The following is a 569,639-nucleotide window of genomic DNA, read 5'->3' on the forward strand; positions in this document are numbered from 1 at the left end:
CATCACCACCAACTGCCAACTCTTGGGCTACTCTTTTACCAATGAATAATGGGATTGACCGTAACATTATAACGCCCCCCACGGCTGGGAGGGCGAGCATGTTTGGCGTGACTCGGGCGCGAACCCGCGACCCTCAGATTACGAAGCGCACGCCTTAATGCGCTAGGCCATGCCAGGCCCTTAACTTCTGGACAAATGGCCATGCAACCCATATGAGGAGTTTTCAGCATAAGAAAACTATAATTTCCAATACAGTACTTTTTTTACAAGATTAGCTAGGATCTCACAATAATGAGACCAGTGTGATGGAACAGTAGAACCATCCTCAGAAGCATCTTGGAGATCAGAGGAGAGGAACTGCACTACATCTGAGCCACTGTGTGTAAAAATTCATAAAACACAAGGGCAGAAGTTATGAAATGTAAAGTGGCTAAGCCGCATCAAACCACACTTGGCAAGTCAACTACATCCAAAATCTCCACTACTGGGTACCAACATTCATGCAATGGTAGGATGAGAATCAAATCATCTTTACTTCCAACCCAAAAATGTGGGATTAAGATCCATGCCAATTCCTTGATACTACACAAGGATTAATGGTTAGTCCAGGACTAACCATTTGACATCAAGAGGGTGGATTCAACTTGTGCAAAAGCTTATGTGGATTCATTCACTCAAATACATTTGAATGGTAGGAACCAATTTCCATGTAAAAGTAGAATGAGGGCTCCCAATTAAAAGAGGTGAACTGCATATGCAAAGAATCAACACCAGCTGTTATGGAATGTGTAACAGGAGGCCTGGTCAATCTAAAGGTCTCAAAACAACTCAACTGTGTGTAAATTAATAGAAGGCAACCACAGCAACCAGTTTCATGACAGAACAACTTCTCAGTAGTGCATATAAGGAGGCCCTATCAGCTCTAGTAGTTGTTGATATTGTTAAATATATAAATGGTAAGAGGATGCCACATCATCCAGAAAGGTAACATGATAGTGTAAGCAGTACAAGAGGTCACCACTACCCTTCTGAATGGGTATAGCCAATTTCATATGAAAACCATTTATGAATAAGCTTCCATGTTCTACCACCACAGTGGCTTGGGACTGCAGAGTGGTAAGGACTTCCTTACTCCTCTCAAAGGGGTGAAAATGCACTAGAGAGTCTGGAGGACTGTCATCACTGGAGACAGTACAATGGGCAACCATGATACCCTAATTTGAAAAGAAGATCATACTGAGTTTTTCATTCAAGGTAAGGCAGAAATGGGCAGCTATTCCCTTCTGCTTTATCAATGCAGTCCATGGGTGATACAGACCTCAACAAACAAATTTATGAAGCAACCACTGCAAAATAGATAACATTCCAGCAATCCTGTAAAACACTTCATCTCTATGGTAACTGTGCTGAGCTATAGATAAGAACACACAAGTCAACATGGCATACAGTGCAGATTTTGATGTTAAAGAATACCTGGTGAGACACCACTCAGCACAGAGCTGTGGAAAAAAATATGGGGGGAATAATGAAAGGCCTCTAAAACAGAGAAAAAAGAACAAAACTTATTACTTAAAGATCTCTGGACCAGATTACTCCTTGGTGGTTGGTATGATACAGCACTGTAGAGTTCTTGAAATGGATCATCACCAGACGGCAACAGGTGAGAAAAAAAAGTGAGATAACACTTGATGAATCACCAGAAATTTGAGAACACTGATAAGCAAGACAAGTTTGTCAGCTTACCAATGACTTCATGAAAGGAAATATGCATGAATAAATGAATAGACAAGTGCAAGGGAGGCACTGACACACCCACCAACATAATGGGCTTTACCAAGCCACTACAACAGACCAACTTTCAGGTAAGGTGGAAGAAAGAAGATCCCATGCAAGACCTTATCATTCATGAAGTACTCATTGCAAGGATCTTGTGAAGTGAGGTGGATGAATACAGTCATGAAAAACCAAATCCCGAAAAGTGACAAAACCTCTTACGCAGTATATGACAAAGCTGAAAGGGTATGTTAAACTAGTAAAAGTTCCATAGAACTGAGGCATAAATGAAAAATTGGCTAATGTTTATGTTAAAGAAGACCCCTAAATGCATGAAATACTGGGTGGGTTGAAAGACTGACTGGTCCAATTTTACCAACTAGCCTACTCATGCTGTGTGATTGGTTTAATCCTATTCAGAATGAGCTAGAAGTAGCCAATTATCCATGCAATGGTGAAACCATAACCCCAGAGTATACATATAATGAGAAAAGGCTCAAGCTACATGACAAAACACTTATGGAGCTGAGGCAAATCCAAAGGGAAGAGCTTGAAATGGATAAACTAAAGATAAATTGGGAGGGAAGGGGAAGGATTGTGTAAATAGGTGTTGAAGACATCCATAATCTTGAGGAAACTGCTAGTCTTAGAGTGAGAATGGAATCCATAGTGAACTTTGAGAGCACAATGAAGTGGTTGAGGTGCAACAAATCAATGACTAGCCACCAATCTCCAGCTCTCTTGGGAACCACAAAAGGATGAGTAAAACTCTTCCGAGGGTTGGTGAACTTATTTGACAGCCTGCTGCAGACTGCAGAAGCAAATCCTGAACTACCTTTGAGACACACCAGTGAATCATGGGATCCAGAGGTGGAGGAAGGGAAACAGGGCGAGTAGAAATAGGAAGCAAGTAAAGAAAAGTGAGAATACGAGTTTTTCTGAAAGAACCTTGCAACCCACTTATTTTTGACAAATAGTTGTTGTTTTGAATTAAGCACAAAGCTACACAATGGGCTATCTGTGCTCTGTCCACCATGGGTATCGAAATCCAGTTTTTAGTGTTGTAAGTCTGCAGACATACCGCTGAGCCACTTGGGGGGGCTTGACAAATAGTAGCCAGTGAGGAAGAAAATCCAACAACTGAGCTTGGAATGGCTCCAAATGTACCAAGCAGTCACCAGTACTGGAGACAACTGACAATATGTTAAGGATGACCTCAATGAGAGGAAATACTTGGATTGGAAGGCATGAGTAAAGGACTGGAGACAGGAATAGGATACGTGAAAGGCTCAACATAAATGGACCACAAAATTTGAAAGGGTGGACTGTTGTCAGGCAGATACGACATGAGGCTCTATATTGTTAAAGGCTATGTCAAAGACATAATATCGAAGAATAAGAGCAAGATGCAAGTCCTTGAGATAAATGTAGGATAAATTAACTTGCACCAGAATAGAGTTACTACAAATACGTTCCCTACAACAAAGAAACCATGTACGAAATGACAGAGTTGAAGAAGAAATATGTGTCAAGATGGAAAAGAGATTGCAAAGGGTATTAGCAGAATCTTTGTGGAGGGCCTCCAAGAGGAGATTATAGAAGACAGATATTGGAGAAGGGCAGTAAGGGTAACACAAAGGCAAGAATATTAGGCATTTATGAGTTTAACATTAGATTCTTCTTTTTCTGTAGAACTGTCAATGGGTCCAAAAGATCCTTCAGATAATATCTTGGAAAAATGTTAGTATGATATATATTACAAGTTATTTTTGTTTACACAACAATAAATTTATTGTGCTAAGAAAGTAGCAAATAAACAATACTAGTGAATTTTGTGTGTATATTCCACATTATCTTCCTTTAATGGATAAAGCCAATGAACAATAATTCTGATAATACTACAGCAGCTATGGTACTAAATGAGATATCTGAAAAATCATTTTTCCAAGTATTTTATCAAATATCAAGTTTTATAATGGTTCTATTTTTCTAATTTTACTACATTTCTGATCTCAAGCTAGCAAGTTGTAGGCCTAATCTCTCTATGGCTCTTATGATTCTTGTTAAATCTTTCTTTATATCCAAACTCTTAAAGTAACTGGTATTTAACCTGATTTAATCACTCCTAAACAGATACTTGAATCTCTACAATACAAGCTCAAGTTCCAACTCTCAAAACCACGGCTAATTAAAAAGTTTCACATTTCAGTTTTTGCACATGAACACAAATTAATTGCAGTTAAAGCTGGGTATAAAGTATAAAAATAAATTCATAAAATGAGCAATACTTTATATTATAATGTAAGATACTACCTTGGATATGCTAGAATTAAAGGAAGTTCAAAAAATCATTTCCACTGTTCAAAATAAAAAATAACAAAGATTAACTTTTTGTGTACAAAACATTAAACCTGTATACTCTGACCTTCAAAACCATTTTTTTACTGAATAACTTCAAAAAACAAGCTTTTGACTACTTTTTATCAGTATTGTGGTATATATAAGACTGAAAAAAACAGGCTGACATAAGAGTTAACTATATTTATTCAAACACTTCTATTTATCTCGATGGATAAAGCATAAATTTTCTGATTATATGATCAGTAAAATTACCTGTGATGAAGAGATATTGACAATGTTTTCCATACATCTTCTGAAAAGACTTTGCAAGAAGTAACTATTGCTAACACATGTAACTATGAGTTCCAATGAAAAAATATACACTAGCTAGCATTTATTCTGTTCAACTGAAATAGTACACAAACAATAAGTCTCATTACTTAGTGCATATGAAAAGTGGAAACAGATTTTTGATTTCAATAAATACAGATTAAATGAAAACAATGGATATTATATATCACTGGATTTACACCTAAAGTCAATCTGCAGCTGACCATCCTTAAGAATGCAAAGAACTTATGAAATCAATACTTCCTGGATTATGCTACTTTGTGCACATATACCAGTACTCTCTTATTTACTGTCATCATCCTTTTTCTTCTTATGACCTTTCTCCAAATCTAAACGCTCCTGTGGGTTTAAGTCTGTCAGAACTTTTGTTACAACACCAGTCCCCAAAGTTACTTGACCATCTCGTAAGGTGAACCTTTGACCTTGTTCCATTACCATGGGCTTTAACAGCTTAAGTTCAAGCCTGACAAATACAAGCATAAAAAAATCATGTTTTATTCATTATCACACTTAAAAATAAAATAAAAACACAAAATAAGAATTTTGATTGATCAAGTTATTAAGTTGCATTGGGAACTGCTTAAAAATTGTAATATAATTTTAGTAAAAAAATACATTATATTCAAATAATTTAAATATGTTAATCAAAAGGTTACAGGACAGCCCCAGCCAATGTACAGTTGTGATGGAACAGAATATTTCAGAACTTCTTTTTTGATATTGTTCGGTGTTTTATAGGTGATGTCACTCAAAATCAAATGTTTTAGGGAAGGGTATGCAATGGCCCTTCCTATGCAAATATTACTACACACAGGTCATAAAGACATGTTCATATCATGGAGTTAGCATGTTCAAGAAGGGAAAACAAAATAATATTGTTCAAGTTGGGTAATCCACAAAGTAACCTGCTACAAATTGTACCTCAGCCATGATAAGCAAAATTAAATCACCTTGAAACAGGTAAAAACCCACGAACACAAAAAGATCTCTTCTGGAAAAGTGACACCAGTCACATGGAAACAAGTTACTTCCATGGCATACTTGTTCAACTACTACATACCTCAAGCAGCTGGTGAATGAAATGTGTATTCAAGTTCTTCAGTAAACAGGCATTCCAGTCAAATTACCAGAAACAGCATGTACAGACTCCTGTGTAATCACACTGTTGAAATGGGTGCTGAGAAACTGCCCTCTCTGTACCCCACATGGATTATGAAAAGCATGGAGAGAGGAGTACTTTGTACATAAAGCCTTATAACAAAGCCTTTTGTAAAGAAAATTGTGATGTAGTACTGCTAATAAAATGCACAGCAGTCAGACAGTATGGCTGCAAGTAGTACATAGACTGTAACATGTTGAGGCTCCAAATATTATATTGAAATATAATATACTTATCTTTTATAAGCTTCTTACTACAATTAACACTCTCAAAGTATTTTTATCCAACTCAACAATTTTTTATTTTTTATATATTTAACATTATCTTTTTTAGTTGAAGAACTGGATAGTTTATCTTATTAATACACAAGTGGGCATTCTTTTTTCTTACTGAAAATACACAATAATTATTACTCTCTTCTAACTACTTCAGCTGTAACAAAAATAGGCATAAAACTCACTTGGCATCCTCTCCAGGCATCACCATGTCTTTTCCTTTAATATATAATTGTGCAGCACAATCCCATGTTTTTGAGAACATCTGAGGTTGAAAATAGTTCATAAATGGTCTAGGTCGACCCCCTTCTTCTTTGCTTAGAACATAGACCTACAAAACAGATAAATGAAATTATTAAACTATGCCATCACAAAAGGTTTTAGGTCTATATCCTCCTTCCTTGCTTAAAATATAAACCTACAAAATGAAGACTCATGTAGCTTTGTGCAAAATTAAAAAAAAAAAACAAACAAAATGAAGTAATTAGTGAACACTGAAGGACAACTCATCAAATCAATAACATGTTTGAATATTAAGAGAAAATTCTTTAGTAACCAACCATAACAAAAAAAACAGCTTTTCTTCTTTAACTATTAACTTGATTTTACATAAATAAAGGACAACATATTTTAATGATTTTTTGTCAGTTTAAGTAAGGAATAAGCTGACCTGTGCTTCAATATGGTCATGTGCTTTCAAAGATCCTGGTTTGCACAGTACCATTCCTCGTCGAACTTCATCACGTTTGATCCCACGAATTAAAGCTCCTAACTGATCTCCAGCATGTGATTCTTCTAAGATTTGATGAAACATTTCAATTCCTGGGAAAGATATTTTTGTTAAATACTTGCTAGAAATTTACTATTTTAGTGATTTCACTAATGAAAGCAGGCCTACACCTACTATTCTTCCCAAGTAATGGGTATATTCAGAAGTACGTAAATATGTTAGTGAAGTTTAATCCTACCTCATAAATAAAGGCATTTTCTAGTTCTGTTCCTACAAGATGTGTGTTATCTTAGTGTAGTTCAACCAACTAATGTATGAAAACTTCCAATAGTTTTGCTTCTACTATATACTGTAGACAAGCCTTCCTTTAATCTTCAGTGAGGAACATTTATTTATATAAAAGGAACAAAACTAACAAATAGATATACATTCTTTGTCATACAACCAAAATAATTAAAACTAGTAACACTTTTTCTGTGACACAGAAATAAAAAAACTAAATGGGTAGCAAAACCCTTTAAATGTGTTACACAACCAAAAATAATTTAAACTGGTAACACACTTCCTGTGTCAGAAAAAAAAAGTGAAATTAAAAACAAGTAGTTTTTATTCATAAATCACTTAACTACAGGAAATGAAACCAATAACCAAAATTTTGGTCATAAGCTAAACAACTCCACTGTTTAGGAAACAGTGTAATGTTTATTTTTCAAGTTTTTTTTTTTTTTAACTTTCTTCAAACAACATGAACTTGAACTATGCAGTATTGATAAACAGAAAAATACCTTGAAGCCATCAGCTAAAACACACATACACAAAAAAACATGTTTGCATTAACAATTAAACTACATCAAACACAAAGATGTGGCAAAATTCATTCATGTATCCTAGACAACAGTAAACAAAAGTATCTCTTCTGAAAAAGTAACACCAGTCACGTGTACCAAAAGTTACTTCCATGGCATCTATTCAACCTTCATGTTTCAAACAGCTGGTGAATAAAATTGGTATTCAATTTATTCCAGAACTAGACATACCAGTTAAATTATCAGACACAGAGCTACCAGTACCTGTTATTGTTGATTTGAAGTAATTGTTGTACCCAATAATTTCACATTCCATTCCTTTTTTAATAGTTCCTCGTTCTAAACGGCCTGTCACAACTGTTCCACGACCTAGAAAAATCAATTTTCAATATTTTTGTACATAAACTGCTATTTGCTACACTACATAATTACTATGTCTCAATAGTAGAGGCCTTAAGTACAAGTTTTTAGCAACAGTATTGTATTTAAAATGTTACTAACTCTTCCTTGTACTCGAATCTTTCAACATGTGCTCAATCAATTTGACCAACCACAAGACCTGTTTGTATTCATTTGAAGTCATCATAGATTCAATACTTCTCATTTTTAACAGTGTATATCTTCATAAAATTTGGCAGTTTTTCAGTTAATATTACAAGTATTTTGTATGCAAAAAAATCATGTTTTAGTGAAGTATTTCTGCTACATTAAAATAACCATTTGTCCACTAACATATTGAGTATTTGTTTTGAATAATCTGTGTGTAAAATAATTTTCATGTTAAGAATAAAAATACCTTTTCTCACCTCAAAAATCTCAAAGCTCCTTCGAGTAATCTTCCCAAGTACATTTCAAACTTTTTTTCAGTATGACTTTACATTTTATTTGTTATTCAAATTGACCAACCTTGTAACCACCAAAAATAAAACTTAAATGAAATATAAATTATCCTTCAACTTGTAACATGAAACTAAATTTATGTTAAGTAGCTTTAAGCTTGTAACAATATACACCTATTTATAATTAAATTTTATTGTTATACTGCCCTCAAATTGTGTCTAACTACTAATCACACAACTACAAGTTGTAAATCACTCAGAGCACATAGAGTGCTACTGATCACGTTATTACAAGTTGTAAATCACTCACGGCATATACAGCTGACATGATGCTACCACAATACATTACACACATGCTGCATGTGTGCCTGCCTCATGAAACTTTATTATATTTTCATCATCAGTACCTAATATAATGATAATTAACCTAAAAAAACCTCTATTTCTTCATTTTAGTTCTTTTATAATAATAAATAAATAAAGATTAAATATGAAATACAAGAAATAAAGTACTTAATCCTTTTTTCCTTACTGTCAATTGTTGAGGACATTTATGCCTACTTTTTATACTAATTGTAGTAATGCACTAAATTTATTTAATTAAATAATGCACCAAAAAAAAAAAAAGACTAACAACATGCAAAAGTAGACAATTTACCCTACCTATCAAAATTTTCCTGGCTTTCTAACTATGTAAAAGAGCCATTTACAAATTTGTCCAAGCTAGTTGTTAAGTTTCTCATGGGAATGTGGCTTGAAAATTGACTATTATCTGTTCAGAACATATTGATAATATGTAAAATATAATTAAATATAAGAGAGAACTCTGAACATATCGTGAAAAAACAGACATGACAGGAAAGGTTTGATTTTCTATTGATGGCTCTGTAACCAAACAAAATTGAATACTATTAAAATTATGATTTGTCTGAGCAATGATGATTCAAAGTTAATAATTTATGTTTCATTTCTTACTATTTCAAAGGGTAGTGGAAAATATGGAGAAGATCCAAGAGAAAATGTGTGTGTCATACCAGGAGAAATTCAGGATTTTTAAAAAAATATTTCCTTGTAGAATTAGGAACTTAAACTTGTATGCTATTAAAATGTGGATTGTTAGCTAATATTTTATGCTATACTAATTGGTATAACATAAACAAAAAGTAGTTTCATAAAACTTTGAATGTAAGCCACTGAAACTGTCATGTGTAGTAAAGGATATCCAGATTGAAAGAGGTAGGTCATTAACTTTCTTGCTTCTGAAGTTGTATTTCAAGTCAAAATTTCTTATGCCCTTATAAAACATTTGATCTGCTAAGTTACTCATCAACAATTTTAGAGTTTAAATTTTTTAATATGCTCTAGTCATTATTTTATGAATATTTAACATAAGCTATGATGTTACTAAAGTTGAAACATTTGCTTCCTCCTAAAATGAAACAAAAGCTACACTATGGTAAAAGTGAAATTAAGCTAACTATACCATACAAGTTTACTCATTTTTCAGTGCAAATCCAAGCAATGGCTTTGGGGAGTTATACCCTAGATTTCAGTGATTTATGTCCATAAACTTACTGTTTATTCTTCTGGGTCAGAAGCAAAACAAAGCCTACTATATTGTAGAAGTAAAAGCAGGTAAAAAAAAAAGTGTAGTTTTTATTCACAGTAATTTCTTGAATATTATTTGTTTCTACTGATATATTCTATAATAAATATTCTGAAAACAAGGAATGACTTAGAGAGATTAGAAAACTCTACTTTTCATCCAACATGATGCAAAACCAAATCAACATCTAAGGCATATTTTTAATGCAACAAAATATAATTTTATTAACTTACTGAGTAAATAATTATTTTAATCACACCTGGAATAGAGTAGACATTTTCCACAGGCAGCATAAAAGGCTTATCCAAGTCTCGGACTGGGTTAGGGATGCATTCATCAATAATGTCCACAAGTTTTAAAACGGCATTTTGGCCAATATCTGGATTCTTATCCTATAAAAATCATAATTATACATCATAAAGACTACAGTTTTCCAGTAAGTAAAGTACTGGTTCATAGTATATTACAAGATGCGTTTCAAACAGAGGGCAATTACAGCATGGATTTCAACACAAGTTGATTGTATTATCTACAAAGTTGTAACTAAAGAATGTAATACAAGTCTTATTTATGCATGGTGATGGCAGCAGAGAAAAGTTGAATTGACTGAAAACACTAAGAAAAAAGATACAGAGGAGGCAAGTACTGCAGGCATTGTGGTCCAGGGACAACACTCCAGTTATTGTTTCAAGGGAGCAAGCTGAATAGATTTTACATACTGAAATGCAACCAAAACCATTATCTGGTGCCTAATGTTCAGAGGACTATAAGTGGCATTAAGACCTTGTAGGCTTACTATTCATGCAGTTGGGTAAGCCTTCTTACTATGCTTACAACTACAAAATTGTTAGTGTTAACTTTAAACAGTATAGTTTTATGAATTACAACAAAGTTACGTTGTTATATTCTAAGTCACTCACAAATTTAGGCCTACTGTCCACAAAATAAAGTGAATATATATCTAAATCTAACTTCATTACTTCTATGACTATGTAGGGGAATTACTTTGAATAGATCATCACTAAATTGCCATGCAAGTTGTGAATAGAACACTTACAAAAATCTCATATGTTCAAACAATAACGCATTTTCCATGATGTAATACATACTCCACATCAGAGAACAGTTGATCAACTATATTGTAATATGTACTTTCTGATCTACAATATTTCCAAGTTTAAGTTTTATATCAGTAAATGTTAATATGAATGTTCCAAAATAAGCATACATTGGTAGAAGTAATCCATCCATTTATTGGACTTTTATTTTACACATCTCATTTTTTTCAGTTGACAGAAATCCACACTCAAATGGAACTCTGTCTTACCTGGATTTTGCTGTGGTCTACAGCCTCTTTAGAATGGTGAGATACTGTGATAGATTACGAATAGTTAGCTAGAACTATAACAAGTATAGGTATATACAAACCCAAAAAAGAGAATAAAACTGAACAAAAAGGGATTTTTCTTTAAATTAACACTCCTACAAAAAGTGGGGCCTAATAGGCCCCAGAGCAACTTGAAAGGTTATTAATATTAGGCTAATAATTTTGTATTTAAATAAAATTGCCATTTAAATCCATTAATGAATGGATTAACGAGATTCCCACTGTCCCTATCTACTATCTAGCAAAACCACAGCCAGGGGAACAGGCTTGAAGAAATCAGGACTAGAAACGTCTTTTCGTAGGAGTGTTAATAACATTATAACTACAAATATATATTTTAATTAAAAAATAAACAAAAAAGCTGTTTTACTTATTCATTACTTATAAAATTTGTTTAGTGTACAAAACACTAATACAAAAGCTTAAGTTAATAAAACTGAAAGATCCCAATGGATATATAACCTGTGATATTATCTCAAAAACCATGCATAACAATGAAAAGCCAGAATCAGGCAGCAGAAAAGATAATCAGGATCTGAAATGTCATATAAATAAGAAATGGAGAGAAGACAAATAGGAGAGTAAGTCTTAATCTCCTTTCCTAGCTGATGCAATTTTAGGTAGAAAGTATCTACAATTTTAACAATATCCTGTTAAAATGGATCTCAGGAAACCAGGCATGAAGTCAAATAATTTTGTTTGTTGCATTAAAAATGTCCAACAAAAGCTGGCATAAGAGAGATGGCTAAGAAGAATGTGAAAGAGGTTGACACTGCTGAAGATACTGAAAGAATGGAAACCAGGGCTGACCTGACCACTAGAAGAATTTGACAGGACAAGGAGCAATTATTTTTAGAGCCTTGGAAATGAAACGAATCAGATGGAACAGATAAAGATAATGCCCATCCAATCCTGGGTGAAAGCCTCTACTCTCATAGCCAGAAAATATAATGGAAACCAGAAGGACAGGTGTTGAGCATTCCAATGTGTGTGTCCCAAGATAAGAGCATATTTAATGAACAACTTAAAAAAAACATTCATTCCATAGGAAGAGCTTTAATGGGATTAGATAACTGGTCAGCCATGAGATTCATTACTCCTGGAACATGACAAGCAAGGAGAAAAATCTGGTGTTTGTGTGCTCACAAGAGAAGATCCACTGTTTGAAAACAGAGATCTAGATTGAATGCCCTCTTGCTTCAAAAAATGATGAGACTACTGCAAAATTGTCCGATGAAGCATTACCACCTTCCCTTACAGAAATTCGAGACCCTGAGTCATAATGTATTGAACTGCTGAAAGTTCTAAGTTATTGAGAGAAACATCTGTGAACAGATATATCTCTTGCCATGGAGGTGGTAGAGGGACACCTATAATTGACTTGTCCCTGTTCAGTTGCCAGCTGAGATCCAGCACATCTGTTCCTCTGGTCCTATAATAACCAATGAAAAACCCTCACATGGGCTTGACCTGAAGGAAAGGTTGTTTCCAAAGATGTTAACATCACCGAAAAGATGCTGGTGGAGGAGATAACTGTATTTGAAGAACTGCCTCTTCTATGGTCTGAAAGAGTAGAGGAGAAAGTTGGCCCTGGCTGAGTCTGAAAATGAAAAACATCCCTAAATGTATGAGGTGCTGTACAGTGTGGGAGTAAAAAAATACTTCTTTCTGATTAGATATCCAGCTCTTGCAACTTCTTATACCATGTGACAGAAAGAGGTAAGAAAAATCCAGTTTTCCATGATGAGTGTGAACGTTGGTGTGAAGATGGTGAAAATGCTTTGACTATCTGCCAAACATATATATGAGACAGAGCAGATATAATGCCAAATGATAAAGCATGAAACTGAAGGACCTGGTTGTCATGCGTGAAATGGAGATAATGCCTTGAAGACAGAATCTGAGATACAAAGGTAGAAATCTGCAACAAGAAATTTTGTAAACCATAGTCCAGATGAAGAGCCACTGTAGGGAAAGAAATTACTCTATTGGAAACCAAGGAGGCTGGAAGAAACAACCAAGATGGCCAGTCATCAACTGCCCATCTTTTCTTGGTACTATCATATAAACAGCCAAAAGTAAATTTCCCTAAGAGATGAGGTGATGAGCTCTATGGCCTATCTGTGCAGGAAATCCTGAATGGCTTGTGCTTTACAGTTGGGTGTAAGAGGGTCTTTGGGAAGTGGAAAACCAACTGGTATAAGAAAGAGAGGACAAATGAATATGGGCTGAATGCTCAATCCCCTCTTGAGAAGATGAATTGGTGGTGAATGTCTTCCACACACACACAACCTCTCTGAGACAAGATCCCACAAGACCTATCCCCATAAGGTAGTCAGCAATGCCAAAATGTGTGTTCCACCTTGTTTCCAACAGATCATAGCACTGAAGCAGGAGGTCTGTAAATATGAATGGGAGATGCAGTAAACTGTCCCATAGAAGAACTTTGGAAACAGTCAAAAAGTCAGAATAAAAAATGAAGAATAGAGACAGGCTACACCTACTTGAGATTTTACAGATTCTGGAATTCCTACAAAAATATTTTCTGAGAAAAGGAGCTTCTCTTAGATTGCTATGGCCAACACATGAAGGTGAACTCTCTTCAATAAGACATCTCTTTCCAAAAGATTCTAGCAACAAACCACCATGATATCAGAAGCAGATAACTTGACCAATGTGAAAGTCAATAAATGATTAAGATTCTCCAAAAATTGAACAGGAGATCTATTATAGGCATCAGACAACAGTTGGAAAGATTATAAAAGTGGAAAACTGTTGTAAATAACATAAATTCTGGATAACAGAGATTGAACACTGGCATATTGTCTACATCCCCAAAGAAGAAGTAGATAATCTAACCTCTGAGAATTCAAATAAAGGTTCATTGGTAACAGAAAGCCAAGGCATACTGATCAATAAATGAGGAGAACAAATGATTTGCAATGTCTGGCAAAGGTGGAAGGACCAGACAATCACACAAATATAGAAGATGCATTGATGCAGGAGAAGAAAGTCAAATTTAAAATAATTTGGGGCAATATAATGGGGTATAAAGACTGGGGCAAGCAATGTAGAATTCATACCACTGCTTAGATTGGTAAAGAAGAGAACCTTTCATTGGGATAAAGTTAAAGTTTGAGAGGAGGTAAGTGTGTTTTAGAAGAACTATTACATTTAGAACATACATCACTAGTTGACTGTATTATCTACACAAGTCATAACTAATAAGTATAACAAAGATCCCACTCATTTAATCTGTATCAAATAAAGGACTGTTAAATCATGAATCTCACCACAGGTCAGCTGCATTACTTACAGAAATCATAACAAACATGACACAGATCTCAACATCAATGAATCAAATAAAAAAGTGTTACAATTAAAGCAAATGTCACAAACTTCACCTAATTCACCTGTCTTTTACAGATGTCACAACTGAATTACATAAGATTTCATCATATTCATTTGTTTCAACTAAAAGACAATTATGTCCACAGCAGATATCATAGATCACACCAATAAGTTAGCTGGCTATCTATGGAAGTCATAACTAATAAACATAAATTTTGCTATATTCATGTGTCAACAACAGCACAGTTACATCTAAAACAGATATAACAAATATCAACACAAGTCAACTACATTATCATTAAAAGTCATAACTAATGAACACAATACTGATCTCATGATAGAAGTATGAACCAGAAACATATCTACCTCTAAAGCACACAATGCTGATCCCACAACAACAGGAACTGTATCACCACTGAACCCAATCTCTGTCATCAATTCTCGAAGCTCCATCTCTACTAGATCAATTACTTCTTTGTCTGCTGCATCAGCCTTATTGATGAAAACTACAATATTTTCTACTCCAATCTGAAATAGAGAAAAAAATATACAGTTGTAGCTTTAATGCTTATTTTATATTATTTATAAATCAATGATAAACTAAATACTGAAAAGTAGAAAGACAGGAACCAAAAGCTTCAGAAACTGCAACTTTGGGAAAGTCAAAAGTGCTGTATGTGATCTTGAAAACTATATTAAATCCCCAATCCAAGGCAGAAGAAATGTTCATTATCAAATCAAGTGAATGAACTAAATGAAAATGATGGAGAATTTTACTTCCTAATCTCAAACTAATAAGTAATTTACAGGAATCATTCTTCACTTTCACTTCTTGATGGAACATGGTAGATTCTCATTACTCATAGCATAGCAGCTCATAGAGGGGCTCCTTTTTCTCTTTTTTTTTTTAAATCAAGTAGAGAGTTTCAGCTCATAAATCCACTATCTCTTGATTAATTTGAGATATAATTAGTTTTGGACTTATGAGGTCAAATCCTTTGACTGATTTATCTGACAATTTCCACAATCTCACAGATTAATTTAATCTTGTATAAAAGAAGTTCAAGTGCCATGGTTATTGAGAATTCCTCGTTAGATTTTATAGTTACAAAAGAGAGGAAATTCACAAATTTTTTAACATTCAGTCTGAGAACTGATGAAGCCGAATACAGGGAATGAAGTGCAGAGGATGTCAGTTTCAGGTATTCAAGTTAGAACCAAAAAATGTACTCCAATTAACCCTTTTGCTATGGGTCACAGATTAAAGGCCATGTGATCATGTTCGTTGACTTGCATTCAAAACTACTATTTTATGAATTAATGTCAATACATCTGGAATCAAATTGTAGATTATAAGTTAAATTTTGATATCATATACAAGTTAATTTCTTCACTTAAAAGCGAATATTAAAAGAACATGCCTAAATACAAATTTTAGTGAGTCACATGGTATGTTGAATGCAACAGTGTCTAATATTAGACATCTGATGTCAAATTACTAAGTCTATAGTTTCATACAAATTAGAAATCAAATGACTAATACTGATAAACTAGAATATAAAATAATAACATCACATCTTTTTATTTTGCTGAAACAGTCCCTTATACACTCTTACTAAAGTATATGACAGCCAAATAGCCAATCAACAGCTTAGAATGTTCCCTTTGTGGTTTTAATTTGTAAAAAGGCTACCATGTTTTTTCTAACCAAAATTTCATCAAAGTAGGTTGTGTTTTAAAATCTAAATACACTTTAATTACTAAGCTTAATAAATTATAGTGGAACTGTATGGTGTCAGTTTAGTTATGATATTTTTGGTTATTCAACTATATATAAAATATATATAAAACATAAAAACTTTTTGCTTGATATCCTCCATGTGCAAAATTTTAAAAGGCTTAGTAACCAATGTCCAGAAACAACCAAGTAAAAAGACTGTAGAGAGGAGATAAGTCTTTGCTTTACTTCTTTATTTATTGTTCGACATAGTAATAAAATACATTTAATAATTTATTTCCACATAGTAATAATATATATACATGTATAATGATTAAAATGTGATTGTATATTACAATATACTATTCTACTAAACACAGGGAAGACTAAAGGTCAGTTTTATGGTATTGGATACGTAACACGAGTGCATGTGCACCACATAAATGCAAATTACATAATGTTAGCTAGGTATCACTGTAAGGTAAATATAATAAAAAATAATGTGTGTATAAATATATAGCATTATAAGACTTAAGCTACTAACACCAAACGTTTGCATTTTCATAGTATAATATAGTCATTCTAGCATGATAAAAAACATGATTTACATTTATTTCCTAATTTTTCAATGATGGTTACAGGGTTGATTAGTAAACAGACCCCACATAGTAAGTGTAGAAAATAACATAAGATATAAAGTCTTACTCAAAACAAAAATTTGAAATGTATTTAGGAGGTTTTAGAGATTATGCAAATAATATCAATATTTTTAGGATGAAGAATAGTTTTCTTAATCATAACATGAAATTACTTTACACTCATACTAGTAATGAAACACTATTTTCACAAACAAATCTTTTGTAAAAATAGTTCATTAAAAATTTGATTTTTTGTGTACCATAATCTTGTAATATTTACTAAAAAATACCACATTTTGTGAAGATACACATAGTGTATCAAAAGTTATAGTGCAAATACTTAACTTGTGCAAATGTGTAGATGAACTCCTATATTATACCAAGCTTGTAGTGAAAGGGCTGAAGGGCTTATTCTATTAACCTCAAAAAAATGCATTATACAGCCAAAAGAACTCACTCTTACCTGTATAAGAAATATCAGATATTCTATGGTCTTTTATGTTACAGCTAGTAACATGTCAAAAGTGACAGGGCAAGTACTACCATCCCAACATGTAGTATACTCTAACTTTACATTTCATGGTTAACTAAGATAAAATAAATTTCCCAAAATCAAATTAGACAAACAAAAAAGTGGAAAAGTGCAGTCAAATATCAGTACTTTTTTGTTTTTCATGGGCTTGTCAAAGTTAAGATCATTTATGAAACAAATTCATGACATGTTCATAGAATTTTGGATAAAATCACTTAAGATTCACAACAAGCACTGATTTTTATGTCACGTTTCTTAGCAACAAAAGTATAACCTAATGTTGTTAGTCTATGTACTGAAAGTAGAAAATGAAAAATATAGATGACAAAAATGGAAAAATACTTGTTAATTTCTTAATTTAGAGTTTTACTTGATAAAAGAAGTTTGCTTTTTTTCTTTTTATTAAAAACATTGGAGATAAAACAGAAAACAGATGAAACAGCTCAAATAATTTCTGATTTAAGTTTAAAATAGAATCAATATTTTTGCTTTAATGATAAATGTTATGCACTTGGCTCTACACTATATGATCCTGCACTAAGTTTTTATTTTAGGTTTATAATACCAACACTCACTACATTTACAAGGTTTCCCAGCACCCTTTCATCACTAAAATCATAATGAGCAAAACAGTAATCAAAGTATTCTATCTGGATAAATGCATTTTGACTCTTCCCATTTCCAGAAATCAAGTGCAACATGACATGTACTTGTAGCAGCTAACATAAAGACAAGTTAACAATTACCTGTTTAGCAAGTATCAAATGTTCCTTGGTCTGTGGCATGGCACCATCTGTAGCAGCTACCACCAAGACTGCTCCATCCATCTGGGCTGTTCCTGTAATCATATTCTAAGTGAAAAAAAAAAGCATATTACTCTTCCTTAACATAAACATGATTTAAAAAACAAACACTCTCAAACAAATAACAGAACTGATTTCCAGTTAAGAAATCCTCAAACCTGAAAATGGTTTGAATCTTGAACTGACTAATCAGCAGTTCAACAGAGTAACTGTCCAGTCCCAAGTCTAATAAATTCTACAGTTACACATAGCTTTAAACACCTTTAACATGACATCATAACAGTCTTCTTTTATTTAAATCCTCATTCATACCTTGGGTAAGGCATCTTTTATTTTCTACTTATTAAGAGTATTTTTATGCAATGAGAAATATGCACAAAATATGCTTTTAAGAAGTGGTTAATTTCTTATCCAATTAACTGTGAAGTCTTCAACCAGAACAGAATTTGATCTGGTTGTTTTAAATCTTCTTAACCTTAATATAAGAGCCCAGAGTGTCCTGCACAAGAGAAAACACTTAACATTCAAAATTTAATTAAACAACTCTATTACCAACATTTGTCAGTAAAACTGTCATCAAAATGTAATTTATAATTTAAATTTTTGTTTTAATTTTATTTCAAAAGAAACTTCTTTCTTAAGTACTCAATCTTTATTTTTCTCTATTAAATTACTAATCTGTCCTATAAGGTCTCAACCCTTCAGATTTTATATCTTTAACAATACAGCCTATACATTGTTCAACCAATAAGAAACAAGATATATATACAATTACATGCAAGAATATAAAATAAAATCGTATAACTTTATTTTCTGAGATCGTAAAATTCCAAACTTAGCAGAGAAGCCCATTTTTATTATAATTATATAATCAGTACTTATTTATGAACAGTAAAAAGAACAGTTCCACCTCTATGTAAATCATTGTTTTCTAGTGGTACATTCATTGCTTATTAATATACCTAATTTAGTATTCCAAACATTTAAGAAAGTTTTTAACATTTTCAACTTACATAGAAAGCTCGAGATATTGTAGTAGTATGGGACCTTTTATTCTAGTGACTAATATTTCCTTATGTTCCAAGATGCATGTATGAAAATTATTATTTACACAGAAAAAAAAGCGAGACCTACAATAATCACATCCATGAGTGCAAGGATCACATAGATCATACACATTGCTTTTGATGTTTACAACACAAAACTAACAGGTTTTGGCTTTAACTCATTACTTTTAAAGGGATAAACTACTTCATCAGTATAATATGTGACAAAAAGACCATAAAAATAAATAGATGTGAAATGGACAACATGCGAAATTGTGAATAAGTAGTCTAAACTTTGCAAAAAAAGAGAAGATAATTATAAATTCAAAAAAGGAGGAAAAATATTTTACTTCATGTACTTCAAGTTATATAAAATATCATTTAACTGCACATTGATGATTTTACTGCAGTTAAGTGTTAAGGTGGAAGTTTTACAAAAAAAAATGAACACATTGATATCTGTTTAGGAAGTTCTGAGGATTATGGAAAAGAAGTATTATTGTAAGGTGACTGACTCCTGATGAGAAATTAGGTATGTGTGAAAGACTATGAAGAATGAAGCCAGAAGAAACCATATGCCCATATAAAAATGGAATTGAACCTACAAAAATAAAGGAATCAGGCAAATGACCAAACCACCTGACAGAAAGTGGAGGGTGCCAAAGCCAGTTCAAAAGTAAAAGCTCAGAATTTATAAACACAATCCTCATGGACAAAACATTGATAATAATGTAAAGTCTGAGCAATAAAAAAGTGAAGATAAGTTTCAGTCACATCACCTTCAAAAGCCCTGGAAGACCCAACCGAGAGACAGTTAGGATTCCATGGTGATCTAAAGCATGTTGATTAGTTACTTGGTTGATTTAGTGTTTCATGGCACAAAGCATCTGGTAAAAAGTTAAAATTAAATTTAGTAAAACTCATATAAGGAAATTAAGGTAAAACAAAACAAAGTTTAAAAAACAACAACAACATAAACAGCATAAAACCAATGTTTACATCTAGTCTACAGCCATAAGAGAAAAACTACAATAATACAAGTTGTAAATGACTTTCTGTAGCATAACTGTAATTATCATAACTTGCAGGAAGACTAACAGGTAAGTACAAAAACCACTGTCAGTCATATGAAGTTGGCCTTTTCAGCCCTGGTTCTGAGTTATTTGATGTTTTGGCCATTTTCAAAAAGTAATAAGTTTTAAAAGACTTGTAGCAAAATTTTAATAATAACTCACCAGGATGACTAAGGGATAGTTCAAACAGCAGCATTAGTCACTTGAAGTTGGCCTTTCCAGTCCTAGTTTTGAGTTATATAATGTTACAGCCATTTTCTAATTTCAAACAGAACTAGATGGATTTTGATTCTTAAAAGGGAATCACATGAGAAAAGGTCTAATGTATAAATTAAAAACTTAAATACCATTAAAAAGATTAAGAGCCTTTAAAAAATTAAAACACTGCCAAAGGTGGACAGTGTCACTGTCACCAATAACACTGTCTAACATCATGGACAAACCTTGGTGGAGAACATGTTTAAAATGGTGCCGTCGTTAAGAATCATAATGATGGTAAAAAAGTAAAATGTGGCTTATTATGACTGGAATGTTAAAAAGACTACACACTGATGCATCAGTTTCAGATAAAAGAAAACGATGAGTTAAAAAACTGTGACCAATGTGTAGTCTAATTAGAACAACTACCTCTTTACGATCCTTACAGAAGCAAGATGGCCAAAGTCCAATATAAGGTTTTACTTCGAAAAGGTTGTTTTCGTGCTGCTCACTTTAAGTCAATTGCCAGCTGGCATGGAGCTGAGCCTAGAATACAAGACCATAGTCCATGTATGGAACAGGCACAGCAGTGAGAGTACCAGAGCAGATAGATTTAGCTGCAGTGTCAGTGAGCTCTCTTCAAGAATACCAACGCAGCTTGGTATCCAGAAAAAACTGAACAGAAGTAGATGTTAAAGAGAAATGGGCCAGTCAGTTTTGATATTGGCAAGAACAGGGTGTGAACTAATGGGAAGTGATTCCAGGACCAGTAGAGAATTAAGTGAGTTTGAGTATTGTTTAGCTTCTATGTGATCCAGGGCAAGAGAATTTGCATACAGTTCAGCAGTGAACACAGAAGCTGTAAAGGGGATTCTGCATACCCACACAATCACTTGATATCGAATCATCTGTATAAATAGGAATGGAATGATGGTTCAAAAGATGTTCAGCAAATAGCAGAAAGTATTTCAAATCAAAGGTGTCTGCTTTTCTCAAATGACTTAAAGATAGGCCACATTTGGGGACTGTGAGAGGCCATGGTAGGATGGACTGACCAGTGGATACAGCAATGATATCCAAGGACAGACTCAATTCATCCAACTGTGCCTAGATATGAAGGCCAAAAGGAGCAATGGCAGATCATCTGTTCTGAAAAAGTATGGGCCTCCAAGAAAGGAAAACACAACCCAGGTGTAATGCTTTGGTAAGGAAAGAAGTTTCAAAGCATATAGAAAAGACAGCTGCAAATGGCAGAGGTGCAAAGAAGGTTCATGACACTCTGTATAAGCTCTGAACTGGGGAAGTGTGGAAAGCCCCAGTGCAGAGCCAAAGTCCTTGATAATAGGGTCCAGCATCTTTACATTGAAGTTGAGAAAAATTCTGGAGACTGACCTTTCATGGATATGTTCAAATATGTTGATCTAATGTGTTAACAAGTTCAACCAGTCAGCAGAAAATGGAATGGAGTACAGGAAGAAAAAAGTTTGCAGGGAATAAAAAGTCACAAATGTGAACTCCAAAAGAAGGCAGTACATGACACATAACATTGTAAGGGGTGGACCAGACAAAATAGCCAATTAGGACTGTAATGGAAGTATGGGTAGGAGATGGAAGGTTACAACATGAGGCAGGAAAGGTCATGTAGAGGATGGACCTGTCAAGATATAGGACAAACATAAGATGAATGGTAGATGATGCAGCTAACATTAATGGCATAAATAACTGATTGACAGTGGCTGCAAGCAAGAAGAAGGAAACAGACCTTGAAGGAGAGACGTTACGTGAAACACACAGACCACAATGAGATCCCAAAAAGGTTAATCGAAGGAATAGGGAGGATGCATGATTTGAGAAGAATGGAAAAGAAGAGAAATGACATACTAAGACAAAACCTTACAAATCTAGAAGAAACAGAAGTTGTTCAAAAATGAAAATGTCTAGTTATTGGGCATTCTAAACAAACAAGCCTTTGTCAACTACCAAGGTAATAAAGTGGGAAAGTTGAGAAATGGAAAGGCGGAAAGGACAGAAACTAAATCAAAATGACTGAAGGCAAAAAGTAGGCCATTACCTTTGCTAAACATACATTGATGAAGATCTGATGGAATGTGAAGAGATACAACACATGGAGTAACTCACTGGGCTAAAGCAATGGATCTAAAAAAGTCACAATTGACAACAGCATGTGGTGACATCTAGATGAACAATTTCCAATTGAGGTTGATGCAATAGACAGATATCAGAGTAGAAGTTGTACAAGTATAGAGCAGAGGGAAAGATGATTGCACTGGCAAAAACAAAGCCATCAGTAGGAATAGACTGGGAATGTTTTGGTTTAGGGATAGTACTATGTAAAGGAGTTGAATAGGCAGGTAAGAAAAGATGTTAAGACCCTCTCCAATCTTGACTGAACACACCCTACTTCACCATTAATGGTTGTAGAACAAAGAAGTTTGGTGTACCAGTGGGAAGCAAATGCATAAATAAGGTGTCCCTAACTGGGAACACACCTACCAAATGACCTGTGAGCTTTTGCATCCTAAAAAACAATTTAAAGAGCCAAGGATAGTCTACATGATAGGGCCCTGAACTGGAATACTCAACTTTGTGCAATAAGTAATTATTTATGATATGGTTACTGTGGGGACAAACCCCAAATTGTAGATTACAAGGAAAAAATTTGATTTCTAGTATCAAGAACATAGTAAAAAGAAAGAAATTAACATGTCAGTGAAGAAAAGAAAAAAAATTAAGTCTGACACTGATAAAAAGTAGGATTATAAGGCACATAGTTTACAATGACAAAAAAAATGTTTGCCCATATAGAACAATGAATTAAATGTTAGTGGTAGTAAAGATATGTAATATGAAAACTATCTAAACATAACTAGTTAAAGTACTTATAGAAATTCAAACTGGTTGGTTGGTTAGGAGTTTTATGGCACAAAGCAACTAAGCTATCTGCACCAAACATCTGGTAAAAAGTTAAAATTAAAGTAAAATTAGTAAAATCCATAAAAGAAAATTAAGGTAAAACGAGGTAAAATTTAAGTTCTGAATTAAAACAAAGAGCATTAAAACTGATTTTTACATCTAGTTTACAGCTGTAAGAGAAAAACTACAGTAATACAAGTTGTAAACAATTTACAACTGTAGCATAAATGTAATTATCATAATTTGCCAGGAAGACTAACAGGTAAGTTTAAAAACTACCATTAATCACCTGAAGTTGGCCTTTCCAGTCCTGGTTCCAAGTTATTTTATGTTATGGCCATTTTCAACAAGTAAAGAAATAAAAATTTTAAAAGACTTGTAACAAAATTTTAATTATAACTCACCAGGATGACTATCAGGTAGTTCAAATGGCAGTGTTAGTCACTCGAAGTTGGCCTTTCCCATCCTGGTTTCGAATTATTTGATGTTACGGCCATTTTCTAATTTCAAATCAAACTAGATGTACTTTGATACTTAAAAGGGAATCACATTAACAAAGGTCTAGTGTATAAATTTAAAAAAAACTTAAATAGCATTAAAAAGAATAATGCCCTTTAAAAAACTAAAACCATTTCCAAGGTGGACAATGTCACCATCCCTATAACACTAACATTACAGATAAACCTTGGAACAGAACACGTTTAAAATGGTGCTGTTGTTGAGAGTCATAACGACGGCAAGACAGTAAAATGTGACCTGAGTGTTACACAGACCACACATTGGTGTATCAGTCCCAGATAAACAAAAACAAGGAGTTAAAAAACTGTAACTAATGCGTAGTCTAGTTAGAACTTCCTTTTCGTCTTTATTCGAGGGAAGTCTGGAGACCTCACAGATCCTGCCCTGGGTCGATTGGGCAGAGGATGATACCAGTGACTGAGGATGTGAATGAATGATCGTTTTGAATCTTGGGGTGGGAGAAGATATACCCGAGTAAATGCCTGTACCTGGAACCAAAGGAAGAGGACCTTGGGATTTGCTGTAATGTATGCGAGGGACAGAGATGGATGTTGAAAATGACTGAGAGAGATCTGTCTGCACTCCCACTGTAATAGTGGGACAAAGTGCAGCAGCATACTCCGAGATGAAGTGGTGGACAGCAACTTTTGAACCTCAGGGTTTTGAATAGTTTTCATATCCTGCACCTCTCTTTCTTCCAATTATTTAGGGCAAGAATAAAAAAAGGACAGGTGAAAGCCATCGCAATTGACACAATGAGGGTCAGTTTCACACTCATAGTCATCGGGGTCCTTGCCACCAGCAATGCCAGGGTTTCGTGAGCACTATACCCAAACACCAGCATCAGATACAATGTCCACAACACCTGTTGAGAACTTCCAACACTGGTACTTGGTTGACCCTAGCCCAAGTGGACCAGCCAAGGGCCACCCAAAGACTGCCCATCTACAGGAATTCAAGGCCAAAGTGGTGTGTTAGGGTTGGACCCCTCAACCACCAGGATCCTCTCCTCCCCTTCACAGGTTGCCATGCACAGCAAACACGTGAGTAGATGTTTAGATCCCAGAGAAGATAAACTGAAAAAACAGAACCTTCCCTGGGAGGTCCCCTCACCATGTACAGGAATCCACACTGATAAACAATTTAAATTTCCTCGTCCACAAAGTAGATAATAATAATGAAGATGCAAACCAAGAAAACAAAGAAAATAAACAATACCTAACCTATAATTATTTCTCTAAATTAAGTTAGATGACAAAGGGCACATAAGGACAACATTGATGATAATTAGAATTATATGGGACCTATTTAACAATTATAAGAAAAAATTCTAATCAGATAGACCACTGAAATAGATGTGACAAGAAGTAACAATATGCAACATACAAACTATATAAACACACCTAGTTAATAAAGTAGTTATGAATATCAAACTGGCACATCATCAAAATTTACCTAGTCTACAAAACATGCAATAATGATAATAAACATGAAAACTGAGAAAGATTAGTGAGAAAACAAAGTAATAATCAATATCTAACTTACAACATCTCTAAGTTAACTTATGTGAAAAAGGACATAAATATCTAACTTACCAAAGCCTGAGTACTGATGATATGAAACACTTAAATTTCCCACAAGTAAAGAAGGGCAAAGCCACACAAAAGACATCTGAGCTGTGCCTATCACGTGTATATCCATCATGTGTGAAGTGTACAAGTCAAAATCCTAACACAGAACAACTGGAAACAATATGAAGAAAGGATAGCAACAAACCTCCAAAAGATAGTAACATGGAGCAGAAAAACGAAATTTATCAAAATCACCCATATCTCCAACATACACCAAAACCAGAATGTGTGCATACCAAAAGTCTAACTAATTGTAGAAAAAATGAAAGAACAAAACTCCTAGAGAGGTGTATTGTGTGCCAGACAAAAATAAGGTGCCAGAAAAAAAAAAGTCCAAATAGTCTTCTCATTGATTGTATTCTTCTTCAGAAATATTACTAAGTTGAAAAAAAAGTAGTAAACAAGTATTGTAAAAAAAACATTTATGCTAAATAAAAAAACTATGTAAGGCTGGCTACTGACTACTGACAAAGAAACAGAATCACAATTTCCAATAATAAAATTTCAGTCTATTGTAAAATGTTCACAAAAGTAGTATTCTAAAGTTAACTAAAGTAATACTTTGAATGATGAAAGCTGAGATTCTATTCAAATGCCAACCTTTTGATAGACAAAGTGAAACAGTCAATAAGATATGAATTTTAATCTTCATGTAGAGCTGAGATGGTTTAATCTGCTATGTGATCATTATCTGGATCAAGTGATCTGTCTACTTTCATTCCTATCTTATTTGATTCCTTTTTACAAGTTAGGTATCCAGCCCTACAGAGCTAAACAAATTTAGCTATACATTTTTTTAGTAAATATTATTATAATAGATGGATTTAGGTATTAATAATATTCAGTCATGAAATAATTTTAATACATGCAAACTCAAAGAATTGTTCCACCATACAGCTTCTGGCCAAGTTTAAAATGTTGAAATTTGAACCTGTTATCTAAATAAAGTAGAAAGTGTATCTCAGAACAGCTGTTCTGAAATACATTTTTATTTCAAGCGAGTTTCTCGTCATCAAGAACAAAAAGTAGAAAGTGGCTTACATGTTTATCAACACCTGTAAAATTACACTTTTTATATTCATTATTTTAAAGCAACAGCCATTATTATACAAAAGAACTAGTTATTTGTCTCAAAGTAAAAATGCAGAGCTAGGCCTATCTTTCAATTTCTTTGAATTTTTCTAAGTTCTTTGCATGTGGAGCATAGCTTAACAATAGGGAAAACAATTTTGATATGATTAAGAAAATCAGTTCTTTTTAAATGAATCATTATTTGTTTTTCATTACTTTTATGTAGTCAGCATGGCCTGGACAATCGGTGTGTCCGTAGTGTCTTTTATGTGTTGTATACTCTACATGGGCCACATTAATGGTGATTCCTCGAGCTTGTTCTTCAGGAGCATTATCAATTTCTTCATATTTCTTATGGTTGGCTAATTTTTTGTCTGCAAGAACTGAAAAAACACACACACATACAGAACTTATTATTTCCAACATTAAAACAAAATACTACACAGGAAAAATTTCTACTTTTATGCACTTTACATGGGCATTATAACAACTCAGAAAATTGGCTAAGGAAAAGCCTAGAAACTTTCCATGGAATTCTGTTTATACGTATATAGGCTAAATGGCAGCCAAATGTAAGTAGAAAATTATGTTAAGTAGATTTAACATGCCCACTTTCTAAGAGCACTAGAAAAATACTAATGAACAAAATAGTGATTTAGTCATCCTGTATATGGACTTTCTTCAGTTGGTGTTTAAAATGAACAAAATCAACAACCAGAATGATGAATTTTTAAATAGAAAATGAAATATACACTTTAAAACCTTACAAGACTAAGATTGTTACAAAATGTTTTGATAAATTTCATTACTGTCATGCCATAATAAATGTCATAATCTTGACTTTAACAAGAACCCAAAGTAAATCACAACTCACATTATTAGTTTAACTTTCTCATTTCATTAAAAGTCATACAAGTTACCCGTTTAAGCATTTAAATCTTTATGAAAGTCAAAAAGAAAAATAAACTGATTACAACAAAACTAGATGAATATCATAAAACAGTAGTTTTTAAATATATGTAACTACTTTACTAATATTAACAAATATGCAACTCAAAGAAATTTTGGGACAATTAGAATTTGTAATATTACAATTAATACAAAAAAATCCACTGTTATAAAATAATATCAATCTCTTAAATTACAGAGTTATGAAAAGTTAGTCATCTGATAATCAGTTATGTAATGCAGAGAAATCACTCAAACAACTTATGCTCACAATAAATACTTGCAAGATATTTTTTTTCTTTATGCCTCACTTCAACATAGTGTGATCATTAGGAACAGTTCACATTATTGTTGCATTTATAAATCAATGTGAGCAAGTTTTTGAAGCATACTTGAGCACATCTCAGAAAAGTAGTTACTTTCAAGTGAACATTATCACTATTCAGAAAATAGGATGATTCCAAAGCATCTTGACCATTTCTCAAAAAGAGCTATCTCCAGGACAACGTTGCAATCTGGACTCACTTTATGAAATGTCATGCATTTCCTAAAAGCATCCTATACATTTTCAAAAACATTAATGTCTCGTAAACGTAAAGGTCAGTTTCTCTTTCTCTAGTTTCTTCCAGTTTAGCACACTAAGGATGGATGTTTTTTTTGTTTGTTTTTTTACAGTGAAAACAAGTCTAATTACTCAAGTATACTTTAGAAAGTCATGGGATGTGGTTGCTAGAATACATAGCACTAATGGTACCATTTAATGTGATGTGTAGGTAGGTATATTCACCAATGCTAATTTCTACTCATAACACACCTCCACCAACATCATCTATGTGAAGTTTTGGAAGAAAATGGAGTTTATCTCTTCAAATGATTGTAAGTTTTCTGATTGGCAGATTGCCTTATTTAGGTATTTGAAAAAATGTTTTAAAATATGTTCCACACACTGCTAACAATGCTTGTAACCAATTAGCAAGAGCCTGATCTAGTTGATTGATACTATGTCTTGTGGTTTTTGCATATATGAAAACATCCAGATGTCTTTCCTGGCATATAGCCAGCATTCATGAATAATTTACCTCAACATTATGATAGAGAACACTGTGTGGTTCCATTTTAGATCATAAATATTCGGGAGGTGCATGATTTTGTTGTGCCATATCTATAATATAATTTCTAATTATAATTTGTTTTATATGCCAAAATAAAGATGATCTTACAAAAGAAATCAAGTTGTAAATGTAGCAGTTTGTCCTTGCATTATACAACCTGAATAATACATAACTTCTAAAAGACAATAACATACAATTTTAATACTTGTATTACTACAGTTTATCTTATTTTCTATAGACCATCAAGATATATTAGATATGACTTCATAATAAGATATTGTTTTCTTAATTTACTAAATATCCCTACCCACCAGGTGCTAGCAAAAGTGTGCCAAAGCATACTTTACAGTATTCAAATTTCAAAAGTGATTTTGAAATCAAAGAAAAAATTAATTAAGATATACATATAACTGAAGATTCAAAAAAACAACATGGTGATGATGACAGTAACTTTACCTTTTGTAATTGCAGCTGTAAGGGTAGTTTTGCCATGATCAACATGACCTATGGTACCTATGTTGCAGTGAGGCTTATCTCGCTGGAAAACTTTCTTACCACCAGGGCTAGAAGGGGTTTTTGCTAAAGCTCTTTGAAAATAGAACTGGCACCACCTCTGAGAAAGAATTCTGCTTTGTGCCTAAATATACATAAATAAAATGACCTGTAACAAAGTGCTTAATATAGTGTTTGAAACATGCTTTTGTAAAAATCAAAAATCTATTAACAAAATTCCATAGTGAAGTGTCAAAAATCTGACCTATAAAAAAGATAACTAAAATTACCCACACTTAAATATAGATGTCTCACTGATTTACATGATCAATGAGTAAGTAATGGTACATAAACCTTATTAATTTTAACAAGTACAAGATGTAGTCAGTTAGATTACACTATAAAAATATTTTTTTATAAAATTTTTATAAAAAAGAAAGTTTTGTTTCACTCAACACATAGTTAACATTCTGCTTGAGAATGAAGTACTTGTCCCAATTAGTAAGTCTATTGATTTGCCAAAGTATAGCAATAATAAAGAAATCAAATATAACTTTACAGCAGGTTATATATTTATACCCATAAAAAACATACAATCTTTTATTGGTAAGGAGTTTTAATTGAAGGGCTTGATTCAGAGGTTTTACCCCTATTTTGTAACAGACAGTGCATTACCATAAATAATATAAATTCTTCTTGTTTTTTTTAATCACAGATAAAATAATTAGTCATATTTCTTACCAAAAAGAATGTATTTAGTAAAATAGCCTCCCAAAAATTCCATATTTGATGAAACTCTAAACACATCTTTAAAAAAGATTGTGGTAAACAGCTTTTGTCATTTTACTTGTACTTAGATGCATTGCACTTTAATTGAACAGAATAATTAATGTAACATAATTGACAAAACAGTACTAGTAAATTTATAATTTTAATCATATGCTTTGAAGACAATTCTCCAAAACACACTCTTAATCATTAATTCTTTGCCAAAATGAATAGATTTAGTTTTGGCTATTTTGCCATAACAAATATATTTCTCACTATCATTTATTAATAGAAAGAAAAATATCTATTCCTGGTTTTCTTTTATCATGGATAACATATATGGCATTATCTTTTCTTACCATAAAGTTTGTACTTAGCCATGGCTTTTTCTTACCAGAAATAACAGTCCTCACCCATATTCTTAGTGATAACATACTACTCTTGGTGTTTTTCAACCACATAGAATACTTAGTCCTGACACTATGTAACACCAGAGATAACACACTTAGTCCTAGATTTGTTTGAAACCAGGAATAACAGACTTAATTCTCATTTGTTTACTAAAGACAACATATTTAATCATGGCATTTGGTAAAACCAGTAAAACATTCATAGTACTAACATTTTTACCAGAGAGAGCATTCTTATCATTAGCTTTTCCACTAGAAACCATTCTTATTCTTAGCTTTTCCACTAGAAACCATTCTTATTCTTAGCTTACTCATCAATGAGTGAGAACATTTAGTCCTGTATTTTTACCAGAGTAGTCTTTTGCTTTTTACCAGAGAAAGGCATACTTAGTTTTTTTTTGCTGTTTTTCACACAAGTGAGAGAATACTTTAGCCTATTTTTGTTTTACCAGATACCATACTTAGACCTAGCTTTCATACCAAAGATAATGTATTTAGTCCAACATTTGGTCATATAGATGTTTGTTTCTTTTACCAGAAGTAGTGTACTTAATACTTTTGTTTTTTATCACAGGAAACATAATTAGTCATATTTATTACCAAAAAGAATGTATTTAGTCCAACATTTTTCACCAATGATAACATATATAATACTTTGACAATGAATAGATATATAGCATTGTTACCATAGAGAACACACTTAGCCCTAGCAATTTCACAAATGGCAATACATTTAGTTATTGTTGTTTTTTTACCAGGGTAAATATACACGTAGTTCTAGCTTTTTGTAAAAGAAAATACAATTTTTTGTGTGGTTCTCATTATAGTACAAAAATTTATCCCATGATTTAAAGAGCTGTCAATACTTGCTTACCTTGGGGAAGAGATCTCCTGTATGTAAATATCTGACCAGAGTGTGTCGAATTCCTGTTAAAATAAAAAGTAGTAAATTATTCAAAGTATCAATCAGCTTTGGCTTTCACATAATGGAGTTTCCATTTTTAGGTATTGTGTTACATCATATACTTGTGGTTAAATTCACCTCTATCTTGCCTAAATTCTAAAGTGTTTGAAGCTTTGTGGTTTCGAAACAATTTGCAAGTTGTTAAATTTCATGCTTAGTTCTTTAAATTACTAAAATAAACTGGTACAGGTTTTCCTTTCAGTAAGAACTAACCTACTTCTCATGTAAGAAAAAAGTTTTAAAGGAATTTTCCAATCAGCTTCTCAGTACTTGACAGTTTGGGAAAAAATAACATGTATCTATAATAAAAGAATGACAAATGTATAAAATTAAAATTTTCATTGTAAAAAAATTTCAATAATTTCCTGAGATGACAAAATAATAGCATAGCTAGTTATTTCCTCATGTAATTCTCTCTATGATATTGTATTTGTATCTGTTTCATAAATATCAATGTAAAAATAAGTGAGACAGATGTTAATTTGATAGTTTTTGAGAATATTTAAATCCTGGCTAAGAAAAAAGTATTCACTGATTACAAAGTTGTGAACAAGAAGGCTGAAAGCTGTAATTTTGTTATATAATGTAGGTTCTTAACTCCTCTCACAATATTAGTTATTTCCATTCAGTGCTGCTCTCTATGTCTAAACTTTATCTTTACGTATGCCACAAGCCCTGCGCTACCGTCCTTTTTGAATTAGCTCATTCTGTCTTTCTCATGCAAATTATTAGGCATCATCTTTTAACCAACAGAAGCATAGTATATTCACATGATTCATGTGACTCCCTCTACACTTCTGTACTGAATCTTCATTTTGAAATTCAGCAGAACATGTGTGCACTAGAGAAGTGGGGAGAAAGGGTGGGAAGTGTAAGCAGAAGTAAATATCTATTGGAAATATATTTTCAGTATAGGAAAATTATAGTTTCCAAAATGGTACTTATTTCTATTCACAAGAATAGCTAAAATATCACACTGAGCAGAAGAAACTGGTGCAAGGAAATAAAGATATCCCCACCCAAAACCCTCTGGAGGATACCCCTGAACATGAGAAGATCCAGAGGGAACTGCACTACTTCTGAGCCACATATACTTTTCACCATTGTGTATTATTCATAAAACACAAGAGTAGAACTTACGAGGTGTAGAGTGCCTAGGGTGTGTAGGACCATACTCAGCAAGTCAACTAACCACATTCAAAACCTTCTCTATGAGGTTACCAACATCCACACAAGAATAAGATGAGAATCATATTGTCTTCACCTCCAAAACAAGAAATAGGGATTAAGGTCTGCTCAACACTGTACAATAATCTGCATCTGCCATCAATAGAACCGATTCAACTTGTGCAAGGATTACTGTTAATTGGTTCACATGAATCCAGCACTTCAATGCTGAGAACCAAAGTCCTTGTGAAGGTAGGATGAGGGTTCCAAATCAAAAGGGGTGAGGTGCATGTGCAATGGATCAAATCCAGGTGGTATGTAATATGTAATAACAGGTTACATCAACCATTAAGTTGATGGATTAACTCAACTGTATTTGTAAATCAATTTTAAAATTCCATGTCAACCAGGTCAGTGATGAACCAACTCCATGGTAGAGTAAATAGTATAAGGAGGCCATGTTAGGTTGTATGATGATGGTCCAACTCCAGTGGTTGCACATATTGAAGTACATGTAAATAGTAGAAAGAGGCCACATCATCCAGAAACGTCATGGGTCATCTCCTGTGATCATGTAAATAGTATCAAATAGGAGGTCATGCTGAATCTACACCAGCAGAATACCACATTCCAACTCTCAAATAAATGGCTATAGCCAACTTTTTGTGGAACCCATTCAGAAGTGTGCTTCCATGAACAACTACCCAACAATTTGGAACTGGAAAGTGGTAATGACTCCCATATTCCACCTGAAAAAGTGGGGGTAAGAATGTGTTGAAGAGTCCAGAGCAACATCAGCACTGGAGACAGTGCACAAATTCACCACAATACACTAATTTGAAAAGCAGATCATACCCAAGGCATCCTAGAGAAAGGCAGCTATCCCCTTCTGCTTTACTCACACAGTCCCAGGCTGATATGATCTGGAATGGTCATATGCATGAAGGAACTATCACAAGATAAATAACCTTGCAGCAACTCCATCTCTTCAGTGACTATGCAGAGCAATAAACAAGAGAACTCAAGTCAACATGTCTTACACTGCAGATTAAGTTAAAAAATAACTAAAGCATAAAGAAGTCACCCATATGCACCTAATATTGGATAAGTTGAAGGATTAACTTATCCAATTTTATCAACTAGTCCACTCAAGATGCCATAGAAAGGAGATGGTGAATCTGATTGGTCGACTCCTGCTTAAAACAAGCTAGAAATAGTCAGTTGTTAATGTCATAATGAAATCACAGCTCCAGAGTATGAATATGATAAGCAAAGAGCCAAACAACACAACAAAACATGTATGGAGACAAGGCAAGTCCAAAGGAGAGAGTCCAAAATTAGTAAACCACTCCAAGATGAACAAGCCAAAGTTAAATTCAGGATTGAAGAGATATAGAAATAGGCATTGGGGAAAAACCATTGTTGTCTTCCCCAATCATGGGGAAAACACTCATATCAGGGTGAAAGTGGACTCCACCATGAATGTGGAGAGTGTGATGAAGTGGTTAGGAAGAGACAAACCAATGATCAGCCACCAATCCCTGGTTTTATTGGAAACTACAAAAAGACAGGAGTAAAACCTCTCAAAAGGATGGTGAACCAGTTCAAGAGTCCATGGCAAAAGTAAATCCTGAACCACCTCTGACAGATGCTGGCAAAGGATTTTAAGGAGGATGAGGATAAATAGGAGGAAGAGAAAGAAACGTGAAAACAAATCCCTTTTAAATTACTTTTATCACCCAATGATACTCAACAATGTGGAATCAGAAATGAAGAAAATCCAACAACCAACTTTCCACCTGCTTCAAAGCCCACTGCGTAGTTACCAGTATCGACATGACACATCAGTGATGACTTAATGAAAGAAAATACCCAGATCTGAAAGAATGATTAAAGGACAGGAAACAGGAATAAGTGGCATGGAAGGCTGATGTCAAGACAAAAGTTGAGAGGATGGACTGTTGTCAGGCAGGTGTTACCTATGGCTCAATATCTTCAGGAAAAGTGTCAAAGACAATGTTGAAAGAAAAGAGCAAGACACAAGTCCCTGAGAGGAGTGAAGGGTAAATAAATATGAGCTAGAATGGAAACTCTACCAATAAGGTCCCAACAATAAAGAAACCATTTATGTAATAGCAGAGACGAGGATGAAATATGGGCCAAAGTGGAAGAATTTTCCTTAAAATTGTTATTTCTATGGACTATTTCCAATAGTAAACATATAGAAGACAAATACTGGAGAAGGGTAGTAAATGTAAGACAACACCAAAAATAGTGGGCATGTGCAAAACTAACATTAGGTTTGGAAGCAGCCTTTCAAAGAGGTAATACAGAACCAAACTAACTACTGACAAGCATAATTTATATAACATGTCAGGTGACCCAAAAACAGATATTTCACCACCCAACAATAAGCAAAAGATCACCTGCTCTTGGGGAGCATGACATACTGACCTCATTATCTAATTGGGAAAGAAAATGGACCCAAATATCATAGAGGGGAGGAAATAGCAAAAATAATTTAGAAGAATAATCGTGCAATAAAGGAGGATCAGGTGAATAAGAAATAAGAGAAAGAGATAAAAATTCACAAACCTGACATACAAAATCCATGAAATCCAAGGAAGGCCTAGTTGAATCTTCAGACTGGAACTGGGAAGAAACAGCAAATTCAGGAGAAGGAAAAAGATGATCAAAATTGCCATAATGTTGAATATTGTCAACTGAATCTAAAGGAGATCTGGAAACATCAGGGTAGAGAGTGTGATCCAAGTAATTTTCAATCTCCCAACAGACAAAATCAAAATGATCTACAGTTAGGTCACCAACACACAAGGCTTGAGAGAGCAGATTAGTTAGTGGTATGAACTCCAAAGTGGTAACATTGACTTTGGAATTCCTAACTCATAAAAACTGTACGAAACTGTCCAGTGCAGAAAAGCTACAATAATAAACTGAGATGAATGTGACAAATGAAAATCAAGAATGTGTCAGACAGTAAAAGTGAAGCACAAAAGAAAATGGCCATACCTGAAAGCTACCAAATGAGAAGGTTTGGTATAGGAGTGTATAGGGAGTCATATACATCAGGTGAATATCTTATGCTACTACTGATTAATATATGATGCATGATGATTTGCATGAGACACATGTTAGAATGTACTAATTCAAACAAGGGAAAGCACAAGGCTTGTGGCATGCATAAAGAAAGGTTTGCATATAGAGAGCAACACTGAATGACAATAATTTTGTGAGTGCAAGTAAGTACTGTATCATATCAAAATTAGAAAATTATGAAAATTCAGAACTTCCTCTCAGTTATTAAAAACTGTGTGTGTGTGTGCAGACCCTACTGAAAAGACAGGAATACCAGGGAAACATTCCATGGACCCAAAAGAGAGAGAAGATAAAATATAAAAAAAGTAACTGAATAAATAAGAGAGAGACAAAATGAGTAATAAATATTATAAAGATTATCATTCATTGCTAATGGTCAGAATATGCACTGCCACAACCAACATTAGTCAAAAGACAAAGGCAGAGTATTAGGAAATATTATGATTACTGCAGTACATTATTATACTGTTATGTATTTAATTAACCACATTTAACATCTTACCTAAGCTTCTAGAAACTTGTTGGTCACATGTGTACACATCAAAAGTTGAACATGAACAATTTCTATGTTGTATCCCTGAACTGAGATTTTTAACACTTTTTATTTGAATAACCCTGTAATTTAGTGGTTGCAGCTCTAAGTGTAGCAGACTAACTTGTCATCATACTTTCTTTGTTACACAAACTTGCTTTTGATCAATATTCACATAGAATATTAGGGTAGATCATTATACTATAAACTAAATGTGATAATTGTCTAATTTAATGTTTTATTTCATGAGAGAGGCAAAGGATTACATTTCCAAAGTTTCACGGGGCTTGAGATTCTCATAAAATGTTACCTTTACGAAATGACCAACCTTGTAATCAACATGAAAAACTTTAAATTATTCTCTTTTTTTTGATAGATTACTTAGGCAGAGTACTCATAATGAAACTTTGTAGAATGGACAGCAACTGCCTGTTGTGGAGATACAAGTGTAGAAGACGACATTTCAAAAGTCTTCCACCTGAAGTACTCAATTTTTCTTTCTAGAATGACTACAAATTCAAACTAAAAACTATATTTCCTACATAATTTACAGCTTGTAATAATTTATATCTTTTTTCTACTTAATTTTATTGCTTTCTTGCACTTTTAAACCAAATAATAGCAAACACTTGGAAAGTGCTTAATTCTAATTGATTTGTGTTTGGTCATGTTTGTGCAACCTGGAAGGGTCAGGTGCAATGAAGACCTCTTCTTCTTTGAAGGCATAACCCAATATACTGTATTTAATTACATAATTCACAGGTTTGCAAACATTCAGTATAAATCTTCAGTAAAATTTCTGCTTTAACCATAAAATTATGCTTCTGGTACACTAAATTTTTTATTTATTTATTTAAAAATACACCTAAGATCACAAAACAAAAACATGTAACAAGCTAACAATATCCTATAACTATTTTCAGAGTGAGCCTTTTTTCCATAGCCAAAAACATTAATTTATACACCATTCATAGCTTAACCCTTTTTGCGACAGGTCACGGGTTAAAGGCCATGTCATCACATTTGTTGACTTGCATTCAAAATTTTATTGAACTACTATTTTATGAATTTATGTCAAGAAGTTTAAAATCAAATTGTAGATTATAATTCAACTTTTAATATTATACAAGTTAATTTCTTACTTTAAAAGCAAATATCAGGAGAATGCACCTAAATATAGATTTTAATGAGTCATGTGATATCAAAATACCAAGTTTATAGTTTTTTAAAAACTAGGAACTTAAATGAATAATATTAACAAGCTAGAATATAAATAAGAAACTCATATTTTTTTTGTACTTTGCTAAGATATGGCTTATCTATTGAATTATACACCTCTTTCCACTTTTGGAAATGGTCCTTTATATACTTACTTTAATATATGACATGTGAATAATCAATTGACAGCTTAGAGTGTCCCCTAGTGGTTTTCTTGGCTATATTAAGCTGTGAAAAGGCTACCAGATTCTTTTGAACTAAGATTTCAAGGAAGTAGGTATGTCTTTAGTCTGCTCAAAGTTTCATACTTTTTTTTAATCTAAATAAATATATATACATATAACCTATTGGATATAAATTAAATTAGGTAAAACATCAAAATTATTTCTCAGTTAATTTTGAAATACAGTGTTGGAGATGGTCATGACAAATGCATCTCACTTTGTAATTGATAATTCCATAGACAAAATCCAAGTTTGGGAAAAATTATATTTTTTGAGGGAATATCTATGGTATAGTATTATGAATTTATGTTAATTTTTTACTTCAAAAACAACTGTTAGGTAAATTTTCAAAGACAAAAGGTTTAGAGAACTTGTGTTACAATTGTCATGTATATTGAGTTTAAGATTTTATTTAAATATTTTGTTAGCAAATTAAACATTAAGTATTATATAAAAAATTGATGTATCTACATTTTAATACTAACGTTCTCCATACAAGTCAATAATAATAAGGGTTATTTCACTCTTTAATACAAGTCTGTAATAAGTGATTACAGTAGAAATTGGTAGAGCTGCCTGCAAAATAGACTTCCTCTTCATTGCTAGGTTTTCATTATTCTTGTTAAAAAAACCACAAGTGTGGTATATTACATGTGAAAAAATATATGTAGTAAAATATATATATATATATATATATATATATATATATATACACACACACAACACAGATATACATATATTCAATTTCAGTGTATTGTTTTTCACCTAACAGTTTCATTTTTTTGCCACAAGAGTGGAAATGCATGAATATTTGTTATATGTATTATTAACATTCATTTATAATATTTTTATGAATAGTATTTCGAGTTATATAAATCTAGAATTCAGCTTGCCATTTAAATATATATCTATAACTTAAAGATTTCAAGGATTTTTTTTCTTGTTAGCTTAAAATCCCTTTCCAATCATGGAATGTCTCAACAGTATAAACCTGATACACAAAAGAGGAAATTCAAACAGCAGAAACGATGGTATGAAAGTAGGGGAAAGTCTGTTTTGTTGTTGGTTTTGAAAAAGAAAAGTGAAGATCAGCTCAATGCTTTCTATTCAGGTTCTACTGCCAGTAACTGCTATGAAGCAAATGCTGTTACTTTTGAATAAAGTGATTGAGTATGGTTAAATGTCAAATAATACTAATACAAATAACAATGGCAATCTCAAAACATATCCTGCTACAGTAAAGTAAAGTACCTATCTACAGTCAAACATGATCACAACTGGAGGAGCACTTTCAAAATATACTCCTGAAAAATCCAACAGTTCAGTGGTTTTGATGTTGGTATTCTAACCCAATCACTGTATCAACTACTAACTTTCTGCACACCCAATGCAAGTCTTGCTATATTTTGTTTCATTTTTTACATTATCATCTTTAACATCTTGGAAAATTGCAATAGGAAGAGTCATTTATGATACAACTATTGATATTTATTCCAAATTTCAATTTTTACTTATGTTTTAGTACATTATTTTAAAATCTCCAAAAACTTACCCATAAAATACAATTTTTTTTATTTTGAATTTTTTAGTAATTATATACTCCTTATGGTTTCAAGTAATATACAAAACCAAAAACAAACAATAAACAAGTACTTTTTACTTTTAAATAGGATTTAACATTTATATATGTATTTAGAAAACATTTTGTTTCATAAATATGTTTACCTCAAGTTTTTCTTGGCAGCTGTATTTTTGTTTATTGTATTGAAAAATATCTTACATTTACCATGCACTATGGTGGTTACTTTCATTTAGTCCAGTGCAGGTGCATTTGATCATTACTGTAGATGTGATAGTAAGAAAGATTTTTAGTACTTGAATATAATTTCTCTAAACTGTCACACAAGTCTGTTTCAACACATCCTTGTAATTTTTTTCATGATACATACAAACTTTTGACACTACTAGTATGTACTAGTTAAAGTACAGGTGGTTTGAATAACACTGCCTGATCCTAGTTACATGGTATATCCTATTACAAGATATTACCAAACAATACAGATACCATAAGTTAAAAAGGAAAATCACTTTACAGAACTTAAAAGGTTAGCCCTGGCAACATTTCTCTTATCACAGGCAAGATTTATACACCAACAATATTTCTGCCAGGTTTCTTCTTCAATAGACTATATACATTGTTTTTTCCCTTTCTCTTTAAACCTCAAACATTTGTATTGTAGTTGTCACACAATAAGCAACAAATTTTTTTGATAAATCATATTTTTAACACTCCTACGAAAAGTGGGGCCTAATAGGCCCCAGAGCAACTGGAAAGGTTATTAATATTAGGCTAATAATTTTGTATTTAAATGAAATTGCCATTTAAATCCATTAATGAATGGATTAACGAGATTCCCACTGTCCCTATCTACTATCTAGCGAAACCACAGCCAGGGGAATGGGCTTGGAGAAATCAGGACTAGAAACGTCTTTTCGTAGGAGTGTTAAAGTGTATACCAAGAAATTTGTCAAAATTTCTGATGTCACTCCAGGAATCGACTGAAAGTCTAAAAGTTTTACATTCATTCTCTCCTCTGGCAAAAAAATATCTCACCATGACAAGTATAATTTTGGCATCTTTTCGGTTTGAAGCATCTGCTGTAAGTGAAATGAACTGGACCTCTATTAAGTCTCTCTTCAATTCTTCTGCTGCTGAAAGATCAATTGCATTCAAAATAATAGCCTCACTCTTCATTCTGGCAGAACTGAACTTTGGTTCAAATAACTTTGCTATCAGATTGGAAGAGCAATCAGATGTTTTAAAGCTTATGTTATAAACAGCACTGTGATAAGCAAAGGTTGCTTCTTTGGCAGCTATTAACAAGTCACTCTCTTCAGACACTGTTTTTTTAAAGAATACATCAGCTCTTAAACTTTCAGCAGCTACTGATAGACGAGCTGCATGTTTAGCACTTTTAAATGGTCTTTTATGTCTGAGCGGCCACCATGTGAAATAGAGAACTCAGATAAACACTGCAAACATTTGACTCTGTCCTCCTTGCCACAAATGTTTTTCAAGAATGGATATTTTTTTTGCAATTCACTGTTGAATGTGCACTTCCTTTTACCAGCTTTCGACATAATGACTAGGATTAATTTCTAAAACAAAAGAACGAAAACAATTCAGCATGTACTGTATGATTAATATAATAAATGCTGTAATAAGTAAAGCAATCACAAAGCACAAACACTTGCTCAAAGAAAGCTTTGCATATGCTGCCACTCAGCACTTGTGCAACTGCCATTAGGTGCATATCCCCAATAGCAGCCTACTGATGAATCATTACACTTGTCTGATGCAATCGCTTTGAAAATTTGTATGCTACAGTACTATGGCTCCTCAACCCATCAATTAATAAAATGAAAACTTAATTATTTTTTGTCAACACTAAGTCAGGATTCTATCCAGATTTTCCATTTATCCTTTTTGGAGTTTATGCCTTTTCATCAAAAACCAGGACATTCTGAGAGAATTCAGTGTCAACCAGGCCAAATTAGGAAATCAAATGGGACACCCCGAGACAGACCCCTCAAACTGGGACGTATGGTAAGCCTACATAATGTACATATAATAAATTGGAGACACCTGAAGTAAACTGTAATATGTAACACTGCATACTTATAATCCAAGACTGAATAAATTACTCTATTAAGAAATCATAAACCTGAACCTGTTGACAGTCAGTTTATACATGCACATCTGCATTTGGGGAAGGGATCACGTAACAATCCTATTTTTGAGCAGCTCTTGTAATATACTTCAACCATGTGCAGTTTTGTAATAATATTTTATTCACTCAATTTCAAGCCAGCAACTGATAGTGGTGTTTAGAAACAAAATAAGAAGGATCCAGGCCTGTATTGATGCCAATGGGGATCACTTTCAACATTGTTTATAATTATCATTCATATTTACCTCCTGATTTCTATATTGAAACATGTCTGTATATATATAAAGACACATACACACACTTTTCTTCATATAATTTCACCTAATAAAACAAATCAGTTTATAAAATATGCCAATTCTGATAATAACTCGCACCTCATTCAAATGGTGATGGGTGGGAGTCTGAAGGTACCAAGTCATGAAGTTTTATTTTTCAAGACTAAAGACATTTTTAATCCTATGTACTAATACCTAGAAACTTGTGGTTCAAACTGGTTGTTAGTATCCCATTTTGCTACTAATTACACTAGAAAAACGTTATATATGTTCAAACTGATTGGTGATGGGTGGGAGTAGTATACCAAAGACATTTTGCTAATAAAACTTATAGAAACTGGCAGTATACTAATTTTGAAAAACTTAGAAGGCACGTTGTTAGTAATAGTGATTCCTGGAGAACTGATTCTTTGTTCATGGGAGTTGTCCAACTAAGAAGTTATTTGGAAAAACATAAATTTCCCATAATGAAACTACTAAATTACTATATAAAAACAACAAATAGAAAATGTCTACAGTATTATTTCATGCTGAGTTTGCACTGTTTATTTCAAAACAACCATACTGCCACCACTTATAAGTTAACTATAAATAAATAACACTGATTGTTACACATTTATGCACTATTTTGGCAATGATCAATGGATAATGTTAGCACCTAAAAATAGGGTAAGTCCATAGAAAGTAAGAATCAGTGACATATGACACATTAGCTCTCTTCATTGTTTTCAGTGTTTTCTACCCACCCAGAAACATTTGCTATTTGAAAACATGCACTCAAAACTTTGAAACCATTAATTAATACCTATTAGTCACTTAATTAAAAAAAAAGTCATATAATAAACTTTGTGGTCTTCTTTTGTTAATTTTTAAGCTTATGTAGGAACTAGATAATAAAGACAAAGGTAAAACAACAAAGTAAAAGACGACTAAGAAAATTACACAAACAGGTAAAAAAAAATGTAATAAGGAAAAACAATATCAATAACAGCTAAATTAAGCCAAAGCCAATTATTGAAACCATGTAAACTGAACAAACAATTATTGTTGTTAATACAACTTTATAATCAATTTTGTTACTTTTTTTTTACTTTACCTGTTTGTGTACTTTTCTTTGTCTCACAGGATTTACATATGTATGTGATGATTAAAAAGCAAAATACTTATTTTGGAATATATTTCATAACATTCCTGAAATATAGAACTTCTTACTATATGTTTGTGTATTTTTTATCTTTGTCTTTTCCTCTTGTTTTTATTATTGCCATTGGCTTATATATAATAAATGTGTGTGTATGCACAATTCCAACATACATGTCAAAAATAAAAGATATATTGTAGCTGTAAGCAGAGGATACATTGGATTGAAAACAGTTTGCTTTATATCACAGCATAGAACATGGTGAGATCTAAAGAACTTTAGCCCTTGACACATAGTAGACCTAAACAGCTATAACTTGAAGTTATAATGTAACAGTTGCTATGAGATATAACTGAGAAAGGTTGGAATTTACTACAAGTACACATCTGTCAATCATTATATACAAATTTTGAAACTAATGAAAACACAAAACTTTTCTTTAACTTCATAAATAAATACATAACTTAATTAACATTGGTTGTTCAGAGTTCTCAATTATCTATCATTATAATATAAATTCATGTTTTAAATTGAAGTACTTTGTTACAATTACATTTTATCTCACTTTATCATAGCATTCATGCAATTTTTCACACTACCAGGTAAAGTAATTTTATCTATAATGTTTCAATTAGATGTTCTCATGTTATGAAACATCAATGCACAAGTATAATTTTTAATTGGAAGTTGTTGATTATTAAATAAGTAATTCAAACTGCAGTGTAAATCTACTCATTTTATATTGTAGAATACAGTGGTAAGTAAGACTGTTATTTTTGCTACTTAAAAACAAATGAAACCCTCATACTAGTATACATTTCCATAACTCATACTGCAAAATTCTCAGCAAGAAGGTTACTAAAAATTATAACCACTGCAAAGTTGTGTCACTTATCAGTAGTCTTTCAAGTTCAGTATAGGTTGTTCATGGGAAACTTGACACATTGTCAAAAGACTAAACAGTTGTAAAAAGATTCCCGAGAACATCCCCTTTAACTAAGTCTTATGAAACTATTATGATTGACTAGGGATATTAGCAGTGCTCTAATTTTAAAAAAACATATGAGTATCAACTACGACTTGTAATCGTGCTAAATTCATAATCAAAGCTGAAACGAAAGTGTAAAACTACATCAATCAAATGATTGTTTACAAGTACAGGTTAATTAAACAATATTTTGTAGTTCTTATTACAGGATCTATAATAAGATGCTTGATTAACATAAAAATTAATATAATTCAATACAGTAACAAAAACTTTTAATTTATACAAAAATAGAGGATATCACTTCTTCCCATTCTGCTAAAAATTTACATAATACTCTTTTTCACTTGAACTTGAAACATTTCCAAGATTCACACGTGTAGAGATACTGTTATCTTATACTTATGTTTTTGCTGAGCTATTTTTCTTTGTATTTAAAACAAAGTAAATATTACTTTTTTTAACTTTCCTCACCACAAATTAAATAACCATTTCAAAACAACATTCGTACCTGGTCCCCCACATAATCTCGAGGTGATCATAGATGCAGCCATTTTCTAAGTAAGAATTTTTTTTTTCTAGAGGACGCTGAAGTTTAAAGCACATTCTTTTCAATACAGTTATAATAAACATTATAAAAGAATAGTTGTATACACCTATTTTTTTAATAATAAATATATAATAAGAACATTTTAATTTAAAATATTAGAAAAGGAAGAAAATGGATAATTATTGGTTTGTTTCATATTATCCATAGTTTATTGCGTAGTTTTGTGTTTTGAACAAAAATATAAAACATGATTTTATTGTGCTGATTTTTAAGTAATTTAAATTTTCAGGAGAAAAGCAATACATAGTCACATATTATTATGTTCAGTGTAAAGAGTTAAAGTTATTTAAAACGCTTAGCAAAAATATGATTGTTAAATGTGATTAATATTACTTTCGGTAATAATTATCACTGACAAAATGTTGACATTCTGAATTTTCATGCAGGTACATTTGAAATACAATAGATGTTCATTTCTTTCCTTTAAAAAAATGTAGTTCAATGGGAGTAACATTATGATTTTCCTATACTGAAAATATATTTCAGATAGGTACTTCCATTCTTCCACAAGATTAGTTTTTCCTGTTTTGTGTTCCCCTCGATAAGCGAACTTTTTTCTAACACGTGTCACTTTCCTTTCGCATCCCTCTATTTAAATTAAAAATTCCAACACGTCTCTCATGCTAATCATCAAGTGTCATCTCTCCAACAATAGGAGAATACTACTATCACATGACGCATATGACTCTCTCGATGCGCCACTACCGAATTATCACTTCAAAGTTCGGTAGAAAACGTAAGGCCGGGCATGGCCAAGCGCGTAAGGCGTGCGACACGTAATCCGAGGGTCGCGGGTTCGCGCCCGCTAAACATCTCGCCCTCTCAGCCGTGGGGGCGTATAATGTGACAGTCAATCCCACTATTCATTGGTAAAAGAGCAGCCCAAAAGTTGGTGGTGGGTGGTGATGACTAGCTGCCTTCCCTCTAGTCTTACACTGCTAAATTAGGGACGGCTAGCACAGATAGCCCTCGAGTAGCTTTGTGCGAAATTCCAAAACAACAAAAGAAAACGTAAGCACTAGAAGATTCTAGAGAGGATGGTGGGAAGTGTAAATGGATGGGAGTGCCATGCCGAAGGGTATGAGAGGTCAGGGAATCATTTGACCCCCACTTCGGAGAAAAGCATACGCTCTCGGAGAGAGATTGTTTGTTTGTTTTATTTTTTAATTTCGCACAAAGCTACACGAGGGCTATCTGCGCTAGCCGTCTCTAATTTAGCAGTGTAAAACTAGAGAGCAGGCAGCTAGTTATCACCATCCACCGCCAACTCTTGGGCTACTCTTTTACCAACGAATAGTGGGATTGACCGTCACATTATAACGGCCCTACAGCTGAAAGGGTGAGCATGTTTGGTGCGACGGGGAATCGAGCCCGCGACCCTCATATTACGAGTCGAATGCCTCAACCACTAGACCATGACGGGCCGAAAAGGATAAAAAAAACAGACGAAAAAGAAAAAAGGAAAGAAAATAGGGAAGAAATATGGATCGGATAGAGAGACAGAAAAATCACCGTAAGAATATGAATATTAATATTTGACTTTTATTTTTTCTTCTCTTATTTCCTTACTGTCAGAGAGCGAGCGCATCTATTTTAGAAAACAATTGAACAGTGGATGAAGCGAGATAATGTAATGACTACGTAATTCTGTACCAAATCTATCATTGTGCCCGCTTGTACAGAGGTAGGTCTTCGGATTTACAATCCTGAAATAAGGGTTTCGATTTCCCTTGGTGGACTCAACAGATAGCCTGATGTGGCTTTGCTGGAAGAAAAATACACACAAAGACTCTTAATTGTATTATTAAATGTTTATTTTGATCTAAGATGTATTTATATCTTGTGAATAATTTAATAAGATTTAAAACATTAATTTTTGGCGTATTTTTGGCATGAGAGGTCATGGGTATCATTTGAATAATGAGTATATAATATTTTTTAAGATTACACTCGTCATTTTCATTTCATTGGTTTTTTCCCCATTTTGGACTAATCAGTTTTACTTTTTCAATACTAGGTCGTTTTCGTAATAAACACAAAAATTCTGGAAAAAAACATGCAAGTGATCGTCGCAGAGTCAAATGCTTAGGTGTGTGAGAAATCGTAACACAATTGCAAAAGAAGATATCAAAGTTTTTTTGTTTCGTTACATGTACACCATCACTCGCGACGGAAATCAAAACTAATAATACTCAGTTGAAGTAAAGACTGATTGAAACTCTTAATAAATCAGTTTGACTGATCCAGTTTTGACAAAAGTCGAAAGCACTATTTCAAAAAAGGAACACGACTTTCAGAAAGAAACTCACTTGGAAGAGATGGAACCTCTTATAGTAAATTCTGATTCGCCCAGTAACGATTCAGAAGATGATAAAAATGAAACTATTCGGAAAGAACAGTCGGCAGAAAAAGTTAGTGGTTCTGAGTTTGCTGGTCTACAATAACCAAAACTTTCGAAATTTCCATCTCAAATTATATACGGGATTCGCCAATCATTTCAAACTAAGTGGTATAAAAATCTCCCAGGGTATCTTATCATCAAGATTTTGGTTCTGCCACTTATTACCTTTGTGAGAAATTTGTTCCAAAATCTTGTAAGATATTTACACTTCTTAAATGGTCAAAACCAGAAAAATTGCAAAAACACGCTCATAGTGTAAATAATCAAAACTCAATGATAGGATGGATCCATACAAAAAAACCAGAAATTCGTCAGAGCTCTGTACTGGTTTGAGCCAAAAAACAAAGGGAAAATGAAGTACAACTGAACAGACATTATCTTTCAAAAGAGATAGAAACACTCGTTTTTCTTGTTAAGCAAAGCATTGCCATTAGGGGTGACCATGCAGATCGTCTTAATGTATGTGATTCTTCTGATGTAAATCGATGGAATTTTCTTGAATTTTTGCACTGCGGAGTAAGGGTCTTCCATGGTTTAAGAAAAAGTTCACAGAGCTTGTTGGCCGACATAAACAATGATTGAGTTGGGATATACAAAATTTAATTTTGAATATGGTTGCGATGAGCATGAAAAATTAATAATCAATGAAGTAAAATCCAATGGTTTTTATTCTGCCATCGCAGATGAAACTACGAGCAACTTTCTCTCTGCTTTCACTACGTTTGAGAAGATGTCATTAACGTAAAGCTTTTAGACTTCTTCTTAGCGAAATCAATGAAAGCCGAAGCCCTTTTTGATTTTATTGCAAAAATTGTAGTGCAACAGGGTATGAACCTTTCTTCGATAGTTGGCCAAGGATACGACAGCACCAGTAACATGGTGGGTTGGCTTCAAAATCTAATCAAAATTGTGACCCCCCAATCAATTTATATCCATTGTTTTAGTCACTTGCTCAATCTTGCCGTCCGAAAAACCCTAAAGAAAAGCTCAGTCACTGAGAGACACTATAAGAACAATACAATCAATTCGTTCTTTTGCCAAGGTAAGTTCCAAGCATCACCAAATTTCTTAGGAAATTGAAAAACGTCCCAGAGAGAAAGTCATTGTACTTCAGCCTCAGAGTGAGACCCGCAGCGGCGGTTTTGAAGAAATACATTGAAAGTACAATTATCGCACTTCTCAAAGCTGTTTCAAATAATCACAGCACTTTGGCCATGTGTAAAAGCCTTTTACTTTCAATCTGTGACTCAGAATTCATCTTCCCACTCCTAGTATTGTAAAAACTTGATTAAAACTTCATTGTTGTCAGCTTACCTTCAATCAAAAAAATGATGTCTTTTTGGGGAAAAAATCTGCTGATGCGACAATTAACAACTTTAAGTCACTAGAAGCAGACGAAAAATTTTCGAAACTATGGGATGAAACCACAAATTCGACGAAAGAGAAAAAAGTTAAGGAAGAACAAGATATCAGTTTCAAAGAATTGACTATTCCTTGCCACCAAATACCAACAGACTATCCATTAGAAGTATGGCCCGGCATGGCCAAGCGTGTTAAAGCGTGTGACTCGTAATTTGAGCCCCGTCGCGCCAAACATGCTCGCCCTTTCAGCCGTGAGGACGTTATAATGTGACGATCAATCCCACTATTCGTTGGTTAAAGAGTAGCCCAAGAGTCGGCAGTGGGTGGTGATGACTAGTCTTACACTGCTAAATTAGGGACGGCTAGCACAGATAGCCCTCGAGTAGCTTTGTGCGAAATTCAAAAAATAAACAAACAAATCATTAGAAGCTGGATTTGCATCTACTACTGAAGATTTTGATAATCCAACCTCTGATGCAAGAGACGTCATTTTGTTTCCCGTATTTCAGGCTTGTAAAGAGCAAATTCAATCTCGTTTCGCTGAAAATGATCAAAGCATTCTTTGCTGTCTCTCTTCTGTCATAATGCAACCAGAAAAAGAAGATGATACAGATGATGTCTCATTACTTCGTGAATTTTATGGACTGAATGAGAATCAATAATCTTGAGAAAGAAAGATTTCGGTTGGTCTTCTCGATGGAAAACAAAAATCCCTATTTGTCTGCGGGATATAATTTGTTAAAATAAAGATATTATCAATGATTTTGCTTATCAGAAGAATCGTGAAAACTTATTGCTTATTTGAAATTTATTTGGTATTATGTCACATGCGTTAAGAAAGTAAAACCACTATCTGAAATGAATCATTTATGTTTAGTGTTTTTGATTCTTAAAAGTAAATATATATTGTTACTTTTTGGAGCAATCAGGGTACTGAAAATTTGTTTACATTTTTTTAAATTTTTAATAACAAATATATGATGTTACTTTTCGGAGAGATCAGGGTACTAACACCCCAGTTGAGAAATCTGATCTGTGAACCTGAGAGTACCTACAGAAAATACATTTTCAGTATAGGAAAATTATAACTTCCGATATGGCACTTCAGTGATGTCGAGAAATCCCACTTGTAGAGAAACATATATGTAAAATCGGCTTGTTTGGGTTGAGAAAATATTTTACGTAGAAGAGCGAACAACGTTTCGACCTTCTTCGGTCATCGTCAGGTTCGCAAAGAAAGAAAGAGGTAACTAACCGGAAGTTGACCACATGTTTGGAAGAGGTTGTGTAACTGAGTGTCGAAATGTAGAGGGCGGTGTTAGATGTTTGAATATATAATTTTATATTATTTATTTTATTATATTTAATATAGGTATAAAGGTGTTCCTTTGTATTGGTTTATTTTGGGTTTAAGATGTTGTATAAGTAAGGCTTCTTTAATTTTGCGTTTGTTAATGTTTGTTTCTTTATTTAGTATTTGAGTGTTTTCTGTCGTTATGTTGTGTATATTTGACTTGCAGTGTTCGAAAACGTGTGAAGGTAACTTTTTATGTTCTTTGAATCTGGTTTCCATTATAACACCGCCCTCTACATTCCGACACTCAGTTACACAACCCCTTCCAAACATGTGGTCAGCTTCCAGTCAGTTATCTCTTTCTTTATTTGCGAACCTGACGATGACCGAAGAAGGTCGAAACGTTGTTCGCTCTTCTACGTAAAATATTTTCTCAACCCAAACGAGCCGATTTTACATACATAGATATGGTACTTCTCTCCTCTCTCAAAATAAGTTAGAATCCTACATTGAAAATGAGGAGGGATGAACAACCATATCCACTGAACGAGTCTGATGGATACTTCTGTAAAGAAGAAAAACAGATCAGACGATCGAAGGAAGGACACAGCACCTCATATGAGCCAGATATCTTCTTGCCATGATAAACTTGGATAAAACATGGCAAAAAAGGAAGGGACCACATCCATGTGGGAGTGGATAAGCCATAGAAGTGATCACAGCCAGTTCAATATTAAACTCAATCCCACAGAAGTAAAGTGGGTAATGGCGAAAGTATCCCATGGTGAAGAATAGCTAGGGTGTGGCGGACCAACATCTACATGAGGGTATGATGAAGATTTACTGGCTTCACCTCAAGCCCTAAAATCATAGATGTAAAGAAAACACAAACTCCTTGGTAGATCACAGAATTAGAATATAACCAGATTTTCGAGAATGTGTCATCTGGTAGCTTATGAAACTCCATCGCATACAGTTAATTGCTGCGACTGTGATACTGGTCCAAAACGTTCAAAGATCAATGACATCCCCATTACAATAGAGAACGAAGGTGTGTCCAGGACAGAAATAAAAACACCCCCTGTATACCTCAGGACCCATTATACAGAAATAAGAATTGAAGGAGGAAGATGGTCAATCCCAAGTCTGTGTGAGAACTTAAGTTGGTTGGTTCATTCAATATTAAGATCCAGTCCAGTGGTACCAACATTCACGTGAGGGTATGATGATGACATCTCATTCAGTGGGTGAACTGCATTGAGATCTCTCACTTCGTGGTATGTGTTACTCATTCTAGAGGATGGCATACTTTATACATTGGCATAACACCACCACCTTATTCTGAATTGAATGGTTATAGCTATGTGAAACCCATTCAAACAAGAGATGAGCAGACATCCTCTTTAACTTACCCGTATCATCCATGGATGGTGTGGTGCGAAATGGGTCTATCTATAAAGCAAATATCACGAGTTTATTAGCCATCCAATCACCTTGTGAAACAATTCATCTCGAACATGAGTGGGTGGAACCATGGAAAGAGTATAGAAATCAACATGGGGTACGATGCAAATTGGTTTGTGTATGTAAAGAATGTCTGGTTAGGCATCATTCATCTCAGGACAGGATCCAAAGGACAAAATTCAATCAAATGTCTTCTGAAAGAAAATAAAACGTTAATAAAGACTTATATAGTGTTATAGGAGCTCCATGGTCATAAGAAATATCCCAAGGAAACAGAAAATACAATGTGATGTAAGTAATTGGAGATGAAAGTATGAGGGGTGGTTCGCATGCTCTACTACAGAATCTCCTCCAAAGACCAACAAAGAAGAGGAGCGAGGGAAAAGGTAAGTTACCAGATTTTACGGGAGGTAACATAGAACAAAGCACGTTTGTAAGGGGATAAAGAAGAACAAGCTAATTGGATTAAACGATAAACCTAATTAGTAAGGGTAAAGGGAGAAAGAACCCAAGAGGAAAAGGGTCGCCACTTGATAAAGAGACGGAAATGTGAAACCCTGCAAGAAGCCGTATGAAAAGTATAATAATGCATGTATAGAAGTCTATCCAGATCAGAACGATGGTAGAAATGAGAAACAGAAGGAAGGAAAGTGAGTGAAAAGGAAGAGTTACTCTAGCGAGCTGCCGAGGTTTGGGAAGAAAGGAACAATTCAAGTAAAGGAGAAGAGAGGTTTAGTGGTAAAGTGTGTGAGGGACATCAATAATGAACAGATCTATCTAACACTACCCACAAGCCAAGAGGAGAAGGGAATATGCCTTAAGGGATAGGTGGAACAAAGAAAACGAGGCAGTGAGCTCAAATAGAAGTAACGTAAGGGAATGGGGTGCCACATTAATGTTCCAATCCAATTCTGGACACCTAGGCAGTCAATGTATTCAAAAAGAATAGATCAAAAAGAATAGGACAGGGAAAGAGAGACCCAGTGGTAGCTAGAAAAATGGAAAGTATAAGATAGGCCTGCCTGATAATCAGAGATACCACAGGCCCCTTGACTAAAAGCCATGTAAGAAACTCAAAGATGTCTTACACCAAGGTCTACGCGCAAAAAACATTCCATTTCTGCTAATACACAGCCATATAAAGGCCAAACTGAATGAGCTAAACAAAATACCAGTCAATGTGAGACACCAGATCTTTTCTCCAGGGTCTGGTCAAAATTCGGGTGTAAAGAAATGCAGAATGTAGAACCAGCAACTAGGGTTGGTGAAAAAGATCAGAGAGCAAAAGAAGGGAACGATTGTAAACGAAGTAATTGAGTAAACCATGGATGAGTAGTCCAGTAACGAGCAATCAGTAGGAATTTGCATGGAGTGGTATGGGTGAGCGAACAACAAAGTGAAGTAATCAAATAGGAAGATAATCATAAAAAAAATTATTCAACCAATTTTGGCCGAAAGCATATATAGAGCCAAAGCCTGATAACGGGGAAATGGAGACAAAAACAAATGTAAATGCATCACCGTAAAGAATACCCACTGATCATAAAGCCATTGAAAAACAAGGAGATAAAGTGACCATCCCCTCTGGTAAACCTAGTCTTGTTGGGAAAGATTATCCACGAAAAGGTTGAAAACACTTGTTACATGGCACACTATCAAACAAATGCGATTATTCTGGGCCAAAAAGAGAAGATCTAATGCTAGATAACACGGGTATCTCAACTGCTATGATCTTGATGATTGCTATATGCCACCACTCTTGAATTGTCGAAATGGATCATGACCAGACGATCTCTTGAGGTTGGAAGAAAGGGATCCAAATTTCAGTGATCAACGAGGGGTTCAAAGACATTGATATGAAAAGAACGTTTCCCCACAGACCAACGACCCAAAGTCTCTTTGTGACTTACCCATGCATCATAACTCTGCAGGGATGCATTTGTCAACAGATGTAAATATGGCCATGGAAAAGAAAGCCAGAAACCTATTGATGTATGAGTCTTTCCAAACAACCATCAGAGTTCATCCACAAAGTATAAAGGAAGGATTACACGAGAATCAAGGTATACTGATCCAGATTCTGCTTGTCATGGAGGGCTCATTGAAGGGTTCACACATGAGCTCGGCTGAGGGATATGAGAGAAATAATAGAAAGCTACATCCCGAAAAATAATAGAATCTCACGAGCAGAGACTGAAGAAGCAGATAGGGTATTCCAAATGAACAATTCCATAAAACAGAGCTGGAAAAGAGAAGGTTGGGCGCAATTGAGATAGGTGTTGAAGAAAACACCTAGATGAATGAAGTACTGGGTAGGATGAATGAATGACATTTCCACTTTGCTCACTTGACCAGTTTCAATAAGGAGATAACAATCATGACTCTATATTTTCATACCCTGAGACCCAGCTTTCACTTTTACATTGACAACTGGCTTTTTCTCAGTCATTTCATTATGAGGCTGTATACAAATTTTGCACTCTACCCTTTGGGCTGGCTTTGGTACCGTTTGTTTTTCTCGGGTAGTATGAACGACAAATTAAAGATAAAGATGAGAATACTCTGATATGTGAACATGCAGAAAAGAATTGGAGACATCCATCTTGATGATCCAAAGACCTGGAAAAAAGTTCATAAGAGAAGATTTCATGATGAAACATGGGGTATAACTGATAGGTGAAAGATCGATGTCTGGTATCCATTCACCTTTCTTTTCAGGAACTACAAACATGAGGGAGTAAAACCCCTCCAAATCACATGGAGGAGATTTGGTGGCCTGTTTTATGAAAAGGCCTTGCACTACCCTGGATAGGCAATGGTGGAATAAAATATACTGAGAAAAAATTGAAAATAAAACATGCATGTGGAATAAAGGAGGTAGATAAGAAAAGGTAAGACAGATCTCTTTGACCAAACTCATTAGGTTGAAACGTTGGTGATGAAAAGGTTCGACCAATGAATGAAAGTTGTCTGATGAGCTCTCAGTGGACCCGATCCCACTGGGTAGTCAACAGAACCATTGTTGGTGTACCATACATTATCAGGAAGAAAAGGATGGAAAGTGGCACTACAGGAAGGAGGAATAGGCAAGGGTTAAAAAGGTGGGGGAGGGAGACGGGAATTAGTGCCACGCTCAGCTCTGACTGGGACAAATGAGTCATGTAACGGATTTACTATTATATACTATTTTAACATCATTGTTTGTTTCAGTTAAATATATTATTAGAAATGTATGTAACTTACACTATTAAATGTGTATTGCAAAATTCTCGTCTAATCTCTAAATTTATAGAAGATTCTCGATTATAAGAATCAAAAATATATGTTTTATGAATGTACTAGTATATCATTAGTATTATTGCCTTGAGAGAAATTTCTGGAAATTCTCCTCTCAATTTCATAAAAGGTTGCAAATGCAATTTGGACAGACAGGCTTTCATTGCTGGTTTGCTACAGTTAGTATACTATAAACCTCGGAAGCTATAACTGTAATTAACGCTTATTAATTGGGAAACTACAGATACTTGACCAGGAACATTTACAGATTTCAAACTTTACAAAGCATTTAATTTCTGAAAATTAACTTCGGACATTAATATTTCTACGAGAACATTAGATATTTTCGTTGTAAAATATCAGTTTGTAAATGTCGTGAGACCATCCAAGAATAGCGAGCTAGCTATTTACCTGTTAAGTTAACAGTACTGATATCAACTCAAAACTAATTCTGTCATTGTTAACATTCGATATAACATTCAATTTCAGACCAGATAAACAATATTGTTTGTAAAACTGTGATATATAAATCGTTATTTTTAATAACTCTTTACAATAACCGTTATTGCAAATTGTATTTCTGTGATGTGAAAGAAAATTTGTGTGTATCAATCCTGTTGGCATACATTATAAATTTGATACATCTCTACACTTAATTAACCTCTGAAACTAACTATAATTTAAATCAGTTTCAGACTGTTTGAAATCGTATGTTTTGTTATAGCAAAGCCACATCGGGCTATCTACTGAGCCTCCCGAGGGGAATCAAGTCCCTGATTTTAGCATTGTAAATCTGTAAACTTACCGCTGTACCAACGGGGGACGTTTGAAATTGTAATACATAACATAAGAAATCGGAGACTCATTCGAGATAAATTATAATACTTAACATAATAAATTGGAAAGTCATCTGGGATAAATTATAATATGGAACAACCATCAAATGAGAAATGGTAGATTCTTGTTTGACTGAGTCTACCCTCGAATCCAAAGACCCTGGGATCATGTTAAACATGAAATGTCTCAAAAACAGGGCCACTCAAATATCTCATAGATAAGGAATCGGGAGAATAGTCTGTGAAAATATAGCACCATGATCCAAAGATCCCAATAACAAATAAACCATGTTTGCAGGGCCAGAGCTGAAGACAACAGAAGACCAATGGGGAAGTGAGAAGAGAGAGAACGCCCCCAAGAAACTCCTCACGGTTTTTGTGAAGAGCCTCAGACAGGAGATGGATCAAGTAGAGGTAACACAAAAGAATAATTAGAATGGGTTATAAAGAAAATGGGAGCAATGGACAATACATCACATATCTGAGAAATAAAATCCGAGAAAATTGATGAGGACCTAATAGAATCCTCATTTGTGTTTTGGAAGGCACATTAGAAACTAAAAGGGAGGAAACAAATGATCAAAATCCTCGTCAGCCAGGCCAGGGTTGAAAGGCTGAGAAGAGAAAAAGAGGAAACAGTGGGTGACAAAGATTGTCCTGTATAACGCTCAGTCTCACTGAAAATAAATACCAGTAAATCCCCCCCTCAATGGGTCAGAACACATGTGGTCTGAAGTTTGGTATCAGAAAAATTATGTGTACCCAAAGTGGTAACGTTTATTTTGGAATTCATGCTTGATACCAAACAAACAAGCAAAATTTTTCGCGGTAAATCCCAGGTAAATCAAACACTTCCAAAATAAAGTGTAAAAGATTTTAAAAATTCATTTAATTAAACCTATTTGAGAAGCAAAACACAAAAGGAAAGACTTTTGAACTGAAACAATACCTAACGAGAAGTGATGGTTTGGCAGTGGTGCATAAATGGAGTCACATGCGTCAGTTGATAATAATGGTTGAGAGATAATGCATGAGAGACATGTTGGAATTTTGTATTCAAACTGGAAAAGTTAATCTTGTCATATGAAGATAGTATCATATCAGAAATAATGTAGTGCTGCCAATAAATTGACAAAACAGAGAGTATTAACAATTTCCGATAGATTCGTGATGACGAGAATCCCACTTGAAGTGAAAATGTATCTTAGGACGGCTGGTGGGACTATTAACACTTTTACCTGAGAATGTCAAAACGTTGTTCTCTGCTTTATTAATAAAAGTATTAATACCCATAGCAATTGTCCTGAGATATACTTTCCGATAGAGTTTGAGTCAGATCTTTTCAGTATACTGATTGGAATTTAAGATAACTTGCAAAATACCCCGGCAGTTAATCAAGTACCTTGAAATACGTACCGTAAAGATACATGTAGTCTATTCTTATCACATAAAAAAAGGTATAGAACGGGAAAAAATATTACTAATATAGACATATCAAATGCCTAAAAGTCAATTATATGAACAAGTGAAGGAAACTGAAAAACTCGTCGATAAATAAAGTTTCAAGTTAAACTTCAGAAATAAATTTGATTTTTCAGGAAAAGTAGCAGTAAAACCCTTACTGCACAGAGAAACTTTAAAAAGGTAATGGTTTGTGCGAAATGTCATATTTCCTAGTCTTTGATACAGTTACACGAGATGCTCTAAACATATTAGTCTAAACGTGAATTGTTTGTTTTCAGATGACGTGATTTGTTTTTCTGATGAGCTAATAAAGAATTTCAAAGCGAATATCTTATGTCAATAGTCATGCATGCAGTGGGATTATTGATGATATGGGGTGCAATTTCCACAAATTATATTGGCCACCTTAATAAAACTGACACAATTATGGATCAGCTTTTAATTCATCGTGTTATATTATCTGGAGAGAATGTATTAGCAGAATTTATATTTTAATAAAATTATGACCTAAAACATGCTTCCAAAAATATCGAACTTTTAACAAAGAAAGAAAGCTTAGTAGATCGTTAATGGAACAGCAGCCATAAAGTCTGCACATAAATTCCATAGAACAAATCTGGGATTTTTTTACTCTTTTATATTAAAAGCACCAAATACCTCTTTACATGGTTCGTTTCTTAGGATGCTCGACTCGGCAATTGACAACAGTCAATCCCTCTATATCAGGGATTCCCAACAAGCCTTGGCAGGGGAGTCGCGTAGTCTTGTTAGAAGTAGCTTGGGATAACATTAATTTTATTTCATCAATTACATTTTCATGTCGCGAGTGCTAAAAGGTTGGGAACCTCTGCTCTATATGTTTGTAAAAAGTAGCCTAACGCTGTTAAATAGGAACAACAAGGGCAGATAGTCCTCGAGCAACTTTATGCGAAATTACAAATGTATGTATAAAACAAACGTGAACATTTGGGCACAGTAAAAAGATACAGAAAATATAATTATAACAAAGGTTTTGAGAAAATACATAGACACAATGTAATAAAGATGTCAACATGTTACTGATGTCAAAGGTGGCCATATTAGATATTATTTGTAGCGCAGGCTATATTTTTGATTTTGTAATTTCTCAGAATATCGGTAGTAATAACCAGATAGGCCTAGAAAATTGTAGGGAAATGATGGTAGATTTTCTACAACTTTGATTATCAATACGAAGTAGTTATGTGAATTGAAGAATTGTTTCAAAATTAGATTCAAGAGTCAATTCCAATTGTTAGAACGAATTATTAATTTGTCCTTGTTATTCTATTTCAGTCGTGAAGTAGAACAAATGAAATTATTTTCATGTTAGTGTATGCAGTTAACATGATTTGTTCGTATGGCTTACAATTATCTAAAATGAAAATAGTTAGTATAAACATAAGAAGGAAATAAACTAATTTATTATCGTAATGTGTGCTTTCTTATAACAAAGCCACACCAGGCTATCTGCTCAAGGGAATGGAACCCCTCATTCTAACATGGTAAAACCGTAGATTTATCGCTGTATCACTCGTGAAAATCAGTAGGTAAACTGGAAGTTAAATTATTTTAATTATATAGTTTAAAAGAAACTGGTAACAAACAAAAAACGTCACCACAATAATGCCAGAAGTGAGATTATTTAAGTGGAAATAAAATTGAACTAAATACACTTGAAATAAACTTAAATTGTGAAGAAGACGATCACGAGGTAAAGGACCGAGAGCGCATGAATAGGTACTTGAGATGATGAAATTATCAAGACAAGATTTAGGGTTTGGTTTTTGAATTACAAAGCTATACTAACTGCACTAGCCGTCCCTAACTTAGCAGTGTAAGACTAGAGGGAAGGCAGCTAGTCATCACCACCCACCGCCAACTCTTGGGTATTCTTTTTACTAACGAATAGTGGGATTGACCATCACATTATAACCACCCCATGGCTGAAAAGGCGAGCATGTTTGGTGCGACAAGGATTCGAGCCCGCGATCCTCAGATCACGAGTCGAATGCCTTAACCATCTGGCCATGCCGGGCGACAAGATTTAGAAAGAAAGATATAAATATTAAAAAAAAAAAAAAACAGCCAGGAAAAACGAGACTGAAAATTAGAATATAAATACAGAAAACATTAAACAGATCAGAAGAATGGAACATAAAATTAGAAGAACGTGCCATGAATTTGAGAGAAAAGTTAAAAAAAAAAGCATACTATTTGATCAGGAAGTAAACTAAAAAAATAATTGAACAAATGTCGATAATGCTATAAGGACCTACAGCAGGATTACGACGAAGCTGAAGAAATGCAGAAGGACGCCAAAGAAGTAGAGAAAAATGGTAATAATAAGATTGAAAATGTGATCCACATTGTAAGACCGATGCTGTTTGCTTGTTTGTTTTTGAATTTTGCGCAAAGCTACTCGAGGGCTTATCTGTGCTAGCCGTCCCTAATTTATCAGTGTAAGACTAGAGAGAAGGCAGCTAGTCTTCAACATCCACTGCCAATCCTTGGGGTACTCTTTTACCAACGAATAGTGAGATTGACCGACACATTATAACGCCCCCACGGCTGAAAAAGCAAGCATGCTTGGTGCGACGGAGATGCAAACCCGTGACTTTCAGATTACGAGTCGCACGCCTTTCCATGCCGGGCCGGAGGTCCAAGTATTTGCATTTTATAATTTGTTACATTGTTTAGTCATATATGTAAAAAAGGCTTGTAAACTTTAATCACAATTGACAGTATAAGAGAATATAAAAAAAATCAAATAATAACTTCACAAATAATTTGAAAAGTATATAATTAATAAATGTTTCGATACCCGTGATGGACAGAGCAAAGATAGTTCATTGTGTAGCTTTGTGCTTATTTCTAAATAAATAAAATATAATATAATTAAATATTTTACCATGAAGCTTAAAGTCTATAAAGCGGCCCTATTTCATATAGATTAGTAATTATAAATTTTCGAATAGGATATAGGATAGTTCAAAGTAGCACACTTGCTCAGATGTTTGATGATAAGTTAGTTAATTTGGATTATTTTAATTTTCTTTGGTTGAACTTAGAAGATTCAGAAAACAAATGTAAGGTTTATGAGTTTAATAGTACTGACATGTTTGTTGTCTGTAACTACCTCGCAGGGTGTGGACGGATCTTTACCAAAATTGGTATGGAAGCTCATTAGGTCCACGCGGGGTATATATTATACACACACACACATATATATATACAGGTTTTCAGTTTTTGTAGATGTATTAATTTTTGTGTTTTTTATTACCTCTTCGCCTCTCTAGATGGACCTTCACCAAATTTAGTATGGAGGTTCATTGGGTCCATAGGAAGATATAAATTTTCATTTTTGCGTTCTACGTTTCTTACCACCACTAAATCTCTATTAAATGTATCTTCACCAAATTTGTGAAGAAGGTTTGTTAGGCTCATGGGAAGATATATGCAAACTTGCGATTTCAGATTTTGTGTTTTGCAATTTGTATGGACAATTTTCACAATTTCGTATAAAGGAAGCAACTCTTTATGTCCTGAGATAATGTTTCATTAATCATTAATTTATATAACTTTCGTTCAGGGAACGGGTAGTCTAGCTAGTAGGGAAGTAAAACTTAGCCTTTTATTATGATAAAAAATAAATAAAACTGAGTCTTTTTATTTCTACAACAAGTTTGAAAACGTATATTTTATCACTTGAAAAGGTTTAACGGTTTCTTTAAAAATATAGTAAGAAAACAAAAGTTAGCTATTTTACTATAATTTTCTGAACGTATATTTTCTTTACGCACGTAGAGTAAGAGCATTTGTTTGTTTTGGAATTTCTGTGCTAGCTGTCCCTAATTTAGCAGTGTAAGACTAGAGGGAAGGCAGCTAGTCATTACCACCCACCGCCAACTCTTGGGCTACCTTTCTACCAACGAATAGTGGGATTGATCGTAACATTATACACCCCCACGACTGGAAGGGGGAGCATGTTTAGCGCGACGCGGGCGCGAACTCGCGACGCTCAGATTACGAGTCGCACGCCTTACGCGTTTGGCCATGCCAGGCTAGAGTAAGAGCAACTATCTTGCACATATTATTGGTTTAGTTAGCTTGTGGTAGTACTAGTTTTAAATATGCAATTATGATGAAGTCTTTATAATTACGATTTTACGTCTGCTACGTTGTTCAGATGTTTTGGTTTTCCGAAAAGTATTAAAATAGAATGTGAATTATATTCATAATGGATAATTGTGTAATAACAAAAGTAAATATTAGTGAAAACTAATAACTTTTATAACTAGCACTAGTAATAAGTTGGGACTACGTATAGAATCGAACGTCGCTTCGCAGTTCTGTACTTTTAACTTGGCTGACATCGAGACCCAAAAAATAGGCTAAAGAAAATTGTATATTGTACAATATGTGGGAAGAATGCGATAAATTATTAGGATTCAGAAAGAAAGTATTGCATGCTGGTCGTGGAGAGGCTCCTGACTGGCAAGATGGTAGTAAGGTAAATTAATAAATTTAATAGTATTTATTATTGTTATTAATATTTGGTTTATACAGCTGAAATAAAGACCAATTAAACTTTGTTTTTATTTTTCTTTGGTTTATCTAAAAACATTGCTCTAATATTATTCAGTCTTTACATAGTTTGAGACTTTATCAATGAACATTTTTAATGTAGCGTTTTCCTATGGATAATCACAGATTTGTGTAGGTTCAATGGAATTAGTCTAGTAAATATGATATTACTTTGTTTTACTGGGGCTTTGGAAGCTGGCCTGTCCTTTCACATTATATTAGGTAAGTATGTATTACTTCTAACCAGAGAGACTTAAGAAGTAACAGTGTATTTGTTTTAACATAAACAGTGAAAATTTTTTAACTTCTCTCTTGTATTGGGAACACCAACAGAATAAAGCTTTTGGCTTGAAATAAGAAACAATACTGATATTAGTATTTTTTGTTTCTTTGTATACTTTCTAATGAAGGCGAGTGCTGATAAAGAGTAAACTAGGTCTGCACTGCAGTATAACTCATGGTCGTGACCTATAAATTATGTGCTTGCTACTTGTTAATTCAGTAATGTTAACCAGAGGTAGATAATATAATAATCCTAGGCCTTTGGTGGGTTTTTACATAAAATTTATTGAGCTGAATTATTGACATAGCCTATTATCCTTCATTTTCTGAACAATTGGTATATAATCTACATATTTGCTAATGAAAAAAATGTTCCAATTTCTAGCACTTCTCTGTCACAGAAAAAGTTTCACAGCATTCACTCACTTTCTTTTTTCAGGCATGTTTTAATGCAAGGAGTATTTGCAATCACGCATTTAAATCTGAACAGCATATGTATATGCTGACTTTGACCACTGTGTACTGCTGTCACTGTTAATCTTTGTGTGAACTCTGCAGGTTTGTTGTTTTAATGCTGATTTGAATGCTTACTAAGAACCTGCAGTATGGTATGACTCAACAAACTGTATGAATATTTTACTGCCATTTAAAGCAAAAACCTCACTCCTTTCACTAGATCTATTTTATGTGGTATGTTATTATTAACATTGTAGTTTCTGTAGGTTGCAAGTCCCCTGTTTGATTCCTAATGGTTTTCCCTTTACTAGGTATGCAATACATATTTAGATTATGTGGGCATGATTATGAGAGATACTGAAGAGTGATCATGGATTTTATTGATTTTCAGAGGGATCCTCAACCATTTTGAAAAAGTATTGTGGCATTTGCTGTTGCACAATTACAATGATATTTTATGCATGTATAATATTTAGAAATGTAGCTGTACAGGCTACATAAAATATTGAATTTTAAATATTTGATCATTAGCATTTTTTTCCTGAAATTTGTTGGAAGAAAATTATCCTGTTAAGATATATAAAATAATTTTTTTAGATCTGTAAGTTACAGTTTATATGTGGGTGAAATGTATACTCAGCTATACTTCTGCTTGTCATATTTTTCAAATAAATGATACTAGACAGCATCTCAAAGATAGTTCAGATTATTCAGACCAGTTATTTTGGATATATCAATTGCCTGAGAAATTATTTATAAAGTTTTTACCCAAAATGTATATTTTGAATTATTAGAAATTTTTATGGGTAGTCACAGAAGAGTATTTTTTGTTTATTTAGTACTCTTGTATGGATTTTGGTTAAAGTATAAAAATCTAACTTAAGATGTCACATTTTGCTTGCATCTTAATAATCCTGTACTTATAGTTCTTTCCACTGATGTTGAGAAATAGAATTGAAAAAATAGTAATGCATTATCCTTATTAACAACTGTATGGCTTAAACTAAGAAATGGTTCAGTACTTTTTGTGTGCTTCAGTGGATTTTTAGAACCAGAAACTTGCTTGTATCTTTTGTGAAATTACTTGAACTTTTCATTGTGACAGTAGTATTTACATAAATGATAACCTTAAAAAATGTTGAAAGAATTAACACCACAAGGTATGGTCTAGCAGTTTTAACAGTACTAAAATTTGAAAATAATGCTCTGTTAATAGATGAACCTTGGCTTGTTTATTATTGTTTTCTACTCTTTTAAGTGATTTTTGAATCTTGAACAAAGTATTGAGTTTCAAATATATCATTCATTTTATAATTTTTTCTTTCAAGGCCACATTTCATTTTAAAACCAGAAGACTTGATGTTGAAGATCAAGATAAAGGAATAATTGATGACAGCAAGAAGATAGGATGCCCCATGGTGTTGCTGTTTGGTAAAAAGTTTAAGATGCCAATTTGGGAGCAATGTTTGAAGACAATGAGAGTAGGGGAAGTTGCCCTCTTTAATGTTGATAAAAGTGTAGGTTGAAACCAATTTTGCTCTATTTTACATATCAAAATATATATTTTAGAAACTTGTAATGTATTTGGATACATATTTATAATTCTCAAATGTGCATTATGATAAATCTTCAATCATAAACTTTCTGGGACTGTCTTTAGGACGTTTTTTTTAACATTAACATATTATTTTCTGTTAACATGTTATCTTCATTCTTGAATGTATTATCAAGTTTTAATTTACAATCTTATCTTTTTAAAAATAAAACAGCAGTAAGGTGTTTTGCTTTAATTACCAAAATTTATCAGTTGGTATATTTCTTAATGAGTTGCATTGTTGAATAGCAAATGTCTGTAATAATACTTAAACATTATTGTAGTGAAATAAGTTGTGAATATATTTGTTTGTTTGCTACAGTAAACTAAATATTTAATGGCTTGAAGAAGTTATAAGTGAAGAATGTATAAAATGTATGGGTGATTTTCTTGTGATAAAGTGTACTGTAGCATATTCATAGAATGTTTTTAAAATCATGAGACTCCAGTAGTTTGAATATAGGAAGATCATTCATATTAACTGAAAGTTTGAAGTAAATAATATTTATAACCTTGAAAGTTCAGATTAATTTGTCTTAAATACTGTACAATATAAAACTATAAAGAGTAAGTATACTTGCCTTTAACTAATGTAATTGTTATACCTAACATAATAATCCTTTTAACACAACTTTCTTACTTCATAGTTGACTAGATAGGTTGGTTTTAAAGTTTCCTAGATTATTCAAGTTAGACAGATTGTAAAACTGAAGTTTTGAAGAGACAAACATTTTGTTCTCCATTTTTAGTTGGTAGATACATACCCCATAGTTTCAAAAGGGTATAGACAGTATGCTGGAGTGGCAAAACCTGATGATAGGCACTGTTCATCACACCGGTGTGGAATGATGGCAATGAAAGAAGGAACTGGTCACTCCGACTTAGACCAACTGATGCAAAAATCCACTGACCTAGAATTTGTGATTGGTAAAAGATGATAATTACTGATATCTTATTATTACAAAAGTGCATTTTTGTTATTTTATTTGTTTTTTGAGAGAGAGAATAACTTCCTAGAGAGAATAATAATAGTCAGAGTAATCTGTATTTTTTTTAAAGGAAAATGCATTTTATGAGCAAAGTGCTTGAATTAGTAAAACATAACTACTGTAAACTTAGAAAAAAAAAGTTTGAAAATGTAGAATGTCCTTTATGTAAGTGATCGCAAGTGTGATATGGTTTAGTCATTATTCCAAAATTTGCATACCTCCTCTCCTTACTGCTGTAACTCTACCCATTTGGAATTTTATTTAAAAAAGAAATTACAAATTGAGAACATACAAGAGCAAACAAAACAATATGAACAATGTAAACTTACATCGTGCTTGACAGAAAATAAATGAAAACTTTTATAAATAATCAATGAAAAAGAGAAATATAAAGAATATAAAATACAAATGAAACTGTTCAATACAAGATGTGGCAACATACATATATTGAACAGTTGTCATATTATTAAAACAACCCTCTTGTTACTGGTCATGTGTATTGGCAAGAAATTGGGATGCCATTGTTAGTAAAAGTCCCCAGGGCCCAGCAGCTGGTGGCCCACTTCAAGGTGGAGTATCTGTCACTTAACCTCTATGGTTTTTTTCTTTTACTTATCTAAGCAATGGTTTGATTTTTTTTCTCACTTGCCCCAATCTTTTATACCCCACTCAACTGCCTTTGGCAATATTTATCTTGTGATACTCTCCACCTATGTCAGTGAACTTTCAATCCTGTTACTCTATATAAGCACTTCATTAAGATAATGTTACCGCTTTCACTAGACAAAGTGTCACCAACAGGTCTTCCAGTATTATAATTATTCAGAGCCACTTTGAACATTATTGTGGTATTTAATTTATTTTCATTCTATTTATTATACTAATTTTAAAAAAGGTGTTTTTCCTTCCTATTGGTTAGCCAGTTATTATGGTATGAATTTCTGGACAATTGCTTCTGGCACATAGGCAAATTGGATCCCTTCCATCTCACTTTTGATATTCAGCATTGCAATAATGATCTTATTCATAGTGAGATGAGACATATAATCAAACTTGTGGTGGTCCTTTAAGGGACTTTGAAGCTGCAATCAAGTGTGATATATGACATTTTAGAGTGACTTATCTTTTTCTGTGCCTTTCTTTAGTCTGTTGGAATTTCAGTTCCCTTGTGTGTCAGAGGTATGTTTACAGACTTGTAATGCTAGGGTCCAGGGTTTGAGTCCCTAGGGTGGATGCAGCAGATGGTCCAAAGCTACTTTGCTCTAACAAAACAACTTTACCTTGCAAAACACTGTTCCAATTAAGTGTCTTGAGATGACCTGTGAAAGGATGATCAGTTTGGAATAAGCTGCCTTTGTATTCTTTTTCTTCTGTTGATTCTTAAACTGTGTGATGTTATAGGGCTTTTTTGTGGTTGCTTTTGAGCATTCACTTTATTTGATGGCTGTAAAATCTGGGAGTGAATTTTTAGTTGTTTTTTTTTCTCCCTATATGGATGATGTGGTTCCTGCTTGAAGGATTAGTTTTCAGTTATGTGAAGGGACAGTTAGGCCTTATCTGACATATTGTTGGAACTAACACTGCCAGGTGGAGGCATTTTTTGACTTTCAAATAAAGCATCTGCTTCTTAGTTTCAAGATTGTATCTCACTTAAATAGTTCAGTGCCCTATGATGAGACATAATAAGTATACAGACTTACAACTCTAAAATTCAGCATTTTGTTTCTTCTTACTTCACTTTGCTAGAAGACTCTCATGATCACCAGATCTACTGATGATGAGCTGTATCCATTGTTAGAATGCATGTTGATTCAAAGTTTGGCTTTTACATTCCTCCTTGTTGTTATTGGAATCTTGAATTGCATTGGCTCCAACAAGAGGTCATTGTACTGCCCCTATTTGTATGTCCTGACCCTGACATCATCCCCTTGGTACGTTGTTACCCAGAGTCAATTCTGTCTACATGTAATATATCTATTGTTTGGTTGGATTGCCAACAGCATCAATGATTATCGTATACCTTCAGTTTCAAGAATTTCCGGACATGTAGTAACCATGACTATGGGTCCAAGACCATTGCAGTTCTCTGAGTCACAATTAGTCATTCAGTTCGTATCTTAACAACTATTATCCACCCATCATTATGGTTTCCATCTCCAGCAGTTTCTTGGGATTTGGAATGTAGTTGTAGTTTTATCTATGTATGGGTGGTCTAGGGGTAGTGAGACAGTTGTACTAGTTCTTAGTTTTTATTGGTTGTTAGGCTTATGCAGACAGGAGAGTGCTGTCCAGTCATCGATCTTTCTCATCTGTATAATTGCCTAAATTCTTCAAGGTTCACAAGTTGCTCACTTCTCAATATGTGTTTTATTTATTTTTTACTGGGATTATAGATGCTAAAGTTGGTTGTAGTCGGCTTGTATGTGCACTTTGCTATAGTGGTGATATCCCAATACTGTTGATGTTTGTGGTGCACAAGAATCAGGTATTGCATTTCTGGGTTTTTTCTTTCAGACCCATTTGCTTCATACAGGCTCCATTATTTCCTATGTGTGTTTTTGTTTTTTTCTTCTCCTCTTTATTCTAGTGTACTGTATGCACACCATTTCATGGACAGTTGGTTACAGGTAGCACCATCTCGTCAATTGTAAAACCATCACACCCTGATTCTGCTTTTGGAAACACACTAGACAGGATTCCTTCTTAGGACTGAAACATTCTTCAAAATTCATTATCTCATTGGTCTAGATAATATATTTTTCATATCATCTCTAAGTTGGGCTTAGCTGACCCTCATATGGCTCATCTATATAGAATAGGATACCACATTCTTACTCACTGAAATCCATTGTGCCTTTGGAGCAAGAACACAAGTAATCCTTTTATTGGTCTTTATGTGACTAAGACCACAAACATCAATTTACTACTTCCCCAATTTCCTTAGTCAAGGTCATTCTTCAATCTTGAGGGGTTCAGTTGAGACATTACTATGATTTGGGCTGCTCTGTTATCACCTCATCCAAAGTTCCCTCTCTTCACAAAGGCTTTGCTTCAGGGGTAAGGTACATATACCAACAGTCAGGAATTTTAGTGTCTATGCACAGACAAAGAGGATTCTGTACAGTGTTTTCATCTTTCTTACTTTTCAACAGGCAATGTGTTATGATCTAGGTTTATTAAGGGGTAAATTGTCAGGGTCTTGCATTTCCATGGTGGTGTCTTGTGTTTCTCAAGAAGAATGCATGTGGTCAAGGCCTCCATGTTTTCAAACTCTGGACCTCCTTTCTCAGGACCAGTCCTATCTTATCACTCTTGTTCCAAGGGTGACACCTGTAGTAGCAGGTTGACTGTGTCCATTGAAACAGATTCTTCTTACGGAATAGAATTTGCATTGAATGGTTCTGTTGGATTACTTTTCATTTTGCAACTTTAATTGGTGGGTGATTCTATGGGCTGTCTTCTCATAGGATCACCCAACTTGTGGCAACTTGATCTTCAGTAACTAATCTTTGGGTTTTGGCAATAGATACATTCCATCAGGATATGATAGGATTACAACTCTAAATCTTCTATACACTTCATATGTTAACCAGGGTATAAAATATGATTTGTTCCAACCTATTGTCATATCCTGTTTATAGCACCAGATTGGGTGCTGCATTCAGGTTTATGCTTCTTCAGTCTTTTTCTATGTATCTAGCTATTCCACTTTTTTAGGCTTCCTGTATGGCAATCTAGAAGCTTAAGCTTCTGGCATAGAGGTTATGCCTTTTTTCATATGGCATAAGGGTTTAACTTCTATGGTTGCCATATATTTCAGTTTATGCATAGTTTGAAAGGCATTAAGATCAACAATAATGATATGCATATTAGCAATGGTGTATTGAGAGGAGGTTGAACCATATTCAGTTTGTGGTGTCAGTAATAACTCACTTTTAGACTTGACTATTTGGCAGAACTTTTTGCATCTTCCACAGTTGTCTTGTTTCAGGTGGCCTTATCAACTATCATTTGTTTATCTCTACTACATATCTCTTGACATTGCTTTGGGTACTTGGTGCCAAATAACCATTCTAGTTATCTTCCATGTTTGTTAAGCTCGCATGTTTTCTTTCTCAATACTATTTTACAAATGTATGTCAATAAACTTTATCAAGTTGTAAGTTCTAATTCAACTTTTAGTATTGTACAGTGGTTAATTTCTTAACTTGAAAGTAAATAAATATAAAAAAAACAACAACAACAAACTAAATATTGATTTGTGTGTGTGTGTGACATATGGGTTTGATCAGATTACTTTTTATTGTGCTCACAATACAATGTCTGTAATTCATGTGAATTATAAAGTCAGTTCTAATATTGGCAAGCTAGAATATAAAATAAGAAACTACTACCTTTTCTATTTGCTGCAATATCATAGTACTTATCAAATCCACCATATTGGTTCCACTCACCATATCATCATAATCATCATTTTGTAAGGCTTGTTTATCTATGCATGATTTTTTATATCTTAGATTTCCTTTTGTAATTATATTAGTTTTTCTGAGTTATTTATGAGAGAAAAGCTTTTATATTGCTAAATACTTTGAAGTATTATGATTAATACTGTTTTCCAAACCAAATTTAGATATTTTTAGATCTAAATACAGCATGGGCCTGGCATGGCCAAGCGTGTTAAGGCGAGCAACACGTAATCTGAGGGTCGCGTGTTCGCATCCCCGTCGCGCCAAACATGCTCGCCCTTTCAGCCGTGGGGGCATTATAATGTGATGGTCAATCCCACTATTCGTTGGTAAAAGAGTAGCCCAAGAGTTGGCAGTGGGTGGTGATGACTAGCTGTCTTCCCTCTAGTCTTACACTGCTAAATTAGGGATGGCTAGCACAGATAGCCCTCGAGGAGCTTTGTGCGAAATTCCAAATCAAACAAACAAACTAAATATAGCATAGTTAGGAAGCTTGGTAAATTGTCACTTTCAGTCAGGGCTGTGAGAGATAGAAATATCCATTAGGCTTGAGGTGTTTTCTCCTGAGACTTCTGAAGTTGCCTTTTTTTGTTTATCTTAGGGAGAATTAGGATTCTGTTTCCTGACACTTTTCTTTACTAAGTTGGATTTACCTTCTACTCCTTTTTTTCAATTAGTCATTTATATTTGGAATGTTTTTTGGTTTTTCTTTGTTCCCTTTGAGTCCACTACTCCCTTGTTGGTGGAAGGTGAGGGAACTATTTGTTTTCACCTTCCTGATTTGTTTGGTTCAGGCTTAGAGATGTACTGTTTATTTATTATGTAAGAGGATAGATGGATCTTGTCCCTTCCTTTGTCTGTTTGTTAGCCTTGGTTTTCCATCTCCTTGTGACAGAATATTTTTCTTGACTGCTGACATGTTGATGTCATAAGTTGAAGTTGTTTGTGTGTCTGTATTACTCTACATTTATGCTTTGCTACATCCTGATTAGTCCTTTCTTTCAGAGTCTCTAGCAACTAAAGAAGGGAATCTTTACATTTCTTTTGACATCTATTTTTCACTTCTGTAAGCAATTGTAATCTGATAATTTGGTTTGGCCTGGAAGTGTGCTATGTGACCAACTTTACCTCCTTTTGGACTGATTTGTCTTTATTCTATGTTCACTGGGATCTTTCAGTTTCTCTTAATTTTCCCATTTCCTTAGAGATGGATTCCCAAATATCCATTTTGTATATTTTGGTTTTTACTGGTGAGGTGTCTTCTGAGTTGCATCTCATCAGATTATGCACATTTGTCTTTTGTTGCTCATTTCATTTGTCTTGATTTCATTTTACAGACCAGTATTCAGACTTCTTCCTATGCTTTTCTCTTGCATTCTTACATACTTGGGCAGCTTTCCTCTGAGAGTTCCCCACCCCATGGCTATTTTTCACACCTGCTAGATTATGAGATGGATAGAATACTTTTGTCAAAGTTTTGTTTATTTTCCAGAATAGGATCTTTTATATTTTGCTTTAATTGGGTCCAATTTTGTGGCATTGCCCAGACAGATCTGCTTAACCCACCCCCATTCCAAACTATTAACCAATTTAATTATCTTTACTACTGGTTACAACAGGCTCTGTAGAAATGATATGTTCCATCAAACCATTTAGATGCTTACCAGATGATATACCATATTATCATGGACTGCCAATCATGAGGTATCATGAGTAAAGCTAAAGGTGATTCTGATTGTCCGTGCTGATCTTTGGCTCGAATAAACAGAGGTTGGTTTGCATTTAAAAATGTAGGAAATATAATTCATCTATTACACTGTTTTTCAAGGCTTCCAAATACTCATTACCTCTAGATTATACTTGTGGAGCTTAGGATATCTTTATCACACCTAGTTTCAAGCTAGTGTTATGGTGGACAAAGGCTTTTTCTCCAGTGTGTTTAAGTGTTCCTCCACTTTAGAAGAAGAGGGTGTAGTTGGGGGCTTTCCTATTTGGGTCCCTGAATTTTTTTTTTTTTTAGATATCTGTAGGACTGGTACCAGCCTTTATGGGAACCTACTTGTAATTTCACACCCCAACCAGACAGCATAATGTTAAATCTGAGTGGAATTGCAGAGTTCAGATTTATGAGAAGGCAGAGGACATCCTTCTATTAATAATATACAAGACCACCATTGATGAAAGATAAGGGGTTTCATCCTAGGCCCTTGATTGAGCAAAGGTTCCACTCTATTCCATAATTCCATTTGGTTCCATCTTGGCAGCTATTATTATCTCTCAGGTTGTACTTACATAAGGTACATACTCTCTATTTCTCCTTTACTCACTCTTGTAAGGACAACTCTATCAATTATGCATTTGGAGTTCTTGATATTTTATAATATCCAACTGTGATGTATCACCCTTAAACCCTACAACTGGTGGTGGACCTATAGTCTGATGGTTAAACAGTGGTTTCAAAAGTATCCTTAACTTGTGCTCAATGCGGTGCCCCAACCTTACTTGTACATATCGCATACAGTTGCATATCTGTTTTACCTGTCCTTGTGATATTTTTCAGGCTTTTTGCCAGTCCCTATCCTTTATTAGGGCAAAGAGTATACTCTCATTGAAATGAGATGCAATCTCTCATGAGTGTGTCCCTAGTGAGGAACAGCCATAGGGTGTTGCACCTCATGAGCTTCCTTTTAGCACTCTTGAAAGGAAGCTCACCTAGGTAATTTTAATACTGATCCCTTCAACAGCTCATTGTGAGATTCTAGCCACTTTGTGCTTGGAGTTAAGCCATTGTATTGGAAACTAACATCATCCTCACCAGATAATGTATTTCTGAAAGATACTTATCTCTGTGCACTTTCCTACCTTTCCTTCCTCCCTTCTTGGTGCATATTTGTTGATTGCTTCATGAAAGGAATGCATGTGAATGTAGAGAGAGTGTTTGTGTAGGGAGGTATGTCATATATTGTACAGTTAGTGTTTGTATAATCATTAAGATTAGGCCAGAAATTATATGACAAGTATGACTTTTTTCTGTGTATATTATCTGTGCAAATAACTACTAAATGTAATAAATGTCAGAAACAAATTGTTTTCCACTACCAAAATTAAATTGGTAAATTTTGAAACAGACTTTGTAGAAAAAACTTGCTAATATTTGAATAAAATTTTAAAATTAAATTTTCTAAACACATCTATTAGCATATGCATAGAGAAGTTTTGGATATGTGTGTGTGTGCTAAAATGTTGTATTTCGAAGAATATTGAAGTGTTATATTGCTTATTTTGCTTAAACGTTACTTACAGGCCATAATTATTTCTATATATACCTTTATTTTTGGGAACTTTTAATACATAGTATGTTTCCTATATTTGTTTCTTAAGCAAAGCTAATTTCTGCATCTCAGAGTTATTGCAGTTAGAAGCCCCAGGAGACTATGATAAAGAATCATGGGCAATGGAGCCAGAAGAAAAGCTTGCATCAGTCCCAAAGCTTCGAGAGGAAGGTAATGTTCTCTATAGAGCTAAAGAATACAAGAAAGCAGCTGAAAAGTATACTGAAGCTCTGAATCGTCTTGAGCAACTTCTGCTTAGGTAAAGTGTATTGTAGGACTTTGCTGCAAAATTAATTGTATCATTTATTTTAGTGTGCCATATTAGAAAGTTTATTCTTTTAGTGAATGGGAGTGGTAGTTTCTCTTGCTTGGAACTAGTAAAAAGGGTGATGGGCTACAAATTATTTTTTAACTACACTTATAAGAACAATGCCATAAGCTGTGATTTATTTTATTGGTACCTAATAGTGTGCTTTAGCCAAGGATCTTGTGTCCTGAGCTACTTTCCAAGTTACCCAGTGGTATTGGATATGAAGCTTTTGAGTCTGTAGAGACTATGTTAATATAATTTAACCATTTCCTGTTGTCACTTGGTTCGTGACTTGGAAAAAATGTCATATTTTGTATTACCATGATAATTAATGAAATATGCACATTTCAACTTATGGTATCAAATGTATTAATGCCTTTTCTTTTCTGAAAGTAAGTGGGAAGAATATATACTTCATGTGCATAACTAGAAGTCTGAAAATTTTTACATTTCAAGATTTGGGTTTTCCTTAGGTAATATTTGGCTTAAAACATTATTACTATCTTCATACATGGAGAAGTATGCAGGAACTTTCAACAAACTATTATTCAGGCAGAACATAATACATGTACAGGAAGTAAGTACTGCAATATAAATTAACTGATATTTTGAACCTGAATTGCAGTGCATCCAAAATGTGGACTAAAATGTTAAATAAGAGATCTGAAGCTCATGTGTAGTCATCCCTGTCTTTGAACTGCTGACTTGAAAGTGGGCAGACAATCAAACTATTGTATGGCTACTTTTAATCAAGTAGTGGGATTGACTGTCACAAGTATAATGCCTCAGTAAGAAATGTGTGTTTGTGTGTAGAATGTACAGGCTGGTACATTAATCACTAGCACATGCCTCATTCATAAATTGAATCTCAGAGCAGAAAAGAAAAGGGAAATCGGAGAGAAACAGCTAGATTTTTTTTTTTAGTGTAATAATGATTTGTGGATATATTATTAGTAATGAAACAGAGAGAAAAACTACAAATAGTGCAAGTATACTATAGATTATTAAAAACAAATTGTAAGGAAGACTAAGTTTTTATTAAAATCAAAGTAAAAAAAAAAGTGTTAGCAGGTTATACAGTCTGTTGTATAGAACTATATATAATATACTCTTCAAAAAAAGAAACATAAAAGGCAAAATTTGAGACATGTTGTTAACAAGTTTATTCCAGGTAGTTCTGTATGACGTGTGAAACTTTGCACATTCACTGCTGAACATCCAAAGTCTGCAAAGGCGAAGTCCACGCTCACTAGGTGAAGTTTAACGTCACTCAACGTCAATAACAGTATGCCCCGTGAGCATCAATAACTGCTTGGTATCTCCTGCCCATGGAAGCGATGAGATGATAAATCACATCCTGTGGAATGGCTGTCCACTCAGCCTGCAAAGCCGCTGCAAGCTGAGGTAGAGTCTGCGGTTGAGGTTGTCGCCATTGCAGATGTCAGGCCAACTCGTCCCAAAGATGTTTGATGGGGTTTAAATCTGGTGATCTGGAGGGCCAGGGAAGAACGTTGATGTTGTGGTGTTTCAAGAAGACAGTGGTGAGTCGGGCTGTGTGAGGACGGGCGTTGTCATGTTGAAAAACGTCGTTGACATTCACCATGATGGGATGCACATGGGGCCTAAGAATCTCGTCGACGGTTGCATACGGTCTGATTGGAAATCCTACGCAGCCCTGGTATGGTTGAGGCAGTAGATGTCGCAGTGGTGGTCCTATCCCGAAAGTGACGTAACTGGATGTAGCGATCTTGTGCGGGCATGGTCACACGAGGTCTGCCAGATCGTGGACGGTCACAAGTTGATCCATGTTGTTATATGGATCAGTCAGTCAGTCTTGGCGTAACTGTATTGCGTGTCGGTGGCTTAACACTGAGCTATGGAATCCAAGAACCCGTCACTTTTATAGGGATTTTGGACATGTTGCACTTGCAGAACATGCAGATCTCTCAAACAAAGTTATTGGACACGAATGCATTTTGGCGAAAAATCCGATGTTTTCCTCCATTTTTAAAGTGCACAACTTTTATTGTCATTTTGGTCTGACAATCAGTGCCTTAACACGTGTAACATCACATACTCTGAGCTTTTAACGTTATTACATATATTTCTCTTTAAAATAACAATAATATCCTTTTGCATTTCTTTTTTTGAAGAGTATATTATTTTTAATGTTGAAATAATACTCACTTTTTCTGATTATAAAATTTTACACTTAGTTTCTTATATAATATATTATTTGTGATTTATTAATTGCAAGTTAATACTAACTCAGCCACTCAAAATTTACTGTCATACCTTTTGCAACTAAGAGGACACTATTGAAAAAAAAGTAATCAAGTAACAAAACTTGCTCTTAATGTAAAATGTTACTGTAAGTTCAGCTTAAAGAATCTACTACAGTTAGACATGGTTTTAGGGAGAAGCCTGGGGATGAAGAGTGGAATCAGCTTGATAACATGAAAATTCCACTCCTGCTAAATTATTCTCAGTGTAAGCTTTTGGAAAAAGACTATTATGCTGTGATAGAACATACAACATCTGTGTTACAGAAGGAGCCAAGTAAGTATTATTAAAGTAAAAAGATATGGTGAAAATTAATGTAAATAATGTTTAAAATTTATTGCCTGTTTTTTAAGATTATTGTATAATTATCACATCTGTTAACATTGACTATTGTAATTTTTTTTGTTTCACCTTCAAACAAATTTAATCATTTCAGCACAAGAACATTCAAAGCTTAATTAGGTGATAAAAAAAAAGATTGAAAAAAATACAATGTTTGACTGCTTTTATTGATTCTTCGATGTCAATTCTAACATTATCTTTATAATGCTACATGTATTACAAACAGAAGTAATATTGTCTTTATAACCTGGAGGAGGCTAATGACAAAGATCAGTAATCAAATACAAATATGAATACTTCATATTTTTATGAAAGCAAAAACCAATATGTGAAATATATAAAGGTATCAAATACTAATACATAGGAATGTATTCTTGAATGCATTCATTAATACTTTATTAGATAATATGCAATAATTATAAAACAGTAGATGAAAATATTTCAATATTCTTATTTTATGAAACAAACTTTTTAAAACCTGAAACACAAAATTTGAATGGATAATATTTCAATACTTGTATTTTTCAGAATGTAAGAGCAAAGTTTTAGAGCAAAAAAAATGTTTTTTTAAAGCAAACTTGCAGATATTATGACTTTGTTGTTTATGAATATCAGTTTCTCATATGTCTTGTGACTGAGGTGGCAGCTATCAGGTCTAAAGATTTTGTCTCGTATTAAATGCTTAATGGGAGAAGAGGATGCTTGAACACTCTGGTAGTATTTGCATAGTTGAGATAGGGTAGTAAAATTTTATAACATGGATCATTTCTAGAGGGTTGGTTTTTTCGGAATGCCAGGACCATCAAGGTAGGTGTTCATCTTTGTATCTGAAGATAAGGTGACTACTTTTTTTGAGACAACAAAGAAACTGAAGAGCTTACTACTTTTGCAAAGAAGACAGTTTATAGTCATTTTGGTTTCATGGTTGAGAATTTCTTATTCTTACTGAAGGAGCACTTGATTGGATTTGTATCCCATAGGTGGGATCCAGTGCCACACCCAAGTAGAAAACACTTCATTCTCCATACTAAGCCAGCTGGGCATGAACAGATTTCTTCAGTGCAGTAACAAGATTGAAATTATGTCTGGACTACATGATGTCAAATGAAGTCATCACCTTGTAAACATATTGCACTACATAGCTGAAGGTTATAATATTCTGACCCTAGGTGAAATCTCTTGCCTCTTTAAAAGGTGTCAGTATTGCCACCAAATATGCAAGCAGAATACAGTCATGGAAAGTAATTCTTGCTATTTCAGTATTTAGATTATTAAACTTCTTCTGGGGAATCTTCAATAAAGACTTTAATCACCTTAATTTCTGAGTTCCATCATGTTGGCATTACCAACCGAACTCTGGCATCTCCCTCAAGTAGATCAGCTGCTTAAATTGATGTTGTAATGTAGGCCATGATGGCTAATGATGCTTTGGAAATTTCTTTTAAGCAGTGATCCAACTTTTTTTTGTTTTTCATTCTGTCCCTGACTACAAGCTGTAGCATGTGAGAAAAGTAAGGGTTGTGTTCAGGAAGAAATTTTAGTAAATTGTCTATTCATTTAGGTTAAGCCAAAAGCTCATTTTCAGAGTCACTATCTTTAGATGAACTATCACTATCTCTCATAGGTAGTGTTTGTGGTTCAAATCCAGGCAAGCAGAAAGCCTTGATTGTGTTGGATGTGTTATCAGGTGGGCATATGATACCTTATTGTTGATGTTGGAGATTTATTATTTCATCATATTGAGCTGGAATATTATCAAATGTGTGATGCCCCTTGAAATGGCATCTTGCCAACGTGACTGTTTGAATTTTCCAGTCAAGTATAAAATCATCAGTGGCTCAAAGAAAGTTGTGCATTTATTTGTTACTGCAGATATCCACAGTGATATTGGTGTTGTTTACAAGCTGCAATAGAGAGATGATGTCAATAACACTGTATATTTCAGAGTTATTTATGCTGATTAAATCATCAGTACATCTAAGTTAAAGTAAAACTGTCTGGATTTGCATACTTTTCAATAAATATACTTTAATAGTAATTTGCTACACAAGTTGAATATATAATGTTATTGACACCAGTTATCCAACAGAATTGAAAACTGAAATTTTTTGTTTCTAATACAGATGCACATTATTTAGATTTAGAAGTTAAAGTTATTGATAAAATTGATATTAATATAAATATTTTTGATTAAAAGAAAATATTTTGTTTTTTCAATTTATTGTTTCCTTCCTTACATGGTAATGTGCCATACCCATCTATTATAAACACTGACGTTGCAGTTATTCAGATATTGTGAAACTTGTAGTAATAAATTACAATATTTTATTAAATATGTTGATGTTCTGATATAAAAATTAAAAGTTAATGGATTTAATAAAGAAATTTTAGATAAAATTATTAAATTATTCTGTAATAAGTACAGAGAAAGTAAAATCAGAGAAATTATACTAAAAATTTATTTTCAGTTAAAAATAGGATCATCAAAGAACTTGGCACTACTTTATGCGGATGTACACCTTAAGCTGCATATAAAAGCATGACACTCAGAGTAAACTATCATTTTGCTGATGCCATGTTAATTAATGCCTTTATCATATTGGGGGCAGGAATGTTAACTTCAAGAGGCAAGTTTTATCTTGCTTACCTCCAAATGGTAGTACCTCATTTTCATTTTTTATTTATTTATTTTTTTATCTTTTTATGTTTATCTCTTTCTTGTTTTAATATTGGGAGAGCAGTCACCTTCCCACAACTGTCTGCAGGCAGTGAAAGGTAACACACATGTAGGACGTTGTGGGCTTGAGCACCCACATCTCACTCTCCTAATTTTCTTGTGTGAAACTAGCGAATTGGAGGTTAAGACTGATAGATAGTGTATCCTCACCTTAATGTGGGTCCAACTTCCGAGTCACCTCCAAAATCCAGGATACATTTTATAATCCCATGTTGTAGCTTGTACCCTAGGAACCTTTATTAAAAATATGCATGTATTTCATTTTATGTTAATGCATTTTTGTTTATGGCTTAAATTTTATGGTTGTAATTAATCAGAGATTGGGATTTGCTGTTTTTATTGCAATCTTTTCTCATGATTTTGCTTATTTAATTAGGTATAAATTTAGCTTCACTAATATATATATATATATAACAATAAATAAAAATGATGAATATAGTTCAAAACATGAAGTTTAGTTGAACTATAAAATATAGTTCATAATAATAATAATTTAAATAATTTCATAATAATATATCTATTATATAGAATATAGTTTATAATTTAAATAACAGAAACATATACAGTACTAAATAAATGAAAATAAAATATCATTTGATACTTTGAAAAATGAATGAGCAATTTAGTTTACCTATATTGTATAATTCATATATAGTTCATATTATGAAACGTAGTAAGTAGGTTTATCTTCATATGTTGTAACTGGTTGGAAATGATTTTTCTTAAAGTAGAAATAGCTTGCTCACAATATTTACTTTGATTTGATATAGCCAGATCTGTCATTAGTATGAAATGTTCATGTACCATGGAAGGTAGTTTATTAACCTTTTCAGTTTATAAGTGACATGACTGGAGTAATAACCATGTAATACAACAACTTTTAAGGTGGTTGCAGAGTATCAACCTAATTTAACCCTCTTACCATGAACATGCTTTACTGTGCAAATAACATTCAAAATGTACTTAAATAACTATGTTATACCAATTAATACAGAACAAAATTGTAGCTAATAATCCAAATTTTAATAGTATATAAGTTTTAAGTACTAAATTTTATAAGGCAATATTTTTAAAAATCCTGAATTTCTCCTAGTGTGAGAAATGTGATTTTTTTCCTCTTGGCATCCTTTCTTCTGATTTATTTGCCACCCTTCCAAGAAGTATGAAATTTAATGTAAATTGTTCCTCATAATGTTATTGCTCATGCAAAGTATAATTTTCATAGCCTTCAGTTTTGTTTAGTTACAGAGCAATCAAATAGCAAATTAATCTCTCTTGCCACACTTGCCTGTCACTTCCTCTTTTTCAGGATTTGTCAGTAGTTCTTGCTGATGTTCAATACTATATTATTTATAACCAACGAAAACCAACTGTCAAATGATTTATTATATTACATTGTTTTGTGTACTGAAAGAGAAATTAACATGCTGTAGGTGTAATGACAGTAGAAATTTGAGTACAAAAGTTTACATTCATTCTTACAATGTTAAGTATTTACTAAATCATTCAACAAATATGAATACTGTGCCATCGAATTCAAATATGAATACTTTAATTTTCCCTACCAGTGTATTAAAATGCAAGTATTAATACTCCCAAAGCTTTGTTTGAATGCATTTGAATATGAATACCCCTTGTCTGCTTTATAATGTTACATTTCTTACAACCAAAAGTAGCAATGTATTTAGATCAATGCATTTTTTAACAACAGAAGTGATTATTGTCTTTGTATCATGTATCTAGGAATTGGAAGTAACGCTGTTTATAAATTACTTAATTCTTATACACAATTTCTTAAACATGGAAGTAATATTATTTTCATATATTTCTCGTAACTTGCTATAACATTGACCTTACGTCACTATTTTTGCAATTCATTTTCTAAACTACAGAATTTGTTTAATTTTTATATTATCATTTTAAGTCTGTCATGACTACCATATCATTTTATTTTCTTATTTCTCAGTTTTATTCCTAACTCCTTTAAACCTAACTTTATACTCAGTCTTCTCAATATATTTAAAGTATTTTAACTATTTCTCTTCATACTAAACTCACCACCTTTTTATAGAACATTCTAATAAAAAAATTACTATCTCTAGAATCTTATTTAAGTCATAATATGCAAGTTCATTTTTCACAAAATGTAACCCCTAAGGAAACACTACACTCATCATTCCTTTTTAGGTAAGCAAAGTTTCATATTGAAGGTCAGAAATATTAAGAATAATTATTTTACATACACACATAAAAAAAACAACCACCCATTTTGGTTATGAATTTTGAAGTCATCTCATCTGGACCATCCAATATTAAACTTTCAAAGTTTGTCTATCACAAATGACCTTCCAACTTTAATAACACAGCTGTGGTACAAATTTAGTCTAATTTGAATAACTTTAACAATTGTAATAATATAGAATTATCCTAATTGTTTTTTATTGACTTCATCCTTTTGTTTTGTATTTTAGTTACTTTTATGAAATATTTAAACTTTATAAATTTTTGACAAGTAACATTGTTTTTACATCACCCCATTTTTCTCAATTACAAGTAGCATTGTCTTTAAATCATAAGTAACATGATGAGTTTACTGACCTCCTCATAAGTTATGAAGAATCTGAGTAAAGGTTAATATTTCCATGATGTCTTGGTTGTATGGTAGGTGTTTACTGCCCAGTGATAGTGTTTATAGCTATTTTATAACTAAAGAAGCTAAATAAAGTTTAATATATCTGTAATCAGTGTTATGTTGTTGTTGTTTTTTATGCATGTAATGATATTCTGATTTTGTGATGGTCTAGCTATTTTGTAAAATTTTATTTTGCTGAGTTTTTATAGAATAATATATTGTAAAGACATTTTAAGCTTGAAGATAAAATTGTTCATGTATAAAATGTTACCATATTGTTACAATTATGTAGACAATATCAAAGCACTTTTTCGTCGAGCTAAAGCCCATGTTGGAGCATGGAATCCTGTTGAAGCTCGTGAAGATTTTTGCAGAATAATGGAACTAGACCCTAGTCTGGAAAACATAGTACGACGTGAGCTTCAATTGTTAGGGAAGGAAAAGAAAAAAAAAAATCTTGAAGATAAAGAAATGTTAAAAGGAAAAATCTTTAACATGTAAATAAAGTTTTTATTCTGTATAGATATTTAAAAACTTATTAACCCTTTTTGGACTGAAAGAGTACCACTTTGTATACCCATTTCTTTCCTTCTCACAGTGGAAATAGTTAACTAAATTTTCTGAATCTTGGAGCAAATTTACTAAATTGTATCTTTATTTCACTTCAAAAATATCATTTAATTTGATATAGTTTTTTGTTATTAAGTTTTTACGTTGTGAAATTTCCAAAACCTGAGTGAAACACTCTTCAGAGGAAAAAAAACATAATGCATACTTTTTTTTTCTGTCTTAGAACTTTGGTTTGTTTATTGTTGATCAGAAGGTTCCAACCAGTTTCAATTTGATTTATTTTCATCAGTACATTAGTTTTGATATTTTATTTTACTTACTGTTTTAGTCATTGCTTCAAGCTACAAATCATGTCAGGTAAGCATGGAGTGCATTAACTAAAATCTTAATGGAAGTTATGAATCTTAATCATGTATTTTAAAACTTAAGTTGTACTAGAAAAAATTTTATCCGACTATTGGTTTTTCTCTAGAAGGTAATTGCTTGAGTTTTAATAGGATTTAGTGCTATTCCATGTAGTAGTTAAGTGTTATATTGACCTGATGATTGAAAGAAGCTTGAACTTTTGATGCAGCATCTAGAGGGTTATGCAATGAACTCTAAACATCTGTGTCATTGCCATACTGAGATGTGTCAGTGGACAAAAGAGCTGGGAAAGGTGTATCATTTACAAAGTTTATGCATAATAAAGGATTTAATAAGCTTTATGATGCATCTACTAGTAAAAAGAAAGAATTTGATAAAGCATTACTAATTTTATATTTAGCTGGATGGTTGGAGAGGAAGTTTGAAATTCACGATATTATGGTGTTCAGAATTTTTAGTGCTTAGTTTGAAATGGAAGAACTTATGCTTAGCTGAGTCAGTTATTATAGTTGTAAGTTTACAGTTGAATTATGGATTTGGTGAATTGGAGCAAGTGATTGACAGTTTGCCTTTTTTCTGAATATGTTTATATATGTTAGCAGGTTGTTTGTTTTGAAGTATCTTAGTAATGATGTGGATATAATTATTTTTGAAATTCCTACACTGCTTTAGAGACTTATTATACAGTACATATTTCAGGACTTGTTGGATTGAAGGTTTTGTCATTCATTGATGGTCAACAAGTTGGAGTGGTTAGGGTTTTGTGGTTGTTAGCTACTACTGCTGCCTGATTGGTCATTTGAGGTGTCAGTACTGCTAAAATTGGAGTCTTGAGTTAGAGTTTGGCAGCAGCATTGTTGTGTGCTAGTCCAAAACATATTTGGCACACCATGCATGCAGGGCTGTTTAGCTTAGTGAGGAACCTAATTAAGCTTACTTGATGTCTTATATATATATATAAAAAAACAAAAAAAACATAATTTTAAAATGGATATTATTTAACACAAAAACATTTTCAGGAACATAAACAATTTCAACAGAAAGTATAAATGTTTTTTTTCCAGATTTGTGATTTGTTCCTAACCTTCTAAGTTTTGCACTAGATTTCTTAATCCATCCCTAAATAAACTATGACTAACCAGTATTCTAAAAACCATAAACTGCTACTTAAACCACTTTGTTATATTTATATAACACTTCACTGTACCTACTTTTGAAGCTGAGTTTGATTAGTAATTGTTGAAACCATGCACTATATTGACTATAACATCATACTGGTGACAACAAATACTTTCATAAGACCTCTTGGAAAGAAGGAAAATTAAACAAGAACTAAGATGCAAATGATTATGTATTTAAGGAACGATAGTTTCTTCATAGATATAAACTTGTTCTTTGTAATGAACAGAAATTTAATAAAAAAAGTTTACAGGTAACTTCTTGGAACTATATAGATATAAAAGTTGAAAAATTTTTTTTTTTTTTTTGCAAATTACATTGAATAAATGACAAAAAAGAAACTAAAACATTTATTAGGTAGGAATTGTTGAAATAGTTAGAATTATTCTTTGATAGATTGTTTAGGCACAGTATTCGTGAAGACAAAATTCAGAAGACTTTCAAAATTTTGTCCTCTACACTTGTTTCTCCACAACAGACAGTTGCTGTCCATTCTACAAAGTTAGAATTACTATTTGTAATTAAAGTTTGAGATTTCATTTGCAAACATACAATTTATGCCTGAATCAGTCCAGATAGGGTTAAACTGATTATATAAAATGTTTTGAAAGAGTTTTAGTATTAAAGTAAACTGAGTTGTATGTCTCATGATGTCATCATTTCATTTCTTAAGTTTTTTTGTTTTGTTTTTTTCTATGCTGGTAGTATCTGTATTTTTTGTTTACTTTCAATGCTTGTTGTCAAAGCATCTTAATTTACTTTTATTGATAGGACAGATGAAAGAAAAAATTGAATTAGTGTATTGCTAACACCTGGCATAAGTAAGAATTAATATATGGTGGTTAATTGACAATACCAGAAGAAATGTACAGTTGAATTATGTGATAGATGTAAAAAGGTGAGTGTGTAGGTGCAGTCAAGTTATAGTATAGACATGAAAGAGTTAATGTCTAGGTACTGTCAGATTATGCATTTGTATGGAAGTGTTAATGTGGAAAATACACTCATTAATGTTTATAGAAGGGTTAATTTATACTGTTAATATTACTAGTATTAACAAATTGACAGTTCAGATGGGCATTTAATTCTAGTCAGGTGTATCTTTTGAGTTTTAAGCCCACTTCCATAGTAATATTTTCTGTAGTTTATCCTCAAGGAAATCTTGTGGAAAAAAGAAAGATTGCTGTTTATCATAATAAAGAAAACTTACCGAGTTTTATTTCCTTACAAAATTATATTATCAATGTTGCTTTCAATATGTTTAGCATAAAATTTAGAAGATTGTTCCTTTCCCCCTCAGATATTACACAGCTAGTCTAAAATGCTAATTTTTAATTTAATAAATAGTTTTATGAAATTATTTCATGGAAGAGGTGGTTTCAACTTCTGTTGTCTAACGTATATGTATATTTAGTTTAAAAAATGTTTCTGTTGAACTATGTAATAAAAGATTTTTCTAACGTCTATTGGTGGTTTTGTTCTAAATTTTCCATTATTAATGTAACAGGTATTATTAAAATGAGACATTGTAAAATTATTTCTCAACAGTGTAAATATAAATTTTATAATTTGGTTGTTTACAGTGCCAACCAGATCATCATGCTCTACATGCTAAAAATGACCATTATATAACATATCCAAAACAACAGTACATCATTAAATAAGGACACATCATTTTCAGAAAGGAGAGATTTCAGTTGTTACCTAGAACAGGAAATATATATTAAAAAATAAGACATGTAGAAAGGATATGTAAACATTACTTGTTCCATTGGATGAAAACAGAGACTTGGAACATTCCATATGTAAACAATAGTAAAGTAATACAGAAAATGAGTAAACAGTAATGCTGAACAATAGGAAATATACTATCACTTAAGGTGTAGAACATAAAAAAGGTGGATGATTTATATCCAGGTTTGCTACACTATTTCAACAAAGAGTCAGTCCATTATTAAGATCTATTTAAATAAATTCTAGTGTAGGCATAATAAAGATCTAATATTTTTAACCAACTACATCTGATTATAACTGATTTGCCTATACCACAAAGTTATGGTTTTATGGAATGTTTGTTGGACATTTTGAAGAATACAGTTCTTAAATTCATACTGAGATGTTTGAGAAAATTGCTCGTTGATATTTGCAGATGGAATTACATTATCCTCTTTGTGAAATTACTGTATAAATTTGTTTTTTTTTGTTGAATTAAAGTACTTTTAGGTGCTCAGTCAATGTTTCCTTTCATTAGAAATATTCTAACAACCACTATGCCTACGTTTTGTGAGACAGTCTGTGTATCTTTGAAAGGTTGGCCTGGCATGGGCAGATTGTTGAAGCACTTGACTTGTACTCTGAGGATCATGGGTTCAAATACCCATCACATCAAACATGCTCACTCTTTCAGCTGTGGGGGCATTATAATGTGACAGTCAATCCCATTATACATTGTTAAGAGTTGGTAGTGGGTTGTGATAACTAGCTGCCCTCCCTCTAGTCTTATGCTGCTAAATTAGGGAGATCTACCACAGATAACCCTTGTGTAGTTTTGTGCAAAATTTAAAACAATTTTTGAAAGGTTTGGACAAATAAAAAGATAAATGCATATCTAGAAATTCTAGCTGTAGGTGAGCAATAACTGGAATTTTCTAATTAATCATTAGGCTTATTCATTGATTACATGTAACTAATCGATCAGTAGATATGTATACAGGTTGCATATTACAAGATAGTAATAACTGGAAACAATTTTGAATTAATTAATTTATATGTGGCATGACAGTAATCAATTTAGGTGAACAACCTTGAATTAATTAATAATAATAACGAGTTATAATGTGAATACTTTGACCACTTATGTGGATGGAATAATTGAAAACTAATAATAGAAAATGCCAGTTTTGATTATGTGGTTATTTTTGTGATAATCAATTTAATCATAATTTGATTAATCTACGTTCATAAGTAATTGAGTATATTGATTAATCTAAATTTCTAATCAAGAAGGATAATGTTCCTTTCAACTTTTATAATCATTTACCTGTTTGGAGTAAACTCATTCCCTGATGAATGTTGGCTTAAAATCTGGTATTATTGATAAGAGAGAAAGAAACAAGGATTGTATTTTAATTGCTATGATCAATTCCATTGCAAGTCCAATAGATTTAATATGGGGGTTAAGAAACACATTTGTGAGTGTCAGAAAATTTTCTTTTTACATAAAATTACTATGGCCCAACCCTTAGCATTTCACAATATTTTTTTAAAACCATTTTTCATGTTATTATATGAAGAGGATACATGATATATTTTCCCAAAAAATAAATTTTTTAGGAAAATGTACAAGCTAAATACATTTGCTGTAATTGAATTTGTGCCTTACTTTGAGTTTAACTTACTTTTGGGAAGATATTAACTCTGTAATGGCTTTAGAAGTTTGAGAGCATTTATTCAAGTTTCCCAAATCCTGGAGTTCAATACTGTGTGTATTCAAATTTCCTTTACCTTTGAGTGTGCTTTTATAAAGGATGTGAGAAATCTGCTGGTTTAACTGGAGAATAGATACAATATTTTTTTCCAGAATTGTTTAAAGTATAAGCTTTACTCTTTCTGTAAGAGTTCTGTATTATTAGAGATTTCACATTTTGCTTTCCATGATAATATACACTTGTATGTGTAATACATTTATTAAATTATTGTAATTTCAGCATTGCTGTTGTGTAAAAGTAATATAAAGTTAGAAATTTCACTTTTTTTCATTTTATGAAAATACCTTTATTTAGGTACTTGGAAAAAAATATTTTTTCATGATATTTTAAAAACATTTTACATGAAAATGAAAACACATAAGTCACAACACTTTTAACCAAAAAATTACAATATGCAAGATATAATCCTTTAAAATACTTTTTAAGATATATTTTAGATAGAAGCAAAACAATAACACTGAATGAAGTATAATTACACATACATCTATACATATATTTAGAAAAGCTAAAAATTAAAGAAGATTTCATCGTAAAGAATAACCCAAATCTGATGCAGCATGTTCAATCCTTAGATAAAATATTATTAAATGTAGGTCCATGAAAGAGAGAGAGAAACCTCAGCCACAATACAAATGTCCAATAACAGGGCACAAATCATAAGGTGGGTCGTCATATAATTGTGCTTTTGTTTTAAAGGTACTGGTGAAAGTAATATCTAAATTGCATTAGGGTACACCATCTATCCAGTTTAACTTCAACTTCACTGGTCTTGTATGATTTAGGAAAAACAACAACACACACAGTTGAACAGTTGTGGGTGGTCTATCTCACAATGTCCCATTTTTCAGACCTAGCTGCAGACACGTCTGGGAATGGGGGTGCTTGAAAGAAAAAAGAAAGTAAAACTATTTTCAAAAATATTAAATAAAAAAGCAGCAGTAAATAATAGAATACATTACATCAATGGGGGAGACAGCATCTCTCCTTGAAGTTAGCATTCCATTCTACAATGTGATTTTTGGACATAAATACCAAAATGTTAATGTGTTGCTATACCAAACCCAATCAACATTATATGTATAGCTCCCATTCTCAACTGTTTTATGCTATTATCTAGATATTCAATGGTCTTGAAGAGATACATATAGTAGAAGGTCTTATGCAAGAAAGGTTGATATAACTACCACTACATTAATTTACCTATATAAGATATGAAATATAATTTCAATTACTGCACTTACAATAACTTTTAGAAATTATTTTTATTGTGCATTTTATAATACTGTTTACATCACTATTTTCAAACGTGTGTAAATAAGTTCTCCATTTGTTATAAAGTAACTTAAAATATTTAACTAAAATTCTTTTCTTGCACCCATTAAACATCAATTTATATTAAAAATGGTACATCACTACATATTCCACGATACCTAAGAAGCTGTGATTATGGTTTGTTTTGAAATTTGAGCAAAGTTACATGAGGGCTATCTGTGCTGACATCTCTAATTTAACAGTGTAAAACTAGAGGAGAGGCAGCTAGTCATCACCACCCACCACTTGGGTTACTCTTTTACCAATGAATAGTGGGATTGACCATCAAATTATAATGCCCCCACAGTTGAAATGGCAAGTATGTTTGGTGTGATGGGGATTCGAACCTGCAACCCTCAGACTAAGAGTCAAGTGCCTTAACTATCTGGCCATGCCGGACCACTGTGATTACATAAATACAGAGTGTACTCATTCTATACTCATATAAAAATACACATAACTATAGAAATAAAATGAATATCCTTAAAACTAACCATCTATGCACTCTACAATTTCATATAAAATCCTCAAGCATAAATTCTTCCCTAAAAACTTTAAATAATTATTTACATTATTTAAATGAAAACCTTAATCCTATACAATAACAACTAAAAAGTGCAACATTTAATAAACAAATACACATGAACACTGCACTTATACCTATAATTAAGGTGGAAATTTCAAGTTATCCACCAACAGGATCCCAATAGCAAATCCTTCAATACAGCTGAAGATTTACAATGTACCATGTTAACCTGGCTATTAATGTCTGTAGCTCTCATAAGAGCTTTCAAAATATGCACTAATTCCTCCTAAAATGACAAACTTTCTCTTCAAACTGTCTTAGTGGATATCTGTGTTTTGACAGACAGTTCTCTTCACAATTATAAAGTGTCGTGTCCTCTTCTCATCTTATTGGCAGATACTTACAGTGTTGTTTTAAACTCGCTATCTGCATTAGTATTAACTACTCTTTTACCTTGGTTGAAAGCTTTGTGGAGAATTTCAGCCTTCATTACCACTGGAACTATTACAAAAATTACAACTACAGGTGAAGCTGATACTCTGGTTATAGTGATGGTAATCTCAGTAGTAAAGATTATTACTACTGGAACTGGAACCAATGAAGTCAAAGAAGCAGCTGTTTCACAAATTATTGCCCTGGTATTGACATAGGTTCTGGAGACAGATCATCTGATTTATCTATTAACTGTTTTTTCCTGTACAAACACTGAATTCTTGTTTTGAATGTTTAAACCTATTTATAATTTGGTTAAAAAGCCATGTACATTATAGTAATTTTGGGGCATTGTACTCATTGTGTTCCAAGATGCATATTTAAAAACTACATTACTTCCTTTTGAACACAAATATATGTGAGTCTCCCCTGTGCTGATGGAAGAACGTTTTCTACTTTTGCTCCATGGCAAATGAGTTTGACTGCAAGTAACTACTAAAAACTATTTTTTTTAATATTTTATTTATTGTTATATAATATTTTATCTAAGTTAATTAGAACGTAAAAATAAAGAACTTGTTAGCTTATTCAAATAAACTTCAATAAAATGTTTAAAATTTTATGAATTCATGTATAGCATGATCCTGTTATTTACTTTTCATCTATTGAAAACAGTTATAAGTTCTCACCCTGAGTTATTGTTTTTGATTACTACATTACTGGTTCCTGATTACTTTCCCAATTCAAGCAACTTTAGTTACACTTAAGTAATATTTTAAGATTAAAAATGCATGATAAAAATGTTATTTGATCAATGGTTAAAATTAAAAGACTTTTCATGTTTTGGTGTTACTTCCAAAAGAAACTTTACCATCAGTAGGAGAACTGCAGCTACTCTGATAAAAGTAGCAGTTTTCAAAAGAGAAATAATCCTTCCTTGGTTTACGGTAGCTATTTATTTTGCATCCTCCTTAGCTCATGTTGTTTGCTGTCCATCACTCATGAAAACTTGCTTCTCTGTTTAGGTTCTAACGCTGGCTGCCTCCATGTCTGACAAAGCTCCTCACATCATTCTCAACTGTTCTACTTAATTACCTGGGGTCAATGTCCATATATCAGCTAAACTTTCAGAGAATTTCTCTGCCACTCAATTAATCATTTGTGGTGTTATCCACTGTTGTTTTATCATTAGCTGGAAAAATAATCAATGCTGGTGGAAATTGTCTACTAATGGTGCCCCATTCCTCATCCCTGTAGTTGGCCTTGACCAGAATTAGAGTTGTGCTTCTTTGTAGATACAATTTTATCCAGCCTTGTATACAATCAGTCTTAGCTTATCCTTGATCACTCAGGCTTACATGCTGTTTAGTTTTTTAGGGGAGATGTTCAAAAGGTTTCTTGATGCCCCAGACAGACCCCGCTTTACATTTCTAGTTCTTATTTGCATAGTAATGTTCACCATGATTCTTCTCATCATTGGCAAAAAAATCAAGATTCAGGAGAAATATTTCTCTAGATGTCAACATCCTTCCTAAAGACTTTGTCTCGGTGCAAAATTCACTTCACCCCATCCAGGTTGTATAACTTTTAATTCCTGATGCGCACTTTCTCTATTTAAGACAAGTAGAGTACTCCCTAGCGTGTTTAGTAAATCTTTCTTTTAAATCCTATGAAAGAGAACCAGTACTTTGCAATATTGATATCCTTAGTCGGGGCACCAAACTCTCTTCTATATAACTAATCTTTGTTTTACCTGAATATACAACAGTATTCATGAAGTACGTAGGTAGGTTGGTGTGTCTGGAGAAAATTCGATGTACGGCATGTAACTTGGCCTGGATTTAATATTATATGGCTTGTTTGATTGTTTTGTTTTGGAATTTCGCACAAAGCTACTCGAGGGCTATCTGTGCTAGCCGTCCCTAATTTAGCAGTGTAAGACTAGAGGGAAGGCAGCTAGTCATCACCACCCACCGCCAACTCTTGGGCTACTCTTTTAACAACGAATAGTGGGATTGACCGTCACATTATACACCCCCCACGGCTGGGAGGGCGAGCATGTTTAGCGCGAACCCGCGACCCTCAGATTACGAGTCGCACGCCTTACGCGCTTGGCCATGCCAGGCCCGGCTTGTTTGATTTCTTCTGGTTGGATGGTTGGGTCGACGTCCATGAGGAATACTGAGAAAGGCTGACAGGACTTTTAGTTGAGAAACAACTTACTTTAATTTCAGTGTTCCATGGTTGGCATAAATATACTTGATCAGTGGGTGTATAGGACTGGATCACAATTCCACCCCGGCGAAGGATTCAGGTCCTGGCGGGGTCGATTGTTACGTTTGGCTTGGCTTGGGCGATGAACGTGGCGACTTGTAGCAGCATAAGGTGTGACGGTAGACCGTCGGCGATTCCGGCGGTATAACTGACGTAGTTGATCCTTGTGTCTTGAACAGCGTATTGGCAGAGATATCAGCACGTCTTGCTTGCTCTGTGACAAGCGTCCACTGGACCGACCGTCAGTGTGTGAAACACAAACGAATTTGGCAGGGGTTTAGTTTATAGAAAGAGAAGTTTCAAGAATTCCCTCCCCAACTGAGGTGATCAGGAACATTGTGGTTCCCCTTCCTCCCCTCATGTGAGATGTTATTTAACTGTACTTGAAACTTTGCTTGTATTTAATTTTTAATTTTCTTATTTGAGGTATGAAGTGCGATGGGACATTATAAAATTGTTGGGTGAGAAAGAGCGAAACAAAGGTGGTACCGAAGAAGTGAGCCAGGCCAGAGCCAGACAAGCAGATGTTAATGTAAATATCAACACAAAACGATCCGATTCAGGGCTGGGCAGTAGTGTTGCCTTGGCTGGGATCTAAAGATCCAATGCCTGAGATTTGGATGTGGGGGGAAACGGGAGTGCCCCGAGAAAACCTACTTTCACAGGACAGGCGCCGAAAGTTTTACCTGTCCTGTGTCCGAACCTGAAAAAGAAATAAATATAAACATGAATCTACCTTATCTTTGATTATGTTTCTTGTTGAGTGATTTGTGATTGTTGAAATATGTTATATAGTGAAATGTATTTTGTAGGTGCACTGGCTAATTTACATAATGCAGTTTGTTGATTTCTATGTTCTTCTTTTAAATAATATTTGTATGATATTTCTGTGAGCTTGTTTCTAAGGGTTGGTAAGTTACTGATTTGGTGTATATAGTTTACGGGTGTGTATGATGGTAGTCTGTTTGCTGCTCTTAGTATTTTATTTTGTTGTACTTGGATTTTCTGTAGTGTGCTGTTAACATTATATGCGACTTGACATCAGTATTCTATTAACGGACGTGTAAGCCTTGTATATCTGGATGATATTCTAAGGTTAGCAGTTTGAATGTTTGCTAGATATGGCCATTAAATGTGAAATGCGTTTGTTTTATGGATGAGTGATGCCAAGGAATGTGATGTGCTTGCTCATGTTGATAGGCGTATTGCCAAGTGTGATGTTTACTTTTTCAGTTTTTCTGTGTCTTTTTAATTTCCTGTGTGTGCAAACGCAAACTAACGTGGCAGGGGTTTAGTTTATAGAGAGAGAAATCAGAATTCTCTCTCCAACTGGGGTGTTCAGGAACGCTGTAGTTCCTCTTCGTCCCCTCTCGTGATAAATTGTTAGAATATCCATAGGTTTTTTCGTTTACTTTTGTTCTAATATTTTTAAGGTGGAGTGGGGTATTTGTGAGTAAGAGACAAGACGGGAGAACTGGACGAGATCAGCATAAGTGAAGCGAAGCGGGCCAGACCTTGGCCCGAGTACGGAGTACACTGGCGGCTGGCGAATGGATTTAGAATTTACTATACTATGGCTGGTTGAACTATGACTAAGACTAAATAAACGGCCCTTTTCAGAATGTGGCTGGAACCTACAGATCCGATGCCAGAGATTTTTGCTGTAGGGGGAAACGGGAGTACCCCGAGAAAACCCACCTTCACGGCCTGGGCGCCGAAAAATCTACCCAGACCGTGCCCGGAAGTAGCTGGGAAGAGAAAAAAAAAAAAACAAAACTGATGAACTATGTTGGTGGTGTACGTGGAAACTGTTAGCTGCAGTCTTGTAGATCAGGTGGTAACTTCGTCATGAACTTGTTTTCACACTTGAAGCCCATTGGTGCAAGTGAAAAACGTGGTCTCGGTGGTGGAACTACTGGCTGTTCTTCGGTGAGTTGTTCTTCGCTGGTCTGTGATGCTTTGTTTCTTCTCGAGATTTTGGTTTGAGTTTTCTGCGTGGAGGTAGTTTGTTTTTCAGTTTGTACTGTCGCGTCGATGGTTATCTTGGTAATGGTTTGAGTCTGGCTGGTTGTTGAATTCTGTGGAACTGGAATTGAAGTCTGGCATGAACTGTCCTTTTTCTTTCTTGAACTACTGGAACTTGGCGAGTTGCTAACAGTGGGAGTTGTCTTCTGAGTCGAGTTGTCTGAATCTGTCCTCATGTTTCTTCTAATTAGATCTGGACTCGGCGGTATTTTGGTAGTTTCATGTTGGAAGATTTCCGTTGGTTGTTTGCGATATCTGGGTGCTTTGTTTGAACCAGTATTGAGTGGTCGTCGATGTGAGCATTTGGCTCTAAAATGAAATATATGATAATAACAGCCGTCACGTAAAATACAGTCAGCACTGTACTTCGACGTTGTCACTATCTTCATGAAGTGCATGGGATGGTTAGTGTTCTTAGAAAAAATTCGATGAACTGCATATACCTTGGCTTGTATTTGGGGTTCTATGGTTTGTCTGATTTCTTCTAGTTGAATTTATGGGTCGACGCCCCTGAGGAATACAGAATAATGATTGACTGGATTTTTAGTGGGGGAACAACTTACTTTAAATTCAGTGTTCCATGGCTGGCACAGATAAATTTGGTCTGCAGTAGTGGCTGGTTGGCTGAGGGTTCCGCCCCGGCGTAAAATTCGGGTCTTGGACGGTTCGATGGTTGCCCCAGGCTTGGCTCGGGCGATCAACGTGGCGACTTGGTACGGCGTGATGTTCGGCGGTAGGCCGTCGATGATTACTGGCGGCACTAACGGCCTGACTGGCGAGGATGAATGTTTCGTTCTAAATAGGATGTTGGCAGAGATATTGGCACGTCTGACTAGCTCTCTCGTCTTGCGGAATTAACCAGACAAATCGCTCCACCAACTAAGAACGGCCATGCACCACCACCCACTGAATCAAGAAAGAGCTCTTAATCTGTCAATCCTTCCAGTGTCCGGGCCGGGTGAGTTTCCCCGTGTTGCCTGGAAGTGTAGTTATTTGTTCGTGTAGGTGGGTGTTATTTATACAGTTGTGGTTATTTGTCTTGCTTGTTTGATGATGAGTATGTGAAGAAACGATAGACTGTTTCGTTCCTCTATTTCCAAAGTGAAGTGAATTCTTTTGTTTACAGAACTGAGATGTTCTAAGAAAGCTGATAAGTTTTCATAACCGTGGGGCCAAATAACGAAGGTGTCGACATAATGCCTGTAGCAACTTGGTTTTATCGGTGTGGATGAAAGAGCTCTTTCTTCAAAGTCTTCCATGAAAATGTCTGCTGGGATTGGAGAGAGTGGAGATCCCATGGCTAGCCTATCTGCTTGTTCATAGAATTCCTCATTGTATTAGAAATAGGTTGAATATAGGCAAATGGTTGTTAGTTCCATTATGGCGTCTATTTTCATATATGTTCTGTGTGGTAGAGAATTGTCATTCAGCAGTCATTGTTTGGTGATGTGAAGGGTTTCTGAGATTGGAACATTGTTAAATAGATCTGTGACATCAAAACTGACCATAATATTCTGGAGTTGATGTGTAGCTTTCTGAGTTGTCCTATGAAATTTGTGAGTTTTGGATGTGATGTTCAGGGTTTCCTTGTAGTGAAGATAAGATAGGTCCTAGGAAAGTAGCCAGTTGATGGCAAGATGAGTTTTTGGCACTGACAATAGGCCTTAGAGGTACATTAGGTTTGTGTACCTCAGGTAGCCCGTAGAACTGAGGAGGGAAATTTTCCTTGGATCTTAAGTCTTTGGTTAGTTTTTTGTTGATTAAGCCTTGTTTGTTTAATTTGTTTGGCGTCCTTTTGATGAGTCTTTTTGTCTTTTCTGTAGGGTCATTGGTGATCTTTTTATATTAGTGGTTGTCCAGTAACTGCTTGATCTTCGTGTAATAATTGTTGATCTCTGGGATAACTACACTGTCTGCTGGTAGAATCTTGTTGTCTCGTTTTAGACGGTTTCGTGAGCTACATTCGAGTTTAGTGATGTTCAGTTTTGGTTTTTTGGCCTTCCTGAGGATGGTGTAAGTGTGATGTTGGAATTGTTCAGCTATAGGGTTCGGGATGCTTTGTGCAGCAGATTCTAAGGTTGTAGCTATGTCAATAGTTGAAATTGTGCTAGGTTGGATGGCGAAGTTTAGACCTAGGTTAGGGATCTTATTTTCTGTAGCACTTAGTACTCTCGAACTGTAATTGTGAACTATGTTTATAGACATAGGATTATCCATCTTGATCGGTCTGTTGAATTTCTAACTTGTTTCTCCTTGTTGTTTTCTAGGTTGGCTGTATAGTAATTGATGAAGAAGTTTAGGATATCAAGTGCTCTAATGTTTGTGGAGAAAAGTTGTTGAAACGCAGTATATTGTATTTCAGTTTTGTTTGTTAGATGGTGCTTCTTCCGTCTCTGTTCTTTTATATGCAATTTTAGGAGGTGTCTGCTTGTTTTGTCGAGGACCTTTTTATATTAGTAGTTCTGATGAAAGTAGTTTCTTTGAGTCTCAGAAAGTTTGGGATGATGTTGGAAATCCTGCAGCGTAGTAGAAAGGTCATGTGATTAGAGCAGTGTGCGAGCTTTGTAAAGTTCTTATTGTAGTCGTTAATCTTCTGGATAGAGGTTGGTCCATAACAGCTCTTTTTGTATTCTTCTATAGATTGTCAAACACATAACCACAAAAAAAAAATCAACATAGAAGTCCCGTAGAAATTCTACAATATTTTAAGGTCCATTCTGGTAAAAAACACAAACAGCGAATTACCAAAGAGAATCTCAAAAACGTCATCTATGAAATTCCGTGTTCCTGCAACGACACATACAGTGGAGAAACGGGAAGAAAACTCGCGACAAGAAGAAAAGAACATAAAGATAGCACAAGACTCATGAAAACACATTACATTCAACCATTGCAGAGCACGCGACGTCAACTGGACAGAGAATAAACTGGGAGAAACTAAAATAATCGACACAGACAAATTCTGGAAGACAAGAAACAAAACGAATTTGGCAGGGGTTTAGTTTAGAGAGAGAGAGAAATCTGATGAATTCTCTCATGGAAGATTATATACTTTTACGTGGGTGTTTTCCTCTATTTTGATTTAACTTGTTTAAGGTAATGAAATGAGGTGGGGAAGTATGAAAATCACTTTGAGAAAGAAGAGTGAGACAAACGCGGCACAAGGGAAGTAGGCCAGGCCAGAACCCGTTATCCGAACAGCAGACAAGACGAAACGAAACATCAACTCAAACGGCAAGATCCAATGCCTGGAAGACAAGAAAATCAAAGAATAATTTTATATTAACACTTTTAAACCTTTACTAAACAGAGATTCTGGATTAGAGGTGAATAACCTGTGGTTGCCATTGGTTGAATCTTTAGGAAATCTCTCCTCCAATCAGAAATAGTGATAATCCAACCAATCATAACATGCTCTTCATAATCTACCAGGACACTCTAAAAGACTGACAACACCTACACACACACTGACATATCAGATGTAATGCAAGCCCGCCAGGACCCGAATCCTTCGCCGGGGCGGAATTATGATCCAGTCCTCTACACCTGCTGATCAAGTATATTTATGTCAACCATGGAACACTGAACTTAACGTTAGTTGTTCCTCCACTAAAAGTCCTGTCAGTCTTTTCTCTGTGTTCCTCAGGGGCGTCAACCCAATCATTCAACCAGAAGAAATTAAACAATCCATTGAATGTCAAATCCAGACCAAAGTATAAACCAGTGTGCCAACTTACTTCATGAAGATAGTGACAACCTCGAAGTATAGTACAGACTGTATTTTACGTAACGGGTGTTACTATTACATATTTCACTTCAGTGCAATAGGCCCGCATCGCCAGATGTTTTCAAGATACTAAAATTGATAAAACGTACAAAAACTGGACTGCGTATGATTGAAAAAGGATGGTATGAACGGATGAGTCCAAGTTTGAAATATTTGGTTCAAATGTATAGACTCTACGTCTGGCAAAAGAAAGGTGAAAGTTACTAATCTCAATGCAAATCATCTACCGTGAAGCATGAAGTAAGCAGTATGATGGTTTGGTGGTATTTATCTGCTGAGGCGACAGGAGATATTTGCATTACAGATGGAATAACTGACTAGCACAAATACCATCAGGTACTGATCTATCATGGTATACTCAGAGGTTTGTGTATTATAGGTAAAGGATTCTACTATCAAGAAGATAATGATTAAAATACTCATCCAACTTATATAGAAATTACTTAGCTTAGAGTCATTCAAATGATGCAATGTCCTCCACAAAGCCCTCATCTCAACCTAAGCAAACTGGTCTGGGATTTGATAGATCAAACTTTTGACAAAGAATCTTTATAGGAGTGTATTACAGACGTTTGGTATAAAATCCCCTGAAAGTCAGTCTACAGTTAATGAAGCAAAAGGGGCACACAAAATATTAACTATTTGCAGAACTTAAGCACTTCACTAAGTTTCTGTTGTACTAAATACGAAAATTAATTAAATTCTGATGTTTTTCCTATGATTTACTTTCCATCGTTCTTTGAAAGTAGCCTGAAAGCTATTTTTTTTAATTTGTCCTAACAATTGAAATACTCCCAAAACATTTTCAAGTACACCCTTGATCATGAGATCGAGGCAGGTGAATAGGAAAGGAACAGGCAGAACAACTAAGGTCAATGATATTGATATTAAGTAGATGTATATGAAAAATTCTATTAAGCTCGTGTGATTCTTTTGTTTTCAACATACATTTGTTTCCTTCTTTTTTATTGTGGGAAGGGGATCAGTTGTTGATTCTCGGACAGATTTACCTAGTGGCACCTATTTCTTCTCCAGATAGCTGGTCCTAAGTTTAACAGCCAGCTCAGCTGAAACAATCCACCGATAATTCTTGGGCCACTTTTTTTTTCTTTTTTCTTTTACCGGCCCAGCATGGCCGGCTGGTTAAGGCACTCGACTCATAACCTTACAGCCGTGGGGGCGTTATAATGTGATGGTCAATCCCACTATTCGTTGGCAAAAGAGTAGCCCAAGAGTTGGCGTTGGGTGGTAGTGATTAGCTGCCTTCCCTCTAATCTTACACTGCTAAATTAGAGACGGCTAACGCAGATAGCCCTTGTGTAGCTTTGTGTGAAATTCAAAACAAACTAAACTAAACCTTTTTTACCAATAAATATTTGGAATAATAGTTACACTATAACGACCTTAGTGCTGAAAAGGCGAGCATGTTTGGCAACGGGTTTCTAACCCGCGACCCACAGATTGCTAGTCAAGCCCAACGTTTAAAGCTTATAAATCATTAAAACCAACAAATAACTTGTGCACCTGAAATTTAAATGCATCTTCAAAATAAACGAATGAAAATAAACAAATTCTTTCTCTGGAAAAGTTTTAAAAAGAGAAAGAGTATACTTAAAAAGTGATGTTAACGGACTGTATGTGTCTTGGAAGTTTTTGGATTGTGGTTCAAGCAACTAGAAAGGTCATCCGAAAACTTTCAATACAGATGCATTCTATTAACAACTTTTAAAATCAATTTTTTAAAGGTAAATATTAAATAACGTACGATCTTCTCAACTTGATAAAAATGTACTTTTAAGACGAAAATAAAAAATACTTTTGATAGCTCTTTGTTTTTAGCGATTATGAGTATCCAGAAAATATTTACGTTTTATATTTCTTATTTCAATGACACGATTCTTACATGTTAAGAAAACAATGAACCTAACAAGTTATTTATTTATATTATTGTTTAGACATGCAGAAAGACTGATGTCACGTGTGTCGAAGGATATGATAATACGAAGAAGGTCGAAACGTTGTTCGCTCTTCTATGTAAAGTGTTTTCTCAGCGCAAACGAGCCGTTTTTGCATATAGATAATATTGATCGTTAATATATGCTTAGGTTTTCATGTCGTAACAGTTGATAATTTTTGTAGAGAACTTGATGATACTGCTTTGTTTAAATCTCGTAAAATTGTACGGATTAATATTAAACTTCTCAAACCTCCTAAAACATGATAAAAGCTATTCTTGTTTTCAATAATCACGGTAAACCTAGACTTACAAAGTTTTACTATCATTATGTGAGTAGCTGATTCTTACTTTTACTAGATTAATTTTCAGAAGTTATTGGCTGAAGTGTAACGCTGAAAGATGGGAAAGCATTGGGAAAAATACAGGCCTAGAATTTGTGATAAAATATCGCGAACTAGAGATGCTTATTTTCCTATATTACTTTTAATTTGTTCTGTTTAGTGATTTTTTTATTATACGTTTTAGGCTTAACATCTTTACGTTGGAACGGCTTAAGTTAAAAAAAATAGAAATTGTAATGATTGCCCAAGCATATGAATTGTAAGTTATATTACAAATAGTAAAAAAATAACATTTTAGCCAAAATTTTAGCTAGTAATATAAAGTTTTATAAGGTGGTCCAAAAGTACCATATTTTCACTCAAACTAAATTGTTAGGAAATTAAAATATTTTATTACTAGAAAACATTTCAAGCTCAGTTTGTAAAATGTTGAATCACTAATAGTAATACTACAAGTTGTACTATAAAATAATAACACCTACTTGTACTATACAAATAACAAGGGAACATTTGATCTTTCAAAGTTTCATCTTGGAATAAATCATAGAATACTTTTCTCTTGCACTTACCTACACTATATACCTGTATACAGCTATGCCCCAGATTTTAGAAGGTGTGCGTACGACAATATACATTGATACACCTTCTATGCTTCAGAAGGTGATGCTACAGCATTCTTTATGGTAATACATTCCAGGTCAAATTGATGAAGATTTTTTCTAGTGACTTGAAACGTCATCTAAAAGTTTCCCAGGTGTATGCAGTTTATTAATGCTACAGACCCAGCATGGCCAGGTGGTTAAGGCACTCAACTTGTAATCTGAGGGTCAAGGGTTCGAATCTCTGTCTCACCAAACATGGTCACCCTTTCAGCCATGGGGGTGTTATAATGTGATGGTCAATCCCACTATTCATTGGTAAAAGAGTAGCCCAAGAGTTGGCAGTGGATGGTGATTATTGGCTGCCTTCCTTCTAGGCTTACACTGCTAAATTAAGGACGTCTAGCACAGATAACCTTCATGGAGTTTTGCACAAAATTCCAAACAAATCAAACCAAAACCTATACTATAAGTTACAAGTAATACTGCATGTAGAAATTGAATTTATAAACTAATCAACCAGTTAACAAGAAAAATACAACTGTTAACTGTAACCCAGAATGTATTTTCCAGATTTTCAATTTTATGCTGTCAATTGAATTTTCCAAATTCTATTAAGATCTTAAAGTTCATTTGTTACTCATTTTCTTTAAGAGAAAAGTTTTAACTTATCTCCATGAGATAATTCTTCCAGTTCTGAAATTAATTATATAGTCTTTTTCTGGACTTTTAAAAATTCAGTAACTTGGATAAGAAAAACAAAATTGAATATGGTATTCTAAATAAATATTAGTGTAATTAATGCTGTGTATAAGGAGATAATTATGTATTTTCACTTGTAATAAGTTTATCTACTGAACTTCTATGAGCTTCACTACTAGTAACAGAGCAGTACTTTGATGATTTTAGTGACTATGCCAAGATTCTTTTCTTTAGTCATGCTGCTGAATGGTTCAAAGTTTATGTTAAATATGAGGTCTTACTTATGATAACCCTGGTTCCTCAAACTTTTGGTGTCAGTATGGCGTAGTTATTTTGTGCTGCAAATTGTTGTATGGTTGTTTGTTTCACATGATGCAGTTGTGGCCTTGACCAAGATGCCCCACCCTGTTTTTCCAGTCTACCCAGCTGTTTGCTGGGGGTTAAGCTGTGATAGATGAGCATTCCATTCTGGAGGAGTGCACCACTATTGTCATTTGCTTGTGCCACTTGAAACAAGGTACTGCACAAATTTATCATTCTGTAGAACCTGAAATTCATCAGTACCATTAGAAATACAAAAAAGTTTAATGTCATAAGTAAATTTGACTAATCATTATGTATATCATTAACATAGATATAACAAATGCCCAAGTATTTAAACCTGAGGCACCATTCCACTAATGACAAGGGTTCAGTTCTGTTATGCTATGTTAATAACTTATGATGCTGTCATTCAAACATTTCACAATTCCATTTACCAGTTTTTGTTCAACCCCTTATAGAAGTGATTTTCTTAGTTAATCTTCTGTGTGGTATCTTATCAAAAACATTTTTAAAGTCTAATTACACGAGATTAACATCTTTCCCCATTCTATAGACATGTAACATCTTCCCAGTGAAGAAAGTTAATAGATAATTAAGGCTATATATCTCTAAATTTCATTAAATTATTTTTTTAAAGCTTGTTGTATCATATTATCTATAAATGCTCTTATGAAAGAACCAAGACCAACTGCCCTATAATTTCCAGGGAAATTCTTGTATCCTTTGAAAATTAAGAGTAACATTTAGCAAAATGTTTTAAACTTTTTAAATGTTTGTTATCAAGCTTATAATTAATTTGTTCATTTTATCTTTATCTAGCATTTGTTAAGGATGAGAAATGTTGCTTAAATCTTCATTAGTGAAAATATTTTCACCACTGATTTCCAGCAAAGGAGTACATCCCAAATGCCAACTTTCTAGTACACCCATTAGGGTGTAGTATTTGGCATTAGACCCTTACATGTTCATTCAAATTTCAATGTAAAAATAACATAGTCTCATTCATGTTTTGTAGTGAACCAAAAATAAGTTTTTTGCATGTGCCAATTATTATTTTTATTATATTTGATATCTTAAAAGTGTATTGGATATTCCAGATCACTTGCAGAGTTTCATTACTTATTGAGACATACTGACATTTATATCTATTTAGAAAGCTGACAGACCTCTATGCCTTTGTGCTTCTTCTTTCAACTGCTTTAACTGTGAAAGTTGTTTTTCCTTGTTAATGTTAAATAAAAAGTAGTTTTATTTTGTTAATGTTAATTAACTTGTTAATTAGATTGTTAATGTTAAATAAAAAGTAGTTAGAAGTAATTCTTTTGTATGCAATATTTTTAGTTTTTAAAAATTTTATACAACTGTAATTTTTAAATTATGCACATCTCCATTTTATTATATTCTAATAGCAAACTTAAAAATACATGTAACTTTTCATTAGTACAGATTATGAAATAGTTAGTGTTATTTTCTTTTATCTTTATAATGAATATATTTAACTGTAAAAAAAATAGAGATTTTTGGATTTGATTAATATGTTGTCTTCATTAATATATGTTTTATTAAAGTGTGACTGACATGTAGAATGGTATTGCAGTCATAATAGGATGGTGTAAGTTTTGATGGGATGTTTGAGATGGAGACTGGTTCTTTGGAAGTCTTAATGTGAGCTTTGCAGGAATTGCCCAGCCTCATACTTTTATTTTGGTGAAATGCTTGTTGCATGTTATCCTGTACTTAGTTTAATATTCTATATTCAGAGCATTTGTCAGAGCTTAAGATGATGACACTGAAAATGCTAGTATCACTGTAATCAAAAGCATCATGATGCTGAAAATGCCAGAATTGCCATCATCATGAGTATGGTGTTGAAAATGCCAATATTGTCTTTATTAGCTCTCAGTAATAGATGTTTGATAAAGCATGAGAATAAGATATTCTGTAGGGTAAATAGGGAGAAAAGAGATAAATTATGCCACCCAGAGGCAGATCTGTCAGATCAAGTAACATAATAAAGGGAGTTAGCAGTGATGCAGTTTTTGACATGCACTTAAGGGCTAATGATATAGGGAAAGGTAAGTCAGAGGAGCTAATTGAAAAGTACAGAGGGTCAATAAAGGCAGTTGAAGAAAACGTCCATAATTTAATTGAATCAGGAATATTGCTGATAATTAATTGTGAGAGTGAAATTATAAGTATGTCACTTGGGCTGTATGCTAGACTGAGGTTAAGCTGGAAGGATGAGTAGATTGGATGGTTGGACTTGCAGGATCCATTATTGGGTCATTCCATGCCAACTCACCCAGAAAAAAGAATTTTTCCCAGTTCATGTTGAAAGACTTGCTGGCTCTCCAAAGTCAGTAAAGAAGCTTCACGCTGGTGACATATTCATGGAAACATCCACATCTTAATGCAGTGAACTCCTCTTGCATTCAAAGGTTACTCCCTATGTTACTTTGAATTTCTCACAAGGAGTTACTGTTGAGAGGGATTTGAAGAACATCCCTGAGTTAGAGATTCTTGCTAGTTTTTCCACGCAGAGTTTCTGCAGTGAGGTGTACCTCCATTTGCAAAGATGGAATTATGATGCAGACCAATGTATTCATTCTCACATTTGCATCACCTCGTCCACCTGCCACCATCAAGGCAGTTATCTTAATTGCAAGGAATGGCCATACATTCCAAACCCTCAGATGTTTCCAGTTTCAGCGGCTTGGTCACTCAAAGACATCATGTCGTGGTTTCTTTACGTGTACTCATTGCAGTAGCAAGGACCATGATGCCTATGAGTGTGAAATGGACCATCAGTAATGGCTCTCACTTGCCCTGCTTTTGTTCTTGTCCTAAATGATTGGAAGAAAAAGAGGTTTAGCATTTCAAAATGATTCAAAACATTACTTACCCTGAGGCTCAAAAGTTGCTGTCCACAGCTACATCTCGGATGTATGCTGCTGCACTTTGTTCCACTACTACAGTGGAAGTGCAGATGGATTTCTGTGCCTTAAAGAGAATTGTTCTCAAACCATATGAGAAGTCTTTTGACCTCCATGGTTTAAAAAGTTGATGAATCAACATCAACACCCATCTCTGTCCCTAACGTATATTCCAGCAAATCCTAAGATCCACTTCCTTTGATTCTGGGTACAGGAATTTCCTCATACATCATCTTCTTCCACCTCAAGATGCAAAATGATCATTCATTCATGTCCTCGCATGCTGGAATCCTCTTCCAACAACAAAGACCTGCCCAATTGACTCAGGGCAGGATCCATGGAGGTCGACAGACCTCCCTTGAATAAAGAAAAGTAAAGAAAAAAGATGTGGTCATAAACAGAAGGGTTTTCCACTCAGTTTGCCTACACATAAATAAAAATGTCCACCTTGATACAATGGAACTGTTGAGTTTACATTCTAATCTGGATGACATCAAAGCACTGATTGCTTACTACCATCCTGTATGTCTTTCCTTACAGGAGGTATTTCTGAAACCTACCAATACAGTCACCTTTTGGCAGTTTTCTATGTACAGAAATGATAGGCTGTGTGATGGATGAGTGCATGGAGGGGTGGCACTGTTGGTTGATTTGCATGTGCCAACCCTGTTTTTGCTACTCGATACACCATTGGAGGCTGTAGCCATCTGTGTTTCCTTGGGTTGTACATCACTGTTTGTTCCCTCTACCTGTCTCCTGGAGTGACCTATGAACAATCAGACCTTGATGCTCTTATTGAACAGTTGCTGTTTCCTTTTTTCATCCTGGGAGACTTTAATGGACATCATTTTCACTGGGGAAGTCTAAGTTGTCAAGCTAAGACAGCGAAAGAAACACCTGATTTAACTCCCATGATGAAAGAATTGAGCAAACTTAACCAGACTGAGAAAGATCAGTTGCTTGTGCTGTTCAGGAGTGCCCTTTATATGGCTTTGAATGCCAAACCATTCAGGATTTTCAATAGTTTCTGTTGCTGCAGGAGCACAACTTTGGTATGAACTTAACAGAAAATTATGCCAATGACAAACAACAGTTATCTTTACAAAGTATATTGCAGAAACAATTAGAATTAATGTCAGATCTCCTCTGCACACCTCATTATTCTTTGGCATTATGACTGACGGCTCAACAGACACTGCCAACATTGAGCAAGAGATAGTCTATGTAAGATACTTGGACAGTGACTGTTACCCAGTAACCCACTTCCTGTGTCTGCAGTCAGTTGAGAAGGCTGATTCTGAACACGTGTTACAGGCACTTAGTTCAGGTAAAGGTTTCTTAATTACCTGGGATGAGAATTTTATGGATTTATCTTGAATCCCTAATTAAGAAAAATTAAAATGAACAATATTTCATGTACATTTGTGTTTTAATTCATGTTTACATAGTCATTCCATTATTAATATACATCAGTGAAAACTTGAGCATTTTTCAATTGATTTAAACCAAGAAGAACCATGTATTTACCACTGACAGAATTGGAGCTTAACCTAGCACAACTAGCGTAATAGATAATGGAGCAATTGAATTTTCCGAAAGTACAAATTTACACACACACACACATATATATATATATATATATTTTTTTTTTTACAGAAAGTAACTAATATTGGGTACTAATTTTTTGTATTTGCAGCATTGTCCATATATGGCAAGTTTCCTGACTAGTTTGAATCAATTGTATGCCTGACAGCTGATGGGACAGCTGTCAATTTTGGCACAAATAAAGGACTTGTCAACAGATTGAAGGTGCAAAAACCTTATTTGATAGCGATCCACTGTGTTAGTCACAGATTGGAACTTGCAATTAAGAAGACAGTCAAGGACATCCCTTACCTTGATAGTATCCAAACCTTTTTTAGAAAACCTATGGAAGTTTTATGACAATTCGCCACAGAACCCGGTGGGTGGCCTACAAAGAGCGCACTCTGGAGTCAGTTTCTCATAACTGGTCAGCTCTAGCAGAGCATTTGTATCAAGCAAAGCTGCATGACAAAGGGGAACGTGTACAGAAAGCTGCAGGATTATATTGTATTTTGACAAGCCTTAAATTCATCCTGTACATGGACATACTTTTGGCAGTTCTGCCTGTTTTGACATTTTTTAGTCTCAAAATGCAAGACAATTCTGCTACTGTGAACATTGTTTCTGACAAACTCACTGTTTGCAAAGAGAAGCTGGGTAATCTGAATCATGTTGAGAGATCCCAGAAAATTGTTAAAAGAGCTCGCAACATGTGAACAAACTGGCAAGTGGTTACATAGTGGAAAAGTGATTGCTATTAGTGGTCAGACAAGGTCCAGAGGCTCGCAGAGTGCCACAAAAGAGACAGTTGCTCAATCTGTGGCTGAAGAAACTGCCATCTTCATAGGTAAAATTGTCACATATCTGAATGAGAGAGTTGAAGAATTTGATAAGGATATTATTGGTGCCTTTCAAATTTTTGAACCAAGCAACTGGCCTAAAAGCAAGGAAGCATTATCATGTTATGGGCATAATGAACTCCAGACACTATTAGACCACTTTGGTGCTCTGCTAGAAGCTAATGGTTTCAACATTGTAGCTGATATATGCCAAGCTGACTTACATGAGACACTACTGCTTAAAGCCTCAAGACGTGCCAAATCAGATGAGTCCCTGGCTAGTAGTGCAAGTGGATTGTGGGCCCACATATTAAGTCAAATTACTGTTGAGGACAGTAAACCTTTCCCTGGATCAACAGTGTTGGCCTTGGTATGCCTATTGCAGGTGATTTCTGTGTCATCTGCTGAACCAGAACGTGGATTTTCCCATATGGCAGTTGTTAAGGATGACTTGCGGTCCAAACTAATAAATGATTCTCTTAAAGACTTGGTGACAATAAAATTACCTAAGAATAAGACCTGTGATTTTGCAAGCACAGAATTACTGTGCAAGTCTGTAGAATCCTGGTGGAAGGAGAGTAAAAAAACCAGACGATTTGTGAGTCCACATGGAACTCACTCACATTGAGACAATAGAGATACTACTGAGTCTACATCAGCTGATGTCTTAGTTCTGGATGACTAAATCTACCAGTTTGATTGATGTGTCATTTTTAATTGTTGCCACTTGCTTTGAAATAATGTTTCAGTGCCATAAATAAAATGATTCTGTTTTATATAATAATTGTCTCTATTTGATTTCTTGTTTTCAGTAATGTCCAGTGACAATTTTGAAGTATCCTGCTGAAAATTTAGAATATTTCTACCCCTGGCACTATTTATACTGACTCGCTTAGTTCACTACTGGCCCTGGAATTGCTTCACGTCAGTTCTCACTGATATTCAAAACTGACTCATCCATTTCCCTTTAAGATCTACTTCTATCCGGTTTTTCTGCATACCAAGCCATGTTGGTATTTGTGGGAATGAGTTCGCCGATGCCGCAGCTAAATCTGTCTTCTCTGGCACTATCACTTTCGTGCCTGTTATCGTAACTGTGGCTCGGCTCTGTGGCAGTTGGCAGCCGACTTGGAGAGAGCAATAAAGAAACAAGCTTTTCCAAATAAAACCCTCTATTGTACTTTGTCAGTCTTGCTTCCATAAGGATCGGAAAGAGAAAGTTGTTCTGACTAGACTACTCATTGGTCACAGTTTTTTAATTCATATGCACAAATGTATTGTGTGTGTAATACACGGGTTGCAATTAGCCACCTTTAACTTTTTTACCATCATCACGACTTTCAACGATGGCACCATTTTAAACGTTTTGTCCCAAGGTGTATTCGTAATGTTAGACAGTGTTATCGGTGATGGTAATACTGTGCACCTTAGAAATGTTTTTTAGTTTTTTAAAGACCATTAATTTTTTAATGCTATTTAAGTTTATTTAATTTATACATTTGACCTTGTTTATTGTGATTCCATTTTAAGAATCACAGTCCATTTAGTTCGATTTGAAATTAGAAAATGGCTGTAATGTCAAATAACTTGAAACCAGGACTGGAAAGGCCAACTTCAGGTGACTAACGCTGCTGTTTGAACCACCTGTTAGTCATCCTGGAGAGTTATAATAATTAAAATTATGCTACAGAAAGTCCTTTATAACTTATATTACTGTAGTTTTTCTCTTACTGTTGTAGACTAGATATAACAATTGGATTTAATGCTATTTATGTTTTTAATTCAAAATTTACACTTTACCTTGTTTTACCTTAATTTACTTTTATGAATTTTAATGATTTTACTTTAATTTTAACTTTTTACTGGATGTTTGGTGCAGATAGCCTAGTTGCTTTGTGCCATAAAACACCAAACCAACCAACCCAGCCATGTTATAGATGTTCTTGAAAAAAATCAAGCAAAAACTTTATTTTGATTTATTCAGCCATTCAAAATCCTAAAACTATACTCCAAATTGTTTTTTTAAATATGATTTTTTGAAGATTGCCACTCTCAAATGGATATCTGACCTTGTTTTTTAATGCAAATCTCTTTTTTTCGAGCCTTTGTAAAACAATGACTGCTACCTTTAAATCTATGAATACTGTTCCTTTTATTATGTATCCCAAGAGTAGGGTGAGAAATTTATTCCATACCCATGTCCCTGCAGCCAATAGCTTGTAGTGAAGGCCTAAAAATGGCTAAAAAGCTGTTTTTGCATTTTTTTCTTCTGAACTCGCCCATTAAATTTTGATTTAACTGTTCACAGTGTGGTGGAATCTAAATGTATTGAGCTGAAACTTTTACTGGTTATAAATAAAACCCTATAAATAATACTTCACATACAAGAAGTTGCTTTCATGCCAAGTAAGTTGATTCAGTGGGTGGTATCCATTTTTTATACTTGTGTGAAATTGCTCATGTTTAAAATTGAATATCTTTGTTACTTTTGGATATTTTCAAACACAATTTTGGATATATATAGTATTACAGTTGTGTAAACCTGCAAAATATACCTTTTTGCATGTAAAATTCAAAACTCTTGACTTGAAAATGGCTTCAGAATGGAAAATTCTGTTTCTGAGGGGTTATTCACCATAGAGTATCTTGAAAGGGATAAATTCTATTTGCTCTAAAATTTTTTCTTAGTAAAAACATTTACTTTTCTCCAGTATATCAAAAAATGTGTTAAGACTCCAAGGTCAGATTTTTGCTTCAGAGTGGCAAAATTTAAAAAATCATATTAGGATTTTAAAGGGCTGAATAAATTCAAATGAAAATTTTGTTTAAATGTTTTCAAGGAAATCTGTGATGTGAACTGGGAAGCCCTAAGTGAGTTTGCATGGAATTACCCTATTGTGAGAAGGGAACTTTTTGGAACGAATGGTTTACGTTTGAATATGGTAGGTGTTGGCTTGTTTGCAAGGGCTATTAACTCAGTTCTAAGGGAAGTTTGAAATTAGGACTAGACAGTGATGACTACCAGGAAAAAGTAAATACAAAAAATAAGATGTAGAGAAAAGTTTAACATAAGAAATTAGTACGTAAGAGATTTTGAGGAGCATAATTGTTCATCTTATAATACCAGAAGTGGAAGAAGTAAAATAGATGGTTTTAGAGCTATGGCAGGAAATGATGACTTTGATGTAATGAGAATAACTGAAATTTGGTTAAATGTAGATGATTTTGATGACAGAAATTTATTTGAAATACACGGTTATAGGTTACTAATGAAAGGAGGAGGAGAGGCTTTATGTATACAGTAAAATGTGAATTGCATCTTGTTATGGTTGAGGATATCAAAGATAATAGCAAAGAGATAGAATCTATTTAGGTTTCTGCTATCACATATAAAAGGGAAAGGCTTTTAGTGGGAATATGTTAGACTACTAGATGTTACTGATGAAATTAATAAGAAACTTTACAGTGATATTTAGGTTTCAGCTCTTAATAAACTCATAGTTGGGGGTGATTTTAATTTCAGGCATATAGATTATAAAAGGTCTTTGGAAATTCAAAATGGTTTTGTTCACCAGTTAGTCAAGTAACATACTATAAACAATGCTATTTTAGATTTATTGTTAACTTCTAATATAGACATGGTTCACAGGATGGAAACTGGAGTGCAAGTGATCGTGCTCTATTAGGTTTAATATTTTGCTGCATATGGAGATTAAGTTTTGAAGAGATTCAAATAGAATTATCTATTGTGAATTGGACAACTGAGTTATTTGGAGATGGTGATCAAAAGTGGAAATTTTTTTATGATAAATGTTTAAATATTCAAGATGTTCTTTATAGAAAGAAAAGAGTAGCTGTGAGTAAAAAAACAGGTTGTCTCACAAAGGTATAAAGGATAAAATTAAAGCATCACAAGTTTAATGAATTTAAATTGAGTGGTATGTCAAAAGATTTGTATGATTTTAGAATATCGAGAAAGTTGAAATAGGAAGTTAAGACATGAAAAAGAATGTATAGGAAAAGAAAGGTTGGCTAAAAATGTAAAAATTAACTCTAAGGATTTCTTTAGATATTGTAAGGGTCAACAAAATGTTATAATTGGGGTAGAGCCTTTGAGGAATAATAAAGTAAGGCTAATATCTGATAAGTATGAGGTGACTGGGTTATTAGATTTTGTTTCTTCATTTTTTACTAATGAAGGTTTAATAATATTCTTCATCTTGAACAGTTGATAAATGGAAATAAGATTCTGAGCTTGCTAAGAAAAGTCTGGGAAGTTTAAAGAATGTATCAAAAGTTATAGTGCAAATACTTAATGTGTGCAAGTTTGTAACGAACTTGTATATGTTATACTGAGCTTGTAGAGAAAGGGCTACTTGATGTAATCAGTTACCTGTGAGCAATGATCATTCCTAAGTAAAGCCAGAAACCAAGAAGAATTTGTTTTAAATAAGGTAACATGTGGACATGTATCCACCCCAGGAAAAAATTACAATGATGATATAACAAATAGCCCATGAATTGTGGATAAATGGATTTTGCTAATTTATTCAGTGTCAGTTTCATTAACTGATTACATTTGGCTAAATTATTCTTGTGAGACTTTGATATTTGCAATGACTGGAAACATTAATTTGGATTAGTTGATTATTTTCGTGTTGTGATACTAATTTAATAAACTGAACAACCTTGAATTAATTAAAAATAATAATCAGACATCCAAATTTCAATGTATTGATAATTTGGAAATTTAGAATTGTTTGAAAAATAACTGGAAACCCTTTATTTCAATTATTTGAATGTTTTCTCTATGTCAGTTGTGATTGATGTTCATAGGTAATTGATTATATTTATTAATCAATTTAATTTCCTTCAGACAATCAATCATCTACTGTTAAAAAATAAACAACCTACTTAACTTCTATTTCCATTTTAATGTGTCTTCCAATAGCCAGAAGACATGCAACAACAGATTATACGGGAGACTTTCCAGTTAGTGTCCAAGCGAGATGACAATGTTTGCAACTTCTTAGAAGGAGGAAGGTGAGAAAATTCTGTAGCCTATCTTTATAATTTAGTTTATTTTTCTCGTACGACAGTCTCATATGTCTGTGGGTAGGACAGAAGCCTAATAAGTTGCTGTTATTATTTTTATAGGATTTTTTTATTATACTGATTTCACCATGTTTTATACACAATTCAAACATTTTGAGAAAGCAGATGTTTATGATATGTTCAATTCAAATCATTGTGAAGTATAAATTGAAAAGCTGTAATAAAATTGCAAACAATTAAGCCCTACAAAACATTCTTGGAACCATCCATATTCTGTTGTGAGGCTATCTTAATTATAATTATTTTTACATGTACATTTTCTATCCCCCATCTGAGTTGTATTTATTATTCAGTTTCTAACAACACTTATATGAAAGGGTTATTTTTTTATATGTTAAAATTTCTTAAATAAATGTAAGATCATTGATAGAGTTATTCTTAGGTTTCCAATTTCAGTAAAAAGGTTGTTTGCATTTTTTTAGCATACAGGCTGTCACAACTTTTTTTTTTTTTTTTACTTTCATCTTCAACTCCATTTCTATACTGATTTTGTTTTGGTATGCAGGCTTGATCAATGCCAAATGTCTTTAAGCATAAATGCAATTTGTGGAGGGATAAACCATTCTGGGGTCAAGTTGCCTAACTAACTATGTAAGTAAGCCTGTCTCATGATAAGGCCTTTTCCTTGTTTGCATTGTCTTTTTTCTTTTAGTAGTGCAAACATTTGAAAAAAAAAAATATATAGGCTAATAATCTTTCATTTTCCTACCCTTGTTATTGGTTACCTTTTAAGGCATCTACTTTATTTCAGATATGTTCTAAGACATCCTACTTCCCTCATTTCAGTAAAGTGAACATCTAGTGATTTAAAGAAAACACTGAAATTATTTGCTTCTGAAATGTGTTGGAACCTAGCATATGGAATATTTCTGATAAGCAAAAAGAACCAGGGACATCTTACAGGTTTTGATAATATTTATTTGAGAATTTTATTTTTCAAAAATCATTACAAAAAACAAACAAACTTAACTATTGCTACATACAAACACTTTGTGTGTTAAGTAAGGATATTACATCAGACCAATTGAATTATGAGTCAACTCTGGGAATTTCAAGCACAGCTGACTTGTAGGCTTTCTGAATGAGGCAATTTCATGATTTGAAATTTATGGTAGTTTGAAAAAAGTCTGTTATTTTAACCCTTTTTTGTTACTAATAGCTCTGTGTCTATGGATATGAAATAGAAAGAAGATTGGATCAACAAAACAACTTTTGTGATGAGTATATAGCATAATTTGCAAAAGTGCAAAATGATAGAATATGGTCAGATTCATGGTTATTTCTTTCTTGGGAACATAGATGAAAGTTCATTGATATTGCAATTGACATGGAAAAACAAATTACTACAAATGGGAAAAATGAAAATTCAAATGTTAATTTCTTTGGAATAGGCTTGTTGATCATCTGAGACATCCATAGTGAATGTCAGATACATCATCATGTAAATATTTTGAAAATTAGATAAATTTCAATTGTTTCATTATGTTATCCCCAAAATCGTCATATGACCCATTTTCTATTTTAAAACCACACAAGGAGAATTCACCCTTTATCATCTCCACCTGTATGTTATGCATGCTAGACATCATCTTCACTTGTACTGCCAGTTACAGTAATGGAGAAACCCTTTTATGGATGATAAAGGGTTAGCACTTGTTGAAGGCTTGGTCGAATTAGCTGTGTCCATGATCAACTTGACCATTATAGTTTCCATTCTATAACTTATGTTTTGCATTGTTTTATAACATTTTAAAAACTTTAATAAGAGTTTTGTAGACAATAAGTCAAAATTTTTCATTCCAGTATGGAATCTTTCTTCTTTTCATCAAATTTCTTTTGTTCAGTGCTGTCCTCTACATATGCAAATTTTGTCACTCTCCACTTTGGCTGAAACTTCCATTTACCTTGTTTAATGTGGTTATGGTGCATCTTTTTTGCATGCAAATAAGCATGCATCAACTCTTCACCAGTGGGAGCATGGCATGCACTACTGGTGCGGGTTACTCCCTCTGTAGTATTTAGCCTAACTGTGACTTTTCATTTAAATACTGTTGTGCTCAGATACTTTTGAGTTTTGTTTGTGTTTTTTCCCATTTGCACTTGCTTAATTTTTTTTATGTTCTTCTTGAAGTAATAATTTGAAATAGTTTAGCATGTCAATTACAACTTGTTTAAAGTAAACTTTATTGAATTTTTTCTTTCTACTATTTACTTTAATGAACTTTGTTGAACCATGAATTTGTTTTTTGTTCCATAACTACCACTATTTTTTTCAAATGTTATTTCTCAGACTTCAGGTTTGACACTTTGGCTGAGGAGGTCTCAGCCTTAGTTTGATGGAAGCTTGAACACTACATGAGACGACCAACTTTTCCCAAATCTGAACAAGATCTTCCATTTTTGGAAGAATATCTTCCTGCAGATGAAGATATAGAGAACCTTTTACTTTCCACATATTATGCCATCGATGTCATGTTACCTATGGGTGTTACCAGGCCCCCCTTATTCTTTTTGGACATGATTTTGCAAGTATGCTATGTTTGTTTGTGTCCCCCATCTCGTGTGACTTTGCACCTTTCCTTTTACACGTGGCTCTTTTGTCAGAATACCCCCCATCCAGATATCAGGGTTCATGCTGGTCAATTCTGGGTAAAATTATTTGCAGGATCTAGCATGCCTTTTCCCTCTTAATCTACAGATCTTATTGCCAAGTTAACTTTCCTTTTCTTGACTTGTAACACTATGATACAAGTATAGGGTCTAACTTTGATTCTCCAATCAGGTTTTTCATAATCCAGCTGATCTTAACCTTTGTCCTTAGGTACCTATCTACCATGCATCTTCTAGCTGAGATTCTCCACCAGTCCCCTGAGATGTGGTTTTTCAAAGTAATTGCATCCTAATATATTCTATATTAGCATGTGTGTACTCTTCTGTTCTTGCCCTCCAAACATGGCTCTTTTTCTGCTGGGATCTCCTAGGAAGGGACACATATTTGTTTCTGCTGCACCTTCCCATTATTTGTGTCTCATTCATTGGGCACCTGTTTTATATGGATTTCATTTTGGAAATGTTCTTTAGTCTCTGGGGTCTCTGCAAGATAACATTTTTCTTTGGTTTTAAGGTTGTAACCAGCCTTCATTTGCCTCTGCTCCCACTCCTATTTCCCATTTTACTACTACTCTACTTTTGCCTGTTTCTCTCTCTTGAGTTTTAACAGTGAGTCAATATTTTTCACTACATTAATGCATGCCACCAACAGTACTCTTGTGACACTGTCTCAGTTCATTTGTCTACAGCAAGAGTTCAGCTCTGATCATTGGGTTCTTCAGGTGCTGTACAAAGATTTTTCATCCACTATCCCCACACGTACACCTCCCTCCCTTGAAACATTGTTTCACTCTACAGTAGGCAATTGCTCCAGATCTGTTGATGCTCACTTCAGACATCTTTACATACCTATATATCCACATTACTTCGCAATCAGGAATATATCTTCTGTTTGTTTAAAGGGAATAAGTTGATCAGTTATACACATTGCCCTACAGGGTGGCCATTGCATCTTATGTGTTGTATTAACAGCTTTCTTCGCATGGCTTGTGCCTTCATTGTTATATAGTTGACTTATTCCTTCTGATTTCATCAGATCAGATAGCACATGACAACATATAGTGCTGGTTTAATCAAGGTGGAGTAGTCCTTCTTCATGCTTTCTCAATACTTCATCTGCTTCAGGGAGGGGATGTTTAGAGCATCAGGAGGTTTCAAGGTATTGGTCTCCAGTTGAGGCATCTTGGATTTACTGGTCATTCATTTAGCTGTGAATTATTTCATTTCTTCTGTTTGGGGCAGTCTGGTTCATTCAAGCAATTCAACCATTACCTCATACATCATTTGCCATTGGGGCATGTGTTCATATTCACCATGTTTCTGAAAACTGGAACTACTTTTTTTGAACCCATACTTTTCACACATGCCCCATTTCATGTCATGTTCCAGGTGTCTTCAGTTTGGTCACAAATTGCATATCTTTTTGAAACCAGCTTTTTCTTGTTGAGTGGTTCTTTGTCTACTAGTTTTTCTAGGGGTTGTGCACACAGGGGAGTACTCATCATTTGGATGCATTTGCTGCACAACATAATTCCAAATTCAGTGATGTCGAGAAAACCCACTTGTAGAGAAATATATATGCAAAAACGGCTTGTTTGGGTTGAGAATTGCTCTTCTACGTAAAATATTTTCTGTTCGTTCTTCTACGTAAAATATTTTCTCAACCCAAATGAGCCGTTTTTGCATATATATTAATTCCAAATTACTTCTGTTCTGGTCTCCATTAACTCATCACAGATCTTAACTGTGGATGCTCTCAGTCAGGATTGATTCAATTGGTATCTGTATGTCTATCTTCTGATTAAACTTTACACAGGGTGATCTCCATCATTCATTATACTCTGTATTAGGTACTTCTCATTGCATCTTTTTGGCTGGTACAGCTCTGATTCCCACTTCCCCCTCTCTTTCAACTGATTGCCTCAATACCTCTTCTTCTTATACCACTCCTCCTCTGCTGGCAGCCTCGGTTACCAGTTCTTCATCCTGCACTCTACCTCTTCCCTATTCACATGTGGCTTTTGTGTGATTCCTTTCAAAGAGGATTGGGTTATCTATATGTTTATTATCCATTCATTCACTCCATTTTGTCTTTTCTCCCTCCTACTTTATCATAGAAATTGACAGAGTTTCTACTGATGGTCTCTGCACCATGGTTTCAGTTAGGGGAAATCATTTTGTGTGTTCTAATTTTGTTTTTTGTGCATTGTTTAATTCAGTAAAAAGTAAATGCAATACTACCATTAGTATAAAAAATGTATGGTTAATGTCGTCAACAATTAACAGAAGGAAAAAAGACAAGGGAAAGCACTTCTTGTTTTTCATGTTTATTCTTTATTTGTTATTATAGAAGTAAGTGAAACAAAAATATGAATCTCTTGTTAGTTAAGGTAAAACAAATAATGATGTAACTTTTTAAGAGGAGTGCATGCAAGCAATTTGTGGATAAGGTGTAATTTGGTAGAATAATGTGAGAGCTTCATGATCGGTAGTTAGATATGGATGAATGGGTAATCAAACAAAATTTAATTATAGGTAGATGTATACTATTATGAGTTTAAAGTTACTTACGATAAATAAATGTAGTTTCATGTTACAATTTAAATTAATCTGAAAAGAGAAAAGGGTAATTTATAATTTTTTATTTTTTGTGAATATGAGACTGGTAAAATTATTCCACCCTGTATAGTGTTAAGGTAGAGAAAATAACAGGTAAAATGTAGATTTTACTTGAAACAAACATTTGGAATGTACTTAGAAGGGCATAGAAATTATAGAAATCACACTTGAGAGTTTTGAGATGAAGAAAAGTATTTTTGATTTTTACATTAAAAATCACTTTGCACAAAGTTTATTCAAGACAAATACTAGATAAATTCACATAAAATTCATTTCTTTTGCTTATTTAAAATCCTTCACTAAAAATAATTTTTATATATGGAAGTCTTGTAATGTTTATTGAAACTCGGATAAATTTTGAGGATATACATACAACATCAAAAGTTAATAATATCAAATCTATAAAGATTTTATGACTACAAAATGTTTATATGGTCAGTTAAATGAAGTGAGTCTGTTTAGAATTATAACCTACTTTCTACTTTTCTCACCTGTGGACATGAAAAGTCTGACTTTACTACCACACCTATGTTCTCCTTTTTCCAGATCATTTTTCTCTTCTCAAAGCATTTTCCCTCCATTTCACACTTTTACTCCTATTCTGATATAGATAGACTTCTGGGTCCATATTGTGTTCTTTGTTGCTATATTGCTTGCATGGCTTACTTCTGTGGGTCTCATTCCTTGAAAAAAAGAGGTACAGTGTTTGAAAATGATTCAAAGTATTTCTTACCCTGAGGCTCAAAAGTTACTGTCCACCACTTCACCTTGGATGTATACTGTTGCATTTTGTTCCACTGCTACAGTGGGAGTACAGATGGATCTCTCTGTGACTCTGAGAGAATTGTTCTCAAACCACGTGAAAAGTCGTTTAACCTGCATGGTCAAGAAAGTTGATGAATTACATCAACACTCATCTCTGTCCTTACCATTCATTCCAGCAGACCCCAGATCCACTTCCTTTGGTTTCAGTTATGGGCATTTCCTTGGGTCTATCTTCAAAAGCCCTGAGGTGCAAAATGATCATTCGTTCACTCCTTCAGTCACTGGAACCTCCTTCCAATGACAGAGACCTGCCCAATCGACTCGGGACAGGATCCATGGAGATCGATAGACTTCCCTCAAATAAAGAAAAGGGTGTGGTTGAAAACAGAGGGGATCTCCACCCAATTTGCTTACACAATATTGAAAATGGCCACTCTGATATGGCAGAACTGTCAAGGTTTATGTTCTAATCTAAATGACATCAAAGTACTGAGTGATACTTACCATCCTGTATGTCTTCCCTTATAGGAAACATTTCTGAAACCTGCTGGTACAATCATCTTTCAGTAGTTATCTTTGTACAGAAATGACAGGTTGCTTGATGGATGAGTGCATGGAGTGGTAGCACTGTTGGTCAATCAGCATGTGCCTACCCTGTCTTTGTTACTTGACACACTTTGGAAGCTTAGCCATCTGTGTTTCCTTGGGTCATACCATTACTGTTCTCACTATCTGTCTCCTAGAGGCTTCTATGATCTGTCAGACCTTGATGCTCTCATTGAACAGTTGCCATCTCCATTTTTAATTCTGGGGGACATTAGTGGACATAATCCTCTCTGGGAAGTGCTGATATTGTTGGGAGGGGTCTAGCTGCAGAGCATATGCTCTCAGATCATGACCTTTCTCTTCAGTACTGGCCCTTATACTTATTTCCATGCACCTAGTCAGTCCTTTACTGCTTCTGATCTCTCAATTTGCTCTCCTTCACTATTCTCCCACTTTTCATGGAGGGTTGACAGTAACCCATGAGGCAGTGATCACTTTCCTATCATTTTAAGAGAGACTGGCCGCGGTCAATGCCACCCTGCCCTGGTGAAAGCTGGATCAATCTAACTGTTCCTCTTTCATTGTTCTTGAGAAACTTGTTCCTGCCATTGTCTGTAAGCCATCGATAGAGTACTGCTTGGTAGTAGTGACTGATTATACTATCCAGGCAGCTGCTCAATGTATTCCTAAAATCTTGACACATTTTACAGGATATCCTTGTTTGTGGTAGAGTTCTGTCTGCTACATGGCATGGAAAGCTCAAAAACGGGCCTGGGAAACATTTCGTATGTATCACACACTCTCGCACCACATTGCTTTTCAGCTGGTCTGTGCACACGCTTGGCATGTAAGATGTCAAAGCCAGAAGGAATCTTAGATTAAATTCACAACCAGAATATCCTCTACCACTAGATCTAAAGTCATATGGGACAAGATTCAAATGGTTAGTGGGCAGTATAATTCTATCCCCCTTTCGCTCTTGCTTTCTGATGGCTAGGAATTAGCTGATGCCTGGAGCATTGCCAATACTCTTGGCAAAAGCTTTTCCTGGCTATCTAGCACTTCTACTTTGTCCTCCATCTTCTCAGCCATTAAGATTCAGGCAGAGCAATCACCTCTTTCCTTTCGAGCTGATTGTCATTATGACTATAATTTTCCCTTTACACTGGTGGAATTCAAACTGGCTCTTCATTGGTCTGGCAGTACATCGGTTGGACCTGATGATGTACACTATGAAATGTTGTGCCATCTACCTCCTTCTTCTCTTGCTATTCTTCTGATTGTTTTTAACTGGATCTGGCAGGAGAATGTTTTTCCTGATGCCTGGTGCCAGGCTATTGTCCTACCTTTGTCTAAGCCTGGGAAGGATTCCAAGATTCCTTGAAACAACCGTCCAATTGTTTTGATGAGCTATCCGTGTAAGACCTTAGAGAGGATGGTTAATGCTTGTCTTGTTTGTTTCCTCAAATCAAACAACCTCCTCTCACCCACCCAGTGTGGGTTCCAACGACAACCCTCCACCATGGACCACCTGATTCGACTTGAAACGCCAATTAGAGAAGCCTTTCCCAAAGGACAACATCTTGTATCAATATTCTTTGGCATTGAGAAGGTTTATGACACAGCATGGAGGTATGGCATTTTGTGAGACCTCCATATATATGGGTTACATGGCCATTTGCCCATTTTAATTAAAAATATTTTAATGGACATGAGATTCCAAGCTCGTTTGAGTTCAACACTTTCCCATTGTTTTCTACAGGAACTTGGAGTCCCTCAGGGCAGTGTTTTAAGTGTCACACTTTTCAGTGTAAATATTAATGTCATTACTGAACAACTTCTTAGTGTTTCAAATGGGCTTTATGTTGACAACTTTCACATCTCATCTCAGTCGTCAAACATGAGGTATATTGAGTGACAGCTACAGACTGCCCTCAATCGTTTACTGAAGTGGACCACAACAAACGGGTTTAATTTATCTCTCTCTAAAACCACTTGCATGCACTTTTGCTGCAAATGGGGTATTCACCCTGATTCTGAAGTCAGTATTGGTGAAGTTTTTGGGGCTTATCTTTAACCGTAAGCTGACCTTTATACCACACGTCAAGGAGCTACGGGTGAAATGTACAAGAGCACTGATCATTCTCCATGTTCTCTCTTCCATCACTTGGGGAGCAGATCGATGTTCTGTGCTAAAGATATTTCGTGTTCTTATTCGATCGAAACTTGACTATGGACCACTGGTCTTTAGCTCTTCCAGAACTTCAGCCTTAAAGATGCTGGACCCCATTCATCATCAAGGACTTCAGCTCTGCACTGGGGCTTTTTGCACGTCCCCAGTTCAGAGCTTATGCACAGTCTCATAAACCTTCTCTGCACCTTTGCCATTAGCAATTGTCTTTACTAAATGCTTCAAAACGTAGTTCCTTCCCAGAGCATCCCACCTGGGGTTGTGTTTTCCTTCCTTGGTGGGCCATACTTTTTCAGAACAGATGATCTGCCATTGCTGCTTTTGGCCTTCATATCCAGGTACAGTTGGATGAATTGGGTCTGTCCTTGGATGATGTTGCTGTATCCACTGATCAGCCTATCCCACCATGGCTTATTACAATCCCTAAATGTGACCTATCTTTAAGTCACCTAAGAAAAGCAGACATCCCCAATTGGAAATACTGTCTGTTGTTTGCTGAACAACCTTCAAACCACCATTCCATTCTTATTTATACAGATGGTTCAAAATCAAGTAACTCTGTGGGCTCTGCCATGGTTTGTTATGGTTTGATGAGAACTAACATGAAGTGATTCCAGGGCCATTAGAGAACTAAGCAAGTTGATATTCAAAAATGACTCGTTACAGAAAAATGTCTACTTCTATCCAATTCTATTGGATACCAGGCCACGTTAGCATTCAAGGGAATGAGCTCGCTGACAATGCAGTTATGTCTGTGTGCTCTGGCGCTATCACTGTTGTGCCTGTTTCATACATGGATTGTGGTCCTGTATTCAAGGCTTGGCTCCATTCTAGTTGGCAGTTGACTTGGAGTGAGCATTGTGAAAACAAGGTTTTCCAGATAAAATCTTCTATTGGACTTTGACTGTCTTTCTTCCATGAAGTTTGGAAAGAGGAAGTTGTCCTAACGAGACTTTGCATTGGTCACAGTTTTTAACTTATTGTTTTCTTTTATCTGAGACTGCTGATGCATCAATATGTCATCTGTGTGACACTCAGATCACAATAGTTCACATTTTACTGTCATACTATCATTACAACTCTCAATGATGGTACCATATTAGACATGTTTTTTCCACAGGTTTACCCTTGATGCTGGACAGTGTCACTGGTGATGGTAACACTGTCCATCTTACAAATGTGTTTAATTTTTTAAAGGCCATTGGATTTTTAACACTATTTAAGATTTTGATTCATAAATTAGATTTTGTTTTGTTTTAACATGATTCCTTTTTATGAATTGTAATAATTTTGCTTTACTTTTAATTTTTTTTACCGGTTGTTTGAAGCAGATAGCCTAGTCGGTTTGTGTCGTAAAATGCCAACCAATTCATTCCCAGGTATTAATTTCTTGGAATCCATTGTCTCTCTAACACCTTTTACCTTTAGGGGTTGGATTCATCAACCTATCAAGGCTGAAATATACATTCCTATCTTGCATTCACAGTTGCTTGCTCAGTCCTACATGATCTTGTATGTTCCTCTCTCCCTTACTTTACCAATATCTGTAGCTGTTTGGAGTTCTCCAGAGATTGAATACAATTTGTAGGCTCCTTGTTTTTTATATACATAGCAAGCATACAGAATTACTATTTTGTATTGGCTTGTATATGATGACAGTTGTTCCTGTAATCACACATTTACACTGCTTATAGTTCCAGTAAAATGTAGTTATGGATACCTGATCCAATTTTGGAATCTTGCCTCCATTGGTCCAGGTTTTATGTTCTGTAGCTGGTGTTTGTTCTGTATGTTTGCCAGAGACATCTTTTGCTGTTTCTTCCTTCCCTCTTTGAAGCAGTCAATCTCAGAACCCCTATTTTCTTAAATATGAAATTTCTCTTTTTTGCCCACAATCACCACATTCTGTTGTTCATCTGTCATATGTAAAATGCACTGCCTTGGTGGAGGATTGACAATTTCATCTTGGCTTGGGCTCTTCCCTCTGAGTGGCTTCTCCATTTTTTGGATATTTTCTTCCTCCATCCTCCTTTTTCTTCTCTGTATGATAATTTTGCCCCAATTAGTCATCTTTGTTCTTTACAGTCTATTAATTTTTATCTTGTGTACTGCTAATTTTTAGTGCACTTAGTGTCTTTTCTTGTGGGATTCCTTTTTTGCTAGTCATTTATCTCCTTCCACTTTGCCCCGTTAAGTTATTTACTCCTTCTGGATAGGTTCTTTTGTATGTCTTCTCCCATGGTGTTTATTATCTTGGAGATTCTCTTATTTCTATCTATTGGTGTCTTCTTTATGAAATATTTGAAATTAAATGTAGATTATTTGTGAAACATTAATGTCCTGTTATTAAAAAGGCAGGGTAGGTTGTAATGGTGATTTCTCTCCTTTCATTTTTAAGGTCTCACAACCATCTTATTCTAATTAAATGTGTGATACATATATAGTATGAAGATGCTGGTACCCATTAAATGGCCAGTGTTGTTTCACTTGGAAAGAGTTGGGTGTACAGAAGGTGTTAAGTCCAACTAACCTTGCTAGTGCTTGTGATTGAGAGTTGGTTTGCCTCAAGACTGCTTTGGTGGTGTCTGTATTTTATATTTTCTAGGCCTTTCTGTATTTAAAAACAAATGACAGCATTAGGTGGATGCTTTCCCTTACTTTTGGCTCTCACTTGCTGTCGTAGTCGTAACTCATTGCATCTCGAACTACTGGTAAAGTTAATATGGAGAGTTTCTCAATGAGCAATGCAATCCTACTGGTATAAAACTAAGACAAGGCACCCCTTGTTTGGGAAGAAAGGCTGGAATATTACCTCATAGCATAGTACTCTTTGTTGTTAACCCAGCTAGTAGTTAGGTCTTGGTTTCACTTCAAGACACAGGTATCAGGTGCTGTTCCCTATATAAGATTTTTGTTTTATCCCATGTTTCCAGTATGGAATGGCCTGAACTAGATCCCTTATCATGCTTCATGATCATACTCATCTATTTACATGCCAGTTTAATAAATGGTTGAGTCTGCCATTTTCCCCATCTCAGATATATGTTACTACTCAAAAAAAGATTCTTATGACAATATTTCTTGCTCTATCATCTCTTGAGTGAAGAGTATTTCCTGCTTTAGCTGGATGTACTTTTTCACAAAGTGCTACATCATGGATGTTACACTTTCTGATGCTGTTTACAGAAAGGAGCTCATCTTTGTAATTTGTATGCACTGCCCCCTCCACCATCTCTTTGTGGTGCAGAAAGGTGAGTAGCATTTCTGATGTTAGCATTTTACTTACCTAAAAATGTATTTCAGATAGATACCTCTCTTCACCACCTTTCCTCCCCAGTTCTGTTACATTTAGTTTGCTTTGTCAAGAATGTGTATGTTTGTGCTATTGCTCATAAAGATTACTGCATATGGAGGATGTCACTTTGCTATTGGCATGTGAAGGGTTGAGAGCTTTGTTCAGGGTTTGTGGCATGCATAGGAAATTACTTGGCAGTGCGTGCACGGTAATATCTCTTTATGGTGTAAAAAGGTGAGTGCCTATATGAAACCTTGTCAGGAATGGAAAGTTATCTTTTGATTTAAAAATCAAGAATAGTTTTATTTATTTTTCTTCTAATTATCTATATTTTTAAATTTTCAGCATTTTGTTGAAAGATATTGTTTAGAAAAACATTTAAAATATTACCTTTTCATTTTAGAATTTCAATTCTTTTTTTTTTTCACCAGAAATTTTTTTTTGTGTACAATCAATTTTAATTTTTAATTATTATAGTATTTCTTTTCATACCCTATTTATAACTTGCTGTTATAAATAAAAAAGGCATGGCAAAACTGACAAAGATTTATCAGATCAGTGTAATGTAATAAATGTGGTTTATTTTCAATAAATAAAAAGCTATGTTACTTATCAGTATTGTTTGAATTGTAAAACCTTGACAATAAGGTGCAATAAATAAGAATTTGGATCACATTTTGTTGTCATGTGCAATATTCTATAAACTAGGTTTGCTTGATATCATACAAGAAAATTTCCATAACTTTCAAACAAATGTAAATTATCATTGAAAGTTTTTTAGGATAGAAAAGTACACATAAATGAACTGTACAAAAATTCCAGATTAGTGTTTTATTCCCAAGTCTCAACAAATTTCTTACTATAAATTACAGTCTTGTTCTCTGCAGGATCTGCATCTTTTCATTTTCCACCAAACTGGTGCTACCATAATTTTATATACTATTTGTTGACAGAGCTTATAATCTGCAGTGTACAATGGTATTTGAACTTGTAGTTATTTTCAAAGTAGGGTTTCATTAGTAATTTTTCAGACCATATACTGTGAGGTCATAAAAGTTTATGAAGTAGAGATGCTGTAGAAATAAAATCAGATAGAGAGAAAAAAAATCAGTTGACAGACAAATATAAATGTGTTTGGAGTAAGGAGAAAAATTATAAAAGTAGTAAATTTTGTTGATAGGTGTGATTCTCAGATTTATGTTGTTGAAATATAAGTTTGAACACTTTTTAAATTATTCTCTGCAAATTACACAAAATAAATTTCACAAAATTAAAAGGTATAAAGTCTAAAATATTTGTGAGTATAAAATTGTTGAAATAGTTAAAATTATAGTCTTTACTTAATTGAAATGTGATATGCAAATACACATTTAACAATTGTAAGATCTTTGTGGGATAGGGTTAATAAACATTGCTTATTTGCCTTTCACATTGTCTTATGGTTCTGTTTTTGAGCAGTGATTTGGAAAACAATCATTCAAGTCTTTACAAAGAATAGTAAGATCAGAAATATTGCGAGTGACAACAACAATTAAACACCTAAAGGTTGAAGTGACTGAATGAAGACCTCTTTTGACATGTCATGTGTTGTAGATATTCTGAGCTTATAATTTGACACAAGAAGGTTTTGAAGTTGAATGTGTACTAAGGCCTTCATAATAAGGAATGTGGCATTTTTTTGTTCCTGAAGTTCCCCTTATCACAAAATATGTTTGCTTCTTCAGTTATGTTTGAAGATAAAATGGGTATATGGATAAACTTCAAACCATACTGATAATTATTAAACAAAGTATAGGTGAACAGTTAAAGAGGTGTGCATATTCATGAAGGAGAATTCTGCAAAATTATAATGTCCTTAAATTTTGTTTTTAATTATCTTGTAAATTGGTGATTACTGTAAATAATGTTGTTAAAGGAACTGTCTATTATTACATTTATTGGATTGTTCTTATTTTTTGATAATTTTATGGAAGTTTTTAATGACCCTTATGTTTCATGTTTAATGTGTATTAATTAAAAAAACAATCTCTTAAAGTGTTGGTACCTTTGCCAATTAGTAACTGTAATATAAAAATAACCTCTCCTTCATCCAACCAGCATAGTTATACTTTGTTACAGTAGTATGAAGTTCCATTTCTTCACCTCCTTTTTGCTATTTTATGTAGTTATTAAATCATTGAGTGATTGTGTATGTATGTATATAATTACAATAGTGAAGTTTTTATGTAATATGTTTAATGTTCTCAGTATGATCAATCCACTATTTAATAAACATGGAAAATGTGTGGAAAAATTTTCTATTGCATCTATAAGTTATATTGATAAAATTATGCCTTGCAGAATAACAGCAATTATTTAGGCAAACAACATTGTTTCATTGTATTAGAGCAGTGATCAATAGTATGCCTGTTCCATGACTCCTTGGCCATATAATACATATGACTCTCTTTTCATATGCTTTGAACATAGGTGTTTTAAGAGATTTTTCATTGTTTAAAAGCAATAAAAACCCTCAGACTAGAAAACTTAAACTCTGCATGTTTTGACCCAATATTTACACAATTACCAGATTGTAATCAGTGATGACAAGAAAACCCACCTGAAGAGAAAAATATATATATAAAAACAGCTGGTTTGGGTTGAGAAAATTTTTATGTAGAGGAGTGAACAACGTTTTGACCTTCTTCAGTCATCATCAGGTTCGCAAAGAAAGAAAGTGGTAACTGACTGATAGCTGACCACATGTTTGAAGGCAGTTGTGTAACTGTGTGTAGGAATGTAGAGGGCATAATTAGATGTTTGATTATATTTATTAATATAGGTATAAAGGTGTTCCTTTGAATTGGTTTATTTTGGGCTTGAGTTGTTGGATAAGTAAGGCTTCTTTAATTTTGCATTTGTTTATGTTTGTTTCTTTATTTAGTATTTGGGTGTTTTCTATGGTTATGTTGTGTTTATTTGATTTGCAGTGTTCGAAAATGTGTGAAGGTGACTTTTTGTGTTCTTTGAATCTGGTTTCCATTTTTCTACCTGTTTCTCCCATATAGAAGTCATGTCAGTTATTACATTGTGTTTTATAAATAATGTTGGTGTGGTGTTTGTCAGTGTAGTTTTTACATAGTATAGACCTCAGTTTTGTGTCTGGTTTTTGAATAAATTTGGTATTAACTGGAATGTCATATTTTGTTACTAGTTTTTGCCAAATGTTGATTATTTTTCTGCTGATGTCGGGAATGTATGGTATGTAGCAGTATATGGTTTCGTAATTATTTAATTTGTGGGATATATTTACTTTCGTTATTTGATTTTGCTTTTTGTCTTGGTGTGTGCGTATAATGTTTTCTACGGTTTATGGAGGAAACTTATTGATGTTGATGAAGTATTGTTTTATTTTGTCTAATTCATCATTAATTTTATCTAGTGAGCATAGTTTTATGGCTGTGTTTATTTGGTTTCTTAATATGTTGAGTTTTTGTTTTGTTTCATGTGCTAAGTCCCAAGGAATGTATAGTTCAGTATGGGTGATTTTTCGGTGGATTGATGTTTTAAATTGTGTGTTGGTTCTTGTAATTTTGAGGTTAAAAAAAGATATTTGCTTGCTTTCTTCCTGTTCACATGTGAAGTGAATGTTGGGATGTATAGAGTTAATGTGATTGAAAAATTAAGTGTGTGTTCTATAAATGTGAATCCTCCAATTGTGTCGTCTACATATCTGTACCAGTATAGTGGTGGATGTAATGCTGTGTTAATTGCTTGTGTTTCAACTTGTCGTAAAAATGTTTCTCAACCCAAACCAGCCATTTTTACACACATAATCATCAGATTGGATTATACTGTGCAAAACATTACTTTCCTGAAGATGACACAGTGGTATATGTCAAAACATGTAGCGTGTGGTTTCCAGTCTTGGGTGTTTTATTGATTTCAATCCTTTATGATATGGTATGGTATCTTATTGTACTTTTGAGACTGTAAAGTTTAGAATTGTGTATTAAATAATCATTGTGTTTAAACATTGAATATTACATAAGTGTCAAGGAATTTTAAAAGATTATTTTGGTATTTTATTCAAGTACACAGATTTTTAATTATTTCAATATGATTTTTTACTTTTTATTTTTATTATGTTTACCAATACTATATGTCTGGAATGTATAATACTTGGAGTACTTAAAGATTTTTGTGTTAGGTAATTTACTGTGACTTAAAATATTTTTCAATTCTAGTAAGTTATACTACAATACATTCATGAATATGCCAGAATTAAAATGATTTTAATTTCAACTTTGTTTTTAACTTTTAGCTTAATAGGTGGGTCAGACTACAAGCTTATATACCGTCACTATGCTACTCTGTACTTTGTATTTTGTGTGGATTCATCAGAAAGTGAGTTAGGCATTCTTGATCTTATCCAAGTAAGTATTTGAAAGATATCATGTTATGGTTAGATAGTAGGCATAGAAGGTGTGTGTATGTGTGTGAGAGTTTGAAATTTAGTGTGAATTCCTATTACGTTTTACAAACATAAGCAGGATTTGGCCTGGTACTTAAATGTTAAAAAAACAAAAAACAGCCAGTTAGTAATGGTTAAATGTATAACCTTAGTTATGTTCACATACCCCTACCATACAATGTTTTATTATGTTGATTGTTTGATTGATATATAAATTTTACAGACCATGAAATATTTTACTGAAAATGGTGATTAAGGTACCTGTTGACAGAAGCCTCCCATAGATTTTTATTACATATAGTATAGACATGGATTAAAATCATGAAAAAGCATTTATTAATGTTATAACTACTTAGTAAAAGTTGCAAAGAACTAGTTGTATGCTACAAGCTTATATTATTAATTTGGTAAACTAATTTTTAGGCATCTGTCATTTTTTAGTTTTCAAATGTTGCAATGATATTTCATTACTCTTTAAGGCTGATCTGCTTAAACAACAGTATAGTCAATAAGGATATGAAATTATTAAAATTATAAATAACTCTTGACTTAATTGCAATTTTACTGTATCTGTTTTTTATGGGTAGTTAGTTTCCACTTAACTAAGATACACACCCAGCATAGCCAGGTGTTTAAAGCACTTGATTCTCAATTTGAGGGTTGCAGGTTCGAATCCCTGTTGCATCATCTGTCCTCTCCCTTTCAGCTGTGATGGCATTATAAGGCAACAGTTAATCCCCCAATTTTTTTTTGTGAAAGAGTAACCCAAGAGTTGGTAGTGGGTAGTGGTGACTGCGTGCCTTCTCTCTAGTTTGTCATTGTTAAGTTAATGATGGCTAGAACAGATAGCCATTGTGTAGCTTTGTGTGAAATTCAGACCAAACCTATGGTACATAAATGTACTTATCCTTTATTTTTCCATTATATCCTTGTGGTGTTTCTTTGATTATTAAATATTTTGAAATTAAGTAAGTTTCTTAGTCATTACTACATTTGCAAACAGTTAACCTATCTCACCATGGTTCTGTCTTGAGATATTTTCATGCTACTAGCCTTTAGTGAACTCTCACCTAACTTTAAGATTTTCTCATGAATTGAACAACTTTTTTATTATGTTACTATGCAGAAAGCCTTTCCTCAGTATGAGGGCAACACACCTTGTGTACTAACCTCTTCTTACATTTGCAGTTGTAAATATTTTCCTCAGCATGCTTTGTTCATTTTCAATTGAATGAGATTTGCAGTGTTTAACAAACTTAATTTCGTTCTTTCTTTCTTTTTTTTACAAACTATAAACTCACTAGTTTATGTAACATTTTTTACTACTTGTTTGAGTGAATAATTTTCTCCCACAGGTTACGTATTGATTATGGCTTATGTTCACTGAGGATGATGTGACAGCTACTGTACGTTAAGTAATAGGTTCCTTTATGAAGCTCCAGTCCCTTTTTTCAAGTGTTTCTTCTTTTTGCTTTGAGGGGAAAATGAATAGGTTGAATTTGATTTGTTTTCTTCTCTTGGTTATATTTTAGAAAGTTTTCTCTCTGTTGAAGAGAACCCTCAAACTTTGTCATGTTATCAGTATTTAATTTCATGAATGTGTACCATTCTTTCTCTTGTTGTTCCGTAATTCTTGCCTTGCTCGCATTCTCTAGTCTTTCTCTTCCTGTATGTTTGATTTATACATTCTAGATTCATTCTGAAATCCCATTTTTAATTCCCAAAATTGGGATCTCTTTTTCTGCTTTTCTGGGTGGACTATTTGGTGTTGGTTGTGCTTTCCAGTGCATAATACTTGTGTCTGTAATCCTTCTTACTATTTGTCTTTATTTCTCTCTGTACACCTCAACTCTAAAGCACTTCATTCTGCCCCACATAAGTTTTGCAAATTATTTTCATTTCTTTCACTTCTTCACTATTTTATGTTCTACTATTTTCTTGCTCACTAGACTCTTTGTTGCTGAAAATTGTTCCATAGAAATACTATCTTTTCCCAGATTTGAGTATTTTCTTTTGTTCTGCAAGATATTTTTCTAACCCCCTTTCTTTGTCCTGAAATTTTTGGAGGTATTCCCAGTTTGACTGAATAACAGGTTGAAGCTACTTATCATCAAACCTGACTTTTGTCTTTACTTTCCATAGTGTCTTAAACCCATTTCTCCACCAATGTACCTTGGCTTAGTTTGTAGTTTTTTGTCTTTCAAATCATACTTTCACTTTCCTCTTTTATCTGGCATCATGCTTGTCAAGCTAGTAAGTTGAGGTTTGGTCCTGTTGGTGCTCATCTGTTGTGGTTTGAACACCTGTTGTCATACTTTTCCTTCCATACAGTAATCCTCACAAACTTTCATCCTTTTCCTCTCCCCACCTCATTCAATTTTCTTATCTCCTCTATCTGAGGCCCAGCATGGCCAGATGGTTAAGGCAATTGACTTGTAATCTTTGGGTCATGGGTTTGTGGGTTGTTTTGAGGGACCTTGACTCCACTAGAATTGCTTATCTTTTGGATTACACACATGTGCCTCCTTCATTGGCCCTTACATAAAAAGTGGAACCGCATGAGAACTTTTGACCTCAGTAGTTGACCAGTCCTCTCTTCTATTTATGGATTTGTTTTGGTGACTGATTTGATTTAATATCAACATCAGTGTTCCATTACCTTCACCAAAATCTCTTCCACTCTCTAGCTAGTGTGCATCTTAACAATAATTTCACATCAAGCACATGAACCATGGATGAGTCCTATATCTGCATCAATGCACTCGAACTTCTGCTGGTCTGTTGTGTGTATGGTCCCATTTCTTAAACCCTTCCTTGTGGATCATTTTATTATGATCTACTCTGACAGGTTTAAGGTTTTTCTTCTGTCAACTGCAAAGGGAGAATCTGATCCATGATCCTTTGCCTTGAAATCCTGAACCTTCTTTTTTGACCAATTCTCAATGAATTTCTTACTGTCTGCCATGTACAGTGCTATGAATCTGATTGTTTACTTGCCTCTCTTGATCAGACTCCATGGTCTCTTTTCTCCCAAGTTTCCCATTGGTGTGCCTTCTTTTGGGGACTCCACTCATCAATGCCTTTGTCATCCCTCTCAGTTCCAAGCTTCTGTTTCTCTTCTTTTGACCCTGGCTGTTGATGGTTTCACCAAGGACTGATCCAATCTTTTTTTATAATTATCCACCTCTCCATATATTACCTCAGGTCCTGGCATTGAATTGAGATACTCTTTGTCATGTGTTCTTGGTGGCATCCCTCTTGGTTTTCTCTTCTATGATGCCTGGCAACTCAACTCTTTCCCCCTTCCAACAAAATACTCTAGTACTTCAAACTCAAATGTCACTGTTTTGTCATGGGATCTCATTCCTCCACTTTCACATTTGTGATTTGTTTGGTCCCTTGCCCATATTAATTGGGCTTTCTAGTTGTATAGTTTTTTTCCTTTTCTCATTCCTGTTACTCTTCCACTTTGTTCACTTACCAGCTGTGAGTGGTATCTTTTGCAATTGGACCATTCATTTGTATGTTTCTCCTGACTGTCCAACTGTCAGTTATCCCTTCTATTTCTTTGCCTGGCTGTTTGACCATATATTAGCTGTCTCCACTTTTGCTATTTATTATGCTGAATGTTACATGTTACAGTTTTAGATAGTCTGAAACTGATTTGAATGATAATTTAGACTTAGAAGTTAAATAGATATTGATGTGTATCCAGTAAAGGAAAGATTCGTAAATTATGCTAAGCAAAGAAGAAAATAATTCACAAGATTCTGCCACAAAACTGGTGGTGCCTCCAAGGGTATACTTTTTTTTTTCCAAAATTCTGCATTGAGCCAGGATAATGGAAAATGCTTGTACTATTGGACTGTTACTGAAAATCCAGCAATGGTGGTGTTATTTTTGCTTTCCTAACTCATGCTTGCTGGCTTTTTAAATAGGGATTTGCCTTTACTTTTTATTCTGTGGAAGCAAAAAGGTGCAGTCTCCCATGGCTTGTCCCCATTAATAAATAGCTTAACTCTATTGTAATAATCATGGTATAATATACTTAAGTATTTATACATCAACTTTTAAGGCCATACGTTTATCTTCACAAAATTGGATAGAATTTTAGTAATGGTTCAAAGTCTTTTGTATACAAAGAAAAACAAAAAAAAACAACAGATTTTTGGATGAGGTACTTTTGTTTGTGAAAATATCAAGTGTTTTATTACTAGCTCCGTTGCAATGTGATTTTTGTCTTGATTGAAAAAAAACAAACTTCATTGTCTCAAAGATCTTAAATGTTATTTGTGATTTCTCAAATCTACTAAATATATTTCAAAGGTTTGTTTTTCAGTAAAACTTTGTATTTTGTTTATTTTCTCTAACCTAACTATATGAGGTCTCTCAGTTTGACTGATCTTGTAACCACCATAAAAAAGTAGTAAGTAAATATAAGTGGTACCTTTTTCGTTCTAGAATAACTACAGATTATAACACAAATGTTGATCCTAAGTGACTTAAATCTCATAGCATTATACATTTGTGTATAATTATTTTTATTATATTGACCTTTCAGTCATAGATGGCTAATATTGCAGAAGTTATGATGATGCAGCACATGTAGACTTGTTACTGTATTCAATAATATAAAATGAATCTTTAGTCTTTACAAAGTAACTTCTCTTTGCTGTGCTTTAGTGGATTAATATTTTGTAAAATACTGTCACATTTCAATTATACATTTTATATATATATGTATATATATATTTAATTAGTACTATTTATAAGTAAGTTCTTAAACTTATTTTTTGTAAAACATGGAACAGTAAATGAATAAGTATAGTATAGCAATGGCATTGGCATTTGACTGTGATCCATTGTGATAGGTTTAACTGCATAAAGAGGTTAACTTTAAAGGAACTTACTGTGTGATACAAGGCAATGAAAAATAATATGTTGAAAAAATATTTTATCAATTTACTATCAAAAAATCTTCACTTTTAAAGAAGTATAAAAGAGAGAAATCATATTTTCAGTTTTGTGTGTGTAGTTTTTTGTTAATAGTAAAAAGGCTACTCCTAAATTTAAAAAAATCACAAAAATTGGAAATCAGGTATATATGAAAGTGAGCTAAACCATATTCATTTTTTATCAGAGAAGAATGTGAAGTTAAAAACGTTAAAGTAAAACTGTATCTTTATAAAACCTGTGCTTTATGTCAAATTGCTGGGTAGTGTTGATATCATGGTATATTCGTACCATAAGCCACAGAATTAAGTTAGTGTATAACCACAGTATTAAATCTTTCCTACAATATACTTAGGTTTATCAAGTATAGATAAATAACTGATTGCTGATTTATATGAGAATAAAGTGACTTCCACATTTGCAGATATTTTGCATGTTTACATAATTTATATTTGAAAGACACTACATCTGCTTTACTTGCTATTTCGAACCTTGTATGATGTAATTTCAGAGTATTGTTAAATTAAACAATTTTATTCATTAAACAATAGGAAATTTCAAGTTAATTTTCTGTATGAAGTAATTTAACGTGTTTTTTTCTTTTTATTATTCTGCTTTTAATAAACTTGTGCATATTGTGATTGAAAAATGAGTCATTATTAGTATAGATACATGATTGTTCATTTGGATATAGAATGATACAGTATATTCTAATATACATTTAATAATTTACTAGAGCAGTGGTTCTCAAACTAATTTAGTCTGGGGCTCCTTTGATGTGAATAGAAAAGTCTGACCTCCACCACCCCAATTCAACTTATAATTTTAGCATGATGAGTGAAAAACAATGGTGTTACAGTAAAAACAGTAATAACACCTTTCACCATACTGTATGATGTAATTAATTCAACATAAATTTTATTGGCTTATTGTTTATTTGAAGTAAAATTAACTTAGTATTTTTGTTTTTGGCCCATTTTCCTTTTCCACAAAATATTAGTGTGTTCATTTTATGATTAAATTACATGAGTAGTAACATTAGGAAAGGTCAACATGAATACTTCTTAACAATATTCTTAGTTCAAAGGAAGCCATTGATTTTCATGAGTGTTATACATTGTTACAGTTACACGTGTCAGTGCTCAGTACGAGTATTGTTTAAGATAAAATTATAAAATTGAAAAGGGTATGATATTTATCATATAGGATAAGATAAAATATTTAAATAAGTGGTTAAAGTTGTTTGAATAACCAGTCGATAGGGTTGTTGACCTAGGAAATAGTTTGCCTTCAAGTGTGTCAGGAGTGGCAACAGTAAAGGAGTATAAAAACCCTACAAATTTTAAACTTTTTTGTAAAATTAATTATCTACAAAATTCTACCAAGTATAACTTGCTTAATATTTGTCTTACATTTTTGGAAAAGAAATATTTTTTTAAAATAGGATAAAGAATATCTAAAATTAGTTAAACAGTACTGATTTTGTAGAAGAAATAATATAAAGAGTTACCAAGGTATGCTATATGGAATAAATTTTGTGAATATTTTTCAAATATATCAAAAGTAAAATTGTTGCTTGCCACAAAGCTTTGTCTTTCTTCAGTTAGAGGTATTGGGAAATTTAAATAATCATTTTTCATTCCTAATGAAGATACTTTTGAAACTATTTCTGTTGTAAAAGGAATAGATTCATTATAGTGGTAAAATGTAGTGTGAACTGAAAATTTGAGTCATCCATTTTCTCTATGTCATTGTTGTATTCCATAACTCTTTTTTGAATATACATGTCTTATATGTTCTTGTATGATTTTGCACATATGATGTACAGGATAGTTTATAAACAATATTTCTTAAAGTAAATTTACCATCCAGTGCTGAAGTACAGAACAGTGTGTTTTTATCTATACAAGATGAAATACTGATTTTACAATAAGTGTTTTCAGTGTAGTTCATGACTTTTTGTGAGTCTCACATAAACACTATGCTATTTTATGATTTTTTTTTTAAACTCTGTTTTAGGTTCTTATTGACAAATGGTAGTTTGTGAAATCAAGGTTTGAGGGAATAATTTTCTTTTCAGTTATGTTTTTTCATTTGTTAAGGATAATGATCATCATATTAAAAGTTTCCTTGAAAATGTTTTAAAACAATTATTAATGAACATTTCCCATCTTCTGACATAAAGGATGATCTTCCTCTGGTAACTGTTCTTATACAGTTTGGCAGTAACCCAGGCATTTTGGTGACAGCAGCACTATGTGAAACTGTTCTTCAACTGAATGCTGTGCCATTATTTATATGATTATGGAAGCAACAGCAACAAAATGTTTGTCTGATATCACATTTATGAAGCTTTTATTGTAATGTTTTCTAATTTTTTTGACCTGTCACAAATGCAGTGACTTTCTATGGTTGGATTTTAATTAATTGTAGCAATATTCTTAATGCCAAGATGGGTACGTATATTCATATATCTGTTATTTGTATGGAGTAATTTTTGGTGTAAAATGATTTATATGTTATTCTTTACACCTTCTTTGCAGTTTATATGTGTGAGGCATGCATATTAATAAAACTTCTGAATATGTTATCACAGGGTAGGCATAAGCACAATACTTCATTCTATACTACTAACTATGGTTTTCCTATATCACCCTATTTCTTGAATCATTTGGCTGTGATTGGACTTCTAAATCATCCTGTATGTATTTATAAAATAAAGGTTTAATACCCCATACCGAGCCATCTTTAGATTTCATTTTTTACTTGAAGTGGCTTTCTCAACATCACAAATTTGTAAATGTTTGTGTAAGGTTAATTTGATGATTCTATGTCATTTTTTATTAATTTTCATAGAATTTCTTCTGTTACACAATAGAAATATGCCTTATTATTGTAAAGTATTATTATTATTTTTAAAACAACTTTCAGGTATTTGTTGAAACGCTCGATAAGTGTTTTGAGAATGTTTGTGAACTGGACCTCATCTTCCATGTTGACAAGGTAATTGTAACATTTTTTTTTGCATAAAACTCGTAATTCATAACACTTGATGCCATATTACAAAAAAATCATAAAGAAGATGATTTTGTAATATTATAAAAAAAAAAAGCATTCATAATGAAAAGAGAAAACATCCTGTGATTTTATGTTTGTGGATTGTTTACAGTATAGTTGAAGAGGCAATGTACCTGAGTTGTTGGAATATTACTTCTTTAACAATATAGAAGTTCCTTTAACCATATTTACTTGGACACTGTCCATTAGACCTAGGCTGTACTTTAGAATTAATGATTACTATAATTACCAGTTTACTTTGCATACCTTCACAGAACTTGGTTTGCTTTTAGTAAATATGACAAGTCTTTTATACACAAAAATTAATTCTTACAGAAGATTATTCATGAATATATGGAAATCAGTGTATTGATTAGTCTGAATGCAAGGTTATTTTCATATTAAAATTACAAATACTGTTTTAATTTTATAGTTTTTAAGTTTCTTTTTCTTAACTGCTAAAAACTCTCCTAAATAAAAACTTTATCTGTTTTTTCTTTTTCTGTGCCCTAATACACTAGTCTTGGTTGGTTCGGCTGACCTAGTAACCATTACAACAAAATAAATCTAAATAACTCTCTTTGTTTCAAGAATAATAGCAGATTGTAACACAATATTAAATTTATACATCCTAAACAGTTGAAGAGTCATAATAATTTATATATATATTTTTTATTCTCTTTGAACAATATCTAACAAATAATTCCAGTGATACAAGCTATAAATTCATGTAAAATACATAACTTAAGTTGCCATGTTGAATGAAATAATGCACGAGCTACTTGTGAGAATTTCTGTTTTTTTAAATTATCAATTCTACAGAATTTGATTTGTGTGTTTTTCAGTAGATGCTGATTTCATTTGTTGAAATTAATTGCATGTTGCAGATGATCTCTTAAACCTTTTAAGATCAGTTTATTAATAACCTGAAATATTTAAATGGGATAAGAATATCCTCTTAATCAGTGATATACCATTTTTTATTATACATTCTACAGGTCATTCACTAGATCATTACAAACCCAAGAGAAACATTTTTAAAACTAAATTTTTTTCATGAAAACATTGTGAAAATATTTTATCAAAATAAAAGACTGGAGTCTGAAAATCTGCTTTATCAGTGCAAATAGTATTTCTAAACTAGGCTCTATTCTTTTTGGTTGGTAAATGTGATATTAAGTCTAGCATATGTTGTTTCCATATCATTTATGAGATGAGACTAATGCTGACAGATAAGCTTGTGATCTGAGTGAAGTATTGGATTGGATTTTGACAGTCCTCATTTATGTATACTAGTTGCGTGCATCAATCTTCGAAACCTGTCTTCAAACCATCAAACTACAAAAAGGACATGTTTTCATTGGAATACAAAACAAGTTTGTATTAGATGAAACTGAAGGACTTCTCTTATAGTTATTTTCCTGTAAGCCTTTAAATAAATCATGAAACAAATCCTCCTTTCAGGATACATTGCATTCTCTAAATTGTGAATGTATTGTGTATTTTCATAGGTAAACAAACTTTGTCAATATGATATTAAAAAGTAGATTGGAAAAACTTTGAGAAGATTTTTTTTTATCGTACTTTTATCAGCAACTAATACAGAGATTGCAGGCTTACCAACAGTCTTACAAAAAATATACACAACATGTGTGAGAGAGAGAGATTTAAATTGATTTTAAGGAAAATTTATGCTGGTTGTAGTTCAACAAAGTATTGATACTCTAACTTAGATGACAGAGGAATAACTACATAGTATATACAACAGATCACACTACAGTCACCTCAGCTCTGTCACACCCTCCCTAATGAATATTTTAAGATTGCTATTTCAGCTTATTTTTAATGCTGTTAGAAGCATTTACCACCAATCAGTCCCACACATGTATTTATTTATATTTAGCATCATTTTTATTTACAGGTTTGAGGTATAATGAAAAGTTCTAATACTTATTACCTAAGTATTATTTAATATTTTGGCATTTGTCATATAATCTTGTTTAAAAAGTTTCTCATCCATTTCTAAGCTCCCAGGATTCATGTTGTAACTCTACTGGGAGAAACACAATGAAATATAGGAAAAAAAAAATCTATTTTCAATCACTCTGCACACTATCATGACTAACATTCTGAGTTATAAAAACTAGGTACTGAACTTAAGTTTGCTTCATTGATTCAGATGTTGATTAATGTTGTAATGATGGATAAACAGACCTGGGGATATTTATTCATAGTACCTATTCAGAAGTTCTAATTGGGAAAATGTACTTGTGCTTTCCATTTGAGAGTTGAAATGATGTCTAAGTTCTTCACAACAAGAAAACCCTAAAGAACATATTTAAATCCCCATATAATCACAATACCAACACCCCCTGTTTATTGCACTTTTTATTAGCACATTTTAATTTCAAAAAGGTTTTAGTATCAGGTAACTTTACAACTAGCACAGATACATGTGATAGCAACTTGCAGTTTAGTGTAGGTTTAAAATGTACTTATGTAGGACTCTCCAACATGGCTGCATATTCCTGAGATGTGGCATATCTAATTAATTTTTAATGTTTTAATTTACTATAGTGATTGGGTTATAAGTAGTTGAAGTACATTTTAAACCTTACAAAAGTTTGCTTTAGTCCAGTTACTAACCAGTTATTAACTAATATGTTCTAAGGTGTCTTAACTTGAAAGTTTCTTCAAACTAACTGACTAGATGTCGTGCTGTTATATCTACTCCAATGGATAAGTTGCAAATCACTGTAATGCAATATATAACTTTTGTGTTTTTCTATTAATTGTTGATTTTGTAATTATTCCAGGTGCATTATATTTTAAATGAACTAGTAATGGGAGGAATGGTTTTGGAGACAAACATGACAGAAATTATCAGTCGTATTGAAGATCAAAATAAATTGGAGAAACAAGAGGTGAGAAGTTGCAATTTTTCTTTTCTCATATGGCATTGTATGAAAAATCTATAAATTGGTGATAATGCAGAGAAATTGTTGCCAACAGTTATTAAACTATATTCTAATTATTTGTAAATATTGCAATGAAAATGGTGTTTATAATTTACAGGAAGAAAACAATTAACTCAAGCTTGAAAATAAAAAGGGAATACAACTCAGATATGATCTTTATGTCCATTCATAATTATGCCTGTAGTTAATTTTTTTATACTTCATAATTTCATCTACATGTAAAGATTAAAAATATGAATTTATTTAAGTATATCTTAATTTTAAAATTCTAGCAAAATGTTGCATACTCATACTTAGTTCGATGTATAATTGTTTCTTATCAATTACATAGTGTAAGTAGAAACAAGGTCAAGTTAATTGTGAACAGTAAATATAGACATGTACTTATAACACTTTTAGCCATAAATATGAACTTAATAATTCTGAAAATTATGTGTAAAAATGGCTGGTATGGGTAGAAAAAGCACCATGTTGAGGAGCAAACGTTTTGATCTTCTTCGGTCATCGTCATGTTCACAAAGAAGGAGGTAACTGACCACCTGTTTGAAGGCAGTTGTGTAATTGAGTGTAGGAATGTAGAGGATGTTGGATATATTTATTAATATAGGTACAATGGTGTTTCTTTGTATTAGTTTATTTTGGGCTTGAGTTGTTGTGTAAGTAAGTCTTCTTTAATTTTGCAATTGTTTGTTTGTTTTTTATTCAGTATTTGGGTGTTTGTAATAAAATGATTAATAGCTTAAAGTAAAAATCGTTATTCCCATTAAAACTTGCTTAGGACTGTTATATGTTAATCTTTTTTCAGCTGTTAGACATTTATTTCAATAGCCAAGTATAGCAGTAGTGGTGGGAATAAACTGTTTGATGTTTTTGTTGCTAACTCTGCTTTGCTCTCGTTGTATCTCTGTGCTGTTACTTATTTTTGTTCTAACCTACTATAGAAATGAAGCATATTGTATTTATGTAGATATAAATTATTAGTTTTTTTTCTACAAATGTTAGTCAGTTACTAGAGAATGTGTCTGATACATTTGCAGTGTAATTACTATTTCATTCTCAATTACAGTCCTTTTACAAATCCCAAGTCATTCAGTGATGTTGAAATTATTGGATTCAATATGTATGCAGCATAATTTCATCACAACATATGTTTAACATTTTATATGAAATTGTCAATTTGATTATTTCAGGCAGGTCTTTCTGCAGCTCCAGCAAGAGCTGTGTCAGCTGTAAAAAATATCAACATACCACAACAAATAAAGGACATCAAACTTCCAGATCTGCCGCATATAGGCAGTTTCAAGTTTTAGCTTTAGTGGTAGTGTACCTTGAAATATCCATCTGTGGAGTGCAGTGTTGCACAAAGGTTAAGCTATATTTATAAAATTCCACTAAGCTGGCTGCAACAATCTTATCATTTATTAGAGTGAAATTTTATATAAATGATTTTTGTTTGTAATGAAACTGTAGAAAATAAAATCAACAGTGTTTATCAATTAAAAGAACAATTACCAAGTCTTCAAAGCATTTGGTTCATGGTGAAAGTTTTTGAATGAACTCTTGTTTTGTTAATGTGAGACATGTTGTTTATACAAGTCTGTGTTATTATCCTCTCGTAATCAAGTATTTTAACAAGTTGTAAGGAATTGCTTAATTTATTTCAAATTTCTGATAATAAACTGATGAACTAGATTTTAAATATGTAAGATGGGAAGTCATTTCAGACTAGTGAACAGAAATAGATTTGTTACTTTATAAAATTTATGCTTTGTTTTGCCATGAAAAGAATCATAGTTATGTTTTAATATTTGTATAACAAGTTGAAGCAAAACCACTTAAAATATTTATAGTGATTAATATAAAATAACATTCTTTAAATATTTAACTTAATTAACTGTCAAGTAATCTTTACAAACTTGGATGTAAACTTTAACTCCATACAACTTTACCCTCTTGTGTCATAAACTTAGTTGAAAATTTTTATACATGGCATTTTACTGTGGATAGGACATGTGTATATATAACATTACTTACAGTTACATAAATAAAGTTTACATTAATTTCAGCATTGGTATTTTAAACATTTTGTTGTAGGACTAGTTTCACATATTGGTAAATATTGTCTGATCCTGCCTGATCACAATTGAGCAAAGTGAATGATTACTCCTCTGAATATTATTACTAAAATCATGTAATATCAAAAGTAAAAATAATTCTAAAAGTGTAAAAGTAACTAATTATAATAGGTCTGAAATTAACTGTTGTCGTTTAGCTAGTTAGTATGTATTAAAAGTGGTCTTAAAGTGACTCTTATTATAATTGCATTTCCTGGTGATTAGGATGCTCAAGTTGTAACCAGTTGGTTGCAGGGTCAGTTCCAGTTACTAAGCATTTTTGTTCTTTCAGCCATCCATGCATTATAATTTGATGGTCAATCCCACAATTATTTAGTAAAAGAAGCCAAAGAGTTGGTGGTGGATGATGCTGACTAGTTGCCTTTCACTTGTTCTGTTGCTTCAGAATTAAGAACAATTTGTAACTCTGTGTGAAAATCAACAAGCAAAATTTAATTACAAAAATAGAACAAGGTACTTTTTTTAGAACTTAAAAAAATTAAGTAGCTTTTGTTACAGTTTTGAAAAAACTCATGGTATTTTGTAATATTTTGTATGCATTAAGTAGTTGTGTGTGTGTGTGTGTGTGTGTACACATGCTACAGAAATAAATCTAATTTTGAAGTACCACAAGAGATGTCAGGTTAGTAAATTACAAAAGTAAGTTTAAGTTCTGTTCATATGTGGTGGTCAATCTTATTATTGAATTGAGTAGCACAAGAGTTGGTAAAGAGTGGTGTTGACTAGTTCACTCAATCTTATTATTGAATTGAGTAGCACAAGAGTTGGTAAAGAGGGGTGTTGACTAGTTCACTCAATCTTATTATTGAATTGAGTAGCACAAGAGTTGGTAAAGAGGGGTGTTGACTAGTTCACTCAATCTTATTATTGAATTGAGTAGCACAAGAGTTGGTAAAGAGGGGTGTTGACTAGTTACATTCCTTTTATGACTTCTAAATTAGGCATGGCTAATGCAGATAATCCTTAAATAAGCTTTGTATGAAATTCAACAAACAAATAATCATTTTGATAAATGTTCTGAATATTTTATATATTTTCTGATAGAAATCAAAGAAGCATATTTATGTAAACTTACTTTTAAGTCTTGTTTACATAAAATTAGTTGAGCATTCTTTAAAAGTGTGGAAATTGACACAACTGATAGTATTTCAAAAAATCCATAATGGACATAAACTTAAGTAACTTTACTCCAGAAAATTATATGAGAGGGAAATAGTGAATAAATAAATAAACCAATATATCTAAATTCAAATATCTTAATTGTTATGACTTAATAGGTTAAAAGTAAGTTACTGGCTAGTCAAACCACCTAACACCTAATTCTTGAAGATTACTTCTAAAATACATTACTTAAGTTGAAATAAATTTAAGGCCATTTACATTGTATAAGGCATTTTGAATAGAAATTCCTTGACTGTCATGTCTTCCAATAAAACTTATCAAGGGTTAAATTATTCACAAATATAATTGAGGAATTCCCATGTGGAAATGTTTTGACTTATTTCACACAAAAAGATTTCATGATAGAAACCCCACCAGGTGTTTTTAACACAGTGATGATAAAGTCTACCCTAATTTTCCATCTTTGAACAACATTTACATGCTTAAATATAAACAGTCAAGAGCTTAAAAGGACAAAGAGTTTTATTTTTTAAATGCTAATAAAATTTCAGAGTGCTCTTTAAGATATAGAATGTTTTTACCTATTGTTATTTTATTTTGTGTATGATTTACTAAAGCTTAGAATAAATTATCAAGTTTAATAACTGCTAGGTGCATTAGAGAAATAATTTACTTTTAATTGTAGTTTTGAATAGGAGTGTTAAAACATATATAATATAGATGGCCCAGATTATCTAGAATTTGTAATATAATTTTCAATTGTATGTAATTTTATTTCACTTATGAAACCCTACCACTGACAGAATGTCTTGAAATATTTTATATAAACCCATTAGCTTAACAAAATAATATAATGAAAGCATTATGAAGAGGGTTCTTAGAGAATCAGCAAATTTGTATTAAATTTGGAATGATTTTGTTAGGTGATGGGTGGATCAAGAACTTTTTTGGATCTCCGTATTGGCTGCATGGTTTTACAAGAATAAGTAAATTGTTTCTCAAATTTTTTTACAAAGTTGTTTTTCTTTTGTAAACTATTTTAGCTCTTGAAAACACATTTATCTTCTTTTATAGTTAGGAAATAATGTAATTCTACTTGGGATGTTTTTCAAAATTTTTCTGCAAGTGTTTTGAATGTAGTTAGTGTCTTTTTGTACAAAATGTGAGCAACTGTAAACCTCTAGTAATCCTTTCTTCAGGCTAACGTTGCATACTTTACTGGTCATATCGTGGAGCTTTTACTCATTTGGATGTGCTTCTCTTTCACAGTTCCAACGTGGTGGAATCATGCTCAAGTTGTACATTAGTTTGCACAAGTTAGTGTGAGCTAGGAGTTAATCTACATTTGCATAGTTAAAATAGGAATAATCACTGATTTAATTAATTAATTAAGAGGTGCAAAACACCATGCTAGATTTTTAGTCTGACTTCAAAGTATTTTCCAGCCTTGTGTTTGATGGAGACATGCTTTTCCTTTGCACCAGTCACCGAACTATTTTGATGTTACATAATATTAGCTAGAATTATGGTAAGACCTTAGGTTGGTCAGTTTCAACAGCAAAGAGTGCTTGGATGAAAGATGTTTTAATGAGTAGGATATTTGCCATGCTGAGTTTTACTGAAACTAAATTATCCATAGGATTAAGTTCAAGGATACAAGTGTGAACTGTTTGAAAACTTGACTACTACTGTGTGAGTAGATTGTTTGTTAAGACATTCTTTCGGATGTTATCTGTTGATTGTGAAGAAGTTATTAACAATTTCGTAGAGGATCTGCCAAGTAAATCCATTCTGCACTACTTGGGGCCCAGAGGCATTTTGCCTATAATTATAACTTCATTTTTTTGTATCTGTGTTGTGAAATTGTTATGGTTCTGTTTGGAAAGTAAGACTATTCATTGCTGTTGTCATGGCTGTAACATCTGTGAAGAAGTCATCCAGTCTTTTTTGGAACATAAAAGACAAATTATCTTGTTTTAATTGTAGCTTCCTAGTTCAATCTATGCAGAATTATATACATCTCTTCATGAGTCCAAAATAGTAAGCAAAATTTGTTGCTGCCAAAGCTACAAAAAAAAGTAGGATAGGTGATGACAGTTTATAATTATAACAGCTGCAACTAGTTTAATTAAACTACGTAACTTTATTATATGTGGGCCAAATGGTTTATGCTAGTGTGACAATAAGCTTAGAAAGTCTGCCAATCATGTGAGTACTAGAGCAGCAGAGAACTTGCTTAGATTTGCTGTATTTAGCTTGATCTGGGTTTCCACCACATTAGTCACTTAACACAAACAATGACAAGCGAAATATGAGTTAAGAAGCACATCTTAGACTGAATTTTGAGACATTCGCTTATCAGAAACGGATAGTTTATTTTTATCATTGTTTAGATAACAGTATCTCGGTAGTAAAGAACTGCAGTTCTACAGACAACTGATCTAGTGGCAATCTAATAAATCTTGACCCAGCTTAATCAGGAAGCTATTGAAATGAAACAGTGATAAAGACATGCATCCCAGAACACTTTTATAAACGCTTATTGATGAGCAGAGAACAACGTTCCGACCTTCCTAGGCCATCTTCATGTTAACCAAGAAAGTATAAACAAAGAAAATTTGCAACATGGAAACGAGAGTATAAAGAGGTAGGGATTGTAGGGGGCGTTGCAGTTTGATGTTAGGTTATTAATTAGTATAGGTATAAAGGTGTTCCTTTATATTGATTTAATTTTGGTTTGAGTTAATGTATAAGTAGAGCTTCTTTGATTTTGCATTTGTTTCCCTACTTAGTATCTGGGAGTTTTCTATGGTTGTGTTGCGTTTATTTGATTTGCAGTGTTCAAAAACGTATGAAGGTGTTTTGTTGTGTTCTTTGAATCTAGTTTCCATTTTTCTGCTTGTTAATCCAATACAGAAGTCGTGGCAGTTGTTGCATTGTATTTTATAAATAATGTTGGTGTTGTGTTACTCAATGTGGTTTCTACATAGTATAGAGTTTGGTTTTTTACATGTTTTTGAATAAATTTGGTGTTTACTGGAATGTTGTTTTGTTATACGTTTTTTCCTAATGTTGGCCATTTTGTCGCGAACACATGGTATGCAGCAGTGTAAAATTTTGTAGTTTGTTGTGGCTTGGGATTTTGCCAGACATGGCCAGGTGGTTAAGGCACTCAACTCGTAATCCAAGTCTCCATTACACCAAACCTGCTCACCCCTTCAGCCGAGGGGGCGTTATAATGTTACGATCAACCCCACTATTTGTTGGTGAAAGAGTAGCCCAAGAGTTGGCGGTGGGCTGTGATGACGAGCTGCCTTCCCTCTGGTATTACACTGCTAAATTATGGACGGGTAGCGCAGATAGTTCTCGTGTATCTTTGCGCGAAATTCAAAAACAAACAATCTTGGGATTTATTGTTTGTTGTTGGTTTAGATGTATGCGTATAATTTTTTCCACGGTTTTTTTGAGGAATTTTGTTGATGTGGATGAAGTGTTTTATTTTGTTGATTTTATCATTAATTTTATCGGGTGAGCATAGTTTTGTGGCTGTGTTTATTTGGTTTCTTAACATGTTTTTGTTTTGTTTCATTTGCTGAGAGTTCCAGAAAATGTATAATACAGTAGGTGTGATTTTTCTGTGGATTTTTGTTTTGAATTGTGCATCAGTTGTAGTGATCTTGAGGTTAAGAATTGCTATGTGGTTGGATTTTTCCTGTTCACAGGTGAACTTAATGTTGGGGTGTATCGAGTTAACGTGATTGAAAAAACTGTGTTCTGTAGATGTGAATTCAGCAATTGTATCATCAACACACCTGTACCAGTATAGTGATGGGTGTAAGGCTAAAATGATCGCTTGAGATTCAATCTATATCATAAAAATGTTGGCTAGAACTAGTGACATGGGATTCCCCAGACTTAGGCCATTTATTTGTGGGTAGTTTTGGTTATTGAACATAAAGTTAGTTTTGGTGGTAGTGAATTCTATAATGGGTTGCCAATTTATTGCTGGTGATGTGTATCAATGGGTTTGGGTCTTGGATATAAAGTTCTAAAGCTATCTTGCAGGCTTCAGTTGTTGGGACTTCTGTGAAGAGAGAGATTACATCAAAATTGACCATTAAGGCTTTGTGATTTAGTTTATTACGAATATATTTAAAAGTCTTTCAAAAAGGAGCTGGCTGATGTTACATATTTAGAAAATACCTACGCTATGTATTTATCGAGGTTGTAGTTAAATGATTCGTTCGTTGGTCGACGTTATGGGTCGTAGTGAACAATCGTGTTTGACGTTTGGGGGGGGGGGTGCCGTATATTTGTGGTGTGCGTCAGTCGATCTTTCGTAGGTAAAAGTAAATAATTTTGAGATTGTTTCGGCTTTTTTTTTTCATTTGTAGTAGTATTTTGTTTAATTGGTTTTCATTGACAAACAATAAACAAACCAATAAATTCCAAGATACAACAAACTACCAAAACCTTATACTACTGCATACCATATGTTCCCGACATCAGCGAAACAATAACCAACATTTGGAAGAAAAAAATTGTAACAAAACACAACATTCCAGTAAACATTAAATTTATTCATAAACCAGGTACAAACTAAAATCCATACTATATAAAAACTACACTGACAAACACAACACCAACATAATTTATAAGGTACAATGCAACAACTGCCATGATTTCTATATTAGTGGAACAAGAAGAAAAATGAGAACTAGATTTAAAGAACAACAAGAAAACACCACACGTTTTTTAACACTGCAAATCAAATAAACACAACATAACTATAGAAAACTCCCACATACTAAGTAGGGAAAAAAATACAAACAAACGCATAATCAAAAAAGCCCTACTTATACAGCAATTAAAACCAAAATTAAAAACCAGTATAAAGGAACACCTTTATACCTATACTAATTAATAACCTAACATCTAACTGCAACGCCTCCTACAATCCCGTACCTGTTTATACTTTCGTCTCTGAGACGTGTCCATCAACGGTCACATTCAATTTCTTTGTAAGATGACCTAGGAAGGTCGAAACATTGTTCTCTGCTTATCAATAAAAGTGTTAATACCCATACCAGCCGTTCTGAAATGCATTTATATTTCACGTGGGTATAAGTACAGAGATTATACTGTTTTCCTTTTTTGTGCGGGTTAAGCTAAGTAAAGTTGAATATAACTATAGTGGAAATAGAATTCTCAGAATAGATTTTACCAGTGACTACCAACTTAAGAATAAAACACGGAGTTGTATAGGAATAGGTAGAAAGTGATAATGGTGTTACTTTTTATGAATAATAAATTCGTATGTTTAATCATATGTATATGCCTTCTTTGGATCGACTCATGATAATATCGCAGGTAAAAAAAATGATGGGATAGGCTGACTGTCAGATACAGCAACTGAATCAATAGGTAGACTATTCTTATTTAACTTTGTTGTGGCCCAGCATGGCCAGGTGATTAAGGTGCTCGACTCGTAATCACGGGTTCGAATTCCCCTCGTACCAAACATGCTTGTTCTTCCAGCCGTGGGGACGTTATAATGTTACGTTCAATCCCAGTATTCGTTGATAAATGAATAGCCCAAACTTTGGTGGTGGGTGGTGATGACTATTTGCCTTCCATCTAGTCTTTCACTGCTAAATTATGGACGGCTAGCACACACATTCCTCATGTAGCCTTGTGTGAAATTCAAATACAAAAAAAACAAAACAAACAACGACAACTTGTATGTCGGACAGTGGTAATCCAAACTGTCATTTGTTTTCACTGGATATACTCAACTGAACCCTTACTTCGCATAAAAAATTTCAAGGCAATTCATTAAGAAATACATGATATATAAAATATCTAATTTGGATTGAATTTCTTTTTTCTTTACTTCGCACCGAAAGTATGGAAACGTTTTGAGAGAAAACACCTTTATGGATGTTGTTTTTATTTTTTCAAATTTGGTGATAGATCCTAATAACCTACTATTAGGTGTTAAATTTGGTCTTAATATAAGCCAAATGTGCAGAATTATTCAATAGAAACGCTCAATTTTACCAAACTAATTGCACGCGCATATACAAAAAAAGTGGCAGCTGTCAGTTTGAAATTCTAACTGAAGCTTCAAGTAAGAGTTAAATGAACTGTTCTTAGTGTTTTGTCATTCAATTTAAAGACTGCTGATTTAGAGTAGCAAAACAATATCGTGAAAGCACGTTTGGATACATAAGTATTGGCAAGGCCCGGCATGGCCAAGCGTATTAAGGCGTGCGACTCGTAATCTGAGGGTCGCGGGTTTGCATCCCGGTCGCGCCAAACATGCTCGCCCTTTCAGCCGTGGGGGCGTTATAATGTGACGGTCAATCCCACTATTCGTTGGTTAAAGAGTAGCCCAAGAGTTGGCGGTGGGTGGTGATGACTAGCTGCCTTCCCTCTAGTCTTACACTGCTAAATTAGGGGCGGCTAGTACAGTTAGCCCTCGAGTACGTTTGTGCGAAATTCAAAAACAAGTATTGGCAAGGCCAATAAAAGTAGATTAGCAGTTTCTATCTCAGAATTTCAAAGAATCATGAGTGGATGGTTATTATTTACTGCCATATTGGCTAAATATTTTATAAAATTCTCCTAATTGGAGAGCATTTGGCGTCTTTTGATAATGGTTTAAGCAATTAGCGCAAGTAATGATTCTTGATGCGGCTGTACCGAGTGCGTGTAGACGATGACAATAAATTGTTAGTCTAGTTTCCATGTCGTTATACTGTTTTATAAAAAAAATATATTGCAATATATTTGAAAAGAATGTGGTTGGTTCTGTAAAGTAGAGATTGTTCCGAATAATACGGTTACTGTCTTTAAAGTAATGTTGGTTAATATCGAATGCTCTTTCTTACCCACGTGATTTGTTGGTGTGTATTGACAAAAAGTTGTGTTATCTAATCAAAAACACCTTCAGTATGACTAATAAAAGGATTGAGCGTGTAATTTAAAGGAATGAAATCAAAATTGGCAGCCAAACTGGTAGCTACACTTATAACAGTAAAGAAAATTTTACAGTAAATAATCATTCTTTAGTTAGCTTAGCCATGCATCTTATTTCACCTATAATCATACTCCAAGTAAAAAGTATGAAAACGTTACTCAGTTTAGTAATATTAAAACTCGCATTGGTGGTATAGCTCTGATTTCTTTTTATAATCATGATTATGAATGTAGAATATATCTAAATTAAAGTTCAGAGAAACTAATAGCTTTTAACAAAAAGAAATGTCATTTATAAATCAAAAGAAAAATTGTGGATAAGGATGATTGTAGAAGACAGGCTAAAACATTTTGAATGATTCAACTAAGTTTGTGAAGCTACATTGTAACCCTAGGGATACAAGCGCTGCAGGGTTACTTGAACCATGAAACTGAACAAGGATAATATTCTAAATGTAAAAGAATATTTGAGTATTAGACTATCAGGCAGCCCTCCATGATTTTTTTTTATGATCTTCATAATATTCGTAAGGAAGGATGTCTATTGTGACCTGCAGTTTCTAACATTGGTTGTTGTTGGTGATCTCGTAAGTACAAGTGACCATTGCACTATCAAGTTTGAGATGTTACTACATGTAGAGTTGAGGAAGTGTAGTACTCTGATTCCAAATTTTAGAAAAGACGATTTTGGTGGAATAAGACGTGTTCTGGTTTCTGTAGATCGAGTTGGGAAGGGATCTTCAATATATCTGGGAAGCACTTATGGAAAATTAACATGTACATAGAATATATATTACAACGAAGCAGAACAAGCTAGTATGATTTAGTAAAGGTTTAAGAGATCGTATTAGAGATAAACATAATAAATTCAAGAAATTTAAACTTGTGGGAAGCAATAAGGACTTGAATGACTATAGGAAATCAAGAAAGTTGGTTGCAAAGAAAAAAATGTACATGAAACAGGGTTGCCTGAAAAAGTTAAAGAATAAGGAATTCATTAAGTATTATTACTTTAACTATGTGAGAGCCATAGTCTATCATTTGAAAATTTAACATATTATCAAGGATCTTGAACTTCATTGATAAACACACATTTTGAATTTAGTTTCTAACTGCTATTATTTGTTGTTCTTTTGTGCTGATGAATATTTATCATAGGGTGCAGATAAATGTACTTTTTGTCTTTATGCCACTCCTTTTTAATCTATGGATTATTGTAAAATGAATTCCTTCACCATTATCTTACGTCAGATTGTTTAAATGCAATTTGCTACTTTATCAGATGATTGGCAGACTTGAACCATCGTTGCTCTGGAGTATGTTTCGCTATTTCTTATTGCTCCGAAAAGACGTAACATTAAGAATGAAACCTATATGTATTATAATCTGTGGAGAGACGATTTCAGGATTATCAGGTCAATTACTTCTACTATTTTTCAAACTTCCACTACATTTTGGTGATGATATTTCGATTGTATTTAAGTTTCTTTTTTATATCATAATGATATCCCCTAAATGGGTATCTTCTGAAGTATTATCTGCTTTACAATCTAATTGCATTAATTACACTGATGATTTCTTTGAATCAGTTTTGGATAGGAGGATTAGTTTTTTATATTAAATCCATTAGTATTTATAAATTTTTAGTTTGTTGAACCATTCAGATATCCTTAACGCTGAATTAACTGCTTTTTTACTGTCGTTTCAATGGAGTGTTTAGAAGACTTTTTCTTATTTGTTGTAATTGTGGTATTTTTAGGTAAAACTGATTAACAATACTAGTCAGGTTGCTTGGTAAGAAAATTTGAGAGTAATCTGAAACTAAATTTTAATTATGGATGAAAAAAACAACCAAAACTGAACAAGTTAAAAAAATGAATTAAAATTTTATTCAAGTTAAACAAAAGAAAACAAAAACTTGCTCCAACCAGATCGAGTAGATAATCAACTTTTTTCTCTTGCAAATTAATCACAGGAGACTGTTGTTCTTTTATACTGTTCGCTGTACTAACATACAGACATCATCCACTCTGCCAGTAATTTATAAGTGAAGTATGTCATAATTTCTCTCGGGTAAAATATATATCTGCTATGGAAAACAAATAATTGTAGCATCTAGAATAAGGTAAACGTTAATGGTTTTCTGAGCTACGTGTTTATGCTAATACTGCATACTCAAAAATTGGAAAGACGTCTACGTTACTAAAACAAGGTAGAAAACATTGATATTCGTGCATATCACAACTTTATATTTTATCTACTTCAGACTTTTCCTCAATCTGGCAATTAAACATATACCCAGTAATCTTTAAGTTCTCATTCTGGTCAAGTAGCAGCTTAACTTTCTTTTGTACCTGAGAAGCCTTAAACATCACAATGGTAATAAATTCCTTCAACAAAGAACTGTTCTCAACATAACACCTTTTAAAAGATGTCTTAGAAATACAAAAGAAAAAAAAACACCTTTAACTACAAATGAAAATACATTAAGTATGTTAAAGATTGTAAAACACAGTAATTTGAACTATTTAATAAAACAATTTTGTTTTCACAGCAGCAAACAGATGCAGCACTTTTGAATAGTGAAATAATGCAGAAACACTTAAAACATGAAACATTGTGTACATAATAGAAAAATGGCCCTTTATTGTAATTAAATGCCATACAAATGTATATACACACTAAGGAAAATGATGAATATTCTTTAAAAGACACGTTTGGTGCAGATATCCTAGCTGCTTTGTGCCATGAAACACTAACTTAACCAACCAATCTTTAAAAGATTTAACTTATGCATTAGCATAAGAAAACAACCCTTTAAAAACAGAAATATGGCAGAAAAATAAATTTTAACATAGAAGATAATATACTATTCAACAAACCAAAAGCAATGTGCAAACACACAAAAATGTAAACAGCAATTAAAAGTAAGTAACTAAAATAAACATAATTTCCCATTCTAAGAATGGAAGTTCTAATAAAATAATAAAGAAACGAAAAAAAAAAGAAACTGAATAAAAACCTATGATATGGTTAACATTTTAACATACCTTTAACAATGATTATATGCTTCCCCCACAAAAGGAGCAAACTAACGCAATACATCAGGCTGCTATTAAAGACTTAAGACCTCTTAATGCTAAATTTTACGTACATCAGAATAAAATAAAATTCCTTTAACATAGGATAAAAATAACATCTATTAAACAATAAAATACTTTTAATCAATAAAGTAAAATATACTCAATATAAATTAAATCAAAAACATTAAAATATTATACTAACAGAAATAACTAATTGCTTCTTGCATGTATTTGCGAGGAGAAGTGGCATAATAAACAAATAAAACGTACACAAGCTCATATAAAAGTTAGATGTACGTTTACAGAGTCTGCAAAAGTTTTCTGTTTCAAGAGTAAATAAAACAAAAGTTAAGAGTAACTAATACTTTTATTTTTGGCTTCTGAAATTCATATGCCATGCTGTGATGTAGCTTACAGAGTTCATACTTTTGGTGATTTGTGATAGCATACTTGTTGCTGGTGTCAAGATACAAAGATACTAAAAGTTGGTGTTTCAGAACATTTTATTGGTGTGGCATAGATGTTTCTGGATGGTCAGTACCTTCGTTTTTGAGATATATGCTTCCTTATTTACAGTTGAAATGGTTCATGAGCTGGCTGTCCCATCTGGATGGTAATCGTTGTGTTTAGGAGTCATTTTTTGGTGCTTGGTATCTCTTGGGCTAAACCTTATGGCAGAAAACTATTTTTGGGCTCTGTCATGTAGTTATGTTATTGGAGATGAGAACACATTTGACATTGTCTTCGTGTGGCGATTGTGCATACTAGTATGAGACATGTCAGCAGGTCCTATTGTATTTCAAGTCTTATATTCTCTTTGGGTGGGATCAATAGTGTCAACGATGTCAGAAGATGAACCATCTGGAGGTTAGTCTCCATAAGATCTGATTATATTGATACTTCTACGCTGAGGATGCTATTGGGTTCAACTTTTGTAGGATATTCAATGATCAATGAAGGTTTCAACGTATTTACTATTATGTATTCATTTTATTGGCTATATTTATTTCAATTTAATATATATATTTAAAAATGCACATAACGTATGTTGTTAAATGTGTATTGCGAAAGTCCGTCTGTTCTCTAATTTTGTAGAAAATTCTCGAGCGTAAGAATCAACAATGTATATTTCTACGTAATTACCAGTTTTGCTGGGCTAACTAAATGTTGGTGAAGCTCGCTTAATGAGTATAAAAGGTAGCCATTAAAACACGCGGGGAAACAGTTTAATATTGTTGGTCTGCTAAAGTCAGTATGCTATAAACCTCATGAGTCATAGTTGTGATAAACATTTATTTATTGCAAAACTAAAGATAGTTGACCAAAAATGTGTGTAGATTTCGAACATTATAAACAGTTTAACTTCAGCGAATTAACTTCGGAGTTACCATTTCTATGAGGACTTTAAATATCTTCGTCGGTAAAAAGTCGGCTCGTAAGCAGTTTGGGGCCAACCAAGTGGGTAAAACCCTTGTATATAGACTATTATTTGTAATAATCGTTATTATAAATTGTATTGTTGTTTGTATATTAAAACATGTTTGTGTTAAGAAAGAAAAATGTGTTGTTGGCAAATGTCATAAATTTGGTACATACTGACATTCAATTAACTTTTAAGTCCAAATTTCCAGTTATTTGAAATTCTAATACGTAACATAAAAATAGGAGATTCGTTCGAGATAAATTATAGTATATAACAAGTGGCATGTCAGTCAACAATATATTTTTCATCTTTAGGCTTAGTGTTTTTGAAGCGAAGGCTGATATTCTCAGTCTGTTCTATGGCTTCATATTTCTCATTTTACAAGAGATTCCATGCATTTTAACGCAGTTGGAAGGCTTCATATTCAAGATAATCCATTTCAGAAAAAAACAAAATAGCTTCTCGCTTTCCAAACCATAGACAAAACAAGACTAAAATTCTGTAAGTGGATGTGAAAAGGCATGGTTAACTGAAATCTAATAGATACATTAATGACAGTCATATTATGTAGCTGCAATCATGAGATCTGACAAAAAGTAATGATCAAATGACAAGTCTTCATGCCACTTTCACCTATGGATCATGTACTTTGAGAATTTGGGATTTCTTAATCCCTAAATTCCCATGTGTAACACACTTTACACTCTCTGTCCTGATCTCTTCTCCTTTCTATCACCTGGTTATCATGTTGATTGTATCTAGTATTAGCGGAAAAGAATAGCGGGAAAAAATTTACTATTTTGTGTAACAGTTATGGTGTGAATTATAATAGTATGTATATGTATTTTTATCTGTTCATATAAGCTATTTTATACATAGAAATTAATGAAAAATATGAAATAAGTAAAAATTTGATTCGTTTTAAATCATTGATTAGAAAATTATAATTTATATATAGAATTAGGTCTAAGTTGTTATGCGTTAAACAATTAGTTCAGTTTGTTTCTTATCCTTTCCAACTGAAGCAATTACGTAGCTGCACAAATAACATAAAGCACCAATAAACAGTACAGTAAAAGAATTGATTAGTATAAATCAACTTGTACTCATATCCCTCGCTTCCACTGATTAAAGCAGTACTTTTGGTCATGCTAAATTTATATCTCATAATTACACTTAATTTTGATTAGCTGGAAGTTATTGCACTTGTATGTATTTGAGTAATTATAATTTTTTACTGCACAAAGACAAAGGAGTCTTTTATTGCCAATTGAAGTGTTTGCCAACATAGAAACACTATTGTACCTTGCGCAAAGCTAGTCGAGGGCTATCTGCGCTAGCCGTCCCTAATTTTGCAGTGTAAGACTAGTGCAGTGGAAGATAGCTAGTCATCACCACCCACCGCCAACTCTTGGGCCACACTTTTACCAACGAATAGTGGGATTCACCGTCACACTATAACGTACACTCCTACGGTTGAAAGGGCAAGCATGTTTAGTGCGACCGGGATTCGAACCCGCGACCCCCAGATTACTAGTCGAACGCCTTAACCCACCTGGCCATGCCGGGCCTTACCTCGCTTATTAACTCACTGTATTATTAACTTATATTTACTCATATAAGAATATATCTGTGATTTTAAAACAGACTTTATACAATACAATAGTACTACCACGAATGAAACTTTAAAGTTTCCAGCTTTTGTAGCTTGTTCATTAGATTTGTAAACTTCCCAGTAGAATCATTTGTTTCTTCTGTTTTATCTTTTTGAATATTCGTACATCACAGTTTAGTGCGCTTACCTACTGTTGTTTATTATAAAATGGCACAAAAAGACAAGAACATTTTCTATCGAATCATTTGTAGCCATTAGGTTTATTTTATTTTTTATAGTTAATATTTGTTAATTAATTACTATCCTTTTGCTTTAGTATCACAAACGCCTCTCAAACGTTATCCTTCATATCATAGTAACTTAAAAAGAACAAGTATCATATAACAAATAATTCCTGGTATAAGTCTATTTGTAAGGGTTGTTATGGCCTGGGTAAATATAAACCTATATTTTGAGATGGGCATAAGACTTCTATGAAAGATGTAAGGGTTTTATCTACAGGTGCCACCTATTGTAACTGTACAGAGATCAAAGCTCAAAAATATTTTAACTTTTATATGAATTTGGCAAAGTTACAAAGTATCAATTCATAGTTATTTCCAATTGTCCAAATTATTGAAATTGGGTTAGAGTTACTACTTTCATATAAGTTGTAAAATGTAATATGCAAGCATGTTCTGAATGCTCTCTTGATTCCAAGTGCTGCCTACTTTTCCTAGTAAAGTTAAAGGCAATGTGTTGTATGTAACTTATGAAGTAGCTTATTAACATGCTTTTTCATGCCTCTTGCATTCAGGGTAATTCACATCCTGCAAGACAAGCATGTCAGAGCAGGAGGTATGAATAAATTCAGATGTATCAAAGTTACTTCTGTTCCGTGGTCTCATATAACATATATAACGAGTCAATTTATGGGAATATAAATTATTTCACTGTATGGTTGTAGTACTTCTATTTAAAGGTCACCTTGGCGAGTTGTTATGCAAACTCACAATAAACAACCAATGTCTATTTCAACTATAAATATCTCGTGAACGCTGGAAGAATTTTTCTTGTGGGGAACAACCATGCACGACATCCACAAGTTGTATTACTTCCTCTTAAATTATTTGCTGTTTCGAGAAGAAAACGTTTTCAGTTGTTCTGTATGCCATTGCTTCATATAGAATATGTTCGTTCTGGTCATTTTTGCTGAGTTTATCAAACTGTTTAAGTGTCCACATAATAATCTGTATTGTCTGTTCTGTCAAGCCATCAGCCAGATGATAGCACGGTGAAGCTCAAAGTATTTACTATGCCTAACACTTTACGCATCTCGGAAAAAAATAACTAGGTTAGCGTCTTTATCAGTGTAAATTTCTTACAGTGCTCAAACCATTCTATTCAATTCTTTGTTACCATACCAGTTACTGTATGTGCTATCAACACCACCAGAGAACCATGTTTTGGCAGGTTATAGTAACAGCACAAATACCTTATCTAACTTTTCGCTAATCTTACACAATGCCACATGTTGCTACAGTTTTTGTACACTAAAATAATTATCAAGTATAGTGTTACCAGCATTATATATGATACCTTTCTTTTAGCTATTTCCCTTACTTTATCTTTGTGTTGCTGAAATACTTAATAGTTAATCCCAACTTTTCCGTGGGTAAGTACTATATTTTCTTTAATATCTATTTTAATTATGAAATTTCTGCATGAATTTCTAATTCCTTAAGTAATCTTCTTTCCCCATTCATAATTAAAGTTAGCTATTTTTATAGTTAATTCCCTTACAACATATTTAGTTTTATTTCTTAAACTTGTCCAGAAAAAGTTCCTGTTTTTTCCACATAACCATTACCTTTCAGTTTTATTGCTCATATTCTATAATTAAACTAATATACATTTGACTTATAATAAACAACACGCAGTGTTAGCTCACTCTTAGTGTTAAATAGCTTTGTCTCTGGTGTATGCGTGCAGTAAAAGTAAATAAATAAAATAATTATTCTTTTCTTGCATAATCCATCCTTTTTATTTAGAATCTCCGAAAATATTACATAAATAAATGACAATGCTGGATTATAGATTACATACTTTAATTAGTCCCTCTGTGCATGTGAGAAAATTGTCTTTTGTCACCTCTAAAGTAAGTGTTGATCATTTAACATGGCCGTTAGGGGTTTTGTTTTTTACTGTTAGTGCTAGGAAGTCATTGGTATGACTTGGTAAGGAATGGGTAAGGAAACTATCCTACATAGTTTATACAACCAATCTGTGGCTTTTAGTGGTGTTTTTATAAATGTTATTAGCGTGTTTTATGCAGTGGTGGTCTTTACATCCAGCCATGTTTAGTATATGTAAATATAGTCATAATATGTACGTATTGCTAATTATAAGTATGGTGAAAGTCTTCATTGAATTTTGTCTAACACTTTCCTCAGTTTACTATGGAATTAAAAATATGTGCTTAACTTTTTCTCAGCTGTTATACTAAATGCTTGAACTAGACTAGCTAATTCCGTTCCACTAATTTCTACATTAATATTAATTGCTTTAGCTTATTTTAAATCCCTGCATTAAAGATTAAGCTTTCAGTTCCTACTTAATTAATGTTGATCTGTTCAACCATAGCATGTACTAATTCATTAGTAATACTTACAAATACATTTAACACTTATCTAGTTTCTCTGTCATGAAATTCTAATGTTGATTTCGTGAATTTATTGTAGTACTTTGCTCATCTATTAAATGCGTTATTTATTTTGATCCGCATAGGTAATTTATTATTACAATATTGAATTATAATTTTATAATAATTCTGTCCATGATAATTAATCCTTATTTTCTGAAGAAATGAAAATAAAAGTTCACAATAATATGAGTAAGAAAATTTTGCAAGATTGCTTGCCCCAAAACAATGTCAATGAAGAATAAGGTCACACGAATCAGATGATAAAGGTCTGCAAAATTGTTGGAGCAGCAACAACGTCGTGCTAGGTTAAGGGCCCAAGAGTAAGAAAAAGTAATATCTGTAAGACTGTTAACAACAACATATTAGCGGCACAGGAATCACATGAAACAAAATCTGTTAGGCAAAGAGCTTATGGAGCTAGAAGTGAAGAAACCAGGGAAAGAAGATTTACCAAACTAAGGGAACAACAAGAAAGATGTGGAACAATTATAAAAAGTAGAGAGAGAAAAAAGTAAGAGGGTTACGACAACAACAAAAAGAAAGACAGCAAGTACAGAAATGGAAGAAGGCTAAAAGAACAAGGAAGAAGATAGAATGCAATTAGAAAAAGGGAAAAACAAAAGGTTAGAACAAGAAGACAAGTAGTGAACGATAACAGTTTTGGAGAACAGCTAGAAGATCAAGACTTTTGGGAAGTTTTGACATATAATATTCATTGTGATTATTAGTCAGACTCTAAATTAGATATTGGGAGGAGATCAGAAATATGTCAATATTATGATGCAAAAAGTGGGAAGAAAGGCATTTTTAGCGTGTTACTCAAATGGTAAAGTTCGACTGCCATCCTTAAGAAAGTCATTTGAGTTGTTGAATGTTCTTTTTATGAAACAACAATAAAATCTCAAAGTTTCTTGAAAAACGTAAAGTATAGCAAATGTTTTCAAATAAGATCTTTCAGAGCAAATTAAATAAGAGAGAGATGTAATATTCTCACTTATAAACTTAGAGGCCAAGTTCATCATGACATTTGTTATATCTTGCTACAAGAAGACAATTAATTGACTATTTACAAATTTAGTTCATGGGTAATGAGAAAGAAGAGGCACAAAAGAAAAGAAATTTAGGAATTTCTAACCTTTATTCAAACATTGCTTTGAGTTTCAAGAAATGCTTCAAAACGATAATATTTGTAATGTATTATTAATATCGAGTCTGCAAATGAAGAAAATGTCATCAGATCAATATAAAATAATATTTAAGGCTGATAAACCCTTGCAGGAGAACATGAGAGAAGATACAATGATGAAATGGCAATATTAATTACTGGTCAAGAACATTGCAAAAGAAATGTTGTTATTGAGCTGAATGACAAGAAGTGAAACGAATAAATGAAATTCGCAGAGCCTATGACTCACTTCAATATCCTTTGCTTGTTTTAAAAGAAGGCTACCACTTTGAGAATTTACAGATAGATCTAAAATCTAGAACTCACACTACAGAGAAGGTTTATGTGATGGAGTTTTTCATGTAGGTTAATGGAAAGGGAATGTGAATTCAACAAACTTTATTATGTAGTTGATATGTGGAATAAAATTGAAGTTGAAAGGTTATTGTTTATTATTATCAATCAAAAGCAGTTAAGAACAAGAGATTACCCAAATCTAAATTATATTGTTAGGAATAACAGAAATTTAGCAACAGCAATAAAATTAGTAGTGCTTCTCTTCATTTCTTTTATTAGTGAATCATTGTACATGAATGAGAAAATCGCAAGTGCAATGTGTTTTGTAAGCAATTATGCAAAACCTGATTTATTCATCATGTATATTTGCAATTCTCTGTGGCCAGAAGTCGAAAGGGAACTCACGATAAATAAAAAGTCAGATGAGTAGTATGATATAATAGAAAGAATTTTCAGATAAAAAGTTATTGCATTTATGGATTTAATTAAATGGAAATAAATATTTGGAGAAGTATGATGCCCCATGGAAATAGTTGAATCTAAAAAGAATGGGCTATCATGTATCCACATGTTGATTTGGTTAGAGAAAAATATAATGTTCAAAGAGATAATGCTGTAATTAGTACAAAATTTTCTAGCAAAGATAAAAAAATCCATAATATTGTATTGACGAAAATGGTTTACAGACCATGAGTACATCTTGTAAAATGACACCATCAATAAGGAACAGAAAATGCATCAAAAGCTATCTTAAATAATCCAGTTTAGTTGTGTTTGTTATTAAGCATAAAGCTACTCAAAGGGCTATTTGTGCTTGGCCTACTATGGGTATCGAAACCCTGTGTTTAGAAGTATAAGCCTGCAAACATAACGCTGTGCCATTGGGAGGGGCGCCATATAGTTACTTTATGTTTTATTTCTAATTAAGTACAAAGCTACACAATGATTTATCTGTGCTCCAGTTTCTAGCATTGCAAGTCCACAGATATGCTGCTGTGCCACTGGGAAGTCTCCCTTGTAGAAACCCAAAGAGTCACACATGGGTTTCTTTTATACATTGAAGTAGAAAAGTAGTTATAGTGACAGAGAGGCATAATTGGCAAGACAGGTTATTGTCAATAGGTGAATTGTACAATATAATTCATAACTCTGAGAGGTATGGATTATATTGTGGAGTCTTGCAATTCTGTGAATTCTGTCAAGTACACTCACAAACCATGTAAACACTAGACAAAATATGACTGTGTGGTCGTATTTTCATTAGTCAGGACTGACAAGGATGTGATATCATAAGCATCACCCAATAGTTCAGATAACCAAGTCCATCTTGAAAATAATTATCATTTTTAAAAATCCTACCACTCTTTCACAAAGAGCCAAAAATGTTCCGAAAACAGCTCTTAAAGCTTTTTTATTGTTAGCTTTGTAGAGAAAATGGTTTTACAAAATCCCTACCTTACAATGACAAACCTAGGATTGAAAATGGAAAGAGGTAGAACAGAAAAGCTCAAGGATTATCCAGGAATAAAATATCTTGATGCACTTTGAAGAGTGTGCTCAATATATCCAAATATGAGTGCAGTCTTCTATGAAAGGTTTTACTTCACATAGTTCATTGTCTAACATCTGTTCAAGATTTGAAAACATATGAAGGTACAGTTTGCAAGACCTTCAAGGAAGTATGTTTATTGCATGTCTTAATGAAAGATGGCTTACATTGGAAACAAACTAAAGACGTTGCGGACAGTCACTCTCCCAGACAAATTAGAGACTTATTTCTCATCATGGTAATGCAGAGTCCCCTAACATAACCGCAACAACTCTGGAATTATCATAGAGAAAGAGCATGCCTGAAAATATTTTATACAGCCTTTAAAGAGATTATCCTAATCTGAAAGTTACTTATAACGAAAACATTTTCAATGAGACACATATTATGACAAAAGACAAAGTAATCGAATGTGAATATAATCTGAACAAACACGGACTTAAGACACTTGAGGGAAACAATTTATAATAAAGAACTTTCAAAGTTTGGTGTTGAAAATGAAGGAACTAATTAATTTGCAAGCAGCAATATATAAAAATATATTGGACATTATTTATAGTTACCAAGGAGGAATGATTTTCATAGCTACACCTGGTGGTACAAAAAAAACCTTCCATTCTTTTTCTAATCCTAGTTAGAGTTAGATCACGATGACATATTGTACTTGGTATTGCACTTACTATCTTACTTAGTTATAAGATAGCTCACTATGCTTTAAATTTACTAGTAAATGGACAATCAAATTTTCTCAGTAATATCAAGAGGAACAAGAGAACATGAAATTCAAGCAAGTTGAAGAATATCCTCTTTGGTGTAATGTTGTGATATTAAAGTTAAATCAGCTTTCGTATCAAGGTGCACTTGGATGAATTGGGTCTATGTTAGGATGACATATCGATATCCACAGATCAGCCCATCCCACCATGGATATTTACTATCCCCAAATGTGACCTTTCTTTGAGTCATCTGAAGAAGGAAGATACTCCTGATTGGAAGTATTGCCTTCTATTTGCGGAACATCTTTCGAATTATTCTTCCATTCCCATTTATACAGATGGTTGGAAATCACGTGAGTGTAGATTCTGCCTTGGTTTTCCGTGATTTGGTTGCTGCACAAAGAATCTCCTCTACAGTTTCTGTGTTCACTGCCGAATTGTATGTCATTTATCTTGCCCTGGATCACATAGAAGCTATGCAGCACACGAACTGTACTGTTTATACCGATTCACTTAGCTCTGTGTTAGCCCTGGAATCGCTTCACCTCAGTTATCACCCTATTCTCGTCGATATTTAAAACCGACTGACCAATTTTTCTCTATCATCTACTTCTGTCCAATTTTTCTGGATACCAGGCCACGTTGGTATTCGCAGGAACGTGCTCGCTAACGTCGCAGCTAAGTCAGTCTGTTTTGGTACTATCACCGCCATGCCTGTCCTATACATGGTCTACGGTCCTGTATTCAAGGCTCGGCTCGGCTCCAGGCCTGTTGGCAGTCTAATTGGAAATGAACAATATGACAATAATCTTTTCAAAATCAAACGTTCTATTGTTCGTTGGCCGTCTTGCTTCCGTAAGGAACGGAAGGAGGAGGTTGTTCTGGCTAGGCTACAAACTGCTCACAGTTTTTAACCCACCACTTTCTTTTATCTGGTACTGATGCACCAATGTGTGGTCTGTGTGGCACTCCAGTCACAATAGCATACATCTTACTGTCATATCGTTGTTACGATCGAGAGCGACAGCACCATTTTAAACATTTTTACGGTGGGCTCACCCTTGACATTGGTCAGTGTCATTGGTGAGGGTGATAATGCCCACCTCAGTTGTGTTTCTAAATTTTTAAGGGCCGTTGGTCTTTTTAACTCTTAAGATTTTAATCCGAAAATTTGACTATGTTCTGTTTTAGTGTGATTCCCTTTTACATATTTTACTAATTTTAATTTTTACCTTTTTACCGACTGTTTAGCGCAGATAATCCAATTGCTTTGTGCCAATAAACACTAAACAACTAACCAACGTAAAGTTAAAAGTGAATATCAGATCTTAGCTTTCATTAGATGAGGAAGTTGGCAAATTTGCTCCTGAGAACTGGAAATAGTGAAGTTCTTTTTCTCTTAATTATAGCTAAATTGCTGCTCCAAATGGATGTGTAACTGTTATAACAATGAAAAGGAATTTAAGAAAAAAATACTTATCAAACATCAAAATTCATTATAAGAATGCTGTTTGACTTTATACAGGGGTAATATTAGCTTCCCAAAATGCTCATGCACATCAGATAAATGAACAATTTCTAAAAGAAATTTGAGGACAATATTTTTGGAAAAAGTTGATACTGTACAAAATTTTGATGATTCAACACATACCCTATCGAACTTTTAAAGTCTTTGATAATATCAATCATGTCATATCACAATTTTGGAAAGTTGGTATCCCAATCATTCTGTTGAGAAACTTAGATACTCATCGATTATGCAATGGGACAAGATTAGTAATCAAGAAATTGCTTCCTCATGTCTTGGAAGCCACAATAACAACAGGGAAATATAAGGGTGCAAAATGTACTTGAGTAAGAGTCTTGATAATTCCATCATATTATCCTTTTCATTTCAAAATATTACAATTTCCGATCATTGGCTGCTTTGCAATCTCTATCAACAAAGTAGTAGGGCTAAATATCAAAACTTCTTACTTTTAACATGGCCATTTCTATGTTGGGTATCCAAAAGTAGGCTTATCTAGAAATCTCTGTTTCAGTCCAGAAAGTAGTGACAGCTACTAATGTGGTCTATGGAGAAGCACGCAGAGTATTAACAAAATTGCAGGTATAGAAAAACATTAGTAAAGTAGATAAAGCAAAGTAAAAAAGAAAGCAATTGTATCACCGTTTCTGTATTGTGAAATAAAGTAGCCATAAAGTAAACTATGTGTAAAATAGATCTTGCATCTTAATACACATTGTTGATTTGATAGAAAATAGAATACTTTTATAAAGGGTTGAGCACGTTGAATTGAAAGGATATTTTATAACTATTTCCGAATGGTTATATAACAAACACAGCTAATATAATGTTGTGCATCTGATCTATATTACTGAGAGGGTATGGAAAACGTAAAGCACTAAATACTATTATCAGGTCATTCTGTAAATAATGTCCGAAAATTTAATACAGGAAGTGCATCATCATATCTGTCTTTGTAGAATGCTCTAATGACTAAAATATATAGTAGGACATGTATAAAACTTTTTAGACAAATAAAAGTAACTAACCCAACCCCACTTTTTTCAATTCATTAATCAAATAAACTCTTGTGAAGATGGATGTGTCTGAGGAACGCAACAGGCATATAATGCTTTATGAGTTTAAAAGAGGCAATAGTGCAGCAGAAACTACACGAAAGATTCAAGGTGTTTATTGTACGGAGTCTCTCAATGAAAGAAAACGTGGAAGGTGGTTTCAAAAGTTCAGATCAGGTGACTAAAGCTTAAGTGATGCACCACGTCCAGGTCGTCCTTTTGAGTTTAATGATAACTTGCTGCTGGCTGCACTTGATGAAGATTGTGCTGTAACAGTTGAAGAACTAGCACAGAAGCTTCATTCAATTCAACAGTTCACCGTCATGTGCAACAGCTTGGAAAAGTGTTAAACTTAGAAAATGGGTCCCCCATGATTTGACAGAAGACAATCTTAGAGGAAGAGGTGACATTTGCACTTCTCTGCACTCTCGTGAACGTAACTCACCTGTTTTGGACAGGTTAGTGACTGGAGATGAAATATGGATATTTTATAAAAATGTTAAGCATCGCAGACAATGGCTCAGTGGAGGTAAACTGGCTAAAGCGCAACCCAAAATGCACTCTACCTTAGGAAAGTCTTGTTGAATGTTTGGTGGGACCCACTTTGAGTTGCTGGCACTCAATGTGACAATTGCATCAGATTTCTATCGTTAACATTTAGGGAGCTTGAATGTTGCACTGAAAGAAAAGAGGCCTGCTTTGATCAATCGTAAAGGTGTTGTGTTACACCAGGATAATGCACGGCGCTATACAGCATGGATCACATCTGTAAAGACTGAAGCGCTATTCTGGGAAAAATTTCACATCCTTCTTATTCTTCAGACCTTGCTTCATCTGATTATCATCTGTTCCGAAGTTTTCAGAACTAACTTGATGGAAAAGAGCTCAGAATACACGAAGATGTTAAAACTACTCTCTCGACATTCTTTTTCTCCAAATCCCAAGAATTTTATAGAAGTGGCATTCAGAAGCTTGTGAATCGTTGGAAAGAAGTAATTAATAATAACGGGACATACATTATTCATTCAATAACATTAAAAGCGTTTGAAATCTTTTCTCTTTTTCTGAACCTAAAATCGAACATTACTTAAGAGATGACCTGATATAAAGCAAGTAAATATATTAATGCGGTATAAACAATATCGAGTCTTCTATCCGGTTTGGAACTGGATTTTGTATCGACGGTTCAGGATGAGTGAATAAAATCTGTTGATATAGGTACATTTCGCTTAAGGAGGAGCTAACTATCTATTCACGCGTGAGCTTTTCACAGCCGAAGCTATGCAATCTCTTCGTAGAAATACTAACATACGAAGTTAATCCGCTGAGGTTAAACGATTTGTAATGTTCGAAATCTGTAAACAAATATGTGTACTTTTCCGATTAATAAAAGCCAATCACATTTATAGCTTCCGAGGTGAATAGTATACAAACTGTAACAAACAACAATATATTCTGTCTTTTTGTATAACATTAGCCCAACAGTACTGGCGATCACTAGTATTTACCATATTTACCGGCATCCAAGACGCTATTTTTTTCCTTAAAATAAATCTGTAAAAGTTACCCTTTGTTTTCCAGGCCAAAGGTTACGTTGCTCGTAGGCTTAAACCTAAGTCTAGAGGAAGCGTTTCGATACTAGGTAGTAATCTAAGCTCCTCTATATCACCCAGAATGAAATGTATAAATTACTTAGTATTAAATAACAAATAAACAAACAATATAATCATAAATGATTACAAAATTCAGTGGCACTTTAGTAGTAGGCTAAGGCAAACCAATCGATGGTCTAATTTGCCTGTTTTCCATCAAATAATGACATTTTTACTCACATTTTTACAACCGATTTTGATATTAAGGTAATATTATAAGAACATATGAAAGTAAAATTGCGGAAACACTACCCGATAACGGCAGCCATTTGTAAAAATATCGTAAGTTGTTTTGGTTTTTTCAAACCATTCTGTTCAGTTGTTGTGTAACGATTTCAACACAGACCTGTTCTCTGTAACAGTTCAGCTGAATCAATTTTATTAACACAGCCCATATTAAGGCTGCTACAAAAAAGTATTTATAGAATGGGTTTAAACAGGGGCATAGATTCTGGGGGGATGGAGGATACATTCTCCCCTTTATTTTAAGTGGGGGAATGGTGCATACAATCATCCTCCCCTACAGGTTGGTTTGTTGAATTGTTTTATTGCATCACAGGCCTACAAATTGTGCTTCTTCTTGTGATTCTGGTGTTCTTACCAACCGAATTACATAATTAGGCCTAGATATAGGCTTTTTCAGTAGCCGAAATGTACATCTTTAATATAGGCATGCTTCTAAGCTTTTCGATCTAAGCGATAGTTCGTAAGTACCAGTCAGTAGGTCTAAGTATACATGCAAAGCTTGCAAGTACTATCACAGAATCTACCTACGTCTTGTACGTAGTGTAAGATTAAGTAAAAGTTTCATCACAACAGATTGAACAGAGCATGATATTCGAAAATATTACTCCCAAGCGTAAACTCCTGTGATCTAGATCTGGCAGGCCATTTGTAGCTTGTAGCTGCATCAATCTTATGTGTATATTGTGCAGTTTTCCTACGCCATTTGTTCTTATGCATGTCTAGCCGGTTTTATTGTCGAACGCCTAACTCTTCTTAGCAGCCGAAGCCGTTGACCATAGTGTACGTTTAGTGTGCAGTTAACGACAGGTTCGGGCCGCTCGGATCCAGATGCGCCCTACATTACCCCCTTCACTCCCTTTAGTCTGAGCCTCGATTTTACAACAGGGCTCATTTGACCTGTGTTTGTGGCCATCATTAATCCATGAAATTTCAGATTATCACCGCCCTCTAATAAAGTGCTGATGCTTTATGGTAAAAGAACAATATATTTTCTTATCATAGATAGTAAAAATATTGTATTCTCTTGTATAATTAGAACACAAAAGAAGCGATTTCAACGGCCTGAAGCCTCTACTCGAATTGTATTGCTAGTTTTTGTTTAGGTGTTTTTATTTAATAGACGTGCTTATAGGCATTATATCACAACGCGTTTGCCTTTTGATGAGCTTTAACAGGAATATAATATATTTGTGATTGTTTAAGTATTTCTCGAGAAACTTGCAATTACTTGTGTTGTAACTAGCAAACATTATTGTCCAAGCGATACCCAAGTGGTCAGTCGGCTCAGTAGCCTCTGTGAGGTTTGCTCGTTCGACTTAAATACATTGTACAGTTCAGTCCTACTTCCATTCTGTTCTATCTTCGTTTGTTGTACGGTAGAGTTTTTCAATAAAGACTGTATTTTAGCCTGTTGAGTCACCTGGGAAACAGATTCCAATTATGACAAGCAAGCATCTGAAACTTTCCGATATTAGACAGTTCTGCAAGCCAGTTACTGGTACTACAAGTAACAATGCAGCTGCAGATAACCCAACAACCTCAAGCAAAGGAATAGAAACTTGCCATACAGAGGAAATACCATGTTCATCAGAGGACGAGTCTGAAAATGATTGTGCAAATTTTGCATATCATGAGCCATCAGATAGTTGTGAAACAAGTTTATGCAGTTATGAAAAATCTGACACTCCACAGATACAGTGTGGAAACCATATCATCCAGACACACAACTAATACCACGACAGAAAGTAAAATATCAAAATATCAACTTCCAGGGCAAGTGATTTGATGAGTTCCAATGGCTGCACTTCGACAATCAGACTCAAAAAGTCATATGCTTTCATTGTGCTAAGGCGAAAAATAGAGGCCTTTTTACAGGGAAATTGGGGAAGCCAGTGGAGTATACATTCAAATCCACCGGTTTTTGCAACTGGAAAAAGGCAAAACAGAAATTCAACGAACATCAATCCTTCTCTCAGCACAGATTTGCTATATCTCCAGAAAGATCATTTGATGTAACTCCAGTGACTGTCCAGCTACATGATGGAAAAAACGAAGCAGCAGGAAGAATGCAAAAGAATTCTAGCCAAAATATTCATAAGTTTACGTTTCTTACTGCGTCAAGGTTTAGCATTACGTGGACATACTGATACGGAGGGAATCTTCCTGCAGTTAATGAAGCTCTGGAAGAGGAAGATCCTGAGTTGACGGCCTACTTGTCAAAGAAAACCACATTCACATCACCCCAGGCTCAGAATGAAATAATGGAGATGTTCAGCCATCAAATACTGAGGAACATAGCACACGAAGTGCAGCAAAGTAAAATCTTTGCATCAATGGTTGATGGCACTCAAGATGTTACAGGTGCCGAACAGGAAGCAATATGTGTACGATACGTAGATGAGAACCTTGACGTTCATGAGACATTTCTTGATTTTTACAGTGTTTCCAATACATCTGGTGAAACAATATCCTTGACTATACTTGATGTACTGACTAGACTCAATTTACCACTGTCAGGATTAAGAGCACAAACTTATGATGGAGCCGCTAACATGAGTGGTGTGTACAGTGGATGACAGGCAAAAATAAAAGAGAAGCAACCGTCAACTTTGTTTTTCACTGCAGAACACACAAGGCTAATCTAATAATGCAACATGCAGTTGAAACTTGTGAATGTGTTCGAGATTCTATCCAGTGGGTACATGAACTTGGTGTCTTGCCTCATAGATCATACAAATACAAGACAATCTTTAAAAATATTGTATCGTCAGACAGCCATAATGGTCCAGTTAAATACATCCGCCCACTGTGTCCAACACGCTGGTTGTGCTGCCTATCTACAATTACATGTGCTAATGACCACTACAGGAACATTGTTGATTCTTTGTCTGAATTAGCAAATGAAAAATCAGATGTGGCAGTGAAAGCACGAGGTCTGCTGGACAGATCTGACAAAGGAAAGACAGTTTTAGGATTGTTGATGGCTAAGCATCCATTAACTGCACTAAAGGAACTAAACCGTGTATTCCAAGCAAAATCAGCGACAGTATCCGGCATGATTGAAGCATCTACAATGACAGTTGAGTAACTGCAGGTATTGCGAACAGAGGAAAATTACAACAAGATATTTGATGAAGCTGAGAAAAAGGTAACTTCCCTTGATCTGGTGCCTATTTAACTACCACGCCTTCGCAGACCCCCCAGGAGGATCACAGGTGATGGCTCAGCACACCATTCTGCAACAGCTAGAGATTACTACAGAAGCCAATATTTTGAATTTGTGGACACAATTATAGAACATCTGATCACTAGATTCAATGCAGACGACGATGACTTGAGGCAGTATCTAGCACTTGAGAACATGATCACATCTGGCAAGATTGATAAGTCGGTTATAAAGTTCTATCCAGAAATCTCTGCACAACGGCTCGAGTTTCAGTTGCCCATGTTTCAAGGAACAACAAAAGCAGTATCTCTTAAAGGTGTGAAGGATGCTTCCTGTAAAATGCATGAAACAAGCCAGCAGATGTTTAGTGAAGTGTTTCTTCTAATGAAAAGTTTGCTTGTATGTCGAGTATCCAGCTGCGAATGTGAACGCAGCTTTTCTGCATTGAGACGGTTGAAGACATGGTTAAGGTCAACTATGTCTCAGTGCCGCCTCAACCATATAGCAGTTTGTCACACTCACAAAGATGGGGTCGACAAGATAAATATAGAAGAGCTTATGAAAGAATTCATAAACAGATCATCACAAAGAAGGTCTACGTTTGGGAACATGTAGACTAGAGGACTAAATGAATCTTACTTCAATGAAAAGTATGAATAATTATGTGCTACATTGTACTGATGTATAGTTTTCAAGAGTTCGCAAAGACATTTTAATTATTTTTATCAAACAACATGAACAGTTTTTTAGTAGATATAAACTTATCAAGGGTAATTACTAATTTTATTAATATTTGAAAACGTAATTCATGCAATGAAAGTTATTAGTAACCTTGTCAAGTATAATGACCATCTTTTATAATGTGCAGTGTGCAGGAATAAATTCATGTGGCAGTTAATTTATGACACATTTGTCTTCATTCTATTAACATTTTGAAAACTGTTCACAACACCTCACTTATACAAATCTACATGGAAACCTTGAAGTATCATGGCAACAAGATTACTCTGTGACTGCAAGTTTACAGCTTTCAGGTTCACGTAATCAGAGTTTACCAATTTGCAAATTGAACAGTCCACATAAGTGGTTGCGAAAATATCTACCCCTCCATCGGGTGTAAAAAATCTACGTCCTTGGGTTTAAAATAGCATTATTAGTAGTAATAATACAGATATTCCAATGGTGATATAAAGTATACACTTTCAAAGGTAGATATAATAAGCAAATAGCTCACGAAAAACGAGAAGTGGACAAGATGATTTGTGTACCGTAAGTCTCTAAACCATCCACGAAACATTTTGGTAAGATTAGTGGAAGTGCTGCGACCTTATTCTTATGTTTATCTTTTTTTTTTCAAAATGTAGCTAATGAAAATGCGGGTGAGTCGGAAAATACGGTACACACACAGTACATTGTTAACTCTCATACTCGAGAATCTTCTTCAACGTTAGTTGAATAGGCGGGAATTTCTCAATACACATTTAACAGTACCATTACGACAAATATAATTATCTGAAACAAAAAAACTTATTAAAATAAGTATATCCGTCCCAGATAAAATGTGAATAAAACAAATATACTACAAACTACTATAGAATAACTACAAGAAAATTAAAAAATAAAATAAACCACAGGTTACTTTAACAGAGTAGGAACCAAAATAACTTAGTAGATGTTAAATGCTTTAACTGTACTAAAGAATGACATATTACTAAAGATGTCTTCAGAAAAAAACCTGAGTAAATAGAACGTTTTAATTGTGTCCAAAAAGCTACAAGGCTTGAAACTACAGATGTTTAATGATGGCATTTTTAAGAAAGTTTCACAAGACTTGCTGAAAAATAAGTAAATTCAGGAAGCACAAAAATTCTTACAGTCGGACTTACGACAGACCAATGTTTTGTTGAAAAATTATGTTCTACCATTAATGAAATTTTTCCTTATATTTGTAAATCGTTGTTTATCTACCTATTTTTCTAGAATGCAGTATTTTTAGTTCATACGCTTGCTCATTTTTCTCAGCTGAGTGAAGACTTATTAGAGAAAAAACAAAACTCTACAATATTAGATAACGTATGAAAAGGAGTTTTAAAAAGCATTTAATTTCCATAACAGGACATCTTTATAAAATTCGAGCACATTTTTACTTTTTAAAAATACATTTAGCCTGGAATTTAAAGACACAAATGAGCAAACAATGTTATGAGCATCTAGTTAAGACATTAAGGGTTTTATAGCAAAGAAAAAACACATACAAAAAGAAAGCAAGAAATAAAAATGGGAATATTACCTAAAATTATTTTTTGTTCAATTTTTGCTTCTTTAACCTGTATTTTTAGCTAGTTAGATAATATGCTTAGGTTAAAGTTTTTTGTTTATAATGGTTTATTTTAAATAAGGATACACAATTGGTTATATGCGTTACGACTAATACAGGAATCAGACCACGTCTTTTAGTTATACACCAAGGGGAACCTAGATTATGGACGTTTATTCTCTGTATCTAAATGAAAAAACAAAACAAAAAACGTTCAGCATCGCTGGAGACAGATGGAATCTAAATAAAATTTGTTTTACTTAGAGAATTTTTTTTGTAATCAAGCACAAAGCTGAAGAAAGGACTATTTGTGTTCTGTCCAACACGGTTATCAAAATCCGGTGTTTAAGTTCTTGTAAGTTCTTAGACATGCCTCTCTGCCACCGGGAGATCTTAGAGAAGAAGGTTAACATCGTAAGATAGCATTCATTATTTATTTAGTTGGTGTTTTAAAAATAATTTGTTGACTACCAAAATCTTTCATGTTATTCAAATTTTAGATTTTAAGGAAGAAATATGTACTCTACATGATTAAGTCGCAGAATTAATTTAAGTAGAAAGAGTTTTGTCTGTTATTAAGTATAAAGCTACACAATGGGTTACGCGTGGTTTGTCCAGCGGGGGTTTCGGACGCGATTTTCATCTGAGCCATTAACAGGCAGGGGGAAAGAGACGACCACCAACCACTTAGGTTATACCATGATGAGCTTCGTTATAGGTTTGTTGAATATTGATTGAGTTTAGTACTGTTAGTATACACAACCAGTACCACTGTAGACTGACACTGGAAAACAAATAGCGTGACACTTATATGCAATTAGTGCTAGTTAATGTATGTATTTCTAAGTTACCGTAACTATCCGGAAAAAGTAAATCTTATAAAATTTATTCGACGTAGATTAAAAACGTTATGATAACAAATCTTACTTATAAGAACAGTTAATATCTCTGTGTTTCAAATAATTTCATAAATATTTTCTTATTTTTATTCAAATTAAAGACAACACTGACTTTTAAACGTTTCAAAAAGTATTTGTATAAATATTTGGAAAAACATCACTGCACGACACTAATGACGTGTATGTGTGTATATGAAAACAAAAGTTTAAGTGAGCAAACATTATATTCACCAAATATGATCGTACGAAAATTGTACAAAACTGTACCAGTCTGTGCCAAGTCAAACAGAAAACGTTTTTGTTTGTTTGTTTAAGGATCTCCCTCTTTGTAACCTCAGAGCCATAAAGAACAGGTAAACATTGTTAAGCAATTGTGGTTTACTTTAGGTTTTAGAACATGCTGACACAATGTATTGCACAGAGATATTCTTAATGTTAAGAAAATAATTATTGTTTCTACTGTATTACCATCTTGTAGTGTGTTTGAAAACGTTAATGGCTCTTATCTCAGTAAAGTTGTTTGCCCTTTTTCCTTCCTTGACGATCAACTATTCATTATCACAACTGCCCAGCTTAATATAAATTGAATTGTGATATTACGCATGAGCCATCAACGTGAAACATTTGAAGACTTACCTCAAAAGCCAACTAACCGTTTATTTCAAACAAGTGTCTAATTTCATAACTTTCATGTGGTAAAAAACTATTTCAGAAGCTGAAAACGAGTGTGAAGAAGGACAATTAGCATTTTCCGTAACTGTAAATGGTACGTTTTTTATAAACTCAATTTTGCAATATTCGTTATATATTTAATATGTTTTAAGTTTAAAAACTGTGATATGTAAAATGCTAGTTCAATACTGCAATGAGAAGACGATAACTTCAGTTTGCACTGTGAATATCTGAATGCCTAGATTATCAAAAATATTGCTTAGTAATGACCAAAAATACAATACATGCCTTGTGCATTTTTATAAAAAATATAAATAGGACTATTTGAATAGAAAAGTGAATTTCGATCTTTTATGTTTTAAAAATCGTTGCTAAATAAATGTCAAACATAATTATCCAGTGACAATAAGGTAGAGAATTGTAGCTTCAGATATATTCCACAATGGGTTCAAAATGGGATTTATGGGAAACTGAGGGTTAAAGGTTTGTTGAGCATTTTGTTATGGTACAAGAACACGTGATCAGAACAAATTGCTGAAAGTATAAAACATTATTAAGCAAGGAAAGTTTATGTGACTAGTTTTTTTATGCTCACTTTTACTATAATTTTCCGTTATTCAAGAAATAAACCATAATATTAGGTATATAAAATATTTTTATTCATTGTGTTTTACTGAAAACAGCTTTCCATGACTGTTATAAAACAAGTTGTACGTCAAAAATTGTAGGTCCTGCAAATGTGTACATCCATAAAAGAAAAGGGCAATGATGGAAGACTGGAACGTATTGTTTTAGTAATTTCATACACAAAGGAAGTACACTAAGCGTTGTTATATCAACATTATTATTTTGCTGAATGATATATTTAAGTGTAACGATATGTTGAATGTAATTTCTATTATATAATATACCACTCAATAGCAACAGTTTTATCTTTTTGTTTGAGTTGAAATACTTTGTTGTTAATTTCATTATTTCAGTTTTTAAATAAATATTTTAATCATTAAACTGACAGACGTTTAGTTGACCCTAATAAAAATAAACTCAAGCAAATGCTTTAAATACTGATACAATATTTTATTTTAAGAAATAAAGTAACAGCATGCCATTTGTCTTTTACTTTTATGTGTGTATGCAGAAAATGTTGAATAACAATGTTCTTTTTACTACATATTTTCTCTGATCAGTTGTATGTAATATTTATTATGTAAGAAAGTACTGAATATACGCACGGGTTGCAATCGTAAAGAAATACAAATATAAGCTATGTACATAAAATAAATTTTAATTTTTCTTGTTTCTTATTACTTCTCGTTCTTTAGAGAGTTTTAAATGGGTTTCATTGAGTGTGAAAAATTATGTAAACAGGATTTGATTTCTTGTCAATTGCATAACCACCATCCTCTTTTTTCTTCGGTTTGGTCACCGTTACAGAGCATGCACATTGTCCACGCCGGTAAGTGTACAATGTAGTTGTAACTTCCTCAAGATATATGAACTTGTGATCTGTCGTACTAGGATAGTATGGGGTATATAATTTGTTTTGCTAATACTTCAGTGACAATAAAGGATACCATAAATGATTCAAATTTAGCAGAGGGACTTTACAGATGTAAGGGAAGAGTTCCTTTTTATTCTTACAAAGTAAACTTTCACATCTTCATTTCATTTATTTATTTTGTATAAAATGTCATGACAACCTAGGATCAAATATAATGCCAATCTTTAGAAATCTAATATTTGATGTTATTTAGGTGTCATCCTATGTGAAAATATTAATATCAAACCGATTTCTTTTGTAGAGAAAGTGTGTATAAAGTATTTTGAGATGGACATATTTTTAGATGCATTTTTTCAAATAAATAGAACAACTCGTAATCACAATTTATGTTTTAATAACAATAATCATTTGTTTGTTGATTATAAGATCAGAAAATGAGATGTTTGGGTGACAGAAGCAAAAACAAGATGTTATAATGACTGATCGAAGTTATTGTTTTGGTTGGTGTTGGGTACCATCAATAGTTCAGCAAAATAGAAAGCTTTGACAAAGTAATTAGTACGAGACAACAGAGTAATAATGAGTGTGAATAAAATCTGTGGAAAGCCAAATACTTTTCAGAATCAACCAATAAAAACTAAGAAGGCTAATCAAAGGGCAAAAGGATATACATATATAGTTACCATTTATCTTGAATTCACTTTACGCCCACGTAGCTAGTCTTGTCAGCTATCATTCAGAACGAGCGTATTCGGTGGTGGGGATTCGAGTTCGCGACCGTCATATTGCGAGTTGAACACCTTAACCATTAGACCCCTCGTGTGATCAGTATATGGAACAAAAACCCGTCACATTTTATGTGGCAGGATAATCCCATATCCTTTATCACGCTCTCGAGTGGCATAACGGTATACATAACTTATAAAGATACCCGTGATGGAAGAGCACAGATAGCCGATTGTGTAGCTTTGTGCTTAATTTCAAACAAACAAACCCTTCTGCCCGCCTTTATTTGCACATCATCTTGTAGACTGAACAAATACACACTAGAAATTAAGAATTGTTTGTGATCAACAGTTGTCAAACAAAACAATAGTGTGTTTGTAACTACTGCATACTTGATGCATTAATAGAGGTAATGGCATTTACAGAGTCTCGGATGAACAGGTCTTCTTTGCACGATTATTTGCTTCCTATTACTATGTGATAATATTTTTTCTGACTAATTGTGGAAGTGCTCTTGCGTAGTTTGACCTAAAAACAAAATTAATTGGTCACAATACATCAAAATTTCATTGAAATCTGTAAAAAATTTACCCACCATTCGTTTCTAGACAAATCAGATTACTAATTCTGGGGAAATTGAACGTCATTATTGTTTCTTTGATGCCTTCTTAAGTCAAAAATTACTACTAGAATTAGCTGAACCATATCGTAAACGTTGTTGTTTATGTTATCCAACATCATGTCTCTTGTTTGGTGAAATGTAATAAAAGTATACCTATTCCTTCGGAGTGCTTGACTTCAGTGATCAATAGTCCAAGTTTTATAAGCTTTGGCCCATGAAAATCTTATTAAATGTTATTCACATAGGTTGTAGCAATGAAGAACTGATTTTGTATGTCACTAAACTTAACATTCAGCAAAACGCGAATTTATATATTTTTGAACTTTATATAATAATATGGAAAGCTAAGTGAACATTAATGACATTCTAAAGAGATGAGGGTATGTTAGGAAATAATTTTATATTTCTAATTTACTGCGTTTCGTTTTTGATATAAAATTTACGTATTTATCATTTAAGTCTATTATTGTCAACAAATATAAGTTATTAAGATCTGTACATAGTCTAACTTCGATAACATGCAATGGCTTAGATATGTAAAGAAATAACAGTATTGTCCATCTTGTAATGTGGGTGTTGTTATTTAAATTTATTTAAGAGACAAATTCCTGCCATGATACATGGACGTGTGATCTGTCGTACTTCTAAATAGCTACACAACTGTCAGTGATATTTACGACTAACACCAGCCAAACATATGCATAAATTATAAGATACTGGATTACCAAGATTAAACAAAAGTTGATACAAGTCTAGTAGATTTCAGTTAGCGTACATTCTTATATACTTACAACTCAGTTAGACACTCCTACTGGCTTTCTTTGTTCATTAGTCATTTAACAGTCAGTGACCTCAACTTGAGAACCAACCCTTTCTATTGTCATGCGCCATTTGATTATAATATAAACAAGAACTGATAAATTTCATCTCGTGTTTATAACAAACAGTGCACTAACCGTTACTGGAAACGATTAGTTTGACATAGATACTGAGAAGTAGTTGGAGAATGTGTTAAACACTATGATAGTACATTATTTATCATTGAAAACAATATGCACCATAATAAGTAATATAACGGACATTTTGAAGATGATGATACACTCGTTAGTTCTATTAATATAACTGTTCATATAAATTCACTTAAAACTGTGTCAGATATTCACAAACATTATTAGTTTTATCTTCATAGACTACTGATCAAAGGTGTATGACTTGTATAGACCATAGTAGTTTTATTTCTAATATAATAATAAAGTTTTAGTTTTTTCACATTAAATGTTAACAAATTGATGTAAGATTTACAAAAAACTAGTAAAATTCAGATTGCGAAAAGAAATAAACAGTGACTGTGTTTTTATAGCAAAGCCCCATCGCACTATATGTTGCGTTTCCGAGAGGGAATTGAACCGCTAACTTTAGCATATAAATCCGTAAACTTACGGCTGTACTAGTGGGGGTGGGGGCGAAAAATAAACACAGACCAATGTTGATATCAGCTTCCCTTACGGTCAATGTACACTAAACTACGGAAAATTTCTTAAGTTATGGGAATGTTTAAACACACAGAAATAGTGATATTTCTTTACAAATCTTTCTTGATTGATCCTTCACCAAGATTTTCCAACAAGAAGAAACATAGGAGCATCTGTATTGTAAGTACCTTGTAACATACATCGTCATGGCCAGGTGGTTAAGGCATTCGACTCGTAATCTGAGGGTCGCGGTTTCGAATCCCCGTCGCACCAAACATGCTCACCCTTTCAGCCGTGAGGGCGTTATAACGTGAAGGTCAATCCCACTATTCGTTAGTAAAGGAGTAGCCTAAGAGTTGACGGTGGTTGGTGATTACTAGGTGCCTTCCCTCTAGTCTTACATTGCAAAATTAGGGACGGCTAGCGCAGATAGCCCTTGTGTAGCTTTGCGCGAAATAAAAACAAACAAACATACATCGTTGCTGATGAGACCTTTAACATTAAACCTAAACTTGTTTGGTCGGCTGTAAATGTAAGAAAGTATTGTCAGTCATTAACGTCACATCAGTTGTTAAGCTATTGAGCTTCAAATGTTACATTTCCAGCCAATCCCTGAGCTTTGCTACTCGACGAAAGGTTTCGCTCAATATTTACAAAAACGAAACATCAAATGTGATAAAAACATTAATGTGTTAGTGACACGATCCGCATATCAAAAGATATGTAATACAATTAAATATATAAATGAAAACAATAAACACAAGTTGACAAAAGGTGAAATTTATACGCATCCTATATGAGTATGGTAACACTGTGCACCTATGTAATACACATAAATTTATAAATAAAAAGTACAATAAAATGAAATATTTTGTCAAAAACACTTTTGTCGTTATGATAAACCAATACAGACATACAGTTACTAGATTCAAATCTTTAGAATATGTAATTAGATCTAGACAATAACATAATCACAAGCTGAGACACACGATGAGCTTTCTAGTCTATTGAACTAGCAGCACCAGCCTTTATAACACTGTCCGTCTATAGTAATACAGTTAAATATACCAATTAAAATTCTAAACACAAGTTGAAATTTGTATGCAATCCTACATAAGTACGATAATACTGTCTGCTCATAGAAACACTCTCCGCCTTTGTAAAACATATTAAGTATATGAATGAAAACTACAAACGTAATATTATAAAGGTTTAAGTCTGTATGCATTCCTATCTATAGAAACAAACACATACAGTATGCCTAGTGAGACCATCAACTTATATAACCTTTTTAACACATTCCACTTAGTAATATCATCCACCTGGGTAAAAGACATGTAATACAGTTAAATATATAAGTGAAACCACGAACATAAGTTGAAATATAAAAAGCCCTACAGTTACAGTGTCCACCTCATAGAAACTCAGTCCCCTTTTGTAAAGCGTATCTAATGTTTTATTTATTAACGGAAACTATAAACAAATGCTAGGCAAGTTAGACTGAATTATTAAGTTTAAAACTTTGCTTGCTACTATAAAACTGATGCCACGTTGTCACACTCTGGTGCTCTCCGCTAGTACAGCGGTAAGTCTACAGACTTACAACGCTAAAATCAGGGGTTCGATTCCACTTGGTGGGTTCAGCAGATAGACCGATGTGGCTTTGCTATAAGAAAACACACACACACTCTGGTGGTTCACTTGTAAACTATCTTCACGCTCATTGTACTTAGGTTCTCTGTGATGTCACTTCGTGATCCAAGAAATACACCCTCTGGCAGCAGACAACTCCTAACGGCAGCCTTGCAAAGCACTTTCTGATGACTAGCACTTAAATTACAGGCCTTTTACATAATACTAAACAGTTATATAAGTCAACGGTGTATATGTTACGTAAGAGTTGTGCAACCCTCAAGTACCATATGCTAACCTCCCCCAACATTCTTTAGGTGGTCAGGTGTGTGTGTGGAAACTATTCTTGTGTAATACGAAATATTTTTGCATGCTATGAATTGTCACGATATTCATCTTTTATGTACAGTGTTGTAGTAAATGAAAAAGATTAACTGAGGTGTAATTAATATAAGTAAAATAAATTAAATACTCAAAACCAATGAAATGTACAATACATTTTGCTATTAACACCATAAAGATCTGATATCCTTTCATGGCCTGGCATGGCCTAGCGCGTAAGGCGTGCGACTCGTAATCCGAGGGTCGCGGGTTCGCGCCCCCGTCGCGCTAAACATGCTCGCCCTCCCAGTTGTGGGGTGTATAATGTGACGGTCAATCCCACTTTCGTTGGTAAAAGAGTAGCCCAAGAGTTGGCGGTGGGTGGTGATGATTAGCTGCCTTCCCTTCTTACACTGCTAAATTAGGGACGGCTAGCACAGATAGCCCTCGAGTAGCTTTGTGCGAAATTCCAAAACAAACAAACAAACAATATCCTTTCATTGGTTTCATCTCTGTTAGAAAATTAATTTTTATTCTTTGCTCATTTCTTCATGTAATATGATAGCTGAATTTTTATAACTTACTATTTGTTTAAGATAATTTCCCTACCTTTTTTATCAGTTAATTAGGTGTCACCTTTATTTTGCTTAAACATTTAAGTATAGTTTTAAATATATATATATTTAGCCATTTCTACATTAAAATATTCCTAACACCTTTTCACATATACTTTCGCAATCACCTACATTGTACCAGAAATAAGACAATAAAAAAAGATTAACTGAGATCTAATTCATATAAGTAAAATAAATTAAGCACTCAAAACCAATAAAATGTGTTAGTTGTTTGTAGTTAAGCACAAGAGTGCCGACCACAAGTGTCAAAATCCGGTTTCTAGTGTTGTAAGTCCACCGACATGCCGTTGTCCCACTGGATGACAAAATTTGGGAAAGACCACATAAAATGCAATAATAACTATCAATATACAAAGAGCTGAAACCTCAGCAAAATTGCAAGCTTATTTACTTAGAATGAGATAATTAAATGCGAAAAAAAAGGTATTGTGAAAATTAAAAGTTATTGACATTATTTTAAATAGAAAGAAACATAAATAAACATGGGAATTTGGAAAGAAAGACTGTAAAAAAACTGGTTCAAACCTATAATTGCCGATATGTTAAAAGGTTGGTGTTGGTTGCAGTATGTTTAATGTCGTACGTATCACATACATACCAAAAAGCAAAGAATAATTGGATTAATGTTTCCATTAATCCCAGTAATTGCTATATGGAGTTTTTCTCTATGCATTTAGCGTTGAAAACGAATAATTCCAACTAATGTATTTAGCCAGTTGTTTATAATGAACATTGTAATAGACAAAAGCCTGAAACTACATCTTATGATTCAACATCTAGACCCTAGCTTGCATCTCCATATTACTTATTACTATTTGATTTATACCTATTAATTTTGATATTTTAACAAGATTAAGGTATTAAAAATCAACCCAATCAAAAATAGGTTTTACCATTAACAAAAATATTAATAATTTATTTGACTTTTAATGACTACCTTAAACTGATCAATGATAAGGTACTGTAGTAGACAAATAACTTTATAGGAAAGATTCTTTCAAATGTTTTCTTTGTACACAGTTAGCTGTATTTATGTTTAATAATTTCAACACCAAGTGTGCATTTGGGGCTGTTTATGTGCTGAAGAAAATAACCTTTGTGGACATAATAAAGCAGAGTTTTTGTTTATTCTATTCTATCCGTCCCTAATTTTTAATTCCTAGATTGCTTGGATACCAGCTAGTCAACAGCACTCATAATCAACTCACAGACTATTCATGTTTGACTAGACAGTGAGATTTGACCGTCATCTTTATAACGCACTCAAAAAGGGACCTCTCTTTTTTTTTTCTAGTGGTAATAGGACCTAAATAAGGACCGCAAAACCACAGTTTGGCACGCTGACCAGAGGACTACGTTCATCAAATAGTTTGTAGTGCTAAGAAAGAGTTCACAGAAGAGGTAGATAGTTTTTTTACGTAGAATCATTTAGCCTCTTTATTACATTTTTAAATCACGTTGCATGTGTTTATTAGTTCTCAGTAGTAACAGAATAAAAGATCTTACAAAAACTGATGCATGTAAAAAGTAATCATTACTCTGTGTAAATTAATTTACAGACAGATACTGGTGGTTTAACCCACGAGAACGGTTTACATCTCCTTATTGGAACATAATATATTTCTTCAAGGCATTACAATATGAACATATATTTTGTATACTACTTATAGTGCTTTAAGTATTTAGAGATATCAGTTAGGAAGTTTTCTTTTTTAGTTTAGAGGTGAAATTACAAAAAAATTATTTATTAGTGAAATCGTGAACTTATATATTTTATGTTTAAATCAAGGAATTTTCCTTTTCACGTCAAATATCTGGTCCAGTTAATTTGAATAACAACATATATGCATTAAACAATTTGTTCCTTTACGACTGTATCCATTCTTTAATGTCTTCCCCGCTAGTACAGCGGTAAGTATAGGGATTTACAAGGCTAAAATCAGGGGGGTCAATTCCTCTCGGTGGACTCAGCAGCTAGGCCGATGTAGCTTTGCAATTGGAAAGCACACCAACACACACCATTCTTTAGTGTTTCACGAAATTGCCGATTTTATTTGTAGACTTCTAAAGCTGCTAACTACAACTCATTCAGAAAGCCAACCACCCTGTTTAAAATGAAAAAAAGATAAAAATGTCTTAATTGGAGCTAAGCTTATATTTTACAAATATCAATCCTAAACTTTCTTGTTCTATTCTCTCCATAATACATAACAAAGAAATCAGAGGCCTAGCTTAATCTACTGATCCCGCAAATAATTTGAAAACTTCATTAAGATAACTTCTTAACCATCTTTCATTAAGAGAGAATAAGATATCGTAATCTATTCCCATAAGATAATCATTCCATTTCTGGAATCATTCTAGCAATCCTCCTCTGAACCCTCTTGAAAGCCAATATTTTTTTTTGGGTAAATGTAAACCGTCATTTGTATAAAGATATAATTTACTCTTTTGATTCGTAAGCAATCTCTATAAATCAATCCTAAGTTATATTAGCTATATTACTAGCAACAGAGCATCACTTTGATGGTTTGATTATTCGATTTATTCACAATTATACCAAAATTCTTTTTTTTTCAGTTGTCTTATTGAGTGGGTTTCTATTTATATGAAACGGGTGACCCAAACTATGATAACTCAGATGTTTTATTTGTACTTATGGTAATTAAAGTTCACTTGCATAATAATTGTTCCACTAACCAACTGATCTAAGTCATTTTGTAATATTTCAATATTGTCAAAACAATTGGAAATACCCAATGGTTTAATGTTGTAGGGAAACTTAACTGATTTCATAAATTTTCACTTATCAGTATCACCAATGAAAATGTCCCCAGTGGCACAGTGGACTTATACTGCTAGAAACTGGGTTTCGATACCCGTGATGGGTAGAGTACAGATAGCTCTTTGTGTAGTTTTGTTCATAATAACAAAACAAACAATTAATGTAAATAACCCAAACATTCTGAAAGTACTCCACTACTAACAAGTTTACAGATTGTCTGTACCCCATTGGACTACTTTTTGCTATTAGCGATCATACAGTTCCATTTGTTGTTGTTTTCCAAACCAATACGGAGCTGATGCAATTTTCTAAGGTAAGCGTTTGTGTGAAATCATATCAAAAACGTTTTGATATATAAGCACACCATATATATGCCCTTTTCATCATGTAATATCTCTAAGAAATGTTAACAAGTTTCGGTATTTCCTTTGTGAATCTAAATTTTGTTTTATATAGTATTACATTTTCCTAAATGATGTTGCATATCTTCTCTTGTGAGACTCAATATATTTTTGTCCATTAAAGAAGTAAATATACTTCCAGTATAATTCATATCAGTCCCTGTAAAAATAAGAGTAATATCAAATATTCTCTAATCTTTCGACACTTGACCATTTTCTGTCAACCTACTAAAAATTAAACAAAACATCTGGCGTGTTTGATTTTTGAACTCCTTTAGAACTCTTGAAAAAAAGATTGTCTACTTCTAGTACTTTAGCTATTTTCATTCTTTCACTTCTGTGTTTTCACTACAAAATGATTAATAATCATAATTCAGGTAGTTCTACTATTTTAATTACATGTTGAGAGTCAGTAATACTGTTAAATAATTTATATTTTAAAACAAGAAGAGTTAATAAAAGAGTAGCCCAAGAGCTGGCGGTGGTTGATGATAACTAGTTGCCTTCCCTCTAGTTTTACACTTCTAAATTAGGGACAACTAGCAAAAATAGCCCTTGTGTAGCTTTGCGCGAAATTAAAAACACAAATAAACAAAACAAGAAGAAGAGAGAACATTGTTAAGCTCAGCCATCTCATACAAAAAAGAAAACTCTTGGCAAGGACATTTTTAAGGCACCAGTCATCGTTTTAAAATATGTTTAAAAAGTATACATTTCTGATTTATATTTTCAAGTTAAATTTTTCTTAAAGATTTAAACAGTATAAAATTTGCACTACTGCATTTTTTTACAAAATTCAACGTTTAACTTGGTATTTTATTTTTGAAAGGTAAATGGTGGGCTTAATGATTTTAATATTCTAAGTTGTGTACAGTTCATTCGTTTGTTTTCAATCAAACAGTTTGTTTTAACAGCTCGAGTATAGAAAATTTACTTTACAGTTTTTTTCTTGGATATTGAAAGGTCTGCATCGACGTCTGTTTAATTGACTTGATTACTCCAGTCAATATAGAAAGATCTAAAGACACTACACATTTTGTTTTTGTTTGGAATTGTTGATTGATTATTTACTTTTGCAAATAGGTTACCGTGGATTACCGAAACATTTTAACACAACTCATAGGACGAAATCCATGAAATGGCTGTAAAAACACCATCATTTCTTTGGTTTTGGATCCACTTTTATTTAGGTAAGAAAAACTAATTTCTGTTGTTGTGTGTTGTATATCTTGAGCCAGTTATTTTCTAAACAGTGTACTTATTCCGAGTACTTTAGAAAGGTGGAAATTTCTTTTCGAGAGGCAAATTGGGAATGGTGGAGTAATCGAACGAGTAATATATATGAAAGAAGTTTAGTGACATCGTGAAGGTCATCTGGTTTTCAAACTAACAAATCTGTTGAAAACAACAGTGACCTTATGAAACATATAGATGATGACATACACATCCGACATATCTCTAACATTGTTAATCTTTCAGATATAACTCTCTCTGAAGCAAAACTATATCCCCTTGGTAATGCTCTTAGCTTCTGACCACATAACAGCTATATTAATAAGACAAACTGATTTTTGACCTTCATGAATTCTTTAAAAACTAAGATTTTGCGAATTTTTTTTCAGAACAAACCTCAACCAGCTGAAAATCAACATACACTGAACTTTAACGAAAAGGTTTGGTGGACATCTCCACATTTAGAGAGTTATATTAAAGCTGTAGAAAGTGACATAATACAGATCTTAAAATCTTCCAAGCAATGCCATAATAATATTAACCGAAAAGAAAGAAGTTATTTAAACCATCTTAAATCGAACAACGATATCACAATAAAACCAGTAGACAAGGGTGGAGCTATCGTTATTTTTAACAAAGACGACAATATCATGGAAGGCAACCGGCACCTAGAGGACATTAATTTATATTAAAAAAAACTTTCACATGGTCCTACAACTCAGTTTATTAATACCATAATTGATAAGCTTAAAGAACTTATCCACAACAATAAAATTAACAAAGAAACCTTTCAGTATTTGACACCCAGACAAACTTTCCTTGGTAAATTTCATCTCCTACCCAAAACACACAAACCAAACAACCCTGGCTGACCCATAATTTCTAATATAAACATGGCTACTGAAAAGCTATTCGCTTTTGTTGACCAACACATAAAATGTATTCCATGTACCTTTCCTTCTTATGTAAAGGACACTACCCACTTTCTTAACACCATAAAATACATTAAACAGTCTTCTTTGCACGATGGATGTTTCGTTCTAGGCCGGCATGGCCAAGCGCGTAAGGCGTGCGACTCGTAATCCGGGGTTCGCGCCCGCATCGCGCCAAACAGGCTCGCCCTCCCAGCCGTGGGGCGTTATTATGTGACGGTCAATCCCACTATTCGTTGGTAAAAGAGTAGCCCAAGAGTTGGCGGTGGGTGGTGATGACTAGCTGCCTTCCCTCTAGTCTTACACTGCTAAATTAGGGATGGCTAGCACAGATAGCCCTCGAGTAGCTTTGTGCGAAATTCCACAACAAACAAACAAACGAACAAAAATGTTTCGTTCTTTTACGCCAATATTCCATATGATGAAGTACTAGAAAATCTAAAGTCCGCATTAAACATTTCTAACCTATCAGAACCTGAAGCAATTGCTGATCTTGCCAAATACTTTAAACAGATATTTTCTTAAGTTCCAGTTGTCTCCTTCCAAAAAAGCATAACTCTAAAAGATATCCTTGTTCCCACAAAAGTAAATGATGTCCCATCAGTAAATGGTTGTCGTCCATGCAATAAAGCTCGTATCAAACCTGCACGTTCAAAGAAACTGGTGACTCATTTTCTGGCAAGCACAATCAAAGAAATTTTAAATTATCCAAAAAAAATCACTTGTGAAACAAAAAACATCATTTATTTCATACAATATAAAAAAATGAAATCACCAATATGTAGGACATACACTAACAACTTGTTAAAGAACATTTCAACAGCCATAAATTTTCTATTAACACCAAAAAGATCTGATCTCCTTTCATTGGTTTCATCTCTGTTAGAAAATTAATTTTTATTCTTTGCTCATTTTTTTCATGTAATGTGATAGCTGAATTTCCTATAACATACTATTTGTTTAAGATCATTTCCATACCTTTTTTTTATCAGTTAATTAGGTGTCACCTTTATTTTGCTTAAACACTTAAGTATAGTTTTAAATACACATACATTTAGCCATTTCTAAATTAAAATCTAACACCTTTTTACATACAGTCTCGCAATCACCTACATTGTACCAGAAATAAAACACTTCCAATAGCGCATAAAGAAATAGATAATTCTTGGAAAGCCGGATGACCTTTATGATGTCACTAAATTCTATTTATATTTAACCTCTAATTCGATCATACCACCTCTCCCAATTTACCCCTGAAGAACAAGGGTCCTTCTTTCGATATCGCTCGGATTATAGGATTTTAATTTCTATAAAAACGTCTTGAACCTACGTGTTTTTCTAACATCATGAATTATAATATGTAACAATATTCAGGCGTTTCACTGAGAAATGGAACAACACAAATACAAGTTGTTAACTGTTCATCAATAAGGAAATTTCTAAAGATGAAATTTATTTATTTTAAACACCTTTCAAGGTGTGAAAATTTTTTTCCGTATTTGTGTAACTGAACATCTTATTGAGCATTTGATTTATAATATTTTCTGCACATTTAGTTTTGAAAATACTGCCATAAAATAATAAATGTAAGCTATATGATGTGTTGCATATTGATCTTGATTCCATGTTGATTTAGAAAGTGTTGTTTGTTGTACACGAGCTTAGTGAAGTTGGTATGCTTATTTTCTCGGTGTCGTTTCTCCGCAGCCTTATATGCGACATCGTCTTTCTAGAACCCTTTAGGAAGAACACTAAAATCGTAGTAGGGGTAGTGGGTCCTGACTTACAGATATGACATTTTGGTCTTTAGTCTTTCTGTTGAAATAATCACTGACAATATTGACTTACTTTTAATAAACGTTGTTATCAACATTTACCATTGGTCAACCATATTATCGTTTGATAGTACATTCATGACACTAATGTTGTATTAAAAGTACATATATGCTTTACTATTCGCTGATAAAAATAATATTTTGTATTATTGAAATTCGGTCCTGTACTGAAAATTACTTTAGTAAAAGCTCTGTAAAGAAATAAGGTTGAATTAACCTTCAGAACAAGAATATTCTACATGTAATTATTTAGTGGAAAAGTAAATAAAGTATAATGTTATTCTCATCAGCCTCTGATTAATTTTGACATTGCTGCTAGATATAATGACATAATTATTCAACTAATAAAGAACATAATTATATGGAAAAATATGTAAGACACACTGAAAATTGCGTCGCATTAACTTACACAATAATAAAAATACTAGAAACTTATATTTGCACTTATGTAACAGTTATAGCTATTTTTTACAATTGTACATTACATAAAACGTCTACTTATAGCACATGATTACGTTATGTCTTTTCTCTTTAGAGGTTTGGTATGTTGAAAATCTTCCACTCATAATAAATATTTCTGTGATTTTCTAAATCTATGTGATGTTCCGTGTTTGTTATATTGTTCGATTAATTACATATACATAGGAGTATAGATTTATTCACAAACAATTATTTTATTTATGTAAATTACACAACCTCTAAAAATATTCTGTATGATCAAACTATATTCTTTTCCCTATTTATTCTGTTTCCATAACAAATTCGATTCCCCTCGGTGGGCTCAGCAGATAGTTCAAAGTGGCTTTCTTCCATAATAAAAAAAGTTTTATAATACCTCATAATGAATTAAACAAGTACAATATATTATTCAGACATCAAATCATTTTTTTAATATAGGCTTTCGAAAGTTGAAACCACAAGAAATTCACTACATAATAACTTGTGACTAAAAAAGAACATATTTTGTATAAGATAAATAATTTTCTGACCTAGGGAAAATGATAAATATTTTCTGCCAGTTTACTTGAATTTTAATTTACACAGGACTACGTATTTTTTCAGTTACTATATTTATGTAAATTATACATAACCCTTAAAAAGCATCTTTATGCCTAAAGCAAGTTTTTATTAATTTTTCCATGTCTTTAAATGGTGCTTTTGGACCCGGCATGGTCAAGCGTGTTAAGGCGTTCGACTCGTAATACGAGGTGGCGGGTTTGAATCCCCGTCGCACCAAACATGCTCGCCCTCCCAGCCGTTGGGGCGTTATAATGTTACGATAAATCCCACTATTCGTTGGTAAAAGAGTAGCCTCAGAGTTGGCGGTGAGTGGTGATGACTAGCTGCCTTCCCTCTAATCTTACACTGCAAAATTAGGAATGGCTAGCGCAGATAGCCTTGGAGTAGCTTTGCGCGAAATTCAAAAACAAACAACCAAACAAATGGTGCTTTTCGTTTTAGAATTGCTTGTCGGTTGTATTGTTGGTTTCGGGGATCAACCAGTTCTGAAAGAAGTTAATCCAGAAAAGAAACTTATTTAATAAAGGAAACATCTTTTGTATCCAGAAAATATCATTTCACAACGTGCTTTCCATGTGTATGTAATAAGGTGTCTTAATGTCAAGATCACACATGCTACATGTAAATGATCTTTGTTCGTATTATAATTTATCTCGGACAAGTCTCCGATTTATTATGTTATGTATTACGATTTCAAATAGCGCGAAATTTAAATTTTAATTCAGGAGTTAATTTAATGTCAAAATTTGTGATATTTGCCAACAAGATTGTTACATACAATTTTCTTTATTAACATGAATGTATTTTAATATACAAACAGCCACACAATTTCCAATAACGGCTATTACAAATAAAAATTTATATATAAAAGTTTTATAAACTTACGAACAACACTGAGTCTTCTGTCTGGTCTGAGACTGAATATTTTATTGACGGTTCACGAGGAACGAATTATATGTTGATAGTGTTAGATTTCATTTAATGACTAGCTTCATACCGTTTAAAGCTGACTTTTCTCTAACGAACATATTTAATGAACTCGAAGAAATACTAATGTCCGAAGTTAATTTATTGAGTTGAACTGTTTCTAATGTTTGAAATCTATAAACGTTCCTGGTCAAATTTCTGTAGTTTTCCGATTAATAAGTGTGTATAGTTTCCAAGGTTTATAGTATACTGACTGTAGCGACCCAATAATATTATAGTGACTCGTCGTGTGTTTCGACGACTAACTTTTATACTCATTAAATAAGTTTCTCGAAAATTCAGTTAGCAACAATACCGGTATTTTACATACATACATCGCATTTTATTGATTCTTATGTTCGAATATTTTCTACAAATTTAGAGAACAAGCGAGACTTTTGCAATGCACATTTAACATTATACATGAAATGCATTTCTAAATATATATTAAACTGAAATAAACATAGATATTAAAATAAATATGTAATTTTAAATCCGTTACACCTTGAACTTGGTAAAAATAATTTTACCATGAATTTTTTGAGTTGAATGTCTGTGCCTAAAGTAGTAAGTACAAAACAAAACTGTTTCAAGTTTTTAACAGCTTGTATTGGAATAAAATGTTCAGATCTTTTGGGACATTTCACTTCCAGTATTCCATTATTTCCTATTTGTCCGTCTGATGGTGCACAAATAAACCTAAAACTGAGATCGACAAATAAAATAGTACTCCTGTTTCTTGTTCATAATCTGTTTTAGCAAGGACTTTGTTAAGTAACTGTTTTACTGGGTTTTTACAGCAAGTTGTTTCCTCATTTTACGAATAGATCGAAATTATGGTGCCGTAATTCGTTTGTTTCTTTCCAAAATTTATAATTCATTTCTATTCTGATCACGTGTATGCTTTTTTAACTTATTTAATCTTTTTTCAGTTACTTATAGCTTTATCAAAATTTCCTGACTAGCTCTTTATCATTCAAATTTAGTTGTAAAAGCTGGTCATCATTATGTTTGTTTCCTTCCGACTTCGAATTTTCTTCAGTTTATCTCAGACGGCTTTTTTCTTTACCCTGGGTAGTCATTTTCTACATTTAATTACTTTTTTGTCGTCGTTCGACATATTTTCTTCACAATTAAAGAAGGGCTTTTTGATGTTATATGCTTCCACACTTTCTGGTGTTACGCTGGTCCATAATGATACGATAACCCGGATGATTGACAACGATGATGACAAGAGATAGACTGATATCGTTTGAACTGCTTTCCACTTGAAAATTTTAGCAACTAAATGCATATAACTTTCAACACAGTTTGTAGTGCTGTCAGTAACTACCTTACCTTCTTTTCTGACTAGGTAATCTACAGCATCCATAGTTTTGTGAGTGTGAGACATGGAAATTTTCGCAAAATAATGGTTGACATTTTGTATGGTTACCAAAGACATGGTAAGGACAGTTTCGTAGCTACTGTGTCGACTATTCACGTGTATAATTTTCTTCAATTGTATTTCTTCTGATAATTCTTCTGACGCATGTCTTTCTATGCTGGGCTTGTATAGAAATAGTCCATTTTCAGCATTAAATCTTGAAATTTTGTAAATTTGTTTGGTGCAGTATTTAATGCATGATTGGTACATTGCACATTCTATTCCAGCCTACCATAACTAGACTTTTCTATTATTGTTCTATAGATATTTGGGTCTCCATCTGCTATTATTTTAGATACTGTAGACTATGCATATCTTGACTGTTCCGAAACCCTTTCACTATAATGTCAAAAACCAGTTTATTCAACAGTTATGCTCTTTACTAATGGTTGTTTTATATTTCTTAAACAAGTGCTACAAAACCTGTTCCTCACACCCAGATATAGTGGTTCTTTTGTACAAAAATTAGTTATACCAGCACAACTATACTTTGCAGTGATTTTGCGCTCGTAACAACTTTGGGACCAACTACCATCAGTGTAAACAGTAATAAGTAGTTTGTCGTCACCACCTCTACCTCCCGCTTCTATTGATAGTTATTTTTCTTTCGCCCCAGCATCATTTACTGTTTAAAACATTTGCTTTTCCCACAACTGAGACAAACAGAATATAAAGCTAGACGTGATTTTTATTATAAATTTATGTCAATATGAAATATTGGTGTTTATTGTCATTTGCTTTGTATTAACAGATTCAAAACTGCTTAGATGTGATAAATTTTGACGAAAAGTGACGTATAGAATAACTAATAAATATTATTTGAAGTTAGTTTTATCATACATAATTTATTTTTAAAGAAAGGAACTAAAGAATTACAGAAAACTAGTAATGATATTAATAACTTTCTGTGTATTGGATCACACATAAATATTATTTAAAATATCCTTCCGATTTTCTTCTCGTGCCTGATGAACGCGTTTAGAGACTTTACTGGAACTCCTAACATTAAGAAAGTTCCATCCATTTGAGAATGCCCTCCACCACAACTAACAACATTTCAAACTCATAAATCGTATACGTCTAGCCCATGAATATCTATCATATCCACTTGCTCTTCTGTCTCTGATATTATTTTAACAGTTTCAAAGCAGAAATCATAAATAAATTTCAACATCGGTTTCAGACTTACTTTGGATTTCTATAGAAAGTGTAACCAGTTGTGTGTATTTGCATTACACCTAAAAACTGTCCGTCATGGCCAAGTGGTCAAGGCACTCGACTCGTAATTCGAGGGTCGTGGGTTTGAATCTCCGTCACATCAAACATGCTCGCCATTTCGTTGGTAAGAGAGCAGCTCAAGAGTTGGCGTGTTGATGATTAGCTAGCTGCCTGTCCTCTAGTCTTACACTGCTAAATTAGGGACGGCTGGCGTAGATAGCCCTCGTGCAGTTTTGCGTGAAATTCAAAAGAAACCATAATCGCCCAAAAAACAAACATACAAAACACTTCATCCCGGTGAGATACTACTACGTTTAGGGACTCATAATGCTAAAACTTGGGGTCCGATTCCACTCGGTTGACAGAGTGCAGGTGACTTTTGTAGTTTTGAAGAACGAAAATAACGAGAATAAAACAAGAAAACAAATTTGTTTTATAACACAAACTCCTTTTTTGTATAAAGATAATATTTACCTACGAACTTCTAAACGCCCTATTTCTCTAATATAATGTTGTAGAATCAACGATTATCTGTGCGTAAAGTGAATGCAGCCCAATGTTATTGGCTAAGTTACGTAGGTTTTCCTTTTTCCACGATGAATAGCTTCATGACATTGCTTGAACTTCTGGATTCTGAAATCAGATCACTACTACAAATAAAAAAGAAGTATGCTATTTATAAAATAAAATTGATTCAAAGCGAAGCATTGAGCAACTTTACTTTTTTTGTGTCGCAGGAGCTGCTATATAAAATTAAATTATTTGTTAACATACTGTAATGGCACTATGTTATCTTCATTTAGATTACGCTTATTTTCAGCTTTCTTGGCTGTTTTCATTCTTCTTTCATATATTTTCTTTTTTGTTAACGCCGTTGCTTCAAGTTATTGGCCACACGTGTACTTAAGCTGAGCAAAATTATGAAAAGGTGTTCACTATTTTGTTCATTTTCCTTACCACTGTGTAGTGTGTTTAGATTGCGCAATGAAAAGTAAATGACACTATTCTCTGGTGATTAGTAGTTTATTTGATTACCACACTACAAGATTCACTTTGACAGTTACATTGTCAAACCAATTTATAAGACAGAAAGGCCAAATGTTTTAGATAACTAGTAGTCTATAACACCCCATTTAATTCAACATAAAATATTTTTTTCTTTTTTTTTGCACTGAAAAAATGTGTTGAAGATAGTACACACACAGATACATATATGGGAAATTATAAGTACACCTTGGATGAGTCATAACAGCTTTTCAATTTTGCTGTAATATTCTGATAAACTGGATGTGTTTTAGTTACTAGTTTACGTATATCTATGCAATGAAACAAGGACAACTAGAGCATAAAATCGCTTGTTATAGGCACAGTAGAAGTGCTGAATGGAACATTATTCATACAATATATATGCTTTTGATGCTTCAGTCTCTCTCAAAAAGAATGCATATGTACATACAAATAAAATAATATATGAATTTATTTCAGGTTACTTAAGAAACCATTGACATTTAGCTTGTTAAAATTTCTACAAAAATGTTAAAATGTACAACACAAAATAAAACGTATTCAGTTCATTTTCCCATTTAACACTGGAAATTTAATACTTTCTTTTGTATTATAATCTCAGATATCGATAAATAACTAGCATTCACCATAACTTGCAATGTTTTTAGAAACTTTTATTTTAGTATACCATTAAAACATAATGACAACGTAAACATATATATACAGACAACAAATTAGAAATAGAAATCAGACAATGGGAAACTGGCAAATCTTTCATGAAGGATTTTCAGTGTTCCAGAAAGCTTGTTCAGGTTGTTAGCAATAAATATTATGGCTACAGCAGTTTTCAAGATTTTTCAACCACGTAACTAAGACTGTTAGAAGAATACAACAAATAATGTAATATATTTCAGTAATTGTTTTGTTTGTTTGTTTTAAATTTCGCACAAAGCTACTCGAAGGCTATCTGCGCTAGTCTTGTCTAATTTAGCAGTGGGAGACTAAAGGGAAGGCAGCTAGTCATTACCATCCACTGCTAACTCCTGGGCTACTATTTTACCAATGAATAGTGGGATTACCAGTCACATTATAATGCCCCAATGGCTGAACCGGCGTGCATATTTGGTGTGACGGAGATTAGAACCCACGAACCTCCGATTACGGGTTAAGTTCCCTAACCACTCGGCCATGCCTGGCCCTCTGTTTGTGGATACTATTTTTTCAGGTGCACAACGAAACAATTTCTATTAACTGGAATATTCACTATTTCATAAAGACTAACGTTTTTATCAAGTGGTTACAATATATAGTTTTTATAAATGGTTACGATATATAGTTTTTCTTTTAAATACTTGAGAAAACAAACAATAGTAAAGAATCATTAATGTCTTGTATATTTAATAAGTTGAAAGATAGGGAAAATGTTATTAAAAATTTTTATGTCATTTCGACACATGTGAAGTTTCTTGAAATAGCCACCTTCCGTTATTGATTCGGTTGAGTCGTATTTACTCCTCATTGGAACAGAGGTATGTCTGTGTTTTGATATGTGTGTTGGGTAGAGCACAGATATCCCATTGTGATGCTTTGTGATTAATTCTAAACACAGAAACAAACAATCGTATTTACTGACAAAATATATCCGTGCCATCTAATGAGTTGTAAAGCAAAGAAATTTAATAATTAAGATAACAATGTTATCTATTATATAATATTTACAATCTAGTGACACTTTGTTATATGTTAACAGTTTTAACAAGATAGGTATTATTACTTCTATGATTTATGTTAATTTTATAAAGGTTATTTAATAGAAATGATAGAAGCAATAATCCTTTTCATACTACGAACTACCTATAATAATAATATCATTATCAGACCCATAACTATTATATCATATAAAACATTTTCATAAAGCTCACTTCAGTTATCAATAAAGCAATACCAGTATTCCAAAACTTATGGTTTTCTAACCAAGATATTTTGCAAAATGAAATATAAAAGTTTGTCTATTTATTACGTATATTATGCTAAAATCGTAGATTTATTGACAGAGAACCTGTACGCCAACTACTGTGACTGTAGTTCAAAAAATGACAATGAAAGTACGTACTTCAGGAAAAACTTTGGGGATTTAAGTTGTAATTATGTGCATAAAAATATTTTATTTTAAAGCATTTAATGCTTTATTAAAATATGTATGACATATTACATATGGCATTTAATACCACATACAAAAAAGCTTTAGTTATCGTCAAATTTCAAACAATGATACGGATTCGTGTATGCTGATGGTGAATTCTTTCATGATGATGGAGATTGCAGATAGATCTGGTTTGTTAAATAACTTGATAACAATACGAACATATCAAATATTCACACTTTCCTTATTAATATGTTAGTTTTTCTTGTAAAGCTAACACAATTTATAAAAGCCTCCGTGAAAAGACCTTAAACGTACGTTTTGAACACTTTATGGTGCGTTATTTTATGAATTGTTTCATAGAAAATAAGATTGAAATAAAACAAAGAGTAGAACTGGTATACGTATAACACGATGAATATTTCCTAAATTAAAATTTGATAATTTATTTATTTAACTGAATGTCATAAAAAAGAGTAATTGGTAAAAGAAGAAAAGAGTCAAACTGTAACATTGAAGTACAACATTTGTTTAGATAATTACTTTTAATGATATTGAATTTCTTAAAAAAAAGGTTAAAATTTTACATTCATCTGCAAAACTAATGTTGCTCTTAAGGTGTGTGTATGTGTGTTTTGTTATAGCAAAGCCACATCGGACTATCTGCTGAGTCCACTGAGGGGAATCGATAGAAAGCTAGATTTAAATATCGAACGTAGAAAGTTTCTTCACTATGTAAAGAAACTTTGTTTCATATTCCTCTTGAAAAAAAAAAGTGGAGAAACCAGTAACAATACATCTAATTACAAAGTTAGATATTTTCAAACTCTCTTTTATTAGAAAAGTGTACAAAATTCTGCATTATAAACAAAACTACATCAAACAATCTTTTCATGTTAAGACATAAAATCCGTTTAAGATAACATCCTTTGTAACTTACTTAGCAGTGCTGGTGAGTTCACATACAGCTCGAAAGCAGTATTATGCCGATCATAGTATCAAATTAATTATCCGGTATGAGTGTATTTTTTTTCATATTTGAGTGCTATGTCTCACAACAAACTATACAGCATCAAACTCCAGTTTCTTATAGCAGAAAACAGATAGCATGTTTCATTATTGATCTACCTGAATTAATGAAGCTGATCTTGCTTGAACTTCACTATTCGACTGATTCTGGTGTGTGTAGTTTGCTTGTTATCCAATATGAGTAAATATTTTTATATATAAGACATTACTAATCCCACAGTTGAATTTGACTGTAAATGTGGATATCCCGAAGTATCATTATGAAAAAGGTACAAACGTGTGGATTAATATAAACTCTAACTCAAGCACTATGTCAAAAGAAATACAAAGTTCCATTTGATTAATAGTTTTCATCATTGATCTTTTGGGGTTGTTGATAGCTGATATCATTTGAAATGCAATCTTTGAGTGACAGGTTTAAATGTCACCACTGAAAATGCTCCCCCTTTCAGTTGTAGGAGCGTTACAAGCAATGGCCAATCCCATTAATCGACTAGAGTAACGCAAGAGTTGGCGGTGAGTGATATTGATGGCTGCTTTTCTCCTAGCATATCACTTCTAAATTATGGATGGCTGCTTTTCTCCTAGTATATCACTTCTAAATTATGGATGGCTAGTGCAAATAACCCAACAAACAACATCACTCAAATTCCAATACTCGTCTGATCGTCATAATGGATTTGCTATCCAACATGAGATAATTTAATATTTTTAGTATTAATGTGGGTGTTTGAGGCATACATTACTGCGCTTACTGAGATGTTGCAAACGTAGGAGCAGATTAATCCCTCAGATAAGCAATAATCTTGTATAGTTTCAGAATAGTTCTAAATTTATGTTGTGTATATTACTATCACAAAATACATAATATAAGGGAACTTAATAAACCTAAACAATATATTTCTCTCAAAATAAAGTTATCAATTGAATAATTTAAATTTAATATCATTGAAACAAATACAAAAGTTTTCAAAGTCTTAAAATTGGTTCATAAGGAGACAGCTTAAAGAAAAGAAATTTCCAGTCCCACCAGCGTAAGGAAAGAGCCCATTTCTTTGGGTAAGTGAAAGCCAACAAATCAGGTGATGGACTAATACATAAACGCAACTCAAAGATACATATTTCTCAGTCCAATTCGTTATGTATATTGAAAATCACTAGTAATGTCTCAGTGAGTCTCCGTTATAGAAAAAACTAAATAGATAAACTAAGATCCCATTGCTCAGGGAAAATTTTCTTAAAAGAATTGATTGTCTGTATCTGATCCAAATACATTACACGTAGAGCGAAATGGAAGGAAAACGTCAATACTCACAATTATCTTAAAGACCAAAGGACAAATAATAGGTATATCTAAAAATTGTGGTAATGGCTGGTTAGTTCAGAAATGTACAAGTGAATCATTGTTTTTTGAGTTGTGACAAAGGTTGTTGTTTTAAATTAAGCACAAAGCTACTCAACGTGCTATTTGTGCTCTGCCCTCCACGAGTATCGAAACCCGGTTTTTAGCGTTGTAAGGCCGCAGACATACCGCTGAGCCACTGGGGGCTGTGACAAAGGTATGAAAAAATATGTAATACTCTTGCACTTTTGGCTAAGGTTATGACGATGATACTCAATTTCACACAATCTCAAACTCTGTTGCTAGGACTGAACTTACTTAAAAATAAACAATACAACAGGAGCCTCAGAGGGAGGTTAAGAGAAAGAAACAACTCAGATACAGAAAACTTTGATTTGGTTACGTTATTCTGCACTAGTTCATGCTTCATATTAAGTAAACAGAGACTGATAAAAATGGACAAATCCTTGCACAAATGTATGTCAAAATACAAAATATAAATATTAGTTACTACATTGAGATGTTAAGAAATATTTTACCCTCATAAACTTATCAAATACCAGTACATTAGTTGGACAACATTTTAAATCTACCTGTTTTAGTTTTTGAGATTAGAATTCATAAAAAAAATGCAAGTGTTTTGACAGAATTACCTAATATACACATTTGATTATTATTAGTAATTATGTTTGTTTTAAACGAAGTATATTATTTTAAGAGAAAATATTTAAGGGAATAAAAACGGTATATCACAACTACCTCAATAAATCAACATTATTAACTCTACTAGTTATGAGCTTCCTGTCTTACGTTATGGGTTGAAAAATAATGTATTTTATGTCATTCGAAAGAATTGACTTGCATGGAAATATTAAATAACCAGCACTGTTTATTACCTAATAATTTATTAATGCGTATTTAATCTCGCATGATTAAAATTTGAGCGAACATGTAAGTCCCTGTTAAGTCGCATGACTTGACGATTATGGTCATGAAATTAAGAGTAACCTAAAAGTAGGAGTTTTTTGTTACTTCTGGCCTCACTTTATGAAGCCCTTATATATAATGCTCTAACTAAAACACCTAAATAAACAATGTTTTTTTCTTTTAATGTGTTTTGCATATAAATTTAATTTTGACAGTTAAGTATTCAATGCTTCCATAGTCTAACTTGCCCATGACATAAAAATCTAATATTGTCATATTATTTTAAACTGTTTATAAGAAACTTTATGTAAAACAATCATCACATTTTCTTTGCTAATTTCAAGGCAAATAAAAATAACATACCTGTTGTAGTATTTGTTACTAGATTTATATGTTTGAGTATTTTTTTCTGAAACAAATATTATTATACACTGGAACTATATGTCTTTATGCATCTTATATTTTAGTGCTCATGACTGTTGTACACAGGAACAGCACTTATGACTTATCTCAAGGAAAGATGGATCATCAATCACCTGAACAAAGTATACTAATTTTTAAAGAAAACAAGGGTCTGAAAGAAGAAATATTTTCTATTCTAAAGTTTCTTCTGTTGAAACTGAAGGACTGCTTTCTTTATCAGGTAGTTTTATAGCACACTGTTTTTCTCTACATACATTTCACTAAATGTTTGTTATTAAGATAGAACTATCTGTGTTTATCATTTTTAGTCCTCTTGCTGAGCCAGAGCAAGGTAGGGGAATTCCTACATGTTTTAGTAATGATACTAAAAACACCAAGGAGTATAGAATAACAACCGATTTCCATGATTTACTCAGGGAGTTTTAAATTTGAAGATGTTAGTTTTGTTCAATTCAAAAATCAAGCGATTAACAATCTATTAGAGTAAATGTTCTGAATCTGCTCTTTGGACAACATAATCAAGTTCTAAGAGGTTTTGTGAAACTTTATGGCTCTTGATTACGACTGCATGTATAGATTCATCATGTAAACAAATTAACAAGTTACCTCTCCAAGTCAATCTATTTTAAAGTTATTTCATCTTCTTCGCAATAATATTTTTTCTTTTGTTTTAGTTTTCTCATTGTTTCAGAAAATTGCCTAATCTTAACAATGGAGTTTTATAGTTGTATATAAGGAAATCTATAAGTTTCATACAATGAAAAGTCACCCTTAATAGTTCACTCAAGGTGAGCTACATTTATAGAAATTGTAGCAATGGTAGCAGTTTAGCAAACAAATAATTTAACATGAATGTATTAATAGTAACTTCCTAGCAAAGCAAGCTAAGTAATTAGAGCGATTGTTTGTTTGTTTATTTTTTAATTTCGCGCAAAGCTACATGAAATTATCTGCGCTACCCGTCCCTAACTTAGCAGTGTGAGACTAGAGGGAAGGCAGTTAGTCATCACCACCCACCGCCAAAAATCTTGGGCTACTCTTTTACCAACGAATAGTGGGATTGACCGTCACATTGCAATAGCCCCACGGCTGAAAGGGCAAGCATATTTGGTGCGAAGGGTATTCAAACCCGCGACTCTCAGACTACGAATCGAGAGCCTTAACCATCTGGCCATGCCGGAGCGATAAGTACAGTGAAAACGAAAAAAACAAATCAACCTAGCAATGAGTATAGCAAAAATAAATATAATTTTATAAGTTCGTACTCATAAAATCTAGACTGCATTATTTTATCACTTGAGTTTCCTGGCAGTTTACTATGTTCTCGACCTAATTCCAGTGACATATCACGCGGTCCAGATATTTATATTATTACTAAATACTTATATTAAGCTAAAAATGCAAAGCAGTCTCTAAAGTAAAAGTGAAATTATAGAAAAATAAAATAAAGAGTAATAAATTAGTTATACTAAAGAGTGTAACCAATACTGCTAATGAATGTTACAATAAATAAATAATAGATTATATATATCTTATTTAAGGAACATGCAAACACAAGCTGTGGCTTCAACTTTTATCACTGAATAAATTTTCTTTGAAACATGTAACATCAGTCTATGTTCTTGAATTCTCCCAAGATATTTGTGACCGTATCTTGTAACAAATGACAACTAATTAAATAACTTTCTCACTATAAATTTAGAGGAATATTTTACCTTTGGATCTAAAATATGAACTTATTTTTATTTAATGTGAAATATCATATTTGAAAACCAATTTCACTAAGATAGTGTATGGAGTACATATATGAAATTTACATAAAGATAATTTTTGTTTGTTTTTTGAATTTTGTATAAAGCTACACGAGAGCTATCTGCGCTATCCGACCCTAATTTAACAGTGTAAGACTAGAAGGAAGACAGCTAGTCATCACCACTTACCGTCTAATTTTGGGCTACTCTTTTACAAACGAATAGGGGGATTGACTGTTACATTATAACGCCCACACGGCTGAAAGGAAGAGTATGCTCGATATGACGGGGGTTCAATCCCGCGATCCTTAGATTAGGAGTCGAGTGGCTTAACCTCCTGGCCATAGAAAGCCCTAAATTTATTTTCATAATTGTTCTCTGGCATACGGAAAGATCATGTGATCAGTGTTATCCTATGTTAGAAAAAATATGTAACTTACTCTTTTTTTTATTTTTTCAAAATAATTATAATAGTCCAATAATGAATTTCTTACCTATGTTTGGATTTTTCATGTTTGGGCAAAATTCGAGAGTTTAGTACAACATGAAATCATGATCATTAAATCATTTCGCTATTACAATGTAACTAACTCAAAGATTAGTTCTATGACTTATTTTGGAAAAATATAGGTATAGTAATAAGATTCTACATAAATCTAGTACACTGCTATTAAATTTTAAATTATGTTTCTTTTTACGATTATTATAGGAAAACGTTCACTAAGACACGCCATTTTATGTTTCTTGGAAATATCAAAGGTTGTTATTATACACACAGTGCTTTGAAAAGTATTCACCCCTGCAAAGCTTACATATTTTGTTGCCGTCTGAACTTGCAATCATGAGAATCTCAAATGAAAATTTAAATTTAGAATCCGCATAATCTACTCCAAACTGAGAAAATTGAAAAACGTTGATATTGTGTAAGTAAATTAGATAAAAATTAGAATGTTTTTAATTGCATAACTATCCATCCCATTTGCTACGGTAACCCTAAATCAGTTCAGGTGTAAAAGTTTAGTTTGAAATGTCTCACAATTCAAAGTGAATTAACTTGACTCAAGAGCAAATACACCTGTTCAAACCACAATGCATATTGTTATATGACAAACCAATCATGAAGACCAAGGATATGTACAAAGAAGTCAGGGATACAGTAGTAAAGAAGCATAGATCAGGAGAAGGTTAAAAGTAAATTCCAAAGTTGCTGATTATACCTTTAAGTACGGTGAAATCCATCAATAAGAAGTGGAATGAGCTACATACCACCCAGTTGTTTACTTAGACCAGGTCGTTATTCTAAACTAAGCAGCTGGGCAAGCAGGAAACTGGTTAGGGATGCCATTATGAAGCGAACAGTAATATTAAAAGAATTGAAAAATTCTATATATGGAAAAGAAGTCAGTGTTCATATATTGACTGGCCCCTACACAAAGCTGGCCTGTACGTGCGAATGTCAAGAAATATGCCACTATTGAAAAAAGAATCATATTAAATCTCGTGTGGAAATGATACTTCAGACATGTTGCAGAAGGTTTTGTTTTCAGATGACACAAAAATTGACAATTTTGGCCTAAATTAAAAACTTACTTTTACCATAAACCCAGCATAGCACATCTTTCAGTCAATATCATCCTAAACGTCAAGCATGGAGAGGACTACATCATGTTATGGGTTTTAATCAGCAGTGACTGGGAAGCTTGTCAGGATTGAGAGGAAGATGGATGGTGCAAAGCACTGTCGAATCCTAGAGGAAAACCAAAAATCTAAAACTGTTGGAAAATTCACATTTCAGCAGGACTGTGACTCTAAGAACAATTCCGATTTGAATTCGATGGAAAATTTATGTAGAGACTTGAAGATTGCAGTCCATCAACGACTCCCAACGAATTTGCCAGCATCGGAGCAATTTTGCTCATTGTACAAATCTGGTCCAAAAACCTGTCCAAAACATTCAATTCACAAAAATAATTGTTGCCACAGGTACTTTCACAAAATACTGACTTAGAGGGCTGAATGCTTCTGTTCTCAGCAAATTTCAGTTTATATATTTTCATTGCAGACTTCGCTGTCATTCAATCTCTTTTACACATACAAGTGTTAAGTTTGATTATTGGAGTTTTGAATGCAAACAAGATTATTAACAAACTATTACGTTATTTGTTTTTCATCAGTATGTGACATTATTTGTAGTGTAGAATACTGTTGCAAGATACTGTAGAAGGATAATTTTAATTTATAAACATGTTTCATTTAACACGTAACTTCAGTAATTAAACATTGTATTGTCATTGCGTGCGGAAAACTTTTAGCTATGTGTCGTCTCACTTTACTTAATTTGTAATTATGAGATTTTTTGGTAAAATAATACTTACTGTTGTATATATTTATTCGATTTTATAACTGAAAAATATTTTAACTACTTAGTTAAAGTTTCAATGAAGGTAAATTAACTGATTAACAGTAAAGAAAACCTATATAAACAACTTTTAATGTTAAGAGATATTATTTGTATTTTAAATATATACTACTGAATAAATTCATAAAACTAATGTAAGACAACTTTAAAAATTGAAGAAATGTTGTACGGTATGTAGGGATATACAAAACGTCTCAGTTAGTGTTGCATTTTCTATTTTTATAGGAGACTTGCATTAAAAAAGATCAAGATGAAAAATGTAATCCTGATCTGGTGGTAGTAGCCATGGCTTTCTGTTCTTCAGACTCTGTAAGCATCTCTTAATTTCTCCTTAACTTGATATATGGACAGTATAAACAAGAATAGATAATTTAAGTTTTGTTTTAGTTTTTGCTTTGGATAAATTCAAAGTACTTTACCATCGTAAAGGTAGCAGAATAACACAGTGATAATAGGGAGGAAAATACTTTAGAATGACTTGTGTATATTTTGTACACATTTAAAATACAGTGGACATTACTAGAAACAAAAAATAAAAAGTATGAAAGATTATAGTGTAATGATGAAACAAAAAACTATTTGAAATGTAATTATTCACGGAGCAGAGTAATCAAAAGTGACGAGTGCCATATTCAGAATTCCTACTTCTGCTTTGAAATAATAATTGTTGTTTTTTGCCTCTCCAATGGCTCAGCGGTAGTCTGCGGACTTACAACGCTAAAAACCGGGTTTCGATACTTGTGGTGGGCAGAACACAGATAGCCCATTTTGTAGCTTTGTGCTTAATTCAAAACAACAACAACATCGTCGTTTCTTGATCAGTTGATAAATATAATGTTTCGGGAAGTGCGTGGTATCCCAGTTTTAGTGTAAAACTATAGTATTTGCATTGATAGCAGAACGTTTGTTTTGAATTTCGCGCAAAGTAAAAGTCTATCTGCGCTAGCAGTCACTAATCTAGCAGTGATAGACTAGATAGAAGGCAGCTAGTTAACACCATCCGCACCAACTCTTGGCTACTTTTTTTAAATTAACGAATAGTGAGAATATCCGACACATTATAATGCTTCTATGGCTGAAAAGGTAAGCATGTGAGGAGACATTAATTCGAACCTACAATCCGCAGATTTAGAGTCTAGCAGAATATGTTTCAACTTCATTTGATGCACTTTTCAATATACATAATGTAATGTAGGTTTTATCATTATACTCATATTATACAGGCATAAATTATTTTGTTTCTAAAATAGGAATATTGCATTTGAAGTTCAGAAATATAACAAATTTAAAATATTTTCATCCCATAGGAGATTTGCGACGCATTTTTCTCGTGTTCTGGAGGTAAGATTCTTGATCATGTCATGTGTTTGTAGGATTATATCTATACATTATGACAGTGAATTTTATTTAAATATTGGTAATTGTTTAGAAAAAAACGTTTATTTATAACTTTTTATAAGAACTATCAAGTTCTTAAAACGGTAAAAAAGTGCGAAAGAGAAATATAATATTAGAAACTATTGTGGAATATAAAACAATCCACTTGTTTGTTTGAAGTTAAGCACATAGTTACAAACCAGGCAATCCGTATTCTTTACAACATAGATATAATCCACTACCAGTACCATTTAAGAAAGTATAAACTCATGTTTCAGAAAACAAAACAAGCCTGAAAAAATATTACAATTTTACTAAACAATAACATCAGAAGACGTTTACGAGATATACATCATAATATTGAAGCTTAAAAGTCCATAGACTGATTACAGAGACAAGCTACTAATAACTCCGTATACTGATTGTAATTTTACAGTCTAAGTGTGGACGAAAATACATTTATCAAGCATCTCAAGTATCTTTACTTTTACATTAGAATGCAAACTTTAAGAAAATCACGTTCGATTTTTCAGGTTGATTTGTTAAACTAATTATTAAAGTACCATTGAAACTATTTTATCCATTCAAGCCATAAGTTCACGAACTTAGTAAGATGGATAATAATGATATTTCTTTGCGTGTCTAAAAAAATACACTTTGAACAAAGTAGAATTATCAACATAAGATTAGTACAAGGTGTATTTTTTGCCTGACCTTGTTTGAATTTCTGACCGATTGTTGCATTGTATATATATATATAGGTTAATGTTACTGAGCAGTAAGTTACTTTGCTATAACAACAAAGTACAGCAAACTGAACCAAATGCAAGAATGGTACTCTAACATTATCATCAACAAACTATATTAAACACCTTATATACTGAGCTGAAATGAACAAATAGTAATATGGATATATTCTACAAAAACTGTAAGAAAGCTAATCTAGCATTTTATAAACCAAGATGTTTTAATAAATTTGTTTTTTATTTCGCACAAAGCTACTTGAGGTCTATCTGTGCTGTTTTCATAAGTAGTATATTTGTGTATCTTGAAGATTCGTTAATAATTGTTTCAGTACATGTGATACATGTGAAGTTTGTGATTTTACATTGTTGTTGTAAAATATATTCTGTAGCAATAAGTAGAAAAGGTGTTGGTTTTATAGATTAAGATTATGACTCTCAACTCTCTCTTTTTTAATTATAAATTATGTTCACTTTTGGAAAATGTATTTGATGCTTTGGTAAACTAATAAGTTTAAATGTTGTAGTGCACATAAAGTGAAGTTTTGAAACATACGAAAATAGAGTTTCTGATTTGTCAAACAGTTTTATAGAAACTAAGCATTACTTGTTTTAGCCTTAGACAAACATGTCAACTTGACAAATGTCAAGCTTTTTCAGTTTGTCATTAACCGGGATGTTTAAGAATGAAATGATCAAATGAGTTGAAAAGTACACAACATAAGCATTTAGAAATTGTTGAGTGGCAAACGTATATCAGAAAAAAATGTTAAGCGTTACGTATTACGACTTATTCTGGACGAACCTCTAATTTATTATGTTACATAATAAAATTTGATATGGCCCGAAACCGAGTTAAATGATAGTTTAAATTTAGAAGATAATTAAATGTTAATATGTATCGAATGCATGTTATTTGCCAACAATATTGATACACACACTATTCTTTCTTAACACAAACATGTTTTAATATACAAATAGCAATACAGTTTACAGTAATGGTTATTACAAATAATGATCTATGCGCAAAAGTTTTACAAACTTACAAACAATATTAAGTCCTCTACCTGGTCTGCAACTGAATACTTTGTCGACAATTAATGACATATCCATACAGTACTAAGTTTTCTAAACTACAAAGAGACCTAACTACTTCAATAAAAGATAAACTGATTAAATTCCTGCTGAATTTGAAGAAAATTAAGCCCAAGATGGTAATACTTGGTAAGATTGAAATCAGCTAGTTTCCTCTCTGGCACACTCTATGTGAATCTAATATTCACAAATCTGACGGCCCTGTTAGATCTATTGTTTCCAACATAGATTATTTTAACTACACTCTTTACATTTTTATGTTTGTTTTAAACTGATTTTACTTTTAATATTTAGACAGTAAAAGACAGTTTTGCTTCCTCTGATAAATTTAGAAACTTAATGTTTCATGAAGATGTTTATTTAGTCAGTCTATATTTCTGAAGTTCGTGGGTTCGATTCCCCTGCCCACCAAACGTGCTCGCTTATTCAGTCGTGGAGGCGCTGGATAATGACGGATAATCATACTATTTGTCAGTAAAATAGTAGTCCAAGAATTAGTAGTGGGTAGTGATGATTAGTTAGCTGCCTTCCCTCTAGTCTTTCACTGTAAAATTAGGGTTTATTTGTTTGTTTGGTATTAAGCACAAAGCTTACACAATGGGTTATCTGTATGCTGCCCACCACGGGTATCTAAACCCATTTTCTAGTGTTGTAAGTCCATAGACATAGGAATTTACCACAAGGGGCAATAAATTAGGGACAGCTAGCCTAGATAGCCTTCATGTAGTTTTGTGCAAAATTCTAAACAAACAAAGATTCCAAATTAGGGACGGCATTCAGCAGCTCTTTAAGAAGATTGTGTGGCTGTCGTGTTATCTGCTGTGTCAATCGAGGATAATCGAGTCCCTTATCTTAGGATTGCAAATACGAAGACTTACCACTGTTCCGCCGGGAGACCGTTCTTTTATTATTTCAAGTTAGACCGTTGGGGTATATTGTGGCTCTCGAAATGTTTCGGTCTTAGATAAAAACAAAAAAAATGGTTTTTATTCTTTGAAGGGTCGCCAATCTCTGTTTATTAACATTCCCTTAGAAAGACTATTAACCTTTGTGTTAATCTTGCTTTTAAGTACAAAGCCTTCTCTTCTTAGTGGCACATTGGTATGTTCGCAGACTTACACCGCTAGAAACCGGGTTTTCATACCCGTGGTGGGCAGAGCACAGATAGCCCATTGTGCAGCTTTGTGTTTAACTTCAAACAAACCAAGCAACTACAAATAATGTATTAGTGGGTTAAATAGATAATCTTTCAAAAAACTTATGGAAGCTGCCACGAAAAACTCTGTTTTTCAGCTCCGTGGTTAAATTTATGAGTAGTCACAAGGAGTAAGCACGGGGTTAGCACCTTCGTAATGAAGATGAAACCCACTTGAAATAAAAATGTATCTCAGGACGGCTGGTGTGGGTATTGACACTTTTACTAATAAAGTAGAGAACAACGTTTCGACCTTCTTAGGTCATCTTCAGGTTAATCTTTGTTAAGAAGGTCGAAAGGTTGTTCTCTGCTTTATTAGTAAAAGGTGTTAGCAACTGTAATGGCTAATGTTTTCACTTGGCTGAAGGATTGTCCTATCGAGCTCAATCATTATGCTAATAACATGTTTTTTTAATATCCATAGATGAAGATCTGTTAGATAAATATGCAAGATATTTGAAATCTAGCATATTAACATTAAATTCACCTGTGAATGCCAACATTTCTCTGCTCTACCCGTTTTTGATACATATGGTTTGATACAGACGAGGATGTTTTGAAGTCGGATGTTATCAGAAGACCACTTAACTTTTCTGTTTCACTGAATTTAAAACAAAACTTTAAAAATTCAGAATGTTTTCAGGTTTAAAGATTGTATCCAGTTTTTCTTAATCGTCGCGTGTTGTTTATGAGTTCTGCCGCCCAACGTGTGGGGGCGTTTATATTAAATCGACTGTTAGAGCACTAGAAAACTGTTTAAAGAAACATTCTAATCTAAGGTTGGTAGCCATGCATTAAGCGAATGCAATGTGGTTCTAATTACCAGTATGTTCAAAATAATAGGTAAAAGTAAAACCGAAATATTTATAATGGGACTGTTTGCATCAATATATGGTTGTAAGTGTTCTATTAGCCTCTTTACCATCAAGATATTACTTCAGTATACTTGACATACTTTGAATCATTGTCTTGAAGGTAGCTGAATCACACCATAATTCATCTGTTCTTGAGGGGAGGAAATAATTGATAAAAATTTGCTTCGCCTTGTTAGTAAGTAGTCTGTCTTCAATTTTGTGTAGATCTCTGACAACTTTATCTGAGACACAAGCATGTTTCACTGTAGAAGTTAAAGATGACTGTGACGTTATTTACCTCTCTGCTGCAGAAAAACTTTAATTGATTGTTATTGAACAACTCAAACCAGGTTTCATTTGTAAGAAAAAAGTGCATGGCTTAACATTTGCTTATTTCACTGTACTTAACCCAATGTTTACTTCCAATTTTGACTTCTTCCCCTTTTTTCAATAGTGATTCTTAAGCATCTAGGCGTCAAAGGAGATATATACTAGCTAGTGTGTATCTTAATGTTCTTGTGATCATATTCAAACATGTTGAGAAGATATGGGTTTGCCATCATTTATTTTATAAAGTTTTGTTTTTCCACTTCAAGTACGATTATTATTGGTAGTCCAAATTTCACTCACATTTTCAAAATCATACATAGAACTCCAATTGAAAAATGTTCATTTTCTTATCATTTCCATAATATTTTCATATTCTCTAATTTATAAGTGTTATTTTTGATTTTGCACATGCAGAATAACATACAGTAGTATGCCAATTTTATTTGAGCTAGAATATAATAGAGATAAAAGTACCTGCATGTTGTGGTTAGATGTGTTCAGGCCTATTGTCATAGACATTCAAGTATTTGCATCCTTTAACTCATCTGGCATTTACAGTACGTTATATGACATATATATAGAAATAATATGTTAATTAAGTTTTAAAATCAGATTTTATGTTTTTAAAACGTCGTCTTACAATTTTAAAATTATATGTTAAATATGAAATTATATTTTGCTAAGATAATACAAATTCACATTTGACAACAGCAAGTACGTTATCACAAGCTCTTCTCATTGAAAAAGTATAATAAAAATATTTGTCAAATTCGACATTTATTCATCACATAACAGAGAAGAAAGCCAATTATATCTTTAATGAACATAGAAAATGTATTATAGTCATGTAAATATTTCTTGTGTTTCCTTTACTTTTGTCTCTTATATTGTTATTCAATGGCAATTTAGTATTATCGTTGTAATAAAACGATGTCCTTATAAAGATTACCAGAGTTAAAAATACATGTATGTTAGAAATAAATGCTCAATATATCCAGTGATCTTGGGTGTATAAACATATGCACATAGACTTTTATGATAGTTAGATTTGATCTGTTTCTTATGTCCTACGAATTATGTAACACAAAGAGAAATCGTAGAATATTTTCAAGTAAATAAACATTTTCAGTAAGCTTTTAATTCCATTTATAAAATATTCGAAGGGCAAAATATTACTTTGTTACTTAAATTTTCAGTATTTAAGTGAAAGGTGTCATAGAAAAGAATAAATTGTTGTTGACCTAAAGAAATATTATGGCTGTTTTTAATGCCATGTTTCTTTCTATTTCCAGAAACAGAAAACAATTGCCCATTTGGCAAAGAACAGACAAGAGAATGTCAACACATTAATAAATGCCCTCAATGCTTTTATTGCTGTAATTCATCATCAAAAAAAGAATGTTTTCCGAGAAGTGACATTAAAATGAACTGGACCATGCTGGAAGAAAAGTCTGTATAAAAGTTTTAATTTGTAGGGCTAAGAGAGATTGAACTAATTATTTTATTATAACTTTTATATAAAATATCCTTTTAAGCTGCATACATGTAAATAAGATAAGAGTATTAAGATGGTTAATTCTGCATATAACTATTAAAATTATTTCTCTGTAATTTTATTACGTTTCAGTATTATTATTTGTCACACATTTTATTGCAACATTTTGTTCCCCTATAGTACAATAGACCGGATATATTGAGCTTTATTAATTCTGATGTTTTCATCCTTCAAACTGTAAACTGTTGCTACATTTTTATCATTTTCTTAAAGTATGATGAAAATAAATTAATGAGAAAAGTAAAATATTAATGATATGGGACAAATAAAAAAATCTTACTTTTGAAGAAGCTAGAACATTGTACATGTTAGTGTAAGTTGAAGGCATATAATACTATAATATGGAGTTTGAAACCTGCGTAGGGCACAGAGTAAATATTTCATTGTATTGCTTCGTGGTTATATGAACGTGCATGTTATGAAATTAGATGAAAAGAGCATTAAATGAGGTTAAGAAAGGTAGGAAAGTGACTTTTGGTCAGTCTCTAAGAGATTAAATATTATAATCATAAGAAAATGATTGGAGAGAGTGGCCACCTTTCTTAATAAATTGACGACCGAGATTACTGTACCACTTTAATTAGAGATTTTGCAATCCAATCTACGGAGAGTTCAGGATCGCAAAGTTACATAGGAAGAGACTTGTTTGGCGTGATTGTAAGAAAAGAATAAAAAATATAGCAGTTTAATTAAAGAAGAAAGAAGGTCATGGGTTATAATGGAGATTTTTGTTTGTTTGTTTGGAATTAAGCAAAAGGCTACACAATGCTCTGCCCACCACGGGTATCGAAACCCAGTTTCTAGCATTGTAGGTCCGCCGACTTGCCGCTGTGCCACTGGTGGGGGGCAGCGATATAAGAGAGAACAAATAAAAACCGGGAGAGGTAAAGGAAGAAAGTAATAAAGGTTTTTGTTTCTAGTAAGAAACAAAACAAAGCTACAAATCTATGTTATTTATTGTAGTGCTAAACAACAGGTTGTTACACTTACTTCAGTACGAATCAATTTATAACAGAAATAAGTACAGCCTTAAAAACGTAGATGGATAAATAGGAAGAAGGAAATACAAATGTAGTACTGCATTAACAAGTGGTGTTAAAGCGTTAGTAATACTCACACGTTAAGTGTGCGTCTTCTTATAGCAAAGCCACATCGAGCTATCTGCTGAGTCCATTGAGGCGAATCGAACTCCTGATTTTAGCGTGGTAATTCCGTAGACTCTCACACGTTTATTTGCAAATAATGTAATTAAATTAAATATTAATGTAATATATTTGCGAACTTCCTATACTACACTTGTTTAATGATGATTCCGAAATTTATGTGTTTAACGTTATTTACTCATATAGAAAAATATCTACTAGTTTAATATTTGAAGTTTTTCAGTAAATAATAATAGGTTGTCATTCTAGGTTTTACATAAAGATTACAATACATGTGAATACATGCTACATTAAAACAGAATCACGAGAAAATATATATAATAATATATATATATACATTTACTTTCAGGAAAAATACATTATTGACAAAACATGACAAAAAAATAAGTGAATGCCATGGTGAGTTGAGAATACGTTCTTTATGTAACTATCAAACATTTACTGAATGTGTTTGATATTTGTATTAATATAAGTTTATAAATGTATCATGCTTTTATACTTTTAATTCACGATTATTTGGACCCATTTAAAGTCTTGCATGAGCATGATTTTAATGAGTAATTTGTTGGCTTTTCTATAAATGCAAAGTTAAGGATATGTACCTTTTCAGGTGATATAATGGTTTGTTTGAAAAATTATGAAGCTTAAGAAATACAATCTTTTTTAAATTTTATTTATATATTTGTTTCTGTACAAAGTCAAAATTAAATCGAAGAGCTTGTTCTGAGTAATTAAAAGATTATCATACACACTTATTATTGTGCTTTGTCTACTATTTTACTTATCTTGCTAAGTATGCAACCGGATGTAGGCATGAGGAAAAAAAATATGAATTTAACTTAAATTCGGATGATGAGGATCAAAAACCTAAACAAACATGTAATTCTATTATTCCAAAGTATGATAGCAAGAAATATTGTGTACCTTTTCCGTAAAGTAGAGATAGAAAACACACAAAAGTCTTTATAAAAAAAAAAAGAGAAGAACACAGAACTTGTCAATGAAGATTTGTTACAATGTATTGAAATGATCAGAGACGAAACATTGGTTATGATTGTAAAGGATATATGCGATTACAGGATCTGCGTGAACTGGTATATGGCCAAGCATAAAATGGCAGTCGTAACTACAGAGCCAAGTAACGTTTATGATGAGACCTTCAACACATTAGTCAAGAAAATAAGAGAACCACTACCCAGTAACTCGTCTGTACTTCTGTGATTTACAATTAGAAATAGTTTGGTTTGTTTGTTTAGAATTTCGCGCAAAGCTAATCGAGGGCTATCTGCGCTGGCCGTCCCTAGAGGGAAGGCAGCTAGTCATCACCACCTACCGCCAACTCTTGGGCTACTCTTTTACCAACGAATAGTGGAATTGACCGTCACATTATAACGCCCCCACGACTGAAAGGGCGAGCATATTTGGTGCGACCGGGATGCGAACCCGCGACCCTCAGATTGGGAATCGCACACCTTAACCCACCTGGCCATGCCGGACCGATTAGAAATAGATACCAAACACTGCTTGGAAATCTTACCAAAAGTAACACTTAAAAACAGATTAGTAAACCATTACCGGAGAGGTGTTGTATTTTTATTTCGCATAATGTATTCGTCAATCCTTCGTTCGTCAATCGTTTATCTTCTCGATCAATCGTCAATCACTCACAATCGATGAGATGTTGACAAACATGAAGCCTCTAAATGAAGAATCAGTTGAAAATGGTGACGACTATGTTTTCACGAAAGCAGCTTGCTTGTTTTAAAGGACAGTGCAAAGTCTGGTAAATTATCTGGTGGGTACACTGAGCAAACTCGAACTACAAGAATAACATTAGGTGAGCTGAACGAAGTAATCAGATCAGGAAGAAGCTGATACGTGCGTAATCCTAGGTGTAATCTATTGTTTTGAAGTCCGATCGAATAGTTGTTCAACTTAACGACACCAATAGTATCGTGCTGTGCATCTATTCCTGTGTGCAGTGTTCGTACATCTAGGAATTCCTTGTTGTGGTGGTTGTTTTTGTCAGGGCCTACTATGCCAGGTAAATGCTGCATGGTAGAATATTTTGAGAAGAACAGCTGTGATGAAAACTAAAAACGTGATTGTTTGTTTAACTGTCATGACATAAGAAGCTGAAATAATGAGTATTAAGCATTACCGTTATCTCTTGTCATGCCTGTTTCTCAATATTATTACCGTTATCTCTTGTCATGCCTGTTTCTCAATATTATTACCGTTATCTCTTGTCATGCCTGTTTCTCAATATTATTACCGTTATCTCTTGTCATGCCTGTTTCTCAATATTATTACCGTTATCTCTTGTCATGCCTGTTTCTCAATATTATTACCGTTATCTCTTGTCATGCCTGTTTCTCAATATTATTACCGTTATCTCTTGTCATGCCTGTTTCTCAATATTATTACCGTTATCTCTTGTCATGCCTGTTTCTCAATATTATTACCGTTATCTCTTGTCATGCCTGTTTCTCAATATTATTACCGTTATCTCTTGTCATGCCTGTTTCTCAATATTATTACCGTTATCTCTTGTCATGCCTGTTTCTCAATATTATTACCGTTACCTCTTGTCATGCCTGTTTCTCAATATTATTACCGTTATCTCTTGTCATGCCTGTTTCTCAATATTATTACCGTTACCTCTTGTCATGCCTGTTTCTCAATATTATTACCGTTATCTCTTGTCATGCCTGTTTCTCAATATTATTACCGTTATCTCTTGTCATGCCTGTTTCTCAATATTATTACCGTTATCTCTTGTCATGCCTGTTTCTCAATATTATTACCGTTATCTCTTGTCATGCCTGTTTCTCAATATTATTACCGTTATCTCTTGTCATGCCTGTTTCTCAATATTATTACCGTTATCTCTTGTCATGCCTGTTTCTCAATATTATTACCGTTATCTCTTGTCATGCCTGTTTCTCAATATTTGTCATGCCTGTTTCTCAATATTATTACCGTTATCTCTTGTCATGCCTGTTTCTCAATATTATTACCGTTATCTCTTGTCATGCCTGTTTCTCAATATTATTACCGTTATCTCTTGTCATGCCTGTTTCTCAATATTATTACCGTTATCTCTTGTCATGCCTGTTTCTCAATATTATTACCGTTATCTCTTGTCATGCCTGTTTCTCAATATTATTACCGTTATCTCTTGTCATGCCTGTTTCTCAATATTATTAGCTTTGTTTTTCATGTAGAAATCTGCATATATACTGTCTATGTTATGTAAATACATCTTCAATAAAGTTTCAGCTGTTTCTCGAACATGTTTTATAATTACAGCTTTATGACATGATCTGTTATGTTTGTTTGTGTTTAATGAAACACAATGCGTTTATAAGTTCCCTATAAAACGTACTGATAGACAAATATTTTCTTACTTTTTCACTCATCTTATTACTTGTGTCTGTCGCCTTGAATAATCTCAAAACATTAATCAGTATTTCGACCAGAATTGAAAATTTTGATGAAAATTTGATGAAAATATTAATGAGATCTCATGAATATGGAAATAAGCTAACTTAAGCATCGATATTATTAAAAGAGTTATTCAAAATATTAATGAATTTTTGGGAGAAATATATGTTTTGAGTTCACCATGAAAAATGCAACTCTTGTGAAGTATTTTAAAAAGCTGTTAAAAACAAAGCAAAAAGTTAGATAGGTAATGCACTACTATATAGTAAATGTGAATTGCTACTTTAAAAGTACTAAAATATTAAATAGAGGTTAAGGTATTCGGTTAAAATTCAAAATTTTTTTATGAAAATTTGCATATTAATGAGATATTATGAATACTTAAATGAGCTAATTTAAATACTGATAATGCCATCTCTTTCATTTTATATACTACTCATACTTTTATGATAAATATGAACAGAGTTATAGCAGAAAAGTTATTTTTGAAAATTGATCTATTTTTAACCACGGTTGTATGGAAACAGCCCTGTCTAGGCCTCTCTGTGTAAATTTGCAAGGGGTTGCCATGCCTAAAAATTTTCTCAATGCTTATATTAGTGAAAATGTACACCATCCTTTGACACCAGAATAGCACCGTCAAATCCTTTTCTTCCTCCCAGGAAAGTGATACAAATGAATAATGCATGTTTTCTTCTTATGGCAAGCGCTCTTCAGCTTCTGATCTTCTTACATCCCAACATTTTTTGAATAAAATGTTTTGTTACTAGTTTTGCTCTTTTTACGAGACGAAATATTAGCCACCAGTGTTTCTGTAACTTCTAGGTAGAAGGTACAGTTTGACCAAGTTATTCAGTTCTATTCTATAGGTTGCCATAATATAATCTTTAGACTTTACGTGGTGAAACAAAACCATGACCAGGATATTGCACGGCATCTTAAAGAGTATACACTAGATTATGAACATATGTTAACGCCCATAATGGCGCTTTGATGAGAGACCTTAATTTGTCTCTTGGGTTGTAACTAACCTATCCTGGATATCTTGCTGTTATAAGAACGAAAAGGCACCTTCTAGAGAGTACTGAAGTGTTTGATTTGCAGTCTGGTGGTAGGAAAACAAGTTATAGCTTTATAGAAAAAACAAAAAAACAAAAACCGGTGGTATTGCGGTCCGTTTTCTAAACGTCAAGGAGGTTTGCCAAACTTTAGAAGCACTTTTGTACTTGATTAGTAAAGTCTTTGTGTTTTGCGAATTCCTGACGTACACGCTACCATCTCCAGTGTACAGGCATCTATTTTAACCAGGCCCATCGTAATATAGGAATCACCACTGCTTTCCTGATTACAATGCCTTAAAAGATTAAATGCTACGCAGAGAACGTGTTTTATAAATGTCGACATGAAACACTGCTTACATACTCCGTTGGCTGAAATGTTTTAAATAAATACACGTTTATCTTTTTTATGTAGAGGTTTGTATAGTATATGAAGTATGAAGTACTCATATGCTTATTTTGATAAAAAGTGATATTGTAAGTACACGTATATATTATACAGTGTTGAAACATATTAATGTATTATATAAAAACATCCACGATAAATTTGTTGGTGTACAGTCACTTCTAGATCAAATACATTTGTTATGAAACTTTTTTTTTCCTTTTTCAGCTTTTTGTAACTCACATTCAACTATCTTATTAATATTTTATAGGCTTTGAGTCAACCATATACTGGATGATTCCTCAAGTGATCAAGAACGAGCTCGAGATAACTGAAATTGAATCTTTTAATGCTCATTCAGCCTTGAGTGAAAATAAGATCGCCTTACTGAACTTGACAATATTAGCTGCTGACAATAGGATAGCCATTTGGAAATATGGTGAGTTTATTTTTTTTACTGTTGTTTTTATTTTCAGATGTGAAAGTTATTTACAGTTTTTCACTTCATAGTAACATAAGATGAGCTTGACTTTACCTTCAACTTCATCTGATCAGTGTGTTTAGAAGTGGTTTGATTGCATAATTCCAATACCCAACAAAATTTACGTTTGATTGCAGTCTGCTTGAATTTTGAATCAATGCCCATGAATTCAATAAACAAGAGATACAATTAATGTTGGAGTTGTTTTATGAAATTTAAGCTCTTTGATAATTCTTTACATTTTTTCTATATTAAAAATGCACTAAAACCTTTTAATAATAAAGGAGTTTAGAATAATAAAATTAAAAAAACAACTAGTTACAACCAAATAAAATAAAATAGATAAAATAAGCATAAAAAAGCCAGTTCACACAATGTTTATTGAAACGGGACATAATTATTAATTTATCATACTTTGGGACGTTTCGAATAGTTGAAAAGCGGCGTATACACCGGAGATAGAGCGAGTATATCATGTAGTTTTCATATCTAGCTTTTGACGGCTTGTAGAGAAGGAAATTCACATGTCTTTTGTATTGCTTTAATATGATCCTATGTGCCATCCCTACACAGAGAGTGCTAGCGCAGTCTTTGATATGCTCGAATTGTTAAAATTTTGATAATACTATTATGTTTAAACATTTTGGTACAAAACTATTACAGTTACAACAAAACTCTCTGTATGTCTGTTTATTATGCTGTTTATTGCTGTAATTCAAATAAAAGCTTGAAGCATTATGCTGAACTATAATATTTAGAAATGAGAGTTTGAAATTATCATTAAATTCAACAGAAAACCTAATGCCAGATTGTTTTTTTTTTCACTTTGCGATGGACAGAAACTTCATATGTTCTTTAGTGATCCTTTGGGTACATATGTTAGGCAATTATAAAATATACTTCTCAAAGAATTAGTTACAATCGAACGAGACACTTCTAATATCTTGTAAAATTTTTGCTACATCAGTTAGATGCTAATACAGTTGAAAAATATTGTTCAGCCAATATTAGATAGTAGTCTTAACAAAATGACTAGTCAGTATATCTTTTAAGTATATGAATGTATCTTTTCTTATTAAGCTATTTGATTCTTCTGTAAGATACACGGGCGTATATTATCACGTTTTGCAGTTCTTAAACATAAAAAAGTGTTAGGCTAACAAATTTTCGAACATAATCTGACTTAGAATGAAAAACATTGATATTAAATGTAGCCTTCTTCAAATGTGTTAAAGTAAAAATCTAAAGGACTGGTTTCTGCGAAAGTTGTAAAATTTTGCAATTGTTGGTATAAACAAGTTTTTTGGCGGTTTTGGTCCATTTCCTGGACAATAAATCAATAAATGAATTACATGAGAAATGGAAAGAAAATCAGAAAACCAAATATAAACATCTTAAAAGTTAACACTAAAGTTACTATCGAATTTTTTTCCGACTTGTAATTAAGCAAAACAAAGCAATTTTGGCACTAAGTAATCCCTTTTATTTCGTTACTCTATTACTGAAACAGATGTCAAGGATTTGAAATTCTACATTGCTATTCAAATTAAACCACCAAACATTAAATAATATTGATTTTTTTTAAATATAACATCTCTAAATTTTAGACCATAGGATATATGATTGACGTCAGGTTCTAACAATATACTGTTGACATACTTCTTTCCTCGATAACACACTTTTTCCCATTTTACGAAAACGCATTCAGAAAACCGCCGAAAAAAAACATTTTCAGAGTTAAGCAATAATCTCTTACTGATAAACAACGTGTATTTCATAACTCTAAATGCTCATTTTTTTATTGTTACCATACTCAAGGAGCTCGATTGCTCTAGGTTTTCAGGAGTATCACAATGCAACTATCTCAGTGAAATGTTTATGGCTGTCTATAGTCCATTGATCAATTATATTTTATTTCTCTTCTTATGTATGATAAAGATAGTTATCACAGTTCACTGATTAAAACATTATAGATTTTGTTTTCTGTATGAAAATTCAATTTTTACTCTGCATTATGCCCCATAATAAAGTATAAGTTCAAACACATTCTCAAAAAATGATGATAAAACCACCTGAACGTCTTTGTTGATAATCTACTACAGGGGTGTGCAACATTTTTCGTCGGTGGGCCATATAACCAACTTCATCAATCAAGCGGGGCCACTTAAAAAACAAGCTTATTCGTGTACATGCACAATAAATTAAAAAAAAATTCTCAAAATGCAAGCAATAATATTTTATATTTTTGCATGAGTGATCATTTTAGTGCGACACTTGAAATTTAGAGTCCTTACAGAGCTTGTCAATATCAGCTTTGACAGAAGTGGTTGCCACTCTTAACTGACTGGTCAAATGTTCATCAGTCAGCTGACTTCTACATTTGGTTTTGATGAGCTTCATTTTGGAGAAAAATTGCTCACAGCAGTAGGTGCTACCAAAAAGGGAGGCAATTCTTTGTGCATGACGGGACAAATTGGGAAACTTTTCACGTACACAGAGTTTGTAAAAGTCTAGCAAACTGTTTTCAGAGAATTTCCTTTTAGTGTCCATGTCAGCCTGCAGTTCAATGAGTCCCATTTGGCAATCATCAGGACTGTCTTCCACTGCCAAATCAAAAGGTTGAGCGAACAATTTCAATCTAATTTCAGTTTGTCTGAAATCTGGAAATCTGTTTGCAAACTCATCACGCAGCTTTTGTACACTGGTTCCATATTTGGTGCAATCCAGATTAGGAAATTCCAGTTTCCTGGTTGCAAGACATGTAAAATGGGTCAATATGGCTCTTCTCAACTGAACCTGGAAAAGTTCCAATTTCTTCTCAAAAGCACAAATATGCTCAAACAACTTATTCACAAGTTGACTTTTCCCTTGTAGTTTTAAGTTTAAATCAGACAGATGCTGTGTAATGTCTGTGAGGAATGCTAAGTCATTCAGCCAGTTCTCATTGCTCAAGAAGTCCACATTCTGACGTTTGCTCTCCATGAAGAACTTAATCTCCTTTCGCAGATTCCAGAATCTCTTCAAAGTAGCAGCTCTACTAAGCCAACGTACAGCAGAGAAGTACAAAACATCTGAATATTCACTGTCCAGCTCATCTAAAAAAGTTTTAAATTGTCGATGATTTAATCCTCGTGTTCGAATATAATTTACGCATTGGACGACATTTTCATGACTTCTGCAAAATCCAGAACTTTGGTGCACAAGCTCTCTTGGTGAATAATGCAATGGCTTACAACTACGTCTTGTGCTCCAATTGCAGTTAGAAATTTCTTGGTGAATCCATTTGTCCTACCTGTCATGGAAGGAGCACCATCTGTTGTAACACCACATAATTTATAAGGATTCAGTTCAAACTTTTCTACAACCTTAAGCACTTGTTCACAAATATCCTGTCCTGTGGTTGTGGAGGAAAGGCTTGCCATATCTAAAAACTCTTCGAAAACATCAAAGCCTGCAGTAACAGCTCTGATGAAAATGACAAGTTGGGATGTGTCATTGATATCAGTGCTTTCATCCAAAGCCAGACTGAAAGCTTCACACGAATTCAATCTCTCTTTCAAAGTTTCTTTGATGTCCTCTGAAAGATCTTTTGTCCTGCGTGAGACAGTAAAGCGGGAAAGGCTAGTTTGCTCCACCAAATATTTTTTCTCTGGACATGCATATTCTGTGAATATTGTTAAACAATTTTAATAAATTCTCCATCACTGAAAGGCTTTCCCTTTCTGCCATACATTCACAAAGCTTAAAACTCAGTTTTAATGGATGTTTTAAATGTTCAATTTTGTCCTTTCGTGCCTGACCAACAATTTCATCAAACTGGGAGGAGTGCTTAGTTGCGTAATGTCGCTTAATATTGTACTCTTTCATGACTGCAATTGTAGTTTGACAGACGAGGCAGACAACACCTTGATTATGTGGGACAACAAGATATTTTGTGCACCATTCACTGTTGAATAACCTTCCCTCATCATCAATTTTTCGTTTCTTAACTGCTGACATTTTACTAGCCCTGAAATCAAAACAAAAATTATTCTCACGAAAATAGCAAAGTAGAAAAAACATAGAATTTATTTACACATGGAACCTCTTATGGACAGAAACACATGTTTCTAAATTGGCATCCGATCATAGCCTTCCGGTACTTAAATTAATTGAGAATAGCAAAATACAGTGTGACCTCGCCTATTCGCGGCCCCGCATATTCGCGGGTTATGCGCGAACTGCGTTTTGTAGGTCACAGAGACTGAAAGGGCTTTTCGAGGAGATTTCTGTTGTATTTACTCAATCAAGCCGTTTTATCAATTGTCGTCTTCACCAAACAAGATTGGACTGCTATTGGCTGACTGCCTCAGCTTCCCCAACAACGCAAACGGCAAAGCACAGCCCGGTAACGCACGGTACAATTTAGTGAAATACATAACAGTATGCAATATTGCTACATTATTACTGCATCGATGAGTATAAGTATCATTAGTGTTTGGGAAGCATTTCATATAGTATATAATCGCATACATATACGTTTTAAAACTGCGTCCAATATTCGCGGTTTTCGCTATTCGCGGGAGGGTAAAGAACGTAACCCCGCGAATAACGAGGTCACACTGTACATAGAATCAGATGCATCTGAAAGCAAAAATTTTAATAAATTCAGTAAAGTCACAACAATATGCTAAATAATAATCAATTTACCTTCAATCTCTTGTAGTAACTGTAAAAGGTAATAAAATTTTCACCAATAATGAATGACGGACAGCAGAGGTTAGGGAAAATTGTAGCCAGCGGGCGAAGGCGAGGTTCAGGACATGACGTTGAGTCGTAGACAATAGTGCTAGTGCACGTCACCTATTCATGCCCTAAGGAGGCCGACCAATCGAATTCGGCCTGCTCCTCTCTAGCAAAGATAATTTTAGAAGTTTGTCGAGTCGAAGCCTGGGAATCCCGTAGGATCGATGCTTTTAAAAATATTCCATTTGCGTTGGATTACAGATCAGGCCATATGGTTAGATTACAACAACTAGGGCCACACTAAATGGCTTGGCGGGCCGGGTTGTGGCCCGCGGGCCGCCTGTTGCACACCCCTGATCTACTACATTTCATCGATTAGTACTAACTTTAAGTTACGCTTAGGTTAATAAACACACCAATAGTTACGCAGCGTCGCCATGGATATTGAAATGAGCCCAATTTATGCGAAATATTTTTTTTGAAATACACAGTCCTATTTCCCCACATATTTTCTCTCTTTGTTACTTGTTTATTGTTGATGTACTGGAAGCTAGGTATAACTAACACTTTATCGACTATTTTCAAATTTATCAAAGTTTATCCAAGTACACTCTCCTACTTCAAAACAACAACACACTTTCTAAACACCTGTATCGATATTTTTGAAGTCATAGCTATAATCAACAAACAAGATAAAATTCCAATTGTCAATGTTTATTTAACTACATCTACTTATAGCCATATTATTCAGAAGAGTAGTCTTTACGTTCAATATATTGATGTTCAGCCAGCAACAATTCGAAAAAAAGAACTCTGAATGGGTACAGATATCGAATATTTTTTACTTAACTAAGACTTTTAAATATATCAATTTATTATTTACAGATACCCTACAAGGTGAAACCAATGTATATGAAAATATAAGACTTCATACTAACATTCGGATGAGCATCAGTCAAATCAAAGCCACAGTGGAAAGTAAAACAGCATACGGGCTGGCAAGATTGTTTGTTTTAGATGAATGTAAGTATTCGTGTTTTCAATAATTTTTTGAATAAAACACAAATATTTACTTTGCTTCTGGTTTATTTTTAGACTTAAAATGACACGTTTGACAGTTTTTGATTAATTAAAAGCTGTTACACATCTTATGTATTCAAAATATTAAACAAAGTTTTGATGAGCACTCAAAAAGTTTCCGAGTAATTTATCCAACAGAATTATGCAAAATATCACACATTTCTCAATTGTTGATCGTTTTGTAGTTATGCGATTAGTTTAAAGACTTAGAATAGAAAAGCTGGAAGTTATCAATCCATTTTACTTTAGTATATATGATTTTATTAATTTGAAAAATTGTATTACTGTCTGACACTTAAAAACATCAATGTTGTAACATTTTCTACATAATTTGATCGGATGATGCTAAAAGTCCACATGTGTGGCGAAACATTGCAGAGAGTGAAAATAAATATTGGATTTAACTTTATACGTAAGATATTGTGTTATCTTACACAATTAATTACACATATTATTATGTCTAATCACTGAGTATACGAGTATGTTAGTGTGCACTTTTTGTCGTAGTCAAGTCCTGAGGGGTAGATCGAAACGTTGGATAAATAAACCGTTAGTTTTCTTTTTGAAACTTAAGTTGTTTTAACTTACCTCGGTATCTACCACCTTACAAGCGAGCAGTTTTCTAGATTTATTATACTTAAATGTTATATACACTTCTAAGGTTAAGACTTAAAGTCTTGAAACCCAGTTTTCTTCAATTCCGCCAGAAACTACCATTTGGTAAAAACATTTGATACGTTATCGTCAACTTCTACAAAAAATTATTCCCGTGAAAAAAAAGGGCCTGATACACATCAAAAACTCAAAATGTTTGAAAATTTCCACGAATAAAACTTTATAATTTTGTTGGGATTAATAAAACTGAACACTCTTCTATCTAATACTTTAAAGTTTAAACACAAGATCAATAATTAAAGTCATTTTTAGTGCAACTTCAAATTCTATCCATTAAAAAGCAATTCAGTGAAAGTTGTAAGAGAATTAAAACTTTGTAAATCAGAACTGACTAATTTACACATAAAAAGTATGTTGAAATATGTATAACTTGTTTTCCACAAACAACTGAAATGAATAAAAACTATAAAATATTATTTGTGTATTTATCGTGATCATCATGGACCATTAATTTATACTGACGAAATATAACGACACACAAATTTTACTGATACTATTATCTCCGTGAGTTATAATGATTTGAATATACATACGCTGTAGACATAATTTTTTTTATAAAATGAAATATTATGTGACGGATTTACTTTTATATATATCTATTTTAATGTAGATGTTTGTTTCAGTTAAATGCATGCAACTTATTCTGTTAATCATGTATTGCGAAATTCTTGCCTATTCATCAAAATTTTAGAAGATTCTCAAGTGTAAGAATTAACAACATATGTGCACGTAATCATTAGTGTATCATTTATATTGTTGCCTAAAGTGACGTTTCGAGAAACTGTCCTCACATCTATAAATGTAACCAATCCGACACGCTAACAGGCAATATATATTGTTGGTTTGCTATAGTTTGTATATTATAAATCTCGAAAGCTATGACTGTGATTAACGCTTGTTAATTGGGAACATCAGATATATTGATGAGAAACATTTATGGATTTCGAACATTACAAACGACTTAACTTCAGTGTATTCATATCAGTCTTTAGTACTTTTAGGAAAACATTATATACTTTTATTTCGACGCAGAACTAACTGACTCCCTGTTAAGTGAACTGTACCTAAATTAATTGAAAATTCAATCACTTATCGTGAATCCTCGATAAGATATCCAGTTTCAGATCGGATAAAAGACTCAATATTGTTTGTAAGTTTATAAAACTTTTGTATATAAATCATTATTTGTAATAACTGCTATTGTAAATTGTATTATGTTTGAGTATTAAAATATTTTTGTATTAAAAAAAAGAAACTGTGTATATCAATCTTGTTGGCAAGTATCCTAAATTGGATACATATGAACGTTTATTTAACTTCTAAATTGAAATTATAATTTAAATCAGTCTTAGGTTATTCTACATTATAATATGTAATATAATTATCAAGACTTCGAGAAAGAAAATCTGATCATGTTATGTCTGATTGTTGGTGTTTGAAAAAGAAAAACGAAAAGGAGGCAACATTCAGTGCGTTCATTCTCACATATGATTGCAGTTTCACCACATCACCCAATGTTTTTTATTTGGCCACTGATATACAGGCTGAAGTAATCAGAGAGAAAGGACTGTAGACATTTTGTGTCTGTTGGTTCTGCTAATCTCATATCCGTGCCTATTATACGTGATACTGGATGATTCAGTAATTGTTATTAGAATGTGTATTGCCTGTAGATTCTCGTTCTGTCATTGTTAATTCTATTATTGCTCATGGTATTGAGGGTAGCTTTGTTAATGTTCCTTTTCATAATATTTACTTAGCATCAGATCTAGTTTCATGACTAATGGTGGTTGGAGTAAAATCAACTCTGCAAGTTAAAAGTGTATTATTATTGTTTGAAAACGGCTTGTCTGGTGGAAAAGCTGTTGCGATACTCATTTAAGGTATCATTTAAGGATAATGCTGCTGAAGAGAATCCCGAAGTGTTTCCCTTGTATGCTGTGACTTGAGCTTAAGCTAAGAAATTAACCTCAAAATAAATGTATTCAGTGGATGATATTTGTCTCAGATATGTTTTGGACCCCACAAGAATCTTGTGAATAATTGCCCTACTGAAAATTCCTTGGTAAGCAAAGATGATGGGCATGAGGGATCTGGTCCACCTGGTGAAGTTGTGTTTAATAGAAGTAAACTGATCGATGAGCGAGAAAAGCTTCCATAAATCTCTTCGATATTTAAATATGTACTCCCAAAATATAACTGGGAGAAGGTTCTGAGTGGTTACATATGCTAAAAATGGTGTGCTCATGAGAAAACGCAGACCACCGGATGCGTCAGATTTGTAGTTTATCAAATCATTATTTCAAAAGCGTATCGTTCTCAAATGTTGAATGTTGCCCGTGAATTCTTTTTGGAGGCCATTTATGTATGTGTCAACAAGATATGCGACAAACCTATGAGATATTTCCTTTGGCCAAAAATTATGAAAGATGTTTCTCAGTTTTGTAAAACATTTTATACCCGCCAATTGGTTGGAAAGCATAACCAAAAATTCCTATTGCTCCTTTGAAACCTGTTCCAGCTTTCAAAGAACCCTTCAGTCGTGTGAAAGTAGATTGTATTGTGAACTATCCAAATCCTACTGACAATAAAAGTTTAATGAGATTTTTGAGAATGGCTGGTTATTACAGAAAATTTTGTAAAAATCTTTGTGACATAACTGTACCATTAATAAATTTACTGAATATAACTCAAAAGTATAAAGTGGTCTGAAACACGACATTAAGCTTTTGGACAGGTCAAATCTTTGTTGTGTACTTTCCCTGTATTGGTGGTACGTGACTATGATAAGCTTTTCGCCTTTAGCTGTTGATGCCAGCGATTTTAATGTTGGTGATATTCCATTACAACCAGACGATAGAGGTATTGAACATCCTGTTTGTTATTTTTCTTAAAAGTTTAATTTCCACTGAAAGATTGTTCTACTGTGGAGAAAAAAGACAATGGCTTTAGTGTTAGCTTTAGAACATTTCAACGTTTATGTATCTGCGTCACAATAAACTATTGTCATTTACACTTATCATAACCCGTTGATATTTTCTAACCAAATGAAGAACAAAACAGAAGACTATTAAATTGAGTTTATCATTATGAGAGTAGGATTTGAAGGTAATCCGTATCAAACGGGTTGATAACATCAGTGCTGATGCACTTTCACGAGCTATGTAATTTTTATGATCATAAGGGTATTTGTACTGATTGTGTTATATCCTGCTATGATTATTGAAGTTGTATTGTTCCCAATGTAATAATATCTTAGTTACAACTTGTCTAACACCAATTTTTAATTATCTGAGGAGGGATGGAAAACGGACTTACTATTATATATCTTTTTGAATATCGATGTTTGTTTTAGTTAAATATATACTTAGAAATGCATGCAACTTATACTTTTAAATAAGTATTGCAAAATTCCTGTCTATTCGCTAACAATGTATCAGTTAATAATCAGTTGACAACGATTGTTTCCCCAGTTTTTATTGGTAAATTATTTGCGCTACGAACGTCAAGATATACCTATCTAATAAGAGTGTTTTTCAGGTCTGAGAAGTGTGAACAGGTATGTAGTAATTAAACCTATAAAGCTACCGTTAGAAACGAGTTACTGTAAACTTGATATCAGATTTGAGTTACAACATAAATTATACTGTATCTGAGCGACAATGGAAAGGTTATTAGGTCTTAGATATCTGAAATACTATGAAATTGACATTAAATCTGACATACCTATGTAACTGATAAATTATCGGAGTTAGTACATTTTCATTGTTAAATGTAAGACTTTGCGAATTTGGTTTGACATATGATTTATTATCAAATTTATATTATATCTGAGATACGGATATTTAATCGTACGCTATAAGAACAATGTTCCAGGTTCTGTGCTTTTATTTTGGAAGAGCTTTTTGCGCTATCGTTAATTTGCATTACTGTTAATTATATAATCACTGGCATTGTCATCAATAGTTCACACAATTTCGCATATTAGAAAGAAACGAAAGAAATGTACAGTGATACCACTTTGTCAAAAACTAGAATTAATTAATTATACACAATATAATGTTTCAAACGATGTCATATTTCTAATACTTAACAAAGGGATTTCAAAATTATTGAGAAAACTAATAAGTCAATAAATAAACGTCACAAATATTTCAAAAACTAAGTGTTTTTTAATTTAGAATTTAATTTTAATATTACTACAGATATTATATAAAGAATTAACCACTGATAAACTGTATAATAGGAAATCATTTAAATTACAATCAGAATAACAACTGGTAATAACTTTTCTATGTCTATTATTACATATTGCTGCATGAATTTGAAATAAAAAGCAATATAATTATTATTTTTTGTAAATTGTTGATAAATATTCAACATTTCATTTTCATTTATTTTAAATAAATGTTAATTCTATTTAACTAAAACAATAGTTTATCAAAGTATATTTGTAAATTTTGTTTGCTTAGTTTCACACAATTGTGAGTTGTGTTGAAGGTTTTATCATCCACATGCTAATACGTTGAACTATTCAGATCTATATTTGACAAATCAATAACAAACAAATTTCATATAAATTAAATAGAAACCCTATAACCCAAGCGCTTTCGAAATAAATTATAATACGTAGCACTTCCAATTAAAGAAGTTTTTGTTATCACCGTGTTTTGATATTCATTATCAAATTTATTAATTTTTATTATGGCCGCAATATACCTTTTTACCTTCTGTTAAAACGAAGGGTGAAACGAATATGTTGTCATTTTTAAACTACTCAAATAATATAGTGGCCTTTGATCTTCAGATTAGACGCTCTACTGGTTTTTGGTGATGCATTGCAGTACATATTGTCATAGGATTTAATATGTCTGACCATTTAAATCTATCCTTCTTTGTATTTAAACTTAAAAACAGTAGTCGTTTGGTTCTGTAAGATATAACTGTTTTATTATTATCTGAAATAGAGTGTTAAACCATTCTTTATTTATCTCTCTGATTATGAGTGAAGGGATTCGTTTGTTTTTACTTATAATTGTCTGTTTTGTTTTGCTACGAAAACTGTTTTATGACTGAGTTTTTCCGCTTAATTTTATTTCTGATGCCTGATTCTCTTGGTTCTTAGACAAAGCACTCGATACTAAGTTTGTTCTTGTCTTAATTTCGTAGTTAATATGTGGCACATCAACTTATTGGATTTCATCAGAGTTTAGATACTATGGCACTACTTATTTTATTTATTACCAAACTATTTTGCCATTTATTTCCCACCTCACCAGTTTCTGTTATTCCTTTGGCACAATTAATAACATTTTATATACGTTAGTGAAACCTTTCATAAAGACCATTACGGGCTTGGTGCATCAGTAACTCCTTTTCAATGTATTCTTTCAATAGTTTAAATCAAATGTTCTGTTGTCAGTAAGGTGTGTCCTTATTACATAACCGTGGTATTTTTTAGTACAAATTCATCATTATCTCTAGTTATGACATTTTGTATATAAAAAAAATGGTTACATCTTATGAAACTAAATCACACGATTTCGAGTAAGTAACATACACAAGATATTTATGATTGAAAACATTTACACTTAAGTTAAGAAAATAGAGCATATTAAGCTGAAATGCCATAGGTCATAACTATATCACAAGGCACTTCACTTACTTTTGTATCAGTGTTAAGTATTATTATTTATTTCGGACGAGCATCCGATTTATTCCGTCATTTACGTTTCGTATTACTATCTCAAATAAACGGAAATTTGAATTTAAGCGTAGTAGTTAATTAAATGTTAATATCCATTACATTTATGTTATTTGCCAACAAGATTGATACACACAATTTCCTTTTTAATATATTTTAATATGCAAACACAAAAACAATACAATTTATAAAAAAACAGTTATTACTAATAGTTATTGTAAATGATGACTTATATACAAGAATTTTGCTAACATACAGACAACAGTCTAGAACTAAATATTTTATCCACGAACAAATTAAATGTGAGTTGATATTGTCACATCGCGCTTAAACTAACGCTATCTTTTTTATGACTAGCCTCACACCGATTAGAAGTTCACTGTTTCCAGCGAAAATATTTAATGTTCTCGCAGAAATAATAACATCCGAAGTAATTCACTGAAGTTGAATGGTTTGTAATGTTTGAAATATATAACGTTCCTGGTTATATTATGTAATTTTCCAATTAATAGACGTTAATCACAATTATAGCTTCCTAGATCTACAGCCACTGACTATAGCTGTCCAATAATATTCTCTTCTTGGCGCGTTACTTTTATATAAATCACTCGATTCTTTAAAACTTTCACCAAGTTCGCTTGCAACAATGATCTATTGTATTATCGTATAACAAATATTGTTGCTTCTCACTTTCAATAATTCTCTACAAGTTTCGAGAACAGATGAGACTTGCACAATACACAGTGGGTAGTATATAATGAAATAAACATAATTAGGTATAAAATAAACGTGTTACAGTTTGAATGTGCAAACACAATCGTAACATAAGAATGTCTGAATAAATGTACTTAAGAATATTTTCAGGAGTTATTGTTACCTTCGGGAATGCATACATTGTGAAATGTGATCCATATGTCTACTCTTTCTCGAAACGTAGCAAACATTCGGGGATATACAAGTTTTTATAGTTGACTAACATTGATATGTATTAAAGTGAACTTGAATATGTGAATAATTCACATTATTGGTCAAATGTAAAAGTGTGGGTTACATATACTTGAAAAAATATTAAGTAATATCTCAGTTATTGGTGTATATTGGAACTCGGTACGATCTAAAACTCCTTAAGTGTATGTTTAATCTTTCTTTTGTTTACTTATTTTCATGACTAGAATATATATTTTTTGCATCATATGTTATGATTTTAAATCGAAATTCTCTTTTGTTTATGAACAGGTAATAAATTGCATGTTATCTGTCAGCTAGTGATGCCAGTTTCTTTTAAACCCCGTTTACGATCTCGACACAGAAAGTTGTTTTACGAGAAAAACAAAGAATCTTTGTTTTGTGTTAAAGACCATTTTTTCACAGAACTTATTGATGGTGGACCTCCAAAATGTAAGTTTGTGGACATATAGTACAATATAGCTCAAAACTTTTTTCATAATTTAAATAAAACTAATTTGACTACAGTGTTATTTTAATCATTCTTTTAAAAATACAAGATGTGTTAGGTTTCCCATGTTTTGAATAATATTTACTAAAGAGTTTCCTACACTTAAGTATTCCAAGATAATTAAGAAACAAACGAACAATAACAACACTGAATTCAATGTTTACTCAAGGGTATTCAGTTATACAATGTAAAGCTTCTTCACGCACAAGTACGAATTATCCATTTTTCTCATATGACCCATCGACTTGAATCTTTTTTTCTAAGAAAGCTGATGATTTCATCAAAAAGTATGTAAATGCGTTGAAAATATTGTCGGGTTGCTCCAATCTGATGAACTGTATATACTGTCACCGAAATCAGCTGTTTTGAAAATGCCATCATACTTTTTTCTAAAAAAAAACGATTTTAAATCAACTTACTCCTGTTGTGTATTGATTGCTTTTCTATATCTGCTATTAGTTATTTTGTGTTTATTTCTTAAAAAAAGAAATAGATAAAACTACATGTAATTTGTAAAATTAATAATTGTTTTGCTAAAGTTTTTGAACAAAAAGCAGTATTGATAATTGCTTCATCAAATTTTAGGTTCAAGTCACTAGTTCATTTTAAGTTTTGTAGGCCTTACACCTCATTTTGACATAATATAAACAAAACAATATTTTATTGTCTTTTTCAGTTTTACCCTATTTCTCTTTTCCTGTTTTGTGAAACCCAGTTTTTACATCGCTTTTTGTACTTTACTTTTATGAATACTTCAGCTTTCAAATGACTAAAAGTAACTGACGCAAATGACAACAATAAATTTAACATTTCATACTTTGAGGAAAACAAAGGTGCTATGATGACTAATTATTTACGATCGGCTTCAGATGTACAATAACTGAACTGTCACGAATACACAATTGTCTTTCATCCTTGGGTCTAATCTTCATAATAACATTATCAGTCGATATCTCAACACTCTATTCAGTCTTTTATTCTTGCAGAAAAATCTTATGGTGAATTCAACATATAATTAGTGCAGTAAAGACAGGAAAGTTGATATAACAAAATAAAGTTAACCTTTGGAAATCACATTTTGAATTGAAACAGTTTTTTTTTATGATGATAACAGCCTTCACGACAGTTTTAGGACAAGCAGTATTGTCCTTTGTAAGTTAAAACGAAAATTAATGGTTTCTTTGGAACAGTAAATTGCTGTATCTGAAGCATGACAAACTACGTTGTCAGGAACGGCACCAGTCTCTTCCCGATCAAAGGGCTTATGATACTTAGGAAGTTGCACTTTACATCTTAAACAGTAAGCACTTTTCGTTGGCTGTGGGGGCTACAGGAAAAAAAAGGGGCTAAAGCACATTTTGAGGAAACTTGAGCCACAGCAAGTCCACTCTTATCACCATATCTGTATGTTATCAATAAATCCTACACGAAATTCATGCAGTTTCAAAACTTTTGAATCCTTGACATTTTTGCAGGCGCTTTCTACTAAAACATAAGTCAGTATGGACATTATAAAAGTAAATAGATTTTATTTAGAGTATTAAATGCACTATACTTTCGCTCTAAATAAACTATAGTGACAAACGTACACAAGGAGCAGTGATAAGTTATTTGTTTATCGAATATAGATTGTACTTAATAAAGACTTAACAAATGATAAACATAAGGGAAGTGAATATACAGATTTGGATGTATGCGATTAGAATTGTTTTGTATTATTTTGAAAGTAAACGTTCCGATATATTGACTTAATACTTGACTTTTTTTCTTCCCATTAAGTTTGTTGACTGAAAATATAACTGATCATTCAGCTTATGATACTGCATTTAAACAAGTAATGCTGCAATAACGATATTAATTGACCGGAGGATTTTCTTAAGTTTCTGCTAGTTTCAAATATGATATTTAAGTAAAACAATAAAGCGAAATGATGATTTATCTAAAGTTAATTAAAAGGATTTTTAAAGATTATTAAATTTTAGTATCGGCATTAAAGTACTTAATTTGACTCTAGTAATGTTAAATTTGCTGTGTAATTTTGAAAGATGATTTTATAAATTATTTTAATCACTTATAGTATAACTAACAAATAATTTTAGTTCAAGTACTGGTTTGAATATTAAACCATAAGTCATACCGCTGAGAAAGTGGTAAGTCTTCGGATTTGCAACGATAAAATAAGGGGTTTGATTCCTCTCGGTGGAAACAGCAGATAACCCGAGATGGCTTTTCTATAAAAAAACACAGACACTTTAAACCATAAACATATTACAAAAAACATATCTTGGCATACTTTTATTAAAAATTATGAAACAAATACACATTAAAATATTTATATGTCAAGTTTTAAGGCTGTGATCGCTAATTGCCAATTAAAAGCTTTTACTTATACATGTGAAAAAGTTAGGACACCCTATGAAAGCCTGTGTATTTTTGTAACATTTTTGGATATAAGATATTTAATCTCAATTTCAACAATACTGATATATTATAGAAATATAACTAAACAATTAAAACTGAAGAAAAGACTTTTCAAGAACTTCTGTAAATGTAATTCTACAAAAATGCATATTCTAACTGAGGAAAAGTTAGGACACCCCCACATTTGTTCCCACTTAAAATGGCTCAACTCACACACAAGTGTATCACACCAGGAGCACATGATTAGAAGATCGTTACTCAGCATTTTGAATGAGGCTTGCCCTATTTAAACCTCAGACATTTAGTTTGGTGTGCTCCTGACTGTTGAAGTGCGAGTGAGCACGACTGGTTGGGTTTGTTCCTGTTGTTATTCGGTGTGTTGTTTGTACCGTGTATCGTACCGAGTTCCGCTTCGTACGTGTCCTGTGATCGTGTGTAGCCTCCGTGCGGTGTTGGAGTGTTTGTGTATAGCGTGTATGTCCTGTGTAGTTCGGAATGGCTACGGCCATCCGACCGTACTCTGCTCGGCCGCGGTCCATCCGCCTCGTGGTGCCCGCGGCCTCAATGCCCTCTGCCGTTATAGACGCTTTGAACGCCGCTGTCGGGAGCAGCCATGTAGACTGCTTACAACATTTCGGCAACGGGCGTTATGTGGCGACGCTGGCCTGTTTTATTTATTGTGAATAAATTCAAAATAAGAGCAAAAGAGATGTCTGAGGCCTTCAGAAAGAAAATTGAGTCTGGTAAGGGATTAAAAAGATCCCAAAAGATTTTGAAATCAGCTATTCCACTGTCCGGAAAATAGTCAACAAGTGGAGGGCTTTCAAAACAATTGCCAACATGCCCAGGTCTGGTCGTTCAAGCAAGTTCACCCTGATAGCAGACCGCAAGATGCTAAGAGGTCTCCAAACACCCTAACATGTCATCACGGGACGTACAGCAGGCTCTGGCTACTGTTGATGTAAAAGTGCATACCTCTACAATCAGAAAGAGACTACACAAGTTTAACTTGCATGGGAGGTGTGCAAGGAGGAAACCTTTGCTCTCTAAGAGAAACATCAAGGCCAGACAGAAGTTTGCCAGAGAGAATGTAGACAAAGACCAGCACTTCTGGAATAATGTTCTTTAGACACACGAGTCCAAAATTGAATTATTTGGACATCAGCACAGAGGACATGTTTGGCGTAAGCCAAATACAGCATTCCAGAAAAAGAACCTCATACCAATTGTAAAGCGTGGAAGTGTCATGGTTTGGAGCTTTTTACTGCAGCAAGACGTGGACAGCTTACAATTATAGAATCCACCATGAATTCTACTGTGTATCAGAGGATGCTTGAGAATCATGTGAGACCATCTGTAAGAAAATTAAAGCTGAAGCGGAACTGTACCCTGCAACACGACAATGACCCACAACATACCAGTAAATCCACCAAAGACTGGCTGAAAACTAAGAAATGGAGAGTCCTGGAATGGCCGAGTCAAAGACCAGATCTTAATCCCATTGAGATGCTGTGGGGTGACTTGAAACTGGCTGTACATGTAAGAAACCCCTCAAACATCTCGCAGCTGAAAGAGTTCTGCATTGAGGAGTGGGTGAAACTTTCTTCAGACCTATATAAGAAACTGGTAGATGGCTACAAGAAGCGTCTCACTGCAGTTATTTCAGCCAAAGGGTGTAACACTAGCTATTAGGGGATAGAGTGTCCTAACTTTTTCCTCAGTTAGAATATGCATTTTTGTAGAATTACATTTACAGAAGTTCTTGAAAGTCTTTTCTTCAGTTTTAATTGTTTAGTTATATTCCTATAATCTCTCAGTATTGTTGAAATTGATATTAAATATCTATATATCCAAAAATGTTACAAAAATACACAGGCTTTCATAGTGCCCTAACTTTTTCACATGACTGTATATTGTGTTGTTGGGCTTAGAATTATTTTACAGTAGGTATCTCCGACTTACTAGTGAAAAATTCAAAGATAAACGAACAGCACGCGCTCTATTCTTGTTTTCAAAATAATAGAAATATATTTGAGCTCGACTTAGGCGTCTTCAATTATTTTATAATTTCAGTAGACAAGCCGAACTACCCTTCCCTATTTCTATCGCTCTAATATTCTTTGCACAATGCACTTACGTTGTGGCGTGAGTTACGGCTCTTCCATTAATAGTTTGATCTTTCTTCAAAACAGCCTTTGTTCCTTTAGTCAAAGTGCACTTAACCTGATTCTGTTACTTCAGTATTTAATTTTAAAGGAATGTATTCTTCTTCTCCATTTCTATCGTTAGTCTTACTCTAACATTTTAAACGTTAGGCTTGTCACTTCTACAGCAGTTTGGCGGTAGGTGGTCATGACTAGTTGTCTTCCCTCTAGTCTTACACTGCTAAATTAGGGACGGCTAGCGCAGATAGCCCTCGTGCAGCTTTGTGCGAAATGAAAAAAAACACAAACAAACAAACAACCTACAGCAATTAACTTCACGCCGAACTTTTCCTCGGTCGTGACTTCTACCCTCTTCAACTGTTGTCTTTCGTCGTTGTTTCACGCTCATCTAATACTACTTATATTTTTTCACTAGATCGTCTGCTTACTATACTCTTGGTGTCCCCCTCTAGTACAGCGGTAAGTCTACGGATTTACAACGCTAAAATCAGGGATTCGATTCCCCTCGTTGGGCTCAGTAAATAGTCCGATGTGGCTTTGCTAAAAGAAAAAACACACCCACACTATACTCTTGACAACAATGAGTTACAAATATAACTTCAAATAATCGTCTTCTTTAACTATCTTATAATAAAAACAACAACTCAACAATCACAAAATTCACAAAATAAAATAATAATATCTACACTAAAATCCCCCCACCAAAAAATCCTGTATCCACCACTGCATGCTACCCATATAATCTCTCAATTCTAAATTAGGGACGACTGCAACTTTGAGCAAAATTCGCGTAACAAACACAACAGTTGCTTGTTAGCTGCTGCCAACTGGATCTATTTCACTCTTTCAAAACTCTTCAGGCCAAATGTTGTGTTAAAGAAATAAAACTCATAAATTTATATATGTATACTGCACAATTCTGCTAGTGTAATTCTGTTCTTTTCGCTGCATGCGTAATTTCTGTTCTTTATTCACTTTTACTATGGCTTGGAAGTCCCCTCTACTTATAGGGTTCTTACATTTGTTTAGTGTATGATTCTTAATGCTGGGAAATTATATTCATTATAATTTGCATGTTCTTGTGTAAGAGTTTGATGCCACCTAGTAGTTGGTCCAATCTCACCTAAGAAACATTTATGGCATTTGTACTCATGCACAACATTTAATCTGTAGAATAGAGAGAGTGTGTGTGTGTTTTCTTATAGCAAAACCACATCGAGCTATCTGCTCAGCCCACCGAACCCCTGATTTTAGCGTTGTAAATCCGGAGACATACCGCTGTACTAGCTGGGGGAGGGGGGCTGTAGAATAGAAGTATTGAACGCCTAAATCTGAAAAACTGTTGCAATCTATATTCAGCATTTAAAGTAAATAATGTTTTTCACAGCACTGATAATGAGTGAAATATATTGTTAGCGTTAAGGGGTATTTAAAGTGCGCAGATAAAATGCTGTTATTTTATTTTTCTCGTATTTGAAACCTGTAAACTGCTAATAAAGAAAGAAAATGTTAGAATAATTATCAGTGTGATAGTGATGTAGCATTACACACAAAACAACAATCTTCAGGTCATGCTTTACCAGAACAATCCTTTGACTCAAGTAATAACTGATATATTTTAAACAACATAAAAAAACGTTTTGTTCTTGTATGCCTAGTCAACTTGATGCGCTCTGGCATTGAGCAAATTGCCTTGTCGGTAGCAGCTTCTAGCCCAAAAAGTAAAATATAACCAACAAACATTTTGTGTTTTTTAAGAATATCTTTGTAAATGTTGTTCTTATAATAATATAATAAGCTCTCAAAGAAACATACAAATTGTTGTCTTGGGATAGTAACAGAAACGTTACACTTGATGGTTTGATTTGATTGAAAATAAGCATAAAGGTACACAATGCTGTGATCACCACAAATACGTCATCTCCAAAAAATAAAACTATACAGGAAGAAGCGTATGTATCAAAATAAATGTGGTAAATATGTTACAGGATACTCTAATCCAATGAAGGGATTTGATTGTCACTCTTATAATGCACCAATAGCTCGAAAGTACTAATGTTTTGTGGGCAAAAGTAAGCAAACCACATACCTTGAAATTCAGAGTCCAGCATACTAATTACAAGGCGAGACCCAGTTATGTTCCACAGGCAATTCTGATATTTTGACCCATTTTAAAGTGTGGTATTAGAAGATGATATCCACGTGTTGCAAAGGATATGTGGAACACTCGTTAAGATTTGTAGTCTGAGAATGATTTATCCTGCTACTTGTTACAAACGTCTTTTACAATCATGCTCATGAGAATAAGACAAGTAATTATAGAAATAATGGGTTCTATGGCAACACGAGACCCAATACATCATTCTCATCAATGCAATTATTCTCATAAATCTTAGTAAATTGCTTTGAAAGCTAAGTATATTAATATTCTTTTATTTCTGTTTCGTTTAGACTCAAGTGTTGGAATATCAGATTTTGAAGAGAAAATGATGATCAGTCTTGGCAATACTTCAGACATGTCGCAGAATTTTCTTAAGACTGAAAAATTCATTGGCATTGAAAATGTTTGGCTAGAGCTTGGCAACACCAATCATTTGAATAATTCTTTTGATATACCAGGAACTCTTTTCATCCTGAATAACAGAGAAAACAAGTGAGTTAAAATGTATTTTTTTAATGTATGCTTGCCAAGTCTATGTTAAAATTCAAAAACAAGTATTATTTTGGAAAGCTAGATATTTGAAACCTTGTTTTATCTTGTTTTTTATACTTTCACTAGTAGTACCGTCTATGGTGCAAAAACGTCCTATCTTAAAACATATAAAACATTTCATATCATCTATGATAGATTAAAAGAATGAAATAAAAGTATAAATTAGTCATCAGAATGACTGTTATAGCTGATAAAGGTGTCTTCACATGAAATGAAAATCATTCCATGTATTTTATAATGTAGAACAAGAATAAAACCAACATATCCACATGCACGTCCTTCTTAATTAGTCTAACTTTACCTGCTGTATTATATTCATAGTAGTATTGTTTTGAACTCGGCATGGCCAGGTGGTGAAGGCGCTCGACTCGTAATCTGAGGGTTGCGGTTTCGAATCCCTGTCACACCAAACATCTTCGCGCTTTCAACCGGAGGGGGTTGTTATAAAGTGATGTCCAATCCCACTGTTCGTTGGTGAAAGAGTAGCCCAAGAGTTGGCGGTGTTTGGTGATGACAAGCTGCCCTCTCTTTAGTCTTACACTACTAAATTAGAGACGGCTAGTACAGATTGCCTTCGTGTAGCTTTGGCGAAGTTTAAAAACAAACAAACTATTGTTTTGTTTTATTATGCTTTCAGAGTTTTCCTGACCTTTGTCCCTATTTTCACTACTCTATTATGGGGCATTGTATTCTTTTCGTGCTAACCACTTTTTAAAAAAATATATGCTGTTCTTGTTTCAGAAATAATTTTAAAATTCAAATATTTAAATATTTTCATAATCTACATGAAATAGTCTTGTAGGTGTCAAAAATACTAAAATTACCAAATATACTAATTTTATTTGCATAGCAAACTGTTTAAAAAATCTACAGTATCCTCTGAAACTAAAAAAAACACAACAAAAACTTAAGCTTCCAATGTTTTCTTTCTGTTAATCTCACTGACCAGAAGTTAGTGTACATAAAACACTCTTTTTTTAAGGATTCCAGTGAGATAATGTTTGAATTCTAACTTTGATACTTGCCTTTGTTCATTGATCTCATTAATATTCCTTTGCTATTTTAACACTGAACATAAATGAAATATGGAATAAGAGTAATTATTATAAAGTATTTTAGATATCCATTCTATTACTCAACGTAAAAATCTACAAATATATTACTTATTTTCCATACAAATACACTTGTGACTTCTTCAAATACTTTTTTGATAAAGTAAGTTCATCTTTCAAAACTGCTGATTTTGTTTTTATTTTTTGTCTACTTTTATTAACTATGAACTTTCAGCTCACACACATTATCTACTGGAAACATTCAGCGGTACTGCCAATAAATATACAAATGTATACACATAAGAGAAGTCCAATCATTGATTTTCTTTCAAACATAGTGTTTTAGATATCCTGAATTAATTGGTAAACAACAGTTATTCTGTAGTATTCTTAATTAAGAATAATTGCCTAATAGATAGCTATGCTCCTTGGATAACTCGTGATACGAAGGATAGAGCATATATGATGAAATAAAGAAATGACATTGAAATCTACAACACTGACAGAGTCATTGTTATACACAGATTGAGAGAAACAATAAATATAGCATATCTTGTGGATAATGATGAAATCAATATAAGCTGATGAAAATTGAAGTTGCAATAAGACAAACAAAAATAATGGACGACGACGTAAGTGAGAGCGTAAGAGGCTTACAAATTGAAAATGATATCAAGCAAAAGGACAACGTGACTTTACTGATTAAATACCACAAGAAGCTAACTGAAAACATTATAACGCCAACCTACAAATACATAGATGTACCATTTGTTTTCATTTAACTTGGAAATTACATTTAACCACAACGCAATGTGACATTTGTTCAAGGATGGATATCAATGAGATTCAAACCGTCTGCTATAAATAATCTGTCTGTAAGAGGAACTGAAAAATTACACTTGTTTTCATATTTGTTTGACTAGTATCGCAATTCTCAATATCTTTATCCATCTGAATTAAGTTTAAAATATAATTTCCAATCGAAATATGAAGATACGAGTCTGACATTTTCACACAAACTTCAATTCGTGATGAAAATCTCATGATTCTCACTGAACACTTGATCTCATAACTAATGTGAAACAGCAAAAAGAAGTATGACAGAACAAGCAATACATATCTACACTTACCTCTATAAAATTGCATCACCATAGGGAAGATAAAGCAACCATCAAAACAACAACTAGACCTAACAACAATACATTATTATCTTGCAATCTGAACATCTTAAAGGACAAAAGTCTATCAAACTGGACTAACAATACGAATTAACTGAAATTACAGTTTACGACACAAATTATTTTTTAACAGTTACAATATATGCAACAGTACAATATACTCGTAAGATAAAATAAGTTAAATTTTATACACCAACGTTAGAATATAATTCATGGTTTAATAAATTGCAAACCCAACTCCAACAAAAATTAATCATAGGAAAACAATAAGCACTTAACATAAATAAAACAATAAAAGATAGATACAGATTACCTATTAAAAAAACTGATAGAACAGAATAATAGAATGAAGTAGCATAATGTGAATTTAATAAGATCAGTGATTACGACGGGCTAATGCAGTAACATAAACTTTAAAAAATTAGAAAAATAACACAAATTTAAACAATATCACACAAAAACAAACTTAAGCTAAAAGTAACATTCATTACAGTTGTGAGGTTAGCTGGAATCAATAACTATTACTGAAAAAGAAAATTTAAATTATTGCTATAAGGCAGAAAACAGTCTTAAATATCACATTAACTATAATGAAATATCCTACATATCGCAAACCTTTTCCTAAAATCAGTACAGTATATAATATATCAAAAACTCTTATTAAAAATACTAGATAACAGTTTGAAAAAATAATACCATACAAAACCAAAGTTTAAATCCATAAAAAAAAGAAAAATTATTGAATCCTTGCACAGAATTAGAGGCCTTATGCAACACTGTTATATACGGAAGAGCAAACATATGTTGGTTGCAGTATAATAATATCAAAATACAAAACCATATAGTTGGTATTTACATTTTACTAATATATATATTACCTCTGAAATATAAAACCTGTTTAAATATGAAAACTAAAACACTATATAAGCATAATTAATACAAAATAACTGAAATATACGCCTGGCACGAGCAGAAGGTTAAGAAGCTCAACTTGTAATCTGAGGGTCGCGGGTTTGAATCCCCGTCACACCAAACATGCTCGCCCTTTCAACAGTGGGACTTTATAATGTGATGGTCAGTACCATTATTCGTTGGTAAAAAAAGTAGCCCAAGAGTTGGCGGTGGATGTGATGACCAGCTGTCTTCCCTTTAGTCTTACACTGCTAAATTAGGAACAGCTAGCGCTCATAGCTCTCGTGTAGCTTTACGCGAAATTCAGAAACAAACAAACAAAACAATTACTGAAATATATTACATTATTTAGTTATGTGGTTGAAAATTTTTGAAAATTGCGGCAACCTTAATACTTATTGCTAACAACATGAACAAGCTTTCTGGACCACTGAAGTTAGTTTAAGATCTTCCGCAACTACTGACAGATTTGCCAGTTGCCCATTGTCCGATTTCTTTTTGTGAGTAAATATGAGGGGATGGATTTATTATAGTGAGTTAAAGAGATTTTATAAATTATTTAAAATATAATACAAACAAAACAGATCTATCACCTACTTTCTTTTCCTACTTTGCATAAAAATAAATAAATCTGATTGCCTCTGGCAATAAAGCACTGAGCGGATGTTTCACAGAAGTTTTGTTTTTAATTGATTTAATAAATGCAATGTAATTAGCTAAGTTAGAGAGAGAAAAGTAAAATACACGCTAAATTCAGCAAATACCATTTATTTTATTTAATGGCTTTTGCTGCTACCTAAAGGACTTGCTCATCCTGACATAAAACATATGTTGCAAAATTATGTAAAGAATAAGCATGCTAAAGCTACGTTACTAGTTCTCAGTTTGACGTGTTTGTTTATGCCATCAATCAAAATTATAACAAAACGTAAAATGAAATACGATTTCTAAACCACTTAATAATGAAATTTACATCTACCAGAATTACTAAATTATTCACTAACAAATTATGAAACTTAAATGTTACTTTTAATAAAATAAAATTATATTTCTTAAAAACAAGTTCAATGTCCTCTGTTATTTTGTACAACATATTTAAGTTGACACATGTATGTATACCAAAAGTAAATGTTAAACAGATTTAAAAAAAAAAGAATATACCGATATTACTGAAAAAAACTATTATAACTATTTAGCTATCGCATAACTATGATTATATTTATAACTAATTCAACCGAGAAATATAGTGCATATCTCAGATTATTTCCGCTCCTTAATTAAATTCTATATTTCATACAGCTCAGTTTGGGAAACATTAAAGCCTGAAGAAAATCAAGGTTTTTATTTTGACACACTGTTACGCTTTAAACCAATGCCTGGATACGCTGGAGAGTTTCTAATTCCAGTGATTTTGAAAACAAACGACCCATTTGGATCTTCTATAGTTGTTGACATTTCTTACTTGCATTTCATGGTAAGTCTTCTTCATTTTATTACGACAGGTTCTTTCTATTTCATTTAAAGAAGAAATAAACAATTTATTATACTAAAATGCATATTGTTTTTGTTAACTTCACACATGTAGGTCAATCTTTCGTTAAGTGTGCGTGCGTATTTTTTGTAGCAAAGCCACAGTGCGCGAAATTCAAAACAAACCTTCCGCTACTGTAGGTACCTCTTTCAATTAATGTCATTGTTCCATTCCTTGAAGTAACCGTATTCTAGTTTAAAGCAGATGAGAGTTGAGCTACTTTCTCCTTTTAGTTCTTTTGATTAACATAACGTGTATGTTGTCCTTAAAAGTGTAGTTGCTGAGAGAACATTTTATCTTTAGCAGAAAAAAGTGAACTACGCTCCGTTTGCGCGAAAATACCCTAATTTCGATAAACTTCCAAGTTTGACTGTGAATCAAACGGACAACGGGCGACCAGTTGCTGAATATACAGATCCAATATATGAATATTCAAGTCGAAAGTCTTTAGGAATGATTGTGTTCTATGCCCAGTCAAGTCATTTAGGTAAAATTTCATTGAAAAGTTGCTATTTTTATGGTTTTTCTGCTTAACTTATTGTTTCATCTTTAAAGCTTCTATTTTGAGAAAGAGTAGATGTTATGTGACCGTTAATATATGTATATACAGAAACCTATATAGAATAGTGTAAATTTAAAGTGTTCGTAATGTTAAAGATATGTGTACACTATATTAATGATTACCTGAAGTTGTTTGTATTATTGAAGTACAAACTCAGTTGGAGATATGTCTGTCGTAGATATTGTATATTGTATAATCAGAGCAAAAGTGTGGAATTGTGAACACAACTATAATAATAATATATATATATATATACTGATGGAGAAAATATTTTTACCAAAAAAAATCAAGTATGTGTAATTTTGTTAGAAAATATCTTAATGTGTGAAGGAAAAGTAGTTTTGAAAAAAAAAGTTTCTGTAAGATTAAAAAGACTTTTACTTCAAAATTTATGTTTGTTATATGTATAGTGGTTATATATTGGTTATATCTACTGTGGTAGGTGAGATATTACATGAAGGAATATGATTGCTATACGTATGATGGTAGAAGAGTGTACGTAAACGATATATTAAAATGTTTGATGTAAATATCATGATAGGTGAGTTGGTAGAATATGTTATAAATGCGTATGTTTCATGTATTAAAGTGGTAGATAAGCGGGTACGTTTCGCTATGAAAGTGTATACTTGATTTAACTATTGTGGTTGGCGAGTGGGTATCACACATTATGATTGAATGGTTGTTTGAAGTTGTCACAAAGCAACACAATGAACTGTTGTGCTCTGCACGCTATGGTTATCGAAACTCGGGTTCTAGCTTTGAAAGTCCACAGACATATCGCTTTACCTCTGGGTGGGGGCATATGTTATGAAGATGTGGATTTGATATCAGAATTATGACACTTAAGTGGGTACAAAATAACGTGAGGGTGTATGTTTGATGTAAGTACTGAGGTAGGTGACCAGATATGGCATACGAAATATTGAATATTAGATGTAAGTAGCGAGGTAGATGATGGATACGGTATGACATAAAAGTGTATGTTTCATTTTAATATTTTGATAGTTAATTAGTGTCTTATATCACAGGATTCTATGTTTGACGTAAGTATAGTGTTACGTGAGTGAGTACGAGATGGTATAAAGAAGTATGTGTGATTTAGGGATTGAGTTACGTGAGTGGGTATGATATATAAAATTACATAATATATCTATTGTGGTTGATGAATTGTTATGATATAACATCAAAGTGTATGTTTAATGTAAATGTTGTAGTAGACAAGTGGATACGAAAAATCATAATTTAAATGCTTCATGTAGTTTCAAGTTATGTCAGTCAGTGGATTCGGGATGGCTTGAACTTGTATGTTTGATAAAAGTATTGTTTCAGATGACTGAGTACAATATGGCATCAGGTGATGTACGTGTTGCAGCAAATGAATACGTACGATATCCCTTGAAAATGTATATGTTTGTTGTAATTATTGTAGAAGGTATAAGTATTGAGGTAGATGAATGTGAATGATATGCCATAATAATATATCTCTCCAGTAGCATTGCAGTAGGTGAGTCGTTACTTAGCTTATAAAAATGTTTTTGATGTAATTATTGTGAGAGATAAGTGTGTACAATGTGACATGAAGTTGTATGTTCGCCGCAAGTATGACTGTAGGTGAATGGATACAATATGTCACGAAGCTCTGCGTTTAAAGTAAGTATTATAACATGGTAGAGAGAGTGGGATGCGTCGAAGATCTGTGAGTTTGTTATAATTATTTTGATAGGTGAGAGTCTACGATATGCCAAGAACGTGCATATTTTTATCCAAGTATCGTCGTAAGGAAGAGCGTACGATCTGTCATAACGTTGTGTTTGATGTTAATACTATGATAGGAGAGTGCATGTGTTACAAGGTGAAGTTGCTTATCTATCTAGCTTTATCTCTCTCTCTTTATATATATATACAGAAAGCAAAAACATCTGAGGAGTAGTTGTATAATGGACAAACAGACAAAGTCACTGGCCTAATCTCAAACACATTTTTGGGATAATAGTCCGTAATAAGGGACATGCTAATGAAGTTTCACGACTACCTCCACCCCTATTACTACTGTTACCGAGCGTTTATTATCATCGGCGTAATGAATGTTAACTAAATTCATATAATGCGCCTTGTGCTTAAGCAGAGCATCATGACCAAGCGTGTTAAGGCGTGAGACTCGTAATCTGAGGGTCGCGGGTTGTGTGAAATTCAAAAAACAAACAAACAAACCTTAAGCAGAGAAAACTATTAAGTCCTTCTCACTTTATATATATATATCTAGAAAGCACAAAAATATAAGTGTTTGTCTGTTTGCCCCTTATCTAACTACTCATTGGACACTGAGCTGATCTTATCCAAACTTTGTACGACAATAGTCGTGTGAACAAGAGACATGTTAATGACATCTCACAAACCCTCTACTGCTTTTAATAATGTCATTAAGCATTTATTATCTTTAACGTTATCATTCATAAATAAGATCACGTCCTTACACCAAACAAAAATTTTTATTAAATTTTCCTTCTCTGGGTGGGACAGTGGATTTTTTGGTTTTTTTTTTTAATTTCGCGCAAAGCTACTGCTCTAGCCGTCCATAATATAGCAGTGTAAGACTAAAGGGAAGACAGCTAGTCATCACCACTTACCGTTAACTTTTGGGCTACTCTTTTACCAACGAATAGTGGGATTGACCGTCATTATAACGTACCTACAGCTGTAAGGGTGAGCAAGTTTGGTGTAACGGGGATTTGAGCCCGCGACCCTCAGATTACAAGCCAAATGCCTTAACCACCTGTCCATGCCAGACAAGGGACAGTGAGAAGTCTTCGGATTTACAACGCTAAGACTAAGGATTCGATTCTTCTCGGTAGAAGCAACAGGTAGCTTAACGGGGCTTTGCTATAAGAAAAACATTAATTCTCTATAACACAATATACACACAGTGTGAATGAGGGCACGCGAACGTCTTTTATGTGATATATATATATATATATATATATAGCGAACGTCTTTTATGTGATATATATATATATAGCGAACGTCTTTTATGTTATATATATATATATATAGCGAACGTCTTTTATGTGATATATATATATATATATATATATATATGGCGAACGTCTTTTATGTGATATGTATATATATATATATCTCAGTGACGGCGTCAGTACTCTCTATGAAGGAATATAATTACAAAAAAATGGCTGCCACTACTGTAATAATGAATAAGCTCAGTAGAAGTTAACACGACAGCAGCTAGCAACAATTGATATGAGGAGCTATTTTTGAGTTACACCCACTTCCTATTTTGATCCGATAAGATACGTCTGCAGCCAATGGCCGTCAATTAATAATAACACGAAATATTGTGGAAGGTGTAACGGATTTACTATATATTTATTTTAATATCGATGTTTGTTTCAGTTAAATGTATATTTAGAAATGCATGTAACTTAAACTTATACTATTAAATAAGTATTGCAAAATTTCCTCCTATTTCCTAAATTTGTAGAAGATTCTCGAATGTAAGAATCAACAATAGCGTATCGCTGGGCCAACTGAAATTTCTAGAACCTCATCTTAACGCTCATAAGTTACGCGTCGAGTGACTATATATTTTTGGTTTGATATACCTGGTATAACATACACATCGAAGGTCATAACTATGTTTAACGCTTATCAATCGGAAAGCTACAGATGTTCTACCAGGGGCTTTTATAAATTTCAAATATTACATACAATTTAACTTCAGCAGATTAACATCAGACATTAGTTATTTTTCTTGCCTGTCTGTTCACTGCCCACCACAGGGATTCGAACAGTATATTTTTATGTATGTATAATATTTAAAGTATTCTTAATTGTATGCTTTAAATGGATTATTACGAAGTGTATAGATATTGCATGGTAAATATTTATGTTAACAATAGTGCATTTAAAATGACCAAAGTGACATTTATATGTTTTTTGCCGAAATATAAGAGTTACTTTTCTTTTCTAGAATATCAGTGTGAATAGTTTTGTTTTCTAATAAGTATGTATTCGAAACGCATGAGAATGTTCCCCAGTCTGCATATGTGTGTGTGTGTGTGTGACCAGTATAAGAGAGAAAGCTTGTGCATACTGATTTTTTTGAAGATTTTTTTCGACTATATGGAAAAAGGTTTATACATTTACAAAATAAGTATCCGATAATTAGTATATTTTTAGAATGTAGACATATTTTATTCTTAATAAATTCATTCACACCGTCCTGATAAATGAGGATTTACGCGTTTTTATTGATAAGGAGAGAACAACGTTTCGACCTTCCTGGGTTATCTTCGGGTTAAGAAAGATAAAGTTTGAATGTGACCGTTTACGGACACGTCTTGAGGACGAGAGTATAAACGGGTAAGATATTGTACGAAACTATCCTCACCCGATAAAATTAACGATGAAATCAACCAAACAAAACAACATTTCATCAACATCAACAAATTTTCTAAAAAAAACCGTGGAAAAAATATATGCACACACCTAGACCAACAACAAACAAACACCAATAAATCCCAAGATTCAACAAACTACAAAACTGTTACTGCTGCATATTATACGTTCTCGACATTAACAAAAAATAACAAAACACAACATTCCAATAAACCAAGTACAAAACTAAAGTCCATACTATGTAAAAACTACACTGACAAACACAACACTAACGTAATTTAAACTTATATACATTGCAACAACTGTCACGACTCCTATATTGGAGAAACAAGCAGAAAAATGGAAACTAGATTCACAGAACACAAAAAAAAACCACTTTCACACGTTTTTGAACAGAGAAGCCTAACTAATACAGCAACTAAAACCAAAATTAAACCAATGTAAAGGAATGTGTCCATTAACGGTCACATTCAAACTCTATCATTCTTAACCTGAAGACGACCTAGGAAGGTCGAAACGTTGTTCTCTCCTTATCAATAAAAGCGTCTCATTTATCAGGGCGATATGAATGAATTTATTAAGAAGAAGAAATGTCTACATTCTAAAAGTATGCTAATTATCGGATACTTATTTTGTAAATGTATAAACCTCTTTTCATATAGTCGAAAAAATATATTGTGTTAAAGATGTATTGTTTTAAGTAAGCCAATGAGATTATATAAATTTTTAATGTGGAAGTTGCATGTTATAGACTTGACAATAAGAAATGAAATAAATTAATGTACTTGGTATAGGTTTTGTGTATAATAATGAAATCTAGATATGTCAACAGTGAAATGTATATGGAGAATACGTAATACGAAGTGTTAGGTTCTAAAGTAATAGCGTGTGCTATGTAAACCAAATATTTTAATATAATTCAAATAACACCTTCATGACGAGTTGCTGCGACAGTTTATGTTGTGTACATATAAGTATACATAATGCATAACAAAGTGGAAATGTGAATAATTCTGTGTAAGTTCGTATATTATACTATTCACAGAGCAATGAGCATAAGAATAACTTCATTGCGGAAGGTCGTATTTATGCTTATGAAAAATTGGATATGGAGAAGTTTACTGTGTCTGTGTGTTTTCTCATAGCAAAGCCACATTGGGATATCTGTTGTGTTCACCGAGGGGAATCGGACCCCTGATTTTAGCATTGTAAATTCTTATACTTGTCGCTGTATCAGCAGGGGACGAAATGTACTGTAAAATTATATGTTATGAATACGGTAAAAATATTGAAAATAGTTTTGATATTTATATAATAATACCAATCACACCATCTCACTTGTACAGCGTTTTTCATAACCTACGGTAAAAACTTGCATATCGAATCATGTTGCCTCTAGCTTTCTCCGTAGTCTCTAACTAAACATTTTGAAAGTCAGGGATCTATTCTTGTAATTCAGTTGAGGTGTAGTAATTGGCAAGTGCCTAAAATTTACCCATCTGGGAAGTTACATTACAGAACTTCCCAATGCGTGGTTCATCTAATATGCGATGCAAGATGAGAAACACTGACATTTGAAAAGAAAAGATATATTCATTGTTGGACTTTACATTATTATTGCTATATACAGAAATTTTCTTTTCCATTGCCATTCTTCTCACATTATATTTGTAAGAGGGAGTCAAACTCTAGATTCTTCTCGTCCTTATTATCGTAAAAATAACACTAAACCTTGTCAAAATAATCTTCACATTATTACTATCATATACATAGTATCATGGAATGAAGTCAAGAAAATTACTTTCTTGTAATAATAGTTTTTCTCACAAAATTTCCCAAAAGTCTTTGCAATTTCTTAGAACAACTTTTCACATTCTACTTGTAAAATGCATAACATATCCATTTACAGAAGTGTTTAAATTGCCACTGAAAAAAAAAAAAAACTGTCACTGCTGTACACATAATATTTACTTTTCTTGGCCTTTTGTATATATTTCTGTTATGTATTCAATGCAAATCCTTACGATGCACATTTAACATTCTCGATACACGTTACAGTTACTGTCCTCAGCAGAATTCGTATGCCCATCTATATATACTCAATATTCTCCTTTCGCATTTGGTATTTAAGATTATATTTTGAATTACTTCTTACTGTAGAATTTTGACAATAACTTTGAAACTTTATTTAGTTTTACTTTTTATGCAGGTCAATGGGAAATTAAAATTAGCGGAAAAGATGGACAATGGGAACCTCTTTTTGTTATGAAAGCATTTAAAACCATAAGATATGACATTCGAATGGTTCCTGGAAAGAAACTTTGTACTATGCTGAATATGACAAACATCAACAATTTTATCCTCCTTTCTGCGACTGATCAGATAAGATTTCGTGTCAATTCAAGTTGGTCTTGGTGGAACAAATTGGATGCAATGAAATATACATTGTTAATCTACTCAGCTTGGGATATGTCTGATTCTGTAATTCCTAGCAATTGGGTGAGTTTTTATATTGTTTACTTGTTCTGAAAGACGATAAAGTCATATTGTCAACTGTATGTGTATTATTAGAATTAAGTTATGTTTCTGAAATTATAAGTATTTCATTTATTATCCATACTAAACCAATAAGTCTTTCCCGTATCAGTATACTTTTAATAAAATTTTAAACATTAATTCTGTTGGGTGTTATCTTTCCACTTAGCTCATGATAATAAATATAAATAGATAACGTTTAACAAGAACTGTCAAAAACATTTATCTTTCATGAGTAGATATTGAAAATATTGCATTATTGTTTACTATATTTAAATTGTAGCTCATAATGAGAATTAACTTACATATGTATCATCCGCTAATTGCTTAAGTTATAAATTTCACCCACGTTTCTTGTATTTTTATCTTTTCAGCCATGCATTCCTCATCCCTCTGTCGCGTCAGACATTTTCCTGTTCTCTCTAGAGTATAAAGACTGTTCAGGACGAAGAATAATTAATCAACCTTTATTAGTCGACTCCTGTGGAGTGTGTGGAGGAGATGGGACTTCTTGTCGATTATGTGGTGGTATGTTTCGGTTAAACATTCGTAATTTTTTTCTAGACACTAATTTATGGAGGAAAGTTGAGAAGTGAATATTTTAAGGAGCAGTATTATTATAAGTTATATTTATATATATATAGGTGTGTTGCGTGTGTGTTTTCGTGATATTTATTTAACTACTGCGTTATTTAAACAAAATATACATGGTTTGGAGTATATGAGGGAAATACAACGTTTAGGTGCTGATTGAATGTTGGAGCATTTCACCTCAGGGTACAAAAATTAGTTCTAGACTTTATTATGTAAGATAACCTGATTGAAGCAAAGTATTGAACAATATACTAACATATAATTTTTTTCTAAAGAAATAGGTTACGGGTTAAAAATACTTTATTGTTGAATGCCAATATTTCGTTTAACATCATTATAATACATTGACGAAGACGTAACTCGAAATATTCGTATTAAAAAGATGTAATTTTCATGAATTGAAAGTTGTTTCTTTATACTAGAGTGAATATTAAGTTATTCAGTTGTTTATCTAAATAATTATATTATTTCATGATTACTTATATTCACAATATTGAGTATGATGGAAATATTAATTAACTAGTTAAAATTTGTATTATATACTGAATAAGGTTCAGGTAGTTAGTTAAATCTCCATTTCTCGTTAATTAATGTTGTTTAGCCACGTTTTACTTATTCTTCTGTCGCTTCAGACCTTTTCATGTTCTCTTTAGGTTATAAAGATTGTTTGTTATTAAACTCAGTGTAATTAGATAGTATTATAACGTTATTTTAAATAATTATTTATTTTGTTAACATTGCCATGCATACTTGTTTTTTAGGTTTTTGATTTTCGAAACAGCCATAAATTGTTTTGTCAGTTTTCTTGTAATAATAATTGAGCAACAGTGTAAACAATTTTCAATAAATATGTATGTATCACCATTCATACGTTTATATGATAAAGTTTCTAAAAGTATAAAAGAACATAATATTGTAGGGTACCACGGAAGTTGAGAGAAATTATTAAAAAACGCTTCGCCATAAGACTATCATCTCAAAATTTCTCCACTACTCTATGTGGTATTTTCACAAGACATTTAGTGTTTAACGAAGACGGTTTTTTAACGGCCTTTTCGAAGATCCAATTTCACATAAATCCATAGGCACTGTATCTAGTAGCTGTTTCATTCTACAGTTGGTCGATGTATGTAACTTTAAACAGATATGTTTTGGGAAAATATTCTATACGAGTGCCTTCTACTACTTTTAAAATTTAAACCACCTTTAATTATATTGTGTACTCTTGCTTGGACATCTTTTTCCATTGACTTTCAAGCTCAAGAGTTCTTATCTCTCGCAAGACGCAACATTTTGCTTACCTATGATTTCAGTGTATGAATATTTTGAATATTTCGCATCGTAAAGCGATCTGTTTCATGGTATCAAGTCACCTACGCAACGCCATTTCAAAGAACATTAAAATCTCATTGTGGTACATTAAATTCTAATAAAACTTCTTACATACATATATATATATATATACACACACACTAACAGTGATATATATATATATATATACTTCTGCAATGGAATATTATTTAGAAAATTAAAAACAAACAAACCAAACACAGTTCACGATCATTAAATAGCTTAAAATCGGTATAGTTTCTCCAGTATACATATATATTTCTTCACTAAATACTCATCTATTATTTCATTTCAAAATATTTAAGATATAATAACAAAAAATCATATCTTACCTAAATAGTTTGCTGATATATTTGTTTAAATTCCTTCTTGAACTTTATTGGAAAACATAAAATAATTACAGTTCATTTTGTTTGTTTAGAATTAAGGACGAATCTATACAGTGGACTATCGGTGCTCTGCCCACCACGGCATTCTAAACCCGGTTTTTAGCGGTGTAAATCCGCAGGCATTCTGCTGTGCCACTGGAGGGCTACAGTTCATTCTCATGTTAATTAGAGTTGAGTATTAAGACTGTGATGGAGAAATTATTGACAACGTTTTTCTTTCTTCCTCTAAATCTGCCCCCCCCCCCATCAGTGGCACAACGGTATTTCTATGGATATACAATGCTAGAGACCGGGTTTCGATATCCGTGGTTAATTTTTATGTTCAATAGCCAGAGTTGTGCGTAACGCTGCTATAAATAGTGCGCATTTAGTAGCGCCAATTCGCTTCTAGGAGTCAATAGTTGATCACATTACCTTTGAAAATTCAAAGCGAGATTGCAGGCAACGTCGCTCTATTTTCGTCTATGCAAAGCTCTACTCGCTACTTTTTAATAGAAAATATAAATAAATTATAATCACTTGTATATTTTATATAATTATATATATATGTGTGTGTGTATACTTAATACATAAGGTTTCGGACTTAATTAGAAACGGTTATCCTACCTGACGTTATGCTGATACGATATCCAACGATCGCTTACGTGACGTAATACCTACGTAATATTTTTATAAACAAGTATTTGTATTTGTTTATAATATTGCTATAGTTAATATTTCTTTTTATGTTCAGTTTACTTTAATATTAAATTAAAAGGTTTATTAATATATTTTTATGTAAAAAAATGGTTTAGAAGTATTGTTAAAAGTTTTATTAAATTTCTGAGCTAGAAAATTCTAGCAGAATTTTTTATTGTTTAATAGATTTAATCCGATAATACAGGATATTCATGTGAGTCGGTTAATTTATATTTCATGTCGGATAAATAGATAAGCAACTCCCACACAAATATAAATTATGATGTATTACGAAAAATTGTTATTTATAACATATGTTATGTTTGTTTTTGAATTGTGCGCAAATCTACACGAGGGCACTGTAAAACTAATCATCACCGCCTACCGCCAATTCTTGGACTACTCTTTTACCAACGAATAGTGGGATTGATTGAAACATTATAACGCTCCAACGGCTGAAAGGGCGATAATGTCTGATACGACGGGGATTCGAACTCGCGACCTTTAAATTACGATTTGAGCGCCTTAACTATTTGGCCTTGCCGGACCCGTTTGTTATGTACTATTGTTATATATTATATATTTATTATAACATATAATAGTGTGATAATTTTTATATTATACTTTGTACAATTCTCTTTATTTTCGTTCTTTATTTTCAAAGTAGCATTTAGCGCGAGGCTGCCTAGTCACTAACATTAGTTAGTCATAAAATGGAATGTGATAAAAACAAAATACGATGCTTCTATTGCAAAAGCCCCCCGCTAGTACAGCGGTATGTTTACGGATTTACAACGCTAAAATTAGGGGTTCGATTCCCCACGGTGGGCCCAGTAGATGTGGCTCTGCTATAAGAAAACGATAACTATTACAAAAGATTTTAGTAGTGACTTTGATCATAGAAGTAGCCATCCTTGGCCTTACATAAAACACTATTTTGAATATGTTGTAAGTGAAAGTGCAATTTGATATTAAACCCAAAGTGTTTTGTGTAAGTTGTATTTGTTCAAAAATAATATTTACAGTGCCAATAAGAAATCGTTTTTAATCTAAAGAAGCACGTTAGTTAGAGATACTCCATTAAACTGATGGATTTTGAATCGTGTATTAAGAGAGGAACGGAAGTAAATTAGTCAAGTAAATGGTTAGTTAAAGCAACAGAGAAAGGATCATCTAGTGAGAGAAAAAAGGAGAAAAATAAGCAGAAGAACCGAGTCTGGAGCCTTCATTTCTGCTGGTGCATGAAGGTTAATCAATGTATAATAAATGCAGTCATAACTGAATTGCTTCTTGAGGAAATGTTATCTTTCAAGCTTTGAAAAGTTTTATTCATACGTTAGTCAAATAAATCAGTTTTCCATAGGAAAGCCCAAACATTTGCAATTGAGGATAAATTCACTCCGTAAAAAAGATTAACTGAAAGAGGAACTCCGCACAGTAGATTGACTTGCGACCATAGTTGACTACTAGTGCTTCTAGAACTGGTAAGTTGTTAAAATCTTCCTTTTATGGATTATAAAATTTGATGTTTCCAAAACTTAAAACATCTAATAATAGAACAATTCTTGACATAAGGTTCAGCATAGCATTTACAGTGGTTGCGAACTGTGTACCGTTTTGTATACACTGTTTAGTTTTGTATTGTTTACGTTTACAGATCATATCTGAGTGGGATTGTGCATTGGACTGCCCTAGAAAGCTTGAAGAGGGAGAATGTAGCGCTTGCATGTTACTATCTTACTGACCACCACACCGAGGAACTAGAAACCGTTCACATCAAATATGGCATTCAAAAGAAGACTACGAAGACAACTACTGACAATGGGTCCAACATTTTCAAGACATTCAGGTTAATTAGTGTATTTTTATAGTAGATTTTTTTATAAGTTCATTTTATATCAATGAATAATGCATAGTATTTTAATATATTTAAATAATATGCTTGCGCATATCTGTCTGAAATTTTCCTGTAAAGCTTTCGATCAAATACTACAAATCGCATATCGTTAATAAGATCTTTTCTGAGGAGTCCGGATTGCATATTGGCTTGACAAAATTATCAGGAGTAACTTACGATAAATTTTGTGCTTCTTGGAGGGGTGCTGCTCAAAATATCAGAGATATAGTGATGCATAGAGAAATAAATTCTCACACTAAAATGGGGCTTTCCTATTGCAAACCCACAACGTGAAATCTGTCGTGTCCATACCTCTGATTTTAGCATTTTAAGTCCGAACACTTACAGCTGATCTACCGCGGACTCTTACACTATGGGAAATTCAGAATTATAAAAAGTATTGCTTTGTAAGTTATAAATTTAAGAATTTAAAACTTATATACTATTAAAATAGTATTATTAGCTATGTTTTATGCTGTATTTGTCCATATTCCATAGGATAGACGAGTTGGACCGACAAGTCCGTTGTTGTTACAAAATATTTTGTTACGTTATATTAAAGTAGTTTGATTAAATTTTAAATCTAACTCACTAAAACGTTGTGACATATGCAGAAAAATGTCTGAAGTGAGAGCGTTAATGAAAAATTAAGTGTGAAATCCATGATTGTCTTTATTTCTTAGAGAAACTCAAGACTAAAACATTAGGACTTTCATGAAAAATATCATATCGTTTCCAATGTAAAAGAAGAATAAATTGCTCTTGTCCAGAATGAAAAGAAATTAATAGTCGACTAAAGTTCGAAGGAAGCCGTAATAATTTTAGGTTTAGTAATTTTGACAGAAAAATACTGTTTTTGAAGCGAAATTGTACTGCTTCTTTTTCTTCAGATTAATGTAAAATCAATACTCTGACAAATCTTGGCTTAAATCTTGGGACTTTTGATAAAAAGAGTTCCATTTTAAAAAACGTACATCAAATGTATTATTTTAGTCAAATGACATGAAAAACATTTTTATGAAAGTTTTCAAAAGTCTTCTTTGCAATTTTTATAAAAAAACTAATTTTTCAATAAGTAAAAAAAGTGCATATATATATATAAATGCAATAGTACTGTCCGAGTAACTACTTCACAGGTATAGAAGTTCATTAGATCTATGTTGGGTACATACACATTTTGCATTTAGCGGTTTTTATGGACGTGTTTGCGTTTTTTCACCACTATCTTAGCTTCTGTCGATGAATATTCACTAAAATTGGCATGAAAGATTTTTCTGTTCATGAGTAGATACATGCAAATTTGCGGGTTCACAAAATTTTGGAGAATTTGTGTTTTTTTTTGCATTTATTACAAATATATATATAAAGAAATCAACTTTTTTGTGTCCCAAGATAAGCTTTCTTTAGCCATGCACAACTTTCGTGAAGGGTACTTTAGCTAATTTTAAGTAAAATTATGTCTATTTGAATTTGTTTTTCTCAAATAGTACAGGATTTGTCGAGCTAACACACAATGCTGGAAACAAAACATGGCTTAAATAATGCACAAGAAAATGATAGAATAAGGAAACTTCAAGCAAGGGCATAAAAATTACCGCAAATATTTTCCACGTTGAAGCTAGTATATATTACTATTGGTACAATGTTTTCGTCTTTTCTCACTTTTTGTGATAGTGCTTATTTTGTCTACACTTCCTAAGCTTTGGAACAATTTCCTTACCGAATAGCAATAAGAGAAGTCTGTTACCTGGCTTCTGAATTATGTATAGTCTGTCCGAAAATGAATATACCAAAAAATAAAGTTCAATAACTTTCTAGTTATTTGAGATAAGAAAAAACTGAAGATATATATAAACACAACTAGAAGGCTTGTACGTATTGTTTTGTTGTATTAATTTTTGTTTTGTTTGTTTCTTTTGTTACTGGAATTTTATATCTACATATGCTACAAGAGTTCTTTATTTCACAACTCCGAGAAACTCCCGGGCTGCTACAAAGAATTATCTTCCAACAGAATAGAACACAACTCTACTTTGCTCGAATTGTTAAAGTGTTTTAAGCCAAACTTTTCCTGAGCGTTGGATTGGTGAGGGACGACCTATCAAATAGTCTTCTCGTTCGTCCGATTTAACCTCTTTAGATTTTTATCTCTGTGGCTTTTTGAAAACAAAATTCTACCTATCATAATAAATCAAAAACCCTTGAAGAACTGAAACATCGGATTCATATTGATATCTTATCCATCCCTACTGCTGTATTTAAAAATGTTTTGTGAAAATTTAAACGCAGAGTTAGATTAATTATAGCGAATGATGGAAGACATGTAGAAGTCCTTTAATTATTAAAACTAAAACTTACAAGCCTACTACTTGTACTTGTATTAAAATTTTGTTAATATCACAAATAACAATAAAGTGATTCAATTTTATTATCAGTATATTCATTTCGGGCACTCTGTAAAGACTGGTATACCGCAAGCGTTTTGAACGGTTTTCAACAGCTAGTGGAGTACTAAATGAAATATTGAATTAGTAATATTACTATAATTAAAATTATACCATACCAGCACGGCAGTACCATTCCTAGATGGCACTACTAAGCCATGCCACACATCATGTACACACCTCTTTATATTAAACCATTTGTTTTTGCAGGACCGTCTTCGCTGAATCAATGGCTGTACCTGTAAGTTAGTGATGCAGCTTATTCCAAGACAGAGCAAAGCACACTCGAATCAAGCGATGAAGAACAAGAAAGTGAGATATACTTCCAGAGCTTTTCCGGTGTCATTAGTATTAAGGTAGAGTCAAGTGAAGTTTGCTTTCTCCTCGAAACAGATCAATGCTTTGTTTAGACAGATTCGCAGTAATCGGTGGAGTGTCATATCTCGTCACGTGCTAGAAGTTACAAGGTGTCAAATTGTTCGAGTGTCCCGAAGCGGTTTGAAGCAAACAGACACTGTCAGAACAGTAGGGTACCCTCAGTGTATTGTAGCCTGAATCCTGATACGTCTTGGATTAAAGAAAACGTTGTTCCAGGAAAGTCCACTAATATACACCGAGGAAACATGCCCGAGATTACTGTATTTTGGTTGGGTTAGCATGTCATGTTCGAAAGAAGTCATGCAATACCTTATGACAGGGTATCTACAAAATAGTGACTGACAAAATAAAGTTGTTTATTTTGTAAGAATGGTTACCTGCAACTCGATATTGACTATAATTCCCCACCATAACCATGTTACTTTGGTAAGGCAATATGCTAACTGGTAGTTACGACATTAGTGACATGTCAATCTTTTGAGATGAGTCATTTTTCCGACTTGTTAAAGCTGATGGTAGAATTCATATTCATTTTTTGCCTGGAGAGGGATAAAAAAAATACTCTTTTTCATACAGGGAACACACAGGAGGTGGTACAGTGGATGTTTCGGCAGCCTTTCATCATACTGGAAAAACTGCTATTTATATCCTCCAGGGAAATATTAGTGGAGTCTACAACACATGGAAACGATATTTTGTACCATGTATTGACAATAACGTTTTGTTCTTCGATGTCTATGCCACTATCCACAATTTGCATATTGTACAGGATTATCTTGATCAGAAAAACGTTGCAAGATTGCCATGGCTTGACTGTAATTCACAGAGAACTGGTAGGTAAAAGTGAATCAAAAACTGCTAACTACGATTCTAAACCAGCTACTGTAGCTGAGTCTCAGTACCTTCTAGTGAGAAGCTAGGATGAAATCACGATGAATTGCATCAAAAACCTCATTAAGTGGAGGTTATTGAAGTACGAGGAGGATCAGTCAAGTACTGATTGTTTAATGTAAACCGATATAAAGTTATAAAAGTAATTCAAATAATTCTATGTTATATTTTGTCATTGTGTATGTTTTGGTAAGGTTTTGTTGCGACAAGTTGTAAAGAAATCACTGTGAACTGTATCGATAATCTCGTTGAATTCTTGATGATGAGAAACCCACTTGAAATAAAAATGTATCTCGTAAAAGTATTAACATTTTTATTGATAAGGAGAGTGTTAATACCCATACCAGCCGTTCTGAGATACAATCTCATTGAATGGAAGTTATTGGAGTACAAGGAGTACCAAACAAGTACTGATTGTTTAATGTGAACTTATATATGATTATAAATGCAATTTCTTATAATTTAATGTTATATTTTATCGTTGTATATGTTTTGGTAAGGTTTTGTTGTCATAAATAAAATGCTTAATTACACATCTTCGAACTTACAATGATAGAAACCGGTTTTGATATCCGTGATGAGCAGAGCTTGTGTAGCTTTGTACTTAACTTCAAACCAGCATTGAAAAATATCTTTCTACATGTGTCTGATAAAGTTGTTTGCTGTTTTAATAAATTGCTTATGATGTACATAGAACTTGTCTCTTGATATGATGCTACATTTAACATGCATTTCTCACTTTGGCAATGCTAAGTGTATTTGTATTCCATCTTAATGATATTGACCTTATATGTTACAAATTATGAAAACATTTTGGCCAAGAATATATTTAGGAGAGTCACAACAATGGTTTATAGCTTGCGAAAATAATGTAAACACTGTGTCTCAAATCTTACGCTTTTTTACTTTTTCTGGTATTGATTTTTTTCACTTTAAACTACTTATCTTGCTCATGTACTTTTAGAGATCCTCCTTTTTAAGCTACAATTTTTAATAATCTTCTATTACAAGGTCAAAATAGAGTTTATTACTCATCATTAAAAATGTTAAATATTTCATACAGAAACTAAGACTGTAGTGTAGTGCTGACAGCCTAAACACACTATCTTTTTACATAACGGCTCAGATTTATCAGTCCATTAATGCGTATGATAGATACTGAAATCTAGTCAATGAAACGTCCTTGTGAGACTTACGTACATTTTATACTTTATATGATGTTCCAGGCCTTTGCACATGCGAAAAGACATATCCATGATTTCTCATGCCTCTGATGGCTAGAGGCAAAACCTTTAATAATTTTTTTGTTTCTAGAGGTAAGTAACATAATTTGGGAAATGAAAAATATGCAAAGTGCTGTCTGTTTTTGCTGGTCGGCTAATGGTTTAGCTAAAACCTGAAGAAATCTGATATACGACCTCTCAGTTTATGCTTTCACTGACTCCATCTTATTACAAAACACAACACTTTTCAATAAAAATGTTTTTGTGAAAGAACAGAGAATACTAGCTTTCATCTTATTCCACTATTTCTAAACTCTTATGTAGCATAAATTATAGTCTTTTCACAATCGTATTAGTATTCAAACAAACTTATAGACATTTTGAGAAAAGATTTGTTTATAATTTTTATGCAATGCTACACAAGTGTAGCACGTTTTCGTTTTTCGTTGTTGCTTGGGTACTTGTGATTGGAATTTTTCCATTAGATCTACTTGTTTATTAAATGTCTTGCGCTTTTAGAAGGCTTAGATAATTGAGCCAAAAGCTTTTGCATTAAAACAACTAGAAAATATGGTGATAGACCAAATAAATTACTAAATACAAATATGAGCACCCACATTAAAAGCCTTAAAAGCTACTTATCTTCTCGCTAAGGACAGCGCATATACGTACTCATCAAAACATGAAATTACATATATCAATCTATTCAGATTCCCTAACCATTGTACATTTCTTCTAGAAAGCCTGAACAAAAGAATCATCTCTAAATGTCTCTTATTAAAATCCACTATGAATTCAATAAAAGTGTATAAATAATTCTTTGTGAAAGATTGTCCTAAAAAAACTGAACACCTATAAAATAAAATTTAAGGATATTGGTGAGCAGATCAAATCCTTGGTTTATGCTGCAGATTTTCATAATACTGACACAATTACACATACAAGAACTGAGCGTGAATTTAACAATGTAAAAGAGAGACAAATCAAGAAATTCAAAACCATATTGAGACAAAACCATAAAAAAATGTCATATCATTTCATTAAAATAAAACCTGTTGTCAATCTGAGTGATAATGTTTTAACTAATTGTGAAGAAAGTGTTTTATCGTTTGGTTTAAGTTTTGTTCCAAGTCCTAACAGTGTACCCTATTATGATATTATTACTGCTATACAGGTAGTTGCTAGTCGTTCAGGAGAACCTTCTGCTACTAAAGCTTGTTTTAAAATGAAATAAACCATTAAAAAGTGTTTAAAAACCTGTAAAGAACTTCAAGCTCTTTGCAGTCTTAAACAAGATAATAACATTGTGATTTTTGTCAACCGACAAGAGGAGATCTACTATCCTTTTGAATAAACAAAATTATTAAAAGAATTACTTCCGATTTACTTCCTGGTCCTACATGCATACTCTTAAAATCAGACCCTACTAAAAACAATGAAGAACTAAACAAATTTCTTTCACAGTTTATGAGAACAAGAAAGATAGTTATCAATGTTTATCTTCTCATCATTGTTCTCCTCTCACGCTTTATGGTCTTCTAAAAATTGTATAAGCTCGAAATAACTCTAGGACCTATTGTATGTTATATTCATTTCCCTATACATAACTATGTAAAATTTTTGTTTAAGAATTTGAAACTTTTAGCTGGAAATTTGAATACTTCTTAAGAAACTCAAATAATTTGCTCAGATTATTAGGGAAAAAGAGGTTAATAATGATGACGTTCTTATTAGTTTTGACATGGTATCCCTGTTCATGAGAGTTCCTTTTCAAGTACTATAAGAATGTTTTAATGCTTCTGAAGCACAGAGAAGAACTAAGGATGCATTGGTAGATAGTTGACTAGTAAGTTAAAAGAACACAAACTTAAGTCCAGGATATACATCAAATATAGCTTGAAACGTATCCTTTGTGTGTAGTGTTGTTGGTTACGTTATATTTCCAGAGCGATAACAGTTAGAATGAAGCACAGTATAAGACTTGTGAAACATGTGACTGCCAGTTTGAAGTTAGCTTTACTAGTAAAGGTCAGCATCCCAATATTTCCTCGCAGTTGCAAATTTTTAGCTTATTCTTTGTAGATATCAGTAAATCACTACAACACATTGAAAATATGTTTAATTCAATAACTTGTAACAAGCTAGAAACATATCAATATCTGCAGTAATTCTGCCATAAGCACAAAATGTGGACAGCACAGTGATAATATATTAAGCGCAACAAGTTTTATGGCGTTGCTTCTATAAGCTCAAAAACTTGTGGTAATACAGCTGTAAATATACCACTTAGCATTTAACGCTGCTGTTGACCGTTACATTCATATTACTAGACTGACTCACCTGTTCACTTGCGGTTATCATACACAAATTTGACCATTCCATTTTTAATCTGCCATATAGACCAATCATTTGAATTTTTTCATGCTATTCCATAAAATTGTACATGTCTTAGTTAATTTGACATACACTACTAACTGATGTTATCAAATCACATTTCTGTGACTGGCTGTTCAAAACCAGATGCTATATTGGTCTGTCAACAGTGGCATAAACGGAATACATTCGTTACTAGGAATAACTTTTTCGCCAACTGCTATTGAGTGAAAACGGGAAAAGACAACCGGATTTCATTGTCAAGCACAACATACACCAAATTGCAACACAACTGCATATACCATAGATATTTTTAGTTTATATCCTTATACATGTTATGACAGTGTTACTGTAAATGATTAACACCGTAGTGTTGTTATTTGAACTTATGAGCATATGTTTAACTCTATGACGTTACTATAAGCAACAATGTTTATATTAATATAACCAAGTAATAGGAAAATCACGTTGTAATAAAACTAAGTGGGGAGGAGCTTCAGTTGGTTTGGTCATTTAGAACTTTTTATCTGTATTTGTTTTGAGACTTCTATTTATTCTGTCCATATTTTTATCATTTTTCACAGACATGTAAAATTTTGCAATTCTCCAGTTGAATGTCCAGGTTATTTCTAGTTTTTTGTTTAAACGTATATATTTAAATTTTGTATTTGTAAAATGTATAGTTGTCTTTTTTTCCTCAATTCTATAATATTTCGTGTCACCAAAAACCTATGGTTTCAAGTATCAAATATATATATATATAAAGTTTAGCATTATATGGATTTTTGTATTAGAGCATTAGAGTAAAATTATATTTGATACTTAAAAAGCTGTGGTTAACTCAATAATATATTAACTTTATTTTTGTTTTCACGGTTAACGTTGTTATGAAATGGCTTATCTCATAAGATTTATAGGATTTCTGTTTCACCGTATTGAAACATTTCAGTAAATAATGTTTACTTTACACTAATTGCTTTAAATGTGTGGTAAAATATGTATTTTTTTTGTTTTAATGTAAGTGCCTTAATATCTGTGATTATTGTACTATATTTTTCAAAATTATTAAACAAAAACTAGAACTTTAATCTACTTCTACTTATTAATTAGCGACTTTAGCGTCATTATGTTATTGATTCTTACAGATCGTGGAAAGGACTGTTCACCATGTGGATTGGACGTTGCAGGCAACAGTGTTCAACCAGACTGTGCTGGTTCATGTGAACAGAGCAATGTGCTGGTAACTGTGGGTAAAAGGAGGGTTTGTGTTAGGTAATATAACGATATTGTTTAATAATTTGTAACTCATAGTGAAATGTTTCGGCCTGTGTAATTTATTATGTTAAATAACGGTTTATTGTTGTTCATGACAAGTTATAATTTATACTTTAGTTTTTTATTTATATTGACCCAAACATTATTACAGAATTATCATATTTTGTCCTTATATTTTACTGAGGTGTGAAAATAGACTTCATTTTAATTATATTATACATTTATTAAGCATTGAAACTGGATTTACTTGAAATAATTATTTTGTATTTTTCTCTATTTGGCCAAATATATCATTTAATTATACTTATTTTTCATATCCCCATTTACTAGGAAAGAGGAGGTAAATACATTGTGCGATGGGTCGAAAAATAGCTCTGCTGTTATTAACAGGTAAAATTAGCAGAAAATAATTGCAGAATCAAACTGGCTTATTTTTTGTAGAATTTACTTTTCTTTCATAATTTTAAGATGTAATACGTATTTTAATTTATCTCGGAGGAGTCTACGATTTATTATGTTACGTACGTTACATATTATGATTTTAAATACACAAAAATTTTAATTTAGAAGTTGATTGAATGTTAATGTGTATCAAATTTATGATATCTGCCAACAACATTGATATACGCAATTTTTTTTCTTAATATAAATCTATTTTAATATAGAAAACAAAACAAATACATTTTATAATAACGTTTATTACAGATAGTTATTTATATACAAAAATTTTACAAACTCACAAACAGTATTCAGTCTTCTATCTGGTGTGGAACTGAATATTATATAAACGGTGGAGGCCCACAAGGTGCAAGTTACTTAATAATAACCTTATTAAATTATCTCTAGGCCCGGCATGGGCAGGTGGGTTAAGGTGTGCGACTCGTAATCTCAGGGTCGCGGGTTCGCATCCCTGTCGCACCAAACATGCTCGCCTTTTCAGCCGTGGGGGTGTTACAATGTGACGGTCAATCCCACCATTTGTTGGTAAAAGAGTAGCCCAAGAGTTGGCGGTTGGTGGTGATGACTAGCTGCCTTCCCTCTAGTCTTACACTGCTAAATTAGGGACGGCTAGCACAGATAGCCCTCGAGTAGCTTTGTGCGAAATTCAAAAACAAACAAACAAACAAGCTAGCGCAGATAGCCCTCGAGTAGCTTTGCGCGAAATTCAAAAACAAACAAATTATCTTTATAATGGTAGAATAATGACTATATGTTCTTCATCTAATAAGACTTTCACTCGTTTTAAAGTTTTAGAATGAAGTGCTCGCTCCACTTATTTTGGGTTAAATTTATTGATACAAATTTCTTTCTTCATTTTTTGTTTTTGGACGATTTTGTGTTTTTCATGGTATAGTTAAAAACTTTTATCCAACAATAACATTCAAATTTTTATTTAAATATAAATAACAATGATTAATAAGACATTGTGTACGCATTAATTTACATCCATCACTATTATTTCCATCTTTGCAGCTATTTAGACTTTAAATCAGCTTTCCTTTTGTTTTTTCCAAATGTATGTTAATAATGTGATTACAACATTCAAGATTTAAAAACCGTCTTATTTTTATTGTTTTCATTAAAATTGTTGAGGAGTTTATCAAGTTTACTAAATTTTCTCCTTTTATTAATAAAAATAAATTTTAAATGAAACAGATATTCAACAATCCTTTGATGAGTTTGAGCAATTTTTTTAAACATATGAAGGACACGATAAGAAAGATAACGTAATAATCATTATTATAAATTGTGTTATTGTTTGTATATTGGAAACTATTTCAATAAAAAAAGCGTGTTTCAATCTTGTTGACAAATAACGTAAACTGAATATCGACATTAATTTATCTTCTAAATCTAAATTACAATTTAACTCAGTTTCAGGCTATTCAAAACGACTATCCAGCCGAGTTTTATATAAATCACTTTTAAGCAATAATAAATGATGAAATTGCTTATTTGTGAAATGTTGGAAACAATATAGAACAGGTATTTTTACTGATGTTTTAAATTAAACAAAGCATAAATAAAGGTTTTGAAATTTTAGGTAAGAAAGCAAAATACAATATTGTTCACAAATTCATAGAAAGTAAAATGATTAATACATTAAGTAAAAAATTTCAATGTCCGTTATTTCAGAAAAGAAAACTCAAGTGTAATATGTAATTGGACGCAAAAGATGTCAGTTCTAAACAAACAGAAATAATTTTAGATCTAACAAGTGCAACTAATTATATACTATCAAAACATTACAAGAAGGTTTGAATAGAAACAACAAAGTGTAGATGAAGTAATGTGAACCATAAATACACAAATGTACAGCCACGACATATTCCCCACGTACCCATGCCTAGCACATGAGGAAAAAGTAGAAATATACACACATTTGAACCTTTTTTGCACTCCATTTTATAGAGTGGTCGGTTAATGCTCAATTATATTAAGTATCACAAGTCGATTGTGCTCCGAGTGTAATAAGGTATGTATGCTTATTTGCATAATTCATTTCAAGTAGATCATGATAGATATGTATGAAATAACTGGTCAAATGTATAATGCATCACAATTCAATTTTCGCATACATTACGTATCAAATCTACATTGTATTCCCTGTGTATAATAAAGCATAGTAATCCAACTATATTGTACATTACCGCTATACTGTGTTCCAGATGTTTGTTACATGTTACGTGTTACAAAATGGTTGCGATTTAGAAATGCTCTAAGAGAAGTAACGACAGTAAACAAACTATCATAAGTATTTGAAAAGTTGTGTGGATAAGTGAAGTTCAAAATTAGTTACATTAACGTAAATTTGACCTTAAATATGTATCAAAAGTCGTGTCTCTGATACGTAAGATATTGGATTATGAGGAGGTTATATGCAAAATAAAAGTTAGAATTATTTATTAAATAATAAAAAATACAAAAATACAACTATATATTTTAATTAAATGAAACAAACACATGAAACAAAAATACAATAGTTAAAATTATTATGTTTTTTGTAGATGTGGACACTGCGTTGGAGGACACACAACCAGAAGCATGACGTACGGCCTAGACATGTGTGGCGTATGCGGTGGTAGGAACGAGTGCATTGGTTGTGATGGAGCTCCTTTCAGTGGGTTTACGCTTGACGAGTGTGGACAGTGTCTGACCCAGTCAGACGATAAACGAAACTGTAAGTATTACATGATTCAACTGATAAATGAAACTGTAAGTGCTATATTATTCAACTGATAAAATAAGTACTTTAATCAACAGTATATATATATATATGTGTATGTGAATATATGTAAATATATATGCACTAGATGTACTTCCACAGTGACCCCGAAAGTATTCTGTTTCAAGAGTAAATAAAACCAAAATTCGTATTTCACGCTGCGTAGGCAATAGAGAGCACAATTCTTCACGTGATTCATGGCAAGCACACGTTCTACTGACGTCAATACATATCAAATTGCAATGTTAAGCGTCTTTAAGTGACGTTATTTTAGTGTCTACTCACTGATTGACTGCCAGATATCACACTAGCGTAAACTGATGTGAGAGGTTGAAATAGATAACCCTTCCACGCGGCCTTAGGCCCACTTTCGGGAAAAATAATTAAACGTGTTACAGCAAAGTAATTTCAAATCACACATGCTTATGTTTGTTGCTAAATCCTCTAAATATTTCATACATATAAGTAAATAATAACTTGTTCACATATTTTTGTTTGTGTAGTTTGCCAAACAATCATATAGCTCCAATGTAAAAGGAAAAATATATCTAAAATCAGTTTAAATCTCAATCCGTGATGACGAGAAAACCCACTTTTAGAGAAAAATATATATGTAAAAACGGCTGGTATGGGTTGAGAAAAATTTTTATGTGGACGAGCTCTTCTACATAAACAATTTTCTCAACCCATACCAGCCGTTTTTACATATATAGCTTAAATCTCAGTCTTACCTACCACTTTTGGTTAAATGTAATTATCATATTTCTAATTCTTTTCACCATTATTTTCACTTATCTTAATATTTATCATAAACTGAAAATTTTCTCACAGAAACATTATATGATAAAATCTATCAAACTGTTAAAATATTCCTTTAAGAAATGAACAAATAAAACAAAGGTTTCTCCAAAAGTACAAAAAAGAAGCTTTGTTACAGTTTCACTTACACAGCTTTCAAATATGTAAACGACTTTCTATTTTGAAAGGAATGAAGATAACTTTATGTAAATACAGGTGATATTTGTTTTTATTTACGCAAATGTTTACTAGGAATTATTTTGGTTCAAAGCTAATATCGTTTAATGAACGATTCCTGTGAATTTATTTTTCTTCGTATTTCCAATTAATAAAGCTCCGTGATGTTTGTTGGTAATAAAACGAAAATGCTGAATCAAAATCAAATTGAAGTAGAATGCAAATATTTAGTGATTATATATCAGTTCTATTATAAATAAGTTGCACCAAAGTAGTCACATTTCATGTACTGTGATGACGTTTCAGAATTTTATATACAGTACACTGAGGTACCCTAGTGTTCTGGCGATGACCATTTACTTCAAACTTTTTCTGGACAATTGAGCACTATAATGTCCAATAACTTCTGACACGTGTCATAGCAATACTCTAAACCGAGTAAGCAAAAATGATCTGAACAGTGTGTTGACACGGTTTCGAGAAAAATATTAAAAGGGATAAACTTTTATACAAAAAGGGGATTTGACGAACATATGCTCAAAACAACCCATAAAGGCCAGAATAAGAAATTGTACTTACTTTTCTGATAATAAATTGTACTGTTACTACTTGGGAATTTAATCAATAAATTCATTTTAGAAGAATGTACAAACGTTTTTTCCAAGACTGTACTTCAAGAAGTGTGTTGCATTTCTTTGTATTAAACTGATTTTGTTGTTGTTAAAAATGGTGTTGTGTATCTTAGTGTTGTTTAGAAAGTGTCTTGCTACTCCTTACCTGTTTATTCTTTTACAGTTTTTCTTGTATTCTGTTTCGCATTCATTGTAAAAGACTATATTTGATAACTCTTTCTATTACATCGTTATAAATTGTTACACTTTTACAAACCTTAAACAACATTGGAATCGGTAAGTATTGGTTTTCTATAAAAACTGTTTTGCCATATGTTAATTATTTCGTACGTGCTTTTGAATCTTAATTAACTCACTGTTTTTTGTACACGTACAACAGTTATGTACAGTACTTTGCTGCATGATTTAAAACTGGACTCTACAAAATTTCAACCTGTTACATATTGCTCTGCATTCACATTTGTTCTGTTATGTAAATTATAATGTAAACTAGTATATATACAGGTTAAGTTTAACTTCGTAATTTTCATACCACTGTGTTTAATACTTACAAAATACCCGAGTCTTAACACATCATAAGAGGATTCTGCAAAATAAGCTATTTGAATGATAGAATTATTAATACAGTCTACAAACTCAGCTTTCGTTTTTGACTTGTATTTCTTCTATTTACAGATTGTTCTTACTTCAGTTTCAATAATAACAATAGACAGTACTTTTTAGCAGAAGGAAAAGTTAATTCTTTTTGTTATGAATTTTACACAAGACACAATCTGGAAAACGAAATTGTGTCAAAGTGCAATGTAAGAAATGAAGTCAACAATTCAGCAGTAAGTATTATATTTTACTTTGTATTTTATTAATTTTACTATAGTTTGGGTAGCATACCTGACTGTGGATTACATATAAAAATTAGAAGAATTATGCTTTATGTTACAGCCATGAACAGAAATCAAATTAGCTTTGATGCTGGGAATCCAGCTGCTTACTATTTTACTTATTAATGGCTCAAGTTGGTTTTCGATAAAGAAAAAGAGATACGAGTGCTTAAATAATGTTGGTTTAGCAATATAATAATGTTTCCCGACTGCCTTCTAATCAGAAACAGATTGCCTTGCATAATTGGCATACCAAAATCTGAAAGAAATGTAGAATATTAGATTAGAAGTAGCACCGTTAGCAAGACATCAAGAATAAGAGGAATGTAGCAATAATGTTTGAAAACTTATGGAAAAATATAACATTATCATATCTGTGAGAAGAAAATGCATCTAAATAATTTGAAAGTGGCTGTTTGAATATAAGGATCAGAATAGTTTTCATATTAGAAATAGATAACACATCGTAATATTTGTTTCATCAAATATATAGCGTGACAGTTGCTTCTATATTACTGGAAAACTGTGGATAAAAGAGGTTGGGTATGGGAATGGAAGGTAATTTTTATTCATATTTGGCATAAGTAGCACCTTGGAGGATATATGTTTTGAGCATTCATGAATGCTTTTGGTAAAATGATCGCAATTTATTAATCTTAAATCTAAATAAGTATAAAACTTTTAATGAGAAATGAAGTTGCAAAGACAATTTTAGGTGAGGAACAGTCCTACCTGAGAGAAGACGACGTCTTATAGGGTAAATGTGTTCTCATGTGACTCAATAACCCAAATTGAGATTTACATTATTTGGAACACTTTTGGCAAATAGTGCCTAGAGGAAGATGTTGTCGCAAAGAAGGGTTATCTACTTTCTCTTTCCTCTTCTGTCACTCCTGCTACTCGTTTTTCTTGTTGACCAGTTTCGATTGTTTGAGTCACATGATGAATTAGACACAGTCAATGAGAATAGCCAGATGCATTCTTCCCAGTGTGTTGAGGTTGATGGATATTTTTTGGGGGTTGAATTTTATGTTATCCTTCCATCTTTTTATCGGGTCATCCCATAAGTAATGTCCGATTTTAGGATCCGAAAAAGAGAAAGGATTTTAAATGCTTTTAATGTTATTTACTCAATAATGTATATTCCATTATTATTAATCACGTCCTGCCAACGATTCATTAGTTTTTGAATGCCACTTCTATAAAATTCTTGGGGTTTGGAAGAAAAGAATGCAGAGAGGGTAGTTTTGACATCGTCATGTGTTCTAAGCTTTTTTCTATTAAGATAGTTCTGCAAACTTCAGAATAGATGATAATCAGATGGAGCAAGGTCTAAAGAATAAGGAGCATGTGGATGTTTTACCAGTCTAGCTCTTCAATCTTTGCAGATGTGATCCTTGTTGTATAGCGCTGTGCATTATCCTAGTGTAACACAACATCTTTACGATTGATCAAAGCAGGCCTCGTTTCTTTTAGTGCAACATTCAAGCTCCCTAAATGTTGACAAAAGAAGTTTGATGCGATCGTTACATTAAGTGGTGGCAACTCAAAGTGGATCACACTAACAATATCCTACCAAACTCTTAAGAAGACATTCCTAGAGTGGAGGTCCATTTTGGACTGTGCTTTCGAGGTTTTCCTGCACATAGTCTTTGTCTGCGGCACTTAACATTTCTATAATATATCTATATTTCATCTCCAGTCACTAACCTGTCCATAAAAGGTGAGTTACGTTCACGAGAGTGCAGAGAAGTGCAAATGTGCATTCTTGCTCTAATATTGGCTTCTATCAAATCATGGGGAACAATTTTCCAAGTTTTCACACTTTTCCATGCTGTTGCAGATGACGAATGGGTTGAATGGGTTGAATTAAGCTTCTGTGCTAGTTCTTCAACTGTTACAGCACAATCTTAATCAAGTGCAACCAGCAGCAAGTCATCATTAAGCTTAACAGGACGATCTGAACGTGGCGCATCACTTACGCTTTCATTTAGAAACTCTGCACCATAAACACCTTGAATGTTTCGTGTAGGTTCTGCTGCACTATTGCCTCTTTTAAACTCATAAAGCATTATATGCCTACTGTGTTCCTCAGACACATCAATCTTCATAAGGGTTTATATGATCAATGAACAGAAAAAAGTGAAATTGGGTTAGTTTCTATTATATGTCTAAACATTTTTATACACGTCCTACTACATATTTTAGTCATTAAAGCCTTCTACAAACACAGGAATGATGATGCACTTTCTGTATTAAATTTCTGACATTACTCATGAGATGACCTGATACTTGTCCACCTGGAGAACGAGCCATAACGAAATTCTGAGAAGAGCACTTAAAGTCAATGTTCCTGCATACAAAGACAGTGAATGTCCCAACGAAGTTGATCATTTATCAGCCAGACTTCACTGCCTGTGGAATCAACCTCTCTGAATACACTGATGTTGGTTATTTTGTCCTCTTATTTGATTCCAGTGATCACAGATGAATCTCTGATTGAATCCTTCAAGGGCTTTAGTGAGTCTTTTGTACATTATTCATGTTTTGCTTCCGTGTAGGAGAACAGTGATGGCTACCTCATTTTAAACCATCAAATTGGCTTTCTTTCTTGGATCTTTGTTCTTTGCAAGATGAATTGATAGCAAATTTTATTCTGCTTTCAACTTTCTTATTAATGGTGGTATTAAAAGATAAAAGACTGCCAAGATATGCAAAATGATCTACCCTTTCAATGGTTCTTCATCGCCAAATATATCAGGAGGTTTCAAGTTTGGTCTTGAAGGTTTTAGTTGAAAGATAATTTTGGGTTTTTGTATTCATGGAGAGCCCAATGTTTTGTAATCAGAGTTAATAAGACTCATTGTCTTTCGCATATCAATAGGGTTATGAGCAGTTTTCACACAGTCATCAGTGCATTGAAGATTATTAATGATGATGGAGATAGCTTTGGTTCTGGCTTTCAGTCATACAGGTTAATAAACCTGCCATCATAACAATAATTAAGTTATATGCCAGCAGGAAGATCATTTTGTATAAGAAAGAAAATTACTGACAAGTAAAGGTTGAAGAGAGTTGTAGCAATTACACATCTTTGCTTTGTGACCACACAGATTTTGAAGGTTTGAATTTGAGAATTTTGACAGAGTACAGAAGCAGGCATGGATCCAGATCTTTTCTGCACTTTATAAAAGAGAAATCTCTCAATAGTTCCTCACAGGTATTTGTTACGATATATACATCACACAGGCCAGATGGTATGTTTTCTGTAACTCAGATGTGAAGGATGAGCTGATGATATCTGTGAATCAGAAAATCACTATGTTGAAAAATCTCAGCAGAGATTCTGTCTAGTCTGCAGATAGGCTTTCTTCAGGTGTTCCTTTACAGCTTGCTTGGAAAGGTCATTATAGATACACTCTACAATTGTACTTTCTTTATTCAGTTGCTGCTCGAAATGGTTCTTCTAAGGTTTTTAGATGTAAACAGTGTCTCTGAAAAGCGTATGGCCATCCGAAGAATGAACTGAACCTGGATCATGGTAATGATGGCCATAACTTGTCTTTTCGCAGCTTGAAAAATCTGCACATGTCATGTTTGTCGGCAAATCTGGAGTTTCCCAGATCTGTTTTTTAATCATTTGTTCTTCATGTCTTGGATTCTTCATTGGATGTCAGCCTGATTCCTATTGCTTCAGAATTTTTATGACTCGGGAGAAACCTATGCATGACTCCTTTTAGAATGCTGATAGCAGGGCATAGATGCTAACCGCACTACTTTGGTAAGTCGATATAAGTGTTCCAATGGCATGGACAACCAAGATACTACTTTCACATTGCAGAAAACCGTTTAAGTTGTGGAATGATAAAGTGATGATACTATTGTCTTACATTGGATTACTGTGAACTAAAATATGGATGTTATCTTTTGAAAATAGCAATATTGACTTCCAGAGAGATTAAAAAGTCAATAAAAACTATTCTGTGATTCGCTAGATCAAACCTGTTTCACAGAACATGCTTGCTTTTCTGTAGTAGATGCATTATAATGTGATTGTCAAATGCACTGTTCATTGGTAAAAAAGTGGCTTAAAAGTTGAAGTTGATTAGCCCTTTCCTTTTGATATATCACTTCAAAATTTGAAGTGCTAGCACCATTAATTCTGAGCAAATTTAAACAAAAATAACTATGATAAACGCTTATGCAGCAAAGAGTGGATAAGGATGAGAATTTTCTACAAGCTGACGAAATGTTTAAATGTACATCACCACAAAATATAAATCCATAAATATTTTCATGAAAATAATTTAAATGAATCATGAAGAATGCTAAGAAAATACCCAATATATAAATTTATTGACATGGCAGGGACCCATATCCGTTCTTATGAAAGCTTTACTCATCTGAAGAAAAACATCAAAGCTGAAATCACTTGCTTGGAAATGGAAAATAGCACTGATGCGTGGTTAAGCACTTTTCGGTTACCAAAAAATTATTTTTGGTCAACTAAACTATTTTTTGGAGATAAGAGAAAAAAAATATATAAGCAATAATAAAAGATAAGTGTTTCACAATTCTGGTAAAAGTCATTCTCAAAAATGGTTACAGCATGATTATCCTCTTTCATAAATGATGAAATTTATGCAGCTATGAAAAAGAAATGATATCAAGACACAAGTATTGGGAAGAAACAAGCTAAAAGCTGTAGACACCTAGAAATTGTCAGGCTCGTGTACTATGAGAAAAATAAAGCTTCAATTTGAATATTTGAGGCTATTATATTTTGAAAATGTTACCAGTTTTAAGCACTAAATTCATACCGGTGTTATATTATTAGATATGTGATATTTTTGTTAATGTTTCTTGATGATTATTTTTATGAAATATTTTAGAACTTAATATTTTGCTGGAACAGGTATTATGTATTCTTCGCAGTACTATGATATCATTGACACATTGATTTGAACATTTTACTGTATTTTGAAGTTTCGGTTTCTTAATGATGAATGTACTGCAGTTAATATTTATGTGGGGAGTAAATTATGAGCTCTGAAACATTAACTCAGGTCTATAAACATGTTTCATTCTCAGGTTTGTTTTTGATACATTTTACAGGTGTTTTAGACTTTAAATGGTGAGATTTCAAGTCTATAAACATGTTTCATTCTCAGGTTTGTTTTGATACATTGTTTCCTTTTTCTCGTTAAGAACATTTTTATATGGTTTTTCTTGATGTCATTAAAAATAATTTCTTTAAATTTTTATTTACCCACTGACAGTAAGAACCATTCCTGTTATATTTTTCCTTGTCACTAAAACTATTTTTCGTACCTGAGCTAATTCTTTCCTCGTTATCCTTAAGAACGAATTCTGTAAATGATTCTATCTTTTTTTTCTGTAAAAGCATTTTTGTGCAGTTCTTTCTTTGTTGTCATTCAGATAAGTTTCTGTACATATTTCTTTCATTGTTCTTATAAAAAAATATTGCAATTCCCATTTTTCCTGTTTTGTCGTTTAGAGCAATTTCAGAATCACATTATTTCCTTCTTGGAATTATGAACAGTTCCTACACTCAATTATTTCCTCATTCTCATTAAAAATATTTTTGTGCCCAATTATTTACTGTTCATCTTTGAAAATAAATTATGTGGCCACTTTTTTCCCTTTTATAATCAAGAACAATATCAATACTTAATGCTTTCCTTATGCTCATTGAGAATATATCCTGGTCTTAATTATTTTGCGTAAGAACGCCAAGGATACAAATATCTTCTGTTGCTTTCTGTCAACGAATTTTGTACCCAATACTTTCCTTTTCTGTCACCAAGAAAATTTCTGTTACACATTTCACTTTGCTATCGCTAAGAATAATTGTGGTACTCTATTATTTTTTTATTGTCATTAATAACTATTTATGTACCTACATTTTCTTCTCTCAGAAAAATTACATGATTTATTTTCCATTTCGCTGTACTAAATGCTATTACTACTGTCATTAAGAATAATTTCTTTACTTATTTCTTTCCTTTTTACTATTAAGAATAATTTCTGTCCCATATATGTTAATGTTGCCATTAAGAGAAAAATTCGATATCCAATTCTTTTCTTTTTCACATTAAGAACAATTTTTGTTCCACTTTCTCTACTGGTTTTCATGAAAAAACAATATCTTTATAATTCATTTCCTCCATGTCATGAAGAACAGCTTTATTACTCAATACGTTCGAAATTGTCCTGACAACAATTTTCTTTTCTTGTTTTCGTTATGAACAAATTCTTTACTATGTTCCTTTGTTATTTTCCTTAAAATTAATGTCTAAATCTCATTATTATCTTATTGTCGTTAATAAACTTTTATGTACGAAGTTATTTTCTTATTGTAATTGAGGTAAATTTAGTTCCCACTTTTTCTTTTTCACTCTAAAAGCGGTTTTGTGAACCATTTACATTCATGGGCGTAGATTTTTTACACCCGATGGGGGGGGGGATGATTTTTGCAACCACTTATGTGGACTGTTCAATTTGCAAATTGATAATTTCTGATTACGTGAACCTGAAAGCTGTAAACATGGAGTCACAGAGTAATCTTGTTGCCACGATACTTCAAGGTTTCCATGTAGGTTTGTACAAGTGAGGTGTTGTGAACAGTTTTCAAAATGTTAATAGAATAAAGACAAATGTGTCATAATTTAACTGCCACATGAATTTATTCCTGCACACTGCACAGTATAAAAGATGGCCATTATATTTGACAAGGTTACTAATAACTTTCATTGCATGAATTACGTTTTCAAATATGAATACAATTAGTAATTACCCTTGATAAGCTTATATCCAATGAAAAACTGTTTATGTTGTTTAATAAAATTAATTAAAATGTTTTTGCGAAGTCTTGAAAACTACACATCAATACAATGTAGCACATAATTATTCATACTTTTCACTGAAGTAAGATTCATTTAGTCCTCATGTCCACATGTTCTCAAACGTAGACCTCTTTTGTGATGATCTGTTTATGAATTCTTTCATAAGTTCTTCTATATTTATCTTGTCGGCCTCATCTTTGTGAGTGTGACAAACTGCTACATGGTTGAAGCGGCACTGAGACATAGTTGTTCTTAACCACGTCTTCAACCGTCTTAATGAGGAAAAGCTGCGTTCACATTCGCAGCTGGATACTGGACATACAAACAAAATTTTTATGAGAAGAAACACTTCACTAAACATCTGCTGGCTTGTTTCATGCATTTCACAGTAAGCGTCCTTCGCACTTTTCAGAGAGACTGCTTTTGTTGTTCCTTTGAACATGGAACATGAGCAACTGAAACTCGAGCCGTTGTGCAGAGATTTCTGGATAGAACTTTATAACCGACTTATCAATCTTGCCAGATGTGATCATGTTCTCAAGTGCTAGATACTGCCTCAAGTCATCGTCGTCTATTGATCAGATGTTCTATGATTGTGTCCACAAATTCAAAATGTTGGCTTCTGTAGTAATCTCTAGCTGGTCTAAACTGGGTCTGCGAATGCCTGGCAGTTCAATAGGCACCAGATCTAGGGAAGTTACCTTTTTCTCAGCTTCATCAAATATCTTGTTGTAATTTTCCTCTGTTCGCAACACCTGCAGTTGCTCAACTGTCATTGCAGATGCTTCAATCATGCCAGATACTGTCGCTGATTTTGCGTGGAATGCAGGTTTAGTTCCTCTAATGCAGCTAATGGATGCTGAGCCATCAACAATCCTAAAACTGTCTTTCCTTTGTCAAATCTGTCCAGCAGACCTCGTGCTTTCACTGCTACATCTGATTTTTCATTTGCTAATTCAGACAAAAAATCAACAAGGTCACTATAGTGATCATTAGCATATGTAATTCCAGATAGGCAGCACAACCAGATCATTGTGGCTGCCTGACGATACAATATTTTCAAAGATTGTCTTGTAGTTGCCTGACTTCTGAAGCAAGACACCAAGTTCATGTATCCACTGGATAGAATCTCGAACACATTTACAAGCTTCAACTGCATGTTGCATTATTAAATTAGCCTTGTGTGTTCCGCAGTGTAAACACTAGCTGACGGTTGCTTCTCTTTTATTTTTGCCTGTCATCCACTCTACGCACCACTCCTGTTAGCGGCTCCATCATAAGTTTGTGCTCTTAATCCTGACAGTGGTAGATTGAGTCTAGTCAGTACATCAAGTATAGTCGAGGATATTGTTTCACCAGTTGTATTGGAAACACTGTACAAACCAAAAAATGTCTCATGGACGTCAAGATTCTCATGTACGTATCACACACATATTGCTTCCTTTTCGGCACCTGTAACATCTTGAGTGCCATCAACCATTAAAGGAAAGATTTTACTTTGCCGCACTTCGTGTGCTATGTTCCTCAGCATTTGATGGCTGAACATCTCCATTATTTCATTCTGAGCTTGGTTCTCTTTGACAAGTAGGCCTTCAACTCAGGATCTTCATCTTCCAGGAACTTTATAAGCTGCTGAAAGTTCCCCTGGTGTTTGTTGAATTTCTGGTTTACCTTTTTCCAATTGGAAAAACCAGTGGATATGAAGGTATACCCCACTAGCCTCTCCAACTTCCCTCTAAGACCTCTATTTTCCGCCTTGGCACAATGAAAGCATATGACTTTTCGAGTCTGATTGTTGAAGTGCAGCCATGGGAACTCATCAAACCACTTGCCCTGGAAGTTGATATTTTGAGATTTTGCTTTCTGTCGTGGCATTAGTTGTGTGTCTGGATGATATGGCTTTCTAGACTGTATCTGTGGAGTGTCAGATTTTTCTTTACTGCACAAACTTGTTTCACAACTATCTGGTGGTTTATGATGTGCAATAGTTGCACAAGCATTTTCATACTCGTCCTCTGATGAACATGGTATTTCCTCTGTATGGCAAGTATCTATTCCTTTGCTTGAGGTTGTTGGATTATCTGCATCTGCATTGTCACTTGTAGTACCAGTAACTGGCTTGCAGACTGTCTAATATTGGAATGTTTCATACGCTTGCTTCCCAGATGACTCAACAGGCTAAAATACAGTCTTTATTGAAAAATTCTAACGTACAACGAATGAAAATAGAACAGAATGGAAGTAGGACTGAAATGTAGATTGTACAAAGTCGAACGCGCGAACCTCACAGTGACTACCGAGCCGACTGATCGCCTGGGCATCGCTGGGACAATAATGTGTGCTAATTACAACACAAGTAATTGCAAGTTTCTCGAGAAATATACTCTTTAAAACAAGAAACGCAAAAGGCAAAATATGAGACAAATTGTTAACAAGAGTATTCCTGGTAGTTCTGTATGACATGTGTGAAACTTTGTACATTCACTGATGAACATCCAATGTCTGCAAAGGCGAAGTCCACTCTTACTAGGTGAAGTTTAACGTCACTCAACGTCAATAACGAGTATGCCCCCCGTGAGCATCAATAACTGCTTGGCATCTCCTGCACATGGAAGCCATGAGATGACGAATCACATCCTGTGGAATGGCTCTCCAGTCAGCCTGCAAAGCTGCTGCAAGGTGAGGTAGAGTCTGCGGTTGAGGTTGTCGCCGTTGCAGACGTCGGTCCAACTCGTCCCAAAGATGTTCGATGGGGTTTAAATCTGGTGATCTGGAGGGCCAGGGAAGAACGTTGATGTTGTGGTGTTTCAAGAAGACAGTGGTGAGTCGGGCTGTGTGAGGACAGGCGTTGTCATGTTGAAAAACGTCGTTGACGTTCACCATGATGGGTTGCACATGGGGCCTAAGAATCTCGTCTACGTATCGTTGAGCCGTAATATTCCCTCGAATGTGCAAAAAGTCTGTTCTGGCATTGTAGGCGATGGCAACGCACATCATGACGCTGCCACCACCAAATCTGTCAACATCCTGCACACAGTTTGCTGCAAAACGTTCACGGGTCCTTCCATCCTGCCTGCGAAGCATAAAACGTGATTAATCGCTGAACCAGACATGCCTCCATCGTCGATGAGGCCATACCCGATGTGCCCGAGTCCACTGCAGCCGTGCTTGACAATGTTGCTGGGTGAGGATGACGCCTCTGACTGGACGTCGAGGTCGGATTCCTGCATCTCGTAGACGGTTGCGTACGGTCTGATCGGAATTCCTACGCAGCCCTGGTATGGTTGAGGCAGTAGACGTCGCAGTGGTGGTCCTATCCCGAAGGTGACGTAACCGGATGTAGCGATCTTGTGCGGGCGTGGTCACACGAGGTCTGCCAGATCGTGGACGGTCACGAGTTGATCCATGTTGTTGGTGACGATTCCATAGCCCTGTGATGGTGCTTGGGTGGACATTCACAGCTCTGGCAACATCTGATCGAGATTCGCCTGCTTCTAAGCGACCAATGGCGTTGTTGCATTGTGCTTCAGTCAGTCTTGGCGTAACTGTATTGCGTGTCGGTGGCTTAACACTGAGCTGTGGAAACCAAGAACCCGTCACTTTTATAAGGATTTTGCACATGTTGCACTTGCAGAACATGCAGATCTCTCAAACAAATTTATTGGACACGCATGCGTTTTGGCGAAAAATCCGACGTTTTCCTCCGTTTTCAAAGTGCACAACTTTTATTGTCATTTTGGTCTGACAATCAGTGCCTTAACACGTGTAACATCACATACTCTGAGCTTGTAACGTTATTACATATATTTCTCTTTAAAATAACAAAAATATCCCTTTTGCATTTCTTGTTTTGAAGAGTATACAAGCACAAATACATTATATTTCTGTTAAAGCTCATCAAAAGGCAAACACGTTGTGATATAATGCCTATAAGCACGTCTATTATATAAAAACACCTAAACAAACAGTAGCAATACAATTCGAGTAGAGGCTTCAGGCCGTTGAAATCGCTCCTTTTGTGTTCTAATTATACAAGATAATACAATATTTTAACTATCTATGATAAGAGAATATATTGTTCTTTTACCATAAAGCACCAACACTTTATTAGAGGGTGGTGATAATCTGAAATTTTATGGATTAATGAGGGCCACAAACACAGGTCTAATGAAATTTATATGCAAAAACGGCTCGTTTGGGCTGAGAAAACACTTTACATAGAAGAGCGAACAACGTTTCGACCTTCTTCGGTCATCGTCAGGTTCACAAAGAAAGAGGTAACTGACCGGAAGCTGACCACATGTTTGAAAGGGGTTGTGTAACTGTGTGTCGAAATGTAGAGGGCGGTATTAGATGTTTGAATATGTAATTTATTATATTAATATAGGTATAAAGGCGTTCCTTTATATTGGTTTATTTTGGGTTTAAGTTGTTGTATAAGTAAGGCTTCTTTAATTTTACGTTTGTTTATGTTTGTTTCTTTATTTAATATTTGAGTGTTTTCTATGGTTATGTTGTGTTTATTTGACTTGCAGTGTTCGAAAACGTGTGAAGGTGACTTTTATGTTCTTTGAATCTGGTTTCCATTTTCTACTTGTTTCTCAATATAGAAGTCGTGGCAGTTATCACATTGTATTTTATAAATAATGTTGGTGTGGTGTTTGTCAGTGTAGTTTTTACATAGTATAGACCTCAGTTTTGTGCCGGGTTTTTGAATAAATTTGGTATTAATTGGAATGTCATATTTTGTTACTAATTTTGCCAAATGTTGGTTATTTGTTTGCTGATGTCGGGAATATATGGTATACAGCAGTATATGGTTTCGTGGTTTTGATTCGTGAGCTGTATTTACTTTAGTTGGTTGATTTTGCTTTCTGTCTAGGTGTGTGCGTATAATGTTTTCTACGGTTTGTGGAGGAAACTTATTGATGTTGGTGAAGTATTGTTTTATTTTGTCTAATTCATCGTTAATTTTATCTGGTGAGCATAGTTTTATGGCTGTGTTTATTTGGTTTATTAGTATGTTGAGTTTTTGTTTTGTTTCATGTGCTGAGTCCCAAGGAATGTATAGTCCAGTATGGGTGATTTTCGGTGGATTTCTGTTTGAAATTGTGTATCAGTTCTTGTAATTTTGAGGTTAAGAAATGATATTTGATTGTTTTCTTCCTGTTCACATGTGAAGTTGATGTTGGGATGTATAGAGTTAATGTGATTGAAAAAATTAAGTATGTGTTCTGTAGATTTGAATCCCGCAACCGTGTCATCTACATATCTATACCAGTATAGTGGTGGATGTAATGCTGTGTTAATTGCTTGTGTTTCAACTTGTGTCATAAAAATATTGGCTAGAACTGGTGATACTGGGTTGCCCATGCTTAGGCCGTTTGTGTGTATATAGTTTTGGTTGTTGAACATGAAGTTTGTCTTTATCGTGGTGAATTCTATGAGGGTTGCTAACTGGTTACTGGGAATTTCTATAGTTGGGTTAGGGTCTCGGATATAGAGTTCTAAGGCTATCTTGCAGGCTTCAGTGGTTGGAACTTCTGTAAAGAGGGATATAACATCGAAACTGGCCATTAAGGCTTTATGATTAAGTTGATTTAGATTAGACTTGAAATTAAAAGAGTCTTTGATAAATGAGCTGGCTGATGTTACATATTTGGAGAATGCCCATGCTATGTATTTACCAAGGTTGTAATTAAACGATTCATATGTGGACATTATTGGTCGTAATGGACAATCTGGTTTATGGGGTTTGGGGATGCCGTATATTTGCGGTGTGCGTGAGTCGGTTTTACGTAGGTAGGAATAAAGTGTTTGTGAAATTGTGTTGGCTTTTTTCATTTGTAGTAGTAATTTGTTCAGTTGCGTCTCGTGTGTCTTTGTTGGATTTGTGTGTATTGGTTTAAATTTGTTCGTGTCTGATAGGATGTTATTCATTTTTTGGATGTATTCATTCGTGTTCATTATGACTATAGCGTTACCTTTATCTGCTTTTAGAATTTTTATGTTTTTGTCTTGTTTTAGGTTTTTTATGCAATTAATGTCTCTTTTTGTAAGTTTGTTTTTCAGTTTTTTGTTTTGTGAAATTATGTTGATGGTTTTGTGAGAAAATTCTTTGAAAAAATCGTTCCCAGGTAAAATTACATATTTATATTTTCCAGAAACACCTAAAAACAACATCTTAAACGATTTTTCAAAGAATTTTCTCACAAAACCATCAACATAATTTCACAAAACAAAAAACTGAAAAACAAACTTACAAAAAGAGACATTAATTGCATAAAAACCTAAAACAAGACAAAAACATAAAATTCTAAAAGCAGATAAAGGTAACGCTATAGTCATAATGAACACGAATGAATACATCCAAAAATGAATAACATCCTATCAGACACGAACAAATTTAAACCAATACACACAAATCCAACAAAGACACACGAGACGCAACTGAACAAATTACTACTACAAATGAAAAAAGCCAACACAATTTCACAAACACTTTATTCCTACCTACGTAAAACCGACTCACGCACACCGCAAATATACGGCATCCCCAAACCTCATAAACCAGATTGTCCATTACGACCAATAATGTCCACATATGAATCGTTTAATTACAACCTTGGTAAATACATAGCATGGGCATTCTCCAAATATGTAACATCAGCCAGCTCATTTATCAAAGACTCTTTTAATTTCAAGTCTAATCTAAATCAACTTAATCATAAAGCCTTAATGGCCAGTTTCGATGTTATATCCCTCTTTACAGAAGTTCCAACCACTGAAGCCTGCAAGATAGCCTTAGAACTCTATATCCGAGACCCTAACCCAACTATAGAAATTCCCAGTAACCAGTTAGCAACCCTCATAGAATTCACCACGATAAAGACAAACTTCATGTTCAACAACCAAAACTATATACACACAAACGGCCTAAGCATGGGCAACCCAGTATCACCAGTTCTAGCCAATATTTTTATGACACAAGTTGAAACACAAGCAATTAACACAGCATTACATCCACCACTATACTGGTATAGATATGTAGATGACACGGTTGCGGGATTCAAATCTACAGAACACATACTTAATTTTTTCAATCACATTAACTCTATACATCCCAACATCAACTTCACATGTGAACAGGAAGAAAACAATCAAATATCATTTCTTAACCTCAAAATTACAAGAACTGATACACAATTTCAAACAGAAATCCACCGAAAAATCACCCATACTGGACTATACATTCCTTGGGACTCAGCACATGAAACAAAACAAAAACTCAACATACTAATAAACCAAATAAACACAGCCATAAAACTATGCTCACCAGATAAAATTAACGATGAATTAGACAAAATAAAACAATACTTCACCAACATCAATAAGTTTCCTCCACAAACCGTAGAAAACATTATACGCACACACCTAGACAGAAAGCAAAATCAACCAACTAAAGTAAATACAGCTCACGAATCAAAAAACCACGAAACCATATACTGCTGTATACCATATATTCCCGACATCAGCAAACAAATAACCAACATTTGGCAAAAATTAGTAACAAAATATGACATTTCAATTAATACCAAATTTATTCAAAACCCGGCACAAAACTGAGGTCTATACTATGTAAAACTACACTGACAAACACCACACCAACATTATTTATAAAATACAATGTGATAACTGCCACGACTTCTATATTGAGAAACAAGTAGAAAATGGAAACCAGATTCAAAGAACATAAAAGTCACCTTCACACGTTTTCGAACACTGCAAGTCAAATAAACACAACATAACCATAGAAAACACTCAAATATTAAATAAAGAAACAAACATAAACAAACGTAAAATTAAAGAAGCCTTACTTATACAACAACTTAAACCCAAAATAAACCAATATAAAGGAACGCCTTTATACCTATATTAATATAATAAATTATATATTCAAACATCTAATACCGCCCTCTACATTTCGACACACAGTTACACAACCCCTTTCAAACATGTGGTCAGCTTCCGGTCAGTTACCTCTTTCTTTGTGAACCTGACGATGACCGAAGAAGGTCGAAACGTTGTTCGCTCTTCTATGTAAAGTGTTTTCTCAGCCCAAACGAGCCGTTTTTGCATATAAATTTCTCAACAAGTGGGTTTCTCGTCATCACTGACAGGTCTAATGAGTCCTGTTGAGGCTCAGACTAAAGGGAGCGGAGGGGGGGGTGATGTAGGGCGCGTCTGGATCATAGCGTCCCGAACCTGTCGTCAACTGCACACTAAACGTACACTATGGTCAGTGGATTCGGCAGCTAAGGAGAGTAAGGCGTTCGACAATAAAACCGGCTAGACATGCATAAGAACAAATGGCGTAGGAAAACCGCACAATATGCACATAAGATTGTTGCAGCTACAAGCTACAAATGGACGCCAGATCTAGATCACAGGAGTTTACGCTTGGGAGTAATATTTTCGAATTTCATGCTCTGTTCAGTCTGTTGTGATGAAAATTTTACTTAATTTTACACTACGTACAAGACGTAGGTAGATTCTGTGATAGTACTTGCAAGCTTTGCATGTATACTTAGGCCTACTGACTGATACTTACGAACTATCGCTTAGATCGAAAAGGTTAGAAGCATGCCTATATTAAAGATGTACATTTCAGCTACTGAAAAAGCTTACATCTAGGCCTAATTACGTAATTCGATTGGTAAGAACACGAGAATCACAAGAACAACACACAGTTTGTAGGCCTGTAGGGGGGGATAATTGTATACACCGTACCCCCACCTAAAATGAAAGGTATGTATCCCCCATCCCCCCAGGATCTACACCCCTGTTTACATTATTGTTGTTATAAAGAATAGTTTGATATCCAGTTATAACGATGTTGTCTTTAAGATTGATTGTTTTTTTTAAGAACAATTTCAATAATGATTTCCTTTGTTGTTCTGAGTTAGAATACCTTCTGTATCCAGCCATTCCCTGTTGTAGTTTGAAAAGCTGTGACACTGAATCCGTTTGTTGTTTCCAGCGTATACTATATTTGTGCCCAGTTCTTCCCGTTTTATTATTAAGAATTATTTTATTACGACAACTCTTTCCTTATTGTCATTGAAACACTTTCTTTGTATAGGTTTTCCTTGCTGTCATTAAAAATGATTTATTTACATAAATATATTCTTTTTGCCATTAGTTATTTTTTTAGTATCATTAAGAAATATTTTGCAATTGTTTCTTTTAATAATCTCATAAGAAACGATTTCTATTCTAATTTCTTCAAATGTTGTCATGTAGGACCACCTCTTTACCATTGAATTTTTTCATTATGCAAAATTTCTTTTTCCATTTTGTTTTATGTTGTCTTTAAGAACTATTTTTAAATCTAGTTGTTTTCTTATTCTCATTAAGAATAATCTTTCCCTTATTTTTAGTAAAAATAATTTCTGTAGAAGTCTTTTCGTCCTTGTAATTATGAACAGTTTCAATATTCAGTTCTTTACTTGCTCTCTTTAAGGGTATTTTCTGTACTCAATACTTTCTTTCCTGTCACAAAGAACAATAACAGTTCCCATACATTTTGTTGTTTTCATTCAAAATAAATTCTGTACCGAATTATTTCCTAGTCAATAGAAATTATATCTATACATATTTTTATTTTATCATTAAGAACAATTTCTGATCACAATTCTTTAATTTTTACCTGTAAGTGTAATTTACATAACCGACTTTTTATTATCTACACAATCAAATTATGTACTCAATATTGTTCTTTTTACTGAGAACATTTTCAACACCTAGTTCTGTCGTTATTCTCACTAAGAATTTATTTCCCGTTTCATTCCTTATTTTCATTAAGAACGATTTGCGTAAACATTTATTTACTCTTATTCATTAAATATTTCTTTACCCAATTCTTCCGTTGTTGTAATTAATATGATTTCTTTTTCAATTCATCTCTTGTTGTTATTATGCACACTTTTAATCATTTCTTTCTTTGATTTCATTAAGAACAATTTCTGCACCAACTTGTTTCCTTGTTCGTATTAAAAACAATTTTTGTGCTTAGTTATTTCCTTTTTAAGTTTAATTTCTATATCAGGTGTTTTTATGTTGTCACGAAGAAATATTTTGGTTTTAAAATCTTTTCTTCTTGAAATACAATTATTTTAGACACCTAAAAGACTAAATTATTCAGCTCGTAACTATGGAAAGATGGCGTCACGTGATCGTTAAGCTTATATAGATGTGAAATTTATAACAATTCTTTCTATTAACTATTTCTTACTGTACAGGAAAATACATATTTTTTCGAAAGTCAACCGAAAAAGGCTGTTCCAGTCGATTCTAGTAACAAGAATTCTCTTAAAAAATTCCAAGCATGTTTTTCGTTACCCAGAGAGATGTATTTTTGGCCAAGTAGCAATGCTACAATTGAGTGTCACGTACTTAACTATTCTTCGACAAGTGAAGAAATTCTGTCTGTTGAAAGGTCATTGAAATTTATACAACTCGATTTCAGAAAGAACTATGTAGCAAAAATAACTCCCACAACTGTTTACAACAATAAAAGTATAGAGGTATGTTCGTAGTTCTTTATTAAACTGAAATAAAATGTAAAGGTGATTTTGTAGTTTATTATTAAACTGAAAACAAGTGTAGAAGTAAATCTGTACTTACTTATTAAATTAGTAGAATAAGAAGTGTATAGGTGAACCTGTAGTTCATTACTAAAGTAAAAAACAAATCTAGAGGTAAGTTTGTATTTTATTATTAAACTAAAAAAACATGTATAAATGTAAATCGACTAAATATTTTTAAGACACTGGTTTCTTTATAAATGAAGATGTAATTTTATAATGAAAGTATAAGGCCTTTTAAAAACATATGTGGCTGTAACGTTATATATACTCAAAATAGAAATTAATGATCATAATAGCTAGGAAGAGAAACAAATAAGTGACCAGCATTTAGGCATTTCATAATGCGCGTGACAATGCTGGTCGTTTAGCTGAAATACTTCCACATAAATATTTTTCTTTTACAACAATCTTAACCTACAAGTAAGTAAACTGGTCACTAATATACAGTACAGTTTTAATATTAGAGTACAGCTGTTGAAAGGAAATTCTTCTATAGTTAAACAACACAAACATTTATTAATTTTGCAAAGAATGAACTTTTTCAAACTACGAAAAACAAGTATATGTTTATAGTTTAACGCGTACCACCTATCCTAATAAACATATCTGTTTTGACGTTTTTACCTTTAATAGAATTGAATGTTTATAGTAACATTAACACAAATGTAAGTAGTAAAAATAGAGAAATTTAACACATAAATACTTAGATAATAAAAAACACAGAATTCATATCACACAAATATGTGAGACTCAAAGATGATTTTTTTACAGTTATGTACAATTAAAATATGATGATGAAAATTATGTACATATCATTAATGTAAAAGTTTTAACAATAATATCTCCCATATTATTTAAATATACGTTGAGAAATATGTAACAGTAGCCACGAGTTTGTACCCCAATGATAACATTGGTGAGTTTTCACATTTACCCAACTCAGGTATTTCAGTTCTTAACAAACAATTAAAGCATGATTTTATTTCGCACATTTTTACTCGAGTCTGATTTATATTATACTGATACATTTAGTACATACCTGGAACGTTTATAACGGCTTATATATCACAGATATAACTAGCCTATGCGCGGCATCGTGTATCTTACGAATATACCCAGTTCATTTCCTAATGGCTTATAACTCACATAGATAATTACACCTTACCTAAAGGCTCACATCTCACACACAAAGAAAAGCTTTTTCCTGATGGGTTATACATATTTCGCATAACTAACCTATACTTTATATAGTTTATATATTACGGATATATTCTCCACAATCCTAGCGACTTTATCTCACAGTTATACCTTGCTTATTTCTTATGTCCTGAATTATATATATATATACCTAGCGTATTTTGGACAGATTATATAACACAGACTAATCTAACTCAGTTCTAATGGTTATTTTATACACATATACAGAATTTAAATGTGATTTTTTTCGGTATATAATTATTTTAGTTACAACACAGAGCTTTCTCCAACGATATGAGTCCAGTTTAATAAGAAATTTTCTTTCGAAGTGACTCAGTTTTGTTTTTTTAATTTTTGACAGTTATAAAACATCCTATGTATAGCACAGATGAGCTTAAAAACAACAACAAAGTAGATGTGAACTGAAGTGTTTTCGTTTGTCACAATTTATTATGAGACGTTTTATGGTTATTAGATTACTTAAGAAGCGCTTTTCTTCAGCTAACTGCAGATGTGAAGAATACATCATCAACAAATTTTAAATGTATTTATACATCACGTTCTTCGAGTTCGTTCATGTCTTCAGAAAATGCAGAACTGACTGGAATTTCCTCTGTTCGTTGTTATTTGCCACAAATTCCTCTTTGCCAGGAATATAGTTTGCTTTTAGTAGATGAGTCGTGGACTGAAGATGATGTTTCATCTCTCACGATTGTAAGGTAAAGTTTATGTTTTTCACTTTTGTATAGAATGAATAGAATGAGGTCGTTTAATAATAAACTACATCATAATGAATCAGTTTAAAGTATATTATTTATTTTTAAATTAAAACAAGTCTTTGAATTTCGTATATATTACATGGACAGTCTGTAAAGATTAAAACTTTTTAATGTGAAATTACGATGTTCAAATGTTACTCTATTAGAAGGAATAAAGCTAGTTATCATTATACGAAATCCAAATTATAATTCTATATCTGTGTAATAGAGGGCCTCTTTCTGAAATGTTTTATTTCTTTTTATTTTATTCTCATATTTTGATATATTTACGTACATACTTAACTATATATGTTGTAATTTTAGACCTTAAATACATTGACAGGTGTCAAGAAAATGTCATTGTTATAATGTAGTCAGAACACATTTAAATTAGTTTGAGCAACCTATACTTCCAATAATGTTAAAATACACTGCTGGCCAAAATCTTAAGGACAATGAACATAAAGAAAAAATATGCATTTTGCGTTGTTAGACTCAACCACTTATTTGAATACAGCTTCGAAAGATGAAAATAAAAAAAGGTAAAATTAAAGTAAAAAACTTTTTTTAGCATTTTGCATTTTTGTCAGTCCCAATATTTATTGTTTAAAGGGTACCCGAAGAATTGGCAGTGGGTGATGATGACTAATAGCCTTCCCTCTAGTCTTACACTGCTAAATTACGGACGGCTAGCGTAAATAGCCCGCGTGTGTCTTTGTGCGACATTCAAGATAAACCAAACTAAGAGGACTTCTGATAACCATAAATTCTTGACTGGTCAACCTCAGTTCGATTAAGAATGCTGAAATTGTCTTCTATAGTAGATACAATAAAATTTGTTAACAAGTGTTGATAGAAAGAAACTAGAAACATAGATTTTGAAGATCACTGAAATAGTGTAAAAAGTTTTGTAATATATCACAATTTTGAGACTTACTTAATATTTAGAATGGAGTGAAAATGATAATATATTTGTTTTCTAACCATTAGAACTTTCGTGTGAATTTTTGAGCAAAATATTAAAGTTCAAAAGATAGTAAGCTAAGAACCTCAGATTTATTAAGATTAAGGGAAATATTTCACCTTTGAAAATCATACAACATTTTTAAATATTGTTTTCTATTACAGCGATAAGTGGCAAAGTGAAGCCCAAACTTTCCTTGTTATTGCATCTGCACCTGAAGTATTTGAAGCAGTAGTTTCTAATGATCTACAGGAAATTCAAATCCAATTTACAGTGAACGTTTTCATTAGTAACAATTGTTCAGTTTTATTCACATCACAAAGTTTGAAAAAATTGGGGTTTAAAGGTGAGTAATTTTACTTCTAACTCTACTTTTTGTTTACTTAACTCACAGAGTCATAACGGTTCGTTGGATTCGGTTGTGTTAAGGTACGCAAAATTTAATCTAAAAACACTAATGTTTCTTCAAGAAGAATATTAGAACACACTAATTCAAAGCCAAAACTATTAGAATAATCCTTACTATTACACTTTAAATTTTTTATTTCACTAGAAAGTCAAAAAATGTATTTCAAGGTATATTCTCTAGTATTATAACAACTCAAAGTTAAAATATTTGAAACTATAGGCCTTAATAGACAACAATTTTTAACGTGTATTGAAAAGGCTATAAACATTTTTGTATGGTGTTTTGATTGTTTCGTATCTGAGAAAGCGGATTTCCCTTGTGGTAGAGCTATAGATTCCGAAGTTGACAAATTTCGAATCCGTGCAAATTCATAAAATACTTACTCCCTACATTTTAAGCTGAAGGTACATTATGAGAGTGACAGTTGACACATATAACAGATGATGATTGATTGCATTTTGCTGTATAGCTGCTTCCTTTTTTCTCAGAACATTACACTTCTCTAGTGTCAGTAGGCTCTTCGTCGAGGTCACAAATTTGATTGAAACATTCAATATGTTATCAACATTACTTATACATCCATTCCATTTTATTAAAAAAACTTATATTTCGTTTACTAGATTTAATAATAATTACATTGTTATTTTTATTAGACTTTTTTCTGCTAACAAATATTCCTTCCTTACGTAAATTTCAAGGTTGATAATTAGACTTCTAATTATTAGAATGTACGAGGTCTGTTCAAAAAATACGCGGACTGTTTGAATTGCGCGGCTCCAGTTGGTTCCAGTGGAATCCGCTTGGTGTCGCTAGGTTCGCACAAATCAGCTGATTACGACGCCATTTTCCGATTGCAGATATCTTCATTTGTGTATTAGCTACGCGGTTTTAAGTGAAGTGCGATTTTTTCGTTTGGCGGATTTCAGAATGAATGACCTGAAGGAGCAACGACTTGCTGTGAAATTTTGTGTTAAACTTGGAAAATCTGCGACTGAAACTTTTGCTATGCTTAACACGGCTTACGGTGATGTTGGTATGAAGCGTACGGCATGTTTCAAGTGGCATGAACGTTTTAAGGATGGTCGACAGTCCATTGAAGATGATGAGCGTCCTGGACGTCCTTCTACGTCAACTGACGACCCACACGTCGACAAAATCAACACCCTGGTGCGGGCAAATCGACGTCTGAATGTTAGGGAGCTTGCTGAAGAGTTTGGGATATCAGTTGGATCTTGTTACGAGATTTTGACCGAAAAATTGAAGATGCACCGCGTTGCTGAGAAATTTGTGCCTCAGAACTCGTGCGTTTTTGGCCAAACACTCGATCACTGTTCTTCCCCCCCCCCCTACTCACCTGACCTTGCTCCTTGCGATGTTTTCTTGTTCCCCAAACTCAAAAGACCCTTGAAAGGAAGAAGATTTGAGACGATTCCCGAGATTAAGGCAAATGCGACGAAGGAGCTGGAGGACAATACAAAAGAAGCGTACCAGGACTGTTTCAACAAGTGGAAACACCGTTGGGATAAGTGTGTGCGTTGGGGAGGAGAGTACATTGAAGGGGTCCCAGACCTGTAACCTCTAAATAAAGTACATTTTGTTTTATGACGTCAGTCCGCGTATTTTTTGAACAGCCCTCGTATTAGAATTATTCCACAAAACTTCTTAAAAATATAAAATATTGTAAATGATTTTAAAATCTCATAGCTAACTCATACAAGAGTCATAAAAAACTAATCGCAATTGATCTGTCATTAGTATTACATATTACTTAAAATAGAAAATAAAGGCAAAAAAGTGTAGAATGTACTTGTATCTTAGATATGCTTTAAATAGAAGAGTATACTTCATTTTTTGACACAGTAATGAACTTAGGAGTATGCACAGAGAAGAAACTCATTAATGTAAGGAGTTACTGCTACTATTTACCAGTTTTGTCCTCTTTAAAAATAAAAAAAGGTTTTGCAGGAAACATTCAATTTCTTTTTTAAAGTTTGCTATATATTAAATTAGGCTCAACCGCATTAACGAAAACTTATATCTAGAGAGCAGATAAAAAGCTGAATAACACCATATAATTTATAAATTTACTAAAATATTTCAATGTTTACTTAATATATATAGTCTTTTGTACTGGTTTCATTGATTAAATGAATCAGTGTTTTTTGTTTGTTTTTTTCAGATTTTTCGTGTTGGCACTCATCTAATGTTTTGTTTCTTTATCTCCAATCTACTGTAAGGCTAAGCCTTAATATGACATTAGAATTTGCCTCTTACAACGGAATTCGAACTTTCTGTCCCCCAAATCATGTTGGCGATGAAGCAGAAGGAATGATTCATGTAAAGCTTCCTCAAACAAAGGTAATTTGCATTTCAGTATGTATGGGTTTTCACTGTGACTAATTTTTGTTTATTTATTTGTAATTTCACTCTAAGCTACACAAGAGCTATTTGGTCTAACCATTCCTAATTTAGCAGTGCAAGACTAGAGAGAAGGCAACTAGGCATCACATCTCACCGCCAACTCTTGAGTTACTGTTTAACCAACGAATGGTGGGAATGACCATCACTTATGACATCCCCACTGCTGAAAGGACGAGCATGTTTGGTATGACAATGATTTGAACCTGCGACCCTCAGATTGCATAACCACCTCGCCATGCCGGTTTCTCTGTGACTAAATCCAGTATATTAAGTAATAGTAGGATAATGTAGTATTTTAAAGTTTGGACAGCTATTTTGTACAACGAATAGCATATAGAAATTATGTGGATGAATGATAATAAGGATCAATGAATTAACTCAAAATTGAGAACGCTTACATAAAATATATTTAAATAGAAGGTGTAGTTGTGTGGTCCAAAAACGCAAAAACAACAACAACAGTCTCATACAATACATTTACTACCAAAATATATCATTTTAGATACTTTGGGAATACATTCTGTTGTAGCTACTAAAGAAACTTTAGCATGTTCTGTATCAAATTTGGGTTTCATTTGTTTTGCCATTGAGGAAGCTAGTAATGTAGTGATTTTATTCACATTGTAAAGTCGTGACGGCTTAGCCTTCTGTATGGCCATAGCATCATTAAGTAATATGTCCACTTCCATCCCTATCCTATTTTGTTTGGTTCCTTTTTCAAGTTCCAAGCCAACCATACACAACGTTTTTTACTTAGCGATGTTTTCATTATGCTTTGTTTCTTTACTTATTTTTATAAGATAGTGTACATGGGTTAATAGGCCACAAATCATATCCTAAAACACATAATAATAATAAAAAAGTACTGTCAGAACTAGGTTGGCGCTAGGTATGTTGAAAAAGTGATGATGAAGGAGAGTAAAAAACTTCATATTTGGAAATTTGCCGGTTTTTCGTGTTTGCGATGCTTTATGAAGCTAAAACGTGCCATATACATTTGAGATAGAGCAACTATGCCAGGTAGCTCTTCATGTCTAGCTTCTAATAATCTTTATGTGTATTGATTGTTTTTTTCTTCACTTCATACGTTATATAGTAGTTGGCTCCCTAAAACACCGATTACATAGTGTATAAAGCATTAAACATTTTACATGTTAGTCATATAATGTTCATATGTTATTACCTGGTAATTTTTATTTCATTCTGTATTTAAATTTTTGAAAGGAACAACAGCTTTCTATGAAAAAAACAAAACTATCTTCAAGGGGTAATAACATCGTTCCCAGTAGAGTTATGATTTTATTTTTTGTTTGACATAAAATAACAATAAGTCGTCAACTATAGTGAGGATTGTTCTACTTTTTCAAACGATGATGAAATTTCAATTACTGCTAGAACTATGTAGGCACTAGGCTTTTGAAGAAAGATGGTGATGATGAAAAAATCAGCTGTTGGGACACTTTGGAGAGCTGAAAGGTAGCTCTTCATATCTAGTTTTAGGTGGCCTTCACTGAAGAAAATCTAGATGATATATATTTTGGTTTAATACGGGTATTTGTGTCATTTCTACGTAGACAGTGCTAGGACACTTTCCGATAACAATGAAATTAATGACAATTTTATTTGCTACCCTACATCGTACTTTTACGAACCTTGATTAATTTTAACAATGGATACTCTGTATTCGTCATCTGTGTGAACTCTAAATATTACAGTAATGTCTTCATCCATTAGAGCCAAAATACGTCATCGACTTCTTCCAGCCAATGCAAGCTGTCAGTTCAAATGTATTTGTTTTTGTCTTGTTAAAAATTTTAGAAGATTTTTTTAAAAGTATTGAATTGGTTTTTCTGAGTTGGGGAGTTCTTTTTAACACCTATACATTTATGTTTGTATAGAAGATAGATGTTTTAGGTTGGGTTGAGAGATTTTTATTTTCTGTCATAGATATTCAACTTTGTTTAAAAATACTTAAGTATCTTTATTTGAAATGTCCTCTTCTTTGGTCTTATATAATTTAACGACTCCGGTTCTTGGAAGGAGCTGTGACATATTCCTTCAGTCATAAAGATATTTGTGGAATGTTGCACTGTCTAATTGTCAGGATTCTATTTTGAATCAAATATGTAAAGGATGAACACAATACCTGCGGTAATAGGCTTGAATATGTAACAGCACACTTCTGCACTACCATAGATAATGTATTCAAATTAAATGTGATTTGCACACTACGTTTTTTTCTACCAATCAGGACTAACGTTATTCACGATTAGAAGAGTAATAAACGATAATGCGAAAAGTGATTTTTAGATTAGATTGATGGTACTGAATAGAGAATAAATGTTTAATATTTATTAACACTAAGTACGTACGAATTGTGTTTTATATGTTTAGGAGATTAATGTATAGATACGTGTAAATTACTGGAGTACTGATATGGTCGAGGAAATAGTAACATACTGACATAGCACATGAACATTTTAACTGCGTTTAACAAGCTAAAACAACAAAATAATGGGAAGTACTACGTGACTGACAGTTTAAGCTTTGGAAGTATGATTTGACTAGATATTTTGTTTAGGTAAAACCAAGATTCTTCTTATATGGGCCCCAACAAGTTTGCACAGGAGTGGTTCAATTACAAATTTCACAGATTATAGGTGGAGGACCATTTGGACTGATGTACTCTTGGTCTGTAACGTCCCAGCCAGCAGGTATGAGTTTTAATTTTCTTTGTTATATTTAATCTCAATTATTTTAAGCTTGGAAAAATGAATTTTACTATTTCCCATGTGGTCGTGCTGTTCTTGTGTATTAGTTTCATTTTAAATTACATAAAAGCTCTGAAGACATGTACGTGTTATGTAATATTTTCTTAATATTAATCAAGTTTTTATTTTAAAAACTGCATTAATATAGCTATAAGTTTTCAATTTTATTTTAAAATTGACTTAAAGAAAACAATTTTATTCCTGTGTCATATCACTTATTACCAATATTTTATTAAAATTTGAAATTGGACCTATTTCTGAAGAAAATTAATGTGGTAAATATTTACCTTATATTGACAATATTAACTTTATTTCAACACTAAAACCAAGTTGCAAGAGAAAAAAAAAGTGCTTCAGATTTGCTGTACTAAAGTCGCATTAATATATGTATATAAATAGTTGTGTCTTGAATAAAAGGAGGCCAAGAGCTTAAATTTATATTCTGTCAAGGATAGTAGAAAATATTCGTCGGTTTCGGTTATATTATAAGTTTCAGGTCTTTATTTGAAGTACTTTATATTAGGCTTACTATTTATCATACTTAAGCAGTATGACTGTTCTTACTTCACAGCTAAACCTTTTGTTTCCTAAAAAAAAATTATGTTTTATTACGTGAACCAACGAGATTACTGATATTTCTTTATATTGTTCTCGTTTAATGAATTGTGAGAAGCACGTTTGTTTTACTTACAACCACTATTGCATTCATTGGAAATACTAGGAGTTTAATATCTATATATAACGACAGTTGATTGTAAATTATGTTGCTGTTTTGTACGGGTGTATTTCTTTACCTATCTAAAACACAAAATGTGCTGTGGTATAATTATACGTCTCAAATTTAAAGTAAAAATATAATGTTTTACAAAAAGAATAGTAAGCATTAATTTGATATTTGAATTTTAAAACATTCACTTGACAGTTATAATAATAATTTGTTTTTGTTTTATTTAATATTTTAGTGAATTTATCAGGTCTTCATGACTTACTGTATAATAAGACGAAGTCAGTGGAGATTCCTTTGGAAATGGTAATATACATATATATGTGTGTGTGTGTGTGTGTGTGTATTTCTTACTATGGTGAATACTAGATTAGAATTTGTTTTCAAAAACAATATGTAATAATATGACAACTCTTATTCAACACTACAGCCCTAGATGTGACAAAGCGAAATAGTGTTTCTTTAGTATGCTGAACATTAATAGTTTTGTATCTAAAGAAACATGACCTGGTATCACATTACTGTGTGAAGGTATTTTCTTATAAACGTTTAATTAGCTCCTTACAGACTTCAATACCGATAAATTTGAAAAATAAGTTTTTTAATGTATCGTTTCTCTTGCAAAAAATCGTGTGTAAACTGACCAATACCATGGTAATAAAAATATTTATATAACAAACAAGAACCCTCAGACAAAAACATATTTTTTTTACGTTTCCAGCTTAGCTTATTAATTAAATAAATATTTTTTTTAAAATTTGCAAACTTTAATCACAATATACACTGCTCAGAAAATAGCAAACTTTCAGATAAAATGTATATTTGTTGCTAAATAGAGTCTCCAGATTTTTTTCATCTTGGCATTCATGGACATCACAATACCACTTTTCTTTCGTATAATATATTTCGCAAAGCTACACGAGTACTATCTGCACTAGCTGGCCCTAATTCAGCAGTGAAAGGAGGCAACTAGTCATTATTCATCGCCAACCCTTGGGCTGTTCTTTTACTAACGGATAGTAGATTGACCAGCTCATTATAAAGTTCTCACGACTAAAAAGGTAAAAATGTTTGGTACTCGCAGAAATTCTGAAGCCAGCTGCTACTATGATGTTTATTAACAGTATACATTATGTGTGCTGCAAATTAATGTTCTGTGGGAAGATAATTCTAGAAATATTCAGAAAGTAAATTCAAACACTAATAGTTAAATACCATCAAATTATGTTAAACTGTTCGAAGTAATCAAATGTACATTTACTTAATGAAGACTAATGACTCGCAGACAATGTCGCTGCTGCTGCTGGAATTGGAAATCTATATGTTGTGTTCAGGGTAACCATTAGTTGTTATATATCGATTTGAACGCTGAGAAGTGTGTAACACAAATATTAACCATTACCTGTATCTTTGCTGTTTTGTTAATCCAAAAATCGTACAGAAAAAAATGTAACCAAATAAATATGTTTTGATAAGCTTCGATTTGACTTAAGAAGTGGCCAGTACTTTGATTTTTTTTCTTTTTTGTTTTTTGTTTTACAAATAAGGGTATTTAACACGTTAATTTCCCAAGAAGTGCTGTATGATTGATAAACATACTATTAACTTGATTTTTTTTTATACCGTAGAAAAGAGATGAAGAGTTTTAGACATTCTGCAATGTGTTTCAAAACTATACTCATAATGTGATGCGGACAGGGATTAAAGGTGTAATGTGGAGTGTATAGGTTTTATTATTTATATCTGTTTGTTATTTAAAATTCATTGTAATTCCATTAGACGTGAAATCTTCAGCTAGATTACATCTGATAGAATGTTTACTTCGTAACTCTTCGTCTGTGAATTCTTTTCATTTAATTTTCTCTTCAAATAATACGTTTTTTACATGTCAATCTAATTGTTTTGTTTTGATGTTTCTATTAAATTTAATTAATATTAATTTCTGATAAAGGCTAGCTATCTACATAGTTGAGATCTGCAAATGTTTCTAGTGAAAGCATAGCTAATTAAGTATACTCTGCAAATACATTTTCAAAAGTACATTTCAGTGAAAATTAATGGCTTGCAGACAATGTCGTTGCAGCTGCTGGACCTCTACGGCATATATCTTAGTGTCTCTGTGAATAGAAAATACTACTTAATTTTCCATCCATACTATGTGGACCCTGAAGGTGTGAACCTGGGTAGTATTACTTATATTTACTGTTCAACTGTGACTGTCATAACCAAACTTTTCATAACCATATTAAAATTTGTTATATAAGAAACTAATTTTTCTATGCGGTTTTTCGCTAGGTTGCGTCACAAAAAACAGTGACAGCTGTAGCTCTAAGACGAAAGAACCTAGAAATTTGAAATTTTCCACTATGCTGAGGGTGTGCACCTGTATATTACTTACCTCATCTACGTGCACGAGCATATGTTTTAAATGAAGCATGCTAGTGAATATCAACATAGAAAATAAATCGTTCCTAATATTACAAATAGAAATAACGTACGTAAAGACAGACCCTGGTGCTCGAGTGCACCCTTCGTGTGTCGACTGCCATAGCATCAAAGGGTAAAAACATGGAAATCTAAAATGCTGCACACATACTAAGTGGTTCCTAAGGGTGTTCACCTGGGTATTATTAACCAATTACGTGTGTTCGCGTTTGCACATGTCTATCTTTGCATGAGGCAAGCTAGCGAAAAACCACATAGAAAAAGAAGTGTGACTGCTATAGCTCCAAAAAAAGAAAGAACCCAGAAATCTGAAATTTTGTACCCGTACTAAGTGGGCCCTCAGTGTGTGGACCAAGTTATTATTACTTATCTTATTCACGTGTATGCGCGCATGCACATCTTTTTAATGAGACAAGTTAGCAAAAACCTCATAGAAAAGAAGTGATGTGTGCGAGTGCGTATACACGTGGATGTCTATGTATGTGTGCCTGCTATAGCTCAAAATGGAAATAACGTAAAAACCCGAAATTTTGCACCCATACTAAGAGAACCATGAGGACTTGTACTTGAATATTATTACTCGTCTACGTGCGCGCGCAAAAATATATATATTTTTATGTGAAAAACACAAAGAAAATAGTGTTCATGTGTGTGCACACATACACATCTTTTTAATGAGGCAAACTAGTGAAAAACCACAGAGCAAACAAGTAGTTCCTTATATTACAAATGGAAATCACAGAGAAACACACATGCGCATATCCATGAATGTGTGACTACCATAGCTCCAAGAGGAAAAAGCCTAGAGAAGTGAAATTTTGTATCCACACTAAGTAGATTCTCAGGGTTTTGCACCTGTGTAATATTAGTTATCTATATGTGTGTGCGCCTATATTTTGCACCCATACTAAGTAGTGGACCCTAAGTTTGTAAAGCTGGTTATTATTCCTTATCTACGTGCGTACGTGCACATCTTTTTATGTAAAAGACACATAGAAAAGAAATATGTCTGCCATAGCTTTTAGAAGAAGAACCTAGAAACCTGAAATTGTGCACCCATACTAAGTGAACCCTGAGGGCGTGTAGCTGAATATTATTACGTATGTTATTTATCAGTGTGCTCGTATGTAAATACTTTTAATGAAGAAAAGTAGCAAAAAAACAAAACAGAAAATAAGTGGTTCTTATTTTACAAATAGCAATAACAGACAGATACAAGCCTGTGTATGTGTGACCGTCATAATTCTAAGAGAAAGAGCCTAGAAACCTTAAATTTTGCACCCATACTTAGTTGACCCTAAGAAAAACTAGGTATTATTACTTGTCTCATGTATGTGCGTGAGTGCATGAGGCTGGCAAGCAAAAAACAAATAGACTTTCATTAATGTGTAGTGTATTTTCTGATCTTACCTGCTCCCCCAGTGGCAAAGTGGTATGTCTGCGGGCTTACAACGCTAAAAAGCGGGTTTAGATGTCTATGGTGGGCAGAGCACAGATAGCTTGCTCATCGTGTAGTTTTGTGCTTAACTTCGAACAAACAAACAATTTTTGCCTATAACAGAGCTTGAACAATTATATAAAACATATTAATATAATTAGATATTTTCATATAAATTTTGAAAATATTAAACAATGATATTAAGAAATCATAAGAATATAAATAATCGAAATAATTAGTTATTTACAAAAATTGGAAATCTGAGTATTTACAGCTTAATATTTTACTGTACGTAGTAGTACTGTATGCATTTCATGTGGAAATAAGTAGCAAAATTACGATTACATCTTCACTGCTATAATCAAAGGAGTTGTTTCTGACATGAATAGTTTTTTAATTTGAAAATAAACTAATAGGACAACGCACTGTGAAGTCTCTTGACGTCCAAATAAGGAAAAAAAAAATGTTTTAATTTTCTCTAACAGTGTTACACTCATATACATCTATTTAACCTTAACTTACAGCTTCAACCAGATGTGCGATATAATATTTCTGTGTTTGGCGAGAATGTCTTGGGTGCCTTGAGCGACACCTACTCTCATACTGTGGTCCGGAAAGATTCTCAACAACTAGTGGTTTTGATAGTAGGTTTGATGGAGATTGATCCTGGTCAGGAAAATATATACGTAGCAGAAGTAGATGAATGTTTTGAACATGTATTTCCTCTTTCAGTAAGTTATATTACGTGTTTTAGAAAAGTATACGTCATAAGAAAGTAAGTTTATAGATAAACATTTTATTTTAATGCAGTTTACAATTCATAGATATTACATTCGCTTCTTTTTATAATATGTCAGTACCAAAACTTGGGGATTAGTGGGCTAATGAGGTACTGTAATAAAATATAATTTTATTGTTTCTTTACTAAATTATTGTAATAACTTTAAACTTAGTTTTCAACAAGCTGGTAAGTAGTTTTTAGTTCATCTTTTATCAAACCTTCTTATAAATTTTCCTTATTACTTTCAGTTTTACTGGAGTGTAAACAGTAGCGACTTCCTTTTGTCAGATAAGAATAGCCCAGTTTTGAAAATACCGAAACATTTTATGAAGAGAAACAGATTCTATGAAATAACTGTAACAGGTACCAACATATTCTCTTACATTATACTGATGGCTTATATTAGCAGGACATTAAGGTTTGGAAGTAAAAGTACAGTAAAGACGGGTGTATACCTAAACAATTTGGAATTAGGTTCTTTGTTTTTATGAATTTGAAGAAAAATCAAACAGTACCACGTTATATTTAACAACCTTCACATGTATCAAACACTGACTCCGAATAAAACTATCAGTATCGTGATATGTCTTAGAACGTTTACATTTATAATAATGCCACACAACATTCACGCTTATCTCATACTGACTTTTGTTAAGATGGATCTGTTAGAGCCTTAACGTTCATTACATATTCAAACTCATCAGACACTAACATCCATTAAGATAAAACAATCCGTACCATGGTATGCCCTAGAACGTTAAGTACTTTTTAAATTAAGATACCAATACCATAATACAAAACTCACATATATTAGACATTAATTTTGTTAAAATATAGCTTTTAGTGCCAAGACATGTTCTAAAACTCTCACATTTATCAGGCACTCACTTCTGTTAAGATAAAACTGTCCGTACCATGATATGCCCTACAAGCTGTACATTTATGAGACACTAATGTCCATGAAGGTAGCTTTCAATACCTTTATGTCCTAGAATGATTATACTCATTAGGGACTGATATCTATCAAGATAAAGCTTTTAGTACCATGATAGAGTTCACACTTACCAAACCCTGACTTCTGTTACTCGGGTTAAGATGAAGAAAGTTGCCAATCTTATGATCATTCCTACAGTGTTTACACTTTCCAGACAGTGACCTTTCGTACGACAAAGTGCCATCGCACATCTGCCAACGTTAAGCTTTATCAGATGCTGATTTTTTTTCATATTAATGTATCGGTGCTCTGGTATGTCCTACAACTTTCACATTTATCAAAATCTAACTCCTTTTAAGATAAAGCTTTCAGCCCATGACATGGCATATAACCTCCAAACTTATCAGAAACAGATGTTTGTGTAAGGAAAAGCTTTCAGATCCACATCATTTCCTATAACATAATATGACGTTGTTGTTGATTTCATGTTTTCGAGATCTTTGCAAGGGCAACTAATGAATAGACCCTCGGAATATTAGAGCTTATGCATTGACAATCTGAGACCAGGGCTAAACATTGATGGAACAAATAGTAAATTACCATGATATTCATTACAAAGTTCACAATATCGAGACACTGACGTAAATCAAAATAAAACTTTCAGCACTTAGATATACCCTAAAAATTTCACACTTATTAGATAGTGGCTTCTTTTAAGATAAAGATAAAACTTTAATTTGACAGAATGTTTCAGGTTTAAACCCTTCTTTATGCTGTTTTTAACACTATTCACTTTCTGTCATTCTTACACATCGGAATAGTATCGAACTGCCAGTAGAATTTGCTCTTCGGAGCGATTTCAAGAAAACAATCTAAATTGAAAATGGACAGTTCTTACATTTCTTTACATAGGCCCGGCATAGCCAAGCGTGTTAAGGCGTTCGACTCGTCAACTGAGGGGCGCGAGTTCAAATCCCGCTCGCACCAAACATGCTCGCCCTTTCAGCCGTGGAGCCATTGTAAAGTAACGGTAAATCCCCCTAATCGTTGGTAAAAGAGTAGCCCAAGAGTTGGCGGTGGGTGATGATGACTAGCTGCCTTCTCTCTAGTCTTACACTGCTAAATTAGGGACGGCTAGTGAAGATAGCCCTCGAGTAGCTTTGCGCGAAATTAAAAAACAAACAAACAAATTCTTTACATATTTAAACAAATATATCCTGAATAAGAGAGGCTATGCATATATCTTTGTAAAATACAATACTTTTAAACTACAAATATGTGAATTATAGGTCTAAAGCAGAAGGTAAATTTGAAAGTCGATATATATTTTAAGTTATTAAAATGTCATGAATTCATGAAGGTAAATTTGGCTTTCTGTGTCGTTATATAAAGTGCAAGAACGGATAAATTCGTTTTTCTACTGACTATTAAATTGAGTGACATATAAAATTAGTTATAATTGTTAAGTTTATCTATAACTTATTTTGGAATTAAAGAATATTCCATTAGATAAAAAGCAAACAAAGTGTATTTATAAAATTTGAAAGAACCGTATATTTAGAACGTGTACTTTATCGTAACAAACAACAAAATGTTGTCAATAACTTTTACAAATTTTGTTTTCAAAAGCTTCATAAGTAAAATATGTGCATATTATTTCTAATAAACCTTGTTAAAGTCATCTTTTCCTAATTTGAAGTTTTTTATTTGAATAATGGATAAATTAAGATTGTATGTGTGATAAAACTGACGTGTTTTATGCAATAATGGTTTTGTTTGTAATTATAGACTATGATGATGTAATCACACGTTCAGACACGCTATAACAAGCTCATCATTTTACTGATTTATCTCTTTATAGAAATACTATACACAGTATTAACCCTAGAACCACAATTCTCTACGTAAAATCACCATGTAGAGAACCTTAGTAACACTGTCTTCCATTGAAAAATATATACAATTAAATATGTAAATGAAAATTATACATGCAAGTTGGAAGAAGTTGAAATTTTTATTGTGTTCTACAGAAGTATAACATTGTACACCTACAGTTACGACAGAAAGTGTTCGTACCCCCTGCGTCCCGAGTGGTTTTTTTGCTCATAACTTAAAAAGTATCACGATTAGGCTAATATAAGTATAACATATTATAAATATTATACAAACACACATCTACATAAATTGTTATGTGTATTAAACGACAAACAAACTGTTTATAAACAAATAACCAAAAATAGGAGGAGCAGAAAGTGTTCGTACAGTTCAGAACGTATGAAAACATTGATATTCCCATAAACATTTTGTTTTGTTTGGCGAATAAACTACATTATACCATTCCAGAACAAGACAATGAGTTCATAATTATTAGAAATTAGCCATCAAAAAATTTACTTCCGGCAATTTAGCGCTGTTTTTGCCATTATCTGCTTGGTCATCATGGCGAACAGGAAACAACTGTCCAGTGATTTAAAAAAAACCGAATTATTGTAAAATACAAGTCTCGTGGGTCTCTTTCCGATATTGCTACACAACTTAATGTGCCGAACTCTATTGTTCAAAGCATAATTGCCAAGTTTAAGCTTACAGGATCAACTGCTAACCTCCCTCGTTCCGGACGCCCCATCAAAATTTCAGAGAGAACCAAGAGAAATTTTCTCAGAGACGTTAGTAGGAACTCTCGTTAACACGTAATGACATACAGAAACTAGTAAGGGAAACTGGGGTTGAAGTAAACACCTCCACAGTTACGAATATGTTACGCTTATTCTGGGCTCAAAGCATGTCGTCCTCGTAGAACTCCATATTTAAAGCCTGTTCATTTAGAAGCACGATTGAGGTATACAAGAAAGCATGTAGATAAACCCTTTACCTATTGGAAGAGTATTCTTTGATCAGACGAGACTAAAATCGAGCTTTTCGGCCACAATGATGTTCGCTATATTTTACGTAAGAAGGGGCAACGAAATCTTCCAAAGAACACCGTCCATACAGTTAAACATACTATGGGGTTCCTTCAGCTCTTCTGGTGTAGGCAGCCTCCACCGCGTCAACAGAATCATGATAAAAGAAGAGTACGTTGATATATTAGGCACTTATATCAAGAATGATGGTCGGAACCTGCGACTTGGACGTCTTTGGATCTTCCAGCACGACAATGACCGTAAGCACACATCGAAATATGTGCAATCCTGGTTGCAGAGGAACCATATAAGCGTTCTGGAATGGCCATCGCAGTCATCCAATCTCAGCCCAATTGAAAACGTTTGGCATGAGTTGAAGACCAGGGTTCATCAGCGTCATCCGAGAAACTTGCAAGAGTTGAAAACCTTCTGTGAAGAAGAATGGAAGAAAATACCAGTCGAGTACTGACAAACGATCATGGAGGGCTATGAGGAGAGATTGCGCCAGGTAATTTACCTGAAAGGCTACACAACTGACCATTAAAGTAGACACATGAACACTTTCTGCCCCTCCTATGTTTGGTTATTTGTTTATAAACAGTTTATTTGTCGTTGAATTTACATACAAATTTATGTAGATGTGTGTTAGTATAACATTTATAATGTACCTTACTTTCATTATCCTAATCGTGATACTTTATAAGTTATAAGGAAAAAACTACTCACGACGCAGGGGTACGAACACTTTCTGTCGTAACTGTATACACAATATTTGAAGTGAGGCAGAACTAATTATCTATATAGATAATAATATATTAATTTGTAATAGATAAGTATCAATGGCTTGAGTGAAGTATCCGCCAATAAGTTGAAGTTAGTTTTCCAGTCACTCTGTTGAGTAGTTTTCTATCTGTATTAATCAAGTGAAAAATATTATGATAATATATATAGACTATCATTCCACTTAAAATAACTAAGTGATTTGCCAAATATCTGTCACCCTGCAGTGCCTTCATGATAAGTTGGAAATATTATAATACTAAAACCATATTTCAAAACTTGTTTTGTTTTTGTTTGTTAATAAGTACATAGCTACAATTACTCAGTGTAGATATGTACTTAATAATAAATAAACAAAAACAAACAAACATAAATAAAACAAGTTTTTTTCTAGCTTATCAGTTAACTCTGGTCATACTGTAGTACTCCAACATATTCATGATAGATAGGAATAATAAGCCTCAAACAACATTTTGAATCTTATAATTTTGCTAATTTTATTTTCATACTTTAGTGGTTGATGAAAGGAACCAGGTTTTGATGAGCAAAGCATCCAAGACTATCAGAACCAAAGAAGTACCCCTGGTAGCAAGTATGGGAATGAAATTGCTAATACTTGGTTATAAACAATCATTTTGCTTGAATGGATCATATTCTTATGATCCCAGTAAAGAAAATACAACTATGTATTATCAGTGGATGTGTTTTCTTGATAATGGGTTACCATGTCACATTACTCAAGACGATGGTGACATGTTGAGGCTGGAACAAGTTATTGGAGATGCTGTTCGATCCCCAGTGCTTTGTATTAAAGGTGGATTACTCCTACCACAAAAGTAAGTTTATATTTCTTTCATATGCACTTTTTACGTCTTTTTTTATAGCTGAAACATCGAACAATGAATAAAGATATATAACATGCAACTTTGACTTTATTTACAGTTATTAGAAATGTTTCATCTATCTTTATGGATATTTAACTAATTATGTTATAATAACTGTTTTTAAACTGACAGGTCTTTATAACTTGTCACTTTAGTTACAGACCTGGCTCAACATTAATTTGTATATGAATTTAAAAGTGGTATTAAAAACATACAACCTACACCTTTGCCAGTTAGCTACCATTAGTAAAAAATAATATTGTGCTACACACTTTGGAGTCGTGAATGCATTATAAATAAGTCAATATATATATAGTAAATTCCAGTATTTAGTTAGACGAGAGAAGTCCTACAACTGGCAAAGGATGATGTTTTTTTAGCTATCTTCCCTCTCTTGTCTATCACTAAGAAATTAGGGTCAGGTAGGGCAAATAGCTCTCAGCAAATTATAATTTCAAAATATGCTTTTATCATAAAATTAAATATGTTAGTTCTTTATCGTACGCTTTTACTATTGGGATTAATTTATATTATTAGCTTACTGTGTATATTCAAAACTAAGTTAAATCTTTTAAGCTAGTCGAACCTTGTGAGATATTGCTGGGATTATGGTTCCTAAATGGTGAAGGTGAAACAATATTTTCTAATCATTATAAGTTAGAACATAATATAATAATGTACTACATTAGCTATATCCACCATTCGTTGTGTTTTTTTAGTTCTGGTTTAGGTACACAGCTTGTTTTGATCGAGAGTATTCAAAATTAGATTCGAGCTAAAGTGGTTTACGATGGTTTATGTTTAAATCTTTTTATGGAAGTTCTTCAAGAAAAAAACATGGCCCAATCTTAAAACAAAATCTCAGTAATAAAATAAAAAGCAAAGCAATGTCTTCTTTACAGAACAGCAATAAATATAGATTGTGTCAAATATTTGTCGATGTTTAATAAATGTTGAATCCGTACATACATTTCTTACTCTAACGTTGTCAGGTTATAGTATAATTTTTAACTTCAGAGTACTTAGATTAGCAAATGTTATGAAGAAATGACTCAAGATATATTCAGACCTAGAGAATGAAACAATGTTTTATAATATCTTGATTTTGAGGGTCGCTTGAAAATTTATGAATACGATTATGACTGAATAACGCCAAACAAGGGTTGGTTGGTTGGTTGATTTAGTATTCTATTGCACAAAGCAGCTAGGCTATCTGTGCCAAACATCCAGTAAAAAGTTAAAAGTAAATTTAGTAAACTTCATAAAAGGAACTTAAGGTAAAACAAAACAAAGTTAAAAACATAAATAGAATAAAACCAATGTTTACATCTAGTCTACAACGTTAAAAGAAAAACTACAGTAATTCAAGTTGTAAAGGACTTTCTGTAGCGTAACTGTAATTATCAAAACTCGCCAGGTAAGTACAAAAACCACCGTCAGTCACCTGAAGTTGGCCTTTCCAGTCCTGGTTTCGAGCTATTTAATGTTACGGCCAGTTTCTAATTTCAAATCGAACTAGATGAACTGTAATTTTTAAAAGGGAGCCACATTAAAGGGATTGAACAAAAAGCACTCCGAAAGGTTCGAGTCGTGTCGCGGACACATTGGTAGGAGGCCATATTCACTGGATGGTTAGTTCTGACGTAGCTTCAAGTGTGACCTAACTACAGTGAGCACGAACACCATCCTTAGTCTAGAGGTCTAGTTTACACATCCAATCCTAAGAGCCTAACTTTTCACTCCAGAAAATAATCAGACCACATCGATGGATGTATTTCACATTGAAACCAATAATACGTAGTTTGATAACGATGATATAACAATGTTTGAGGTATTTCAGGGACAAAATTGGTGTAAAGTAATGGGCTTAACACAGAACATGTCAGTTAAAAAGCTTGAAATTCATCTAATTAATACTTTGAGAATTTTGTATTTCATTATTTTGCAATACAGGCTATTGTGTCATATGCTCTCAAATGTTTTATTTACTCTAAAAACGCAACTATAGTTCCTTTGTTACGATTGAATTTCCTGTATTGTGATTATGTAAGTCTTACTATATGATGTATGGTTTGTTGTCGCTTTCTGCATGCATTTTGAATGTAGAATGACATGTGATTGGTTTCCAAGTGCATAAGTGCTATAGTTGTAATGCTTTTTCTCAAGTAATTTTTAATTTTGGCTACTGGGTGTGGAAATTGTATGGGTTTTTGGGTATATGCCTGTTGATACTAATGAAATGTTCACTCTTAAAACTGTATATATTTCGTGTAGTGTATACTGTTTCTTAATAGTCAGCAAAATGATTTGCTTTATCTTAGAGAGCAGATATATTATTGTATTTAATTGTATTGCTGGTGCTTGAAACAAGATTGTTACAGATGGCTTTGAACTTATGTCAGAATAGCACAGGGTTAGCATTAATATTATCTAGGGATTGACATAATATGAGCCAGTTTTCTGCTTCTTGGATTTTAATGAGTTTATTTACGTTTATTTACTGAGCATTTTAACTTTTTCTGAGGCCAGGAGATTCTACATTGTACGTTAATCTCTCGATGAATGTCTTCAGTTGATCGAAGTTGATTCTGTAATGTTGAAGTAGAACGTAGCACAGCAAGCATTTTAAGGAGCCTTTTCTGAGATGCTTATTTCTAGTTTGATAAGTTAAAGGACGAGGTCAGTGATAAGTTTCTGGTAGATGTTGGTTGAGAGCTCAGCTCTGGTTGCATCGGAATAGGTCGTTTAGCTTATTGTAGTTGTCTTCACTGGAGTTGATAGATGCTTCATGGTTAAGGAAAAGTTGGTGGTAAACATGAGAGTGTGAGGTGGCTGGGGCCTTTTAAGGGGAGATTCTGGTGGTAGGCCAAACCACGTCGACATCTTTACCTATATATTACATTAAATTCACTAATCATCGCCCTTTAGTTTGTTTTCAGAGATTTTGTTAAAAACAGAATCAATCTTTGTCTCATATACCACCAAGTGGACCAAAATGTATCTACTCTAGTGGTACCACTACCACAAATTCAGTTACATCAAAGCTGAATGCATATCACAAGTTAAGCGCATACACTCTGGAAACCAACTAAAGGCGATGATTAGTGAATTTAATGTAATATATAGGTAGAGATGTCGACGTCACATAGCCAGATGTTCCAGGTGAGTTGCTATTGGAGACTAGCCTATCATAACGGGAGATGTTTGTGTCAGGTTTAGTTTGTACAAAATAAGTTTTACAAGACATAAGAATAATAATAGCTGAAAAGATATGAAAGGTTTTCGATAGGATAAAAAAAATGGGAATGGGATAAAATGATCATGTAAAGAAATATATAGGAAATAATACCGGAAAAGAGATTTGGAAACATCAATAAAGATATGGATGATACTAACAAAAAAAAAGAAAATTTAAATAAGAAGGTTTTAGGTTTTTCTCTTGTACGAATTTAACCTGTTACAAACATTTCTGATTATGATTAATTAGTCTTCAAGGTCAATTTATTTGGAATGTCTGGTCTATCTGACGTCGACATATGTATATATATCTATTACATCGTGCTCACCATTCACGACCCTTTATTCTTCTGATAGAAAATAATAATCAAAAAATTGAAATTTTCCAGTTGTGATTCCTTCTTTGAAATTCATTGCACGTTTAGTTGCTGATTCTGTATGCTAGCTCCCTTATCAAATTTAATACATTATATATTCATACCAAACTAACCTGTCTATAATAATTCAAGAGACTACCTACTTTTAAACGTGTGTTCATTGTACATGTGTATACATTTATTTATGTATGAGAGAATATAGTTTTCATTTATGCACATAATGATATTCAGGTAGATTCCACTCAAACAGTTTACTATCTGTATTTAGATACATAGCACTTACCTGGGCCCGTCATGGTCAAGTGGTTAGGGGCGCTTGACTAGCAATCTAAGGGGTGCTGGTTCGACTCCACGTCACACCAAACATTCTCGCTTTTTCAACTCTGGGAGCGTTATAATGTGACGGTCCATCCAGCTATTCGTGAGTGAAAGAGTAACTGCATTCCCTATAGTCTTACTCTGCTAAATTAGGGACGGCTAGCGCAGATAGCCCTCGAGTAGCTTTGCGCGAACTTCAGAAACAAATAAAACAATATTAATATAAATATGACGTTAGTGACTAATGCATATGAAAAAATTCATAGCACATTTTAAGGCATGTGTTTAAGTGTTTAATATAGAGAATAATCTGCTAGAGGCAATGCAAAAAATTCATGTGAAAACTTTACTTTGTGCAAATAAGTGACAAATTCCTATTTATATAAAAAAGAAACAACAATAGTAAATACAGTCATGTGAAAAAGTTAGGACACCCTATGAAAGCGGGTCTATTTTTTAACATTTTTGGATATATATAGATATTTAATCTCAATTTCAACAATACTGAGAGATTATAGGAATATAACTAAACAATTAAAACTGAGGAAAACACTTTTCAAGATCTTCTGTAAATGTAATTCTACAAAAATGCATATTCTAACTGAGGAAAAAATTAGGACACCCCCACATTTATTCCAACTTAAAATGACTCAACTCACACACAGGTGTATCACACCAGGTGCACATGATTAGAAAGAAGATCGTTACTCAGCATTTTGAATGAGGCTTGCCCTATTTAAATCTCAGACATTTAGTTTGGTGTGCTCCTGACTGTTGAAGTGAGAGTGAGCACCATGGTGAAAGCAAAAGAGCTGTCTGAGGCCTTCAGAAAGAAAATTGTAGCAGCTTATGAGTCTGGTAAGGGATTAAAAATATCCCAAAAGATTTTGAAATCAGCTATTCCACTGTCCGGAAAATAGTCAACAAGTGGAGGGCTTTCAAAACAACTGCCAACATGCCCAGGTTTGGTCGTTCAAGCAAGTTCACCTCGAGAGCAGACCGCAAGATGCTAAAAGAGGTCTCCAAGTACCCTAACATGTCATCACGGGACTTACATCAGACTCTGGCTACTGTTGATGTGAAAGTGCATGCCTCTATAATGAGAAAGAGACTGCACAAGTTTAACTTGCATGGGAGGTGTGCAAGGAGGAAACCTTTGTTTTCTAAGAGAAACATCAAGGCCAGACTGAAGTTTGCTAGAGAGAATGTAGACAAAGACCAGGACTTCTGGAATAATGTTCTTTGGACAGATTAGTCCAAAATTGAATTATTTGGACACCAGAACAGAGTACATGTTTGGCGTAAACCAAATACAGCATTCCAGGAAAAGAACCTCATACCAACTGTAAAGCGTGTGAATCCATCATGAATTCTGTTGTGTATCAGAGAGTGCTTGAGGAACACGTGAGTCCATCTGTAAGAAAATTAAAGCTGAAGCGGAAATGGACCCTGCAACACGACAATGACCCAAAGCATACCAGTAAATCCACCAAGGGCTAGCTGAAAACTTAGAAATGGAGAGTCCTGGAATGGCCGAGTTTAATACAAGATCTTAATTCCATTGAGATGCTGAGATATTAACAAGTGTGTAAGCCTTGGCCAACTTCATGAATTAATAGTCAGAAACAAGTATGTATTGCACTAAAATTGAACCATTTACTTTTAGGCTATTCTCTGTGTTACAGGTTATCCTGTCTAGGCCAAATATTTTTTAAGGTGGCAAGCACTATTTATTATTTACATTTATGTTAAATATTTTGACTTAAATATGGCGACGAGATCTGCTCTCAAATATTAGCAGGTCTGGTCGTCCAAGCAAGTTCACCCCGAGAGCAGACCGCAAGATGCTAAAAGAGGTCTCCAAGCACCCTAACATGTCATCACTAAAGTGCAGGTAATACTTTAGTACCAGCCAGTCTTTATGGTATGCAAATCTTGAGGTATCTCTTGGCTTAGAACTAGTATGGTTACTATACGCATCAGTCTAAGAACGAAAGATTAATAGCTGGTAATGATGATATAGCAGATTTCTTGCAACCGTAACTGAACCTACAAAGAACTGTTAGATACTGCATGCATCTCTACTATATGACACTACTGTGCTGGCAGAGCTTTCCCTTGTTGCATGGCAAGAAACTTGTACACTTGATTTGGACTCTTGTACATGGGTTCATGTTTCTTCATACAACATGGTGTCTAGGATTAAAACATTCCACTATGAGGTAGGGCAAGCCATTGCTTTTATGTTGTGGGCCTTCGGTGCATTATGACAAAATCACATTATCAGAATATTAGTATCCAACTTAAAATCATTCCTACTGGACTTTTACTGTTCGTTAATCATTTTGCAGAGCAGGTTTCATATAGATGATAATTATTCTACAATGAAAGTATTGTTAACAATGTTTTAGACTACAAACTGCAAGCAGTTCTTTCTTTATAATACATTATCTACATTCAAGAATCGTGAGTGAATAACGTGAGTATGAAATTACATCTTGTACTCTATCCTGCAGTTGTAATAATATTGCTATGATTCCACTCACTGGCATTTGTAGCCAATAGGAAATTATCGTTTTATTGTGAATATGCCAGCACTGATACCTCCACTAAAACAAACTGTAGGAGTTGGAATGCTTATTCACATTCTTCACTCAATGCCAAGTATTGTCAATTTTAGTGAGAGCAAAACGTTGTCTGTTTTTCTAAAGAAGTTTAGCACAAACAATAAGTAATATGATATAAAACAAAGGAGTTGTGACCTTATAGTATGGTCCCAGGCTGAGGCCAGTTTTTCTCTTCTGCCCTCTTTGTGGGGTCTGTTGAAACTTCATTTCTTCCTACAACACAATCGAGGAAATACACTCCTGTGTGCTTGAGCAGCACATATTTTCCTCGTTTCATACTCAAGCCAGTTTTCTTTTCCCACTGGAATATGTAGGGACGATGCAAATGTCATCCATACAATTTTATTTGCATTGTTTTTGAAGTTTTATATTAGCTGTTCCTACATTTACTTCCTATTTTAAAAGTTTTTTCTTTACTTGTCTACTTTGCTTGTTTCATTAATGCGGTGTTTGAATAGGCATAGGAAGACTGTATTCATAACAAAATTCTAAATACAATGAGATTCTAACCGTAATATCTATTGTTTATTTATTAATGGCTGGTAATTCATGTTTCATCCTGTACTTAAGTTTTTTTTTCAAGAAACAACTAACATCTGTGAGAGAATCAAATTTAAGGAGTAATGATAACAGCGTTTACAGTACAATTGTTAATTTAAGCTATGTTCATTGTTATTGATGAGGAGTAGAATTCTCCAAAACTGAACTGGACCTCCCTTGAAATTAGAATTCGAAGTAAAACAATTTTCGGAACATTACGTTTATTTGTTATATTTGCTTCTGTGCGGCTATATAAAGAACTGAATAGTGCCCAATGACACTTTTATCTTTACTTCAACTATTCATTTTTTCATGGGAAATATAAAGCATATTTATACAGTAACCGTATATTTGATATGATATTTACAAATATTTCTAAAACTTTTGACTTATTCATTACATACATATTGTTGTAATAAGAAACATTGTACAGTACTGTAAAGCCCTTATGACCAATTAGGGAGATATTTAAAACACTATTTCGGTTATAAATCCGAGCCATCGCTACACAGGTAATACTACTGCCTGCCTGATAAGTATTTTTCAAGTTATGTAAACCAAGAGATGTTACTGTTGGTTGCAGTTAAGCTTTGGTATCCATAATGTATGAAGTGAAAACACTTTTGTTTCTGTTATCTGTTATGTGGTAGAATAGTAGAATGCAGTACAATCAAACCACGTATCTACAACTTAGGATGCATTTCCTTTTGTGAATGCATATATTTTTTTAATTCTCCAGAGTTTTACTACATTGGTAATGTGAAAATGAGGAACTAGCAGTTTCTTGTTGTTAGCAGCAGCATGAAGAAAACCAAAGAAGAGGAAGTAGGACAACAATTTATTGTTTTGTAATTTATATTGTATTACAGTTTTATAGATGTAAGAGTTTGTTTCTTAAAAGTCTCTCCTCGTGTAATATTTGAGTGTTGTCAGACAGGATGCCATGACAGACTTATTTTACTTCTTCCTATCGTTCGTGCCATCTTTGCTGCTGAGGTATTAGGTATATCGTTTAAGAGGAGTATTATAATTAGAGTTAGAGATTTAAGATTGTAATTTTAGAGAGAAGGTAAATCTATTTTTTCAGTGTTTTAATTATTTGTCAGCTATAAACATTTATTTTATTCATTTTGTTCTACATACTGCTTATTTATTCTTCCAAGAACCTTTACACTAATTTTATCATTACCTCTGTGATCTGCAGCTCATTATTTGTTCCTGATTTGGAATGAAAGTTCGTTTGTTGGGAATATATAGAACCAAGTCACTTTATGCAATTATATTTAACCTAATACGAATATAAAAAGATGCAGTTACTCTGAAATCATTCTCTATGCATAATACAACTTTCTGCCAAATTTGAGGTATCACCACAATTATCTCAAATGCTAGAATTAAATTATTATAATGATTTAGAGCAGAACTGTATATTTGTATCACACTGAAAACGACATCTTCATGCCTGTTTAATATTTAGAGAGATAAACAGCCAAAAAGTGGTAAAATTATTGTTCTTTTTCTCCCTTTATATTACAGCTGGACCAAGCAGAAACTCGATTGTCTCCAATTTATTTTGGTTTATAACTTACTCACTTTTACTTTACACCATTACCTAACATATTCGTGGGTTACTCTTTTTATTTTAACTTGACCATTTTTGTATATGTAAATTTTTTTAGCATAATATCTTCTAAAGAAATATTGCTCATTCAAAGGAATCAGAAGCTATGTAACTAAGCTTTCGAACAAAATCAATTTTATTCATTGATTGCTGAAATTATATACGTAAAGAAATAGTAATTGGTTTCATGAGTATTTTCCAACAAGTCACATCAAACATCAACTAAACTGAATTTTTGCATAAACTAATAAACAATACAAAAATTATATATGTATTATAACCATAAATTTTTAAACCAAAGTATTATATATATATTTTCCTGCAAAGTAATTTCCTATTTAAGCTGTATTATGACTCATGTTCTTTCCTACATAAATTATGTAGACATTAAGATCTTAAAGATGTATGTTCAGGTCATGGATTTAAAGTTTTAAGACAAGGATGTTCCTCATACTTGATAACATTGGAAAAAAAAACGATTAAAAATTAACTTGGGGCAAATAGATCATCGAGAAAGAGACCTGCAACAGGTTGTACCCCGAAGTAAGTAAAGTGAGTCGTCTTGTAACACGCGATAAACACAATGATCAGTCGCAAAAGCAATCCACGTACTTTAGGCAACAGAAAAGATCTCCATATGGTAAAGCAATGTAAATCATATGTACACAGTTTGTTTCCACGACATACCTGCTCAATCATTGCGTATGAAAACAGCTGGAGAATAAAGAGGTGTTCATGCCATTTCATAAGTAGGACCAGTGGATTTCTGTGTGATTGGGCAATTGAAATTAACAATGTGAAATTATCGTCCTTCTACAATAGATATAACGTAGAAAGCAACATAAAGGAGAGATGAGATTTGGAATAAGACTTATCTGAAACTTTTGAAATGGAAATTATGCTGCATATTTTATGTAAACAACTTAGTAAGGCTCCTAAATCATTTTAATATAATTTAGTTAGCTTTATCATTTGTAGTGTTTAACAAAAGTTACTACGTTAAACTTTATATTTTGCTTTGGGTGTCAATATTTGCTTCTATGGGAGTTACAACCATATAATTAACTTTCCGTGTTTTCAAAAATTTTTATTGCTTACTTTCCATAATAAATTTAATTTTTTTAGGTCATAACAGAGACTGTCACCAAGTTTGCTAGTCTTCTAGCTGTGGTGTGTGCGTTATAATGTAATGGTCAAGAGTAACTTCCATTATTCATTGCTAAACAGTAAATTGGGGTTGAATAGTGTTATCTAGCTGCCTTCTTTCTGCTCTGTCATTTCGAATTAGGAACAGCTCGTGGAGATAGCCCCTATCTAGCTATGCGCGAAATTCAATAAAAAAAACACAACAAAGCCAATAATGAACATTAAACAATTATTGCTCGATTCATATTAATTGCAACTTTATTAGTGCAGAAGGTGTTAGGCTTTTTACCCACGGATTTGAATTTTTACACACGTGTTATTGTCAGTTTCTGTCATAATTATCAAATATATCAGTCATCGACAAGAGGTCTGTTTTTCATGTCACACAATATTGTTTCTTTAAATGAACGCTAGTTGCCATCCTCTTAAGCAATTTGTAGCTGTACTTAGAATATATTTCGATACTTTCAGTTTAATAGACATTACTGTCCATATAGTAATAGTAATTTCAAATAGTTTCATATTTCTACTTTAGTTATTTATCTTTAGCAGCATTCTTTGGTTTATTAATTAAAATATAAAATCATAACAATAATTAGTGATAGGAAAGATAGAGTACGGCAATAAATACGAAAGAAATGTCATAAATATGAAACTCTATATCATACAAACATTTAAGAAAGTAAAATGGGTCAATCACTTTACATGTTGATTTACTATATTAAGACATTTATTTTGTTCTTATTTAGTCAGCTTGGCATGATCTAGTGGCTAGGGCGAAATGGAAACCTGATACTGAACATTTAGGCTCTTTTCACTGTCGGACATTATCATGTGATGACAATACTCATTATTCAGTATTAAAGAATAGTCCTAGATTTGGCGGTGGATTATGTTGTCTATCTTCTCTCGAGTCCATTAATTCAAAATTAGGTTTAACGAAAATATCTCTCGTGTGTGTCTTTGTAAGAAATTCAAACAAAAACTTACAGTTTTTAGCATAATTTCATTAACAGTATTGGTTAGTCTATAAAATCTCACTTTCTTATAAGATTAAATATATCTTTTATTATAAATATTGATTTGTATTATTACCTTAGTGTGTGGACTTAGATCAAAACTTAAAATCTATCTGGTAATAAGAATGTTTATGTAAGTATACTGTTCCTAGTTTCTTAGTTATTATTTCATCAGTTTTTCAGACTACAATTCGTGCCTTTGCTTCTTCTTCCTGATCAGAAACAATATTGTTCCTTCTCAGTTCATTTTCAATTTTCACTTTCATTTCTTAAAATATCATCTCTTGTTGTAATTTTTGGTTTGATTCATTAATAATAATAATTTTTAATAGTGTAGAAGGTATAGTTTAGCTAGTTTGTTTGTTATTGAGTAAAGAGCTACACAACGAGATACCTGTGCTCTACCCATTGCGGGTATCGAAACCCGGGTTCTAGCGTTGTAAGTAGGAAGATATACTACTTTGCCACTGAAGGATCCGGTGTTTGCCTCACGTTATTTTTCCATCTTATATGATATATTACATTTTTGTCTTTTATAAAGTTTCTACTACATTGTTTATCAGATGAAGTCAACTCGTTTAGTTTATCGTACTTTTCTCTGCTGGAAGCGTCTTACTTACAAACAGAACATTTTAATTCAAAGAATTTTTTCTACACAGAAATGTTCCAGATGCTCACAGCTTGATTTTTAGATCCAAAACTTTATATATCCACACTAGTACTTAAATGACGTTAACTGTTTAGATTTTTATTGAATTGTTCGTAGAATGTTTCTTCTTTTGCATCTGAATACTCAGATTTTGGTCCGTATGCTTGAATATTTCATCTATTAAATAGTCTTGCTTCCAGTTTGATCAACAACGCTCTATCATAAATTGGCCAAAAAACCTGTTAGTGTTTTGGAATATAATCTCCACTCATCATTGTTGTTCTTCTTCCCCTCGATAGGTGAGACTACAGTTGCACTTTTTTATACTTATCTATCCAGTACATTTTTCTTTACATAGGCCCAAAATATTAACTTTCAAAATGTATGCATCCTGAATTATTTTGTCTAATTTATCTTCCTTATACTTTTTCTTGTATACAATGTATGTTTTCATATAGCAAAGTTACATCGGACTATCTGCTGAGTCCATCGAGGGGAATCGAACCCCTGACTTTAGCGTTGTAAATCCGTAAACTTACCGCTGTACGAGCGTGGGACATTTTTATATACAAGCTGACAAAGCTAAAACTCTTACTCCGTATTCTTACAAACACTACACTAGACAACAAGCTATCGTTTTCAGTATGTTCTATAGTGTGTTTCTTCCATATTATTACATATGTACGCTATGCATCATCGAAGACCATTTGGCTTTGTTTATATTACACTTTTCTTAGGATTTGCGAATTATCCTTCTTGAAATTTTAAATACAGGTAAGGCTTCATCTTTACAACGATTACTGACTAGAGGTTTCTGTCACAAGACTATATTTGTTGTATTGTCTCACACTTGTTGTTAGCACAATCTGTAGATTGCTATAGTCTTCATGCACTAAAGAAGGCATTTACTAACAACTGCCTTTTACCGATACAAGGACTTCGGTTAAGTATATTATTCAGAATGTGCTCATTGTCATGTAATTGCAGTTCGGAAAGGCACAGATGAGAAAACCTTGATAAGGGTTGTAGGTGAGAGATGAGTTTTTCAGTGAAGATCATGGATAAGAGTTAAGTGTCTTCATGAGAATCATAGGTTGAAAGTTGAGTATGCTTTAATGAGGACTAAAATGTGATCTTCCGGAGAGTAGATTCTTTAAAGAAAGCAGAGCAACTGCTCCGACAAATGAGTTATTGACTCCAAAAAAATCATCCTATACGTCTAGAATTATTAAATACCTAATCATGGAGATAAGGTAAGGTAAATCATGTTTGTTTTTTTTTTACTAATACGTCAGCAATATATGGCAAGCAACTCTATAATAATCTGTTTTTGTTGTTTCTTATCATGGTCATTTTTTATCTGAAGTTGTTGAAAATCATATATTCAATGAAGGTTTTCTTTACTCAAGTTCATAGCGTTACCGAAGTATGTAGATTAATGCCTTTAGTGAAAATCATCAATTGAGGTATACCAGCCACAACTAACGATTTTGTTGTCGACGTTTAATTTTTTAAACTCCAAGAATGGTTTAATATCTTGTTTAATATTTGGCTTCTTTGTTTAATTTCGCCAAAATCTGCATGAAAATAATTTCGCTAATCATCTTTAATTTGGAACAGATATACTGAATGGAAGGTAGCTAGTCAACATCACCCACTGCTAATTTTTAAGATACTTTCGCCAGATCGAATAGAGACACTTGACCGTCATTCTTATAATACATCCATGGCTTTAAATGCGAAGTGATCTTTGTTTTTTTGGCTGTAACGGGATGCGAACCAAGAATCTCAGATCCACAGTCTGGAACTGGGTCGCACTTGACCATTCAATTTATGGAACCTGAAGGTTATTTTATGAAAATAATAATATATAATAATTAGCAGAGTGTTTATAATTTGCCAACATATTATTTTCTTCAGAAAATATTTTTTGTCTATTTTAACGAATATTTGTACGATTTTAAACGGTTTGAATATATTTATATAATTAAATACTGTTTTACCTCTAATGGATTTCCATGTTATTTCTTTAGCTATAACATCACCTTGCTGGTAAAAAAGGACACAAGATCAGCTTCCTCCAGTGTTGTTGTGAAAGTAATCGAGAATGTTGATGTTAAAGCTTTTACTCTACTGGATACACCACATTTGAACAGCCCGGTAAATCCGGAGAGAGATTTGAAAGTGTATTATCATGCAGAAGATTCCTATATAGTTAAACAGAACTGTTCAAAAATTATAGTTGGTAAGTAATAAAAGTTAACGCAATTTCACCACAAAATAGAAATAGAATATTTTATATAGTAACTATAAAAAAATATAAATATCAAAATTTTAAACTTAAATCCCCATGAATATTTATGTACAAAAATCATATATAGAGTGAAGAGAAAGCTGAAATTACTGACATAATAAATTTTTTCCCGTACTTTGGTATGAAAGTGATATTATAGATGTCTATATGAGTAAGTATATCACTACAACAGACATTTCGGCACTGTAAAATATTGACTGTTAGTTTTGTATATCGTAGGTAAGACATACTCTTATCAAAACAACAGCTTAATTTAGTAAATCCTGATACTGTTTCACTAAATAATGATAACTGATGACTTAAGTAAGAATTACACAATATAAACACTGATAATTAGTGACTTAAGTAAGAATTACACAATGTAAACAGTGATAACTGATGACTTAAGTAAGAATTACACAGTGTAAACACTAGATTGCATCAATAGATGATCCATGCGTAAAAGTCATAATAACTATTTTATATTTGACTACATTCATTGCATATACAGGTTTTGTACTGAAGTGATAAATATATGATATTAAGATAAAATTATTTATATGAGTTCCTACGTTCAGGCATCTCAGTGGCTATCCAGTTTGCAAAAATAAAAATAGTATTGTCCACATACCACGCTCAAACTAAGCACTATTTATTAATATGCAGCAATTAAAATCAAAATATTTACATTTTATAAAAATCAGGTTTCTCAGCAACTAATCTGTGTGAAATATAACAATTTTTATTCAAAGAAAGGTGCTTTAGGAGCTTCTCACAGCATTTCTTAACAAACATTATTCATGTCAGTTAGATACATCAATAGTTTATCAATCGGAAAAAAAGAAGGATCTACAAGTTTTATCTTTCAGTTGTCTTATCAGGCAGGATATAAAACAATTTTTTACATGTTTCCATATTCATGTGTTTCAAGCTGTCCTAAATGTAATACTAATAACAAAAATAATATATATCTACCTATCTATTTACCTATCTATCTGCCTATACATATGTATGTAAGGGAATTATAACGATTTGATAAAATACGTAGTGTTTAATTTAAGTGTAACTCATGCCCACCGTAAAAATTGTAATGAATGCCCTATAGTGGCTCGATAAATATTACACAACAGGACATTCCCAGACATCTTAACATAACCGTTGGTACAAAATAATATATATGTCTATAAAATAAGCACATATTAGTTTATCCACAAAAATGTAGTATAAGCATACACAGGATCTTATAATGATACATCTAAAAGAAATATAAAAAAGCGTTTCACAAATTAGATTCCTCTGATAGAAGTAAACTATCCTGCTATATTGTGAAAGAAATGTGACAACAAAGTCAAGAGTATATGTGTCCTACTTCTATGCTAACTTCGCTAAATTGACTGGAGGTGAAACTATAACGAATATGACAAACAAAATATTAAAGGTCAAATCTAATTATTAAAAGTATCATCAATTGTGTATCTTTGGATCTTGATACAACTCAATCAGAAAGAAAATGTTTTCATATGGTGAACACAGGTGGAAACGTCTTATGTACAGCCAAAATTTGACCGTGTTATGCCAAGAAAGACAAAAACACAACAAACTACAACTGAAATTAAACAGTAGAAAAAAGGAAAACGTGTATAATTTATAAAAGGGTTTTATTGAAAACTTTATGTACTGCATAATCTAGTGAAGAGATAATAATGGAATTCATCTGTAATACAGTACCTGGGAGCACAATCCTGTTTTTATGATTATTTTTGGCTACTTTGATAGAATTAAAGCAATCTAAAAATATCGCAGTGTTAATTTAACATTCAACATTATCGATCTATTAAATTCTTATAATATTACATGGAGTATTCTTGATGAAAGAAAACTTTAATAAAATTTCACTTATAAGTTCTTCTAGTCCTAATATCTATAATTAAAAATACAGTGTTGCGACTGTGCATAGTATGACTATATATTGATACATTTTTTCTAAGCCTTATATAGTATTGTCACTTTATGTTTGGTTGTCCTTTATGAGGACAACCAGCATGTGTGAAAAATATCAGCACATGACTTTACTATAGTGCAGTTAATTTTCACACAAGTATAGCTTTCTTGTAGTGTTTGTCTTGTATAGTATTTTCCTTACAATTTACGTAACTGTTTTCACATTGTATGTAAACAGTGATACTAGGAGTGTGCACATGTAGATTAAGATAATAGTGTTTGAGTAATATAGAATTAAGACAAATATCGATTATTTATAAATTGGTAGACCCTACTGTACGGTTGTTTTTTTATTATAGAAAGTGTCAAACATTGGTAAGAAGTCTGATAACCAAAACTATATTTCAACCTTTTCGATTGCTTGATAAATATTAAGCAAACGGAAGAGATTTGTGCGTATCAATAAAACAACAATAACAGAGACAGTCCTTTACTAAGCACTAATAAACGTATTTAAAATCAAAGTAATATTATATATATAAAACAAAACTAATCAACATGTTTTGGCTGATCCATTCATCAGCAGGATATTTATTTCAATTCATAATATTGTATATAGCAAGTCCGTATAACTCATATCGTCACTGATGTGGGGTGCAATATTTTGTTTACATGGAGATATAAGAAGTAACATTATATTGGACACGTAACAGAGCCATTATTTAATAAATTGTTATTTCGCGTATTTGTCTCAATACTGTCTCTACTCTTTCTTTGAAAAACAAATTAGTTATATAATTTTTGTTTGATTTCATCTCACCCTAACCATGCATTTTGTTGTTTTTCTTCCTTGCAGCCAAAGAACGTTTTCTGTATGAAACCTTAGTTTTAGTTTTGTGTACATAATTCTAGTTTGATTTTAAATACATTTATTTGTGCTTGATAATTTTGTTTCATTGATTAGCAAAATAAAAATATTTAACAGTATTAAAAATTAATACTTTCTTTTGAGTCTATTGAATTGTGATAAACTTATGTACAAGTTACAACTTTTACAATAAGAGAAAGTTTCATTTAAACGGGTAGACATTCCAATAGCTCGTAAGAACATTCTCACGTACAGAGGTTTTAATGGTAAATAAGATTTTACTATTTAAATCGACACTAATTTTCCAAAATCACAAAATATATAGCTTACTCTATCCTAACTGAAAATAAAACTAAGTCTGTAGTTTAACGTAGAAATAATAAAAAATATTTTAGGAAAAGCTAGACAAAAACTGCAAAACAAAAAATGCAGTGGACTGAAATATTTCTCAAAATTAACTTAACTTTAGGAGGGACCGCGCACATTTCACAAAAACCCAAAATATTATAATTTATCAAAATAAAATTAGATTGAAAACTAGAAAATATTTATCTATGAGCATAATTTAGCAAAACAAAATCTGACATTGTGAAGAACAATGTAATCAATATTACAAATATTCAAATCAGTGAAACTCAAACCACAACTAAATAATAAATTAGTTTGTTTTTTTAATTATAGTAATAAAAAGTAACATATTTTTCAATAAGTTATTATATTCGTTATTATATAAATGTAATATGTATATATATGTAGTTAACTATAAACAAAAACAAGCCGAAACAAAAATAAAATAGGCTGCACCAATTGAAAAGATCCCAGGGTACAGGCTATAATGTGGAATATAAAACGTACCCTAGGTTTTGGAGGTGACTATAGAAGTAGGACCCACATTGCGGTGAGTATACACCGTCTATCAGTCTTAACCTCTGTTAGTCAGTCTCACATAAAAAATTATTAAATAACAGAATAACGTAAACTAAGAAATAGAAATTAGGAGAGCGAAATGTGGGTGTTCAAGCCCACAACATCCCACATTTGTATTACCCTTCCCTGTCTGCAGACAATTTTGGGAAAGTGACTGCTCTCCAAAGCAAAGAAAAGGAAGAAATGAATAGATAAAAATTAAATGAAAAAATAAATAAAAAATAAGGTACTACCACTTGGGGTTAAGGAAGTCAAATAAACTTACTTCCTGAAGCTAGCATTCCAGCACCCTTTATGGTGGTAAGACACTAATTAGTAGTCTAGTAGACGAATTATACTAGTATAAAATACCCCAACCAGTTATCTAAACTAACTATTGTAACTCCCAACCACATTATAGCCTGTATCCTGGGGATCCTTTCAATTGGTATAGCGTTTTTTACTTTTATTTCGGCTTATTTTAGTTTATAACAAACTGACTTTAGTCAGATGTTTGGATTTGCTGTTTTTAACGCACTTTTTCCTTTTGATTTTGTTTTATTTTAGTTAGCTTTTCAATATTAATATTCTCTTTCTATATATATATATGACTTATGCATACATAAATATAGCATGTATAGTATATATACAAATGTCTAGTTTTGTAAAGAGAAATCTCATGTTCGATCTTTCTATTTTCATTAATCTATTTGAGCTTTTGAAATTGAAGTCACATTATGTAATGACACGTACGCAGCTTGGATGAGCAACATGTATTATACATTATAAAATTACCTTTGTCATTTATAAAAGAGCTTTAAAGTATTAATATTTAGTCAGTAATAGAATATTATGCACACTAGAAAAACTTAAAATTAATGTGCACTTATTTATTGAAACTCTGCATAAAGTACATGCTGCACGAATACATCGTCACATTTTTCTTTTTAAACTTTTTAAGCTGAATTAAAACCAAAGATTTTATCAACTTAGTCATCACCCTAAGTCTGCTATGTTCTTCTTACCAAGAGCGGACTTACAACGCTAGAAACCAGGTTTAATACCCGTGGTGGGCATAGCACAGATAACCGTTTGTGTAGTTTTGTGCTTAATTACACACACACAAACAAACAAAGAGCGCTGAGACAGAGAATCTGTAAAAGTCAAAACTAAAGAAAATATGTTTATCTATAATATTTTGAACATTAAAAATGAAATTGCTTTCAAATTAGAAGAGAAAGAATGTACTCAACTATTTATCTAAGTTAAAGAAAAGAATTTGTGAAAAAGAACTTCTGTTAGCAACAGCTACAAATAATATAAGTATTTTCAGTTGATCTAACTACAAGACAGTATTTTCAGTTGATCTAACTACAAGACAGTATTTACATGAAACAATGTTGTTACGCTGTATCTTATTTTCGCCTCAGGTAGTCCTTCAAAATTTTCTTCTGCAAATGGGACCAAAAAAAAATCCTAAAACATCTAACAAAAAGTATGATAACAGCGACGACTTGTATATCACTTCAAGATATGTCTCCTGTGAAAATTCATAAAAGCTATATTAAAATATTATTTATAGTTTTCTCATACCAGACATATGTTGTACAAAGTAATGACATTTTTAGAAGAATATTATATCTTGAACACGTAACAACTCCATTATGACCACCTCTGTACCTAGCAGATCATTTTGGCAATCATTTTTTACCTTCTTTTCCTCATTAGATTCCAATTTGAATGTTTCTCTGGCTCTGTTTGCACGCTTTTCCGATTTATGGTAGATGCTTGAAAATAGTCACTAATATTTATATACTTTTTTGTAATGTATCTTTATCGGGATCAGATTTATGATCATCCCATCCAGCACACTTCTTTATTTACACAAGTAACGTAGATGCTAAATAATCAAAATAGAAATAAAGAAGTGTGCTGGATGGAGTGATAATAAATCTGATCCAGGTAAAGATACAGTAAGCATTGTTTATCTTGGAATAACAAGGTTATTTAATGATAGTTTAAGCCACATCGGAGTACAGGATTTTTCACCTAATCAAATTGAATGATAATGTGTAGGTGTTAATTGGTCTTTCAGATGAAATGCTTGAACTTGATGATCTCAACTTGTTTCAGTATTGCAGATCATTCTACACTTAGACTTCACTTTCCCTCTTTATGCCTATCAACTTTATTTCGGTTGTACTTATTCCTATCAAGAAGTGACTCATACTATAATTGACATAATAAATTTCCTTTTAATGCTATAATCAATAACATACACTTAAACACAGATTTTGGTTTTCTTGTTTATACCATATTACTTTCTTCTGTTACATACCTTGGTTTATTTATTCTTTCTCACATCTTCCATTTTGTTTGTTTTTTATTGATTGATATCCACCAGTGACCTCAGCGGAAAACCTGAAAACTTATAACGCTAGAATACCTTTGATACCTTTGATGTACACAACACAGACATTATGTAGTTTTTAATTAATGACAAACAAAACCTCCATTGTTCATTGAACTCCTGTTTTTTTATGTTATCTTCTCAAACAGTGCCGAATAGGTCTTTTTTTTTTGTTTTAACCATGCATCTGGTTCCTATATATATCAGACTTTAACATTTCACAAACATAGGGGATCTAGTGGTCTCTATATTGCTGAATTTCGAAACACTACTCACTCCAATAATTTTAAAATAATGTAGAGTATTGTTATACACTAATTTCTTAAAGACTACACAAAATCTGGTCGCCTTCTCATCTTTATTTTAGCTCCAACTGGTGTTTCTTCCATCATCTGTCTTCTTGAATCGTTTTGCAACTTACACCAATAGAATTTTACTTGATCTGACCAGCCTTTTCAACTTTACAAATAATTCGTGAAAGAGAATTCTTGAAAGTTGTCTAGATTTCTCAAACAGTCAAATTATTCTGCATCGAATGGTAGAAGCATGAGATTATGCATATTGTATACAAAGAACTTACCTCGTACATAATTCTTCCTTTCGTTATGTAATACTCGATAAGCTGATTTACATAAAAATATATGTGTTGTTTTATAAAACGAGAAGAGACAATTTATGCACGTATAGAAATACAGGAAATGTTTGTAAATCTCTGGTTTATACACATCTTAAGTACAATTTAACCTGTGTACAAAGGGGTTGTCCTGGCACATATTAATAAACTGAAATTTTAGTGTCGTATCATTATCTATAAATGGTACTATTATTAATTTTTTTATTAGATATGTTTGCGTAGTCTTATGTTTATCTTATACATATCTTTATTTATTATTATTGTTATTTTACTAATACTATGATTATTTTGTAAATCATTAAAGATTCATTGATTACAGGTTAAGAAAAGTTTGTATTATGCTACGATTTATATTTACTTGACCAACATGCTTAAATATTAATTAGTAAACTCGTAATTAGAAAATTCAAGCAAAATCACTTAACAGCAATAGATTATAGTTACAACGCTTGATTCATTTCTCGTTTTCAATAGTTTTTCAATTTCACGTCGTTGTGATAACGTATGGACGGCTTCTGCCATACAATATAGAGGATTCAGACTTTGCAGTGGATCAAATTCTTGTAGTTAATCTTGGAACTTCTGCCCATTTACTGTTTTCAATGAATTTTCTATCTTTATCCTACAAGAAACTGAACATTTTTATTTGCTGTCATAATTTGTTTTTCATTCTAAGTGTTACATACGCATTATTCCTCTAAATTTTTGCGTTTATGCTTAGCCGAAATCGACAGTTTTTATATACCTTATTATACCTTTTTGAGTTGACAAAATGACATCAACTAATGTAAACTAACAGCTGGTAAAATGCAAGATGACATCTGCCGTTAGGATATGGTACGTGATGTTTAATTTGTTCTGTATAAAACAAACTTCTTATATAAATTTGATGTACTAAAATTTGTTAGTAAAGACACTTTGGAATTTAGAAGATTACATTTTGAATATACTTTTATCATCTATTAATCAATATTCAACAACAAGAAATGAAAAAAAAAACATCATTGGGAAATTCTAAAACATGTTATTTCAACTATAGAAAACATGAACCTCGCAAACGTTGAAGTACCACCGTTTAGTAACGTTCCAGCAACGTATTTCCTACACGTTGTGACAAAGTCGTTATTTGCAAAAGAACTTCATATTGTAAAATGTGGTTACTATGCTGATCATAACATTACCAAAGTATAACCATCAGACAACGTTGTAAAATATTTTGTGTTTCTTGAGGTACTGAAGTTTTCTAGAAATGGCTAGTATCACAACGTGAAGAAAGTGATTTTCAAATATTTCGGTACTGACATTCTTTGACAATGTTATTTATTAAGTTATATCTCCATAGTTTAAATATTAAACTTCATCACGTTCTGGAGATGCAACAAATGTAATTATTACCTTCTGATTATAGGATTTAAAAAAAACTTAATTAATTGTGGTTAACGTGAAATCCATTTAACTGACAGCATAGTAGATGAAACTTTTATCACATATTAATAATAATAAACATTGTGCTTTCTTTTTTATGATCAGACTTGTAAAGTTAAGCATATTTGTACAAATCCTAAGTTTTAATTTTATTCTGCTCATTGTGGTGAAAGTTTCTGATTGCTTTTATGAAGTCTGTTAAACTTACAGTACCAAGCATGTTTGCTGTTATTTTATTCATTGTAAAAAGCAGTATTTTAGCTACAATGATGACTTATCAGTTCAACATGTTCATTGTCATAACTATCTAATACCTCAGTTCAATTTTCCACTTCCTCAAAATAAAAAGGATTATATATTACTAAAGTCGGATAATTAGAGATTTGGAGTGAATTGATGAAATGTAACTTTTTCATATCTTTCAATATCAGCAGTTTCCAAATTATTTTGATTGGAGGTGCTTGCAAACTAATTATCCAATACTATGTTGTGCCAGCGTTAAAAATAATAATCAGTTATTCCAGGATATTCCTCCAAACAGCGTCACAGCGGTAAGTCTGCGAAATTGCAATGCTAGTAACCGGATTTCGATACTCATGATATTTTGACCATAAATATTCCAAAGTATAAAATATTAGCAAATCTGTAAATCTTAACCTTACAATATCATTGTATAATAGCTTAGATGACAGTTTCAGGTTCATGAACGTTGATCAAATTACCTACTGGTACCTAGGCAGTATAAACTTTCCTAAGTTTGCTTTCCTTAAATGAGAAATGTTTTTCTTCCTTGTTTCTTTTGTATGAAATCCCTAATGACATCATTAAATGCTAATTGCATACTTTGTTTTTGAAAGATAATAATAACTGACACATTTAACTAATTATCAGTTGTGATTTTCAATTCAAAACCAAAAGTTACAAAAAAGTGAAAATGTGTCCTGTTTCAAGATTTTTGTTGTCCCCTTCTCAAGTAAAAACTTTGAAACAAAATAACAAATATAAAACATCGGACAATTTTCAGTTACCACACAAAACTCACTGTAATCAAGGCAACCAATCATGGGTGATCCACCTTAAAAGTAAAAAAAAAAAAAGAAAGAGAGAAATTTGCCCTATCACTACTATCTTTTGAATGCATATTAATAAAATTCATATCAAATTGCAGATTGTAATTCAACTTTCAGTATCCTACATTAGTTAATTTCTTAATTTCAAAGTATTATAAAAAGTAGTGAAATATCAATTTTTTGTGAGTCGCACTGGGTTTGATCAGATTACATTTTGTGATGCCTACAATACAATGTCAAGAAACTAAAAACTCAAATTTATGATATTGGCAAGTTACAACCCAAAATAAGAACATCAGCCTACCTTTTTTTTTTTTACTGAGATATAAAATTTATCTAATCCACTATATTGGCTTTGCTCACCACTTCATCATTTAAAAAAAAAAGAAAAAAAAGGGTCGTTTATCATTGCTTGAATTTCACTACCTATAATTTTATAACTAGTCGAAAACTCTATATTTCTGTTGGTCTTTCTAAGTTATTTACGAGAGAAAATATCTATACTGTTAGAGAATTTGAACTATTATGATAAATACTAATTTCCGAATAGAAATTAGATTTTTTTTTGTGTGAAAAGGTGAGAAATGTAAACTCTGACCACAGGTAATTAGAAGTTTTGTGATAAATACCAATAATACTATACAATTAATTTTGCACGTGCAATCTTTATTTTTGTTATGCTTTGATAACTTACCTACGACCTAGAGAATCAAGTATAATATTATATCATAGTAAAGAAAATAACAGATGAAATGTAAAGATTTACTAAAAATGAAATGTATGATATTTAATTACGAGATTTTAGTTTTTCATTTGTTTTCACTATTTATTATTATGAAAGTAACTAAGATCATGTAAATATAAACTTATTAAGATAAGGTAATAAAAATGATCATGAGATATAAGCATCAGCAGCTTGTGCGTTACACATTTCAATTCTGTTATATGAGCTGCATGTGTTCCGCGTAATTTTCAACTTCTATCTGTATATTTTAGTCAACACAGTTAAAAGGTCAATAAAACAAAATACTGCAAAGATTCGTGTACATTATCAAAAACTATAGTACAATTATTCTCATGGATACTATTGTGGTAACGAGCTGGGTTGAATCTACACAGGTCATACCACTAGTACTAAACCAAGGTCTTTATTTCCCTTTCCGAATTAAAATCTTAAAAGAAAATATCTCACGTTCATCAATAGACAATTTTCAAAAATATTGTAATTGAGCCAGCAAACTGTATACCATAGATGTTAAGACCCACACATAATTATGGATTATTTTTATAATAAACTGTAGTTAATTTGTGCAACCCGTACTGATTTAAGCTGTTTTGTTTTTAGGTTTTGACTGCATTGAAAATGTATTGTCTCTATGTCATTCTTGGAATGGACAAACAAAATATTTCATCATCCCTACTTACAAAATGTCAGCTAGAAAATCGTATTATATGCTTTTCAACTCAGTTGATGAAAAACTTTCAGACAGCTTCCCTGTATTGACATTCACAACAGCAAGAGCTCCAATAGGTGGCACGTTTAAGGTTAGTCTAAATATGTATCATGATTTATTAGTCAGACTATATATCAAGTATTACGATTTATCCTGTAAAAGTATGAGGCACAAACATTATAAATTACATCTTATACACAAAATTGCAGTTTATTACAAATCTGTTTCTAGACACAGCCATTCCAAATTTTCAGTTTTATTCAATTGGCAATAATAATGGCAAACTCTAGTATTTTACATACACGTATAGTGCATTGTTAAATCTTACAATGAGAATATTCTGTAAATTTAGAGAATAGGCGGGACTTTCACCACACACGTTTATCAATACACGTTACGTGCTTTTCTAAATACATATTTAACTAAAACAAACATCAATATTAAAATAAATATATGCTACTAAATCCGCTACAACTAGTTATTTTAAATTTCGTTTCACTGACTTTATCAATAGATATTGTTTATTTTTATTCTTATATGTTGCCAGTCTTTAAATTATACAATGAATGAATAAATGAGTATTTATTGTTCATTGTACAATTTACATTGAAATTTTTATTTGAAGACCGCAAACTCGCAATAAAATTATGTGCTTCAATACATGTTAAATTATTAATCACCCATTAAAAAAACTAAAATGTAATTGAAAAGTCATGTAGTGTTGATTAATCTAAGTATTGAGCTTAAAAAATAGAAAATGAGTTCATTAAGACTAATAGAATGGTATGACATAATAAATATACACATTTGTTCTTTAATAATTTGATAATTTAATTTGTATATTTATCTGCAATGTATATTATTCTGTTATCATTTAGGTAAGACCATCTATAGACTCTGCCTTGATAATGGATTTCACTTTAGATGCAAGTGAGGGATGGTGGACCAGTATAAACAGATATCCTTTAACTTACCAGTTCTTTTATACAACATTGAAAAACGTAACGAGTTATGCTATTGAGTTAACCAATTCCATTTTTACGGGAATTGCCAGGAATGTAATATTGCCATGCAGTAAGTTTTTGTATATAATCGTTTTCGTTTGTATTCCTTGTTCATATTGTTGACTTAAACAATGGAACTTTATGTAGTATGAGTGAAATGATCTTGAGATGCTGAAAAATATATTTTTTGTTTATAAATAGTTTTGAAATTTATGATTTAACTAGTGTGATGAATTTTATTTTATCATATTTTGAATCCATATAGTATGTTTAATTCAGTCTACATTAATATATATATATATATACACAGAATACTAATACTGAACAGTTAAGTAAAATTAAACAAAATGAAAAGGAAGGACTGCTTTAAAAAAAGCAAATCTAAACTTCTGATTAATAATATTTTTTCGTAAGCCCAAACAAAAATCAAAAGCGCTACAATGTGGGATATAAAACGTACCGCTGCGGAAGTAGGATCCACATTGGAAATAAGATCTTTTCGACTGATGCAGCGTTTTTTATTTTTGTTTATAACAAATTATGTGTATATATTATACATGTATGTTAGTTTAACAATCACGCTCGGTAACTTTATTCCTTTTGCAAATATTTTTGATATATTAAATGCTGCTGTCAGGGACTCTACGTTTAAATAGGCAGCGTTTTGTAAAAAAATACACGAATTTTACAGGTATTACATACATATGTACTCTATTATACGCTTCTCAAAGCCTGATAATATAACACTAATACTACCGTCGGCGTTTCTAATCACATACTAAAAGAGAGCATGAAATTCAAAGAAATGATAAAATTTGCTTTATTAAATCAGATACGCCATATTTTTGGGATATCTCACATTTATTTTAATCGAAACATAAATGCAACAATACTACAGTTTCCTTTTGAAAATCAGATATGCATGCTGTATTTCTGGAAATATTATAGTATTTTCCATAAAATGATACACACAGCATTTACACAGAGAACTTATGAAGTTACTTGGTTAAGCACTTCAACCACACAGTTGAAAATAAAGTTAAAATACTGCTTACTTTTAAAAACATGATGATTTTTTTAAAGAGGCACACAACGCTAAATCTCAAGTAATGTCTATTGTTTCAAATAGGAAGCGTAATACTGAACGCACAATAATACTCCAGTCTTTCTTTGTTGAAGCTAAAGAAACGTTGTATAATGTTCCATAAGTAATCACTTTTAATTTTCATCACACTTAGTTTCACTTGATTTTTCGAAATAAAAGTCAAAATGCATTTTTCTAAATATGTTTGTCCATTACCTTATAAGTGTAACGAGTGTTGCAATAATAAGCGTAAATTATTAATATAGTTTAGGTTCACCTAGTCTAGAGCCAACTGCATAAACTGTATCATGAAAGTAAAAATGTCGATCCTGAATTATACTGTTTTCTGTTATATCACTAACGTTTTCAATATAAGAAAAATATCTTTAATCGAGACTCTAAATTAAGAAACCAACAAATTTTTATTCCGGTTTTGTCTTCTATACATTTCATTTTATGTTTTCAGTACATAGACTGACAATAATCTTAGGCTACACTTTTGTTGCTAAGCAACATAGAATTGAAACATAGCTCCTGAGTAGCACAGCGGCATGTCTGTGAACATACATTGCAAATAAGTTATTGGATGTATAGTTTAAGTATATATGTCCAAAAAATTTGTAATAATCTGATAATTCGAGGAAGATATCTAATGACGTCCTTAACTAATTGTCTGAAACTGATCGGTTTGTAATGTTCGAAATCTATAAACGTTTCTAGTCATGGACTATTTTACATTTCAAAAGAAATAATTTCCTCGCATAGAGTTTAAAACAATGTAACAACAATATGAGATGCATTATTGTTTTATGAAGCATTTTGAAAATAAAATCAGATATATTAATCAACGGTTATGATTCAGTGTTATAACAAAACTCTAAGATATATTAACATACTATTTACTCAGACATCTTAGAGACATTTTTATGTTACGACAAAAAATATGTTAATCAAATTTTAAATATAATTCACTATACCCTTGATACTTGTGCTGGAAAAAATACCCATACTGAAAGAATTAAATAAAATCATATTTACGATAGTTCGTTTGTCTGACAGCGTAAATATTTTCAAATAGGCCACAATAGCTTAAAATGCTGAGTATGAAAATGGCAGAATTAAGAAAATTCAAGCAAGGGCATGGAAACTACTGCAAATGTTTGTCAGTCAAGGCTAGTGGTAATAACATTACTTATCATGCTTTTAGTCTATATGTAAGCACTTTCACTCAGCATGTAACAAGCTATAGTAAAATATTTGTGAAAATATCTACAGAATTGTCAGATTTTGTTGAATTATAATGGTTAAACATAACTTTTACACAGTTCCTTTTATATTTAGCAAAACAAATCAACTTATAAAGCTATATATTTAATTATTTTATACTATTTACGGGTTTTAGATGAGTTTCCTTTTGAAGACAAGTGAGTGTTATAAGATATATTAATTATAAAAATTAATTTGCATTTAGTGTTTTTTTATATATATGAAACAGCAGAAACTGATAAAAGTGTGTCACGCAAATTAAATATACAGGCAAAAGTATAATCAGTATGTTAAACATGTACAACTTTAATACTTAAAACATAATTGACTATACTAAGTGGCTCATGCTTTTCTTTAATAAAAATGATACATAAGATTTGATAAAATCTCTTCAGGAGCACATTAAATGTGTTAGAAACCCTATTTACCTTTGTAAAACACGTGTAATACAATTAAATATATATAAATGAAAAGTATAAACATATGTTAAGACAAGTTGAAATCTTTAAGCTAATATTATGGAAGTATTGTAACTATCCTACTATGGAAATACAATCCACTTTTGTAAAACATACGTAATGTAACGAAATGTGTAAGTAAAATCTAATAAGTTGATGATAGGGGTAAGATTTTTTTTGTTTTGAATTTCGCGCAAAGCTACACGAGGGCTATCTGCGATAGCCTCCCTAATTTAGCAGTGTAAGACATGAGGGAGGCAGCTAATCATCACCATCCACCGCCAACTCTTGGGCTACTCTTTTACCAAGGAATAGTGGTATTGACCGTCACATTATAACGCCCCCACGGCTAAAAGGGGAGCATGTTTGGTGCGACGGGGATTCGAATCCGCGACCTTCACGTTACAAGTCGAACACCTTAACCCACCTGGCCATGCCGGGCTTTAGGGGTAAGAACTACTGTTTAAAATAGCAGATTTATTGTTTTACATATAAAGCAAATCTGCAGTTGTGAGAAACACTTTTCAGTACTGATAATTATAAAAACATCGTTATAGAAATCAATTAAAATATTAAATTATTTCGTTGTTATTATAAATTTGAGACCATGTTAAGCTAACTTACTATGTATCACCCTTTGATAGTTCTCTTATCGATTATCTGCGCTAATCCTCAACATTTTATCCTCCCTCCTCTAGTAACTCGTCCTGTGGTGCCACTTTTAGAACTTTCACTTATAGCAACAGGCTCTTTGCTAAATAACATTCGTACTATGACGTCATGTAATATTTCTTAAAAACTAGCTATGTGGTGAAACAAATTGCAACAATGACCTTATCATTTTTACCTTTTCTATCCCCCTGAGGTAGTCAATAAGTGCGGGCATCCTGGGTATCACGTTACGCACTAACGTGCAGAGCAAAATACTATTCCTCGAATTTGGTATCATTGAGATATATATTTTTCTTTGAATAAATTCGTGCATTTTGGGGAAGGGATTGTTTAACATGAAATAGAAGAACATAAAACTTTGCTTTGTTTTAACATAAAACTCACACACACATATAGTTCGTAATGACGAAAAACCTACTTGAATTTAAAATGTATCTCAGGACGGCTGGTGTGGGTATTAATCCCTACTAATAAAGCAGAGCGTTTCGACTTTCTTAGGCCATCTTCAGGTTAATATAAGAAGATCGTAAATCGTTATTCTCTGCTTTATTAGTAAGTGTTAATACCCATACCAGCCGTCCTGAGATACACACATATAGTATCTATAATAAATTTCAAAATGTCCCCCGCTGGTACAGCGGTAAGTCTACGGATTTACAACGCTAAAATCAGGGGTTCGATTTCCCTTCAATGGTTTCAGCAGATAGTCTGATATGCCTTTGCTATAATAAAACACATAAATTTCAAAATGGTTTAAACAACGATTTTCAACACTTCATAACTTATTTTCGAGAAGTTTCTTACATGATAGAAAATTGGGAAAAAGGAAGCTATATACTATGCTTTTTTCTTGCTTTTAGAAAAACTCTTGATTTACTTAAGAGGAAACTAATGTGACTAGAAACGTTACAATTCTCGAAATATATAGATTTGTTGTACAAGTTGCAATTATTTATATTTTATATCTAAGAAAATACGAGGTATTCGACTTTTAACTCTCAGATTACAGACTTTTTTATACTGTTTATTGGGGGTTACATGTTGAATCAGTGTGAATGATTTTATGTCTTAATCTGTTGCAACGTTCAGTGTGAAGAACTGACAAAACAATAGACGAAATTAATCCATATTTTGGGATTTCTAAAAAGTTATTGATTTCCTAATATTTTATTTACAAGTTAAAAATTTCACTTGGTGACACTCAGAATTAGGTAATATCACAGTTTGAAGCATCTCAACTTCCAAGTTTATCGTTAACTCTATTGATTCGCATGAGGCCAAAATTGATACGAAACTTAGTATCTTTTCAAGTACCACACTAGTCTTAGAAGACCTCTGTTAACGTAAAAAATTTACTCACTATCTGACGTTTGTCACTTTAATGGTTAAAGACGTACATATACATGAACACGTGTCAGACACGCTCAATATGAAAGATACATCCTTCATTATTTTGTGCACTATGTAGACGTCATTAAATTATAAGACATTGTATGGATATCAATAAATTTCCTGTTATATATATATAACAGAGTATATATCTCGTTTTTATATCAATCATATCTTCATATACCATAAACAAAGTAAAAAAAAATCCTATTTGAAGAGATATTTAGATATACAGCTGTACACCTAAATGTGTATTTATAATATAGTGTCTAACACGTTATATATCTATGTACATACACCATTGAATACTAAATTTTCCTTTATTCATTTATGATTATTTAGATACAAAGGACGTAATAGTAAAAGTGTGTGATGCATATTCCTTATGTGTTAATGCAACCCAACCAGTTGATGCACGATGCATCGAACTTGGAACAACTCAAGGAATTTCCAGCTTAGAAAAACTAATCAATTCTGGTAGGGTATTATGAATTAAATATTATTGGAATTAATACTCTAGTGTTTTTACTAAACTACGCTGTTGCCTAAGAATATCTGTACCGTTCATTCGTAATATCAGTTGTAATTCTGATTTATATGGAGATGCAATTAGGCAGAATATTGACAAATTAACGAGTAAAATTAATTCATCTCTTGAGGTTTCTATGAAGTTGTTGACTTCCTGACATTTTCTTTTTTTACTTTTTTAGATGTGAACGACAAAAGCACAATATGAAATATTTAACTTTCTTATTGTGAACAGATATTTAGAGATACCGCTGTGTGTAAATGTTTAATGCCTATCTCTGTCCAAAGCAGTGTTGCCAATTTTTGTTTTGTTAGGGGGTCAAATAAAACTCACAGTGCCTTATAAATTGCAACTCACGTATCACCTTAAAATTTGAGAAAGTGTCTCCTTTGAAGTGACAAGAAAAAGTTGATGAGCGTGTCATGTCGATATCTACGGTATGTTGAATCTTTTAGGTAATGCATCAAAATCTATTCCTAGAATAACATTTAATATATACAAAATTTGTGTTTACATGATTTACTTGATTTTGAAGCCATATCGAAGTAAGTTACTATTCAGTAAGAAAACGTCAATTTTTTTGTGGTTGCACGTATTAATATAACTATCTAAATTATCTAAGCAGATAACAAAACGCTACATTATATACATCTGTAAAATATAGTTTGATTACTTTTTCGACAGATATTTTTTTATTCTGTGTGAATACACATTAGACGAATGTAATCGTCCGTAATTTAGTGATTAAAATTCCCTAATAATAAAGTTGTAACAATGCTTTTATATACCAATTAGTGTTTTGGAAAAGTGAAATAGAGGATAGTTATATGCAGTAATTATATAAACCTAACTATTAAGCCATATAATCACACACACAAATATATATATAAATGATATTGCTAACAATGTTACTTGAATTCACATCTTTATTTGAAGTCATTTCGTAATGCTTTAAGCACTATGAATAACTGTCTTAATAACATTTTTTTTTAAACAAGTCTGGAATAACATTAAGGTTTGCCATCAAATAATATTATTTCTTGTTGAACATTATTTATGTCGAAACTGATAGAGATCAAAGTTATATATGTAAAAACGGCTCATTTGAGTTGAAGAAGGTCGAAACGTTGTTCGCTCCTCTACGTAAAAAATTTTCTCAACCCAAACGAGCCGTTTTTACATATATATGTTTCTCTTCTAGCGGGTTTTCTCGACATCACAGATCAAAGTTAGTTAACATTATTTTTCCATAGTTGTTCCTAGGGAAACAGTAGTTTTCCACAATAGAAAAAAAAAGTTTAAATATTGTCCTTTGAGATATAAGCCATTTTCTTATTAGAGGTATTATGATGAAATATTTATCATTCTTAATGATTCTGAACACATTTGAGTTTATTGCGAAAGGGAACTGTGAAGAAAACTGCCATATAAAATAAATTATTTTATAATTAAAACACAAATACAAAAGCCTAATGAAAGAGGTTCTATAGTTAATATGTTATTGCTGATATTAACAGGAAGTTGTTTGAGTTTATAAAGATAACATGTTTGGATTTGTTAAGTAGTAAAGATACAGTTTAAACAAGAGTTTGAGTCGTTAACTAGTTTATAGCATTATGCCATTTATATAATGCATTATTCTGCATACAATGTACACGCCTTAAATGATATATATATGTATATATGGTAGAAACATCTGATATGGGATTTAAAACTTGTTTCAAAAATACAAAACAAATAACAATGTTCCCTCCTCTTAAAGTCATCGTCAGGTTAGCATTTGTGAAATATATTTTGAAGAGAGCTAAGAGGAGTATATGATGAAAACAATGACGACTAAATAAAATAAGAGATAACACTTTAATTTTTATTTTCTTATTCCAGGTAATTGTCTTAGAGTCTGGTCTGTGGTAGAGAATTTAAGAGAAGTTTTGATTGAACAGGATTCCATGCAGCTACTAAATACGGTGATCAAACGGATTAAGGATTGTTATGTAAAAACTATAGAACAGTATAACGATATGTGAGTTTATAACCATTTTAGTAAAAACTATATTAATGCTTTAGTGTTAAGTCTTTTATATTTTATATATTAATCAAAGTTCACTGGTTTATAAATTAGATTGCTATGTGCATTTGAATATTTTTTTTATTAAATTAAAAACAAGTAGATAGTTAAGCGAAGGTACTGACGAAAGTTCAATTTGCTAAAAAAAATTGTAAAATAAGGAGATAAATCTCTAAACATGCTTGACAAAGTATTGGTAGAAATATCAATATTTTATTTTATTAATATGTATAATTAAATTTTAGATGAATATTTTTCATTGGTATGGGATTGATGAAAATAATACTTCTCATATATACGTATGTAAAACAAAACTTGTTAGATTTTTCTTCACAGCGAAGTAAGCAAAATAGGTTAATTGCAATTAATTTTACAATAGCTGCCATACCAAATATCGATATGGAAAACAAAATAGTGAACTATTTACCTTTTATTGATATATAATACCAATAACTGAGATTAATGATTCATTATTCATTTATGTGATATTTTAATTATTCGCTCCTGTAACTAACGACTTACAAGTTAAAATTCGTAAACTCGGGTTTTTCATGTGTATTACACCTCATCTGATCACTCTAGGTTCTTAGTGTGTCAACTTAAACTTACGGATTTACAACCCTAAAATGTTTTGTAAATTCCTCGTGATGGACATGGGTTTTGTTTTTCCATAGCAAAACCGTATCGGGCTATCTGCTGTGTCTACCGACGGGCATCAAACTCCTCACTTTAGCGTCGATAGAAATTTCTTATTATACTCTGTATATGGGGGGAAAATTAGGAAAAACAAATAACTTTTAACTACATTCTATATATAGGTGAAACAAGTCTAAAGGTGAGAAACAGCATGTACGAGGTACGATACAAGCTTTTAATAACATTCTACATATAAAAAAACAAGCATACACGGAAATAACAGCATTCAATAAAACACTTTCAACTATACAAGCAACGATCATACAACATCATAACAGAAAGTTTAAACTACACAAGAGAAACAAATGTTAAAGGAGAAACAGTATTCACGATATTAAATTCCAACTACATTGTAATGATAGGAAACAATCCTAGAGTACGCATGATAGACATTTTCAAGGATTTTGTGTATAGAGAAGAGCAAGCATACAGACCAGAACCAGCATGACCGATAGTAAATTCCAGCTGTACTCTGTATGCTGGAATTATAACCGTAAAACTGGGAAGCATGATAAACAATATAAGTATATTCGTCTAATACGCTAATTAAGTCACAAATTAGAAGTTTCTGTCTTCCGAGACAAACATGCACTAATATTCTTCATTCTCTTACTCCCGTATAGAGGATATAACAGAAAGTTTCTAACTGGCATGCGTTTATTACTTGTGTACTTGTTAGTCCTTTTAATAGTATAGCAATATCGCTATCCGCTATGTCCACCGAGAGGGACTGAATGACTGATTTTGGCGTTACAAATCAGTAAGCTTGCCGCTGTCTTACCTGAATATTAAAATATTAGTAACAAAAGAAATACGCAATAAAAACTTGCATTCATACATTATATGGGAACAAGCATATAACTTTTATGATACAAACTAAATCTGCGTGATCAGTATAGAGGGAAGAAGCATAAAAATGAGAATAAAAAATTACTAAAGAGACAAGTAAGACACAGCATGAAGTATAAAAAAATCCATTTACACTGTGTATACGGAAGAGAGAAACACCATTCGACATATAAACTTCTAGGCACTACTTTCTTTATGTAGGGAGAACAGGCCTAAATGTAATAAACAGAATGCACTAAACAGTCTACGAAGTACGCTCTGTATACAAGAGCGTGTGTTTGTGTTTTTCGTATAGCAAAGCCACAAAGGACTATCTGCTCAGCCCACCGAGGGGAATCGAACCCCTGATTTTAGCGTTGTAAATCCGGAGACATACCGCTGTGTATACAAGAGCAACAAGCATTTTAGCCTGCACCAAATCGTTATGTTGTTAGATACAATGCGTTAAAGCACTGGATGTATATTACCCCAAACTCTTCATGATCACTCAATGGTTGAAAAGATTTCCTGAGGATTCGACCAAACTTTCTGTAACTTTTTGAAGATTAAATGCATTTTTAGTCCAGTACGACTCGAAACTGGTAATTTTTGAAGATTTTTAAATAAGAAATAATGCACATGAATCTTATTTACAACAGAATAAAATTAGTCATTTAACTTCCAGAAATGACCTACTCATCTTTAGGCAATTAAACGTTCTAGGCTCATCCAGCCAAGTATAATCCTTTACTTTATGCATTCTTTGCTGGTATTAACATCCTTCCTTGGGAAATTTGATTTACTTTTACACATTTTATTATTTTCGTAATAATGAGCTTCTATCAGGATAAATGATGTAGTTCTTGAAGCTATTTCGACTTTATACTTCATTTCCATATGCACGCTGTTAGCTTGATAAATTAATTAACCTTCAGTGATGTCGAGAAAACCCGCTTGTAGAGAAAAATATATATGTAAAACGGTTCGTTTGGGTTAAGAAAATTTTTTACGTAGAGGAGCGAACAACGTTTCGACCTTCTTCGGTCATCATCAGGTTCACAAAGAAAGGAAGAGGTAACTGACCGGAAGCTGACCACATGTTTGAAAGGGGTTGTGTAACCTAGTGTCGGAATGTAGAGGGCGTGCTTAGAAGTTTGAATATATAATTTTATATTATTTTTATTATTATTATTTATTACATTATTTTTAATAACACCTTTATACCTATATTAAAATAATATAATAAATAATAATAATAAAAAAAATAAACAAAGACTTGAGAGATCAGGCTAGAAGAAGATGCTAAGTAAGTTCAGACAGCAGTCTAGCAAAGACAACAAGGTCAACAAAGCACGTGAGAAGATGCCTTGCAACGATTGCTGTCATGGAATGGCACACAACACTTCACATTCCTGTGACCAAGCTCTATTGTTTAGTCTGTCCACGGTCAGTTGCCAACAAATGCAAACCTGATGAAATGAGAGCAGTCGAATGACCTGAATTGTAACTTGTGGAGATATACAAAAAGTTGATTGTGTTCTATCAGCCAGTAAAAAACATTGAAAAGCTGTAGATAAGCAGAGAGACGTCACCAAGTGCTTAAAATGATAATAGTAGTAATGAGCATTGCATAGTGCAGAACAACAGAAAGAAAGCAGCTACAAAATAACTAGTTTACTTTATCTGAGAAAGAACAGGAGAGTACGAGTACCTCGATGAATTCACAGACACTGACAACAAGTATAATATATTACATTGCAAGTTATTGGAATATAGTGCTTGTACTTGGAGATATAAGAAAATATCCAAAAATAAAAATACAAGGACGTGACCTGGTCCTCTCCTCTGGCAGCAGCAGGACAATAGTAGTAATCTAGCTTGCTTCTGCAAGTATGAGGGAAAGTCACTAGTACAAGCTGGCGAAATGCGAGGATCTCGTGAAGGAAATCCAGAGCCATATCTATGGCACAAGACTGTTTACTGTGGAAGTGGGAGCAAGGGGTTATTACGCAATGCATCTGTCTACAGTTTATTAAAACAACTCAGACTCTCAAGTCAGAGAAAATCGATTACTCCCAAAACAAACAGGTACAACAGAGAAGGTCTCTTTTGGATATGGAAGAAGAGAAATGATGAAAAATGGAAAATAGAGTTTTAAGGAACAAAAATCATCCAAATTACAGAAGGAATTGTGGCAGAGAAATTAAGAGCACGATAGGAATGGTTTCAAATTTCTAGTAACTCTTTGAAACAGGGCTCAAATCATACTGTGGGAAACATCAAGACGAAAACATTTGTCTGACCTCCGTGTGTGATTCGGTCTCTCTAGAATGGAATATAGATAAGGTAAAAACATTAGATCAAAGGGAGATCTCGTTCTCTAAAGATTCTCTGCCGAAGATGTTTGCTATGAATTTTTTATATTATAAGGTTGTACTTTCCTTCCAACTCTCATATGAATTAAATTAATGAGAAATAATTTCTTTTCAAAATGTTCTCTCCATAGAAACTTGCTTCATTTCTTCCTCTTTTAGGAGGAAAGTTTTCTAATTGAAAATGTTTCACCAATCAACTTTAATACAGTGCTGTGCAAAATTGTTGGTTGGACAAAGTAAACAAATATATTTTAAGCTATTTTCAAACAACAATGGAAGGTAAATCACAGGTGAAACGTCAAAGTGTTATCAATTATCATATTTAACACAACAGAAACTGAGTGGGGGTGCTTGAATTTAGCAAACAGTTAATATTTTGTGTTCCTCTCTTGTTGCAAAATATTTAATGAAAGTGTCCTTTGGTATTTTTCTCAAAATGTCTCTAATACATTCTCCTAGAGTTTTTTTGGAAACATCTTTTAATTCGGTGAGTTTTTATTTTAAAAATCCAATGCTTCATTAAGACTCCAGCAGCGTCTTTTCTATCTAAGTAATTTCGACATAGGTTGGATGAGTGTTTAGAATATTTATATTCTTCGTAGTAGAATATTTTGCTGATAATATGCAGACCACTGGGTATACCATGTCTGTTGGTAGTTATGCTGATTCATTTTTCAATCTTTTGCAAATATCTCCAATCGTCCCAGCAAACAGGTATTCCATTCCATCACACTTTCTTCCCAATGCTTCATGTATGCACTGAGTTAAGTACCTTTCATCTGGCGGATGTACAACCTGTTCTATGAACCATATATTTCTAACTTCAGCACATCTGTCCATAACACCCTTTTTCAGCCATCCAACGCCATAATCAGTCAAATTTTGTAATTTTTAACAAATTTTAGTCTCTTGACAATATTCATAGATCGAAGTAAAGGTTTTCAAATTGATACTTGACCAAATATTCAATTTTCCTTGATCTTCTAGATACCGTATATCTGGACACTTTTCTGTCATGTGGTACATGGTCGTTTATCTCACGTTTGAGATTAGTGGCAGTCTTCCTTTTGTTCTAAAGACAGCGTAAACTAAAGTACTTAATATCAATATCACTGAGTTTAGGTGTTCTGCCTTTTCCATTCTATTTTCAAATTTACCTGTCTCTGTCTCACGATCTAGGATGAAATTGACAGTGTTTGGGGAGTATTTCAAGTCTGTAGCAATTTATTGAAGAGTCTATCCAACATCTTTTAAATCTTTTTTTGCTTTACTAACAGTTATCTACGCTTTTTGGGCTGTGACATTACAAAAAAAAACTTAATAAATAGCGTTAAACTCTCTTCAGTAAGGTTTATTTTGTGAAATGCTATTAAACTTATTTCTTCTAGCATATACGCGTACCACATGCTAACCACTTGGTGGTATTTTCCTATACACTTAAGACACTTTATGGGATACCATAATAGTCATTTCGGATCCTAACTTTTACCTATATGTTCATTGAAGCAGAACCCTTGTGGCATTCCTTGGTACAAGTATATGGGAATTCTAAAGAATGATAAGTATTCTCACCCTGGCTTATTTAGCTGTCAACAGCATTGCCATAGTTTAGAAATTTACACTTCTAATTGGCATAAAAGAATTATCTCTATAAAAATATATATGCAAAAACGGCTCGTTTGGGTTGAGAAAATATTTTACACAGAAAAGCGAACTTCTCAACCCAAACGAGCCATTTTTGCATATATATTTCTCTACAAGTGGGTTTTCTCGACATCACTGATTATCTGTATAAAAATGAAAGATTGACGAAATATTCTCTTGTCCTATCACTTTTGTACAGTACTGTAATGTGCCTCAACATTAATCTCTAATTACATTTACATTTAATTCTTACTAATGACACTTATAATTCCTTGTGTAATCGTTTGAATCCTCGTATTAACTATTATTATTCCAACACTAGACTTAATTGTTTGGATCTATGGTTAATGAAAAACAGGAAAATACAGCGTCAATAATCAGTATCTTAGTTACTCCATAAGAGATTTTTCTACACACACACACAAACACATTCTTCATAATTAAAAATTATCATAAATAATAGAAACTTCCAACTACCTCTATATAGGAAAACAAACGTGCAATAAGTTCTTCCAGTATGTATTGGGTATAAGCAAACAGTATGTGGGATAGAAGGGTTCAAATACACTCTGTATGTAGGGAGACAAGTATAAAACAGCATTCAAAATGAGAAAACTTTAGCTGCGTACTATGTATAGGAAACAAATATAAAAGTAAGATACAGAAAGCACGATAGAAAAATTCTAATTACACTCTATAAACAGGGCAAAGAAGTATTCAACAAAGAAACAGCTCTCATAAGAAAAACTTCTAGCTGCACTGTATATTGAGTGAAGAAGCCAAAAAACGTAAACAAATAGCAGCTACGCTAGAATCACCCGATCACACTTTTACATATTATCGGATAACAAGCATAGAAGTAAAAAAAAAGATTATAATAATAAAGAACGGTTGAAAAAACATTCAACACGTTATTTACAGATTTGAACGTTTTAAAATAACTTATTCCAATTTTCCTGATGACGGAATAACTTATTCCGAAATGTTCAGATTGTAAATAAAATGTTATATGTTTTGTCAACCGTCTTCATCTTCATTAATAAAAGACGTTTGCACGACACAAAACTAATTAGGAAACAAGACAAAATGTAAAAGAGCATGCACAATGGAATAATCCGTCCAAACGCTTTATATAGGAAGAACGAACATACAAGCAAAAAAGCACACACGATGGAAACGCCGAACTATTCTCTTGATATATGGGAGATCAAGCATACAAGTAACAGAATCCATGATAGGAACTCTCAGTTATAATGTGTATATAAGGAGAGAAAACACAGATGTTTATTGTCTATGTGGGTGTTCAGAGAACACCTGTAACATTTGTTAACAAGATCTAGAAAATATCTATAACTTGTGCGAGTCCTCCGGTGGCACAGCAGTTTGTCTGCGGGCTTCCAACGCTAAAAATCAGGTTTCGATACCAGTGGTGGGCAGAGCACAGATCGTCCATTGTGTAGCTTTATGCTTAATTCTAAACAAACAATTTATATGAAAAAGAATTTCCTTATTCACTTGTATATCTATCTCTGATACATTTCTAAAAGTGTAATGCATTTTTGTAACTATTCTACTGTTGTTATAGAGATACAGTGGACGTTTTAGTGTGGTAAAAATGAATTGAATAATTTGTAATTAGAACAAATCTTTGTAGATTTCATGATGATTCAGATGAACAAAATGAAGAACCAGAAGAACAGAGACAGATAATGAGTGTGTTTCAACCAGATAATTTCACTGACTACATGAAAATTGAATTACTTGCATTCCAGGATGCAGTTTTTCAGTCATTTAAAATACTTGGTAAGACTGATAATTTTAGTACACTGAGATACAAATGTTTTACAATAGTTACTGACGAAGAGGATTAAATGATATTAAATCACAACCGAAATTCGAAAACGTTTGAATTTCATTGAAACTAGTTACGAACCTATCTAAATACTGTATTATTTTCAAAGCTTTCTGATACAATTTTATATTTATATGTATGAGAGACAGATCCATGTTAATTTATTTCTTGTGTGCTTAGATTATCAAATTATTTTTGTAAAAGATGAAAAATTTCATAATGTACTGGTAAAAATTACTTAAGCTTTTTCACAGTTTATTTTTTACATCAGAGGAAGTTTGAATTCTACTACCATATATATATATATATAATGTATTTGTGTCGAAGATAATGCTCCTAACCTCATGCTTAAACCTGCTATCATGGTTAAAGTTTCTTTGCATTTCAAGATAGGAACACTTTAGCAGAAGTAGTCATTACAAGACTCTTTTAAATATAAATGTCTGCGTCTCAAATTTATTTCTGTGGTCATTTTTCCGAGTCTCATTTCTATAGGTTGCACGTATAATTTAGGAGCAGTTTAAAAACAGTAATTGCTTTGTAAACTTAAAATAGTGAACTATAGAAAGATAACTGCCTTACAGTATACTGCAATAGCAGTTACTAATAGTTGAGAAACTGTGATATTAAATATATTATCACCCAATGAACAAAAATAACACCTTAAAAGAAGGTATCTTTTTCAAGATCATATATAAGTGATTGATGTATCTACATATTTAGTTACTTAGATATTTTACCAAAGTAACAAACAGTACATTTTTATGCATCCTGGATAATTTGTGTAGAGAATTAGCTATGAATGGAGATAATAATTAATCCTCATTACGTTTCATTGGTATCTTTATAACGTGTAATAAATAGATTATCATGCTGTCTTTTGTAGTTACCCGCAAAACAAGATTTCACGTTTTCTTTCCAAAGTCATTTCGAGATGAAGATAATAATTTTATAATAATGATTAAATAACTATGATATTTATTTATTAACTAAAAGTAAATAATTATTCCAGAAAACCTGTTGACTAAGTCCGGATTTAGTTATCTTCATATAAACAGATTTTCAACTTTTTCCTGTTTTATTTCAGTCTAAGCTAATAGTAATAGTTTTAAAAACTGACATTACCTTATTAGTTTCGCCTGAGCACTTGATGTGATAGATAACTGATCTTTTTCTCTCACTCGTAAGTCTTTATAAAGTAAAAATCACTAAATGTATTAAAAATAAAGTATTTATAAAATCTGCATCATGCCTGTCAAAGCTATAAATAGCCGGAATCTTAATATTTTGAATAATTTAAATCTTATAAAAATCTTAGTTGAATTTCATGCAATTTACATACCTTTTAAAATACAGCAAGGCGTTGATAAACTTTAATTGTTAGAAAAAACAAAGTGCAAGAAAAGTTATGATGTGCAGAGATGACTCATCTCTCATAAAAAGTGGCAGAACAAAAAACAATTGCATTGAAAGGTCTAGAATTAGAAAATCATTGTAACACAGAGACATACACCTTTTTGGTGAAATATTTTATTTCTAGTTTGTAACGCAATGTACAAGAATAGACTTATATCAGTTTATGACGACTTATCCCACATTTTGTATTTCCTAAGAGTTAAAGTTTATTAACGCCATTTAAGTTGGACCTCTTAAACAGTACCAAGAAATAGAAATCTGTGCAGGATGATCTTTCTAGGTGGTTTGCTTTCGGAATAAAGAAAATGTGTTTACAATCTGTACTCTATAACCGCAAAGTTTTATTAATTGTAATTTTATAGTATGTTTTGTACTTCAAGTGAATGTTCTATAGAAATTTAAAAAATGGTAAATGTTGCTATTTTATATAATTTCTACAATATAAAGGAATTGGTTAAATATCGCGTCACTCATTTATTATAGTTAGCTGTAGCTAAATTATTTATTACTGAATTTATTAATCATTTGTTAAAATTAGAGATATGAATGAAAATAGAGCAACATACATAGAGGCTAGAATAATAATATGTTTTAAGCCAAGTATTATAACTAGTTAAACATGCACTACATGTAACCGATTTTTATAATACACAATGCAATAATAGTTGTCTTGCTAAGATAATGATTTACCTGTAACTTTATATAACACATTAATTAAATCTAGATTGCAGTATTAATGACATAATCACATAATGAGGCACCCTACAATGAGTTTATCATCCTACTTGCTTATAGAAACATCACCTCCTGCAGCAAAACTAGATTTATTAACGCAACTTGCAACCTGTTTATAAGAACCTTAATAGCTTTCCGGTATCGAACTGTGTGTGACTTTCCTCAAGGAACTATAACTCCTTGAAACGTGCACTCTGGTGAGTAATACTCGAACTATGATGTCACATGACTTCTAGCATTGCGTGTTTTTAACAGCAGACAATCTACGACTCTCTAGTACCACTTCGTAGAACTGTGATCCTAGCAATGCACCCTTTGATGTCACTTGATGGATCTGTGATTTCATCCCATCTCTAAGCGACTAACGCCTTCAGGCGTTATATAATACGCAAAATAATGCGTACCCTAACTATTGAACAACGTATTAATAGTGGATATTTGCCTTTTAGATAAAACTAATAACGAACTGCTTTATATTTTACATATTCTAATTAAGCTTCTCAAAAAAATCTATAGTTTGTAATTTATACAATGCAGATAACGTTCTATCTGAAATCTGCATTTTTACATAGATATACGTGTCATTGTATTTATACTGATTGTTTTTATTTGCATAAAAAGCATGTTTATTTCTCAAATGACAATTACTTCTCTCATCTTTTCTAACACACTAGGATCATACCAAAACGTTCAGCTTTTCCCGAAGATTTTAACAGTAATATCACCATCAACTCAGTGTCAAACATATTCTGGCAGTATATCAAATATAACAATATCATCTAGAGAAGAATCTTCACAAGCTACTAACACATCACTTAAAAACAGCTCTTCCAGTGGTTTTATATCAAATATGTCTTTGTTTTATGGAATGGCATATGCCCCAGGTATACCTAAAGGTGCTTCTTCTTTTGCAAATACGCCAGTCTCCTCGACAGAAAGCTCTGTATTAATTAGTAATACCTCATCATTTGAAATTGATGCCTCAAAAGTACCATCACCAAACAGACCATTACCAAACATGCCTGTGTTTTATGGAATGCCATATGTCCCACGTATGCCTGCAGATGCTCCTTCTTCTGTAAATACACGAACCTCCTCGACAGAAAAGTCTGTATTAATGAGTAGCACCCCATCATTTAAAACTGATGCCCCAAAAGTACCATCACCAAACAGACCATTACGAAACAGGCTTGTGTTTTATGGAATGCCATATGTCCCACGTATGCCTGCAGATGTTCCTTCTTCTGTAAATACACGAACCTCCTCGACAGAAAAGTCTGTATTAATGAGTAGCACCCCATCATTTAAAACTGATGTCTCAAAAGTACCATCACCAAACAGACCATTACCAAACAGACCATTACCAAACAGGCCCGTGTTTTATGGAATGCCATATGTCCCACGTATGCCTGCAGATGTTCCTTCTTCTGTAAATACACGAACCTCCTCGACAGAAAAGTCTGTATTAATGAGTAGCACCCCATCATTTAAAACTGATGCCCCAAAAGTACCATCACCAAACAGACCATTACGAAACAGGCTTGTGTTTTATGGAATGCCATATGTCCCACGTATGCCTGCAGATGTTCCTTCTTCTGTAAATACACGAACCTCCTCGACAGAAAAGTCTGTATTAATGAGTAGCACCCCATCATTTAAAACTGATGTCTCAAAAGTACCATCACCAATCAGGCCTGTGTTTTATGGAATGCCATATGTCCCACGTATGCCTGCAGATGTTCCTTCTTCTGTAAATACACGAACCTCCTCGACAGAAAAGTCTGTATTAATGAGTAGCACCTCATCATTTAAAACTGATGCCTCAAAAGTACCATCACCAAACAGACCATCACCAAACAGGCTTGTGTTTTATGGAATGCCATATGTCACACGTATGCCCGCAGATGTTTCTTCTTCTACTATTACTTTAACTACCTCAGTACAAAATAGATCATTTTCGTATAATACTCCAAGAAAGAGAGTTGTTGAAAATAATATTCCGATATTAAACAAGATAGTACCATTTCTGTTACATTTACCTCTGCAATTTTTGACGCATTTGTCAAATACACATTCAGAGTTTGGTACCAACAGTATTCTCTCAAATTATGGTTATCAAGAAAGTATTTTATCAATAAAAAGAACAATGGAACAAACTCTTACTAAATTGCTTTTATCAAATGCTTTCTTTGATCTAATGAAGTCAAAAAGTATAAAGTGTGTTCAGCATGGCAATTGCGAAACAATATTAGAACAGCTAGTTTCTCACAAATTGTTTATATCCCCGTATTCATTACCGCCGATCTCAAATCGATTAATTAGATTTGGTGACAACCAGTCTCATTATAAAAGGTGAGTTATTAACAGTCGAAAAGCAAGTGCAAATACTTTTCTTATAAAGGTTATATTTATTAAAGCTATTACAGGGTAATTTGAAAATTATGTCAACACTAACTTATTGGTGTGCTATTTATTCACATTGTCTTACTCAATAAATAACACAAAGCACCAAATTTTATATCAAATCGTATATGATATTGTACAGCAATGGAACATATGAACCAACAATTAATGATTTAACTGTTAGTTTTGTAATTGTGATTTTAAGCTAACATTTCTCAAGGTTTATGAGATGTAGTATGTAATATCTGATAATTAAATTTTTATACTTTCATAATGCTATTTCATCTCAGAACTATCCAATTCATTTTCAAAAGTTTTTCTTAATAGTAGATAAAATAGGCCAAAAAGAATTCTAAATTTTATTAACTTTAAGTAAAGTGTATAGTGTTTAGGTGAAATAAAGTTATTTAATATTAAACTTTGCTTTCCATAAAGTGTTAAAATGATGTAGTTTTAAGTTTTTCCTTACTTATTGCATAAAGTTTATTTATAGAATTAACCCTAATATTTTCATATAGATCTTTTTTCAACAGTTCTTTGATTTTAGAATCGTTAACTTTTTGTTAATAATTACAGTTTATTCCGCTTTATCAGTTTTGAATAATCACATTTTCAGAGCTTCAAAATCATTTTTGTTATTATTTAAGTGTTTAAAATTATTTAATAAAGTATAACATTCACTTCTAGCAATATGCACTTTTTCAACATTTAATTTTTTTTATCTTATTTCAATTTCAGTTATAATGACTTTTTGCTATCTTTTTGGAACCACAAAAGAAAGTTAAACCTCTGTTTAAAACATCTATTTGTTTTAATATCTGTTTATCATTTAGTATATCTGATTTATTTATGACTTTAGGGTTATTTGGAAAGATATAATAATAAATTCAGTGTATAATGTTTTTCGTTCGCTTTTTTTTTTCTGGGTAAAGTTTCTATTTTTTTGCCCAGCAATGTATTTGTCTCAAGTTATCCATGGATTTCTTTCACACTATAGTCTTTCTTCCTTTCTATAGATACAGCTAGATGAAATAAATATATCATTTTTTTCCTTATCGGCTATTTTCGTCAAATCACAGTATTTGATACCTTCTCTTTAATTTTTCTGTTAATATTTCACTCTTTTTTTGGTATTACCAACGAATCTTATAAAACATGGTGTTATCTTATTTTATTTTTCATCTCATTAAAAATGCCAGTTGTTGGAGGCATTCTTTCAACTTTAGTCTTTGTCCTACAAAACATTTTACCATATATACTGTTGCTAGATTCATATTACAATTCAATGGCACCTGTGTAAATTTTCCATGTATATTTATTGTAATTATGTTGTAAACAAGAGTATATTAATAGTGGTTTATTATTAATTAAGTATAAGTAATAGAAAGAGGTTTTAAACGTTTAATTTGTTAAATTTGTATATCCTTGCTTCAAATGACATGAATAGACAATACGATTTCTCTCCTGGAAGCATTTGTAACTTCGATAATTTCGATACAAAATTCTAAAGTGCTTTACTTAGATGTACAATCTTCCTCATAGAGTAGATTTATCACAACATTCCTAAGAATATATAAATTACCTAAGCTTTCTATTTGCCAAATAAACAAGATTGCATGTCAACAGTTAGTAATAGCTCTAACACAGCAGAAGAGGAGTTACAACTAATCAGCCAATGAAGAAATGCTCCTATAAGGAGACTGGATATTTCTTTGGTATCTACCATTGTTGAGAAGAAGCTCGGCTACAGCAATTTAGGTCCTTATCTCACAGATTGGTCTCATTATCTCACAGACAAATTGGTCCTTTCACATAGAAGAAAGTAGTTACTTGGCATAAAAAAGTGCCTGGAGCACAATAAAGAGGTACAAAAATATGATAGTGATGAACTTTTGTGTATTTGTTTACCCATGAGTCAGGTATGAAGAATATAAGCCAATGTTATGTTGAAACGTAATATGTTTCATCATCAATAAAACTTTCTTTATGCTTATAAATCGTTATTTGCCTACTTGTTATTATATTAGCACTTTGTACGTCCTTATTAAAGTAAAGTAGTTATTAATCAGCAAAAAGGTATCTGTTTGGAGACTTTGCAGGTATCAGCCAGAGAAGCATCATTGGCACCCAGTATTTATTTACCTGAGAAAGGAAAAGCATGTTTAAGAACCAAAGAGGCCCTGGACATTTTATAACCACAATCAACACATCTCGTGAGGCCTAAGGATCCTTCTTTACAACTGGAGAAAAAGCTGTAGCTGGTTCAGATTGAGTATAGGCTAAGTGATCGTTTGCTTACTGGACATCTGTTGTTGGGCCTGAAAATCTGCTGTTGAGGCTCCATTAAAAACTAAAAACTGATTTTTTTTATGGATGAATGTATTAACTTAGTTATCATTATTTATTACTTTATTCACTTTTCTCTTGAAGTGTTAACGTTGTAAGGCAAAATATATGTTATTGTGTATATGCTAAACAGATGCATATAGTGGTTTTTTCTTTTAATAAAGTGTTTCAATCGCAACCTAAGGGTTGAGGGTTCAAATCTCCGTCATCGACCATGCTTGCCCTTGCAGCCGTGATGATGATATAATGTGACGGTCAGTCTCACTGTTTATTGGTAAAAAGAATCCCATGGTTTGGCGATGGTAGTTATATTCCCTCTAGATTATTACTCTAACTTAGGGACGGCTAGCTCAGATCGTTCGCGAAATTCAAACGAAACCAATACTTTTATAGATATATTATTGATATAATTGATTTTATGGGTTTTGCTTTGTCATCTGTATGCACACGCTTGTGAACGCTCTTATATGTGTGTAGGAGCTCATAATAGTTTCTAATTTTGGTGTTATTGTGTATTTTACTTTAATAAAAACTTAACTTAAAGTATTTTGAATTTATTGTGAAGGAATTCGATTTTTTTGTATAAGGAGGTACTGTTTTGTAGTTTTCAGTGTGTTTAATTTGTTATTAATATTCTTATGTTTTTGTTTCTTTGTTTGTTTTTTAATTCCTCCGCAAAGCTACTCGAGGGCTATCTGCGCTAGCCGTCCCTAATTTAGCAGTGTAAGACTAGAGGGAAGGCAGCTAGTCATCACCACCCACCGCCAACTTTTGAGCTTCTCTTTTACCATTGAATAGTGGGATTGACCGTCATAGTATAAAGCCCCCACGGCTGAAAGGGCGAGCAAATTTGATGCTACGGGGATTCGAACTCACGACCCTCGGATTACGAGTTGAACGACTTAACACGATTGGTCATTCCAGGCCTTCTTATGTTTTTATGAAGTACTAAAAGATGTAATATATTAAATGACAAAGGTTTTGTATTGTATTTCCTATTGATATATTTTAGTTGTATGAAGACAGTTTGTGTTCATTTATGCTTTTGAAATTTTGGTTTGTTTTTTCTGAGGATTTATCATTATTCCTTTGCTTTTATATGATTTTTTAATCTATGATTCAGTTTTTAAAATTTTGGTTTCGATATAAAGTTGAACGTCCTGCTACATTTTTTTGTAAATTAAACTTATTTCTATATTGATATTGATAATGTTTTAAAGTTAGGTCTGCTGCCACTTCCTAATGATAAAAAGTTGAGTTAAAATTATGCAAGTTAATATGTAATTGTCACTGCTTTAGTCAATACATATATTTTTTTTTAATTCTGTGAATTAAGCATGTTTTCTCTAATTAAAATTTCGTACAGTAAGTTTTTTCTCCGTAATTAGTGAAAGAAGAATGGTAGGAATCTAAGGTGTCATACATCCTTTCTTAAGCGAAATGTTCTTGTAAGATAGAACATGTCTGGTAAAAATAAAAGATATTTTTTTTTCCACTTCAAAGTCAAGTGATGCCACAGAAATGCACCCCATTCATAGCACCGGTACTGGCATTCTGAGAGGAATATGTTTTTTAAAGATATCGTGTCATGTTAAATCAATCTGAAAAAAAAATTTAAACTGCAGCAGGAGGATTTTGTATGCATAGTAAAATTTTAACTCACTCTACGCTCTCCAGTTCGTGTCACAAAACATATTTATCTTTAAACGTTGGTGATTTTTGTTTGTGCATTGCAAATAAATATTGTTTCACGTTGTGTAACACGCTGCTGTATAGTTTATTTTCTGATTCAACATAGTTGAAGGTAAGAGAACTCAAATAAAGTCCAAATCATTTTCTGATGAACCTATGTTTTCTGTATGCTTCCCACAAATTAACTACCGGTGAATTATTTGAGCTGTAAAACACTAAAGGGACTATAACCAGCAAGTAAGGAAAAGCTGTAACTTATAATTTTGATCATCATATGATCATCAACTATATTTAGTATATTAGTTTAACTTATACAATTATTTAACTGCATACAGATTGGAAAATATGCCAAAGTTTCCCTTGTAGTAAATGCCACGTCTTTGCTTTTTGTAAGTAACCATATTTTTACCAGAGACTAATTTGTTTGTTTTTTGGAAACCTTCAATAACCAAGTAAACATATTAATTATGCCTAACAAGCAGTCCTCGATTATTCATAAGAAGTTCTCTTTATGTATCGTATTAACTTTCGGTGAGGTGATAGAAGAGATGAATATTTGTACCAATACCCACTATTAGTAAATAATATTTTATATTTTGCGCTTCTGTTTACGCAAGCACACTTTTAAACATTGAAGTATTTAACATTCTAATCAACAATGACTTATTATTTACCAACCATAGTGATATGATGCCATCTGTATTGGATGACGCCAAATTCAAGAAAAGTGTTTCAAGTGAAACCTATGAAAATAGTGCGCCTGTAAATGGAACTTTGCGAAGAAATATTTCAAGTTCGATACATCATGTTCTGAGAAAACGACAAACTGCTTCAGGCGTACTCCGAAGAACTGATACGTTTCCCGATAAACTAGAATCGGTACTGACATATTTTGGTGAGTATTGTTAGTCTGGTAGATGAAAGAATGCATTAAAAATGTCACTATCAACATTTAAGGTGATATTCGACCACTTTACATTTTTCTAGTAGTTATAGTATTACACAAGAGAAGCAAAATTTATCAAAAGCAGTAAATTGCGAACTCATTTTTGAAGGCCTCTTTTCTCTAGTAGAATACTCAGACTGGACAACTTTTCATTTTCGTATAGTATCATCTCTTTTTCTGTAAACATTGTGAATATTATCTGAAGATAATATATGTATGTAATATATTGAAACACTTAATAATTTTCTTTAAGTATTCCAATTAAAATACACAAGCTTTCTTTTAAAACAAGTAAAACGAAAATCAGTGAAAACTGCATAAAATTGCAGTTCTTTAATAAAGTTATTAGGTTTATAAGTAAAATGTTAATGTTTTAACTCACTATCTAGTTACCTGCTTTGCTAATTGGCCAGATGGTTAGGGCACTCGACTCGTAATCCGAGGGACGCGGGTTCGAATCCCCGTCACATCAAACATGTTCGCCCTTTCAGCCATGGAGTCGTTGTAATGTGTCGTTCAATCCCACTATTACTTGGTATAAGACTAGCCCAAGAGTGACGGTGGATGATGGTGACTAGCTGCCTTCTCTCTAGTCTTACGCTGGTAAATTAGGGACGGCTAGCGCAGATAGCCCTCGTAGAGTTTGGCGCGAAATTCAAAACAAGCCAAACCTTTGCTAATTGAGGTTTCAATACAATAAATTTAGTATTTGTTTTGAAGGTACGCTCCCTAGGGGTACAGCGATATATTTGCTGACTCACACCGCTAAAAACCGAGCTCGATAACCGTAGTGGGTAGAACACAGATAGCCCATTGTGTAGAGAAGGGGGACCTAAAGCCACCTGGAAGGGTCACCGTTTTTAACTACTCGCACAATTTACAGTAGTGTGTTGTCTCTCACTCATGAATGGACACCAAAATGACGTCATATAAGGAATTTTAACTTTGCAATTAGCCCTGTAGCAATGTCAGGAAAATGTGCAGATGCTATGAATCACGAGAAAAATTATACAGTCTGTAGGCTATAGTGCAAAATGATGTATGAACGTTAAAAGCAAGACATTAAAACAATTTTTCCTTTAATTTTTTTTGTTTTATTTGCTCTTGAAACAGAAAATGTTCGGCAGTCCTGCGGAAGCACATCTAGTTATTAGATGACTTTATTGAAAGATCTTGAAAATTTGCGCATACACTTTGATATACATATTTTCCTTTGTGTATTAAAAATACATAAACGTCTCTGAAAATACACTGAATAAACATGTTAGAGGAAAATCGCAATTTATAATATTATATGTAAGAAAAATTATTCACATATTTCTTAACAGTTTTTATCTTTTCTTAGATATAATGTAGTACATGCTGAAAGAATAATGATTTTCATACAGTCCTGTTTCCAAAGTTTTAGAAGGAATCACTCCAAGTTGTTAATTACAATGTATAGGTCTCAGAGAAAGGCAATAGACGTTTTTACCAATGCATACAGCCGTCTTGAAGCTGTCAATTACAACAAGCTGTTGCAATTTGATTTCTAATGTCTCAAATTCTTTTTATCTAAAAGTAACAGTATTTTTCTGAAATGATGATATGGCCATTTAGATTAAGAGGTAAGGAAAACCATCATCTATGAAAGAAGTAACTGCTTTCTGTTACTTTAGTCTCGCAACAAGTAGTAAACTTCAATAATGAATTAAATGTTTGCATCTGCATGTGGACTCTTCAAAAAATTGGTGCAGACTTGAAATGCTTCCCAAACACTGTTAAGTTCACCCTAGATCGTGAGATCGAGACAGGTAAATTTAAAAATGGGAAAGGAAGAGGCAGAACACATAAGCTCAATCACACCGGTGTCAAGAATCTTTGCGTGTGCAGCCTTCAAGAACAGAAGGAACCTTGCCGCTTATCTCAAACGTGAGGTAGACGACAAGGTACCAGATGACAGAAATGTGTTCATATCTATGATATAAAGAAGAGTGGACGAGAATGGAAATTCGATCAAGTAGCAATTAAAAATTCTTTACGTCGGTTTCCGAATGTATTCAAGAGATTGAGATTTGTTAAAAAGTACAAAAACTGAATTGTTAATGATTGGATGAAAATGGATGAGTCCAGGTTTGAAATACCAAAAGTTACTTGAGAAGAAACTTTAGGGGAGTGTATTACAAATGTTTGGAGAAAAATCCCAAGTGGCACACAAAACATTAACTGTTTGTTTATCTCAAGCACTTTCACTGAGTTTATGTTGTACTAAATATGAAGATTGATAAAAGTTTGATGTTTCACCTGTGACTTACCTTCCATTGTTTTGCCAAAGTAGGCTGAAATATAATTTCTGATTGCGTCCTGACATATTTGCACAGTACTGTACTTTAACACATAAGATTCTCTCTCACAGAGTTTTTGTGATTTCTATGTCATTTATATATCAGGTGACAGGAAGTAACGAGGACATTTCTCTAGGTATTTCCAAACTCACACATAGTGATGTTACTTGCGAGTTTAGATAATTAATGAAAATAGTCCTTTTACTAATTTTCCGAAAATAAGTCCAAAAATTGTAAACTGGGATACACTTAAGAAATCTATCTATATCTGAAAAAAGTTACTAGAGGAATGAAACATGGTAATTTCTTAAATATCACAGCCAAACACAATAGGTACTTTATCCTATGACAATTTTGTGCTACCATGTTGATTGTGTAATTGACACTGGTTTCAGCCTAATGATTAATAACATGCTTACCGAACGGTCGATTGCTACTTACTTTAAAGAAAAAAGATTTTACAGAATTCAATCACATGGAGCATATAAGTAATGTTTTAAGAGACCAATCATATTCTATTAAGTAACTAGAAGTACAAAACAGCTGTTAAAAAAGAGCGATAAAAGATAAATGACAGAACCTGAACAACGTCAGTGCGAGGTCTTATCTGGTCCAATTGCTACTAAACTAATTGTGGCGTGTGCTTTTAGGGCCCATGAGAAGTGACGTATGTAATTATCGCTCAGAATTGACTCTCTGTGTCACTCTGGAGGCTCATGCATCTTTCCTTTGGGTTATATTTATTCATAACTTGAAAAATACTGGACTGATTCTCATCAAACCTGACATATATTCTCCAATTCCTCACAGATTTTACATATTAGTGACAGGTTGGAGTTCGGATCTGACCTCAGAGTGTTCGTATGTCTTACTCATGTGTTGAATGGATATTTAAGTTAATATCTCTTCTTACTATTTTTAATTATATATACTCATTTAATATTCGAGATTCCTTTGATTAGTTATTTTTTTTATAAGTGAAATAATATTCGGAATTATAATTTGTAAAAGATGCTACAATTATATTTGTTATTTCAATTATTACACTATCAAATTATTCTCTTTTACCAGACCACATGCTTCGTTATGAAAAGTATTGTAATAATTTTTCTAAAAAAGTGAAATTATTGTTTACTTTTTTAAATAATTGTAACAATATTTTTAAAAACAAAGTTTGGTAGTTATAAATAATTTGATAGTGTGACAACTCAACTAAGTAGTACTAACAACTATTCGCAAAAAAAATGTATTTTTCATGTTCTTCGCTTGAATTTTTCTTATTCTATCATTACATGCACAGCATTTAAGCTATGCTTTCTTGTACAAATTATGTGTTGAATCGATAAGTCCTGGTCTATTAAATATATATATATCTACGTAGCACGTAGCCAAACACACGTATGCATAATTTTATTTTATAAAAGTACACGTAAGGTATACAATAAGGTGAAGTAATGGTGTCTATAATCGTATACATAGTATGAAGCAGTTATGAGAGTTTAGTGTGGTTTGTGTGAAATATCTTGTAAATAAAAAAACTAAAAATGAAATCCACGCTAGTTGTCACGTGTTGCATTAATTTTTTTGACTAAGCAAAAAAACAGGTAAGGTGATTAAAATTGGTTTGTTTTGAATTTCGCACAAAGCTACACGAAGGCTCTCTGCGATAGCCGTTTCTAGTTTAGCCATGTAAGACTTGAAGGAAGGCAACTAGTCTTCACCATCCATCGCCAATTCTTGGGCTACTCTTTTATCAACGAATTATGGGATTTATTGTCAAATTAAAGTGTTTCCACGGTTGAAAGGGCGAGCATCTTTAGTAGGTCGGGGATTCAAACCACATGGTCATGCTAGACCATAATCAGAAATAGAAAGACCAAAAAAAAAAAACTACTTTCTTTCCAAGAGATATTCTCTTCGTTATCGAACATATATTAAATTTTTGAAACAGATATTTGTGGGATAATATATGTGTGTGTGTGTATACATATATATAGTGTAATTGGTCTTGATTTCAGGCTAATTGGTAATAAACCCCTCCCCTAATAATAATTATCACTTACCCAGAAAAAAAGAAATGCTCATTCAACTCAGTTCCATTCAATATATAACGTTTTTGAAAATCAATAATGCTCTGTCAAGTGATTCCAGGTACGTAACAGTAAAAGATAAAAATTGTTAGATTTTATATTGTTTGATATGGGCTTTGAACTACTTATGTATGATAAGAAATACGTAAGATTTAAACTAAACATCAGTTGTTTAAACTACTGGAAATGATGTTTATTGCTAAATTTTAGAGCTCGTCAGACCAAGGAGTAACAATTTTTATGTATCTCTGTTTTTATGAACTACGAAACCATATAATACATAATAACCTATTCATATGTAGTTGGTTATAATAAACATGTCATATTTTATATGTTTTCTGGTCTAATACTGGACTTTAACATTGCATTTAAACTTTATGTGTGTCTATTTTTCACAAGATTTTACAAACAGTAAGACAAAGCTAAATTCCTCTACTAACCTGTAGCTTAACTCCACTTATAAATAATTATAATAGAGAAAATTTCTTTATATTTATAAAAATAAGCAGCAATTTATAAGCTTAGCTAACGTCAACATTTCTCAGCCTTAACTTATGAACATGAGATCTCTTTTTTAAATATTTTTAAACGTGTAAGTTTGACATGACCTTGTGGTTAAGGCCCTCTTCTATATCTTTAAGTAGTGAATTCGAATTAAATTACTGAACATGCTCGCATCTTCAGTGGGAGCATTATACTGGGACAGGAAAATCCATTATTCATTAGTAAAGAGTATCCCAAGAGTTTGCGGTGGGTGGTCTTAACGACTCACATTTCGTGTGCTTTATCACTTCTAAATTAAAGATTGCCTAGTTCAGCTATCTTTTCAATAGCTTTGCATGATATTCAGTAAAAAAAAAACAACAGTTGTTGTTTTGAATAAATTATATAACATACTGACTCTCCCTGTGATTTCTTGCAACTGCCGTGCAACTAATATTATATTTTAGGCTTTTTAAATTTATTACGGACATTAAAGTATGGAAAGATTGGAAGAATGCAACATAAATCAGTGATCATAAAATTTAAAAGGAAGTTTCTGTCATGGATGAAAGAACACGAAAATTCATGCAAATTCCTACTAGAACAAAATTAGTTGTCACAGGCTTGAATGATAGCTTAACTGGTATTATCACATGTGTTGTTTAGCCAGTAGAAAGACTAGAGACTTTTATCTCAAGAAAGAAGTTCAGTTCACGTTTATTGGTAAACTTTGTGCTGTGCATCATATATCTACCAGCGCAGTTTAGAGATCTACTTATAGCAGATATTGAATTTTTTTTCGCTTGGAAGGTATATTAAGACTGTTAAAAGAGTATTTAGTTTTTTCGATGGGCTAGTATTAATGTAATATATAATATTATTATATTAAGACTGTTAAAAGAGTATTTAGTTTTTTCGTTGGGCTAGTATTAATGTAATATATAATATTATTATACTAAGACTGTTAAAAGAGTATTTAGTTTTTTCGATGGGCTAGTATTAATGTAATATATAATATTATTACAAATTATGCAAGAACCTTATTCTTGGTAGCTTGCATTTTTGATAGGTCGGAAATTTGACGTGAACACAATACATATGTAATAAACATGACATCCATTGTGCTACAGCTTTCACCTGTGGCAATACATCACTGTTACACTATCGTGCAAATCGCTTAACATATAATTTACGATTCGTCAGTTGCTGTGAGATCTTGTTCCATATCCATTCTCTTTCTTATTTAATACCGCCATATGCAAGTTTCTGTTCCTTTTACTTCTTCTGTTTTTCATAATGTAAAAAAAAAACAAATTACAGAAAGAAAAAACGACTTTACCAACCAATTCAAAAGAAGAAAATATTATATGTTGTAGACTAATCTCGTTGTACTAGCATGTGATTTCTTATAGCACAGCCACTGCTGAGGGGAATCGAATCCCTGATTTTAGTATCGTAAATCCGTAGACTAACCGCTGTATCAGCGGGGGACTGTTATAGTAGAACATTGCAACTTGTATTTAACTGTGCCACACAAATGCAAATTACAATCGAGAGGATAGAATATGAACAGGACGTAAGTTGGTTGTCGTATGTCGGGAGTTTCCTCCTGATATGTACAGCTAACAATGAGAGTGTTTTCGCGTGTGTGCATTAAATATCGAAATTTATCCTGAAAACATAAATATATTACAGAATATGAAGTCAATGTTAAAATACTTGTGTATTATTACATAGATTTTGAACGATATTTTTCATAAATGTTCAAACTTTTAATTATGTTTTAATAACCAGTCAATCAATTTTAGTTCATGATACAAACATTAATATCAGATTTTATCACTATTTCATATATAACATAAATTTCCGCAATGGGGCAGTTGTAAGTTTACGAATTTTCCAGGGTTCGGGTTCTTGTGGTGGACACAGCAGGTTGTCCATACTATATTATTTCAGTGATGATACCAAGAGAAAATTGCAAAAGAATCTTGTATTACTTTTACTTTAAACGTTTAGTTCTAGAGAAAACTTAAGCTACATAGTACAATATATGTATTTATTATTTTGTTTCTAAGCTGCAATGGCTATTGTGTATGTCTTCAGAATAAAATTTTTACTCGAGTACCTTGTTTTTCAAATCTAGTCTTTGATTGTTATTAGTTTCTTTTTACGCATCCTAAAACTTAAAAGTTAATTCATGATGTTCAATAACAATTTCATTTTTCGTTAACTTCTGTATCGTTATTTTCCAGGAAATGAAGATTTTGTAAATCCAGAATGCGTTTTCCGTATTTCTGAGAAAAAGGTAAATACCTCTAAAATTCTAATTTACGGTTAAGGAAGATATTATTGATATAACGTACCGTTATTGAATAACATTTAATATGTTGTTTAAGTTTGAAATATATTGATATTAGAACTGTTAAAATACCAAGCAACTTGAATGTATTATTTATTCCCAAATATGCTTTACCGATAATGAGTTTCAAACAAGGATTCTCTCGGATACTCAGTACTCGTTCAATTTTTTATTATAATTTATATCAAGAGCCATGTCGAAAGTGAGCAGAAGCTAAAACGTTAATTATTTGTTAATTTATGAAAAATACGTCGAAAAATATCAAGAATAAAGACATTTGTAATATAAGTAAAGTGGTAAAAACTGAAATTATGTCTTTATCACACTTTTAACTCGAGAAAAATAGTTTATCAATTAATGAAAAAATATATAAATTGTTTATTTCTTTACATAAATTCATTTTACTTTTATACATTTTATGAGTCAGTTATAAAAGGTTTAATAGTTTTTATAACACTTAAGGAACATATATAACCAGAACTAAAGTACTAATCACTAATGTGCACGATTTACAGCCATATAAAAGTGTAATATGCTACGTATTATAATTTATTTCCAATTTATTATGTTACGTATTACGATTTCAAATAGTTTAAAAATAAGTAAATGTTAATTTAGAAATTAATTGAATGTGGAGACATAAAATTCTTTGTTTGTTTTTTAATTTCGCACAAAAATAGCTACTCGAGGGCTATCTGCGCTAGCCGTCCCTAATTTAACAGTGTAAGACTAGAGGGAAGGCAGCTAGTCATCACCACCCACTGCCAACTCTTGGGCTATTCTTTTACCAACGAATAGTGGGATTGATCGTTACATTATAACGCCCCCACGGCTGAAAGGGCGAACATGTTTGGCGTGATGGGGATGCGAACCCGCGGCCCTGAAATTACGAGTCGCACGCCTTAACACGCTTGACCATGCCGGGCCTATGGAGACATAAAATTTATAATGTTTGTCAATAAGATTGATATACACAATTTTTTTTCTTAACACAAATATATTTTAATATACAGACAATAACACAATTTATGATAACGGTTATTACAAATAATGATTTATATACAAAAGTTTTACAAACTTACGAACAATATTGGGACTTTTATTTGGTCAGGGACTGAATATTTTATCGACTGTTCACGATGAGCGAATTAATTTAAAGTTGGTATCGGTACAGTTCACTTAACGGGTAGTTAGTTAGATTTTCAATGTTCATACGTGGGGTGTTTTATCTTTAAAGTAATTTAATGTTTTCGTAGAAATACTAACGTCCGATGGTAACCCGCTGAATTTAAACTGTTTGAATGTTCGAAATCTATAAACGTTACTCGTCAAATATCTGTAGTTTCTCGATTAATAAGCGCTTATCACAGTTGTAGTTTTCGAAGTTTATAGTATTCTAACTGTAGCAAATCAGCAATATATCTCTTGGCGCGGTGATTTAAAAACTCCAAAACGAGGTTCTAGAAATTTCAGTTGTTCCAACAATACGCTAGTGCTTTCGTAAAACACATATTGTCGATACGTACACTTGAGAATCTTCTACAAATTTAAGGAATAGGCGGAAATTTCACTATATACATTTAACAGAATAAGTTACATACATTTCTAATTATATATTTAACTTACACAAACATCAATGTTAAAATAAATATACAATAGTAAATCTGTCACAATTAGCAATTAAGCCATAATATATGATGGATTATTCGTTACAATATTAATCATTTTGTAAGATATTTTATACAATAATCAATTAATTAAAAACCCATGGAGAACTATTTATTAATTGCAAATGATTTATCAACATTTACTTATATGTTGTGTGCCATTGAACTTTTGTATTGATCTAAAAAAATATTTATGTTAGGTTATTCGTGTTAGTCTGAAAAACAATGGTTTGTGAAAATATACGATTTACTGAAGCTGGGTAACCAAATATGCTGATAAGATCATTCCAATTTTAGTTGTCTCTTACCAGGTTATGAATCACTCAGGTGTAATTGATAAATATTATCGATTTCAACAGGTATAGCTGTGTGATTCTACATTTTCATAACAATCTTTTTTTATATAGTGTATCTTACCTATTCTTAGTTGATCCGTGGTTTATCATTGTGTATCTTCAAAACTATTCACTGTTAACTCTTTTTTTTTTACAGTACAAGAATGCTCCTTCCAACTAATTGAAGCTCGGAGCTAGTTATAATCGTTGAATTAAGTCTAAAAATACGATTTTAAATTTTGTTTAAACTTTTGCTGAGACTCTTAAACCTAAACATAGTTGCTCAGTAAAATGTAATAATTTTGTAACTTACGTTTTGAGCTATCCTTTGCATATCTGTTGCTATGAGCTCAAATACACTAAATATTACTAACTTATTACTCATTATAGGTGAGTGATAAGCATGATTATAATCCTATCATATCACTTACAAAGTGAAATAATTTCATACATACAATGAAAGTTTCATACGTATCTTTGAAAATGTTGATATCTTTGTCTCTTTTTTTTTTTACATAACGTGTATAATAGCTGTTATATCACAGGCACATGTTCCTCTCTGTAGAAATACGGTTATGTTGCTGCAATCCTTAAATCCGCTTGTATTCTGTTATCTCAAATAATTTTTTAAGTTCTTTGTTGTCGTGTACTGGCAAAACGTTTGTACAAACAGGAATCTGTGCTCCACATTCTTGTTTCTGCTTTGCAAACTGCAGATATCGAACCATTCTTTGAATCTAACATTTTACGTGGACTTCCTTCTTCTAATTCCTTGATGATACATAACATTTCCTCTGTGATATGATACAAACTGTATATCTTACTGCTGCGAACTTTGTTCTACTTAAGAAAGCTTTGAAATATTTATACTGATCTACTTTTTGGAAACTGTAAAGTAAAATGTCTATTATATGGTTGTCCTTTACTGAAACTTGGGGTATCTTGGACCAGTGTGTGTGTGTTACTGGAAAATAATTACACGTTTCTTAGCTATTCATTATTGAAATTATGCTATTTTTCCCTTTAAAATATCTTTACTCCTTGCAAACATTTTGGCACCTTATGATCTGAGTTTTGTTTTGAAACACTTTGTTTAAGTTTTTCCTCTGTGTAGAAGCTGTAAAATTGTCCACCTGTCAATTTTTATCCTTGATGTAACTCTTCCCCCAAGCACCGAACTAATAAATGCAAGTTAAGAACTCCACTTACGTTTTTCATCATAATTTCTTATAACTACAAAACATTTAATTTTCAATTTTGTCTGTTATGTTTACATGTTATAAAAATATATGGTCATTAATGTAGTCGCTAATATGAAAATAAAGTAAAAGTATTGATACAAACAGTCTAGCTTGTAAAAACTATTATCACTTTGTGCCCCGGTGGGACCGATAAATTTTCGGATTTACAATGCTAAAATCAAATGTTCGATTCTTCTTGGTAGACAGCAGATAGCCCGATGGGGCTTTGCTATAAGAAAAAACACAACGTTACTATCACTTTATTGAACAAGCGATAAATAACCTAAATTATATAAATAGATGGAATTGGTTGTGATTACGTTGATGTCATTGTGAATTATTGAACAGTGTGGAAAAGTTAATTTGTTTGTTTTCTATTACGTAATCACGCCTATGGTATGCGTGTAGATTCAGAGGGTCTACTTCTTCTTAACGAGAGTACGAGTACAGTGTTTTATAATTTCATTAAATGATTTCAATTCTGTTGACAGCTGGTGGATGGGTTTACATTATAAAGGTGGATAATATTAGAAACCTATGATTATTTATAGAGCTGTAATTTTGTGATTTGTATAGTGTGATTATCAGGTCTTGCCTACAACCAATTATAAATGGTGATTAATTGTACATCTTGGGACTTATTGTATGTTTAAACAATTAGACTTTACCTTTTAACATCATTGTGTTTCACTTGCTTTCATAACAGTAATTCACCTGTGATTTGCAAGTTAATTAAATAACAGTTTCCTTCATTTTTTATTTCTGTAGTTAACTACCATCAAGTTTATACTGTTTAACGTTATTCTATAGGTGATATAAATTTTGTACTTTGTTCCACAGTAAACCGAACACGTTTATGATTAATTATATCAGATTATTTTCATCATTGGTTAATTTGGTATTTCATTCATTTTCTGATATGTTCGTCATTTTTCAAGTTTATATACGAATGTGTGTGTGTGTATATATATATTTGTATGTGTGTGTGCTATATAAAACCTTTACATAATATTACACAATGTGCAGTTGTCATTGAAACATGTATTTCTAAAAAAATAAATATAGTTTTATAATATGCATATACACTGCTGGCCAAAATCTTAAGGCCAATGAACATAAAGAAAAAATATGCATTTTGCGTTGTTAGACTCGACCACTTATTTGAGTAGAGCTTCGAAAGATGAAAATAAAAATAAGAGAAGGGAAAATAAAAATAAAAAACTTTTTTAGCATTTAATAGGGAAAATTTAAACACTATGAAATTAGCCTAAATACTAGCTGGTCAAAAGTTTAATACCATACCAAGAAGAAGTCCTAAACAGGGTAGGAAATGCCCAACAAGAGGTTTCTGCAAACGCTTATATCGACCACATTATAGTGGTCACAATAGTGTTCACATTTTCCCTATTAAATGCTAAAAAAGTTTTTTATTTTCATTTTCATCTTTCGAAGCTCTACTCAAATAAGTGGTTGAGTCTAACAACGCAAAATGCATATTTTTTTTATGTTCATTGGCCTTAAGATTTTGGCCAGCAGTGTATATTGCGTGCTTACTTATACGTTAAAATATTTAAAAAAATTAGTTTGTCTAGGAATATAACTATACAATATGTTAGAATATAATATAAACAATTATAATATTGTCATCTAACGTATGGTAAAGGAACGGAATCATACAAAACGAAAACGACATTATAATGAGATCAAAATTCCAAATTATTTTTAGATTGCTAATCCTCGTTGTTATTTTTAAGTCGTTAATGGATAATTTCTGTGGCCATAGAACCCAAACGCGTTGGGAATATTCTATCTATCAAACAAAATCCCAACGCCAATGTCAGACTCGTGAGTAACTGAGGAGAATCCGTTAAGGGTTGGGGGTTAAATGCTTGAACCCACAACTTCTCAACTCTTATTACCTTTCACTGTCTGCAGTCAGTTGTGAGAAGGCAGTTATACATAACATTTAAAGTTAATCTTAAAGTAGACTTGATCCACCCTAAAATTCCACAATGTAAAACTACCAAACCTTTACTGATTATTCTGTGGACAACCGTTGTATTTAATAGTATTAGATTTATGTATATATATATATATATATATAATGGAAATATACAGTGTGGCTCCTTGTTATAAGACGATATTGTGTAAATAGATCAAAACAATGTAAATAATTATGTTTAATATCCAGATAAGAAATTTACTGGAGGAAATGATGTATCAACTTCAATGGGACTTGGATGAGGTTGATAAGAAGGTAAAATTTGATGCAGTCCAAGTGCCTCACAATAAAAAGGATAAATCCATAAACATAACTCAGAATTTGAGGCAGCCGTATCAGAAAACTGTCTACTACAGCAGAGATGCCGGGAATTATTTAGTATCAGCTACTTGGATAACTATGTTAGAGGAATATAAGAGTAGGGTAGGTGGGTTTTCATGTTATAGTATTTATTTTTTTGTTAAGTTCTTTTCTTAATGCTACTTTGTATCGGTTTATGAAGTGCTTCAGAAGCGAAAAATGTACACATACAGGAGTGAAAAGATAAACTTCGGTAACAGGTAACAACACACTGCTGAGTAACAACAAAACACAGAGCATATAAAACAGGCAGTTTACATTACCAATCAGTCAGCTCAGGTAGCTTATAAGCATTACTGAAGTGCATACCCACATAGTTCTGTGCTAAATTGCGAAAAGTCAATCAATTACTCATTACCCTACGTTACACAGAAACAATATTTCTCGTTTTTTTGTGATTCACATATACGTTCATGCACCTCAAACTACGTCATAAGTAAATATTCTTAATCGTATTACCATGTTACACAAAAGGAATATCACCTGTTTTTCTATATAATAAATATTTCAATTGATTTAACGCGTTCATAAAACTATTAATATTCATTATTTCATGTTTAGCAGGAACATACTGAAAGGTTATTCTACCTCATACAGAAAATTTAACTACGCTTAAACTTCTACGCTTTACTGAAATATTGTTACTGGTTTTTCTACATTGTACAGTCATTCTTTCTCGTTATGTTATGTTATCCACTATGCATTGTCGTTACTTTGTGATATTAATAGACCTATCTTTACTCTAGCACATGTAAAAAAAATAAAAGACAATATTTCTTACGCTGCATTACACAAATATGTTCCCTTTCTTTATCTTTCTTTGCATAAAAAATATTCTGATATCTGTCATACGTAAATAAAATATTCTTCAATAGTAATTGTGTTCAGAAATATTCTAATTCATCATTGTGTACTAAAAATATATTCAACTATTATGTGTCGCACAAAAACATTATTACTTGCTAGTGTGCGTTCACTAATTTTTCCTTGTTAATTTTCATCAGCTGGAGTACCCTCCGTAGGATGGGTGAAATAAAAACTCATTTGTAACAATAGATAGGAAATTGTCCTTCTACTTTTCTTAATATAATACACATTAAAAATACAAAAAGATACATAAAGGTACCAATTCTGAAAAGAAAAATACTTTTTTGAAGAATCCTATCAATATGAAATTAAATTGGGGTCCCATCCCCCTCATGACCTTCCTCATGTCATCTTGTATCATTGATCAAGAAATGTGGAAACGTATAAGAAACAGATACACAGGCGTACACATATTTATATTTTTGTATATAAACTACCCAATATTTCTCTTTTCTACATTATGCAGAAACATTGTTACCTTTTTCCTTTAGGCTGCACAAAACATTTTTACTAATAATTCTGTCTAGCTCGATGTTACACTTTAAAGAGGAATCACATCATCAAACAGGAAACATTAGTTAATATTCTGATGAACATTTAAAATATTTCATATTTGTGACATAACTGTTATTTAGTTCCTTAAGATACTTAAACTGCATATTGTTATTGCCATTGTAATTAACATATTTAAACATCATCACATTTCACACATCATTGGTAGTTAATCTACACCCAGAGACCACTTTATTAGGTAAACCTATCTAATTCCGGATAGGACTCTCTTTTTGCCTCCAGAACAACCAATATTCTTCTCGGCATGGATTCAACAAGATACTGGAAACAATCCTTAAAGATTTTGGTCCATGCTGACTCGATAGCATCACGCAGTTAATGAAGATTTGCCGGACACACATTCAGACTGCTTAACTCCCCTTCCACCAAAGGTGGTCTATTGGATCGAAATGTGGAGACTGTGTAGGTCATTGGAATATACTAAAGCCATTGTCATGTTCGTTGTAACCAGCTTGAGATGTTGTGTGCTTTGTGACATGGCGCATTATCGTACTGGAAGCAGCCATTGGAAAACGGGTAGACCGTAGTCTAAAAAGGGTTGCACATGGACAATCAACACCAATGCTTAGGTACGCCGCGGCATTCAAATGATGCTCAATTGGTATGAAGAGGCCTCATGTGTACCAAAAAACATTCCCCACACCATTACACCACCAGCAGCAGCCTGTACCGTTGACACAAGGTAGGATAGATTCATGAATTCATGTTGTTTATGTCAGCTTCTGACGCTACTATCTGCATGTCGAAGCAGAAATCGAGATTCGTCAGACCAGGCGACGTTTTCCAATATTCATTCGTCCAGTTTTAGTGGTCCTGTACTCACTGTAGCTTCTTCTTCCTGTTCTTAGCTGACAGTAGTGGAACCCGGGAGGGTCTTCTACTGCTGCAGCTCATCCGCTTCTAGGTTCGACGCGTTGCGTGTTCAGAAATGCCCTTTGGCACACCACTTTTGTAAAGAGTAAGTATTTGAGTATTTATGGCCTTTCTGTCAGTTTGAACGAGTCTGACAATTCTCCTCTAATCTCTCTCATTAACAAGGGATTTTCTCTCACAGAATTGTCGCTCACTGGATTTTGTTTAAGTTTTTCATACTATAGCTAGTTTATACAAGAATACAATGAAAAGAAATCTACAAATCACAAAAAATAATAAATCAGTTAAATAAAGAAAGGAAAAAATAGAAACTTTTAATGTTCATATTTAATACACTTCTGGAGATAGTTTAGTTAGTTTGTTTTTGAATTTCGCTCAAAGCTGCACGAAAGCTATTACAGTAGTTTTCCCTAATTTAGTAATGTAAGGCTAGAGGGAAGGCAGCTAGTCATCACCACACACTGCTAGTTAGCATTGCGTAAAGATTCCAGGAGGTCAGAAGTTACTGAGATGCTGAAACCACCACGTCTGGCATCCACAATCATTCCACAGTCAAAATCGCTTAGGTCATGCATCTTTCCCACTATAATGTATGGTAGAACAATAACTGATCATGTCTGCATGCTTTATATACTGAGTTGCAGCCATATGATTCACTACACTATTTGGCTATTTGGGCCCGGCATGGCCTAGCGGGTAAGGAGTGCGATTCGTAATCCGAGGGTCGCGGCTTCGCGCCCGCGTCGCGCTAAACATGCTCGCCCTCCCAGCCGTGGGGGTGTATAATGTGACGGTCAATCCCACTATTCGTTGGTAAAGAGTAACCCAAGAGTTGGCGGTGGGTGGTGATGACTAGCTGCCTTCCCTCTAGTCTTACACTGCTAAATTAGGGACGGCTAGCACAGATAGCCCTTGAGTAGCTTTGTGCAAAATTCCAAAACAATTTGGCTATTTGCGTAAAAGAGCAGGCGTACCTAATAAAGTGCCCACTGAATGTATGTTTCAGAGGTACCACTGTTAAAGTGTATAGTTTAAGTTTTATTTTGTTATACCGTCAAAGTACCTTGACAGTGTAATTTTCTTTAATCATTAATTACGTAATTAAAAAAATTCTATGTTATCAGCATAGCGCAGTATAAAAACTTAAAAGTAACTATTTTGAATTAACTCATGTTAAAATCAGTATTATTAATTATAGCAGAATGATTTGCCATCATATTTTCTTTACAGAATCAGACGTTACGGGAGGTGGTGGAATACGAAATTCGATGGGATTTCGATGATTCACATGATATTATGGTTGCTGGATTAGCCACAGGATTTCAAAGTCATATTGTTTCGAGAGGAAGCTGCCAGACACTGCTTCAGCCTGATGGTTTATTTTATCAACTTGAGCCCCAAAACAGAGTCCTTTACTACAAAAATTACATGACAATGAAATTGATATCCATGTTTCATGGATGGTCACTGTATGTAAGTTTCATTAACATAACATTTTGTTTAAACCATTCAGTTTATCTTACAAAGTAAAAGAATCTATCCTCACATTACAGCTAACCACATTAACTTTCAAGATGTTGCTTTTGACCTCAAGCTTAGTTAGAGCAAACGGTTTAACCATATTTGCATAAAAATGATTATATTTGAATAATGACTTGCTGTTACCGCTAAGTTTGCTTGACAAATCATTATTCTGACCATTTTTAGAGTCTGGTGTAACAAGTAGTTAACGTGACGTCTGTTGCCAGAGATTTTGTTTCAACCGTGTAATGCATTGCTAAATATACCCTCTAGTTTCAACTATGGACTAATTATTAGACTGAAATTAAATTGCGCTTTTTGGTTAAAATACCATGTCAGAGGCGAATGCGGTTAACTTATTGTACTCCTTTCCTCAGAAATTCAAATTAATGATGATTACAGAGGTTTAGTACGTTATATTAAAATTATTTTGTAGTTATATATGTTATTAAGGACCATGTCGTCATAAGTAGTCATGATATGTATAGCACACATCCATCTTAGTTTCTATTACAAAAGACTACGTCCAAAGCCTGATACACATAAAGTTTTCCACTTTTCCCTGTTGTCCTTACATAATTTATCTACTTTACAAAGAAAACGGTTTTTCATAGCCTATTTAAATCTATATGGTATAACGTCATATCAAATAATATTATCCTACTAAATGAGGTATAGAACAGTTAAATGGATGTATCATGGAAGCAGCTTGTGAATATGTGATTTGTGTCGTTTTTCTTGATGGAAATTCTTCTTAATTGTATTATTTATTGTTAGGATATGACTTGTCTCAAATTTCTTTCTGGACGGTCAAAAAAGAGAAATTAAAAGCTGTAGAAAAACAATCAAAATCGTTGGTAATGTAAAGGAATTAAACACAAAAACAAAATAATGTCAATTATTTCAGTCATAATTGAAGATAAAAATAAAATATTCTTCAATAAAATTTAATAATTTCATTAACTAGTGCATAGCTAGTTTATACAAGAATATAATGAAAAGAAATCTACAAATCACAAAAAAACAATAAATCAGTTAAATAAAGAAAGGAAAAATAGAAACTTTTAATGTTCATATTCAATACACTTCTGGAGATAGTTTAGTTTGTTTGTTTTTGAATTTCGCTCAAAGCTGCATGAAGGTTATTGCATTAGTCTTCCCTAATTTAGCAATGTAAGGCTAGAGGGAAGGAAGCTAGTCATCACCACACACTGCTAATTCTCGGGCTGTTCCTTTTACCAATGAATAATTGGAATTGATGGTTGCCCCATGTATTGTTCCATTGCTGAAAGAACTAACATGTTTGGTGGGACGGGAATTCAAACATGCAACACTCAGATTGCATTTCAAGCACCCTAATCACCTGGCCTAAATACGTGGCGTTGAAAACTTAAAATATTTTATTTGTAGCATAAATATTAATTTATAAAGCAAGGAAAATACTACTGATGATATGCCAATATATAGATGAAAACAATTTGTGAAAAAAATCACTAAAGTTGAAAGTAACACACACACACACATATATGCATTTCGCTACATTTATTTCTGACTGATCAACAGCTATCCGTGGCTGCAGTAGAATGTCGGTCTCGGATAACATTTTCCTGGTCTAGGAAAGTTCATCAGTAGTTCAGGACTCACTTCATTCTCTCTTTCTATTAAGTCCTCTTCCCATACAGAAAAATCTCCTTCAACCTGAGGTGTCTTACATTTGGCCTTCTTTGCTTATTAGGAGCTATCCCAAGAAAATTCGTAAAGTTTCTCAATAATGGTTCCACTCATCAATTCAGTGAATTGATCTTTTTTTTTCTTTTACGCTGTGTTTCTATTTGGAGAAGCCTAAATATAATTTTTTTGTCAATATTTTTCTTTGCACAGCCCTAATACAGAGGTAACAAATGTCTAGGTCCTTCAAAGCCCAAATGCTGCTTTGTTTTCCTGTTACTTCTGACTAGAAACTACGAGGGTAAAACTGTTGGTTCTTGTAATTCAACTCCACTGAAGAACACACCAGAGGACTTGTTCACAGTGTGCATAACTCCAGAAGAGTAATAGATAGGCTTAAAAGCCATAATGCTTGTCATATTTTTCCCTATCTCACCTTGTATTTCATTATTATTATGCTGCATTATGAGTAAAAGAGAGAGAGGTAAAAATTATCTCCCTCTAAGATTGTAGAAGCTAAAGATTCAACAAAATCTATGAACTTAATTATAGTCAAATTGAAGGCTAATCTTCCATCTCCATGTTGAACAAACTATTGATATCGTGAATATATTTGTTTATGACCTACTGATTTTCTTGAAGCAAGTTTGTTTATTTGCTATTAAGCACAAATCTACACAATGGACTACCTGTGTTCTGCCCATCACGAGTATCGAAACGCGGATTCTAGCCTTGAAAGTTTGAAGACATACCCTTGTCCCAACTGTGAGGCCTGGGAATAAGAAGTATGATAATTCTTATCATTATTCAGAATTAAACTAAAAAAAGACGAAATGATTGGTGTAAACATTGATCAACCTATCCTGTGAAAAAGCATGAGTTTAGTAATTGGGTAACAGACACTGCATGTATACATTAAAGTTTTCTCAAACTATCAATTTACTGTATAACCAAATGTAAAGTTTCAGCTATACCTTTCGACCTCAAATTTATATTTGCTGCATCTGTGTTGTTTGATTTCTGTACCAGTATGGTGTTTGGATGCTGATTCCTCTCCACGTTAAGATCCTGGCTATCAGATATCACGTGAACTACACCACATATAGCATTCGACTGAGTGGTACAAGAAATAAGTAAATTATTTACTGTAAATAAACGTTTATAATATATTGAATACAACAAACTTAAACTGCATATAGAATAAAAGATAACTTATAACTTTTACCTTGTCTGCTGGGGATTTTACAAATGACTGGTTCCCTTCTCAGTCCTCGTGGGTATCACAAGAATATATATATAAATAATTAGTTTTTCTTCATCAACATTTTCATTTTCCAGTACAAAGTAGTATAATAGTTTCATTTTTGCACATTTTCTTTGCAAGTTTTTAACACAATTGGAACATTCTCCACACCATGTTGCTACCCATGACTATACACGCCCAAAACTACTGGCACTAAATAAAGTCAAGAATGTGACACATATTAGTAATATATGAGAGAACAAATACAGGTAAATATATACTATTGCTTTTTTATTTTTCTCAACCAGATACCATAATCAGTATATATGATTATCTTGAAAAGCTTAAGTATCGTTCATATATGTTCTTTTCGCGAGCATTTTTATTAAAAATGATAAATTTTCGGTACTCACATCTATTTATTTTTCATTAAGGTACCTCGATGAGACAGCGATAAGTCTTCGTACTTACAATGCTAGAATCAAGAGTTCGATCCCATAGGTGGACACAACAGATAGCCCGATGTGGGTTTATTATAAGAATGCACGAACATTCCTCATTAGCCTACCTATCTGATCTTCCTTACATACAAATTTCTATTTCCTACACCTACATTTGCATTTTACACTTTATTCAGGGCGGGACTATAGATGCTTTTCTTGCGAAGTTATAGTGAAATGTACCTCATAGCGATATATCAGAGTTTGGAATGCAGAACGTTTAATTTAACAGCGTAATGATTTTCTAAGTATTCTAACTATTACCATATGATGTGTCTATCTATAAGTAAATATTGAGAAGATAGTATAATATATTGTATTTTACAATAATTGTGGTTTGTTTTGAATTTCGCGCAAAGCTACACAAGATCTATCTGCGCTAGCCGTCTCTAATTTAGCAATGTAAGACTAGAGGGAAGGCAGCTAGTCATCACTATCTACCGCCAACATTTGGGCTACTGTTTTACCAGCGAATAGTGGAAATGAGCATCACATTATAACGTCCCCACGGCTGAAAGGGCGAGCATATTTGGTGTAACGAGCATTCGAATCCGACCATCAAATTATGAGTCGAGTGCTTTAACCACTTGGCCATGCTGCGCCATTCTTTTACAAGGGTATTAAAGTGATAGATTTTAAGGTAGGTATTGTAACTTTTTTAACCGAATCAAAATTGCAACTCCTCTATGTATTTTAGAAGAGATTTTGTCCGTCTCACAGCTGTTACTTTTATGTTACCTATTAAGCATTAGTATTTTTTTTTTTTTGAATTTCGCCCAAAGCTACTCGAGGGCTATCTGCGCTAGCCGTCCCTAATTTAGCAGTGTAAGACTAGATAGAAGGCAGCTAGTCATCACCACCCACCGCCAACTCTTGGGCTACTTTTTGACCAACGAATAGTGGGATTGATCCTAACTTTATAATACCCACACGGCTGAAAGGGTTAGCATGTTTAGTGTAACGAAGATGTAAAAGAAACAGACGCATTTGAAAAGAAGAATAATTAAAAGATAGTTGTATCTAATAAAAAATGAATAAACAAAATCGCCTTTACAGAAAATACATAGAGCAGTACATAATCAATAAAAATTTGCAGACTACTTGAATAAAAGTATATTATGAATACACAACGTATCGACAAGATTATATCATCATCCATGTCATCAAACATGATCAACAGATATTAGCAAAAAGAACGAAAAATGAGGAAACGTTATTTACGTCTTTAAAAATAAAAAATGAATTAGTTTTAAAATGCCAAAATCACATTTATACTTTACTTTCTTTAGAAAATAAAAGGAGAACTTCTCAACGACAGTTGTAGAACAGTCTCATATATACAAGGTAATGTAAAAGACAATACAACCATTCCATAAAATAATAAATATCTTCCACGATCAGTCTTCACTACAGAAAGTAACATATTCGACTAAATTTAGAACACAACCTGGAATGCATCTCAAGATGGTTGGTATGGGTATCAAAATAAAGTAGAGAACAACGTTTCGACCTCCTTAGGTCATCTTCAGGTTAACAAAGAGAGAGTTTGCAAACTATGAAGGTCGAAACGTTGTTCTATACTTTAATTTAATACCCATACCAACCGTCTTGAGATACATTTTTACTTCAAGTGGTTTTCTCGGCATCCCAATTAACCTAAAATGGATTTAATATGTTCCAAGTAAGAATATTAAAAAATTAAACATTATGTGTCTAAAAATACCATACAAAAGTGAAATGCGTGGTAGTTTCATGATACACTACCTCCTACTGCTTTTTTTGTGTGAAAATATTGAATTATTCTAAAGAATGTTGGCTTCACTTTTTTCTGAAGGAAGACTTGGATCAGAGTTTACAAACAAATAATAAAGACGATTCAATGTACTCTTAAATTTTCTATCTATAAAAGCCACATTTTCCGATTTTATTCGGGTACAAATGTTTTCAATTTCATTTAAGAAGACAGACTGAATAATGACTGTACCACCATTTTTCAAATTACAAAATATGAATCTACGATTCACTATGTAAGCATGCACTGAAGCAACCATCATTGATTTCATAAGTGGCTGTTCATAGTGATTACTCAAAGTCTGTCTATAGAATGCATACTTTGTATTTTTGTCTATCTGCATCTGTGTATTACGCGAAATTAGGATGAAAATGTTTATGTTTAATTTGATTTCATTTTTCAAAAATATGAGTGTAGAGTGCAATTTATGTAGATATCCAAAAATTTGTAAAACAAAATCACTCATGAATTTTTACAAATTTATACCATTAGTTTATCAAACTTCTACACATAGAAAAAGGCCTCAAAATAAAATATCACGTTTTTAATCCCCAATGTCAATTATTCACACCATCGTATTCATACATAGAATATTTTACACGATACTCTCACACGTTATTTCTTCACAAGGGCAGCTCCATTCCCTTGTTTATGACATCTATATGCTCCAGTACATAAATACAATATTTCTTGCATTTCAAGAACAGTATTCCTTAAAGTTTAGTACACTGATAGGTGATAATCTCCAATCAGATATCTACAAAAATACCTATATATATAATACGTTTAATTAACTAAAAACCAGAAGAGTCAAAAAACCAGATATAGCTTACATATTTTATTATTATTTCTACTTTATATATGCCTGTTAATTAAACATAAGAAGTACAACATTACTGTATCTTTTTGTATTATACCTAAACTGAGTATGCAACTTACACTATCCTAAACTAATGTAAGTTACTTGCCCAAATTACTATGATATTAAGCGTACAAAGTAGTTGTGTCAAGCCTACTTACAGTACGCTGATATTATCGGTGATTTTTTTATTGGCTACTAGGTATGCACAGTGGAAGCTTGTGACAGCTTCTGGCAACAAGTTAATATTCACAGACACTTAACATTGCTGCGTCTAACGTGCGATAGACAGTAATGTTAATAATAAATAATATTACTGTACTGTAGTAGTTAGACGTAAATCTCACTGTTTTTGACATTGGACTTAACACCTGATCAGTTTTTGAAAACCAAATAGATTTTGTCAGCATCCTTAACATAATTAATGTGATTGATTCTCATTGAATGTTCCTGGATTACAGAAAATTTATTGAGTATTCTGGAACGCTGTTGATTTAGATTAGAAATCTATAAAGTGCCCAAGCTTTCTGGAATACAATTTAGAGATAAGTGAACTTACTATAATCGAACTTTCCAGAGAGGATGTGATAACATTCACGTGTGGAATTTATTTATAATGTAGAAGTTTCTAGAGTTCTCTGATAACATATAAATGTCGCTAATGGTGGTGTGAAGTTAGTATGTTCTGCAGAGATCTAACCGAATGCCAAAGGTCATCACGCTCGAAATTTTAGAAAATTTGGAATTGTGTGTGACGTGTAAAAAAATCTAGCTAAGACAAAGCTGGAAATGTATTTGACGGTAAAATTGGACTCATTAAGGTGTATTGTATTAAGAAATACTTGATTGGACCCAGGTCAGTTAATTTGTAGTATTTTTGGGATTGTGTCAGTTTTGCTACATAATTATTTAAATATTTTCACTGTAAAATTATTCTTATTGTGATTTAGTAATCTTATAAATAATTAGTATTCTAAACTGACTCTGCCTTGTTTGTTAGTTTTACGATTAGTAAGTTCTACTATAACATGTACAAATTTTCAGTCAACAAACTTTAAACCTATTTGTTACGTATTCCAATTTAAAATAGTCTGAAACTGAAATAAATGTTACTTGTAATTTAGAAGCTAATTAAATGTGGAGATGTATCAAATTTATGAAGTTTGCCAACAAGATCGATACACACAGAATTTTCTTTCTTAATGCAAATATATTTTAATAGACAAACAGGTAATACATACTTATAATGACGATTATTAGAAATAATTATTTATATACAAAAGTTTTACAAATTACAAACAATATTGGATATTCTATATTGTCCGGAATTAAATATTTTATCGACGTTTTACGATGAGTGAATTAATTTTGAGCTAGTTTTTCACTATGTGAGTTTTTACCACTGAAGTTATCTAATGTTTACGTAGAAACTTAACGTCCAATGGTAATCTGTTGAATTTAAACTCTTTATAATAATCGAAATATATAAACTCTCCTTGTCAAATGTCGGTAGTTTCCCGATTAATAAGCATTTATCACAGTTGTAGCTTTCGGGGTTTATAAAATACCAACTGTAGCAAACCAAGAAATATAAACTGTTTACTGGCCCGTCGGCTTATAAACGTTAAGAAGAGATTAGTTACATGTGTTTCTAAACGTAAATTTAATTTACACAAATATCGATATTAAAATAAGCATATAATTGTAAATTCGTTACAAACTTAATTTGATTAACACAACACATTTGATTGTCTTTCTGAAGACAATTATGCATGATCATATCCGCTTCGTAAAGTCTCCGTACACTTTGCTGAGTCACACTGCTTAATTTAACACATTATAGGTAATAGTAGTGAATTTATAAATTAATTAATCATGGTTCATGTTGAAAAATGCATTTTACTAATTAATGGGTTTTGTTTGGATATTATATTATCATTCACCGTGTGAAATATAGCTTGTGAATTTCAAGCACTAACATTCCATGAAAATGAAAGATTCTTGGAGGAAAAAGAAATATGCTAATCTAGATCATAGAGTAAGCTCAATTTACAAGTTAGAATGAATTACAACTTTTACATATAAAATGTCCTATCGTCTTTTTTAGACATCTTCTCCTATACATTGAAAAATAATATTTATAAATCTATTTAAATTTCTAGAAATAATTTGGGTTGTTTCAAATATTATGACTTAAAATGTATAACAGCATTATATTTTGTTTTTATTTTATATTTTGAAACACGCACGATCTGAATATAGAATAACATAATAGTTAATGAGGCAGCTGGTGAACCACAATCGCGTATTTTATGTTTGGTGTGAATAGATTTCAAACAGGTTAAAATAATAGGTACACTGACAAGTTCATAACGCTTTTCTAAATCAAAAATACCTGTTGTTCTCTCATATAAGTTGGTACTGAACGCTGTCGTGGTTTTTTTCTTTCTTGTGAAGGGAAACAAATCTCACTAACATCTAGACAAACTCTTTGAACTTGCTTTTGAGAAGTGTAAACTCTTCTTTTTGTTTCTTAATGTCAATCTCACAACAGTTACAGTGTAATGTTTTAAAAATAAGTATAAACCTAGAATTATAATCTGATGGTTTTTATTATTTTATTTATACGTATCAAATGTCATAATGTTAAAAATTGTAGTGACCTTTCTTATATCTTAAATATATTCGCATGATTGTTATCAGTTCAGTTGTTTCTCTTATGTTTACTAGAAATGAAAATCAATATTTGGCTGCCAATATTCCAGTATGCAATAATTTATTGGTTCCACAAAAATCCTCAAGATGATACAATTATATCTAAATCATTTTATTTCAGATTTACTTAATTATTTTACTCTTCTTATAAATATATAATGTATAATATATTTGTATAACTTACTAGTTTTAAAAACTCCCGCTTACGCGTATACAGACTATGTTTATAGTAAAATAATTAGATAAACTGTAAATATTGTTACAGAAACTTTACTAATGTAAAGAAATTTTGTTTTCAGATAGCTTTCAAATTCTCTACAAAAAACTCCACTTGTCCAGATGAGAGTATTTGTCGTACACTGTGTATATCTGTAAAATACTTTTCTTTGGAAGCTGCAACATATGTTTTCCCAAGATCAAACAGTAAGCTGATTAGTGAAGTAATCAGTGTAATGCCAAGCTATTCAGAAAGTGGTGCCATGTTCTGGGGAGAAGAATTTCATATTACTCTATTCTTTCCAATACATATTTATAATGATAATGCTAAGGTAAGTTTTGCTGTTTTCTTTTTATTTAATTGATCGACAATGTATGTTTTGCATTAAATATTTGAAATTAGGATTTACATATTAGGTGTAATTTTCAATAACTTTCATATTCTTAAAAAATTATGATCTTGAACCTATAATTCTGCTGATAAATACAGTATTTGGTCATTACTAATTAATAGATATGAACTAAGTTTTAATACTCATATCATATGTCTTGAGATAAACAGTATTATTGTCTGAGAACCAAAATGGCCTTTTACCGTTAACATCTTATCACCAGATGAAATTTTTATTATCTTAACTTTGAAATTATTAAAATAAGCTGCTGCGCTATCCCTGATTGGTCGATAAGTGATGAATGATATTATTAGTAGTAAACAAATGTGATAATTAAAAGATAATGATCACCTATTGTTCTTTGCGAGATGTGATGATCAGAAGACAATTTTGGTTCTACATATGAATGACTTTGAAATTCGGTAAGTAACGAAGAAAATTTCCTTGTCAGTATATATTCAACAGTTAGAGACAATTCAGCTACACTGTAGCATTTTAGAAAATCATCAAATATGGTTGTACCTAATAGAGACATAAATTGTAATGCCAACTGGATATGACGTAATAAGGCGCAGAGTGTTACATTTTTGGTTTAAAGGGTTGTTTCTTCAGCTCAGAGTGGGGGAAAGGTATCCAATAGGTTGCGCTTAGTAGAGGTTACGATTATGAGATAAGCAGGACATGATGCCAAAGATATTAGTGATTATAAACAATTTCTATTAATTTAATAAATTATTTATTAGTTTATGTAAGTCAGACTTTAACAATTTCGTCAAAATTAAGAGTTAGCTTATTTTTGGTCATCTTAATAACACACTCGAATAATTCAGATCTTAATGAGTTTTAAAATACAGAAATTCACTTATTTTGTAGTTCTGCAGAGCGAAATACAAATATACAATACAAGTTTATATTTTTACTTATCATTTTATTTATAAGGAATCTCACCGAGACTTAAAGCAGTTTAGTAACTAAATATTTTGTTTTCAAACATTAAGTACTTTTGTCTTATGGAAATTGTACACTAAATAGCAGGTTCGGCATGACCAGGTGGGTTAAGACGTTCCAGTCGTAATCTGAGGGTCGCATAAACGTATAGCTAAATTCAAGAATTAAAAAGTATGTTTCATTGACTTTTATTTTTAAAAGTGCAAAATTCCATCACAGTATTTAAATAAACTTTATTTCATCATTACTCTGTATGAAAATGTTACATTAAACGAATGAGGTGGAGGGATTAAAAATCTGAAAATAGTTAAATTGGATAGGTTTAATATGTTAATATGTCTGGCTGTAAATTGAAAGATTTGAGGTTCGTAACATAAAGCTGTTAAACACTTACTCATTTGCAGCTGTTTATATAATGTTAATAATGATCAGTCCAGTTATTCGGGTGCTGCTAAGGGCCTCCCTTTCTTGTGGTTAGTAATTCAAAGTTACAGTTATGTACAGACAACATTACTCTAGGCTGGCACTAATTGACAAAAAAGGACAAGCTATCAAGTATAACAAGACGTTTTACAGAGAGGAAGTTTTAGGGGAACAATGGGAATTGTGGTTTGCTTCTTGTATACGTAGGAGAGAAAATCATGAAAAGCAAACTTAGTAGACCTTATAAAAATATTTAAAATCTAAAAATAAGCAGTGAATCATTACGTATAAAACGTAATACCGTCACAATTATTTTTATTGTGAAGACTTGCAAGTCCCTGTGTGTCATCCGTTTTAAAACCGTAATGTTTTCCCTAATAACTCAAAAGAATCGATTTAGTAGATGTATCAATTTCTTGTGATTGAAAATTGAACACTTTTGAAACATGTGAAAAGGGAAACAAGGGCTTGAGCCCGCTCATATATTTTTCCATACACGCCAACACGAGAAATTTACTTGAAATAAACGTTGTTTTCTCCTTATCAGTAAAAGTGTTAATATCCATACCAACCATTTTGAGATACACTAGGAATCTCTGAACTGGCTGTTTAGGATACACACGAAGACAAAATGTTATTCAAACTTAGAACCTAACACTCAGCAATAGCATCGTTAGAAAAATAAAGCATGAGAAAATTTGAGATTCATATTATGACACATAAACATATGTATAATGTTCTAAAAATATTTATATTTACAATCGTCTCGTTTTGTAACAAATTACCCCACCCACCACCATCAACTGTGATTCAGACTCAAATCTGAGAACTCACACCGCTAAAAGCCGGTTTCCATACTCGTAATAAGCACAGCACAGATATTCGATTGTGCAGCTTTGAGTTTAAGAACAAACTTTGTAAAATATTTATCTATCTATTTAAGTATTTTAATGTTATTTTTATACATGCACACACTAAAAAGTGTTAACAAATCTTTTTCTTTTTAGTGTTCGAGATGGAATGGTAAAATGTGGGAAGATAATTCTTGTAAAATTCTAGAAATAAGATCAGATTCTTTTGTTTGTATGACGTTTTCTTCCGGATTCTACGGGTGAGTGTTTTTTTAAATAGTTTATAAAATATTACTTTTAGTAATTCTGGTATATACCTGAGTTCTATAAAGCTCTTTTGTTATCTTTTACTATATGTATAAAATCGATTTTATTTTTTTTTTTGTCAATCAGTATAGGCTTCGTGTTGTTTTCAAAGCTATTTTACCTCTTTGTAATATTGACGTTTATCCTTTTGCTACCCATGATTACTCTTTGTATTTTTCCATCATATATTTGAGCATTTCACATCACATAAATATAATAGGGTATCTAAAACATTTTATTCATATTTTTATGATTTATTTTAGTTACCACAAATTAAATTTTTTAAAATGTGCGAGTAATTTTACGTCCTTAACATTATAGTAACATTTATTTTGGGTGCAAAGAAAGTGAGTTTTTACCTTGTATTAAAATATAACTATTTAGTTTGGACGTTAAGTTTTTTCGGATTAATTTTATAGGACAATTGGAGATAGGATACAGTACATTTGGAATTGCACTAGCTCAGTTGTTTCGACATGTTCTCCTGTCAATCCCAATATGTTATCTTTCTTTACACCCTTGTTTTCAGAACTTTTTCATGGTTTAGTACTTTGAGAGATTCACATTTTTAATTGCTTAGTGAAATCTTATTTAGTATGGATACAAGAAAATGTCTTCAGCGAATTATTGATACTTATATTTCATGCTTCTATTTTGTCATTCCTACTTAGAAAGTGAATCTTTTATAATACCGTGTTACAGTCTTGCAGTAAATCATCACTTTATATATTCTTAACACAGCCACATTAATGTCAAACATGTATTTCTTTTATATGTATTGCGTTTACTGTAAATACTTAAGTTGATTTCTTTGACTTCTAATACTTAGTGAAACAAATATGAGGCCAACTACGTTAGTTGATACCAATATCAAAGTGTGAAGGATGGTTAAGGGTTAATAGTGAGACATAAATAAAATATTAAATATATTTCATAAAAATATGTCAATAATACATAATGTTAATCAAAGCCTAGAACAGTGTCATTTGTACTTCAGTGTTCATATTTTACACCTCAAGTGTATATTATAGATAAGTAAACTGGCCACCATTAATACAGTTTGTCTATCGACACAATCAGGCCAGATTCTCCCTACTCTGAACATACGTTCTGACTCTCCCTTAGTTTAAGCTTCTTAAATATTGCACCTTCCTACACTTTGAAATAGCATTTTTTTTTTCATTTTATGTCAGTTTCTCTGTACTTGAAGGTATGGTTTACAAAACTATATGTTTTTTTTCATTCCGTACTTTTAATCACTCGACTTTCTGCTCATCACTTCAACTAAATTTATCAAAACTACTTCGTTGGGAAGATTATAAACTCATTCTTTGGCATAAATAAACTAAATTCACTGAACTGTTTTAAAAGAAGAAGCTTCCTAACACTACAGTCGTACTTAGAAACGAAGAAATAAACTTTAGTACCTCACTGTTAGAGGAACCCTAAACCAGAATAGTAACTAAATGACTATATTTCAATATGACACAAAACCAGATAACCATACTTCTACAGAAAGACATTTTACAACAAACCAGATAAATATAAACAAATACATAATTGGAATAAAGTATAGACAACGACTAAACGTGTTACGTATTGCGATTTCAAATAACGGGAATTATTAATTTTAATTTAGAAGTCAAATGAATGCCGATATGTATAAAGTTTATGATATTTATCAACAATATTGATTGTTTGTTTTGAATTTCGTGTAAAGCTACACAAAGGCTATCTGCGCTAGTCGTCCTAATTTTATAGTGTAAGATTAGAGGAAAGGCAAATAGTCATCACCACCCACCGCCAACTCTTGGACTATTCTTTTACCAACGAATAGTGAGATTGACCGTCACATATAACGCTCCAACGGCTGAAAGGGCGATAATATTTGGCGTGACGGGAATTCGAACCTGCGACCCTCAGATTACAAATCGAACGTCCTAACTGGCTGGCTATGCCGGGCCGAACTAGATTGATAAATACCATTTTCTGTCTTAGCACAAAATGACAACTTTGAACTCAATCGGTATATTCAATAATCATCATTTAATGAAAATGAACTTGATATATATTTCCAACACTTTCAGAAGGAATGCGCAAACTATGGAATGGACCACTGAAAAATGGTCATAATTATTACAAACTATGGAATGGCCCACTGAAAAATGGTCATAATTATTACAAAGTATTTTAACTGGTAAAGCACAAGAACCTTATACTTCTCTTTCTCTAGAACATTGCACCAATTATGATAAGGTTAAAGCAGCTATTCTAAAAGCATATGAGTTAGTGTCAGAGGCTTATCGCCAAAATTTTCGAGGTTATTACAAGCAAGGTAGTAAAACTTACATGGAATTCGCCCACGGAGAAAAATGTTTATTTTGATCGATGATGTAATTTTATACATATTTGTAACACCTTCGACAAACTAAAACAATTATGTTTAATTCAGGAATTTAAATGTAAAACAAGTGACGATCTCAAAACTTACTTGGATGAAAAGAAAGTTGAAACACTACAGGAAGCAGCTGCTATATTCGATCTCAATAAAAGCTTGGATCTATTCAATCCACTAAAGTTGAAGATTCTTCCAAAAAATATCAGTTCTTCTAGTTCAAAACCTTCTGACAACCAGGATAAAGCCTCATCAAAACAATAAAAACCTGTCTGCCATGTTTGTGAAAAAAAACTGGTCATGTTATATCCGACTGTGGGTGTCAGTAAAATAAAAATGAAAAAAAGGTAACACCAAGTGTGTTTGTGTCCACATATGGAAAGAGTTTCGCCAGATCACCCGTTGTTGTTGATTTGGTCACTGATAAAAAGGCTGATGCAGGCAAGAAGAAATGGTACTTGTCGGTTTCGTGTCTTTAACAAATGACACTACCAATCCCATACATATTTATGTGATATTGGGATAACTCAGTCATTGTGGGTAGAAGATATCTTGCCTTGGATTCAAGTTCTGCCACTGGTGAGTCTATTATTGCCCAGTGAAGCTTTGTTAATGTTCCTCTTCATAACAGTTATTTAGCATCAGACCTATTTCGGGACAAGTTATGGTTATAGTAAAACCTACTCTGCCAGTTAAGGGTGTATCGTTGTTGTTGGTAAACGATCTGGCTGGAGGGAAATTGTTACCGAATCAAAATTGGATGAACTTATTGTTGAGAAGAATCTAGATGTGTTTCCTGCGTGTGCTGTGACTCGTGCTATTGCTAAGAAATTAAACCAAAAATACTTGATAGACACGTGTTCAGAAGACGAGATTATAAACTTCTTTTAAATATTTTTTGGATCTGACGGGGATCTTGTGAATAATTGTCCTACTGACAATTCCTTGGTAAGAAACAGTGATAAACGTGAGAAATCTGGTTCAAATGGTGAAGTTCTGTTTGTGAAGTGTGGACAGATCGCCGAGCAAGAAAAGGATCTGCAGATGTCTTCACTGTTTATATATATATACACACTCCCAAAAGATTAAGTGGAGAAAATACCAAATGTTTATTTTTGTAGATTTTGAATAATACAAACCATTCAACATCAGAGAATTAATTTCGAGCGTTAATATTTCTACGAGGATATTAGATATCTTCCTTGGTGAAACGTTAACTTGTAAACCACGTGAGGCCAACCAAGAATAGAGCTAGCTAGATTTCCCTCGAGTATCAACATAGAATTAATTATTTTATCGTGAAGCGTCGATAAAATATTCAGTTCCAGAATAGATAGAAGACTTGGTATTGTTTGTAAAACTTTTGTATATAAATAATTATTTGTAATAACTGCTATTATAAATTGTATTGTTGTTTGTACATTAAAATACATTTGTACTAAGAAAGAAAATTGTGTGTGTCAATCTAGTTGGCAAATATCATAAATTTCATACATGTCGTCATTCAGTTAACTTCTAAATTCAAATTTAAATTTCCAACTAGTTGAAATCGTAATATGCAACATAATAAATCGGAGACTTATCCGAGATAAATTACAATGCTTAAAATAATAAAGGTAAATACCATATAAAGCTACCTAATAAAAAAAAAAACTCTCCTCGAGAATATAAAGAACTCCTGCTTCATAATAACTATACAAATACGTGTGTGTGTGTTTTCTTATAGCAAATCTACCTCGGGCTACTTGCTATTTCCACCAAGGGGAATCAAATCTCCTGATTTTGACGTTGTCAATCCGAAGAGTTACTGCTGTCCTAGTGGAATTCCTGTACGAATTAACAAATATAATATCACTGTAATCAGAAAGAAAGAAAAATACACTAGACAGCTCCCAACTAACTTACATTTGATGATAAAAAAAGTGTAAAGGAAGATAATATTAAACGAACATATTAAGCCGCATTGAAAAAGTTCCAAATAAATAATAGTATGTCACAGCATCATCATCTAATTTATTGTCTGTGTACATTTCTCAAACAAGAACATCCTCTCCATTGCATATTTAAAGGCAATAATTCAACCTTTTGAACGAAGAATCCAATATACTGGAGGGACTAATGGATCAACTAAGGCGGAATTCAGAAGTATAATAGAAATAAAAGGCTCTGTAACACGCAAGCTTATCTGCTGTGGACCACTATGTCAAATAAGAACAGTGTTAACATAATGGAATATGAACCTTTTTCGATAAACATAAAAATAAAATAAGCTTCTTTTTACAACTAAACAATACACAGAGTCAAACTAATCCAGAAACCTCTCAAATAATTTGTTCATCCAATTCTCATCACTAAAAATGTATCAAATGTACCTATGCACTTTATTTCATTTAGTAGTTTTAGCTGCATAAAAAGAATAAATAAAGTATTTTGTAAAGTCTCTCATGTAACTACCCTTCGCAATCTGAACGGAATATAAGCTCTCATCTCTACTGTTCTGCAGTATTACCAATTACTGTTTTAAACTGATGAAATGTTATGAACCAGACGGGTGAGGAACTTGTGGCTAGTAAATTATCCAATTGAGAAATATGGTAATTATATCCTTTAATCAATTGCTAAACTGTATGATGTTTGAAATAATAAAAGTTCAGATTGCTTTTAAAATCTTAAATACTGTGGTTTTGGTACAAGTAAAATTCAACTGAAGCTTTCCTCAGAAGCTATTCTGGATTCCACGATACGCTTCTATTGCTGAAACGAATATTTTTACTTATTTTACATCGTCAATTGTTCCATTAAAGACAGAAAGATACTATGACCCAAATTTGTTTATGCCATCACCCAATTAAACGATACACTTGCTTGAATTGCATTGAAACATAATTAAATAATTCCTCATACTCTGGAGTATTTGCCTTTTTTCTGAAGATTTAGTGTTTTGACAAAATCTGTTGATAAAATCTTCAATCCTGGTTTAGGCCAAAAATGCTGAAATTGGTTTCAAGCCAACGCATTTTATTTCATGCCTTTATTCTTCTTGTTCAATTACAGTTCACAAAACCGACAAAATGGAGGAATTTAAGGGAAGCAAAGAAATCAAATACACAATGAATGTTTTAACGGTATTAAAGATATTTTTATGAAAAAAAGGCAAAAGGTAAAAAGAAGGTGACTGATAAGTTGAAAAACTAAGACAGACAACCAGATATTTAAAAACATTGATACATGCTAGATCATTTGTCATTGGTGACTTTGATCGATTTGAAGATAATATTCTATTATTAGATAGTATTGACTTTGTACCATCTATAACATATCTGGACTTTTTGAATTATCTTGTTTTCACACTCAGTTCATACATATCCAGCATTTAATGAGAAACGAGTGTAGTTAAACAAGTTTTTTTCTGTAATTGTAAACGGTGCACTTATTCAGACATAAATAATAAAATAGTACATTATCACAGAACAAAAAAATACTATAACCAATCGAGTTCATTTTGTTGTTCAGAGTCTCATTTCATCGAAAAGTTGTTCTCCCCTTATCAATAAAAGTTTTAACACCCATACCAGCCGTTCTGAGATACATTTTTATTTTAAGTGGGTTTCTCGTCATCAAAAATGTATGTTATCTGTTAATATCTTAAAATAAAGTTATACATCTTCGTAATAAAACCAATCATCTGATTATGTAATTGTTATTGTGCCCTCTTTTAAATGATTCTAAAACTTATCTGGATCCTTCTTCTTTTCCATAAACATCTGATGACTTACCTTAAATCTGACTGTCTTTATCATACTGTATTTTTGAGATAGAAGGTTCCTATTCGTAACCTTATTCTCAAGTTGCACTTTGAATGGGACTTTTTCTTCGCTTGATGTTGTTACGAACTCATTGTTATCCTGTACTCTTTACTGTGCTAAATTTACTGATACCACAGAAAACATTGGTGAATATTTTATTCAAAATGTGTTCTTCGGCTACACATCGTTTAACAGTCTTAGAGTATTACAGTTAATCGGTTTGGAAATTGTTTCTATATACTAATCATTTCTTATTCTTATTGTCGTTGCACTTTCAAACATTTCAGATTTTAACTATGTAATCATTTCTTATTCTTATTGTCGTTGCACTTTCAAACATTTCAGATTTTAACTATGTAATCATTTCTTATTCTTATTGTCGTTGCACTTTCAAACATTTCAGATTTTAACTATGTAAAAAATTCAGTTCTTAATCGAGCTACATCAACATATCAGTGTACGAATTTCAAATTAAATCCTCGAGTTGGTCAGCGGCAATTTTAGGGACTTACATCGCTAAAACTCGGCGTTCGATTCCTCGTGAAGAAGATATCGTAGATAGCCCATTGTATATTTTTGTCATAAAACCAATAAACAAATCCTTAAATTAATGTTATTCCAATAGTGTAATTTAATTATTTATTTTAATGATATATTTTTGAGTTTGTAGCAAAGTTCTTAGGTGAGTAAATTGTCAAAGAATTGTATCCTTCTATTCTGCCTCATTATACGTTGTGTTTTAAAACAAACGTTGAAACTAATGTTAACTCAGCTTTTGTTGTAATTAAAGGAATCGAGACAAAAATAAAGATACTGATGAGATTTCACTATATTTTTATGTAACATAAAACATTTCATCTTTTGTCATCAGTAACTAGAAAAAATAGCTTATTTTCCTTTTGGATATGTTAGGTTTTAGTTCATAATACTGTATTTTTCATGTCTATGTATTTTCTTAAGTTGAGATATATTTGTCAATCTAAATTAACTTTACATTGTATAGCTAATTATTTATTGATTTACCCTTTATCTTCTATATGTTTGGCGCGTTTTCTTCCTACTTAGAATATTCACTTCTCAGGAAAGCAATGGTAGCACAGAGTTTACAAAAGTGAATAACAACACATTCGCCCTCTATAATGGTATGTATTTTTTTCTTTCACGTAAATTTAAATAATGTATTTCTCTCTTATGTATTAATCAAGTAACAATCATTCTCACGTTTTAGTCAGTTTAATTAAGCAAACGGTATATTCTATTTTTTTGTAGAGAACTTATGTTTATAAATTCTTGTCTAGTTGATTAAATTGGTTAGCGAGGTTGACATTTTTTCTTATTCTTCAAGACAATTGACTACTATACTTGTGACTCATGTGACTTAACTGACTAAACAGTTCTTTTAATTGTGTTAATGTGTTACCTTTTTAAAAACTTTCTAAAGGTGAATAATTAAAAATGTATCTCGAGAAAGCTGATACGGGTATTAAAACTTTTATTAAAATAAAGTAAAAAACAACGTTTCGACCTTCTTGGGTCATCTTCAGGTTAACAAAGAAAGTTTGAAAATGATCGTAACTGGGCACGTGTCTCACGCACGAAAATGTAAACGGGTACGGAACTGTAGGAGGTGTTGAGTTAGATGTTAGGTTATTAATTAGTTAGTATAGGTATAAAAGTGTTTCTTTATATCGGTTTAATTTTTGTTTCAATTTTGTTTAAGTAAGGCTTCTTTGATATTGCGTTTGTTTATGTTTGTTTCCCTAATTAATATCTGGCTGTTTTCTATGGTTATGTTATATTTATTTGAGTTGCAGTGTTCAAAAACATGTGAAGGTGTTTTTTTTTATGTTCCTTCAATCTGGATTTCATTTATCTACTTATTTCTCCAATACAGAAATCGTGGCAAATGTTGCATTGTATTTTATAAATAATGTTGGTGTTGTGTTTGTCAGCGTAGTTTTTACATAGTGTGAACTTTAGTTTTGTAACTGGTTTTTAGAATAAATTTGGTGTTTATTATAAATGTTGTGTTTTGTTACAATTTTTTTCCAAATGTTGGTTATTTTTTTCGCTGATATTAAGGATATATGGTATGCAGCAGTGTAAAGTTCTGTAGTTTGTTGTACCTTGAAATTTATTATTTATTATTATTGTTTATTTGTTGTTGACCATGTTGTTGATTTAGGTGTGTGTGTATAATTTTTTCAACGGTTTTTGGAGGAAGTTTGTTGATGTCGATGAAGTGTGGTTTTATTTTGTTGATTTCATCAATAAGTTTATCGGTAGAGAATAGTTTTGTGGCTGTGTTCATTTGCTTTCTTAATATGTTGAGTTTTTGTTTTGTTTCATGTGTTGAGTCTCAGTTCCCGATATCAGCGAAAAAAATAACTAACAATTGCAAAAACGTTAAACGGAACACAACATTCTAGTAAACACCAAATTTATTCAAATCTAAGGACAAAACTAAAGTCCATACTATCTAAAAACTACACTGACAAACACAACACTGACATTATTTATAAAATACAATGCAACAACCGTCACGAATTTTATATTAAAGAAATAAGCAGAAAAACGAAAACTAGGTTGAAGGAACACAAAAACACCTTCACACGCTTTTGAACACTGCAAATCAAATAAACACAAAATAACCATAGAAAACAACAACATACTGAGTTGGACAACAAACATAATCAAACGCAAAATCAAATAAGTCTTACTTATACAGCAACTAAAACCAAAATTAAACCAGTATAAAGAAATACCTTTATATCTACCATGCTCACCCTTTCAGCCGTGAGGGCGTTATAACGTTACAGTCAATCCCACTATTCGTTGGTAAAAGAGTAGCCCAATAATTGGCGGTGAGTGGTGATGAATAACTGCTTTCCCTCTTGTCTTACATTGCTAAATAAGGGACGGCTATCACAGATAGCCCTCGTGTAGCTTTGCGCGAAATTAAAAACAAACAAACAAACAATTATGCCTATACTAATTAATAACTTATCATATACTGCAACGCCACTTAAAATCATGTTTTCACTCTTGACCCTAAAACATGCCCAGACAACGGTCAGTTGGAAACATCCTTTGTTAACCTGAAGGTGACCTAACAAGATCGAAACTTTGTTCTCCACTTTATTTTAATAAAAGTTTTAATACCTACACCAGCAGTCTTTAGATACATTTTAATTCAAGTGGGTTTCTCGTCATCACGAGTGAATAATTATATTGATGTAGACTGTGTAATAATGGTTTAGATCTATTAGCTCTACAAAAATATAAATAATATAAATGTAATGAAGATTAACAGCCTTATAAGTACAAAAATAAGTAAGAAAATAACACCAATTTACATATATGTAGAGATTTCTCCTCTAGTTTCGACATTCCAAGTAGAATATTGTCAAATGTTTGAATCCCCGTCGCACCAAAACATTCTCGCCTTTTCAGCCGTTGGGGGGGGTTATAATGTTACGGTCAATCCCACTATTCGTTGGTAAAAGAGTAGCCCAAGAGTTGGCAGTGGTGTTGATGACTAACTACCTTCCCTCTAGTCTTACATTGCTAAATTAGGGAAGGCTAACGCAGATAGCCCTCATGTATCTTTGCGCGAAATTCCAAAGACAATCAAATAATTTTTGTCAAAGGCATACTGTGTAAAAACAGTGACATCTAACGAGTAGTTTTTTACCTTCCGATTTCTTCATACTTGTTCCGTTGAAGAATGTTTTTCATAATTAATTAAATTGTAGCCTATGTCATCGTTCATGAATTTGTTTACATTCTTATATGTCTCCACAGCTTCTCTAATATTTCTTTGGTGAAAATAATTTGATTTTTCGACGACTTTCATTTCTTTGAATTTGATTTTCGGATCTTGTTTGTTTGCATGAGCGTGTACGGTCGATTGTTTCCATTTCTAAACGGTAAGAATGATTTTTTAGCGTTTGTTGGGTTTCTTTATTCTTACACTCAAATATCATTTAGGTGACCTATGTACACTGTTGCATAAGCACTGGATGGAACATATTCCTTTTTTTTTTTGGAAGCGTTTAATTGTGTTTTTTTACTTATTTAGTTTATCTGAGAATTTTCCGATTGGCTTGAAAAATTAGTTTAATGTTATTGCTATTACATAATATACCTATTTTATTGGAGGTTTTTTGATAATAAAGTAAACATATAGGTATGTTTAAATTAGCTTTTTCTACAACATTTTCTTGGCTTTGTTTATAAAACTCATTTGATTCTGTAGACTAAACTGTTGATTATATTGTTCTACAAAATAAAAAAAAGATTTAAACAAAACTAAATGCATAATACAGAGAAAATAAATTTAAACCCACCCATATGTTTACTTTTTTACCCAAAAGTAGAATTACTGCCGTTTGGGAGTAGAAAAGTCAGTCGTCTGCGCCCATGTATACCAAAAAATAATAATAATTCACAAAAATTAAACTAATTGCAGAAGCAAAATATTCTACCATAAAAATATTAGAGAAGCTATTAAAATATATGAAAATACAATGATCTAGGCTTTCAATAAAGTACATTATGGAAAGCATTATTCAAAGGAACAACCATGAAAAAATCGGTAGGTGAAAAAAAAATCGTTAGATGTCACTTATTTCATACAGTATACCTTAGAAACTGACGCATGGATAACAAAATTTACATTTTTGAAAATTTGTGCTGTTTTTCTTACTTGTTTTTGTATTTATAAATCTGTAAATCTTTATAACGTTCTTAAGTGTCACAAAGTACTGCATAACTTGATCATATACTTAATACCTCTGCTGTAAGGCTATGATAGATAGACATTCTGTTTCAGTGGTTCAGATGCACAAGCAACCTGTCAATAGGAGGTCCAAACAATACCAATCGACTACCTCCAAGATGTTATATTTAAATAACCCCGATGTGTAAATAGAGTTATAACTTCGAAGAATCCAGGATGTTAATCGTATTTCCGCAAGGTCGCAAAACTGGTCATGTGAAGATAGTTAAAGTCAGCCAAAAATCTCCAACCTTCTTATAAAGCATTCACTGGTGCTCAATACAACTTTCAAGCAAGCCCATTTATTGTCTATACCAATGACCAGCTAGTCAGACAAGTAATGTTTTCACGTACAATGGGTCACTTGCTTATTCTCATAAAACCATGAATTGAAGATTGAGGGTTTATTACTCTATCGTGATAAGGTCAATCACCAAATATGATTGCTGTTGAGTAGGTGTGATCAATCCTTTATCTAGATGTCTAACCAAGGTTAGTGACAGTCGTAGATATCCTTAGTGGTTTTGTTATAAAAAAAACAAATCAACAACAACAACAAAAAAACTTTTCACAGTTGGCACGTTGCGGTGTCAACAGGTGTTTATAATCGCTTTACAGAGAATATATGCCTTATAATTAACAATGGTAAATTTCACAGTTTTCTTGAGCGACCAACGATTTATGTCTATTTTGTTTGCGCTGTTAAGCTTTAAACTACGTTTTAGTATCTTGGGAAGAAACAATGATAATTCAATATAAATTTTCATTTTCTTCATTCTCATTGCAGATATGATAGTAATAATATTTGAATTACTGAGGAAATGTTGAAGACAACATTACTACACGAAGGGAATTTACAAAGACTTTCCCCGAAAATATCTATAATCTTATATGTTTTATCGGAATAAAAACAGTAATTTAACTGTTATAGGTATATTTTGTTGTTGTTTTGATTTAAGCACAAAGCTGCTCAAAGGGGTTATTTGTGGTCTGCCCACCACGGGTATTGAAACCGGTTTTTAGCGTTGTAAGTCCGCAGACATACCGCTCACCCACTGAGGTGCAAGTATATTTTGATTGGATTTGTTCAAACGTGGTTCTCGTCAATAAGTTTTTCTTTAAAGTCAAGATAAGTCTAAATTTGTTGAAATGAAAATGTTCATATTAGCATCGCCCTGAAACAGGTAGGGTAAATAAGTACTAAAACATTATTCATGTTTTAGAAAATTTTATTTTATAATAATATAAATATAATAATTTGATCATTATCTCATTTTATATATTTGTTCAGTTTTGTTGTTTTTTTTTACTTTTATATAATTTCAAATTTGTGCTTCGTGTTTATCTTCTTACATATTCAGATACAAATCCAGTTGCTGTACAGATAACTCTAGTTAATTTAAGAGAGCAGTGGAGAAAACAGCAGAGGTTTATAAACCATATCCAGAATCAGCTTGCATTGATTCTCGGAATACAAACCACAAGAATTCACAATGTGAGGCTGGTAGAAGGTGAGTTCTTAAGCTATGGATATTTTAAAGAAAAACTTATGTTTTTCATAATCACTCGTTGTATTTAGATTTGCCTAGTTTAAAATATCATCTGTACTGAATCATTAACTACTACTACATTATTCGTGGTATTAGCTTTCCAGTTCTATAGGTCATAATGAGTAAATAAGCATCAGAATAAAAATCCCATCAGTTATTACGTATTAAACAGGCATAATTATTAGATTATAGTAACACTTTGGGTATAAACTTTATTGAATAATTGTGAATAGAGAGTATACATGAATAAGTTGATTGGTTGATTTCGTGTTTTATGGCCAAAGCACCTAGGCGATCTGCGCCAAACATCCGGTAAAAAGTTAAAAGTAAATTTAGTATAATTCATAAAAGGAAATAAATGTAAAACAAAACAAAGTTTAAAAACACACAAATAGCATAAAACCAATGTTTACATTTAGTCTACAACGTCAAGAGAAAAACTACAGTAATTCAAGTTGTAAAGGATTTTCTGTAGTGTAACTGTAATTATCATAACTCGCCAGGATGACTAACGGGTAGTTCAAACAGCAACGTTAGTTCTGGTTTCCAGTTATTTAATGTTATGGCCAGTTTCTAATTTTAAATCGAACTACATGAACTGTGATTTTTAAAAGAGAGCCACATTAAAAAAGTAATATATAAATTAAAAATTTTAAATGGCATTAAAAAGATTAATGGCCTTTAAAAAACTAAAAACATTACAAAGGTGGAGAGTGTCACCATCACCAATAACACTGTCTAACGTTATGGACAAACCTTGGGACAGAACATGTTTAAAATGGTGCCGTCGTTGAGAGTCGTAACGACGGCAAGAAAGTAAAATGTGCTTTATTGTATTCTGAATGTCACACAGACTACACACTGGTGCATCAGTTCCAGACAAAAGAAAACGATGAGTTAAAAAACTGTGACCAATGCGTAGTCTAGTTAGAACAACTTCCTCTTTCCGAGGATAAACATGCTCGCCCTTTCAGCCGTGGGGGCGTTATAATGTGACGGTCAATCCCATTATTCGTTGGTAATAGAGTATCCCAAGAGTTGGCGGTGGGTGGTGATGACTAGCTGCCTTCTCTCTAGTCTTACACTGCTAAATTAGGGACGACTAGCACAGATAGCCCTTGAGTAGCTTTGTGCGAAATTCAAAAACAAACAAACAAACAAATCTTTCCGAGGAACAGGCACAGCGGTGACAGTGCCAGAGCAGACAGGTTTAGCTGCGGTGTCGGCGAGCTCGTTCCCGCGATTACCAACGTGGCCCGGTATTCAGAAAAACTGGATAGAAGTAGATGTTAAAGAGAAATGGGCCAGTCGGGTTTGAATATCGGCGAGAACAGGGTGTGAACCAACGAAAAGCGATTCCAGGGCCATTAGAGAACTAAGCGAGTCAGTATAAATAGTGAAGTTTGAGTACTGCTAGCTTCTATGTGATCCAGGACCAAGAGAAATGGCGTACAGTTCAGCAGTGAACACAGAAGCAGTAGAGGGGAGTCTGCGCGCAACCACCTAACCACAACAAACCATGGCAGAGCTCACACAGTTACCTGATTTTGAACCATCTGTATAAATAGAAATGGAAAGATGGTTCGAAAGATGTTCAGCAAATAGCAGACAGTATTTTCAATCAGGAGTGTCTACTTTTCTCAAATGATTCAAAGATAGCACACAATTGGGAACTATAAGAAACCATGGTAGGGTGGGCTGAGCAGTGGATACAGCAATGTTATTCAAGTACAAACCCAATTCATCCAACTGCGTCTGGATACGAAGGTCAAAAGGAGCAATGGCAGACCGTCTGTTCTGAAAAAGTATGGCCCACCGAGATAAGAAAACACAACCCCAGGGGTGATGCTTTGGTAAGGAACGAAGTTTCGAAGCATATAGTAAAGACAGTTGCAAATGGCGGCGATGCAAAGAAGGCTCATGAGACTCTATGTATATGTTCTGAACGAGGGAAGTGCGGAAAGCCACAGAGCAGAGCCGAAGTCCTTGATGATGAATAGGGTCCAGCATCTTTAAGGCCGAGAGTCTGGCAGAGCCATAGACCAGTGATCCATAGTCGAGCTTCGATCAAATAAGAGCACGATATATCTTTATCATAGAACGTCGATCCGCTCCCCAAGTGGTGGAAGAGAGGTTGCGGAGGATGTTCAGTACCTTGTACATTTGACCCGTAGCTGCTTGATGTGTGGTATAAAAGTCAGCTTACGGTCAAAGATAAGCCCCAAGAACTTTGTCTCAGGGACCACAAGTAGCACAACTTTACTGATACGTAGTTCAGGATTAGGGTGAATACCCCGTTGGCGGCAAAAGTGCATGCAGTCGGTTTTAGAGAAAGAGAAATTAAAGATGTTTGCTGTGGTCCACTTCAGTAAATGATTGACGACAGTCTGTGGCTGCTGCTCAATATACCTCATGTTCGACGACTGACATGAGATGGGAAAGCCGTCGACATAGAGCCCATTTGCACCAGTGAGAGGGAGTTGTTCAATGGTGGCATTAGTTTTTATACTGAAAAGTGTGACACTCAGAACCCTGAAGGACTCCAAGTTCCTGTAGAAAAGAACGGAAAAATGTCGAACCCGCACAAACTCGGAACCTCCTGTCCATTAAAAAAACATTTTAATAAAATGGGCAAATGGCTACGTAATCCATATGTATGGAGGTCTCGCAAAAATTCCATACCTCCATGTTGTATCATAAGCCTTCTCAATGTCAAAGAATATTGATACAAGATGTTGTCGTTTGAGAAAGGCTTCTCTGATTGATGTTTCAAGTCGAATCAGATGGTCCATGGTGGAGCGCTGTCGTCGGATTCCACACTGGGTGGGTGAGAGGAGGTTGTTTGATTTGAGGAACTAACCAAGATGAGCATTAACCATCCTCTGTTTCAGAGACAGCAGCTCATCAAAGCAATTGGGTGGTATTTTGAAGGAATCTTGGGATCCTTCCCAGGCTTACAGAAAGGTAGGACAATAGCCTGACTCAAAGCATCAGGAAAAACATTCTCCTGCCAGATCAGGTTAAAAACAATCAGAAGAATAGCAAGAGAAGCAGGAAATAGATGGCACAGCATGTCATAGTGTACATCATCAGGTCCAACCGATGTACTACCAAACCGATGAAGGGCCAGTATGAGTTCCACCAATGTAAAGGGACGATTATAGTCATAGAGAGAATCAGCTCGAAAGGAAAGAGGTGATCGCTCCGCCCGAGTCTTGATGGCTAAAAAGGTGGAGGAAGAAGCAGAAGTGCTTGATACCTGGCAAAAGCTTTCACCTAGAGTATCGGTGATGCTCCGGGTATCAGCTACTTCCTGGCCATCAGAGAGCAAGATTGAGAGGAAGATAGAATTATATTACTCACTGACCTTTCGAATCTTGTCCCATTTGACTTTGGAACTGGTGGTAGAAGATATGCCGGTTGTGAACTTAATCCAAGATTTCTTCTGGCTTTGACATCTTACCCACCAAGCATGTGCACGGGCCTGTGCAAAGCGATGTGGTTCGAAAGTGTGAGATATCTAAGGAAAGTATTTCAGGCCCATTTGTGAGCCTTCCGTACCATGTGGCAGGCAGGATTCCACCATGGATGAGAATATAGTGGAAAACGTGTCGAGGTTTTCGGAATACATTGAGCAGCTGCTTGTATAAAGAGGTAGTTACAGCTGCCACACAGTCGTCTATTGATGGCTTACAGACAATGGCAGGATTAAGTTCTGCAACAGCATTAAAAGAGTGCCTGTTTGCCTGATCCAGCTTCCACCGGAGCACGCAGGTCGGATGGCATCGACCACAGCCAGTCTCTCTCAAACTTATAGGAAAATGATCACTGCCTCGTGGATTATTGTCAACCCTCCATGAAAAAATTGTGAGAATGATGAAGCGGAGCAAATTGAGAGATCAATAGTAGTAAAGGACTGACTAGGTGCATGAAAATAAGTGGAAGAACCAGGATTAAAAAGAGAAATGTTGTGATTAGAGAGCATACGCTCTACAGAGCGACCTTTCCTATCAATATCAGCACTTCCCCAGAGGGGATGATGTCCATTAAAGTCCCTCAGGAATAAAAAGGGAGACAGCAACTGTTCAATGAGAGCATCAAGTTCCGATTGATGATATGTCTCTCCAGGTGACAGATAGAGAGAACAAACATTGATGGTATGACCCAAGGAAACACGAATAGCTACAGCTTCCAAGGATGTGTGGAGTGACAAAGACAGAGTGGGCACATGTTGATCAACCAACAGTGCCACCTTTCCATGCACTCGTCCATCACACAGTTTGTCATTTCTGTACAAAAAAAACCGTTGAAAGGTGACTGTGTCGGCAGGTTTCAGAAATGTTTCCTGTAAGGAAAGACACACAGGATAGTAGGAAGCAATCAGTGTTTTGATGTCATCCAGATTAGAACGTAAACCTCGACAGTTCCATTGTATCAGTGTGGCCCATTTTATTTACATGTAGGCGAACTGGGTTTACGACGATGTCTTTTTTCCTTACTGTCCTTATTCGAGGGAGGTCTATCGACCTCCATGGATCCTACCCTGGGTCGATTGGGCAGGTCTTTGCTGTTGGAAGGGGATTCTAGATACTGAGGACGTGAACGAATGATTGTTTTGCATCTTGGGGTGGGAGAAAACGATCCGAGGAATGCCTGTTCCGAGAACCAAAGGATGTAGATCTTGTGGTTTGTTGGAATGTGTGTAAGGGACAGAGATGGGTGTTGAAGTTGATTCATCAACTTTTCTAACCATGAAAAGACTTTTCATTTGTTTGGATAACGATTCTTTTGGAGGCTCAGAGATATCTGTCTACACTCCCACTGTAGTTGTGGAACGAAGTTCTGCAGCATAACCCGAGATGAGGTGGTGGACAGCAATTTTCGATCCTCAGGATAAATAATGTTATGAATTGCTTTCAAACGCTGCATCTCTTTTTCTTCCAACCATTTAGAGCAAGAACGAAAGTAGAAAGTATAAACCCATTGCAATTAATGCAATGAGGGTCCGTTTCACACTCGTAGGCATCATGGTCCTTGCCACCACAACGAGCACCCGTCAAGAAACCACGACATGACGTCTTCGAGTGACCGAACCGCTGACACTGGAAACATCGGAGAGGGTTTGGAATGTGTAGCCGTACTCTGCAAATAAGATAACCTGTCTTGATGGTGGTAGGTGAACGAGGTGCCGTAAATGTGAGAATGAGTACATTTGTCGGCATCATAATTCCATCTTTGCAAGTGGATATACGACTCACCGCAGAAACTTCTTGGGTTAAGAAACCAGTAAGAATCTCTGACTCGAGAAAGTTCTTCAAATTCCTCTCAACAATAACTCCTCGTGACGAATTCAAAGTAGCATGAGGTGTAACCTCAATAGGTATATCTCCATTGCCTTTGAATGCAAGAGGAGTTCACTGTGTTGAGATGTGGATGTTTCCATCAATATGTCACCAGATTTAAACTTCTTTACTGACTTTAGAGAGCCAGCAAGTCCCTTCTGAATGAAAAAGGGAGACATTTGCTCTTAAGGTTTGTCTAAAAGTGAATGCAATATAAGAAAATAATGTACAACAGGTGGTACAGATGGTGAGGATATGAATAAAAAAAGCTTTGCATAGCAAGCAGTGTAAACAATAAACACATATACAGTTAAAGATACATAAGCGATATATAATCCCAGATTTAGGTTTATCTGCTATTATCATAAAACTTTCTGCTACTTAAAGGAACGTCTGTATACGTGAAAGTTAAATAATACAGAACTTCTGTGAAGTTTCGGTTGACAGGCTTTCAACCATTTGGTCACCTAATTTTACTAATCATAGTGTGAGTTCACATATCGTAATATCAGGGAAATTTGATAGAGAAAAGGACTTAAGTTATATTTTAAAAACAAAATTTGCATAGAAGTATTTTTTGTACGTAGTTGGCTTCAATCGCGAGCTGTTGAAGAAACTCTACTCAAAGAAAGGGAACATTTGATTTATTAAACATGTAGAAACTCGAAAGGTTTATGGTATCTGCTTTTCATCTATTTTTTAGACACACGGTTATGTATCGAATAGTGAACATAAATTTAAAGACATCTTCGGGAACTGCTAAATTGATGAGCAAAAGAATAAGTCACAACAATGATTAAACATCATCATAAATAGAAATACACTTATAAATTGGTCCATAACTAAAAGGAAATTACTATAGATAAAAATGAAGTAATTTTACATTAAAAAAATCGTTTCCAATCTACCAAAAAACCTTAAGGCTACAGAATTGGTATATGCTTTATTTTTTCTTAGTAGTGATTAATAGTGACGCTTTTAAAAGTACTACTGATAGAAAGATTCAGCATTTAGCTTGTCAAGCGTTTCCTAGTTTGGCTGAACCACATGCGCTTCAGAGATCAAAATATCAATTCAATATGAAACTTTATCTCGTGATCAAACTTCTACCTCCTAAAATATATATAAACGTATGATATTTATATATGTGTGCCAGACTATAAAATACATTTTTTTAAATATTAGGAATTCATTCACTTGCCACATTTATTAACAATATTGGTTATACTAGTTACCAGATCGATGATCAGTACTTTTTATTTTGTTTAAATTCTTGATATTATACTTTTACTCGAGTTATTGTTTTCTATTTATAACATGTATTTTTAATTAACCTAAACCTCCTATGCTGGTCGAACTTAATAAGATGATATTGAGATTATAGCTTATCCGAATGATGAAACAAAGTATTTTAATCCTTATAAGTAGAAACATAATAAAAATATATTTATTTATTTATACTGGTGGTCAGGTTGAATTTTAGTTTAATTCTAAGTACATAAGCATTCTCTAATAGGAAGGCATTATTATTTAATACAAAACACAAATCAAAATCAGTGTGCTGTCTATCACAAGATTTTATATACAAATTTCTCTTTTCTTCGTAGATCGAATGCAAATTCAATTTACTATTCTACCTACATCAAGTTTTTTTGACCTGGAAACTTCACCAGTCGAAGCTGTACGCACGTTGTCTAACAGAATTAACACCGAGACGCTAAATCTAACAGATATTGTAGGTTACAAACTTCTGGCTTTGCCCTACAGCCTTGTTTTAATAGAACCTGATGATGACTATTTCAATAAAGGTAACTTAGACATACTTATGTAAGATTTGTATTCCATTTGGTCTCATTGTATATCATTTTCTGGCTATATATATATATATTGTAAACACTCAGTGTTTTTTGAAGTAAATAGGTTTCCCATTTGCATTTCCCTTTTTTTATAATAATGTAATTTAAACTAAATGGGAAGGTGGATGCATGTTACTTTTCTCTTTGTTACGCCGAATTAATTTCCAATAAAATATTCACTCAAGAAGAAATAGTTTATAAATGAAAGTCATTCATTTTACGGAAAACATCTCAGACTAATTTTATTTTATGCCACAAATAATACAAATAAAATCGAAAGAGATTAACTTAATTACTTATTTTTCGCAGTGTGAAACTAATAATGTATATATTTCTCACTGAGAGTTGTTTGATTAAAGAAATGTTCTTGAAGATATTAAAAATAAATGATCATTTTTCAATGGTATGTCATATTTAGAAGATTATTGTGAATTTTCAAATTGATAAATGTCGGTTTCAGACGCTGAATCTGCATCAGAAAGCACAACTTCTTTTGGGAAGTTCGAAACGTTTATTGTGTTGTTTTGTGGAGTAGTTGGAGTAGTATTGGCACTAACTGGACTGATTATTTTAAATAAAAGATGCTTAAAGTCAGCGAAATCAGTAAGGTAACAAACGATCTTAACCTTTCAGAAATTAGTAGAATATTTTATCCTTTTGTAGGCTTTTGCACGCATTTTTCTAAATTAGGAAAAGTTCAAAGCATGAAGGTATCTTTTGGAATCAGGAAAGTGTTCATTGTTGAAAACTATAAAGATTTTCAGAACTGCTCACATATTTTTTTTTTGAATTAAAAGAGTGCTGAATGTTTAAAAGTAACTTTCCTACAGAAATATTTGATTAACTGTTAATAAATAAATACCTCACCAGATTTTAAATTGCAGTCTTTTTAGGTCTAAAATGTATTTTGTTTATTGTGAAAATGTTTTACATTTCAAAATATTAATTACATTTTTATAAATTTTTAGATTTCTCTTATGTAGTGTTGATGAAGTCGTTCTGTTAGTTTATCATTTAATAATTACATTGCCTACTTTAAATAAATGGTGTAATATGTGGTACTAAATTTATTTCTGGAATCACTTATTATCATAACTCTTTCTCTACTGAACAGTGTTGCTCCTGCTATCTTTCCGTCATCAGTTAATGAAGGTAAGATTTTATATGTGTTAATTTTCATGTACTTATTTTCAGTTATTCTGAATACAAATATGATACGTATGTTTATTATAATTAACTACTCTCTGCGAATTAAGAATCGTTAATCTATCTTTCTTTATATATATATAACTTATACAGATATTTAATAATTCATATTTATTTGAACGAGTTTTCTAAACTCATGAGGCATTTACTAAACTAATTAGAGTAATGCCGCATGTGCGACTTTGGCTGTACTGTCGACATAATTAGAAACTATATATCTGTGCATTCTTTTATAAATACTTTTAAATATCTTCTTTAAGCCTTTCCGAAGTCATTACTTACGATAAGACTTAAGAATTTCTGAGGTTATTTTCTAACTTGTCTCACAAAGCTATGTTAGATATGTCTTAACTAAGTATCCTAACTATTGGGAATATATCGATGCTTTAAAAAAATCGAATGGTCATTTATGGTCCACAGAATTTATTCAAAACTTCCTAATGTTGTATTAATAAGTTTTTTATTTATTTTAAATGTAACGTATCTTTATTTTAATGCCGGACCGCTCCTGCTTATGTAACAATGTAGACGATACACCAATGTTCACTTACGCACGTGTATTGTTGATTTTTACACTCGATAATTTTTTGAAATCTTAGTGGATAGGCGGGAATTTCGCATTACACATTTAATAGTATATGTTACGTACATTTCTATACATACATTTAACTTAAACAAATATCAAAATATGATAGCACATCCGTCACACCACACAACATTTATTCCCACATATTTAGCAGATTTGCTCGTCTTCTTTAGGATGGGAGTTGAAAGTTGATAGCTTCTTAAGCTTGTAAATGTAACCTCTCTTATATGACTCTTCTTAATATATTTTTATCTTAACATATTTTACTTTCTATAATCAATGGAAAGTATATATTATTCGATTATTTGAAACTAGTAATACTGAATATTTTATAAATATCAAATATTATTTTTATTATGTACAAATATTAGATATGAAAAATGCAAAAAAGAACTGTCATTTATTATATCTTTTGCAGAAAGAAAATATTAGAATTCGTGTTGAATATCCCACACATTCACCTATAATTGCTGTGATAGTCATCTCGTGTGCTCTGATGTTGAAATCATTTAGGAATGCTGTGTGCTGTGACACTGAAGTAATCTAGAAATGCTGTGGTATTCATTTCGTGTGCTGTGTTGTTGAAGTTTCCATTATTCTTCTCATAAAGCCAGTCACTTGTTTCGGTTAACACTTCATTAGTTATATGGCATTCAACTTGGTCTTTTGACCTTCCATGAACCTCAAAGATTTATTTTAACTAAAACTTCTGTGATGTTACCTCATGTTCTGTTATGTTCTTCTCACAGCGCTATTGACTTGTTTCCCCAGTTGCGTCTACAAAAAAAGGTTAACTTTGAAACATAAACGTTGCTTGTTTAATTACTCATTTTCAGAAAACATTAACAGGTTATTCTCACCGAAACCGTTGTAGTTTTAAGTAATGCGTACTAATTCTGAAAACTGTCCTTTATTAGCCTGAGATAAATTACTGTTAATTTAACTGTTTTGAGTTTCATTATATATTTGCTGTAATAGGCATGATTTATTATAACATTTTTAAGGAACCCCTCGTTTAAATAAAAGTATGCTATTTTACTTTACATTTCATACATTTTCCTTTATGTACTTTTATGTTCTGAAGTAGCTTTTTTGCTTAACATATAAGTTGCATGTACTTACAAGAAGTTGTATTTATGCAAATAACAATAGACAGAGTATTATAAACGATCAAAAATAGAATACAAGTTATTTGATATACTGATTATTATTTTGATTTATTACCCAGATCATTTCCTATATTTTAAATTAATCTGAAATAGTTTAATTTGTTGCTTAATACAATCTTCCTGAAATACATTTTTAGTCATAATATTTACCTAATAGGCCATTTACTTTTGGAATAATAAGTGTTATAAGTTATTCTGTTTCATACAGCAATTTGAGTGCAATCACGTTTTATTCAGATTTTAAATAAAGATAATTCAAAACTTTAAGGGGGCTTTTGTCATGTTATAATGTTCAGTGTTCGTTACGACTTTGATTTAAACCAACTGTTTATAATATCTCTGCTCATTATCACATTTTAATATGTTTCAAGTATTGACATTTTGCTATAGTTAATTTGACTGAAACTGCGAGAGGAGTACGTAAGAGTAGGAACTGTTCCTGTTCTTCAAACTATCATATCCTTAAGATTATGTCACTGGACGTAAAAACAATGTTATCAACTAAAACTAAATCAGAATATTCTACAATAATAAGCAGTTTTTTCCCTCAAATACGTGTGTGTGTGTATCTGTTCCTTATGCATTTTTACATTTCATTATTAATCAGCACCAAGCTTGGTTGAGTGATACATGATGACACAGGGAAGGTCATGAGGGGAGAGGACTTGGACCCCTATCATATTTCAATATGATAGAATTCCTGATAAAAGAATATCTTTTTTTTTCTGTAGTGGTACTTTTAGATATTTTTCTCACACTTTCAATGTTTGTTATATGAAGAAAAAATTAAAGCACAATTTCCTATGCTTTGTTACAAAGGAGGTTTTCACCCGGCTAGTACAAAATACGCTTTTTTTGGTATATAACGTTGTTATTTTTTCTTCTGAAGGGTTAAAGCTAGCTCGCAGCCCAGCTGAGTTCTCTATTATTCAGAAATCATCTAATATCACCGCATAGTGTATCATACTTAGACATTTCTACGTCTTGCTTACGATAAGTATTGAGTAATTTAATAAAAACAAAATAACTAAGTACAGTATTATAAAAATATAAAGTAATACTGACTTTTTTATTGCAATTCTTTACAGCTATCACCATTTTTCTACAATAAAATGGTGCTGCAATCATTCGCGTTTCTGCTTTTAACCACAGTAACACATAGAGCTGTTAATCGATGAATAACGTCACTAAAATTAAAAAATATATATGTTTGGGTTGTATTCTTCGGACATTAATGTTGCCATCTAGATGGGTGGAATTCTTTCAAAGATTACATTGTAATATTTACCACAACAAAATGTTTTATTTTACAAGTGGAATTTCTTTGTGTTTATTTTTTTTTAATATCTAAAATCATTGCAGTAATTGAGGATGTAGCAAAATCAGGAATTAGAATATTGACATATATATCCATCTATTAAATGTTGAATATTTTATATAAACCGTTGTGGATTATCTTTTTTACAGTTTTTGATAGTTTCTTCGCATCTGAACTTAAATGTGGTATGAATCTTCAGTATTTGTGTGTAATTGCTTGTACATTTCAAATAAACTAAAATTCATTTAAGCCTTTAATTCGTAAAGAACTAAAATCTCAATTCCTTTATATAATTTAATAATCTCATGGGATATAAATTGTTATATGTCTCTTTCTGGGTGTTTATAGTGTCCCAAGTTGATTCATTGTTTTCTTCTTCAGTGTTACTAAGAATAAAGTATATTCCATTATCGGAAGTCGTAAATCTGCGATCATGGAACACCTCTTAATATCTGTGTGAATATGTTGAATTAGGAAGGTACTTTTTATACCTTCTTCAAAAGCAGACAGTTTGCAGTGACACTGCAGTGCACAACAATACAAAAATGAAGTTTTGATGTATGTCATTACACTGCTTATTTGCATACTGAAAACAGCTGTAATATAAGTTAATCATTTGTTTTATATTTTTCATTTTCTCTTTTTATTTTTAAACATGTTAATTTCACACTAACATTTTTTATATTGATTATATTAATAAATATTTTAATCTACTGATCATTCCTTCCCAGTTGATTTGACGTAATTAATTTGATTTACACGCTAGAAAAGTTTAGCATTAGCTACAGCATAGGCTGATTTCCTTTCATGTATGAAGTCTTATCACAGCACATAGTAGTGCACAGTCCATAAAGCTTGGCATCAGGTATTTCACCCTCTAATTATATTCTCAACGTTCTTTTAGTGCCTAATTTATTTTGATTTAATTATCCTGTGTCCTTTTCACATACTTACAACGCTAAACAACGGTTTTTGACAAAAGTGGTGAGAAGAGCACAGATAGCTCATTGTGTAGCTTTATGATTAATTGCAACCAACTAACCAACATCGTACCACTTCCACATTTCCATCATATTTCAGGCTACGAAATTAGGCTAATAACAAGAATTTTTACTCAATAGCTTTCTGGTCTTAGGATGCAAATTCAACCAAATAACACGACTTATTGCTTAATCTAACAGCTTTCTTCTTTCATTATACAAGCTTATCCTGGTAACTAGATTCCTTACTCAAGTTAACAGTTTTCTGCTTTCAAACTAGTAGCTTAACCGAGCAAGTTAATTTTTTATTCAGTTAGACGCCTGAATGCTTTCAAACTTTAAATATGTTTTAGTTGTATGCTTATTTTTTTTAGAAAAAATATTTATTATTTTCTGTATATATTTTAATTTTTAATTAGAAATATTTGTTTTGCATGATCTGCAAATGTAACAAATTTTTATCAAAAGGTAATATTGTGAAATTTATTGAACTATTTATTTATAAAAAATATTGCAAACATGAAATAATACATACACGTGAGAAACTGTATTGTATTTGATTTTTTTTTCTAAACAAAAGAAGGTTTTGCCTGCAAGTTAAAACCAATGTAATCTTCACACTATTTTGTTACATGTAAAAGTAATACTTATCGGTCTGGAGTAATAGGTATTTATAAATATAAGGCCATCTGTATCAGCCAAAAATAAGTGATGATTTTCCACTCATTTCTGCAATCTTACAGAAGTATCTTTTTAATACCAGCAATGTATTTTAAGAGTAAAGAAGTAACCTGTAGCTAAAGAGAAAATACTAGGCATTAAATCTCTCGCTTTGATTTTACAACTCCAATCGGCAGTTAAACATAATTACCAACAACAACTCGAAGATAATTATTTGGAATATTTAATAGAAGTTTCGTAAATTTCAAAATTTCTTCTTAAGTATGCTATGGATTCGAAAATTCACAATGTTAATTACACAGAAACGTGATACGCTATAAGTCAAGCGACATTAAACATTTTGTATATAAAATAACAAAGGAGAACTAAAAGCGTTAGAATATGAATACTATGTAAAGCAAATTAAGTCATTTGTTTGACTTAATTGTATTTGTATTTGTTTAATGTATTGTTTAATACATAATAATATTATGTATTATTTGTAATAAATAATTTGTCTGTTTTAGCTTTGTTTTAAGGGCTGTATGAAGGTTATCTATGTTATATGTCCTATATATAATAATTATATAGCGTATAATGATACGCTATATGTCAAGCGACATTAAACATTTTGTATATAAAATAACAAAGGAAAAACTAAAAGCGTTAGAATATGAATACTATGTAAAGCAAATTAAGTCATACATATAAAAATGATTTGAATCAACTGAATAAAGTGTATTAATTACAGACAAAATAAGAGCTCTTATGTATAACGTCCCTACTGTCAAAAGCTCAGTTTCATATTTAGTTGTTAGAATTATTTTAAAGTTCTAGAAAAGTCTTAATGTCCTTGTTCATTACCTAGGTAAATAACAGAGTCTGGAGAGTTAATAGCTTTTCTCCAGGTTTAATTGATATGCCTTTATGTTAACTATTCATGCTTTAAAGTGATGCATAGTTTCACCAATATATGAAGCCTTATACTTATGGTTTCTGCACCAATATAAATGAAAGAGGCGAGCAAAATGCGTTTCGGTACACGATTTCAATTGTGAACATTTTTTTATTCTCAAATTAAGTCTAAAATAATTTTCAGATGAATCTTAGAATAGTAAGAGTTATATAATATTTTCATTTGTTTCATTATAATAGAATTCTGTTTCCCAAGATATAATAACCAAGAGTATAAGGGTAGTTTATGGCCACTCCTACATCAATCAGGAACCATATCTTTCCCACTGTACTCCAAAAAGAAATGTGACATCACAATTTTTAATACAAGTTATCCTCTTCACTCCCAAAGTTGGTGGCTGGACTCAATTCAGACTTCTCAGATTTCCTAGAGCAACAGTTGAAGTATTCACTGCCTGATATTGGCTCCCTTAAACCTGTTGTACCATTGGTCAAATCTGATAACCTTATCTACCTTGTTTCTTTGAGACGAAGGGGTAGTTCACATGAATGTGACCTAATGATCCACAGACAAAGCAGGTGCTTCATTCTTCCCTTTTGTAATGATGGCAAGGTTGAGTCATGAGTGTTATGTGTTCTGTTAAATAAACCACAACATCTCTGCTTTCCAAGGCAATGATCTGTGGGGGGTTGGTCATTCCTCTACTGAGTTCAAACCTGGTATGACCTTGGAAAGACAGTCTTTCGGAAATGAAGTTACCACAGCTAATGCTATATGATTCATCCTCTCCTATGAGTGATTCAAATTTACCACTTCATATCACATCATGATTGTTACTGCCTCAGATGAGGTGATAAAGTTTCATACGCCCAGCTGATGCCACATCGTTTCCATGGGTAGTTCTTCCACAAACTTGTCTATGAGGATATCTTTACAATAACGCTATAATACGAATAGAAAGAAACACATGCAAAATTATTTTTTCTCAGCTTTTAAATACGATTATAAGCGTAACTGTTCAAAAACATGGAACTAAGAGTAAGTTAATCACATGAAAATAAGACATGTTTATATGTCCTTTTCAGTCTACTATTTCCTATAGATGCATGAATATCTAGAACTTTAAGGGAAACATTCAGGACAAAGAATAAATATAGAATAACTATTATAATATTTCCATAGACAAAAGTATATTGTATCGATGCGTTCTCAATCTTACATACTTCAGATTTGTCTCAAGTCAACAAGTAATTTTAATTTTAAGCCATTAAACTTTAAATATAAACTGGTTGAGAACTGGGTTATTCCTTGCGGTCTTTCAAAAACACCAATACGTTACTCAGAGAACAAAACTTTTTAACAATGATAAAAAATCACAATACTACAGCACGCCCTTAAACGAAGAATGCAATACGTAACAAAAGACAAACCTTAAAAATTATAGTACTTTGCAAAAATAATATAAACCATTATAAAACTGGTTAACATATACAAATAAATCCTTTAAAGATAAATATAATATCTTACTTAATGTAAAACAGTAAATAATAGCTTTTTTATGCACTGTAATATATTATAATAGCAGATAATGCACAGAGAAAACCCTTTAGTGAAGAAACCATGTATAATTTAAAACTAAATCATTTAATAAAGCTCCAAGTACAAACACACACTCAAATATCAATAAATTATTTTAATCATTTGAGGAAAATTACCTTGTCATGATCTTTTTCCAGAGTTACCTACAATACTTAAAAAAAGATACTTTTATCAATACATATCAATAAACGTGACATCAAAACATAGCTTATAACTAAATTTTAATACATCTTTTAAATTAATAATTCTAAAAGGAAGTATTTCAATAAATTCTCAAAATCTGAAACTTAATTTTTTATGTCACATGACCGTTATTCATTTCAAATTTCATGGAATTTCAGACTTACAGAATACATATTCCGACCTAAACTGTTAATCTGTATCAACAAATCATTTTGCTTTACAGTGATATCAACGATGAAGTGAAAGCCACATACTACACCCGTCTCTTTTCAAAACTTTAATGAATTTTATCTGATATTTACTTATGTATTATTTGTAATAAATAATTTGTCTGTTTTAGCTTTGTTTTAAGGGCTGTATGAATGTTATATATGTTATATGTCCTTAATTTACAAGTGAGATACTATAAGGAAGGCAGCTAGTTAATGTCACCCACAAAAATGTAAACTGCATATTAAATTATATAAGAAATTAAATAATCGTACTTTTAAGGACATTGGTTATAATAACTGCCTCATACAAAAGTGTATAACGTGTATGAACTAATATATGTTATGATAGTTGCCTCATTGAAATAAGGATTTCACTTGTGAAAATAAAACAACAGGTGGTTTAAAATTATATAGAACTATAGAAATAGCGTCTGCCTAAAGTAATGCTATTCTTCATTCCAAAGAAACTCTGTAACCCTTTGTAAGTGCCAACTCATAAATAAATCTAAACATTTGAAAAACGCTATAGCTTTTACTAACGTTATGTTTGTATATAGAATCATAATAACAGCATCTACTTTTGTTAGGCATGCACAATAATCCTAGTAAGACCATCCACCTAAAGAAATACATCTATCTTTGTAAAACGTTTACACAAACACTATTCTTAGTAACACTGTCTTCTTTTAGAAAACGTATTTAATATTTTAGTTATGAAGATAAAATGAAAATGAAATTTATGCCTAGTAAGACCATCCATTTATAGAACCTTAATGAAACAATCAGCCTAGTAGCATTATACTTTTGCAGCAACACTATCTACCTAAAGAAACATTATCTGCCTTTGTAAAACTTATGTATTTTAAAGCTATAAAGTAAGATACGTAAAATAAAATATTTTTACAAGAACAATAAAAAGTATACTTTTTATTTTACTGTAGATCGGAAAAATCATTAAAATAATGATAATGTAATTAAATATAATTAAATAAAATTGATTCAATTAAGCGTCGTTAAAGTAACAGTTTACTTGTAACATAATCAAATCTATACTTTAATGACATTTTGAGATACTCTGTGATGATATCATTACGATGTAGCAACATATTTTCTGAGTAACCTCTTTTATCATGGTAACATCTGCTTGTCATGGTGATCATTGGATCCGATTATTTGAACTATGAAATCACGCCTAGCAATGTTCTCCCTGTCTTTAACATGCCCTAGTTATGCATCCTCTGGTGACACCTTGTGGAACTACCCCTTCCCCATCTGAGGTCGACACACTTGTGACTAGCATTGAGTCTAGTAACTACAGACGCAACACCCACTACCACCATGAAAAACTGTCACTTAATACAATGCTGTGTAAGGTCATCGACAACTATGTCTTTCAGTGGTCTTTCAAGTGATAATCAGTGAATATAGTCCTACCTATATGTAATGAGAATGATTAATTACCTGGTATTGCATGCACTTCTGGGTAAATGTGAGGTATTCTAGAGACTAATATATCTGGTATTTAGTTTGTCTGAAACTTCTAACTGATCGATTTATTTCTAGAGCATGGCCTTCAACAAACAAACTTGAGAGAAGCTATTTAAAATAATTGTCCAACGTGAGTGTTCTGATAAAACACATATTTGAACTGCTTTTTAAGCGCATTAAATAATAATAATAAATCAAGATTGTTCACTTTGTGTAACACTTTATTCAACATTGCTATTTTATTTTATGTCGACTTAATTAAGGGAGAATCTAGTTACACCTAGTAATTAATATCCTGAATAAAATCAACTGTTATTTTACAGACGTATTTGACAGCCCAAATATATATATTCTCTTAACCTCAATATAAAAGAGAGAGGATAGAAAGATAAAAATATGACGCCATACCGACAAAACATCATTATGAGAGAGTGTACCACCAGCTGCTGATATCTGTACTACATTTTACTTGACGTATTGTGGGATTTGAGTTTAAGAATACTCGTAGCAAGGGAATGGCATTTCTCACAACTATAAGAACTTACAACCAACAAAAAAGTTAGGTGCCAAAGAAAGATGGCTATTTTAAAGTTGTTATTGTTTTGAATTAAGCACAAAACAAGGTAAAATACTATCTGTACTCTTTTCACCACGGGTATCGAAACCCAGTTTGTAGCGGTGTGATTCCACAGGTGAACTGTTGTGCTACTTCGGAGTTTCATCGTGGTAGAAAAATATTATTGTTAAAGGGTTGTGTACTAGGTCTAAGGCTGTTACATTTCTTTTTTTTCCAGAATATGTTTGTATGACATATGTTATTCCTTGGTTAATTGTTTTTTTTGTGTGTGTATTATGTGTGCTGTTTTAAAAGGCTCCTTCCTGTAGGCTTTATTTATAATGTTATAACTTTTCTTGAATGATTTACTCTAAGTTTTGAAAATTTGTGCATTTTATTTCAACTTCTGTTTTTATAAACATTCCTCAGTATTATTAAGGGTTTAAATGATATGTGCGATGTTTGCTGTTTCATGTACTATTATTTGATTTTTTTGTTTAATCCATTTATGCACACAATATTGAAATTAGTTTAAAATGTTTTTAAATATCCAAATCAGAAACAATAGTTACAACAGAACTGCTGACTTCATTTCTCACGTATTTTGTTAGAACTCAATGTTCAAATTCCGTATTAAATAACACTTATTTAAAATGGAAGTACGAAGTGAGCTGAAATTTATATATCTGATATATTAGCTGTAAAACGTTAAATAAAAACAACTTTTGAACAAAAATGGAAGATTTTCTTAAAATACTTTTTATTAATGCATTACACTGGGGTTAATTTTATAAAACTACTGAAATGTCTTATATTTTATAATTACTTAGGTTTTAGACGTACGTAACTACAGTAAACAACAGGTATTCATCTTTCCACAAATAATGGATGTATTAGAATGTTAATTGTAGTTTGTGATATCACGCACCATTTCAAACGTGCGAAAATATTCATGTTTAGTCGGATACAAGCAAATTAGCAAATGTTTATTCTGTTAAGAATTAAATGTGTTATTGTATTACGTTTCAAATTCAGTGATTTTAAATCTTCTTGTGCAACTTATGTAAAGAAGCAGTTAGGAATTTACTCCTTATTTTATGTGTTTTAGCTTTTGCCAAATAGTACGATTGAATCAGATAGTGGTCTGATTTAATATTGCACAACTACAGAAGAGAACTCCACCTCGTAAACATAAAGCATATTTATTCTATTAGACAGGTTGGACTCGCTTATATATCTTGTACGCTATGAGACTTAGTAGTCAAATGCTACCATTCAATCCCCCAAAAAGTAGCACGAATTTGTCTGTTGTTGGTGTTGACTAGTTGCTTTCATTTTACTCTATCATTACAAAACAAGAGATAAATGTGTGTAGATACTTCTCGTGTGGCTTTGATGAAATTACCAAACAAATAAACAAACTGCATAGTGAGTAAAAACGTTTAAGACTTCGTGAGAGAAATTTATCTTCAGTATCTCTACGAAGTTAAATGAAACAACATTATTTGTAACTTTATGGTGGTAAGCCTAATAACATTTTTTTTTTTTTAAATCCGCCTTCTGTAACTCCATAACAGAAAAACAAGTTACGTCTTCTGTAGTGGTGGTGGTGAATGAAAGTTCTTTTGTACTTTCATAGTGAGAGATCAGATTAGGTTTTATATAGCTTCATGGGTAAAAATAATAGAAAACTCTTACTATGTCGTATCAACTGTACTCAATGGTATTATCAAAAATTACATTTTGTGTAACTACATGGTGGTAAAAAAAGTTAAATTGTTTGTAGATGAGTAAATCAAATTTCTTTTTTTTGTAGCTCCATTTTGGTAAATCACATTATGTTTTCTGTAGATCAGTGGTGATAAATTAAATTAAGTTTAAAGACCTGTATAGCTCCATAATGGATCAAGTTACTTCCTTTGGTAAGTTCTTGGTGGTAAATGAAATAAAATATTATAAACCATAGTGTGCATGTAAATCATATTAAGTCTTCTGTAAATTCATGGTGGTAAATCGTATTTCTTATTAAGTAACTCCATGATTTTAAGTAGATTATGTTTTCAATATCACGATGGTGATAAAATATATTATGTCTTCTGTAAATTACTGACGACAAAACAAATCTTGTCTTCTCTCTTTTTAAAAATATATTTAAGCATTCTATAATTCTGTAATAGTATGCCAAGTCCTGCTTTTGTAGCCGAGTGGCTATAAATGAAATCACATAACCTGTAGCTCGATGATGGTAAACGTAATCATGTACAATGCAACTTCATGGTGGCAAATCAAATTATTCAGTGATCGTAAATTATATTATATCTTTTGTGCCCATATGATACAAAAATCAAAATATGTCCGCTTAAGCTTAGATATTTCAAATGAAATTACATCTTCTGTAGCTTCAGGACATTGAACCAAATTATATCTTAAGTATGCTCATCATATAAAATTAAATTATTTATTCTGCTCTCCTATGGTGACCAGTCAAGCTATGTTTTTTCTGTCAGAGATTATAAATAAATTTAAGACTTCCATAGCTAAATGATGATAAAACAAATTACATCTTTCTTAGCATCATGGTGATAAATCATATTATATCTTCTTTAGTTGAGTTTTGGTTATAAAAGTTTTTGTTCTGTGGCATCATGGAGGTGAGCCAAATTACTTCTTCTGTAACTCCATCATAATGGGTCAGATCACATTTTCTATAGCTTCATGATACAAAAATCAAACTATTTGTCTTGTTGCTCTATTACGGTACATCCAGTTACATCTTCTCTTGTTCAGTGAAGATAAATCGAATCACATCTCAGGTACATCCAAGGTGGTAAGTTGAATTAAATATGCTGCAGTTCACCATAAAAAGTCGTCTGTTTGATTTCAGCAGACAAACGTTTTTCTCTCTCTCTAAGTCTTAGCTTAATACTGTATAGTTGGAATTTCATTGGACTTAATATCCTCTTTTCTTTAAATCTCAGCTTAACGACGTATAAATTGGATTTCGCTTATAAAGACTGTATAAAGTGTTTTGACTGTATTTCAATGGACAAGAATATTCTGTATTTTCAAATGTCAAATGTAGCTTTTTGTGAAATTTATAAGAAACACTAAAATCACAACAAACCAACTGATATAAGATTACTTATCCAAATGTATCTGCTTAGACAGTTTAGACTTCATTGACTATTAATCAAGAGTCATTAATCGAAATACATGGGTTTGATAACACTCGAAATACAGTTATGTCTTTGTAACAGTAAGATTAAGACTGCATAGATTTAATTTCACTAGGAATAAAATTATCTGGTTGGTTATTTATGGCGAAAAGCACCAAGACTATCTGCATCAAACAACTGGTACGATACCTGAAGAAATAAAGAGTAAAATACGATTAAAAATAAAATAAAAACAAGTCAAAACCAGAACCAGTCTTATGCAAAAGAAAACTTCCTCCCTCCAATTCTTATGGAATCAAGATGGCCAAACAACGAGAATAAGAAAATATAGTTAGGAGGTTGCACAGAGTTACCAGATTTTGAAATATCCATAAAAAGAGAAGACGATACTTTCAATCAGAAGTATTTGCTCTCCTCAGATATCTCAAGAAAAAGTCAGAAGTGGGGATGGCAATAATCTGTGTCAGAATAAACTGAACATAACACTCAGCAATATTGTCCAATGTCAAAAACCATTTCGTTCAGCAATGGTTTGATAAGTCGAATGAATGTTGGAACTGCAAATACTTATTCATGGATGAAAGCAGAGTCAACTTCAGACGGAATTTTATCGCAAGGATCGAAGTCTTGTAGCATACAGCATGGAAAGTTGCAAATACCCGAGGTGAAAAAGAAGTTCATAGGACTTAAAGTACAAATTTTGTACCAGTGAAGTAAAGAAAGCCCCATTCAGAGCTAAAGCTCTTGATGATATATAGGGTCCATCAATCAAGGCAGAGTCATTGGCTAAATCGCAAACCTAGAACCACAGTCAGAGTTTGAGCAAACGAGGGAATAATACATTTTTAACATCTAACATCTATCTGCTTCCTAAAGAGTGGAGGAGAAGATGGAAAGGATTTTCAATGCCCTTGTATACTTGACAAAAACTGCTTAATATGAGGAATAAATGTCAACTTAAGGTCAAAAAGAAAAAGTTCCCATAACTTTATCTCAGTCATCAAGAAGAGAAGATAATTAAGGAGGATTTAGAAGATGAAAAGGTAAAATTATCTGCTCTGGTACACCCCAATAAGCGAGTAAGAACCATTTGAAACCGCAACTTAATCAACCTCATATCCAGCTACCAAAAAAAGACGTGGAAGTCATCGACATATAAGCTATTTGCAACAGTACTAGCAAGTTGTTCAGCGATAGAATTGATTATGAAACTGAAAAATGTTGTAAAGGTCTAAAAGGAACACAGCTCTACATTATGATTCAATAACAAAAATCATTTTATTCGAATAACAGCATTTAGTAATAAATTCAACACTTATCGAAAACACAGTTAATAAACAAGTGCTTATTCAGGGCTTCACACCAATATTAATAAATATGTCATCATAAATATTAATAAAGCAATAAAAATGGAATTAGAAAAAGAACCAGAAATAAAAAACCTAGTTCCTCCCAAAAAATAATGCAGCAAATACAATATGCCAATAATACCTTTCATTATCAATAACAGTGTCTAGTGAAAAGCAGTAGTAACTATCTTCTTCATTAACTATCTCGTAACTTTCTCTGTTTCTCTTAGTGAAGTCAACCAATCATGGTAGATATTTAGATGGTGAGAAATTCAAGTTATTTCTCTTTTATGACTTATACCTAATTTTAGAAGTTGTGGTGAATAAAATTCAGGGAATAAGCTATGACTTCCATAAAATTTTAATTATGCTTTGATGACTTGCCGTGGCCAAGTGAGAGAAAAAACCAAGAAGACCAGACGTGCAAAGTGGATTTGCTTTATTGTTGTTGTAATGAGATAAAAGTGAAGCTTCAATTCCGATACACACGATCAATGAGTCACAAACGGAAACATTAGACGTAACCCGTCCCAGAAACGACACAAGAGTAGAACCATAGTTTATTTCTTCTTAATGACAATTAAACAAAACATATAACATTCTATAATTACAGTTAACAATTTCAAATTAGGAAACAAAATACATTATTTAATAACAGGCAACTCAAACAGTTTAAAGATGTAAATATATAACAATTCCAAAATGTTAGTCTTGTAGTCCATTGTTCTTTCTGGTCAGTAACCTGAAAAAGGAAAAGGGTGGAGAAGAACAAGACATAACGCTCAAAGTGGTTCTTGAAGTGAGTTTTGTTTGTTTTGTAAAATGATATATATGATGGGAAAAATAAATTTGCCCCATGGGACAGGTGTTTCTGCGCAATTTTGGTGACATTCGTACAGATATTAGTCCCGTTTTTGCACTTGTAGTATTTATATGCGAGGGTTATAAATGGGATTTGGATTGTCATTGATTTACTTATTTTATAAAGATTTGGGCCAGGAGTATAAACGTGAAGACGGTGGGCTAAGCGTAGTGTTAATTGGGTTGATTCTAATTTTTTATACAAATGTATCAACACCTTACGTGTGACAGGTATTCGTATTCGACACTTGGTATTATGTATTGTCAAAGTTGGCGTTGCAGCCTTTGGCGCAAGGGTTGCTTTGATCACAATGTCTGAGAAATTCGTGTTCCAGGTTAGTATTTTGTCAAAGGATAATCTAAGAAATTTTATTTTATTCGTGAGTTTGATTTGTGTGTCATAAAGCTGAAGCTTAACTATTCCCTTTTTATTTTGTTTCAACCTAAGATAGAAGATAATGTTTTGTGTTTTAAGTGGGATTTAGTGAAGCTTCTAGTAAGATACTTATTTACAGAGTAGGTCACGAGCGCACAACTTCATGTGATCATAAATTACATACACTTCTGGTAGATTAATAATATCTGTGCGTCTCTACTAGAGATGTTCGTGTCAATTCCATTATACACAGATATATTTATTCAAAATAAATTTGATTATGTAGAAGGTGAGCTAAATTTCTAATGCAAATAAAAATGCATAGATTATCTAAACGATACAATTAAATAATAACTGAACAATAAATAAACCCATAACAATGATCAAAAAACGAAGTTGCTATATCACAGTGTGATACCAGAGATACAGCCCTGGGGTAGTCCAAGTTCCTTTGTTGAGAATCAGGAAAATTTTTCACCGACACAGACCTGGAAATTCCTGTCAAGTAAAATGTTATAAATAAAAGTGTGTAAGTTTCCATCCAGCAGATAACAACGGAGACCCTGTAAAATGCCAAACCTCCGTGTGGTGTTGTAAGTATTTTCCAAGATCAAAAAGATTGATAATGGATGCTCTCTCCTAAGGAAGGCGACCATAATCGAGGTTTAAAGATGAAATAAATGATCTACAGTAAGGCGTTGTTGGCAAGAACCACATTCGTTTGGCTAAAAGAAGCTGCTTAATTCAAAGAACCAAATAAGACATGCATTATCCCTCTTCTACTGACATTACAGAGATAGTGATCAAAGCAAATGGACGATAATCAGGAGTCTTAGGATCCTTTTCAGGCTTAGGAAAAGGATTGACAGTAGCCTTGCACTTCCTTTAATTTTCCATTACATATTTACATTCAGAATATTCTTGTTTTCAAGGTTAATTCCACCTTATTTCTTTACGGATTTTTGTTAAAGTGTTTATCAATACATGTGACTAATCACATAACCGAATTTCAATATGTAGAATAGTATAATATATGAATCTGCTTACAACGTTACTGTAAACTAATAATGATACATAAGTTTCCCTAAGAAACTGTAGCTTTAAAGAAACATCTTCATATACTAACATAGCAAACTTTGTTTTCAAGTCACCTAAACATAGCCTGAAAATTAATAGGTTTGTAATTAACTGACTGAATATTAAAGATTGATGGCAATGTTTGTTAAAAGTAAAGTCCATATTGTACGTCATTGTTTGAACATCAAGACTAAAGACAATAAACATATCTGCTATATCAACCTCCTGTACAATGTATAACACCGCCAAAATTGACTTGGAAAGTTGGAATAAATATTTGTATGTAACACATCACATAGGTTACGTATATAATCTTTACGGCAGCATTTTCACTGCAAGATGTTTTTACGCAACGTATACAGGTTATGTTGTGATCCTCTCCTCTGTGTGCTTTCTAAAATCTGTCAACTGTGCACAGAAAACATTTTCTGATGATCTGAATGAGCAGACAGAATTCACAAAACTTCACGATAGATATCTGGAAATGGTATATGTATATATATATACACACACACATATACCCTATGAATCGTTATTTGTGGGTTCATCTAACATACGTGTACAAACTAGCATGTGTACATGCATACTTTGTCTTGATGTAGTTATATTTCGTGAACAGCCAGTAAGGACATAAGCTGTATTTCTCAAAATATAGTAAAGTCAGAACATAAACCTAATAACACCGGCATTTTTTCGGTGTTTAAGATTTATAAATTGACATTATATATGTTAAGTGCAATAATCACCTCTTCCTTGAAAAAATCTTTGTGACATTCTATGTACCTACCTCAATGTTATATCACTAAATATACAAATAGTGAGCAAGAATTATCAACAACCTTTTGTACACAACTTAGGTGTAAATAAAATTTTACTCAAAAGTAGGCTCACCTTGGTAACTTTATATGACATCTTTGTTAAATCTGAGGCTCCGTGCACATCACTTTCAAAGTGTCGGTAATAATGACTTCAGATAAAAAAAAAGTTAAATGACGTTTCATTACACCAACAAAATTAATCAGTGCATGGTATAATTTGTAAAAGAAGGGGGCATGGAGGAGCCAGTTTGTCAGGCTATGAAAAAACATTCGTGATTCGTATCAAGTTACTGCAAAAATGCGGTATTTACATTTTTCAGCCAGGCAAGCACTATAACAGTGAAGGTGAAAGACCTATTTGGTAAAGCAAGACTAACCCAAGAGTTAACGAAGGTTTTATTGGCAATCTGTTTTTAATCTCGTTCGTAATCTAACAGAAAAAAAAAAGCTTATGACAGCGTTCTGTAGGCTATATGTCAAAGTTCATGCCATTTGGGGTCGAGTAGCCAATATTATAAAATAAGGGTGCTATGAGCTATTTAGTGATTGCACTAGTTCACTAGAACTATGGATAATATTCAACTTAATGCAAGACTCTGTTTATGCATCCAAGTATGAAGGCATATTAAGAAGATTTATCCAATTCTAAAGTGCAAAATTATATATATATATATATATATATATATACACATACATATTATTAAGGTACGAAAACATTTTTGAAATAATATTGATCTAATGTTTTTATCCACCCAGTGGTATAATGGTATACCTGCAGAATTACAAGGCTCAAAACTTTGGATTTCGATACCGGTGGTGGACAGAGTACAGAGAGCTCATTGTGTAACTTCGTGCTTAATTTTAAGAAAACAAAACGTTCACGTTGTTCTTTTGTTGGAATATTTTTAAAGTTATTCCGTGAAAATAATGTCAAGTCCATGTAATGATAACAAATTAGTATATTTTTTCCTTAACGTTCTCACAAATTGCCTTTACTTGTAAACTACTGTAATCTGTTGGCTTAAGTGACGTTCAAATGAGAAAAATACGATAAAAATAAATTTACTTATTCAGTTTCAAAGCTAATACATATATAAATCAAGTATCTAAATGTACGAGATGACTAACATTGATCCAAATACTTCATTGAACTAAACAGGCTATCTGAAACTCTACCTACTCAATATCTATTACCAGTTCATCGATCGTCATATTTATAATGTAGTTGGAGAAAACAAATAAAAATAGTTGCAACGGAAATTATAAATCACTTTTCTTTAATAGCTTTAATTTCTGTGTAGTTAAGCACACTAGGGTTTTTTTAGGGTTATAAGCCTACAGACGTACAGCTGTGTCACTACGCAGCTTTCTTTAATACATCAACTAGATAATCTTTTAAAATATTTACTATTTTTAACCAAGCTTGTGTTTGTTTGTATTTGCGTTTTCTCATAGCAAAGCCACATGGGGCTATCTGCTGAGCCCACCGAAGGTTTAACTAAATTTCTGTCATTGATGTCCGTAAATCTGAATGAAAATGAAAACAGATGTAATTTGATGTGTAATCTCTCTCTCTATTTTCCTAGTTTCTGTTGTATTTTTAATTTGTTTAAACATTATCAATTATTGTGTAGATGTTTCAGTATTACCTTGGTTCTTTACTTTTATAATTATTTACAATAACAACAACCTACCTAATGATAACTCGATACTGTGGGTCGAAACATTGAAATTATTAAACTCAGAGATTCTGTATGGTAACAGTTGCTGTTATTGTATTTTTTTACTCAACATAAAATCCAGATAAGTAAAAAGAACAAAATTAAATTGTTTAGTTGTGCACTTTTAAATAGTTCGCAGTATTTGTTTGTTTTTTTGGTTTTTTTGGAATTTCGCACAAAGCTACTCGAGGGCTATCTGTGCTAGCCGTCCCTAATTTAGCAGTGTAAGACTAGAGGGAAGGCAGCTAGTCATCACCACCCACCGCCAACTCTTGGGCTACTCTTTTACCAACGAATAGTGGGATTGACCGTCACATTATACACCCCCACGGCTGGGAGGGCGAGCATGTTTAGCGCGACGCGGGCTCGAACCCGCGACCCTCGGATTACGAGTCGCACGCCTTACGCGCTAGGCCATGCCGGGCCTCGAGTTCGCAGTAAAACTGCGTTAAAATAAAAAAAAAATTACTCCCAGGAAAAACAACAGAATGTATAGAATTTAAGCCAAAACCGTTATGAGTGTACGTATGGCACACATTTCAAAGTTTCACTCTGCCAAATAAACCTTACCTTCTCACTCTTAATTTGTGTCTTATACCTCTAGTATTTATTGAAAAACCTACTAACTAAATAATTAATTCAAAATATGAGAGCAGGAAATTTTACGGTGTACGAATTTTGACTGGTTTTAATGTCGTTGGAGAAAGTGTTCAGAGTTAATTTTGGTATTGTTGCAATTCTACTTTTATACAAATATTGAAACTCTGGTTTTTTTGTTTTGTTTAATAACATTTTCGTTTTAAATTGCTATAAAATTATTTTGTTATTAAATATCATTTTATATAATTCCTTTCAGCGACTGTCAGAAGCTTATTAATATATCTCTTTGCATGAGGTGTGATGGAATCGGTTAGGTCTGGTTCTCTAAAACCAATTGTTAAATGTTTGATAGAAACACCAAACCGTTTGTTCATTTTTAGCAGGCCCGGCATGGCCAAGCGTGTTAAGACGTTCGACTCGTAATCCGAGGGTCGCGGGGTCGAATCCCGGTTGCACCAAACATGCTCGCTCTTTCAGCCGTTGGGGCGTTATACTTCGACGATCAATCCCACTATTCATTGGTACAAGAGTAGCCAAAAAGTTGGCGGTGGGTGGTGTTGACTAGCCGCCTCCCCTCTAGTCTTACACTGCTAAATTAGGGACGGCTAGTGCAGATAGCCCTCGAGTAGTTTTTCGCGAAATTCAAAACAAACCATTATTTTTAGTAAATATTTAGCAGTCAATAGAAATATATTGAAATTAAGGTCGTTACAATATATAGTTATTTTTTATTCCAAGGTAATTACGTAATTAGAGAGTGTAATGGATATATTTGTTTGTTTTTGAATTTCGCACAAAGTTACTCGAGGGCTACCTGTGCTAGCCGTCCCTAATTTAGCAGTGTAAGACTAGAAGGGAGGCAGCTAGTCATCACCACCCACCGCCAACTCTTGGGCTACTCTTTTACCAACGAAAAATGGGACTGACCGTCACATTATAACGCCCCCACGGCTGAAAAGGCGAGTATGTTTGGTGCGACGGGGATACGAACCCGTGACTCTCAGATTACGAGTCGCACGCCTTAACACGCTTGGCCATGCAGGGCCCAAAAATGCTAGACCGACTGCTCACATCTCTAATGATGGAATAAATTAAACGTGTTATTTTTAAAGTTATCTTTTTATAAAAGATAAAAGTTGTTATAATTCTAAGGACTATAAATATAAGCAAAAATGATAATGTAACAACATGACAACCACGTAATATTCCTTATCATTGCAGTTGTAGAGCTCAACGGGTCGATTGGGCTACAACAGATACTGTAGTGGTTAAATCGCTCTTTTAGATTATAAAACTGTGAGGACAATAATTACATTAAATTGGTGAAGAGTAATTTTTATTATCCCAAAATGGTAAATTATGGTATAGTTTAATAACATAAATTAGTTATTCTGACCCTTTTTGGTTATTCCAGAAGAAAGCTAAGGAGAAAGTGAAATGCATTTGCACAGTGATTTGCTAGCAAAAGATGTTTTGCATCTAAAAAATAATTAACGGAAGCTAAGTGTATTCGTAACTTTAGTAGTAAAAGGCATAAAGGGTGAAAACCATAATGAACCTACGATTTTAAATGATGTAGGTTCGATGGTCATTTTAGGTTGCACTGTACAGTATCTAAGACATTTACTAATAGAACAAAAACCAAATTGATTGACCCAAGTAATTTTATGCTTTACGTTTCCATCATTGAATGTAGCACAAAACTGTAAAGTCGTATTTTAGTAAAAGCATGTTAATTCAAAACCGTAATGAGTGTGCCTGTGACACACAGTCCATTTTCTAGCTAGATAAAATAAATTTGTGTAGTAGTTACATTTTGTAACACTAAAGATATTCTTTGTTAATTACTAACTTCAACTTTAATACTATAAGGGGAACAAAAAACACGTGTCTCACTAAATACAAGTTGCGTATCTATATATATAGTCACAAATAAAATGAATTGTCACAACCAATAATGTCATAACAAATCTTCTACTACTCTCAAACCATTGTATTACTTATTTAGTCTTATTTTTTATTGTATGTAAACAATCCATTTTTATAATACAGTAACAAATTATTGTATACGGGGCAAAACGATAATTGTAACAATTTATTGACAAGTAGGGTATCAGTTACTAAAATTTGAAACGAAATTATTTACTTTTAGAGATATACATAATTTACAACAGGGGCGAAATCCTGAAAACCGTAGAGGTACTCAGCTGGGTGAAGTGGACTTGCTTTTGAAAAAAAAAAAGCGTGTACATAAAAAACGACAAAGGAGTTCAAATAAGTCCCGGTACTCGTATCGCCTTAAACATTCGTCCCAATATTCAGTACCAGTGAGTACCGGCAGACTTTCATCTCTGATTCACATAATATTGAACCAAATAACTTACAATGATTATTTAATTAAATAGTTTGTGGTTTTAGTATAGGCGTTTGAAATAATAGTGTAACTTAATTAGAATACAAACAATGTTCTTAAGAGTTATGTACAATATTAGTTTAAATAAACACCAGTGGATTATGAAAAAAATAAGAAACTGGTTCATCGTTTCTTCTCACCTATTTACAGCATAGCGGCAATGTTTTAATGAATTCATTATCAAAATAAATGTTATGATTGTACAATCCTTCTAAATAATAGGCAGTTGCGAATTAAAAAAGAGCAAAAGGGCACAGCCAAAACGTTCGCTTTGAAGTAGATATATGTCACATTTCGGTATCACAAATATCGTGCCATTTGGAAGAAATAAGCTTTGGTCCAACAATGGTGTTCCTTCGCCTCCTGTCAAGAGGATTAAACGCCCTGTTCTTCCAGTAGTACTTGCCCTTGAAGAAATACATGCTCCTGTCGGAATAAGAGTAGTAAACGGCATCTAGGTTGTGCGGAAGCTTGGATTTTGGGTCTGTAGACGGAAATTCTAAGTTTATTTTGCGTGGGTATCCTGGCAAACAACATCCTTCATTTCCTCGTTCTACATCGTAAGCATAGACCTAAACACATTAGAACATGCATTATAGATACTATATGATTTACCCATTACAATATTTTAAGTTTTAAACATTTTAGACGCTGTGGCATTATGAAAATTTAGAATTAAACATTTTTAACATTTTGAAAGAAAAATTAGGCTGGTATCTTCATGAAATATTTCTGTTCTTTTTTTTGTATTTCGCACAAAGCTACTAGAGGGCAATCTGTACAAGCATCTCTAATTTAGCAGTGTAAGACTAGAGAAGGGGCAACTAGTCATCACCACCTACTGCCAAATCGTGGGCTACAATTTTGCCAAACAATATTGGGATTGATCGTTACAATATAACGTCTCCATGGCTGAAAGGGCGAGCACGTTTAGTGTAACGAGGATTTGAGCCAGTGAACCATAGATTACGAGTAGAGCGCCTTAAGTACATGGCAATGTCAGGCCCCTTAACAATTGAATAACAGTCCTTTAAACATAAGTAATCGTTTGGTTAATAATTTGATGAAAATATGTTATCAACTCGGCGATTGAGTTATATGTTATTTCAATCTTTCGAGATGCGGATATCACAGACATTTATCCTCATTCTAAGATTGAAGGTATCAGAAAGTAATAAAGTTACAAAATGTTTCCATTAAAGCTCTGAAAATAAAATAAAGATGCAATTGCCCTGGTACCAAACAAAAATAAATGTTGTCAATCAGTATTTCTGATTCTCAGTAAATATCAAAGAGGCTATGGATGCTATGCCAAGGTTTACTTCGAATATTCACAAATATGCTTTATACAGTTGTAATTATCTCTTGTGTGTTAGAACTGAAGATACAGAGGGGAGAGTACATTTGCAAAATTGATTTATAATATGCAAATCAGCAAGTTTGGTGACAATTACAAACGATATAAAGTTGCAAGGGAAAGAAGTGTATCAGAATTTAATTTTTTAACTTTACATATGTAATGTGATATCTCTGCTTTCGAGAGGGGAATGTAACAGTCTATCCGATGCCAAATATTCGTATTTCCTTAAAGATTATAGAAACTCATGTTCTGTTATTTTCATTGTATTGTTACAGTTGAAGGTTTAGTAGAGCTGCATTTATCTTTTGGTTAAGAGTTGGTTTTCTTAGCTCAATGACGCGATATAAAGTGGATTAAAAGCGTCATAAATATGTGTTTAGAAAACGAATTTAGAATTTCAAAGACAGGTATATCCATTATGCTTAATTTTGTTGGAAAACAAAGAAATATGCATCAACTTGGAGGACAAGGACCCTCCAGAAAAAGACCTGCAACAAGTTACACTTCAATCACAGTAAGAAAGTGAACGTGTTGTAACAAGTAAAAATCCCCGAATTCAAAGTTCAGTGGTAAAAGCTGTCTACGTAATTCTGGCAACAGTAAACAACTTAATCAAAAATAATTTCCGTATCAAAACGAGTTTCACACAGCATTTGTTTACCTTAATAAGTGTCCCAGTCATAATTCTTGTTCATTTGTCACACATCTTAAGCAGTTAGAGATTGAAAATGATATTATTCTATTCCATACAAAGACAAAAACTCTATATATTTCAATGCTTCAAGACCGTTAAAATTTGCACTGGGAAATCACCTTTGACAAGTTGGATTATGGAAAGCAACTAGGAAAGTGTGGTATGCTGTCGACATAACTTCACGAACGAGCTTTCTTGCAATGGAAACTATCTTACAGGACTATTATGAAAATCAAACGTCGTCAAATAGAACATGGTCGAAAGTGACTACATGGATTGTTTTTATGTATTTAGGTTTGTAGTAACTCAGTTGATCATGGAACAATACCATTTGCAACAAGAAAGCGTAAGCTCTGTCGTAACTTTCAAGACTGTAGGCCTGACTATATACTCATGCCACTGCGTAAGAAAACTCTGTAAATAATAGCATGTTATCCATCTTTATTGAATATTTTATATCTATCTACACTTTCTCTATTTTTATATGTTTATGCATCAGTTTTCTTGAAGGAATGATTCATCCTTAGTTATAGAATTCAATATACATTAGCACGTAATCATATTTATAAATGTTTTTACATTTACATATTATTTTTCTTTATCACTGTTTATACGCTTACATCCCTTCCTTCCTTGTGAAAGATCTGAATACGCGACAAATAATTATTTTTAAATGGTGTATACTTACATATTTCCCTTTGAAGAAATATAAGACAGTGTTTCTTTGATCGAAGAAGACAGAGTCAATATTATCCGGAATTCTTGGAGATTTTGACCCTTTGATGTTTCTAAAATCGCTCGATATAGTTCTGGGATATCCTGGAGCGACCTGATCGTTAATACTGTCATACAGGTAATAGTAACGACCTAATAAAAAGTAAACATTTATAAATGTTTTGCAAATTTTGCATCGTACAAGAATGATGAGTTTTGATAAAATAAAATAAAGAAATGTTAACTGCACAACTTAAAAACTCAAACTTTAGTTTTCAATTTAACTTTCTAACACTTGTAATATTGTAAAAATAATTCCCAGCACTAATTAAAATTGAATAATACAGAAAAAAACTGTCTGTTAAAGCTTTCAGTTATATCTGAGGCCAGGGTGCAATTAAGAATAACCTAACTTAGCTAAATTATTTTATCATAAGTATAGTCTTAGACAAAATCTTTGCATACTGTTTTATATTCATTGTCTGCATGCATGGAGTAATTATTGAATAAATTGAAGTCATCTCCAGAAATGGTATAAAGCAAACGTACATTGCCAGAACAGTAGGGTATTCCCAGTGTACTGTATCCAGAATCCTGAAATATCATCAGACTACAGGAAAAGTTGTTCAGGAAAGTATACTGTTAGACACTGCCTGTTATGACAGTATTTTTATCAGATTAACACCTGACTATCGAAATAAATCTTGCAACACCTGATAAGAAGAATGTCATGAACTTATTTATTCCTGTGTATCCAGAAGAACGGGGAATAGGAGACTGATCAAATAATGTTGTTTTGTAAGAAGGGTTATCTAAAAACCAATATGAACCAGAATATACCGCCATAACCATGTTATTTAGGCAAGACCGCATGCCAACTTACAGTTAGTGTGTGTGATTTCTTATAGCAAAACCACATCGGGCTATCTGCTGAGTCCACTGCTTACATTTAGAATGCTGGTGGCATGTCATTTTCTCAGAAAAGTTCTATTACCGGCTTGTTAAAGTTGATGGTAAAATTCGTGTTCATCTTTGCCTGGAGAGCAGTTGAGGGAAGAAAACTTGATGGAAACACTGCTCTTCATATCCTCCAGGAAAAAGTCAATGGCGCCTGCTACTGGCATCACGCATAAGTAATATTTCTGATATATGCTAGGACAAAGTTTGGCAGTAACTTAGTGTTCTTTGACGACAATGCCACTTTTCACAGTATGTGAATTGTACAGGATTATCTTGAGAAGGAAGGTGCTACAAGAATAGTATGGCCAGCAAAGTCTCCATATTTTAATCCCATTGAGAAAAATTGGGCAGAATTTAATAAGAAAATTGTTATCCATGACCCTAAACCAGCTACTGTGCCTAAGATGCAGCGTTTTCTAGTAACAAGATGGAATGAACTCATGTGGTTTACATCAATAACCTCATCAACAGCATATCATGATAGATGAACTGCTGAATTACACATCTTTACAAGTGTCTGACAAAATTGTTTGCTCTTCTGAAACATTGTTCGTGATGCCCATACAAGCTGTCTTATTATACAAATTATATATATAGATTTATAATATAACACATAACTTACTTTGACATTTCTAAGTATATTTGTATTCCATTGTAGTAATAATGATCTTATTCATTACAAAATATGCAAGCATTCTGGCCAAGACTTCACCAAGTAAGCTCTTTTTTACATCAATAAATCAATTAATCTAAAATCCGCTTAATATTTAAAAAATCAATCCACTGAACTTAAACTTGAATTAAAACATATGAACACTTGCAGATAACCATTTTAAACGTGAAAATAAAAACTTAATCTGAGGTTTGCAATTAAACTTCTATGCACATACAGTATCATCCCGTGCCAATATTATAAAAGTTTGGGAAAAAATTGTCAAAAGTCCTTATACCTTTGAAGAAATATGATTTGTCCTGTAGGTATGTCCACACGTGTACAAAACCGTCAATTTTGTTAGGAACTCCTTTCCATTCTGGCATTATAGGTAATGGATCGCCGTACCTGGTGCGATTAAAGCGATTCTCATACATCCAGTAATGATTGGCTCGGAAAAAGTAAGTGTTATAAATGAGCTGACCATCGGGCCGTCGTCTAACCCAATCAAAAACAGTGTCGAAACGTCCCTCACAGGTCCCTACATTGTAAAACGAAAACAATACAAAACTTACAAGACATATAATACATTGGTATTTAAAAAACAAAGATTAGAAGAAGAATTAAGATGAATAAAAGTATAATCTAAATCAAAAGAAGCTTAAAGAGTTCAGAAATTTAAGAAAGTTAAAATAACAGCAAATACAAACATTTCAGAATCAAAACAAAGGAGAAATCGATATTTTAAGAACAGATAGAGTCGATGACATGTAACAATTTAAGACGAGTAAGAGAGAAAGATTACGAAATAAAAATGTTAAAGAAAAATTGATAAACAGAGATTAGAATAGGAGAAAAGAGTAAGGTAAAACAAAAGTTCACAAGAGCAAGAAGAAGGGTAAGTAAGATAGATAACATACACAAATAGAAATAAATCAATGGTTTATTCAAGAAAACTAGAAGAAGAACGAGAGTCAGCAAGAGATTTGTTTAAGCTCAAAGCTATGCCATAACGATCATTTGCTCTCTGCCCACAGCGGAGAATCGAGTCCAGGATTTTGGCGATAAGTCCTTAGACTTAACGCTGTCCTACCAATGAACAATTTACAATAGAAAATAGAAGATCATTGCAATAAATTAGAAAGACACCAAAATAACTAGCATGCAAAAGTTTGAGAAATAAATAAAACAGAATTGAGAACAAAGAGAAAGTTGACAAGCAGAAGCTAATGAAGGTGTTATAATAAAAATATAAAATATATTATTAGAAAATAAAAACAGAATTTAAAAAGGAATATTGAAAATAAATCAAGAAATTAACAACTGATATTAGAAGAAGAATCAAGAGATTAAAGAAATAAATCAGGATTTAAAGAAGGAAACTGACAAAATAAAGTAAGAAAATGAGGGTGCTTAACACATGAGGAATTGATAAAACATAGCAATTGAAGTAAATAAAATCAGACGCTTTAAATAAACGATATAAGAGCTATTAAACGTTTAAAAATTAAAAACCTGTAAAATAATTACATTTTTTGTAAAGAGAAATGGAAAAAATGCTGAGTTAAGAACAGATAAAATAAAAAAACTTGAGAAATCTGATTTTTACCGTTATAAGCTCTCAGACACTGAAGAGAAGTTGCAAATTAAATCAAGAATTGAACCATAGAAGTTGGTGAAGAAGTCAAAGTTTATGAACAAATATTAGGAAAAAATAAAGTGTGAGAAAATATAAAGAAAATCATAAGTTCAGAAGAAATATTAGAGCAAAAATCAGAAACGTGTTTAAGGTAGCTACAAATAAACCAATAAGTTGAAAGAAAGATTAGTAGAGATATCTGGAAATTAGGAACATATTCAATGTTCTTAAGGTTATAGCTACACAATGGGCTATCTAAGCTATGTCCATCACGGGTATCCCAAACCTGGGTTTTCAAATTGTAAGTTTTTCGACTTGCTGTTGTGCCACTGGGGGCTACAGAAGTTGAAAATATTAGAAAATAAATTAAAGATATCAAAACGACACAATCACTAAGAAAGTAGAGTGTTAAATAAATTCTATTAATAGACAAATAGATAGTTCATGAATAAAGTTTAGAAGTGAAACCAAGAGTTTAAAAATATTATCTTAAATAAATTAGATGCTTCAGTATGTAGTTTCAAGTAAAATAATATGGAAAATTAAAAGAACAAATTAAACACTAATGTTTCAAGAAAATATAGGCTGAAACAAAAACTTAACAGTTTAAAAAGAGATTACAGGAGTTGTATAGTACTTTTTTTAAAAGAAATTAAAGAAGTGGACGACAGTTTAAGAAAGCAAACTTATAATAACTCATAAGTATAGTAATAAACTTTATATGAGAAATAAGAAACTTAAGATTTTGCAATAGTGATTTTAGTTGAAGAAAGACTGGTTAAAAAAGTTATTAAAAATTTGAAGGGAGAGATAAAATGAGAAATCAAAAGCTTGAGGAAAGAAAGAGATTTGGATCGAAATAGGAAATTGTGAAAAGAGATTAAAAGATTAATTGACAGTTCCAAAATTAATGAAAGGTAAAGAAAACATAAATGTTACAGGAAAAAGAATGAGTAAAATATCTCAAACTTTTAAAGAGAAATTACAAAAGAAACTGATGTTGTAGAGAGAGATTATAATATAAATCAGCAGTTTGAGAACAAAGATTAAAAGAGACATCAGGTGCTTTCAAAAAGAGGGATAAGAAGCAAAATCAGGAGTTAAAAATAGAAGATAAAGTACTATTCATATGCTTATAAAAAGGAAGTTTAAGAACATAAGAAGAGAATTAAACGAGCAGATTAAGAAATATTTCAAGAATTAGCAAGTGAGGTAAGTAATAAAATATGTAGTTTAAAACTAAACTCAGTGGAGAAATCCGTAGTTTATGAAGAAGGAGATGACAAAGAAAATGAGAAAGTTAGGAAAAAGCTTATAAGAGAAAAATGGAGGTTTACAAAAGGCAGGCTAAAAGACATTAAGAGCGTGAGAAGAAGAGCTTTGAAGAGAAGGAAAATTTATGGAATGGCATTAAAAGAAAAAAAATGTTTTCAAGAAACGATGAGATGAGAAAATGAGAGTTCAAGAACGATGAAATATTGAACTGAGAATTTAAGAAAATATTATCAATGAAATTGGAAGTTTTACAAGAAAGAAAAGAAAAAATTCCTATAGCAAATAAAAAATGTAAAGAATAGTAAAAACATTGAAAATAAATAGCATAAAAAGTAAAGAGTTAGAAGTTTTTCTGAAAATAATTATTAAATGGCACATTTTAAATAATTGTTTGACAATTAAGTTATTGCTAGTATTCAGTGACCTTGTGTACTTACTTAAATTAATTGACTTAAAAACGCTAAAGTTTAAGGATATAATTTTTAAAGTAGTTGTAAATAATGGTAACAAAATAATAAATGTTTTTGTTTGTTATTGAAAAGTATAATGAGTTTTCATGACATATGACTTTATGACAAGCTTGTAGTTGTACTTCCCAAAATTGTCCTCACAACGAAATGTACAACAATCGAAATAATAATAATGTACGTATTTACTATTTTTATTTAAAGCTATTACCTTAATATCAAATGTCTATTTCTTTCAGAATATTCCCACAAAATTACAGAAAGAGATGTACACAACAGTCCTCATTTCGAAGTGATAGACTAAACAAAACACGCGTAATTAGTAGCACCTAATAGTAATTACATGCTACACGTGTCTGACCGACCAAATATTAATATTTTACAGCTGTTCGTTTAGTGAACCACGACCCTAAAGTACAGAGCGTGGTTTTTGTGGGAAAGGGATTCAAGCTGGAACTTCTTGAACACAGATTCTCAGCATGCCAAGTATTAAGCTACGCTTATCTCTTACGATCGGTAAAATAAGTAGTGAATGAAAACAAAATCTTTCATTCATTTTATTTTTATATTTGTCAATTTGTGGCTTATGGGTACGCTTGAGGGATTATAACGCGAAACACAAACACCTCACTGTGCAACCTTGCATATGAATAACCTCTTACATTTGAAACCTAGGTTTTATTGCATACCATGCATTTTTTGAACAGATTTTCGGTCTTCCCATCCAAGTTCAAAGTTATTATTAGGGATAACTTGTGAGTAGATGGCGTACATGATGGAATAGTTTCTGGACGTGTGGAGCATTCCCAAAACGTGTCCCACTTCGTGAGTTGCTACTTTAACGAGATTGGTTCCGTAGTCAGAACCTACTGTTAAGTATTCATCGTCATCCACGTGGATTTCTGAATTTCCAGTTATTTTGACTGCATGAGAAAGTTGACCTCCAAATCCGTCAAAATGGTTTGGACAGTTCTGATGATCTCCTGATTGAAGAAATACAATAACTAACTTGTTTAAAAATAAAACTACACGAAACACATGTTTAATTTTAAACAATACAAAGGTACGCAAATATATATATATGCATATTAAAATAGTAAAAGTAATAAAGGTAGTGTCATACCCTAGGATGACGACGTAAAAATAGAGCTTGTATACATATGTGAATATTAATTATAAAAATTATAAACGTCAAGTTTTAAATAATAGTTATCAGTATAATTTCTGATTAATTATATTCTGTTTGTTTGTTTTGAAATGAGCACAAAGTTACACAATGGACTATCTGTGCTCTACCCACTACGAGTATTGAAACCCGATTTCTAGCAGTGGGAGTCTGCAGACATAACGCTGTGCTGCTGGTGGGTAGTTAAATTGTTTAAGACAACTCAGTAAACAAGTTTAACTAATATTATTCAAACACGTTATTTTATTCTTCATATGATTAAAATTATGTTAAGTGTTCTTAATCGTGTTTTAAATATTTTAGTTGTAAAATTTGTTACTTCAACTCTCAAAACTAACAAAAGGTCGGTCAGTCCTATAACCATTAAATACTTGATTAGTGTTGTATTATTCTTTATAAGTTTATTATCTTTAAGAAAGATGTTTATAAGGAAGTATTTGGAATTTCAAAGAGAAATAATTTCGCATTATTAATTTATATTTATTTTATTTTATGTCAATACTTTCGTGTAACATAACTCTGAGACTGATTGACTTGAAGTAACATAAAAATAGGTACGTTAATGATCTGATTAACCTAAATAATTCAAGTATAAATAATTATACTTATAATATAACATCCTTCTGAACTACAAATAAATGTATTTCTATTTTTAGTTTTGAAAATCACTAGTGTATGTTTTGATTAAAGACGTTAAATTTAAGTTAAAATTAAAGTTTATGAGCTTTGCCTTCCATAAAGGTATAAAAACACATAACATATTATAGTTATAATGATTCTCTAGAAGTATTAATAAGGTTTGTTTGTTTCTTGTTTAGTCCAAAGATGGCAATGTACTGTCTGCGCTGTGCCTGTTTAATGTGAGTTTAATGTATTTCTGATATATGTCATTTCATGTAGACTTTACATCAGCAGATGGAAGTTTAATGTATTTCTGATATATGTCATTTCATGTAGACTTTACATCAGCAGATGTCAGCAGATGTGAGTTTAATGTATTTCTGATATATGTCATTTCATGTAGACTTTACATCAGCAGATGTAAGTTTAATGTATTTCTGATATATGTCATTTCATGTAGACTTTACATCAGCAGATGTGAGTTTAATGTATTTCTGATATATGTCATTTCATGTAGACTTTACATCAGCAGATGTGAATTTAATGTATTTCTGATATATGTCATTTCATGTAGACTTTACATCAGCAGATGTAAGTTTAATGTATTTCTGATATATGTCATTTCATGTAGACTATACATCAACAGATGAGCAGTTTCAAAATAATTTTAATACAGTAAATTTAATCTAACGTGCAAATAACTCTATCAGCATTAAAAAAAAATCAATAAAAATATTAAATTTAAGTTATTGTACTAGTTACAACATGAACAATCTTATCATGGATGAATTTAACTTAAAATGTATAATTATGTTTTTTTGCTTATAATGTCAACTCCAAGTGTAGATCCAACATGATTAATTTAAAAAATAATGCATGGTTAGTTTCTCATTATGGGTGAAAAATAATTACTCGTGAGTCATGACTATCTGGCCGAAAAATGTGGTACGAGAGTAGCGAAATCCACATGTCACGTTGTATACGTTTCACAATGTTTCTTCTCTTTCTAATGCCATTCACACTATATAGTGCTCCTTGTAATGTGTGGTTACTTAGTCTCAACCATGAAACTTGCAAGATAGCTTTAGAACTTCATATCCAAGATCTCAACACATTAATACGCCTCCCCAGCAAACAATTAGCAACCCTATAGAATTCACTACCACCAAAACTAACTTTATGTTCAATGACCAAAACTACCTACAAGTCTAAGTATGGGGAACCTGTGTTATCAATTCTAACCAACATTTTTATGACACAGATTGAACCTCAAGCAATCAATTCAGCCTTACACCTCCCACTATACTGGTACAGGAATGCTGACGATACAGTTGCTGGATTCACATCTACAGAACACACATTTAGTGTTTTCAACCACGTTAACTCCATATACCCCAACATTAGGTTCACCTGTAAACAGGAAAAAATTAACCAAATAGCATTTCTCAACCTCAAGATCACGAGAACAGATACACAATTCAAAATAGAAATCTACAGAAAAATCACCCTTACTGGATTATACATTCCCTGGGACTCAGCACATGAAACAAAACAAAAATTAAACACGTTAAGAAACCAAATAAATATGGCCACAAAACTATGCTCACCCAATAAAATTAACGATGAAATCAACAGATTTCCTCCAAAAACCACTGAAAAGATTATACGCACACACCTAGATCAACACCACAATCATCAACAGACAAACAATAATAAAACCCAAGATACAATAAACTACAAAATATTACATTGCAGAATACCAAATATTCCTGACATCGGCAAAAATAAACAACAATTGTGAAAACTTATAACAAAACACAACATTCCTGTAAACACCAAATTTAATCAAAAACCAGGTACAAAACTAAAGTCCATAGTATGTAAAAACTCGACTGACAAACACAACACTAACATTATTTATAAAATACAATGCAACAACTGCCACGACTTTGATATGAAAGAAATAAGCAGAAAATGAAAACCAGATTCAAAGAACACACAAAAACACCTTCACACGTTTTTGAACACTGCAACTCAAATAAACACAACATAACCATAGAAAACACCCAGTTACTAAGTAGGGAAACAATATAACACAAACGCATAATCATAGAAGACCTACTTATACAACAACTCAAACCAAAATTAAACCAGAATAAATGAACATCTTTACACCTATACTAATTAATAACTAAACTTACACTGCAATACCTCCTACAATCCCGTACCTATTTACACTTTCGTCCCTAAGACATATGTCTAGTGACTGTCAGTTTCAAACTCTCTTTGTTAACCTGAAGATGAACTAAGATGGTCGAAACGTTGTTCTCTGCTTCATTTTGACAAGAGTGTTAATACCCATACCAGGCATTCTGAGGTACATTTTTACTTCAAGTGGATTTCTCGTCATGACCAGTATGGTTACTTTGTTTTTAATTGTGATTTCACGTACTGACGAATGAGTAGAGCTGTAAAAGCTGAATTACTGCGGATATACCTGAAGTTCATTTGTTAAGTATTATAATTTATCTCAGACGAGCTTCCAATGCATTATGCTACATATTACGATTTATCATGAACGAGCCTCCAATTTTATATGTTATGCATCACAAACTGAAATAGCCTGATATTTAAACTTAGAAGTTAATTAACTAAAGAGATGTATCAAAATTATGATGCTTGAAAACAAGATTTATATTCACAGCTTTCTCTCTTAATACAAATATTTCAATGCAGAAAAAGTAGTACAATTTATAATAGAGAATATTACAAAAAGTTTTACGAAGTTAAGGTACAATATTAAGTCTTCAATCTGGTCTCTAACTGGATATATTATCGAGGTATCAAGATGAGCGAATTAATTCCGAGTTGATTTAGGCACATTTCATTTAACTGGAAACTATATCTTCGCTAATCACATGTGAGTTTTATACTGCTGAAGTTATATAATGTCTTCATAAAAACACCAACGTCTGATGTTAATCTGCTGAAGTTAAACAGTTTGTAAATGTTCGAAATATATAGACGTTAACGGTCAAATATCTGACATTCTCCATTGATAAGCGTTAATAATAATCACATCTTCCAAGGTTTATAGTATACTAGCTGTAGCAAACCAACAGTATATAATGTCCCTTGGCGCTTCGCGTTAATTCATAAGTATTAGGCTAATTTCTAGAAATTTCACCTGGCCCAACGATACTGACAATACGCTAGTGCTTTCATAAATTATATATTATTGATTATTACACTTGAGAATCTTCTACAAATTTAAAGAATTGACGGTAATTTAACACACACTTAACAGTATAAGTTACATGAATTTCTAGACATATGTTTGACTGAAAAACATTGATATTAAAATAAATATATAATATTAAATCTTACATAAATTTCATCATTCTTCCGATTTTCTGCTGGATAGCCAAAGTACAGGTATAATTACGACACTGGCCTTGTTTTTCTAGTTTTGACATTTATGTTACATAGTTTGACCACAGTTTGACCAATTACTTGCGATTTTATTAATATATAAAACAAGATAATAAGTTTCATGTTAAAACATAAATGTTCGTGTATATTTCTGTACGTTTTCTGCCTGTTAAAATCGAGATGATTGCTGCAAATCAATGACATAGGAATTACACCTTCTGGTTACAGTTATTCATAGACTCTATCTATTCTGATTATTTTTAGTCCTTAATAACGTGAGGAGCTTATCAGACACTCGTGGATTAAAGAATTGCTATTCTAGTTTAACTGGCACAGTTGAGTTGTAATTTTATTCTCCGAAAGTTATGTATAATATTTATATATTGTGTGTAGCTTGACACAACATATTCAAGAAAATGTCGAAAGAAAAGAAAGTTTCTTCTATTGTTTTGTCCATTCGCGCATTTCGGCAACTGTATACTTTTCTTCAAAACAGTTTTAACCACTCGTGCAATTATCTTATCTCCTGTCATAAGCATTTTACATGCTATATGTATATAAATCCTTGAATTTTATATCACATAAATACCGAAATAATCTTGCAGTTCCTATATCTTTAAATAATAATATCATAAAATTTCGCTTCTTTTTTGTAGTAAAGTATATTGAGGCATAGGTCTCATAATTACTTGTTTGTTTTTGAATTTCGCGTAAAGCTACTCGAGGACTATCTGCGCTAGCCCTACCTAATTTAGCATTGTAAGACTAGAGAGAAGGCAGCTAGTCATCACCACCCACCGCCAACTCTTGGGCTACTCTTTTACCAACAAATAGTGGGATTGACCGTTACATTATAACGCCCCCACGGATGAAAAGGCGAGCATGTTTAGTGCCACCTGGATTCGAACCCGCGACCTTCAGATTACGAGTCGAACGCTTTAACCTACTTGGCCATGCCTGGCCCGTAATTACCTATGGAATAAATGTAAAACAGTGAATAAATAATTAAACAAACTAACTAGTGGCATAACGTGTTAGTGAAAACTCACTCATACATTATTATTATTTAATTAAACAGTTTAACTATAATTTATAAACATAATGGTACTTATTTATAGTGCCAAAGGATTGAAGACCTTAAACGAAAACTGTAATTTGTTTTTTATTCCTGTTTTAAATTGAAAAACTATGCTTTCCTGGTATGTAAACTGATAGTAAAATGAAAATCATGGTCTTCTAAATTTATATTTGATTCAAAATCCTTCATTAATACTATTTAAATTATTATAAAAATCGTTCAATGAAGATAGTCTTATTCCAGTTTTAAATAATAAAGATAGGGACTGAGATCTAAAAAATGAATGTAGTTGAGAAGAAGTTAGAGTATTCAGTTTAAAATGTGTAAAATAAGTTAATAAATGAAATGCTACTTACCTCTTCCAAAGGCAATCAGAATATCGACGTTATTGATCGGAGACAGGGTGTCTTCTTGGAACAGCAAAGGAATTACTTCGGCCCACATCCGGAAAGCCAATGCTAATGCACTCCTTTGAGTGTTTATTGTTAGTTGATTACTGTATCCTGATTCTACTAAACGCCACGTGACCACTTCCTTTGGAATGAATAAGTTATGAAAGAGTAATCAAGAAAGGTATCTAACAGTGTCTTCTTTATTTGACTATTACCTAAAGGAACTCACAAAGATTGGATAAACCCTGTTACTTAAACACGAAAGATATACTTCTAACAGTGTGATAGTATATGTTATTAGTATCCAAATACAATGTCAGGCAATGAAAATGTATAAACCGAGCGTTATGGTAACGTATCTGATTATTGCTCGAACATTTTTTCAGTAAAAAGGACAGTCTCTTTATGTTTGTGTTTGTTGTCAAGCTACACAAGGAGCAATCCGTGTTGTTTTCATCACAGGTTTATAGACACGGTTTTTAGCATTGCAAGTGTACGGATCTACCACTGAATCTAGCACTGTCAGTACATGATCAATGAATTGGTTACTCTAACCTAACACAGCAATTAAAACATTTTAGGTGCAATATGTCAGTATTATATTGTGTTGTTTAGAAATCCGCGCAAATCTACACGAGGGCTATCTGTGCTAGCCGTCCCTAATTTAGCAGTGAGAGCCTAGAGGGAGGGCAGCTGGTCTTGCCAGGTCTTTCTTATTTTATTTATCATAAATTGTGTTCATAACCTTACCATTGTAAACATTACGTTTAACAATTTGATTTAAATGTGTAAGCTTATTTCAACTGAATATTTATATTTAAAAATAAGCTAAGCTAACCAAGATTATTGTTGTTAAACAACCAGTCATTATTAATATGTGTTCAAGCCTTTAACTGTCACGTGCACATTCAAGTTATTTTCTAAAGCATGCAATAAGAGTTTAGAATTTTATACTACCACAAAGAAAGAGTATTATTCCCTTTAAATATCTTAACTTTTTAGGAGATTCAAATTTCAGATAACTAATGGTAAACTAACATATGTCTTTTTATAATATTAATTGTATAAAATAAGCCTTTTGGTAGGACGGCTAAAAAGCAATTTCTAATCTTCGTGCATTTATTAGAATTATGTGTTCCTTAATAAACTAACTCATTAAATATTTACTTTACAAAGGATTTCTCTTTGAAATATAACTAAATAATATTGATACATTTTTGACTAGAATATAAGGTATAAATGTTGTTGTATTCAGTTTTAAGAGTAAAATTACCGCATGAAAAAAAGAGATATTTCAATACTATTCAGCAAGAAGAGGCAGTTAAAAGCATAATAAAAATGCTTATCTATATTTAGACTAAGGATCAGGTAAAGTTTTAGAGCCAAACCTTTTCTCATGCGAAAACTAAAGCGAGATATCATTTTAGGATTTAATTAGAAATCAAGAGAAAACATTTCCCAATGACACTTATACTTACAATTAACGTTGCATAAACTCACAAATAAAGATTTAGTAGGGTAATAACTCATAATAGAATTACATCTACATTAGTTATAATTTAGTTATTCTAAAATCAAAGAAAGATCTAATTATAAGATATAGTTATTCATGGTTCACAGATACAAATTTTACAACTAACATATTTGTTGTATAAATGTAATGATATTAGAAATTGCGAACTTATAACATAACAAGCACTAAGAAGATTATCTATTAACAAAAATAAATATTATTCATTTCAAACAAATCAAGAATATTCTTAACATTATACTACTATGTCTATGTGTATTAACAGTTTAACCAGCTGTGTCACAAACAGTGCAATAATATTTATGCCTAACAATCGATTGAGGAAAACATAAACTATCTTATACTCTATTATGCTCATAGCTGTCTACTGTTAGCCTGTTAGTTTTCACAGTAGACCTTTTCGACCTTTTAGACTTAATGCTGACAATGCGACAACCTTTCAGGGTGACGTTGGTATCTTTTTAATCTATTAGCGTTTATACGGACTCGACTTTGGATACCCAAGAGTTCTTTAAGTTCTTTCTCTGTGGGTATTTCAGTTTAACTGCCATGCGCGAACATTCTTGCTCCTTCAATGGTGGGGGAGTTATAATGTTTTGGTCAATTTCACTGTTCATTGGCTAATAGTAACACAAGAGATAGCGGAGGGTGATGAAGACAGTCAGCTTTCCTCTAATCTAATACTTCAAACTTATAAACGTCTAGCAGAGATAGGCCTCCGGTGGCTTTGCTCGAAATTTAAAATAAACAGTCAATATAATTTTTTAGAATTAACACTGGCTCTAATTTTATTGTTTTTAAACTTCTTTAGCCATTTATGAAAAGATATATTTGCTCACACTAACTTCTATGTATAAAATTGTATAGAAATGATTCAAACAATCTTATTAAGACGAATATGAATATAATAACATAAATTATGATATGATTTTGCACAAAATATAAAACTGAACGAAAATTAGTAACAAACTAACCGAATTAAAAGCATATATTTCAGCAATATCATGTAAAGAACGCTTCTTTCTTCGAAACTGGAGGTATTCCTGTATTTTCTCTAGCTTTCGGTCAAAATTTCCACTCTCAATTTGCTCAATGTAATCTTCCATCCAACGTCGTCTTCTGGAGAAAGTAAGTTGTGATGAAGGTGCAAGGCTCGTAAAAGGCTTTCCTGATGACGCCATAATTATGTCGTTCAAACTGAGTGTTAGTTTTGGAACTTCCCGTTTGAAACGACTTACTGGAGGATATCCAGCTGTGTAAACAAGAAAGCAACAACAATACGAGTAATAACGCATCATATATTCAAGTTCTGAAATTTTAACTCCAGTTTGCCTAAGCGTAAAGTAAGCATAATGTTTCTTACATCGTAGTTACTCGTACCCATTTATTCAAGGAATATTTGAGGATCTATTTAAAAAGAAACTTTATTCTTGCTGATACTTCCTCACACGTTTAAGGTGTGCAATCATGTAAATTTTATTGCTATTTGGAAATTATGTAAAAAGCACACGTTACCTATCTAAGTTTGTTTTTTTTTCAATTGCACATACAATTAGTTTTTCCTGTTAGGAAGTTATTAACAATTTGATTCAAAAGGAATATTTTCATTCGAACAGATATGTTCCGCAAATTTTCTTAACATGTTAATTTCTTACATAAATTGCCAATATAGTTCAAACATTCCTCTCAAGCATTTATTAACAAATTAATCCTTTATATCAGTTGTTCTTGCATTTCGCTGTTTGGAAGAATAGAGTATAGATATCCGGAAGTTAAGAATGTTGGGATACAAAAACAAACTGACAAAAATAAAACAGTCTTGATTTTATTAGACCTAATATGAAAACAATATAGTAGAAAAATAGTTTACTAGCTAACAAATGTCTTTTGGGTAACATAATTTTAATTAACCCTTTAACTCAATTAGTAAAGACGCTCTGTTGCCAATAGAAAATGGATCGAGTTCTAGAAATTGTAGCTTTTGGAATACATTAGCAGTAGCTCCCATTGGTAAATAAAAATGTAGAAGACTCAAGGATGTTTCATGATATAACACAATGTTACTTACATCGTACACTTAATTGTACAGGTTGAAAAGGCACCGCTGCTGATTCGTCATCTGAGTTTCCACAGCGAGATTCACTCATAATTTGTAAGGTTCCTGCATCCAGACGACCTGTCTGAGGTGTGTTATACGTTTTCTGGTAATTCTTGATTGCATTCTCCAAATCTGACCTAGTACAACCAGGATGTGATTTCAACCTATTTCTCATTTCTGGAAGCACATGAAAGAAATCTGGAAACACTGATCGTTTTTGTCTCCTAAAGCCACACTTCAAATATCCATATTTTGCTAAGATATCCTGTAACGGTTAGCAAACCACAAGAATTGAACATTAATATTAGAATAACTAAATAAAAAGAAAGCCAGACGAAACAATTGCAAAATAATGTATAATTACTATTTAGTATATTATATAGAAGATTAATTACAGATTCTTGAAACATATCTAAATTATCAACAATTTTACTGGATATGTTAGGATACTACAGTCACTATATAAACAAACATCTCTGTCGCACATTAAAGGAAACTGCGCTGATTAGGCCAAAACATAATCAGTGGCTGGAGAGATAATTAACCAATATTTCTAGAAAGTAATATTTATACAGTTAAATCGTATAATAGAAGTAAAAGACATAATAATTTAATTAAGAGAAACATCAGTGTTCTCTACAGAAGCAGAAAGAAAAAAACATCTGGCACTGTAAAGTGTTTAGGACAATAACATACCCTAAAGGTACATCCTATCAGGATAAAAACTAATTGCGGTGAAGCTAGGAATTCTTCTTTACACCATTGACAAAACATTAAAGAAATAATTGAAGATGATAATAGCTAGCAAGCCGAAAATTCATAAGCTGCTATAAATATCACAAAATCATCAGTTATTGCCACAAGAACGATGGTCAATCCTCCATATATCTTTTTCTAAAATTAAATTTTAGTGGAGAGAATGAGAAATGTATTTGCTCTGTTTGCGATAATTTGGATACACAAAATGGTAACAATAAATAAATCACATTATCTTTGTGATGTCTAAAACATCGTAAATATGACGCATGTGTTTTATACACATGATTTCCCTAATTTATTGCTGTTATTAACAAAGAAACTATTCCAAACTGCATACTAATCTGGCGTTCTTTCTGAATATTAAAGCTAATTTCATAACACTTCTCTGCGATATGTACACTGTAGAGATTTATAAACTTGATTGTCAGGTACGTGAAATCTTCTACACTCTAACCTTTTATTACATCAAAGCGAGAAAAGTATTCTCACCAAACAAACCGACTTTGATGTATCATCCATCGATTGTACTATTTCTGTCGAATATTCAATATTATTAAGCTCCCATGTTTCAATGTTAAAATTTAACAAAATGAATGAGGTTGCATTTAGAACCTACGTTTCATGATTGAAAACTACATATGTCTGTCCTAATGCTTAAATATCATCAATGGCCAGGTAGTTAGGGGCGTTCGAGTTATAATCCAACGGTCTCGGGTTCGAGTCCCCATCAAACAAATATACTCGTCTTTTGAACTGTGGGGACTTTATAATGTGACAGTCAATCCCACTATTCATTGGTAAAAGAGTAGTCCAAGAGTTGGCGGTGGGTGGTAATAACTAGTTGCCTTCCCTCTAGTCTTACACTGCTAAAATAGGGGCTGCGAGTGCAAATTAGCCCTCGTGTAGCTTTGCGCAAAATTCAAAAAACAAGCAAATATCACCAGCATTTGATGGCTTTACTCAATATATATATATATATATACTGATTTTTTTTTTAGCGGAAGGAATACTATAACATTTACCACTACGAAAAAGGCAGGTAATATCATTTAGGTATTTATGCTATTTGACTAACATTTACATTCAAATATATATACCTTGATCGGCAACAAGAAACAAAACTTCCTTTGTTCAAAAAAGGAACAAAATGGGAATTTAAAGGAAAGAAAACAATAAAGTAAAAACATATGTAAACGACTAAGCAATGATAAAAATGAATAAAGGCCACAGTAAAACTTTACCTCTGCTTTTTCTTTTGAGGTGACTAGGTTTTTATCATTGAATGTTCTATATCTTAAATAATGATGACGGTCTCTGAGATGCAACACTTCTTCCGTTCTAAAGACAGGTATTCGAACTAATAAGCAAAGCATGAAAACGAACGAGACTTCAGGCATTGGTATTTCTATCATGACCGGTTCACGACTGGAAAGTAACTGTTGTCTCCGAATGTTTTTTGCTTGTGTTTGGTAGAAAATACATCACCATAAATAATACTTGTATTCCAGAGGTCTATCTTAGTCGAAGATTACAAAGATCTTCTGTAAAACAGAATTGTGATTCTAAAGAAATCAAGCAACAATAAAACATAACATTAAGAATAGTTAATACTGGTGAAACAAGCATATACAAAATCGCTATTGAACAGACACCGTGTGCAGAGCTCCAGTTGCCATACTGAAATATGGAAAAATTTATCTCTTGTGAAACAAAAGCATAGAACATCAGACTTAGTGTCACAATTTATAACAAGGCTATAACGCACGTATAATATAAAATGATAGATTAAAAAACAGCAACAAAATCCATTATTCGATTAATAAAGTAAAAGAGCGAAGGAAAGAGATTCGGTTTATAAAGTACTAACTAAAGTTGTGTGTCTTTTGTGACAATACCCGTACTAAATATATTAATTTGAATGAAATACATTAATTTCTTTAACTTTTTTCCTTTGAGTGTTTTCACTCACAGAATGAGCCAGATTTCGACACTTATTTTCATAGACTGTGAACTTTTTACTTATTATTATTGTATGGTCGTCTTCAGTAACTATGTAGTCAATATACAAATGGTCCACGCGGTAATTTCCACGATTCAACGCAATTTGTTATGAGCTCGATATGAAGGGTGTGTTTTTCTTCTCTGTTTATTGAAGAACTGCTGTCACTGGTTGGGTGATAAAAATATAAGTTACTCGCATATTCTATAATTATAATAACTAAAACGATAATAAAATATTATAAAATAAAGAAACCAGGGCTATATATCACACAATATTTAATACAAATTACAGTTACGACAGAAAGTATTACTACCCTTGCGACCCGAGTGGATTTTTGCTTATAACTTACAAAGTATCACGAGTAGGCTAATAGAAGTATAATATATTATAAATATTATAATAACGCACATCTACATAAATTGTTTGTGTAAATTAAACGAAAAATAACCAAAAATATGGGGAGCAGAAAGTGTTCGTACAGTTCAGAACATGATAAAAAACTGATATTCCCGTAACAATTTTGTTTAGTTTGGCGAATAAACTACATTATACCATTTCAAAACTAGACACTGAGTTCATAATTATGGGAATTTAGCCAGCAAAAAATGTACTTTAAATTTAGCGCCGTCTCCGTCATTATCTGCTTGGTCATCATGGCGAATAGGAAACAACTGTCCAGTGATTTAAAAAAACGAAATATTGTAAAATACAAGTCTCGTGTGTCTCTTTTCGGCATTGCTACACAACTTAATGTGCCGAAATTTACTGTTCAAAGCATAATTGCCAAGTTTAAGCTTACAGGATCAAGTTCTAACCTCCCTCGTTCCGGACACCCCACCAAAATTCTAGAGAGAACCAAGGGGAAGGTTCTCAGAGTAGTTAGAAAGAACCCTCGTTTAACACGTAATGACATACAGAAACTGGTAAGGGAAACTGGGGTTGAATTAAACACGTCCACAGTTACGAACATGTTACGCTCATTCTGGGTTCAAAGCATGCCGTCCTCGTAGAACTCCATATCTAAAGCCTATTCATTTAGAAGCACGATTGAGGTATGCAAAAAAGCATGTAGATAAACCCTTTACCTATTGGAAGAATATTCTTTGGTCAAACGAGACTAAAATTGAGCTTTTCGGCCACAATGATGTTCGCTATATTTTCCGTAAGAAGGTGGAACGAAATCTTGAAAAGAACACCGTCCCTACAGTTAAACATACTATGGGGTTCCTTCAGCTCTTCTGGTGTAGGCAGTCTTCACCGCGTCAACGGAATCGTAAAAAAAGAAGAGTACGTTGATATATTAGGCACTTATATCAAGAATGATGCTCGGAACTTGCGGCTTGGGATTTTCCAGCACGACAATGACCCTAAGCACACATCGAAATATGTGCAATCCTGGTTGCAGAAGAACCATATAAGCGTTCTGGAGTGGCCATCGCAGTCACCCGATCTCAACCTAATTGAAAAAGTTTGGCATGAGTTGAAGATCAGGGTTCATCAGCGTCATCCGAAAACCTTGCAAGAGTTGGAGGCCTTCTGTAAAGAAGAATGGAAGAAAATACCAGTCAAGTACTGTCAAACGATCATGGAAGGCTATGAGGAGAGATTGCGCCAAGTAATTCACCTGAAAGGCTACACAACTGACCATTAAAGAGACGCACGAACACTTTCTGACACCTATGTTTGGTTATTTGGTTATAAACACATATACATAAATGTGTATGTTTGTTAGTATAATATCTGTAATATACTTTACTTTTATTATCCTAATCGTGAGTACTTTTTTCCTCATAACTTAAAAAATCAATATCTTCAGAATAAATCTGTCTATAAACTATAACCGACCAGTACATTCATGTTCGTGTTTTGCTTATCGAAGTGCTATTTTTATACAATTTGAAGAACCAAGTAAATTAAGCTCAACTTACTCGTGTTTTATATCGTTTCAAGCTTTTCTCTTTTCATTACAGAAGAAAAAATTACAAAATAAAAATAATGAAAAATAAACGACACAATAAGAGAACGAGCAAAAGACGTGATAATTTGTCTTCGTAATTAATGTGTCATTTGTTTGAAATTTAACAATTTTTGTTAATTGTTCTTACGTTTAGCTGTTGGATATTTCTCATTATCTTACAAGCTATCAAATACTGGTCAGTCACATTGCTCTTGTAGTACTCCTAAACGTTCGATATGTTTCCCATTGTGACCTTTTCTACAATAGATTTCTTTCCACCAAGAAGAAAAATAGGTTCAGCACCAAGAGAGGATTTCTATCAATCCTGTATCCAATAACAAATAACTTCTTCTTTGGTTATTTAAAGGAACATCCAACATTACTTGTTATTTTAAGTAAATGTATCGATTTTATATTATCTTTATATATGGTAATTTAAAAAAGACGCACAAATCGTTACATAAATTTAAAATCAAGATTAAGAAACGGTACCTGTAAACTAGAGGATGCACTTAACGAAAATGAAGACGAACTCATGATATACAATCTTGATTTTATAAAATTAAGATTTTATGACAAATATTCGAATAAGACGAACAGTCTTTAATTCCAATTTACAGAAGACCCAAAAGTAGCTTGCTCAGTCATTTAGTGGTCAACTAAGTGCCACTATCGGTTAAATCTAAGTTCTCACCTAGAGATTTTTAGTATGTTTGGATATAAATATAAATACAGCTGACAAGGAGAAGGCTATGTTCACTCCGTTTTTGAGGTCTGTTTTTTTACGAGATCGTTGACAGTTAAATTTATGCATAACATTAAATTGAATATCACTCTATTTATCAAACCCAATGTTCTCAACTACTTATCTATCTTTTTTGTTATATCATTTAAGCTAAAAAAATTTTATATCGCATTATTATAAAGCTCTAATTCTCTTTTTACATATAAACCTCTTAAAGCTGATTTCTGTTAGAAGTAAGTGAACCCTCCAGTAAATGTTCTGTCTGTGTAGCTTAACATTTTTGAAACCAAATATCCATATACACATTTGCCATGCATTGCGATCCTTGAAAGAGAATACAGAATTATGGTAGTTAAAATAGCCATGAGCCACTTTGACGTATTATTCTGGTCTTTAATTCCAGAAAACCTGGAGTAGGTTGCTCTATCATTTTGTGGTCAACTGAGTGCCACTATCAATAATGCTTGTGGATGTTGTAGGTGTTTTGTTTTTTGATGTTTAGGCCATAGTGGGTATGAAACACTAGTAACTCTGTATTCCTTTAGATTCGACAGTACGGTATGTCCTTCTGAAGAAATATGGATAGTTAGCACTGTGTTTACTGCTTTTCTTATGAACTGTAAAACAACAAAGAAGTATGTAATACCAAAACAACCAATGATACAGTTGTAAGTCTACGGATTTACAACGCTAAAATCAGGGGACCGATTCCCTCGGTGGACTCAGCAGATAGTCTGGTGCGGTTTTGTTATAAGAAGACACACATAAACACATCCAAGACCTCACTACCTGTTAAAGTTACTAATCATCTTACGTTTTATCAAAAACATTCCTATCTAGTATGACACCTTCCGCATTGTAAATCAAAATACATACAAACAGCTTGGAAACATTCCGAATTCGGCATAGAAACTGAGATATGGTTACCCGCGTCTCAAAACATCTCATCCAGAAGTTTAATTTGAAGATTAAGGGCTTTATGTAATAAATTATTTGGGGTCAAACCCTAACAATACTTTAACTTCATCAAGAGGAACTGTGGTCATAATAAATAAATTTTTGTGAAAATACGATTTTTGTTTGTTTTCTCAATTCTGCAATTATGAACTTTCACCAAGTACAGAAAGTATAAAGTATCATTTATAGAATGATAATTTTGTGCTACATGATCACCTGCTGATTTCACAACTGGATATCTTAAATGTTCTATTGGAATATGTATTCAAAACTCTCTATGTTGGTTTCAATGTGAATAGTTTGCATACTTACAAAAATATTTCTGTGACTCTTTAGTTAGCATTTGATGCAGTACTAAGAACTACAAAAACAGTAAATAACAAATGAACTGTAGTATTTCAGCTTTGTAGTTCTCTCTTATATTCTAGATGTATCATAAATGAGCTGAGTTAAGTTAGAAGTATAGAAACTGAAAACACTTGATGGTATCTTCTACTTTGAAGATGGCGATGCCTTTTCCACAGAAAAACTGAGCTTCTGCACTTCATATTGTTGTTTTCATGAGGAGTGTAGAAAGGTATCTCTTTTCTATTTACAGAATCTCTTTCCAACTAAGACGAAGCTTCATTATCAGTTATAAACAAAAGGACAGACAAATCGAAAATTTTCCCGATTTCTGTTTCTGAGGGTAATAAGACTTACAACTGTTATTCAGTTTCACCCAAATTCACTAGAATTCCGACCCTTTTATACGGATCTGCCGTTTCCATCTAAGGCAGAGTGCTTGGAAGCTCTTACATAAAAGCAGTGGCCATAAGGGAAAACACGTAAAAAAACTCTCTGTTTATCCACGTTTAAGAAGTGGAACTGTAATGATTTGCATGTCATGGATGACATCCAGGCTTCACTTATCTTTATGACTATGAGTCTGTATCAATTTACAAGTAAATATTTTAAAACCTCCTGATATAGTCATCATTCACAATTTTCATTAATTAAAATTGGCATGTCGTATTAAAGATAAGTTCATGAAAATGTAGCATTGGTAGTTTATTAACCAACATAATTCCTCAGCAACTGTATCACTCATTCTATTTCTAGAGGTCTTTACCAACTGATTTATGTTTTATTGGTCATATCATAATACTGTGCTAATGTCTACTAACACCAGCTCACCATTGTGTGTTAAAACAATGCTAGAACTGTTCTTAATCTTAGGATTAGAGTGCTCTTTTAATTGATCTCCCAGTCTTTTGAGAGCCGACAAACTGTGGTGTTCAGTAGTGTTAGCACAAAGTCAAAAAATATATTACAGGTTATTTTCTAAGAACAATAGAAAATAAACATCAGGTAGAACAAAAAAAATATTTATTTTTCATATTCAGTACAATAGACACTCAGTGGAAGTGCTTAAGTTCAGTAAACAGTAATTTTTGTGTTCCCTTGCTTTAATAACTACAGACAGTCTTTTAGATATTTTTGCAACATATTTAATCAAAGTGTTCTTTGGAATGTTACTATAAATGTCTCTAATACACTCCTATAAAGTTTCTTTGCAAGTAACTTCTGACAAGTTGTTTGAAGTTAAACATAAAGCTGCACAAAATATGCCCGTTACAGATATAGAAACCTGAGTTCTAGTGGCGTGAGTCCATAGACATAACGTTGTACTGGGGCATGCTACAGGTAAAAGAGCCAAAATTAAACACCAGCAAAATTTTACTGAACTTGCACTCGCAATTTAGGTACTTTAACTTTAATTAAAACTACTTTTCCAAGGAAATATTGTACACCCAACTAGGAATTACAATATACATGTTATAACTAATTGGCAGTTATTGTTACAATATAAAGCTACTTCTTTTCTATCTCCTACTCTACGTTCTGCTATATGAAGATAATACTTAATTCCAATTGATAAATAAAAATACATGCTTTCTGTAAGTTTAGCGTTTTACATGCTTTATGATTAGCATGAATGTAAAATGTAAAACAGCTTTTATTAAAAATTAGTAGCATATTTTAAACTTGTTCTTTCAGTTTTTAAATTAAACACAATCTGATTGCTCTGGAATACAAATACAGATTAACTTTGATTGTTGTTTTAAATTCATCTAGCATTATTTTATCACTTTTTTCAACCTCCTTCTGAATCTGTCGTGATTTGATAATAATTAATGCCCAGTTTGAAACCTGAGAATCGAGATAGTGCAAATATTTGTCCGACCTTCTCGCTCATACATACGGATTATAATATGACAGTCAATACCACCAGATGTAGATTAAGAGTATGCAAAAGAGCTGATGGTGGGAGTTGGCATGTGATTGCCTTTAAAGCAGGCGCGGCATAGCCAAGCGTATTAAGGCGTGCTACTCGTAATCTGAGGATCGCGGGTTCGCATCCCCATCGCGCCAAACATCGCCCTTTCAGCCCTGATTGTAGCGTTGTAAATCCGTAGACTTCCCGCTGTACTAGCGGCGGCTTATTTTTCTCAAACTCTGCATTCTACTTCTCCATTTGTTCATCATACTTCCGAATTTGTTTCGAAATAATTTTCAAAACTTTTCTATCTCGTTTCTTGATTTTTCTTTCGAGAAAATGTTTAGTTTATATACCATATATATTATTTTTAAACACTTATCTAAAACGCTTCACTTGATAAACTTAGTTAGCTTCTAAAAATGTCTTAACACTCTCTATCAGGTTTTCGATAATTGTAATTTTCTCCATTGAAGTTTTTGGGTTTATTTTAAAAGAGTTCTTTATAATTTCCATCCATATTATCATTCATGGTGAGAGAACCTTGCAGGAAAGGTTTGTATGTTGAACTGTTGAATATTACACAACTTTATTAGAGGACTACTGTGTTAGCCTTCCTCAGTCATGAAGTCATAGACCAAGGATAAGGCAGGAAGTCAGCACTAAAATTTTTTTAACAAACTAATAGCGAGATACATTATCACTTTATAACGTCTCAACAGCCGAAAGAGGAAGCTCACCATGTATGGCAAACCGGGAAAGAGAGATGAAATTTTACCTAAGTTGAGTGACACCTAAAACACTGTGATATGCTATATTCATATTAAATTCTATAGATGGAAGGATTTGGACAGATTTTTAAGGGTAAGGTTGGCTTGTTAATAATGACAACTGAGTATCAATATAAAAATATTCAATGAGTGTGGTATTCCATATATATGTGTAGGTATAGTCCCAATGAAGCTTTGCGTTTGGCATACTTTGTGATGGATTGGATCAATAGGTACAAATTTTAAACTTTACATTAATTTTAAGAACATTTATTTCCCAGTGTCCCTCTATTTATAATACACAAGGATTTTTTCGCTCTCAAAGAAAGCAGGAAATTACAATTTTTGGATATTTTGGTCAAATCGTCATAACAACATTAGAAAGAAACGCTTTTGAGTTGATAGGCCATTGGGTAAATACCTATTGTGGTAGCTAGTCCCAAACAATACTACGAATTTCCCAAGAGCACTTATCGTGATGAGGGTTCTTACTAACTTCTCTCACTTGGTCATTGTTGTTGAGCTGTCAAGTCGGAGTATATCAGATTTTGAAAGAATGATATATATATATAAGCCAATTAAGGCTCTCATACTAACTTTCACATCATCCATCTCTTCCCGCTAATGTAAAGGCGGGTTATTTGAAAACAAAGTCTAGTCACGTATTCTAAATTCTATCCACTGTTTTAAATGGTGAGGAGTTCGAAATACCTAGTAATGATTCTATTGGTCTGTGTTCATTGAAATGAGAAAACAACAGCACTGGATGTGAACTACACTGATTCATATCCTTTATACTCTATAACATACCGAGAATAAGCTGGGTAGTAGTGAAATGCAATGAAAAATAAATATCCTGAAGAATTATATCCTGAGTCAAAAGAATTGTTTCAGAGCTGAGCTACGAAAATGCTGCTCCTCATCTTACTACTTCAATGAACAAAAATATATTCTTCTTTTGCCTACAAATTCTTTATAAACGTTCTGTCCTTTTTTTTCTGTTATTAAGTGAGTAAGACTGGGTCCTTCAGGGAAGAGGTTTGAAGTATGAGCTACATAAGAAATATTAAGGTTGTACCTTTGAGATACATGATGTTATGGGAAGATCACTGATGTAAAACTATCATTAATCGTCTGCCATCAGGAGGTGATTGCTGCTGATAAAACACAACTGGTGGCAAACATTTAATTGTATCCTTCAAATATAGGACGTTGTGAAAATTGCTTATGAAACAAAACTATTGATATGCAGTTAATGATAATTTTTGCGTATAAAACGTTGTGTGAATATTACTGACGAAAAACAACTGATTGATAATTTTTACATATATATGACGCTAAGGAAGGCGATTGATGATAGAAGTGTGTGTACAATTTGATATACGAAATTTATGGAAGGTGCTTTACTATAAATAAAATGCGAATGCAGATGGTAAAAGATAATTTTTGAATACTGGACATTTTCTGAAGGTCGTCGCTATGAAACACAACTATAGCAGATAGTTAGTAATTGTTTTTTTTATATACAGGATATTGTGGAAAGAGTATTGAAGAAACATAGCTGGTGGAAATTGGTAAATCATATTATTTAGTTATATATCATTGTGAGGAGATGATTCGTAAAACAAAACTCTTAGCAGATAATTAAATATGCTTTCAGATAGACCACATTTACGAAAGTTGATTGCAACTAATGAAACGCAATTCATATCCAAACACAACTAGTGAAATATTAATATTGCTAGTTTTGTACATCGTTAGAAAATAATTGCTCAAATAGAAAACAACTGGAGGCAGCTAGATAACGTTTATCAGATATAATACATTCTAGGAAAGTATCTGCTACTAGTGAAACAGAAAATAAGGTTAATGGCTAATGACAGCTTTTAGATAGAGGATTTTGTAGGATCAAACCAAACTGGAGCTCTCATTGAAAAATAGTTACAACTAATGAATCACATGTGATGTGAAATGATACTTACAGAATGCTTTAGGACGATGACTGCTAACAACTAGTAGAAAATGGTAAATTATAAATTTTAAGAATAAGTCGTTAATGATGAAACACAACTGATAAATCAATGTTGTTTTTTTAAGTACCGTACTTTTTGTAAGATGGCTGCTACTCATGATACAAATAGCGACAGGAGGTGAATAGTAAATGTGAAATATAGAAAATTATAGGAAGTTGCTTCTTGAAATAAAGCTGATAATATGATAGTATTTAGATATAGGACGTTGTAGGAAACAGTTTGTGGTTAGATGGTTAGTGATAACATTTGTTTATACATTCTTTTATCGACGGTGACTGGTATTGATGAATCAAGACTATTTGTAGAGAGTTAACAATATAGAACTGCTACTGGTTTAAAACAGTTTATGACAGATGGTGAATAATAGTTTTAGATACAACTCGTTGTGTAAAAGAGTTTGTTAAAATGCAACTGATAACTTCTGGCAGGTGGTTAATCGTAGTGTTTAAATATAAGACATTTTTGGATGGTAATTCATGAAAAAAACTACTGGCATAATGTTAATAGTTTTTAGATATAGAACATTTCTGGATGATCATTCATGAATCATTATTTGTGGCAAACGCTTACTGATCTTTTTCTGGTATGGAATATTTTGAGAAGATAAAAAACACAACTGGTAGCAGAAGTACTGATGTGTTTTTATTAGAATAGGAAATTTTGGGAAGAAGATTGCTACTGATGAAGCACAAGTAGTGGCAAATAGTTAATAATATATTTTTACAAGAACTATTTTTTGGGAACTCTGACAGTAAAATACAAGTAGCGGTAGATGGCTTTTCATCATTTCTAAATATAGAATGTTAACGGAAGGTGAATATTACAGATGAAACGCAACTGGTAATAAGTAATAAATGACATGATACTGTGAGAAGTAACTGATGAAAGACAATTGGTAGCAGAGAGTTAATGATGTTTATGATATACATGACGTTTTGGGAGGTGATGATGAAATACACAATTATTAGAAAGTAGATAATTATTGTTTTACATAGGGAACATTGTGGGCTTGAATACTAATATTTTTTTTTATTATTTCTAATTTAACATAATTTTAAAATGTAAGATACTGAAATGTTTGACTAGTAAAAGAAAAATGTTTATTCACCGTTTTTTAATATTTTTGATTGAACATATATTTTTGAATAAATAGACGATTAATTATGTCTTGTTTTAATAGTTGCTAAAATTATAGTAAAATGATAACAGTAAATGGGGTGATAGTAGTAAAATGTGTATAACATGAAAATTTAAAAATGACACATAATACTCTTTGAAACTACTGTCATCAAGTGTGTACGTTTAAAGTATTTTTTATTATATATTTTCAAATGTTTACTACATTAAAAGTGTTATGTCTTATTATAGAAAAGACAGCCCACGTACACCATATAATGTTTCTTTCAAACCTTTACTTTTTATTTTTATTTAATCATTTATTATTAATGGTATGAACACTAAACCCATACTCTCTGAATATTTATTTCATAAGCTAAGAAACAATCAATAAGTATATAAGTATTATTTTTATTCTTTTGTTGTAGCAGCGTTAGCTAGTTACAAGTTTGTTTGCAATCAAAAGGAATCTGGAATAAGCTTAACTGCATATGTTTTTTTCCTCGAAAGCCTAATATTGGTCAGATTACTAATTACGTATAACAGTCAGAAAGAAGCACAAAAATAGTTTATATTTTGTTAAATTGATTCCAAGTCTCCTGGCATTGTTGTTCGATTTTGTTTGCTTAAGAGGGAACATACTTTAAGAAATAAAGTAAATCTCGATTAAACAAAAACAACTAATTAGGTTTAAAACAAGTACTTCACATTAAAAGGTTTAATTAATCTGGACCTATCTCTTCATTTATTAACTTTTATAATGTTCTAAATAATATTTATGAAGTTGCAACTTTCAAAGAACCAATCTAAACTCACCTGTATAGATTCAAGATTTACAAAGACGAAGTGAAAGTTTTCTTGACTTGACTAATTATGTATTGACAATACGCTATCCGTAACGCTATATTTACATAACTCACCAAGTTATGTATTGAGAGTACGCTATCTGTAATGTTATATTTACATAACTCACCAAGTGTATACGTGCTTGCACTCTTTCATGAAAACTGTGACACTTGCTTTGAAGTACTAATCGTTAATTGCATCTTAAAGTCTAACATTAGAAGGATTGTGACGCCTGTTATTTGTAGATTAGACGTCACGAAGTGGAAAGCCAATGAAAATGGAGATCAGATTTCCTTTTGTCTGTATACTTTGATTCTGCAGTGCACGCACAGCAGGACAAATTCTCATTATCATACATATTTATAAGAAACCACATGCATACAAATAACTATTAATATTTAAAAGAAAAACAAATACGTATGTTTGTTTGTTTTTTAATTTCGCGCAAAGTTACACGAAGGCTATCTGCGCTAGCCGTCTGTAATTTAGGAGTGTAAGACTAGAGGGAAAGCAACTAGTCATCACTACCCACTGCCAACTCTTGGGCTACTATTTTACCAACGAACAGTGGGATTGACCGTCAATTTATAACGTTTCCACAGCTGAAAGGGCGAGCATGTTTGGTGCGACGGCGATTAGAACCCGCGGATTACGAGTCGAACGCCTTAACCACCTGACCATACCGGGCCAATAGGTAAGTACTTACAGAAACAACCCAAGCAACACGTATACCACAATATCACACTAATATTTGAAAATTTTGTATTTATAAAATATATTTTTAACATTTCACATACAGAAAAAAAAGCATTGTATAAAATGTATTAAAACTACATACACTATTTTAACACAACTTATCAGTGAAATTTTATTCTTTCTTTATTATTTTACCTGAGAAAATAGCTTATGAAACAAGATATGCTTTTAGGAGATTTATTTTTAAACAACTGCTTTCATTGTGTCGATAAGCTAATGCTAAGTGCAACAGTTTTACTCTTCTACATTTATTTTAGTGCCTATGTTTGTTTTATTATAGCTTATTTATGCATGTGACGTATGTTGTTGCACAAGTCTCGCCTGTTCTCTAGGTTTGTAGAAGATTCTTAAGAGTAATAATCAACAATATTTGTTTTAAGAAAACGTTAGCGTGTTCGAACTTTGGTGAAAGTTCTAAAGTCTTGTGTGATTCGTATAAAAGCAACTAGGTGAAAGACAGTAAAATATTATTATTATTCAGCTATATTATGGAAGATATAATTGTGATTAATGCCTATTATTCCGAAAAATACAGAATTTGACCAAGAACATTTGTAGATTTTCAACATTACAAACTGTTCAACTTCAGTGAATTACTTCGGATGTTATTATTTCTTCAGCCTTCCAATAACACAGCGGCATGTCTGCGGACTCACACCACCAAAATCCGGGTTTCAATACCAGTGATGGGCAGAGCACAGATAGCTTATTGTGTAGCTTTGTGCGTAATTCTGAACAAACAAAAATATTTCTACGATGACAATAAGTAATTTTGCCCTAAATAGTCAGCTTGTAACGGGTGTGTGGCCAAACAAGAATAAAGCTAGCTAGCATTTTTGTTAAGAGAGTGTGCAGTTGTATAAATTTGCTTTCCATGAACGTCGATAAAAGATTCAATTCCAGAAAATATATAAAACTCAGTATTGTTTGTAAGTTTATAAAACTCTTGTGTATAAACAATCATTTGTAATAACTATTAGTAATAATCGTTATTATAAATTGCATTGTGGTTTGTATATTAAAATATATTTGTGTTAAGAAAAAAGTTGTGTGTGTCAATCTTGTTGGCAAGTATCATAAATTGAGTAATTATTAACATCTAATTAACTACTAAATTCAACTTGAAATTTTCAGCTATTTGAAATAAAAATACGTAACATACGTAACATAATAAATCGAAGATTCGTCCGAAATAAATTATAATACGTAACTTAAAAAAGTATTGTACTTTTGAAGATGGTAACATCATTCACTGAGATACGTTCTTGTTCTGAGAGACTAGCTGTATTAATGAAATTAATTGTTAGAATACGGTATTTAGGTTTGAAACTTAAAGTTCACAGTTAACTTGTAGAGAGTACAAAATTTCGAAGTATGTTCGAAAACAACTATCTGTACTCTGCCCACCACGGTATCGAAACCCGGTTTATAGCGTTGTAAGTCCGCAGACGTACCGCTGAGCCACTGTGGGGCAAGTACGTTCGAAACCAACCCATAAAACCTAATTATAAAACAAACAATAGGAATCTCGAAAATCGTTTGAACTATAAAATTAATTGAAAATTTCAGTTTTTAGGAGTTTGACAAATGTGTGTTGTGAAAAAAGTAAACTCCAGTTATATTTGTCCACCGATAGAATAGAAGTGTATCAATGGAATTACAACGTTAAAATCCAGGGTTCGATTTCCCGCGGTGGACATAGAAGAAAGCTTGATGTGGTTTTGTTCTAGAATGAATTAACAAAAACAAACCAGTTGTATTATTTATTTCTTGTACCTGCATAATTTTTTATAACTGCCGGAATAAACAAGTTTTAATAAAATGTTTTACATTCTCTGTCAAGACAAACGGAAAAATAACTTGAACAACATAATGTAAAATACAGGACAGTTATTAAAGACAAAGGTTATTTTAAAATAAAGATTAGTAAGCCTTCATAGTCAATATAGAAAAAAAGTGCAACTGAGAAATATGCAACTAGAGAGTATAGTCGCCTTTGAAAACGAAGCACAAATAACATGATTTTTGTTTGTTTGTCGCTAAGCACAAAGCTACACAATTACTTATCTACGATTTACTCAACACGGGTATCCAGACTCGGTTGTTAGCATTATAAACATTTTAGATGTCCGAGTCACTTGGGGCACGACATAAGGTGCAAAATGTACCCGATATCCATACAGTTAAATAGCGAAGCAATCAACAACTATTAGTTTTAGAAAAATATCAAATAATTGTTTTATTACTTGTTTAGGGAATTAAAAACAAAACTAATTAGACATTAACTACTTCGGTTCATTGTATTGTGCAAAGGTAATTTTCTGTTTACTTTATTTGCTTCTTTGTTCGAAGTTAAACACAAAACAACACAATGCACTATCTGTACTCTGCCCACCAGGAGTATCGAAACCCAGATTCTAACGATGTAAGTCCATAGACATACAGCAGTGACACTCGAGGGCTGTATCAAAAATATTTATTTGAACTCGAAATAATTAGAATACGATGTACCTTAATGAAAATAATTAAGTTAGACACAACGAAGTGAAATGATTAAATATTACTAATTAAACAAACAGTATTATTAAGAATAAGTTAATAACTATAATTTTTTAAATGATTAATGGTTACTCATAGACACGATGAGTAAACATTACAGTATAGCTTACAATGTAAATCAGAATACCAGATTTTCATATCAAAAGAAAGGCACGGGAATAATAATTTCACTATTTCAATACATGAAAAGTATGTTTGTTTGTACTCTTAAATTATTATCAGCGAAAGAGCCAATAAGGGAAACTGAACACCGGAAATGGAGTTTCAGCGCAGGACTGTTGATTAATGGGGACAATGCTTAATCCAACTGAGCTATCTAAGAGTACAAACTGGCCCTTTGTTCCCTCACTCAAAAGACTTTTTTAATTATGTGTATGAAACCTCATACTATTTTGTATTGCTGTGGTCAGGCATCTACTGGTGTGATTTACCACCATCCAACCAAATCATTGGGGTTTATATAGGGCTGAATAATTCTAGCTGTGTCCATGAAGATACAAGAACAAAATTCTGTTTGTGAATTTCGATATGTATCTGGCACCAATGAAACCATCAGTTAACATAAACTTCATTTTGATGATAGGTGATAGACTAGATATACAGACACATCTAGCTAGTGTCAGCCACAGAATGAATTTAGTTATCTTCGACCTCGGGACTGAATTTCATATCTTCACAGTGTATATAGTTCAGAAATTATTGTTCAGTTTTTTTGTGCAACACTGAACTGTAATTCCATGAGATGGTCATTTAGTGGTGGCCAAATGGGGCCTAAGAATATCTAGTGGACTGCACATGTGTATGTTGTGTGTGAGACAACAGTAGCTTCGTGTATACAAGTTGTATTTCATGGTTTATTATGGACGAGATCTGGTGAGTTGGCGCGGTGTAATGTGGAAATGAAACCAATGCATAAAATCATGAAGGTAATCAGTATTAGATAAGTTTAATAGTTCTTCACTAATAAAAAGCAATTTTTTAGCTTTCTTTTAGAATGGTCATTCATGCGGTAAGTGGTTTGTATCACATCATTTCAAAGAGTAAGTGCATAATTACTAATATATCTGAAATCACTCGAGGATTGAAGAGTTGCCGGTAGGTGGTAGTGTTTGTTTTTTTTAATTGACCATCACATTATAATGCCCTCACGGCTGAAAAGGCTAGCATGTTTGGTGCGACGGGGATGCGAACCCGCGACCCTCAGATTACGAGTCGCACACCTTAACCCACCTGGCCATGCTTTGTGCGAGATTTACAAACAAACAAACAGTCGAGGATTGTGAAAAAAAAAATGGTTTCAAGAGAGTGGACAACTTTCAGTACGTATATACAAGACTGTTTAATCTAAGAATTATTTTGTTCATTTGGTGATCCAACATGTAATGAAAATGTAATTTTCATGACAAGAAAGTTTAAGTTAAGTATTTTAAAAGCGATAATTATAATACATTTCCTTACATAACTTTGTAAAAGTCGTATGTTGTGTGTGTAGTCCAAATGTTCTAGTATTTATGAAATTATTTTTTTTCGAAACCACTAACTTTTTCTTGCTATTTGATATTGTTACATCATAGTATCTCGTAGTTTTTAGAAACTTAGAGGTGTCAGTTAGGTAAGTACGAGAAACAATAAGTTCAGCCAAGTGAAAGTCAGTAAAAGAAAATTTAAATTTAGCTATCGTGCGAGTTATTAGCCTTGAAACAAGTTTCACAATTTAAGTCGTCTTGCTAATAAGTGATCTAAATTAATTAAAGTCGTCTGTGTGGACTTTGACAAAAAACAAACAACTACTTAAAATTCAGAATATAACTGTGGTAGTTCATAATGTTACATAAGTGAATTATTAACTAATACTATTGTGAAAACAGTAGAGAATAATTAACCATTTTGTCAATTGGGATCTAAAGTAATTGTGGATTTTTTTAGAAGAAATTAGAAGTATTTAGAGTTTTAGATAAAATTGTGATTTCCTATGTTGTAAAAACATTTTGTTGATACAAATGACTTGTTTTGAATATATTGATTGTTTTAAGACATGTGGACTGTGTGCGGTCAATTTATTGCAAAATCACAGAAAAATGGTGTAAAATAATTATACTCCACTCACATATTCACAAACTTGTTGGCTGAATACAATACCATATTTGTCAAACCAGATGAACAATCGAGTAAAATAGAAGAAATTCGTTGTCACATATGTGTAAATGAGGCATTTGATTAAACAACTGCCATGCAAACTTCCCTGGAACACTAGGGTTGTAGTCAGCGCTTAGTTACAGCAAATGTTAAAGAGTGGAATCATCCGTTAGAGAATGTGTGTGTTTGTATTAATCTCCAGTGGTGACTGTCAGGAAAAAGGGGCGTGCATCAGAACTCTGTGTTAATTTTATGTGATAAAATGGATACATTGGAAGGAGCCCATTACTTCAACACTTCAGAATTGTGATGCCAAATTGGATGATGAGTGCACATCTAAGACTGCTTCAAGCATCAAAATGATATGTGTGAGTTTTGTGTAATACATCTACCAGATTTTGCTATAGGATCTGTAATGATAGACATACCTAGTCTATGTGATGTTTTCGTGTTTTTATGCATGTTTGAGTCTGGTGTTGAAAAATTGAGCATAGCATTTCAGCTCATAAGGAGAACAAGCTTCAATCTGTAACCATGAAAATGTGCATTTCTATATATATGGAGTAAGAATATTGTGTAGAGATGGATTCTCAACAGATCTTGCAAAGACTGCAGCAGTATCAAACTGATCTCAACCTGTATTAAATAAGGTTTGCAGTTTATTTGTTTTTTCTACTTACACTATTGATTTGTGGTCAAATTATCTAAGATCACCACACGATTATCTATTCTTACTAATGCTGAGGTGCATTTTAAATTAATTTAGGAGCATGAGAAAATATTCTTGTCATTATAGCGTGTTTTAGTGGATGTTTCAGTGCAGGTTATTCCGTTATAAGAATATGAGTACTTTTTTTTATTATGATGCCAATAATAGTGTAATTAGAGCAGTATCATCATACCTGCAGTAGGTGTAAGAATGTTAAATGAAAAATATTAGTTGCGTGCCTATGGCTCAGGAATGCAGATACTGTAGCAACGAAGAAAGAAATTATTGCAGCAATCGTGGTATTTATTGAACAATACCAAAACTACTTTTATAAAAGAAAGTTTTCCATTTGTGTAACCACACATCACAGAAATAATAAATACCTTTAAAAATCCTAATGGAATTATTGCATGTTACATAACAATGTTGTAAAACTATGACTTTATCATATGACTTCGTCTGGACTTACAACATGAAAATACTGACACATTACTGATCATATGGTGAGGTTAAATATCCTGACCCTCAACTCTGTATTGGAGTTATTTCTGTCATAATAGTATTAAGCCAAACAGTGAGAACTTCCACTGGTAGATTAATATTACGATTTGCGCCCAGCATGGCCTGAGGGTTGCGGGCTCACATACCTGTCACACCAAACATGCTCGCCCTTTCAGCCGAAGGTCATTTCCACTATTCATTGGTAAAAGAGTTGGCAGTGGATGATGATGACTAGCTGCAGTCCTCCTAGTCCTAGACTGTTGAATTAGGGACGACTAGTAAAGACAGCCCTTATGTGGTTTTGCACAAATTCAGACCAAACCATATCGCAATTCATACTTAGGAGCTCTGAAAAGTTCAGCTGAAGAAACCATACCCAATATAAACACTCCTTCCCATACAGCAAGGTAAAGTTTGGCCAATGAATATTCAGAAGTGTTGCAGATAAACTGTAAATAAACTTGCTATGAGTGCAAGAAAATGTAAGTTACCACTGTTTTCAACTACCAAGATGTCATTCTCAACCTGTGTTGCAGCTAGCTCTCCAAGACAGAAAGTTATTCAGACATTCTATAACACAAAGATTAGAAGGTATCAAAGCGTTATGCATAATTCTACTAATGTTTAATGACAGTACTATGTGTTGCATTATAGTCTACATGTTAAGTGTTGATGTAAAGGTTGTTTTATCTGTACTGTTCAGTAAAAATATGGCCTAAGCAGAGTAAACACCAACAGAAAATTGTCGGCTCTACTTCTTAAAGAAAAATTCTGGATATTGTTAGTCTTCTACTGAAAACTGAATGAGATAGCTGGTATATGCGAGTTATTACCAGCTGGTGGTTAGGGAAGCCAACTTGCAATATTGTTTGAATCCTGTTCCTGAACAAACTCGTCCCATATGATTGCTGTCTTGGCCAGCCACCCAGATGTAAATATTTTTGGATTCCAAAGGTTACTGGCTAATACCAAGGTAACTAGGATTAAGATCACTTAGAGAAAATGAAATTTTTATCAAGTATTCATTAAGTACACTGAAGCTCATTCTTGCTGAAGAATTCAGAATAATCCATAGGAGATGTTTTGGTGAAGCATTAGATAAGGAGAGTGTTAAGCAGATATTCGCAAGCTTTAAGGAATTAACACCAGACAGCCCTTCTCTGAGTTATCTTAGTTGTTGATGTGGTGAAAATATGCACTTACTTTGTCACTCTTAATCTGATGGTTTGACGGAATGGAAGAAAAGGCGTTTGAGCAGAAGCTTACGAAATTGTGAGCTCTCTGAGTTTGACATTTATCATACATTATAGCGATATATCATTCAACACTACAGAGACTAACCGATTGTTTACTAAGCAATTTTATGTTCAGGAAATAATACTCCTTGTTGATATGATATATGATTTCCGTGTGGTAAAGATGTTTCATAGTGGCCACCAAAAAATGGGGTGTTGTTAAGGTCTACATCAACTGATTTACATGAGTCAATCAAAAGTTTAGAAAAGCTGTCATTCAACAGAAGAGATGTTTTATTGAGATATCGAGTAGCAAGTCCAGCCTTTATCCATTAGTCACTCATGGTCTTAAACAGAGCAAAGGCTGGTGTTCTCCGAGTGGCAACGACCTCACGATTTGATAAAGGCCTCTTTCTGTACACAGTCTACAGTCACGTGAAAAAGTTAGGATACCCTATAAAAGCCTGTGTATTTGTGTAACATTTTTTGATATATAGATATTTAATCTCAATTTTAACAATACTGAGAAATTATAGGAATATAACTAAATATTTAAAACTGAAGAAAAGACTTTTCAAGATCTTTTGTAAATGTAATTCTACAAAAATGCATATTCTAACTGAGGAAAACGGAAGGACACCCTACCCCCCAATAGCTAGTGTTACCCCCTTTGGCTGAAATAACTGCAGTGATTTACCAGTCTCTGACATCAGTCTGAAAGAAGTTTGCCCCCACTCCTCAATGCAGAATTCTTTCAGCTGTGAGATGTTTGAGGGGTTTCTTGCATGTACAGCCCGTTTCAAGTCACCCCACAGCATCTCAATGGGATTAAGATCTGGGCTTTGACTCGGGCATTCCAAGACTCTTCATTTCTTAGTTTTCAGCCAGTCCTTGGTGGATTTACTGGTATGTTTTGGATCATTGTCGTGTTGCAGGGTCCAGTTCCGCTTCAGCTCTAATTTTCGTACAGATGGTCTCACATGATCCTCAAGCACCCTCTGATACACAATAGAATTCATGGTGGATTCTATGATTGTGAGCTGTCCAGGTCCTGCTGCAGCAAAGCAGCTCCAAACCATGATACTTCTACCCCCATGCTTCACAGTTCGTATGAGGTTCTTTACCTGGAATGCTGTATTTGGTTTACGTCAAACATGTCCTCTGTTCTGGTGTCCAAATAATTCAATTTAGGACTCATCTGTCCAAAAAACATTATACCAGAAGTCCTGGTCTTTGTCTACATTCTCTCTGGCAAACTTCAGTCTGGCTTTGATGTTTCTCTTAGATGTTTCTCCCATGCAAGTTAAACTTATGCAGTCTCTTTCTGATTGTAGAGGCATGCACTTTCACATCAACAGTAGCCATAACCTGCTGTAGGTCCTGTGATGACATGTTAGGGTGTTTGGAGACTTCTTTTAGCATCTTGCGGTCTGCTCTCGGGGTGAACTTGCTTGGACGAGCAGAACTGGGCATGTTGGCAGTTGTTTTGAAAACCCTCCACTTGTTGACTATTTTCCGTACAGTGGAATGGCTGATTTCAAAATCTTTTGGGATCTTTTTAAATCCCTTACCAGACTCATAAGCTGCTACAATTTTCTTTCTGAAGGCCTCAGACAGCTCTTTTGCTCTCACCATGGTGCTCACTCTCACTTCAACAGTCAGGAGCACACCAAACTAAATGTCTGAGGTTTAAATAGTGCAAGCCTCATTCAAAATGCTGAGTAACGATCTTCTAATCATGTGCACCTTTTTTGTAGAATTGTATTTACAGAAGATCTTGAAAAGTCTTTTCTTTAGTTTTAATTGTTTAGTTATATTCCTATAATCTCTCAGTATTGTTAAAATTGAGAGTAAATATCTGTATATCCAAAAATGTTACAAAAATACACAGGCTTTCATAGGTGTCCTAACTTTTCCACATGTCAACTTATTCTGATAAGCATAATCATTCAAGTTTCCCTTCCACTGATATGAGCCCTTAAGATTACTGTTTTCTGTAGTGCTCCGGGTACATCAGGAGTAAGAAGATTTCGATGAGTCAGTGATTGAAGGCTGACTTATATCATGGATATTTATATTATCAAGGTATCCAATAAAGCTCTTCTTCTAGACTCAACATTTCTCCAATACAAATTTCTCTCTCTCTATGGTTGTAGGCCCAGCATGGCCAGGTGGGTTAAGGCGTTCGACTCGTAATCTGAGGGTCGCGAGTTCGAATTCCCGTCGCACCAAACATGCTCGCCCTTTCAGCCGTGGGGACGTTATAGCGTTATTCGTTGGTAAAAAAGTAGCCCAAGAGTTGGCGGTGGGTGGTGATGATTAGCTGCCTTCCCTCTAGTCTTATACTACTAAATTAGGGACGGTTAGCGCAAATAACCCTCAAGCAGCTTTGCGCGAAATTAAAAAAACAAACAAACAAACTCTTTGCTTGTAAACCTTTCCTCTTTGTCACTAATACTTCCATTCCCAGAAATGCCGTTATTTTTTAAAGCTTTTTAATAATATCATTAGACTATGTAAATCAGGAAAGATCTAAAAACTTTACAATACATCGTGATGGAATGGATTCACAATTTGTCTTTAAGTATTTGCGATATATTTGGTTAAAACTGATTTCCCTACAAGCATCATATATGCGAGCTTAGAGATATAGTAGATTTGATCTAGAAATAACGGAAGTTTTAGAAGTTGATAGCTTGTCTGAGTTTATTTCGGTGTAAAGCAACTGAGCCTGGACAAATGTAAAAACATGAATCTTAAACAGAAGCTCAGTGTGCATACTTGAAAATGTAGAAATTTAGCTGCTTATACTAAGCTTTATTTAGCTCTATAGCTTTCTCTCTTTCTCAAAATTTATCTCGTCATTGACCAAATGGCCAAAAATTTGTGTTTGAATCTAACAGATAAAGTCGCTTTAATTTTCTGGTTGAAGTATCACCTCATAGCAGTGGTTTCGTTCCAGTAATGATCGGCTTTTATGGATATTATAGTGAATCCATCCAATTCTGATACCATAAGCAACTGCAATATCCTCTTGAACAAAATAAGCATTATCTACTAGACATAACAAAGAAACAAATAAATTTGAGCAAGGTAAATTTAACACTTTGTGTACCAAATGCTGTTGCTATTTCACTAAGGAATTTAAAAAAAAAACATTTTTCTTGAAATATCTATGTATCTAAAGCAGGTGAAAAACATATAATATGCCTGTGTATCATACTGCTTATGTTTCAAATGTACCACGTGTCTAGTTCATCATTTTGATGTACCTGAACCTGAAAGTGTATTATATTTCTACCCTTCTTAGATTGCTTGTTATGCGAGTTTTGTAGTGAGTGTAATACAAAATATTATGTCAAAATCAATAAAGAAATGTCTCGCTATTATGAAGGTAATGGTGGAACCTGATTCGTTTTAGGTTACTATAGTAGGAAGCTTCCATTTAAAAGCAAAGTGTTGCAGTGATTCTTATACCATTGTCCTGGACAAAGGAAGAATGTGTAGAGAAAGTAAAATCTGTTATTGCAGAAGCAGCTTCATTCTGGATCAACAACAAAATTCTCATGACCTATAAAAAGTAGATTACCAAAATCCAAGAGCATAATGAGGCTTATTTCAAAAATAAGTCTTTGAAACAGTTTATTATCACCCATGCTAACTCATGGGCCTAATAACAATAACAGAGGACAAGGATTTTCTGGAACTTAAGCAACAGAACTGATAAGGCTGTATGAGTCGCATCGACACATTATTTTGCAAGTTAACGAGCCAACGTGAAGAGAGAAAATAATGTCATTTCCACAAAAAGTAAAAAATGGAAGAACTTTAAGTCAAAGCAGCCCTAGTGATGTCATTCACTTCATAAAGACTTTACCTCCAAAGGAAATACAAAGTAGCTGTCACCCAGTTTAGAGACTGGATCAAGCACCTATTGCTGTCCTCAATCAGACAATGACGACAGATTGAAGGAATGCTGCTTGACCTGAAGATGACCTAGAAAGGTCGAAACGTTGTTCTCTCCTTATCAGTAAAAGTGTTAATACCGATACCAGCCGTTCTAAGATATACTTTTTTTCAGATGGGTTTCTCGTCATCAATAATATACGTATATGCATATTTAACAATAAATGATTACCCTTAATCAATGATGCAAGTACATACACATAACAATGAGATGCCCTTTAACAAAGTCATTGTTTATACCACATTCCTAGTTACTACCACGAAGGGCGCTCATCCGTAAACACTGGGTAATTATGACTCTATTACTTGCCTCCCATTGATACAGTGGTATGTCTGAAGAATTATACTACTAAATACCTGATTTCGATGCTTTGGCTGGTATAGGACAACTTGTCTTTTGCTCTAGTTTTGTGCTTGATAACAAACAACAATATCCTTTAACAAAAAATACACATTATTACCAAAACTAATATGACATCTAGAATATACTGAATGCGATATATGCATCTTTTGTGATAAAGTCATACTATATATTTGAAACCTATCAAATAAGATATAAACTTTTAATGAAGAATGCATTTACGTATTGTAGATTAATATAGGTATACTTTTAAGCAATGAAATTATATGAACTCGTGAAATTGAAACATAATATTTAACCCTCCAAGGATGATCATGATGTCAAACAAAACTGTGCCGAACACATTGTGTACTGAGTCCTTTACATAATAAAATAATGCAAAAGTTCATTAACAGAATCAACATAAATAAAATAAAAATCACGTCATATCAAAATTCAAATGAAACTCATGATATAAATTTTCTAAATAGAAATACAACCACAATTAATATTAACACAAACATAGCCTCTAAGAAATGCCCTCAAAACAAACCCAAATAATGTTTATTTTATACAAATATACACTGGTTGATCAGATTTTTACCTTAGTGAGTGCAGTTATACATACAAAATGAAAGAAAGAAAATTGTAAATGTTTAGAAAATGAAGCAAAATGCAGAGCTATAATTATACTTAAGAGAAAATACACTCAAATTTAAAAAGTCGACACACTAAATTTACAGCTCATCCAGAGCTAATACGAGGCTCCACTCCTTCTGATCTTAACCTAGCAGCAGATTTTCCAGTACTTCAGCCATCTCGCTTTTGACTATCATTTTCGGCCTCGAGTAATTTTAGTGGTTTACTCAGGAGCTCTTTTATTGAAAGTTTTAGGCTTGTTCCTGGGGATTTTTCACTGATTGTTTCTCAGAAAGGCAAAAATTCCTCACTTTTTATCAAAAAAGATTTGTTCTACTATGGATTCCATTTTCTCTTTGCTGATAGATAGTTGCTGGGTCATTTGGAGGCTTGGATCCATGAAAGTAAACAAGCTGATAATTTAAGTTTATTCTCCCATGATCAATATATCCAGTAGATTATTAATTTACATTAAAAAATATCTCAGATGATGGAAGCTACGTGGCTTCTAAAGATTTCTGGAGCAACCTAATAACAAAATTGTACAAGTTTCTTTATATCCATTGTGCTGATCAGTAATGCATTTACATGCATGGGCCTAACTACTTTAAAGTTTAGACAAGTTGCAGTCTTATGTTTAGCAGCATAGTCCATTCATTTATCGTAGAAGTGGTCCTTGGCATAGAGGTTGCCATCGAGGAGGTGTTCTGTCATGCAGTTCAAAGAAGGTATTTCCATATTTCTGCAACACTAGGCCCGGCATGGCCAGCTGGTTAAGGCACTCGACTCGTAATCTGAGGGTCGTGTGTTCATATACCGTCACACCAAACATGCTCGCCCTTTCAGCCGTAGGGGTGTTATAATGTGACGGTCAATCTCACTATTCGTTGGTAAAAAAAGTAGCCCAAGAGTTGGCGGTGGGTGGTGATGACTAGCTGCCCTCCCTCTAGTCTTACACTGCTAAATTAGGGACGGCTAGCACAGATAGCCCTCGAGTAGCTTTATGCGAAATTCAAAAACAAACAAACAAACAATCAAGAGACTTCGGATAGTTTTGCGATATCAGCGCAGATTCTGTTAAATTTATGAATTTTTTATAACCCTCTTCTTAACATCATTTTCGTGTTATGTTTTTTTTGTATTATTTATTGCAATGACTTATGAAAACAATTTAACGTAGAAGAATATTCATTTTTAATGAGAACAGGTGTAAAAGAGCTAATTCACTAGACACTTAATATTAAAAACAAATCTGAAGTTCATTCTATCATGAGAGTCATCACTTGTTCTGAGTTATGCCGTATTCGAGGAATTCCACTGCTTTTCAATAACCTTATGGTAAGGCAAATCAAAATAACAAAAGGTGACTTCAAATAATTGTGCTATGTATGTATGTATTTTTTAATCTTCTTTTACTCACAGCAGTGAATCTATGTATGTGTACAGGATTTGAAGAACATGTAGCATCACCATACGTATGAACACGTAAAGACATTTTTATAAACATAATACAAATTAAACACAAATAATATATATCAAGTTAAAAAATTTGATATGCTTTTGTTTTAGTAAACGCTTGTTAACGGCTACCAGTTTAATTAATTTTTCATCTTATTTAGAAGCTAGTCAAGATTTATTTTCATAATTCTCTGCTCCTGTGGTCGTATATTTTACGTGAAGCCATACTCAATTTATCATTTTCTCCACTTATCACCAATCAAGTGAATTCCAAGTATACTTAAAAGGTTTTTTTTTTCACTTCCGAAACTTCTGTAGTATAAGCAACAGTTGGAAATACAACGTCATCAGTAATGTTTATGCATTTGAGCAAAGTGTTAAGTAAAAATAACTGATTCAATATCTAGAGATCGGCCTACGAGACTATGGTTTACTGCATACAATACAAATGTAATGCAATAATTTCAAATATTAACTGACTACGTGGATATTAAGTATCGTAAATCATTTGTGCTCTTAACGCTCAAAAAACGACTTAAAACGCTAGTAGGTTATTTGTATTGTACGTGTGGAAGTGAATGTTATATCGATACAATTGAACTCATTAGAAACAATGAAGCAGTTGCAACTATTATTACATTTACAGGATACTTAAATCACATTTGTTTCGGTAACATAATAAAAATTGTTTATTTTTATTATTGATGAATGAATGAAAAACTCATAGACCAAAACACGGATTAAATGTATTATAAATTTTCGTTGTATGGTTGAAGTACCACAAATTTATGACATATATTTAACAGATGAAAGTTAAGTCAAGTTTTTAAATTTCTTTAACAGCAAGAGACCTTGATAAATTGTTGAAATGCTCTCTAGCGCTGTTCATTTTTATTCCTGTTTTTCTTTTATGGTTTTGTTTACCAATGAGTGAGCGGTAAGTTTATATTCTTGCAATATTAATATCTGAGCTCGATACTCTGTGATGAACAGAGCACAGATAGTCTATTGTGTAACTTTGCGCTAACAGTCAAACAAAGTATATCATTTTCATGTATTTTATCTTTGTTAACATCCAAATTTCGATACACGTGATGAGCACAGCACAAATTGTGTGACCTTGTGTTTAACAATAAACTTTTACCTCTATGTTGCTTACTTTAAAACGTTTATTTTCTATTTAAAGGAGTAGTAAAGGAGAGTATTAAATATCATTTCGATAGATATTTGCATGTCTTTTTTCAGTAATAAACGACATTCAGTGCAGGTAGCCCTCGTGTAGCTTTCCGCGAAATTAAAAAAAAAAACAACAACAGTAAACGCCGTTGTGAAAATTGACTAAATATTATAATTTGAACATGTTATATTTTATTTGAATTGCAAATACCGTGCCCTCTTGTGGCTTTTAATACTAGGAATAATATAGTTACCTCATTAGCTATTATGAGTTCGTTGTAATATGCATACTAATCTTCAAATATTCACGACTTTTATACTGAACTAAATGAATTAGAACCAAAAGAATTATAAGCATGTACTTTGTAAGTAGTGGAATACAGAAATGCTACTCTTAAAGTCCCTGACACGTCATCATATCTAACTTTATAGCAAAAACATTATTGTTCTCAGAACGTTTGTGTTTATCTGAAGAAACTAATACAATTGTATAACACTAGGCAACATTCTGAGAAATGTTTCCTTCTTTCTTTAACATGGTATTTCTCAGCTGATCTAGTGTATCTAATGGTTAAGGTAAATGTTAATTGTATCCTTAAACCTTATCTTATCTTTGTGTTCTGTATGAGTTGTAACCACCCACCGCCAACTCTTAGGCTACGCTTTTAATAACGAATAGTGGGATTGATCGTAACATTATAACGCCCCCACGACTGAAAGAACGAGCATGTTTGGTGTGACAGGGATTTGAACCCGCGATCCTCACATTACCAGTTGAGCGCTCTAACCTCCTGGCCATGCCGGGCCTTGTATTTAGTGATGATACTTGAACGACGAGGACAATTGCATATTCAATCAAAATTTAATCAGGTCTAATTGAATCTGTGAAGCTCGTGATATTGGTGACCAGGAATACGATTCTGTAATTCACAAACTTAGAAGTAACATTCCCAATGATGTATAGATCAAAGTTTTCACAGGAACAAATATCTTCCCACGCCATTGAAATCACGCTTAAACCTATCATTTTCATCCCCCATCTGGAAAGCATAGCGTTTTTCATGTTGCTTCCGCACATGTGACGACTGTAATTATTATGCATATGCATAATGCTTCAAGCTTGTTTTCAGAAGCAAAGGTATAATTAGAACGAATATTTGTTACCATTCCAAAGTTAAAATAGAAGCATTTTCACAATTATCTGAGATTCCTAATTTAATTTTTAATTCCTCTAAACACATTTATGTTTCCGATTCAGTGTATCTATTTAGATATAATACTTATGAAAAACATGACATTTTCTCGTTGTTGTGATCGTTATAGGGTAAGATTCATTATCTATTGCCAAAATATTTCTATATACAGCTTAAAAAGGGCAGTTTTACTATTTGAAATTTCAAGTGTTTGCGTACTTTTTGTTTGTTTGGAATTAAGCACAAAGTCACACATTTGGCTATCTGTACTGTGCCCATCACGGGTATTAAAATTCGGTTTCTAGCGGTGTGAGTTCGCAGAAATGCTGCTGTGTCATTGGAGACGTTTGCATACTTCACAGAACGATGTTACTTTCAATACACATTTGGTTAACTTTGGACCTTGAATTAACAATAACATTTAGAGTGTCTATTTCTCAGTGTTACATTAATGTTATACTGACTAAATATGACAATCATATATTTTGCCATTTTAACTATCATTCACCAAGCATGTGATAAATTTTGTCACAAATAGTTTAAAGCAGTTACACTGATGCTGTCTGTCATCGATTACACTGGCAAATATTGTCATGGTTCTGGCAACGTACAATAAAATATGATTATGTCAAACTAAAAATGGCCAAGTGTTTAGTAAATAGGTGATAAACTTATCACCTGGCCGGTAACTAGTATAGTTTATAAACAGTCATGTAAACTTACATAACTTGTTAACTACATCATTTAATAAACCTGTGTAGTGTTTTTAATTATTGCATGTTTGAAATAAGATTTTCAATCGTTGGGAAACTAATAAATTGTTAGTTGTGTAGCAAATTAGTATAGTTTAGTCATAATTTTGTATCAGGTGTAACTATTCAATACTCTGGTGTAGGAATTATCAAGTCAAACCCCTCGTTACAGGCTCACGTTTCAGTTACCTAAAAACCGATACATCTCTAAACTGCAGTTTAATCAACATAACGTGTTAAATAAAATATATCAGGAAACATTATCAGCTACCTTGAACACAATGAATCTTATCAGTTGCTTGATATAACTGAGTAATATTTGGTTAGTTGCCTAGCGACTAGACAACTCTTCATCTATTTTATGATTTATATGTTGTTTGGTATCACCCCTTAGATGTTAGTAATATGATTTAATTTTACAATAATATCTCCTTTTATCGTATGTCGTAATGGATTTGATAGGATGTTTAAGCATAAACTTTTCTATTATTGTTGGTGTATAAGTATGTAAGTAATTTTGTGATATTGAATACAAAAATAATTTATTATATTATAATATCATTATTAAAAACATCTGAACAGTATCAAACAAATCGTATTTGAAGATCATTTTTCAAATCAGACATGAGAAAGACATTATTCTTATTCCCAACAATATAAAGTTCACGGATTCTTACAGCTTTATAGAAGCATATTACGACATAGCACCATAATTAACTAGTAGTATAAATATTTACAGTTTGTCTGTCTGAAAGCTTACATAACTTTTTCACATGACTGTATAATTTTTCACATGTCAATTTATTCTGATAAGCCTAATCATTCAAGTTTCCCTTCCACTGATATGAGCCCTTAAGATTACTGTTTTCTGTAGTGCTCCGGGTACATCAGGAGTAAGAAGATTTCGATGAGTCAGTGATTGAAGGCTGACTTACATCATATTTATATTATCAAGGTATCCAATAAAGCTCTTCTTCTAGACTCAATATTTCTCCAATACAAATTTCTCTCTCTCTATGCTTGTAGGCCCAGCATGGCCAGGTGGGTTAAGGCGTTCGACTCGTAATCTGAGGGTCGCGGGTTCGAATTCCCGTCGCACCAAACATGCTCGCCCTTTCACCGGGGGGACGTTATAGCGTTATTCGTTGGTAAAAAAGTAGCCCAAGAGTTTGCGGTGGGTGGTGATGACTAGCTGCCTTCCCTCTAGTCTTATACTACTAAATTACGGACTGTTAGCGCAAATAACCCTCAAGTAGCTTTGCGCGAAATTCAAAAAACAAACAAACAAACTCTATGCTTGTAAACCTTTCCTCTTAATCACGAATAATTAACTAGTAGTATAAATATTTATAGTTTATCTGTCTAAAAGCTGACATTCCCATCATAGATTTATTAGTAACAAATTTGTTTCTTTGTTGGATTAAGTTACTGGAGGGCAATCTAGTCAACACCACCTATCGCCAACTTTTTGGCTGTTCTTGTAAGACCAAATAGGGGATTTGACCATCACTTTTATAATTCTCCTACGACCACAAAATGTTTTGTTTGGAGATAACACGACATTACCCACACAAAAGCAATCCCGCAATCCACTAGAAATGAAACCTTGTTTGGTATTGTAAAGGATTTTATATATTTATGTTTGTTTCAGTTTAATGCATATTTAGAAATGTATGTAATATATTTAAATGTGTATTGCGCAAGTCCCGCCTTTTATCTAAATTTGTAGAAGATTCTCGAGAATAAAAATCAACAACATATGTTCAACGAAAGTATCAGCGTATCTTTTAATATTGTTGGAAATGGACTTTCGAGGTTTACCTAAAGATTATAAATCGATGCACCAAGAGACAGTTATAGAATATTGTTGGTCAGTATAATATAAGCCTTAGATGCTATAATTGTGATTAACGCTTATTAATCGGAAGACAACAAACTTTCCCCAGAAAAGTTTATATATTTCGAACATTATTAACTGTTTAACTTCAGAAAATTAATTTCGGACATTAGTATTTTTACAAAGATATCTTCGGTGAAAAGTGAGCTTACAAATCGTTTGAGACCAACTAAGAATACAGATAGCTAGCTTTCCCGTCAAGAAAAGTGTAATAATATCAAAATTAATTTGCTCATCATGGATCTAGACCTTCGATAAAATATTTAGTTCTAGATGAGATAGAAGACTGAATATTATTTGTGAGCTTGTATATAAATCATTATTTGTAATAACCGTTACTAAACACTGAATGGTTATTTGTATGTTAAACTAGGGCCTGGCATGGCCAAGTGCGTAAGGCGTGCGACTCGTAATCCGAGGGTAACAGGTTCGCGCCCGCGTCGCGCTAAACATGCTCGCCCTCCCAGCCGTGGGGGGCGTATAATGTGGCGGTCAATCCCACTATTCGTTGGTAAAAGAGTAGCCCAAGAGTTGGCGGTGGGTGGTGATGACTAGCTGCCTTCCCTCTAGTCTTACACTGCTAAATTAGGGACGGCTAGCACAGATAGCCCTCGAGTAGCTTTGTGCGAAATTCCAAAAACAAACAAACAAACAAATGTTAAACTATATTCGTGTTAAGAAAGAAAATTATGTGTATCAGTCTTGTTGACAAATTTCATAAATTTAATAAATATCAATATTCATTAACTTCTAAACTCAAATTCAAATTCCCGGTTATTTGAAAACTAATACGTTGTGTAAGAAACATAATAAATCGGAGACTAGTCTGACATAAGTTATAATACGAAACAGTATTCATATTATTAAGTTTATTTTCAGGATAAATATTTTTAAAAAATGTTAACCATGCTATCCATACTGCAGTATTTACTACAGAACTGCCAAACATATTTATCTAACTTTGTTTCTTCGTTATTAAGCAGAAAGTACAAAATCGGCTGTGTTCTGCACACCGTGAGTATCAAAGCGTGTTTCTTAGCGTTATATCTCTCAGACTTACCGTAAAACTATGGAGTAGATATTTCTCTGAAATGGTAATCAATAAAGATACATATCAGACGACTGAAAATCAGGAAAATCACTCTTATGTTTAAAATACGTCCAGCGTCATCAATTCTCTAAAGATTTTCTTGAGATGGATAGAGCAAGTCGATGGCGAAGGAGTAACAACACAAATGAACCTTATTGTGTCTGAATTGTAACTCTAAATGAGAATGGTAATTGTATTTTAGAGAAGAATAAAGCAAAAGTGGAAGCGAAAGAAATTTGATGACAGATCAAAAAAAGATCGCGTCCTATCCCAAAGAGTAGCGACGAAAGTATTCTAAAAGGTGCTTAATGTCTTAAGTAAGTTCACCCAGAATTTCTAAGAATTCTTCTCCTTTACCGCCTTTTATATTCTATTTTTCAATAAACCCTCTTGACCTGCTTCTTCGCCCTCGTAAAACGAACACTTTGGTCAAGCACGCCTTCTGACAACAAGTCAATAACAGTAGTGTTGATATAGTAGTTTCAAGTTTCCGAAGTTAAGAAAGCGGCTCGTGCAAACTGTAACGTGCATCGTTCAGTTTTTATGACTCAACAAGATGAAGCAGTACGTTGTCCCTCCTCAGTTCAATACAAGGCGTTCGATTATCTTAGCTCAATTGTTCTTTATCACGTGATTGCCATTAAAGAAATAAGCTCATGAACTGTGTTGCAGGGATAATAGTGAAACAAATAAAATGCTTTTATTAATTTTGTTAAAAAAATCAGTAACTATTTGTTTCTTATCAAGCACGAGGCTATACAAAGGACTATCTATGCTGTGCTAACCCTCTTTCTAACGAAACCAGAATGTGGTTAAGGTTGAAGTTTTACTTATGTATGAGGTACTTCAGTTTAACATTACAAAATGTATGTTTACCAACTTATTAGATGTTTGGTGCGACTACCGCTCAAATTTCTATTTGATATTACATTTTTTCCTACCGTTCCTTAGTTCTAAGCTCAATAAATTTACAACTCATACAGCTAATTTGAAACGAAAAACATCTCCCACAGTGCAGTTTATATGCGCAAAATTGTCTTAAATTTTATAAAGATAAGTGATTACAAAATTATTTTCTTCACAAATATAAATGGTCTCAAAAATGAGATTTTTACCATCCTGTTAAAATGTGTATGGCAAAGAATGTAATTTGAAACAAAAATACAAGGCCAATGTTTCATTTACTTTTTCCCTTGAAGATTAATAACCGAAATTTTTTACGATGCGTCAAAATTTGATTAATCTTATATACATACGTTGGACGGAACGTAAAAGGTATTTGTTGGGCAAGCATGAAAATAACACTGATAATAAGCTATTAAATCCCTTAGTGTATAAAAATCTCTCCAACTTCTAAAATGAACTGACATAAAGCAACTGGAGTAGATTACAATCAAACACATGCAAGTACTTTCGGATATATTCAATCAAACTGTTTAAATTTTAATCAAACGATCAACAAATAACACAAAAGGAGATTTTACAGTTAATAGCATTTTACACTAAACACCCAAAACAGTGAATAGGAGAGAAAGAAGTCTAAATAGCATTTGAACGTCCCAAATTGCTCAATGTACGACCAAATACTGACCGCGACAATAGCGGGAGAAAGAAATCTATATAGCACTTGACCTTTTCAGACCGCGATCAAATCTACTACTTCTACTACATGTGAAAGTAATTCTGAATTATGAAAACTGGAACAAAAATAAACTATTGAGATATAGGATTAATAATTGTGAAACGAATGGAACGTAGGACTATTAATCATAGGGCCAGAGCACCGTATGAGCATAGGCTTCTGGAAGAATGTTTTTTTCAACAACTGTTCTGCCGATAGACGCTGGCTCATCTCAGCCATTTAACAAGTCCATGGGATTTCAAGAAAATAAACTGAAACTGACAGAATATTCATACATAACAGTTTATCGTAGTACTTGAATTTTGGTTGTCCAACAAACCGTGCTTCATTTATTTAAACAAATTATTTCGAATATCATCAAATGTTTTGTGAACCACTTGAGATACATAATATGAATTCTTTACTGATACTTTGATTTTGAACTTCATTATATAATGTATTAAAGTGTTTACTACAAAATTTCAAACTCGCACATAAAGATAATTTGTACTGAAACATTCCAAAGTTTAACAGCATTAAACAGTTACAAGCACACGGAGTTTACACTTCAAAATATACCATATTCATAAACAGGTTTTCACTAAAATTGTTTTTATAGAACAGTGTTCTTGATACAAAGTTAAGGTAAAAATCTAGCACAAGAGATAAATTGAATCCCCAGAATAAATACTAATTTCAACTTATTGTGTGACATGTATTTAGGAAAAATTCAGCATTTCAAAATTACTCAGAATTACTTTATTCGTAACCAATACAATAACTATAGATAACCTTTCTAATAATGTATCAATGCTTGAACATGAAATATTTTAATGGCTTGTTTAATAATCATGTATTAATACTTTCCTGTTAGTACCGGCGTTAATAAATTGTAATTAAGCTTCGTTTAGCTCTATTTTAGTTATTCAAACATATTTAAACAACAAGAAAAGACATGCAATAACTAAAATTATTATAAAATTATTGATATTTAAAAAAAAAAACATCTCATGCAAATATACTCTCAAATTTCGCTACTTAGGAAGTACAGATAAATTTCCTTTATGTAGTTTTATGTAAAACAGGGCAGTTATTGTTCAGTTCTTTGATATGACGATCGAAAAGCTATATTATTTGGCGAGGGTGACAACAATATTCAACTGAGATGATGAATAAGTAAAACTTTCTTCAAACTGATAAAAGCATATACTTCAAATACCTTGTAGCAACAAGTATCGGCTAAAATGATGTATTTGAGGGCAATTTCACTCCCTCACGGTCTGAATAGAATAAACATGTCTTTGTAATAAGTTGGTATTTCACATTGGAACTCATACATAATAAACATATAATCATTACAACCCTTCAAAGTTTACAAAGTGGCTTAGCACGATAACCAAACATGTATATAAATAGTAGAAGGTCATTGTCAAGATTGTTCTGAAACATAACTGATTTTAACAAACCGTTTCATTCAAGCAAACCATCTTCCTCATTTGAAAAGGGGAGCAAAGAGTCCACTTTGTATTCGTTAAAATATCGATAATGTTAACTCTATTACAAATTTACAATAATGCAAAACTTGTCAACTTTACGAACTGATGGAAGAGACATGATCGTTACTGACAGAACCTTGTGTCTCAGTCACAAGTGTAAAATTTGGTGAAAAGCACGTACTTAGCTTCACATTCGTACAAAAGATATCCAGCTGTTTTACACATTACATAATAAGCGTGTTCCACACATATTATTTCTTTGGTCTGAGTACCCACATTCCTTGGCCCCACAGGTGACAAATGGTTCTCAAACAGTTGCATTTTAAGTCGTTCACACTATTTAATTATACAAGAAACAAGGTCTGAATAAAACAACATATGAATCAAGATTTACATGTATTTATACCAAAGTTATACAAAGTGAGTAGTTTTTTTTCTAGATTTGTAACTATAATGTAAATCACTTTCACGTTTCAGCCCCTAAATATAGTCTCCCATCATGTTTCCGTTATACACTCCTTCGTAGCGGCGTACAAAGTCCATTATATCTTAGTGGAAGCGCTCGTCTTGCTCCTCTGAGTGTGCTTCCATGTTCTCCTTGAACGTATAAAGATCAGCGTCAAGGTTATGGACTTTTAGAGACATCCTGTAGTCCATTTTGCCGTAGTTCTTCACCAGAGCCTCAACCAGTTCCACATAATTTTCGGCCTCGTGATTGCTCAAGAAGTCCCAAACTACTGCGACAAAGCTGCCCCAAGCTTTTTTTTTTCTACTGAGCTTTTCGGGGAATTCTGTACACTTCAGGATCTTCTTTATTTGTGGTCCAGCGAAGACACCAGCTTTGACCTTTGCCTCAGACAGCTTAGGGAAGAAGTCTCGAAGGTACTTGAAGGCTGCAGGCTCCTTATCAAGAGCTGTGACTAATTGTTTCATAAGACCCAATTCTATGTGCAATTATGGGAACAACACCTTCCAGAGGTCCACTAGTGGCTTACACTTGACATTGTACCTCCCCACAGAAAACGCGGTGCGTTGTGGCCAGTGAAATCCTGTTGTAGTGTGCTGTGGTGTCCCTGCTGTCCCAAAGGTAAAGGTAACAGGGAAACTTGGTAAAGCCTCCTTGGAGACCCATCAGGAATGCCACCATTTTGAAGTCTCCGATAATATCCCAGCCACACTCATCGTACTTCAAGGCTTCTAACAAGGTCCTCTTTGAGGTGCACCGAATGAGACAAGGGAAGAGACGGATATATATTCTCGTTATGGAGCAGCAGAGCTTTAAGGCTTCTGAATGAGCTATCAATGAAGGGACGCCACTCGTTCTGGTTACAGGCAATACCAGTTGCCCACAGACCGGATACATTGTAGCAGAAGTAAATGCGTCTGGAGAATGGTTGCAGCTTCTTGATGCCATCTCTGATAAAATCACACAGGTCTGTGTGTTCACTTAGGCAGCTAGAACTAAATTGAAGTGGTGAGTGGTGAGCTCTGTATATATATTACTATGGAAAGTTGTAGAAAATTCTAAAAGATTCTTGAAAATTCTCGTAAGTTCTACAACATTCTAGAAAGTTCTTGAAAATTCTTGTAAGTTCGAGAAAATTCTCTATCAGCTACTCAGCACTGAATCTACCTGAAATGTTCTGGAAAATGGGTAAACTTAGAAATTTCATTACCCAGGTCACAAAAGCAAAGTTTGAAGAGAAAAATAGGTATTTTCCATTTACTTTAGGCATAAGCAATTGGGAAATAACACTTTCTGCCCAGGAACAAGAAAAAGTAAAAAAATTGTTACATAGTGTTACTAACTGTTAGTTACTATCCAACACAAATGCTGTGACATCAGAAAAGATTGGCTATACACAGTAGTAGAAATTAAATTGCTGCCATCAAAGTCGAGTCATATAAAGAACAAAACAAGGATCAGCTTATTTCCTAGGAATAAACATTTCTGTGTAAATATAAACCTACTCACTAGAATGGGCAACAAAAGTTTACGAAAATACATAAATATATTATTTAATAGTGATACTCTTGGAGTTGCGCAAAAATTAAAGATAAATTATTAAAACAAATTCGTTCGCAAATTATATTAAATAAATTTATAGACCAACAAAATATCAGTTGTAAAATATTTTTCAGTGAAAAATGTTAGAATAGATTAGAATTACAATATTCATATAAATTTTAAAATTTTGTACATCAGCATGCAGTTTATTTGTCTTTTAATTTAGCAGTGTAAGACTAGAGGGAAGGCAACTAGTCATCACAACACACCGCCAACTCTTGGGCTCCTCTTTTACTAACGAATAGTGGAATTGATCGCCACATTATAACATCTTCACGGATGAAAGGGCGAGCATGTTTGGTGTGATGGAGATTTGAGCCCGCAATGGCCATCAGTATGCAGTCAACACTATCTGATTTATGAAGAGTGCTAGCTCTGAAGAGAGAAGTGAAATCAGTTAAAAGGTCTGGATTAAAGTTGATCCTCCAAGCTCACACACAACGACTGAAAACATGGAGAAGAAGCGTATGAACTTAAGTTTAAATCATTTTTGCAAATTGTTTAATCATTATATTCTAAAAACTGATTATTCAGCAGCGAGTCTTCCGAAAATAATTAAAAATCTGCACGACAGATTGTGTATTATTAGCAGGCGTGATAATTTAGCGATATCCCACCTTCTGCAGTTCGGATTTTTGTAAATCAAATTATCACATATTTTCAGTGGATGTGTCCTACTGGACTCTTACTTCACATGTAAAATTTCTAGACTTGTGTATCTGTGTTTTCTTATGGCAAAGCCACTTCGGGCTATCTGATGTGTTCACCGAGGGTAAGTGAAACCTCTGATTTTAGCATTGTAAATCCATAATCTTACCGCTGTCCAAGCGGGGAACAATTTCTAGGTAATCCGTTAACCAATACCTTAGATATAACATCTCCAATCATGATTAAGTTTCTTCATGTATTTTTTCCTTCGCATGAAAACTATCTGGTAGAAAAACATAATTTTATGGATTTTTTTTAATTTGATAAACCTGGAGGTTTTTATAACCTACAATTACGAATATCATTTAGTGCAAATGTGAGCCACTTGTGTGAAGTTATTCAAAAAAAACCGCTGAAATTTAACGAAACATTTTTGCTATCGGTCTCACTTTTTTCTCTTTTTTAGAGCTTCACCAAAGCATAAAAGTGGACCATTTTCAGTTTATCATTCATATTAGAGACTTCCGATTTAGAGTAGCAAAACTATAAGATAGAAGTACGTGCTAATACATAAGTATTTGTCAGGTCAAGCAAATTAGATTAGCAATCTTTAGCTCAAGGTTTTAAAAAAATAATATGGGTGGATGGCCATTACTGATTATTCATCTCCAACTTATTGGCCAAAATTTAGTAAATTTTACGAAATTATCCTAATTAAGGTTCCTTTAGCGTCATATTATAATAGCTTAATCAATTAGCATAAATAATGATGCCTGATAAAGCTGTACCAATTGCATGAGGGTGATGATAAGATACTGTTAATTTAAATTCCATGGTGTTAGTTTAAGGAAAGCTATTAACACTGTTTTAGAGAGGTAAACACAACCATGTATTTAAAGAATCTGGTTGATTCTTTAACATAAAAGAATGTTTCTAATAATAAGATCGCCATCCTAAAGCTAATGTTAGTTACTATCAAGTGTCACTTTATTATTTGGTGCGGTTTGTTGGTGCGTATCGATATAAAATCAGAACATCAAATCAAAAAGCACCTTAGATGTGAAAAAGATACTGTCGAAAAAGAATTTAATGTGTAACTTAAAGGAATACAATCAAAATTGGCAGCCAAGCTGGTAGCTACACTTACAATAGTGATAAGAGTTTTACTGCAAATATTCATTCATTAGATAGCTAGGCCGTGTATTTTGCTTTACATTCCATCTTGTCCAGAGGTGAACAAAAACGTGGTCTTTCTCTAGGCATAACATGTCTCTTTGTTGCCACTGTCTCTTCTATGAAAAATAGTCACTTACAGGATATTTCAATGTCTAAATTGAAACATTTTCCAATAATTCTTTCCAAGTTATTCATTACAGGTAACCTGATGCTCATCAATTTTCAACGTATAAATCAAATCATTTGTCTCCATGCTTTCATTCTTTTTTTTCTTATTCTCTTCTTATTTATCATTACACTCTTTGTGCCTCTTTGTATTGTTAATTAATGTATGTTAATGCGTTTTTAAAACACTCATGAAGACGTCATCAATGTTTATCTTGGTCTAGTTCACATAAATGTATAAGTTACATATGTATTACCATTATTACGTTTCATCAAGTACTCTAGTAATTTGTAAATTTTGTCTCTTTATACCACGTGAATGAATTTATTTGGAAATGTTTGAACTACCTGCCAAATCTTAATAGCGCCATCTAAGCACTATCAAACTCAACTCAATTATTGTAACTCAATACAACTCCACAGTTTGAAAAGCAAAGAATACAACTTTCTTTCAGATCATGATTATACAAATCACCAGCTGTTTCAATTGTCCATATTCAAGTAACAGACACAATAAGTAGCTCATATTTTATGTCACATATTACTACTCAATGGCCCAAGAAGGCAAGTAATGCCACTTCCTTTCCATCACTAGTTGACCAAGCCAATTACTGCGATAACATTTAATAAGGTAGAAATCACACAATATCTTAACCACATCATGAAACTTTAAACAAGAAAAAACATTGATTATTTTCAATCACCAGAAGCTTGAATGTTCAATCTAATAATCATCTTAGCTTTGAGGTCCTAGTTGTAATTCTGCAATGTAGTGCATATCTCTCGGCTTTCAGTACTATACTATGTTTGAGAATATGATCATCAAATATTTAATTATCAATCTTTGCCTTTATCTGGATTTCAAATCCAAAGTGTTGAACCAACAGGACACTTCAAACATATTCATACTTTCATCTGTTTGTGATAAAGGAAAGGCATCAATGCAAGTCAACACATTCATCTATCTAATATCAACAAAGCCTTCCTTTTTCCTTCATCATGTGCTGTGTATCAGTGTTCATAACCTTCCTCCAGCTCCAAAGAAACTGGTGCAGCATTTGCTTTACCAGATGTACATTGCCTTCATCCATATACTGTCCAGTGACTGTTTACTACCTAACTAGCCATCTGATCTTACAGATATTTTAGCCTATTCACCGAACAAGTCACTAAGTTGCTTTTACTCTGTATAGTATAGATAATTAACACAATCGTTAACCAATGGCATCAGGTCGTTGGCACCCTCATATTACCTTTTGGCTGTGATGCAATGGACACAGCTCCAACTTCATTACTAGTGTCTGTCACTTTCACTTTGCTTACCATGCCTGCAACAATTCTAGCTTCCAGCTGAATAGCCATTCATCTATAATTACAAAGCAGTAGTACAATTTCCTCCACAGTCAGTCAGATCACTGTCCGAACTAATGCAGGCTGCTTTCTCTACAAGAAACAATTTTATGCATGGTTCTTGCGACTGCATAGTATGACATCACTGCATCATACGTTTCTGAATTAAACGACAGAAACTGTTTGTGTAGATAAAGATGCTGTAATTCTCTCTGCTACATACAGGTATGAAATCCAAGCTCTTGTACCGTACATGGGGATTACTAGACAATTCTTCTATGAAACATTGTTTAAATATCACACACTCAAGGATAATAGATAATTTTCTCAATATATATCCTTTTCAAGGATATAGACTTCAGATCTAAGATAACAAAAATGACTACTTTCGCTCTATGAGCAATATTTCCTAGAGTAAGCCAAAAATCTAGTTTTTCTGTAACAACTAGTCTACAACCATTCACCAGGATGGAATTGGTATTTACAACCCATAGCAGTGGTCTTAGATGGATTAAACAAGTGCAAGATTCACTAGGGTTCTTGTTGCTCCTGTGTGTATCTCTCCTTCCCTTGTGCTCTTATTAACAAATACCAAACTCCATCCAGCCCTGAAAAACCAGAGCTGAGTCCTAAACCCTTAGTTTCAATCATTCTGTTGTTCTCCCACAAACTGGCAGTGTCTCATAATTTGGGCTTCATTAGTTATAAGGACATCTTTCACATCATTCACCATTTGTTAGCCGTCCAGGATATGCTTATTCAAAGGATATGCTTATTGATACCATTGCTTACTTTGCTACTTGGTAAAGTGTTGATGTTGTGAATTGGCTGGTATCTACAGAAGTTTCAGCTAGAATAAGCATCTCTGCCATGTGGTTGTGGCGTGTATCCCATGGAATATTGTAATAGAATTTACTCTTGTAACTATAAAAATATGTTGTTGTTTTTACAAGATTCTATTTTGAGTCAATACGGTTTAGTTTTTATGGTAATGATATTATGATTATTAAGTTTAAAGAGTAAAATATATCAATATGCAAATGATACAGACTTAACTGTAACTCGTGTTGATGTGAACTTGTCAGACATTTTACAAGTTGATTTAAGTAAATTATGGTATTGGCTTAATATAAATTAAATCTATGTAAATATTAATAAAACGAAAACTTCGATATTTTACTCAAAATATACAAATACTATTAATGTTTTTTTTGTTTTATTTTTTACAAATTCATGATCAAAGATGCAATAATAAATGCAAGAATACTTAGGCCATATTATAGATGATGTTTATGTTGGTCTAAACATATAAATACCATTCGCACTAGACTAAGACCCACTACAGCAAAATTTTTGAGGATACAGAATATTTTATCAAAAAGCATAAAAAAATCATTTATGTATCTTTAACAGAATTCTTTATACATTATGGTTCAACAAGTAACATTCACTTAAACAAAATATAATTCAAAAAAGAATGTTTAACACAATAACCTTAAACAAAATTTATGAACTTAATGCATATGTTGCTTTAACAAATGAAATTATAAGAAATCAGTTATTTAAAGTAAATGCACTTTATAAGTATATGATAATTTTATATTATGATTATAGTCTAAATCATAAAGTACTAAAATCACATGTATAGAGGTAGAATATAAATATTATGAAATTCCAAATTATGATAATAATTGTAGAACAAGTTTTAAATGATACGTAATGAACCAATTTCCCAGATATTATAAAACATAAATAGAATTACAAAGATTTTGAAAAATGTTAAAAGACTGGTTATTAACCGTCGTTCAGAGACAAATTGATTAATATTAATTGAACGGTATTCCATCCACGTAAGATTAATGTCATAATTAATTTAATTTTTCTATTACATATGTAATTATTCGCTTGGGATAAAAGTACAATAGCATTATAGGATATTACGTTTTTGTGTCATGTTCAATAAGTTGTTAATTTAAAAAATAAGTCAATATAAAGTGATTACGATTGACTTGTAATATCAATTTTGCCTTTTATGCTTTGTTTATTTATATTTATTAAATCACAGTGATTAAGAAGTATTCCATAAATAAACTGATTAAGCTTTGTGGGAATTTCTTTATTTTGTATGTCTAATTTTTCATTAATATCAATATACTGGGGTTCGATTCCCCTCGGTGGGCTGAGCAGACAGCCCTTTGTAGTTTTGTTGTAAGAAAAAAAAACACATATGACAAAAAAAAAGTTTATAAAAATTATTAATCTATAAATAAAAAAAAATCAGAGGATGACAGGGCACCAAACTGGGATGACAGGGCACCAAACTGTCTTCTTCTCATCTACTTGTAATATTTTCAGGTAGAAAATGATTTTATAATAAGTTCTAGATAGTTAAACTAACTAATAATAGCAGATTTGTCCAGGAAATAAAGTACTCTGTGCTTGATAACTTAACAATGATAAACACAGTTTTTATTAACAAACAAGCAAAAAATAAATGTAGTGCAGACAGAATCAGAATTTAATTTTTATTAGATTGTGCTTAATTTCACAGTTTTAACGCTCTCAGAATTGACTTCTATAAAACTAAAAGAATAATTTTCACCTATAATCATATCAGTACAACATTCTAGTAGAACTAAACCAAGAAAACGTATATTAACCGAACTTGTAAGCTTATTTTCTTTGTTCAGTCAATAATATCACTTCGTACAGTATTAGTCAGCTGTAACATTCAGGTAAAGGTGTAGTTAGGGAGCTCAACTTGAATTCGAATACCATCACCGAATGTACTTGCACTTTCAACAGTGGGAACATCATAATTTAATGGTCAATCCTACTTTTCATTGGTAAGAAGTAACCCACAAGTTGGCATTGCTATGGTGTTGAGTAACTGTCGTTCCTGTAGTTTATTACTTCTAGCTCTTGAGTAGCTTTGCATAAAATTCCCTAAACAAATAAACAAAGTATTCAGACAATGTCAGTTTGGCAAACAAAGAATATTACGGATACCAATCCTTTAAACCGAAATTCTATATGTTACTAGACTATCCTCTCAGCAGAAAGGACATTATCTGGAATACAGAACTAAGAAAAAGCAACTAGAAAAAAGTTAGTCTCAACTACTTTCTTCATCATGTGTTAAATTGCATAGAAGCTTAATAAATGAAAAATAGAATAAAATTTTTATGTAACTAAAGCGGTTATAAAACATATGATATGATTCCATGCCACAATACTAATATTGGCACTGACTAATCGCAAAAAACAGTCTTTTTGTCATTAAATATGGCGAGAACCTTTTTGATGCTTTAGCGTTACTCCAAAAGAGACTCAATTTATTTGAGATCAAAGTTTATCATTGCTGACATGACCCGCTAAGGAAGTTCTTGAAGCAGTGAACATTTTTAAAGCCCTGCAGTGTTATAGAGGTAACAATGTTTGAGCATCCTTTAAAGATTCAAATTTCTATTTTATCGTCAGATAACTTGTATTTTGCTATCTAAAAAGATCCTTATTGTCTCGAGAAGATTTTTCCCTTCTGGTATTATAATAACTATCTTAACACTATAACAAGTATGAAGTATTTTCTTTGGTAAGATAATGGTTTATATATATACTGTGACAAGGAATTTTCAAACTTAAATGAACATTATTGCTCTATTTATTGTATTGTAAGAAATTTCAAAGAATAGAGTGTGTATATACTATAATAGATTCCATAAAATATCATAATATTGGAATAAATCTACGTCTATGATAAATAAAACTTCTATCATCATGTGACACGTTTTATCAATGCACATCCTGTTTCAAAATTTTGGAAAGAAAGATACATTCCACACAAAGACATTGAGGTGGAGAAAATAAGTGTGCGATATATAAAACCTACCTCATAAATGAAATCAATTTATTTTTTAGTCTCGAAATGTAAATAACCTTTTTTTTAGAAATACACGTTTTTATAAATATAAGACCAATCAGGAGGCAAAAGTACATCAAGTTAATTGCTGTGTGTACAATGATTTTTGTTGTGAGAAAACTATCCCTAAAGATAATTAAATGTGTTATTATTTTTATTAGTTTCTCTTTTCCAAAGAAAACAAGAAGAATACAATGATTGTCAGTAATTGCTAATGGAGAAAAACATTGTGTTAATGGAGGTGCAACGTTCCAAGACACTAATCACTAACAACTTCAATTTTATTGTTATAGTTTTTAATCATGTTTATAAAAAGGTATGATTTGGAATAATTACAAAAAGGCTGTTTTCCTTATTTATTCGACATACGCTTTCATTCACCAGAATTCTTGCCAACATTAGTTCAAAACAAATTATTTGAGTGTTATCAAGAGTGACAGAAGGAAGCTACATATTTAACTTTAAGGAAGAGATGTAAGAATTTTGATATTGATCTTTAATCTAATGTTTGTTCTTAAATACTTTTATTCTGATATTAATATACACCAATGGCAACGTATCCAATTCAGAATCAAGTTTCTTTCGACTCCTTCAGAAACACTACCATTACTTTAATTAGGTATCGCGATCTATAAGAGAAGGTTTATTCCTCCAAAATCAATTTCTATGATTCATAACTGTGGCTACAGTAAATCAAACAGTTATAATCAAGTCATTATCCAGTGTCGTATTTTAACCTGTACATTAAAAAGATTGTCATTCAAAATACTCTGAACGTTGAAAAAAATGGATCAGTTAGAAGGTGATGGTACTGTAAGTAAACAAATACCAGCTACGAGGTTTATAGATGTTACTATCACAGATGTTTTTGATGATACGATTTGAATACAAACATAATTGTTTACACACAAATATGAACCATAAAACGCAACTTGGTTATTTTCTGATTTATTTAAAATCACAATCTTCGGAACAAATTGGTAAAATGATAAAATTGGAGTACATATACTCTATCCAATTAAGGTAAAGATTTTTATTCCACTTGACTATTATTACTCTAGCCAAATTAGAACCAGGGTTTTAATTGAAACAAGACTAGTATGTTATTAAAGAACTTGCATTTAAATGCCTAACCTCTGAAAATACAGGTACATACTTGTTATCTTAATTCAGAAAATTTGAAGATCCTATTCTTTTTCTGCTGAATGGTTTCGAAGGAAAGGTTATTTCAAAGTTGTTAAAATGCCCAATACAAATTATTAAAGTTCCTAGAGAACTCATATGCTTGATTATTAATCTAGAGTTAATGAAAGACCAATACAAAATAACTACAATGCACAGGCAATGAAGAGAAAATGTTAAATTACTTGGAAACATCTGTCAAACTATTTTCTCACAAGCCATGAAACTCGTTATAGTCAAAATAGAATGACAAGCTACAACATCTTTCAGAAATCCTATTTTAACAAAATCAGCTCCATAGTGATCTATCATAAAAAGATTAAGAAAAATAAATGATTAGTGGAATATTTGTCGCTGACAATAATATAATCAACGTGGTAAACGATTTACTACATAAATAAATATATCTTAAATCTTGTTGACGGCAAAATTTACAGATCAACTACAAAGGCCTGCGAATTTAAATATCATAAAAATGTTTGGGTTTTGATAACGAATTTTCCATAATTCATCTACACAGAGTTCAAAAATGATATTCATTTGTTTTTATCACCTAAGGACGTTTGTACAAATCAGGAAGAAATGAAACTCTTGTTTAGATCAAAATGTTTGAGTAATTAACACAACATGTTGTTACTATAGCAATAGGTAAATAATATTGAAAAGAGAAAAATTATGTGAAGTGAATGTATAAACAAATACTATTCAAGAACGACATGCTATGCGTCCTGTTAACCGGTATGTTAGGGGTATGTTCCTCGTGGGTTCAAGAACGATCGAGAAGATTCTCACATCGCGATTGGTCTAGAGAAATCTATAGCCAATGATTATCAACATTTTATACATAAAAAATATAACCATATTGTAATGAAAATAATTCACTTATACAAAAGTACATATGATGGTTTGTGAAAAATCAGTACTTAATGGAGAATAATGGATGTCATTTTCGGATTCAGCGTACATGAATTAATGTAGAATATGTAAAACTTTCAAAAAATAAAACAGTCGCAGGCCTGTGTTAAAAAAGATGAATATTGAGCAAAAGTTTATTAGAAACACCGACAGATGACAGCACATAGAAAAGAATTGACATAAAGTTTGAAAATTTCATAAATTAACAAATGGGCATTGATGTTGAAAAAGTGATAAAGTCAATAGTATCGACGGTAATAAAGTTTATAGAAATTTAGCTCTTTCAATAACGAAAGGCGTTGTACGATAAAGGAAATGCCGACCATTTAATTCTAGATTAGTCAAACCTACTGACTGCTAGAATAGTAGCTGTTTTTGAAGTAGAAGGTTCGGTTTTCTACTCATGTGTTGCTATGCCATTAATGGGAATATTAAACGATTCCTCAAAAAATATGTTCATTACAAGGCTGCCTATAGCTATAATTTATAGAAACAATAGTTATAACTAGCACGAAATGACTGTCACAAGTACACCCCGTTATTGTTTAACTGTGTGTGTGTATACTGAATTAACAGCACCTTATAACTGAGTGTTCTTAATCCTTATTTTTATATTTATCCATTTGTGACAAGATGAGATGTCTCCTGCTGTTTTATGTATCACCTTGAAACAAATACTGTTGTGACAGGCATTGTTGTAGGGATAACTGCTTGTTACGGATAGTACTTATTTCAAAATACCAGATATGCAGTTAGGGATGTTTTCACACTGATCTCGAAATAAAGGAAATTAGTGAAATCACCATTGTATGGTGAAATGAAAAGTTTAAAAAATATGAATAAATCCATACTACCCCTTTTCTTTCTAGAATGACTATTTTGTAACAGACAATTATTATTTATTCTTAAAGACAAAGTTAACACACCCTTTTCAAATCTGGGTACATTTTTAATACTATATAGTGCACTTATACTCTTTCAAAGGATGCCAAAAGTAATATATCTCAGCAAGTCAACTTTGTATAAGCAACTTATGGCGTCAAAAGTAAAACGAATGAATTACAAACATGCATCATGCACATAATATGCTATAAAATTGACTAATATGAGAAATATTTTTTGAATTTAAGTTTCCTTATCTATCCTAATAAGTTTTAAACTTTACATTTTAATTGCTTTTATAACAACAAATAAAAATATACATAGAAAAAAGTTAGTAGCTACTTGTCTGGACTCCTAGGAAGTAGGCTTAATTGTTTGTAATAATGTTAATAATCTGAAACATTGTAAAGATTCATATCAAATATAAGCATTATAACACAACATATCATCATCCACAAAATATCTAGTATCCTGAAAGCACAATAACTTACGTTTTTCTTAGATAAGCTACAAATAGGATGAAAAGTTTTCCTAGCAATATTAACCGTCACGCATGTGTTTTTTTTTTTTATAGTAAAGCCATAGCGGACTATTTGCTAAGCCCACCGAGAGGAATCGAACCCCTGATTTTAGCGTTGTAAATCTAAAGACTGTACTAGCGGGGAACAGTCACACCTAAACTACCTGAAGCAAACTGTCCAAAGATAAAAAAAAAAGCGGCACAACTAACCTTTAATTAATTATTACAGGGAATAATATTATCTAATTACTGGTTACACAAACTTCTACAAAAATGCACTTGTAGTATAGACACATTTGTTTAAATGTATGACAACGTGGAAGGAGCCTCAACAGTGAATATTATATATTTTATTTTCTGACCTTTCAGTATCTGATGTTTGAAATTAAAGTTAATTGGATTATTTTACAATCTTAGATGGGATTGTAGAAAAGACTAAAAGCAGAGAATAACAGGGAATATGCGTCATATGACACATAAAGTCAAGATTAAAGTTTATTTAATTATTCCTTTTTTTCGGAACTAAGAAATTAAAACTAATAAAATATGTTTCAACATAAAATTTATAATAAAGCTATTTTGTTACATTTTCAATGCAACTCTGTAACAAAAGAATGTAACGACATACAATCTTATGTCTTGCATCTAGAATTTTTTCTACATGATATAATATTATTCCAAATGATAGTCCTTTACTAAAAATGATTATTACTGTTAACTTTATTATGGGTCTCTTAATGACATTGACCAAATTAAGAGTGAATGATCCATAATCATAGTAAATATCCTACCGCACGGATGACCGTAGAATGTCTTGATACCATTGGTTTGTCACTAGATAATTTATTTTGGTTATTCCTAATTATTTGCTCTGGTGTGCGAAAGATGTTCTTTTCTGTCTCATCTGAGACAGGACTACTTGCATCATATAGCTTGAAGCAGCTGTGCTTAAGATAAATTCTTTATTGAAATCAAAAGTGGTACTTTTAATAGCAAATATCTTAGTTTTTCAAATGGCCAGGTGGTTAGGATAGCTCAACTCGTAATATAGTTACATTTTCTGCAAGATCATTTGCATAATATTGCAGTTATGATCTCTATAATATGGTTCTTATAGGGGCAAGATTTAATCAATAATGGAGCAACTTGTGGTTCTGCTCCTGTTGATCTTTCTATTTGATGCACCCAGAACCTGTAGACTCTTCCAAGGTCTGGTTTTACACAGGTGGTAAGCTTAAACTCTTCAAAGTAGAAAGCACTACTCAAATAATCATCTCACTAAAATTTACCTTCTGGTGATGTAGATATAACTATACGATACTACTTAGCAATGCGCTCCTAGCAACACGCCATGTGGTGTTGATTATGTAATCATATGATGTCACCTTGCAAGGCACTCCTAGCAATGCATGTAATGATGGCTGACAACTTCTGTTTCCCAAGTGCCATTCTATATAAGTACACTTAGTGATTTGAGTTTAAAAACTGAATTTCAAGGGAACTGTCACCACATCGTTGAAGTCCAACACGTAGGTGTAAGAAAATTAGTAAAATACCCAATGTAAAACCAAAATTAAAATGAATTGATATTACATATGAAAAGAAGAAAATTAGTTAACATTTTCTAAAGAAAAGACTGGTCGGTATTAAAACCATTCAAAATCAGTTATGTTATTTAGCTTTTTAACCATTATCACCCCTTTCAGATGTTTTATTAGTTCTATATCAATGTTTATGTTATGTACTCTAGAATATTTTTGAACTGATTAAATGACAGAATAATAAAGAAAAAATCAAGCTAATGGTAAAAGTCAGTTGATTGACAAACTTCAATGGCCTCTTAGACATATATATTATATTCAAGCATTTGTGGCATTCTGAGCATTTCAAATCCTTCAAGCATTGAGCAAATGTGTGCAGTGAGGAAAAGTGCGACAGTTGTTCAGAAAAGCATAAAAAATAATTATATAACGACAATTAACTAAGAAAAGAGATATGTTGAGAGACATTGCTGTTTACGCTAACTACAAACGACGCTATCAAGGTTATGAGAAACGTTATGAAAGCCTTATTAGAGAGACGGAAATTAGATTGTTATTTACAGTCTAGTCCCGCAGTGAGGACGTTATGGCGAATGTTTACATTATCTTGCGAAAAGGTGCCAGGAAAGGAAATAAGTTGAAACTTTGAGGTAGCATCTATTTCAAAAGTGTGTGTACAGACACAGCTAAAAAGGCTACTGATTTACCGACTTTATCTGTAACCAATGAGCAAATAGCTTTAGTTCTGGTTTTAAAAATTGTGAAACAGTCAAGGGAAAACAACTAATTAAATGTCAGATCTACTTGCTAGTAGTTGTTTACACTATTTGGAAGATTGTAAGAATATCAGAAAAAGTTTATATAGACACTTGTATTTGAAGCACGAAAATTAGTTGTCGTCGGAAGTTGAAAGCAGTTGTCATTGAGCAGTTGCAGCTATCGCCAGCAGAGTCTCCGAGGCCTATAGAAGAAATATGCCTACTCTTCAGATGAATCTGCCAAACGTTTATCGCCTAAGCTATGTCTAAATAACTTATTGCCATCTTTCCTAGCATCAAATAATATGGTTAAAATGTAGATGAGAGCGCGTTTAAAGAACATTTATTAGTTATGCTGAAAGAGTTTTGTTATTTTAATCAAAATTATTCTACCGATTGAATGCAACATAGAATATCCTAAAAAGCACATTAAAAGTGTTTTATTTTGTGAATTTTAGCCTCAGAATAATATTATTTACTCTAACTCTAAATGCTCTTGAGTTACTGTTTGTGCCCTCCACTCGCCACTGCATTCCTCAATTTAATATAAATAATTTGTGACTGGTAGTAATAGTCTAAACTCCAACGGCTAGCCTATTCAACTTATCCGTCACGATATAAACCCTATTTAATTATATTTCACATTCATTATCAAACACATGAAAAAAGTGTGGTTTAACTGATTTAAGATAGAAGCTTCTAGGAGCTAATTTAATGGGCACGTTGCTTGGCTTTGCAAGAAGAACATTATCAAAGATAAGTACCATCAGAGAAGGGTAAAATGGCTTGAACTACAAGGGATAAAGGAGATCTCCTTGTTTCATACGAAATTGTAGGAATGTAGCCTAGTGTCTCAGTATATCTTTGAGGAACCTGATAATGCTCTATTATAAAGAACTAAAACATTTCTAACAACCAAAGAAGAAATCACTGTTTTCCACTGCATATTTTTAATTTTTCCAATCTTTAATCATCACATTTGCAATGTGCTACCCATTATCTCAACTTATTGTATTCTAATTCACTTATTATCAGTGCCTAGTAATCGTGGATTTCAGTATTAGAAACTTACCCGCTGGTACAGCGGTAAATTAACGAATTTACAACGCTAAAAGAAGGGGTTCGATTCCCCTTGGTGGATTCAGCAAATAATCTGATATGGCTTTGCTATGCGAAAACACACACACAGCAGAGATGTCAACTATTTCAAATGACTGAGCGTAATGATTGTAGACAGAGCCCTTTCACAGTTTTAGTCCTTTTAGATTTGCCAGTAACAAGTCAATCTGATGAACGAGGCCTCATTTTTTCCATCTTGTGAACGATCGCATTGGTGTTTCTACGCCGTTTAGAACACAAAAAACACAGCCATTTACGCAAGCGCTGATTGGCTGACATGCTCTGATGACGTAACTATGGATTCCCCCACATACCCAGTATGGAGAAGCACCGCATTCAAACTATTAGTAGACGTCGGAGATACAAATATTTTTTTTATTATTTCAAGCACAAACATGATTATCGCAAGTAGCCATTTGGACTACGTCTTTTATTTATTATAAAAATTTATTTGTATCTCACTAGAAATTTTCTTTTCACTCCTTTCAAGCCCTGGGGGAACAATTTATCACTTTATTGTATAGGCCTATATAATATATAATAATTTGGGAGTTGCAACAAGTCGTAATATTTGTTTGTATGAGCGTATAGTTATAATGTATACACCAAAATCGTAATCAGTCTAGCATGTTTTTAAACTTCCAAATTTGTGTAATAAACCTAAGTTTAAATCTCTACATTAAAAAAATAATTGCACAGGATCATAAGTGTTTTTTATAAAAATCAGCCTGAAACATAAGTGGTACATATGCCAAGGTAACTGGTCTCGCGATGATAGGGAAAGGTAATCAAGAAATCTCATATGCTGGGTTAAACTGAAGAGAAATAGTATTATAAAAACACAAAGTATAACACAATGAGTCTCATATCCCAAAATAAGAAGTATGATAAAAAGAAAAAATCAATAAAAAGGTAATATAAAAGAAATTTCTAACTAAAATGATGATAGTTATTATTTTCCTATACTGAAAATATATTTCCAACAGTTACCATATTTTTCAGTGTATAAGGTGCACCCCTACTTTCAAGGCTATCTTCAGGGAAAAAAATATTTTTCCAAGTTATCATTTATTTATTTGTTCAACATCAGCATAATATTGTATTATTCTTTAGAATACTTCAAAAGTATTATCTAGAATAAAATAAAATATAGTTGTTTCATACATTTGCATCAAAACATTGTTCATTCATTATGTTTGTTTGTTTTTTTAATTTCGCGCAAAGCTACTCGAGGGCTATCTGCACTAGCCGTCCCTAATTTAGCAGTGTAAGACTAGAGGGGAGGCAGCTAGTCATCATCACTCACCGCCAACTCTTGGGCTACTTTTTTACCAACGAATAGTGGGACTGGCTGTAACATTATAACGCCCCCACGGCTGAAAGAGCGAGCATGTTTGGTGTGACGGGGATTCGAACCAGCAACCCTCGGATTACAAGTCGAGCGCTTTACCAAAGCTTTGTATTGTTCAATTGAATAGGCATTTGTCAGTGTATGTTGAACTATTTTTTGGCTACTCTTTGGCCAACGAATAGTGGAATTGATTGTACCATTATAACGCCTCATGACTGAAATGGCAAACATGTTTGGTGCAACAGGGATTCGGACCCGCGACCCTCAGATTATGAGTTGAATGCTTAACACGCTTGGCCATGCCGGGCCTATTTTGTTAATTTTCTCATATGAATATAATAAAATTGGCGCCTTGTGTCAACTTATAGTTGGCCAAGCTGACACGATGAAATTAAATAAGAAGTTGTTGTTGTTTTGAATTAAGCACAAAGCTATGCAATGGGCTATCTGTGCTCTGCCCACCACGGGTATCGAAACCCGGTTTTTAACGTTGTAAGTCCGTAGGCATACCGCTGAGCCACTGGGGGGTATTTAAATAAGAAATAGTTTAATTATAGCATAATATATGTCTTTTGCACATTTAGGTAAATGTCAAACTGTTTGAAATTCAAAGCTTAAAAAACCATTGCATTAAAATAACGGTAATGGAGCATCCAATGATGAATTTGCAAGAATAAATTCATATTCGTTTTTTTTCTCAACACTTCAACATTAGTTAAATTAATCAGTTTATTTGAATACTTTTATATTTACCTTTATTACAAGAGCATAAAAATACATGCATATTCTTCATTATAATGCTGTTTGACATGTCAATCTGCCTCAAGTGAAATGTGTTATGTCCCAAACAGTCATATTGCTAGAAACGACGTGTGTGTGCAGTTCAGTCATGGTAAAACATTATAAACCATTATGTAGCCAATAAAATATTTTCTTTTTGTAGCTCAATTTCTCTTAAATTATTTCATATAACAAAACCTTTGTAGTATAAAATATTTACTTACGTATTTGAAAATCAGTTTTTATTCTTGTGAAGAGGCTTCCGATAACGAAAGAAATACAACAGTGGTCATAATATTATGGTTATAAACTTCAGCATATGGAAGTTGGCCTAGTGGCCAACCAGATCCGATCTCCCGTATATCTTATTTTATGTTGAATGTCTTTTTATTCTTACCTTAATCAATATAGCTCATTTATTTCGCCTCTGATAGCAAAGAACTGTGCTAGTAAACCTGAAGAAATATCTTCAAAATTATACATGTGAGCAAACAACCAAAAGAAAATAAAGTTAAAGAAAATACTTTGTCAGGATTTCACTTTGAATAGAGATATACATGTGCATACTGAAATAAGATTAACCTTAACAGAGTATTCATATATAATTAATCTTTAATGCAATAAGTTTTTTATAGTAGATATTACAATGACAATTAGCTTTTTGTACATGCTGAAATTATCACATAACGCATACAAATATTTGAGTAAGACAGGCACGTATGACTGGTTTTGACTTTAGTTGTAATTCAACTTGACACATTAATATACCTTTTTTATTAATTATAAACCTTGAGAACGTTTATTACATAACAAAGTTCGAAAAAAAAACGAGTTATGTCTGGGCTGCTTTCCCTGATAAATAATAAATGGAAAACCAAAATTGTGTGTATTAATGTTATCTCACAATAAAGAACTCAACTGAAAAATGAGACATGGACATCACAATAAAAATGATGAATCAGTTCAAAGAAAAATGAATGGGGCCGTCGAACATAAATTTCTTAATCAATAGAAAAAATAGATATTACATTGTATATTAGATATTACATGAGGTTTCGCGGACTTTTACATTTTATTTATTTGAACTGAACGTTTTTGGACATTTTTATTGGTTAAAAAGAAGGCATTTTCCGCACTCTTTTAGCGTTGAGGCTGCAAAAATTGATTTGAAGTGGTAAGATGATTGAACTCTCTCAGTGCATCACGAGCTTAATTGCTAAGCACAAAAACATGGAAGTATTCAAATGACATGCAGATATATTGAGGAACCATTTAGAACTGCCTTGGTAGAAACTGTGCAACAAGCTGAGTATAATATTATGCCTGTAGCTACTCTCAAAGTGTTCAACCTACAGCTGACTACCGTGATGATTCGGCCTTCCCTACTGAATAGAAGGTGAAACATTCGTACTTCAGTTGAAAGCTAAACATAAAAAAGTAATAGCAAAAACATAAAAGATTTAATTAATTGTGCTGGGAATGTGAATCCTTAAAAACATATGATACATACTAAATTATTGAGCCCTTTAATGATAAAATGAAAAATATCATATTTTTTATACATGCCACAGGAAAGCAACTTTCCTCTCTCATATGAAGTTGAGTCACATGATAATAAAATGTATTTATCACTGTTAAGTTAGCCAGTAATTACGTTAACTTTATGTACAGCACTTTGCAATATACAAAAGAATTACCTTAGTCTTCAGATTTTCACAAACACCATTTGTATGGTGGTACAAGTTTGTTGTCTTTTTAACATATCTGAGTATTACTAACACTAATACGTGAAAAGAAGTGAAACTCACTTTCTAATCTTTATTTTCGAAAACATTTTAAACATTGAAAATATTAACTTTAACAAGTATCTTGTTTTTAAAATAATGGACATGTGTTAGTTGCAAAATATTGAACGCAGAGAAACTCGTCACACCATATTTAATACATTGAATAATCAAAGCTTTAACTGAGCAGTATATTAAATAAAAAATTTAGTTTTATTTGGGTGAAACTTATTCATAATTATCTTACATCTAGTAATTTGTAAACTTACAATATGTCATACGAAAAACGAAAAAAATGAGAAGAACACTACACTACTTGTATTTGAGTACGTACATTGGCAATTAACTTTATCAGTATAGACCGTTTGAGTGGCACGTACTACAAAACTATTGGACTATGCTTAGTTCAGATAATAACCGCATGAAATTGAAGCAAGACCTCTATAGAGCTATAAACTCATACCATATATATTCACATATTACGGTTTGTTTAAATAAAAATTCATAAAAGGTAAGAGGCTAATTAAAAAACCATTCCTGGAACGCAAAGAAAGAAAAACAAAATTAAACAGGTTGATTTAAGACGGATAATCAAAATGTTAACCCAATGCTATTAGGCTGGCGACAGCTCTAGCTATGTAGGGATTGTTCGGATTATTTATCGAAATGGTGTTTTAAGTATTTTCTTAATAGGTCATCAGAACTTAACAATACAATGGAGTATTTGCTTTTAAGTATTATTAACTAATAGTAATTTTAAAATAGTCATAATTCTAGTGTAAAAGACGTTATGAATGCCATTGGAAGTTAGCTTTCTAATAGAAGTTTCATTAGCCTTTAAAAAAGCTTAAGTTCAAGGAGAAACAAAAATTACCATCCAATAATTAAACAATAATATCACAGTTGGAATTCATTGTATTTAGAACTTTGTTATAAATACAATCTTCTTGTGTATAGTTAAATATAGCATTAAATAAGACAGTGGAGTTGGCATTTGCATCATCCCCAAAAGATAGTTCAGCAAGAATTAGCATGCAAAATATCATATATCTATTCGTTCTCAACTGAGTTTATCCTATTGTTATCTGTTAATATTCTATTATACTGTATGCGTCTGCGTATGGATTATAGAAATGCCATCCCTACTATATTGTTTGCATTGTTTTTGTAGAATTGATATTAGCCATCCCTACATTTACTTCCTTTTTAAACAGTTTCTATTTCTGCTCTGTTAACAGCTGATATTAAAATTCGACTTTTAGGGTTATAAGATCTTGAGTTTTTTTCCTGAGCCACCAGTAGAAGATTAAGAATAAACAAATATTTGCGTGCCTTAGTTTCATTTTCATACTGTTCAAATTACCACTAAAAAGGTATATTTACTTCAAAATAGTTAAAATAACATTTGCAATATGAACTATTTAAAAGACACAAGTAGCAGATTTTATTGGATAGTTGGAAATTTTCTTACTGTGACAGATGGAGTCGTAAGCGATACATTTACACCAATAAAGTTTATTTTCTACAGACATAAGGCATATTGTTTTATTTAAAAATAACACGCGAATATAGATCTGGTATATCCTAGTGTTCAGGTTTCTGGACTTGACATTTACGAGTCGTGGGATCGATCCCTTTCAGTGAATATTTTTGCATTTCAGCCGCGGGGATCTTATAATGATCCACCCCACTATTTCTTTATAAAGAGTCGCCCAAAAGTTGACGATGTGTGGTGATGACTAGCTGTCTTTCCTCTGATCTATCTCTTCAAAATTATGAAGAGATGGTTAACGCAGATAGCCCACGTTTTTCTTTTCGAGAAGTTTAATGAATAAACATCCCTATTTTTGTAATTCTAAGCTATAAAAAAAGAATGAATACTAGAACCATGTTTTCAGTTACATACTATCTTCAGTTACATACTATCTTCAAGGTATTATATTTACATTATTTTGAATCAAGAAAATATTTGTATTGCTTGATAGTTTCTTTAAAAATTTCCTATAACCAAAAGAGTAAACACAGAGTTCTTACTTTTTCTTCTTATCTAAAAATACTCTGGAGAACTGTTTCTCTAATGGTTAGTCTTAGAGCTATTTTTGGGATTGTATATCCAACACTGGTCGTGAATTCCTCTGTGCTGACGTATCCAAAACGTGTCATCTTGCACTACACGACATTTTCTGAAGAACCAGCAGAAGTTCGAGGAAACGCTGGGTTTCTTTGTATATTAAAACCTGTTGTTGTTTTCCTGCGGCCGTTTTGTTTAACATTTTTATAACCACTGCTGTAACGCTTGTTGTGTGTTTGTACGTAGCCACTATGGCAACCCCTATCTTAAGTTTGGATAATATGAATCAGAATTTGAAGGGAATGGAATTTCCCTGGCCTAGTTTGGTCGTTGCCGCAGGAAACCACTTGGAAAAAGAACAGAAAATGGTGAGTTAACGCAGCAATATATTTTTTAAAATACATGCTATATGTATTTTACAGTGAAATAAACAATACTTTATTTTTAAAATGTTATTTGCGTAGCTCAGAAACCATATATTAAAAAAAAACTTCCTACACTAAATTAACTGTACCACAACTAAATATTATAAGAAATTAACAGTTCAAAGATTATCTAGAATATAAAAGAAATAATAGTTTTAATAAGAGTCGTGAAGAGATTGCAAAAAGGGAAGGGGTTTTGGAAGCTCTAAAATGATTGAATCAATTGACATAAATACCGATGTTAGGAAATATGATGATCAAAACAATATTATACATTCAAATTTTGTAAATTTTTTAAAGTTGAACACTCAGAAAATCAAAGTGGCTTTGAAGGTCTTGTGGTTAGACGTATATGGGCATCAACATGTTACAAATCATTCATAATAAGTTCTTAACATTAATATTTTCTATTACATATTGAGAGTCCTCACTCCCCAAACATGGCACCAGCTGATTTGGGGGTCTCTTAGCTGTGGTTAAACGAATACATCTAAAAACTGTCATGCTAAATTTTCGCAAGTGATTTATAAATATTATTATACGCTCGATTCGAATGCGTATTACATTCTACAACAAACCCGTATTGCTTTCACTAGAAATTAAAGCCCGGCATGGCCAGATGGGTTAAGGCGTTCGACTCGTAATCTGAGAGTCGCGAGTTCGAATCCCCATCGCACCAAATATGCTCGTCCTTTCAGCAGTGGAGGCGTTATAATATTATTGACCATAAGGTCAATCCCACTATTCATTGGCAAAAGAATAGTCCAAGAGTTGGCGATGGGCAGTGATGACTAACTGCTTTCCCTCTAGTCTTACACTGCTAAATTAGGGACGGCTATCGCAGACAGACCTCGTGTAGCTTTATGCGAAACTCAAAAAAAACACTAGAAATTAATGTTGCAGAAAAATACTCTGAACAGTACATTTCGCTGCTAGTTTATTAAAATTTGAAACAGGTAATTGTAGAAAAAGAAATTATAGCCATTAGATTGTGACAAGTAGGGCTTTTAGTCCCAAACAGTCTCACGTCTTGACAGTTTCATTGAGAGTGAAATAAAACGAACATTTTCGAAGTAGTACTACATAATGTTTAAGGAAACGGTTTCGGTTTTAGTTTATTCATTTTCTCACGACGTTTTATTAATTGTATTTTATTATTTCATAAAGAGTAAATTAATTTATTATGATGATACGCAACATATGAGAAATGTATCAGAACGTGTTCAAAACATTGAGGTCATTTGTGATCAAACAAAAATTGTGTTTATGATATAACTTAGAAGAGAATTAGTGAATTACATGTTAATAAGCAAGCTTTACATATTCTAACTTTCATAAGCCATCTTATTGCTTTTGTGGATACATCTTAAAATATTATCGATGTTTACGTTTTATTATGAAATACCATAACATACAAATTTTGTTCAAACAAAACAAAGCTTTAATCTCTTTTAAGGATTTGGATTATTCAAAATGTGTCATTTTTCACAAAGACATAGCACAATACACAAAAGTGACATCGTTTGGTTTGTTTAAAGTCTTAAAATGTTGGCTTCTTGTTTAAAAAAAGAATCAGCAGCTAAGGTTGCCTTTACATATCTTAATAACACATTTGAAACACCAGTTTAATTTTTAATTATGCTTTCAGGGTAAATTGTTTCCATTTCCTAACGTCATTCATAGTCACGCTGGAGACCCCCAAGGAATGGGACAGAAACCCTTAACATTCTTTCAGCAAGTAAGTTCATTTCTTCGACGTTGTGGCTCGTGAAGGTTACGTTACTATTTTAGGAGTAATCAAGTTACACGAGAGCTCTTCAATGTTGAATTACACATTTAAGATAAGGCACAAGTGTAAGTTTGGTTAACATGTTGACGATCACAAACATGATCGATAACGTCTTGCGCCAGAAAATAATATACGAATACTGTAAGGACATGTCCTTAACCTCATGTCCTCTGCCTGGCAGAGATTTTGAGAATGTTGTTATTGTCCAGCATTTTACTTAGAAAAATAAGAATGAATTTTTACACATACACACAAACACAGGGTCAAGAACAAGTCACCCCCGCCGTTTCGATGGAACGTTTCAGTTAATAAAAATTTGTCCCGTTTCCCACACAAACATGTACACATTCGGGTACGTACTGTATGTTCAGTACTCTTTTCAGCACACTATATGTTGTCTGGTAAGCATACCCATAAGCAACTTGCATTCTATCTTTCCTTTCAAAAGAAAGTAACTGCAATTGTCAGCAATATCAGTGGACTGAAAAATGTGAAACTCGTCTAAAACAAAACTTGTTTTTAATATGTTGTACTCCTCAATATCTGTAGATATAAATTATTTACAAATTAAAAAGGCTCCAGTTATTAGAGTCAAATAAGTGTTTACTCTTTAGTTAAAGTATTCTTCTTCCCAGCAAGTTCAGTTCGGCCAGTATGCTCACAAGTCAAGAAACTTACATCCTGGTGGCTGTCCCGGATGACAACTCTATGGAACGATCATGTTCGACAATTTGTATAAAAAACTCATGACCCTCGTATTACGAGTTGAGCGCCCTAACTACCAGGTTATACCAACCCCTTGTGGATTACATAAAATATTCATATCATTTATTTTGTGCAAAAGACAAATTAATATAAGCAACTTTAAAACTAAATATATGATGATATAAAGAAAAAACACGTAATAAATGAAACGACCTAATAACATTTAAATTATATTTTGGTTAGGAAGAAAACAGTAGTTAAGTTTCTTCCATATACTTTCTTTTCTCTTAGTACTTTACAGATTCGCGTTGCGTTCTTTCACTGCCACGTGCACGTATATATCTGTCATATTTTAGAACACAGCAATGTGCGTTTGGAAATTTGTATTACCATAAAGAAAGGATATTACCCCTCCTGCCTAGTTTATAATTTAAATTTCAGATTATACGAAATGTTAAAATGTTATTTCTGTTTTTATTGTGTACCTAAAATAAATTTCACATTGGAAAGATTGCCTATCTGTTATAGAAGCGGTGAAAGAATTAAATATTAAGTATGTTTGATGAGTGAAAGTTCCTATCTGAAACGAAAATAAAACTAACTACCAGGGTGGTATGCTTTTTACAAATAGTCTAAAACGTAATTTATGTTTCTCTGTTAAGTAAGTATTAACTTTGAATAAGACAAGTAGATTCTGTAAGCTAGAATCCATAATTTTCCAGGTTATGTCACTGTGCATTAATCCCAGCTTACTAGATGATGAAAACTTCCCCCCAGATGCAAAACAGCGTGCACGAATCTTTCTAGCCAATTGTAAGGGACATAGTCTAGGTAAGTATTTCGTAAAGAAACTCTCTATTTGCTTGACAATTTGCAGTAATTTAATCATTGGTAAATATATTTTTTGCCGTGGTTGAGCGGCTCATAGAACGGCTCTGAGTTTGTTTGTTTGTTATTAATGTTGTTTATCAAGTACAGTTCTGTCATCTCTAGATTAATTTAATACATAATTACAGTTTTGGACTCAGTAGGTAAAACCCTTTCGTTTGATGCGCTTGATCACGTTCCAAAGTATGCTTCAATTTATTCAAGTTCTGCCAAAAGAATTAAGGTAGCCTGCTGGTGATATTGATGAGCAATAAAATCGAATCGGGTATACGTGAGCCTCACACTTGGTTTTGTTGGCGCACAAAAACATACTCAATAAAAAAGGAAATATCATAGATTAACTTACTCTGATCCTGCATAAAAAAGTGCCGCGGCTATTGAGGATTCTCTCTTGTTTGCTAGTTATTTACATTACATTAAAAAAACATATTGATGTGCAAGCCCTTAATCCAATCAAACCTATAAACTGAATATATAGGTAATCACATATCCATGTTTCTTAAGCAATATGTAGGATATTTTGTAATAAAACATTGTTAGCGTTAGGTGAAAAATAAATTTTATATATTTGATTTCACCTTAAGAATATAACGGTTAATCTAAATATTTCAATAGCGTAAAATAAAATTATGAAAACATAACTACTTTTAGATATATCACCAAAAATGTAGACATTGATAATAATTAAATTATATACATGAATACCTGAGCTCGTAAGGTACCTATAAAACAAACACCCTGTGTAATGTAATAATGAAGAAAGTTGTTTCACATATACTTAATATTATAGAAGTTAAGCACAATTATATCTATAACCAATGATTTGGAAGTTGACCTTAAAACAGTGTAATACATATTAACGGATAACATTGTATGCTAAAAAGTTCAATAAACATATTACAATTTTCATTTTCTAAGCGTTAATATTCACATTGTGAACTTTTAACTTTGTTATCAGTTCACAATGTGAATATTAACGCTTAGAAAATGAAAATTATAATATGTTTATTGAATTTTTAGCATCGTATGCAAACCTATTTTTATAACATTTAATATTTTGTGTTGCGTTTGTTTACTAATTCACTTAAAACTTTATCTTCTGCTAAAGCCTATGCTAAGCATGGCTCCAGCGACTCGTTATTCCTGGATGAAGACGGCTGTTTAAACTTTCATGTTTTTGAAGTTCGTTCCTTGGATGACTACTGGAAATCGGTATTGGAGATGGTTTACCCTAAACAAGTTACTAACAGAACTGCTGTTTATTTTAATTAACTTTATGTCAGATAGTAAAGAATTTCGATAGATTTGAAAAGTTTAAAATACTAATGCATTCCTAGGAAAGCACGATTTCTCTCTCTTTCTTTCAAGCTTTCTCCAGATAAAATAGATTGTTTGTGGAACTAGGAAAAGACTACAAACTTATCTCTGGAAATTATAGGAATATTCGCCTTTCTAAAATTATATTTTGTTTATAAGTCTTTCTATGTGTGTGTGTGTTGTGCGCGTTTTGTTAGCTTCTTTACAAAGTTTTTAATTAAGCTTCTTTCATTAGATCCGGAATTTTCGTTTTTTGAAATCTAACACTTACACGTTGATCATCAATATGAATACGACGAAATTGAAAAGCAAAGTTGAAAACTTACAATAAAATGAATAAATATCTACTTCTCTAATGTAGACGTTCGTAAAGAAAGAGCTTATTAAATATTTACTTAACAATTCCGGAGGTGACACCATTCGATCATAATCGTAGTTACACGTTAGAGGATGTTTTGTTTTTGTTGTTTGTCACCGGCTTCTCTCTCTTCAATTATTTTGGCAGCAACCTCCAATTCCCTCTTTTTTCACTTAGTTATACTTGAAGTTGTTTTTGCTTTGGTTAGTTATGCATTCAGTTGGTGTTGCAAATCCGTAAACTTACTGCTTTCACACCAAGAAACAAATTTTCATGTGGATATTTAGGAAGAGCTTGCGTTTTTAACAAACCAAAGACCATGCAAACATCAACAACGTAATATATAATTGCATGTACTAAATAAATTAATCAAAATTGACTATTGTATTCTTAAAATTTGAATTTTTTTAATAAGAACTTAAGTAGAAGTATTGATATTATTAAGTACAGTCATTGAGAAGAAAAACTATAAGGGCTTAAGTAAGCTAGATGTTTAACATAAGTTAGTGTAATATCCTTTTTCATTCTCCCAATCCCACAGCGGTATGTCTGAGGACTTACTATCCCAGAAACCACGTTTCGACATGCGTGGTAGGCAGAGTACATATAGCCCATTTTGTAGCTTTGTACTCAATTACAATCCCTGTTTTTCTCTATCTCATATATATTCCTTTAAAATAGTGAAGATGAGTATTTTGCTAGAAGTAATTAGGCCTTCGCACTGTTGTTTCATTTGTCGTTTTCTCAGATGTTAAGTATATTAATGAATAGACATACTACTTTAATGTCTCCTAAGTCTATAAAAAGCCCCAACTGTCTGTAGGATACTATGACCATTGAGTAGCCGGTCGCAACCTAATTTTGTATTAATAATTGAGTATAAAATTGTACGACCTTAGTAAAGTTATTCAAGCTAACTAGTGTATCCTCAAAATAACTTGTGAAAACTGCGTTAGTAACAGCAAATACAAACCTATGTTAAATGACATTTAAGTGGATAAAACTACAAAACAAACGAAGTTAGATTAAATACACTGCATAAATTAAAAGACTTTCAAGGTACAGGCTATAATGTGTGATATAAAATGTGTCCTGGGTTTTAAAGGTGATTGAGGAAGTAAGACCCAAACTGCGGTTTGGGATACACCGTCTATCAATTTTATCTCCATTCGCCTCTCTCGCATAAAAAGAAATTAAAGTTAGAAGAGCGAGATGTGGGTGCTCAAGCCTATAACATTCCAGATCTATATTGCCCTTCACTACCTGCAAACAGTTGGGAGAAGGTGTCTGTTATCCAAAATAAAAAAAAAGTAAGCAAGATAAACTTACCTCCTGAGGTTGGCGTTCCAACTGTCATTATGGTGGTAGAGTGGATAAAAGTAAACTAGTATAGAGTTATAAAACCACAGCCAAGTTATCCAAACTAACTAACTAAATAGTATAATTCCCACCTACCACCCACTGAATCTACTGTGACTATCAATTATCAGACTTTCTGCAAGCCTTTATATGCCATAAAGTGTTTATCCACATAAAATTAGTGCCAAGTTGTTCAAAAACTAGAAATACTTATCGAAAACTTTCAGCAAAAACTCCTTAATTTTTCACTTCTTTATATTTATCACAACATATTTCAATAATAAGTTTAGGCTGATATTATCATCAATTATTTTAACTTCTAAATCTATATGATGTGCTTCTACGCCCACAGTTGAAGTATTTTTAATCTTTAATTCTGCCGGATAAATAGTGTTAATAAAATTGTTTATCTCAGGATTATTTATACCAATTAAGTCATCTACATATCTATAACTTAAGACAAAATTTCCGAATTTGTGCAATTTTTAAAAAAATTATTTTCATAAAAATAAAGATATAAATTTACAATACAAGTATATTTTTCGTTTCCGTTAGAACTTCGATTGCTTGTTTAAATATCGGATTATTAAAAAAAATAATTATTATGAACGCAGAAGCGTAATATATCTATTATATTTTGAAGCTTAATTTTCTCTCCCTTCCAGCACTATGAAACAATAACAGCATAAAGATAGTGAATTCATAATAGAAATTAATTCTTTCAAAAGAATTGTGGTATACAATGTGTTAAAATTAAATGTATGAATATTTTTCAGTTGTTCACAGTTATTTAGGTATTTCAAAATGGATTGATTAATTTTTATTATGCAAAACATGTGTTTCGTATTATTAACATTTATATTTTTAATTTTATCAAATATAATGTTAAGTAATCGATTTAGTAATATTGTTGGATATTTAACAACAGTCCCTGGATGGTACAGCGGTAAGTCTTCGGATTTACAATGCTACAGTCAAGGGTTTGATTCCTCTCGGTAAATTCAGCAGATAGCCCGATGTGGTTTTGCTACAAGAAAAACACATTTAATAATAAATTTTATTGTACTAGAAATAGATCTAAATTTAGTCGGGTATTTATGGAGTTTATGAATACCATACAGGAAAAATAAATCTACAAAAGAACGTAGCTTAGAACAAATTGTTTTTGTTTTTGTTCTTTTTTAATTTCGCGCAAAGCTATTCGAGGGCTATCTGCACTAGCTTTCCCTTATTTAGTAGTGTAAGACTAAAGGGGAGGCAGATAGTCATCATCACCCACCGCCAACTCTGGGGCTACTCTTTTACCAACGAATAGTAGGATTGCCCGTGACATTTTAACGCCCCCACGGGTGAAAGAGCAAGCATGTTTCGTGCGACGGGGATTCGCCCGCGACCCTCGGATAACGAGTCGAACGCCTTAACAAGCAAATTATTTGTTTACGAAAGTTAATGCAATTACAATATCTTTGGATTGATTAATAAGTTTGAATGTGTGTGTACTTTTGAGTTCATAATTGGTGCATAAAACATTTTTACGAATAAGCCAAAATTACAATTAGATTTATTAATGGGGACTATAATATGTGTTTCTTGTAATTTTTGAATATTATTTTTTAATTGATGAACCGATAAATCTATATTGTATTTCTTTAATTTTATACAGGTGAATTTATTTCTTAATTTTTAAGTACATATAACTTCCATTCCAAAAAATAGTCTAAACTGATAAGATATAATATAGTTAAGTTTCAAAATGCATTCATCAGTATTGTTTTCAATAGATTTTAGAACATGTTTCCTATTACAATTTATGGCAATTCATTATTTATATCTTTTATACATCTTTCACATAATAATTTGTCTTTTATAATTTATTAGTTTGTGTTGTGTGTTTTCTTATAGCAAAGCTCTAAGTCCATCGCGTTGTAAATCCGTGGACTTACCGCTGTGCAAGCATGGGGCATTTATTAGTTACTACAAATAATATGTTTATGAAATCAAAAAATAACTATTTTTTACACTGACAAGGTAAATTATCAATTTCATCTACATTTATATTAGTTAAATCTCCATTATAATTGTACGCAAGTGGACCGATTGGAACTTCATATTTATAATAAAAGGTATGATTTAAGTTTTTACGAGGAAAATATAAATTTTAGGCTAATAAATAATTTTAGAAATCTACAAGTCACTGCATATTTTGTGTTTAAAACTGATTGCCAAATATGAAGTCTTAATTTGCGGTTTCTCTCTTCCAAAGCTTAATAAATCATTAACTTTCAATCGATACATTCATAATATCTAAAAGTAAGTTCTTTGCATGATCATTTTCAAAAATCAAATGTTTAGTTATGTTAATTAATGATCTTATTTTAGGAAGATTGAGCTGATAAATCTCTTTAAAAATAATTTACGCACGTTAGGAGTTGATTAAAAGTAGTCCAGTGGCTCAGCAGGATGTCTCGAGACTTACAACGCTAGAAACTAGTTTTCGATGCCCGTGGTGGGCAGAGCACAAAGAGCCCATTGAGTAGCTTTGTGCTTAATTCAAAATAACAACTACTTGATTAAAAATATTGTTTAAATTATTTCAATTTTTTTAAAAAACCAGCCCATTTTAATCTATTTTTTCTTTTACTTATCTTAACAAAAGGAAAAGGATGAATGTTAAGATTTTTTACTTTCATGGAATTCATTAAATTGATTTTAATTTTAAACCTATGTAAATTTATACGTATATGTAATGGATTTGAAGTTTGACACACGTATTTTATATCATAATCAGCACACATTAATATCTGAACTACATTGTTTATTTTGCAGGGTTTATTTATATGAGTAACAAAATGTAAGGTATTTAAAGCAGGAAATGTGAGACATCGTTTGCCATTACATCGTATAACATTAGCGGCAATATAATTACTATAATCAGTTCGCTTTGCTAAATTCAAGTTCACACAATTTTTCTATTAGTTAAGACAATGACACTTAACTACATAAAGACTGAACAATGTAATGGAAAAGCGTAACACAGTCAGCAATAAACTACATTCATTGAATATGTGCACAGAAAATTAATACTTAAACAGTCAAGTAAAACCAAATCAAAAGGAAGGACTGCGTCAAAAGCAGCAAATCCAAACCTGTTAAAGAAAGCAATTAAATGAACAAAATCAAACCCAAACAAAAAATAAAATGAAATTAAAGATGCTGCATAAATTGAAAGGGTTCACGGGGTACAGTTTATAAGGTGGGATATAAAATACTCCTTGGTCTTGGAGGTGACTTAGGATGTAAGACCCACACGGCGGTGGGGATACAATGTCTATTAGTCTTCACCGCCCTTCGCCAGTCTCACATAAATAAATTACCAAAGGAAATACAAGTTAGAAGAGCAAGATGTAGATGCTCAAGCCAACAACGTTCCACACCATTGTTGGAAGGCGAGTGCTCTCCAAAGTAAAAAAAGAGAAAAAATATACAAAAATATCTGAAAAGTAAAAAGGAAATAAATAATAAGGTAAGGAAGATAAATTTGTCTCCTAAGGTTGGCATTCTAGCCCCCATTATAGTGGTGAAGCACTACAACAGTGGATAAATTATATTAATATAGAGTTATAAAAGCCCAACTGAGTTATCCAAACTAACTATTATATTATTTAATTTTTTTATATATCACTTTTTCTTTTTTCTTTTGCCTTACAAGAGTACAGTGGTATGTCTGGGGACTTATACTGCTAGAAACCGGATTTGATATCCATAGCGTGCAAAACACAGATAACATTTGATGTAGCTTTGTGCTTAATAACAATAACTTTTTTTTTGGAGAAAAGTCACCTACCCACAACTGTCTACAGACTTGTTTTTGTTCATTCATATAGTTATATGAACTTATATATATATATGTAATACGATATTTGTTTCCAAATATTTGTTTGTTTGGTGTTTATTGGTAAAAAGCAACTAGGCTATCTACGCCAAACAGGTAGTAAAAAGACAAACCAACGCGTATGTAAAAGTATATTTGTTTCTTTGTTTTGTGCAAAACGATTCACATAAAATGGAAAATGAATTAAAAATCATAAAATGTAAAAGGTCAAAATAGATAAAAACAACAACAGCATATAATAGAAGACAGAATACATGATAAAATCTAAAAGTGTGAAAACATGGAATTATCTTTTTTTATATCCTAGAGAAAGGTAAAACCTAGATTGAATTTAAAAGACCGATGATCTGTAAAAAGTTAAAAACACATTCAATACGGACACTGACTGTCACAGTCAAGAATGACATTGTCCAAAGTCAATGGTAGATTCAAATGATACAAATGACGAAAATGGTGCGCCCGCTCACAATATATGGCTTCCGAAGGAAAATAAAAAAGTGTTGGTACAGTTTTAGTGTACTATCGTAACTAAAGTCTCCCCTCTAAAATTCCGGAACTTCGCTGTAAGGGAGTATTGCCAAAAATAGAACAAATCACTGGCTGTCTCTCGTTTGGAATTAAGACTGTTTTGAAGAAAACTTCTCATATATGACTGAAATATTTTGTGATGAAATGAATTGTCAGGGTTAGCTGAGCTTGACTGGATGGACTTATTTCACTAGTTTTATTGCAAAAGAGTGTGGTGTTCACTTCTTAAAGAGAGACTGATCTTGGAAGCAGAGAAGAAAGCTTATTTTGCGACAATATACCCAAAACAAACAACCAGTTCTAATCATTTTGCCAAAGTATAGGCCCTGGCGCTTTAGTTTGTTCAGCACAATTCTCTTTTACATAATTATATATATATATATATATATATTCGACAACTCTCTGTGATTTCTCATCAGACTATTTATCAACAAGTCATGCTCAAACCCTTTGTCATCTTCAAAACTTATAGTAAATGTAACTTCCTATAACTTAATTAAAACTCTATTTCTTAATCAATAGTAATTGCGGTTTTTCCACACACTTTCTGTAGCATGTTAATAATAATAATGAGCGACCTCTTCTATTCGCTGTATTCTATCTGCTGCTAACTTAACTTATCATTCTTACCATTGAACCCTATATATATAATATATATATATAATATTAAACAGTCAGCTGATCCATGAACTTACTCTTTACGTTAAATATTAATCATGAAGTAACATTATTACATATACATACATAATAAATTAAATAGGGAAGGTAGTTATAAAACAGGTTGCTAAGTATATTGTCAAGTACATGAAAGTTGGTGATGAAACGAGGTTTCATGCATATCTCTAATGCTAAAATTCAGGATTCGACAGTCAACTGTGAAGTTTTTGGCTTAACAAAGCAACCTTAAACATGTCTACTTAACTATGTGGAGTTCGGTGTTGTTTGATAAGTAGTTGATAATGAAAAAAATATATTCATAGCTATTTAAGAATGTAGAAGTTGGCAATAAATCAGATGAATTCATAGCTACCTCGTAATATAGAATTAGATGTACATTACAGCTGTATAAGCAGTACCTAAAAACGTCAATTACGTGAAAGACAATGGAAACTCAAATGGAATCATAGACATTTGACAATATAAACGTCAGCATTACTCTTTCACATACATAAGTCTGTCTAAGATCGTTGTTATAATGGCGTTTATATACATGTATAGGTTAATGATGGAAAAACTAGAACGAGAACAACTGAACAAAGAGAAATCGCTTGTGTCATCATTGGACGTATAATTGTTCTAAACACTTGGAGAGTTACCAGCGATTCATAAGAAAGCAATATCCGGATCTGTTTCTGAAATGACATAATCGGATATCATAAAACTTAAACAATGATAATAATACAATTAAATACACGTCTAGTTAACAATTTTTACAGATAACTTACAATGTATAGTTTGTTCATGACACAGGTATATTTATAACTACCTAACAATGTAGACATTTATAATGAAAGAGACGAAAATATTGCTGTTTAAATGTCTGTAATGATGCAACGGCATATATAAAGAACTTAACAATATGAACTTGGTAATGAAATAGATTAATAATTGTCAGCGTAAATTTGTAGAAATTGATACTGACATAGTTCAATATATAGACGCCTAGTAATATCGAATATAAGAATGATAGTTGATACACAACTAACAGTTTCGATCGAAGTGGATAATGACACCATTGAATACATAGCCACCTAAAAATGTATCAATTTCAAGGATACTAGTCTATTCAATCACTTAAATCAAATTATTAAATTGTAGCTCATTTCCTGTTACTTTATAAACATGTATTAATTTCTAATTAATTTTATCCTATGTTTGACAGCTAATGTGTTGGTATCTTCTTCCAGAAAGTCTTAAGAAAATTATTTTCTATACTGATAGTAGCGAGAATTCTAGGCACGGTTTTATTCATTCAAATCCGATGCGTTCTATACTTGATTAAGGCGTACTCCCGTTGAATTTGAATCAATTAATTATTTTCAAATGTTATTATTTTGTTTTAATTTTCTGACTTCTAATTTGGAACACACAGAAACCAGGCGAGGTCATATTTTAAATTCATTATAGATATTTAAAAATTGTGCCAGAGCCATCCAGTCATTCACCCTTAATTTGCGCGACACCCCTAGTAACTTGTCATGACCCACAGTTTTGAAACCACATCTACTTGTTATAGCAATCAGGTTACTTTATATTACCACAAGTATAAAAGCAAAAGGCATGACACATTTAGATACACAGTTACTATATAGACTTGATAAAGTTAAACTCTATCTTGCCCAAATGCAATATCTTCGGAAATATTGACCCTGAATCGCAACCAAATACCGAATATTTAATAATTTCGTAGGTCTTGTTGTAATTTGATTGTTAATGTTCATTAGTTCCAAACAAAAAAAGAGAAAATATTCTGTACGTATTATGCATTTTGACAGGTGCTTACACAGCAAGCCCAGGTATCGACGTAGTCAGAAAACAGGTCGCTAAGTACATCGAAAAAAGAGACTCAAAATACTGTGACTATGAGAATATTTTCCTTTCAAATGGAGCCACTGACGGTGTAAGAGTAAGTTGACGTTTTATTTTGTTTGTTTCATTTTTATCATTTCTCCTTGTGAGTGCTAGACTTGTACAGAATATAATTAGTAAACCGTAATGGATTACCTAATGCGAAGATTAAATAACAAATACCAAACCTTCTAAAACTACTCTTCAATACAAATAACAGTCCACATACTAGTTTGAAAGATGACGTTTAACATACATTTAAAAATAAATATGATTAAACTACAATTTAATGGCTGACCTAAGACTAATTATCAACTACTTGTCCTTAACAATCTTTCTCAGTACAGTTAATTAGCTGTTCAAGCTTTGTTGATTTGGAAATTCATAAGTTTTAGAATTCATTTGAAAATAATGTTAAACTACGTTGAAAATGCATTTTATCGCATTTTGCTTTTACTCACAAATTAGCTCCCCACCTTTAATGTGAAGCACTCTCAGGCGTATGAAATTGTAAACAACTTATTGTTTCTAATTTGTTAAATGTTGTTTAATTAACATGGCGAGATTAGACTAAATGTAAAGGAAACTTAAAAAGTACTCTCTTTCAGATTTTCAGCTAAAAATTAAAACAACACCATATCTATAAAATAAAATTATTTAGGCAGTTATGAATCTCGTAAACCACTCTACGACTGGTAAACTGCCCGGAGTCATGATCCCTATTCCACAATATCCTCTGTTCTCAGCTCTGGTTCAGGAATATGGCATGTATCAGGTAGGATAATAAGTTTTACTTTCATCAGAAAAGTGTACTCATTTGTTCCAAACATGAAATGTCTTACAAATAATTGGCAGTGTCAACAATTTAAAATAAAATACAAGAAAAAGGATAAGATTAAATGTGTATACAGTGAGTGTACAGCAATATGATTTAGGTTCTACCATGTTTGAAAAAATAAAATTTTAATGTTTTAACCCACTGGGTCCAGAATATCTTCGTATAAATTGAGATTATTTTATAATCTTTGTTACATATTATAATGTGTCTTGGACGAGCCTTCGATTTACTATGTTATGTATTACGATTTCACACAGTCTGAACTGAGTTAAGTTGTAATTTTGATATATATATATATAGATGTATATATACATCTATAACAATACATTAAATATAATACATTGTCAATAATCATAACAATATATAACACAATTAATACAAATAACCTTGTAATAATACAATTACATAGCATGTGAAAGTGCTTAAACACAAAGTTTGTCTTTCAGGCTTAACAATAAATAATCACACAATTCAATTGTCCTTTAAAAGCTGGGATGGATTTCAAAAATGTAAAGAAATTTTTTTATTAGGTTTTCCAGCCAGTTGGCACATATGACAAGATTTACAAATCTGAAAAACATATTGTCTTATTTTTGACCAAAGGAAATATCTCATAATTTTGTCATACGTCTTGTTGACTCTTAAATGACCTCCCATTGGAAGTTCATGGGCAACCTTCAATATTTCAGAACAATATGCTTTGGGAACAACGATTTAATAAACCATGCAGGTGATTCTGGTGGTCTTCATTTTCTCATAAGCACACTATTTTTGAAAAAGAATCATATGGTGCTTTCTCCACTACATCGTTTGGGAGTGCATATTTAAACAGTGAAGAGATCTGTGAATATTTTTCTTGCTCGACGATCGGTTTACAATTCGCAAACGGAACTTCACCAGATGAAATAGATTCCTTATGTCCATCACAAAAGTTATATGACTTTCGAAATCTATGTTTGTTTTACCAAAACAGACATCGACATTTACATAAATATATAATTGTGAATACATCACATCTTACAATCGGACGCGGACCTGTTCGATTCATTTCTAGTAGACTTAACTGACTGGAGTTACTTCGAAAATACAAAACATTTTAACTTTTATAATTTTACGAAATACATTAGAAATATATGAAACAATGAAAACATTTATAACTCAAAATAATTATGAATGAGTTTAATAAAATGTTATGTTTAATTAAACTTTAAAACTAAATCTTAAAATCACAAAATTTTAAAACGTTATATAAATTCTTATCAAGCATAACACGTATTTCGTTACTTGAAATTTCTTGCTAAATGACTATAACACCGAAACTTAGTACAGTACAAGCTCTTAACTTTTCTCATCTTACTATAAACTGGATACGCATGTTATAAAAGTTATTATTGTCTTAAAATGCCCGGATTGTGAATCTGAATGTTCATCATTCAGAAGAACGTACTTCATCTTTGAGACTATAGATCACGGTTTTCCAAACTATGCTCCGCGGAGTCCTTGGGCTCCGCCATAGTTATCTGGGGCTCTGGAAAGAAATTTTAGAATGTTAATATTTTTTCCTAAAACTATAAAATTGAATCAGAACACACTGTACAAAAATGTAAAAAGTAAAATATATCTTTAATATAACACGTTTATCGCGCATTGGGCCTTTTAATATTTTATTCTACCTAACGTCAGACGATTTTATTTAGCTCAGGGAAAGTCCTCGCGGTGAAAATGTTAATAGAATCTCAATTAATTTTGACAGTGGCACCACTGGTTGCTGGTAAATATGGAACTATCTCAAGATCGCTTGCGTCATTGGAGATGTAAGACAGCCTAAACATTTTCATAAGAAACATCGGTCAATCTTGGATATTGATGCCAACTGTCTTTTAAAAGCCAGATCTGGTTTAGCGACTAAATCTCGAACGAAATGAAACATTCTTTGATAGATTGTTTAGGCAGAGTATTCATGATGAAACTTTATACAATGGACAGCAACTGCCTGTTGTGGAGATACAAGTGTAGAGGATGACGTTTCGAAAGTCTTGCGCCTTTCGTCTTCAAATCAGTGTGTGTGTAGATGCTGACGGTCTTTTATAGAGTCCTGGTGGATTGTGGAGAACGTATTATGATTAGTTGTATTATCACTGTTTCTGATTGGGGGAGAGATTTCCTGTAGATTCAACGAATGGCAGCCCCAGGCTACTCACCTCTAATCCGGAATCTCTGTTAAGTGAAGGTTTAATAGTGTTAATATAAAATGATTATTTGATTTTTCTTGTCTTCCAGAATTTGTCTGTGTTGAAGATTCTCGTTTTCTCCCTGTTTATTCTGTGTCCAGTTGACGTGGCGTGTTCTGCAATGGCTGAATTTTGTGTTTTCATGAGTCTTGTGTTATCTTTATGTTCTTTTATTCTTGTCGCGAGTTTTCTTCCTGTTTCTCCAATGTATGTATCGTTGCAGGAACACGGAATTTCATAGATGACGTTTTTAAGATTCTCTTTGGTAGGTCGCTGCTTGTTTTTTCCAGAATGGACCTTAAGGTGTTGTAGAATTTCCACCAGACTTCTATGTTGAATTTTTTGACTATGCATTTGGTTTTTCACTGAGATGTTGTAGGTATGGTGGTAGGGGTGGTAACTTTCCGATCTTTTCTTTCAAGGAGTTTTGATGAAGGAGCAGGTGTAACCATTCTGTTTAAAACTCTCTATGATCTTTTGGCGTTCTGCTTCGATGGATGTCTTATCGCAAATATTTTCTGGTATCTTGTTTAGGCATTGTATGATACCACGTTTTGTCAAGGTTGGATGATAGGACTGAATGTGTAGGTATCTGTCCGTGTGGGTGGGTTTTCTGTGTACAGTTGTGGTTATTTGTCTTGCTTGTTTGCTGATGAGTACGTCAAGAAACGATAGACTGTTTTGTTCCTATATTTTCATAGTAAAGTGGATTCTTTTGTCTACGGAATTGAGATGTTCTAAGAAGGCTGGTAATTATTGGGTAAAGTGAGAAAAATATTTTAAAAGCTTCACTAATCAATAAAGTATTTTTTTTTACTTTTGTTTCATTCTTTTACTTAAGCTTTTCCCTTTTCAAAACTATTTTTTGTTATCTTATCACGTTTCATTGTTTTTTCTCCAAATTTTATAATTTATTGTATTATTTTGTCTATAACTGTGACTTACATGTTTGTTTTTGAATTTCGCATAAAGTTACACAAGGGCTATCTGCGCTAGCCGTCCCTAATTTAGCAGTGTAAGACTAGAGGGAAGGTAATTAGTTATCACCACCCACCGCTAACTCTTGGACTACTCTTTTGCCAACGAATAGTGGGATTGACCGTCACATTATAACGCCCCCACGGCTGAAAGGGTGAGCATGTTTGGTGTGACGGGGATTCAAACCCGCAACTCTCAGATTAGGAGTCGAACGCCTTAACCCACCTGGCCATGCGGGGCCAACTGTGTCTTAAACAAAGCATCTGTTATTTTCCAGAAGAAAGATTAGTTTCGATTAATCTATGTTATTTGAATCATTTTACGTGTAAAGCATTTCTTATAAAACCAGTATTAACAGCAGAAAAAAAACTTCTGTCTCCTTTAATATTTTTGTTGAACATTATATATATTTTATCAAGATACCAGTTTTAGTTTATTACTTTAGTTGTTAATAATAATTATCCTTTTAATAACTTATCTTATAAAATTAAACCAATCAGTCCTGTAAATCGACGCCTGAATTTCATACTAACCAAATAAGCGTGTATTTGAACAGCCTACGGCTTTAAAACCTAAAATATAATTTGTCTAACTATTGATAAGTATGTCATGAAGATAAAGTGTTTATGTTAAATATAAGACTTTTACCTAAAACTGCTATTATCTGTTTTTCTGTTCTGCATATTTTTTTATTATAATTACCAAAGATAGACTATTTTCTGGACGAAGAGAATGATTGGGCTATAGATGTTAAGGAGCTAAGGAGGGCAGTTAGAGAGTCTCGTAAACACTGTGATCCGAGAATGCTGGTGGTTATTAATCCTGGTAACCCGAGTGGTAAATATACATTTATAGAACCTATTGTATTGTTTCTACGTTCGTCAAGTTTATTCAAGTTGTTATTTAATTAGCACACCGTAAAAATAATTCGCCATTTACTAACATTGTTTATAGGAAATATGAGAGATCTAGGGTAACATATCGTTCTTTAATATTTAAATAGAAATAAACATTTCCATTTCGTAGCACAAGTTATCCTTAAGAATGATAAATGTGAGAAAGGAATCTACACCCTGGAAACCTGTATAACTAGTAATGCACCATAATGCTGAGATTTTTAAATTACCTAATTAGTACTCCAGTGACCCCTTAACAGTAGTAAAGTGAAGTAGGGTATATTTTAGAGTGAAATTTCTCTATATAGAATGACAACAACTGATTAACCATACTCTTTCGGAATCGTTAACTCATAAAATTAAAGATACTTTCATTAGTAACACTGTAATCTAAAAATAAATGGATAAGTAAAATGTCTCTTTGAGGCTTGGTTGCACTTGAAACAATGTAACACTGTTGTATTTGATCTAAAGAAATATATTTCTTGTCATACATTGTCAGGAAAAACCATCTTTTCATAGTACAATCACAGTGAAATGTTACATTACACTGTAAAATATCAGTGTCAATTTCACTTCCGCTTTTCTGAAAGTTATTTTTTACTGTGACTAAAGTTTATATGTGATGCACAATTAACAATTGAATTGTCAGATATTAACAATTGAATTGTCAGATATTTCACTGCTCACATAAGATAAAATACCTTCCAGCATCTACATTGTTTAATTTTCGCGAAATATCTGGTCTAACTTTAAATTTTTGTTGGATATAAATATGCACAGTCTTATATAATAAACTTGAAGATTACAGTTATATACTTTTAAAGAAAGTAATGGACAAGCAAGTTTGTTTATTTATTTTAGAATTAAGCACAAAGCCACACAATGAGCTATCTTTGCTCTGTCCACCACGAATGTCGAAACCCGTTTTTTAGTGGGTAAGTCCGCAGACATATCACTGTGCCACTGGAAGGCCACAAGCAACTTAAATGAATGTGACACAAGCATTACTGAAAACAAAGTAGGGTTAATAGGTTCTAAGACCATTCATTGTTGCGGAGTGCGTTGTAAGGTATTCATGATGTGTAGTACTGTTATCCAACAAATTTTATACTTCTATTTCTGAATCATTGATTGTATTTAAACTTTTGTAAAGATGCGTGAACACACTAAAACATTATCTGAGGTCGTTTCTTTAACTGATAATAAAAAGCAAGCAATGGTTTAAAACAATCAGAAAATGTGAGATATTATTGCTATAAATAATAAACTACTTTTAGCTTTTACTTATTTTTAGATAACATTCTATATCTTTTCTAGGATTCGTTCTGTCCAAAAAAGACATTAAAGATATAATCAGATTTGCGTATGAGGAGAGTCTTTTCATTTTAGCCGATGAGGTAAGAAATAAATTAGTCTATCTATAATAAAACTTGCTTTTATTTAACGTCTCTCTGCCGTTAATACAATAGAACTGTTATTTCAACTCTTTTTCAATTACCAGGTCTACCAATTCAACGTTTACGAAGATGGTCTTCACTTCTATTCCTTCAAGAAAATCCTTATAGAAATGGGTCCACCTTACAATGAACTTGAACTAGCCTCTTTCATGTCTGCTTCAAAGGGGTTTATGGGAGAGTAGGTACCGTATAGCTTTATGTTCATCAAAACTCTTTGCTTAATACACTAAATTGATAAAAAAAAAGTGGGTTTTCGTCATCAAGGATTTCATTGTTTATTTTATAAACTTGAGGGAAGATTAATCTGTGTTCTAACAATAACTTTATTGTTTTATGTTAGATTACAGTCATATATCAAAGGTTTAGTTTCCAAAAATATATGCATGTCTGTTCACAGATTAAATGGAAGAATTTAGCTAATATAAGCTTTTATTTCTAACATGAATTTATTATTTATTTTGCAAACTTGATAAATGAGCACGACTGACAAAAAGCTTGAATGTGCAAAGTGAAATGCCATTTTTATTATGGAATGAAAAGGTGCAGCTATCTTAAACACGAATGCCACTATTGCTGGGCTTTTCTTTCTAAGTTTCATGGACGAATTTTAGTCAAAGTAAATTTGTTATTTCTAACAGTAATTACATGTTTATTTTAGAAATGCGATGAAAAGTTTAAAAAATATAATATTGTTATTATTTATTTTAAAAAGAGAAGTTTACCTGGCACAGAGTTCATGTTTCTAACATGTACTTCAATGTTTCACTTATAAACTTGATTTAAGTACTTAGATAACGTAAATCATTTGTAACTTTTGTTACCACCTTCATTTATGTTATTTGCAAACTATAGTTATCTGCTGTTTAAGTATTAGATTATTTTTAATTTGTTTTAAAAGTGTGGATACGTTATTCTAATCTTTATTCTTTCCATGTAGCTTTATAAAATAACAAGCTGAGGTACCCGTCCTTTGCCCTTATGAATACCCCCTTTACTGCGGTTTAATGTATAACAATATAGACACGTATATAAGGTGCAAGAGTTGTCAATAGTTTTAAAATAATAAAGTGAACCAGGATAATGTGCATTTTTCTTCTTCACTCTGATCACTGTAAGAGTTCAAACTAAAGTTTTGTTGACCTTTCACCATGAAAGTTTAATTAAGAACTGCGTTCCTTAGGCGATTCTGACAAATGGTGTACTACAACACATACGCTTTAAAGTTTACAAAAGTTTACACTTGTTAGTAAACGCTTTCCACGATTTTAAACATTAAGACTAAACTGTACCCAAAACTATTTTTTCTTTATTGCTAATACTTTATTATAAGCCATATACTCACGTTTCCGTTGAATCTTTATATTATTTTTTTTTAATAATGCTCTGAATGTTCAAATGCTTAGGTTGAACATTCAGAGCATAATTTTTACCATTGCTGCCCACACAGACTGGAACCATTAATGAAATACCAGTAAATCGTGACAGGGACCTTGAAGACAATGTAATTGTTGACAAATCGCAAATATTTAATTTTGTCTCGGTGTTTCTCACTACTCACAAATTTACACGCAAAACTCGTCGTACTATTTTCTACCACCCCCATCCAAGAAAATATTTGTGTTTTATTTAGCGTCTGCCCCCCACTAGTACAGCGGTAAGTCTACGGATTTACAATGCTAAAATCAGGGGTTCGATTCCCCTCGGTGGGCTCAGCAGATAGCCCCATGTGGCTTTGCTATAAGAAAACACATATTTAGCGTCATATAAAAAGACCAGGATTTTCTTTAATTTTGTTAATATATATGAAAACTCAAATCTTATTTTGTAGTTACTAAACTGATTGTGATATCTCTCGCAAAGTTAATGTTATGTTTCAATGATGCTGATGGAAGTTAAAGTGAACAACAACTTTCACGAACTTAAAAAAGTCCCTTTGAAAAGTCAGTTATTTCTTTTTCTTTAAAATGATATTATAATTATTACTTGTACGAATGAATCCAGTTAATCCTACAGATGTGGATCTCGTGGTGGATTTTGTGAAATCATCAACTTGGACCCAGGGGTGAAGAAAATGTTTTGGAAATACATTTCATCACATTTGTGTTCCAGTACTATAGGGCAGGTAGGATAAAAGTTTGATGCCTATTTATGTAGTAAAGAATAATTAAATAAAGTTAGCAGGATTTCTCTTTACCTTAAGTATTTTATTATTTGCTTCAGTCTTAGGCTGAAAACTCACACTGCTGTTGAAAGACAAGTGAAATTCTCTCTTGGTTCACTTTGCGTATTCGCGAATATATATGTTTGTCCGCGACCTCCTTCCACAGTTTTGGTTCTAACAGAACCAAGTTTAACAGGTGAACAGGGAATGCCCCAGGGAGTGACCATATCAAAATCGCTAAAACGCCTCTTAATGGAGTCTGCTTCTTTGGGAATATGTTTTGTATCACTAAACCTTAAGCTGTGATCGAATTTTATGTTCCTGAACTTATCGTGATTTCTGGAGTACCATGTTTGATTCTGCATTCATAACGTCACTCACAAGCTAGCAGCAGTAACCGTTTCATAAGTGTTCAAGTACCATCGGAGAGTGTCTTAACGAAAGTTGATTTTGTGTACGAGTTCCCTTAGAAGTAATTGGGAAATGGAAGAAGTTGATTGGTAGCTTTGGGTATCTGTAAGTAAAGAGGCGGCCTTTGAACCATGCAGCACTCTGAAAATATTATTTTATGTTCGTAATATTATACAGTGAAAATTATAAAAATGTAATAAAATCCATCTAGATAAGTAAGACTTAATTTTATTATTTTTGTCTAAAACCCAGGCCTAGCTATATTTTTTTAAAAAACCCTAGAGCCTAAAGGTATAAATGATCACACTTATTCGTAAAATAATTAATCTCAGTCATTAAGGATTTGACTTGATGGTTATTTTAAAAGCTGGTCGCTCATATAAAATCTGAGTAGCGATTTATTTTCGTTTATACTTAGAATGATAAAATAATTAAATATTCTTAAACTACCATATTCTCTAGCAAGTATAAGGCTAAGCTCCTTAATTATCAATACACAATTTATCAATTTGATAAATTATTATGAATAAAATGAACATAAAATATACGAACACCAGTTAAGAACGTTCTATTTCAAATATTTAAGATTGTATAAGTTTTAATTTTTGATTCAAAATGCAAATAAATACTTTCTAATAATTAATTAATTATACTGTCTCTTTGCCAAAAAGAACACTTTTATAATCAAGCTGGGAAACAATGGTCAGTTAATAGATTATGATAGTCTTTTTAATAACTTAAATTGATGTACGTGACATATTTTAGTTTCGTTTTACTACTCTCTCGTATACATCTTTGTGCTCATTTTAATTTTCATTCATCAAATGGAAACGAAACCGCAAATTAATATTTTTATAATAATTCAAAACAGCATAACATGAAGTTTCAGATGAAAATGGCTTTGCTGAATTCCACTTTTACTAACGAGCCTTCTTATCTATGTAAGGATGATGTGTTTTCACACGTTCCATGAATATTTGATCTCACTAGCCTAAAACATCTGCGTTCCGTTGTAGGGTTTTCTTTACGAACTTATAATGCTATAAACCGAGCTTCGATACTCGTGGCAAGAACAGCACAGTTAGCCCATTGCATATTTTTGATTAGCTATAAACAAATATGAAATACTTCCAGAAGACTAAATGTATCGAATAAGCTTCCTATTATCTTCAATGATGTTTATAACTACTCCATGAAGGAGGGTTTCTTACCCGAACAAACACACAGTTGAAATACTCGTGCATGATACCCTAGCATGTGTGCCATGTTTGAGCTCGTTACAGTTTCAATAGGAGTTTTAACACAATTTCAAACAAGGCGCTCCTAGTTACCTTATAATGCCCAAGAACAAAAAATCTAGACTGCCCCATCTAAAACTCCCTTGTTAGGGAACTACGCCATGTTGATAAGAATATTGTTGGATTAATTTGAGTCCGTCTGTTAAGATTGGTTCTGTGAGAGGAGTTTGCAGATAACTAAATAAAAGCACGCAAAATGTGAATTAATATATGATAATACAATTATCATACAATTAATACATGATAATAGAATTATTTCTAAGTGTTTTTATTCTCGATGAGGTATCTTCAATAGTACATGATGATAATCTGTAGATTCGGTTAATGTCAGGTTCATAAAAACCACGTTTGTGCTTACTGTCTTGTTTTACGATACACGTTCCTTATACACAGATGTTCATCAAACAACAAACAACAAGCCTCAGAGTAACCTCGTTTTAGTTAGTTGTGGCACTTCCATTGAAGAGTGAAATGAGCTTCCAATTCAAGTTACAATCAAATTTTTTATTAATTATTGTGAACAACTTTGATACTTGTAGTTGAATTTCCAGAATCAAGATAACTGTTGTTATGTGAAAAAAAACTTACATCCTCCGTTGAAACGAAAAACAGCTTCACATAAATGCTTATTTATTCTATTATAAGTTTCGACTTACCCCACTTTATCAAGGTATGTGAACGTCAAAGGCTATAAAACAGAAAATTTTAAAAATCAACAACTATTTTTTTTAGGCGATGACCTATTGTATTACAAATCCACCTCACCCCAACGAGCCTTCTTATGATAAATTTATGAAGGTAAGTACTTCAGACTTTGTACATTCAATAAGTACTGCATCACTTGATAAATATCTATTGTGTTTAAACAAACACAGGTATAAACATCTAACGAATAGTTTTTTGTTGTTGTTGTTTATATAATAGCACTGGGAATATAACCTTCCAAACACGTATGTAGTTAACCAGATACCGAAGAAGGTTAAAATAAGCACAAGTTTGTCTTTTCTCTACTTGTTATTTGTTGCCCTGTATATTAGAACTCATTTAATTATACATTAGATTTTATTTATATGTAGTCTTTACGCTCTGCTTTCTTTATATATATTTATATACAGACATTGAAAAATTAAATATCGTTAGACCAGAATACAAGCAAAACTATGAGAATGAAAAGTTTCTAGTGGGAGAACTATTTGCTGACGTGATTAAAAAAATAAAATTTGTCACAAGTTTTGTATACATGCACATCTTTTTGCTTTTTACAATCATATGAGTGTTTATCTTTACTTTGTGGTGTACACATTTTAATATGAATCTTATTCATTTCTTAATGTTGAATAAGAAGTTATATATCATTAGCAGCTTTGATATCAAGCTTCGAGTTATAGCAACTCTCACCAGCCATTTCTGTAAACAGTTTTCTTTGCCAAGCTGTTTTCCTCAACTTGATTTATACGAAACCCTTTAAACAACTTTACTTATAACTGACCTGTCTATACTGATTTAGAGTTGATACAGTTCGAAACTACAGTTTGCAAGTGGTCACGGTATGACAGTTTGTATACTGATGTAAAGACATGTTTTTATTACGACTGATATCGTACAAAGTAAAAATTAGACTTAAAATGAAAAGAGGTTATTTAAAAAATTAAGGAATATATATTAAACAATTGAATAAACAAATCTCTTAAAACACTTCAAACTGATATTCCAAAAATATGAAATAGATATATTGATAATAATCACCAACTATTTGATAGCTTAACATCAAAATGTTTTCTGCGGACTTATACCTCTAGAAGCCAGGTTTCGATATCCATAGTGGGCAGAGCTTTCTGCTTCATAACAAACAACAAAGTTTTCACAAAAATATTATTAGGAATTATCAACAGTAACAAAATAACATATAATACATCCAGTTGAATTAAGTTAAATATCCCAGTCGAGATTATTTTACATGCTTAGAAGAGTAGTCCAAGATTTAGTAGTTGGTAAAGTTGACTAACTGCCTTCTCTCTAGCCACACCAAACATGCTCGCCCTTTCAGCCGTGGGGGCGTTATAATGTGACGGTCAATTCCATTATTCGTTGGTAAAAGAGTAGCTCAAGAGTTGGCGGTAAGTGGTGATGAATAGTTGCCTTCCCTCTAGTTTTACACTTATAAATTAGGGACGCTTATCGCAGATAGTCCTCGTGTAGCTTTGCGCGAAATTCAAAACAAACCAAACCAATCTCTCTAGTTTATTACTTCTAAATTACGAACAATACCTCGAGTACTTTTGGGCGAAACTCAAAAACACACAAAAAAAAATTACATAACTTGTATAATAGTAATTTATTTCATTAAAAAAACACAATGGATTACAGTGTAACGAATTTACTGTTGTGCATTTATTTTAATATCTGCGTTTCTTTCAGCTTGAGGCATGTGACGTATAGTGTTAAATGTGTATTGCGCAAGTCCTGCCTGTTCCCTAAATTTGTAGAATATTCTCGAGCATAAGAATCAATCAGTATTACTGCCCACTGAACTTTATAGAACCTCGCCTCAAAGTTTAAAAATCGACGATCCAAGAGAGCATAAATAATATTTGGTCAACTGTAGTCTCGGAAGCTATAATTGTGATTCACGCTTATTAATCGAAAAACTACAGAATTTGACCACAAACGTTTATAGATTTCGAACATTACAAACCATTCAATTTCAGAGAATTAACTTCAAACTCTAGTATTTCTACAAAGACATTAGATACCTATCGTCCTCTATGAAAAGTATGTTTGTAAATAGTATTAGGCCAAACAAGATTAGAGCTAGCTAGCATTCCCGTCAAGTGAAGTGTATTTGTGCATCAACATAAAAGTAATTTGTACCTCGTGAATCTGGATTGTCGATAAAATATAAAAATCTAGACCAGATAGAATACCAAATATTGTTTGGGAGTTTGTTAAAAGTTTCTCTACAAATAATTATTTGTAATAACCGTTATTGTAAATTGTATTGTTGCTTGTATATTAAAATATATTTGTGCTACGAAAGAAAATTGTGTATCAATCTTGTTTGCAAATATCATAAATTTGATACATATCAACGTTCAATTAACTTCTAAGTCCAAATTCAAATTTTTTTGTTGCTTGAAATGGTAATAGTAACGAATGTAACATAATAAATCATAATGTAACATAATAACATTATAATACATAACAATAGTAAATCTCAGTTAGTCGAAAATACCTGTGTAAATAACGTTAAAGCAATTTGAAATAAGTACATCAATAAGCCACATGACAATCCCAACTGATGTAAAGTCACTTAGGAACAAATCGTGTTCGAAATACATTTTCACATGGTTTTATACTTTGTACATCGATGCTACCTAAACTGAACGTTTTTGAGAAAAGTGTGTAACATCCCTTTCCAGTACACAATATTTATATATTCAGATCATAAATATGTCTACAGATCAATGAATTCACATTTTACAAGCTGGGATATCCTTGAAACTTAATGGTATTGTAAAACAAATAAATACAGATGAATCTGAGCACCAGAACTATTTTAGCAGCAACAAATCATACTTTAACTATGGCATGAAAAACGCCTTGTTTTGTAAAAGGTCATATTACATGAGCAGAAACAAAGTCAATGGCAAAATCTGTCCACGTCCACTAGGCAACAAACAGTACTTGAGATAATTAATAACAAGTTCCCCCTGGAAAATTAAACAAGCCATGTACATACAAGTTACTTTTATGAAATATGATTCAACCTCCTACCTCAAGCAGCTGGAGCATAAAAGGATATTCATTCTTTCTATACAAAAAAGCATACTGTTCAACTCTTTAGTTGCAGCATCTATAACTTTCAGTAAAAATTATCTGTTGAAACTTGCACTTAAATTTTTATCCTTATAAGCTAGATTTATTATCGAAATAATAAAGGTAGGTGTGCTGTGCTTTTGACATGACAACCTTACGAACGAGCGTTGTGCAATAGGAACTACCCTTCAAAGCTATTGTCATGATGCATGGTAACCAGAAAGAGCATGACTGGACGCGGCTATATGGAATGTAACGACGCGTTCGGGCTCCAAAATACTGTTAATATATTCTGCTAAACTTATGATTAACAAGTGATTGCTAAAAAACAGGAAGTACTTTGATTTTCCAAAATATCAGAAACTCAAACTAAAAATGCCTATTTTATGTAGATAAAGAAATAATATACTTAGACAATAGCTCAAACATTTGTTGTGTTTTTTTTGCATATTTGAATGCTCTTTTTATTTTTACTCCTTTTCGTTTCATACATCTATATATTTACGGGGAATATTTTTCAATATTTTAAATTTAATTAACTACAAAGAAGTAATTAAGATGTTCTTTCTTAAGCAATATTTCCTACTCTGGCAAAACAGATGAATTAATTTTAAATTAATTGTCTCTTTTACTGCTAGGAAAAAACTGCCATACTCCAGTCGTTAAAAGAAAGGGCCAATTATGTGACAAAAACATTCAACTCTATAAAAGGCTTGGAATGTAAGAAAGTAGTTGGAGCAATGTATGCTTTTCCCAGAATCTTCATTCCACAAAAAGTAATCGAAAAAGCAAAAGTACGTATCTGTTATAAGTTTCGTGTTTATCTTCTGTAAGACGTCATGACAGAATAATATTTTCTGCTCTTCCCAACTTAATAGGATAAGTTAACAGGATAAGATTCTTACATTAACTTTTATAATACTTTTATACATAACAAATAATCCTGTTTACAGGATTTTAATAGCTAAAGTATTTACATTTCTAATTTATCTAGTGGTTTTAACTCAGTATATAATTATAACTTCTTCTGTTTCTCCACTTAAACGTTAGAAATAATTATGTGATGAGATAGTTTTGATAGGTTACTTTTCAAACTGTCCTATAAGTAAATGTATTAAATACGAATTCATATATTATGAAATTCCCTGCTTAAAGCTTAAAAGAAAATTTATGTCTACAGAAAACAAGGGGAAAATATTTTATTTTTTTACTAGATATAATTTTTAAATTTAATTTGATCTTTTTTTTATGCCCTTGCTTGGTAGTTTCACTTTACAAGATTACAGACTTCCTATGAGGTTTGCATGTGATATTTAGTTCGTGAATTTAACTACTCGGCAAGATATGTTTACTGAATTTAAAAAAATCTTTACATTTCGGAAACTAATTCCGAGATTATTTTCTTTGCTAGAAATTGGGTATCGAACCAGATGAGCTCTATGGGCTAGAACTGCTGGAGACTGTTGGTGTTTGTATAATACCAGGAAATCAGTTTGGTCAACGGCCAGGTACTTATCATTTCAGGTAAGCTTTGTTCTGTTTAGCTGATGAACTATTTAATGTTTATTGTACAGCTATTACTAGCATATGCAGTCTAGTGCTGTCACTGTAGCCCAAATGTTGTTGTTGCTTTTTGTCGTGCAAATGATTTAATTTAAAGGTGGATATAAAAATAATGATTGCAGTAATACTCCGCCTAAACAGAGACATTATACGCATTTCACTTATACTAAAAGTTTATTTAACAATGAAATAACCCTGAAATGCAATGTAATTCAATAATGTTTAAACAATATTAACCTTGAATGTCATATGTATTACAGGATGACGTTTCTACCACAAATTGAAGATGTAAAAATTATTCTGCAGCGAATCAGCAAGTTTCAGAAGATATTCATGGAGAAATATCAATGAGAAAAATAAACATAAAGAATTATAATTATGAGTTCTTTTTTTATTTTTCAAAAGTAATATAAGTTATTTACGAAATGTGGTAAACAATCGTGTTTTAAATTAATTTCTAACTTTTTAAAATAAAACCGAAAATCGTTTATAGGTTTTGGAAAATAAACACAACGTAATTCTAGAGTCTGAGAAGAAAATTTACATAGGAACTATACTACAAGCTATGTTTACAAATTCACAGCATATAAAACTCATAAATAGTGATGTAAACATTTTAGTACTTGGATTATATTAAGTAGTTAAAGCTCTATAATTAAAAAACTCTTTGAAACTTAATAGAAAATACCTGAAAAATGAAACACGAAATGTTTTTTGAAAATAACTTTTAGAAAGAAATGCAAGAAACACAGTTTGTATTCTACGTCATAGGATAAAATAAACTAGTCTCATTATTTGCTTTTGCATTCTTTGCATATTTTTTCCAATAGCGTAGTTATTGTGTAAATACTGTATATTTATAACCAATGTTGACAAATATGGCAATCATTAAGAATACTGTGACTTTAATACTTGTTATCAAGTAAAGTGAGAAAATTGTTAGGAGTGGATGCTATTAAGCAGATAGTGTTACTATAGTTCTGTGGATGGATTCTATTATTAAGAATAGCGTTTGTATAATATAGTTTAGTTTGGTTTGTCTTGAATTTTGTGCAAAGATAACTGAAGGATATCTGTATTAGATATCCCGAATTTAACAGTGAAAACAGCTAGTCATCACCCGGCACTATCTCATGGGTTACTCTTTTACCAATGAATAGTAGAATTGGTCATCACATAATAATGCACCCATGAGTACTAGGCTGAGCATATTTGATGAGACAAGGATTCGAATCTGTAATCTAAAGACTGCTTTTCGAGTGCCTTAATCACCTGACGTGTCAGGCCTTAGTTTGTGTATACAGATGGAGTTACTAGGTATATGATCTTACTAAGTATAGTGTTTCTATAGAAGGGTCTCTTACTAGGCATATTGTGTATGTTTTACAAAGGTGTTCACATGTGTCTACAATGTTACTGCTCTTCTGCTGTATTGTATAGATATTTCAACTTATCTCAACTTATTTTTATAGTTTTCATTTATATATTTATTTGCATTATAAGTGCTTTACAAATGCAGTTGGTGTTACTAGGTGTATTGTATTATAAATATTCTATATATGAATAGTATTGCTTGGCAAGTTGTGCTTACTAAGAAAAGTGCTACCAATGCAAGTAGAGTTTCTAGAAACGGATAGTTCAATAGGATGATGAGTTCATCTTAATTATCTCAATGTGTCTGCACATGTGATTATGCCATTAACATTGTAATCTAAACTTAATTATGTGTCTTAAAAAGTTAGAAATCAAACTTTTATTTTAGTGAAACCTGTACCATAACACCATTACATATGTTAGTTTATATCACACATACTATCTTAATTTATCCATGATTTGAACTAGCAGAAATACCCACCCTCTGCGTAGGTATAACTGCTAGCTCCTGCTGAAGACTATTAGGCCTGAGACCTTTTTTGTAATTGTCTGACAGTTCTACAACAACATACTCATACTAGACATTCAATAATGTTCACCATCCATGAGAAAAAGGATCTATTGAAATTTTAAATTAAAAGTGAGTTATCATTACAGCAGAGTAGATTTTATTGAAATATTTCTTTGTAGATGAAGTTATCAATGAAAGTGCCTTCTTTTCTGTTTTAACACTCATGAGATCTTCATTAAAGAAAAACATTTTTAAATTTATTATCTGATTGTTATATTTTTTTAAACTTACTCCTTTTTTTGTAATTTTTAATGATTAAATCTGAAACTTACTTCACTTTATAGTTCTTATGGGTTAGACCTGAAACATATCGTTTTTGTGGAAATTTCAACTGTGTAATTTATTACTCAGCTCTAAAAATACTGCCTCATATAAAAAAATATCACACAATTATGATTGGTGATGGCCGGTGCGGTAGTTCTCGTGATCAGAGTTGTGTACATATAAATGACAAGCTCTATTATAATAAGATGAGCGAAATGTTATAACATGACCAATAATTTCCCTTACTTATTTTTACAGTTATCAGTCTTGAAAAGATCTTATAATACATAAATATTGAAGGGGACAATTACTACAGTCAATTGCGTTATTTAGGTATTGGTTTAGTATGACTTTAACACTTCTATATTTACTTTGCATGGCATACCTTTCGTATTTCCTGATATAATATATGTAAAATATTTATTACTAATCCATTTCTATAATTAACATTGCCCTGACAACAATGCTTATTTAAATCTCTAAACAATATATAATAATTTCATAAGTTTGGCTAAAGTTTGAAGAACCTACACATATTATATTTAACTACTACTATTTTTAACTTCTATGTATATGTATTTTCACAAATCTCTGTCTAGAACATGTTTCTTGCTGTTTTGGAACTTTATATATTTATATATGCTTCAAAAGTAATATGTTTACCGTTTCGAAAAACGAAAGTTTAGTAGAGATAGATCACTTTTTCAATTCTATTGCTGACTCATCCCAGCTGATTATCGAAGCAAATAGAATTAATCACTGCAAATAAAGCATAAGGGACATTCCCCAAAGTGATTCTAGCTAATACGATCCTATAAATGTTTTGATTTAGAAATTCTACAAAGCATACATGAACTTGAAATCGTTTAGCAAGCTTTACTGTACTTAATCTTGCTAGATCTTTCGACCCCTTCCCCATTGCTCAAAACTGTGTTTAACCGTAGATTAATATGCTATTAACAATATATAAATCACATACTTAACAAATATCACACATAATGAGTTATTCATTAATCAAACATCAAGTGAGAAAAAGATTACTTATTTCCAAAATTTATCACAAATAATATGTATGCATCATATTTCTGAACATTTTAAGATCAAAAATTGTACTATAAAATAACTGTGATAACCAAAAACTTTCTTGATAAAATATTTAAATTTTATTGTTTCTTACAATAAAGGGTATGGTTTGTTTTAAATACATCACATTTACTGTTTATCGCTACATAACATAACTTTACAATTTTGTGACAAAGTCTCAGTCAAAACACGGTATCAATCATCAGTGTTACATCATTTATTAAGGTATTGAACCTTAGGTTTTGGTTTCCTAACTTACCCAACGATCTCGGGTACAGTAACAATATAATACATGTAACATGTTTCCCTTATATGTATGTGTGTACGATAGGGTTCCAATGAAAATAAATTTTCGAATAAAGGTTGAGAACCCCTGATCTAAAAGGTCCATTATAGAATAATAAAATGTGTGTTTATTTAAAGTAAAAATTAAAAACTGCTTTAATATTTTTCTCTACAATATTTAAATCTACTAATGTTTCGTTTTCTTTAAGGATACATAAATTATTAACATGGTGATTTAAAAAGGAAATAATTGGATGGTGAACAGCTTTCGTTGTTCAATTTTTTTTATAATTAATAATAAATAAATGTGTATCTATATACAGTAAAGAATATTAAAATAAAATTCACAGAAAAAATTTGACACTCAAAGCATTAATTAAGTCGTCATCAATACGTATACATCAACAGAATCAAATTTAAAAGTGTTAGTGAGTTTAAAAAAAAAGTGAAACAAAACATTGTTAATCTTAAATTTTATTATAATGAGCAATGCATTTTTTACTTTTTCCAGAAGATGATGTATGTACATAATGACTAAAAATAAGTTGTTCGAAAGTAAAGTGTGATGAAGTACATTTGTTTTCAGGGAAGAAAGAGCTATACAAACAATAATTATAATCTCGCTGTATTAGGCACTAAAATTGGCAAGTAACATGTTATTAAACCGACTAAGATATTCTAAAATATTCATACCGTAGAAAAACTGAAATAAAAATAACTGCAATCATAGTAAACCAAAATATAGAGTAATGAAGTTATAGAACTGCATACGTTTCGTTATACTATATTTAGGAATGATTTCCAAAATACCAAAATATATAGTTTTTCAGTCAGAATACAAACAATCATAAGAATAACAGGACATAGCAATGCATGAATTAATTATAGAAAAATACAAATAAATTACACTACAAGCTGAGTGTATATATTATATTATCATATGAAAATGTGCACATAGCATAGGGTGAAAGTAATAGAATAGTATCCAATAAAAGCTACTCATTATAGCGGCGACAAAAATCACAATAAAAAGCAGATGTAGTAGTTGATATCTATTCACCTATTTAGTTCTGTTTAATAAATGAATAATTCCATGACAATGAATTATTGTTTAGTTGTACAATCAAAAAGTAATATAGCTGTAAACAAACTACTTTACGTAAATATAAGTAATGGAATTCCTTGACTATTTTTTCAGTCAAAGTGGCATCTTCGATAACATTCCATAATTTTTATTAATTGCAATCAATTACTGTCGATATATATATATATAGTACACTAATTAACAGTTCTGCTTGAAACCTTCAAGTTTTTATCCCTTCAATGAACAAAACTATGTGGAACAGCTGCATGTTACTAATAAATTTCACATATGCTGCTATTAATAAATAAACTTTGCACTGCGAAAAAAACGTTTAATTTCGAAGTCTAAGTTCAAGGGAGTTTCAGTTCAATCTACATTTTGATCAACGTGTTTTATTGGGTAGTAATGTTTATAATATCTGCTACTGTGCGGCTATATAATGTAAAGCATTAAACAGTGGGCACTTCACCTATCCAGTATACAAGTTTTTTCTTATAGTAAATGCAAATCACGTTCACACCAACAGTATGTTGAATATGCTGCTGTTATGTTTTTTTTCTTTTTCCCGCACTTCCATCCCTTTAGTAAACTAAGTTTCTCTCTCAATATGTAAATACATACATTTTCCCCCTCTTTTGTGGTTAGGATAATTTACTGAAGCAAATGGTTCAGAAAATATCTTGTTAAATTCTGTCACACAACATAATCCTTACTGTAAATTCATTCTTACCATCATTTCATTTCTTTTATTATTTTACATTGTTCCTATATAATGAATTTGAAGAAATCCTATTATTTTACGCATTGCTGAAAATCAGAAACAGAAATACTAATTTTTTTCACAATATCCAGTCATCCACGTGTGATTTTGCTGATCAATTATAATAAATGTTACATGTTATTTGCATGTAACACAAAAGATGAGCTTGGTACTGTTATGTTATTCTAGTCTCCTGATGTCAATCAGATATTTCTAAATTTTAACAGCAGAGATCTGTTGCAGCTCCTCCTCCAATAAGTTTACGAAAAATAAAATACACGTGTATCTTTCTCCCTTCCTTGAATTTCATAAGTTACCAATCGTTCCTTACGACATAGCTTACAGCACCATTTATTTACGTCAATAATGGATATGGTGATTTTAAAGCCATACTTCCTTCATTAGTTTTGTTACATTACACTTCCAATGGTCACGAAGAACAGGTAATGGTCTATTCAGTAGCTGTTTTCTCAGTTTGTCTCTGAACCCCCATATTTTTTATCACACAGTAGAGTTGCTCTGTCACATGTGTATATTTTTTTATTTTCAGGATTCTGTTTTCTGTAGGATAACTAATTTTCGGAAGTTTCCTTTGCCAGGTAAAATAGCGACTTTGTACAACATTTGACAGCATGAGCTCACTACACCGAAAGCTCTCAGCGATTATATCTGACATCTTCAGCTCCTCCACCAAATATATTGTTTTAGTGTTTCACAGTGGATGGACTCAACACAGGTTCTGTAAAACTTGTTGCAAATACCCAGTTATAAATTCTTCCCAATGCTTTGGACAACGATGACTCCAGTTTCTAATTTGACACTTTAGTGATGCCGAAAGGATCGTTACGAACAGCTACCGTCAACAATAACAGTAATATATGGGAATCCATCTGGATCCACATCACCTATTTAAAAAGGTAAACTGTTTTTCTTCTCTTCTATTTGTATAGAAAAAACTCCTGCCTCCTTTTGGTTATTTTTGAATTTCGCACAAAGCTACACGAGTGTTATCTGCGCTCGCCGTCCCTAATTTAGCAGTGTAAAACTAGAGGAAAAACAGCTAGTCATCACCACCCACTGCCAACTCTTGGCCTACTCTTTCACCAATGAATAGTGGGACTGGCTGTCACATTATAACGCCCCCACGCCTGAAAGAGCGAGCATGTTTCTCATGAATCTGACGGGGATTCGAACCAGCAACCCTCGGATTACAAGTCGAGCGCTTTACCAAAGGTTTGTATTGTTCAATTAAACAGGCATTTGTCAATGTATGTTGAACTATATAAAGAACAAAATAAACTAATATACTTTTTGTTTACTAGGAAGGTTTCACACAATGCACAGCTTACTGAACCATACAACTCATACAACACGATACGTGTTTAAGATACTAATAACAGAACCATGCAAACAATTCAAATGGAATTTATATTTCTTATTTTTTTCTTCACGCTTCAAACAAATCTGAGAACACATAAATGAAAGACCAAGTAATGTCATCACACCGCCATTGTTAATGACACCAGTATCATTCATACCTAAGTAAATCTCTCTCACTTTTCTTCAACATTAGGTTGATTGTTATGTATTCCTGCATGTGTACTTATCAAATCCACTATATGGCAAAAATCGCTTTAGAAATATAAGTTGCATGATACCTTTGTTTGTTCTTTACTTACATACCAAAACTAACTGTAAATACCCTTACTTTAGATGTATATGTAGGCAAGAAGATTTTAAATATTTTAATATTATAAATTCTAAACAAATATTTACAGATAAAACATATCATTTTACTGTAATAAAAGTTATGTTATTGCCAAATAAAATGCCGAATATCAACAATCCGTTCCCTTTCAAACCTACTTAGTCCTATATCATTAACAGGAGTCCATGACTAAACTTCAGATAGTGAAACAATCATCATCATCATCTAGACAACTTTGAATATCAGGTACACGGGTATTAATAATAAATTTTTGCAAGCTTTTTTTGTTGCTCATCAGACAACTCTGTAATTATAGACCAGTTGAAAATACAAAATACAGAAACTATACGTACATAATCAGAAATATACAATTTACATGAAATTATTGTATATCAGGTCAAGCATGTAGTAACACAGTATTCTGTAGCTTACACTCCATTGCCAACTACAAGCGATCAGTAACACAAACAAACGGGAAAGACCATCTGTAAATTTAGGAAAAACAACTTGAATATATCAGATATTCAACCTACTAATTATAGAAAGGTGAAATCATTAATTATTAGCATTTAAAATATTTAAATTTGAATATCACAACTTTGCTTTAGAAAAATTAGAAAGAAATTTTATCTAAAATATTTTGTTTGAAAGAAGCATATTCAACAAACTATATTCACGAGGTAAGCAATAAAGGTAAACATCAGAATGACAACACTCCGAGCTATTTCATATACAGCATTTGAAGGTAATATTGTGTAACATGTTATTCAAACATGCAATAACTATGAATCACTGTAAATCAGTTTGCAAAAACAAAATGGGAAAAAGGATATTAATATAAAATCAACTTGCACGTCTAAAATACTTTACTTTTAAATTACACAAAAATGAACTCAAAAACCATGGTACGTAGATTAATGAAGCCAAGAATGAGGTTCGAAGCCTTGTCCTACCAAACTCAGTGGGATTGACTGTCACGTTATAACGCTCCCACGTCTGAAATAGTGCACATGTTTGGAATTCAAACCTGCAACTAACAAATTACGAGTCGAGCACCCTAACTACCTGGCTATGCTGAACTTAATTTCAATTGAAATACCTGCCAATAGTTTCAATTTAAACCCTAACACGTCTTGAAACGTATTAAGTATTCTGAGAATTATCCAGATAAATCTCTGACAAAAGGTTGACTGTATGTTTAGGCAACAAGTTTATCATACACTGTTATTTCCCAATTGCTTATGCCTAAAGTAAATGAAAAAGACCTATGTTTCTCTTCAAACTTTGATTTTACCCATTTTCCAGAACATTCCAGGTAGATTCAGTGCTGAGTAGCTGATAGAGAATTTTCTCGAACTTACAAGAATTTTCAAGAACTTTCTAGAATGTTGTGAAACTTACAAGAATTTTCTAGAACTTTCCACAGAAATATATATACACAGAAGCTCACCACTTCACTTTAGTTCTAGCTACCCAAGTGAACACATAGACCTATCTGATTTTATCAAAGATGGCATGAAGAAGCTGCAAGCATTCTCCAGACGCATTCTGCTATGTATGTAGCAGAATTTATAAAGACAAGAGCGAAAAAGTACTCTGTGACATCATCCGCTAAAATGTGTGAAGCTTATAAGGAATATTTCGGCATACCTGTCGGGGATCTAGACAAACCCTGGGCACCTCATTTTACCTGCGAGCACTGCACAAAAAAAACTTTAGAAGGTAAGACGGACAATTTTTGCTTGCTTGAATAGTAAGATTTCATATTATACAAATTTTAGACCTTTTAAAATATAAATATCTTTTGATGCACCTCAAAGAGGAATACAACAGCATCAAGACCTTGCTAGAAGCCTTTAAATATGATGAGTATGGCTGGGAGATTATCGGAGACTTCAAAATGGTGACATTCCTCATAAGTTTCCAAGGAGGCTTTACTAAGTTTCCCTGTTACCTTTACCTTTGGGACAGCAGGGACACCGCAGCACACTACAACAGGAAGAACTGGCCACAACAGATCGAGTTCTCTGTGGGGAGGCACAATGTCAAGTGTGAGCCACTAGTGGACCTCCAGAAGGTGTTGTTCCCATATTTGCACATAAAATTGGGTCTTATGAAACAATTTGTCACAGCTCTTGATGAGGAGCCTGCAGCCTTCAAGTACCTTCGAGACTTTTTTCCTAAGCTGTCTGAGGCAAAGGTCAAAGCTAGCGTCTTCGTTGGACTACAAATAAAGAAAACCCTTGAGTGCACAGAATTCCTCGAGAAGCTCAGAAGAAAGGAAAAAAAAAGCTTGGGGCAGCTTTGTCACAGCGGTTCGGGGCTTCTTGGGCAATCACAGGGCCAGAAATTATGTTGAATTGGTTGAGGCTCTGGTGAAGAACTACGGCAAAATGGGCTACAAGATGTCTCTAAAAGTCCATATCTTTGACGCTCATCTTGATAAATTCAAGGAGAACATGAGAGCATACTCAGAGGAACAAGGCGAGCGCTTCCACTAAGATATAGTGGACTTTGAACGCCGCTACGAAGGAGTGTTTTACGGAAAAATGATGGGAGACAATATTTAGGGGCTTATACGTAAAAATGTTTTACATTATAGTCGCAAATCTCGAAAAACTACTCACTTTGTATAACATTTTTGTGTAACTTTAGTATAAATACATATAAATCTTGATTCATATGTTGTTTTATTCAGATCTTATGTGAATGAAAATGTGAAAATTTGCCCAATTTTCCATAGAAAATAGTTTAATTTCTAAATTTCATTATCCAGGTCACAAAATCAAAGTTTGATAGGAATAATGGCTATTTTCTGTACTTTTGCAACATAAGCAATTAAGAAATAGCATACACTATCCAGGAACAAAGTATGTGTTACTTCGTATAATCATATGTGTAGTCCGAGTACTTAAACTTATTTATATATTATAATAATAGCTTAATGTATTGTTTTGCCAAATAGGTAAAGCATAAAATGTGTGTGTTATATTCTTGGTTCCATTTAAATATGGTATTATGAGTATAATCAATGATGTTATAATGTTATGAATTGGATATTTTTGTGCCTCTCTCCCCAGTACAAAAGGTACTCCTATGGCTTTGTATTGTATATTATGAATTGGATATTTTTGTGCCTCTCTCCCCAGTACAAAAGGTACTCCTATGGCTTTGTATTGTACATTATGAATTGGATATTTTTGTGCCTCTCTCCCCAGTACAAAAGGTACTCCTATGGCTTTGTATTGTATATAGCATGTGATTTCACGCAACAACCTTGCCCTACAGTTTAATTTCTGTTTGTGCATTTGCTATGTGATTGACTGACCAAAGCTTGACATTTATCTCTAAGCAACAACTTTTACCATCACTGTAATTTGTGTGCCGTTCCGAATATTAAAGGGAACTTCCTTTGGACTGTTATTCAACTTGACAATAAGCAATTAGAAGCCAGAAAAGAAATTAAGATCTTTACGTTATGACCTAATGACATATCAATGGTCATCATATATTTTTCTTGATCACTTACTTTTTATAAACATGAGTCGTAATACTATAAGACACACACTTTTACATTGATGAGGTTGAAAAACCATTTTAATTTTTTTTTAAGTTTTGGAAATGCTAGAGAGACTTGTATGTATTGAGTTCGACATTTCTTATCATGAGACCTGACTATTTTCATTCAGAATCATGTAAAAATGTTAAAAGATTTAACACAACCAGAAAGTTTCGAGTATTTTTTCATATAATATTTGTTGAATTTTGTTTCTTCAAATATCATGTATGTTTCACGTGCTTACACCACTTGTGAAGAATATATAAAAGGATATTTTACGAAATATATCCCTTTTGAAATTATTACTACTTTTTAATATTTCCCGTGTCTCGGATTCACTCATTAGACTCTATAGGTATTCAGGACATATTTCAATATTATTATGATGATCATATTTATCAGACAAGTAACTTTTTAAATATTTTGTCTAAATGATTAATGGTCACCCATCTCTTAAGATTATATTTAGTGCAGTATATGATTCCGTTATCCCAAGGTAAAACATGAAATCCCAATAAATGTGTGTTCTTTGTCCATGTAATGTGATGGTCAGTGGAAAGGCGAACTTTCCACGACTATGAAATGTAAGAATTGTGTGGCATGAAGTGAAAAATCTAACATAACTTTTGATGTTAAGAAAGCTGCTGGTGATGACAAATAGATGTGCATTATAGGACATTCACAATACTTATCTGTCAATGTACACAATTTTCTCTTCTTTCTTTACACCATACAGTAACTTAGGCTTAGTCGCATTCATATAATCAACCGTAGAAAGCGTATCTGTCATCCAGTCGTATAACATCAGTGTAAAGAGTATCTGGAAAAGCGTTTTTGAAAATCAAAAAATATTGTTCCCAGATATTGACACCGAGAGTGTGGAGTTCTTCTCTCTCCAGCATTTTCTTATTCAGAGTCAACATTTATAGATAAATATACCTTAACCTCGTGGTTTCCAAACTTTATGTAGTGGCGCAACCAACTCAGCATTCTTGATGACGAGAAACCCATTTGAAATAAAATGTATCTCAGAACGGCTGATATGGCTATTAACACGTTTATTGTTAAGGAGAGAACAACGTTTTGACCTTCCTAGATCATCTTCAGGTTAACAAAGGGAGTTTGCAAGAGACGAGAGTATAAACGGGTACGGGATTGTAGGGGGCGTTGCAGTTGGATGTTAGGTTTTTAATTAGTATAGGTACAAAGATGTTCCTTTACATTGATTTAATTTTGGTTTTACTTTCTGTATAAGTAGGACTTCTTTGATTTTGCGTTTGTTTATATTTGTTTCCCTTCTTAATATCTAAGAGTCTTCTATGGTTGTGTTTATTTGATTTACAGTGCTCAAAACGTGTGAAAGTTTTTTTATGTTCTTTGAATCTAGTTTCCATTTTTGTGCTTGTTTCACCCATTTTGAAATCATTGCAGTTGTTGCATTGTATTTTATAAATTATGTTGGTTTTGTTTTTGTCAGTGTAGTTTTTACGTAGTATGGACTTTAGTTTTGTATCTGGTTTTTGAATAAATTTGGTATTTACTGGAATGTTGTGTTTTGTTGTAAGTTTATTTCCAAATGTTGGTTATTTTTTTCGCTGATGTCAGAAATATATGGTATGTAGTAGTATAAGGTTTTGTTGTTTGTTGAATTTTGGGATTTATTGTTGTTTGTTTGTTGTTGGTGTAGGTGTGTACGTATAATTCTTTCCAAGGTTTTTTAGGAAATTTGTTGATGTTGATGAAATGTTGTTTTATTTTGTCTAATTCATCGTTAATTTTATCAAGTGAGCAAAGTTTTGTGGCTGTGTTTATTTAGTTTCTTAATATGTTGAGTTTTTGTTTTGTTTCATGTGCTGAATCTCGGAGAATGTATGATCTAGAATGGGTGATTTTTCAGTGGATTTCTATTTTGAATAGTGTATCAGTTCTAGCGATCTTGAGGTTAAAAAATGCTGTTTGGTTAGTTTTTCCTGTTTACGTGATTAAAGGAACTAAGTTGTGTGTTCTGTAGATGTGAAACCAGCAAATGTATCATCAACATACCTGTACCAGTGTAGTGGTGGGTGTAAGGCTGAAATGATCGCTTGATCAAACTCAGCATATTAAGAAAGTAAACTAAGCACAGTTTCGTGCTGAAACAAAAATTAAACCGCTGCACTAATTAAAGAACCCCAGAATACAAACTACAATGTGGAATGTAAAATAAACCCAAGGTTTTGGAAGTGACTGGAGTATATTTTATATCCCACATTATAGCTTGTATCCTGGGGTCCTTTAATTAATGCAGCGTTTTTATTTTTATTTATTTTTGTTTCGGCTTGTTTTTGATTATAACAAACTAATATAATTATATTTGGATTTGCTATTTTTAACGCAGTCCTTCTTTTTGACTTGAACCACGCTGATACAGCGGTAAGTTTACGAATTTACAATGCTAAAATCAGGGGCTCGATTACCCTCGGTGGACTCAACAGATCACCCAATGTGGCTTTGTTAAAAAAATGCACACACTTCTTTTGACTTAATTTACTTTATCCGTATTAATCTTCTCTAAATATATATGTATAAATATATATATACATACACACAGACATGCCTCTAGGTTTCTACTGATTTTATGCCTCCCTGTGAAATTAAATCTAACACTATGCTACTTGGAACGCCCAGTGGCCATCGTTCTGTAACAGGACTCTATAATTGGAAGAAAAAAAATATGCAGGACGATGGTAAAAGCTCCTCTAGCGTGTAAGCATAAAGATTGGAAATAAAAAAGGCTTGTAATAATAATAAATCTAGCAGCAAGGACTTTTTAAAAGTACGTTCAAGAAAAGCGAAATATTAAAATGAAAGTACACTATTACAACGGGATTGTTTACTACTACAAGTGCATAGATAGCCCTCGCGTAGCTTGGAACGAAATTCAAACCAAACCAAACTACTTTAAGATGGTTGAGCTTGTAAAAAAAGGTAAGCAGTAATTTCATAAAAGTTTACAAGATTTAATGGGATTGAACAAAGTTGATACCTTTTATTTCTTTTTGCTGCAGTGTTTCCTTGTACAACGATGAACTCGCAATGAGTTTACAGACTTCACACTTTAACATGCGAGATTCGATTCCAATTTACCCCCCGCTAGTTCAGCGGTATGTCTTCGGATTTACAATGCTAAAATCAGGGGTTCGATTTCCCTCGGTGGGCTCAGCAGATAGCCCGATGTGGCTTTGCTGTAACAAAACACACACACACTTTTTGCTGCATCATAAAAACAAAGGGACGAGATAACACAAGCTCAAGATTTGAAACACACAGAACTGATTTTAGTTAATATGGATTTAATTTTCTAGCTTGATAAGTAGCTTAAGAAGTCTGTTGCAATTGGCAGTAGTTGTGGCAAAGCTTTTACAAGAAACAATAAATTAGTTGAACTTTCTTGAAACTTAAAGTGGTTTTAATTTTACTTTTCTGAACAATGTGTATTTATGCGTTTTTTTCTTCTATATAAAAAAGCTGCGAATAACCAAAAGTTTTTGAAAAATTACTAGTGTTTTATGTGAAGATTTTAGATAAAGTATGATTATCTGGTTGTATGAGTTTCCTCTAGTCGTTTAATTATTAACACAATAAAACATTTTTCAACATGACTTGTAATGTACTATCACCGTAAAATTAATACATATTTTTTCCGAGTGTTTATCGACATTTTACTTATCATAACATTCTCCTAATACATTTGCTTTGTGTGTATATCTATAATAGAAATTTAAAACGCATGTTAAATACTCTGATACAATTATATATAGAAGAATAAAAAATAATAAAGTTCAACCCAAAAAGTTTTCTAGATATACACGAAATAAAAAAGCTAATTTAAAATTATTTGGCTGTTTATTTTTTATAGGAAGGCAACATTGGGTCATTTTCTGTGTCCATCATGGATAATAATATGCTAGATTTTAGCTCTTTAAGTCCATAAATGTACGCCAGCTCACAAAGGGACACAGAAATGTAATTATTATGGAGAACTGAAGATGAGAATTATTTCAATAATTTGTGTTTACATGTAAAGAAAGGAGTAGCTCGTTATTTGTTTTTTGTTGCACTAAATACTTCTTATTTGCCGCCTTAACACGTATTCAATTTAAGATTAACTTGATCAATACATGTATGAGAAATCAGACTACGTACGATCACACTAGTTGGTCTTCAAAGTTAATAACAATCACTTAGATGTACAAAGTGGCACCTTGCACGCCTGAGACTAAGTTGGGAATCCCTATGAGACATCCAACGCACGTCCAAGCAGAGTAACTCAGTACTAGTCCTGTCAAGACCGGTCAAGAAGGTCTTGATATGCTAGTTTTGGACAGTCTTTGTTAATCAGAAGTGGTTCCTTGAAAAGAAAGACAGTTGACACCAATGAGAGAAGACCACGAACCGTGGAAAGTCATAAGATTCTCTGAGCCTAGCGGTATCTTACCAGGATAACAGCCTGGGATTGAACAGAGTTGAACTGCTGAGCCATGAATCAGTGAAAGACTAGACATTTGAAAGAGTCTGAGTACATAAATTTTCCCATACCCTTGCCATTGACCAGATCTCGACTAGGCATTGGCTGTGAACCTACGAGGGCAAGGTTTTTCAGCACCGAAAGTCTTTGTAAGTGTTACTAAACAGATTTTCGTCCTGATGTTCCAAAGTATTACAAAATAAGATCTAGAACATTATAAACGTATTTCGCGCTGCGAACTACTTGGATTATTTAGATTTGGGAGCAAGTAGTTTAACACCTGATCTTCAGCTTAGATGACCTCGCCCTAGATGTCATCAAACATCTGGAGAAGACACAACAAGAAAAATAAAATGCAGTTATTGTAAAATCGCACCACAAATATTTTCAGTAAACAGTTGAGCAATCCAGCAAGCCAAAGTATAAATGAGATAAGATTAAGTCTTAACTCCTGAAGATAATATTGCAACGTCGAAACATGTTAAGTCAACTTTTTAGTGGTCATATACTGATCGTAATTAATATGTTTTAATTTGTGTACCTATTTTAACATTTATTTATTATTGTAACTATAAAGTCGATAAGATTATAATAGCTAATTGTTTTACTTATACCAGCGCATTAAATATGACAGTAACACTATCCAGTTCTGCAAGCAGCAAAAAGATATTCCATGCAAGTTAAATGTAGAAGCAAAAACTTCGAAACTAATGAATTGGTGAAGAGTTTAATACATAAAGGGATGGATAATTGTAAATTATATGTTAGGTCGATAAGAAAAATACTTTTGATTAATTAATGATCTCATAAACCATACCAATATTGTCCTTAGTAGCATCATTCGCCTGTAGAGCCTCAGCAACACTATCGTCTTAGAAAAACACATGCAATACAGTTAAATATATATATTAAAACAATAAAAAGAAGTTGAGAAAAAGGTGAAATCTGTAAGCAGTCCTACAGAGATATAGTAACTTTTATAAAAACACCACCTACCTTTGTGAAACGCACACAATATGCCAAGTAAAACAACCCACCCAAAGAACCTTCGTAACACAATGCACATATACAAACTACCCCTAATAACACAATTAACCTATACGATTGTTTCTTTGTTTGTTTTGGAATTTCGCGCAAAGCTACACAAGGACTATCTGCGCTATCCGTTCTTAATTTAGCAGTGTAAGACTAGAGGGAAAGCAACTAGTCATCACCCCCATCGCCAACTCTTGAGCTACTCTTTTACCAACGAATAGTGGGATTGACCGTCACATTATAACACCCCCACGGCTGAAAGGGCAAGCATATTTGGCGCATGACGGGGATGCGAACCCGCGACCCTCAGATGATGAGTCGAACGCCTTAACCCACCTGGCCACAAGATAAAAGTAAACAGACAAAGGATTTGCTATAGATACAATATTATAACAATTAGATGAAAATGGAAAATCACATCCTATAGCATATCAAAATAAACATTTAGGAAAACGAAATAAATTATTAGTTAAAGAGCAAGAACTTAGCTGTAGTGCATGAAATCAAAAACCTTCCAATGTTTTATGTATGACACGAAGTTCACTACTATCACAGATTACGCACCATTAAGATAACTAATGACATTAAAAGTGTGTGTTTGTGTTTTCTTATAGCAAAGCCACATCGGGCTATCTGCTGAGCCCACCGAGGGGAATCGAACTCCTGATGTTAGCGTTGTAAATCCTAAGACATACAACTGTACTAGCGGGGGGCAACATTAAAAGATCCATCATCTAGGTTAACGAGATGGTCATTATCGTTACATTATTATGATTTTAAAGCAATCCATAGACCAGGCAAGAAACATTCTAGTGTTAATACCTCAAGTTGGATTAGAGTAGAAAATTCAGAAACTGAGGAAAACAGACGAGTAACAAAATAAAAGAGGTAAAATTAGAAAGTGAAGAAAACCTACAAGTAATTTGTGATTTAAGTCTGGTAATTAACAAGCAGAATAAAGATAAATTGGTAAATAATTTAAGAAACGGAGCATTACCAAGAGAAAATACAGAGTTGCACATTAGACTCAGATATATTATACAGAAAAGCCAATGATGACAACAAAACATTGCAAATAATCGTACCACTTACTTTGAAAACTCAAGTCATGAAAACGTATCATGACATGCTATTCACAGCACACTTAGTTTTCACGAATAATTAAAAGATTCTCTTGGTTGAATATGAGAAAAGATATCAAAGATTAGTGTGAATTATGCATAGAATACCAGCAGCGAAAGATTAGCCCACCCTTTAAGAACGCTCCTTTACGGAGAATGCCGAGTTTAACCACTTTGTTCCAGTTAATAGCTCAGCTATGAATATCTTAGGCTCGATGCCTACATTCTATGCAGGAAAAAACATTTACTAGTGGATTCAGACTACATGACTGGATATCCTGAGACAATATGCTTACCGTATCAGAAAGAAAAACAGTTTCCACAGCACTCGTGAACCACATAGTAGCTAGACACGGTATATCCCAGTATTAACCGACAAACAGGGGTACTAACTTTACTTCTAAGTTAATGAGAGAAATTTGCGAATTATTAGTTAAAAATTAGAAACCAACGTTTACTATCTAGCCTAGTGGGAAGATTCAACAGATTTGTATAAGACACGGTCTCAATAATTTGCACCCCTAGTTACACAGTTGTACACATGTGGACTTATACTGCTAGAAACCATATTTACAAACCCATGGTGGGCAGAAAATAGACAGACCTTTGTGTAGCTTTGCGCTTGTTAACAAACAACTCAATACTGTGAAAAAGATTTAAAAAAAAAATCTGGAATAAGCTATTGTTAACATTTCAAAGTGTAGAAAATGATACCATTCAGGAAAGTCCTTTGTCTTTATACTGCATGACAGAGATGTAATGGTACTCATGCAAGAAATATTAGGCCCTAGAAAAATAAATCAGGGCCATTCAGTCATAACAACAAGCTAATGTTGAAATCCGAGAGATTTACGGGAAAAGTAAACAGGAAGTGCATGTGAATAGGTTACAAAAAGTAATATATTATAAACCTTATCACTATGTGTGTTTAGCTAGCAACATAAAAGAAGATCATCAAAATAAGAATATACAAATAAAAACTGAAAACTTAATTGAGACTGAATTATCACATGAGGATGAAATGACAGATACAAAAGAGGATGGAGTTGTATTAGATGACCTTATTAAAGCAGAAAATATTCCAGTTAGTGACATTACTAGTGAAAGTAGTGCACAAGTAACTGATGATGTATCAAACACACCAGTTATGACAGAAGCTGATACAGTGACTCAGGTTAAGAAGTCCAGTAAGATATCATTCAGAATTGACCTCTACAACAAGAATAAGGCATGTAAGGTTTAAATCTCAAGTTATTGTACATAAACCCTGAAACGATTTGCAAGTAGTTAACACTGACTACAAGTGAGCGAAGCATAGTACAGCAGAGGCATTTGATATAATGATAAATTATTTTAGGATTCATAATTAAAATGAGTTTGTACACAGCGTATATAATAAAAGGCATGATTGATAAGTTAGACAATATAATTATGCAAATCAGTGGAAGACTTAGATATAGCAGGATCCTTGTGATACTGATGATAGGAGTTGTAAGTGGACAGAGGATAAGTATCATTCCATTGGAAAATTAGGTAGGTATGATATTTGTTGAAGAAGGCAATTCTGTATTATCTAGAAATAAACAGGTAATTGTCAAGGAATTAGGAACCCTCAAGAAATCGTTTGATGTTGATACTCACATGAGCTTTCATCCAAAAAGTTCAGGAAATATGATGACATACCATATGACATATCAGGGAACAGCTATCTTTAAATTAGTAAAACTATTACATAAACAACCAATTGAAAATTATAAGAATCTAGATAACAGTATCACAATGAGATAGATGATCTACTGCTAGAACTAAAATATATTAAAGTCAGCATATCGACATTAGACCAAAACTGACAACATCACGGTTTATAAATGCTGGTGGATACATTTTAAATTTTTTATTTTGAATCATAACTTCGGAAGATTTATGAGAAATAAATAAAAACTTAGCTCATCAGAGACAAATGTCATAGAGATAATTAATTTGATAGGTAAACAGATAATTATAATGAATTCGTTGAATCAAAAAATTAAATTCCATGGCCAAGAGATTAGAAAAATAGCTAGACCATTAGTAAATATCATTAATGCATTAATACATGCCAGAATAGAACAAATAGAACTTCACAGAGCATGAGTTAAGATGTTAATTTTCAATATTAGGATTCAGAACAACTTAAAACAATTAGGTTGTACTGCAGAAAGTAGCAGAACTGAGTTAGTTAAGCTAGTACAAGCACTTTACATGGCTGGAGACAGAATGTTAAGCTCATACTTTTTGCCCTTGTGCAAATTATAGAAAGTGTTAGACAAAACTGAAAGGAAGTTAACCCTACACTTACAATTTGTGATCACTCACACAGTTAACAGATTTACATGTGTTAAACGTGGGCTGGTGTAAAGACAGGTGCAGTAAGCGATACTTTAAGAATGTTCATAGAGATACCTTTAAAAGCAACAGATAGAATGATAGGATTGCACCTTTACCATTAGCATTGAACACCTCTTTAGCTGTAACTATAAAATGAAAAACTTATATATCTCTGTTTTAATTGATATAGCATAATTTAGAAATGTTGGAAGAGGATATATTCAGATGTATAGAGATACTCATTCAAATATGTGACCCTAATTCAGGAATTTATTCAGTACTCATAGCAACTTTGAACTACGTCACATTTTTAATTTTTAAAAATATGATAGCAAAACTATGTGGAAAGAAAATAATTATCCCTGTAGTATTTCATTTTTATAAGGCTTGAATCCTGAGAACATGGTTGGTCAATGTCAGAAACTAATTTTATCAGTTGTATGTCCTAAATCTGATGAATGTCAATTTAATTAATTATCAGACTAAGGCAGTTAGGAAATAATGAATACCTAAAACTAGCTAGAAATTGCTCTGCATGTGAACATGTAATAACATTACCTTCCAGTTTTACAAGTAAAACCAAATACACAGGAGCTCAATTAAATATAAAAGTAACAAATCCACAGGAATTATTAAGAAAGAAAAAAATTTAGTTAATTAAAGGTGTAAATGTATATTCAGAAATTAAAGAGCTAACAAACATATTACAAGAAACTGAACATTTGTCCCCAAAGAAATCAGGGTTAACTATTAACAAGCTTCATTCAACAGCATGTAGATCGATTGCAAGCTGCAACTGGCCTGGCATAGCCAAGCGCGTAAGGCGTGCGACTCGTAATCCGAGGGTCGCAGGTTCGCGCCCACGTCGCGCTAAACATGCTCGCCCTCCCAGCCGTGGGGGTGTATAATGTGACGGTCAATCCCACTATTCGTTGGTAAAAGAGTAGCCCAAGAGTTGGCGGTGGGTGGTGATGACTAGCTGCCTTCCCTCTAGTCTTACACTGCAAAATTAGGGACGGCTAGCACAGATAGCCCTCGAGTAGCTTTGTGCGAAATTCCAAAACCAAAAAAAAAAAAAGACAACAACTTGCAAGCTGCAACAGAAAAGGTCAGACAAATGGAAGTTATCGAATTCAGTGCTCATAACATTGTGCTTAATAAAAATTCTAGTAAACATACTGTTCTGTAACATACGTGACAAATTGTTTTCCCTGTATTGATGAAATTACATGGATTGCTTAAGTTTAAAAGAAAAAGAGAGAATAAAAAGGTTGGAAAAGCTTGACACATTCAGAGGCTACTGAAGTGGTCGAACTGGGGTTTGTGAACCATCTAATTAGAAAGTAGACAGATTGTATAGACTGATGACAAAATTAGGTTAGTTTAACAAATCGATGAGATCAGTGAATTATAAAACGCAAAACAAAAGTAATAGGTAAAATTAATAGCTTTAGTTTAACAATGACGGAAGAAGAATGAGAAAATCAATATTCGAAGACAAAATGATCGAAACGTAATGTGCATGACGTTAATCGAAGTGTGCGAAGTGAAATATTGTAAATTCAAAGTGTGCAAAGTTAAGTAGCGAAAGCTCGGAACTATTCAGGTCGATCGTGAATGTATTGCTAAAAACATTCAGTAACAAATATTTTCCCCCTCATGTGTAGACTGCGTACATCTAACATTTGTTAGTAAACGGAACATGTCAGATTTACCCATAAAGATAGTGCTACACATACAACCTCTCAATATTTTCTGCTTTACCTGCTGGCATTGACCTCCTTACCTAGCGCATGTAGTATTATAACAATATTATGTAACGGATTTACTGTTGTTATAATTTATTTTAATATCTTCGTTTGTTCCAGTTTAATATATATAACGTATATTGTTGAATGTGTATTGTTCTCTAAATTTGTAGAAGACTCTCGAGTGTAAAAATCAACAATACATGTTTTACGAAAACATTAGCATATATTCACATATTGGTACCAAGTGAATTTTCGAAAACCTCGCCTAATGTGTATAAAAGCTAATGTTCTAATCTCTCGACGCGGAGATCCAGTAATAGAACATTCTTTGGTCGTTAAAGTGAGTATACTATAAGCCTCGGAAGATATAATTTTCACAAACGCTATTTAATCGGAAAACAACAAATATTTTACCGGGAATGTTTACAGCTTTCGTGCTGGTTAAAATGTTGAGTGACAAGGAGATCTTTCTTTGGTATTATTAGAATATTTGTGAGTGTTAAAATGTTTTCTTAGAGTTGTTTGTGTATCTCCAACATACTGATTGCATATTTTACACTGTATATGATAAATGCTGTTTTTTGTTTCACAAGTAATTTCTTCAGATATTTCAAAATTTCTTTGATTATGCTTGTCGGCAACTGAGTCAGTGGTTTTTATGAATTTGCATGGACGAAATATTTTGGGGTGGGATGTAATTTATAACATATATAACTGCTACAGGTACTAAGTCTAATCTAACGTTATATACTCTTCAAAAAAAGAAACGCAAAAGGGATATTTTTGTTATTTTAAAGAGAAATATATGTAATAACGTTACAAGCTCAGAGTATGTGATGTTACACGTGTTAAGGCACTGATTGTCAGACCAAAATGACAATAAAAGTTGTGCACTTTGAAAACGGAGGAAAACATCGGATTTTTCGCCAAAACGCATGCGTGGCCAATAAATTTGTTTGAGAGATCTGCATGTTCTGCAAGTGCAACATGTGCAAAATCCCTATAAAAGTGACGGGTTCTCGGTTTCCATACCTCAGTGTTAAGCTACCGACACGCAATACAGTTACGCCAAGACTGACTGAAGCACAACGCAACAACGCCATTGGTCGCTTGGAAGCAGGCGAATCTCGATCAGATGTAGCCAGAGCTGTGAATGTCCACCCAAGCACCATCACAAGGCTATGGAATCGTCACCAACAACATGGATCAACTCGTGACCGTCCACGATCTGGCAGACCTCGTGTGACCACGCCCGCACAAGATAGCAACATCCGGTTACGTCACCTTCGGGATAGGACCACCACTGCGACGTCTACTGCCTCAACCATACCAGGGCTGCGTAGGACTTCCGATCAGACCGTACGCAACCGTCTACGAGATTCTTAGGCCCCATGTGTAACCCATCATGGTAAACGTCAACGATGTTTTTCAACATGACAACGTCCGTCCTCACACAGCCCGACTCAACACTGTCTTCTTGAGACACAACAACATCAACGTTCTTCCCTGGCCCTCCAGATCACCAGATTTAAACCCCATCGAACATCTTTGGGACGAGTTGGACCGACGTCTGCAACGGCGACAACCTCAACCGCAGACTCTACCTCAGCTTGCAGCAGTTTTGCAGGCTGAGTGGACAGCCATTCCACAGGATGTGATTCGTCATTTCATCGCTTTCATGGGCAGGAGATACCAAGCAGTTATTGATGTTCACGGGGGGCATACTCGTTATTGACGTTAAACTTCACCAAGTGAGCGTGGACTTCGCCTTTGCAGACTTTGGATGTTCAGCAGTGAATGTGCAAAGTTTCACACATGTCACACAGAACTACCCGGAATAAACTTGTTAACAATGTGTCTCATATTTTGCCTTTTGCGTTTCTTTTTTTGAAGAGTATACTACACTTTACATTACCAAAATATAAATATAAAATATATACCTATTTTTTAGTCCCCAGTTATACTAAATTAAGTTATTTTTGTTTATTATTTAACTCTAATTTCTAACAATAAAAATAATAAAAGTAAATAACATTCACAAATCCACATTATTATAAGAACTTAGTATTCAGAATGTACAATTGCAAAGAAACACGAACTGGAATCATGTTACAAGGTTCTGTGATGTTGATAATTACTTGATTGGTTTTGACTGTATGTATTACCATTACAGGAAAAGAAAAGAGAAATTGGCAATAATAGAAATACAATTTTTTTATGGTTAGTTCTTTTATTTATATACACATTAGCAACTATAAATCTTTGTATTTCAGCATATCACGAGGTCATTTGCCATATTAATTAGTGTACTGCATATTTTCATTAACTAGAATGGAAAACTGAACAGTACAGTTTTTGAGGTTTTTGGAAATTAAACTACTTTACCACGCTCTAAAGGTGTAAAAAAGACAAGTTTTGATGAAACTTTGTAGAGTGGACGGCAACTGCCTATTGTGGAGGTGTAAGTATAGAGGACAACGTTTCGAAAGTCTTTTTCTTTTCTACAAAGTTTCATCATGAATACTCTGCCTAAACAATGTGTCAAAGAAGAAAAGACTTATTGTCAAAATTATGAACCTGATGTGTGTGAATTAGGAAGATTTTAAATGCCTCAACAACTGATGATTGACAAATTCAGTTCACGTAATTTGTGAGTCGTGTTGAATCTTCTGAGCACTGTACTAAATGGAAGGTGTGTATTGTATGACAAGATAATAAACAGATCCATGTTCCGTTTTTTTGCCCACAAGTTTTTAAGACAACAAGATGAAGACGACAACAGAAGGAAGATTATGAAAGAAAAGAAGACATTTGACTTCATGCTACGATTTATTCAGTTTGTTGCAATTCTAGTTTTAAGTTAGTGTTATTAAAGTATTATCATGGATTAATCAATATTATGTATGACCTGCGAAATTACGAAGCTATATTACATACAAAATTCACCATTTAATGAGTGTTTTATAAATTATTTTAACAATGCAATATATGTACATATATATAACAATTAATTGGCATTATTTATAAGATAGCATGTTAATTGTAGTGTTATGACCTTAATTAACGGGATAAATTAATTATGATTAACGAATAATATGGAAAGAAGGGTGAATTGTTAAAGAGTTACTATTTATGAAGTTCCAGCAATTTACTACGTTATGAGTCTGTATTATACATTCATGAAAATGATGTATATGAATTTTAAATGAGTGTTCTATATGATGTATTACATGATTATATGGAGTGTATATATGTGTGTGTGTGTAGTTAGTTAACATAGCAAAGTTATATGAAATTTATGAACTGATATTTATTGAAATAAAATATACATATGCATATATCTTAGAGAATATTAATACTGATAGAGTTAATTTAATTAAATTATATTAAATATTTAATTATATTTAAATTATATATATATATATATAAACTAATTTAGTGACTGGAAATAATGAATGAGTGTAGATGTCTCATTCTGATAATATAAAATAAACAGTTTTTCATTTTGAATTTTATTATGTAGTATTGATTAATGAATGAAAAGACTGTTCAAAATGATCGTGTTTAAAGAAAATATGATATTTTTGTCATAACAAATCAGCAACCCTTCAATTAATTACATGGTCTATATTAAGGTTAGGATATAGCTCAAATCGAAGTAAGAATATCCTCATACGGGTTATTGTAAACGTTATTTTATATAATGAGAGGAATTAGAAACAAACATTTAGTAGCGAAAATTTTATCAAAGATTAATATTTCTTGAAGGCTGGGAAATGAAACATTTGTGGCAATTTATATTATTTTCAAACGCTTCAAGAAGTGAGAAATATAATTTTATAAAAATCAATGTATGACATACAATATGAAAAACATTTATGCACAAGTAGCAAATGCATCAAAAAGATACACAACAATGATTGACCAAAAAAAGAAATGTATATATCAAGTATAAACTAAGATGCATTCCAGGCAGCATCTGGTGGTTGTTTTTTAAATTTCGAGCAAAACTACAGAGGGGCTATCTACACTAGCCGTCTCTAATTTAGCAGTGAAAGCAGATAGTCATCACCAGTCACTGTCAACTCTTTTATTAATAAATAGTGGGAGTAACTTAACATTATAATGGTCCCACAACTGAGCATGTTTGATTCTCAGGTTGCAAGTCAAGTTCCCCAACCACCTAGCCATTCTTGGCTTAGTATTATTTGGAATAAACTGTTATTTTTATCTACATATACAGATGACCACTGCAGAGAGATCTACACGAAAGTTTATATTAATTTAACTTGAGCATGTGTGTGTAGTTTCTAGTAGCAAAGCCACATCAGGCTATCTGCTGTGTCCACCGAGGGGAATTGAACCCCTTATTTTAGCATTGTGAGTCCCTAAACTTACTGCTGTCCTAGCAGGGAACAATTTCATTTGAGTAGGAAAACGAATTCTGTAAAAGGAACTAGCAAAGAAATCAAACACTTTTGGTGAAACTTTGATCTGAAAAAAATGAAGAGAAACACTTGCAAACAAACTGCCATTTTACTACCTTCAATCACAATGGATTACTGGATTAGTTTTTGTATGACGAGTCAACAAAATCGATCCAATTAAGTGATAGATCTTCTTGCGAGTTGGATGTGTATACAATTTGGATAGTCATAAGAATATCAAAAAAATTTGTATAAAATGATGCCTGAATATAGATAATTTTTCCCACTCAATTTCTATGTGAGTAATGATATCTTTCTCCATCAAATAATGTAGTAAGGAATTGGAAGTGTTTAATAGTAAGGAAGTTACATCTGAGCATATTTCACTTAATATGTCAACTGATAAGTTATTGGTCATATCAAGAAGTCTAATGAGTATTATTGAAAGTTTGAAGAGCAAGTACTTGCTCAGAATAAAGAATTTAGTAATTTTAAGAGTGAAGTTTTCAAGATACTTTCAGCAATCTTGATGTAGCCAACCATCTTAATATACTGAATTTAAGTGCTGTTTGTGTTTTGAGTCCCAGTCTCCTATTCAATTCTTTATTCTAACTCAAAATTTCCTAGAGTTATAGTTTGTGTACTCCACTCATGACTGTGAACCTGGATTTTAAATAAATTTACTGATAACTGGATTTAAGTTGAACCCGAAACAAATAGTCTACATGGTTTCACCTTCACACCATGATTTTTCTCTCCCCTGAAACTTTGTATTCATATCACACAAATATAATATATATATCCAATTTTATTTAAAAAAGTAAATGTATATAAAGAAATTTAAGCTTATAAAGTTTTAATAACTTTTCACTGTTCTTTATTTGATTTCTTACATTCCAACAGGGCATATATAAAATAACATAAAAAATAACCAAATGAGACATAATAACAAAAGTAAAACTTTTCCTGGATTTTTCTTACTTCTTCAAACTTCAAGTAATTTCAGTTTGAGCTAAGAAACACAAATCAGAAACTACAACTTAAAGACTGGATGTCTTATTTGAAAGCTCTCAAGTGAATTTAGTTTTTGGTGGTTTTTTGTCACAACTTTTGACTATTTGAAAGTATGGGTGTAGTGTGTAAAGATCTGAACTTTTTTAAGTAACAAATGGATTTGAAGTTATTTAAATTAGTCAGAGACAAAACCAGTAAGTACTGTTATAAGGTTTTGTCTGACTAATTTAAATAACTTAAAATCTGTTTGTTACTTATAAAATATTGATCACATGTTTCAAATAGCTTATCTTCATTATATTTTCAGATATGTAATTGAAATGTAATTCATTTATAAAAATTATGAAGTTTGTTAGTTTAGAAACTTAATTGCAGATTTTGAAAGTGTGAATATTTTTAATGAATTTGTGTTTGAACACTGTAATGTTGTTGTGAATGAAAACCTGGATACACAATTTGAATGAATAAATAGTTGTAAGCCATTAGAAGTTTTGAGGTCACAAAGGATTCTTTCTATGTTTATTTTAATCCAAAATTTAAAGGAATAAATGTTTTATTGTGAGGCTTAAACTAATGTTTTGTACTCCAGTTGGTTATCATATATATGTATATGTATTTTGAAATTTTTACTTGAGACTTTGACATAGGTACTATTTTTGAAAGCCATAAAGTTCCTCTATACAAAAGTCCACATGTGCTTTTGAAAAACTAAATGTTTTTATTACTTTTGACATTATTTTTTTTACTGATAACTTCATAACTCTCCTGAAAGTTTTAGTTTAAAACTAGTTTTCTATCACCTGATCTTATTATATTTTCCTAAACACTAATGTCATCACCTATAAAAACTACTTTTGCAAATAATTTATTTTACTTTCATTTTTCATTGTTCTGTATAAACTGATAGTATTTTTGAACAAACGTGGGTCGTGTTTCTAAAACATTAAATCATTTATGTTAAAATAACAATAAGAAGCATAAAACTAGCATGACTTTTCCCAATTACTTTCATAAAGGAGATATTTTTGCAAGCAACACAAGATTTGTAATATGTATTTAAGTTATATACAAATATTATATGAAAGATAAAAATAATTAATTCAATTAATATGAATGAGCATATTTTACATATACAAAAGCAAGTTTTCTTGTGTCTGATATCCCACCTCAAATAATGACTTAATCACTTTCAATAAATTTGTTGCTAAAGGAATTCAAATAGGCCTTACAAATTTTGTGTCTCATTAGATAACTTTGCTGGTATAGTAGCCATCACTGCCTTCAATGAAGGATCACACAAGTGAGGAGGTGAGCAGCAAAATAAGTTAAACCAATGGAAAACAAAATATTAAACCAAGTACTGTTATTGCTACTTATTCAATTGTCAAAATGGCAGTACAAGAGTACAGACATGATACTTGATCAGGAATCACTCATCACTAAGCAAGGCCCAAAATTACAATGAAACAAGATCCCCTGAAAGAAAAGAAAACATTATTAAAACCTTGTGTCACAGCAATGCCAAATTCAGGAGCAACAGATAACAATCAATACTCCAAGGAAGCAGATATAGCAATGTGCTGTAGGTAGTGAGAAATGAACATGTAGGAAGTCCTCCACACACCCTATACTAGAATCTCCTCCAATGGCTGAAGGTATGAGGCAAGGGAGAAGGGAAGGTGATGTAGTTGATGTGAGGAAATGGTAAAGAAATCACACCAAGAAAAAGAAGAAATAAAGCCATCTGAATCAAACATCGAAACCAAGTGGGTAGGCTAACTGGGGAAAGATCACTGGAAGAGGAAAGTCATAAAGGGAGAAACGAGTGGGAACAAGAACCCCAGAAGGAAGCTGAATGAGCCATATAACAATGGAGAGCACAAACAGAATTCTGAGCTACACCCAAGAAACAATGTCTCTTACAAGGAAAGATACAACCCAGTTGGGCAGAAGCCACCCACAATAACAAGGCCACAGTAACCATATTAAACTCAAACTATCAAAGAAACATGACTATAAGAATCATCTGTATAAACAGAACCAGGCAAGAGTTATGATGGAACATATCATTACGGCCTAAAAAAGACCAAAGATAAGTGAGCTACATGTGTAGAGTCATAGTTAAGATAACATGCAGCCAACAGTTAAAAGGAAGAGAAGGAAATAATTCCCCATAAATGGTTGCTGTGAAAAATCTCAGGTAGAAAGAGGAAGATCAATGGTAGAAATAGGGGCAGAAGTAGGATAAACACAGGAAATTCTTGGGACCCATTCCCCAAATAGGTAACTGAACCACAAGTGGTGATTCAAAATGTGGAAGCTTGCCCGAAAAAGTCGCAAGGACAAAGTGACCCAAAGCTTACAGGAGCTAGGCATTTCAATGCCATCATTAAATGGGAAATAATAAATATGAATCTAAAGAAGTTATAATTTCAATATATAGGTCACTGTTTAGGCAAGATTTTTAGTACTGGGTTTTATTTTGGGCTTTTTACCTTAGAAAAGACAGCATATTATTAGATAGAGTTCCAAGGAGGCCTCCTCATACAAAATAGAAATGTTATTTGAGAAGAGGTTAAGATCTCTGAAACTGTTTTCTTTTGAAAATGAAAAGATAGATAGGATCTCATTAAGGTACCTTAGAAAACATAACATTTTAGGACAACATGGGACCTATTAGTTCATTCTGGTTGATCCTCACTCAAAATTAACTCTAAAAAACTTAAAGCCAGCCCTTATCATTCATACACTTACCAAGATTTTTCTAAAATGCATTTAAACTTACTGTCTCTACAACATCTGAAAGCAGCCCATTATAAAGGCCAAACATCCAAACTGTCTTAGCTGAAGATGACCCCTCCCCCTCATTCTAAAATTTTGTTTACTCTTAATGAATGTAAAGAAATCCTTACTGTTAATTTTTACATTTTCAGCCAACCTTCTGTCATACACCCTTTTTAATGTTCTAATTTCCTGTTTCACAAACTTTCTTGATATTCCATAATCATCTAATTCTTCTGTCATATCAGTCAATTTCAATTTCTTAAATTTATGATGCTTTTCTTTAATTTTATCTCTAAAATCTGAGAGCCAAACTGGTTTTTTACTTGCAGTTACCTTTTGTCTTCTATAAGGAATGCATTTACCTTGAATATTTAAAAAATTTCCACATCTGATCAGTGTCTATAAATAACTAAATTACCCAATTCACAACAAAGAAGTCTTAGCACATCCCTCCAAAATTGATTTTTTTAAATTTGTAACCAAAGTCTTGTTATCCCTTATCTCCATATGCAGCAAAACATCAAAACCAATTTCTACCCTCTTCATCACTTCTGTATTTGAAGTTAACAACAGATCTAAAATTACATTGTTTCTAATAGATTCCTTGACTAATTGGTGAAGAAACCCACCCTGAACAGTTTCCAAAACCTATCTTCCTCAAGGTTTAGCTCTTAGTATTTCCCAATCAAAATGCCTGAAATTAAAATTATCCTTAATTACTACTTTATTAATAGCTTAAACCTTAATCTTATTATAAAGTTCATCAGTATAATTTAGTGATTTATAACAAACATCCCACAAAAACTTTTCATTTTATATCCAGTAAGAGAAACCCAAATAGATTCAGTCTTCTCGCTATTATCTTTAATATTCTCAAATTCAACAGGATGTAACTCACATTTTGCATTTAAAGCCATTCCTCCTGCCCCTTTAGTACTCTTATCCCTATTAAACATTCTGTAACTCTGTATTTCAATTAAACTTCTGTCATTAAAATTAGTTGTTTAATTATGTTTCAGCTATTCCCATCACATCAAAACCCTCCATTTCTACCAATGCTCTAGCCATTTATTTTTTCTTATACTTCTAGCATTAAATAGTACCAATTAAGCCTATCCTTATAACTACTTCTATAATAATTTCCTATTCTAAATTTTTCTCTGCCATTTAATGTTTTTGCATTTAATTTTTCATGGTCTTCATCACCTTCTAGTCCTAGCTGGAGGATAGAAGGCAGTATTTGAAGGAAGAAGACTGATGTTATAAAACTAAGTTCTTATAATAATGTGGATTTTTGAATGTTATTTCCTTTTATTATTTTTATTGTTAGAAATTAAAGTTAAATAATAAACAAAAATAACTCAATTTAGTATGACTTGGGACTAAAAAAATAGGTATACATTTTATATTTATATTATATTTATAATGTAAAGTGTAGTATAACGTTAGATTAAACTTAGTACCTGTAGCAGTTGTTGAGGCTCAGTTATATTTCAATTTCAGTGAGATTGTAAGACAAATGATTTACAGTTTTATTTAATAAATATAGTCTAAAATCTAGTTAACTGTCAAATGTATGCTGAACAGTGTTAACAACAGGTTTCTGGTATTTGATTATCGTATGTTTATTTTAATTCCACAAAGAATACAATTGTTAAGATGTGTTTGGGGTTACGCATTCCCAATTTGTTAGGTGCAATTAATAGGTTTTATTTGGGAACTCTGGACTACTATGCACTTTCAGGGAAGCTAGCAGTAAGGATGTTAAATTCGTATGTACAGTTTGCAACTAAAGGTGAGGAAATAAGTAGAGAGAAGTATAAAGTGCAGGAAAGGATAACAGAACTTAAAGCTTAAGTTTACACCTGCAAAAAATGCATCAGCTAGGATTAACAATCACATTCAGGAAGTGAGAAAAGGTAATATCAGGATTAAAAGTAGTGAACTTAATTGTAAAGACCCTATTCTATTGAGCAACAAATTTTAGCCCTTGTCTTATATAGATGAGGAAGTATTGCAGGTAGGGGAAAAAAAGGAGTAAAGGATATGAATTATGAACCTAAAAACTTTAAGTTCATAATCCATATCCTTCTATACAGTGTGTGTGTGTACATATATATACAGAGTTAGAGGTTATAATTATAGATGAATCCTTGATATGCATATGGATAGACTAGTTTGTGGGCTAAAATAGGGAGAAAAAGACTCAGATTATACTACCCTAGGGTAGAGGTGGAAGGCATAATTGATAGCTCAAGAGATATAATCCAGGGGACTGGTAATGATGCAGTCTTTTGTTGTACACATAGGGGCTAACTATACAGAAAACAGTAAGTCAGAGAAGCTGATTAATAATTACAAGGAGTTATTAAGAGCATTTAAAATAAAGGCCATAAATTAACTGTTTCCAGGATACTGTCAAAAATTAATTGTTAAAACTTCCCTTACATTTGAGATAATAGCCTTAGTAAACAAGCCAGCCCCTACATTATTTAAATGTAAACCATCTATTCCAAATAGCTCCTTTCTTCCACTAAACTGATCCCCACCAGTCTATCTGCTCATCTTTACACACTAACCTAAGTTTAACATTTAACCCTAATGACCTACTTATAACTTCATCTCCACAGTTAATTCTGGACAGTATGAATGACAAAATTAAGTTATGGCATTTTTTAAATGCCTTTGTCAACCCTTTGTACTTACTAATTAGCTCCTCTGATCTACCTTACCATACATGAGCCCCTACATGCACCACACAAACTGCATCTCTGCTTAGCTCCCTTTATTATATCTTCTGAACTGAAGATGGGAAAAAGAGACAAGGAATGAAAGGCCAATCAAAAGATAATTCAAACCAAATGGGTCAGAAAGGAAATAAATAAAATACAGACAAATCAGTGGAGTATGGGAAGGAAATCTGAGAAATGGATGCAATGGAAAAAGTCTTGAAAACAAAAAAGCAACTCATGGCACATACTAGACTAACAAGGACATCTGGAATTGACCAAGAAGAAATGTGAAATATGGTAAGAAATGAAAAAAAAATTCAAAAAGGAATATAACTCATGAGCCATTGAATGATAAGTGGATAAAAACATATCAAGCCAAAACAGATGAGAAACTTAAATGTGTGCCAGCCAGGAAATATCAGAAGGACCTGAACCAGAGTGATATGGATGGTCAAACATTTAGGAAAAAAAACTTATGGAAGGAGAAAAAACAAATTTCATAAACTGGATGTAATCCTGCCTGAATGTACTGACAGTCAGTGTAAGTGAATGAAGGAACTAGAAACCAAAAACAAAAGAAAAAACTCTCTGGGAATTGAGTGAAAAAAATGTAAAAACTTCACATGGAGGGGTTTCCCGAAGAAGGCAGAGCCACCAAAACTTTGGAAGATAAAGAGGTCACTCCTTGAGAGAAAGTGTAATTGGATGGGAAAGTCAATGAGTGATAAGGACCAAAGCATCTAGAACATGACCCTCCAGGACAAACATGTCAATTATGTAGGTTTGAAAAGGAAGACCCACAGTTTATCACAAAAGGAACAAGTATCAGTGGGACACCTCAGTAAAGGACAGAAATCATCACCATTAAATAGTCAAAAGAAAACATGAGTAGTCAAACCCAGACAAAAGGCAGAGAGAAAACAAAAGCATACTGAACTGGTGGAAGTACCAGGGTGTGAAGGAGATGAGATATTTTGCCTGTAGGCCATTATCAAACCATATCTACAACTTCTGAAGATGAGAATCAGGGAAAAGAAATAATTAAATAATCCAAAAGAGGGGGAGGAAGCAAGAAACCCAATGCCATAGGAGATATGGTCATCTGCTCCTATGGATGAAGAGGGAATGATGAAAATTAAGAGAAAAAAACGATTGAGTCAGAAACAGAAAACTTCATTTAATGCATTCAAATGAGGAGATTAGATGATTCTGATAAAGGGATGTTTGAAAATACTCTCTTCCCTAAAGAGACTAGCATGTGAGGTATGGAACAGAAGAACATCTCCAACTGGAAAATCCAACTACTTCAGCAACTGAGGAAGGAGCTAATTGAACCTAATTATCCAGTGAATGGTATAGGTAAAATCCCCTAAAAGGTAAAACTAGGAGAAAACACAAACCACTCCATAAAAGACATTTGCAATGGAAACAAGTCAAAAGGGCATGGCATGAAACTGGGACCAAATTATGTGGTGAAAAACCTAAGATAACATCCCTAGAAATGGAAAATGAGAATTGTACTATAGGTTTTCCTAAACATACAGAAATAGCCCACCCAAATGTGATCAAAGACTACATCTGAAAACAAAGAAGACTTAAAGACTGATTAAAACAGGACTGATTGATCTGGAACCCCAATCAGTATTGAGCATACAAGATAAACGGAGAAACCCTGTAGTTAGGACAGGAAGTTGCCAGACACATTAAAGGATAAAAATGACAATATCATAGAATGAAACAAAAAGAAATTAAAAGAATGCATACACCATGGCAGATACTACACAAGATACTAAATATACAAGAAGGGCCCTCAAAATGTATTGGTGGAGGAAACAGTCTGACCTTAAGTCCTTATTAGCTGTGAATGGTAAACAAATAGCAGTGTTCCATTAAAGAAATCCCCAAAAGAAAATAATTCACATGTACAGGAAGAGAAGTGAAGATTGCAAATGCCTCAAGACAGTGGGAAGAAGAAAGAGGTATCTCATGAAAATTTCTAAATATAGGTGGAACATCTAAGAAAGAAAATAAAAGGTAAACATTACCTGTAGGATAATACATAGGGTAATGCAAAGCTGAGAAACTATGTAGGGGAGAAAACAGATAGGATTAACAAATATCTGAAGGACATAAAATGAAGAAGGAAATCTGCCTGATGGTAAGCTAAGACAAAAAGAATTGAAATATGTACAAGGCAAGGTTTGCAAGTACCTACTTTCAAAAGAGAAACACACACAAAGATCATATTGAGACAAGGTCAGGAGAAAAAGAATATACTGTGAAACATGTGTAAAACAAATAAAAACTGAGGTAGGCCTAGAAGATTCTAAAGTATTGGCCTCAAATGCAATCCATGATAAGGTGAAAGAAAACTGAGAAAATCTGGGCCATTGAAATGAGCTCAGACATTATACAAATAAGGTGAGCAATGCTGGGAGCAAATAGGATGAACCACAGCCCCCAGGGCCCACAAAAATTAAATTAAAATATAAAATATAAATTAAACAAAATTAATGGTAATACATTGTGTTCTGAAATAAACATATGCAATACAAGTTGTGTGTTGATGAAAACAAAGTAATTAACCTTGCTTTCGATTAACCTGGAAGTATAACTACACATAAATTAAAATTAACAGACACTTATTAAGCATAAGATGACAAAATATTAAATTTAAGAAGCAATTAACCCATAAGTAGAACTATAGGTAAATAAGAATAACAGATACACATTATGCCTAATCAAACAGTATAACTAAGAACTAAAATAAAAATCTTAGCCTAACAATAAGTATGCACAGTACTGGGAGAAGTTAGTGTGGATCCATACTCAAGGGTTCCACACAAACCAAGTTAATATGAAGAAGTATGAAAGATAAATAATAATGAAAATGAAATAAATGTTAATTTATTTAAAATAAATGTGTATTAACACTTGTGTATGAGACATGAAGTATGGAAGAAAAACAATATAGTTAAACAAGTGACTGATATGTCAGTAAGACAAATTACAGGTAGTTCTAAAATAACAAAGAATCCTGGTACAACTAAGCCTAAATTCTAATCTAAATTGGACTACAATTATTGACCAATCTTGCATATAACAAAACGTACATTATAAAACCCAAACAACTACAGATAATTACATTAAAAATAAAATTATTACAAATCGTAGCAGTGTAGCATCTTATCTTTACTAAGTCAGTGGACTGTATATCAAAATGTGTGAACCTCCAAACTTGAGGCAAGGCTCAATGAAGGTTAACTCATTGGATAATCAATCTCCCACCAAAGTAAAGCAAAAAATCTTCCCACAGAGTACTGCTACCTGAAACCTATGTAAATATGCATATAACCTCTGAAGTGGTAACGAAGAATTCATAATGCAAAATGAATAACCAAACACAACTGACCATGGAGTGGGGCCACCCATCTACAGGAATTCATGGCCAAAGTGGAATGTTAGGGTTGGACACC

General features: G+C 32.7%; 7 protein-coding genes and 2 long non-coding RNA genes across 15 annotated transcripts; 5 read left to right on the plus strand and 4 right to left on the minus strand.

Annotated features, from left to right (window-relative positions):
- Positions 1-3,870: 3,870 nt before the first annotated feature.
- LOC143244696 (elongation factor Tu, mitochondrial-like) lies at positions 3,871-44,475 on the minus strand. The gene is made up of 11 exons (XM_076489812.1): positions 44,375-44,475; positions 31,384-31,436; positions 29,296-29,476; positions 26,996-27,162; positions 18,251-18,355; positions 14,984-15,145; positions 10,139-10,271; positions 7,699-7,803; positions 6,569-6,720; positions 6,084-6,229; positions 3,871-4,927 (listed from the first exon to the last, which is right to left on the minus strand). The coding sequence occupies exons 1-11, from the start codon at positions 44,415-44,417 to the stop codon at positions 4,747-4,749; spliced, it is 1,428 nt and encodes a 475-aa protein (XP_076345927.1). The 5' UTR covers positions 44,418-44,475; the 3' UTR covers positions 3,871-4,746.
- A 16,113-nt stretch (positions 44,476-60,588) lies between these two features.
- Positions 60,589-84,175, plus strand: LOC143244697 (AH receptor-interacting protein). Of its 3 annotated transcripts, none has more exons than XM_076489814.1 (6): positions 60,589-61,101; positions 63,242-63,430; positions 64,257-64,434; positions 72,367-72,553; positions 75,021-75,163; positions 83,110-84,175. In XM_076489814.1, the coding sequence occupies exons 1-6, from the start codon at positions 61,009-61,011 to the stop codon at positions 83,217-83,219; spliced, it is 900 nt and encodes a 299-aa protein (XP_076345929.1). In that variant the 5' UTR covers positions 60,589-61,008; the 3' UTR covers positions 83,220-84,175. The 3 variants fall into 3 exon arrangements, with proteins under 3 accessions (XP_076345929.1, XP_076345928.1, XP_076345930.1); XM_076489813.1 differs by lacking the exon at positions 83,110-84,175 and adding an exon at positions 80,891-81,858; XM_076489815.1 differs by lacking the exons at positions 60,589-61,101; positions 83,110-84,175 and adding exons at positions 61,376-61,397; positions 80,891-81,858.
- A 14,457-nt stretch (positions 84,176-98,632) lies between these two features.
- Positions 98,633-139,919, plus strand: or (AP-3 complex subunit sigma-2 or). Of its 2 annotated transcripts, XM_076489816.1 has the most exons (6): positions 98,633-98,842; positions 110,787-110,878; positions 127,280-127,391; positions 135,314-135,385; positions 138,256-138,363; positions 139,608-139,919. In XM_076489816.1, the coding sequence occupies exons 1-6, from the start codon at positions 98,774-98,776 to the stop codon at positions 139,725-139,727; spliced, it is 573 nt and encodes a 190-aa protein (XP_076345931.1). In that variant the 5' UTR covers positions 98,633-98,773; the 3' UTR covers positions 139,728-139,919. The 2 variants fall into 2 exon arrangements, with proteins under 2 accessions (XP_076345931.1, XP_076345932.1); XM_076489817.1 differs by lacking the exon at positions 135,314-135,385.
- Positions 139,920-172,677: 32,758 nt separating this feature from the next.
- LOC143245574 (uncharacterized) lies at positions 172,678-229,770 on the plus strand. Its single transcript, XM_076491933.1, has 11 exons — positions 172,678-172,815; positions 180,925-181,031; positions 183,900-184,006; positions 198,360-198,535; positions 202,711-202,794; positions 203,793-203,826; positions 209,372-209,528; positions 211,147-211,196; positions 215,959-216,126; positions 221,779-221,916; positions 229,589-229,770. The coding sequence occupies exons 3-11, from the start codon at positions 183,955-183,957 to the stop codon at positions 229,768-229,770; spliced, it is 1,041 nt and encodes a 346-aa protein (XP_076348048.1). The 5' UTR covers positions 172,678-172,815; positions 180,925-181,031; positions 183,900-183,954.
- Positions 229,771-230,917: 1,147 nt separating this feature from the next.
- LOC143244698 (uncharacterized) lies at positions 230,918-235,353 on the minus strand. The gene is made up of 3 exons (XR_013025279.1): positions 234,698-235,353; positions 231,946-232,039; positions 230,918-231,135 (listed from the first exon to the last, which is right to left on the minus strand). It is a non-coding gene; the product is annotated as an uncharacterized LOC143244698 (long non-coding RNA).
- Positions 235,354-236,851: 1,498 nt separating this feature from the next.
- On the plus strand, positions 236,852-407,227 carry LOC143244700 (uncharacterized). The gene is made up of 37 exons (XM_076489818.1): positions 236,852-237,047; positions 241,549-241,723; positions 242,084-242,267; positions 248,968-249,257; positions 249,668-249,821; positions 262,656-262,782; positions 263,116-263,175; positions 265,794-265,966; positions 268,294-268,448; positions 285,664-285,948; positions 287,710-287,927; positions 289,095-289,276; positions 291,519-291,697; positions 294,342-294,474; positions 295,494-295,561; positions 299,663-299,869; positions 300,168-300,282; positions 305,051-305,372; positions 318,988-319,199; positions 329,847-330,046; positions 330,834-331,029; positions 336,171-336,305; positions 338,242-338,380; positions 345,623-345,771; positions 348,646-350,323; positions 355,096-355,307; positions 362,508-362,560; positions 368,049-368,282; positions 371,763-372,005; positions 381,130-381,378; positions 383,817-383,920; positions 391,233-391,309; positions 396,309-396,458; positions 403,447-403,647; positions 404,156-404,303; positions 404,810-404,847; positions 405,906-407,227. Exons 1-37 carry the CDS (start codon positions 236,881-236,883, stop codon positions 405,917-405,919), a joined length of 7,626 nt encoding a protein of 2,541 aa, XP_076345933.1. The 5' UTR covers positions 236,852-236,880; the 3' UTR covers positions 405,920-407,227.
- Positions 407,228-426,382: 19,155 nt separating this feature from the next.
- LOC143244702 (matrix metalloproteinase-21-like) lies at positions 426,383-479,086 on the minus strand. 2 transcript variants are annotated; one of them, XM_076489819.1, is made up of 9 exons: positions 478,881-479,086; positions 447,059-447,358; positions 445,029-445,323; positions 443,935-444,212; positions 441,394-441,571; positions 435,410-435,703; positions 431,638-431,880; positions 429,702-429,880; positions 426,383-427,531 (listed from the first exon to the last, which is right to left on the minus strand). In XM_076489819.1, the coding sequence occupies exons 2-9, from the start codon at positions 447,227-447,229 to the stop codon at positions 427,247-427,249; spliced, it is 1,923 nt and encodes a 640-aa protein (XP_076345934.1). In that variant the 5' UTR covers positions 447,230-447,358; positions 478,881-479,086; the 3' UTR covers positions 426,383-427,246. The 2 variants fall into 2 exon arrangements, with proteins under 2 accessions (XP_076345934.1, XP_076345935.1); XM_076489820.1 differs by lacking the exon at positions 478,881-479,086 and adding an exon at positions 458,474-458,668.
- A 10,006-nt stretch (positions 479,087-489,092) lies between these two features.
- On the minus strand, positions 489,093-502,592 carry LOC143244705 (uncharacterized). Its single transcript, XR_013025281.1, has 3 exons — positions 502,455-502,592; positions 500,626-501,824; positions 489,093-490,380 (listed from the first exon to the last, which is right to left on the minus strand). It is a non-coding gene; the product is annotated as an uncharacterized LOC143244705 (long non-coding RNA).
- Positions 502,593-504,278: 1,686 nt separating this feature from the next.
- On the plus strand, positions 504,279-534,531 carry LOC143244703 (alanine aminotransferase 2-like). Of its 3 annotated transcripts, XR_013025280.1 has the most exons (14): positions 504,279-504,624; positions 506,330-506,419; positions 507,898-508,006; positions 518,013-518,143; positions 518,747-518,860; positions 522,840-522,969; positions 524,349-524,428; positions 524,533-524,666; positions 526,502-526,610; positions 529,091-529,156; positions 530,379-530,475; positions 532,813-532,968; positions 533,586-533,698; positions 533,998-534,531. XR_013025280.1 is itself a non-coding variant. In XM_076489821.1 (13 exons), the coding sequence occupies exons 1-13, from the start codon at positions 504,508-504,510 to the stop codon at positions 534,086-534,088; spliced, it is 1,440 nt and encodes a 479-aa protein (XP_076345936.1). In that variant the 5' UTR covers positions 504,279-504,507; the 3' UTR covers positions 534,089-534,531. The 3 variants fall into 3 exon arrangements, 2 of the variants coding, with proteins under 2 accessions (XP_076345936.1, XP_076345937.1); XM_076489821.1 differs by lacking the exon at positions 530,379-530,475; XM_076489822.1 differs by lacking the exons at positions 506,330-506,419; positions 530,379-530,475 and having other exon boundaries at positions 504,341-504,624.
- The last annotated feature ends 35,108 nt before the right edge of the window (positions 534,532-569,639 follow it).

This window comes from Tachypleus tridentatus, chromosome 2, assembly GCF_004210375.1.
Source record: "Tachypleus tridentatus isolate NWPU-2018 chromosome 2, ASM421037v1, whole genome shotgun sequence".
Lineage (NCBI taxonomy): Eukaryota > Metazoa > Arthropoda > Merostomata > Xiphosura > Limulidae > Tachypleus > Tachypleus tridentatus.

Bases quoted from the DNA above. Each gene is read 5' to 3' on its own strand.
- LOC143244696 (XM_076489812.1), bottom strand. From the start codon at position 44,417: ATGGCTGCATCTATGATCACCTCGAGATTATGTGGGGGACCAG. The intron at 15,146-18,250 runs GTAATTGTTAAC...TCTCTATTTCAG, and splicing joins ATTTGATACTTGCTAAACAG to ATTGGAGTAGAAAATATTGT. The intron at 6,721-7,698 runs GTACTGGTAGCT...TATCTTTCCCAG, and splicing joins CTTCAAATCAACAATAACAG to GAATTGAAATGTTTCATCAA.
- LOC143244702 (XM_076489819.1), bottom strand. From the start codon at position 447,229: ATGATAGAAATACCAATGCCTGAAGTCTCGTTCGTTTTCATGCTTTGC. The intron at 441,572-443,934 runs GTTAGTTTGTTA...TTCATTCCAAAG, and splicing joins AAATATATGCTTTTAATTCG to GAAGTGGTCACGTGGCGTTT. The intron at 431,881-435,409 runs GTATGCAATAAA...TTTACAATGTAG, and splicing joins ATCTGTTCAAAAAATGCATG to GGACCTGTGAGGGACGTTTC.
- or (XM_076489816.1), top strand. From the start codon at position 98,774: ATGATAAAAGCTATTCTTGTTTTCAATAATCACGGTAAACCTAGACTT. The intron at 127,392-135,313 runs GTAAGTATTTGA...AACAACTTTCAG, and splicing joins GCATTCTTGATCTTATCCAA to GTATTTGTTGAAACGCTCGA. The intron at 135,386-138,255 runs GTAATTGTAACA...TAATTATTCCAG, and splicing joins TCATCTTCCATGTTGACAAG to GTGCATTATATTTTAAATGA.
- LOC143244700 (XM_076489818.1), top strand. From the start codon at position 236,881: ATGATGATCAGTCTTGGCAATACTTCAGACATGTCGCAGAATTTTCTT. The intron at 299,870-300,167 runs GTAAGTTATATT...TATTACTTTCAG, and splicing joins AACATGTATTTCCTCTTTCA to TTTTACTGGAGTGTAAACAG. The intron at 350,324-355,095 runs GTGAGTTATTAA...TACCAACCATAG, and splicing joins AACCAGTCTCATTATAAAAG to TGATATGATGCCATCTGTAT.
- LOC143245574 (XM_076491933.1), top strand. From the start codon at position 183,955: ATGGCTGTAAAAACACCATCATTTCTTTGGTTTTGGATCCACTTTTAT. The intron at 184,007-198,359 runs GTAAGAAAAACT...CTTATATTTTAG, and splicing joins TTGGATCCACTTTTATTTAG to TGCTCATGACTGTTGTACAC. The intron at 203,827-209,371 runs GTAAGATTCTTG...TTCTATTTCCAG, and splicing joins ATTTTTCTCGTGTTCTGGAG to AAACAGAAAACAATTGCCCA.
- LOC143244703 (XM_076489821.1), top strand. From the start codon at position 504,508: ATGGCAACCCCTATCTTAAGTTTGGATAATATGAATCAGAATTTGAAG. The intron at 506,420-507,897 runs GTAAGTTCATTT...ATAATTTTCCAG, and splicing joins CCTTAACATTCTTTCAGCAA to GTTATGTCACTGTGCATTAA. The intron at 524,667-526,501 runs GTAGGTACCGTA...TTAATCCTACAG, and splicing joins TCAAAGGGGTTTATGGGAGA to ATGTGGATCTCGTGGTGGAT.
- LOC143244697 (XM_076489813.1), top strand. From the start codon at position 61,009: ATGTGGGAAGAATGCGATAAATTATTAGGATTCAGAAAGAAAGTATTG. The intron at 61,102-63,241 runs GTAAATTAATAA...TTTTCTTTCAAG, and splicing joins ACTGGCAAGATGGTAGTAAG to GCCACATTTCATTTTAAAAC. The intron at 75,164-80,890 runs GTAAGTATTATT...ACAATTATGTAG, and splicing joins TGTGTTACAGAAGGAGCCAA to ACAATATCAAAGCACTTTTT.